General features: G+C 44.6%; 10 protein-coding genes, 7 long non-coding RNA genes and 2 pseudogenes across 142 annotated transcripts, besides 50 other annotated features; 7 read left to right on the plus strand and 12 right to left on the minus strand.

Moving 5' to 3' along the window:
• Positions 1-20,872: 20,872 nt before the first annotated feature.
• ZNF565 (zinc finger protein 565) lies at positions 20,873-84,741 on the minus strand. 8 transcript variants are annotated; one of them, NM_001366189.1, is made up of 6 exons: positions 51,832-52,392; positions 49,422-49,600; positions 40,790-40,863; positions 33,843-33,969; positions 33,046-33,141; positions 21,098-22,546 (listed from the first exon to the last, which is right to left on the minus strand). In NM_001366189.1, exons 3-6 carry the CDS (start codon positions 40,796-40,798, stop codon positions 21,279-21,281), a joined length of 1,500 nt encoding a protein of 499 aa, NP_001353118.1. In that variant the 5' UTR covers positions 40,799-40,863; positions 49,422-49,600; positions 51,832-52,392; the 3' UTR covers positions 21,098-21,278. The 8 variants fall into 8 exon arrangements, with proteins under 8 accessions (NP_001035939.1, XP_011524814.1, XP_011524816.1 ...); NM_001042474.2 differs by lacking the exons at positions 49,422-49,600; positions 51,832-52,392 and adding an exon at positions 53,701-53,897 and having other exon boundaries at positions 20,873-22,546; XM_011526512.3 differs by lacking the exon at positions 49,422-49,600 and having other exon boundaries at positions 20,873-22,546; positions 51,832-53,478.
• Positions 25,935-26,474: an enhancer, noted in NCBI's record as "H3K27ac-H3K4me1 hESC enhancer chr19:36678024-36678563 (GRCh37/hg19 assembly coordinates)". NCBI's record gives its function as "activates a minimal SCP1, AML or CMV promoter by ChIP-STARR-seq in primed H9 embryonic stem cells {active_cell/tissue: H9 hESC(primed)}" and the evidence as "EXISTENCE:reporter gene assay evidence [ECO:0000049][PMID:30033119]".
• Positions 26,475-27,013: an enhancer, noted in NCBI's record as "H3K27ac-H3K4me1 hESC enhancer chr19:36678564-36679102 (GRCh37/hg19 assembly coordinates)". NCBI's record gives its function as "activates a minimal SCP1, AML or CMV promoter by ChIP-STARR-seq in primed H9 embryonic stem cells {active_cell/tissue: H9 hESC(primed)}" and the evidence as "EXISTENCE:reporter gene assay evidence [ECO:0000049][PMID:30033119]".
• Positions 31,481-31,981: an enhancer, noted in NCBI's record as "H3K4me1 hESC enhancer chr19:36683570-36684070 (GRCh37/hg19 assembly coordinates)". NCBI's record gives its function as "activates a minimal SCP1, AML or CMV promoter by ChIP-STARR-seq in naive and primed H9 embryonic stem cells {active_cell/tissue: H9 hESC(naive and primed)}" and the evidence as "EXISTENCE:reporter gene assay evidence [ECO:0000049][PMID:30033119]".
• Positions 31,982-32,482: an enhancer, noted in NCBI's record as "H3K4me1 hESC enhancer chr19:36684071-36684571 (GRCh37/hg19 assembly coordinates)". NCBI's record gives its function as "activates a minimal SCP1, AML or CMV promoter by ChIP-STARR-seq in primed H9 embryonic stem cells {active_cell/tissue: H9 hESC(primed)}" and the evidence as "EXISTENCE:reporter gene assay evidence [ECO:0000049][PMID:30033119]".
• Positions 53,433-53,862: an enhancer, noted in NCBI's record as "active region_14520". NCBI's record gives its function as "activates an Ori minimal core promoter by ATAC-STARR-seq in GM12878 lymphoblastoid cells {active_cell/tissue: GM12878}" and the evidence as "EXISTENCE:reporter gene assay evidence [ECO:0000049][PMID:35858748]".
• ZNF146 (zinc finger protein 146) lies at positions 53,536-77,581 on the plus strand. Of its 10 annotated transcripts, none has more exons than XM_047439367.1 (5): positions 53,919-54,009; positions 56,935-57,008; positions 64,767-64,886; positions 67,561-67,632; positions 74,472-77,581. In XM_047439367.1, the coding sequence occupies exon 5, from the start codon at positions 75,254-75,256 to the stop codon at positions 76,130-76,132; it is 879 nt and encodes a 292-aa protein (XP_047295323.1). In that variant the 5' UTR covers positions 53,919-54,009; positions 56,935-57,008; positions 64,767-64,886; positions 67,561-67,632; positions 74,472-75,253; the 3' UTR covers positions 76,133-77,581. The 10 variants fall into 10 exon arrangements, with proteins under 10 accessions (XP_047295322.1, XP_016882736.1, XP_047295323.1 ...); XM_047439368.1 differs by having other exon boundaries at positions 53,919-53,968; XM_047439366.1 differs by lacking the exons at positions 53,919-54,009; positions 64,767-64,886 and adding an exon at positions 53,536-53,833.
• Positions 53,973-54,162: an enhancer, noted in NCBI's record as "active region_14521". NCBI's record gives its function as "activates an Ori minimal core promoter by ATAC-STARR-seq in GM12878 lymphoblastoid cells {active_cell/tissue: GM12878}" and the evidence as "EXISTENCE:reporter gene assay evidence [ECO:0000049][PMID:35858748]".
• On the minus strand, positions 67,039-74,565 carry LOC107985304 (uncharacterized). Its single transcript, XR_001753933.3, has 2 exons — positions 74,397-74,565; positions 67,039-68,381 (listed from the first exon to the last, which is right to left on the minus strand). It is a non-coding gene; the product is annotated as an uncharacterized LOC107985304 (long non-coding RNA).
• Positions 72,385-72,887: an enhancer, noted in NCBI's record as "NANOG-H3K27ac-H3K4me1 hESC enhancer chr19:36724474-36724976 (GRCh37/hg19 assembly coordinates)". NCBI's record gives its function as "activates a minimal SCP1, AML or CMV promoter by ChIP-STARR-seq in naive H9 embryonic stem cells {active_cell/tissue: H9 hESC(naive)}" and the evidence as "EXISTENCE:reporter gene assay evidence [ECO:0000049][PMID:30033119]".
• Positions 72,888-73,389: an enhancer, noted in NCBI's record as "NANOG-H3K27ac-H3K4me1 hESC enhancer chr19:36724977-36725478 (GRCh37/hg19 assembly coordinates)". NCBI's record gives its function as "activates a minimal SCP1, AML or CMV promoter by ChIP-STARR-seq in naive H9 embryonic stem cells {active_cell/tissue: H9 hESC(naive)}" and the evidence as "EXISTENCE:reporter gene assay evidence [ECO:0000049][PMID:30033119]".
• Positions 75,187-75,387: a silencer, noted in NCBI's record as "peak3458 fragment used in MPRA reporter construct". NCBI's record gives its function as "represses an SCP1 promoter by STARR-seq MPRAs in K562 erythroleukemia cells {active_cell/tissue: K562}" and the evidence as "EXISTENCE:reporter gene assay evidence [ECO:0000049][PMID:32103011]".
• Positions 79,697-79,897: a silencer, noted in NCBI's record as "peak3459 fragment used in MPRA reporter construct". NCBI's record gives its function as "represses an SCP1 promoter by STARR-seq MPRAs in K562 erythroleukemia cells {active_cell/tissue: K562}" and the evidence as "EXISTENCE:reporter gene assay evidence [ECO:0000049][PMID:32103011]".
• Positions 83,568-84,556: an enhancer, noted in NCBI's record as "H3K27ac-H3K4me1 hESC enhancer chr19:36735657-36736645 (GRCh37/hg19 assembly coordinates)". NCBI's record gives its function as "activates a minimal SCP1, AML or CMV promoter by ChIP-STARR-seq in naive H9 embryonic stem cells {active_cell/tissue: H9 hESC(naive)}" and the evidence as "EXISTENCE:reporter gene assay evidence [ECO:0000049][PMID:30033119]".
• Positions 84,588-84,811: a silencer, noted in NCBI's record as "fragment chr19:36736677-36736900 (GRCh37/hg19 assembly coordinates)". NCBI's record gives its function as "represses an EF-1alpha promoter that drives an FKBP-Casp9 reporter gene in an ReSE screen in K562 erythroleukemia cells {active_cell/tissue: K562}" and the evidence as "EXISTENCE:reporter gene assay evidence [ECO:0000049][PMID:32094911]".
• Positions 85,545-86,533: an enhancer, noted in NCBI's record as "OCT4-NANOG-H3K27ac hESC enhancer chr19:36737634-36738622 (GRCh37/hg19 assembly coordinates)". NCBI's record gives its function as "activates a minimal SCP1, AML or CMV promoter by ChIP-STARR-seq in primed H9 embryonic stem cells {active_cell/tissue: H9 hESC(primed)}" and the evidence as "EXISTENCE:reporter gene assay evidence [ECO:0000049][PMID:30033119]".
• Positions 96,608-97,226: an enhancer, noted in NCBI's record as "H3K27ac-H3K4me1 hESC enhancer chr19:36748697-36749315 (GRCh37/hg19 assembly coordinates)". NCBI's record gives its function as "activates a minimal SCP1, AML or CMV promoter by ChIP-STARR-seq in naive H9 embryonic stem cells {active_cell/tissue: H9 hESC(naive)}" and the evidence as "EXISTENCE:reporter gene assay evidence [ECO:0000049][PMID:30033119]".
• LOC124904707 (uncharacterized) lies at positions 98,353-105,608 on the minus strand. The gene is made up of 2 exons (XR_007067246.1): positions 103,458-105,608; positions 98,353-101,673 (listed from the first exon to the last, which is right to left on the minus strand). It is a non-coding gene; the product is annotated as an uncharacterized LOC124904707 (long non-coding RNA).
• Positions 107,486-108,063: an enhancer, noted in NCBI's record as "H3K27ac-H3K4me1 hESC enhancer chr19:36759575-36760152 (GRCh37/hg19 assembly coordinates)". NCBI's record gives its function as "activates a minimal SCP1, AML or CMV promoter by ChIP-STARR-seq in naive H9 embryonic stem cells {active_cell/tissue: H9 hESC(naive)}" and the evidence as "EXISTENCE:reporter gene assay evidence [ECO:0000049][PMID:30033119]".
• On the plus strand, positions 107,897-160,104 carry CYKILR (cyclin dependent kinase inhibitor 2A regulated lncRNA; the record flags this gene model as incomplete). Of its 6 annotated transcripts, none has more annotated exons than NR_199170.1 (4): positions 107,897-108,179; positions 150,436-150,605; positions 151,335-151,448; positions 159,833-160,104. It is a non-coding gene; the product is annotated as a cyclin dependent kinase inhibitor 2A regulated lncRNA (long non-coding RNA).
• Positions 110,542-111,133: an enhancer, noted in NCBI's record as "H3K27ac-H3K4me1 hESC enhancer chr19:36762631-36763222 (GRCh37/hg19 assembly coordinates)". NCBI's record gives its function as "activates a minimal SCP1, AML or CMV promoter by ChIP-STARR-seq in naive H9 embryonic stem cells {active_cell/tissue: H9 hESC(naive)}" and the evidence as "EXISTENCE:reporter gene assay evidence [ECO:0000049][PMID:30033119]".
• Positions 118,117-118,721: an enhancer, noted in NCBI's record as "H3K27ac-H3K4me1 hESC enhancer chr19:36770206-36770810 (GRCh37/hg19 assembly coordinates)". NCBI's record gives its function as "activates a minimal SCP1, AML or CMV promoter by ChIP-STARR-seq in naive H9 embryonic stem cells {active_cell/tissue: H9 hESC(naive)}" and the evidence as "EXISTENCE:reporter gene assay evidence [ECO:0000049][PMID:30033119]".
• Positions 123,202-123,824: an enhancer, noted in NCBI's record as "H3K27ac-H3K4me1 hESC enhancer chr19:36775291-36775913 (GRCh37/hg19 assembly coordinates)". NCBI's record gives its function as "activates a minimal SCP1, AML or CMV promoter by ChIP-STARR-seq in naive H9 embryonic stem cells {active_cell/tissue: H9 hESC(naive)}" and the evidence as "EXISTENCE:reporter gene assay evidence [ECO:0000049][PMID:30033119]".
• Positions 134,639-135,254: an enhancer, noted in NCBI's record as "H3K27ac-H3K4me1 hESC enhancer chr19:36786728-36787343 (GRCh37/hg19 assembly coordinates)". NCBI's record gives its function as "activates a minimal SCP1, AML or CMV promoter by ChIP-STARR-seq in primed H9 embryonic stem cells {active_cell/tissue: H9 hESC(primed)}" and the evidence as "EXISTENCE:reporter gene assay evidence [ECO:0000049][PMID:30033119]".
• Positions 135,255-135,869: an enhancer, noted in NCBI's record as "H3K27ac-H3K4me1 hESC enhancer chr19:36787344-36787958 (GRCh37/hg19 assembly coordinates)". NCBI's record gives its function as "activates a minimal SCP1, AML or CMV promoter by ChIP-STARR-seq in primed H9 embryonic stem cells {active_cell/tissue: H9 hESC(primed)}" and the evidence as "EXISTENCE:reporter gene assay evidence [ECO:0000049][PMID:30033119]".
• Positions 138,394-138,995: an enhancer, noted in NCBI's record as "H3K27ac-H3K4me1 hESC enhancer chr19:36790483-36791084 (GRCh37/hg19 assembly coordinates)". NCBI's record gives its function as "activates a minimal SCP1, AML or CMV promoter by ChIP-STARR-seq in primed H9 embryonic stem cells {active_cell/tissue: H9 hESC(primed)}" and the evidence as "EXISTENCE:reporter gene assay evidence [ECO:0000049][PMID:30033119]".
• Positions 138,996-139,596: an enhancer, noted in NCBI's record as "H3K27ac-H3K4me1 hESC enhancer chr19:36791085-36791685 (GRCh37/hg19 assembly coordinates)". NCBI's record gives its function as "activates a minimal SCP1, AML or CMV promoter by ChIP-STARR-seq in naive H9 embryonic stem cells {active_cell/tissue: H9 hESC(naive)}" and the evidence as "EXISTENCE:reporter gene assay evidence [ECO:0000049][PMID:30033119]".
• Positions 141,546-142,155: an enhancer, noted in NCBI's record as "H3K27ac-H3K4me1 hESC enhancer chr19:36793635-36794244 (GRCh37/hg19 assembly coordinates)". NCBI's record gives its function as "activates a minimal SCP1, AML or CMV promoter by ChIP-STARR-seq in naive H9 embryonic stem cells {active_cell/tissue: H9 hESC(naive)}" and the evidence as "EXISTENCE:reporter gene assay evidence [ECO:0000049][PMID:30033119]".
• Positions 144,722-145,335: an enhancer, noted in NCBI's record as "H3K27ac-H3K4me1 hESC enhancer chr19:36796811-36797424 (GRCh37/hg19 assembly coordinates)". NCBI's record gives its function as "activates a minimal SCP1, AML or CMV promoter by ChIP-STARR-seq in naive H9 embryonic stem cells {active_cell/tissue: H9 hESC(naive)}" and the evidence as "EXISTENCE:reporter gene assay evidence [ECO:0000049][PMID:30033119]".
• On the minus strand, positions 151,874-170,566 carry LINC00665 (long intergenic non-protein coding RNA 665). 3 transcript variants are annotated; one of them, NR_038279.1, is made up of 6 exons: positions 170,260-170,531; positions 169,066-169,305; positions 160,806-160,843; positions 160,113-160,170; positions 154,770-154,883; positions 151,874-152,135 (listed from the first exon to the last, which is right to left on the minus strand). It is a non-coding gene; the product is annotated as a long intergenic non-protein coding RNA 665 (long non-coding RNA). The 3 variants fall into 3 exon arrangements; NR_038278.1 differs by lacking the exons at positions 151,874-152,135; positions 154,770-154,883 and adding exons at positions 158,529-159,573; positions 160,943-161,038; NR_199171.1 differs by lacking the exons at positions 151,874-152,135; positions 154,770-154,883; positions 160,113-160,170; positions 160,806-160,843 and adding an exon at positions 163,720-166,038 and having other exon boundaries at positions 170,260-170,566.
• Positions 166,574-167,075: an enhancer, noted in NCBI's record as "H3K4me1 hESC enhancer chr19:36818663-36819164 (GRCh37/hg19 assembly coordinates)". NCBI's record gives its function as "activates a minimal SCP1, AML or CMV promoter by ChIP-STARR-seq in primed H9 embryonic stem cells {active_cell/tissue: H9 hESC(primed)}" and the evidence as "EXISTENCE:reporter gene assay evidence [ECO:0000049][PMID:30033119]".
• Positions 170,567-173,265: 2,699 nt separating the features above from the next.
• ZFP14 (ZFP14 zinc finger protein) lies at positions 173,266-218,014 on the minus strand. 2 transcript variants are annotated; one of them, NM_020917.3, is made up of 5 exons: positions 217,976-218,014; positions 206,697-206,784; positions 200,925-201,051; positions 199,248-199,346; positions 173,266-180,403 (listed from the first exon to the last, which is right to left on the minus strand). In NM_020917.3, the coding sequence occupies exons 2-5, from the start codon at positions 206,703-206,705 to the stop codon at positions 179,037-179,039; spliced, it is 1,602 nt and encodes a 533-aa protein (NP_065968.1). In that variant the 5' UTR covers positions 206,706-206,784; positions 217,976-218,014; the 3' UTR covers positions 173,266-179,036. The 2 variants fall into 2 exon arrangements, with proteins under 2 accessions (NP_065968.1, NP_001284548.1); NM_001297619.2 differs by having other exon boundaries at positions 199,248-199,349.
• Positions 185,807-186,007: a silencer, noted in NCBI's record as "peak3460 fragment used in MPRA reporter construct". NCBI's record gives its function as "represses an SCP1 promoter by STARR-seq MPRAs in K562 erythroleukemia cells {active_cell/tissue: K562}" and the evidence as "EXISTENCE:reporter gene assay evidence [ECO:0000049][PMID:32103011]".
• Positions 218,121-218,210: a silencer, noted in NCBI's record as "silent region_10548". NCBI's record gives its function as "represses an Ori minimal core promoter by ATAC-STARR-seq in GM12878 lymphoblastoid cells {active_cell/tissue: GM12878}" and the evidence as "EXISTENCE:reporter gene assay evidence [ECO:0000049][PMID:35858748]".
• ZFP82 (ZFP82 zinc finger protein) lies at positions 221,933-257,457 on the minus strand. Of its 4 annotated transcripts, none has more exons than NM_001321919.2 (5): positions 257,305-257,457; positions 248,594-248,680; positions 246,700-246,826; positions 244,393-244,485; positions 221,933-223,248 (listed from the first exon to the last, which is right to left on the minus strand). In NM_001321919.2, the coding sequence occupies exons 2-5, from the start codon at positions 248,600-248,602 to the stop codon at positions 223,145-223,147; spliced, it is 333 nt and encodes a 110-aa protein (NP_001308848.1). In that variant the 5' UTR covers positions 248,603-248,680; positions 257,305-257,457; the 3' UTR covers positions 221,933-223,144. The 4 variants fall into 4 exon arrangements, with proteins under 4 accessions (NP_001308848.1, NP_001308847.1, NP_597723.1 ...); NM_001321918.2 differs by having other exon boundaries at positions 221,933-223,268; NM_133466.4 differs by lacking the exon at positions 221,933-223,248 and adding an exon at positions 227,443-232,923.
• Positions 256,826-256,985: an enhancer, noted in NCBI's record as "active region_14522". NCBI's record gives its function as "activates an Ori minimal core promoter by ATAC-STARR-seq in GM12878 lymphoblastoid cells {active_cell/tissue: GM12878}" and the evidence as "EXISTENCE:reporter gene assay evidence [ECO:0000049][PMID:35858748]".
• Positions 257,458-259,986: 2,529 nt separating the features above from the next.
• ACOT4P1 (ACOT4 pseudogene 1) lies at positions 259,987-261,710 on the plus strand (annotated as a pseudogene). Its single transcript, NR_033748.2, has one exon. The product of NR_033748.2 is annotated as an ACOT4 pseudogene 1 (transcript).
• Positions 260,516-261,198: an enhancer, noted in NCBI's record as "H3K27ac-H3K4me1 hESC enhancer chr19:36912605-36913287 (GRCh37/hg19 assembly coordinates)". NCBI's record gives its function as "activates a minimal SCP1, AML or CMV promoter by ChIP-STARR-seq in naive H9 embryonic stem cells {active_cell/tissue: H9 hESC(naive)}" and the evidence as "EXISTENCE:reporter gene assay evidence [ECO:0000049][PMID:30033119]".
• Positions 267,188-267,689: an enhancer, noted in NCBI's record as "H3K4me1 hESC enhancer chr19:36919277-36919778 (GRCh37/hg19 assembly coordinates)". NCBI's record gives its function as "activates a minimal SCP1, AML or CMV promoter by ChIP-STARR-seq in primed H9 embryonic stem cells {active_cell/tissue: H9 hESC(primed)}" and the evidence as "EXISTENCE:reporter gene assay evidence [ECO:0000049][PMID:30033119]".
• Positions 267,690-268,189: an enhancer, noted in NCBI's record as "H3K4me1 hESC enhancer chr19:36919779-36920278 (GRCh37/hg19 assembly coordinates)". NCBI's record gives its function as "activates a minimal SCP1, AML or CMV promoter by ChIP-STARR-seq in primed H9 embryonic stem cells {active_cell/tissue: H9 hESC(primed)}" and the evidence as "EXISTENCE:reporter gene assay evidence [ECO:0000049][PMID:30033119]".
• On the minus strand, positions 283,932-328,374 carry ZNF566 (zinc finger protein 566). Of its 11 annotated transcripts, none has more exons than NM_001145344.1 (5): positions 328,299-328,374; positions 315,362-315,429; positions 312,145-312,271; positions 311,724-311,819; positions 283,932-288,814 (listed from the first exon to the last, which is right to left on the minus strand). In NM_001145344.1, exons 2-5 carry the CDS (start codon positions 315,368-315,370, stop codon positions 287,790-287,792), a joined length of 1,257 nt encoding a protein of 418 aa, NP_001138816.1. In that variant the 5' UTR covers positions 315,371-315,429; positions 328,299-328,374; the 3' UTR covers positions 283,932-287,789. The 11 variants fall into 11 exon arrangements, with proteins under 11 accessions (NP_001138816.1, NP_001138815.1, NP_001138817.1 ...); NM_001145343.1 differs by having other exon boundaries at positions 311,724-311,822; NM_001145345.1 differs by having other exon boundaries at positions 328,287-328,374.
• Positions 287,864-289,063: an enhancer, noted in NCBI's record as "P300/CBP strongly-dependent group 1 enhancer chr19:36939953-36941152 (GRCh37/hg19 assembly coordinates)". NCBI's record gives its function as "activates an origin of replication core promoter dependent on BRD2, BRD4, P300/CBP, MED14 and CDK7 cofactors, with strong dependence on P300/CBP, by STARR-seq in HCT116 cells {active_cell/tissue: HCT116}" and the evidence as "EXISTENCE:reporter gene assay evidence [ECO:0000049][PMID:35650434]".
• Positions 327,470-328,357: an enhancer, noted in NCBI's record as "NANOG-H3K27ac-H3K4me1 hESC enhancer chr19:36979559-36980446 (GRCh37/hg19 assembly coordinates)". NCBI's record gives its function as "activates a minimal SCP1, AML or CMV promoter by ChIP-STARR-seq in primed H9 embryonic stem cells {active_cell/tissue: H9 hESC(primed)}" and the evidence as "EXISTENCE:reporter gene assay evidence [ECO:0000049][PMID:30033119]".
• Positions 327,664-327,743: an enhancer, noted in NCBI's record as "active region_14523". NCBI's record gives its function as "activates an Ori minimal core promoter by ATAC-STARR-seq in GM12878 lymphoblastoid cells {active_cell/tissue: GM12878}" and the evidence as "EXISTENCE:reporter gene assay evidence [ECO:0000049][PMID:35858748]".
• Positions 328,304-328,863: an enhancer, noted in NCBI's record as "active region_14524". NCBI's record gives its function as "activates an Ori minimal core promoter by ATAC-STARR-seq in GM12878 lymphoblastoid cells {active_cell/tissue: GM12878}" and the evidence as "EXISTENCE:reporter gene assay evidence [ECO:0000049][PMID:35858748]".
• Positions 328,304-329,243: a biological region, named in NCBI's record as "NANOG-H3K27ac-H3K4me1 hESC enhancer GRCh37_chr19:36980447-36981332".
• Positions 328,358-329,243: an enhancer, noted in NCBI's record as "NANOG-H3K27ac-H3K4me1 hESC enhancer chr19:36980447-36981332 (GRCh37/hg19 assembly coordinates)". NCBI's record gives its function as "activates a minimal SCP1, AML or CMV promoter by ChIP-STARR-seq in naive and primed H9 embryonic stem cells {active_cell/tissue: H9 hESC(naive and primed)}" and the evidence as "EXISTENCE:reporter gene assay evidence [ECO:0000049][PMID:30033119]".
• Positions 328,440-329,853, plus strand: ZNF566-AS1 (ZNF566 antisense RNA 1). Its single transcript, NR_036504.1, has one exon. It is a non-coding gene; the product is annotated as a ZNF566 antisense RNA 1 (long non-coding RNA).
• A 5,675-nt stretch (positions 329,854-335,528) lies between these two features.
• CTBP2P7 (CTBP2 pseudogene 7) lies at positions 335,529-337,076 on the minus strand (annotated as a pseudogene).
• ZNF260 (zinc finger protein 260) lies at positions 349,500-367,084 on the minus strand. Of its 8 annotated transcripts, none has more exons than NM_001375598.1 (4): positions 367,032-367,084; positions 363,968-364,186; positions 354,463-354,512; positions 349,500-354,078 (listed from the first exon to the last, which is right to left on the minus strand). In NM_001375598.1, the coding sequence occupies exon 4, from the start codon at positions 354,049-354,051 to the stop codon at positions 352,813-352,815; it is 1,239 nt and encodes a 412-aa protein (NP_001362527.1). In that variant the 5' UTR covers positions 354,052-354,078; positions 354,463-354,512; positions 363,968-364,186; positions 367,032-367,084; the 3' UTR covers positions 349,500-352,812. The 8 variants fall into 8 exon arrangements, with proteins under 8 accessions (NP_001362527.1, NP_001159508.1, NP_001012774.1 ...); NM_001166036.2 differs by adding an exon at positions 356,099-356,206 and having other exon boundaries at positions 349,500-354,512; NM_001012756.3 differs by adding an exon at positions 356,843-356,956 and having other exon boundaries at positions 349,500-354,512.
• Positions 366,381-367,091: an enhancer, noted in NCBI's record as "H3K27ac hESC enhancer chr19:37018470-37019180 (GRCh37/hg19 assembly coordinates)". NCBI's record gives its function as "activates a minimal SCP1, AML or CMV promoter by ChIP-STARR-seq in naive H9 embryonic stem cells {active_cell/tissue: H9 hESC(naive)}" and the evidence as "EXISTENCE:reporter gene assay evidence [ECO:0000049][PMID:30033119]".
• Positions 366,381-367,811: a biological region, named in NCBI's record as "H3K27ac hESC enhancers GRCh37_chr19:37018470-37019180 and GRCh37_chr19:37019181-37019889".
• Positions 366,832-367,461: an enhancer, noted in NCBI's record as "active region_14525". NCBI's record gives its function as "activates an Ori minimal core promoter by ATAC-STARR-seq in GM12878 lymphoblastoid cells {active_cell/tissue: GM12878}" and the evidence as "EXISTENCE:reporter gene assay evidence [ECO:0000049][PMID:35858748]".
• Positions 367,092-367,800: an enhancer, noted in NCBI's record as "H3K27ac hESC enhancer chr19:37019181-37019889 (GRCh37/hg19 assembly coordinates)". NCBI's record gives its function as "activates a minimal SCP1, AML or CMV promoter by ChIP-STARR-seq in naive H9 embryonic stem cells {active_cell/tissue: H9 hESC(naive)}" and the evidence as "EXISTENCE:reporter gene assay evidence [ECO:0000049][PMID:30033119]".
• Positions 367,612-367,811: an enhancer, noted in NCBI's record as "active region_14526". NCBI's record gives its function as "activates an Ori minimal core promoter by ATAC-STARR-seq in GM12878 lymphoblastoid cells {active_cell/tissue: GM12878}" and the evidence as "EXISTENCE:reporter gene assay evidence [ECO:0000049][PMID:35858748]".
• On the minus strand, positions 382,426-444,356 carry ZNF529 (zinc finger protein 529). 12 transcript variants are annotated; one of them, NM_001352272.2, is made up of 7 exons: positions 411,953-412,105; positions 411,146-411,205; positions 394,917-395,010; positions 393,483-393,609; positions 390,690-390,790; positions 388,048-388,170; positions 382,426-387,135 (listed from the first exon to the last, which is right to left on the minus strand). In NM_001352272.2, exon 7 carries the CDS (start codon positions 387,053-387,055, stop codon positions 385,679-385,681), a length of 1,377 nt encoding a protein of 458 aa, NP_001339201.1. In that variant the 5' UTR covers positions 387,056-387,135; positions 388,048-388,170; positions 390,690-390,790; positions 393,483-393,609; positions 394,917-395,010; positions 411,146-411,205; positions 411,953-412,105; the 3' UTR covers positions 382,426-385,678. The 12 variants fall into 12 exon arrangements, 11 of the variants coding, with proteins under 11 accessions (NP_001339201.1, XP_011525466.1, NP_001139121.1 ...); XM_011527164.4 differs by lacking the exons at positions 388,048-388,170; positions 390,690-390,790; positions 411,953-412,105 and adding exons at positions 428,428-428,514; positions 444,139-444,356; NM_001145649.2 differs by lacking the exons at positions 388,048-388,170; positions 390,690-390,790; positions 411,953-412,105 and adding exons at positions 428,428-428,514; positions 443,939-444,070.
• Positions 411,883-433,521, plus strand: ZNF529-AS1 (ZNF529 antisense RNA 1). Of its 12 annotated transcripts, NR_173347.1 has the most exons (6): positions 412,162-412,338; positions 413,634-413,713; positions 415,954-416,050; positions 432,659-432,744; positions 432,969-433,112; positions 433,209-433,521. It is a non-coding gene; the product is annotated as a ZNF529 antisense RNA 1 (long non-coding RNA). The 12 variants fall into 12 exon arrangements; NR_173348.1 differs by lacking the exon at positions 432,969-433,112 and having other exon boundaries at positions 412,162-412,368; positions 433,255-433,521; NR_110705.2 differs by lacking the exon at positions 415,954-416,050 and having other exon boundaries at positions 433,255-433,521.
• Positions 412,162-412,251: an enhancer, noted in NCBI's record as "active region_14527". NCBI's record gives its function as "activates an Ori minimal core promoter by ATAC-STARR-seq in GM12878 lymphoblastoid cells {active_cell/tissue: GM12878}" and the evidence as "EXISTENCE:reporter gene assay evidence [ECO:0000049][PMID:35858748]".
• Positions 443,398-443,537: an enhancer, noted in NCBI's record as "active region_14528". NCBI's record gives its function as "activates an Ori minimal core promoter by ATAC-STARR-seq in GM12878 lymphoblastoid cells {active_cell/tissue: GM12878}" and the evidence as "EXISTENCE:reporter gene assay evidence [ECO:0000049][PMID:35858748]".
• Positions 444,098-444,157: a silencer, noted in NCBI's record as "silent region_10549". NCBI's record gives its function as "represses an Ori minimal core promoter by ATAC-STARR-seq in GM12878 lymphoblastoid cells {active_cell/tissue: GM12878}" and the evidence as "EXISTENCE:reporter gene assay evidence [ECO:0000049][PMID:35858748]".
• Positions 444,126-472,927, plus strand: ZNF382 (zinc finger protein 382). Of its 5 annotated transcripts, NM_001398491.1 has the most exons (6): positions 444,126-444,543; positions 446,365-446,435; positions 448,281-448,314; positions 448,715-448,866; positions 449,463-449,555; positions 464,943-472,927. In NM_001398491.1, exons 4-6 carry the CDS (start codon positions 448,728-448,730, stop codon positions 466,361-466,363), a joined length of 1,653 nt encoding a protein of 550 aa, NP_001385420.1. In that variant the 5' UTR covers positions 444,126-444,543; positions 446,365-446,435; positions 448,281-448,314; positions 448,715-448,727; the 3' UTR covers positions 466,364-472,927. The 5 variants fall into 5 exon arrangements, with proteins under 5 accessions (NP_001385420.1, NP_001385419.1, NP_001385421.1 ...); NM_001398490.1 differs by lacking the exon at positions 448,281-448,314; NM_001398492.1 differs by lacking the exon at positions 448,281-448,314 and having other exon boundaries at positions 448,740-448,866.
• Positions 444,518-444,577: an enhancer, noted in NCBI's record as "active region_14529". NCBI's record gives its function as "activates an Ori minimal core promoter by ATAC-STARR-seq in GM12878 lymphoblastoid cells {active_cell/tissue: GM12878}" and the evidence as "EXISTENCE:reporter gene assay evidence [ECO:0000049][PMID:35858748]".
• Positions 472,928-475,430: 2,503 nt separating the features above from the next.
• Positions 475,431-505,650, minus strand: ZNF461 (zinc finger protein 461). 10 transcript variants are annotated; one of them, NM_001322823.2, is made up of 6 exons: positions 505,503-505,650; positions 503,511-503,599; positions 497,149-497,238; positions 495,261-495,356; positions 482,607-482,675; positions 475,431-478,856 (listed from the first exon to the last, which is right to left on the minus strand). In NM_001322823.2, the coding sequence occupies exons 3-6, from the start codon at positions 497,189-497,191 to the stop codon at positions 477,466-477,468; spliced, it is 1,599 nt and encodes a 532-aa protein (NP_001309752.1). In that variant the 5' UTR covers positions 497,192-497,238; positions 503,511-503,599; positions 505,503-505,650; the 3' UTR covers positions 475,431-477,465. The 10 variants fall into 10 exon arrangements, with proteins under 10 accessions (NP_001309752.1, NP_694989.2, NP_001309757.1 ...); NM_153257.5 differs by having other exon boundaries at positions 497,112-497,238; NM_001322828.2 differs by lacking the exon at positions 482,607-482,675 and adding an exon at positions 496,466-496,563 and having other exon boundaries at positions 497,112-497,238.
• ZNF567 (zinc finger protein 567) lies at positions 505,747-566,319 on the plus strand. Of its 45 annotated transcripts, none has more exons than NM_001387762.1 (8): positions 505,747-505,944; positions 516,858-517,008; positions 525,550-526,447; positions 528,210-528,310; positions 533,615-533,689; positions 551,199-551,325; positions 551,594-551,680; positions 557,761-560,149. In NM_001387762.1, the coding sequence occupies exons 5-8, from the start codon at positions 533,681-533,683 to the stop codon at positions 559,479-559,481; spliced, it is 1,944 nt and encodes a 647-aa protein (NP_001374691.1). In that variant the 5' UTR covers positions 505,747-505,944; positions 516,858-517,008; positions 525,550-526,447; positions 528,210-528,310; positions 533,615-533,680; the 3' UTR covers positions 559,482-560,149. The 45 variants fall into 45 exon arrangements, with proteins under 45 accessions (NP_001374691.1, NP_001374690.1, NP_001374689.1 ...); XM_047438334.1 differs by lacking the exons at positions 505,747-505,944; positions 516,858-517,008 and adding exons at positions 531,205-531,328; positions 562,002-562,168 and having other exon boundaries at positions 557,761-559,374; NM_001387761.1 differs by lacking the exon at positions 516,858-517,008.
• Positions 505,827-505,956: an enhancer, noted in NCBI's record as "active region_14530". NCBI's record gives its function as "activates an Ori minimal core promoter by ATAC-STARR-seq in GM12878 lymphoblastoid cells {active_cell/tissue: GM12878}" and the evidence as "EXISTENCE:reporter gene assay evidence [ECO:0000049][PMID:35858748]".
• Positions 524,252-526,262, minus strand: ZNF567-DT (ZNF567 divergent transcript). 2 transcript variants are annotated; one of them, NR_110708.1, is made up of 4 exons: positions 526,081-526,262; positions 525,499-525,619; positions 524,650-524,828; positions 524,252-524,324 (listed from the first exon to the last, which is right to left on the minus strand). It is a non-coding gene; the product is annotated as a ZNF567 divergent transcript (long non-coding RNA). The 2 variants fall into 2 exon arrangements; NR_110707.1 differs by having other exon boundaries at positions 524,252-524,828.
• Positions 526,232-526,281: an enhancer, noted in NCBI's record as "active region_14531". NCBI's record gives its function as "activates an Ori minimal core promoter by ATAC-STARR-seq in GM12878 lymphoblastoid cells {active_cell/tissue: GM12878}" and the evidence as "EXISTENCE:reporter gene assay evidence [ECO:0000049][PMID:35858748]".
• Positions 526,482-526,541: a silencer, noted in NCBI's record as "silent region_10550". NCBI's record gives its function as "represses an Ori minimal core promoter by ATAC-STARR-seq in GM12878 lymphoblastoid cells {active_cell/tissue: GM12878}" and the evidence as "EXISTENCE:reporter gene assay evidence [ECO:0000049][PMID:35858748]".
• Positions 526,842-527,481: an enhancer, noted in NCBI's record as "H3K27ac-H3K4me1 hESC enhancer chr19:37178931-37179570 (GRCh37/hg19 assembly coordinates)". NCBI's record gives its function as "activates a minimal SCP1, AML or CMV promoter by ChIP-STARR-seq in naive H9 embryonic stem cells {active_cell/tissue: H9 hESC(naive)}" and the evidence as "EXISTENCE:reporter gene assay evidence [ECO:0000049][PMID:30033119]".
• Positions 566,320-566,925: the final 606 nt, after the last annotated feature.

The raw sequence follows: 566,925 nt of genomic DNA on the forward strand, positions 1-566,925 counted from the left end.
AAGCAATTATTCAAGTTACTGTGTGTAACAGAGAGAGGAACCATTTCTACTCACTTTCCCCCTGACTCCCAGTCCCATAAATTCTCACTATGGGGAAACATGGTAGAGTGGTCTCTCATTCAAAGCACAGGCCATGTCCTGTAAGACAATCCCATTTTTTCAGGGTATTGTTTCCCAGTTGGTACTTTAATGGAGTCATTGCTGACTCATTCTACCTTTCAGTTAGGCCAGTTGCTTCTGGGTGATGGGGAAGATAGTAAGATTCTATAAGATTCCATGGGCAGGAGCCCATTGCTGCACTTCCTTCGCTTTCAAATGAAATTTTTTTTTTTTTTTTTTTTAGAGATAAAGTACTTGGTCTGTCACTCAGGCTGGGGTGCAGTGGCACCATCATAGCTCACTGAAGCCTTGATCTCCTGGGCCAAAGTGATCCTCTTACCTCAGCTTCTTAAGCAACTGGAACTACAGGTGGGTCCCAGTATGCTTGGCTAATTTTTTTGGTGTTCTTAGTAGAGACAGGGTCTCACTGTGTTGCCCAAGCTGGTCTCAAACTCATGGTCTCAAGTCATGCTCCCACCTCAGCCTCCCAAAGTGCTGGGATTACAGGCGTGAGCCACCGCAGCCAGCCTCAGATGGATTTCTTGTTCTGACGCGATGCTGTGTGGAATGCCATGATGGTGGGTGAGCATGCTTTGAGTCTGCAGATGGTAGTGACAGCAAACGCATTAAAGGCAGGGAAGCACGTTCGTGTCTGGGATATCTGTCTATTCCAGTGAGGACAAATCTTTGCCCTCTTCATGACGGAAGAGGTCCAAGGTAATCAACTTGCCACCGGGTAGCAGGCTGATCCCCAGGGAATGGTGCCATATTGGGGCTCAGTGTTGGTCTCTGCTATTGGCAGATTAGGCGCTCAGCAGTAACAGTAGCCAGGTCAGCCATGGCAAGGGGAAGCTGACGTTGCTGAACCCATGCATAGCCTCCATCTCTGCCACCATGGCCACTTTTTTCATGGACCCATTGAGCAAGCATTAGGGTGGCTGGGAAAAGAGCCTGACTCTCATGCACACAAGTGTCATCTTGTCTGCCTGATCATTAAGAATTTTTGGGCCAGGACCGGACGCGGTGGCTCACGCCTGTAATCCCAGCACTTTGGGGGGCCGAGGCGGGCAGATCATGAGGTCAGGAGATCGAGACCATCCTGGTTAACACGGTGAAACCCTGTCTCTATTAAAAATACAAAAAATTAGCCGGGCGTGGTGGTGGGCGCCTGTAGTCCCAGCTACTCGGGAGGCTGAGGCAGGAGAATGGCGTGAACCCAGGAGGCAGAGCTTGCAGTGAGCCGAGATTGCGCCACTGCACTCCATCCGGCCTGGGTGACAGAGCAAGACTCCGTCTTAAAAAAAAAAAAAAAAAAAAAAAAGAATTTTTCGGCTGGGCATGGTGGCTCACACCTGTAATCCCAGCACTTTGGGAGGCCGAGGCAGGTAGATCATGAGGTCAGGAGATGGAGACTATCCTGGCTAACACAGTGAAACCCCACCTCTACTGAAAATACAAAAAATTAGCTGGGCGTGGTGGCGGGCGCCTGTAGTCCCACCTACTCAGGAGGCTGAGGCAGGAGAATGGCGTGAACCCTGGGAGGTGGAGCTTGCAGTGAGCCGAGATGGCGCCACTGCACTCCAGCCTGGGCAACAGAGCTAGACTCCTTCTCAAAAAAAAAAAAAAAGAAAAAAAGAAAAATCTGGGCCGGGCGCGGTGGCTCAAGCCTGTAATCCCAGCACTTTGGGAGGCTGAGGCGGGTGGATCACGAGGTCAGGAGATCGAGACCATCCTGGCTAACACAGTGAAACCCCGTCTCTACTAAAAATACAAAAATTTAGCCGGGCATAGTGGCGGGTGCCTGTAGTCCCAGCTACTCGGGAGGCTGAGGCAGGAGAATGGCGTGAACCCGGGAGGCGGAGCTTGCAGTGAGCCGAGATTGCACCACTGCACTCCAGCCTGGGTGACAGAGCCAGACTCTGTCTCAAAAAAAAAAAAAAAAAAAAAAAAAAAGAAAAATCTGTGGCTGGGTGCAGTGGCTCACACCTATAATCCCAGCACTTTGGGAGGCTGAGGCAGGTGGATTGCCTGAAGTCAGGAGTTCAAGACCAGCCTGGCCAACATGGTGAAACCCCGTCTCTACTAAAAATACAAAAATTAGTCGGGTGTGGTGGCGGGTGCCTGTAATCCCAGCTACTTGGGAGGTTGAGGCGGGAGAATCACTTCAACCCGGGAGGCAGAGGTTGCAGTGAGCCGAGATCGTGCCATTGTACTCCAACCTGGGAAACAGAGCGAGATTCCATCTCAAAAAAAAAAAAAAAAAAAGGAATTTTCACTTCAGTGGCTGCCCTTGGGTGGGCACTCCTATGGGACACAAATATCTTCACAGTCTGTGCAGAGACTGAGAGGCCCATCCATATGCCTCTCCAAGCTTCCTTGTCATTAATCTTTCAATCTTCTTCCTTCCACGTACTTGACCATCCACCCAAACCATTAGCAACTGCCCATAAATTAGTATAGATCTATACTTCTGGCCACTTCTCCCTCCAGGCATACTGGACAACTAAATGTGCAGCATGAAATTCTCTTTTTTCTTTTTGAAACAGAGTCTCGCTCTGTCGCTTAGGCAGGTTGCGGTGGCACAATCTCAGCTCGCTGCAACCTCCACCTCCCAGGTTGAAGCAATTCTCCCGCCTCAGCCTCCGCAGTAGCTGGGACTACAGGTGTGTACCACCACACCCGACCTACATGAAGTTCTGACCACTGCCCTGTAGGTTCATCCCTAAGGGAGGTTGTAATGCTGCCATTGTCCACTTTCGAGCGGTACCAGCATGATGTACAGACTAGCTGTAAGCCAGGCTCAAGTTTATAATTATTTTTTTTGAAACGGAGTCTCGCTTTGTTGCCAGGCTGGAGTGCAGTGGTGCGATCTCAGCTCACTGCACCCTCCACCTTCTGGGTTCAAGAGATTCTCCTGCCTCAGCCTCCCGAGTAGCTGGTACTATAGGTGCCTGCCACCATGCCCAGCTAATTTTTGTATTTTTAGTAGAGACGGGGTTTCACCATGTTGGCCAGGATGGTCTCAAACTCCTGACCTCGTGATCCACCTGCCTCAGCCTCCCAAAGTGTTGAGATTACAGGCGTGAGCCACCACGCCCAGCCAAGTTTCTTCCTCATTTCACTGGGCATAAGGAACATGCCAGAGGAAAAGTTTGGCTTGAAGTCTAGGAACCAATGCAACAGAGGTTAGTGTTGAAGGACTCTGACCTTGTTAATGGTAAAGCAGCTTCAAAAGCCGGCACGGTGGCTCAACGCCTGTAATCCCAGCACTTTGGGAGGCCGAGATGGGCAGATCACGAGGTCAGGAAATCGAGCCCATCCTGGCTAACACGGTGAAACCCCGTCTCTACTAAAAATACAAAAAATTAGCCGGGCGTGGTGGTGGGCACCTGTAGTCCCAGCTACTCGGGAGGCTGAGGCAGGAGAATGGTGTGAACCCGGGAGGCGCAGCTTGCAGTGAGCCGAGATCGCGCCACTGCACTCCAGCCTAGGGGACAGAGTGAGACTCCGACTCAAAAAAAAAAAAATTTTTGGCTGGGTGTGGTGGCTCACTCCTGTAATCCCAGCACTTTGGGAGGCTGAGGCGGGCAGATCACCTGAGGTCAGCAGTTCAAGACCAGCCTGACCAACATGGTGAAACCCCGTCTCTACTAAAAATAAAAAATTAGCTGGGTGTGGTGGCGCATGCCTGTAGTCCCAGCTACTTGGGAAGCTGAGGCAGGAGAATCTCTTGAAACCGGGAAGCGGAGGTTGCAGTGAGCTGATATCACACCACTGCACTCCAGCCTGGGAGGTTGCAGTGAGCTGAGATCGTGCCCCTGCACTCCAGCCTGGGCGACAGAGTGAGACTTCGTCTCAAAAAAAAAAATTTTAAAAAAGAGCAGCTTCTACTGCAGCCTCCTCTTACCCTATTGCCTTCTCTTGCTCTGGTCTCCACTCAAAGCATGCAGCCTTCTGGGTGATTTTGCAGATGGGTCAAAACAGCATACTCAATGTTGCCTCCCAAATAAAAAAACCTACCGACCATTGTACTTCTTTCTTTGTGGTAGGTACTGCAACTTGCAGCAACTTGTCTTTCACCTTAGAAAAGATATCTTTCTTGGCCGGGCGCAGTGGCTCACGCCTGTAATCCCAGCACTTTGGGAGGCCGAGGCGGCGGATCACCTGAGGTCGGGAGTTCGAGACCAGCCTGACCAACATGGAGAAACCCCAGTCTCTACTAAAAATACAAAATTAGCAAGGCGTGGTGGCGCATGCCTGGAATCCCAGCTACTCAGCCGGCTGAGGCAGGAGAATCGCTTGAACCTGGGAGGTGGAGGTTGCGGTGAGCCGAGATGGTGCCATTGCATTCCAGCCTGGGCAACAAGAGTGAAATTCCGTCTCAAAAAAAAAAGAAGAAGAAAAGAAAAAATATCTTTCTTTCTTGCTGGGTGTGGTGGCTCATGCCCGAAATCCCAGCACTTTGGGATGCCCAGGCAGGCGGATTGCCTGAGCTCAGGAGTTCGAGACCAGCCTGGGCAACAAAGTGAAACCCCTTCTCTACTAAAATACAAAAAATTAGCTGGGTGTGCTGCTGTGCGCCTGTAGTCCCAGCTACTTGGGAGGCTGAGGCAGAATTGCTTGAACCCCAGAGATGGAGGTTGCAGTAAGCCGAGATCATGCCACTGCACTCTAGCCTGGGTGACAGAGCGACACTCCATCTCCAAAAAAAAAAAAAAAAAAAAAGTAGAAAAGATATCTTTATTTCCCTCCCTCCCTCCTTTCCCTCTTTCCTTCCTTTTTGAGACAGGGTCTCACTTTGTCACCCAGACTGAAGCGCAGTGATAAAATCACAGCTCAGCAGCTTCAACATCCTGGGCTCAAGTGATCCTCCAATCTCAACCTCCTGAATAGCTGGGACAACAGTTGTGGACCACCATGCCCGGCTAATTTTATAGAGATGAGGTCCTACTCTATTGTCCAGGCTGGTCTCTAACTCCTGGGCTCAAACAATCCTCCCGCCTGAGCCTCTGAAGGGCTGAGATTATAGGCATGAGCCACTGTGCCTGGCCTGAAGATAATTTTAGATCCTTATCAGACTGGAGATGGTACCAGAGGAATCTACATTAACGAGTTTTCTTTTTTTTTTGTTGAGACAGAGTCTCACTCCGTTGCCCAGGCTGGAGTGCAGTGGTGTAATCTCGGCTCACTGCAACCTTCGCCTCCCGGGTTCAAGCGATTCTCCTCCTTCAGCCTCGTGAGTAGCTGGGATTACAGGCGCCACCACCGTGCTCAGCTTTTTTTGTTTTGCTTTGTTTTTTTTGTATTTTTAGTAGGGACGGGTTTCACCATGTTGGCCAGGCTGGTCTTGAACTCCTGACCACAGATGATTTGCCTGCCTCGGCCTCCCAAAGTGCTGGGATTACAGGCGTGAGCCGCCATGCCGGGCCAACAAGTTTTCAAACTAGGCTTCCTCTGCTTTTATTTGGCTTCTCACAAGTTACTACCCCTTTTCCTTTGTTCTATAATTTCTCTAAAAATTTTATGCTTTTTGTTGAAGACGCTGTATAAGCTGGAATTCGAAGCCACCTCTTTGAGAACTACTCATTCCCTGGGTGTCTCCCATGTGTATAAGAAATATACATGTTAATAAGCTTCTGTTTGTTTTTCTCTTATTATCTTTTGTTACAGGGGTACATTCCAACTAGGAACTTATGAGGATTAAAGAAAAAATATTTTTCAGGCCAGGCACCATGGCTCATGCCTGTAATCCCAGCACTTTGGGAGGCCGAGGCAGGTGGATTACCTGGGGTCAGGAGTTCAAGACCAGCCTGGATAACATGGCGAAATCCCGTCTCTACTAAAAATACAAAAATTAGCTGGGTGTGGTGGCATACACCTGTAGTCCCACTACTTGGGAGGCTGAGGCAGGAGAATCACTTGAACCCAGGAGACGGAGGTTGCAGTGAGCCGAGATCGCGCCACTTCACTCCAGCCTGGGCAACAGAGTGAGACTCTATCTCAAAAAAAAAAAAAAAAAAAAAGCCAGGCATGGTGGCTTACACCTGTAATCCCAGCACTTTGGGAGGCCGAGGCGGGCATATTACAAGCTCAGGATTTCGAGACCCGCCTAGCCAGCATGGTGAAACCCCATCTCTACTAAAACTACAAAAAATTAGATGGGCATGGTGGCACGCGCCTGTAATCTGAGCTACTCGGGAGACTGAGGCAGGAGACTTGCTTGAACCCGGGAGGCAGAGGTTGCAGTGAGCCGAGATTGTGCCACTGTACTCCAGCCTGGGCGACAGAGTGAGACTCTGTCTCAAAAATATATATATTTTTCTTCCCCTGTAACCCCCCAAAACTTCACTGAGGTGGGAGGGGGTCGCTGAATTTTGATGGTGACTTTCTCCAATTTTCTCATTCGTACATACCTTACTAAAGCATTTAAAGTACTTGCTATTTGTTGCTCGTCAGGACCAATCAGCATAATGTCATTCTTGTAGCAGACCGATGTGATGGCTTGTGAAATGTCAAAATGATCAAGATTTAGTGGACAATATTGGGGCAAAGAGCAGGAGAACTGCTGTAGCCTGGAAATACCACTCTCAAGGTATACTGTTGGGTCTGCCAATTAAAAGCAAACTGCTTCTGGTGGTCCTTGAAAATTGATATGGAGAAAAAGGCATTAGGCAGGTTAATAGCTGCATACCAATACCAGATTCTGTTGATTTGTTCCAGCAAGCATATTACATCTGGTACAGCAGCTACAATTAGAATAACTATCTGATTATGTTTACAATAGCCCACAGTCATTCCTCAAGTTATTCTTTTTTGACACGCTTATTTATTTATTTATTCATTTTTTCAAGACACGGTCTTGCCCTGCCGTCCAGGCTGGAGTGCAGTGGTGCAATCTTGGCTCACTGCAACCTCCACCTCCTGGGTTCAAATGACCCTTCCACCTCAGCCTCCCGAGTAGCTGGGATCACAGGCATGGGCCACCACACCTGGCTAACTTTTGTATTTTTAAAGAGATGGGATTTCGCCATGTTGCCCAGGCTGATCTCGAACTCTTGAGCTAAAGTGATCTGCCTACCTCAGCCTCCCAAAGTGCTGGGATTACAGGAGAGAGCCACCTTGCCTGGCCGTGATGCTTATTATTTTAAACCACTGTTTTGGGTGGCGGTGTTTTTGAGACAGAGTTTCGCTCTTGTTGCCCAGGCTGGAGCGCAGTGGTGCGATCTCAGCTCACTGCAACATCCACCTCCTGGATTCAAGTGATTCTCCTGCCTCAGGCCTCTCCAGTAGCTGGGATTACAGGTGCCTGCCACCACGCCCGGCTAATTTTTTGTATTTCTAATAGAGACAGGGTTTCCTCATGTTGGCCAGATTGGTCTCGAACTCCAGACCTCGGGTGATCCACCTGCCTCGGCCTCCCACAGTGCGGGGATTACAGGCGTGAGCCACCGTGCCAGGCCTGTTTTTGTTTGTTTTTTGAAACAGTTTCATTCTGTCTCCCAGGCTTGAGTGCAGTGGTGCGGTCTTGGCTCACTGCAACCTCCACCTCCCAGGTTCAAGCAATTCTCCTGCCTCAGCCTCCCGAGCAGCTGGGATTACAGGCATGTGCCACCATGCCCAGCTAATTTTTGTATTTTTAATAGAGATGGGGTTTCACTATGTTGGCCATGCTAGTCTCAAATTCCTGGCCTCCAGTGATCCACCGGCCTTGGCCTCCCAAAGTGCTGGGAATTACAGGGGTGAGGCACCGCACCTGGCCTTGGGTGTTTTTTAATATAACAAAAGCTAATTGACATAGGGACATGCATTTCTGCTTCACCAAAGTCCCCACCAACCCCTATTGTCTTCCATCTATTTCACTTACTCCTATTTCTGGCATGGTCCTTGTAGGCATTTGAGTTTGCCACTCATGGATAGGGCCTGGCATGGCAAACTGCCTGGACCTTCCGCACTGCTCCCTACCATCACCCTCCAATCCCAGTTCCTGGGAGGGAATCCCGGGTCTCATTCCACCCATTTCTCCTCCCCAGCACCTTCCCCAGTTCCTGCCCACCATCATCTTCTCGCTTCTGGCTCACTGCACCCATCTCTTCTCTGTTCTCCGTGTATACAGCTGTAATCATTATCTAGTTAATTGCTCCGACTCTGAGAGAGTAATAAAATTTCTCTTATCTCAACACAAAGTCTTTGGTTACAGCCTGGACAAGTTTCCTGGATTAAGCTCCAAGGTGCCAGGAAGTCTGGAACAATATCTCCATATCAAAAACAATGAAGCAGCTGGCACAGGGGCTCACGCCTGTAATCCCAGCCTGGGCGACAGAGCGAGTCCTTGTCTCTAAACAAAACAAAACAAAAACTGCTGCTGCCATAGCACAGGTCTCATTTAGGAATGGTTTTGTCAACTTGCGGGACAAATGAGCTCAAACTCAGTATAAATGGCCAGCTGGGGGATGCCATCTCTGCTGCTCTGTATCGGTTTACATGAGGACTTAGCTGCTAGAACAAAAAAGCACCAACATATGTGGTTTAAAGAACACAGAATTGCCAGGCATGGTGGCTCACGCCTGTAATCCCAGCACTTTGGGAAGCTAAGGCGGATGGATCACTTGAGGTCAGGAGTTCAAAATCAGCCTGGCCAACATGGTGAAATCTCGTCTCTACTAAAAATACAAAAATATTAGCCGGGCATGGTGGCGGGTGCCTATAACCCTAGCTACTCAGGAGGCTGAGGCAGGAGAATTGCTTGAACCTGGGAGGTGGTGGTTGCAGTGAGGTGAGATCGAGCCACTGCACTCCAGCCTGGGCAAGACTCCGTCTCAAAATAAATAAATAAATAAATAAATAAAAACAGAATTTACATACCAACGGATCTCAATATAGGGGTCTTATTTGGATCTTGATATAAACAAATATTTTAAAATTTATGACTTTTTTTTTTTTTTTTTTTTTTAGACAAGGTCTCACTCCAGCCTGGGTGAGGTGACAGAGTGAAACTATGTCTCAAAAAAAAAAAAAAAAAAGAGTCCTTATATCTTAGAAACACATAAACACATACTCATTTTTTTTTTTTGGTGGCATGGTGTGATGTATAGTGTATTAGCTATCTATTGCTAAGTAACAAATTTTACCCCCAAATGTAGCAGTTCAGTTGACTTTCTCTTGAGAGGGAGTCTCATTCTGTCGCCCAGGCTGGAGTGCAGTGGCACGATCTTGGCTCACTGCAACCTCCGCCTCCCGGATTCAAGCGATTCTCCTGCTTCAGACTCCCGACTAGCTGGGATTACAGGCGCCCGCCACCACGCCCTGCTAATTTTTGTATTTTTAGTAGAGATGGGATTTCGCCATGTTGGCCAGGCTGGTCTCGAACTCCTAAATTCAGGTGATCCGCCAGCCTCACCTTCTCAAAGTGCTGTGATTACAGGCATGAGCCACGGTGCCCGGCCACGCAGTTCAGAACAATACTTATTTATTATCTCAGTTTCTGCGAGTGTAGAATGTGTGGATGGTTCAGCCCTGCCACAATCACACAGCGGGTGGGAAGACCACAGGAGTTGCGGGTTGTAGGTGGGAAGGGGACCTGCCCTCGGGCGGACTTTGGTGCCGCTCTGCTGCCATCTTGTGGCGGGCACAGAAACAACTGCCCTTTCCACCTGGTCCTTCCCATACTCTAACCATTCTTGGTATTTTAGAACTTGCTATTCAAAATTTTTAGTTTTTATTCTCCCAGTTGCTGAACAGATGATAAAGTCACATGGTTTAAAATTCATGAGGATAAACAGGGTCTTCCTCTCCCTGGGGACTCTAGGTTTCTTTCCAGGGGAACTATTCTATGTTATTTCTTTTTTTCTTTTCTTTTTTTCTTTTTCTTTTTCTTTTTTGAGATGGAGTCTCGCTCTGTTGCCCAGGCTGGAGTGCAGTGGTGCGAACTCGGCTCACTGCAACCTCCGCCTCCTGGGTTGAAGCGATTCTTCTGCCTCAGCCTCCTGAGCAGCTGGGATTACAGGCGTGCACCACCACACCCGGCTTTTTTTTTTTTTTTTTTTTTGTATTTTTAGTAGAGAAGGAAGTTTTACCATGTTAGTCAGGCTGGTCTCAAACTCCTGACCGCAGGTTATCCGCCCGCCTCGGCCTTCCAAAGTGCTGGGATTACAGGCATGAGCCACCGCGCCCAGCCACTTACTTGTTTCTTGTGTATCTTTCTGGGAAAAGTTCATGTATATACAAAAGCAAACAACACACACATACACGACCAACAACAACAAGAGCACCCCCCAAAACATGCCCAGCCTTTCCCAGTAATAAAAGGATAATTTGTTCCTGGCCAGGTGTGGTGGCTCACACCTGAAATCCCAACATTTTGGGAGGCTGAGACAAGAGGACCACTGAAGCCCAGGAATTGGAGACCAGCCTAGGAAACACAGTGAGATCCCTTCTCAACAAAAATAAAAATAAAAAAATTAGCTGGGCGTGGTGGCCCATGCCTGTGGTCCCAGCTACTGGGAAAGGCTGAGGTGAGGGAATCACTTGGGCCTGAGAGGCAGAGGTTGCAGTGAGCCAGGATTGCACCACTGCACTCCACCCTGGGTGACAGAATGTGACCCTGTCTCAAAAATAAAAAATAAGGCCGGGTGCGGTGGCTCACGCCTGTACTCCCAGCACTTTGGGAGGCCGAGGCAGGCGGATCACGAGGTCAAGAGATCGAGACCATCCTGGCTAATGCGGTGAAACCCTGTCTCTACTAAAAATACAAAAAATTAGCCAGGCATGGTGGCGGGTGCCTGTAGTCCCAGCTACTTGGGGGGCTGAGGCAGGAGAATGGCGTGAACCCGGGAGGCGGAGCTTGCAGTGAGCCGAGATTGCGCCACTGCACTTGGGCCTGGGTGAAAGAGCCAGACTCCATCTCAAAATAAATAAATAAATAATAAAAAATAAAAAAAGGTTAGTTATTATGATCCTGCCAGCATCTCAGCTACATGAATGCGTGGAGTTTTTCAGTATTGTTCCCTGCTGATCTCCAGTGTCTGGAACAGTGCCTGACACACAGTAGGTGCTCAGGAAATATATTTCAGTTCGTAATGATGGGAAATGTCAAACACACAAAAACACAGCAAGTAGAATAATGAACCCCCTGTACCTATCACCGAGCCTCAGCAAACTTGCCTCATCTATACCCCACCCACCTTTTCCCCTCAATGGATTTTTAAATCAAAGCCAAGGCATCATCATATCCTTTCATCCATGAATACTTCAAATTCTATCTCTAAGAGACAACTCCATATCACACCTAAACAATTAACATGAATTCCTTAATACAACTAAATATCCAGTCAGGGTTCAATACCCATTTTTTTCCATTGGGTCATATAATATTTTTTGTTTGTTCAAAACATAAATATATTATTTGATTACTTGTTCAAATCAGTATCAATAAATACTGTTCCAGGCATAGTGGCACATCACGATAGTCCCAGCCACTCAGGAGGCTGAGGCAGGAGGACTTCTTTTTTTTTTGAGACAGGGTTTTGCTCTGTTCCCCAGGCTGGAGTTCAGTGGTGTGATCATAGCTCACTGTAGCCTTGATGTCCAGGCTCAAGTGATCTTCCCACCTCGGCCTCCCTAGTAACTTGGACCACAGGTGCACATCACCATACCTAGCTAATTTTTTTATTTTTATTTTTGTAGAGATGGGGGTCTCACTATGTTGCCCAAGCTGGTCTTAAACTCCCAGGCTCCAGTGATCCTCCTGTCTCGGCCTCCCGAAGTGCTGAGATTACAGGCGTGAGCCACTGTGCCTGGTCAAATGTGACTACTACTTTTTTTTTTTTTTTTTTTTTTAGACAGTCTCACTCCATTACCCAGGCTGGAGCACAGTGTTTCGATCTTGGCTCACTGCAATCTCTGCCTCCTGGGTCAAGCAATTCTTGTGCTTTAGCATCCTGAGTAGCTGGAATTACAGGTGTGTGTCACCACACTCGGCTAATTTTTGGATTTTTAGTAGAGACAGGGTTTCGCCATGTTGGCTGGCTGGTCTCGAACTCCTGACCTCAGGTGATCTGCCTGGCTCAGCCTCCCAAAGTGCTGGGATTAGTGGTGTGAGCCACCGCATCTGGCCCAAATGCGATTTCTTGAAGCTCTCCCTTACCTCAAAGAACAGAGTCTGGCTCTTCCATTCTGACAGTAAGCACAGGTCTATCATTGCCTTCAGTTGCCTTCAGGACCACTGGGGTCTGTTGCAGTCACTTTAGGGGATTGAGTCTTTGGCCACCTCTCAGAGTCCTTGAACAGTCTCAGCCAGCTGCTTAGGTTGAATGATCAAAGCAGCAAGTCCTGGCTTCACTGAACCAAAAATGTCCCTTCCAGAATTGGAAGCTGTTCTGGTGTTTTCTGCACAAAAGTGTAAACATAGATTCAAGTTCCAGTGCTTTCTGCATCCAACAGAATTCCATAGAAGGCCCTGGCTCTGACCTCGATGGAATGCATGGAAGACAGGAAGATACTCTTAAACCCAGCCTGCTGCAAACACAGGTTACTTCCAGCACGAAAAAGTTACACCCGAGGAGGTGGCCATTCTCTTCTCAAGAGGTGGTGAGTCTAGGCCCTTCTTGCAGAAGCAGAGCTGCACATACACATCTTTTTTTTTTTTTTTTTTTTTAAGACACGGTCTTGGTCTGTTGCCCAGGCTGGAGTGCAGTGGTGCAATCTCAGCCTTCTGGTTTCAAGCAGTCCTCCCGCCTCAGCCTCCTGAGTAGCTGGGACTACGGGTGCATGCCAGCACGTCTGGCTAATTTTTGTATTTTTTGTAGAGATGAGGTTTTGCCGTGTTGCGTATGCTGGTCTTGAACTCCTGGGCTCAAGCTATCTGCCTGCCTCAGCCTCCCAAAGTGCTGGGATTACAGACGTAAGCCATCATGCCCGGCCAAATTCCTTATCCTTATCTCTTTCTCTCTCTTTTTCTTTTTCTTTTTTTCTTTTTTGTTTGTTAAGACAGGGTTTCACTCTGTTGCCCAGGTTGGAGTACAAGAGGCAGGATCACAGCTCACAGCAGCTTCGAACTCCTGGGCTCAAGTGATCCTCCCTCCTCAGCATCCTGAGTAGCTGGGACTATAGGTGTGCCACTACACCTGGCCAATTTTTAAATTTTTTGGAGATAGTGTCTTGCTGTGTTGCCCAGGTTGGTTTTAACTCCTGGCCTCAAGCGATCCTTTCACTGGCCCCTCCCAAAGTGTTGGGATTATAGGAATGAGACACTGCACCTGACCTCCTTATTATTCTCTTTTTTTTTAGACGGAGTCTCGCTCTGTCACCCAGGCTGGAGTGCAGTGCTGCGATCTCGGCTCACTGTAACCTCTGCCTCCCAGGTTCAAGCGATTCTCTTGTCTCAGCCTCCCGAGAAGCTAGGATTACAGGTGCACGCCACCACGCCTGGCTAATTTTGAATTTTTAGTAGAGACAGGGTTTTACCATGTTGGCCAGGCTGATCTTGAACTCCTGACCTCAGGTGATCTGCCCACCTTGGCCTCCCAAAGTGCTGGGATTACAGGTGTGAGTCACCGCACCCGGCCCCTTCTCTTTTAAAGTAGAAAAAAAAAAGCCACCCACCAGAGACATAAATGGCAATGCATGCATCAGGCATGGTGCTAGGAACTTTATACACATGTAATCCTTTCAAAAATAGCTCTTTTAAGTAAGAAAAATATGACCCCTCCCCATATTAAATGAACAAGGGATATGAACATACAAGTAATTTATTCAATTAACAAATATTTATTGAGCACCTACTATATTTTAGGCACTGTGCTAAAATCAATTCCAATGGTCAACAAATATGTGAACAAATGGTAATCATTATTGAAGGAATGCAAATGTACAAAAAGTGACTTTTCCATTTTTCACCTATTCAATGGTCTATATTCAAAATAAATGATTCTCCAGGATTGGATGAGCGTGGCTTTGGGATCTCTTCTACTGTAGGTAGATGTACAGCTGCATAATCTTCCTGAAGGCACTTGAGCAATGTCTATAGAATGGCTTAAAATGCATACATATCTTAAAAATGGCCAACCAGGAGCAGGAAGCACTCCTAACAACCTGATTGTGGTTTCCAAATGCCATTTGGGAAAGTACCAAAATACCTAAAGGAAAGAAGAGGGCTCCTTGGAAAATGGCGACTTAAAGGTGAGAGACAGGAAATGAACAAGATGAACTTGGAACATCTTGTGGTGGCAGACGGGGCAAATAATCAAAGAGGACTGGGTCATAGCAAAAGGACACAGGAGCCAACTGGAAGAGGCTCTTCCACACCCAACATGGAGGCATTTGAGCATCACTGAGGGTGCAATTTAAATGGATTGAAACACATTAAACATCACACACACACACACACACACACACACACACACACACACACACACCTGCATCTAAATGCATCAGCTACCATGGCAGAATGCTGGGGGAGCCAATTCATTATTATTATTTCTGAGACAGTTTCGCTCTTGTCACCCAGGCTGGAGCGCAGTGGCGCGATCTCGGCTCACTGCAACCTCCGCCTCCTGGGTTCAGGCAATTCTCCTGCCTCAGCCTCCCAAGTAGCTAGGATTACAGGCACGCGCCACCACGCCTGGCTAATTTTTGTATTTTTACTAGAGATAGTATTTCACCATTTTGGCCAGGCTGGTCTCGAACTCCTGACCTCAAGTAATCTGCCTGCCTCGGCCTCTCAAAGTGCTGAGATTACAGGCATGAGCCACCCTGCCTGACCTCAACTCATTATTATGAAAACCAGTAAAGAGAAAGAAGCATTTATCCTGCAATTCTTTTCTTTTCCTTTTTCCTTTTTTTTTTTTTTTTTTTTTTTGAGACGGAGTCTCACTCTGTCGCCCAGGCTGGAGTGCAGTGGTGCGATTTCGGCTCACTGCAACCTCCGCCTCCCAGGTTCAAGTAATTCTCCTGACTCAGCCTCCTGAGTAGCTGGGACTACAGGCACACACCGCCAAGCCTGGCTAAGTTTTTGTATTTTAGTTGAGATGGCCGTGTTGCCCAGGCTGGTCTTAAACTCCTGAGCTCACGCAATCCACCCGCCTTGGCCTCCCTAAGTGCTAGGATTACAGGGGTGAGCCAAAACACCCAGCCTCCTGTGTTTCTTTACTATATCATTGGGTACTAAATAGTAGCTGAAGGAAAGTTTTTTCTTTTTTTCTTTTTTTTTTTTTTTTGAGATGGAGTTTCACTCTTGTTGCCCAGGCTAGAGTGCAATGGCACGATCTTGGCTCACTGCAACCTCTGCCTCCCAGGTTCAAGCGATTCTCCTGCCTCAGCCTCCCAAGTAGCTGGGATTACAGGCATGTGCCACCATGCCCAGCTAATTTTGTATTTTTAGTAGAGATGGGGTTTCACCATGTTGATCAGGCTGGTCTCGAACTCCTGACCTAAAGTGATCCACCTGCCTCAGCCTCCCAAAGTGCTGGGATCACAGGTGTGAGCCACCACACCAGGCCAGAAAGTTTTTCTTCATAAGAATATTCTAGCTAATAAGGAATGAATAATAAGATATCGCCATTTTGCAACCTCTAATGAACAGATTTATGAATGAAACATCAATGGTTGCCAACATCACAAAAAGAGCAACACCTAAATATTATGGCTTCCAATATTAACCACTGATAAATAATCTTAACAAAAAAAGAACCTCAATTTGACCAGTCCTCTCAATCTCAACTAATTTACAGGAAATACTAGGGATAGAGGAGCATGTTAAACTACACCATGCAGATGCAGCCGGCAAAAACTAGACTTGGAGAAGGCAAGTCTACAAGGCAAATTATCTAGTTTCTTCAAAAAACAAGAAGTTGCAAAAAAAAAGCCAGTAAAGGAGAATAGATTGAGAATAATAGAGAAATACAAGACATATCAACTGCAATTTGAGGACATCATTTGGATCCTGGGAATTTTTTATAAAACTGACATTTATGAAACAAAAATTTGAACACTATCATACATGTAATGGCATTAAGGTGGTAACATCTTTTTTTTCTTTTGAGACGCAGTTTCACTCTTGTCGCCCAGGCTGGAGTGCAATGGCGCAATCTCAGCTCACAGCAACCTCTGCCTTCTGTGTTCAAGGGATTCTCCTGCCTCGGCCTCCCAGGTAGCTGGGATTACAGGTGCCCACCACCATGGCTGGCTAATTTTTGTATTTTTAGTAGAGTTGGGGTTTCACGTTGGCCAGGCTGGTCTCGAGCTCCTGCCCTCAGATGATCCATCCACCTCGGCCTCCCAAAGTGCTGGGATTACAGGCATGAGCTACTGCACCAGGCCTGTTTTTTTTTTTTTTTAAGGAGTGAAAATATTTTCTAATGTTGTCATGTGCTTTAAAGATATGTATGAAATGTCTGTGGATGAAATAATATATCTGGTATTTACTTCAAAAATAACAGAGATGAGAGAAGTGGGTACACAGACAAAGCAAGATTGGCCATGAGCTGATAATTCTTGAAGCTGGTGATGAGGCCGCTGGAGTTCAATATAAGATTCTGTGTATTTTTGTATATGTTCAAATTTTTTCATGATAGAAAGTTTTAAAAAGTTACTTTTTTTTTGAGACGGAATCGCGCTCTGTTGCTAATTTTTTGTATTTTTAGTAGAGATGAGGTTTCACCATGTTGGCCAGGATGGTCTTTATCTCTTGACCTCGTGATCCCCCTGCCTCAGCCTCCCAAAGTGCTGGGATTAGGGATTACAGGTGTGAGCCGCTGCGCCCAGCCAAAAATTTACATTTTTATCTAGCATTTCCACTTCTAGGAATTTACCTTAAAGATATATTACACATGTACAAAATAATTTACGTGCAAGGGAAATATTATGGGATTGTTTGAAAGAACAAAAAATAATGGAAAGTCCAGGCACGGTGGCTCATGCCTGTAATCCCAGCACTTTTGAGAGGCCAAGGTGGGTGGGTCACTTGAGGTCAGGAGTTTGAGACCAGCCTGGCCAACATGGTGAAACCCTGTAGCTACTAAAAATACAAAAATTAGCCGGGCGTGGTAGCAGGTGCCTGTAATTCCAGCTACTCAGGAGGCTGAGGCAGCAGAATTTCTTGAATCCAGGAGGCAGAAGTTGCAGTGAGCCAAGGTCATGCCACTGCACTCCAGCATGGGCAACAGAGCGAGACTCTGTCTCAAAAACAAAACAAAAAAATGGCCGTGTGAGGTGGCTCACGCCTGTAATCTCAGCACTTTGGGAGGCCGAGGTGGGCGGATTACCTGAGGTCAGGAGTTTGAGACCAGCCTGGCCAACATGGTGAAACCCTGTCTCTACTAAAAAGACAAAAATTAGCTGGGCGTCGTGGCACACACCTGTAGTCCCAGCTACTTGGGAGGCTGAGGCAGGACAATCGCTTGAACCTGGGAGGTGGAGGTTGCAGTAAGCTGAGATCACAACACTGCACTCCAACCTGGGTGACAGAGCGAGACTCCGTCTCAAAAAAAAATTGATAATGTTAAATAAATTATGAAACACACAGATGATGGAATCCTCAGGAGTTGTTAAAAAAAAATAAGGCAGCTATATATGTACCAATATGGTCTAATCTTCAAGATGTATGCATAAGCAAAAATACCAATGTGTTGAAATTTGCTATCACTTGTGTAAAATATTTTTATAAAGAGTACATTATGCTTATGCAAATATTAATAATTATTATTCAGATGGAGTCTCCACTCTGTCACCCAGACTGGAGTGCAGTGGCAGGATATCGGCTCACTGCAGCCTCTGCCTCCTGGGTTCAAGTGATTCTTGTGCCTCAGCCTCCAAGTAGCTAGGACTACAGACATGAGCCACCACACCCGGCTAATTTTTGTATTTTTTAGTTGAGACAAGGTTTCACCATGTTGGCCAGGCTGGTCTCCCTGACCTCACGTGATCTGTTTTCCCTGGCCTCCCAAAGTGCTGGGATTACATGCTTATGCAAATTAAAAATCACCAACTATATACAAGAACTTGGTGTTAGTGATTGTTCCATAAAAGGTAATGTATGCAAATTAAAAATCACCAACTATATACAAGAACTTGGTGTTAGTGATTGTTCCATAAAAGGTAATGGGGTGGGAAAGGCATAGAGCTATTTTATGAAGATTCACTTATGTCTGCATACCATGTTGTAACTTTAGGCCAGGAAGTGGCTCACACCTTAATCCCAGCACTTTGGGAGGCTGAGGTGGGCAGATCACTTGAGGTCAAGGAGTTTGAGACCAGTGTGGGCAACATGGTGAAACCCCGGCTCTACTAAAAATACAAAAATTAGCTGGGCGTGATGGTGGGCGTCTGTAATCCCAGCTACTCGGGAGGCTGAGGCAGGAGAATCACTTGAATCCGGGAGGCGGAGGTTGCAGTGAGCTGAGATCAAACCACTGTACTCCAGCCTGGGTGAGACTCGGTCTCAAAAAACAAACAAAACAAAAAAACCCAACAACAACAAATTGTAACTTTAACAATTTTATCCTATGACTGTGCTTTAACTATTCAGAGTGACAAATTTTTTTTTTTTGAGACAGGGTCTCACTCTGTCGCCCAGACTGTTGTGCAGTGGCACGATCCCGGCTCACTGTGGCCTCCGCCTCCCAGGTTCCAGTGATTCTCCTGTCTGAGCCTCCCAGGTAGCTGGGATTACAGACACGCACTACCATGGCTAGCTAATTTTTGTATTTTTAGTAGAGACGGGGTTTCACCATGTTGGCCAGGCTGGTCTCGAACTTCTAACCTCAGGTGATCTGCCCACCTCGGCCTCCCAAAGTGCTAGGATTACAGGAATCCTACGAATCAATTTTGATATTTTTATAAAAATCCATTCTCTCCAGATTTTAAAACAGAAAAAAGTCATGCATAGTAAGCTATTTTTAAAAAATCTTTACCCCCTTTCTCATTCATAATATTTTTTCCTTAGATCACACTTGTAAATAGTCTTATTGTATTGTTAAACAAACAACCTTCAGATGAAATCTGTTTTTCCATTCTGTTTTCATTTTTAATAATTAATCTTACTGCTGACTTTGGTTTATATTGTAATTTTTTCCTAACTTTGAGAGTTGACTACTCATTCATTCAACATGTTTAGTATGTGACTGGCAGTGATGAGGTGCTGGGGATCTACACATGGAGCACAAAGCCACTAGCTTCAATTCTCAGGTTCTGATGGGAGTACAGCTTTGGCTATGCTAAACTAGTTCTTTTTTTTTTTTTTTTTCTTTTTTGAGACAGGGTCTGCACCCAGGCTGGAGTGCAGTGGCACAATCTCAGCTCACTGCAACCTCCGCCTCCCATGCTCAAGCAATTCTCCTGCCTCAGCCTCCTGAGTAGCTGGGATTACAGGCATGCACCACTCCACCTGGCTAATTTTTGTATTTTAGTAGAGACGGGGTTTCACCATGTTGGCCAGGCTGGTCTCAAACTCCTGACCTGAAGTGATCCGCCTGCCTCGGCCTCCCAAAGTGCTGGGATTACAGGTGTGAGCCACCTTACCCGGCCACTCTTCTGTTAATTTCTAATCTTCTGAATTTCTAACCTTTTGATTGAAGGCCTCATAATAATTATGCTTTCCCACTATTTTTCAGAATAAATGATCATAACAACTGGTTATGAAGACTTTTGGATATGTGATGTATTCATAAGGCTCTCCTCTCACATGAACTCCTTATCAGTGATACTAATAATAAAATTAATGACAATAGCTAGTATTTACTGAGCACTTGTGTGTGATAGGTATTACTTCTAAGGCTTTACATAAAATACCTCATTTAGTCCTCATAAAAGTTCTATTAGTTAGACATAATAATCACCACTTAAAAATAAGTAAACTGGGTTGGGCATGGTGGCTCACGCCGGTAATCCCAGCACTCTGGGAGGCCGATGTGGGCAGATCACGAGGTCAGATCAAGACCATCCTGGCCAACATGGTGAAACCCCGTCTCTACTAAAAATACAAAAATTAGCTAGGCATGGCGGCATGTGCCTGTAATCCCAGCTACTCAGGAGGCTGAGGCAGAAGAATCCCTTGAACCTGGAAGGCGGAGGTTGCAGTGAGCTGAGATCGCACCACTGCACTCCAGCCTGGTGACGGAGCTAGACTTTGTCTCAAAAAAAAAAAGTAAACTGAGGGACAGAGAGTTTGCATAACTTGCCCAATGCTATGTAGTCTATAATCGGGGGAAGTGAGCACTGCTAAGTAAAGTATACGCCATGATGAAAGGCACAGTCATAGAATCTTTTTTTTTTTTTTTTCTGAGATGGAGTCTTGCTCTGTCGCCGAGGCTGGAGTGCAGTGGTGCGATCTTGGCTCACTGCAAGCTCCGCCTCCTGGGTTCACGCCATTCTCCTGCCTCAGCCTCCCGAGTAGCTGAGACTACAGGTGCCCGCCACTAGGCCCAGCTAATTTTTTCATAGTTTTTAGTTGAGACAGGTTTCACTGTGTTAGCCAGGATGGTCTCGATCTCCTGACCTTGTGATCCGCCCGCCTCGGCCTCCCAGAGTGCTGGGATTACAGGCGTGAGCCACTATGCCCAGCCAGAACCTTTTTTTTTTTTTTTTTTTTTGAGACAGAGTTTTGTCCTTGTCAACGAGGCTGGAATGCAATGGTGGGATCTCGGCTTGCTGCAACCTCTGCCTCCTGGGGTCAAACGGTTTTCCTGCCTCAGCCTCCTGAGTAGCTGGGATTACAGGCACCCGCCACCATGCCTGGCTAATTTTTGTATTTTTAGTAGTGATGGGGTTTCGCCACATTGGCCAGGCTGGTCTCAAACTCCTGACCTCAAATGATCTGCCGGCCTTGGCCTCCCAAAGTGCTGGGATTACAGGCATGAGCCACCACGCCTGGCCACAGAATCTTTTAATCGGGTCATTTTTGTATTAGGAATTGTCAGAAATTTAACATATTTTGAATGGCAAGAAGCAGCTTTTCTATATTCATTTTTTTTTAGCATAGATTATCTGATGCTTAGGAAACAGTGAGTGAGGCAAAAAGAATTCCCACATTTATTTAATTTTCTTTGGGTGTGAGTTTTCTGATGTTCTATGATGGAAGTGACAGGTGTTTTCTGACATTAATTACACTACATTAAAAATTACCTAGTACTGAGCCAGATGTGAACTCCACATAAAGGCTTATCTTTATCCCTTACACTCAAGGCTTTCTAACCAGTATGAATTCTGTAGTGTTCAATGAGTTGTGAGCCAAGAATAAATGCCTGCCCACACTCTCTACATTCGTAAGGTTTGATACCAGGATGAATTCTCTGATGTTCGGTAAGTTGTGAACTACGAATAAAGGCCATTCCACACTCCCTGCATTCATAGGGTTTCTCACAAGTGTGAATTCGCTGATGATGAGTCAGTTGTGAAACACGAATAAAGGCCTTCCCACATTCCTTACATTCGTAGGGTTTGTCACCTGTATGAATTCTTTGATGTTGAATGAGGTATGAGCTACGACTAAATGCCTTCCCGCAGTCCTTACATTCATAGGGTCTGTCGCCAGTATGGACTCTCTGATGTCGTGTGAGCTGTGCGTGCTGTCTGAAGGCCTTCCCACATTCCTTACACTCATAGGGTTTCTCCCCAGAATGAATTCTTTGATGTCGAGTAACTTCTGAGCTGTGAATAAAGCCCTTTCCGCATTCCTTACACTCGTAGGGTTTCTCACCAGTGTGGATTCGCTGGTGTACAGTCAGCTGTGAGTGCTGTCTAAAGGCTTTCCCGCATTCTTTACACTCATAGGGTCTGGCCCCTGTGTGGATTCTCCGATGCACAGTGAGTTGGGAGCCACGAATGAAAGCCTTGCCACAGTCTTTACATACGTAGGGTTTCTCGCCTGTGTGAGTTCTTTGATGCAGAATCAGCTGTGAATGCTGCCTAAAGGTCTTCCCACATTCTTTACATTCATAAGGTTTGACACCAGTATGAAGTCTCTGATGTAGAATAAGTTCTGATGTACGACCAAAGGCCTTCCCACAGTCCTTACAGTCATAAGGTTTCTCACCCGTGTGAATTCTCTGATGCTGAACAAGGTGTGAGGCACGGCTGAAGGCCTTCCCACATTCCTTACATCCAAAGGGTTTTTCACCAGTGTGAATTTTCTGATGTTGAATAAGGTGTGAGCCACGGCTAAATGCTTTCCCACATTCATGACATTCCATCAGTTTCTCACCAGTCTCCCTGCTCTGACGTACAGTGTGAGACGTGTGATGCTGGAACACGGGCATATGTCCATAGGTGACGTTCACTTGCTTAAAATAGCACTCTTCATTGACTTGTCTCTCAAACTGGCCTTCGCATTCCCAGTCAGCTCTAAAATCGGAGCCCTCCAGGTCACTGCATTTAAGGCTTTCCATTATCTCCCAGTTGAATGCCCCGATTTCAAAAATGTCTTTTTGTAGAAATTTCTCACACCTGGACTCCAAGTCTGAAAAATAAGAAAAAGATAAATACAAGCTGTGATCCTTCTCTATGAGAAATAAAAAATTCTATAGTAGAGGCCAGGCACGGTGGCTCACATCTGTAATCCCAGCACTTTGGGAGGCTGAGGCGGGTGGATCACAAGGTCGGGAGTTCACCTGGCCAAGATGGTGAAACCCTGTCTCTATTAAAAATACAAAAATTAGCCACACTTGGTGGCAGGCACCTGTAATCCCAGCTACTAGGGAGGTTGAGGCAGGAGAATCGCTTGAACCTGGGAGGCAGAGGTCGCAGTGAGCCGAGATTGCGCCACTGCACTCCAGCCTGGGCGACAGAGCAAGACTCTGTCTCATAAAAAAAAAAAAAAAAAAAAAAAACTATAGTAGAACAGGGAGACAAAAATAAATAACCATAAAAAGTGAATGCCTTATATACATCTCAAATATTATGCAATTTCAAAAAAGCAGATGAAAGCACACCATGTGAAGAGCTCACATGGTGCCAGAAGGGAGCAAGAAGACAAATTAAGCCAGGGGTTCTAAATTTGTTTTTTGCTTTGAGACGGAGTCTTGCTCTGTCGCCCAGGCTGGAATGCAGTGGTACAATCTTGGCTCACGCAACCTCCGCCTCTTGGGTTCAAGTGATTCTCCTGCCTCAGCCTCCCGAGTAGCTGGGATTACAGGCACTGCTACCACACCCAGCTAATTTTTGTATTTTTAGTAAAGATGGGGTTTCACCATATTGGCCAGGCTGGTCTTGAACTCCTGACCTCAAACAATCCACCCGCCCTGGCCTCCCAAAGTGCTGGGATTACAGGCGTGAGCCACCTCGCCTGGCTGAGAACATTTTTATCACTCCAAATAGAAACCCCCCCACCCATTAAGCAGTCACTCCCCATTCCCTATTCCCTCCAGCCCCTGGCAACCATTACTGGCACAGAGCTACTAATTCTGTCTCTATAAATTTGCCTATTCTGGACATTTCATGTAAATAAGGCATCTATATTTTCAACACTTCCCACCACATAAAGTTGATGTCCATCAAAATGAAAATCTCTGCTTAAACATTTCACTGCCTTCCCATTTCGGTGCATTAAGAATTAATTCCAAAGGCCAGGCGAGGTGGCTTATGCCTTAATCCCAGCACTTTGGGAGTCCAAGGCAAATGGATCGCTTGAGGTCAGGAGTTCAAGACCAGCCTGGCCAACATGGAGAAACCCTGTCTCTACTAAAAAATACAAAAATTAGCAGGCATGGTGGCAGGCGCCTATAATCCCAGCTGCTTGGGAGACCGAGACACAAGAATCACTTGAACCTAGGAGGCAGAGGTTGCAGTGAGCCAAGATGGCACTACTGCACTCCAGCCTGGAAGACAGAGTGAGAGTCCATCTCAGAAAAAAAAAAAAGGGCTGGGTGCAGTGGCTCATGTCTGTAATCACAGCACTTTGGGAGACTGAGGTGGGTGGATCACCTGAGGTCGGGTGTTCGAGATCAGCCTGACCAACATGAAGAAACCCTGTCTCTACTAAAAATACAAAATTAGCCGGCCGTGGTGGCACATGCCTGTAATCCTAACTACCTGGGAGGCTGAGGCAGGAGAATCACTTGAATCCGGGAGGCAGAGGTTGTGGTGAGCTGAGATCGCACCACTGCACTCCAGCCTGGGTGACAGAGCGAAACTCTGTCTCAAAAAAAAAAAAAAAAAAGAATTACAAACTCACTGCCATGGCTCACAGGGCTCTTGGCAAAGCAGATCCCTGCTTGTTTTTGTCACCACTGTGTCTCAGCAAGAGCAGGGCCTCTTCACATTGAACATTCTCCCCTTTCCTCCCAGTGTACAAAACCACCAGCCATCTATGAGCATGTAAAATAAATCTAGGCCTTTTCCATCTCAGATCTCTCATCAGGTTCTTCCATCTATCAAGAATCCTGTCCTGGGCTTTTTGCTGCTTTTCTCATCCTTAAGGTCTCAGATGAAAACTCACTCTCTATTTTTTTTTTTTTTTTTTGAGACAGAGTCTTACTCTGTCCCCCAGGCGCTCACTGCAACCTCTGCCTCCCAGGTTCAAGTGATTCTCCTGCCTCAGCCTCCCGAGTAGCTGGGATTATAGGTGCCTGCCACCATGCCTGGGTAATTTTTGCTTTTTTAGTAGAGATGGAGTTTCACCATGTTGGCCAGGCTGGTCTCAAACTCCTGACCTCAGGTAATCCGCCCACCTCGGCCTCTCAAAGTGCTGGGATTACGGGCGTTTGCCACTGTGCCTGGCTTGTCTTTTTTTTTTAATATTTGACATGGGGTCTTGCTCTGTCTCCCAGGCTGGAGTACAGTGGTGCGATCTCAGCTCACCACAACCTCTGCCTCTGGGGTTCAAGCGATTCTCCTGCCTCAGCCTCCCGAGTAGCTGAGATTACAGGCATGTGCTGCCACGCCCGGCCAATTTTTGTATTTTTATTAGAGACAAGGTTTCACCATGTTAGCTAGGCTGGTCTCCTGAACTCCTGACGTCACGTGATCCAGCCGCCTTGGCTTCTAAAAGTATTGGGATTACAGGCGTCAGCCACCATGCCCGGCAAAAACTCACACTTTCAAGAAAGCTCTCAGCCTGACAGCCCTAAACACACGCCTTTATCCTTTCTCCCATTTCTTGTACTCTGTAACACTTTTGTTGTAATTAGATTTTCATTTACATATTCATCTGCTGTTCTGTTTGTTTTCTTGTTCCTGAATCTTCCCCAAAGATGGAAATACTGCCTTTTTCACTAACCATTGAAACCAACCCAGCTGGGCGTGGTGGCTCATGCCTGTAATCCCAGCACTTTAGGAGGCTGAGGCAGGTGGGTCACTTGAGCTCAGGAGTTCGAAACCAGACTGGGCAACATGGTGCAACCCCATCTCTACCAAAAACACAAAAAATTAGCTGGGCATGGTGGCAGGCACCTGTGTTTCCAGGTATTCAGAAGGCTGAGGTGGGAGGATGGCTTGAGCCCAGGGACAGAGGTTCAGTGAGCCGAGAATAGTGCCACTGCACTCCAGCCTGGGCAACAGAGCAAGAACTTGTTTAAAAAAAAAAGACAAGACGGCATTTGTCAGATTGGATAAAATACCAAAATCTAGGTGCACAGTAGTAACAAGTAACACACTTTAAGACATGAAGACCTAAGGTGTTTGAAAATAAAAGGTGTGGCCGGGTGCGGTGACTCATGCCTGCAACCCCAGCACTTTGGGAGGCTGAGATGGGTGGATCACCTGAGGTTGGGAGTTTGAGATCAGCCTGACCAACATGGAGAAACCCTGTCTCTATTAAAAATACAAAATTATCTGGGCATGGTGGCACATGCCTGTAATTCCAGCTACTCGGGAGGCTGAGGCAAGAGAATTGCTTGAACCCAGGGGGCGGAGGTTGCGGTGAGCCAATATCGTGCTATTACACTCCGGCCTGGGAAACAGGAGCGAAACTCCATCTCAAAAAAAAAAAAATAGACTTTAAAAACAGAAATCATCATTTTGGGTTAAGCAGGGTAGCTCTATAATCAAGAAAGTAATTCCATTCAGCAGGAAGATTTATGTTTCTAAAGTTATATACACCTAATAGCCTCCTAATATATATATTTATTTTTATTTATTTTTTGAGACAGAGTCTCTTTTTTTTTTCTGAGACGGAGTCTCGCTCTGTCGCCCAGGCTGGAGTGCAGTGGCGCGATCTCGGCTCATTGCAAGCTCTGCCTCCCGGATTCACGCCATTCTCCTGCCTCAGCTTCCCGAGTAGCTGGGACCACAGGCGCCCGTCACCACGCCTGGCTAATTTTTTGTATTTTTGGTAGAGATGGGGTTTCACTGACCAGGATGGTCTCGATCTCCTGACCTTGTGCTCCGCCCACCTCGGCCTCCCAAAGTGCTGGGATTACAGGCATGAGCCATGGTGCCCGGCCGAGACAGAGTCTTGCTCTGTCGCCTAGGCTGGAGTGCAGTGGCATAATCTTGGCTCACTGCAACCTCTGGCTCCCAGGTTCAAGTGATTCTCCTGCCTCAGCCTCCCGAGTAGCTGGGGCTACAGCCGTGTGCCACCACGCCTGGCTGATTTTTTGTATCTTTTAGTAGAGAAGGGGTTTCACTGTGTTAGCCAGGATTTTCTTGATCTCCTGACCTCATGATCTGCCCACCTCGGCCTCCCAAAGTGCTGGGATTACAGGCGTGAGCCACCGCGCCTGGCCCAGCCTCCAAACATATAATGCAAAATTCAAAAGACACACAAGAAGAAATTAACAAAATCGTCATCTTGGAGATTTCAATTCACCTTTCTCAGAAATAGGCCAAGATGATAAAAATTTATAAAGAATATAAATTTAGGGGCCAGGCGTAGTGGCTCACGCCTGTAATCCCAGCACTTTGGGAAGCCAAGACAGATGGATCATGAGGTCAGGAGTTCGAGCCCAGCCTGGCTAACACGGTGAAACCCGTCTCTACTAAAAATACAAAAAATTAGCCTGGCATGGTGTTGTGCACCTGTAGTCCCAGCTACTCAGGAGGCTGAGACAGGAGAATCACTTGAACCTGGGAGGCGGAGGTTGCAGTGAGCCAAGATCCCGCCACTGCACTCCAGCCTGGGCGACAAAGTGAGACTCAAGGGCTTCAAGGAAAAATAAAAGAGAGAGAGAAAAAAAAATTAAAAACAAAAAACAAACAACTCCAAGAACAGATGAGGGGGCCGCATGTGGTAGGTCATGCCTGTAACCCCAGCACTTTGGGAGGCTGAGGCGTGCAGGTCAGTTGAGGTCAGGAGTTCGAGACCAGCCTGGCCAATGTGGCGAAACCCCGTCTCTACTAAAAATGCTAAAATCAGCCAGGCATGGTGGCGGGTGCCTGTAGTCCCAGCTACTCAAGAGGCTGAGGCAGGAGAATCTCTTGCATCTGGGAGGTGGAGGTTGCAGTGAGCTGAGATCATGCCACTACATTCCAGCCTGGGCAACAGAGTGAGACTCCGTCTCAAAAAAAAAAAAAAACAAAACAACAACAACAACAAAAAACAGATGAGTGAATAAACAAAGTGTGTATATAATATGTACACATGTATATTAGTATTTATACATGTATACATCTACATACACACATACAATGGAATATTATTCAGCCATAAAAAGAATAAAATTCAGAGACATTCTACAACTTGGATAAAACATTATCCTTAGTGAAATAAGCCAGATACAAAAGGCCACATACTGGATGATTTACATGAGATACCTAGAATAGGCAAATTCATACAGACAAAAAGTAGAACAGAGGTGACCAGGGACTGGAGGAAGGAAAATAGAGTTATTGTTTAATGGGTACAGAGTTTCTGTTTGGGATGATGCATAAGCTCTGGAAGCAGAGTGTATAATGCTGTGAATGAACTAAATGCCACTGAATTATCTACTTAGCCAGGCATGGTGGCATGTGCCTGTAGCACCAGCCACTTGGGAACCTGAGGTGGGAGGATGGCTTGAAACTGGGAGGCAGAGGTTGCAGTGAGCCGAGATCGTGCTACTACACTCCAGCCTGGGCAACAGAGCCAGAACCTGTCTCACAAAAATAAATAAATAAATATTATGTAATTTTTTTTTTTTTTGAGACAGAGTCTCGCTCTGTCGCCCAGGCTGGGAGCGCAGTGGTGTGATCTTGGCTCACTGCAACCTCCGCCTCCCGGGTTCAAACAATTTTCCTGCCTCAGCCTCCCAAGTAGCTGGGATTACAGGCATGTGCCACCATGCCCGGCTAATTTTTTTTTTTTGTACTTTTCATAGAGATGGGGTTTCACCATGTTGGCCAGGCTGGCCTGGAACTCCTGATCTCAGGTGATCTGCCCACCTCAGCCTCCCAAAGTGCTGGGATTACAGGCATGAGCCACTGTACCCGGCCCCTTATGTAATGTATATTTTATCACAATTTTTAAAAATCTAATAAATAAAAGATTATTATTTTTCAGAACTGCAAGAAATTAGAAAACACACCAACCAAATATTCTGTGAAAGACAAGAACACTTTTATGGAATCAACAGCAATAGGCTTAATATTTTAATACGGAATTACAGTAGAGTCGTACCCATAAAGTTGTTTTTGTTTTATTTTGTTTTGTTTTGTTTTTGAGATGGAGTCTTGTTCTGTTGCCAAGGCTGGAATAAAGATGCGCGATCGATCTTGGTTCCTTGCAACCTCCGCCTCCCGGGTTCAAGCGATTCTCTTGTCTCAGCCTCCCGAGTAGCTGGGATTACAGGCACCTGCCACCACACATGGCTAATTTTTGTATTTTTAGTAGAGATGGGGTTTCACCATGTTGGCCAGACTGGTTTCGAACTCCTGACCTCAAGTGATCCACCTACTGGTCTCCCAAAGTGCTGGGATTACAGGTGTGTGCCACCGCGCCCGTCCATACATTGTTAATTTATGCATATTCAATTAACTTTGCTAAAAAAAATACATACAGAATGTGGTAGGTGGGATAACGGCACTCAAAGATGTCTGTGTCTTTATTCCTGGAACCTATGAATGTTGTCACACAGCAAGGGGAGTTGGAATTCAGATTGCTAATCAGGGCAGGGCACAGTGGCTCACGCCTGTAATCCCAGCACTTTGTGAGGCCGAGGAGGGTGGATCACCTGAGGTCGGGAGTTTGAGACCAGTCTGACCAACATGGAGAAACCCCGCCTCTACTAAAAATACAAAATTAGCCGGGCGTGGTGGTGGGCGCCTGTAATCCCAGCTACTCGGGAGGCTGAGGCAGGAGAATCACTTGAACCAGGGAGGCGGAAGTTGCGATGAGCGGAGATCTCGCCATTGCACTCCAGTCTGGACAACAAGGGCGAAACTCCATCTCAAAAAAAAAAAATTAAAAAAAAAAAAAGGCTAATCAGTTGACCACCACAAGATGGCGAGATTATCCCAGTTTATCTGGGTGGACACAATGTATTCACAAGGGTCCTTGGAAGTGAAAGTGGGAAGGCCAGGTGCGGTGGCTCATGCCTGTAATCCCAGCACTTTGGGAGTTTTGGGAGGCCTAGGTGGGTGGATCACTTGAGGTCAGGAGTTTGAGACCAGCCTGGCCAACATGGCGAAATCCTGTCTCTACTAAAAATACAAAAATTAGCTGGGCGTGGTGGCGCACTCCTGTATTCCCAACTACTTGGGAAGCTGAGGCAGGAGAATTGCTTGAACCTGGGAGGCTGAGGTTGCAATGAGCTGAGATCGTGCCACTGCACTCCAGCCTGGGTGACAGAGTGAGACTCTGTCTCAAAAAAAAAAAAAAAAAAACACATAAAAACAAACTTTTTCTGTGAAGGGCCCAATGGTAAATGTTTTAGGGTTTGTTGAACACATAAAGTCTCTACAGCATATTCTTTTTTTTTTTTTAACACTTTCAAAATATCAAAACTGTTCTTGGCTCTAGGGCTGTATGAAAAACTGGTTATGGACTGCATTTGACCCACAGATTGCAGTTTGCCGACCCCTGGTCTAGGGCACAGGGAAGTAAAAGATGGTATGGTAAAGATGTTAAGGTCTTGCTTTGCTCAGAAAAAGTTCAAAGATATGATCGATTTCCTACCATTTTTCTTTCTTTTTTTTTTTTTTTTTTCCCGAGATGGAGTCTCACTCCTGTTGCCCAGGCTGGAGTGCAGTGGGGCAATCTCGGCTCTCAGCTACCTCTGCCTCCTGAACCATTTTTCAATAAAAGGAACCAGCATTCTTTTGAGAACTGGCTGATTTCAGGGCTGAGGCAGGAAAAATCTGAAATAACCATGGAACATGCTGTGGTACCAGAAAATGTGGAAGTATATAAAAGAGAATGTGGGTGTGTTGAGAGAACCCAGGAGCCAAGCTTAACGAGTTTTCAAGGGCCAAAGCCTGAACGATTCGAGCAATGAAATAAACAATGAAAGTAGTGACTACAGCCCATAGAATAAAATAAATACCCACGAACTCATCGTGATATAAAGAAATCATTGAATGAACAAGTGAATGGAAGAGGGCTAGGGACAGTTCTTCCTTATTGAAGAATTCCAATTAATAAATGGTGAAGGAATAAGGGACACAGAAAATCAACATTAGACAAGTGACAGAGTAATAACTGGTGCAGACAAGGTCCAGTGATGGATGCCAAAATCGGAGTGGGAGGAGGAAAAGCAGCACATTTGCCTAGTGTGAAAGTATTTCGCCATAAGATATTTATCAATTACGGATGGAAACTTCACAGGGGAGAAACAAGACAGGCCCTATCTTACCAAGTGATCAAACTGAACAGCACCTATCTTTTTTTTTTTTTTTTCTGTTGCCCAGGCTGGAGTGCAGTGGCGTGATCTTGGCTCCCTGCAACCTCCGCCTCCCGGGTTCAAGCGATTCTCCTGTCTCAGCCTCCTGAGTAGCTGGGACTACAGGCACCCGCCACCACGCCCAGCTAATTTTTATATTTTCAGTAGAGACGGGGTTTCACCATATTGGCCAGGCTGGTCTCGAACTGCTGACCTTGTGATTCGCCCGCCTTGGCCTCCCAAAGTGTGAACAGCACCTATCTTACCAAGTGATCAAACTGAACAGCACCAGTAATAAGCCATGTTGATGTCTGATATGTGATATACAGAGAAGAACATAACATCACTTCTGTGATATTCTTGCTAAAATGCAGAATCTCACTGTGAGAAAACATTAGACAAACGTAAAGTGAGAGACAATCTACAAAAAAATACTCATTAAGAGGATCAGCTGGCTGGGTGCAGTGGCTCATGCCTGTAATCCCAGCACTTTGGAAGGTTGAGGTGGGCAGGTCACTTGAGCTCAGGAGTTTGAGACCAGCCTGGCCAACATAGTGAAACCCTGTATCTACTGAAAATACAAAAATTATCCAGGTGTGGTAGCGTGCACCTGTAATCCTAGCTACTCAGGAGGCTGAGACAGGAGAATTACTTGAATCTGGGAGGCGGAGGTTTTAGTAGAGATGGGGTTTTACCATGTTGGCCAGGCTGGTCTTGAACTCCTGGCTTCAAGTGATCTTCCCACCTTGGCCTCCCAAAGTGCTGAGATTACAGGCATGGGCCACTGTGCCCAGCCAATAAAATGGTTTTTTTTTTGGTTTGTTTTTTGAGATAGACGTTCACTTTTGTCGCTCAGGCTGGAGTGCAATGGCATGATCTCGGTTTACTGCAATCTCCACCTCATGGGTTCAAGAGATTCTCCTGCCTCAGCCTCCCGAGTGGCTGGAATTACAGGCACCCACAACCATGCTCAGCTAAGTTTTTTGTTTGTTTGTTTGTTTGTTTTTTGAGATGGAGTCTCGCTCTGTCGCCCAGGCTGGAGTGCAGTGGTGTGATCTTGGCTCACTGCAAGCTCTGCCTCCTGGGTTCACGCCATTCTCCTGCCTCAGCCTCCTGAGTAGCTGGGACTATAGGCGTCTGCCACCGCACCCAGCTAATTTTTTGTATTTTTAGTAGAGACAGGGTTTCACCATGGTCTCGATCTCCTGACCTCGTGATCCGCCCGCCTCAGCCTCCCAAAGTGCAGGGATTACAGGTGTGAGCCACCACGTCTGGCCAATTTTTGTATTTTTAGTAGAGACGGGGCTTCACCGTGTTGGCCAGGGTGGTCTTGAACTCCTGACCTCAGGTGATCCACCCACCTCAGCCTGCCAAAGTGCTGGGATTACAGGCATGAGCCACCATACCTGGCCAAGAAAATAAGTTTTTCTTTTTTCTTTTTTTTTTTTTTTTTGAGACAGAGTCTCGCTCTGTTGCCCAGGCTGGAGTGCAGTGGCGCGATCTCGGCTCACTGCAAGCTCCGCCTCCCGGGTTCACGCCATACTCCTGCCTCAGCCTCCCGAGTAGCTGGAACTACAGGCGCCTACCACCACACCCGGCTAATTTTTTTGTATTTTTAGTAGAGATGTGGTTTCACCATGTTAGCCAGGATGGTCTCGATCTCCTCACCTCGTGATCCGCCCGCCTTGGCCTTCCAAAGTCCTGGGATTACAGGCGTAGAGCCACTGCGCCCGGCCAAAAATAAGTTTTTCTAAGGGATGAAGACACTTGTAGAAAAAAGGATCTGGCTAGGTACCATGGTTCACACCTGTAATCTCACTTTGGCCTCCCAAAGTGGGAGGATCGCTTAAGCCCAAGAGATGGAGGCTGCAGTGAGCTATGATCACGCCACTGCACTCCAGCATGGGTGACAGAGTGAGATCCTGTCTCTTAAAGAAAAAGGATACAAAGTACAGGTAAAAAGTTGGCCACTGGGGAAGAAATAGGTACATCTCTTTTTAAAAAGAAAGGAAAATGTGAGAGAACAGAGACCAGAGAGGAATTAATGGGAGTAGGCCAAGGTTCTCTTGGAAGCTGACGCTAATAAAGTCTTTACTCGCCACATCTTCACGTTTCAGGCCTTTCTTCCACAGTAGGGCTTTGAGGGAACTTCCCACAGTAACTCAAGTTACTCCTGTCAGTCGACTCATCCAGGGACCTTCCCCTGTCGAAATCGGCCCTCGCTTACCTGGGCACCATGGTCCTGTCACATCATTTGCAATCATCCAGGGCTCTTTCCCTTGCTCCAATAAGGAGACGACATCAGGCTTAGAAATGGAGAGTCCTGTTTACAGGAAAAGAAATGGGGTGTGATCAGACCGCTCCAAAATCCAAACCCAGTTCCCTGGTCACCATGGAAAAGACGCAATTACAAGGTAGGTGGAAGGTTGTCCAAAGGATAGGAAGACCGAGCTGCCCAGCAGAATGACTTGTTTCTAGTTCCACAAAGCACAAAACAATTTTTCAGTCACCAGAAATTCAGTCAGAAACTTGTAAGTTGCCCTAGAAATTCATAATGAAGAAACCAGAAATTCCAGAAGGGTAGTCCTGAATTATGTGGAGTAAATGTGTGGTGATCACTCTCCATGAACCCCTCCTTCCCCTCCAATCTATTCCTTGATGCTCCTGGCCTTGTTCTGTGCCCAGCTCTGGGATCCCGACAGCTCACCGTAAGGACTGCATTACCCATGCCCTATGGCTTCTCATTGGCTTTGGCAGACAGAAAGCATCAGCTGGAGATCAGTGGACAGGAGGAGAGAGAGCACCAGGCATTTCTTACCCTCCTCTCTCCCTCCTTTGACCCAGGAGCTCTGGAAGTAGCTACAGCTATTGCTGGCCGGGCCTCTCTCTATGGCTGTAGTTTGTAGCGTCTCCTGTGACAGTTTCCTCTCCTCACCCATTTAGGCAGAGATGGAAACTGCACCCCATGGTTGTAGTCCCTGTTGCCTTGCTTTCCGTCTGGCCCGTGTGATACAATCTCCTTACCTAGTGAGGCCAAGTGACCAAAGTTCTCCAGAGTCACCTCCCTGTACAAGTCCCTCTGAGCAGGTTCCAGGCACTTCCATTCTTCCAGAGAGAACTCTATGGCCACGTCCCTGAATGTCACCAGTCCCTGAAACAATAAACCCACGCATTAGTGTACATTAAGAAACTTTTTTCATTTATTATGAAAATTTTCAAGATGCACAAAAGTACAGAGAATAGTTGACAGTAATGGCCCCCCGATATGCACCAGTCTGCTTCAACAGTTAACAAGGTGTACCCTGTTTTATCTCTTCCCTTCTATCTTTTATTCCCCATGTACTGTGAGGCAAATCCCACATGCCAAACATCATAATACTTCACCCACAGATACTTTAGTATCCAACAGATTATCAACAACTTCTCTTAGAAAAACACATAATAATCAGAATATCATTATCATACTTAATAAAAGTATCAATAATTTCCCAGTCAACAGATTAAATTCTAATTGCCCCAGTGTTCTCAATTTTTTTTCTTTTCTCTTTTTTTTTTTGAGACAGAGTTTTGCTCTTGTTGCCCAGGCTAGAGTGCAATGGCACGATCTCAGCTCACCACAACCTCCGCCTCCTGGGTTCAAGTGATTCTCCTGCCTCAGCCTCCCGAATAGCTGGGACCATAGGCGCGTGCCACTGTGCCCGGCTAATTTTTTGTATTTTTAGTAGAGAAGGGGTTTCATCATGTTGGTCAGGCTGGTCTCGATCTCCTGACCTCATGATCTGCACGCCTCAGCCTCCCAAAGTGCTGGGATTACATGCGTGAGCCCCGTGCCCAGCCCACCTGACCCATTTTAAATGAGGTTAAAATTGATGAGTAGGGTCAGGTTTTGACAAGCTAATTTATCCAGGAAATATCTTAATGAGAAGATGAAGAATTTTTTTTTTTTTTTGAGACAGAGTCTCGCTCTGTCACCCAGGTTGGAGTGCAGTGGCACGATCTTGGCTCACTGCAACCTCTTCCTCCTGGGTTCAAGCAATTCTTCTGCTTCAGCCTCCTGAGTAGCTGGGATTACAGGTGTGCGCCGCCACACTTGGCTAATTTTTATATTTTTAGTAGAGATGGGGTTTCACCATGTTAGTCAATCTTGAACTCCTGACCTCATGATACGCCCGCCTTGGCCTCCCAAAGTGTTGGGATGACAGGCGTGAGTCACTGCACCCAGCCTAATTTTGATTTTTAATATTTTGTTTGGTAGAGACAGAATCTCACTATGTTACCCAGGCTGGCCTCAAACTCCTGGTCTTAAGTGATCCTCCTGCCTCAGCCTCCCAAAGCACTGGGATTACAGGCCTGAGCCACTGCACTCGGCCAAGGACATTGGAGGAGATGAAGAAGGGTACTGGAGGAAGGAGGTAATGAAGCATGACAGAATCTACAGCTGCAGGCCTGTGGCATGAAGGAAGTATAATAAGCACAGTTATATGACTAGAGGTCTATATATTCTTGAGCATTCCTGTGGCTACACATAAACTATCTGCAGACAGCAGGACACTTCTATCTTCCATGGTCTGGGAATGATCAGGAAAGAGCTAAGTGGGGTCCCATAAATAAGCGAAATAGTGAAATACACAAAACACACAGCAAACCTGGGCCTGGCAAATCTAATGTCTTTCAAAAATGAGTCCAGGCTGGGCGTGGTGGCTTATGCCTGTAATCCCAGCACTTTGGGAGGCTGAGACGGGTTGATCACTTGAGGCCAGGAGTTCAAGACCAGCCTGCCAGCTGGGCACGGTGGTAATTCCAGCACTTTGGGAGGCTGAGGTGGGTGAATCACCTGAGGTCAGGAGTTCGAGAACAGCCTGGCCAACATGGCGAAATCCTGTCTCTACTAAATACAAAAAATTAGCTGCGCGTGGTGGCAGGTGCCTGTAATCCAGGTACTTGAGGGGCTGAGGCAGGAGAATTGCTTGAACCTGGGAGGCAGAGGTTGCAGTGTGCTGATTTGTGCCACCACACTCTAGCCTGGGCAACAAGAGTGAAACTCTGTTTAAAAAAAAAAAAAGAAGTCCAGCCTGGTCAACATGGCAAAACCCTGTCTCTACTAAAACTACAAAAAATTAGCCAGGCGTGGTAGTGCACACCTGTAATCCCAGCTACTTGGGAGGCTGAGGCAAGATAATAACTTGATCCCCGGAGGCAGAGGTTGCAGTGAGCTGAGATTGTGCTACTGCACTCCAGCCTGGGTGACAGAGCGAGACTCTGTCTCAAAAAAAACAAACAAACAACAACAACAACAACAAAACCCCCAAAAAAGAAATTAGCTGGGCATGATGGTGCGTGCCTGTAGTCCCAGCTACTAGGGAGGCTGAGGCAGGAGAATCGCTTGAACCCGCGAGGTGGAGGTTGCAGTGAGCTGAGATTGCGCCACTGCACTCCAGCCTGGGCGACAGAGCAAGACCCCATCTCAAAAACAATATAAATAAATAAATAAGAATGAAAGAAGGAAGAGAGAAGGAAGTTAGAAAGGAGGGCAGGCAGGCAGGCAGAAAGACAGAGACTGTTATTGGTTGCATAATATCGTATGTTATGTCTTGTAAGATACGTCGATTCCATTATTTTCGTGCACTTAGCTTAATTAAGATGTGTATGTTAAAGTGGCTTATATCTAAAAGAGAGGCAATAACAAATGCTAGTGAAGACGTGAACAGAAGGGAACCCTTGTACACTTTGTTGGGAATGTAAATCAGTAAAATCACTATGCAGAACAACTTGGAGGTTCCTCAAAAAACTAAAAATGGAGCTACCTTGTGGACCAGCGATACCACTGCTGGGTATCTACCCAAAAGAAAGGAAATCAGTAGGCCAGGCGTGGTGGCTCACGCCTGTAATCTCAGCACTTTGGGAGGCCAAGGCAGGCAGATCACCTGAGGTCAAGAGTTCGAGACCAGCCTGGCCAACATGGTGAAACCCCACTTCTACTAAAAATACAAAAAATTAGCTGGGCATGGTAGCGTGCGCCTGTAATCCCAGCTACTTGGGAGGCTGAGGCAGGAGAATCGCTTGAACCCAGGAGGCAGAGGTTGCACCACTGCCGGCATGGGCAACAAGAATGAAATTCCGTTTAAAAAAAAAAAAGAAAGAAAGAAAGGAAATCAGTATATCGAAGAGATATCTGCACTCCATGTTTGCTGCAGCACTGTCCACAATAGCCAAGATTTGGAATCAACCCAAGTGTCTGTCAACAGATGAATGGATAAAGAAAATGTGGTACATATACACAATAGAGTACTATTTAGCCACAAAAAGAATGAGATCTGGTCATCTGCAACATGAATGGAACTGGAGGTTATTATGCTGCATGAAGTAAGCCAGGCACAGAGAGACAAACTGCATGTTCTCACTTATTTGTGGATCTAAAAATCAAAACAATTCAACTCATGGTCATAGAGAGTAGAAGGATGATTACTGAAGGCTGGGAAGGGTAGAGGGAGGCTGAGTGGGAGGTGGGGATGGTTAATGGGTACAAAAAATAGAAAGAATAAGACCTACTATTTGATAGCACAACAGGGTGACTATAGTCAATAAGAACTTAATTGTACATTTTTTTTTTTTGAGATGGAGTTTTGCTTTGTCATCCAGGCTGGAGTGCAGTGGCATGATCTCGGCTCACTGCAACCTCTGCTCTGGGATTCAAGTCATTCTCCTGCCTCAGTCTCCAGAGTAGCTGGGATTATAGGTGCCCACCACCACGCCCAGCTAATTTTTGTATTTTTTAGTAGAGATGGGGTTTCCTCATGTTGGCCAGGCTGGTCTTGAACTCCTGATCTCAAGTGATCCACCTGCCTTGGCCTCCCAAAGTGCTGGGATTACAGGCGTGAGCCACCATGCCCAGCCTAAATGTACATTTTAAAATAAAGAGTGTAACTGGATTGTTTATAACTCAAAGGATAAATGCTTGAGGGGTTGGATACCCCATTCTTCATGATGTGCTTATTTCACACTGCATGCCTGTATCACAACATCTCATGTACTCCATAAATATATATACCATGTACTGACAAAAATTAAAAATTAAAAAAATTTAAAAACACAAGATGTGTAAAATCTTCAGGGTTTATTATACGCTTGCTAATATTCACATTCCTTCACTGTCCACTTTTCCTTGCTCCTGAAACCAGAAAGCTGATGGAGGGTATACCTGAGTTACATAAATGTGGCCCACAACCAACACATATGTTCAACCTCAAAATGGACCATTTTATGGTTATTCATCTCATACATATCCTTGCAAGACTGAAGAGTGTTCCGTCACTGAAGTTCCCAATCACAGCCCCCTTCCTAAAGGTCTCACAAAACAGATGTTACCACATACAGAGACCAACACCAATCACTACAACTCCTACCATGTCTATGTGGAGAGAGAAGGCTGTGGGCTTCTATTGCAAACACCCTGATAATGGGTAAAACATAACACCCTTTTAAATGAATTTCTTTCTTTCTCTTTTTTTTTTTTTTTTTTTGAGACAGGGTCTAAGTCTGTCGCCCAGGCTGCAGTGCAGTGGCATGATCTCGGCTCACTGCACTTCTGCCTCCCAGGCTCAAGAGATTCTCCTGTCTGAGCCTCCTGAGTAGCTGGGACTACAGGTGGCATGCCACTGCACCTGGCTAACTTTCGTATATACATATCTTTTGTAGAGAGAGGGTTTTCCCATGTTGTGCAGGCTGGTCTTGTACTCCTGAGCTCAGGTAATTCACCTGCCTTGGCCTCCCAAAGTGCTGGGATTACAGGTGTGAGCCACCATGCCTAACTTTGTGTTTTAAAATTTAAATTTAAATTTTTGTTTGTAGAGACGGGGTCTCACCCCAGCTGGTCTTGAACTCCTGGTCTCAAGCGATCCTCCTACCTCAGCCTCCCAAAGTGCTGAAATTACAGGGTGAGCCACTGGGCCTGGCCAGAACTTTTCTTAATGATGGTTATATCTATCAACATTTTCCCACCTTAGAAATTAAAAGAAAGAAATATAATTTTTTTTTTTTTGAGACAGAGTCTCATTCTATCAGCCAGTCTGGAGTACAGTGATGCAATCTTGGCTCACTGCAACCTCTGCCTCCCAGGTTCAAGCGATTCTCGTGCCTCAGTCTCCTGAGCAGCTGGAATTATAGACATGCGCCATCATGCCCGGCTAATTTTTGTATTTTCAGTACAGACAGAGTTTCATCATGTTGGTCAGGCTGGTCTCGAACTCCTGACCTCAGGTGATCTGTCTGCCTCAGCCTCCCAAAGTGCTGGGATTACAGGTATCAGACAATGCATCCAGCCGAGAAATTTTAAAAATATTTTAACAACAAATAAACCTGTTACCTGTTAATATCAGTAACATACATTTTATGAAACATAACTCTATTGTCAAAATCAAAAAATTTAGTGGCATTGTTTTACATTTTTGTAAATATCTTTAATGACTGGCCAACTAAAAGAAAGTTGGATTTTTTTTTTTTTTGAGATGGAGTCTCACTCTGTCACCCAGGCTGGAGTGCAGTGGCGTAATCTCGGCTCACTGCAACCTCTGCCTCCTAGGTTCAAGCGATTCTCCTGCCTCAGCCTCCCGAGTAGCTGGGACTATAGACACCTGCCACTGCACCCAGCTAATTTCTGTATTTTTAGTAGAGACGGGGTTTCACCATGTTGGCCAGGATGGTTTTGATCTCTTGACCTCGTGATCCACCCGCCTCAGCCTCCCAAAGTGCTGGGATTACAGGCAGGAGCCACCACACCCAGCATATATATATATTTTCTGAGACAGAGTCTCGCTGTGTCGCCCAAGCCGGAGTGCAGTGGCGTGATCTCTGCTTATGACAACCTCGGCCTCCTAGGTTAAAGTGATTCTCCTACCTCAGCCTCTCAAGTAGCTGCGATTATAGGCACCCACCACCACTGCACCCAGCCATATAAATATATATATATTTGACGGTATTAAGTGTCTTGTGACTTTTTAAAGAGGGGGTGACATTTAAAAATAGAATAAAGAATAAAGCAGTGGCTCATGCCTGTAATCCCAGTACTAGGAGGCTAACCAATTGAGCCCCGGAGTTTGAGACCAGTCTGGGCAACACAGTGAGACCTGGTCTCTACAAAAACTTAAAAAATTAGCTGGTAGTGGTGGCATGTGGCTCTGGTCCTAGCTACTTGGGAGGCTGAGGTGGGAGGATTGCTTAAGCCCAGGAGGTTGAGGCTGCAGTGAGCCATGACTGCACCACTGTGCTCCAGTCTGGGTGACAGAGCGAGACCCTGTCTCAAAAAACGAAACAAAACAAAAACACAGAAGAAAGAAACCACCCAAGACAATGGAAAAGATGAAACTACTTTATTTCATGTTTGGCCCCATTCAACCACAGTTATGATAAGGGAGACTCTCATATTTCTCTCAAGAGAAGGTATTTCTACTGTACTGGTGCTCTGCTAAGAGCATTTATTTATTTATTTATTTAGACAGAGTCTCGCTCTGTCTCCCAGGGTGGAGTGCAGTGGGGAAATCTTGGCTTCCTACAACCTCCATCTCCTGGGTTCAAACGATTCTCCTGCCTCAGCCTCCTGAGTAGCTGGGACTACAGGTGTGTGGTACCATGCCCGGCTAATTTTTGTATTTTTAGTAGAGACGGGGTTTCACCATGTTGTCCAGGCTGGTCTCGAACTCCTGGCCTCAAGCAATCGGCCCACCTCAGCCTCCTAAAGTGCTGAGATTACAGGCATGTGCCACTACGCCTAGCCTATGCTCTGCTAAGAGGACTACAGACACGTGGACAGTGCTGGAGAGGAGAGGGCCACCGAGGGACTTGGGCACCATTACTCATCTCCTGGAATGGACCAACTGTGAGAAGGATACAGGGAAGTTCCAGGATAAAGAACACAGTGTCCATATAATCTGGCGGGAAGACAGATCATTCTAAGGATAGAAGGAATTTCAACATACCTGGGCCATGGCTTTTAGAACTATTTGACCTGCTCTGATTTCTCTGGATTCTTCTCTTGGACAAGTGCAGAGTCCTGAAAAAGCAAAATGGGGGGAGATGGGGTAACCTCTGATAAACTGAGCTTGCCTCAGCACTCCCAAATAGATGAGCTTAAAAGAATTGTACTTCCAATGTCTCGGATCTGCTTCTCCCACCTCTCCATGTCCTACCACACAAGAACTAACATTAAGAACTACAGAGTTGGCCAGGCATGGTGGCTCACGCCTGTAAACCCAGCACCTTGGGAGGCTGAGGCACAAGAATTGCTTAAACCTGAAAGGTAGAGGTTGCAGTGAGCCGAGACTGCACCACTGCCCTCCAGCCTGGGCGACAGAGCGAGACTCGATCTCAAAACACACAAACAAAAAACAAAACAACAACAACAACAACAAAAAAAAACTGCAGAGTTAAGAAAACCCAGTCCCTTCCTAAAAAGTAAGGAACCCAAAAGCAGAAAGATGGTTTCAAGGCAGATGTGCTCCAGCACTGACACAGAACCCAGGCACCACCAAGGGAGGGATTACAGCTGACACAGTCCCCCATCTTAGTGATGCTAAACTTGGCCCTAGATGGGGCCTAGAAGGCTCCCACCTGCTCCAAATTACAGCAAGGATCTTACGACTCAGACTCACTCACTTGACCCCTAAGGATGAGGACAGCACCATCAGGCTAGGAACACAGACCATCTATGCAGGCCAAATCTTGAGTAAAAGACATCCCTAAACGAAGTCTTCTAGCTTCTCTGGGCTCAACAGGCAAAACCTCCTGGGCATCTCACTGGCTCCACTTCCTCCTTCCAAGTCCAAAATGGGACTACACCATGCATACCATAGGCTCTGTCAATGTCTCCAGCCCCAGCTATACTCACCAGACAGGAGCAAGAAAGCCTCAGTAATACAGGCATCTTGCTTGCATACCCGCACATCCAGAGTACTGCCCTCCATGGGAACTCAATTTCTAGAAGTCTCTTGGCCCAGCACTCTTTATTTCTCATCTGAGCCCTCCCTACTGCTTTCATTCTTTTTTAAAACTAGACAGCTGGGCACGGTGGCTCACACCTGTAATCCCAGCACTTTGGGAGGCCAAGGCAGGTGGATCACCTGAGGTCGGGAGTTCGAGACCAGCCTAATCAACATGGAGAAACCCCGTCTCAACTAAAAGTACAAAAAATTAGCGGGGCGTGGTGGCGCATTCCTGTAATCCCAGCTACTCGGGAGGCTGAGGCAGGAGAATCGCTTGAACCCGGGAGGCAGAGGTTGTGGTGAGCCGAGATCGCACCATTGCACTCCAGCCTGGGCAATAAAAACAAAACTCTGTCTCAAAAAAAAAAAAAAAAAAAGACAAGTACAGTAGTGAGAAGAGGGGGAAGAATAGAACAAGGAGTTCAATTCATAACTGACTGTGAACAATCAATGGAGATAACTCACTACCTTCCGACCATCTACTGCTTTTCTGCAGAACATCACTTCCCCATTGACTGTGAGGCTGGCAGTTGCTGAGTCCGAAGTCCTGTGAATGGCATACATCTCAAGGGAATGAGAAATCAGAGTTTTAAGGAGGGTTCTTTTTTTCCTTTTGAGACAGGGTCTCACTCTGTTGCCCAGGCTGGAGTGCAGAGGTGTGATCTCAGCTCACCGCAACCTCTGTCTCCCAGGTTCAAGTGATTCTCCCGCCTCAACCTCACAAGTAGCTAGGAGTACAGGCGCACACCACTACGCCTGGCTGATTTTTTGTATTTTTAGTAGAGACGCGGTTTCACCATGTTGGCCAGGCTGGTCTTGAGCTCCTCACCTCAGGTGATCCGCCCACCTTGGCCTCCCAAAGTGTTGGGGTTAGCAGGGTATGAGCTACTGTGCCTGGCCTAACAAGGGTATTAAATCTGATCTAATTAGAGGTCCAAGAAGCTTCCTGTAGGGGGTGTGTCAAAAGAAATACTTTTTTTTTTTTTTTTGAAATGGGGTTTCACTCTGTCACCAAGGCTGGAGTGCAGTGGCACAATCTCGGATCACTGCAACCTCTGCCTCCCATACTCAAGCGATCCTTCCACCTCGGCCTCCCAAGTAGCTAGGACCATAGGCATGCACCACCACGCCTGGCTAATTTTTGCATTTTTGGTACAGATTGGGTTTTGCCATGTTGGCCAGGCTGGTCTTGAACTCCTGAGCTCAACTGATCTGCCCACCTCGGCCTCCGAAAGTGCTGGGATTACAGGTGTGAGCCACCGAGCCCAGCTAAGGAAGACTAACTTAATGAATGGGAATGGTGTCAAGAAAACTTTTCTGTAAAATGTAGAATAGGAATTGGGTTCTGAAACCTCAGGGAAGTTTAATAGGCAGAAAAGGGACAGAGAATATTGTGAGCAGAGTGAAATGCAGTGGCAAAAACACTGGACTGAAAGCAAATGGTGTATTTGGGAGACTAAGAATGATTTGGAATGAGTTGTGTAGTTTGAAGAAAGGTCTAGACCAGTGCTGTCCAAATAATGTTCTGTGATGATGGAAATCTTCAAATCTGTGCTATAAATATTGTAGTCATAGATGGCTATTGAGCATATGAAATGTGGCTAGTATGTCTGAGAAACTAAAGTTTTTATTTTATTTTAATTAATTTAATTTAAATTTAATTAGCTCTAGAATCTAGAGGCAGATAATGCTGGAGATGACATCAGGGGTTAGAAAATGAAGGTGTATAGGCCAGGTGTGGTGGCTCACGCCTGTCATCCCACCACTTTGGGAGGCCGAGGTGGGCTGATCACCTGAGGTCAGGAGTTTGAGACCAGCCTGGCCAACATGGTGAAACCCTGTCTCTACTAAAAATACAAAAATTAGCCAGGCACGGTGGTGCGTGCCGGTATCCAGCTACTTGGGAGGCTGAGATGGGAGAACTGCTTGAACCTGGGAGGCGGAGGTTGCAGTGAGCCAAGATCACACCACTCCACTCCAGCCTGGGCCACAGAGTGAGATTCTGTCTCAAAAAAACAGAAAAGAAAATGAAGATGTATGAATGAAAAAACCATGAGGGCAAGGACCAGTGGGTCTGATCATCACTCTAACCATCACTCTTGCCACAGTGTCTGGAGGACATAGGTGACCAATAAATACAGGCTGATGCATAAAAGTTAGGTTCTTTGGGAAGCTGAGGTGTGTCGTTCGCTTAAGCTCAGGAATTTGAAACCACCCTGGGTAACATAGTGAGCCCTCATCTCTATTTTTTAAAAAAGGTAGGTTTTCAGCCGGGCACGGTGCCCACGCCTGTAATCCCAGCACTTTGGGAGGCCGAGGCAGGCGGATTACCTGAAATCAGGAGTTTGAGACCAGCCTGGCCAACATGGTGAAACTGCATCTCTACTAAAAATACAAAAATTAGCTGGCATGGTGGGGGGCGCTTATAATCCCAGCTACTCAGGAGGTTGAGGCAGGGAGAATTGCTTGAACTCAGGAGGCAGAGGTTGCGGTGAGCCGAGATGGCACCATTGCACTCCAGCCTGGGGAACAGAGTGAGACTCTCTCTCCAAAACAAAAAAGAAAGAAAAAGTAGGTTTTCACTTATTAATGAAATGGAAGGAAACCTAAGAATTTAAAGACAGAAGTGACAGGACCAATATGGCCAGGTTATTTTGGAGAGGTGTAACCTTGGAGTCAGAAAGATTGACTGAGAGGTACTTGTACTTTTCAGATGTAGGGGTGGGTTGCCCCTACACTTTTTCAGGCACGAAGAGGGCCTGACCCAGGACATTGGCAGCAGAAAAGAGGAGGAGAGAGATGAATTCAAAATGTAGATGAGATTAAATCAACAGGCTCTGGCATCTGACACATATGGAGGCAGAGAAAAGGAAGTCAGAATTCTTTCATATTTACTGGGCTCCTGTGTCAACTGGCACTGTTCTAGGAACGAGGAAAGAAAATAATTCAAGTCCCTGTCCCAGTTGATCTCACATTCTGTTTTTTTTTTTTTCTTTTTTTTGAGACAAAATCTTGCTCTGTCACCGAGGCTGGAGTGCACTGACGAGCTCTCGGCTCACTGCAACTTCCACCTCCTGGGTTCAAGCAATTATTTTGCCTCAGCCTCCCAAGTAGCTGGAATTACAAGCGTGCACCATCATGCTCTGCTAATGTTTGTAACTTTTGTAGAGACGGGGACTCGTCATGTTGGCCAGGCTGGTCTTCAACTCCTGCCTCAAGTGATATCCCCACTTCAGCCTCCCAAAGTGCTGGGATTACAGGTGTGGGCCATTGTGTCTGGCTGGACCTCACATCCTATGGGAAGAGACAACCAACAAACACTGACATACGGAGATAGATGGGATTGAGGGCTGGGCACAGTAGCTCACTCCTGTCATCTCAGCACTTTGAGGGACCAAGGCAGGAGGATAACTTGAGGTCAGCAGCTCAAGACCAGCCTGGGCAGCAAAGTAAGACCCCCATCTCTACAAAAAATTTGAAGAAAAAAAAAAGAAAAAAGATGAGATGTGAGTATTTAGGGTGGTATGGCCATAGACATGATATTGATATTCCTAATTATATGTCAGGTGGGGCCAGGCACAGTGGCTCATGCCTGTGATCCCAGCACTTTGGGAGGGCGAGGCACGCGGATCACTTGAGGTCAGAAGTTCTAGACCAGCCTGGCCAACATGGTGAAATGCCGTCTCTACTAAAAATACAAAAAATTAGCTGGGTGTGGTGGCGCATGCCTGTAATCCCAGCTACTCAGGAGGCTGAGGTGAGAGAATCACTTGAACCCAGGAGGAAGAGGTTGTAGTGAGTTGATATTGTGCCACTGCACTCCAGCCTGGGCAACAAAGACTCTGTCACAAACAACAACAATAACAACATATGTATATATAGATGTCAGGTGGCAAATGTCCTACAGATAAAAACAAAGAAGATTAAGGGGAGAGGGAGTTTTGGAGGAAGAGAGGGTGGTCTGAGAAGGTGACAGGTAAGCACAGCCTGAATGGATGAGTGAGAAATGCAGGTATCTGGGGAAGTGCACGCCTTGCACCAGGAGCGGCAATTGCAAGGGTCTGAAGGCAGGAGCAGGCTTTCCTCGATCAACAAGAGGAAGGAGACAAGGGCAGCTGGGATGGAACATGCGAGACGAAGAGGGTCAGAGAGAGAGCTAGAAGCCAGATCACAAGGAGCTTGTAAGCCACTGTAAGAACTTTGGATTTTATTCTTAAGGAAAACAGGAAGGTACGAAACTTTTAAAGCCAAGGAATGGCATAATCTGATTTATATTTAAAAGGGGCGGGGCACAGTGGCTCACGCCTGTAATCCTGGCACTTTGGAAGATCAAGGTGGGCGGATCACCTGAGGCCAGGAGTTAGAGACCAGCCTGGTCAACAGAAGCCCTGTTTCTACTAAAAATACAAAAGTTAGCTGCGTATGGTGGTGAGCACCTGTAATCCTATTTACTCGGGAGGCTGAGGCATGAGAATTGTTTGAAGCCAGGAGGCGGAGGTTGCGGTGAGCCAAGATTGTGCCACTGACACCAGCCTGGGTGACAGAGTGAGACTCCATCTCAAACAAAAAAAAAAATACATAACAAACAAACAACAAAACAAACAAACAACAACAAAAAGAAAAGAAAAGAAAAGAAATGGGTCTTAGCCAGTGTGGAAGACATTACTATGTTTCACCATTATCCAGTTTGGGGCACACAGAAAATGACATTTTCCAGCCCCTTGCACTTAGGTAGGGCCATGCACTGCTCTAGCCAATGAAATCTCAGCTGAGGTGATGACTGTCACTTCAGTTAGAGACAGACACCAGAAAGACTGCACAATTCTCCAATTTTTCTCTTCATGCATGTGGTGACCATCTGTTTTTCAAATGATGCAGCTAAAGGTGGCGGGCCTTCTTTGGTGTGGAACCCTGTCTCTGCTGATCCACACTGGACATGTACATGAGCAGAAATAAAATGTGACTCTGTAAGCCACTGAGATTCAGGGGTTGTTTGCCACCACAGCATAACTTAGCCTGTCCTAACCAGTACACAAATTAGGCCATACTTTGACTAGATAAAAATTCAGACTCAGACGCTTGGTCAATATGAGAAAGAGCAATTTTTAAAAAGAGGAAGCTTCAGAAATAAGAGCAGAGCTGTCCGATTCCAGCTCTATATGTCTCAAAGGGATTTTTCACAAACCCATAATGTGAAACAAAATGTGAATTATGAGTTACAGGACAATTTTTTTTTTTTTTTTTGGCAGGGCAGGGACAGGATCTCACTCTCACCCAGGCTGGAGGGCAGTGGCGCAATCACAGCTTCAGCCTCCTGGGCTAAGGTGATTCTCCCACTTCAGCCTCCCAAGTAGCTGAGACCACAGGCATGCCACTACACCTGGCTAATTTTAAAATTTTTTGTAAAGACAGGGTCTCAATATGTTGCCCAGTCTGGTCTTGAACTCCTGGCCTTAAATGATCCTCCCACTTCAGCCTCCTAAAATGCTGGGATTGCAGGTGTGAGCCACTGTGCCCAGCCAACAAGTTGATTCTGACCCAGCAAAACCATGCTGTTTTAGAGCTCCAACATCAAAACTTTGTACAAATCCTTCTGGAAAGTTGAGCTATCTCTACACCACCTAGTAAAACTTGAAGCTACGTGCCTAAATGTTCCCCATCTCTGCAATTCACAGACATTCTTTAGGGCCTGGGATCCCACATCACAAGGGCCTAGGCTCAGGGGCTGAGATAAGTTGGCCAAGTTATGGGAGCTAGACAGGTACAGGAATCTCCATCTTAACCTTAGTAATCTCTTCCTGAAAAAGCAATCACTCTGAGTAAAAACTCTAACAAAAGCCTTTTTCCCAATGTTTTTATTATTTATTTTTTTGAGGTAGGGTCTAATTCTGTCACTCAGGCTGCAGTGCAGTGGCATGATCACAGCTCATTGCAACCTTGACCTCCCAGACTCAAGAGATTCTCCTACCTCAGCCTCCCAAATAGCTGGGACTACAGGTGTGCATCACCACGTCTGGCTAGTTTTTAATTTTTTGTAGAGATGGGGTTTCGTCATATTGCCCAGGCTGGTCTCAAACTCCTGGGCTCAAACAATTTTCCCACCTCGACCTCCCAAAGTGCTGGGATTACAGGCGTAATCATTTACGCCTGTAATTTACCCTAAAATGGTAAATTCTTTGTTATGTTTATTTAACCATAAAACCAAGAAAGTAACATTATTGGTTACTGAAATAGGTAAGTGGGAACTGGGTAGAAAGAACAAAGAACCGGGGCTGGGCGCAGTGGCTCACACCTACAATCCCAGCACTTTGGGAGGCCGAGGCGGTTGGCAACTTAGTGAAAGCCCATTTCTACAAAAACACAAAAATTAGCTGGGCATGATGGTGGATGCCTGTAATCCCAGCTACTCAGGAGGCTGACGTGGGAAAATTGCTTGAACCCGAGAGGTGGAGGTTGCTGTGAGCCGAGATTGCGCCATTGCACGCTAGCCTGGGTGACAGAGCGGGACTCCGTCTCAAAACAAAAACAAAAACAAAAAACAAAAAACAAACCAACAAAAAACAATGGGCAATGGGATTGGGAGAGAAGAAATGATGACTCAGTAAATCCTTTTGTCTGATTCTGACTTTTAGAACAATGTGATTGTTTCACATACTCAGAAAAATCATTAAATTCAACCAGGATGTGAGGGGAACCCAAAATAAAATACAAACAGTAATAAATGAACAATCTATATTACACATAAATATTATGAATACAAAGGGTTTAGGGAAGAAAGTAGTTTTAGAAAACTGTATTTTCACTATATACTGTAAGACTAAAGACAAAAAGAACTGTATGGTACATGGAAGTCAGCAATTCTTAAATTACTTTTTACACAGGACTGAGCAAATATATTTATATATATTAATACATATAATGGTTAATAAATAAATTATATTATGGTTAATGTGAGCCACATTTTTCAATGTCAAAGAAAGGAGTTACAAAAAGGGAAATGGAGGCAAGACATGGTGGTTCACATCTATAATCCCAGAACTTTGGGATGCCGAGGAAGGAGAATCACCTGAGGCCAAGAGCTCAAGACCAGCCTGGGCAAATAGTGAGGCCCTTGTCTCTACAAAAAATCTTAAAATTATATTTAAAAAAAAGGAAATGGAGGCCAGGTGTGGTGGCTTATGCCCGTAATCACAGCACTTTGGGAGGCAGAGGCAGGAGGATCACCTGAGGTCAGGAGTTTGAGACCAGCCTGACTATCATGACGAAAACCCGTCTTTACTAAAAATACAAAAAAAATTAGCTGGGCGAGGTGGTGGGCGCCTGTAATCCCAGCTACTCGGGAGGCTGAGGCAGGAGAATTGCTTGAACCTGGGAGGTGGAGGTTGCAGTGAGCCGAGATGGCACCATTGCACTCCAGCCTGGGCAAGTAAAATTCTGTCTCAAAAAAAAAAAAAAAAAAAAAAAAATCTGGAAATGGAGAGAAGGCTAGAATGAACCCTGTAGTGTTGCACTGAAATTGGAGATACTATATGAACTCATGAATTATTTGTATATACATACATATAAACACATTTCATAGCTGAGAGGACCTAGAAGCAATGACATCTCAGAAGCAATGAAGATATCTAACCTTGGTTTCAAAAAATCATTTTTTTTTTTTTCCTGAGACAGGCTCTTGTTTCATCACCCAGGCTGGAATGCAGTGGTGTAATCTTGGCTCGCTGCAACCTCCGCCTCCCGGGCTCAAGCAATCCTCCCGCCTCAACCTCCCGAGTAGCTGGGACTACAGGTACTCGCCACCACACCTGGCTGAAAAAAAATCATTTTCTAATAAAAGGAACCAATGGTCCCCGGGAAATTTGTAGATTCCAGGACTGGGGCAGGGAAAGTACCACATCAACGTGGAACACCTTGTGGTGCCAGAAAATAAATAATAAAAATAGTAAATAAAGAGGCCACATTGAAAGGACACAGGAATCGACTTGAAGGGGCTCCCAGTGGCCAAATGTGTGATAATTTGAGCAAAAAAAAAAAATGATAGCAATGAATATATAACCTATAGAATAAAAGAGATTATAACCTATAGAAGAAATTCCAGTCTATACTTATAGAAATAATTTAGTAAATAAAAAAATGGGAAAGAAGAAAAATATCTTTCTAACAGTAAGATTCTAATTAATAAGGCCAGGCGAGGTGGCTCACGCCTATAATCCCAGCATTTTGGGAGGCCAAGGTGGGCAGATCACCTGAGATCAGGAGTTCGAGACCAGCCTGTCCAACATGGTGAAATCCCATCTCTACTAAAAATACAATTATTAGCCGGGCGTGGTGGTGTGTGCCTGTAATCCCAGAAACTTGGGAGGCTGAGGCAGGAGAATCGCTTGAATCCAGGAGGCAGAGGCTGCAGTGAGCTGAGATCATGTCACTGCATTCCCAGCCTGGGCAACAAGAGCCAAACTCCAACTCTCTCTCACACACACACACACACACACACACACACACACACACAATTCTAATTAATAAACATAGAAGTGGCCGGGCGCGGTGGCTCACGCCTGTAATCCCAGTACTTTGGGAGGCCAAGGTGGGTGGATCACGAGGTTAGGAGATCGAGACCATCCTGGCTAACACGGTGAAACCCCATCTCTACTAAAAATACAAAAAATTAGCCAGGCGCGGTGGCAGGCACCTGTAGTCCCAACTACTCGGGAGGCTGAGGCAGGAGAATCGCATGAACCAGGGAGGCGGAGCTTGCAGTGAGCCGAGCTCGCGCCACTGCACTCCAGCCTGGGTGACAGAGCAAGACTCTGTCTCAAAAAAAACAAAAAAAAAAAGAAGAAAAAATAAACATAGAAGTGATGATGGAAACAAACCCCAAAACCCCACCATTTGACAAATAGCTGGTAACAACTTTTTCAGGCAAGCGTCATCAACGGATAAGACTAATAGATGAAAGGAGGATAAGAAACGGGATATTCACATAGGCTTAAAGTATTTCTTCACAAGACATGTATCAATTATAATGGGAAAAACAGTGACTTTGCAGCAGAGAAATCTGGCAATCACCGTCTTAACCAAGCGGTTAAAATTAATACCACTCATAGTGTAACGAATTGACCTCGTGGGTCCCTGGCATGATGCGCCGAGAAGGGTACATCGCTTTCGGAGTATTCTTGCCCCAAAGGCAGAATCTGAATTTAATCAACAGGAAATATCAGACAATTCCAAAGAGAGGAACATTCTACACTGCAGACTCTACAAAACAAATGGCCAACATGGTGAAACCCTGTCTCTACTAAAAATACAAAAAATTGGCTAGGCGTGTCAAAGGAGTTACAAAAAGGAAAATGGAGACCAGACATGGTGGTTCACATCTCTAACCCAGCACTTTGGGATGCTGAGGGAGGAGGATCACTTGAGGCCAGGAGTTCGAGACCAGTCTGGCCAACATGGTGAAACCCCCCTCCCCCCGTCTCTACTAAAATTACAAAAAATCAGCTGGGCACGATGGCATTTGTCTGTAATCTCAGCTTCTCAGGAGGCTGACGCAGGAGAATCGCTTGAGCCTGCGAGGTGGAGGTTGCAGTGAGCTGAGATCACAGCACTGCACTCCAGCATGGGTGACAGAGCAGGACTCCGTCTCAAAAAAAAAAAAAGAGCAAATGGGAATTCTATTGTTGCTACATTTTAAAGTCTTAAATTCAAAATGAAAAGTAAAGAAAAAAATTTAAAAGAACATTAGGTATGCAGGGAGCAGGGAGGATATAGGCCTTTCAGTCCATCTCCAAGGCACGCAGTAAATTACTCCTATGGCAAATACTGGAGACCAGGTTACTTTGGTAGGGGTGAGGGTGGTGGTGGGGTGGTTCTGAAGTTTCAGAAGAAGGAAAGAAAAGCATGTCCTGAAAAACAAGAAGGATTTCAGAGAAATAAGAATAAAACCTGATGTACTTGAACTTGGCACCTTTCTTGGAGAAGGGTTAAGAGCAAGGAATCATGAACAACCAGGTCATTTTTGAACCACCATCCTCCTTACCTACCATATAGGGAAGTGTGGTCACAGAACACCAGGCATCTGCCTAAATCCAGTGTCACTCAGAAGGCTGAGGTCACTCCTGTCCAGGGCCAGAATCTGTCCTAACTTCAAAGGTTCTGCATGGGTCAAGCACTAGAGTCACTGGCACACTTGGTGCTGCACATACAGTCAGTGTCACACAAACATAACCACACATCCACTCTTTTATTTTTTTGAGACAGGGTCTCGCTCTGTCACCTAGACTGGAATGCAGTGGTTCAAACACGGCTCACTGCAGCCTTGACCTCTCAAGCTCGAGATCCTCCCACCTCAGCTTCCCGGGTAGCTGGGACCACAGGTGTGGGCCACCACACTCAGATAATTTTTAATTTTTTGTTTGTTTGTTTTTGAGACGAAGTCTCGCTCTTGTCCCCCAGGCTGGAGTGCGATGGCGCGATCTCGGCTCACTGCAACCTCTGCCTCCTGGGTTCAAGCGATTCTCCTGCCTCAGCCCCCTGAGCAGCTGGGATTACAGGCACCTGCCACCACGCCCAGCTAATTTTTGTATTTTTAGTAGAGACAGGGTTTTATCGTGTTGGCCAGGCTGGTCTAGAACTCCTGACCTCAGGTGATCCACCCGCCTCGGCCTCCCAAAGTGCTGGGATTACAGGTGTGAGCCACCGTGCCAGCCATTAATTTTTTTTTTTTTTTTTTGTACAGGCCAGGCTGGTCTCGAACTCCTGGGCTCAAGTGATCCTCCCACCTCGGCCTCCCAAAGGGCTGATGTGAGCCACCACACCCGGCCCTACATCCACTCCTGAGACACAGGACACAATCACAGACACCTCTATACCTTTCCAGTCACAATATCTTTCCAGTCACAATCACACACCCGCTAAGACACACCCAGTCACACAATCTACTCTCCACTGTGATACAGTTACTCCCGTATAGTCACAAGCCCCACACACCAACACCCACAAATGCCTCATATAGTCACAGTCACACACCCACTCAGGGGACACACGCCATCACTGGTACTTTACGGCACCCAGTCACAACTGAACTTTCACTGTGGACATACACACAGTCACACTCACACAAGCAACCCACACAAGCAGTGGCACCCCACTCCCGCATACACAGCACCACACACATACACACAAACACACACACCAAGGGATACAGGAATACACAAGCGGCGTCACCACACAGTCACAGGCACAGGCAATTGCACACGGCCACAGTGTCACACAACCAAAACCACGCACACACCTTGGAGACATGAATCACAACCGCACACCCGCAGTGGTCACACAGTCACAACTGTACTCACACCCCAGGAACAGGGCGAACAGGCCACATATACAACGGGGACACACGCAGTATCACCCCCGGTCACAAGGACCCTGCACCCCGATACTCTCTATCACACATGGTTACACAAAAACCACCAGACACCCTGGAGACAGGCGGTTACACGTGCACAGTTGCAGACACCCACACCCAGCCACACAGCCACAAAGACACATTCAGAACGGCGCATCCGCAGCCAGCTCCCGCCTGCGCGCACAGATTCGAGGCTCCGGACACGCCCCGGCCCCGCCCAGGACTCCCAGACCCCTCACCTTCTGCCTCCCCTGGTCGCGTCCGGGTCCTTGCGGAGCTAACTAGCTCGCCACGACGTCAAGAACGACGTAACGTCAGGCCGCTGTGGGCTCTGGGAATTGTAGTCCAGAGCTAGATCGGCCACGGACAGAATGGCGTTCTCTTATCTCTGAGTCGGGGCCTGGCTCGTTTTGACATTTTTGCGCCCACGAGTCTTCGGAGAGGGCGTCGCCACTCCAGACCTTCCAGCAAGCTTGAAGTCATCTGACGCTAAAGGACTACTTACCTCAAGAGCTCCATCGTCACAGAAGGAGGCGGCCAAGTTCGCGGGGGGAGGGGAGGAGACAGAGAGTCGACCAGTAAAGCCTCAAGGGAAATGTAGTCCAAGGCCTGAGAAGCGACGTTGCTGGTAATAGAAGGTAATTCAGTACCAGCCTGGGCCTGGCCGCGGTGACCGAGGCGGGCCGCGTCGCGGAGACTTCTGGGAGTGCTTCCTCGCTCTCCGAGTGCGCAAGCGCAGCGCACCGAGTGGACATTTTGGTCTTTGTCCGCGGGTCAGTACGGCCCCTGGGTCCACGTGGCGCGAAAGTAGGAGGTGGGATCTGGGCGTCTCGGGTCGGTCGGACCGGGGAGGTTAAAGGGGAGGATTCCTGATCTTTAGGGGCGCGGCGCGAGGGCAGGGAGTGGGTGTAAGAGCTTCTGGCCTACGTGCGGGGCGGAGATGGGGGCCTCTGAGGCGGGTTTGAGCGAGTGTGACCGAGTTTGTCCTCAAAGTTTGACCTGATGTTTGGGATTGTTGAGTGAATGTGAAACTGGGTGCGGGATTGTGTGTGATTGTGCCTAAGAGGGAGATGTAGGAGACCAGCATTGAGGTATAACGTTTGAGCTGCACTTCCCTTGTCGAAAGTGCTGATAATTATAACGGTGCCATCTTCCTGGAGCGTCTTTTTTACTTGAAAATTGAAGGGGTGGAAAAGCTAAGTGGTGAATAATTTTAAAACGAGTTTTTATATAAAAGCATTTCTTTTTAATTGGAGTGGCATGCAAATCACCGTGACTTTTTTTTTTAATTAAACGAGAGTGTTTCGAAGGAACTTTAGTTTCGGGGTGCCTACTTCAGACTATTCAAATCCCCATCTTTGGGGTACTTAAATAGGGCTGTTAAGCAAAGCCCTAGACTAAACAGCATTGTACGCTTTGAGAAGCAATCCCATATAACGGCGCCCAGGATGAGGGAGTCAACGGTTTTAGGTTAGGCACAGTTATCCTCATTTTTTGAAGAAAGCTTAATTGTTGCAGTGTTTATCTATGAGTCTGGACTAAATCCTAGGTGTCTTAATTCCTTAATGAGTCGAGGCGTTCTCAGGTTGTATGGATTTTGTGAAGTAATGGAGAATGCTACTGACGTCTCCAAAGATGCGTTTTCTAAGGAAATCACCCCGCCCCCGCTGTCGTCATTGACATAGTTTTAAATTACAAAAAGTTAAATAAAGTAATTGGGTACCAAGTTAATATCTATAAATAAATAGCCTTCTAATTTACAAATATCAGTTAGAATACATAGTTGAAGAAAACTAATATTTACAATAGCAGTAAAAAGATAAAGTATTGTGGAAGAAACTTAAAGGTTCAGAACTATTAGGAAAGAACTTTAAAATACTACTAAGGGGCATAACAAATGTGAACAAATAAATATACCATGTGACATTAAGAAGTGTGCGCAAACTTAAGTGAATGTATTAATTTACTGTGATCTTGGTCGGGTGCGGTGGCTCATGCCTGTAATCCTAGCACTTTGGGAGGCCGAGATGGGTGGATTACCTGAGATCAGGAGTTCGAGAGGAGCCTGGCCAACATGGTGAAACCCTGTCTCTACTAAAAAAAAATAAAATAAAAAAATACAAAAATTAGCCGGGCGTGGTGGCGGGCGCCTGTAATCTGAGCTACCGCGGAGGCTGAGGCAGGAAAATCGCTTGAACCTGGGAGGCGGAGGTTGCAGTGAGCCCAGATCTCGCCACTGCACTCCAGCCTGGACAAGAGCGAGATTCCGTCTCAATAATAGTAATAATGTGATCCTAATAAAAGTATGGACAGGCTTTTCTCTTTTGGAACTAGGGGAACTGATCCTAGACTTACTATGGAAAGAGACAAGCTGCAAGAGCCAGTACAGACTGAGAAAGAAAAGGCGTTGAGGTGTGGGGAGATGGGGACCCAACACATTTTAAATATAAAGCCTCAGGCCGGGCTTGGTGGCTCACACCTGTGAGCCAAGGCAGGAGGATGGCTAGAGTCCAGGAGTTAGAGACCAGCTTGGGCGACATAGTGAGATCTCCCGTAGTCCTAGCTGCTTGGGAGGCTGAGGTGGGAGGATCACTTGAGCCTAGGAGGTCAAGGCTGCAGTGAGCAGAGATCCTGGCGACAGCATTCCAGCTTGGTGGACAGCCAGTCCCTGTCTTTTTTTTTTTTTTTTTTTTTTTTTGAGATGGAGTCTCTCTCTCTTGCCCAGTCTAGAGTGCAGTGGCCCAATCTCTGCTCCCTGCAACCTCTGCCCCCCAGGTTCAAGCGATTCTCTTGGCTCAGCCTCCCGAGTAGCTGGGATTAGTTGCCTGCCACCACACCCGGCTACTTTTTTTGTATTTTTAGTAGAGACAGGGTTTTACCATGTTGGCCAGGCTGGTCTTGAACTCTTGACCTCAAGTGATCGGCCCGCCTCGGCTTCCCAAAGTGCTAGGATTACAGGCATGAACCACGGTGCCTGGCCGACCCTGTCTTAAGAAAGAAAGAAAGGAGAGAGAGAGAAGAAAGAAAAGAAAAACAGTTCATGCCCATCAGTGGGAGATTGGTGTACATCGATACAACAAAATAATACATAGCTGTACAAAAGAATGAGGAGGAAGCTCTTTATATACTGAGACAGAAATAACTTCAAAATGTATTGTTAACTGAGAGAAAGCAAGGTGCAGAATGTAGAGTATGATACACGATGCATTTGGAATAAGAAAAGGGGTAATAAGAATATGTATTTATAATCCCAGCACTTTGGGAGGCCAACGCAGGCGGATCACCTGAGGTCAGGAGTTTGAGACCAGCGTGACCAACATGGAGAAACCCCGTCTCTACTAAAAATACAAAATTAGCCAGGCGTGGCGGCACATGCCTGTTAATCCCAGCTACTTGGGAGGCTGAGGCAAGATAATTGCTTGAACCCGGGAGGCGGAGGTTGCAGTGAACAGAGATTGCGCCATTGCACTCCAACCTGGGCAACGAGAGTGAAACTCCATCTCAAAAAAAAAAAAAAAAATTCAAAAGATACATACGAAATAATAAAACTGGCTGTTGGGGTGGGGGTACTGGAATAGACAGGGCAAAGGCTTTGTATTTTTAGTAGAGACGGGGTTTCACCATGGTGACCAGGCTGGTCTCGAACTCCTGACCTCATGTGATCTGCCTGCCTCAGCCTCCCAAAGTACTGGGATTACAGGCATGAGCTAATTTTTTTTTTTTTTTTTTTAAATTAAAGGAAGACATAGGCCAAGGAGCCAGACTTCCTGTGTTAACTCCTTCCTCTGCCACTTTTTACCTTGGGGACCTCAGGTAGGTACTTAAACCTTGGGCCTCAGTTGCTCATTTCATAGTATAGAAATAATAGCAATATTTGATTCAAAGGGTGGTTGTGTAGCTCCAGAAGTTAATACATGTAAAGTTCTAAGAATAGTCCCCAGTGTGTAGTAAGTACTTGATTAATGTTAAATACTAGTACTTTTTATTACTAGCTGCAAAAAAAATGCTTCCTCAGAAAATATTATAGTCCTGTGTCTGGTAGGAATTTCTGAAAGAATAAGATATGTAGATGCACTTTTGTTATTAATATTTCTTTTTTTTTTTTGATGGAGTCTCACTGTCGCCCAGGCTGCAGTGCAGTGGCCTGATCTCGGCTCACTGCAGGCTCTGCCTCCCTGGTTCATGCCATTCTCCCGCCTCAGCCTCCTGAGTAGCTGGGACTACAGGTGCCAGCCACCACGCCTGGCTAATTTTGTTTTTGTATTTTTAGTAGAGATGGGGTTTCACCGCGTTAGCCAGGATGGTCTGGATCTCCTGACCTTGTGATCCACCTGCCTCAGCCTCCCAAAGTCCTGGCATTACAGGCGTGAGCCACTGCGCCCGGCCTAATATTTCTATATTTTAATTTTTTTACTTAAAATTTTCTTTTTTTTTGGTGGAGGGGGGGACAGAGTCTCGGTTTGTCGCCCAGGCTGGAGTGCAGTGGTGCTATCTTGGCTCACTGCAAGCTTCACCTCCCAGGTTCACGCCATTCTCCAGCCTTAGCCTCCCAAGTAGCTGGGACTACGGGCGCCCACCACCACGTCCGGCTAATTTTTTGTATTTTTAGTAGAGACGGGATTTCACCGTGTTAGCCAGGATGGTCTCCATCTCCTGACCTCGTGATCCGCCCACCTCGGCCTCCCAAAGTGCTGGGATTACAGGCGTGAGCCACTGCGCCTGGCCACTTAAAATTTTCTGTGGATATTTCCTTTTTTAACTGGAATCAGGAAGTTAGGTTTGTTTTTTGATTTTTGAGATGGGGTCTCACTCTGGCTCAGGCTGGGTGCACTGGTGCGATCACATCTCATTGCAGCCTCCACCTCCTGGGCTGAAGAGATCCTCCCACCTCAGCCCCACCCCCGCAGTGGTTGGGACTACAGGTGTGTGCCACCACGACCTGCTAATTTTTAAACCTTTTTTTGTAGAGATGGAGTCTTACTATGTTGCCCAGGCTGGAAGTTAGATTTCTGTGTTTGAGTTATGTTTATCTTTAGAAAGTCATCATTATCCGCTCCTTTGGAAGATTTGTTCTTTGATTTCTATGATTACTTTTGCATGGTTCTAATTCAGAATCTCTGATGATTTTTTTTTTAATTCTAATTGTGATTGATTTTTGGCCAGAATACATCAGAGGTGATCTTACATACTTCAAATTGCATACCATTAGGAGAGATATACCAGATGGCTGGTGATTGTTACTTCCCTTTGACCAAAATGTTATGTTTACTTTGGTTCATTCTCCATCAGTCATTTAGTGGATGGTTTTAAAACCAATACATAATTCTTGGCTGGATGAGTAAATTTCTACAGGTATTGTAAAGTGATGATTTTCTGTTTTTTTTGTTGTTGTTGTTTGTTTGTTTTGTGTAAAAATGTAGTAGTCTATACGTTAAGAGAAACTTCTGGGAACAAACTAGAAATGATCCCTGGAAGTATAGTCTTAATTTCTCTTGTCTTTTCATTCCTTTTACATTTGTTTCATTGTTACATCAAATTGTATCTTTTTTTCCCCCTGGCTTTTTCTTTCTTAAACATCATCCTAAAGTTGTGTATATTTAGCGTGTTCTAGAATCAGCTGCACTTTTTGATGCCAGTGGATACCCCTTCAGGTCATTCTTGTCTCATTTTGGCTGACATCATTGATCTTGGAAAGTTTTCCTGCACTGCAGGCTTGTATCTTCCTCCCAGACTTGGAATTGACCATTTCTCCAAGGAGCTCTGGTTCCTTTTATTGGAGAATGGTATTAGAGACAAGATCAAGGGTGTGCTCATTGCCCAGGGGTAACATTGTTTTAAGGCCATTTTAAATTGCAGAGCATTTAAAAAATACATTTTTAATGTATTTTTAAAAATCATGAGTCCATATTCGTATTTCTAATTCACTTTAAATGGTATAGTATTTTTACCTAATTTCTTAGCTCCTAGTTCTTTTTTTTAATTTAATTTTATTTTATTTTTGAGACGGAGTCTTGCTCTGTCGCCCAGGCTGGAGTGCAGTGGCACGATCTCAGCTCACTGCAATCTCCGCCTCCTGGGTTCAAGTGATTCTCCTGCTTCAGCCTCCCGAGTAGCTGGGACTACAGGTGCATGCCACCACGCCCAGCTAAGTTTTTGTATTTTTAGTAGAGATGGGGTTTCACCGTGTTAGCCAGGATGGTCTCGATCTCCTAACCTCAGGTGATCTGCCCACCTTGGCCTCCCAAAGCGCTGGGATTACAGGCGTGAGCCACGGCGCCCGGCCTCCTAGTTGTATTTTATAGTAAAAAATATGAAACAAGTTATAAGTACTTATTTTGTTTGCTTTATCCTGCAATATAAAGAAAATGGTTTCAGTAACAATGCTGATACTAGTAGTAACCATAAACATACTGTATCATGTTAAAAAATTCTTTCTTTAATATATGTAACTATTTTTGTTCTTAAAATGCATCTTTTTTTTTTTTTTGAGATGTTGTCTTACTCTTTTGCCCAGGGCAGAGTGCAGTGGTGTGATCTTGGCTCACTTGCAACATCTGCCTCCCCAGTTCCAGCGATTCTCCTGCCTCAGCCTCCTGAGTAGCTGGGATTACAGGTGCCCACCATGACGCCTAGCTAATTTTTGTATTTCTAGTAGAGACAGCGTTTCACCATGTTGGCCAGGCTGGTCTCGAACTCCTGACTTCCTACTCGTCTTGGCCTCCCAAAGTGCTGGGATTTCAGGCATGAGCCACTGAGCCCAGCTTTTAAAATGCATCTCACTAAAGATGTATGTAGTCAAAGAACTCTGTTCTAAAGTCATTTGAAATCGTTTTTCTGAGGAATTATGTTACTAAATTAACATACAGTTGGGTTCATTTGTTGTTTTCAGGTTAAGGGACTGCTTTTTTTTTTTTTTTTTTTTTTGAGACGGAGTCTCACTCTGTCCCCTAGGCTGGAGTGCAGTGGCGCAATCTCGGCTCACTGCAAGCTCCGCCTCCCGGGTTCACGCCATTCTTCTGCCTCAGCCTCCCGAGTAGCTGGGACTATAGGTGTCAGCCACCACGCCCGGCTAATTTTTTGTATTTTTAGTAGAGACGAGGTTTCACCATGTTAGCCAGGATGATCTTGATCTCCTGACCTCGTGATCCACCCGCATCAGCCTCCCAAAGTACTGGGATTACAGGCTTGAGCCACCGTGCCTGGCCAAGGCACTACTTTTTAAAAAATGAATTTGATTACTATTGAAGTAAGTAATGCATTTCTGTGATTCAACAAAGATCTATCTCACAGAGATATCTCATTCTGCTCCCTTCCCCCAGTCACATTCTTCTTTGTCTTATGTAAACATGTCTTGTTTTTTTTTGTTTGCTTCTTGTTTATCCTTCAAGTGGGTTTTTTGTTTTTTGTTCTGTCACTATTATATATTTCTCTTCACTCCTGTTTCCCTCCACCTTACATAAAAGATAGCATACCACATGCACCTCCCTATATCTCACTTTCTTTAATAACAGTATGTCCTAGAGATAGCCCTTCCTTTTTTCTTTCTTTTTTTTTTTTTTTTTTTTTTGAAATAGTCTCGCTCTGTCACCCAAGCTGGTGTGCAATGGTGTTAACATGGCATACTGCAGCCTCCAACTGCTGGGCTGAAGTGATCTTCCTGCCTCAGCCGCCTGTGTAGCTGGGACCACAGGCACACTCCACCACACCTGGCTTTTTTACTTTTTGTAGAGATGAGGTCTCACTGTTTCCCAGATTGGTCTCGAACTCCTGAGCTCAAGCAGTCCTCCTCTCTTGGCTTCCCAAAGTGTTGGGATTACAAGTGTGAGCCACTGCACCCAGCCAAGGTGTTCCTTCTTAATCATAATCTTTAAAAGAAATTTTTTTTTCAGCTGCTGTATAAATAAGATGTCATTATTTGGATGCACCATGGTTGATTCAGTTAATCCCGTTGTTGAGCATTTGGATTGTTTCCAGTCTTCTGCTGTTGCTAACAATGCAGTAATGAATAATTTTTTTATGTGCGCCATTTTATACTGACACAGGAGTAGCTCTAAACTAGACTGCTATTAATACAAATGGCGCTGCCCAGTGGGTAAGTACTTACACTCCCACAAGCCATGTGCGAGAGCGTCTTCCCCTTAAACTCACCATGAGTGTAGTGTCGAATATTTGGTATTTCGCTAGGGACATAAGAGACAATCTGAACTTCAGTGTAGGTTTCATTTACATCCCTTCTTATGAATGAGAATTTTTTTTTATATGTTTAAAGGCCTGTATGTATTAATCTAGGAACTGTCTATTCATATCCTTTTCACCATTTTTCTATGGGGTGTCTTCTCCTTAGAGGAGCTGTTTATAAATTAGAAAGGTTAGCCCTGTATGAAATGAGTGGTGGCTTTTTTTTTTTTTTTTTTTGAAGTTTTCATTTGCATTTGGACATTGTTCACAGTGGTTTCTTTTTTTTTTAATCTTGCAGAAATAAGAGGTTTTGTTTTAATTTAGTAATAATAGTTTCTTTTTTTACATAGCCGTGCTTAGAATGAGCCCCCTGTGGTTGGTGAGCACAGAGACATCCCCGCACCACACCAAAGACCTTTTTATTCATGTATTTTTTAGAGGCACAGTCTCACTGTGTTGCACAGGCTGGCCTTGAACCCCTGGGCCCAAGCAAGTCTCAGACTCCCAAGTAGCGGGGACTACAGGCAGTGCACCACCATGCTGCTATGGTTTTCTTTTTATTTTCAAAACTTTTGGCTGGGCGCGATGGCTCACGCCTGTAATCCCAGCACTTTGGGAGGCTGAGGCGGGTAGATCACTTGAGGTCAGGAGTTTGAGACTAGCCCGGTCAACATGGTGAAACCCCGTCTCTACTAAAAATACAAAAAATTTAGCCAGTCATTGTGGTGCACGAGATCACACCACTGCACTTTAGCCTGGGCAACAGAGTGAGACTCCGTCTCAAAAAAAAAAAAAAATCTAGTTACATTTTTTTCTTTTTGAGATGGAGTATCTCTCCGTCCCCCAGGCTGGAATGCAGTGGTGCGATTTCGGCTCACTGCAAGCTCCGCCTCCCGGGTTCACGCCATTCTCCTGCCTCAGCCTCCCAAGTAGCTGGGACTACAGGCGCATGCCACCACGCCTGGTTAATTTTTTCGTATTTTTAGTAGAGACGGGGTTTCACCATGTTAGCCAGGATGGTCTCGATCTCCTGACCTCGTGATCCGCCCGCCTCGGCCCTCCAAAGTGCTGGGATTACAGGCGTGAGCCACCGCGCGTGGCTGATTCATCAGTCTTTTATGGTTATCAGACTTTTCCACTCTTAAGTTTCACCGATATTTTCAAATTCTTATAAAGTTACAGTTTTTTGTTGTTTGATTGTTTTAGAGTTGGATCTTGATCTGTCACCCAGGCTGGGGTGCAGTGGCGTGATCACAGCTGACTGCAGCCTTCATATCCTCGCTAATTTAAAAAAAAAAAAATTGTAGAGATAAGATCTCCCTGTGTTGCCCAGGCTGGTCTCAAACTCCTGGGCCCAAGTGATCCTGCTACCTTGGCTTCCCAAGTCAGAGCAATAGTTTTTTTAAGATTTTGTTTTTATTTTAATTTATAATCCATTTAGATTTTATCCTGGTGTATGCTATCAGATATGCATCCAGCTTTACCTTTTTCCAATTGGCTACCACGTTCTTTGACATCATTTATTAAAAGGTCTTACCTGGCTGGGCACGGTGGCTCACGCCTGCAATCCCAGCACTTTGCAAGGCCAAGGTGGGTGGATCACTTGAGGTCAGGAGTTCGAGACCAGCCTGGCCAATATGGAGAAACCCTGTCTCTACTAAAAATACAAAACATTAGCTGGGTGTGGTGGCACATGCCTGAATCCCAGCTATTCGGAGGCTGAGACAGGAGAATCGCTTGAACATAGGAGGGCGGAGGTTGCAGTGAGCTGAGATTGTGCCACTGCACTGCAGCCTGGGCAACAAGAGCCAAACTCCATCTCACACACATTAAAAAAAGGTCTTATGTTTACTATTTTTAGGATGCCACTTTGATTATATACTAAATTCTCACATTTATTTGGTCTGTTTCTGGGTGTGAGCAGAAAGACTGAGGACACTGCTATAGCCCAGGTGTAACAACCAGGGAAAATATTTATCTTTTTACTATTGAGGCTTTATCATTGTGTTTTACTTTGTGGTATAGCTAGTCTCTTAATTGCTCGTCCTTTTCAGTGTTTCCTGGCTATTCTTGCCTGTTTATTTTTCTTTGTAAATTTTAGGATTAGCTTGTCTCGTTCCAGAGGGGGAAAAGGTAGAACTAGTTTGTTACTTTTATTGGGATTGCATTAAATTTATAAAATAACTTGGGAATAGGGACATTTTTATGACATTAAATATTCCTCTTTATGTACGTGATACGTATTCTCGTTTCTTTTTGGGTCCTCTAGGGTGTTTTAAAATTTTTTTCATACAGGTTTGGACACTTCTTACTAAGTTTATTTCTGGATGTTTTGTTTTATGTTGCTATGAATGGAGTCATTGTTGGCATATATGAAGCTGTTGATTTCTACATACTAATATTATTCCCTGCTTTCCTTAGTTATTTGTAATTAGATTATATAATTGAGGCAGTAGGCATCCTTGTCTGTTTAGAATCTAATAGAAATGCCTTCAGTGTTTTTCTATTACTTTTATTATCATGATTTGCTTTTCAGTGTTTTTACATTAGATAAGATACTGGCTTTTGTGGTCAGATACAGATTATGATTATATAAATATAGATTACCCATGCTGCCTGGGTCAGTGGGAGTGTGAGCAGAAAGACTGAGGACACTGCTAATAGCCAAGGTGCAACAACCAGGGAAAATCTGTTGATTGAGGAAACAACAATCCCTCAAAATTTCGTTATTGCATCCTTAAACAAAAAATCAAATGGGACAAAAATAAGATGTCTATTCCTATTCTTCTGTTTTCTGTCGATTCCCTTCTTTTGGGTGACTGTTTCTTTACTCATTTCCTCTGTTTATCTTTTGTGGTCTATTTATAGCTTTGCTTCCTTCTTAAAAGTTTTGTGTCTTAAGTTCATTTTGTTATGTTTCAGTTTTCATCTGCTTTGTGATTCTTACTTTTTTTTTTCTGGCTCACTGCAACCTCAACCTCCTAGGCTCAAGCAGTCCTTTTGTCTCAGCCTGTCAAGTAGCTGGGACTACAGGTGCATACCACCATACCTGGCTAGTTTTTTTGTATTTTTTTTTAGTGCTAAGCACGCTGGTCTTGAACTCCTGGGCTCAAGCAGTCTACCCACCTCAGTGTCTCAAAGTGCTGGGATTACAGGCATGAGCCACCAAGCCCTGCCCCTGCTTTGTGATTCTTTTTTTTTTTTTTTTTTTTTTTTTTGAGACAGGGTCTTGCTTTGTCACCCAGGCTGGAGCACAGTGGCATGATCACGGCTCACTGCAACGTCCACCTCCCAGGCTTAAGCAGTCCTCCTGCTTCAGGCTCCCAAGTAGCTGGGACTACAGGCATGTACCACCCCACACCCTGCTAATTTTTGGATTTGAATTTTTTGCAGAGATGGGGTCTTGCCATGTTGCCTAGGCTGGTCTTGAACTTCTGAGCTCAAGTGATCCTGCCCACCTCAGCTTCCCAAAGTGCTGGGATTAGTGGCATGAGCCACTGCGTCCAGCCCACGGTAACATTTCTCCCTGTGTCTTCAGCAGCAGTAATAGTCTGACAACTGGCAAGTTCCCATTTCTGTTCTAGCCCTATTCTGAGCTCCTGATCTGTATATCCAACTGCCTAATCGATCTCTCTGCCTGCATGTGTTCAGAAACCTACACTCTGAATGTATAGAGTCTCAAACTTGATCTCCCTCCTGCAAGTTGCTTCCAGCCAACTCACCTTCTCGTGTTTCTGTCATGTATGTTTCGGTTTAAATCATGCTCTAAGCCTTATATCTCTGACACACCCCATTAGGAATTGGGTGATCAAGCTTTTTCAACATACATAGTGGATGGGGGGTATATATGTGAAACTTAAATTTTTTATGATTATGCTTTTTTATATGATTACAACTTTATAGAAGAGTTGGAATAGTACAGAGAAGTCCCATGTATCCTTTACCCAATTTCACCAATCATTTACATTTTGGTTGTTTTATTTTTCCTTCTCTCTTTCTCCAAATGTGTATGATTTTTTTTTCCTGAACGATTTGAAACCAGTTGTGGACATGCTTCCTTTATCTATAAATACTTCAGCATGCATTTTGCAAGAACAAAAACATTCTTTTTCATAACTACAGTACAGTGATCAAAATCGGGAAGTTTAACATTGATACATTAGTATTATTTAATCCAAAGTCCATATTCAAATTTGGTCAGTCATCCCAATAATGTCTGCTATTGATTAAAAAAATTCTTTTGGGCCACGTGCAGTGGCTCACAACTGTAATCCCAGCCCTTTGGGAGGCCAAGGCAGGTGGATCACCTGTGGTCGGGAGTTTGGGAGTTCAGCCTAACACAGAGAAACTCCGTCTCTACTGAAAATAAAAAATTAGTGGGGCATGGTGGCGCATGCCTATAGTCCCAGCTGCTCCGGAGGCTGAGACAGGAGAATCACTTGGACCTGGGAGGTGGAGGTTGCAGTGAGCCGAGATCGCACCACTGCGCTCCAGCCTGGGCAACAAGAGTAAAACTCCATCTCAAAAAAAAAAAAATTTTTTTTTTGGCTGGGCGCAGTGGCTCACACCTGTAATCCCAGCACTTTGGGAGGCAGAGGTGGGCGGATCACCTGAGGTCAGGGGTTCAAGACCAGCCTGGCCAATGTGGTGAAACCCTGTCTCTACTAAAATTACAAAAATTAGCTGGGTGTAGTGGCGCATGCCTGTAATCCCAGCTACTCGGGAGGCTGAGGCAGGAGAATGGCTTGAACCCGGGAGGCAGAGGTTGCAGTGAGCAGAGATCACGTCACTGCACTCCCAGCCTGGGCAACAGAACGAGTCTCTGTCACAAAAAAAAAAAAAAAGATTTTTTTTTTTCTTTTGGAGTGCAGTGGCTATTCATAGGCATGATCATGTATTTGCAGCCTGGAAGTCCTGGGCTCGAGTGATCTTCCTGTCTCAGCCTCCTGAGAAGCTGGTACTGCATGTGCACACCACCACACCTGGCTTAAAAATGTTTTTTGAACTAATGGATGAACCTGTATTCCAGGTTGTTGCTTTTCTTTTTTATGACAAGGTCTCACTCTGTCAGGCCATCTTGAACTCCTGGGCTCAAGTCATCCTCCCACCTCAGCCTCTTAAGTAGCTGAGACTACAGGCGCACACCATTGCGCCCAGCTAATTTTGTATTTTTATAAGGACGGTGTGTCACTGTGTTGCCCAGCCTGGTCTTGAACTCCTGCACTCAAAACGATTCACCCACTTCCGGCCTCCCGAAGTGTTGGGATTATAGGTGTGAGCCACTGCACCTGGGCCAGGACATCTCTAATATGAAATAGGACACGGCACGGTGGCTTACATCTGTAATCCCAGCACTTTGGGAGGCTGAGGTGGGTGGATCACCTAAGGTCAGGAGTTCGAGACCAGCCTGGCCAACATGGTGAAACTCTGTCTCTACTAAAAATACAAAATTAGCCAGGTGTGGTGGTACACACCCATAATCCCAGCTACTCAGGAGGCTGAGGCAGGAGAATTGCTTGAACCCAGGAGGCGGTGGTTGCAGTGGGCTGAGATTGCACAATTGCACTCTAGCCTGGGCAACAGGAGTGAAACTGTCTCAAAAAAAAAAAAAAAAAAAGAAAGAATTTCACTCTCAGTATAATGCAAAGAGGGTAAATAGGACTTCAGGAAAATGTTTGAGTTTTTATTCTTGAGTACTGTCAGAACAACTTCTTCACATTGTGCCCATGTGCTTTAGTTCTGATGGGAACGTGTTAAAGTCAGACATGGGTGTTGAATTCATCCACGAATAAGGGCTGTAGTTAAAATCCTCTCAGGACCCTGAGTGGGAGTGTGGTGCTAGAGAAAAACAGCAATCACTCACACAAGGTGTGAACAGCTCTCCTGTGTAAGTAAAATTCTGAAAGGTAATTCTCCCTTTCTCCCATTTCTGGATGTGTGTAGACTTTAAATGGTTTAATGAGCATGGCTTTGAAGTTTAGGATTCTAATGGCCCTAGTCCCTTTGCCCACATGATTGTGTGTGCTTTAGTCACTAAGGCAGAAGGTCATTACTTTGTTCTGTGCATCTTTGGAAGTTGCACCCTCATTCTTCAGAAGGCCAGGAGACCCCAGGGCTCAGCCTGAGTTCTAGGATGGTACTTTGGACCCAGCATTAACATTGTAATACTGTGTCATTTTCCCAATAGTTAATATGATCCTCTGTTGAAGCAAGAAGACAAACTGTATGGTGGAGAAAGAAGTGGGAAGGATCTGCGCGGGTGAGTAAATGACAGGCAGGCCACAGTTTTTCAGTCAGCATTGAGTCCTCTGAAGTGCTTCAAAGGATGTTTTCTTCCAGGCTGTAGACATATAGAGTATTGCTTGGTATGAGATTTTTAGATTCCTGAATGACGCTTCCAGTCATCATTTTTGTGTGTTTCATTATTCTTCTTCTTTCACCAGATTCTAGAGGGGCCAGGCGCCCCTCCTGTTGCTGTTCTGATGTCAGCCTTCCTGCTTCGTCTGTGCCGCCACTGTGGTGGCTGTTCTCCTTCATCCACATACCTTTTCCTGTCCTCACACATTGTCCTTTATACTTTGTAAAACCTTACATATTGTCTGATATTCAGGTTCCTTTTTGTTACTACCTTCTCTCATCCTTTCTAGTGGCTGAATGCCTCAGAATTATATTTTACACCTGTTCTCACACTTCCCGTTGTCTTCTCACTCATCTCTGCCATCGTAGATCCATGGACTCCTCTGCCTACCTTTCTTCTGCTCCCATGTACCTCTGTCATAAGTTGTTGACCTAGAAATCAGTTTTTCCCTCTGCTACTTTTATGTGTGGGGGTCTATATGTATGGCACAATTACAGCTCACTGTGGCCTCAGCTTCCTGGCCTGAAGTGGTCCTCCTGCCTCAGACTCCCGAAAAAATCTCCTCTTAACTCTTGACTCTTAGTCCTGCAGTTTTTTTGCAAAGTTGTGGTCACGTTTACGCGTGTCACGTATATCCTTCTTGAGGTAACCTAGGAATAAGCCAGTATATTATATCTATGCTGCAAATATATATACATATAAGCCCTAATTTTTCCTTTTCATATAAATGGTGGTATATTATATATTCTATTATGTACATAAGTTTTTTTCTTAGAATTCTCTGTCAACACATAATTTGTTATTTATTTTCATTTTTTTGAGACAGAGTTTTGCTTTGTCACCCAGGTGGCAGTGCAGTGGCACAGTCTTGGCTCACTGCAACCTCCGCCTCCTGGGGTCAAGTGATTCTTGTGCCTCAGGCTCCCGAGTAGCTGGGATTACAGGCATGTGCCATCACACCTGGCTAATTTTTGTATTTTTCATAGAGATGGGGTTTTGCCATGTTGGCCAGGCTGGTCTCCAACTCCTATCCTCAAGTGATCTGCCTGCCTCGGCCTCTCAAAGTGCTGGGATTACAGGTTTGAGCCACCGCGCCTGGCTAACGCATAATTTAACCTGTCTCCTACTAATGGGCATTTAGGTTGTTTTCAGGCTTCTGCTATTGAAGACACAAGTGTGTATACTTGTTTATATTGCTTTGCAGAAATATGCAGAAACAACTACATAGCATTTACTTTTTAAGTGGAATACAGGGTCAAAGTTATGTTTATAAATTTAATTGAGATAAGCACATTGCTCTCAAAAGAAGTAAACCCATTTACGTTTCTACCAAGCTGATATATTCACATCCTACAAGTATTTATTGCATGATATGTATTAGGTACTATTTCAGATGCTAGGGAAATGTCAGCTATCAAAACAGTCAAAAATTTCTTCCTCCTAGGGACGGTGTTATAATGGGGAGACAGACAATGAGTAAATACTTAAAAAATGTATACTATCAGATAGTGATAAGTGCTATGGAAAAGAATAAAGTAAGGGAAAACCGGTATAGAGAGGGCTAGTTGGGGTTGTAATTTTAAATCAGCTTGGTGGGGAAAGGTCTCACTGAATGCCATTTGAAAAAAGATCTGAAGAGTGCGAGAGTGGGCGTGCAGCATTGGGTGGAAGATCATTAGCCAGAAGGAACAAAAGTGTTAAAAGCCCTAAGTCAGGAGAAGCTTGCTGTCCTGTTCAGAGAATAGTGATCAGGGCCGTGGGCTGGAAGAGAGAGGGCAAAAGGGAATAAGAGTAGCAGTGGTTAGGTAACAGGTCAAATCACAGGTTTCAACATTGATTCTGAGTGATTTGGGAGACCCAACAGAGGGCCAGCCTTCCTTCCTTTTCCTTTTCCTTTTTTTGAGACTGAGTCTTGCTCTGTCACCCAGGCTGGAGTACAGTGGTGCGATCTCGGCTCACTGCAACCTCCACTTTCCAGGTTCAAGCGATTCTCCTGCCTTAGCCTCCCAAGTAGCTGGGATTACAGGCACCTGCCACCACGCCGGCTAATTTTTGTATTTTTAGTAGAGTCGAGGTTTCACCATGTTGGCTAGGGCTTATATGTATATATATTTGCAGCATAGATATAATATACTGGCTTATTCCTAGGTTACCTCAAGAAGGATATACGTGACACGCGTAAACGTGACCACAACTGACTTTGGGAGGCCAAGGCAGGTGTATCACTTGAGGCCAGGAGTTCGAGACCAGCCTGACCAACATGGAGAAACCCTGTCTCTACTAAAAATACAAAAGTTCTTCTTTTTTTTGAGACATAGTTTCACTCTGTTGTCCAGGTTGGAGTGCGGTGGTGCCATCGTGGCTCACCGCAGCCTCTGCCTCCCGGGTTCAAGTGATTCTCCTGCCTCAGCCTCCTGAGTAGCTGGGACTACAGGTGCCCACCACCACACCCGGCTAATTTTTGTATTTTTTTGGTAACCAGTTTTCACCATGTTGGCCAGGCTGGTCTTAAACTCCTGACCTCAAGTGATCTGCCCGCCTCAGCCTCTCAAAGTGCTAGGATTACAGGCGGGAGCCACTACACCTGGACTCATTCTTAAGTTATAATTAACTATAATATCAATTCTTATTTTGGCATCTCCAGAGTTTCTGTCTTGCCTTACACAACTTTACCTGTTTATGGGACAGACAGCTGTCTAATTTCATTCTCATTGTGTCAGAATGCTACCCAAATTAAAATTTTCATCCTATTATTTTCAGATCCAGAGATTACCTCAGACCAGTTTCATGTTATTTCTGGATTATTTCTTTTCCCATGGTCTTTGTAATAGGATCAGTCAAGCCTTAAAAAGACACACTAAGCTCTCTTTAATAGAGAACAAAGGGCCAGGCACGGTGGCTCACATCTGTAGGCGAGGCGGCAGATCTCTTGAGCCTAGGAGTTCTAGACCAGCCTGGGCAGCGTGTTGAGACCCCGTATCTTTTTTATTTAAAAAAAAAAAGGCCAGACTCGGTGGTTCACCCCTGTAATCCCAACACTTTGGGAGGCCGAGGCAGGCAGATCACCTGAGGTCAAGAGTTTGAGACTGGCCTGGCCAACATGGTAAAACCCCGTTTCTATTAAAAATACAAAAACTAGCTGGGCGTGGTGATGCACACCTATCGTCCCAGCTACTCGGGAGGCTGAGGCAGGAGAATCGGTTGAACCTGGGAGGCGGAGGTTGCAGTGAGCTGAGACTGCACTCCGGCCTGGGCAACAGAGCGAGACTCCATCTCAAAAAAAAAAAAAAAAAACATACAAATTATGTGACTACAAATATGAACATATTTCTTTCTCTTTATAAAATTTTTGAATCTTGGCCTTTGATTATGAAATATTCTACTTATGTAGGTACTACTTATATAAACTTGAATTCAGTTTTCATTAAAATGTTTGTTACTTCTGCCTTTTTTCCTCTTCCCTCTGCTTGTCCATTACTTCATATTTTCCAGAGGAACTTACAAGTTCTCAGCAAATGATACCTTAAACATGGTTTTAGATTTTGCCGTCTATAGTCTGCATTATAATCCGGTTAAAAGGAAGGTCCATGTTTTATTTTTCTGATCAGTAGTTTGAGAACGCATGAGTTGCTGTTAAATAATCTATGAATTTTTTGTGTGGAAATACTGATCAGTTCTTTTTTCTTTTTTCTTTTTTTTTTTTTTCCCGAGACATAGTCTCCCTCTGTCACCCAGGCTGGAGTGCAGTGGTGCGATCTGGGCTCACTACAACCTCCACCTCCCGGTTTCAAGTGATTCTCCTGTCTCAGCCTCTTGAGTAGCTGGGATTATAGGAGCATGCCACCACATCCAGCTAATTTTTTGTATTTTTAGTAGAGACGAGGTTTCACCATGTTGGCCAGGCTTGTCTTAAACTCTTGGCCCCACAGTGCTGGGATTACAGGTGTGAGTCACCATGCCCAGCCATTCAATTATTTTTTCATATGAACATTTTTTAAATATAACAAATGCTGAAGGAATAGTTAAAGAATCTCTTATGTACCCCCCATGTGGATTGAATAATTAATATTTTGCCACGCTTTTGTATGTCCGTATCCATGTGTTTATTTTGTGTGCTGAGGCATCATGATGTTTTACTTCTAAAAAATTAAATATGTATTTTCTACCAAGAAAAGCAGCTCCTGGCCAGGCGTGGTGGCTCACGCCTGTAGTGCCAGCACTTGGGAGGCAGATACGGGCAGATCACCAGATGTCAGGAGTTCCAGACCAGCCTGGCCAACATAGTGAAATCCTGTCTCTACTAAAAATACAAAAATTAGGCGTGGTGATGCATGCCTGTAATCCCAGCTACTTGGGAGGTTGAGGCTTCAAGAATCACTTGAAGCCAGGAGGCCGAGGTTGCAGTGAGTCGAGATCGCACCACTGCACACCAGCCTGAAGGGGTGGGTTTCCCCTCCACAGCTGTGGGCGTTTCTCGTCAGGTGGAAGGACTGACTTGGAAAAGAAAGAGACACAGAAACAAAGTATAGAGAAAGAAAAATGGGCCCAGGGGACCGGCGTTAGGGAGGACCTGCATACGGAGGACCTCTCAAGAGGACCGGCCTCTTGAGTTCCCTTAGTATTTATTGATCATTATCGGGCGTTTCTCGGAGAGGGGGATGTGGCAGGACAATAGGGTAATAGTGGAGAGAAGGTCAGCAGGAAAACGTGAACAAATGTCTCTGCATCATAAACAAGGTAAAGAAAAAAGTGCTGTGCTTTTGATGTGCATATACATAAACATCTCAATGCCTTAAAGAGCAGTGTTGCTGCCAGCATGTCCCACCTCCAGCCCTAAGGCGGTTTTCCCCTATCTCAGTAGATGGAATATACAATCCAGCTTTACACGGAGACATTCCATTGCCCAGGGAAGAGCAGGAGACAGATGCCTTCCTCTTATCTCAACTGCAAAGAGGTCTTCCTTTTTTACTAATCCTCCTCAGCACAGACCCTTTACGGGTGTCGGACTGGGGGACGGTCAGGTCTTTCCCTTCCCGCGGGGCCATATTTCAGACTATCACATGGGGAGAAACCTTGGACAATACCTGGCTTTCCTAGGCAGAGGTCCCTGCGGCCTTCTGTAGTGTGTTGTGTCTCTGGGTACTTGAGATTAGGGAGTGGTGATGACTCTTAAGGAGCATGCTGCCTTCAAGCATTTGTTTAACAAAGCACATCCTGCACAGCCCTTAATCCATTTAACGCTGAGTTGACACAGCACATGTTTCAGTGAGCACAGGGTTGGGGGTAGGGTTACAGATTAACAGCATCTCAAGGCAGAATAATTTTTCTTAGTACAGAACAAAATGGAGTCTCTTATGTCTACTTCTTTCTACACAGACACAGTAACAGTCTGATCTCTCTTTCTTTTCCCCACACAGCCTGGGCGACAGAGCAAGACTGTCTCAAAAAAAAAGGGAGCTCTCCCATATAACAAAATACCGTTTCACACCTTAGAAGATTAACCATGTTGTCCTAATATTAGACTACCCAGTCTATGTTCACATTTTTCCAATTGTCCCCAGAATGCCTTCCATAGTTTTTTAAAATTACAGAATGTAATCAGGGTTCAAGCTTTGCATCTGGTTGCTCGCCACCACGCCCGGCTAATTTTTTGTATTTTTAGTAGAGATGGGGTTTCACTGTGTTAGCCAGGATGGTCTTGATCTCCTGACCTCGTGATCCGCCCACCTCGGCCTCCCAACGTGCTGGGATTACAGGCGTGAGCCACTGCGCCCGGCCAGCCAGCATCTTTTGTCTTCAGCTGCAGAATGGTGCTGCAGGTCTTACCATATATGTGGGTTTAATCTCTGATTTCCGTATAGCAGCTCATTCCTGTCATCTCATTTGCTGAATGCCCCTGAGCTCTGATTAAAATTCTGCAGGGGATAAACTTCCATTTCATATGAAGGTGTGTCCAGTCCTTTGTTCTCGTGACTGGACAGTGCATGTTCAACTGTTCCTTACACTTTTTTTTCAGCCACCATCCTTTATTCCTTTTGAATAAGGGAATTTGTACCATTTTCTCCTTATAATTTTAATGGGGTTTTGGGAGGAAGCACTTGTTGGTTGATCTATTCCTTTTCTTAGAAAGATGAGCATTATTTAGCCAGGTATGGTGGTGCACACCTGTAATCCCAGTTACTCAGGAGGCTGAGGCTAGAGAATTGCTTGAACCCAGGAGGCGGAGGCTGCAGTGAGCCGAGATCGCACCACTGCACTCCAGCCTGGATAACGAGCGAAATTCCGTCTCAAAAAAAAAAAAAGAAGAAAGAAAGATGAACATTATTTTTCTTCCTTAGCATCCCAGGTAGACTTTCTAATTTTCATCTTTTTCTTCTATTTGGCAATTCTTCATTATTTGTTATACAACTTGCTAAATTCTGAAATGGAAAGGTTATTTTTCAAGAGTACTTTCAGCTTTGTGGACCCATGAATGTTAATTTTCTACCTAGATCACCTCAAGTAGGGTTCCCTTCTCATAATTTAGTTGGAAGCATTAATAATATAGATTATTTTCATATTGGGAGATGGGCTACCAGAGTTAATCTCAAAAAATTTTATTGCTAGTAATGGGAAAATTAACAAATAAAAGTGATAGTAATATAAAGGTAAAATGAAGGGCTTACCATATGGCAGCCATGGTTCTGGGCACTTTATGAATTTAACTCCTTTGTGCTATGGTTCTTTGTACTCCATTTTAGAAGAAGCCTGAGAAGATGATGCACAGATAGAGAGGCACCAGGACTTGAGAGGCACCAGGACTTGGGAGGCATGTTGATCCATCTCCAGGAAAGACTGAGAAAAAGAGCGTTGAATATAAGAAAAAATACTTCCTCTGTTCTCAGATCGTATTTGTTTTAAGGCCACACCTTTTTGAAGTTTTCAGTTTGAAACACAACCTGGACTGAAATCATGAGGGAGGTTGTGTAGGAAAGAATCATCAAGGGACTTAGTTGGGAGCTTCTCTACCACAGCTTACTCCTTATGGTATTAACCCCCTTTAAGTGTAAATGTCTTTGGTTTAAAACGTTTGTACCTCATCTGTTACCAGAGTGTTCATACTGGAGAGAAACCCTATGAATTTACTGAATGTGGGGGAACTGTTACTCATATGTTGCATTTCGTCGAACGTGCAAGTCATGCTGAAGAGAAACCCTGTGCTTCTAAGGAGTATTGACAAGCCCTTAGCTAGATGACAATCTCATTGAGAAGCAGAAAATTCATGCTGGAGAGAAACTAGTGAAGGTAGCAATACTTCATTGAATATTAGAAAATTTTTCTAGAGAGAAAGCATTGAATATACTGAGTATGATAACATTTCCTCTCAAACCTTATCCCTTACTCTGCATTTGGGAGATCATACACAGAGAAGCCTTATAAATGTAAGAGATGTGGAAATATCTTCAGCCAAAAGTAAATCCTCACTCATCAAGAAATTTTTACTGGAGAGAAACCTTGTGAATGTGGGAAAGCTTCCATTCAGATGTCACACCTCAGCCAGCAGAGAATTTACAGTGGGGAAAACCCCTTTGCCTGTAAGGTATGTGGAAAAGTCTTCAGCCACAAATCAAACCTCACTGAGCATGAGCATTTTCACACGAGAGAGAAACCTTTTGAATGTAACGAGTGTGGAAAAGCCTTTAGCCAAAAGCAGTATGTCATTAAACATCAGAACACCCATACTGGCGAGAAGCTTTTCGAATGTAATGAATGTGGAAAATCATTTAGCCAGAAGGAAAACCTCCTTACGCACCAGAAAATTCACACTGGAGAAAAACCTTTTGAGTGTAAAGATTGCGGGAAAGCTTTCATTCAGAAGTCAAACCTCATCAGACACCAGAGAACTCACACAGGAGAGAAGCCCTTTGTATGTAAGGAGTGTGGAAAAACCTTCAGTGGCAAATCCAACCTTACTGAGCATGAGAAAATCCATATTGGAGAGAAGCCTTTTAAATGTAGTGAATGTGGAACAGCCTTTGGCCAGAAGAAGTACCTCATAAAACATCAGAACATTCACACTGGAGAGAAACCCTATGAATGTAACGAATGTGGAAAAGCCTTCTCTCAGCGAACATCACTTATTGTACATGTGAGGATTCATTCAGGTGATAAACCTTACGAATGCAATGTTTGTGGAAAAGCCTTCTCTCAGAGCTCATCTCTCACTGTGCATGTGAGAAGCCATACAGGGGAGAAGCCCTATGGTTGTAATGAATGTGGGAAAGCTTTCTCTCAGTTCTCAACCCTTGCTCTGCATTTGAGAATACACACAGGTAAGAAGCCTTATCAGTGCAGTGAATGTGGGAAAGCTTTCAGCCAGAAGTCACACCACATTAGACACCAGAAAATTCATACTCACTAAAAACCCCATGAAAGCCTTGAAAGTGGGAAAGCTTTCATTAGAAATTTGCACCTCATCATGCCCCAGAAATAATCCTTCTGAAGCAAAGCACCACGAATGAGGTTAACTTTAACAAGTACTAAAAACTTAAGGGACACCAGAAAATTTGTACTGAAGAGAAAGACATGCATATGATTAAAACCCTGTGTCCAACAGAGAAACCTGCAGCAGAGATAATGGTGAAAGTTTAGGCACATTTTCACTAAAAGTGGGAACAGAAAATGGAGGCCTGTTTTTTATTGCTACCACCATAGATCTGGAGATCTTCGCCAGTAACAAGAAAAATTAAGTTGTAAATATTGGAAAGGAACAGACAAAAATAGATGACATGGTCATCTACAACTAATATTAAGACTCCTGTGGTATTGATTGAGCAGAGCAGAAGAGATTTCAAAAAAAGACCTATGCATTTATTAGAATTTGGAATATGATACAAGTGGCATCAGGAAATGAGGAAATAATGGAACTATTTTTTTTAAGTGGAGGTAGTTTGTTCTCCAAGGGGGAAAAATAGACCATGAACTATACACAAAAGTGAATCCAGAGATTAAAAACAGAAATATGGAAAAGCTATGTACTAAAATGCATATGACCTTGGGAATAGGGAAACATTCCTTGGAACAATTTGAGAAATACTTAGCGGTTCTACTTATGAGTATGAATGCTCAGGAAATACGCACTAGGATATTTACTGTGGCTTGATTTGTAGTAGCCAAAAATTAGAAACAACTGAGAAAGCCCATCACGAACAATATGGGAAATTCTTATGTAATACTATATATCTGTAAAATGCAACAAATGAAATCCACATGTATTAACAGAAAGATCCCAGAATTGTTGAGGGGGGATCAAGTTGCAGAATGATACAGATAGTACAATGACTTTTTTGTAAATTTGAATTAAAAGTTTCCTCATAAAACTCAGTACTATCTATTGGTAATGGATGCATATATGTATGTACATGTTTTTGAAACGGATTGGAAGGATACAGACCAAACTCTTGATAGTGGTCACCTGTGAAGAGTGGAGAAGGGAAAATAATGAGTGTGGGAGGTGGGATGGGTATTGGTTAAAGGGGACTTCAGCTTTTTATATAAACATCCACTTCTCTTTCAAAAGACTTCAAGTAAATATAAGAAGATACTGATTGATTCTGGATTGTGGTATAGGGATATCTTGTCTTATTTTTTGTACTTTTCTGTATTTTTAAAATTTCTCAAAATAGGAATGGGAGTGAGGATGGGAATGCTGTATCTGTGGAAGTCATGTTATACTGGATTCATTTCCAATTAAATACTAAACATTTTATAGAAAATATTTCTAAAATTTTATCACGGATGAATGGATGGACTTGCTCTCTATGTAATATGAAATTAATCTATTTTATTAAAATTTAAAAGGACAGCACAATCCAAATCTGTTTTAATTATTTTAACATGGCATACACACTATATCGGGGTCCCCAGCTCCCCCCAGCTGCATGGCAGGAGGTGAGTGGCGGGTGAGCGAGCATTGCCACCTGAGCTCCACCTCCTGCCAGATCAGCGGTGGCATTAGTTCTCATAGGAGCGCGAACCCTATTGGGAACTGTGCATGTGAGGAATCCAGGTTGTGCGCTTCTTATGAGAATGTAACGCCTGATGATCTGAGGTGGAACAGTTTCATCCTGAAAACATCCCATCCCCATTCTTCTACCCCCACAAACCGTCCGTGGAAAAATTGTCTTCCATGAAACAGGTCCCTGGTACCAAAAAGGTTGGGGACCGCTGCACTATATGATCTCTGTCTTCGTATTTCTAACATTTTGCAGAATGAGCTTAGAAAACTTTAACTTTTTCTTTGTTCATACATGCACAGGCTTCATATAATTGGTCTTTTTCAGTTAGGCTGATTTTGGAATGTCAGTTTTCCTCTCCTGCATATTTCCATGGGAAACGTGTGCATTAAATATTAAATTTTTGATAATATCTTTTTTTTTTTTTTTCCCATCTTGCTCTGTTGCCCAGGCCAGAATACCATGGCAGGATCTTGGCTCACTGCAATCTCCTCTGCTTACTGGGCTCAAGCAGTCCTCCGACCTCAGCCTCCCAAGTAGCTGGGACTACAGGCACGCACCACTATGCTGTGCCAATTAAAAAAAAAAAATTGTAGCGATGGGGTCTCCGTATATTGCCCAGATTAGTCCCAAACTCCTGGGGTGAAGTGATTCTCCATGGCCTGTTCAAGTGCTGCCATTACATTACAGGTATGAGTCACCATGCCCAGCTAATTTTATTTTTAAAAAGAGAAAACAACTTCCCATAACTTCCACAGTTCAGTGCATTAGATACCAACACCTGCGTGTCTGTCTTAACCTGCGAGCTCTGTCACTCCTCCCACTGCTGTTACAGAGAGAGAATGGGACGGGTATGAGAAAAATGGCTCAGACCCTAGACAGAGTTCTATTTTGTAAACCAGCCCTTCATGAAAATTTTTTTATTCTTTGATCACATTATAATATAAAGAATATTATTAAAGGTTTTCTTGAATAATGGTGAATGTCAATAATATACAGCATTTGAGCTTGATTTTGAAACCTTAAAAAACTCATTAAATGGCACTGCATCACTGTATCTTTTAGCCTTTTTGGAGGAATTAGATACTTAAATGTCTAAATGAATCTGCCCTTTATATTATGATGTACCCCATCTTTTTCTCTGTTTTCCCTGTTTGCACATATATTTCACATTTAAAGGTGTTGTCTTTATGATACAGTTGGCCCTCTGTATCCATGGGCTCTGCATCCATTTATCAACGAACCCTGGATGGAAAGTGTTTAAAATATACAACAATTTTAAAAATACAAATGTTAATATACAACTATTTGGATAGCATTTACATTGTATTAGGTATTATGACTAATCTAGAGATGATTCTAGCTAGGCATGTGCCACACATCTGTAGTCCCAGCCACTTGGGAGGGTGAGCTGGGAGGATTGCTTGAGCCCAGGAGTTTGAGGCTGCAGTCAGCCGTGATTGCACCACTATATTGCAGCCTGGGTGACAGAGACCCTGTCGAAAACAAACAAAACCAGGAGGAAAAACACAGGGATGGAGACAGATCAGTGGGAAGAGAATTGAGAGTCCACAAATGCTATGGGTTGAATGTCCCACCCAAAACTCAATGTTGAAATTTAATTGCCATGGTAATGGCATGAAAGGTTGAGACCCTTAAAATGGCCATGAAGGGGCTGGTCGTGGTGGCTCACACCTGTAATCTCAGCACTCTGGGAGGCCGAGGCGGGTGGATCACCTGAGGTCACGAGTTCAATACCAGCCTGGCCAACATGGCAAAACCCCGTCTCTACTAAAATTACAAAAATTAGCCGGGTGTAGTGGCACACACCTGTAATCCCAGCTACTTGGGAGGCTGAGGCAGGAGAATTGCTCCAACCCAGGAGGCAGAGGTTTGCAGTGAGCCAGGATCGTGCTACTGCACTCCAGCCTGGGAGACAGAATGAGACTCTATCTCAAAAAAAAAAAAAAAGATGTCCATGAAGTCTCCACTTTCATGAGTAGGATTGGTGTCATGATAAAAGGGCAAGTTTTGTCCCCACTTGCTGTCTCTTGTCTTTCCTCCATGGGATGACATAACAAGAAGGCCCTTGCCAGATGTCAGTCTCTCAGTTGTGGACTTCCCAGCCTCCAGAACTGTGTACCAATATGTTCTTGTTCCTTATACGTTAACCAGACTCAGGTATTCTGTTATACCAACACAAATCAATTGATACACTGTGGGCAACTGATTTTCAACTAGAATGCCAAACTTATTTAATGGAGGAAAGAATAATTCCCTTAAAAAATGATGTCGGGGGCAGTGGCTCACGCCTGTAATCCCAGCACTTTGGGAGGCCAAGGCGGGCGGATCACAAGGTCAGGAGTTCGAGACCAGCCTGGCCAGCATGGCAAAACCCCGCCTCTACTAAAAATACAAAAATTAGCCAGATGTGGTAGCGGGGGCCAGTAATCCCAGCTACTTGGGAGGTTAAGGCAGGAGAATCGCTTGAACCCAGGAGGCAGAGGTTGCAGTGAGCCGAGATCGTGCCGTTGAACTCCGGCCTGGGTGACAAGAGCAAGACTCTGTATTAAAAAAAAAAAAAAAAAAAGTGTTGGGGCCGTGCGCAGTGGCTCACGCCTGTAATCCCAGCACTTTGTGAAGCGGAGGCGGGTGGATCACCTGAGGTCAGGAGTTCAAGATCAGCCTGGCCAACATGGTGAAACCCTGTCTACTAAAAATACAAAAAATTAGCTGGGCGTGGTAGTGGACACCTATCATCCCAGTACTTTGGGAGGCTGAGCTAGGAGAATCGCTTGAACCCAGGAGGTGGAGGTTGCAGTGAGCTGAGATTGTGCCACTGCACTCCAGCCTGGCAAGAAGAGTGTCAAAAAAAAAAAAAAAAAAAAAAGCTGGGACAATTGAGGTACAAAGATGAATTTGGACTCTTGCTTCACACCGTATACAAAACTTAACTCAAAAGTGTCCAAAGACCTAAACATAAGAGATAAACTCTTGGAGGAAAACATAGGAACATAGGAGTAAATCTTCATGACCTTAGATTTGGCAACGATTTTGTAAATATAATACCAAATATAATACCAAAGTATAAGCAGGAACAACAAAAGTAGATAAATTGGATTTTGTAAACATTTAAAACTTTGTGTATCAGACACTATCAAGAAACTGAAGTTCAACATGCAGAATGGGAGAAAATATTTAGAAATCATCTATCTGGGCCAGGCACGGTGGCTCACGCCTGTAATCCCAGCACTTTGGGAGGCCGAGGCGGGCGGATCACCTGAGATCAGGAGTTCAAGACCATCCTGGCCAACATGGTGAAACCTTGTCTCTACTAAACATAAAAATTAGCCAGATGTGATGGTGCATGCCTGTAGTCTCAGCTACTTGGGAGGCTGAGACAAGAGAATGACTGAACACGGGAGGTGGAGGTTGCAGTGAGGCGAGATCAAGCTATTGAACTCCAGCCTGGGTGGCAGAGCGAGACTCCATTTCAAAAAAAATAAAGAACAACCTATTAAAAATGGGCAAATTTCTGGGCACGGTGGCTCACACCTGTAATCCCATCACTTTAGAGGGCTGAGGTGGGTGGATCACGAGATCAAGAGCTCGAGACCAGCCTGGCCAACATGGTGAAACCCGTCTCTACTAAGAATACAAAAATTACCAGGCATGGTGGCACGTGCCTCTCATCCCAGCTACTTGGGAGGCTGAGGCAGGAGAATCACTTGAACCTGGGAGGCGGAGGTTGCAGTGAGCCAAGATCATGCCACTGCACCCCAGCCTGGGTGATAGAGCAAGACTCTGTCTCGAAAAAATAAATAAAATGAAAATTAAAATGGACAAATAAATAGAATCATTTTTTCCAAAAAAGATATACAGGTGTCCAGCAAGCACATGAAAAGATGTTCATAAATCATTGTGTAAGTCCAGTATCTGTTTCTTCTTGACATGGTCATCTGCTGATTTTCTTTTCCCCTGATAATTCATCACATTTTCCCAGTTCTTTGTATTTCAAATAATTTTAGATTGCACCCAGTGCATTTTAAGTATTATTTTCTAAGACTGTGTTCTGTTCAGATTATCTGAGAGTAAATGTTGGGTTTTTGGTTTTGGTCTTTTTGTTTGTTTGTTTTTGAGGCAGAATTTCGCTCTTGTCCCCCAGGCTGGAGGATAATGGGGTGATCTCAGCTCACTGCAACCTGTGCCTCCCGGGTTGAAGTGACTCTCCTGCCTCAGCCTCTTGAGTAGCTGGGATGACAGGCGCCCTCCACCACGCCCGGCTAATTTTTGTATTTTTAGTAGAGATGGAGTTTTGTCCTGTTGGCCAGGCTGGTCTCAAATTCCTGACTTCAGGTGATCCACCCACCTCGGCCTTCCAAAGTGTGGGGATTACAAGCGTGAGCCACTGTGCCAGGCCCAAACTGGATAATTTCAAATCCTCAGGGAAGGCAGACTTCCATTACTGGCCAAGATGGGATAAGCACATTTCAGCATCTCTCTCACTGATTTCTATTTAACACCCCAGAGTGAATACAAAAAGAAACCACCTGAAGATTCAGAAATACAAGTAATAGCAGGCAGATGTGAAGGGAGTTAAAAACGAGAAGAATGGACACGATGACCATATGTTTGCTGGGGGATTTTCCTCCTTTATCTTTTGGCTTTGGAAGGAGGGAAGTCTCAGAGCTGTGTGATGGGTTCAGGGAGCATAAATTATGAGAGAAATGCCTTCCTTCCAGCCAGAGGAGTCCAAAAGAGGACCTGGTGTGACAGAGTGAGAGAGGGGTTCTTTTTTTTAATTGAGACAGGGTCTTGCTATGTCACCCAGGCTGGGGGTGGGGGTGGCACGATCTTGGCTCAGTGCAGCCTTGACCCCTTGGGCTCAAGTGATTCTCCCACCTCAGCCTCCTGAGTAGCTGGGACTAGAGGCATGAGCCACCACACCCAGCTACTTTTTAAAATTTTGTAGAGACAGGGGTCTCACTCTGTTGCCCAGGCTGATTTCAAACTCCTGAACTCCAGGAATCCACCCTCCTTGGCCTCCCAAAGTGCTGGGATTACAGGTGTGAACCACCACACCCAGCCTTCCCTTTTTTCTGTTTTTCTTCTTTTCTCTACTGGCCTTGCACCAAGAACAGCCCCAGTCATTAGGCTGCTCTGCCACTGCCGTAGCTGTCAACCAAACCAAGAAAAAAGACCCATGGGATCCCATGTCTGTGTGTCTGAGTGGCTGGGGGCAGGGGGTGTCCTCTCTTTCTCTCTCTCTATTCTTGCCACCTCACCACAAAGTGGAGCTAGGTCTGGTCTTGTGAAAACGTGCCTGTTGGGGGCGCTGGGAGGGCAGCTGAAACTCTGACAGAAGGCCGGATGCGGTGGCTCACGCCTGTAATCCCGGGAGGCCGAGGCGAGCGAATCAGTTGTCAGAAGTTCAAGACCAGTGTGGTCAAAATGGTGAAACCCTTCTCTACTAAAAATACAAAAATTATCTGGGCGTGGTGGTGGGTACCTGTCATCCCAGCTACTCAGGAGACTGAAGTAGGAGAATTGCTTGAACCTGGAAGGTGGAGGTTGCAGTGAGCAAGATCGTGCACTCCGACCTGGGCAACAGAGCAAGACCCTAAAGAAAAAGTTTATTAATTTTTTTTTAAAAAGGAGGCTGGGCACGCTGGCTCACGCCTGTAATTTCAGCACTTTGGGAGGCCGAGGCCGGTGGATCACGAGGCCAAGAGATCGAGACCATCCTGGCAAACATGGTGAAACCCCGTCTCTACTAAAAATACAAAAATTAGCCGGGTGTGGTGGCATGCGCCTGTAATCCCAGCTACTCGAGAGGCTGAGGCAGGAGAATCGCTTGAACCCGGGAGGTGGAGGTTGCAGTGAGCCGAGATCGTGCCACTGCCCTCCAGCCTGGCGACAGAGCAAGACTACGTCTTAAAAAAAAAAAAAAAAAAGGAATTGTCGAATTCTACGCCTTAGATTAGAACGTGTCTTTTTCATCCACTGTGGTTGGTACTCGATAGGCTTGTATCTTGTTGACGGTCAGTTTTGGGACCTTTTCTCGTATTATGTGGTAATTTTCATTGTTGTGTTTTGTTTTCTTGAATCCCTACTGTTCAGTGGCTAGGCTAGAAACTGTTGGAAACTCTTAATTTATCATGTGACGTTTTATTTCTTTTGAGTTTAGGGATCCACAGCCTGAGACCCGGCGAGCCTCGCTGCCCTTGCGAGAGCCATGGATTCGCATTTGCGCAGAGTCGGGGTCTGTTGCTACGGGTCCCCTGGGCTCCTTTGAATCGCTTTGGCAGCTCCCTCGGTTTAGAGCTACAGGGTTTTCTCCCTCCCCTGAGACTCTAACGCGTGCACCAACTCGCGCCTAGAGGGCGTGTATGACCCCAGCTCAGTTCTAAGCCGAGGGGCTGCTGCCGGACATTCTAGGGTCTGATCTGGCGGGCTCGAAGGGAGGACAGTCACTGCGACCCGGAAAGCTCCGCGCTTACGACGCCCACCCAGAAAATCCGGATCACATTTCCCGTGGTCCACCGCGCATCTAGGAGGTTACCTGCGTCCAGGCGGTGACTTGCGAGGGACCACCTTTCCCAGGGTCCACGGCGCATTTAGGTGGTGGCTTGCTCTGGACTACATTTCCCAGGGTCCACCGCGGATCTAGGAGGAGGCTTGAGATGCAGCCTCCCAGCTTCGAGGCTACCACCTGCCCGAATTGGTGCTTTGGCAGAGTCTCTGGTGCCCGGGTGAATGGGTTCAGGGTCTCTTAAGGACCCTCCGTTGACGATGCCTCGAGCTATGACCCACCCTGGCTCCGTCCACGGTTGTCGGGGTCCCGGGCTGCTTTTCTTGGAGGGCTCGGTGCCGGAGGCTACTCTTGAGTCCCGGTTCCTTCGCCCAGCTGCGGGCCTCGGGCTACTGGATCCGCTGTCTCGGTTTGGGTGCGGGGCCTTGGCTCAGGCGGAACCCGACCGGGATCGCCCCGCGAGATGCAGTCGTTGAGGGAGTCAGGAGCCCGGGTCTGGGCGGGGACCCCAAGGCTGCTGGAGCCGGAGCTGGCGCGGGGGAGACGTGTGTGTGCGCGCGTGTGTCTCTCTGTGCGCGCGTCAGTGTGTGCACGCGTGTGTCTGTGTTTGCATCTCTGTGTGTGCACACGTGTGCCTGTGTGTGCGTCTCTGCACGTGTCTGTTTGCCTGTGGTGCACACGCGTGTCTGTGTGCGTCTCTGCGCGTGCCTGTTTGCCTGTGTGCACACGTGTGTCTGTGTGCGTCTCTGTGCGCACGTGTCTGCGTGCGCGTGTCTCTGCACAAGTGGGTGTGCGCGCACGTCTCCGTGTGTGCGTGTGTGTGTGTGTGGCGCTAGCCCTAGCCAGCTGTTTGACGTGCATGATTGTGACAGCAGCATGCATGATTGTGACAGCAGCATTAGGTGTGTGGCCACTTGTAACCACGTGAATGGCTTTTCTTGACTGTGTGTAACTCTTGCTTATGTTATTGACTGTATGTGAATAGTTACAGAGGGAGTGTCTGTATTGCCGAAGTAGTGAGAGCATGATGGTGTGTCATGAGCAGTTTTAGTGAAAGGTAGGAAGCAACCAGGGTGTTTTTCTTTCTACATTTACACACACCACTCACCAATGTGTGGAGTTTTTTTCTCCCACACTAAACAGTTCTTCAGCGGACACCAACTGGGTGTGCTACAGTTCAGTGCAATTCCAACTGTACCTGGAGATAGCAGCAGAACCCATCGGTTAAGGGCTTAGTCCCAAAATACTGCCCCCGCTTCAGATGCCAATTGCAGGTCCCAGGATGTGACCTGTGCTTCTGACCTACTGGCTATAAATCAAGGTTGCCATGACCCCTCAAGTTTGAGTATTTTGCTAGAGTGGTTCACAGAACTCTGAGAAACACTTTATTTATGTTTACCCATTTATTATAAAGGATATTGACAAGGATACAGATTAACAGCCAGAAGGAAGAGATGCATAGGGCAAGATATGGGGGAGGGGTGCAGAGCTTCCATGCCGTCTCTGGCTGCACCACCCTCCAGGAACCTTTACGTGTTCAATAATCCAGGAGCCCTCCAAACCCCTTAGTTTAGCAGTTTAGTTTAGTTTAGTAGTTTAGTTTTAGTTTAGTTTAGTTTAGTTTAGTTTAGTAGTTTAGTTTTAGTTTAGTTTAGTTTAGTTTAGTTTATCCCAGTGTAGGGGTGGGTTGCCCCTACACACCTGTGGGTGTTTCTCAAAGAGGGGGATGTGTCAGGGTCACAAGACAATTGTGGGGAGAGGGTCAGCAGACAAACACGTGAACAAAGGTCTTTGCATCATAGACAATGTAAAGGATTAAGTGCTGTGCTTTTAGATATGCATACACATAAACATCTCAATGCTTTACAAAGCAGTATTGCTGCCCGCAGGTCCCACCTCCAGCCCTAAGGCGGTTTTTCCCTATCTCAGTAGATGGAGCATACAATCGGGTTTTATACCGAGACATTCCATTGCCCAGGGACGGGCAGGAGACAGATGCCTTCCTCTTGTCTCAACTGCAAGAGGCATTCCTTCCTCTTTTACTAATCCTCCTCAGCACAGACCCTTTACGGGTGTCGGGCTGGGGGACGGTCAGGTCTTTCCCTTCCCACGAGGCCATATTTCAGACTATCACATGGGGAGAAACCTTGGACAATACCTGGCTTTCCTAGGCAGAGGTCCCTGCGGCCTTCCACAGTTTTTGTGTCCCTGGGTACTTGAGATTAGGGAGTGGTGATGACTCTTAAGGAGCATGCTGCCTTCAAGCATCTGTTTAACAAAGCACATCTTGCACCGCCCTTAATCCATTTAACTCTGAGTTGACACAGCACATGTTTCAGAGAGCACAGGGTTGGGGGTAAGGTCACAGAATCTCAAGGCAGAAGAATTTTTCTTAGTACATAACAAAATGGAGTCTCCTATGTCTACTTCTTTCTACACAGACACAGTAACAATCTGATCTCTCTTGCTTTTCCCCACACCCAGCTACTTGGGAGGCTGAGGCAGGAGAATCTCTTGAACCTAGGAGGCAGAGGTTGCAGTGAGCCGAGATCTTCCCACTGCACTTTAGCCTGGGTAACAGGGCGATGCTCAGTCTGAAAAAAAAAGATAAAGCAAAGAAAAAAGAAATTTACAGTTTATGAGCGAAAACAACATGGCTATAATTTCCGCAATGTAGACATTTCCAGGGTGTAATAAGATAGTTGGTTGAAAGCTGGGGATAAGGATATAGAAGATGTTTTGTGTCTACCTTGAGGAGGAAGAGGTGGGACATGACTGATTAGGGATAAAGGAGAGTAGAGTGCAGAGTCTTGGGAGACAGGACCTGGCTGTCCAGGCAAGTGTGGTGTGGGCGATGTTAATGACTTTCATGGGATGGACAGATGCCAAATTAAAGCAGCATATGCTAAAGGGTTGTTTTTTTTTTTTGAATAATGAGGGCAAACAGTGACATTTTGCAAAGATAAAATTCTCCCTTTTCCTAGACGAGGTCTCTCCTACTCTCACACCACTCAACACTCAATAAAGAACATTTCTGACACCAGATGTGTGGGTTTTTTCTCCACACACCAAGCAGTTCCCCATTAGACACCAACTGTAGGACTACAGTTCAGTTCAGTTCTGACACCACCTACCTGGAGATAGCGTCAGATCCCACAGGCTAAGGGACCAGTCCCACAAGATCCTTCCACTTCAGATGTCCATCTCAAGAGCCAGGTGGTGACCTGTACTTCTGACCAGCTATAAATTTGGGGTTTCCACATCCTCTCCTCAGGTGTGATTAATCTTCTAGGATGGCTCACAGATCTCAGGGAAACCATTTACTTAACATTAGTCCATTTAGTATAAAGGATATTACAGCTGGGCATGGTGTTGCCCGTCTGTAATCCCAGCACTTTCGGAGGCTGAGGTGGGCAGATCACTTGAGCCCAGGAGTTTGAGACCAGCCTCGGCAACATAGCAAAACCCTGTCTTTATTAAAATACAAAACTTAGCTTGGTGTGGTGGTGCACGCCTGTAGTCCTAGTACTAGGGAGACCAAGGTGGGAGGATTGAGCCTAGGAGGTTGAGGTTGTGGTCAGCCCAGATCTCACCATTGCACTCCAGCCTGGGCAACAGAGCGAGACCCTGTCTCAAAAAAAATTTTATTTATTTATTTATTTTAATAAAAAGGGCCGGACGCAGTGACTCACGCCTGTAATCCCAGCACTTTGGGAGGCTGAGGTGGGTGGATCACCTGAGGTGAGGAGTTTGAGACCAGCCTGCTCTCTACTAAAAATGCAAAAGTTAGCCGGGCATGGTGGTGGGCGCCTGTATTCCCAGGTACTCAGGAGGCTGAGGCAGGAGAATCGCTTGAACCCGGGAGGCAGAGGTTGCAGTGAGCCGAGATCGTGCCACTGCACTCCAACCCAGACAACAGAGAGAGAGTGTGTCTCAAAAAATAAAAAAATGAAAATAAATAAAAAGGATATTACAAAGGTTTTCGATGAAGAGGTACCTAGGGCAACATATGTGGGAAGTGGCATTGGGCTTCAATGCCCTCACCCCAGCACATCATCCTCCAGGAATCCCCACGTGTTCAGCAATCTGGAAGCTCTCTGAACCCAATCCTTTTGGGTTTTCATGGAGGCTTCATTACATAGGCATGATTGATAACATCATTGGCCATTGTCAGTCAACTCAACCTTCAGCTGCTGTCCCCTCCCCAGAGGTCAAGGGGTGGGGCTGAAAGTTCCAACCCTCATATCACATTCTGAGGCCATCCAGGAGCCCACCAAGAAGTCACCTCATTAGAACATACTATGCTCCTATCAGCCAGGAAATCCCAAGGGATTTGAGAACTCTGTGTCAGGAACTAGGGTCAAAGACCAGATATTAGAACAAATGATCCTCCTAGTACCCAAGGGTTTTAAGGAGCTCTAGACCAGGAGCTAGGGACAGAGACCAATATATGTGTATTTCTTTTTATTTTATATTCCCAGCTCCCCAAGGTTATCCATTTTAAAAGTCTAGTAAGTTTCCTTTACCTCTCTCCTTGCTCAAACATGCACATACATATATTGAGTGACTTTTATTCCCTTTTGCCTTTACTAGAATTATATGTAATTTTTTTTTTTAGCTTGTGTTTCTAGGGAAGACCTTATGGATGTCCTTCCAAATTAGTGCTTACTGATTTGCTGATTTGAGTAGTACTTGGAAGGACGTAATTTTTTTTTAATTCAAGCTTTTTATTATGGATACTTTCAACATTATATATGCAGAGAGCCTAGTACAGTGAATCCACCTTTGACAATTAACACATGGCGAGTTTTGCTTCATCTCTATTTCCACTTGATTATTTTAAAGAAAATTCCAGGCATTTCATCTATAAATATTTCAGTATGAAATATAGTTCTTTTAAGAACTTTTCTTAAAAGACAATTTTCGTATCATCATCTTAAGAAAATGAACAATTCCTGGCCAGGTGCCATGGCTCATGCCTGTAATTCCAGCACTTTGGGAGGCCAAAGCAGGAGGATCACTTGAGTCCAAGAGTTAGAGACCAGCATGAGCAACATGGCAAAACCTCGTCTCTACAAAAAAATACAAAAAATTAGCCTGGCATGGTGGTGCGCACCTGTAGTCCCAGCTACTTGGGAGGCTGAGGTGAGAGCATCACCTGAACCTGGGAATTTGAGGCTGCAGTGAGCCATGATTTCACCACTACATTTCAGCCTGGGTGACAGAGCAAGATCCCTGTCTCAAAAAAAAAAAAAAAAAAAAAGAAAAAGAAAAAAGAAAAAAAAGAAAAAAGACCAATTTCTTAAAATTACATAATCAGTTGCAGTTGATTTGTTCAAATTAGAATTAGTTTAGAGTTTAAACAAGATCTACACGTTGAGCTTAGAGGATAAAGCTCTTATATATCTTTTTTTTTTTTTTTTTTTTTTTTTTTTTTTGAGACAGAGTCTCTCTCTGTTGCCCAGGCTGGAGTGCAATGACACGATCTGGGCTCATTGCAACCTTCACCTCCCGGATTCAAGCAATTCTTCCCCCTCAGCCTCCCGAGTAGCTGGGATTACAGGTGTATGCCACCAGGCCTGACTAATTTTTGTATTTTTGTATTTTTTTTGTTTTTGTTTTTGAGACAGAGTCTTGTTCTGTCACCCAGGCTGGAGTGCAGTGGCGCGATATCGGCTCACTGCAACCTCTTTCTCCTGGGTTTAAGCGATTCTCTTGTCTCGGCCTTTCAAGTAGCTGGGACTACAGGCATGCACTATCATGCCCAGCTATTTTTTGTATATTCAGTAGAGGCAGGGTTTCACCTTGTTAGCCAGGCTGGTCTCAACTCCTGACCTCAAGTGATTTGCCAATCTTGGCCTCTCAAAGTTTTGTATTTTTGAAGAGACGGGGTTTCATCATGTTGGCCAGGCTGGTCTTGAACTTCTGACCACAGATGATCTGTCTGCCTCAGCCTCCAAAGTGTTGGGATTACGGGCATGAGCCACCACACCCAGCTGTCTCTTATATATCTTTTAATCTATTGACTTCCCTTTTTTCTTGCTATTTATGTTTTGGAGAAATCAAACACTAGATCATATAGAGTTTCCACATACTGCCTTTGAGTACACCCCCATGGTACTGATTAACAAATTAGATGCTCTGTATTTTCTCTAAAATATCTGGTAATTAACTAGAGCAGTGGTTCTCAACCAGTTGTGTTTTTTGTTTCTTTGTTTGCTTGTTTGTTTTCTCTAGAAGACATTTGGCAATGTTTGGAGATATTTTTGGTTGTCACAACTGGAAGGAAGGATGGTATTGCTGGCACCTATTGGCTAGAGGCCAGGGTGCTGCTAAACATCCTATACTGTACAGGACAGCCTCCTCCCATCCCAAAGAATTATCTGGTCCAAAGTGAAAATAGTGTCAGAGTTGAGAAACTGTGCTCTAGAGACTTGATCAAATTCAAGTTCAGTTATTTTGGCAAGATCTGCTTGTCACTATTTTGTGATCAGATTTGTTAGTGGGCTTAAGTGTCATCAATGTGATTTATCCATTGTAAAGTGATTGCCTTTTGCATAATGTCATGCATTCACTGATGATCAATGCCTAGATTCATTATGTTGTTAGGAGTTGCAAACTGATCACTTTCTTATTGTGTCTCTCTTTCAGCCATTACTGGAATCCTTTTATTTCCATTACTGGAATTTCCATTACTAGAATCCTTTTATAAAAATAAAATCTGCCCACATCAACAATCTGATTACTCAGAGGGATAGCATGTGTAGGAAAGGGAGGATAAATGCTTGATTCTTTCCATTCATATTCATTAGTTTTCAGAATTACGAATTTCAGAATACTGCATTGGTTTCCTAGTTTCCAAAGGTGATTGCAGCAGATTGTATTTTCCAAAGATGGTTGCAATAATAGGCTTGTTCCATATGTTATTCTAGAATCTTGCCATTCCCACTTTAAGAGGTGGAGTCTAACTCCTCTGCCTTTGAATCTGGATTGGTTTATTGTTTATAACCAATGCTGTGTGACTCCCAGGGCTCAGTTTAAGAGGCACTGTGGCCTTCACCTCATTAGCTGAAACTCCAGTGTTTGAAATCTTGAGCCATTATCTAAGAAGGTCCAAGTGCTCTGAGCCGCCATGCTATGAGGAAGCCAAGTCACATGGGGAGGCTACTAGTCCAAGTCTTTGAGTCCTCCCACCCCAGGTACCAGACATGTGTGCAAAGCAGGCTTCATAGGTTTGCAGCCCTCAGGTATCAGGTTATTCCCAGCCTTTGAATCCTCCTGGTTGAGGCCACAGACATCAGGAGCAGGGGCAAACTATCTGCTCTGTGAGCTGTCTGAATTCCTAACCCACAGAATCAGTGAGCACAGTAAAATCATTGTATTATACTACTGAGTTTGGAGTGGTGTATTATACAGCATCAGTAACTGGTGAACAATGACTGATATACCCACACTTGTTTATGTCATATTACACACACACACACACACACACACACACACTTTTTTTTCTTTAGAGGTGGGGTCTTGCTGTGTTGTGCAGGCTGGTCTTGAACTCCTGAACTCAAGTGATCCTCCTATCTCAGCCTCCCAAAGTGCTGGGATTACAGATGTGAGCCACTGCACCTGGCCTATACTGACATATTTTATTTTACTTAAAAAATTTTTGGCTGGGCGCGGTGGCTCACGCCTGTAATCCCAGCACTTTGGAAGGCTGAGGTGGGTGGATCATGAGGTCAAGAGATCATCCTGGCCAACATGGTGAAACCTCATCTCTACTAAAAATACAAAAATTAGCTGGGTGTGGTGGTACACGCCTGTATTCCCAGCTACTTGGGAGGCTGAGTCAGGAGAATCGCTTGAACGCAAGAGTCGGAGGTTGCAGTGAGCTGATATGGCAGCATTGCACTCCAGCCTGGCAACAGAATGAGACTCTGTCTCAAAATAATAATAATAATAATATGAGCAAGAACAACTGCACCTAACAAATAAAAACTGATGGTAATACATAAGGTTACACAAATATTCAAAGACATATCATGATTCGAAAACCACATTAACTGTTCTCTTGGCTATCCCATACCAAGTGGAGCCAAAGGCTCTGCACAGGTTTCCAAACCCGAATCATAGCCATGATAGCAACTGTGGTCCTCTCCCTCCTGGTTACCTGCTCACCTGAAGCAGGTAAGAGCCTGCTTGGCTTCCTAGAGAGGCACTTCTGAGGCAGGAGAATAGGAAATTAGTATAACCAAGCCAGGCGCAGTGGCTCACGCCTGTAATCCCAACACTTTCAGAGTCCGAGGCAGGCAGATCATGAGGTCAGGAGTTCCAGACTATCCTGGCTAACAGGGTAAAACCCCGTCTCAACTAAAAATACAAAAAATAAGCCAGGCATGGTGGCAGGCGCCTGTAGTCCCAGCTACTCAGGAGGCTGAGGCAGGAGAATGGCGTGAACCCAGGAGGTGGAGCTTGCAGTGAGCTGAGATTCCGCCACTGCACTCCAGCCTGGGCGACAGAGCGAGACTCCGTCTCAAAACAAAAAGGAAAAGAAAATTAGCATAACCAAGGGTTAAGGTGGAAGCAAAAGAACAGCAGGTGCAGCAAGTTCTAGGCCAGGTTAAGCAGCACACAGGCCACATCCTCACTCCTGTGATGACAACACAGAAGTCTCCAGTTCAGCCTCTGGCCACGGGCCAATCCTTCATAGGGTGTAACCAATTGAAGACCTCGAAAAGGCACTTATGGGTGTTATCAAATTCTTTAGCTTAATAACTCTAAAGAACATTGTAATCTGGGCTCCTGAGCCGCTTGCTCTAGCCCACTCTGGCTCTGTAGAGTGGACTTTTGCTTCAATAAATCTGCAGTTTCGTTGCTTCTTTCTTCTTTCGTGGCTTTGATCTTTTGTTGCTTCGTGTAGTTTGTTTAATTCTTTCTTCAGTGAGCCAGAAACATGGACAACTTGCAGTCAAGACCTTCCATCCAGTAAAACTTCTACATTCTAGAAGTCTCAGTATTGCCAAGAGATGTCAAGGCATCAAGGGGTCAAGGTTAAGGCCTAAGATTAAGGCTCAATGTTATACGTGCCCTGACACTGGGGGAAAACAAGGAGGGCTGAATGGATTAACTGCAAATTCCCTGCCCCAATGTACTCCTTTGAATAAGGTGCCCTAGCCCAAGCACTTCCTTCAGAGGCCAGGCACAGTACCTGCTTACTGCGTAGTAGTGGGCGTCAGGTTCCAGCCAGCCTGCAGAATTATTCAAACAGGCCATTCACACCCTCCTTCAAGAACCAGGGGTTACCTCCCATACTCTTGGTACTACAAAGCCTCCTGGAATAGCCTCCACCTGATTACTGTGTTCCTGAGTGCAACACACTGTACCCCACATGGTGTGCTGGGCTCTCCTTCCCTGGGGCGAAAGTATGGGTAATTAGCAAACCAATGTTCATCTCATCTATCCAGTGTTAGCTACCATGTGCTTAGCAATAATCTGCACTTCCTTTCTAATTCTTGAGAGACATCCGGGTCCTCTGCTCCTGGGTGGAGGATTTTAGAAAAAAGGTCACTCAGAATGGGCAGGTGACTTGAACGCCTGCGGGTCCGACACAGCACCAAACCTCGCCAAGGCCTTCAGAAACCAAAAGTGCAACTGCCAGGAAAATGACTGCCCGTTCCAGTCACAGGACCGGCTACACGACCCAGGCAGAGACCGAGAAAGAGGCTCACCAAAAAGGCCAACATGCAAGAAACTGCCCTCCAGAGAACAGGGGACGTTTGTCCAAAGACATACATGCACACTCCCATTCACACACACAGCCCCAGCAATTTTTTTCAGGGGCTGCAGCCTGATCCAGAGCAGAGCGCAGTCAGCCTTGGCAAGGCGCATACACAAATCGCGAGCGGATGCTCACGTCACAGAGACCGCCACCGTTGCCTGGAGATGAGTTCTTCACTCTCTGCGAAGGAGGAGCCTTCTGTAGCAGCGCATCGGCTCGGGGCTAAGTCTAGTCCTCACTGGGGCGTCGACGGGATGGTATCCGGAGGCCAGGATTCGCGGAGGTTCGACCAGGAGGAAGAAACCTCAGGCGGAGCGTCTGGGAAGCAGCGCAGTATCCCAGGCTCAGGCCTGCGTGGACGGTGTGCCGGTGAGTCTCCCCAAAAGTCGTGCCCTTGCGATCTCCAGGACAGGTCTGCTTGTATGCCCAAGGGCTGCTCTCTCACCCCAGGGTCGTTGTCGCTCAGAGCAGAACCCAGAGGCTTCAGGGGCTGCCTGGAGATGAATGTTACTGTGCCACTGCAGTATGTCTGGGTTGTGTCTCTTTCTCTTATTTCTGTTTTCATTCTCCGTCTATCACTCTCTACCAGTTTCCGTCCGTGTGTGCGCGGGTGCGTGCGTGTGTTGGGATGCATGGGCAATGAAGGGCGGTTTCTTGTACCTTGGCCTTTCTTCTGGTGAGTCTCTCCTCGCATCTCTGTCTGGGTCATGTGGCCGGGTGTCATTCGTTTTCCAGGCGGTTACAGTTTGGGTTCGTGACCGGTGGGCAACGTGGGGAGCTACATGAGACACGGCGGGGATTAAATCAGCTCCCAATCATGAGCGGCCTCATTGCTAGAATCAAGACAACTACACCCCAGCAAAGGAAAAAATTCTCACAAAAGCTCATCATAAACCTGCTTATGCAGGTCGAGGTGCCCATCGACCTCACTCCTCTCAATCCTCTCGCGTGTGCCCTCACTGAGAAATCTAGCCACAGCTCGATACAGGGACGGAAAAGGAAGCCGGCAACGGGATGGGGCAAACATCTCTGTGGCTCCAACGCTGGCCTTCGTGGCCAAGTCACCCGTTTGGCACTCCTCCCCGGATGGCCGTGGTGGTGGCATTGCCGCCAATCCTGCCTGGGCTCTGGCCTCTGCTCTGTCCTCCCTCTTGCTCTGTCTGCCCTGTTTCTGAGAGGCCTAGGGGCTTGTTAGTCTGGCTCAATGTCTTCAACCCAGAAGACTTCCCAGTCCATCCGGGAGAAAGTTCCTGGGGGTCGGTGTCATGATTGTTTCCTTCTCCAAACCTCTTTCAGCATGATTGGGCAGGTGTGGTGATCCTGGAGCTCTGGGCTTTCATAGCTGTCTGGGACAGGGAAGCTTTCTGGGTCTCTGTGGCCCCGTGGTCGGTCCAGGAAGAGCGGGAGGCAACCCGACCGTTCCTGACATTTGCCTTCTAGGAAAGGCGGTGTGGCATGCCACCTGCACTTCCTCTCTGATTCTTGAGGGCCATCGGGTTCCTCTGCTCCTGGGGAAAGAGACTTCTAGCACTGAATCTTCTGGCTGCCACGGATGTCAGGGAGCCAAAGGGACTGGGTTTTGCTGGGTGCAGGGGAGGTCGCGTCGGGGGTACCTACCCGGTCGCGGGGTGGGGGTGGGGTGTAGTTTGTGGAAAGCTCTCGGCCCCTCTGGCAGGCATCTCTGAATGTGGCTTGGATTCGGGCGCAGGCCCTGTCTCGCAGGTTTTCAGGTGCGCTTGGCTTTTCCTCAGCTTTGTTGCGGAGGTCTCCCGTGGCCCCCGGGCGCACGGCTGGACACCACTGTCCGTCTCGCCATCGCCCCCTACGGCCTCAAAGACACCTGCTCACTCCATCTGCTTTTGGGGACGTCGGTGCCACGTGTGGTCACACTGGCTCCATCTCGGACTCGCCTATGTCTGTCTTTGCACGTGTCGCGGGAAGCAGTGTCGGTATGCCGGAGCCCCCGGGCCTTGGAGATGAAGGCAGGCCACTGCTCCACCCAGGAAGGAGGGAGGCAGTGGGCTCGTGTGTCAGTTCATTTTCCGCCGACAGCACGCCTTGGGGCTCTGGGGATCTTTCTGTGCCCCAGCGAGACCCTTCCCGCCTCACTGCATTGCAACCCCATTCTCGATCACCCGGTGGGATCCATCCTCGGAGCCGAAGAGGAGTCTGCACAGCCCAGCCGGCACCCTGAAGCTCCTCCTCCACTGGGAACGAAGCAGAAGACCGATCAAGGAGGTCCTGACGGCAGGACCCCTACGGGTCCGACCCTGGGTCTCCCGCAGGCCCCTCTGGCAATCCTCTTCCCACCCGCCGCCTCGGGCTGCGCTGCCTTCGCCGCCGCAAGCGCCGCCACCGCCGCCCCGGTCCCCGCAACCTGCCGCGTCGCCGCCATTTTTTAAAGGGTCCGCAGCCTGACTCTCTGGGGCGAGGGGCGAGTCGGCCTCTCCAGTGCGCATGCGCGAGGCCGGAGCCGCCGCTTTGGTCACAGGGATCACCACCGTTGCCCCGGGGTGAGTCCCTGAGACTGGGCCAAGTAGGAACCCTCTGTGACCGAGCGTCAGAGTCGGGGCTGAGATCAGTCCTGGCCAGGGCATTAACAGGATGGTCTCGGAGGCCGGGATTCGCGGAGGGTCGACCAGCAGGGAGAAGCCTCAGGAGGAAGAAACCTCAGACGGATCGCCGGGGAGGCAGCGCGGGATCCCAGCCTCAGGTGTGTGCGGACGGTGTGCCCGTGAGTCTCCCCAAAAGTGGTGCCCTTGTGATGTCGAGGACAGGTCTGCCCGTGTGCCCGTGGGCTGCTCTCTCACCGGTGGGTCGTAGTCGCGGAGAGCAGAACCCAGCAGCTTCAGGGGCTGCCTGGGGCTGGGTGTTACCTGCTGTATGTGTGTCTGCGTTTGGGGTGTGTGTGTGTGTGTCTGTGTGTGTCTGTGTGCCCACTTATGTCTCTCTCTGATATCTCTCTCTCTCCCTTCTCGCTCTTTCCATCGCTCTCTTTTACTATCTCTGTCCATCTGTGCCTGCGTGTTTGCTGGGACACAGGTGCCCTTTGCACCAGAGGGTGGTTTCTCCCACGTCAGCCTTTCCTGTGGTCAGCCTCTCCCCGGGTCTCTACCTGGGTTGTGTGGCCCGTTGGCAGACGTTTTCCCGGCGGTTCCAGTTTGGGTTTGTGAAGGCCTGGGCAACATGGGCACCTGCGTCGGACCCGCAGGGATTTTCATCCCCTCCCTATCCTGAGCAGCCTCTTTGCTGGGATCAAGACGACCACACCCCAGCCAAGGACAAAGTCCTCAGAGGGGCTCATTGTCCACCCGCAGGAGGGTGCCCACAGATCTTGAAGAAGACGCTTCTCACTCCTCTTGCCCTTTGCCCTCCTTGAGAAATGTAGCCACAGCTCGACACAGGGACGGAGAAGGAAGCCGGCAACGGGATGGGGCAAGCATCTCTGTGGCTCAAACGCTGGCCATCTTGGCCAAGTCACCCGTTTGGCACTCCTCCCCAGATGGCCGTGGTGGTGGCATTGCCGCCAATCCTGCTGGTCTCTGGCCTCTGCTCTGTCCTCCCTCTTGCTCTGCCTGCCCTGTTTCTGAGAAGCCTAGGGGCTTCTTAGTCTGGCTCAATGTCTTCAACCCAGAACTCTTCCCAGTCCATCCGGGAGAAAGTTCCTGGGGGTCGGTGTCATGACTGTTTCCTTCCCCAAACCTCTTTCAGCATAATTGGGCAGGTGTGGTGATCCTGGAGCTCTGGGCTTCCATAGCTGTCTGGGACAGGGAAGCTTTCTGGGTCTCTGTTGCCCCGTGGTCGGTCCAGGAAGAGCGGGAGGCAACCCGACCGTTCCTGACATTTGCCTTCTAGGAAAGGCGGTGTGGCATGCCACCTGCACTTCCTCTCTGATTCTTGAGGGCCATCGGGTTCCTCTGCTCCTGGGGAAAGAGGCTTCTAGCACTGAATCTTCTGGCTGCCACGGATGTCAGGAAGCCAAAGGGACTGGGTTTTGCTGGGTGCAAGGGTGGTGGGGTCGGGGGTACCTACCCGGTGGCGGGGTTGGGGTGGGGTGTAGTTCGTGGAAACCTCTCAGCCCCTCTGGCAGGCATCCCTGAATGTGGCTTGGATTCCTGCACAGGCCCTGTCTCGCAGGTTTTCAGGTGTGCTTGGCTTTTCCTCAGCTTTGTGGTGGAGGTCTCCAGTGGCCCCCCGGGCGCACGGCTGGACATCACTGTCCGTCTCACCCTCACCCCCTACGGCCTCAAAGACACCCGCTCACTCCATCTGCTCTTGGGGGACGTCGGTGCGCGTCCGTGTGAAGAGACCACCAAACAGGCTTTGTGTGAGCAACATGGCTGTTTATTTCACCTCGGTGCACGCCGGCTGAGTCCGAAAAGAGAGTCAATGAAGGGAGATGGATTATCATTAGTTCTTGTAGGTTTTGGGTTAGGCGGTGAAGTTAAGAGCCATGTTTTGCGGGCAGGGGTGGATCTCACAAAGTATATTCTCAAGGGTGGGAAGAATTTCAAAGAGCCTTCTTAAGGGTGGGGGATATTACGGAGTACATTGATCAGTTAGGGTGGGGCAGGAACAAATCACAATGATGGAATGTAATCACTTAAAGCTATTTTGACTTCTTTTGTGGATCTTCAGTTACTTCAGGCCATCTGGGTGTATACGTGCAAGTCACAGGAGATGCGATGGCTTGGCTTGGGCTCAGAGGCTGGACATTCCTGCCTTCTTATATTAATAAGAAAAATAAAATAGTGTTGAAGTATTGGGGCGGTGAAAATTTTTGGGGGGTGGTATGAAGAGAGAATGGGCGATGTTTCTCAGGGCTGCTTCAAGCGGGATTGGGGTGGCGTGGGAAGCTAGAGTGGGAGAGATTAAGCTGAAGGGAGATCTTGTGGAAAGGGGTGATATTGTGGGGATGTTAGAAGAAACATTTGTCATATAGAATTATTGGTGATGACCTGCATACGGTTTTGGATGGATTGAGAAACTAAATGGAAAAAGAGAAGGAGAAAAACAGGTATAAAAGGTCTAAGAATTGGGAGGACCTAGGACATCTGATTAGAGAGTGCCTAAGGAGATTCAGCATAGTCCTGCCAGCAAAGATTATTTATTTACTTCAAGAGTTTAGAGTGGCAGTTTGGGGATGGCACCAGGAGATATCAGCTGTGATGGCTTGGAGAAACAGTGTAAACTGGCAGTGTAAACAAGAACAGGGCATGTATGAGTAGTTGAGAACGGTGAATAGGAGTATGACTAGAGAGAAGATAGTAGGGATGGCAAGTTTTTTTGGGGCACAGTCTAAGTTGGTCTGGTGTCAAATGAGACTGGGGCCTAATAAAAAGGAGCGTCTATACAGGAGCTTAAATGCGCTGCACCTTGCAGCATTCTGACGACAGGTCTGACTTCTGAGAAGGGAAAGTGGTAAAAGTACTTTCCAGTCCTTTTTAAGTTGGTGGCTGAGCTTGGTGAGGTGTGTTTTTAAAAGACCTTTAGTCAGTTCTACTTTTCTTGAAGACAGAGGACCATAAGGGATATAAAAGTTTTACTGAATACTAAGAGCCTGAAAAACTGCTTGGCTGATTTGACTACTAAAGGCTGGTCTGTTACCAGACTGTATTGAGGTGGGAAGGCTAAACTGAGGAATTATGTCTGACAGAAGGGAAGAAATGACTGTGGTGGCCTTCTCAGACCCTGTAGGAAAGGCCTCTACTTATCTAGTGAAAGTGTCTACTTAGACTAAGAGGTATTTTAGTTATCTGACTTGGGGCATGTTGAGTAAAGCTAATTTGCCAGTCCTGGGTGGGGGCAAATCTTCAAGCTTGATGTGTAGGGAAAGGAGGGGGCCTGAATAATTCCTGAGGAGTAGTAGAATAGCAGATGGAACACTGAGAAGTTATTTCCTTGGGGATAGATTTCCACAATGGAAAGGAAACGAGAGGTTCTAAGAGGAGGGATAGTGGCTTGTACTATAGCATAGCCTGCCTTTGCTGGTGTGTGGCGATTAGGCCTGGTGGAACTGCCATCAATAAATCAAGTGTGATCAGGGTCAGGAACAGGAAAGAAGGAAATATGGGGAAATGGGATGAATGTCAGGTGGATGAGAGAGATAGTCATGGGGGTCAGGTGTGGTATCAGGAATAATGTGGGAGGCTGGATTGAAGTCTGTGCCAGGAACAATGGTAATTGTGGGACTTAACAAAGAGTGAGTACAGCTGAAGGAGTCAGGGAGCAGAAAGTATATGCATCAGGTATGAGGAAGAAAATAGATTTTGGAAGTTATGAGAAATGTAGAGAGTGAGTTGAGCATAGTTTGTGATTTTGAGGGCCTCTAAAAGTATTAAAGCAGTGGCAGCCGCTGCACACAGACATGAGGGCTAGGCTAAAACAGTAAGGTCAAGTTGTTTGGACAGAAAGGCTACAGGGTGCAGTCCTGGCTCTTGTGTAAGAATTCTGACACACAAACCATGCCTAGGAAGGAAAGGAGTTGTTGTTTTGTAAGGGATTGAGGTTTGGGGAGATTAACTGGACACGATCAGCAGAGAGAGCACGTGTGTTTTTCCGAGAATTATGCTGAGATAGGTAACAGATGAGGATGAAATTTGGGCTTGACTGAAGTAATGGGGTCTGTCTGTGAAGCCTTGCGGCAGTACAGCCCAGGTAATTTGCTGAGCCTGATGGGTGTCAGGGTAAGTCCAAGTGAAAGGGAAGAGAGGCTGGGATGACGGGTGCAAAGGAATAGGAAAGAAAGCATGTTTGAGATCCAGAACAGAATAATGGGTAGCAGAGGGAGGTACTGAGGACAGGAGAGTACATGGGTTTGGCACCATGGGGTGGATAGGCAAAACAATTTGGTTGATAAGGCGCAGATTCTGGACTAACTTGTAAGCCTTGTCTGGTTTTAGGACAGGTAAAATGGGGGAATTGTAAGGAGAGTTTATAGGCTTTAAAAGGCCATGCTGTAGCAGGTGAGTGATAACAGGCTTTAATCCTTTCAAAGCATGCTGTGGGATGGGATCTTGACATTGAGTGGGGTAAAAGGGTGATTAGGTTTTAATGAGATGGTAAGGGGTGCATGATCGGTCACCAAGGAGGGAGTAGGGGTATCTTATACTTGTGGGTTAAGGTGGGGGGATACAAGAGGAGGATGCAAAGGAGGCTTTGGATTGGGAAGAAGGGCGGCAATGAGATGCAGCTGTAGTCCAGGAATAGTCAGGGAAGCAGATAATTTTGTTAAAATATCTCGGCCTAATAAGGGAACTGGGCAGAGGGGGATAACTAAAAAAGAGTGCATAAAAGAATATTGTCTAAGTTGGCACCAGAGCTGGGGAGTTTTAAGAGGTTTAGAAGCCTGGCTGTCAATACCTACAACAGTTATGGAGGCAAGGGAAACAGGCCTTTGAAAAGAAAGTAATGTGGAGTGGGTAGCCTCCGTATTGATTAAGAAGGGGACGGACTTACCCTCCACTGTGAGAGTTACCAAAATCTCGGCGTCTGTGATGGTCTACGGGGCTTCCGAGGAGATCAGGCAGCATCAATCTTCAGCCGCTAAGCCAAGGAGTCAGTCAGAGAGCTTTGGGCCAGAGTTCCAGGGGCTCTGGGAGTGGCTGCCAGGTGAGTTGAACAGTCCGATTTCCAGTGGGTTCCTGCACAGATGGGACATGGCTTAGGAGGAATCCTGGACTGCAGGCATTCCTTGGCCTGGTGGTCAGATTTCTGGCACTTATAGCAAGCTCCTGGGGGAGGAGGTTCTGGAGGAACGCCTGGCGGCTGCGGTTCAAGCGTTTGGAAGTTCTTGTGTGCTGGAGATGTAGCTGGGGTTTGTCTCACAGTGGAGGCAAGGAATTGCAACTTTTTTTTTATTATTGTACACCTTGAAGGTGAGGTTAATTAAGTCCTGTTGTGGGGTTTGAGGGCCAGATTCCAATTTTTGGAGTTTTATTTAATGTCGGGAGCAGTTTGGGTAATAAAATGTATATTGAGAATAAGATGGCCTTTTGACCTTTTAGGGTTTAGGGCTGTAAAGCGTCTCAGGGTTGCTGCCGAACGAGCCATGAACTGGGCTGTGTTTTTATATTTGATGAAAAAGAGCCTAAACGCTTCTGATTTGGGATAAAGAGAAAGGAGTATTAACCTTGACTATGCCTTTGGCTCCAGCCACCTTTTAAACAGTAAATTGCTGGGCAGGTGGAGAGGGCTAGTAACAGAACGAAAGTGTAAGCTGGACCAGGTGTGAGGAGGGAAGGCGATAAAAAGATTACAGGATGGAGGAGCAGAGGCTGAGGAAGAATTAGGACCTAGCTCGGCCTGGCGAGGAGGGGAGAGGTCAGATGGGTCTGTAGAAAAGGAAGATTACAAAGACTCAGCGACACTTGGGGTTGGGACTGAGGGGACAGGTGGGAGGGAAAGAAAGAAGATTTGGGAGCAGTTGCACTGGGCACAGAGACTAGGAAGGGACTGATGTGTGAAAGAATGCCTGGACATCAGGCCTCCTCAGACCATTTGCCCATTCTATGACAAGAATTATTTAGATCTTGTAGGGTGGAAAGATTGAAAGTGCCATTTTTGGGCTATTTGGAACTACTGTGGAGTTTGTATTGGGGTCAGGCAGCATTGCAGAAGAAAATAAGACGCTTAGATTTTAGGTCAGGTGAGAGTTGCAGAGGTTTATAAGTTCTTAAGAATACAGGCTAAGGGAGAAAAAGGAGGAATGGAGGGTGGAAGGTTGCCCATAGTGAGGGAGGCAAGCCCAGAGCAAAGAGAGCATAGAGAGAGGGAGGGAAGGGGTTCAGGGGTTCTCACCCTCCAGAAAAGTGGGAAAGGGGTTGTAGCGTGGAAATAAGGGATTGGGGATTCTTGCCACCTAGAAAAGTGGGACTTGCTGCTAAGGGTGAAGGAGAAGGGGTTGAGGGGTACTTGCCCCTACCCCAGAAAAGCAGAGAAGGGGTAGAGACACAGAAGGGGTTGGGGTACTTGCCCGTCCCCTAGAAAAGTGGGACTTGCCACTAAGGGTGAAGGAGAAGGGGTTGAGGGGTTCTTGCTCCTGCCCCAGAAGAGCAGAGAAGGGGTAGAGACACGGAGAGAAGGGGTTGGGGTACTTGCCCCTCCCCCAGAAAAGCGGGACTTGCCGCTAAGGGTGAAGGACCAAGGCAGGCGTCCCTGCATGGTCTGACACCTTTGAAACATGGGTGAATAATCAGAGAGGTGGGCCTGCAATGATTAAACACCAAGGGAAGCCTGCCTTCCCAGTCCGTGACCGGCGCCGGAGTTTTGGGTCCACGGATAAAACGTGTCTCCTTTGTATCTAATAGAAAATGAAAGGAATTGAAATTAAGAGATGGGAGAGATTGAAGTGTGGTGCCAAGATTGAAAGGAGAAAGAGGTTGGAGGGATAGTGAGAGAAGTTGGAGAGTAAAAAGAGGCCGCTTACCGGAAGTGAAATTGGTGAGATGTTTCTTGGGCTGGTGAGTCTGAGGACCTGAGCTCATAGGTGGATCTCTCTCACGGAGCAAAGAGCAGGAGGATGGGGGATTGATCTCCTAAGGGAGGTCCCCCGATCCGAGTCACGGCACCAAATTTCATGCCCGTCCATGTGAAGAGACCACCAAACAGGCTTTGTGTGAGCAACATGGCTGTTTATTTCAACTGGGTGCAGGTGGGCTGAGTCTGAAAAGAGAGTCAGCAAAGGGAGATGGATTACCATTAGTTCTTATAGGTTTTGGGATAGGTGGTGAAGTTGATAGCAATGTTTTGCGGACAGGGGTCGATCTCACAAAGTACATTCTCAAGGGTGGGGAGAATTACAAAGAAACATCTTAAGGGTGGGGGAGATTACAAAGTACATTGATCAGATAGGGTGGGGAAGGAACAAATCACAATGGTAGAATGTCATCAGTTAAGGCTATTTTGATGTCTTTTGTGGATCTTCAGTTACTTCAGACCATCTGGTGTATATGTTCAAGTCACAGGGGATGCGATGGATTGGCTTGGGCTCAGAGGCCTGACACTGGCCTTCCAGGCAAAGTCACCCATTTGGCACTCCTCCCTGGATGGCCCTGGTTGTGGGATTGCCGCCAGTCATGCCTGGGCTCTGGCCTCTGCTCTGTCCTCCCTCTTGCTCTGCCTGCCCTGTTTCTGAGAAGCCTAGGGGCTTCTTGGTCTGCCTCAATGTCTTCAACCCAAAAGACTTCCCAGTCCATCCGGGAGAAAGTTCCTGGGGGTCGGTGTCATGATTGTTTCCCTCTCCAAACCTCTTTAAGCATGATTGGGCAGGTGTGGTGATCCTGGAGCTCTGGGCTTCTATAGCTGTCTGGGACAGGGAAGCTTTCTGGGTCTCTGTGGCCCAAGTGATGGCTGCGTGGTCCGTCCAGGAAGAGCGGGAGGCAACCCGACCATTCCTGACATTTGCCTTCTAGGAAAGGCAGTGTGGCATGCCACCTGCACTTCCTCTCTGATTCTTGAGGGCCATCGGGTTCCTCTGCTCCTGGGAAAAGAGGCTTCTAGCGCTGAATCTTCTGGCTGCCACGGATGTCAGGGAGCCAAAGGGACTGGGTTTTGCTGGGTGCAGGGGAGGTGGCATCACGGGTACGTACCCGGTGGCAGGGTGGGGGTGGGAGTGGGGTGAAATTTGTGGAAACCTCTCGGCCCCTCTGGCAGGCATCCCTGAATGTGGCTTGGATTCGGTCGCAGGCCCTGTCTCGCAAGTTTTCAGCTGCGCTTGGCTTTTCTTCAGCTTTGTGGCCGAGGTCTCCCGTGGCCCACGGGCGCACGGCTGGACATCATTGTCCGTCTCGCCACGCCCCCTACGGCCTCAAAGACACCCGCTCACTCCATCCGCTCTTGGGCGACGTCAGTGCCACGGGTGGTCACACTGGCTCCATCTCAGACTCGCCTCTGTCTGTCTTTGCATGTGTCGTGGAAAGCAGTGTCGGGATGCCCGAGCCCCCGGGCCTTGGAGATGAAGGCAGGCCACTGCTCCACCCAGGAAGGAGGGAGGCAGTGGGCTCGTGGGTCAGTTCATTTTCCGCCGACAGCACGCCTTGCGGCCCTGGGGATCTTTCTGTGCCCCAGCGAGACCCTTCCCGCCTCACTGCATTGCAACCCCATTCCCGATCACCCGGTGGGATCCATAGTCGGATCTGAAGAGGAGTCCGCACAGCCAAGCCGGCACCCTGAAGCTCCTCCTCCACCGGGAACCGAAGCAGAAGACCGATCAAGGAGGTCCTGAGGACAGGACTCCTACTGGTCCGACCCTGGGTCTCCCGCAGGCCCCTCTGGCAGTCCTCTTCCCACCCGCCGCCGCAAGCGCGCCACCGCCGCCACCGCCGCCCCGGTCCCAGCAACCTGCCGTGTCGCCGCCATTTTTTAAAGGGTCCGCAGCCTGCCTCTCCCGAGCGAGGGGAGAGTCGGCCTCTCCAGTGCGCATGCGCGAGGCCCGAGCCGCCACTTGCGTCAGTGATCACCACCGTTGCACCGGGGTGGATTCCTGAGACTGGGCCAAGTAGGAGACCTGTGTGACCGTGCGTCAGAGTCGTGCCTGAGACCAGTCCTGGCCAGGGCGTTAACAGGATGGTCTCCGGAGGCCGGGATTCGCGGAGGGTCGACCAGCAGGGAGAAGCCTCAGGAGGAAGAAACCTCAGACGGATCGCCGGGGAGGCAGCGCGGGATCCCAGCCTCAGGTGTGCGCGGACGGTGTGCCCGTGAGTCTCCCCAAAAGTGGTGCCCTTGTGATGTCGAGGACAGGTCTGCCCGTGTGCCCGTGGGCTGCTCTTTCACCTCTGGGTTGTAGTCGCGGAGAGCAGAACCCGGCAGCTTCAGGGGCTGCCTGGGGCTGGGTGTTACCTGCTGTATGTGTTTGTGCTTAGGGGTGTGTGTGTGTGTGTGTGTCTGTGTGTCTGTGTGCCCACTTATGTCTCTCTCTGATATCTCTCTCTCTCGCTTCTCACTCTTTCCGTCGCTCTCTGTTACTATCTCTGTCCGTCTGTGCGTGCGTGTTTGCTGGGACACAGGTGCCCTTTGCGCCGGAGGGTGGTTTCTTGCACATCAGCCTTTCTTGTGGTCAGCCTCTCCCCGGGTCTCTTCCTGCGTCGTGTGGCCCGTTGGCAGTCGTTTTCCCGGCGGTTCCAGTTTGGGTTTGTGAAGGCCTGGGCAACGTGGGCACCTGCGTCGGACCCGCAGGGGTTTTCATCCCCTCCCTATCCTGAGCAGCCTCTTTGCTGGGATCCAGACGAACACACCCCAACCAAGGACGAAGGACTCAGAGGGGCTCATTGTCCACCAGCAGGAGGGTGCCCACAGATCTTGAAGAAGACGCTTCTCACTCCTCTTGCCCTTTGCCCTCCTTGAGAAATCTAGCCACGGCTCGACACAGAGACGGAGGAGGAAGCCGGCAACGGGATGGGGCAAACATCTCTGTGGGTCAGACGCTGGCCTTCGTGGCCAAGTCACCGGTTTGGCACTCCTCCGCGGATGGCCGTGGTGGTGGCATTGCGGCCAATCCTGCCTGGGCTCTGGCCTCTGCTCTGTCCTCCCTCTTGCTCCGCCTGCCCTATTTCTGAGAAGCCTAGGGGCTTCTTAGTCTGGCTCAATGTCTTCAACCCAGAACTCTTCCCAGTACATCCGGGAGAAAGTTCCTGGGGGTCGGTGTCATGATTGTTTCCCTCTCCAAACCTCTTTCAGCATGATTGGGCAGGTGTGGTGATCCTGGAGCTATGGGCTTCCATAGCTGTCTGGGACGGGGAAGCTTTCTGAGTCTCCGTGACCCAAGTGATGGCTGCGTGGCCGGTCCAGGAAGAGCGGGAGGTAACCCGACCGTTCCTGACATTTGCCTTCTAGGAAAGGTGGTGTGGCATGCCACCTGCACTTCCTCTCTGATTCTTGAGGGCCATCGGGTTCCTCTGCTCCTGGGGAAGGAGGCTTCTAGCGCTGAATCTTCTGGCTGCCATGGATGTCAGGGAGCCAAAGGGACTGGGTTTTGCTGGGTGCAGGGGAGGTGGCGTCATGGGTACCTACCCCGTGGCGGGGTGGGGGTGGGAGTGGGGTGAAATTTGTGGAAACCTCTCGGCCCCTCTGGCAGGCATCCCTGAATGTGGCTTGGATTCGGACGCGGGCCCTGTCTCGCAGGTTTTCAGCTGCCCTTGGCTTTTCTTCAGCTTTGTGGCTGACGTCTCCCGTGGCCCACGGGCGCACGCCTGGACATCACTGTCCGTCTCGTCGTCGCCCCCTACGGCCTCAAAGACACACGCTGCCTGCATGTGCTCTTGGGGGACGACAGTGCCACATGTGGACACACTGGCTCCAGCTCGGACTCGCCTCTGTCTCTCTTTGCCCGTGTCGCCGGAAGCCGCGTCGGGATGCCGGAGCCCTCGGGCCTTGGAGATGAAGGCAGGCCCCTGCTCCTGCCAGGAAGGAGGGAGGCAGCGGGCTCATGGGTCGGTGCCTTTGCAGCCAACAGCACGCCTTGCGGCCCTGGGGATCTTCCTGTGCCCCGGCGAGACCCTTTCCGCCTCACTGCATTGGAACCCCATTCCCGATCACCCGCTGGGATCCATCATCGGACCCCAAGAGGAGTCCGCGCAGCCCAGCCGGCACCCCGAAGCTCCTCCTTCAGCGGGAACCGAAGCAGAAGAGCGATCAAGGAGGTCCTCACCACAGGACTCCTATGGGTCCGACCCTGGGTCTCCCGCAGGCCCCTCTGGCAGTCCTCTTCCCACCCGCCGCCTCGGGCTGCGCCTTCGCCGCCGCCGCCGCAACCTCCAGCACCGCCGCCCCAGGCCCCGCAGCCGCCGCGTCGCCGCCATTTTTTAAAGGGTCCGCAGCCTGACTCTGCGAAGTAAGGGCGGGTGGAGCGGGGGAGTCGGCCTCGCCAGCGCGCATGCGCAAGGCCCGAGCCGCCGCTTGGGTCACAGTGAAAGCCACCGTTGCCCGGGGATGGGTCCCTGACACTTGGGGAAGTAGGAGCCCTGTGTGATCGTGCGTCTGAGTCTGGGCTGAGACCAGTCCTGGCCAGGGCAGTTACCAGGACGGTCTCCGGAGGCCGGGATTCGCGGAGGGTCCAGCAGCAGGAAGAAACCCCAGGAGGAAGAAACCTCAGACAGATCGCCGGCGAGGCAGCGCGGGATCCCAGCCTCAGGCGTGCGCGGACGGTGTGCGGGTGAGTCTCCCCAAAAGTGGAGCCCTTGTGATGACGAGCACAGGTCCGCCTGCGTGCCCGTGGGCTGCTCTCTCACCGGTGGCTCTCAGTCGCGGAGAGCAGAACCCGGCAGCTTCAGGGGCTGCCTGCGGGTGGGTGTTCCCTGCTGTACGTGTGTGTTCGTCATGGGTGTGTGTGTGTGTGTGTTGGGGGGGGTGCGTCTGTGTGTGTGCGCGCGCAGTGCCTGTCTGTGTGTCGACTTCTGTCTCTCTCTCACGTCTCTCTCTCTCTCTCTCTCTCTCTCTCTCCCTCTCCCTCTCTCCCTTCTCGCTCTTTCCGTGGCCCTCTCTTTCTGTCTCTGTCCGTCTGTGTGTGCGTGCGCCTCGGGACACATGTGCCCTGTGCGCCGGAGGGTGGGTTTCTTGCACGTCGGCCTTTCTTCTGGTCAGCCTCTCCCCGCGTCTCTGCCTGGGTCGTGTGGCCGGTTGGCAGTCGTCGTCCCGGCGGTTCCAGTTTGGGGGTCTGTGAAGGCCTGGGCAACGTGGGCATCGGCGTCGGACCCGCAGGGGTTTTCATCCCCTCCCCATCCGGAGCAGCCTCTTTGCTAGGCTGGATCCAGACGAGCGCTCCCCAACCAAGGACAACGGCCTCCCAGGCGCTCATCGTCCACCCGCAGGAGGGTGCCCGCAGAGCTTCAAGAAGGTGGTTGTCACGCCTGTCGCCCTCTGCCCTCATCGAGAAATGTAGCCACAGCTCGACGCAGGGACGGAGAAGGAAGCCGGCAAGGGGATGGGGCAAGCATGTCTGTCTCTCAAAGGCTGGCCTTCCTGGCTGAGTCACCCGTTTGACACTCCTCCCCGGATGCCGGTGGTGGTGGCATGGCCCCCCCGTATCCTGCCTGGGCTCTGGCCTCTGCTCTGACCTCCCTCTTGCTGTGTCTGCCCCGTCTCTGAGAAGCCTGGCGGCTTCTTAGTGTGGCTCAGTGTCTTCCACAAAGAAGACTTCCCCGTCCATCAGGGAGAAACCTCGTGGCGGTCCGCGTCATGCTTGTTTCCCTCTCCACACCTCTTTCTGGATGATTGGGCAGCTGTGGTGATCCTGGAGCTCTGGGCTTCCATACCTGTGTGGGACAGGGAAGCTCTCTCGGTCTCCATGGCCCAAGTGATGGCTGCACGCTCGGTCCAGGAAGAGGCGGAGGCAAGCCCACCGCTCCTGACATTGGCCTTCTAGGAAAGGCGGTGTTGCATCCCACCTGCACTTCCTCTCTGATTCTTGAGAGCCAACCGCTTCCTCCGCTCCTGGGGAAAGTGCCTTCTAGCACCGAATGTTTTGGCTGCCACGGATGTCAGGGAGCCAACGGGACTGGGTTTTGGCTGGGTGCAGGGGAGGTTGCGTCAGGGGTACCTAGCCGGCGGCGGGCTGGGGGTGGGGTGTACTTTGTCCAAACCTCTCGGCTCCTCTGGCGGGCCTCCCTGAACGTGGCGTGGACTCGCGCACAGGCCCTGTCTCGCAGGTTTTCAGGTGCGCTTGGCTTTTCCTCCGCTTTGTGGGGCAGGTCTCCAGTGGCCCCCCGGGCGCACGCCTGGACATCACTGTCCGTCTCGTCGTCGCCCCCTACGGCCTCAAAGACACACGCTGCCTGCATGTGCTCTTGGGGGACGACAGTGCCACATGTGGACACACTGGCTCCAGCTCGGACTCGCCTCTGTCTCTCTTTGCCCGTGTCGCCGGAAGCCGCCTCGGGTTGCCGGAGCCCTCGGGCCTTGGAGATGAAGGCAGGCCCCTGCTCCTGCCAGGAAGGAGGGAGGCAGTGGGCTCATGGGTCGGTGCCTTTGCAGCCGACAGCACGCCTTGCGGCCCTGGGGATCTTCCTGTGCCCCGGCGAGACCCTTTCCGCCTCACTGCATTGGAACCCCATTCCCGATCACCCGCTGGGATCCATCATCGGACCCCAAGAGGAGTCCGCGCAGCCCAGCCGGCACCCCGAAGCTCCTCCTTCAGCGGGAACCGAAGCAGAAGAGCGTTCAAGGAGGTCCTCACCACAGGACTCCTATGGGTCCGACCCTGGGTCTCCCGCAGGCCCCTCTGGCAGTCCTCTTCCCACCCGCCGCCTCGGGCTGCGCCTTCGCCGCCGCCGCCGCAACCTCCAGCACCGCCGCCCCAGGCCCCGCAGCCGCCGCGTCGCCGCCATTTTTTAAAGGGTCCGCAGCCTGACTCTGCGGAGTAAGGGGGGGTGGAGCGGGGGAGTCGGCCTCGCCAGCGCGCATGCGCGAGGCCCGAGCCGCCGCTTGGGTCACAGTGAAAGCCACCGTTGCCCGGGGATGGGTCCCTGACACTTGGGGAAGTAGGAGCCCTGTGTGATCGTGCGTCTGAGTCTGGGCTGAGACCAGTCCTGGCCAGGGCAGTTACCAGGACGGTCTCCGGAGGCCGGGATTCGCGGAGGGTCCAGCAGCAGGAAGAAACCCCAGGAGGAAGAAACCTCAGACAGATCGCCGGCGAGGCAGCGCGGGATCCCAGCCTCAGGCGTGCGCGGACGGTGTGCGGGTGAGTCTCCCCAAAAGTGGAGCCCTTGTGATGACGAGCACAGGTCCGCCTGCGTGCCCGTGGGCGGCTCTCTCACCGCTGGCTCTCAGTCGCGGAGAGCAGAACCCGGCAGCTTCAGGGGCTGCCTGCGGGAGGGTGTTCCCTGCTGTACGTGTGTGTTCGTCATGGGTGTGTGTGTTTGTGTGTTGGGGGGGGTGCGTCTGTGTGTGTGCGCGCGCAGTGCCTGTCTGTGTGCGGACTTCTGTCTCTCTCTCAGGTCTCTCTCTCTCTCTCTCTCTCCCTTCTCGCTCTTTCCGTGGCCCTCTCTTTCTGTCTCTGTCCGTCTGTGTGTGCGTGCGCCTCGGGACACATGTGCCCTGTGCGCCGGAGGGTGGGTTTCTTGCACGTCGGCCTTTCTTCTGGTCAGCCTCTCCCCGCGTCTCTGCCTGGGTCGTGTGGCCGGTTGGCAGTCGTCGTCCCGGCGGTTCCAGTTTGGGGGTCTGTGAAGGCCTGGGCAACGTGGGCATCGGCGTCGGACCCGCAGGGGTTTTCATCCCCTCCCCATCCGGAGCAGCCTCTTTGCTAGGCTGGATCCAGACGAGCGCTCCCCAACCAAGGACAACGGCCTCCCAGGCGCTCATCGTCCACCCGCAGGAGGGTGCCCGCAGAGCTTCAAGAAGGTGGTTGTCACGCCTGTCGCCCTCTGCCCTCATCGAGAAATGTAGCCACAGCTCGACGCAGGGACGGAGAAGGAAGCCGGCAAGGGGATGGGGCAAGCATGTCTGTCTCTCAAAGGCTGGCCTTCCTGGCCGAGTCACCCGTTTGACACTCCTCCCCGGATGCCGGTGGTGGTGGCATGGCCCCCCCGTATCCTGCCTGGGCTCTGGCCTCTGCTCTGACCTCCCTCTTGCTGTGTCTGCCCCGTCTCTGAGAAGCCTGGCGGCTTCTTAGTGTGGCTCAGTGTCTTCCACAAAGAAGACTTCCCCGTCCATCAGGGAGAAACCTCGTGGCGGTCCGCGTCATGCTTGTTTCCCTCTCCACACCTCTTTCTGGATGATTGGGCAGCTGTGGTGATCCTGGAGCTCTGGGCTTCCATACCTGTGTGGGACAGGGAAGCTCTCTCGGTCTCCATGGCCCAAGTGATGGCTGCACGCTCGGTCCAGGAAGAGGCGGAGGCAAGCCCACCGCTCCTGACATTGGCCTTCTAGGAAAGGCGGTGTTGCATCCCACCTGCACTTCCTCTCTGATTCTTGAGGGCCAACCGCTTCCTCCGCTCCTGGGGAAAGTGCCTTCTAGCACCGAATCTTTTGGCTGCCACGGATGTCAGGGAGCCAACGGGACTGGGTTTTGGCTGGGTGCAGGGGAGGTTGCGTCAGGGGAACCTAGCCGGCGGCGGGCTGGGGGTGGGGTGTACTTTGTCCAAACCTCTCGGCTCCTCTGGCGGGCCTCCCTGAACGTGGCGTGGACTCGCGCACAGGCCCTGTCTCGCAGGTTTTCAGGTGCGCTTGGCTTTTCCTCCGCTTTGTGGGGCAGGTCTCCAGTGGCCCCCCGGGCGCACGCCTGGACATCACTGTCCGTCTCGTCGTCGCCCCCTACGGCCTCAAAGACACACGCTGCCTGCATGTGCTCTTGGGGGACGACAGTGCCACATGTGGACACACTGGCTCCAGCTCGGACTCGCCTCTGTCTCTCTTTGCCCGTGTCGCCGGAAGCCGCCTCGGGTTGCCGGAGCCCTCGGGCCTTGGAGATGAAGGCAGGCCCCTGCTCCTGCCAGGAAGGAGGGAGGCAGTGGGCTCATGGGTCGGTGCCTTTGCAGCCGACAGCACGCCTTGCGGCCCTGGGGATCTTCCTGTGCCCCGGCGAGACCCTTTCCGCCTCACTGCATTGGAACCCCATTCCCGATCACACGCTGGGATCCATCATCGGACCCCAAGAGGAGTCCGCGCAGCCCAGCCGGCACCCCGAAGCTCCTCCTTCAGTGGGAACCGAAGCAGAAGAGCGATCAAGGAGGTCCTCACCACAGGACTCATGGGTCCGACCATGGGTCTCCCGCAGGCCCCTCTGGCAGTCCTCTTCCCACCCGCCGCCTCGGGCTGCGCCTTCGCCGCCGCCGCCGCAACCTCCAGCACCGCCGCCCCAGGCCCCGCAGCCGCCGCGTCGCCGCCATTTTTTAAAGGGTCCGCAGCCTGACTCTGCGGAGTAAGGGGGGGTGGAGCGGGGGAGTCGGCCTCGCCAGCGCGCATGCGCGAGGCCCGAGCCGCCGCTTGGGTCACAGTGAAAGCCACCGTTGCCCGGGGATGGGTCCCTGACACTTGGGGAAGTAGGAGCCCTGTGTGATCGTGCGTCTGAGTCTGGGCTGAGACCAGTCCTGGCCAGGGCAGTTACCAGGACGGTCTCCGGAGGCCGGGATTCGCGGAGGGTCCAGCAGCAGGAAGAAACCCCAGGAGGAAGAAACCTCAGACAGATCGCCGGCGAGGCAGCGCGGGATCCCAGCCTCAGGCGTGCGCGGACGGTGTGCGGGTGAGTCTCCCCAAAAGTGGAGCCCTTGTGATGACGAGCACAGGTCCGCCTGCGTGCCCGTGGGCTGCTCTCTCACCGGTGGCTCTCAGTCGCGGAGAGCAGAACCCGGCAGCTTCAGGGGCTGCCTGCGGGAGGGTGTTCCCTGCTGTACGTGTGTGTTCGTCATGGGTGTGTGTGTGTGTGTGTTGGGGGGGGTGCGTCTGTGTGTGTGTCTGTGTGTGTGCGCGCGCAGTGCCTGTCTGTGTGCCGACTTCTGTCTCTCTCTCACGTCTCTCTCTCTCTCTCTCTCTCTCTCTGTCTCTCTCTCTCTCTCTCTCTCTCCCTTCTCGCTCTTTCCGTGGCCCTCTCTTTCTGTCTCTGTCCGTCTGTGTGTGCGTGCGCCTCGGGACACATGTGCCCTGTGCGCCGGAGGGTGGGTTTCTTGCACGTCGGCCTTTCTTCTGGTCAGCCTCTCCCCGCGTCTCTGCCTGGGTCGTGTGGCCGGTTGGCAGTCGTCGTCCCGGCGGTTCCAGTTTGGGGGTCTGTGAAGGCCTGGGCAACGTGGGCATCGGCGTCGGACCCGCAGGGGTTTTCATCCCCTCCCCATCCGGAGCAGCCTCTTTGCTAGGCTGGATCCAGACGAGCGCTCCCCAACCAAGGACAACGGCCTCCCAGGCGCTCATCGTCCACCCGCAGGAGGGTGCCCGCAGAGCTTCAAGAAGGTGGTTGTCACGCCTGTCGCCCTCTGCCCTCATCGAGAAATGTAGCCACAGCTCGACGCAGGGACGGAGAAGGAAGCCGGCAAGGGGATGGGGCAAGCATGTCTGTCTCTCAAAGGCTGGCCTTCCTGGCCGAGTCACCCGTTTGACACTCCTCCCCGGATGCCGGTGGTGGTGGCATGGCCCCCCCGTATCCTGCCTGGGCTCTGGCCTCTGCTCTCACCTCCCTCTTGCTGTGTCTGCCCCGTCTCTGAGAAGCCTGGCGGCTTCTTAGTGTGGCTCAGTGTCTTCCACAAAGAAGACTTCCCCGTCCATCAGGGAGAAACCTCGTGGCGGTCCGCGTCATGATTGTTTCCCTCTCCACACCTCTTTCTGGATGATTGGGCAGCTGTGGTGATCCTGGAGCTCTGGGCTTCCATACCTGTGTGGGACAGGGAAGCTCTCTCGGTCTCCATGGCCCAAGTGATGGCTGCACGCTCGGTCCAGGAAGAGGCGGAGGCAAGCCCACCGCTCCTGACATTGGCCTTCTAGGAAAGGCGGTGTTGCATCCCACCTGCACTTCCTCTCTGATTCTTGAGGGCCAACCGCTTCCTCCGCTCCTGGGGAAAGTGCCTTCTAGCACCGAATGTTTTGGCTGCCACGGATGTCAGGGAGCCAACGGGACTGGGTTTTGGCTGGGTGCAGGGGAGGTTGCGTCAGGGGTACCTAGCCGGCGGCGGGCTGGGGGTGGGGTGTACTTTGTCCAAACCTCTCGGCTCCTCTGGCGGGCCTCCCTGAACGTGGCGTGGACTCGCGCACAGGCCCTGTCTCGCAGGTTTTCAGGTGCGCTTGGCTTTTCCTCCGCTTTGTGGGGCAGGTCTCCAGTGGCCCCCCGGGCGCACGCCTGGACATCACTGTCCGTCTCGTCGTCGCCCCCTACGGCCTCAAAGACACACGCTGCCTGCATGTGCTCTTGGGGGACGACAGTGCCACATGTGGACACACTGGCTCCAGCTCGGACTCGCCTCTGTCTCTCTTTGCCCGTGTCGCCGGAAGCCGCCTCGGGTTGCCGGAGCCCTCGGGCCTTGGAGATGAAGGCAGGCCCCTGCTCCTGCCAGGAAGGAGGGAGGCAGTGGGCTCATGGGTCGGTGCCTTTGCAGCCGACAGCACGCCTTGCGGCCCTGGGGATCTTCCTGTGCCCCGGCGAGACCCTTTCCGCCTCACTGCATTGGAACCCCATTCCCGATCACCCGCTGGGATCCATCATCGGACCCCAAGAGGAGTCCGCGCAGCCCAGCCGGCACCCCGAAGCTCCTCCTTCAGTGGGAACCGAAGCAGAAGAGCGATCAAGGAGGTCCTCACCACAGGACTCCTATGGGTCCGACCCTGGGTCTCCCGCAGGCCCCTCTGGCAGTCCTCTTCCCACCCGCCGCCTCGGGCTGCGCCTTCGCCGCCGCCGCCGCAACCTCCAGCACCGCCGCCCCAGGCCCCGCAGCCGCCGCGTCGCCGCCATTTTTTAAAGGGTCCGCAGCCTGACTCTGCGGAGTAAGGGGGGGTGGAGCGGGGGAGTCGGCCTCGCCAGCGCGCATGCGCGAGGCCCGAGCCGCCGCTTGGGTCACAGTGAAAGCCACCGTTGCCCGGGGATGGGTCCCTGACACTTGGGGAAGTAGGAGCCCTGTGTGATCGTGCGTCTGAGTCTGGGCTGAGACCAGTCCTGGCCAGGGCAGTTACCAGGACGGTCTCCGGAGGCCGGGATTCGCGGAGGGTCCAGCAGCAGGAAGAAACCCCAGGAGGAAGAAACCTCAGACAGATCGCCGGCGAGGCAGCGCGGGATCCCAGCCTCAGGCGTGCGCGGACGGTGTGCGGGTGAGTCTCCCCAAAAGTGGAGCCCTTGTGATGACGAGCACAGGTCCGCCTGCGTGCCCGTGGGCTGCTCTCTCACCGGTGGCTCTCAGTCGCGGAGAGCAGAACCCGGCAGCTTCAGGGGCTGCCTGCGGGAGGGTGTTCCCTGCTGTACGTGTGTGTTCGTCATGGGTGTGTGTGTGTGTGTGTTGGGGGGGGTGCGTCTGTGTGTGTGTCTGTGTGTGTGCGCGCGCAGTGCCTGTCTGTGTGCCGACTTCTGTCTCTCTCTCACGTCTCTCTCTCTCTCTCTCTCTCTCTCTCTCTCTCTCTCTCTCTCCCTCTCCCTCTCCCTCTCTCCCTTCTCGCTCTTTCCGTGGCCCTCTCTTTCTGTCTCTGTCCGTCTGTGTGTGCGTGCGCCTCGGGACACATGTGCCCTGTGCGCCGGAGGGTGGGTTTCTTGCACGTCGGCCTTTCTTCTGGTCAGCCTCTCCCCGCGTCTCTGTCTGGGTCGTGTGGCCGGTTGGCAGTCGTCGTCCCGGCGGTTCCAGTTTGGGGGTCTGTGAAGGCCTGGGCAACGTGGGCATCGGCGTCGGACCCGCAGGGGTTTTCATCCCCTCCCCATCCGGAGCAGCCTCTTTGCTAGGCTGGATCCAGACGAGCGCTCCCCAACCAAGGACAACGGCCTCCCAGGCGCTCATCGTCCACCCGCAGGAGGGTGCCCGCAGAGCTTCAAGAAGGTGGTTGTCACGCCTGTCGCCCTCTGCCCTCATCGAGAAATGTAGCCACAGCTCGACGCAGGGACGGAGAAGGAAGCCGGCAAGGGGATGGGGCAAGCATGTCTGTCTCTCAAAGGCTGGCCTTCCTGGCCGAGTCACCCGTTTGACACTCCTCCCCGGATGCCGGTGGTGGTGGCATGGCCCCCCCGTATCCTGCCTGGGCTCTGGCCTCTGCTCTGACCTCCCTCTTGCTGTGTCTGCCCCGTCTCTGAGAAGCCTGGCGGCTTCTTAGTGTGGCTCAGTGTCTTCCACAAAGAAGACTTCCCCGTCCATCAGGGAGAAACCTCGTGGCGGTCCGCGTCATGCTTGTTTCCCTCTCCACACCTCTTTCTGGATGATTGGGCAGCTGTGGTGATCCTGGAGCTCTGGGCTTCCATACCTGTGTGGGACAGGGAAGCTCTCTCGGTCTCCATGGCCCAAGTGATGGCTGCACGCTCGGTCCAGGAAGAGGCGGAGGCAAGCCCACCGCTCCTGACATTGGCCTTCTAGGAAAGGCGGTGTTGCATCCCACCTGCACTTCCTCTCTGATTCTTGAGGGCCAACCGCTTCCTCCGCTCCTGGGGAAAGTGCCTTCTAGCACCGAATCTTTTGGCTGCCACGGATGTCAGGGAGCCAACGGGACTGGGTTTTGGCTGGGTGCAGGGGAGGTTGCGTCAGGGGTACCTAGCCGGCGGCGGGCTGGGGGTGGGGTGTACTTTGTCCAAACCTCTCGGCTCCTCTGGCGGGCCTCCCTGAACGTGGCGTGGACTCGCGCACAGGCCCTGTCTCGCAGGTTTTCAGGTGCGCTTGGCTTTTCCTCCGCTTTGTGGGGCAGGTCTCCAGTGGCCCCCCGGGCGCACGCCTGGACATCACTGTCCGTCTCGTCGTCGCCCCCTACGGCCTCAAAGACACACGCTGCCTGCATGTGCTCTTGGGGGACGACAGTGCCACATGTGGACACGCTGGCTCCAGCTCGGACTCGCCTCTGTCTCTCTTTGCCCGTGTCGCCGGAAGCCGCCTCGGGTTGCCGGAGCCCTCGGGCCTTGGAGATGAAGGCAGGCCCCTGCTCCTGCCAGGAAGGAGGGAGGCAGTGGGCTCATGGGTCGGTGCCTTTGCAGCCGACAGCACGCCTTGCGGCCCTGGGGATCTTCCTGTGCCCCGGCGAGACCCTTTCCGCCTCACTGCATTGGAACCCCATTCCCGATCACCCGCTGGGATCCATCATCGGACCCCAAGAGGAGTCCGCGCAGCCCAGCCGGCACCCCGAAGCTCCTCCTTCAGTGGGAACCGAAGCAGAAGAGCGATCAAGGAGGTCCTCACCACAGGACTCATGGGTCCGACCATGGGTCTCCCGCAGGCCCCTCTGGCAGTCCTCTCCCCACCCGCCGCCTCGGGCTGCGCCTTCGCCGCCGCCGCCGCAACCTCCAGCACCGCCGCCCCAGGCCCCGCAGCCGCCGCGTCGCCGCCATTTTTTAAAGGGTCCGCAGCCTGACTCTGCGGAGTAAGGGGGGGTGGAGCGGGGGAGTCGGCCTCGCCAGCGCGCATGCGCGAGGCCCGAGCCGCCGCTTGGGTCACAGTGAAAGCCACCGTTGCCCGGGGATGGGTCCCTGACACTTGGGGAAGTAGGAGCCCTGTGTGATCGTACGTCTGAGTCTGGGCTGAGACCAGTCCTGGCCAGGGCAGTTACCAGGACGGTCTCCGGAGGCCGGGATTCGCGGAGGGTCCAGCAGCAGGAAGAAACCCCAGGAGGAAGAAACCTCAGACAGATCGCCGGCGAGGCAGCGCGGGATCCCAGCCTCAGGCGTGCGCGGACGGTGTGCGGGTGAGTCTCCCCAAAAGTGGAGCCCTTGTGATGACGAGCACAGGTCCGCCTGCGTGCCCGTGGGCTGCTCTCTCACCGGTGGCTCTCAGTCGCGGAGAGCAGAACCCGGCAGCTTCAGGGGCTGCCTGCGGGAGGGTGTTCCCTGCTGTACGTGTGTGTTCGTCATGGGTGTGTGTGTGTGTGTGTTGGGGGGGTGCGTCTGTGTGTGTGTCTGTGTGTGTGCGCGCGCAGTGCCTGTCTGTGTGCCGACTTCTGTCTCTCTCTCACGTCTCTCTCTCTCTCTCTCTCTCTCTCTCTCTCTCTCTCTCTGTCTCCCTTCTCGCTCTTTCCGTGGCCCTCTCTTTCTGTCTCTGTCCGTCTGTGTGTGCGTGCGCCTCGGGACACATGTGCCCTGTGCGCCGGAGGGTGGGTTTCTTGCACGTCGGCCTTTCTTCTGGTCAGCCTCTCCCCGCGTCTCTGCCTGGGTCGTGTGGCCGGTTGGCAGTCGTCGTCCCGGCGGTTCCAGTTTGGGGGTCTGTGAAGGCCTGGGCAACGTGGGCATCGGCGTCGGACCCGCAGGGGTTTTCATCCCCTCCCCATCCGGAGCAGCCTCTTTGCTAGGCTGGATCCAGACGAGCGCTCCCCAACCAAGGACAACGGCCTCCCAGGCGCTCATCGTCCACCCGCAGGAGGGTGCCCGCAGAGCTTCAAGAAGGTGGTTGTCACGCCTGTCGCCCTCTGCCCTCATCGAGAAATGTAGCCACAGCTCGACGCAGGGACGGAGAAGGAAGCCGGCAAGGGGATGGGGCAAGCATGTCTGTCTCTCAAAGGCTGGCCTTCCTGGCCGAGTCACCCGTTTGACACTCCTCCCCGGATGCCGGTGGTGGTGGCATGGCCCCCCCGTATCCTGCCTGGGCTCTGGCCTCTGCTCTGACCTCCCTCTTGCTGTGTCTGCCCCGCCTCTGAGAAGCCTGGCGGCTTCTTAGTGTGGCTCAGTGTCTTCCACAAAGAAGACTTCCCCGTCCATCAGGGAGAAACCTCGTGGCGGTCCGCGTCATGCTTGTTTCCCTCTCCACACCTCTTTCTGGATGATTGGGCAGCTGTGGTGATCCTGGAGCTCTGGGCTTCCATACCTGTGTGGGACAGGGAAGCTCTCTCGGTCTCCATGGCCCAAGTGATGGCTGCACGCTCGGTCCAGGAAGAGGCGGAGGCAAGCCCACCGCTCCTGACATTGGCCTTCTAGGAAAGGCGGTGTTGCATCCCACCTGCACTTCCTCTCTGATTCTTGAGGGCCAACCGCTTCCTCCGCTCCTGGGGAAAGTGCCTTCTAGCACCGAATCTTTTGGCTGCCACGGATGTCAGGGAGCCAACGGGACTGGGTTTTGGCTGGGTGCAGGGGAGGTTGCGTCAGGGGTACCTAGCCGGCGGCGGGCTGGGGGTGGGGTGTACTTTGTCCAAACCTCTCGGCTCCTCTGGCGGGCCTCCCTGAACGTGGCGTGGACTCGCGCACAGGCCCTGTCTCGCAGGTTTTCAGGTGCGCTTGGCTTTTCCTCCGCTTTGTGGGGCAGGTCTCCAGTGGCCCCCCGGGCGCACGCCTGGACATCACTGTCCGTCTCGTCGTCGCCCCCTACGGCCTCAAAGACACACGCTGCCTGCATGTGCTCTTGGGGGACGACAGTGCCACATGTGGACACACTGGCTCCAGCTCGGACTCGCCTCTGTCTCTCTTTGCCCGTGTCGCCGGAAGCCGCCTCGGGTTGCCGGAGCCCTCGGGCCTTGGAGATGAAGGCAGGCCCCTGCTCCTGCCAGGAAGGAGGGAGGCAGTGGGCTCATGGGTCGGTGCCTTTGCAGCCGACAGCACGCCTTGCGGCCCTGGGGATCTTCCTGTGCCCCGGCGAGACCCTTTCCGCCTCACTGCATTGGAACCCCATTCCCGATCACCCGCTGGGATCCATCATCGGACCCCAAGAGGAGTCCGCGCAGCCCAGCCGGCACCCCGAAGCTCCTCCTTCAGTGGGAACCGAAGCAGAAGAGCGATCAAGGAGGTCCTCACCACAGGACTCATGGGTCCGACCATGGGTCTCCCGCAGGCCCCTCTGGCAGTCCTCTTCCCACCCGCCGCCTCGGGCTGCGCCTTCGCCGCCGCCGCCGCAACCTCCAGCACCGCCGCCCCAGGCCCCGCAGCCGCCGCGTCGCCGCCATTTTTTAAAGGGTCCGCAGCCTGACTCTGCGGAGTAAGGGGGGGTGGAGCGGGGGAGTCGGCCTCGCCAGCGCGCATGCGCGAGGCCCGAGCCGCCGCTTGGGTCACAGTGAAAGCCACCGTTGCCCGGGGATGGGTCCCTGACACTTGGGGAAGTAGGAGCCCTGTGTGATCGTGCGTCTGAGTCTGGGCTGAGACCAGTCCTGGCCAGGGCAGTTACCAGGACGGTCTCCGGAGGCCGGGATTCGCGGAGGGTCCAGCAGCAGGAAGAAACCCCAGGAGGAAGAAACCTCAGACAGATCGCCGGCGAGGCAGCGCGGGATCCCAGCCTCAGGCGTGCGCGGACGGTGTGCGGGTGAGTCTCCCCAAAAGTGGAGCCCTTGTGATGACGAGCACAGGTCCGCCTGCGTGCCCGTGGGCTGCTCTCTCACCGGTGGCTCTCAGTCGCGGAGAGCAGAACCCGGCAGCTTCAGGGGCTGCCTGCGGGAGGGTGTTCCCTGCTGTACGTGTGTGTTCGTCATGGGTGTGTGTGTGTGTGTGTTGGGGGGGGTGCGTCTGTGTGTGTGTCTGTGTGTGTGCGCGCGCAGTGCCTGTCTGTGTGCCGACTTCTGTCTCTCTCTCACGTCTCTCTCTCTCTCTCTCTCTCTCTCTCTCTCTCCCTCTCCCTCTCTCCCTTCTCGCTCTTTCCGTGGCCCTCTCTTTCTGTCTCTGTCCGTCTGTGTGTGCGTGCGCCTCGGGACACATGTGCCCTGTGCGCCGGAGGGTGGGTTTCTTGCACGTCGGCCTTTCTTCTGGTCAGCCTCTCCCCGCGTCTCTGTCTGGGTCGTGTGGCCGGTTGGCAGTCGTCGTCCCGGCGGTTCCAGTTTGGGGGTCTGTGAAGGCCTGGGCAACGTGGGCATCGGCGTCGGACCCGCAGGGGTTTTCATCCCCTCCCCATCCGGAGCAGCCTCTTTGCTAGGCTGGATCCAGACGAGCGCTCCCCAACCAAGGACAACGGCCTCCCAGGCGCTCATCGTCCACCCGCAGGAGGGTGCCCGCAGAGCTTCAAGAAGGTGGTTGTCACGCCTGTCGCCCTCTGCCCTCATCGAGAAATGTAGCCACAGCTCGACGCAGGGACGGAGAAGGAAGCCGGCAAGGGGATGGGGCAAGCATGTCTGTCTCTCAAAGGCTGGCCTTCCTGGCCGAGTCACCCGTTTGACACTCCTCCCCGGATGCCGGTGGTGGTGGCATGGCCCCCCCGTATCCTGCCTGGGCTCTGGCCTCTGCTCTGACCTCCCTCTTGCTGTGTCTGCCCCGTCTCTGAGAAGCCTGGCGGCTTCTTAGTGTGGCTCAGTGTCTTCCACAAAGAAGACTTCCCCGTCCATCAGGGAGAAACCTCGTGGCGGTCCGCGTCATGATTGTTTCCCTCTCCACACCTCTTTCTGGATGATTGGGCAGCTGTGGTGATCCTGGAGCTCTGGGCTTCCATACCTGTGTGGGACAGGGAAGCTCTCTCGGTCTCCATGGCCCAAGTGATGGCTGCACGCTCGGTCCAGGAAGAGGCGGAGGCAAGCCCACCGCTCCTGACATTGGCCTTCTAGGAAAGGCGGTGTTGCATCCCACCTGCACTTCCTCTCTGATTCTTGAGGGCCAACCGCTTCCTCCGCTCCTGGGGAAAGTGCCTTCTAGCACCGAATCTTTTGGCTGCCACGGATGTCAGGGAGCCAACGGGACTGGGTTTTGGCTGGGTGCAGGGGAGGTTGCGTCAGGGGTACCTAGCCGGCGGCGGGCTGGGGGTGGGGTGTACTTTGTCCAAACCTCTCGGCTCCTCTGGCGGGCCTCCCTGAACGTGGCGTGGACTCGCGCACAGGCCCTGTCTCGCAGGTTTTCAGGTGCGCTTGGCTTTTCCTCCGCTTTGTGGGGCAGGTCTCCAGTGGCCCCCCGGGCGCACGCCTGGACATCACTGTCCGTCTCGTCGTCGCCCCCTACGGCCTCAAAGACACACGCTGCCTGCATGTGCTCTTGGGGGACGACAGTGCCACATGTGGACACGCTGGCTCCAGCTCGGACTCGCCTCTGTCTCTCTTTGCCCGTGTCGCCGGAAGCCGCCTCGGGTTGCCGGAGCCCTCGGGCCTTGGAGATGAAGGCAGGCCCCTGCTCCTGCCAGGAAGGAGGGAGGCAGTGGGCTCATGGGTCGGTGCCTTTGCAGCCGACAGCACGCCTTGCGGCCCTGGGGATCTTCCTGTGCCCCGGCGAGACCCTTTCCGCCTCACTGCATTGGAACCCCATTCCCGATCACCCGCTGGGATCCATCATCGGACCCCAAGAGGAGTCCGCGCAGCCCAGCCGGCACCCCGAAGCTCCTCCTTCAGTGGGAACCGAAGCAGAAGAGCGATCAAGGAGGTCCTCACCACAGGACTCCTATGGGTCCGACCCTGGGTCTCCCGCAGGCCCCTCTGGCAGTCCTCTTCCCACCCGCCGCCTCGGGCTGCGCCTTCGCCGCCGCCGCCGCAACCTCCAGCACCGCCGCCCCAGGCCCCGCAGCCGCCGCGTCGCCGCCATTTTTTAAAGGGTCCGCAGCCTGACTCTGCGGAGTAAGGGGGGGTGGAGCGGGGGAGTCGGCCTCGCCAGCGCGCATGCGCGAGGCCCGAGCCGCCGCTTGGGTCACAGTGAAAGCCACCGTTGCCCGGGGATGGGTCCCTGACACTTGGGGAAGTAGGAGCCCTGTGTGATCGTGCGTCTGAGTCTGGGCTGAGACCAGTCCTGGCCAGGGCAGTTACCAGGACGGTCTCCGGAGGCCGGGATTCGCGGAGGGTCCAGCAGCAGGAAGAAACCCCAGGAGGAAGAAACCTCAGACAGATCGCCGGCGAGGCAGCGCGGGATCCCAGCCTCAGGCGTGCGCGGACGGTGTGCGGGTGAGTCTCCCCAAAAGTGGAGCCCTTGTGATGACGAGCACAGGTCCGCCTGCGTGCCCGTGGGCTGCTCTCTCACCGGTGGCTCTCAGTCGCGGAGAGCAGAACCCGGCAGCTTCAGGGGCTGCCTGCGGGAGGGTGTTCCCTGCTGTACGTGTGTGTTCGTCATGGGTGTGTGTGTGTGTGTGTTGGGGGGGGTGCGTCTGTGTGTGTGTCTGTGTGTGTGCGCGCGCAGTGCCTGTCTGTGTGCCGACTTCTGTCTCTCTCTCACGTCTCTCTCTCTCTCTCTCTCTCTCTCTCTCTCTCTCTGTCTCCCTTCTCGCTCTTTCCGTGGCCCTCTCTTTCTGTCTCTGTCCGTCTGTGTGTGCGTGCGCCTCGGGACACATGTGCCCTGTGCGCCGGAGGGTGGGTTTCTTGCACGTCGGCCTTTCTTCTGGTCAGCCTCTCCCCGCGTCTCTGCCTGGGTCGTGTGGCCGGTTGGCAGTCGTCGTCCCGGCGGTTCCAGTTTGGGGGTCTGTGAAGGCCTGGGCAACGTGGGCATCGGCGTCGGACCCGCAGGGGTTTTCATCCCCTCCCCATCCGGAGCAGCCTCTTTGCTAGGCTGGATCCAGACGAGCGCTCCCCAACCAAGGACAACGGCCTCCCAGGCGCTCATCGTCCACCCGCAGGAGGGTGCCCGCAGAGCTTCAAGAAGGTGGTTGTCACGCCTGTCGCCCTCTGCCCTCATCGAGAAATGTAGCCACAGCTCGACGCAGGGACGGAGAAGGAAGCCGGCAAGGGGATGGGGCAAGCATGTCTGTCTCTCAAAGGCTGGCCTTCCTGGCCGAGTCACCCGTTTGACACTCCTCCCCGGATGCCGGTGGTGGTGGCATGGCCCCCCCGTATCCTGCCTGGGCTCTGGCCTCTGCTCTGACCTCCCTCTTGCTGTGTCTGCCCCGCCTCTGAGAAGCCTGGCGGCTTCTTAGTGTGGCTCAGTGTCTTCCACAAAGAAGACTTCCCCGTCCATCAGGGAGAAACCTCGTGGCGGTCCGCGTCATGATTGTTTCCCTCTCCACACCTCTTTCTGGATGATTGGGCAGCTGTGGTGATCCTGGAGCTCTGGGCTTCCATACCTGTGTGGGACAGGGAAGCTCTCTCGGTCTCCATGGCCCAAGTGATGGCTGCACGCTCGGTCCAGGAAGAGGCGGAGGCAAGCCCACCGCTCCTGACATTGGCCTTCTAGGAAAGGCGGTGTTGCATCCCACCTGCACTTCCTCTCTGATTCTTGAGGGCCAACCGCTTCCTCCGCTCCTGGGGAAAGTGCCTTCTAGCACCGAATCTTTTGGCTGCCACGGATGTCAGGGAGCCAACGGGACTGGGTTTTGGCTGGGTGCAGGGGAGGTTGCGTCAGGGGTACCTAGCCGGCGGCGGGCTGGGGGTGGGGTGTACTTTGTCCAAACCTCTCGGCTCCTCTGGCGGGCCTCCCTGAACGTGGCGTGGACTCGCGCACAGGCCCTGTCTCGCAGGTTTTCAGGTGCGCTTGGCTTTTCCTCCGCTTTGTGGGGCAGGTCTCCAGTGGCCCCCCGGGCGCACGCCTGGACATCACTGTCCGTCTCGTCGTCGCCCCCTACGGCCTCAAAGACACACGCTGCCTGCATGTGCTCTTGGGGGACGACAGTGCCACATGTGGACACACTGGCTCCAGCTCGGACTCGCCTCTGTCTCTCTTTGCCCGTGTCGCCGGAAGCCGCCTCGGGTTGCCGGAGCCCTCGGGCCTTGGAGATGAAGGCAGGCCCCTGCTCCTGCCAGGAAGGAGGGAGGCAGTGGGCTCATGGGTCGGTGCCTTTGCAGCCGACAGCACGCCTTGCGGCCCTGGGGATCTTCCTGTGCCCCGGCGAGACCCTTTCCGCCTCACTGCATTGGAACCCCATTCCCGATCACCCGCTGGGATCCATCATCGGACCCCAAGAGGAGTCCGCGCAGCCCAGCCGGCACCCCGAAGCTCCTCCTTCAGTGGGAACCGAAGCAGAAGAGCGATCAAGGAGGTCCTCACCACAGGACTCATGGGTCCGACCCTGGGTCTCCCGCAGGCCCCTCTGGCAGTCCTCTCCCCACCCGCCGCCTCGGGCTGCGCCTTCGCCGCCGCCGCCGCAACCTCCAGCACCGCCGCCCCAGGCCCCGCAGCCGCCGCGTCGCCGCCATTTTTTAAAGGGTCCGCAGCCTGACTCTGCGGAGTAAGGGGGGGTGGAGCGGGGGAGTCGGCCTCGCCAGCGCGCATGCGCGAGGCCCGAGCCGCCGCTTGGGTCACAGTGAAAGCCACCGTTGCCCGGGGATGGGTCCCTGACACTTGGGGAAGTAGGAGCCCTGTGTGATCGTACGTCTGAGTCTGGGCTGAGACCAGTCCTGGCCAGGGCAGTTACCAGGACGGTCTCCGGAGGCCGGGATTCGCGGAGGGTCCAGCAGCAGGAAGAAACCCCAGGAGGAAGAAACCTCAGACAGATCGCCGGCGAGGCAGCGCGGGATCCCAGCCTCAGGCGTGCGCGGACGGTGTGCGGGTGAGTCTCCCCAAAAGTGGAGCCCTTGTGATGACGAGCACAGGTCCGCCTGCGTGCCCGTGGGCTGCTCTCTCACCGGTGGCTCTCAGTCGCGGAGAGCAGAACCCGGCAGCTTCAGGGGCTGCCTGCGGGAGGGTGTTCCCTGCTGTACGTGTGTGTTCGTCATGGGTGTGTGTGTGTGTGTGTTGGGGGGGTGCGTCTGTGTGTGTGTCTGTGTGTGTGCGCGCGCAGTGCCTGTCTGTGTGCCGACTTCTGTCTCTCTCTCACGTCTCTCTCTCTCTCTCTCTCTCTCTCTCTCTCTCTCTCTCTCTGTCTCCCTTCTCGCTCTTTCCGTGGCCCTCTCTTTCTGTCTCTGTCCGTCTGTGTGTGCGTGCGCCTCGGGACACATGTGCCCTGTGCGCCGGAGGGTGGGTTTCTTGCACGTCGGCCTTTCTTCTGGTCAGCCTCTCCCCGCGTCTCTGCCTGGGTCGTGTGGCCGGTTGGCAGTCGTCGTCCCGGCGGTTCCAGTTTGGGGGTCTGTGAAGGCCTGGGCAACGTGGGCATCGGCGTCGGACCCGCAGGGGTTTTCATCCCCTCCCCATCCGGAGCAGCCTCTTTGCTAGGCTGGATCCAGACGAGCGCTCCCCAACCAAGGACAACGGCCTCCCAGGCGCTCATCGTCCACCCGCAGGAGGGTGCCCGCAGAGCTTCAAGAAGGTGGTTGTCACGCCTGTCGCCCTCTGCCCTCATCGAGAAATGTAGCCACAGCTCGACGCAGGGACGGAGAAGGAAGCCGGCAAGGGGATGGGGCAAGCATGTCTGTCTCTCAAAGGCTGGCCTTCCTGGCCGAGTCACCCGTTTGACACTCCTCCCCGGATGCCGGTGGTGGTGGCATGGCCCCCCCGTATCCTGCCTGGGCTCTGGCCTCTGCTCTGACCTCCCTCTTGCTGTGTCTGCCCCGTCTCTGAGAAGCCTGGCGGCTTCTTAGTGTGGCTCAGTGTCTTCCACAAAGAAGACTTCCCCGTCCATCAGGGAGAAACCTCGTGGCGGTCCGCGTCATGATTGTTTCCCTCTCCACACCTCTTTCTGGATGATTGGGCAGCTGTGGTGATCCTGGAGCTCTGGGCTTCCATACCTGTGTGGGACAGGGAAGCTCTCTCGGTCTCCATGGCCCAAGTGATGGCTGCACGCTCGGTCCAGGAAGAGGCGGAGGCAAGCCCACCGCTCCTGACATTGGCCTTCTAGGAAAGGCGGTGTTGCATCCCACCTGCACTTCCTCTCTGATTCTTGAGGGCCAACCGCTTCCTCCGCTCCTGGGGAAAGTGCCTTCTAGCACCGAATCTTTTGGCTGCCACGGATGTCAGGGAGCCAACGGGACTGGGTTTTGGCTGGGTGCAGGGGAGGTTGCGTCAGGGGTACCTAGCCGGCGGCGGGCTGGGGGTGGGGTGTACTTTGTCCAAACCTCTCGGCTCCTCTGGCGGGCCTCCCTGAACGTGGCGTGGACTCGCGCACAGGCCCTGTCTCGCAGGTTTTCAGGTGCGCTTGGCTTTTCCTCCGCTTTGTGGGGCAGGTCTCCAGTGGCCCCCCGGGCGCACGCCTGGACATCACTGTCCGTCTCGTCGTCGCCCCCTACGGCCTCAAAGACACACGCTGCCTGCATGTGCTCTTGGGGGACGACAGTGCCACATGTGGACACACTGGCTCCAGCTCGGACTCGCCTCTGTCTCTCTTTGCCCGTGTCGCCGGAAGCCGCCTCGGGTTGCCGGAGCCCTCGGGCCTTGGAGATGAAGGCAGGCCCCTGCTCCTGCCAGGAAGGAGGGAGGCAGTGGGCTCATGGGTCGGTGCCTTTGCAGCCGACAGCACGCCTTGCGGCCCTGGGGATCTTCCTGTGCCCCGGCGAGACCCTTTCCGCCTCACTGCATTGGAACCCCATTCCCGATCACCCGCTGGGATCCATCATCGGACCCCAAGAGGAGTCCGCGCAGCCCAGCCGGCACCCCGAAGCTCCTCCTTCAGTGGGAACCGAAGCAGAAGAGCGATCAAGGAGGTCCTCACCACAGGACTCCTATGGGTCCGACCCTGGGTCTCCCGCAGGCCCCTCTGGCAGTCCTCTTCCCACCCGCCGCCTCGGGCTGCGCCTTCGCCGCCGCCGCCGCAACCTCCAGCACCGCCGCCCCAGGCCCCGCAGCCGCCGCGTCGCCGCCATTTTTTAAAGGGTCCGCAGCCTGACTCTGCGGAGTAAGGGGGGGTGGAGCGGGGGAGTCGGCCTCGCCAGCGCGCATGCGCGAGGCCCGAGCCGCCGCTTGGGTCACAGTGAAAGCCACCGTTGCCCGGGGATGGGTCCCTGACACTTGGGGAAGTAGGAGCCCTGTGTGATCGTGCGTCTGAGTCTGGGCTGAGACCAGTCCTGGCCAGGGCAGTTACCAGGACGGTCTCCGGAGGCCGGGATTCGCGGAGGGTCCAGCAGCAGGAAGAAACCCCAGGAGGAAGAAACCTCAGACAGATCGCCGGCGAGGCAGCGCGGGATCCCAGCCTCAGGCGTGCGCGGACGGTGTGCGGGTGAGTCTCCCCAAAAGTGGAGCCCTTGTGATGACGAGCACAGGTCCGCCTGCGTGCCCGTGGGCTGCTCTCTCACCGGTGGCTCTCAGTCGCGGAGAGCAGAACCCGGCAGCTTCAGGGGCTGCCTGCGGGAGGGTGTTCCCTGCTGTACGTGTGTGTTCGTCATGGGTGTGTGTGTGTGTGTGTTGGGGGGGGTGCGTCTGTGTGTGTGTCTGTGTGTGTGCGCGCGCAGTGCCTGTCTGTGTGCCGACTTCTGTCTCTCTCTCACGTCTCTCTCTCTCTCTCTCTCTCTCTCTCTCTCTCTCTCTCTGTCTCCCTTCTCGCTCTTTCCGTGGCCCTCTCTTTCTGTCTCTGTCCGTCTGTGTGTGCGTGCGCCTCGGGACACATGTGCCCTGTGCGCCGGAGGGTGGGTTTCTTGCACGTCGGCCTTTCTTCTGGTCAGCCTCTCCCCGCGTCTCTGCCTGGGTCGTGTGGCCGGTTGGCAGTCGTCGTCCCGGCGGTTCCAGTTTGGGGGTCTGTGAAGGCCTGGGCAACGTGGGCATCGGCGTCGGACCCGCAGGGGTTTTCATCCCCTCCCCATCCGGAGCAGCCTCTTTGCTAGGCTGGATCCAGACGAGCGCTCCCCAACCAAGGACAACGGCCTCCCAGGCGCTCATCGTCCACCCGCAGGAGGGTGCCCGCAGAGCTTCAAGAAGGTGGTTGTCACGCCTGTCGCCCTCTGCCCTCATCGAGAAATGTAGCCACAGCTCGACGCAGGGACGGAGAAGGAAGCCGGCAAGGGGATGGGGCAAGCATGTCTGTCTCTCAAAGGCTGGCCTTCCTGGCCGAGTCACCCGTTTGACACTCCTCCCCGGATGCCGGTGGTGGTGGCATGGCCCCCCCGTATCCTGCCTGGGCTCTGGCCTCTGCTCTGACCTCCCTCTTGCTGTGTCTGCCCCGCCTCTGAGAAGCCTGGCGGCTTCTTAGTGTGGCTCAGTGTCTTCCACAAAGAAGACTTCCCCGTCCATCAGGGAGAAACCTCGTGGCGGTCCGCGTCATGATTGTTTCCCTCTCCACACCTCTTTCTGGATGATTGGGCAGCTGTGGTGATCCTGGAGCTCTGGGCTTCCATACCTGTGTGGGACAGGGAAGCTCTCTCGGTCTCCATGGCCCAAGTGATGGCTGCACGCTCGGTCCAGGAAGAGGCGGAGGCAAGCCCACCGCTCCTGACATTGGCCTTCTAGGAAAGGCGGTGTTGCATCCCACATGCACTTCCTCTCTGATTCTTGAGGGCCAACCGCTTCCTCCGCTCCTGGGGAAAGTGCCTTCTAGCACCGAATCTTTTGGCTGCCACGGATGTCAGGGAGCCAACGGGACTGGGTTTTGGCTGGGTGCAGGGGAGGTTGCGTCAGGGGTACCTAGCCGGCGGCGGGCTGGGGGTGGGGTGTACTTTGTCCAAACCTCTTGGCTCCTCTGGCGGGCCTCCCTGAACGTGGCGTGGACTCGCGCACAGGCCCTGTCTCGCAGGTTTTCAGGTGCGCTTGGCTTTTCCTCCGCTTTGTGGGGCAGGTCTCCAGTGGCCCCCCGGGCGCACGCCTGGACATCACTGTCCGTCTCGTCGTCGCCCCCTACGGCCTCAAAGACACACGCTGCCTGCATGTGCTCTTGGGGGACGACAGTGCCACATGTGGACACACTGGCTCCAGCTCGGACTCGCCTCTGTCTCTCTTTGCCCGTGTCGCCGGAAGCCGCCTCGGGTTGCCGGAGCCCTCGGGCCTTGGAGATGAAGGCAGGCCCCTGCTCCTGCCAGGAAGGAGGGAGGCAGTGGGCTCATGGGTCGGTGCCTTTGCAGCCGACAGCACGCCTTGCGGCCCTGGGGATCTTCCTGTGCCCCGGCGAGACCCTTTCCGCCTCACTGCATTGGAACCCCATTCCCGATCACCCGCTGGGATCCATCATCGGACCCCAAGAGGAGTCCGCGCAGCCCAGCCGGCACCCCGAAGCTCCTCCTTCAGTGGGAACCGAAGCAGAAGAGCGATCAAGGAGGTCCTCACCACAGGACTCATGGGTCCGACCCTGGGTCTCCCGCAGGCCCCTCTGGCAGTCCTCTCCCCACCCGCCGCCTCGGGCTGCGCCTTCGCCGCCGCCGCCGCAACCTCCAGCACCGCCGCCCCAGGCCCCGCAGCCGCCGCGTCGCCGCCATTTTTTAAAGGGTCCGCAGCCTGACTCTGCGGAGTAAGGGGGGGTGGAGCGGGGGAGTCGGCCTCGCCAGCGCGCATGCGCGAGGCCCGAGCCGCCGCTTGGGTCACAGTGAAAGCCACCGTTGCCCGGGGATGGGTCCCTGACACTTGGGGAAGTAGGAGCCCTGTGTGATCGTACGTCTGAGTCTGGGCTGAGACCAGTCCTGGCCAGGGCAGTTACCAGGACGGTCTCCGGAGGCCGGGATTCGCGGAGGGTCCAGCAGCAGGAAGAAACCCCAGGAGGAAGAAACCTCAGACAGATCGCCGGCGAGGCAGCGCGGGATCCCAGCCTCAGGCGTGCGCGGACGGTGTGCGGGTGAGTCTCCCCAAAAGTGGAGCCCTTGTGATGACGAGCACAGGTCCGCCTGCGTGCCCGTGGGCTGCTCTCTCACCGGTGGCTCTCAGTCGCGGAGAGCAGAACCCGGCAGCTTCAGGGGCTGCCTGCGGGAGGGTGTTCCCTGCTGTACGTGTGTGTTCGTCATGGGTGTGTGTGTGTGTGTGTTGGGGGGGTGCGTCTGTGTGTGTGTCTGTGTGTGTGCGCGCGCAGTGCCTGTCTGTGTGCCGACTTCTGTCTCTCTCTCACGTCTCTCTCTCTCTCTCTCTCTCTCTCTCTCTCTCTGTCTCCCTTCTCGCTCTTTCCGTGGCCCTCTCTTTCTGTCTCTGTCCGTCTGTGTGCGTGCGCCTCGGGACACATGTGCCCTGTGCGCCGGAGGGTGGGTTTCTTGCACGTCGGCCTTTCTTCTGGTCAGCCTCTCCCCGCGTCTCTGCCTGGGTCGTGTGGCCGGTTGGCAGTCGTCGTCCCGGCGGTTCCAGTTTGGGGGTCTGTGAAGGCCTGGGCAACGTGGGCATCGGCGTCGGACCCGCAGGGGTTTTCATCCCCTCCCCATCCGGAGCAGCCTCTTTGCTAGGCTGGATCCAGACGAGCGCTCCCCAACCAAGGACAACGGCCTCCCAGGCGCTCATCGTCCACCCGCAGGAGGGTGCCCGCAGAGCTTCAAGAAGGTGGTTGTCACGCCTGTCGCCCTCTGCCCTCATCGAGAAATGTAGCCACAGCTCGACGCAGGGACGGAGAAGGAAGCCGGCAAGGGGATGGGGCAAGCATGTCTGTCTCTCAAAGGCTGGCCTTCCTGGCCGAGTCACCCGTTTGACACTCCTCCCCGGATGCCGGTGGTGGTGGCATGGCCCCCCCGTATCCTGCCTGGGCTCTGGCCTCTGCTCTGACCTCCCTCTTGCTGTGTCTGCCCCGCCTCTGAGAAGCCTGGCGGCTTCTTAGTGTGGCTCAGTGTCTTCCACAAAGAAGACTTCCCCGTCCATCAGGGAGAAACCTCGTGGCGGTCCGCGTCATGATTGTTTCCCTCTCCACACCTCTTTCTGGATGATTGGGCAGCTGTGGTGATCCTGGAGCTCTGGGCTTCCATACCTGTGTGGGACAGGGAAGCTCTCTGGGTCTCCATGGCCCAAGTGATGGCTGCACGCTCGGTCCAGGAAGAGGCGGAGGCAAGCCCACCGCTCCTGACATTGGCCTTCTAGGAAAGGCGGTGTTGCATCCCACCTGCACTTCCTCTCTGATTCTTGAGGGCCAACCGCTTCCTCCGCTCCTGGGGAAAGTGCCTTCTAGCACCGAATCTTTTGGCTGCCACGGATGTCAGGGAGCCAACGGGACTGGGTTTTGGCTGGGTGCAGGGGAGGTTGCGTCAGGGGTACCTAGCCGGCGGCGGGCTGGGGGTGGGGTGTACTTTGTCCAAACCTCTCGGCTCCTCTGGCGGGCCTCCCTGAACGTGGCGTGGACTCGCGCACAGGCCCTGTCTCGCAGGTTTTCAGGTGCGCTTGGCTTTTCCTCCGCTTTGTGGGGCAGGTCTCCAGTGGCCCCCCGGGCGCACGCCTGGACATCACTGTCCGTCTCGTCGTCGCCCCCTACGGCCTCAAAGACACACGCTGCCTGCATGTGCTCTTGGGGGACGACAGTGCCACATGTGGACACACTGGCTCCAGCTCGGACTCGCCTCTGTCTCTCTTTGCCCGTGTCGCCGGAAGCCGCCTCGGGTTGCCGGAGCCCTCGGGCCTTGGAGATGAAGGCAGGCCCCTGCTCCTGCCAGGAAGGAGGGAGGCAGTGGGCTCATGGGTCGGTGCCTTTGCAGCCGACAGCACGCCTTGCGGCCCTGGGGATCTTCCTGTGCCCCGGCGAGACCCTTTCCGCCTCACTGCATTGGAACCCCATTCCCGATCACCCGCTGGGATCCATCATCGGACCCCAAGAGGAGTCCGCGCAGCCCAGCCGGCACCCCGAAGCTCCTCCTTCAGTGGGAACCGAAGCAGAAGAGCGATCAAGGAGGTCCTCACCACAGGACTCCTATGGGTCCGACCCTGGGTCTCCCGCAGGCCCCTCTGGCAGTCCTCTTCCCACCCGCCGCCTCGGGCTGCGCCTTCGCCGCCGCCGCCGCAACCTCCAGCACCGCCGCCCCAGGCCCCGCAGCCGCCGCGTCGCCGCCATTTTTTAAAGGGTCCGCAGCCTGACTCTGCGGAGTAAGGGGGGGTGGAGCGGGGGAGTCGGCCTCGCCAGCGCGCATGCGCGAGGCCCGAGCCGCCGCTTGGGTCACAGTGAAAGCCACCGTTGCCCGGGGATGGGTCCCTGACACTTGGGGAAGTAGGAGCCCTGTGTGATCGTGCGTCTGAGTCTGGGCTGAGACCAGTCCTGGCCAGGGCAGTTACCAGGACGGTCTCCGGAGGCCGGGATTCGCGGAGGGTCCAGCAGCAGGAAGAAACCCCAGGAGGAAGAAACCTCAGACAGATCGCCGGCGAGGCAGCGCGGGATCCCAGCCTCAGGCGTGCGCGGACGGTGTGCGGGTGAGTCTCCCCAAAAGTGGAGCCCTTGTGATGACGAGCACAGGTCCGCCTGCGTGCCCGTGGGCTGCTCTCTCACCGGTGGCTCTCAGTCGCGGAGAGCAGAACCCGGCAGCTTCAGGGGCTGCCTGCGGGAGGGTGTTCCCTGCTGTACGTGTGTGTTCGTCATGGGTGTGTGTGTGTGTGTGTTGGGGGGGGTGCGTCTGTGTGTGTGTCTGTGTGTGTGCGCGCGCAGTGCCTGTCTGTGTGCCGACTTCTGTCTCTCTCTCACGTCTCTCTCTCTCTCTCTCTCTCTCTCTGTCTCCCTTCTCGCTCTTTCCGTGGCCCTCTCTTTCTGTCTCTGTCCGTCTGTGTGTGCGTGCGCCTCGGGACACATGTGCCCTGTGCGCCGGAGGGTGGGTTTCTTGCACGTCGGCCTTTCTTCTGGTCAGCCTCTCCCCGCGTCTCTGCCTGGGTCGTGTGGCCGGTTGGCAGTCGTCGTCCCGGCGGTTCCAGTTTGGGGGTCTGTGAAGGCCTGGGCAACGTGGGCATCGGCGTCGGACCCGCAGGGGTTTTCATCCCCTCCCCATCCGGAGCAGCCTCTTTGCTAGGCTGGATCCAGACGAGCGCTCCCCAACCAAGGACAACGGCCTCCCAGGCGCTCATCGTCCACCCGCAGGAGGGTGCCCGCAGAGCTTCAAGAAGGTGGTTGTCACGCCTGTCGCCCTCTGCCCTCATCGAGAAATGTAGCCACAGCTCGACGCAGGGACGGAGAAGGAAGCCGGCAAGGGGATGGGGCAAGCATGTCTGTCTCTCAAAGGCTGGCCTTCCTGGCCGAGTCACCCGTTTGACACTCCTCCCCGGATGCCGGTGGTGGTGGCATGGCCCCCCCGTATCCTGCCTGGGCTCTGGCCTCTGCTCTGACCTCCCTCTTGCTGTGTCTGCCCCGCCTCTGAGAAGCCTGGCGGCTTCTTAGTGTGGCTCAGTGTCTTCCACAAAGAAGACTTCCCCGTCCATCAGGGAGAAACCTCGTGGCGGTCCGCGTCATGATTGTTTCCCTCTCCACACCTCTTTCTGGATGATTGGGCAGCTGTGGTGATCCTGGAGCTCTGGGCTTCCATACCTGTGTGGGACAGGGAAGCTCTCTGGGTCTCCATGGCCCAAGTGATGGCTGCACGCTCGGTCCAGGAAGAGGCGGAGGCAAGCCCACCGCTCCTGACATTGGCCTTCTAGGAAAGGCGGTGTTGCATCCCACCTGCACTTCCTCTCTGATTCTTGAGGGCCAACCGCTTCCTCCGCTCCTGGGGAAAGTGCCTTCTAGCACCGAATCTTTTGGCTGCCACGGATGTCAGGGAGCCAACGGGACTGGGTTTTGGCTGGGTGCAGGGGAGGTTGCGTCAGGGGTACCTAGCCGGCGGCGGGCTGGGGGTGGGGTGTACTTTGTCCAAACCTCTCGGCTCCTCTGGCGGGCCTCCCTGAACGTGGCGTGGACTCGCGCACAGGCCCTGTCTCGCAGGTTTTCAGGTGCGCTTGGCTTTTCCTCCGCTTTGTGGGGCAGGTCTCCAGTGGCCCCCCGGGCGCACGCCTGGACATCACTGTCCGTCTCGTCGTCGCCCCCTACGGCCTCAAAGACACACGCTGCCTGCATGTGCTCTTGGGGGACGACAGTGCCACATGTGGACACGCTGGCTCCAGCTCGGACTCGCCTCTGTCTCTCTTTGCCCGTGTCGCCGGAAGCCGCCTCGGGTTGCCGGAGCCCTCGGGCCTTGGAGATGAAGGCAGGCCCCTGCTCCTGCCAGGAAGGAGGGAGGCAGTGGGCTCATGGGTCGGTGCCTTTGCAGCCGACAGCACGCCTTGCGGCCCTGGGGATCTTCCTGTGCCCCGGCGAGACCCTTTCCGCCTCACTGCATTGGAACCCCATTCCCGATCACCCGCTGGGATCCATCATCGGACCCCAAGAGGAGTCCGCGCAGCCCAGCCGGCACCCCGAAGCTCCTCCTTCAGTGGGAACCGAAGCAGAAGAGCGATCAAGGAGGTCCTCACCACAGGACTCCTATGGGTCCGACCCTGGGTCTCCCGCAGGCCCCTCTGGCAGTCCTCTTCCCACCCGCCGCCTCGGGCTGCGCCTTCGCCGCCGCCGCCGCAACCTCCAGCACCGCCGCCCCAGGCCCCGCAGCCGCCGCGTCGCCGCCATTTTTTAAAGGGTCCGCAGCCTGACTCTGCGGAGTAACGGGGGGTGGAGCGGGGGAGTCGGCCTCGCCAGCGCGCATGCGCGAGGCCCGAGCCGCCGCTTGGGTCACAGTGAAAGCCACCGTTGCCCGGGGATGGGTCCCTGACACTTGGGGAAGTAGGAGCCCTGTGTGATCGTGCGTCTGAGTCTGGGCTGAGACCAGTCCTGGCCAGGGCAGTTACCAGGACGGTCTCCGGAGGCCGGGATTCGCGGAGGGTCCAGCAGCAGGAAGAAACCCCAGGAGGAAGAAACCTCAGACAGATCGCCGGCGAGGCAGCGCGGGATCCCAGCCTCAGGCGTGCGCGGACGGTGTGCGGGTGAGTCTCCCCAAAAGTGGAGCCCTTGTGATGACGAGCACAGGTCCGCCTGCGTGCCCGTGGGCTGCTCTCTCACCGGTGGCTCTCAGTCGCGGAGAGCAGAACCCGGCAGCTTCAGGGGCTGCCTGCGGGAGGGTGTTCCCTGCTGTACGTGTGTGTTCGTCATGGGTGTGTGTGTGTGTGTGTTGGGGGGGGTGCGTCTGTGTGTGTGTCTGTGTGTGTGCGCGCGCAGTGCCTGTCTGTGTGCCGACTTCTGTCTCTCTCTCACGTCTCTCTCTCTCTCTCTCTCTCTCTCTCTCTCTCTCTCTGTCTCCCTTCTCGCTCTTTCCGTGGCCCTCTCTTTCTGTCTCTGTCCGTCTGTGTGTGCGTGCGCCTCGGGACACATGTGCCCTGTGCGCCGGAGGGTGGGTTTCTTGCACGTCGGCCTTTCTTCTGGTCAGCCTCTCCCCGCGTCTCTGCCTGGGTCGTGTGGCCGGTTGGCAGTCGTCGTCCCGGCGGTTCCAGTTTGGGGGTCTGTGAAGGCCTGGGCAACGTGGGCATCGGCGTCGGACCCGCAGGGGTTTTCATCCCCTCCCCATCCGGAGCAGCCTCTTTGCTAGGCTGGATCCAGACGAGCGCTCCCCAACCAAGGACAACGGCCTCCCAGGCGCTCATCGTCCACCCGCAGGAGGGTGCCCGCAGAGCTTCAAGAAGGTGGTTGTCACGCCTGTCGCCCTCTGCCCTCATCGAGAAATGTAGCCACAGCTCGACGCAGGGACGGAGAAGGAAGCCGGCAAGGGGATGGGGCAAGCATGTCTGTCTCTCAAAGGCTGGCCTTCCTGGCCGAGTCACCCGTTTGACACTCCTCCCCGGATGCCGGTGGTGGTGGCATGGCCCCCCCGTATCCTGCCTGGGCTCTGGCCTCTGCTCTGACCTCCCTCTTGCTGTGTCTGCCCCGCCTCTGAGAAGCCTGGCGGCTTCTTAGTGTGGCTCAGTGTCTTCCACAAAGAAGACTTCCCCGTCCATCAGGGAGAAACCTCGTGGCGGTCCGCGTCATGATTGTTTCCCTCTCCACACCTCTTTCTGGATGATTGGGCAGCTGTGGTGATCCTGGAGCTCTGGGCTTCCATACCTGTGTGGGACAGGGAAGCTCTCTGGGTCTCCATGGCCCAAGTGATGGCTGCACGCTCGGTCCAGGAAGAGGCGGAGGCAAGCCCACCGCTCCTGACATTGGCCTTCTAGGAAAGGCGGTGTTGCATCCCACCTGCACTTCCTCTCTGATTCTTGAGGGCCAACCGCTTCCTCCGCTCCTGGGGAAAGTGCCTTCTAGCACCGAATCTTTTGGCTGCCACGGATGTCAGGGAGCCAACGGGACTGGGTTTTGGCTGGGTGCAGGGGAGGTTGCGTCAGGGGTACCTAGCCGGCGGCGGGCTGGGGGTGGGGTGTACTTTGTCCAAACCTCTCGGCTCCTCTGGCGGGCCTCCCTGAACGTGGCGTGGACTCGCGCACAGGCCCTGTCTCGCAGGTTTTCAGGTGCGCTTGGCTTTTCCTCCGCTTTGTGGGGCAGGTCTCCAGTGGCCCCCCGGGCGCACGCCTGGACATCACTGTCCGTCTCGTCGTCGCCCCCTACGGCCTCAAAGACACACGCTGCCTGCATGTGCTCTTGGGGGACGACAGTGCCACATGTGGACACGCTGGCTCCAGCTCGGACTCGCCTCTGTCTCTCTTTGCCCGTGTCGCCGGAAGCCGCCTCGGGTTGCCGGAGCCCTCGGGCCTTGGAGATGAAGGCAGGCCCCTGCTCCTGCCAGGAAGGAGGGAGGCAGTGGGCTCATGGGTCGGTGCCTTTGCAGCCGACAGCACGCCTTGCGGCCCTGGGGATCTTCCTGTGCCCCGGCGAGACCCTTTCCGCCTCACTGCATTGGAACCCCATTCCCGATCACCCGCTGGGATCCATCATCGGACCCCAAGAGGAGTCCGCGCAGCCCAGCCGGCACCCCGAAGCTCCTCCTTCAGTGGGAACCGAAGCAGAAGAGCGATCAAGGAGGTCCTCACCACAGGACTCCTATGGGTCCGACCCTGGGTCTCCCGCAGGCCCCTCTGGCAGTCCTCTTCCCACCCGCCGCCTCGGGCTGCGCCTTCGCCGCCGCCGCCGCAACCTCCAGCACCGCCGCCCCAGGCCCCGCAGCCGCCGCGTCGCCGCCATTTTTTAAAGGGTCCGCAGCCTGACTCTGCGGAGTAAGGGGGGGTGGAGCGGGGGAGTCGGCCTCGCCAGCGCGCATGCGCGAGGCCCGAGCCGCCGCTTGGGTCACAGTGAAAGCCACCGTTGCCCGGGGATGGGTCCCTGACACTTGGGGAAGTAGGAGCCCTGTGTGATCGTGCGTCTGAGTCTGGGCTGAGACCAGTCCTGGCCAGGGCAGTTACCAGGACGGTCTCCGGAGGCCGGGATTCGCGGAGGGTCCAGCAGCAGGAAGAAACCCCAGGAGGAAGAAACCTCAGACAGATCGCCGGCGAGGCAGCGCGGGATCCCAGCCTCAGGCGTGCGCGGACGGTGTGCGGGTGAGTCTCCCCAAAAGTGGAGCCCTTGTGATGACGAGCACAGGTCCGCCTGCGTGCCCGTGGGCTGCTCTCTCACCGGTGGCTCTCAGTCGCGGAGAGCAGAACCCGGCAGCTTCAGGGGCTGCCTGCGGGAGGGTGTTCCCTGCTGTACGTGTGTGTTCGTCATGGGTGTGTGTGTGTGTGTGTTGGGGGGGGTGCGTCTGTGTGTGTGTCTGTGTGTGTGCGCGCGCAGTGCCTGTCTGTGTGCCGACTTCTGTCTCTCTCTCACGTCTCTCTCTCTCTCTCTCTCTCTCTCTCTCTCTCTCTCTGTCTCCCTTCTCGCTCTTTCCGTGGCCCTCTCTTTCTGTCTCTGTCCGTCTGTGTGTGCGTGCGCCTCGGGACACATGTGCCCTGTGCGCCGGAGGGTGGGTTTCTTGCACGTCGGCCTTTCTTCTGGTCAGCCTCTCCCCGCGTCTCTGCCTGGGTCGTGTGGCCGGTTGGCAGTCGTCGTCCCGGCGGTTCCAGTTTGGGGGTCTGTGAAGGCCTGGGCAACGTGGGCATCGGCGTCGGACCCGCAGGGGTTTTCATCCCCTCCCCATCCGGAGCAGCCTCTTTGCTAGGCTGGATCCAGACGAGCGCTCCCCAACCAAGGACAACGGCCTCCCAGGCGCTCATCGTCCACCCGCAGGAGGGTGCCCGCAGAGCTTCAAGAAGGTGGTTGTCACGCCTGTCGCCCTCTGCCCTCATCGAGAAATGTAGCCACAGCTCGACGCAGGGACGGAGAAGGAAGCCGGCAAGGGGATGGGGCAAGCATGTCTGTCTCTCAAAGGCTGGCCTTCCTGGCCGAGTCACCCGTTTGACACTCCTCCCCGGATGCCGGTGGTGGTGGCATGGCCCCCCCGTATCCTGCCTGGGCTCTGGCCTCTGCTCTGACCTCCCTCTTGCTGTGTCTGCCCCGTCTCTGAGAAGCCTGGCGGCTTCTTAGTGTGGCTCAGTGTCTTCCACAAAGAAGACTTCCCCGTCCATCAGGGAGAAACCTCGTGGCGGTCCGCGTCATGATTGTTTCCCTCTCCACACCTCTTTCTGGATGATTGGGCAGCTGTGGTGATCCTGGAGCTCTGGGCTTCCATACCTGTGTGGGACAGGGAAGCTCTCTCGGTCTCCATGGCCCAAGTGATGGCTGCACGCTCGGTCCAGGAAGAGGCGGAGGCAAGCCCACCGCTCCTGACATTGGCCTTCTAGGAAAGGCGGTGTTGCATCCCACCTGCACTTCCTCTCTGATTCTTGAGGGCCAACCGCTTCCTCCGCTCCTGGGGAAAGTGCCTTCTAGCACCGAATCTTTTGGCTGCCACGGATGTCAGGGAGCCAACGGGACTGGGTTTTGGCTGGGTGCAGGGGAGGTTGCGTCAGGGGTACCTAGCCGGCGGCGGGCTGGGGGTGGGGTGTACTTTGTCCAAACCTCTCGGCTCCTCTGGCGGGCCTCCCTGAACGTGGCGTGGACTCGCGCACAGGCCCTGTCTCGCAGGTTTTCAGGTGCGCTTGGCTTTTCCTCCGCTTTGTGGGGCAGGTCTCCAGTGGCCCCCCGGGCGCACGCCTGGACATCACTGTCCGTCTCGTCGTCGCCCCCTACGGCCTCAAAGACACACGCTGCCTGCATGTGCTCTTGGGGGACGACAGTGCCACATGTGGACACACTGGCTCCAGCTCGGACTCGCCTCTGTCTCTCTTTGCCCGTGTCGCCGGAAGCCGCCTCGGGTTGCCGGAGCCCTCGGGCCTTGGAGATGAAGGCAGGCCCCTGCTCCTGCCAGGAAGGAGGGAGGCAGTGGGCTCATGGGTCGGTGCCTTTGCAGCCGACAGCACGCCTTGCGGCCCTGGGGATCTTCCTGTGCCCCGGCGAGACCCTTTCCGCCTCACTGCATTGGAACCCCATTCCCGATCACCCGCTGGGATCCATCATCGGACCCCAAGAGGAGTCCGCGCAGCCCAGCCGGCACCCCGAAGCTCCTCCTTCAGTGGGAACCGAAGCAGAAGAGCGATCAAGGAGGTCCTCACCACAGGACTCCTATGGGTCCGACCCTGGGTCTCCCGCAGGCCCCTCTGGCAGTCCTCTTCCCACCCGCCGCCTCGGGCTGCGCCTTCGCCGCCGCCGCCGCAACCTCCAGCACCGCCGCCCCAGGCCCCGCAGCCGCCGCGTCGCCGCCATTTTTTAAAGGGTCCGCAGCCTGACTCTGCGGAGTAAGGGGGGGTGGAGCGGGGGAGTCGGCCTCGCCAGCGCGCATGCGCGAGGCCCGAGCCGCCGCTTGGGTCACAGTGAAAGCCACCGTTGCCCGGGGATGGGTCCCTGACACTTGGGGAAGTAGGAGCCCTGTGTGATCGTGCGTCTGAGTCTGGGCTGAGACCAGTCCTGGCCAGGGCAGTTACCAGGACGGTCTCCGGAGGCCGGGATTCGCGGAGGGTCCAGCAGCAGGAAGAAACCCCAGGAGGAAGAAACCTCAGACAGATCGCCGGCGAGGCAGCGCGGGATCCCAGCCTCAGGCGTGCGCGGACGGTGTGCGGGTGAGTCTCCCCAAAAGTGGAGCCCTTGTGATGACGAGCACAGGTCCGCCTGCGTGCCCGTGGGCTGCTCTCTCACCGGTGGCTCTCAGTCGCGGAGAGCAGAACCCGGCAGCTTCAGGGGCTGCCTGCGGGAGGGTGTTCCCTGCTGTACGTGTGTGTTCGTCATGGGTGTGTGTGTGTGTGTGTTGGGGGGGTGCGTCTGTGTGTGTGTCTGTGTGTGTGCGCGCGCAGTGCCTGTCTGTGTGCCGACTTCTGTCTCTCTCTCACGTCTCTCTCTCTCTCTCTCTCTCTCTCTCTCTCTCTCTGTCTCCCTTCTCGCTCTTTCCGTGGCCCTCTCTTTCTGTCTCTGTCCGTCTGTGTGTGCGTGCGCCTCGGGACACATGTGCCCTGTGCGCCGGAGGGTGGGTTTCTTGCACGTCGGCCTTTCTTCTGGTCAGCCTCTCCCCGCGTCTCTGCCTGGGTCGTGTGGCCGGTTGGCAGTCGTCGTCCCGGCGGTTCCAGTTTGGGGGTCTGTGAAGGCCTGGGCAACGTGGGCATCGGCGTCGGACCCGCAGGGGTTTTCATCCCCTCCCCATCCGGAGCAGCCTCTTTGCTAGGCTGGATCCAGACGAGCGCTCCCCAACCAAGGACAACGGCCTCCCAGGCGCTCATCGTCCACCCGCAGGAGGGTGCCCGCAGAGCTTCAAGAAGGTGGTTGTCACGCCTGTCGCCCTCTGCCCTCATCGAGAAATGTAGCCACAGCTCGACGCAGGGACGGAGAAGGAAGCCGGCAAGGGGATGGGGCAAGCATGTCTGTCTCTCAAAGGCTGGCCTTCCTGGCCGAGTCACCCGTTTGACACTCCTCCCCGGATGCCGGTGGTGGTGGCATGGCCCCCCCGTATCCTGCCTGGGCTCTGGCCTCTGCTCTGACCTCCCTCTTGCTGTGTCTGCCCCGTCTCTGAGAAGCCTGGCGGCTTCTTAGTGTGGCTCAGTGTCTTCCACAAAGAAGACTTCCCTGTCCATCAGGGAGAAACCTCGTGGCGGTCCGCGTCATGATTGTTTCCCTCTCCACACCTCTTTCTGGATGATTGGGCAGCTGTGGTGATCCTGGAGCTCTGGGCTTCCATACCTGTGTGGGACAGGGAAGCTCTCTCGGTCTCCATGGCCCAAGTGATGGCTGCACGCTCGGTCCAGGAAGAGGCGGAGGCAAGCCCACCGCTCCTGACATTGGCCTTCTAGGAAAGGCGGTGTTGCATCCCACCTGCACTTCCTCTCTGATTCTTGAGGGCCAACCGCTTCCTCCGCTCCTGGGGAAAGTGCCTTCTAGCACCGAATCTTTTGGCTGCCACGGATGTCAGGGAGCCAACGGGACTGGGTTTTGGCTGGGTGCAGGGGAGGTTGCGTCAGGGGTACCTAGCCGGCGGCGGGCTGGGGGTGGGGTGTACTTTGTCCAAACCTCTCGGCTCCTCTGGCGGGCCTCCCTGAACGTGGCGTGGACTCGCGCACAGGCCCTGTCTCGCAGGTTTTCAGGTGCGCTTGGCTTTTCCTCCGCTTTGTGGGGCAGGTCTCCAGTGGCCCCCCGGGCGCACGCCTGGACATCACTGTCCGTCTCGTCGTCGCCCCCTACGGCCTCAAAGACACACGCTGCCTGCATGTGCTCTTGGGGGACGACAGTGCCACATGTGGACACACTGGCTCCAGCTCGGACTCGCCTCTGTCTCTCTTTGCCCGTGTCGCCGGAAGCCGCCTCGGGTTGCCGGAGCCCTCGGGCCTTGGAGATGAAGGCAGGCCCCTGCTCCTGCCAGGAAGGAGGGAGGCAGTGGGCTCATGGGTCGGTGCCTTTGCAGCCGACAGCACGCCTTGCGGCCCTGGGGATCTTCCTGTGCCCCGGCGAGACCCTTTCCGCCTCACTGCATTGGAACCCCATTCCCGATCACCCGCTGGGATCCATCATCGGACCCCAAGAGGAGTCCGCGCAGCCCAGCCGGCACCCCGAAGCTCCTCCTTCAGTGGGAACCGAAGCAGAAGAGCGATCAAGGAGGTCCTCACCACAGGACTCATGGGTCCGACCATGGGTCTCCCGCAGGCCCCTCTGGCAGTCCTCTCCCCACCCGCCGCCTCGGGCTGCGCCTTCGCCGCCGCCGCCGCAACCTCCAGCACCGCCGCCCCAGGCCCCGCAGCCGCCGCGTCGCCGCCATTTTTTAAAGGGTCCGCAGCCTGACTCTGCGGAGTAAGGGGGGGTGGAGCGGGGGAGTCGGCCTCGCCAGCGCGCATGCGCGAGGCCCGAGCCGCCGCTTGGGTCACAGTGAAAGCCACCGTTGCCCGGGGATGGGTCCCTGACACTTGGGGAAGTAGGAGCCCTGTGTGATCGTGCGTCTGAGTCTGGGCTGAGACCAGTCCTGGCCAGGGCAGTTACCAGGACGGTCTCCGGAGGCCGGGATTCGCGGAGGGTCCAGCAGCAGGAAGAAACCCCAGGAGGAAGAAACCTCAGACAGATCGCCGGCGAGGCAGCGCGGGATCCCAGCCTCAGGCGTGCGCGGACGGTGTGCGGGTGAGTCTCCCCAAAAGTGGAGCCCTTGTGATGACGAGCACAGGTCCGCCTGCGTGCCCGTGGGCTGCTCTCTCACCGGTGGCTCTCAGTCGCGGAGAGCAGAACCCGGCAGCTTCAGGGGCTGCCTGCGGGAGGGTGTTCCCTGCTGTACGTGTGTGTTCGTCATGGGTGTGTGTGTGTGTGTGTTGGGGGGGGTGCGTCTGTGTGTGTGCGCGCGCAGTGCCTGTCTGTGTGCCGACTTCTGTCTCTCTCTCACGTCTCTCTCTCTCTCTCTCTCTCTCTCTCTCTCTGTCTCCCTTCTCGCTCTTTCCGTGGCCCTCTCTTTCTGTCTCTGTCCGTCTGTGTGTGCGTGCGCCTCGGGACACATGTGCCCTGTGCGCCGGAGGGTGGGTTTCTTGCACGTCGGCCTTTCTTCTGGTCAGCCTCTCCCCGCGTCTCTGCCTGGGTCGTGTGGCCGGTTGGCAGTCGTCGTCCCGGCGGTTCCAGTTTGGGGGTCTGTGAAGGCCTGGGCAACGTGGGCATCGGCGTCGGACCCGCAGGGGTTTTCATCCCCTCCCCATCCGGAGCAGCCTCTTTGCTAGGCTGGATCCAGACGAGCGCTCCCCAACCAAGGACAACGGCCTCCCAGGCGCTCATCGTCCACCCGCAGGAGGGTGCCCGCAGAGCTTCAAGAAGGTGGTTGTCACGCCTGTCGCCCTCTGCCCTCATCGAGAAATGTAGCCACAGCTCGACGCAGGGACGGAGAAGGAAGCCGGCAAGGGGATGGGGCAAGCATGTCTGTCTCTCAAAGGCTGGCCTTCCTGGCCGAGTCACCCGTTTGACACTCCTCCCCGGATGCCGGTGGTGGTGGCATGGCCCCCCCGTATCCTGCCTGGGCTCTGGCCTCTGCTCTGACCTCCCTCTTGCTGTGTCTGCCCCGTCTCTGAGAAGCCTGGCGGCTTCTTAGTGTGGCTCAGTGTCTTCCACAAAGAAGACTTCCCCGTCCATCAGGGAGAAACCTCGTGGCGGTCCGCGTCATGATTGTTTCCCTCTCCACACCTCTTTCTGGATGATTGGGCAGCTGTGGTGATCCTGGAGCTCTGGGCTTCCATACCTGTGTGGGACAGGGAAGCTCTCTCGGTCTCCATGGCCCAAGTGATGGCTGCACGCTCGGTCCAGGAAGAGGCGGAGGCAAGCCCACCGCTCCTGACATTGGCCTTCTAGGAAAGGCGGTGTTGCATCCCACCTGCACTTCCTCTCTGATTCTTGAGGGCCAACCGCTTCCTCCGCTCCTGGGGAAAGTGCCTTCTAGCACCGAATCTTTTGGCTGCCACGGATGTCAGGGAGCCAACGGGACTGGGTTTTGGCTGGGTGCAGGGGAGGTTGCGTCAGGGGTACCTAGCCGGCGGCGGGCTGGGGGTGGGGTGTACTTTGTCCAAACCTCTCGGCTCCTCTGGCGGGCCTCCCTGAACGTGGCGTGGACTCGCGCACAGGCCCTGTCTCGCAGGTTTTCAGGTGCGCTTGGCTTTTCCTCCGCTTTGTGGGGCAGGTCTCCAGTGGCCCCCCGGGCGCACGCCTGGACATCACTGTCCGTCTCGTCGTCGCCCCCTACGGCCTCAAAGACACACGCTGCCTGCATGTGCTCTTGGGGGACGACAGTGCCACATGTGGACACACTGGCTCCAGCTCGGACTCGCCTCTGTCTCTCTTTGCCCGTGTCGCCGGAAGCCGCCTCGGGTTGCCGGAGCCCTCGGGCCTTGGAGATGAAGGCAGGCCCCTGCTCCTGCCAGGAAGGAGGGAGGCAGTGGGCTCATGGGTCGGTGCCTTTGCAGCCGACAGCACGCCTTGCGGCCCTGGGGATCTTCCTGTGCCCCGGCGAGACCCTTTCCGCCTCACTGCATTGGAACCCCATTCCCGATCACCCGCTGGGATCCATCATCGGACCCCAAGAGGAGTCCGCGCAGCCCAGCCGGCACCCCGAAGCTCCTCCTTCAGTGGGAACCGAAGCAGAAGAGCGATCAAGGAGGTCCTCACCACAGGACTCATGGGTCCGACCATGGGTCTCCCGCAGGCCCCTCTGGCAGTCCTCTTCCCACCCGCCGCCTCGGGCTGCGCCTTCGCCGCCGCCGCCGCAACCTCCAGCACCGCCGCCCCAGGCCCCGCAGCCGCCGCGTCGCCGCCATTTTTTAAAGGGTCCGCAGCCTGACTCTGCGGAGTAAGGGGGGGTGGAGCGGGGGAGTCGGCCTCGCCAGCGCGCATGCGCGAGGCCCGAGCCGCCGCTTGGGTCACAGTGAAAGCCACCGTTGCCCGGGGATGGGTCCCTGACACTTGGGGAAGTAGGAGCCCTGTGTGATCGTACGTCTGAGTCTGGGCTGAGACCAGTCCTGGCCAGGGCAGTTACCAGGACGGTCTCCGGAGGCCGGGATTCGCGGAGGGTCCAGCAGCAGGAAGAAACCCCAGGAGGAAGAAACCTCAGACAGATCGCCGGCGAGGCAGCGCGGGATCCCAGCCTCAGGCGTGCGCGGACGGTGTGCGGGTGAGTCTCCCCAAAAGTGGAGCCCTTGTGATGACGAGCACAGGTCCGCCTGCGTGCCCGTGGGCTGCTCTCTCACCGGTGGCTCTCAGTCGCGGAGAGCAGAACCCGGCAGCTTCAGGGGCTGCCTGCGGGAGGGTGTTCCCTGCTGTACGTGTGTGTTCGTCATGGGTGTGTGTGTGTGTGTGTTGGGGGGGTGCGTCTGTGTGTGTGTCTGTGTGTGTGCGCGCGCAGTGCCTGTCTGTGTGCCGACTTCTGTCTCTCTCTCACGTCTCTCTCTCTCTCTCTCTCTCTCTCTCTCTCTCTGTCTCCCTTCTCGCTCTTTCCGTGGCCCTCTCTTTCTGTCTCTGTCCGTCTGTGTGTGCGTGCGCCTCGGGACACATGTGCCCTGTGCGCCGGAGGGTGGGTTTCTTGCACGTCGGCCTTTCTTCTGGTCAGCCTCTCCCCGCGTCTCTGCCTGGGTCGTGTGGCCGGTTGGCAGTCGTCGTCCCGGCGGTTCCAGTTTGGGGGTCTGTGAAGGCCTGGGCAACGTGGGCATCGGCGTCGGACCCGCAGGGGTTTTCATCCCCTCCCCATCCGGAGCAGCCTCTTTGCTAGGCTGGATCCAGACGAGCGCTCCCCAACCAAGGACAACGGCCTCCCAGGCGCTCATCGTCCACCCGCAGGAGGGTGCCCGCAGAGCTTCAAGAAGGTGGTTGTCACGCCTGTCGCCCTCTGCCCTCATCGAGAAATGTAGCCACAGCTCGACGCAGGGACGGAGAAGGAAGCCGGCAAGGGGATGGGGCAAGCATGTCTGTCTCTCAAAGGCTGGCCTTCCTGGCCGAGTCACCCGTTTGACACTCCTCCCCGGATGCCGGTGGTGGTGGCATGGCCCCCCCGTATCCTGCCTGGGCTCTGGCCTCTGCTCTGACCTCCCTCTTGCTGTGTCTGCCCCGCCTCTGAGAAGCCTGGCGGCTTCTTAGTGTGGCTCAGTGTCTTCCACAAAGAAGACTTCCCCGTCCATCAGGGAGAAACCTCGTGGCGGTCCGCGTCATGATTGTTTCCCTCTCCACACCTCTTTCTGGATGATTGGGCAGCTGTGGTGATCCTGGAGCTCTGGGCTTCCATACCTGTGTGGGACAGGGAAGCTCTCTCGGTCTCCATGGCCCAAGTGATGGCTGCACGCTCGGTCCAGGAAGAGGCGGAGGCAAGCCCACCGCTCCTGACATTGGCCTTCTAGGAAAGGCGGTGTTGCATCCCACCTGCACTTCCTCTCTGATTCTTGAGGGCCAACCGCTTCCTCCGCTCCTGGGGAAAGTGCCTTCTAGCACCGAATCTTTTGGCTGCCACGGATGTCAGGGAGCCAACGGGACTGGGTTTTGGCCGGGTGCAGGGGAGGTTGCGTCAGGGGTACCTAGCCGGCGGCGGGCTGGGGGTGGGGTGTACTTTGTCCAAACCTCTCGGCTCCTCTGGCGGGCCTCCCTGAACGTGGCGTGGACTCGCGCACAGGCCCTGTCTCGCAGGTTTTCAGGTGCGCTTGGCTTTTCCTCCGCTTTGTGGGGCAGGTCTCCAGTGGCCCCCCGGGCGCACGCCTGGACATCACTGTCCGTCTCGTCGTCGCCCCCTACGGCCTCAAAGACACACGCTGCCTGCATGTGCTCTTGGGGGACGACAGTGCCACATGTGGACACGCTGGCTCCAGCTCGGACTCGCCTCTGTCTCTCTTTGCCCGTGTCGCCGGAAGCCGCGTCGGGATGCCGGAGCCCTCGGGCCTTGGAGATGAAGGCAGGCCCCTGCTCCTGCCAGGAAGGAGGGAGGCAGTGGGCTCATGGGTCGGTGCCTTTGCAGCCGACAGCACGCCTTGCGGCCCTGGGGATCTTCCTGTGCCCCGGCGAGACCCTTTCCGCCTCACTGCATTGGAACCCCATTCCCGATCACCCGCTGGGATCCATCGTCGGACCCCAAGAGGAGTCCGCGCAGCCCAGCCGGCACCCCGAAGCTCCTCCTTCAGCGGGAACGGAAGCAGAAGAGCGATCAAGGAGGTCCTCACCACAGGACTCCTATGGGTCCGACCCTGGGTCTCCCGCAGGCCCCTCTGGCAGTCCTCTTCCCACCCGTCGCCTCGGGCTGCGCCGCCGCCGCCGCCGCCGCAACCTCCAGCACCGCCGCCCCAGGCCCCGCAGCCGCCGCGTCGCCGCCATTTTTTAAAGGGTCCGCAGCCTGACTCTGCGGAGTAAGGGGGGGTGGAGCGGGGGGAGTCGGCCTCGCCAGCGCGCAGGCGCGAGGCCCGAGCCGCCGCTTGGGTCACAGTGAAAGCCACCGTTGCCCGGGGATGGGTCCCTGACACTTGGGGAAGTAGGAGCCCTGTGTGATCGTGCGTCTGAGTCTGGGCTGAGACCAGTCCTGGCCAGGGCAGTTACCAGGACGGTCTCCGGAGGCCGGGATTCGCGGAGGGTCCAGCAGCAGGAAGAAACCCCAGGAGGAAGAAACCTCAGACAGATCGCCGGCGAGGCAGCGCGGGATCCCAGCCTCTGGCGTGCGCGGACGGTGTGCGGGTGAGTCTCCCCAAAAGTGGAGCCCTTGTGATGACGAGCACAGGTCCGCCTGTGTGCCCGTGGGCTGCTCTCTCACCGGTGGCTCGTAGTCGCGTAAAGCAGAAGTAGCAGTTTCAGCGGCTGACACTAAGAACAATGCATACTGGCAAAGTGAGGTGTCTCACATCTTTAATCCCAGCAGTTTGGGAGGCTGAGGCGGATGGATCACTTGAGGTCAGGGGATCACACCAGCCTAACCAACATGATGAAACTCCGCGTCTACTAAAAAAAAGTACCAGACAGTTAGCGCGGTGTGGTGGCATATGCCTGTAAATCCCAGCTATTTGGGAGGCTGAGGCAGGAGAATCGGTTGAACCAGTGTGGCCGAGGTTGCAGTGAGTGTAGATTGCACCACTGCACTCTAGCCTGGGTAACAAGCACAAAACTCTGTCTCAAAAAAAAAAAAAAAATTATCAGTGCAGAGTTAGGCCAGATTCATTTTCAGAGTAGGAGGGAATTTCAAATTATGGGTGAAATGTCCCAACTGCCGGAAGGTGAAAGTGTTCTGTGATGTAAAATTTAGGTCACACTCTATAAAGCTTCTCCTTATTCTATGTGTGAACAGCTAGTCTGTATCTTCACCTATGCATATTTAAAAATCAACCTTACGAAGGCTCTTGGCCACCATAATCCTTCCTACCCTGTAGCAAGAGCCCAGCCTCAGACTATGTTTCCTTCTGCCTCCGAGTGCAATGCCTTCCCCCGAGTCTCCAAGGTACCAAACCGGTCAGGGGCAGCTGAGACAGCTCTACTTGTACGAGTCCTCCCCAAGCCCTTGAAATCACAGGCATCTCTGCTGTCCCTGCCCTTTATCCACATCACTGAACAATTAAGCACACACATCTGTGTAGTTTTATTTAAACTGTTCCATGTGTGTTTGTTTACAATTAACAACATGAATGACTGCAGTATGGATGCAGCAGAAAGGAATGCTGAGGGAGGACTCCAGTTGGAATGAGCCACTTTTCCAGGACTAGGAATGAACTTTCCCCAGTACCAACAAGGCAGCCTCCAGGGCAAGAAATGGTAACAGAATCCATCCTGTTGACAGTCAAGATGGAATTACAGAGAATTCTCACCTCTTTTTTGACTCTCAGGTGGAAACCCCCTTCCCATGGGGTGAAGCGCAGTCTGCTCCAGAGACCCACTGTTAGGGTCGGGGATGTCACAGAAATTAACAGGGCAGCCAATTCCCATCCAGAGGGGCCCAGGATGACCCCGAACCCTCTAGCTCAGCCCCAAGCTCGGGCCAGGGAGTGAAGCCTTTGTCCCCAAGCAACAGAGTGAGGGTCTGTCTCTAACCCGGTGGGCTCCAGTGAAAGGAAAATGGCCTGGAGGTGCCCACAGGAGGGCGCCCTAGTTCTGAGACAGGTCTACGGCTCCCAGACTGCGTCCCCATGAGTAACAGAGGGACACGCAGAGGGGCATACTGAGTGCCTATAGGGGACTCACAGACTGCAGATGCACGCTGCGGATCCAGAAGCCGGTCAGGTAATGAGGTGCAGAGGTGTGGGGAAGACCTGGGTGCTTCCCTGGGTGCCAACCAGCCTAACCCGCCGGGGCCACCAAACAGAAGTGCTTCTGACATTAACGCGACACACAGAAGGTGTGTAGGGTGGGTAGTGGAAGTGACCGCAGAGGCCTCTGGGGATTGTAGTTTTGGAGCTAGAGAGGCGGGCAAGCAGTTGGCTTCGCCCACACGGTGTGCCTCTCACATCTGCACAGCGCACACAACCAAGCTTAGGAGCCGACTGTTAAGATGCCCCAGTGACACGGACAAGTTTCTCCTCTGCAACCCAATGAGAGCTGCTGACCACGAGAGCATCGCGGGACCGCCAAAGGATTCTGGAAAATGTGGTCCCGGGTGGCCAGTGTGCGCTGACCTTCACCTGAAGGTGAGCTGAGCTCACCATGCAAGTCTCCACCCTGGGGTGCCCTTCCCCAAGCAGATGCCAGGTTGGGGCAGAAGCAGTTCAGGGAGAAGCGATGCGCTCCTGGGACTGCCGGTTTGGGGGGCAACATCGGCCCTGTGTCCCCTAGAGTAGGAGGGTGTACCAGGATGGGGAACCCCAAGGCCGTTTTCAGGGAGAACAAGATTGGCTTGAGGCAAACTCCCGGAATGGAGATGGGGAGAGTCTGGTCGCATTTCCCCAGGAGTTTAGGGGATGAAGGCTGGACTTGGGTGAACAGCAAAAGATCCCCTGGTGATAGTGGTGGTGAGGATCAGAGGCTTGAGCCAGAAATTCCCGAGGTGTTTGTTTGTTTTGTTTTTTTTGAGACAGAGTCTTGATCTGTCTCCCAGGATGTAGTGCAATGGCATGCTCTTGGCTCATTGCAACCTCCGCCTCCCAGGTTCAAGCGATTCTCCTGCCTCAGCCTCCCAAGTAGCTGAGATTATAGGCACCTGCCACTGTGCCCACCTAAATTTTTTTTGTTTTTTTGTATTTTTAGTAGAGACGATGTTTCACCACATTGCCCAGCCTGGTCTCGAACTCCTGACCTCAAGTGATCCACCTGCCTCGGCCTCCCAAAGTGCTGGGATTACAGGCATGAGCCCCCACACCCAGCTCATTTTTATCTTTTAACTTAAAGGTTTTTATTTTTCTCTATTTTTACTCTTACAGGTACGGCTTGAAGGAAACTTCTGGAGGGTGGGGTGGTGTTGAAGAGAAGGCACAATTGTCACCATTTTGTTCAACATGGGCGTTTTCTTTGTGCATTGATTTGCATTTTTAAAGGTATTCCATTAAAAATATGTTTATCTATTTTAATGTTTTTTTTGGTGCCCCTTTAAATTCTCTATCCACAGTCCTGAGCCTTAATACGAAGTGAGGGCCTGGCCTCTGGGCATCAAGCAGCCAGAAAGTCCCTTAGGAGCTTTCTCTGAATTGTTGAATTGTGACTGATCTTTTCCTTTCCTGACTTCCTTAATATCCACAATTTCCTCGTAACCATCCCCCCAAAGCCACACCCACAAGGCACCTCCAAGACCTATCATGAAGCAGATATTCAAAGATTATTTGTAAATCTTCACACCCCACCCCTTCCAGAATGTCTTCCAACATCCCTTCGCCTGGAGAAATAAAACACAAGGTTTGCATGTTGAGTATCAGCCTCTCCCATTGGGTGGGTGTTTAGGAAAAAGAATCAGCCAAGAGCCCTATTCCAGCCCAGGTAAATGACTTTGCCAAAGATTTAATATCCACAAATGTACAATGCTCACTGGGAACCAAAGTCAGGCATGGGGCTGGGCTTTAAGGAGCACAAACAAAAAGGAGGGACTAGAAAACTTCAGAAAGGTATTGGTGGGGGATGTTGCGGGGGGACAGGGGACAGCGAGGATGTGGGATCCCGAGATCATCCAAATCCCTATGTGTAGACATATGTGTATAAAGGCCTTTAAGAGACTCAGGCTGATGGGGTATCTGTAATAAATCAAACATAATATAACAGCACGTCAAGTGATAAGGGGACTCTGGAAAAACAAGCAGCAAAAGGAGCAGTATCAAACTCCACAGAAATTCACAAACATCAAGACACCAAGAAAGCTGCATTCATTTAAATCAAGGTGACAGGCTGGGCTCTGTAGCTCCAGCCTGTAATCCTAGCACTTTGGGAGGCCAAGGTGGGCAGATCATTTGAGGTTCAAGACCAGCCTGGCCATTATGGTGAAAGCTCCTCTCTACTAAAAATACAAAAATTAGCTGGGCATGTTGGTGGGTGCCTGTAATCCCAGCTAAAGAGGCTGAGGCAGGAGAATCACTCTGAACCTGGGAGGCAGAGGTTGTAGTGAGCAGAGATCACGCCATTGCACTCCGGCCTCGGGGACAGAACCAAACTCCATCTCAAGTAAATCAATAAATCAAAGGTGACAGTTACTGAGTGATGCGGGCCAGGTACAATGATATACCTTCATCTGGATTACCCTCGTGAATCTGAATCACTTGTGTGATATCTGTGCTTTAACGAGTCCTATTTCCCATACTCTTAGCTGGCTTGAGATGTGAAAATCCACCTAAATTATAAACAGAGTGAAAAAAAAAAAAAAAAAACTAGTGATGTCCTTCCAGGGAACATGTCTAGTTAAAATTAACATAGATAAAAATCGGCAAAAAGATATTTTAAAAAATCTTTTGAAATTAAAAGCCATATAAACCACTGTGTCAATGATGAATTAAAAGAAGAAACTGACCTGCAAACCAGGAAATACATGGAAAGAAGCAATAGTGAAAATGCTTCAGATCTAAACCTGTGGAATGAGGCTACCTCAGTGTCCAAAAATATCATCACTTAAATATAGTGCCAAGGGGTGGGGTGTGGTGACTCACCCCTGTAATCCCAGTATTTTGGGAGGCCAAGGTGGGCGGATCACTTGAGGTCAAGAGTTCGAGACCAACCTGGCTGACATGGTGAAATGCCGTCTCTACTAAAAATACAAAAATTAGCTGGGTGTGGTGGCAGGCACCCATAATCCCAGCTACTCAGGAGGCTGAGGAAAGAGAACTGCTTGAGCCCGGGAACCGGAGGTTGCAGTGAGCTGAGATGGCACCACTGTACTACAGCCTGGGTGACAGAGCGAGACTCTGTCTCAAAAACAAAAAATTTCCAATGAATAAACTACCTAGCAAGACTTATAGAATGAGACTAAAACCATGGCTGGAGGAAAACTTTTAGCCTGAAAGTAGCCTATGACTTAGAAATTAAGGCAAAAAACTAAGGAGTAAGAAGTTACCCTTCAGGTTAGAAAACCAACAGCATAACAGGAAATGAGACAGGGAAGAAATAATCAGATGGGGCTGAGATGGGGGCTTATGGGGATGAAGGAGGCAGGAAGAGCATGTGAAGTTTGTGCATAAAGTCACTCCCTAAGGACAGTCCCTGGGAGGAAGGTGGGTGCACAATGATCGAGCTAGATGTAGAAGGTCTAGAAGGCAATCCTGGAGGGTACATTCAGGGGTTGACAGCAGATAAGAAAACAGGAGGGAAAGTCAAGCGTGGAGCCTTTCCTGTCCCCAGCATGGAAGACAGCAGGAGCTGGTGAGTGAAAGTGATAAACAGCCTTCTCATCACAAAAAAAGTCAAGTACTTGAGGTAACGGATAGGTTAATTTGATTCTCATTCCACACTGTATTGAAAAATCACAACATCATTTTATACCCCATAAATATATACAATTTAGAAGATACATAAAAATCAGCAAAAAAAAATAAACTATTCTTTGAAATATTTTTCAAACATGCAATTTATGGGGTACAACCTAATTCGTCTATATATATATATATATATATGTTTTTTAAACAGGGAGTCAATAAACACAGCAAACAGCCCCTTGGGAGGGAGATAAGGAAAATGGCCATAATGTGCCCTTAGAAAGACACAGCATTTAAATCCATGCATGTGAGAACTCCAGGGTTCAAGGTAAGACCAGGTCAGTGAAGAACAGCCGGCTTATCACCTATAGCCACAGGATGGCACCAACACCCACTGCTCCAGCCTGAGCTGGCCAGAGAGAGAAAACATTCAAGAAAAGCTGGGACTTCCCAGAAGGCCTGAGACCTGCAGGTCCCACACTGAAGTCCAGTGAGGGAGGAAGGTATGATATGAGGTGAAAAAAATACCATAGAGGTGTAGCTGAAATGAAACATTTAATAGTTATTAAATAGTCATTGTACTTCAGGTAAAAGTAGGTAAAATGACAGAAAACGAGACGAATGAGCCAGACACCACAGATATGTAATGATGGACAATGACCTGATGTGGAGTGTTCACCCACACATGCAGACTTTATATGTTCACATAAACATTTATCTGCATGCATCACCCCATAGAGATGTTTACACAAACTGCACTGACACTGTGAAGTCAACGAGGAGATAAAGTAAAAATCAAATAGTTATGGAGAGGGTTGATCTGTTTAGTGGGAAACCCTTCAGAACACGCACACAGCATCTCCCCTCCCTTCTGAATACCATCCATAGCCTGCAGTAGATGGCAAATCACAGCCTGGGCCACCCTTCCCAGAATGTCCCAAACATGGACATGCAGACCACAGAACTCACCAGATACTCAAGATGGGTGGTGCCGGGCTCTGAAAGACATGCTTCAAGTAAGAGGGACTAGAAAACTCTGCCAGGGAGCAAGAGGGATCGGGGATTCCAGGAGGATCCAGGGGCCTGTGCAAAGAGCAAGCAGTGAGCAGACGTGTGTGTCAGTGATTCGGTGGCATGAACTCAACACCATCTAATACAGCAGCTCACATTTCTGTGTGCATCAGACTCACCTGGGGACTTGTTAAATACAGATTGTTGGGTCTCACTCCTAGAGTTTCTTCTTCAGTATTCTAGGGAGCAGCCTGTGAATCTGTATTTCCAGCATGATTTTCAGGTGCTATTGATACTGTTGGTCCAAGGACCACACTATGATCTAATTTAGCACCAGGTTAGGGGAGGAACTAAGGAGCAAAGAAGCAACAGAAGAAGGGACCTGAAGCCTGTAGGTGCTTCTCTGTAAACTCCTCAAACATAAAAGCCTTCAAGACATTCAAAGAGCATTTACAGCATCATGTCTACAAATACAAGGCACCACGCAGGGAGTGCTCCATCAAGTAGAAGAGCCCACTGAGTGTCCCTCTCTTAGTCCGTTTGTGTTGCTATAACAGAATACCACAGACTGGGTGATTTATAAGCAAGAGTTCACTTGGTTTACGGTTCTGAACACTGGGAAAGTGAGGGGCCTGCATCTGGTGAAGGTCTCACTGTGCCGTCCTATGGTGGAAGGTGGAAGGGCAAGAGAGTGACCACATGTGAGAGGGGGGAGGGGGAAAGAGAAAGGGAAGGAAGCCAACCTCATCCTTTTATCAGGAACCCCCTCCCAAGATAACTAACCCACTCTAGCTTCATCCATTCATGAGGGCAGAGCCTTCATGACCTAATCACCTCTTAAAGGTTCCACTGGTCAACACTGTTGCATTAGGGGTTGAGTTTCCAACACATGAACTTTGGGGAACACATTCAAACCACAGCAGTCCTCATGTAAACCTTCCAGAAAACCTGTGTGCCTGGCACTCTGGAATCCCTCTTTTCCACCCCTTCCCACTGCAACTCTAACATCGTGTCCCCTCATCATTTTCCATTCGAGCATAGGAAAGAACACAATCACTACACCCATTTTTGATGAACCTTTCCTACATTAAAATAATTCTATCACTTAGAAATTTGCAAAAATAAATTTTCATTTTTGATATGAGCGAATATGAATTTTTTTTTTTTTTTTTTTTTTTTGAGAAGGAGTCTTGCTCTGTGGCCCAGGCTGGAATGAAGTGGCAAGATCTCAGCTCACTGCAATCTCTGCCCCCGGGGTCATGCGATTCTCCTGCCTCAGCCTTCCAAGTAGCTGGGATTACAGGCGTGCAACACCACACCCGGCTAATTTTGTATTTTTAATAGAGATGGGGTTTTCCCTTGTTGGCCAGGATGGTCTCGAACCCCTGACCTCAGGTGATGCGCCCGCCTTGGACTCTCAAAGTGCTGGGATTACAGGCATGAGCCACTATGCCTGGCCCTGAATATGAAATTCTGTATTAGTTTAATGAAATATCTAAAATATATAGAAAATAATTACCAAAAATGTTCAATGATGCAAAGCAACACATACAGTGAGATATTACATCCTAAAATATATAGACATAAATATGTTATTTAAAAAATCAAGCAGAAACATAAGGGGCTCTATACACACCTTTTAAAATAAGCTTTCTGGCCGGGTGCAGTGGCTGATGCCTGTAATCTCACACTTTGGGAGGCCGAGGCGGGCGTATCACCTGAGGTCAGGGGTTCGAGACCAGCCTGGCCAACATGGTGAAACCCCATCTCTACTAAAAATACAAAAATTAGCTGGGCATGGTGGTGGGCACCTGTAATCCCAGCTACTGGAGAGGCTGAGGTAGAGAGAACTGCTTGAACCCAGGAGGCAGAGGTTGCAGGGGTCCAAGATGTGCCACTGTACTCCAGCCTGGGAGACAGAGTAAGACTCCATCTCAAAAAAATTAATTATAGGCCAGGCGCGGTGGCTCACGCCTGTAATCCCAGCACTTTGGGAGGCCACGGCGGGTGGATCACGAGGTCAGGAAATTGAGACCATCCTGGCTAACATGGTGAAACCCTGTCTCCATGAAAAATACAAAAAATTAGCCAGGTGTGGTGGCGGGCGCCTGTAGTCACAGCTACTCAGGAGGCTGAGGGAGGAGAATGGCGTGAACCTGGGAGGTGGAGCTTGCAGTGAGCAGAGATTGCGCCACTGCACTCCAGCCTGGGCAACAGAGCGAGACTCCATCTCAAAAAAATAAAATTAATTATAATAATAAAATAAAATAAGCTTTCTAGGTTGGGCACAGTGGCTCACCCCTGTAATCCCAGCACTTTGGGAAGCTGAGGCAGGCAGATCACTTGAGGTCAGGAGTTCAAGACCAGCCTAGCCAAAATGGCAAAAAACTGTCTCTACTAAAAAGACAAAAATTAGCCAGGCATGGTGGTGCACATCTGTAATCCCGGGTACTCGGGAGGCTGAGGCAGGAGAATCACTTGAATCTGGAAGGCAGAGGTTGTAGTGAGCTGAGATTGCACCACTGCACTCCAGACTGGTTGCCATAGGAAGACTGTGTCTCAAAAAAAAAAAAAAAGATTTCTAGTTTAACGCTAGAATTAATTTGAAATTCTGTCAAGAAAGAGGTACTCAAAAAACATGAAAACTATGTAAGTCACTAATGTATCAAAGAAAACAATCATTCTTGTATTGCAAATAAATACCCAACCAAGACAAAAAGGCACGTCACGTGTTATGGGAAAAGACTGAAATGAGGGTGAGAGGAAAACTGTGACCCTTGAATGTAAGACAGAAAAAAATCAGCGCAGGATGTTAAGGAATTGGAAATAATTCTCCATATTAAAGAATTACAAGAGACAGAAAGAGAGGAGAGAGGGACACGATAGTCACAGACTGCAGGGGTGTGGGGTAGATGGGAATAAAGGAGGCAGAGAGAGCAGTGGGGATGTACATAAAATCACCCTCCAGAGCTGTGCTGTCCAATAAGGCAGCCACTTGCCACATGTGGCTGCTGAGCACTTGAAAGATGGCTAGTCCAACCTGAGAAATGCTGTAAGTGGAAAACACATTTTAAAAAAATTCTGAATACTCAGTATAAAAGAAAGAATGGGCCAGTGTGGTGGCTCACATCTGTAATCCCAGCACTTTGGAAGGCCAAGGCGGGAGGACTGCTTGAGCCAGAAGTTTGAGACTGGACTGGGCAACATAGCAAGACCTCATCTCTTCAGAAAAAAAAAAAATTAGGCCGAGTGCAGTGGCTCATGCCTGTAATCCCAACACTTTGGGAAGCCAAGGTGGGTGGATCACTTCAGCTCTGGAGTTCAAGACCAGCCTGGACAACATGCCGAAACCCTGTCTTAACAAAAAAATACAAAAATTATTCAGGCGTGGTGGCACATGTTTTTGGTCCCAGCTACTTGGGAGGCTGAGGTGGGAGGATCATTTCAGCCCCGGAGATCGAGGCTGCAGTGAGCCGAGATTGTGCCACTGCACTCCAGCCCGGCTGACAGAGTGAGACCCTGTCTTTAAAAAAAAAAAAAAACTAGCGTGGCATGGTGGTGTGTGCCTGTAGTCCGAATACTAGGAAGACTGAGGCAGGAGGATCTCAAGCCCAGGAGTCTGAAACTGCAATGAGCTATGCTGGTGCCACTGCATTCCAGCCTGGACCACAAAGCAAGACCCTGTCTCAAAGAAAAGAAAGACTGTAAGCTATCTCATTAATAATTTTTATTTTGATAAGATGTTGAAGTGATATTTTGGATAATGCTAACATTTTAGGTGAAATAAAACTAATTTCACCTGTTTCTTTGTAACCTTTTTTTTTTTTTTGAGATGGAGTCTCCCTCTGTCGCCCAGGCTGGAGTGCAGTGGCGCTATCTCGGCTCACTGCAAGCTCTGCCTACCGGGTTCACGCCATTCTCCTGCCTCAGCCTCTCGAGTAGCTGGGACTACAGGCGCCTGCCACCACGCCCAGCTAATTTTTTGTATTTTTAGTAGAGAGGGGGTTTCACCATGTTGGCCAGGATGGTCTCGATCTCCTGACCTCGTGATCCACCCACCTCAGCCTTCCAAAGTGCTGGGATTACAGGTGTGAGCCACTGCAGCTGGCCTCTTTTTCACTTTTCTAAAGTGACTACTAGAAAATCTAAAATGACGTATGTGTCTGGCATTGTATTTCTATTGGAAACTACTGCTGTAGAGAGAAATGGTCTCTAGGGAGGCAGAAACATGAGAACCACAAGAAAGGTGGATGGAGGGCAGTGACAGACACATCTGGTGGGTACCTTCAGGTGCGGACAGCGGGAACCCAGGAGATTTGGGTGTGGACAGGCCCCCATCTATGCACAGCAGGAGAGTAGCATGACTGACACTAGGGGTGCTGAGCTGACATACAGAACTATTCAGCTTTATAAACATGTGAAAAACACCGCTAAGTCACTGACATTCCACAGAACAAATCATAATAGAAATGAAAAAACAGCCAGGTGCGGTGGCTCATGCCTGTAATCCCAGCACTTTGAGAGGCCAAGGCGGATGGATCATGAGGTCAGGAGATCGAGACCATCCTACCTAACACAGTGAAACCCCGTCTCTACTAAAAATACAAAAACAAAATTAGCCAGGCGTGGTGGCGGGAGCCTGTACTTCCAGCTACTCCAGGGGCTGAGGTGGGAAAATGGCGTGAATCTGGGAGGCAGATTCTTGCAGGGAGCCGAGATCGCCACACTACACTCCAGCCTGGACAACAGAGCAAGACTCCGTCTAAAAAAAAAAAAAAAAAAAAAAAAGAGAGAGAGAATTAATCTTGATGGAAAATATAAAACACTTCTTCAAGAACATTAAAGAAAATTCTAACCACCAAAACATTTGGAATTAGGGTAACTGAAATGGCAGTTTAATCCTCCTGAAGGAATTTTAATTTCTCACTAACAGTACTTTAAAGCTAGGGGTAGAAAATTTTTTTTATAGCGTTTCACAAGCATTAAAGTTAAAAATCCAAAATCATGTTTTTCTCTGACAGGAACTCCTCCTCAAAACAGAAGAAGCCTATAGGATTTTAACCTGGAAACTACTCAGGGAATCTGGAATATTCCTTCCAGGGATATCTGCAGCTGAAACCTGGCAGTAATTTAAACAAAACCAGACAACTCTTGGGGTATGGTTGGAGCCTGAGGTCTACAGATGGGTCATTTTATATGCTGAGGTCTGAACAAGATGATTTTAACCCCTTAAAATGATGGAAACAAAATAAAACAGAATAAATTAGAAGACAACACAGGTGAGTAGTTTAAAGGGCCTACTTGCTGTGTTTTCTCTGGTCTTCAGGTCTCCTCACTGTGGCGGGATCCAGGCGCAGCTCTAGACCAAGAAATGGGAGGATTTTAGAGTGACTGATGATTTCTCTATCATCTGCAGTTAGTAAACATTCTCCACAGTTTATGCAAAAAGTAACAAAACCACTGCAGATGACAAACACTAGGTAACACACATACTATCTCCCAAATACCTACCCACAAGCTCAACAATTTTAAACTGTTAGGATCACTGGCTCTAATCACCATGACATGAGGTCACCACCAAACCATCAAGCGCTAAACAGACAGAATGTTTCCACTCCTGATCCACTGTGTGGAGAAGCACAGAGCTTACCCACTGGGGCCCTGCATCAGAAGAGATGCACATGCACCGGGGTGTGCATTTGAACGGAGCGATCAAACCACCATCCCCACAGCTCCTCTGTTCATGGGCACTGCAGTCTGTGGCCTCATGTCCTTTGGGGGACACAGTGGGAAGGTAACCCACATTTCAGTGACACCATCAAGAAAAACACACTGTGGCAATTTGCCCTGATTTCTCATGGGCCTTTTCTCTTTTCCCTTTGGGTTGTATAGACTTCCCTACTGTCCACCTGACCACTCTCATGCTGCCCAAAACCATAGCTTAAGTCATCAGCTAGGCGTTTCTTGGTGTAACTATCGAAAGGTGAGCCTTACCTGTTCAATCTCTAGCGAGATTTGTTCAAAATCTGGACCTAGAAGAATAAATAAACAAGATTTGCCTGAGTAGGTTTGGCTTTTTCCTTCTTGGGGAAAGCCCTTAAGAAATATCAGCCCCTTGGCCAGGCACCCACCTGTAATCCCAGCACTTTGGGAGGCCAAGGCGGGTGCATCACCTGACGTCACAAGTTCAAGACCGGCCTGGCCAACATGGTGAAACCCCGTGTCTACTAAAAATATAAAAAAATTAGCCGGGTGTGGTGGTGGGCACCTGTAATCCCAGCTACTCTGGAGGCTGAGGCAAGAGAATTGCTTGAACCCAGGAGACGGAGGTTGCAGTGAGCCAACACGGTGCCACAGAACTCCAGCCTGGGAAACAGAGTGAGACTCTGTTTCAAAAAAAAAAAAAAGGAAATATCAGACCATTTGCCCAACAACTCCTTGTGCCCTTCCTTTAGGAACACAGTGAAAATCCCCCCGGCTCCACACACTATAGCGCAGGACAGACCCACAGAGAACAAGACCCAAGAGAACCCACCATAATACAAACTCAGGGCAGGGTTTCCACCATCAAATGTTCAAGCCTGCAATGGGTTGGGGAGAGTGGTGGTTCCTGAGCTCCAGATTTTCGTGGAGGTGGGAGGTGGGCACTAGGCTTTGAGGAGATGTTACATCTGTGCAAACTCACACACAATGAAGATTACACCAGGTCGGGTGAGATGGTTCAGAAAAGACAGAAAGCAGAGGAAGAGGCTGAAAATATGGGTTTCTCTGTAAACTGTGAGGACAGAAAATACCAGCAACACCCCAGGAAGTGTTTACAGCCGCATTTCTTCAATTAACAGGGCAAAGTTAGAGCAGCAACAACCAGACAAGGGCCAGGCACTTCCCCTGGGGCAACTGATGTAAACCTGGAAATCAGCCACCCTCAGTGTCACCATTTCATGATGAATCAAATATACAGAGAAGTTCATTGATGGGTTTGGCATCACAAAGCTAAAAAATAAAGCCAGAGTCCCAGGCATATACTGAATGCTCATTGACTGAAAATCAACCTCACTGGATAAGCGCAAAAGAACTCATTTTCCACATCCCTTACGGTATCCTCTCTGGTGGCTATTTGCTCTGTAAATTACCTATGACAGAAGAAAAAGAAGGAAATGAAAACTCAGGAAAGTAAACACTCTTCTAAACTCATGAATAGTAAAATATGGAAATATCCCTGAGAATCTAGGAGAATATCCAAAGAAAATGCATTATAGGAGGGTAAAAAGGCCATTTGGCAAAGCCTACAAAATGAGTCCAAAATATGGTTCACAAGGAAACTTACCTTCCAATGCATCCAAAACAGAAGAACAGCAAAAGAAGCTCCTGATTCCTACTGAGGTGAGAATATCGGCACAAACAGAAGGAAATCAGGCCAAAAAAAAGTTACAGGCCAATTTCTAAACTGCTGTTAGATCTAAAACAAATGAGAAAGTCCTGCCCTAACCAATAAACCAGAGCAAACACTATGCATTTCAAACACTGGGGGACGTGGGCGGGGGTGAGCCTGTTCTGTGCAGGACCCTTCTAACATATGGGAGAGTCTTTGACCCCTCCTCAGAATAATGCCATAAACTATAAAAAAACACAATTCATAGAATTTCAAAGGAGACCAATTACTTAGAAATGCAGCTATCAGGATGCTTTAATTTTTTCTGACATATTAATATTGCTGTGATAGTTTTAAAAAATAGCTGAACATTTCTTGCCACTCCTCCCTTTGGGAGGCAGAATCGATGTCCTGTCTCCCCTATCCTGGGTGGATTTGCTGTGCTACCTCATAAAAGACCCCTCAGCATCTGCCCTGGAGCCCTGTGCCTCCTAAGAATTCTGACTACCCTGAGGCTGCCAGGCTGTAAGGAAGTCAAGGCCATATGGAAACACTACATATAGGCACTCAGTCTCAGCTCACCCCCTCTTCCAACATCCCAAGCCAGGTATCAGATGTGAGGGAACAAGCCTCCAAATGGTCCCAGACCCCAGCTGTTGAGTCTCCTGTGCTGAGGCCAGACATCATAGACAGAGACAAGTGGGCTACCCTTGTGCCCTGTCTGAAATCCTGACCTGACCATGAGAATCCACAAACATAATAAAATGATTGTTTGAGCCACTAAATTTTGGTGTAATTCCTGACATACTAATAGTGTCTGTAACAGCCACCTTAACACATTAAGTAACAATAGCAAGTAGCAAGTCATCACTGGGAAGTGTTATTTGGAATTGTCTTGGGAAGCAGTGACAACCATGAAGGCTATTTGGAGATGCTGTCAGATGACATAAAAACTGCTGTGGTCTCACTGTTAACAATGTCCCATACCCACGGGGTCTACAGCCTATATTCAAGATGGAAGGAAACACTACATTTTGGTTAGAGGAATGTGATTTATATACATATAAATCGGCTGGGTGTGGTGGATCACACCTGTAATCCCAGCACTTTCGGAGGCCGAGGCGGGCAGATCACCCGAGGCGGGGAGTTCCAGACCAGCTTGACCAACATGAAGAAACCCCATCTTTACTAAAAATACAAAATTAGCTGGGTGTGGTGGCGCATGCCTATAATCCCAACTACTCTCGAGGCTGAGGCAGGAGAATCGCTTGAACCTGGGAGGCGGAAGTTGCAGTGAGCCAAGATCGCACCATTGCACTCCAGCCTGGGCAACAAGAGTGAAACTCCTTCTCAAAAAAAAAAAATAAATAAATAAATAAATAATCAAAACCAGTATTACAGTTGATAAAGGAAATCCCAAAACCTCCTTAACTGGTTTCTTTCATAAAAGTTACTCTACATACGTGCCCTAAAAATAAGACGTTGGGGAAAATACTACCACGGTCGTACCTGAGCGAGTTAGAGAAAACGCCACACTTTGAGACACATGAAGAATCCGTTTATTTAGCTGGTGGCCAAGAGACGGCTAACGCTCGAAATTCTCTCGGCCTGAAGAAGGGGCTAGATTTGCTTTTATACTTTGGTTTAGAAAGGAGAGGGGGGGTCTAGTTAAAACAATTTTACAGAAATAAAGTAGGCAAAAAAGTTAAAAGGATAAATGGTTACAGGAACGTTAATAGTTCCAGGTGCAGGGGCTTTAAGATTATTACAAGGTGATAGACGCGGGGCTTTTGGGTGTAATCAATTGGACGAATTCCTGGGAACTGCGGATATAGCTTGCCACAGTATCTTATCAGTTAATTGCATTCTTGGATGTGCTGGGAGTCAGCTTGCACAAGTTAAGTCCTTGAGGAAGCGGCTGCCAGTGAAAGAGCCAAGATGGAGTCCATCTGGCGCTCTTAGCTAAGGGAGAGTCAATTCAGGTGGAAACAAGGCTGAGTGATTAAAGGAAAGGGAGAGTCTAAAAACAGGGTTAGTAAAAACCAGGTTGGACACTACATTCCCCACTTGTGTTTTTGGGGAATCAAATCATTGATTCCTCAGTTATAACAAGGGGGTTATATTGAGTCTTAAGATACATAAGTTTGACAGAAGCTATGCATTGTTTTACAAAATTAAGAAAAAGAATTAATCTAATGGCTTCACCCAACTTAGGTGCAGTTTTAAGGGGCCTGACCCAGCCCTGGGGACCCATGTTTCTAGTTGGGCTCCGTTGGCCTTTTTGATGCGGGAGTGATGAATCCACGCAGGAATGCCATCCACCTTCAGAGCCGTTGGCATCGTGATGACGGTGTGAGGTCTCTTCCAAGCAGGAGGGAGTCCTTCTCTCTGGAACTTTTTAACAAACAACAGGTCACCTGGCGGGAATGAATGGCAGGGCCCTGTCTGTTCAGGAATTGGATTGGGATGGGTTCCTCGAACAAGTGGCAGGATGATATCTTGTACCTGTTGGGGAGACTGTAGGTACTGTAATAAATTAGTTTGTGATATTTTTGCCAATTGGGCATCTCTTAGCTTAGGCAAGATAGGCAGCGCCCTCCCATACATGATTTCAAAAGGTAAGAACCCAGCCCAGTAAGGGGTGCACCTTACTCTAAGTAGGGCTAAAGGAAGGAGACTTACACAATTTACACCGGTTTCTAAGATTAATTTTGTAAGAGTGTTTTTTAGGGTGCAGTTCATGCGTTCTACTTGCCCAGAGCTCTGGGGTCGATAGGCACAATGGAGCTTCCATTGAATGTTTAACGCCTTACTGACTGACTAAACTATAGACAAGGCGAAGGCCGGTCCATTATCAGACCCTATGGCAACAGGCAGCCCATGTCGAGGGATGATTTCATTGAGTAAAAACTTAACTACCATATTGACAGTTTCGTTTTTGGTAGCAAATGCTTCAGTCCATCCAGAGAAGGTGTCTACCAGTACTAGAAGGTATTTGTACCCAGCCCGGTGTGGTTTTACTTCTGTAAAGTCAATTTCCCACTTTTCTCCTGGTGAGTTTTCTTGGAGACGGTGGCCTGGGCTGGGTTTAGGACCTTTTTTGGCATTTACCTGGGCGCAGGTTGTGCACCGGAGAGCTGCTTGATCTGTTAGGCTTTGAAGATGGGGGATCTTAAAACGGCTCCGGAGGAGCTGAGGTAGCTTTGCTCCTCCTAAATGGGTGGTAGACTGTAGGTGACTGATTAAAGTTTTCCCAAGAGTTCGGGGTATGAAGATTCTAGAGTCAGGAAGAATCCACCAACCTTCCTGATTTTTATTGGCTCTGAGTTCTGAGGCCAGTTTTCTTCTTCTGTTGAGTATGCGGGATTGTCAGGCAGATCTGGCTGTGGAAAGGAGACTGTGGGCAGCAAGTTTAGAGGCGTGACTGAAAGTCACACTGCATCTTGAGCTGCTGAATCAGCTTTCTGGTTACCACGGGCAACAGCCGTGTTTTCCTTTTGATGTCCTTTACAGTGGATTACAGCCACCTGCTGAGGTGAGTAGCCCACGCTCCTGGTAGATGGCTCCACGTACATGCACAGTAGCAAAGGCGTACCTGCTGTCAGTGTTAACGTTAATATCCTTACCCCATCGGAGAGCCTGAGTGAGGGCGATCAATTCAGCCTTTTGTGCTGAGGTGTTTGCTGGTAAAGCCTGAGCCCACAACACATCTGTCTCCATGGTAACAGCTGCACCGGCCTTTCGTAGTCCCTTCTCGAGGAAGCTGCTACTGTCTGTGAACACGGTGGCATCCACCTTTCCTAGGGGCACATTTTGAAGATCAGGTCGGCCAGTTTCAGTAGTTTCCAACAGTTCCTGACAGTCATGAACAGGAATAGTGGAGTTTGAGTCAGGAAGTAGTGTAGCTGGATTTAAACACCATGTGGGAGGGGAAGTCAAATGAGGCTGATCTAACAGTAAACTCTGATACTCCAGGATGCTTTATCAGTGGCTTTTTTCAGCTGCCTGAGCTGCTTGTTTTTGTTTTTCAACCTCTTGACTGTCAAAAACCTTTTAGGCTATCTCTAAAAGCTGACTGGTATTCATTCCAGCAAAATCCCTCTAGTTTTTGGAGTTTCCTTTTACTATCTGGGGCTGCCTGAGCCACAAATGCCAAATTAAGAGCATGGCTATTTTCGGGGGCTGCCAGGTCAAAAGGGGTGTAAATCCGATAAGCCTCCTGGAGGTGCTCTAAAAACACTCCTGGTGACTCATCATGCCCCTGGACGACTTCAGTCGCCTTAGACAAGTTTATAGGTTTCTGAGCAGCTCCCTGAATACCCACGAGGAGATACCGGTGGAAATCGTCAAAAGTTCTCCCTCCACTTGAGAAATTTGGGTCCCAATTAGGTCCCAATTGGGTCTCTAATCACTATTCCTCTAGCTTCCTCCTCCGGCCTATTGGTTGATGTGAGGTTGTACTTTTTGGCCTCTCTTTGGATACTTTCCCTCTCTTCAGAGGTGAAAAGGGTCAAAAGGAGCTGTTGACAGTCATCCCAGGTGGGCCAATGTGTCCAGAGTACAGACTCCATCAGTGAGGTCAAAGCCTGGGGCTTTTCAGAGAAGGGAGGATTATGGGTTTTCCAATTATACAAGTCAGAAGTAGAAAGAAGGGACATAAACCAGGAAGGGGGTGGAGCACTCATCACCCAGAGGGACTTGTGCCTCTCTCAGTGGTAGTAGAGGGGCTACTTCCTCCCACCACGGTTGCAACCAAGAGGCAATGGGTGATGAGCCTACAGGGGACATAGCCGAGGAGACATGGGATGACCCTAAGGGAGTAGGCTGGTTTTAAGGCGGTGGGACTGGGTGAGGGAGACTCTCCTCTTCTTCAGAGAGAGGCAGTACAGGGCGAGCTAAACCGGCTGAGGGTCGAGGCGAAAACACGGTCTGGCTCAGGAGGACCTTGGAGGTAAAATTATGAATGGTGCATGAGTGGAGCCATGGAAGGGGTGCTCCTGACCAAACTCAGCCATTGATCAATGTAGGGAAACTGATCAGGGAGGCCGGGAGTTTCAGTAACAACCCGCCACACAGCTTGAACAATTGTGAGGTTCAGTGACCCTTCAAGGGGCCACTCAACTCCAAACTTTGGCCATTCTACTTTGCAGAGTGTCCAGAGCTTGCCTTTTTTAAGGCGGACTCCATAATCCTCTGAGAAACCGAGAGAAAAATTCTGCAGCATATACTGGAGAGGGCTCCAACCCTTACAAGGCTGGGAGGAAGTGTTTCCCCTTTTTTTTTTTTTTTGAAGGCAATTTAATAAGATTTGAACATAGATATCAAACCCAGCACAGACAGAGAAACTCACTCCCTGGGGGGCTGGAGTATCGAAAGAACAGAATCAACATGACCAGAAAGAGCAGAAAAACCACAACAGCTAAATACCACTTGCCACATCACTGTAGCTTTAAGATTGAGGGAGGAGGACTAGAGGCCAGCCCGAGATCTCCTGGGTCAGTTGGATCTAGGTGTTCTCTCTCTTCTTCTAGATCTGTACCCTAAATACCTTTTGTGTCTCCATGACTCAAAGGCAAATAGCTCAAACCCAGCTTTTTCTTTTAAGGGTTCAAGGAGTGAGAGCAGAGCCAAGTCCTGGAGACGCTGAACTTGCTGTCGCACTGGAAAACGAGATGTGTGGGGTAGGGGGCAGGGAGGAGGAAAAGGACCACTTGGATCGTTTTTAAGATGGGAGAGTAGCCACAGAGGAACAGAGTAAGAATCTAAACGAAGTAAAGCAGTACGAGGGTAGGTTTCCCTACACAGTGTGCTATTTAAGGGCACAGGAAAAGTTACAGAATGACCAAAGAGGTGAGCAAGGAAATCTGCAGGGTGGCTGTTTTGAACCCACCACCAGTTTAGTTTAGAGGAGGTCCAATCAACCTGGATGTGGGGTATGACAATCTAAATACAACCATCATGGTGCCAGAAATCCCAATCAGGCGAATGTTTTTTTACACTCATTCCCGTAACAACACCTGACTTGCTTCTGGCAGAAAAGACAGGACTGTGGTGGCCAGCCTAAATGATTGATGAGAAATTTAACCTCCTGTGACAAAAAATCAGCACTAAGGACCTTGCAGAAGTTCTTACCCAGACGTCTTGGGCAATATCGACGTCCTGACATGCAAAACCTTGACAACCACTAAACAAGACAATAGACACCGAACAGAACAATAAACATAAAACAAACAGTTGACCCTAGGGCATGTAAACAGTTATGACAGTTTCTTCTTTTTTTTTTTTTAGACAAACAAGGGGAGGGGGTCCCGTGATGGGATCAGTCAGATGCCCGCCTGGCCGCTCCCCCTTAGGGGACTTGGGCTCCTCTTAGCATTGACAGGCCGGTATAAACCCCCGGCTCGGATCGAGCTATGCCGGATGCTGCCTTAAGCCTTATGAGGTCGCCACGGAACCGCAGGTGAGGGCCCACTTGAACTCCGTAGCTTTCGCCGTGGAGCTACAAACTGGAGGACAAGCGCAAGCCCTTGTCCTCCCCCATTCATTCACCATTCACACAGAGTTTATAACAGTTTTTCTTTTTTCTTTCCCAGAGATTCTCCAAGAAACCTGAACAAGGAAAGATTAGAGATAGAAAAAGAGAGAGAGAGAGACCAGTCTGCCAGAAACCAGGACTCAGTCCCCCAGCATCCTGGGATGTGGACTGACTCAAGGGATGGCCCCTGTCAGGGCCACTTCCCTCCCAGACAGAGACACAGAGGCGTCTAACAGAAAACCAGGGCTCTACCCTCTAGCATCCTAGAGAAATGGGCAGAGTCAAAAGAGGGACACCCTCATCAGGGTCGCTTCCCTCTGCCAGAACCAAAGTCAAATCTGACCTACCTGACCCCGGGGTCAGCAGTTGAGGACTCAGAGGTGGAATTTTTGTGGGCACCCACATGGTAGTCGATCCGCTGTCCTCCGGAAGACGGTCACCCTTTGGGGACCTGGAAATTTTTTTTTCAGGTGGCACTCCCCCCTACAAGCTGGCTGTCCTTCCGGGGGAGCACACAGCGGGCCCGGCTCTCGCCCGGTGACGTTTCTCCCGGTGACGTTTCTCGCTGGGGCCTCCAAATGTCGTACCTGAGCGAGTTAGAGAAAACGCCACACTTTGAGACAAATTAAAAGTCCATTTATTTAGCTGGCCGCCAAGAGATGGCTAATGCTCAAAATTCTCTCCGCTCTGAAGAAGGGGCTAGATCTTCTTTTATACTTTGGTTTAGAAAGGGGAGGGGAGGTCTAGTTAAAACAATTTTACAGAAATAAAGTAAGCAAAAAAGTTAAAAGGATAAATGGTTACAGGAAAGTTAATAGTTCCAGGTGCAGGGGCTTTAAGATTATTACAAGGTGATAGACGCGGGGCTTTTGGGCATAATCAATCGGATGAATTCCTCGGAACTGCGGATATAGCTTGCCACAGTATCTTAACAGTTAATTGCATTCTTGGATGTGCTGGGAGTCAGCTTGCACAAGTTAAGTCCTTGAGGAAGGGGCTGCCAGTGAAAGAGCCAAGATGGAGTCCATCTGGCGCTCTTAGCTAAGGGAGAGTCAATTCAGGTGGAAACAAGGCTAGGTGATTTAAGGAAAGGGAGAGTCTAAAAACAGGGTTAGTAAAAACCAGGTTGGGCATTACACTACTAAGATATCAAAACCAGGAACTTACTTCCTTTAAAACAATTCCAAACTAACTCGCTGTGCCTTACACAGAAATTTCCCCCAAGAAATATGGTTTTATAAAGCCTGAGAAGTTGTTGCTATTAGGACAAACACCAAAACTAAAAATTGGTTTAATTAGCAACAACAAAATTCCATTTTAACTGGCTGTCCTTATCAGAGACAGTCCACTAAATAATACAACTGGCAAAAAGTGAGATTTTGTAAAGGTTGGGGTGCTTTATTATAAACATAACATAAACCAGGAATGTATTTTAATAAACCTCAACCTGCGGGTCACTCCCTCCCAGGCGTGCAACAAAACACCTGCCTAGAAATCAAAAGGCGTTTTACCCGAGTGGGCTGAAAAAGCCCCGTTTTTACCTTTAATCTGGAGACAATACGGGTCAGAGGTCAGGAAACTACATCAGCGCCAGTGCGAGCGCCCACGAGTCCGGTGGACGGATGAGAAACGGCCGGGGGGCAGCCTGAGTCCCAGTTCCCGCCGTGGCAATGGCCAATTTCCCACCCGTGGACGCAAAAGGCCAGGACTCCACGCTGCTGACCCTCCAGCGTCCCATGTCCGGCAGGCACGTGGCCGAATAGCCCAAGACTGAGGACTCACACTTCCCACTTTGCACCTGGAGGCCACCTGCAGACCAACCTTGCGCCAGGCTTCCGGAAATGGGAGGGCGGGCTTCCGGAAACGGCGGCCAATGGGAAACGTGATCAGATGTTACTAGGCAGACAGTCCGTTTCCAGGCAACACAGAAGAAAGGAACGCGCTCAGTCAGCCTCAAATAGACGGAGATTTCAGCCAATGGATGTGCAGGTTCCCTCCACATTAGCCAATAAGAAGTGCTTGGGGCCTACCTGCCTACAAGCACAGCAAAAGCTTTCCTGCGCATTTTTGCGCTGGAATGGCTACCTGCCGCGCCAAATCAAAATTTACAATCACCCTTGGTGCTGTTTCCTGCACTTTCTTGGAGATTTGCACCAGGCGCTGGAGACCCTCCCACCTGGCCCATGCCTGCCACCCGGTGAACACCAAGACCCAACCTTCTGCACCACCAGTCTTGTTGTCAGCGAACAGGCTAGTAAATTATTGAAGGGGTGGCCTGCCCCTCCACACCTGTGGGTATTTCTCGTCAGGTGGAACGAGAGACTGAGAAAAGAAAGAGACACAGAGACAAAGTATAGAGAAAGAAAAGTGAGCCCAAGGGACCGGCGCTCAGCACACGGAGGACCTACAGGGACACTGGTCTCTGAGTTCCCTCAGTATTTATTGATCATTATCTCTACCATCTCGGAGAGGGGGATGTGGCAGGCCAATAGGGTAATAGTGGGGAGAGGGTCAGCAGGAAAACGTGAACAAAGGTCTCTGTGTCATAAATAAGTTTAAGGAAAGGTGCTGTGCCTTGATGTGCACTTATACAAACATCTCGGTGCATTAAAGAGCAGTATTGCCGCCAGCGTGTCTCACCTCCAGCCCTAAGGATGTTTTCTCCTATCTCAGTAAGTAGAACATACAATCGGGTTTTACACCAAGACATTCTATTGCCCAGGGACGAGCAGGAGACAGATGCCTTCCTCTTACCTCAACTGCAAAGAGGCCTTCCTCTTTTACTAATCCTCCTCAGCACAGACCCTTTTCGGGTGTCGGGCTGGGGGATGTCGGGCTGGGGGACAGTCAGGTCTTACCCTTCCCATGAGGCCATATCTCAGGCTATCACATGGGGAGAAATCTTGGACAATACCTGGCTTTCCTAGACAGAGGTCCCTGCGGCCTTCCGCAGTGTATTGTGTCCCTGGGTACTTGAGATTAGAGAATGGTGATGACTTTTAACAAGCATATTATCTTCAAGCACTTTTTTAACAAAGCATAGCCCTAAATCCATTGAACCTTGAGTCAACACAGCACATGTCTCTGTGAGCACAGGGTTGGGGCTAGGGTTACAGATTAACAGCATCTCAAGGCAGAAGAATTTTTCTTAGTACAGAACAAAATGGAATCTCTTATGTCTACTTCTTTCTACATAGACACAGTAACAGTCTGATCTCTCTTTTCCCCACAGAAGGGAAGGGAGGGAGGGAGGGAAAGAAAAAGAAACCTTAAGCATTTTTTACAGATGAGGGTTCTGCTCTCCCTTAGTTCAGCCATGCTGTGGGGGAAGGGGAAGGAGTGTGGTAAGATGGCAGAGGAGGAAATAAAATATGGATGGCTTCTGCCTTTTCAGTTCTTTTCCTCATTTCCTGGCTTACTGTCCCTGGTTTCTGACTGCTTTGTGGTGAAGCTTCAGAATTGGAGAGAAAAAGAGGCCAGAATTGGTGGCTTATGCCTATAATCCCAGCACTTTGGGAGGTCGAGGCAGGCAGATAACTTGAGGTCAGGTTATAAATGTTTAATACCTAAAATGATCAATACCTAAAAAAAAAATTTTTTTTTTGAGAGGGAGTCTCATTCTGTCACCCAGGCTGGAGTGCAGTGGCGCGATCTCGGCTCACTGCAACCTCTGCCTCCTGGGTTCAAGAGATTCTCCTGCCTCAGCCTCCCGAGTAGCTGGGATTACAGGTGAGCACCACCACGCCCAGCTAATTTTTGTATTTTTAGTAGAGATGGGGTTTCACCATGTTGGCCAGGCTGGTCTTGAACTCCTGACCTCAGGTGATCCACCTGCCTTGGCCTCTCAAAGTGCTGGGATTACAGGCGTGAGCCACCGCACCCGACCGATACTAAACTATTTTAAGAATCCTGAAAAATCAATAAATGAGAATGCAAAAAAAAATACAGCAAAGGCATCATTAAAAAGCACAGTAAACACGATTGGCCAATAAACGCATATGAACAGATGCTTGACTCACTTGTAATCAAGGTAATAATTTTTTTTTTTTTTGAAACCGGGTCTCACTCCAACACTCAGGCTGGAGTGCAGTGGCATGATCACAGCTTACTGCAGCCTTGACTTCCCAGACTCAAGTGATCCGTCCACCTCCGCCTCCCAAGTAGCTGAGACCACAGGCACATGCCACCGCACCCAACCAATTTTTGTATTTTCTGTAGAAATGGAGTTTTGCCATGTTGCCCAGCCTGGTCTCGTACTTCTGGGCTCAAGCAATCCTCCTGCCTTGGCCTTCCAAAGTGCTGGGATTATAGGTGTGAGCCACCGTGCCTGGCCCAGTGTAATAAATATTGAAACTTATAGCAGAGGTAGGGAAATATGAACACTGATATTCAATGATCAAAGGGATTCAAAACTGGAACAATGGTGGAGCCACAATTTGGCAATAAGCAGTGAAGCTGAAAGTGTATACAGCCTATAACGAACAATTTCATTTCTAGGTAATACCTTAGATTCTTGACTCTTTAAGGAAATTAAAAAATACACAAAATGATATTCAATATAGCATCTTTATTACCACAGAAACTCATTTATGTCCTTAATCATTGTTTAATATAATATATAAGCATGTTTAACACAAACATATCAAGGATCGGGCTGGAATCTTTTCCATTCTATAGAAAAGCACTAACCATCCATTAAAGCAGGTAGCTACTTTCAGAGCATGATATGAGCTGCAAAAAATTGCCCTGACTTATGCCGCCCCCAACACAACCACTCACCATATCTAAAATTACACCCTTGAAGACATTCATTGTGGTTATGGTAGCATCTAACAAAGCTGTTCCTATTCCAGATATTCGGACTGAGAATTCCACAATAAATTTGAGATACACTCAGTTAAATAAAAATGTCTTTACTAAATCTTTGGCAAACTGATCATGTATACTTTGAATTCCTCAAAAGTAGATTTTTATTTTATTTTATTTGAGACTGAGTTTCACTCTTGTTGCCCAGGTTGGAGTGCAATGGCAAAATCTCAGCTCACTGCAATCTCCATTTCCTGGGTTCAAGCAATTCTCCTGCCTCAGCCTCCCAAGTAGCTGGGATTACAGGTGCAAGCCACCACGCCCAGCTAATTTTGTATTTTTAGTAGAGACAGGGTTTCACCATGTTGGCCAGGCTGGTCTCAAACTCCTGACCTCAAGTGATCTGCTCGCCTTGGCCTCCCAAAATGTTGGGATTACAGGCGTGAGCCACCGTGCCTGGCCAAAAGTAGATGTTTTATGTTTTGCTTCATTTGCCTATTTTCCCAAGAAATCTTTTTTTCAAATACCATCGAGAATTAATATTCCTTGAAGCAAACTTCTGGAGAATGTTGAATTTAGGGGTCAAACACAGGCTTTCTGGAGGTATTTGGTGCTTGGGAAAAGAAACACTGACCTATTAGCAAAGATAGATTTTGTAATAAATTCTAAATAAACTTTATTTAGAATTGTGAAAAATAGAATCTTCATAATGAAGGTGGTCTAGAATTTGCTTTCAGAAACTATCTTCATCTAATTTTTATTAGGATTATTTTACCTTGCAGAATTAATTGGTAAAATCTTTAGGATTATCTATTCCTTAAAGTTTTTATAAGTATCAGATTTTTTAAACAGGGAGTTCACACACACACACACACACACACATTTTTTGTTAATCTATTTGGGTTATACGGTGAGTTAATTGTAAAACATATTCCTTTTGGGGGAAAAATGCAATCCTACATTTTTACTTGTACTGGAATGAATATACACGTTTGTGCATGTGTGCATGTATAGTTTTACCATATTATGTTTATTATTTTTGAGACAGGTTCTCACTCTGTCACCCAGGCTGGAGTGCAGTGGCGTGATCTTGGTTCACCGCAACCTCTGCCTCCTGGGTTCAAGCAATTCTCCTGCCTCAGGCTCCCCAGTAGCTTAGATTACAGGTGCCCGCCACCATGACAGGCTAATTTTTGTATTTTTAGTAGAGATGGGGTTTTGCTATGTTGGTCAGGCTGGTCTCGAACTCCTGACTTCAAGTGATCCACCCACCTCGGCCTCCCAAAGTGCTGGGGTTACAGGTGTGAGCCACTGTGCCCGGCCTAGTTTTGCCTTATAATTTTAAAAATCTGCTTGATATAATCTAGAGTTGTGTCTCTTTTATCATCATTAATACTCTAAATGTATTATCTTTCATTTTCTCTTCCTTGATTATAACTGCCAAAATCTAATCACTATTAACATTGAATCAAGTCTAATATTCTCCATTCTCTTAATTTCTACTTTCTACTGTTACTTGGCTGTTCCTTTTTTTTTTTTTTTTTTTTTGACAGACTCTTGCTCTGTTACCCAGGCTGGAGTGCAGTGGCGCGATCTCAACTCACCACAAACTCCGCCTCCTGGATTCAAGTGATTCTCCTGCCTTAGCCTCCCAAGTAGCTGGGATTACAGGCATGCACCACCATGCCTGGCTAATTTTGTATCTTTAATAGAGATGGGGTTTCTCAGTGTTGGTCAGGCTGGTCTCAAAATCCCGACCTCAGGTGATCCACCTGCCATGGCCTCCCAAAGTGCTGGGATTACAGGCATGAGCCACCGCACCTGGCCACTTGGCTGTTCTTTACTTGGGTTGGTTTTATTTTGTTGTTTCCTTTTTCTTGACGGAAATACTTATTCATTCCCTCAACACATTCATCTGTGTGACAGGCCTGGTGTTGCTGCTGTGGGTAAGTGAAGAAGATGAAGACTGTATCCACAAATAAGATTTCCTTACCACATTACAGGGCATTAATTTGTCACTGAACAGAACTTTGATTATATCTGACAAGGTTAGATGTGCAGGCATCTCACTGTCATTCATTTCTACATAGTCTATAATTTTGGTTTTGATTTTAAACATTTTATTATTGAAATTTCAAACACATACAAAAGTAGAAATATTAGAACAATAAGTCTCCATGAACAAAACACTCCACTTAAATTATCAACATGTTGCCAATTTAGTTTCCAGCTCTCTTTGCCAATTATTTCTTTTGCTAGAATATTTTAATCCAAATGTGTCTATCTTCATTTCATAGTATGTATCTCATATCATACGATCTTTTATTTTTTATAATCACACTGACATAATCCCTAACCAAATTAATATATGTAAATATCATTTAATATTTAGTCCATGTCCACACTTCCCTCACTGTCTCCAAAATGGCTTTTTATGTTTTGTTCAAACCAGGTCCAAGTAATGCCAACATACTGAATTTAGTTGATATGTCTCTTTAAGTCTCTTTTAATCTGTTAATGGTTGCCCTTCCCCTTGTATTTTCATGCTACCTGTTAGTTGAAGAAATCAGGTAATTTGCTCTGTAGAATTTCACACATTCTGGATCTGTTTGGCTTCTTCCTTGTGGTGCCCTTTATAGCCAGCCCTCCATATGTGCAGATTCAACCAATCTCAAATAGAAAATACTCAAAAAAAAACAATAAAAATAAAATACAATAAAAATAATGCAAATTGAAAAATACAGTATAACAACTATTTACATAGTATTTACATTGTGATAGGTATAAGTGATCTAAAGATAATTTAAAGTATACAGGAAGATGTGAGTAGGTAATATGCAAATACATACTATGCCATTTTATACAAGGGACTTGAGCATCCTCAGATTTTACCATCAGTGGAGGATCCTGGAACCAATTCCCCATGGATACCAAGGGATGACCATATACTGTTCATCTAGTCCCTGTCTGCTTTCAGTTCATTATTCCAGCAATAAGGCTTTGTAGATGGTGGTGTGGACTTCCTATTGCATTACGTCAGGAAGTGTGTTGTCTGATAGACCCATTTTTATTAAGGTTAAAACAGATCAAAGGGTTCAGAGGTGGCCAGTTTGATAGATCCACCATAAAAATCTCGCTATAAAATATTTCACCTATTAGTTGTAGTACCCATTGAAGATCATGTTTTCTGGACCCATTATTCCATTAAGGTCTAGAAAATGGTGATTTTTCTAATCCTCTAATTCCTTCTAGATTTATTAGACTTCTTCAAAAAAGAAAAACCCATTCAAAAAACAAATTTTTTTTTTGAGACAGGGTCTCACTCTGTCACCCAGGCTGGAGTGCAGTGGCACGATCTCAGCTCACTGCAAACTCTGCCTCTTGGGTTCAAGTGATCCTCCCACCTCAGCCTGGGACTACAGGTGTGTGCCACCATGCCTGGCTAAATTTTGTATTTTTAGTACAGACAGGGTTTCACCATGTTAACCAGGTTGGTCTCAAACTCCTGGCCTCAAGTGATCCACCCACCTTGTCCTCCCAAAGTGCTGGGATTACAGGTGTGACCCCTGTGCCAGGCCAAATTCATTTGAATTTGATGAACTTCTGGTGACCCTGAAATTTGGTTCACATGGGAAAAGGAAACTAAATGACAATTTTTCCTCTGATTTATTGATTTCAAGAATAATGAGTTGGGCTGGGTGTGGTGGCTCATACCTGTAACCCCAGCACCTTTGGAGGCCAAGGAGGGAGGATCACTTGAGCCCAGAAGTTCAAGACCAGCCTGGGCAACATAGTGAGACCCTTTCTCTAAAAAAAAAAAAAAAATTTAGGTGGAAGAATCACTTGAGCCCAGGAGGAACAGGGTACAGTGAACTGTGCTTGTACCACTGCACTCCAGCCTGGGGGACAAAGTGACACCCTGTCTCAAAAAAATTATACATTGGTGCTCTAGCATCTTTCATAGGTTACCAAATTATGCAGCCACAATCAAGTAAACTATCAAATTATTGGTGGGATCACATCAAAAACTCAACTTGAAACAACTCCTACTGGTTGAAGATATGGCATTTTGAGCATCCAAAAGTATACTGACTTATAGAATGATGTTTTGTTTCTTTCCCACAGGAGTTTTATACACACACATAAATATACACAACAATATTAAATTCCTAGGTGGTTAATTTCTTTTAAGCCACATTTTTGATAGTTTCTAATTAATTTTAAACTGTGGTCAGACAACAGGGATTGTAAGCCTTTTGCTTTCTGGAATTATGGGAAAATCATTTCCTATTTCCCTCTAATTCTTCAACAGCTGTATTACTAGTGACCTCACATTCATGAAATTCATTTTTGGCATGAAATTTCTAATGCAGCTCAAGTGCTGAAGAACTTCCTACATTCACTACAATCTAAATTTTACCTAGAATAAATTATGTTTAATAATTTCTGAGAGGTGACAGGAGGCATTTCTACATTTATTATGTCTACAGATCTTCCTTTTACGTGAATTCACTAATACTAATGACAATAATAACAATTACAGATAATATTTACAGAATACATGCTATATGACTGTGATTCCTCCAAGTATTAACTACTTACTCCTTGCAACAATCCTATTCCACAGTGTGGCAGGCTGACTCTAAACAGGCCCCCCAGTGGTCCTGTCTCCAGGACTTATTCACACTCTTGTATCATCCCGTTCTCTTGAGTGTGGACTATCCTAGTAACTTACTTCTACCAGTAGAAGGTGAGGGAATGTTACTTCCATGATTAGATTACACAAGATGGTAACTTCCATCTTGCTAGCAGACTGTCCTCCCTTTTGGCTTGCATGCCTTGATGAAGCAAGCAGCCATGTTGATGAGGCTATTGTGGCCAGGAGCTGCAGTCAGCGTTCAGCCAACAGCCAGCTAGAAACTGAGAATCTCAATGCAACAGGCCTCACGGAAATACATTGGGTAACAACTATGTTAGTCTGGATGTGGATCCTTCCCCAGTTGAGCCTTCAGATGAGACCTCAGCCCTGGCTGAAATCTGTAGCCTTGCAAGAGACCCTGAAGCAGAGGACCCAACTAAGTCATGCCTATACTCCTGATCCAAATTATAAGATATAATTATATGTTATTTTATGCTACTAAGTCTGTGGTAATTTATTACGCAGCAATAAATAACTAATACATATAAGTACTATTATTACCATTTTACAAGTCAGCAAAATGAGGCACAGAAGCTTAGTATCTTGTCCAATAAATCAAACTGGTAATCAAGTGGAGAAAGGGAGATAATGACAGATAAGGCTAAAGATTTTCCTACATTCATTACATTATTCTCTCATAGGAATTTGCTGAAGATAAACCATGTTTAAATGGTGTTGGAAGGCTTTTAAATCAACATATTCTTTCTCTAATATAAAATTTATTATGCTTGGAATTGAGCATGAAACACATTTTCTCAAAAATGAATTTTCTGATGTTCTGTAACATCATATACATTTGAAGGCTTTCTTCTATTAAATTCCATTATGAATCTTCTGATGCTGAGTAAGGTGTGAATGCTGTCTAAAGGCCTTCTTACACTCCTTACACTTGTAGGGCTTCTCACCAGTATGAATTCTCTGGTGTTGAGTAAGAAATGAATAAAGTCTAAAAGCCTTACCACATTCCTTACATTCATAAGGTTTCTCACCAGTGTGAATACTCTGATGTTGGGTAAGTTGTGAGAGCAGTCTAAAAGGTTTTCTACATTCCTTACATTCATAAGGTTTCTCACCAGTGTGAATACTTTGATGCTGAGTAAGTTGTGAGAGCAGTCTAAAGGCCTTTCCACACTCTTCACATTCATAGGGTCTCTCACCAATATGAATGCTCTGGTGTGAAATAAGCTGTGAGTAACTACTAAAGGTCTTCCAACATTCCATACATTCATAGGGTTTCTCACGAGTATGTATTCTCTGATGGCGAACTAGTTGTTGTCTTAATCTAAAAGTCTTCCCACATTCCTTACATTCGTAGGGTTTCTCACCAGTATGAATACTCTGATGAACAGTAAGTTGTTGGCATATTCTAAAAGCCTTTCCACACTCCTTACATTCATAGGGTTTCTCACCAAAATGAATTTTCTGATGTACTCTAAGGTCTGGACCACATACGAAGGCTTTCCCACATTCCTTACATTCATAGAGCTTTTCAGCAGTATGAAGTCTCTGATGGCGTGTAAGGTGTGTACACTGTCTAAAGGTCTTTCCACAGTCCTTACATTCATAGGGTTTCTCACCAGTGTGAATTCTCTGATGTCGAGCCAGTTGCTGATGTACTCTAAAGGCCTTTCCACATTCCTTACATTCATAGGGTTTTTCACCCGTATGAAGTCTCTGATGTTGAGTAAGTTCTTGGAGCACTGTAAAGGCCTTCCCACACTCCTTACATTCATAGGGTTTCTCACCGGTGTGAAGTTTGTGATGTCGAATAAGATGTGCACGCTGTCTAAAGGCCTGCCCACATTCCTTACACTTATAAGGTTTCTCACCAGTATGAATTCTCAGGTGTTGACTAAGTGTTGAGCGACGAATAAAGGTCTTCCTACACTCCTTACACTCATACACCTTTTCTCCATTATGAACGATCTGATACTCAGTAAGAAAATTGTGCCTTTTGTAAGTGGTCATTTTTTCAGAGGTAATTTTCACTTGCCCAAAATATCCCTCTTGTTGTTCCTTTTCCCCCTCAATCTTGCTTTTGCATTCCCAATCATTCCTAAAAATGGAACCCTGAAGGCTATAGCTTTTAATTCTTTCCATTATATCCCACTGAAATGAATATATTTCATAAATGTCCTTTTCTGGAGATAAAGTATTGGTCCTGTATCTGGACTCCAAATCTGAAAGAAAACAAGAAAGCAAATACATACTGTTTTCCTGTTCCAGAAAGAAAAAACAAACAAACAAAAAAACCACTTCTATAGAGAAAAGGCACCTAAAATAATGCCTGTTACAAATTGAATGGATTAGACAGATCTCAAACATAGACATTTCTGCCACAATCTTATATATGTGTACCTAAAAAACCTTATCTTCTACAAAAGTACACACTAAAAATTACTGTGTTCAGAAGAAAAATAGGCCCGGAGCAGGACCACTTAATTTTTTTTTTTTCTTTGGAGATGGAGTCTCGCTCTGTTGCCCAGGCTGGAGTGCAGTAGTGCGATCCCGGCTCACTGAAAGCTCCGCCTCCCGGGTTCACGCCATTCTCCTGCCTCAGCCTCCCAAGTAGCTGGGACTACCGGCACCTGCCACCACGCCCGGCTAATTTTTTTTTGTATTTTTTAGTAGGGACGGGGTTTCACCGTGTTAGCCAGGATGGTATCGATCTCCTGACCTCGTGATCCACCCACCTCGGCCTCCCAAAGTGCTGGGATTACAGGAGTGAGCCACTGCGCCCGGCGAGGACCACTTCATTCTATGCCTTTTTTTTTTTTTTTTTTTTTTTGAGACACAGTCTTGCTCTGTCACCCAGGCTGGAGTGCAGTGGCACAATCTCGGCTCACTGCAACCTCTGCCTCCTGGGTTCAAGCAATTCTCCTGCCTCAGCCCTCCTAGTAGCTGGGATTACAGGCACACACCCCCAAGCCCGGCTAATATTTTTGTGTGTATTTTTAGTAGAGACAGGGTTTCACCATGTTGGCCAGACTGGTCTCGAACTCCTGACCTCAGGTGATCCGCCCGCCTCAGCCTTCCAAAGTGCTGGGATTACAGGTGTGAGCCACCATGCCCAGCCAATTCTATGCATCTTTAATCAGTAGAACACTAACAAATAAAATAGTTGACATCTAAAGGGATAAACCAAAAGACACCTCAGCACTTCATGTGTATTAAAATGCACAAAAATAAAGAGACAATGCTAGACTTCAGGTCCTGAGACACTGTACATGAAAATAAAGCCCAGAGCCAGTGAGGACATCATTAAGGTGGGAGTAAGGTAAAGTGCAGCCTGTCTTTAGATAAGAGGCCATGCAAGGTTGATGGTATATTCCTCTGGGGAGGGAGACCTGGGTGCAGACATTTATTATTAATTTTCTTAAAACGGGTGAAAGGGCTCCTGATAATAAAGCATCATGTAGAAGGCCTTTGTCTTTCCTACTGAACATTATAAATATACCTCCACTAAGCTAGCTCCACTGGACTAGAAAAATTACTCATAAGCCAATCATCTACATTATACACAATTCTTTTGCCACTATTCTGCTAATGTGTACCATGGGACAGATTGCACTCTCATCATTTTGAAAAAGGGAAACACAGCAAATAAAGAGTCCAGGAGTGCAGGCAGGGCTGGTGATTAGGAAAGCAAGTCAAATCAGTGAAGCCCTGTTTTAAGTGTGGATAAGAATCACCTAGAGATTTGTTTAAACTATGCAGAGGTGTTTTTAACTGACTGAAACCATCTATAGGACAAAGTCCTGGGCAAGTAATTGTTTTGTTCTTGTTTATATTCTTCAAGAAATTATTGGGATGCTGATCAATATTTGAGTCTCTCTGTTTAAATGTTTTCAATGCTATCTCTTTACCATTATAATAAAATATAAATACCTGAGCATAAATAATAAAGCTGCTGCTTGTCAACAAATATCTTCTCCCATTTGTTCTCTCTGTTCATAGCATACTGGCCTCTTTCAACGCACAAAATGCCCCACAACTGTTCCAAATAAATAGGACTCTTCACAGGCTGCTCCTTCTTTGAGGAATCCTCTGACACTGCATGGTTGGCTGGTTTTCATTCTCAGCCTCAAATCAAAATCACTTCTTCACAAAGGCTAGTCCTGCTGGCCCTATTTAAGTCTATGCACTTTACGCTTGTCTTACTCCATTTTCTGTTGCTTATAATGAAGTATCTGAAAATGGATAATTTATAAAGAAAAGGAATGTATTATTATTATTTCTACTCTACTCTGACGGATTAAGGAGTTTATTTCTTAACAATTATGGGGGCTGAGAACTCCAAAGTTGAGGGACTGCATCTGGTGAGAGCCTTCTTGCTGGTGACAACCCTGCAGAGTCCCAAGGCAGCGCACAGACCATCAATGGGTAATGGGGGCTGAGTGTGCTAGCTCAGGTGTCTCTTTTGCTTCTTACGAAGCCATGTGTCCCACTCCCATAATAACTCATTAATCCATTAAGCCATGAAAGCCCTTGTGACCCATTCACCCCTCATAGATCCCACCCATTGGGGATTAAGTTTCAACATGAGTTTTGGAGGAGACAAACATTCAAACCACACTCTCTTAGCACACTCTTTCTCTTTTCTTTGTTTTTTTGAGATGGAGTTTCTTGTTGCCCAGGCTGGAGTGCAGTGGCACAATCTCAGCTCACTGCAACCTCTGCCTCCTGGGTTCAAGTAATTCTCCTGCCTCAACCTCCCCAGTAGCTGGGATTACAGGCACCCACCACCAGGCTCGGCTAATTTTTCTGTATTTTTAGTAGAGACGGGGTTTCACCATGTTGGCCAGGCTGGTCTCGAACTCCTGACCTCAGATGATCTGCCCGCCTCGGCCTCCCAAAGTGCTGAGATTACAGTGTGAGACACTGCACCTGGCCATGCACATTCTTTTTCATATTTATAACACTTTCTCCAATTTTTGAATCATATGTTTATTAATTTTCTCATATTATTCTGTTAGTTTAGTTAGTCTGTTAGTTAAGTGTTATCCTTGAACTACCCCCAGGGCAGAAACAATCTCTATTATCACCATTAATTAGCAAATCCCAAATACATAATAGATATTACCAGTTTAATTCTCATAATTATATAATCATTAATTAATAGGTATATCTGCCTCTAATCTTTATACCAGAGGTCCCCAACCCCCAGGCCACAGACCAGTCCATGGTCTGTTGGGAACCGGGCTGCACAGCAGAAGGTGAGCAGCAGGTGAGCGAGCATGACCGCCTGAGCTCGGCCTCCTGTCAGATCAGCGGTGACTAGATTCTCATAGGAGCGTGAACCTTATTGTGAACTGTGTATGCGAGGGATCTAGGTTGCACACTCCTTATGAGAATCTACTGCCTGATTATCTGAGGTGGAACAGTTTCATCCCAAAACCACGTACCATTTTCTCCCGCCCCAGTCCATGGAAACATTGTCTTCCACAAAACTGGTCCCTGGTGTCAAAAAGGTAGGGACTGCTACTTTATACCATATTATAATGATTTACTTATCTCTGCTAGAATTTATACTATGACTTATCAATGCTACACTTACTCAAACTTTTGTTGGCCGGGCACTGTGGTTCACACCTATAATCCCAGCACTTTGGGAGGCCGAGGGGGCAGATCACCTGAGGTCGGGAGTTCGAGAACAGCCTGACCCACTTGGAGAGAAACCCCATCTCTACTAAAAATACAAAATTAGCTGAGCGTTTTGGCAAATGCCTGTAATCTTAGCTACTCGGGAGGCTGAGGCAGGAAAATTGCTTGAATCTGGGAGGCGGAGGTTGGGGTGAGCCAAGATTGTGCCATTGCACTCCAGCGTGAGCAACAAGAGTGAAACTCCATCTCAAACAAAACAAAACTTTTGTTCCTTCATATCCTCCCCATGTGTGGTCCTATCCATTCCCATGTAGCCAACGCAACTAAAGTATTTTTTTTCAATCATGCTAACATTGAAAGGCTTATGAAATCCTGAGCAAAAGGTCATGGTAAATGTCAAGTACAGCAGAATGACTATCAAAAATGGAAGGGCATCTGGGGTCACCTGAATGCAACAGAGTAAAAATAAAGGCTATGTTGGATGTGGGCTTGAAGATCATGATCCAGATGGCGTACTTTCATGAAGAAAATCGAAAATGCTGAATGAAGTAAGCAAAGACATGGGTTGAGATGGTATAGGAAAGGAGGAGAATTTTTTTCTGTGACTACAGTATAAATGTGTAAAACTGGTGAAATGACCCAAAGAATAGTTTGTGATCACTGCAAGACAAAATAGGAAAAAACAAAATCATGAAACCAAAAGACATCTTCACTTCAGATTTTAAAACTCTTTCCTAAATATAGAACAGTAATATTGAAAAATACATTATAGAGAACCTATGAAATATAGCTACAGATCTCAGAAGAAATTTTATAGATACATTTAAATTCTTAGAGCAATAGAAATGAAGGAAAATATATGAGTATCCCACACAAAAGTTAGAAAAAGAACAACAAAGTATACTGAGGAACAAAGAATGAAGAAATAGATTAAAATGAAAGCAGAATTTCATTAATTAGATAACAGAAATGAAAGACATATAAAAAATCCAGGTTGGCCAGGCACGATGACTCATGCCTGTAAACCCAGCACTTTGGGAGGCTGAGGCTGGAGGATTGCTTGAGCCCAGGAGTTCAAGACCAGTCTGGGCAACATGGCAAAACCCTATCTCTACAAAAAATTAGCCAGGCATGGTGGTGCTTGCTTATAGTCCCAGCTACTCGAAAGACTGAGGGAAAGAGGATCGTCTGAGCCCGGGAGGCGGGCATTGCAATGAGCCATGATTATGCCACTGCCTGGGTGACAGAGCGACAACCTGTCTCAAAACAAACAAAAAACCCAGGTTGTTTGGAAAACAAAAACAAAAACAAAACAAAAAAACAAAAAACAAAAACAAAATCAGTGGAACATAACCATTAGCTAAGATAATAAGAGAAAAAGGAAAGCATTCAAACAAAATAAAAAATGGCCACTAGCTATTCAGTGACAACTCCCCATAGAGCTCTCACTTTTTTTTTTTGAGACAGAGTCTTGCTCTGTCGCCAGGCTGGAGTGTAGTGTGGCGCAGTCTCAGCTCACTGCAACCTCTGCCTCCCGGGTTCAAGTGATCCTCCTGCCTCAGCCTCCTGAGTAGGTGGGACTACAGGTGTTTCTACCATGCCCAGCTAATTTTTTGTATTTTTAGTGGAAACGGGGTTTCACCATGTTGGCCAGGATGGTCTTGATCTATTGACCTCGTGATCCACCTGCCTCAGCCTCCCAAAGTGCTGGGATTACAGGCGTAAGCCACTGCGCCCAGCCGCTCTCACATTTTTTGTACATCTTGTTGGCAGAAGCACTACCTACCTTTGTTCTGGGATATCTTTTCAAGAATGTTTCTATACTATAACAAACAGCCTTGCAAGGTAGAGATAACGTCTCTGTCTGGATCAATAGGCAGGTTCGCTTGCTTGTTCAGGATAATAAAGGTAATGTCTCCTTCCAAGCTAAGGCTACGTACACTTATTGCCCACGATGAATGATTTGGGTTCTTCAAGCTCAGTGTTCCTTTTCTATAAGGCAGCTCACTGCATGCTCAGGAACTATCTAGACCCATCCTTATCAGCCTCATGTGACTTGCAGGCAAGGAGGAACTGCTGGCTGTGCTGAGAGCAATCAAATCCTTTGTCTTTGACTGAGAGCATGTGTTTCCTGCCAGCATCCATGACACTACGGCAAGCTAACTTGTCAGCTTGCAAGTAGGGTGAAGTTGTAGAAATAATATAGTTCTTGACACATGTAAATAACTAACAAAACAGAATATTTTGAAAATTATAAGGGACTACTATGACAACCAAGGCTAATTACTAACAAAGTATAGAAAAAGTATTCAAGGCTGGGCGCAATGGCTCACGTCTGTAATCCCAGCACTTTGGGAGGCCGAGGAGGGTGGATTGCTTGAGGTCAGGAGTTCGAGACCAGCCTGGCCAATATGGTGAAACCTCATCTCTACAAAAACTACAAAAATTAGCCAGGTGTGCTGGAAGGCGCCTATAGTCCCAGTTACTCGGGAGGCTGGGGCAGGAAATGACTTGAACCCAGGAGGCAGAGGTTGCAATGAGCCGAGATCACGCCACTGCACTATAGCCTGGGTGACAGAGTGAGGCTCCATCTCAAAAAAAACAAAGAAAAGAAAGAAAAAGAAAAAGTAATCAAAGACCCACTCCAAAAATTATTTTGAAGATTATCAAAACTTGAGAAAGCACTCAATTATATTTAAAGTGGCCCAGAACATTTTATAAAGCCTAATACTCCAAGTTATCTTTGAGTATAAAAATGAAATCAGGCTGTGCGCAGTGGCTCACGCCTGTCAATCCAGCTCTTTGGGAGGCCAAGGCAGGCAGATCACCTGAGGTCGGGAGTTTGAGACCAGCCTGGCCAACATGGTGAAACTGTCATACTAAAAACACAAAAATTAGCTGGGTGTGGTGGCACGTGCCTGTAACCCTAGCTACTCGGGAGGCTGAGGCAGGAGAACCTCTTGAACCCGGGAGGTGGAGGTTGAGGTGAGCCAATATCATGCCACTGCACTCCAGCCTGGGCAACAGAGTGAGAAAAAAAAAAGTCTTCTTTCTCTTTGCCCACACATATTCCCTTAGAAAAGTCAATTTCTAATGGCTTTCTTTGGTCACCAGATAGTCACATAGAATAGGCAAAGCCTACAGAACAGAAAAATAAGTAATTGGGTGCCATGTAATAATACTACAGGGATTTGAATTAAGGATTGACATTTCATTTTAAATGAAATTGTGTAACTGGCTTTTAAGTACATTTTAAAAGGATTGGGTAGGTACTTGGGTCGATACTTCTGTTTGAGGTGTTCAAGCCACAAATATACAAATATATAGCTATCACTGATAAACCTGGGAAGCTGACCCCTTTAGGCTAAGTTGGCCTTCATGAGATCAGAATGCCCAGCACCTGTGTATCAGGGTAACACCAGCTGACTCCTTGATATAGAGGTTCTGGAGGATGTCTTACCAGGACAGTCAGGGAAGTCAGGATTTTGTTTGTTTGTTTGGAGATGAAGTCTCACTCTGTCACCCAGGCTGGAGTGCAGTGGCACAATCTTGGCTCACTGCAACCTCCGCCTCCTGGATTCAAGCGATTCTCCTGCCTCAGCCTCCCAAGTAGCTGGGATTACAGGTATGCACCACCATGCCCTGCTAATTTTTGTATTTTTGGTAGAGACGGTTTCATCATGTTTAGCCAGGCTGGTCTTGAACTCCAGAGTCAGGATTTGACCCCGCCTGTGCTGCAACCTTCTGGGACCTCCTGTAGGAAGTGCTATACCTGCTTTGGAAGAAGCAGCTCTCAGAGGAAATAACACCAATGGGTTCCTCCCCAAGAGATCCCAGAAACCAGAGGTGGAACTTAAGCTGGCTTGTATTTTTTTTATCAATGCTCTGACTCTGTATCTCAGTGGAAAATTCTATTCAACAAGAAGAGGAGGGCTGGGCACAGTGGCTCACACCTGTAATCCCAGCACTTTGGGAGGCCGAGGTGGGCAGATCGCCTGAGGTCAGGAGTTCGAGACCAGCCTGGCCAACGTGGTGAAACCCCATCTCTACTAAAAATACAAAAAATTAGCCGGGTGTAGTGCCACATGCCTGTAATTCCAGCTACTTGGGAAGCTGAGGCAGGAGAATCACTTGAACCCAGGAGAGGCGGAGGTTTCAGTGAGCCGAGATTATGCCATTGCATTCCAGCCTGGGCTATAAGAGGGGAACTCTGTCTCAAAAAAAAAAACAAAAAAAAAAAAACAAAAAAAAAAAAACAGGAAGAACATAATTTCTCCTCTAGAACTAAAAAATATTTGTATTTTATCAGAATAATATACCAGTTTAATTAATAATTCCCTTAACGCCCTTTGAAAATGTGAATTTACAGGCTGGGCACAGTGGCTCACGCCTGTAATCCCAGCACTCTGGGAGGCTGAGGTGGGTAGATCACCTGAGCTCAGGAGTTTGAGCCCAGCCTGGGCAACATGGCAAAACCCCATCTCTACTAAACATACAAAAAATTAGCCAGGCGTGGTGGTGTGCACCTATAATCCCAGCTACTTAGGAGGCTGAGGCAGGAGTATCACTTGAACCTCAGGAGGCAGAGGCCACAGTGAGCCAAGATGGCACCACTGCACTCCAGCCTGGGTCGCAGAGCAAGACTCTGTCTCAAAACAAAAAAAAAATATATATATATATAATATATATATAATATATACTATGTATATTATCTATAAATATTAAAATGAAAATGAAAAATCTAATGGACAGCTTTAACAACAGCTTAGACTTAGCACAAGAGAAGACTAGTGAATAGAGACATGGATTTGAAGAAGATTTCAAGGTTGAAAGGAATAAAAAAGAACAATAGATAGGCTGGGCGTGGTGGCTCACACCTGTAATCCCAACACTTTAGGAGGCCAAGGCGGGCAGACTGCTTTGAACTCAAACTCCACAAGTTTGAGACCAGCATGGCCAGCATGGTGAAACCCTGTCTCTACTAAAAATACACACACAAAAAAGTAGCTGGGTGTGGTGGTGCTTGAGCCCGGGAAGTGGAGTCTGCAGTGAGCTGAGATTGTGCCACTGCACCCCAGCCTGGAAAACAGAGCCACACTCTGTCTCAAAAAAACAAAACAAACAAAAAAAAAAAACAGAAAAGAACATAAAAGATACATGGGACAATGTTAAAGTGTCTAACATATGTGTAACTCACACAGAGAAAAGAACAAAAATGAGAAACAAACACTATCTGAAGATATAGTAACCAGAATTTTCCCAAACTGACAAAAGACATCAAACCCAAGATTTAAAAAAATTCCTAGCTGAGCCTAGTGACTCAGGCCTGTAATCTCAACAATTTGGGAAGCCAAGGAGGGAAAACTACTTGAGGCTAGGAGTTCAAGACCATCCTGGGCAACATAGGGAGACCCCCATCTCTAAAAAAATACAAAAGTTCACTGGGTGTGGTGGTGTGCACCTGTGGTCCAAGCTACTTGGGAGGCTGAGGTGGGAGGATCACTTGAGCCCAGGAGGGTGAGGCTGCCGTGAGCTGAAATCATGCCACTGCACTCCAACCTGGGCATCCAAGCAAGATCCTGTCTTTAAAAAACCAAAAAAAAACAAAAAACAGCTTCCTAAATACTTCAAGCAGATGACAACACAATATCCACCACACTACAAAACTACACCACAATATAATTGGGATTTTTACATTTCACTGCAATATAAAATTAGGCACACCACAGTAATCTGTTAAAAAAAAATCCAAAAGCAGCTAACGGGAAAAAATACCTCTAAAACAATATCTCTGAAGGAGTTACAATATAAGTGACAAACTACTACTCAATGGAAATAATGAAAGCCAGAAGACAAGGAGGGGATATTTGCTAAGAGAAAATAACTGCCAACTCAGAATTCTATTCTCCACAAAAATAAAGACAAAATTTTGTACCCTTTAAAAATTAAGACGTAATAAAGATATTTTCTAATAAAACCTAAGATAATTTATTGCCAGTGGACACAATAAAATAAATACTAAGTAAGTTCTTTGGGTACACAGAAAATGGTTCCAGATAAAAGCAATGCAATGCAGAAAATAATAAGGAGCACTGTAAAAGGTAAATGTGTGGGCAAATGTAAAAAAAATTCACTACTTATTACAATAAGAAATTAATGCCCTGTGGGGATTAAAATGTGGAATTAAGATACATGACAACAGAGCTGGGTACAGTGGCTCAGGCCTGTAATCCCAGCACTTTGGGAGGCTGAGGTGGGCGGATCACCTGGGATCAGGAGTTCAAGACCAGCCTGGCCAACATGGCGAAACCCCGTCTCTACTAAAAACTACAAAAATTAGCCGGCATGGTGGTGCATGCCTGTAGTCCCAGCTACTCTAGAGGCCGAGGTGGGAGAATTGCTTGAACCCAGGAGGCAGAGGTTGCAGTGAGCCAGGATCCCACCACTGCACTCCAGCCTAGGCAACAGAGCAAGACTGCATATCACAAAAAGAAAAAAAAAGGCATATGACAACAAATGCACAAAAAACTGAGGACACATAAAAGGAATTAAAATACTATTAAGGGTTGCGTACAGTGGCTTACGCCTGTAATCACAGTACTTTGGGAGGCTGAGACAGGAGGATCATCTGAGACCAAGAGTTTGAGACCAGCCTGGCCAACACAGTGAGACCCCCATCTCTAAAATAAAACAAATTAGCCGGGCATGGTGGTGTGTACCCGTAGTCCTACCTACCCAAGAGGCTGAAGTAGGAGAATTGCTTGAGCCCAGGAGTTTGAGGTTGCAGTGAGCTATGATCACACCACTGCACTCCAGCCTGGGTGATGCAGTGAGACCTTGTCTCTAAAAATAAATGAATACATTTTTTAAAGATTCTATTAAGATCCGGCCGGGTGTGGTGGCTCACGCCTGTAATCCCAGCACTTTGGGAGGCCGAGGCGGGTGGATCACAAGGTCAGGATATCGAGACCATCCTGGCTAACATGGTGAAACCCCGTCTCTACTAAAAATACAAAAAAATTAGCGGGGCGTGGTGGTGAGCGCCTGTAGTCCCAGCTACTCGGGAGGCTGAGGCAGGAGAACGGCGTGAACTCGGGAGGCAGAGCTTGCAGCGAGCCGAGATCGTGCCACTGCACTCCATTCTGGGCAACGGAGCCAGACTCTGTCTCAAAAAAAAAAAAATTCTATTAAGATCCCTACAATTTTGAACAAGATATAAAGAAGCTAATTTCAGATTCAATGCAATAAGTAAATAATGTACTTGTTATTGTCTAAGGCAACCACAAGAAGAAAAATAAATGTATGTATAATGATCATGTTATAAAAGGAAAAACTAGAATAAAAATGCTTGATTAATCCAAAAAAGGCAGGAGAATGAAAAAAGTAAGAACATATTAAGCAAACAGAAAAACACTGGGAAGACAGCAGATTTAAACCCAAATATGTAAGAAAATTAATGAAATGTAGATGCATAAAATACATCAATTAATAGACAAAAATGACTGGGCACAGTGGCTCACACCTGTAATACCAGCACTTCGGGAGGCCAAGGTGGGAGAATCCCTTGAGGCCAGGAGTTTTAGAGCAACCTGGCAACACAGTGAGACACTGTCTCTACAAAAAATGCTTAAAAATTAGCCATGTGGGCTGGGCGCGGTGGCTCACACCTGTAATCCCAACACTTTGGGAGGCCGAGGCGGGCGGATCACAAGGCCAGGAGATCGAGACCATCATGGCTAACACGGTGAAACCCCGTCTCTACTAAAAATATAAAAAATTAGCCGGGCGTGGTGGCAGGCGCCTGTAGTCCCAGCTACTTGGGAGGCTGAGGCAGAAGAATGGCGTGAACCCGGGAGGCGGAGCTTGCAGTGAGCCGAGATCGCGCCACTGCACTCCAGCCCGGGCGACAGAGCGAGACTCTGTCTCAAAAAAAAAAAAAAAATTAGCCATGTGTGGTGGTGCGCACCTGTAGTCCCAACTACTCAGGAGGCTGAGGTGGGAGGATCACTTGAGCCCAGGAAGTTGAGCCATGTTCATGTCACTGCCCTCCAGCCTGAGGCAACAGAGCAAGACCCTATCTCGAAGAAAAAAAAAAGATCTTCCTTACCCACACTGGGGATGGGATGCTGTTTCCATTACTGGAGGCAGCCTAGTGCAGGCTGTTGCAGTACAAGCACAGTAAGGGAAGTATTCAGAGAAGAGCAGCCCAGCATGTACCAGGCAAACCTATCAGGAATCTAACATTTTCTCTCAGCCTTCCACTAGTACCATTCTCAGCAAAACCACTATCATCTTCAATGTGGACAAATGAAATAGCCTCCTAGTGGGTCTTCAAACTATCCATCATGCCCTTATTCAATCTATTCTCTGTAGAGTGGTAATTATTTAAAAATCAGCTCATGTAGGCCGGGTGTGGTGGCTCACGCCTGTAATTCCAGCACTTTGGGAGGCCGAGGCAGGCAGATCACAAGGTCAGGCGTTCGAGACCAGCCTGACCAACACACTGAAACCCCATGTCTACTAAAAATACAAAAATTAGCTGAGCGTGGTAGCGTGTGCCTGTAATCCCAGCTACTCGGGAGGCTGAGGCAGGACAATCGCTTGAACCAGGAGGCGGAGGTTGCAGTGAGCCGAGATTGCGCCACTACACTCCAGTCTGGGTGACAGAGTGAGACTCCATCTCAAAAAAAAAAAAAAAAAATCAGCTCATGTTACTCCCCTGCTCAAAAATCTCCAGCAGCTTTCTACTACACTTAAAATAAAAAAAAGTCAGATGCAGCTGAGTGCAGTGGCTCACACCTGTAATCCCAGCACTTTGGGAGACTGAGGTGGGAGGATCGCTTGAGCCTAGGAGTTCAAGACCAGCCTGGGCAACATAGCAAAACTCCCGTCTCTACAAAAAATACAAAAATTTTCCAGCGGTGGTGGCATGCGCCTGTAGTCCCAGCTACTTGGGAGGCTGAGGTGGGACGATCACTTGAACCCAGGAGTTCAAGGCTGCAGTGAGTCATGATCACACCACTGCACTCCAGCCTGGGCAACAGAACAAGACCCTGTCTCAAAAAAAAAAAAAAAAAGCCGGGCACAGTGGCTCATATCTGTAATCCCAACACTTTGGGAGGCCGAGGCAGGTAGATTACAAGGTCAGGAGTTCAAGACCAGCCTGGCCAACATGGTGAAACCTTGTCTCTACTAAAAATACAAAAATTAGCCAAGCACGGTGGTGGGCACCTGTAATCCCAGCTACTTAGGAGGCTGAGACAGGAGTATCGCCTGAACCTGGGAGGTGGAGATTGCAGTGAGCTGAGATGGTGCAACTGCACTCCAGGCTGGGCGACAGAGAGAGATTCCATCTCAAAAAAAAAAAAAAAAAGTCAAATGCCTTCTCCTATGATATACAAACCATTACATGATCTCGCTCTTGCCTAACATTATCTTGTTTCTACACCTTTCACTTACCTTTTGAATAAGCATCTTAATCATCTTGGGCTTCTTGCAGTTCCTCAAAAATACAAAGCTCCCCTCAGCCCACCCAAAGCCTTTGTATTTGCTGTTCTCTGCCAGGAATGCCGTTGCTTTAGATATTCATATGGCCTGGGCTCTTTTTTCATGTCACTATTCAAGTATCACCTCCTCAAAATGTCCTGACCACCCTATTTAAAACATCCCTATCTCTACTTGCCAACTTCCATTCTCACCCAGGCTGGAATGCAGCAGCGCGATCTCGGCTCACTGCAACCTCCACCTCCCAGGTTCAAGCGATACTTCTGCCTTAGCCTCCTGAGTAGCTGGGACTACAGGCATGTGCCACCACGCCCAGCTAATTTTCGTATTTTCAGTAGAGACAGGTTTCACCATGTTGGCCAGGCTGGTCTCGAACTCCTGGCCTCAAGTGATCCTCCCACCTCAGCCTCTCAAAGTGCTGGGATTACAGGCACGAAGCCACTGCGCCTGGCCCTTCTTACTTTTCTTAATACTTGTCCCTACCTAATATTATGTATTGATGTACTTGTTTACTTCATGTCCTTACTCCTATTAAGATGTAAGCAACATGATTGCTGGGACCCATGATTCTCATTCACATCTGCTCCACTGGTGTCCAGCACAACACCTAGTTCCAACTAGGCACTCAAGTATTTGCCAAATAAATAAAGGAATATATTTCTAGCCAATGAAAGACATATCAACCTAATCATAATAGAAGCTAGAAAGAAACTGGGTCCTAAATATGGACTGAACTCTGTTCCCCTAAAATTTGAATGTTGAGCCCTAACTAACTGTATGTGGAGATGGGGCTTTTAGGAGGTAATTAAGGTTAAAGGAGGCCTAGAGGAGGGGTCCTAATCCACTAGAATTACTGGCCTTGTAAGAAGAAGAAGAGGGCCAGGTGCAGTGGCTCGCGCCTGTAATCCCAGCACCTTGGGAGGCAGAGGTATGAGGATCACTTGAGCCCAGGAGTTCAAGAACAGCCTAGGGAATACAGGGAGATCTCTGTCTCTATAAATTTTTTTTTTTTTAAATAGCTAAGTGTGGAGGCATGTGCCAGTAAACCCAGCTACTCAGGAGGCTGAGACGGGAGGATTGCTTGGGCCCAGGAGTTCAAGACTGCAGTGAGCTGTGATGGCACCATTGCACTCCAGCCTGGGCAACACAGTGAAGCCCTGTCTCAAAAAAAAAAAGAAGAAAAAAAAAGGAAGAGAGTGACCTCTTTCTCTCTCTGTGTCATATGAGGACACAACAAGAAGGCAGCTGCCTGCAAGCCAGGAAGAGAGACTTCACCAGAACCTGGCACCCTGATTTTGGACTTCCAGCATCTAGAATTGTGAGAAAATACATATCTGGTGTTTAAGCCACCCAGACTATGGTATTCTGTTACAGCAGCTTAAGATGATACAGATTTAAATAGAGATGAAACTGTAGTCACCGATCAAAAAAAAGAGTAGCCCCTCTCTTTGTCAAATCTTTTCCCCATTCCCCTCAACAGCATCCTTAAAATTTTTTTTATTTTAAAATAATTATAGATCCATGGGAAGTTGCACAAAATGTACAGAAAAGTCCTGTGTAGACTTCACCCAGCCCCTCCCAGTGTTAACATCTTAGGTAAGTATAGCACAATATTCAAAACAAGAAATTAATGGGGCTGGGCGCAGTAGCTCATGCCTCTAATCCTAGCACTTTGGGAGGCTGAGGTGGATGGATCACCTGAGGTCAGGAGTTCGAAACCAGACTGGCCAACATGGTAAAACTCCCTCTCTACTAAAAATACAAAATTAGGTGGTGGCGCATGCCTATAATCTCAGCTACTTGAGAGGCTGAGGTAGGAGAATCGCATAAACCTGGGAGGCAGAGGTTGCAGTGAGCCGAGATCCCGCCACTGCACTCCAGCGTGGGTGACAGAGCGAGACTGTCTCAAAAAAAAAAAAAAGAAAGAAATTAATGTTGGTATATTCCATAGAGCTTACTTAGACTTCACCAGTTCTATGTGCACTCATGTGTGTTTATTTGCATAGCTCTATGCAATTTTATCACAGGTAGCCTCGCAAAACCACCACCAAAATCAAGATACTCACCTGTACCATGACTGCAAGATTTCCTCATGTTACCCCTTTCTAACCCGAACCATCCTCTACGCCCTACATCCCTACCCTTGGAAACCACTAATTTGTTTTTCCATCTCTATGTGATTTTGCAAATATTACATAAATAAAGTCATGTAGTGCATAACCATTTGTGATTGATTTTGTCACTCAGCATAATTTCCTTGAAATTCACCCAAGTTGTTGCATGTATCAAGAGTTTATTGCTTACTGTTGCTCAGTTTATTCATGGTATTGGTGTGCCTTTCAATCAGTTTTAATTGGGCTACTTATCATTTAGCACTGAGCTGTGTATATACTAGATACTGGTCCCTTGTCAGATATGTTTTACCACTATTACTCTCCCAGTCTGTGACTCACCCATTCATCTGCTTATTGGTATATTCTGATGAGACAAAGTTTTCAATTTGGATAAAGTCTAATGTCTTAATTTTTTATTTATTTATTTTGAGACAGAGTCCCACTCTGTCACCCAGGCTGGAGTGCAGCGGTGTGATCTTGGCTCACTGGAACCTCCACCTCCTGGGTTCAAGCAATTGTCCTGCCTCAGCCTCCTGAGTAGCTGGGATTACAGGCGCATGCCAAGACGCCCAGCTAATTTTTGTATTTTCAGTAGAGATCAGGTTTCGCCATGTTGGCCAGGCTGGTCTCAAACTCCCAATATCAGGCGATCTGCCCGCCTTGGCCTCCCAAAGTGCTAGGATTACAGATGTAAGCCACTGCGCCCGGTCTGATTTTTTTATTTTTATGGTTATTGTTTTCACTCAAGAAACCTTTGCCTACTCCCAAGTCATAAGTTGGGACACTCATCACTGTCCTGTTTCCCTCTAAAAACTTTATGATTGTAGCTTTTATATGTAGGTCTAAAAACCATCTCAAATTAATTTTGGTATGAGGTAAAAGCTGAGAGGTTTGTTTATTTGTTTCCCCAGTTATTCCAGTACTATTTGTTGAAAAGCCTTTCTTCTCCCCATTGGAATGCTTTGGCATCTTTGTCAAACAATAAATGACCCTTTAGTGCGTGTGTGGCAGGGTATGTTTCTAGGACCTCTGTTGTGTTTTGTTCGGTAATCTTTGCCAATAACATACTGTCTTGATCACTGTAGTTTTAATAAATCCTGAAGTTTTTGTTTTTTGTTTTTTTTTTTGAGATAAGAGTCTCACTCTGTCACCCAGGGTGGAGTGCAGTGGTGTGATCTCGGCTCACTGCAACCTCCGCTTCCCAGGTTCAAGAGATTCTCATGCCTCACCCTCCCCAGTAGCTGGGATTACAGGCTTGCACCACCATGCCTGGCTAATTTTTGTATTTTTAGTAGAGATAGGGTTTTACCATGTTGGCCAGGCTGGTCTTGAACTCCTGACCTCAGGTGATCCACCTGCCTCGGCCTTCCAAAGTACAGGGATTCCAGGCATGAGCCACCATGCCCGGCTCTGATCTATCTATCTATCTATCTATCTATCTATCTATCTATCTATCTATCATCTATCTATCTATCTATCTATCTATTTTATTTTTTGAGATGGAGTCTTGCTCTATCGTCTGAGCTGGAGTGCAGTGGTGTGATCTCGGCTCACTGCAAACTCCGCCTCCCGGGTTCAACCAATTCTCCCACCTCAGCCTCCTGACTAGCTGGGATTACAGGCGTGCGCCACTACATCCAGCTAATGTTTGTATTTTTAGTAGAGACGGGGTTTCACCATGTTGGCCAGGCTGGTCTCGAACTCCTGACCTCAACTGATCTGCCTGCCTTGGCCTCCCAAAGTGCTAGGATTATATGTGTGAGCCACTGCACCCGGCCTGATTTTTTAATATTAACCTTATATCCCATGACCTTATTGTGATTTTTCAATTATTACTTCGAATAGTTGTTGTCTTGATTCCTTAGGACTTTCTATGTACACAATCATGTCATCTCCAAATACAGACTTATGTCTTCCTTTTTGATCTTTATGTCTCATTTCTTTTTCTTTTGATAATGGATTTTTATAGTTTATAATGTATTTTTTAAATAGGTGCCCCTTACCAGATTGAGGAAGTTCCCTTCAATTTCTAGTTTGCTGAGAGCTTTTTATCATGAATGGATGTTGGATTTTGTCATATGCTATTTTTACATCTATGAAGATGATTGCTATGGTTTGAATGTTTGTTGCCTCCAAAACTCATGTTGAAAATTAATTCCTAATGGCAATATTGAGAGGTGGGGTTTTTAAGAGGTGACTGGGTCATGAGGGCTCTGCTCTCATGAATGGATGAACCTATTCATGGATTGGTGAGTTAATCGATTAATGGGTTATCACAGGATTGGGACTGATGACTTTATAAGAAGAAGAGAGGCCTCAACTAGCACATTTGCATGTTCAGCCCACTTGCCATTTGATGCCCTGCAAAGCCTCGGAATTCAGCAGAGTCCCCACCAGCAAGAAGGCCCTCAATAGACACAGCCCTTTGAGGCTGGACTTCTCAACCTCCAAAACGGTAAGAAATAAATTCCTTTTCCTTGTAAATTACTGAATTTCAAGGTATTCTGTTATAAACAACAGAAAGTGAACTAAGACAATGATCATACGGTCTTTCATTTTTTCTGTTAATATGGTGAATTAACAGGTAGAAAGAAATCCTAATCATCATTTTTGTATATCATTATATTTGATTTGTTAATATTTTATTAAAATTTTTGTATCTATGTATGGAAAAGATGGGTTTATGCTTTTTTTGTAATGTCTTTCTTGGGTTATGGTATGAGTTATGTTGGCCTCATAAAATGCATTCCTTTTCTGAAGGAGTTTGTATAATACTGCTGCTATTTCTTCCTTAGATGTTTAATAGAATTCACCAGTGAAACCATCTGGGGCTGGCATTTTCTTTGTGGAAGGTTTCTGATAATGAATTCAATTACTTTAGCAGCATAAGGGTATTCAATTTCTTTTTTATCTTGTGTCAGTTCCGGTAAGTTGTACTTTTCCAGAAATTTTAAAATTTCATTTAAGTTATCAAATTTATTGGCATAAAGTAATTCATGGCATTCTCTTATTATTCTTATTATTCTTCTTTTTTGGAGTCGGGGTAGAGTCTCACTCTGTCACTCAGGCTGGAGTGCAGTGGCGTGATCTTGGCTCACTGCAACCTCCGCCTCCCGGGTTCAAGTGACTCTTGTGTCTCAGCCTCCTGAGTAGCTGGGACTACAGGTGCCCGCCACTATGCCCAGCTAATTTTCGTATTTTTAGTAGAGACAGTGTTTTGCTGCGTTGGCCAGACTGGTTTGGAACCCCTGACCTCAAGTGACCAGCCTGCCTCGGCCTCCCAAAACGCTGGGATTACCAGAGTGAGCCACCACGCCCAGCCTCTTATTATTCTTTTAACGGCTATAGGATCTAAAGTGAAAATCCCTCTTTCATTCCTGATGTTAGTAATTTATGTTCTTTAAAAAGAGAGAATGTAAATTACTAGGTGTTTACCATCTTTGCTGATCTTTTCAAGAAATCAATTTTTGGCTTTATTAATTTTCTTTATTTCTTTTCTATTTTGCTGATTTCTGCTCTTATATTTATTTATTTTTTCTTCTACCAGGAATAGTTCTTCTCTTTAAAGTAGGATAGAAATATGAAAGATGAGAAACAGTGTTGCATTCAAGATCAATAGAAAGTTCCTTTGCTAGTCCAGGCTTAAAAGATCTTAATTTGCTTCAAGTCCCAAGCCCTGCCTCCATAGGCCAGGGGCTTTTTGAAGAGAGACCCCAACATCTCAAGGGTGTGCCTCCACCCTAATCAGTTTAGCTATTACCTGCAGTAGTGATTTCTCAATGCCTGCTCAGCCCTCACTCACCAGGGCAGTATCTTCTTGTCCCTTCCCTCACAACCATCCCAGGTTCCTTCCTTTCTTCATCCAATAAGGTAATCACATCTGGTTTAGAAATGGAAGGTCCTGCTTAAAAGAAAAATGTGACATGGAATTATACACCAGAAAATCTTTAGATTTAGATTTGGTTAAATTTATAATTAACTACAGATCAATATGGCACTTTATAAAGCCTAGGAGCGAAGAATTGCAAGGGAGTTGAAGAATGCTCATATTAAGGTAACTTGAGGGTCACAAGGAATAGCCTGTATGAGGTTAAATTAAGTATACTAAGGCCATTATATTAACCATCTGGTCAAGAACAGGCCTTAATATAATTTAACCTCACACAAGCTCTGTTGAAAGGCAGTATTGTGTAGAGGGAAGAACACAGACTGGATCCAGACTGCCTGGCTTCACATCCTGCCTTTGTTTCTGTGTTACCTAGCAAATTATTAACCTTTTGTGTCTACGTTTTCTCAAATAAAATGAAGATAATAATATCTTCTCATAGCGTTGTTGTGAGGGTTAATTAATAATGAACAATGCTTAGAATAATGTTTAAGCCCAAATATATGGTGATGTTTATTAACATATACACATAATATATGTATTAGCTATTAGCTATTTACTGTTATCATTTTGATGAGTGCATACTAAAAGGTTTTTTGAGACATTCCCAGATCTTTTCTAGGATATTCATTCAATGTTAAATGCCAGGCTTTTAGATTTTAATTTTCAATTACAAAGTAGGTAGAACTGCATATGTCTGTTACAGGAAACAGAATGTGTTTCAGGGTTTTTTCTGTTTGAGACAGAGTCTCACTCTGTCACCCAGGCTGGAGTGCAATGGCGCGATCTCAACTCACTGCAACCTCAGTCTCCCAGCTTCCAGGAATTCTCCTGCCTCAGCCTCCCAAGTAGCTGGGATTATAGGCATGCGCCACCATGCCTGGCTAATTTTTGTATTTTTAGTAGAGATGGAGTTTCACCATGATGGCCAGGCTGGTCTGGAGCTCCTGACCTCAAGTGATCCACCCGACTCGGCCTCCTAAAGTGCTAGGATTACAGGCATGAGCCACCATGCCTGACCTTGAGGTTTTTTTGAGATGGAGTCTCACTCTGTCGCCCAGGCTGGAATGCAGTGGCGTGATCTCAGCTCACTGCAACCTCCGCCTCCTGGGTTTAAGTGATTCTCCTGCCTCAGTCTCCCGAGTAGCTGGGATTACAGGCACGTGCCACCATGCCCGGCTATGAGTTTTAAATAACCTTTCTGGATCCATCTCACACTATGTTCTACAGATTCCTTTGATTTTTAGAGAAACTCAGAACCCCTATGTCTAGGTATTCTACTTGCAGATGGTGTGAAGCATTTATGTCAATTCTGAGCTCCAATATAAGGTGAAGTCTGGTTTCTTGAACAATGCTTTTGCCATATTCAAATCCATCCCCTTGGATACTAAGGAAATCAGGAATTACAGAGTCTGAAGGAAGTCTGAAGGGCATAGCAGACTGGACATGATGAAATGGAGAGGCCTAGTTCCAACCTGACAAAGCTTAAATCATTCCTTTGAGAATAGAAAGTAGTTTTAGAGAGTTTTTCTAAATATAGTCCTGAAATTGACAGCAGAGAAAGCTAATATCATTTGGGATAAATAACCTTACCTAGTGAAATGAAGTTGCTGTAGTTCTCCCACATTACATCCCTATATAAGTCCCTCTGAGCAGGATCCAGGAATTCCCATTCTTCCTGTGAGAAGTCTATGGCCACATCCCTGAATGTCACTGAACCCTGAAAAAACAAACTCAGGTATTACTTGTGAAAATAAATTAAATACTTTTAAAATGGAAAGAGGGGAGATTGAGGATTGCATTGCAGAGAGGGGTCAGATAGCATGCAAACAGCATTGGGCTGAAAACTTGTGACATGAGTAGGGGCCAGTAAGAAAATTAGTATTTCTCAAGCACTGAGCCTACATGTTCTTGAATAGTCCTGTGGCTATAGATATGATTACATTTTCATCCAAACATTTCTAGAAATGAGTACATAACCCAAAAAAATCCTAATTAAATGAAATAGTGCACGCAAGCCTTTTGAATACTATGTGCCTCCACCATAAATTCTTTAAAAATATGAGGTCTTGAGGCCAGGTGCAGTGGCTCATGGCTATAATACCAGCACTTTGGGAGGCCCAGATGAGAGGATCATTTGAGCCCGTAAGTTCAAGACCAGCTTGATCAACATTAGCAAGACCCTGTCTCTACATAAAAAGAAATTTAAAAATTTAAAAATTTAAAAAAAAAGAAATATGAGGTCTTGGGCTCTCTTTTCCCTTTAATGATCATTTAAAAACATTGATAAAAATTTATCCCACATGTGCTACAAAATCCAAGAAGACAGATTCAAATTCATCACAAACTCGGGTTTTATTATAAACACTTTCTCTTTTATAACCAATTCTTTAGTAAACTTTCAAAAATTCGTTCGATGGCAGTCTACATTTTTAATATATTAGATTCTTTTTTCTTTAGATATTTTAATTCAATAAAATCTCGAAAGTCTTCCCCAATTCTCAACGTCTACAATATCTAATCTTTATGGATGTGAATAATCTTCTTGCTTGTCACTATCTATCATCTCTTGAACATTGTTTTTTTGTTCCTGAGTTACAGGACACTGAATCATGAAGATATCATAAAGATATCACCTGGACACCATTATCAATCATATTCTTTTCTTTTCTTTTTTTTTTTTTTTTTTTTTTGAGACGGAGTCTCGCTCTGTCGCCCAGGCTGGAGTGCGGTGGCGTGATCTCGGCTCATTGCAAGCTCCGCCTCCCAGGTTCACGCCATTCTCCTGCCTCAGCCTCCCAAGTAGCTGGGACTACACGCATCCGCCACCACGCCCGGCTAATTTTTTTTGTATTTTTAGTAGAGACGGGGTTTCTCCGCGTTAATTAGGATGGCCTCGATTTCCTGACCTCGTGATCCGCCCGCCTCGGCTTCCCAAAGTGCTGGGATTACAGGCGTGAGCCACCGCGCCCGGCCCCCTGTATCAATCATTTTCAATGAGGAGTCATTTTGCTCCCCAAAAGACATCCGGCCATATCTGGAGACAATTTTGGTTGTCACAATCGGAGGAAAGGGTGTGAGTGTTACAGGCATCTAATGGGTAGAGGCCAGGGACACTGTTAGACATCCTACAATGCACGGGACGGCCCCCTACAATAAAAGACTCCCCATCAAAATGTCAATAGTTCAGGCCAGGTGCAGTGGCTCAAGCCTGTAATCCCAGCACTTTGGGAGGCCAAGGCAGGCAGATCACTTGAGGTCAGGAGTTTGAGACCAACCTTGTCAACATGGTGAAACCCTGTCTCTACTAAAAACACAAAAATCAGCTGGGTGTGGTGGTGGGAGCCTGTAATCTCAGCTACTCAGGAGGCTGACGCAGTAGAATCACTTGAACCCAGGAGACGGAGGTTGCAGTGAGCTGAGATCACACTACTGCACTCCAGCCTAGGCGACAGAGTAAGACTCGGTCTCAAAAAAAAAAAAAAGTCAATAGTTCCAAGGTTGAGAAATCCTGCTCTAGACCAGCACATCCTGTAAAAATACACAATGGACCTCGTTCCTGGCATTCTTCTCCGCAGGAGGAAATCTCCATTGATTGAGGTATCTATTTGCAGTCCTATTCTGATCACATCCTATTCACCCTGTTGGTGAAGAAGGGATCCCTGCCCTAAAAAGTACAAGACAATCAAATAGCCCACACTGGACAGATGAGATTGACAGCAATTTGTTCGATGCATATATTCAGAGCCTGAGAGAGGACATCATACATCACGCAGGGGCACAAGGGGATTGCATTTAAGAACAGCATGAACAAGCAGGGGTATGGGAGGCAGGCTTTACAGTAATAACAAGGTGAGGTGTTCCCTGGTTCCTGCAGTGGTATGTGATTGGCTTGTTTGAATAATTCCATAGGCTAGCAGGGAGGTGAAACCCATTAGGTTGAGGACGACGAGGGGTGTAACTGGTCTAGCTCATAGGAGAACTAGCTGGGTAGGAAGCCTTTCCCGCTGGGTGTGGGCATATCGGGTAAGAGCAGGGGAACTCATGGTTAGGCCTTTAGGGTCTTGACAAAGTTGTCAAGGCACACATGAAAGTTTAGGCCTTATCTTATAAGGCCCAATTACATCCCTACCCAATCCACCTAAAAGCCTTACATAGTATAGGGTCTCAACATACATAAAAACTAAGGTCAGTCAACACTAAATCCTATCCTATATACTTGAAAAACTCAGATCTGTGGAGAAGTTTAGAGTTTTCCCTATAAGCAGTCAGATAAGACCAAATTCTCTCTTTCATCAAATCACAGATCTTAAGGAAAGCTCAAAATAGGGACCTCCCACTTAACATCAGTAATCCATTCCTGAAAATCAGACATTCTAACGATTAACCAGGTACCTATTTTCCCATCATTTTATTTACTTTCTTTCCTTCCTTCCTCCTTCTTTCTTTCTTTGCTTTCTTTCCTTTTTCTTTTTCTTTTTTTTTTTTTTTTTTTTTTTTTTTTTGACAGGGTCTCACTCTGTTGCCCAGGCTGTTGCCTAGGCTGGAGTGCAGTGATGTGATCACAGCTCACTGCAACATTGAATTCCTGGCCTCAAGCAATGGCCTCCCAAAGGAGGGATTACAGGCGTGAGCCACTACACACGGCCTCCCATTATGTGAAATCAGAGCATTATAATGAGTTATATGTCAATTCCATCCCTCCAACTAGCTTTGCACATTTTCCTCCAATATAGAACTATGGGACACAGTGGGTCAGTACACACACAACATCTTTGCTTTTAGTATTTTAATCATCTCTTTTACTAAATTCATTTTTCTCATTTGCTTGGTTTCTTTCTCCACAATTTTCTTCAATACTTTTCCAATCTTTTAGGAACTCATTTTACACTAGACAAAAATGAGGGCTATATGTGAAGCACAGTATGGAAAAGTGTTTCCAACAAGAACGTGATAGCGGGAACGGCTGACACTCAGGATGGTGCTCTGTTACCTCCTCAGTCACTAGCAGCACCAGGTACACACATGCCCTTGAATGATAGTTATACACATTTCAAAACATCTGCAGATGGTTCCATTGGTCTAACAACTGTATTTGGGATATAACAAGATTTTTCCTGGATGTTATTTTTGTTTTTTAAAAAAAAGCATTGTATTGGATCAGGTGCGGTGGATCACACCTATAATGCCAATACTTTGGGAGGCTAAAGTGGGAGAATCACTTGAGCCCAGGAGTTTGAGTTCAGCTTAGGCAACATAGTGGGACCCCATCTCTACAAAAAATTTTAAAAATTAGCCAAGAGTGGTGGCACGTGCCTGTAGTCCCCAGTACTCAGGAGGCTGAGGTGGGAGGATCACCTGAGCCTGGGAGGTCGGGGCTGCAGTTAGTTGGGATCATACCACCGCATTCCGGCCTGGGTGACTGAGTGAGACCTTCTGTCAAAAAAAAAAAAAGGCTGGGTGTCATGGTGGATGGTGGCTCATGCCTGTAATCTCAGCACTTTGGGAGGTCGAGGCAGGTGGATCACTTGAGGTCAGGAGTTTGAGACCAGCCTGGCCGACATGGTGAAACCCCGTCTCTACAAAAAAAAACACAAAAAATAGCTGGGAGTGGTGGTGGGCGCCTGTAACTCCAGGTACTCAGAAGGCTGAGGCAGGAGAATCGCTTGAACCCAGAAAGCGGAGGTTGCAGTGAGCCGAGATCCTGCCACTGCACTCCAGCCTGGGCGACAGAGCGAGACTCTGTCTCAAAAAAAAAAAATTGTATTGAACTATATGATTCCACTTGAACAAAGTTCTTGTTTTGTTTTGTCTTTTTGAGATAGGGTCTGGCTCTGTCATCCAGGCTGGAGTGCAATGGTGCGATCTCGGTTCACTGTAACCTCCACCTCCCGAGCTCTAGTCATTCGCCCACCTCAGCCTCCTGAGTAGCTGCGTCTATAGGTGTGCCACCATGCCCAGCTAGGTTTTGTATTTTTTGTAGAGACACGGTTTTGCCTTGTTGCCCGGGATGGTCTGGAACTCCTGAGCTTAAGCGATCTGCCCACCTCAGCCTCCCCAAGTACTGGGATTACAGGCATGAGCCACCACACCTGCCCCACTTGAACAAGGTTCCAAAAATAAGCAAAATTACATTATAGTGTTCGACATCAAGACAGTGGTTACCCTGGGCAGTAGGTGGGTGGGGAGTGACTGAAAGCATCTGAGGTGATTTCCTTTCTTGACCTGATAGCATAGATGTACTCAATTTATGAAAATTCATCCAGCCATACACTTATGGTTTGTATATTTTTTTGTATATATGTCATTCCTCCACAAAAAATTTCAAAAACGTTTTAAAAATGTCATATTGTGGCCAGGTGCAGTGGCTCATACCTGTAATCTTAGCACTCTGGGAGGCCGAGGCAGGCAGATCACCTGAGATGAGGAGTTCAAGACAATCCTGTCCAACATGGTGAAATCCCATCTCTACTAAAAATGCAAAAATTAGCCAGGTATGGTGGCGGGCACCTGTAATCCCAGCTACTTGGGAGGCTGAGGCAGGAGAATTGCTTGAACCCAGAAGGTGGAGGTTGCAGTGAGCCGAGATCATGCCACTGCACTCCAGCCTGGGTGATAAGAGTGAAACTCTGTCTCAAAAAAAAAAAAAATGTCATATTATGTATTGGGGACACCTATTTTTTCTATGTAAAACTAAGACAAAAAGCACTGTACTGAGAAAAATATACTTTTTCTGGAGTTTAAGTTTTAAAATGAAAAGCGGTTCCACTGGAAGATGTTAACAGGAGGACATTCTGCAGAGAATGCCTTCAATTTTCTCAAGGCATCTCATTTCCGCTTTCTCACAGCTATTGACAGAAGATTTTGTAGGTAGGAGATGCTCAACATTAGTGGGAGAAGAGATAGCCACATAGGATACTGGGCTATCTGTCCCAATCCTCACAGGAGGGAAAAGAACTGGAGTAGGTTCTTTTTTTTTTGAGATGGTGTCTTGCTCTGTCGCCCCAGCTGGAGTGCAGTAACGCAATCTCGGCTCACTGCAGCCTCTACCTCCCGGGTTCCAGCAATTCTCCTGCCTCAGCCTCCTGGGCGCCTGCCACCACACTGGCTAATTTTTGTATTTTTAGTAGAGACAGGGTTTCACCATGTTGGCCAGGCTGGTCTCGAACTCCTGACCTCAAGTGATCCGCCTGCCTCGGCCTCCCAAAGTGCTGGGATTACAGGCGTGAGCCATTGCGTCCAGCCATGGAGCAGGTTCTTGGATGAAGCTCTGGTAAGCAGGAAGTTTCAGAATAAAGAATGAATCTATATACATGATACAGAAATTGACAGTATTTCGAAAAGGACAGAGAAACATTAACTTACATGGGCCATGGTTTTAGAACTGCAAAAACTGGTCAGTCCTTTTCAAGATTTCTCTGTTGGAGAACTATGGAGTCCTGATAAGCCAGAGCTGAAAGAAGAAAAAGAAACCATGAAATAAGCTGCGCCACAGAGCTCCCAAAATGATGTACATCATAAATATGAAAACTTTTTTCTCTTCCATTCCTTCTCCCAAACTACTTCCATTGGCTTTTCCAAAGTACCACCCACCACTATGCCCATCCCTATCCTATACCCACATATAACTGGGGAAAAGTATAGGGAGTCTAAAGAGAAACAAGCTCTGGCCGGGCACGGTGGCTCTCGCCTGTAATCTCAGCACTTTGGGAGGCCAAGGCAGTTGGAGCACCTGAGGTCGGGAGTTCGAGACCAGCCTGACCAACATGCAGAAACCCTGCCTCTACTAAAAATACAGAATTAGCTGGGCGTGGTGGCACATGCTTGTAATCCCAGCTACTCGGGAGGCTGAGGCAGGAGAATCGCTTGAACCCAGGAGGCGGAGGTTGCGGTGAGCTGAGATTGCGCCATTACACTCCAGCCTGGGCAACAAGAGCAAAAAAGAAAGAAATACAAGCTCTGAAGAAATAGGTGACAAATGATGAACTTGGTGTAGAAGCCTAGCTACTTCTGCAAGAGGATTTCTGACCAGGTCGCCCTCTAGCAATGTGGATCTGGTCCAGACACTGGATTACTCAGATTTGTTCTGAGCAGCTCCTCCTCACTCTAGGACAACTTTTCAGGACTGAGAAGGGCCCTGAATCCTGCCCCTAGAATCCTGCCTGAACTACCTAAACACAGCAACTAAAAGACCACACAGATTGAACCTGGCAGCTTCTGCCAATGTGAGGCTACCCTTGCCTTCCCCAGCCAGGAAAGCTCGCCACTCCAGTTTTCCAATCAGGGCCTCCCATACCATGACATCCTTCACCACTCCTTCTCTTTTATTGATTAATTTTTTTTTAGATGGAATTTCACTCTGTCACCCAGGCTGGAGTGCAATGGCACGATCTCAGCTCACTGCAACCTCCATCTCCCGGGTTCAAGTGATTATCCTGCCTCAGCCTCCTGAGTACAGGTACATGCCACCACGCCCAGCTAATTTTTATATTTTTATATTTTTAGTAGAGACGGGGTTTCGCCATGTTGACCAGGCTTGTCTTGAACTCCTGACCTCAGGTGATCCGCCCGCCTCGGCCTCCCAAAGGGCTGGGATTACAGGCGTGAGCCACCGTGCCCGGCCCCACTTTCCTTTTAGTATCCAAGCTGGGGACAGAAGGGATTCATGATTCCTGCAGTTGGTCAACAATATTCATTGAGAACCTCTATGTGTTGGGTACTTCATACACATTGTCAGTTGTCCTCGGTACTGTTCTGCAATGTAGTGCTCTCCTTTTAATAGCTCAGGAAACTAATGCCCAGGGGTCAAATCAGTTAAGTTGCCAACATTTGTTTTGAATCTACATTTCTCTAACTAAAAAGCCCGTTTCTTTTTTCTTTTTTTGGTTTTGTTTTTTTTGTTTGTTTTTGCAGACAGAGCCTTGTTCTGTCACCCAGGCTGAACTGCAGTGGCATGACCATGGCTCACTGTAACCTCTGCCTCCAGGGTTCAAGCGTTTCTCCTGCCTCAGTCTTCCAAGTAGCTGGGATTACAGGCGCCTGCCACTACGCCCGGCTAATTTTTATATTTATAGTAGAGACAGGGTTTCACCATGTTGCCCAGGCTGGTCTCGAACTCCTGACCTCAATTGATCCACCCGCCTCAGCCTCCTAAAATGTTGGGATTACAGGCGTGAGCCACCACACCCAGCCTAAAAGCCAGTTTCTCTTTCAACTCAGGTATTTGTCTCTGAAGCAAGGATTTCTACTTCACCAGGAGAAATCTGATCATCAGCAATTCACTAAAAAAAAGAGGAATAACTAACAGTAGGTTTTGTTTTGTTTTGTTTTTTCAAAAACACGGTCTCACTCTGTTACCCAGGCTGGACTACAGTGGCATGATCTTGGCTCACAGCAGCCTCGACCTCCCGGGCTCAAGCAATCCTCCCACCTCAGATTCCCAAGCAGTTGGGACTATAGTTGGGCACCACCATGCCCAGCTAATAATCTTTCAAAAAATGCTAAATCTCAGAAGATAGCAAAATAGTTCTTTCCATCTATGGTCCACCTGCAGAAACATCAGTTTGAGCAATTATCCATCAACAAAAATGCCTTCACAATAGCTAAGGCAACCAGGTGAGAGATCGCAGTACTGGGTTGTAGCACAATAATAAGAAAAGAAGCATTGAAGAGTGCAGGAAGGACGGCTCGACATTACCCATGTCACCCCTCCCCAGCTCAAGGCAGCACAGTGTAGACAGAGGTATTGCCCACTTGGGGAAAAGTCAGGGAAGTGAGCACAGAACTTTGCCTGTTCCCTAACACCAGGCCCGCCATAGTAAAACCCAGCAACAGGGAGACTCCCAACCCCAGACTCCAGGCCAGTAGCCACAGACTGACCCTCTAGACCTGCTCTGGCATCAGGAAAGATCATGCAGCCCAGGCTTCAGGCTTGCATGATGAACTCCATCTCCAGGCTGCCACCACCATCAGGCTGACATCAGAGGCCCTGGGCTCCAACAGCCCTTAGCAACAGGCAAGCCTCAGTGGCCTCTGCAATCAGGCACATAACAGTATGGCACCAGTCACAGTGGTCTCAGGCTTTGAGCGTGCCCCAGCACTGCACCAGCCAGAGTGGCCCTGGGCTTGGGGCATGCTATGTGCAACACCAGAGAATGTGGTTCCAGCCTTTTGGAGCATCCCAGCACTATACCCACCGTAGCAGCCCCAGCCTTAAGGACCAAACCAGACAGGCTGCCCAGAACCACTGCATGGGCTATTGATGGGCTTTCCCAGATGAACCTCATTCTGCAAAGACTGGAATAAATACACAGTCCTTTCAAGTGTGCAGACATCAGTGCACGGTCACAAAGATCAACAACAATCAGGGAAACATGACATCGTCAATAGGACAACATAAAGTGCCAGTGATTGACTCTAAAGAAATGGAGATGTCTGAACTGCCTGATAAAGAATTAAAACAGGCTGGGCACAGTGGCTCACACTTGTAATCCCAGCACTTTGGGAGGCCGAGGCAGGCGGATCACGAGGTCAGGAGATCGAGTCCATCCTGGCTAACACGGTGAAACCCCATCTCTACTAAAAAATACAAAAAAATTAGGCGGGCATGCTGGTGGGTGCCTGTAGTCCAGCTACTCGGGAGGCTGAGGCAAGAGAATGCCATGAACCCAGGAGGCGGAGCTTGAAGTGAGTCAAGGTCGCGCCACTGCACTCCAGCCTGGGCGACAGAGCGAGACTCTGTCTCAAAAAAAAGGAAAGAATTCAAATAACTGTTTTAAGGAAGTTCAGTGAACTTCAAGAAATACAGAGAACTTTAAAAAGTGAGAAAAACAATATGTGATCAGAATGAGAAATTAAATAGATTGAAATAATTTTTAAAATCAAACATAAATTCTGGAGCTGAAAAATACAATGAAGGAAATTTTGAAAATGCAAGACAGAACATCAACAGCAGAATTGACCAAGCAGAGGAATGAATCTGTAAACCTGAAGACAAGTTATCTAAAAATATACAGTTGGATGGAAAAAAGGATGAAAAGAAATGCAGAAAGTTTATAGGATTCATGGGACAGCATCAAAATAGCAAATATTTGAGCAGTAGGAGTTAAAAAGGGAGAAGAGAAAGATAAACAAGTAGAAAGCTTATTTAAAGAAATAACAGCAGGCACAGAGGCTCATGCCTATAATCCCAGCACTTTGGGAGGCCAAGGTGGGATTACTTGAGTCCAGGAGTTTGAAACCAGCCTGGGCAACATAGCGAGACTCATCTCTACAAATAATTTTTTAAAAATAAGCCAGGTATTGTTGCATGTGCCTGTAGTTCCAGCTACATGGGCGGCTGAAGCAGAAGGATCACTTGGACCCAGAAGTTCAAGGTTGCAGTGAGCTATGATCATGCCACTACACTCCAGCCTGGGCAACAGAGTGAGATGAAAGGAAAGGAAGGGAGATAAGAAGGAAGGAGGGATGGAGGGAGGGAGGGAGGGAAGGAGGGAAGGAAGGAAGGAAGGAGAAAGAAAGAAAAAAGAGAGGAAAGAAAGAAAAAGAAGAAAGGAAGGGAGGGAGGTAGGGAGGAAAGGAGGAAGGAAGGAAGGAAGAAAGGAAGGAAGGAAGGAAGGAAAAAAGAAAGAGGAAAGAGAAAAAAAGAGTAGCAAAAAACTTTCCAAACCTGGGGAAAGGTAAGTATCCAGGTATGGCCCAAAGTTAGAAGGAAGAAAATAATAAAGATTAGGGCAGAAATAAATGACACAGACCAGAAAGCCAATAGAAAGAATCAATAAAATTAAGAGTTTTTTTTTTGAAAAAAGAAAAAACCCACAAAATTGACAAACCTAACTAAGCTATACTAACCAAGAGAAAACAGAAAATATTGAAAATATTCAAATAAAACTAGAAATGAAAAAGGAGACATTACAACTGATACAACAGAAATAGAAGAGACTATTATGAACAAACATACACCAGAAAATTGGATAACCTAAAATAAATGATTAATTCCCTGACACATACAACCTACCAAGATTGAATTATGAAGAAATAAAAAATCTGAACAGGCTGGGCATGGTGGCTCATGCCTGTAACCCCAACATTTTGGGAAGCCAGTCATTATGACAAACAGTATGGAGAGGCCTCAAAAAACTAAAAATAGAACTACCATATGATCTAGCAATCACACTACTGTATATATCCAAAGGAAATGAAATCAGAATGTCAAAGAGATCTCTGCACTTTCATGTTTATTATAGCATTATTCACGATGGCCAACACATGGTGTCCATCAATGGATGAATGGACAAAGAAAATCTGCTATGTAAATAAAATGTAATACCATTCAGCTATGATAAAGAAACAAAACCTGTCATTTGTGACAACACAGATGAATCTGGAAGGACGTTATGTTAAGTGAAATAAGCCAGAAACAGAAAGATAAACACCACGTGATCTCATTCATAAGTGGAATCTTAAAAAGTTGATCTCGACCAGGCGTGGTGGCTCACGCCTGTAATCCCAGCACTTTGGGAGGCCGAGGCGGGAGGATCACCTGAGGTCGGGAGTTCAAGACCAGCCTTACCAACATGGAGAAACCCTGTCTCTACTAAAAATACAAAATTAGCCGGGCATGGTAGCACACGCCTGTAATCCCAGTTACTCAGGAGGCTGAGGCAAGATAATCACTTGAACCCGGGAGGCGGAGGTTGTGGTGAGCCGAGATGGCGTCATTGCACTCCAGCCTGGGCAACAAGAGCAAAACTCCGTCTCAAAAAAAAAAAACAAAAAAACAACCAAACAAACAAACAAACAAAAACAACTTAATCTCATAGAAGTAGAGAGTAGAATGGTAGTTACCAGAATCTGGGGTAGTTGGGGGTGGGGGGAAATGGCAAGGTTGAGGAGATGTTGGTCAAACGATACAAAATTTCAGTTACATAGGAGGAATAAGTTCAAGAGATCTATTATACAACATGGTGATATAGTTAACAATATATTGTATTACTGAAAAAAGCTAAGACCTGTAAAGTGTTCTCACCACAAAAATGGTAACTATGTAAAAGGTAATTCATATGTTAATTAGCTAGATTTAGACATTCCACAATGTATATATACTTTAAAACACCATGATGTACATGATAAATACATGTAATTTTATCTGTCAAAAAATAATTTTAATACTAAAGCTCGGTATTAAGAAAATGACCAGCCTGGGCAACATAGTGAGACCTTGTCTCTACAAAAAAATTTTAAAAATTAGCCGGGCATGGTAGCGTGCACCTGTAGTCTCAGCTACCAGGAGGTTGAAGCAGGAGGATGGCTTGAGCCTGGGAAGCAGAGGTTGCAGTGAGCTGAGATGATGCCACTGCACTCAAGCCTGGGCAACAGAGTAAGACCCCATCTCAAAAAAAAAAAAAAAGAAAAAAATGAAAGAAAAAAGAACAGAAAAAAATGAAAGAAAAAAGAAAAGAAAAAAATGAAAGTTAAAGCAAACAAAATGTACCTTTTTACAATGACTGCATTGCAAGACCTAAAAGACTGATGATGCCCTATAGTAGCAAGGTTGTGGGGACACCGACACTAGGTCGGTCCACATTTAGAGCTATGTGAAGCAGCATTTCAATCCTGTAAACTCTGAATCAGAAGCTCCACTTCTGACACTAAAGGGACTGTATCTGTACATAAAGATTATGCAGAGCTATGGCCGGGGCAGTGGCTCACACCTGTAATCCCAGCACTTTGGGAGGCCAAGACAGGCGGATCACCTGAGGTCAGGAGTTCAAGACCAGCCTGGCCAACATGGTGAAACCCTCTCTCTACAAAAATACAAAAATTAGCCGGGCATGATGGCAGGTGCCTGTAATCCCAGCTACTCGGGAGGCTGGGGCAGAAGAATCGCTTGAACCCAGGAGACGGAGGTTGCAATGAGCCGATGTCGTGCCGTTGCACTCCAGCCTGGGTGACAGAGGGAGACTCTGTCTCAAAAAAAAAAAAAAAAAAGAAAAGAAAAAAGATTATGCAGAGCTATGCTGACAGCATGGTTTATAATGAATTAATGGATTAAAGTTGAAAAGAACCTAATTTCGGAATGATTCAATAACCTGTTGTTTATCCATACCATTGAAAATGATGCAACCATTAAAAATGATGTTGCCTTAATTTTGAATGGGTGAAGCCAGTGTGTTAAAAAAAGAAAATACCAGCATGTGTAGTGTGAAACTATTTTGACAGAAAAAAAAATCATGTTTCCCTAGCAGGACCAGTTAAAATGTTTACAGTCACAGCCAGCAACACGCACCACCACATTAAACAGAGTGTGAGCCTGAAATACCCAAATACTTCAAATAAGACTTTCCCGGCTCAAGTTCTTTCAGTCTTCCTTTTAACTGAGAAAAAAAGCTAAGGATACTGTAAAAACAGATGCTGTTTTTTCTGAGTGGCTTTTTTTTTTACTTCGGCTTCTCATTCATGAACCAACTCTATGATTTAATTTGCCCATGTGTGTTGGAGTACGGCCTAGAAAAGAATGGCAAAAAGTCTCTGACTGATGTCTTCTAAGCACTGAAGGCAGCCCCATGCTGCTTCCTTTCACATCTTCCTGATAAACAGGTTTATTTTGCTTCTGAACCAGTTCTTTTGGCTAAGATGCCTATGAAGCCCTCCAGCAGATGTTGGGTCTCCTTGACCAACTGGTCTCACTTTGCATATAACATCATTAAAATAAAAACTGTAAGGCATACATCTGTATGAAACCCAGTTACCTCCATAAAGACCCTGTAGCTTCAGTATAATCTGGACAAAACTTGACAGTGTGTGCCATCATGAGATTGATATCTCTTCCCTTCATCGTGAGATTGCTGAATAAAGCAGGAAGGAATTTTTTTTTTTTTTTTTTTTTGAGACAAGGTCTTGCTTTGCCACCCAGGCTGGAGTGCAGTAGCACGATCTCGGCTCACCACAACTTCCACCTCCTGGGTTCAAGCGATTCTCCTGCCTCAGCCTCCCGAGTAGCTGGGATTACAGGCGCATGCCACCACACCCAGCTAATTTTTGTATTTTCTTTTTTTTTTTTTTTTGAGACGGAGTCGTGCCCAGGCTGGAGTGCAGTGGTGCGACCTCGGCTCACTGCAAGCTCCGCCTCCCGGGTTCACGCCATTCTCCTGCCTCAGCCTCCCGAGTAGCTGGGACTACAGGTGCCCGCCACCATGCCCGGGTAATTTTTTGTATTTTTAGTAGAGATGGGGTTTCACCGTGTTAGCCAGGATGGTCTCGATCTCCTGACCTCGTGATCTGCCCGCCTCGGCCTCCCAAAGTGCTGGGATTACAGGCGTGAGCCACCGCGCCCCGCCTAATTTTTGTATTTTCAGTAGAGATGGGGTTTCGCCATTTTGGCCAGGTTGGTCTTAAACTCCTGACCTCGGGTAATGCACCTGCCTTGGCCTCCCAAAGTGCTGAGATTACAGACATGAGCCACCGCGCCCGGCCAGATTTTTTTTTTTAAGTATGCATAATGATGATATTTGGTATACTGTTGTAATTACCAATATATGCTTTTATTTTTCTGCATGATATTAGACAGGTTACTTTCCAGTTCCCCATATGAAATGGTGAGAACTACAGTTTCTACCTGAAAGGATTGTTATGAGAAATAAATAAGATACTACATATAAGGCACTTAGAGTAGTAAATAAGCATTTCATAAAAGTCAGCTATATTAATAAAGATGAAGAATACTACATATGCTTCTTCCCACAATTATTTTTAAAATTCTACTCAGGCCTGTAATCCCAGCACTTTGGGAGGCCAACACAGGCGGATCACTTAGATCAGGAGTTCAAGACCAGCCTGGCCAACATAGTGAAACCCCATCTCTACTAAAAATATAAAAATTAGCCAGGCATGGTGATGCATGCCTGTAACCCCAGCTACTTGGGAGGCTGAGGTAGGAGAATGGTTTGAACCTGGGGCGGGTGGCTGCAGTGAGCCAAGATCGTGCCACCGCACTCCAGCCTGGGTGACAGAGCAAAACTCTGTCTCAAAAAAAAAGAAAAAAAAAAAATTCTTCGCAGCCCTGCTCTTGATAGGCAATCCTTCTTGATTATCAACAATTTACAAAAGGAGGGTACAAAGATAAAACAAATGTGGTAGGATACCAATTTTTGGATCTGGGTGATGAGGAAAAATATTAAATTACAACCTAACGGTAACAAATCTACTGTGCACTTATTATGTGCCAAGCATTAGCTAAGGGTTTTGCATATATTAATTCCTCTACTCAGAGCCATCCTATATAGCAGGGTCTATCATTATCCTCATTTTGCAGATGATGAAACTGTGGCACAAAGAGATTAAATAAATTGCCCCAAGCTCAGGCAGCTTTAAGTGGCAGGTTGAGGACTAGAACCCCCCTACTTTAGCTCCATAACCCATACGACTGTCACTGTACTAAACTGCATCTCATGAGACCTGATAAATACGTGGCCTGAAACACTCATGCTGTCAAAAACTTCAAGCCACTTTCCAAATTTCTACTGTCTTCCCTTCCCTTCTAATAACCCCTTCCCTTGTTAACACAGACCTCTCCACTAAAAACCCCATCGTATTGTCACTCCTTAAAAGCCTCAAAAGCAGAAAAGATCCTGTCGCCAATCAAACCACCTCCTTTCCCTGCTTTTGAACTCAGGGCGGTGGGGATCAAAGAGACCTAGTGGGTAATTCCATCTAAACTGTAAACTCCTCAACTAATCACCATCGAATGAAAGTTCTACGTGGTGGCTCACGCCTGTAATCTCAACACTTTGGGAGGCTGAGGTGGAAGAATTCCTTGACTCCAGGAGTTCAAGATCAGCCTGTGCAACATAAGGAGACCTCATTTCTACAAAAAAATTTAAAAATTGCGCGTGGGACCACGTGCCTGTGGTCTCAGCTACTCAAGAGGCTGAGGTGGAAGGATCGCTTGAGCCAGGGAGGTCCAGGCTGCAGGGAGCGAGATCACTTCACTGCACTCCAGCCTGAGGGACAGAGTGAGACCCTGTCTCTAAAAAAAAAAAAAAAACTTAAGTAACAAAATAAAGCTCTGCAGTTAGCTTCTCTTCAGGAGGTTTACTTCCAGACCATCCAAATGATTAGAAAGAGGCAGCTCATAAGAGAAACTAAATTACTGCCAAATGCTCATGTCAATACCTACTGGAGGCCGGGTGCGGTGGCTCATCCCTGTAGTTCTAGCTACTTGGCAGGCTGAAGCAGGAGAATCCTGCTTGAACCCGGGAGGCGGAGGTTTCAGTGAGCACATCGTGCCACTGCACTCCAGCCTGGGTAACAGACCCAGACTCCATCTCAAAAAATACAAAAAAAAACAAAACAAAACAAACCTACTGGAAAGGGGTAGGAATTGGAATCTACCTTCATCACCCCATCATTCACTGGGAAGGAAGGCCAAAGCACCAGGTCAGTGGACAGGACATTTCAGGGGTTAAAGTCTAACTAGCTGAAGATTAACTGGAACAAGCCCGCATAGTCTGACAAAATCATATCTATTGACTGGCAGAAAGGGAGAAAATTCCACAGGAAGGGTTGGAATAGAATGGACGAGAGAGACGAGAAAAGCTCTTTCGTAAACGGTTGAGTTCCAGCTGAAAGATTCTAAGGAGGATCTAATGACAGCTGCAATCTGGAATGGCTGCTGTTTCCGAGGTGAGATTAGGAGAGGCAGGGATTAATGAGATATTGAATGCAATCATGAGTGTAATCAAGAGGGTATCCCCAGTAATAAAATGAAAACAGCAAAGCAAGTCTAGAACATCACTGGTAAGAAAACTGTAATCTCTCAAAGAGGGAGTCATTATGCCATTTTACAACTACTGCACCACCTGGGGAGAAATCATGTTTTCTATTAATTTTGCAACTGGCTTTATCTGTCTCTTCCTTCCTAGCCTGATTAATGACAGAGCTGCTTCATTGTTCAGTCCGAGCTGATTTTCATTCCACAGAAGAGGAAAGCAAATGCCCCCACGCCCAGAAAAAATAAAAATTACACTTCATGGAACAAAACGGAAACACAAACTCATCTGGATGTTGACTTGTCTATATGCAACAGCAATCATTTCCTCCTCTCCCCGCTGCCTTCCTAAAGAACAGCAGGATTGGGAAAGGAGACGGGAATCTTGAGACCGCGGGCCTTTCCTGGAGCCGGCCTTGGCTGAGCAGGACACACCCCCGCTAGCGCACTTGCTCCCTCCGTCTACTGCGCGCAAAACCCGATGGAAATAACAGGGAGCCTGGAATAAAGCTGACCCTTTCCCGTATCAGAGCGAAAGGCCAGGTACACGAAGACGGGGCTGGGATCTGTCTCCGAGTTCCCCGCAGTTTCCATGGGAGGGAGCTCGGGTAAAGCTGTGCAATCTGCAGTTCTTCAGACTGCGTCTTTTTGTTTGGGGGCCTTCATTCACTCCGGGGTTCCTGTATCTAACTCGGAGCCATTCCGGGCCGCTGGACCTGGGCGGCTCTGAAGCGAGAAGGCAGAGGACGCAACAGGGCACCCGGCGCCCAGTCAGCGCCACAAACTCCACAGCTACTGCCTCCTGGCTCACACTGAGGTCTGCGCCGCCCCCGCGCCACCCCCGCGCCCATTGCCTCGGTGCAAGCGACCAACTCACCTCTCGGAGCCGACACCAGCAGCGAAGCCGGAAAGAACTGCGAGCGGAGGCCTGTGGGAAATGTAGTCCGCCGATGGGAGGGACTGGTTCCAGCCCCAACGGGCTGCGCGGAGTGCGCATGCGCGGGGGCCGGAGCCCCGGGTGCGCTCGGGGCGGGAAGGCCCTCCGCGCTGCGTGGGGCTGAGGCGAGCTCGGGCTTGCGTTTGCTTTTGTCGCTGAGGAAGACTTTTATTTGTTTATTTTCTTGAGACAGGGTCTTACTCTGTCGCCCAGGCTGGAGTGCAGTGGCGTGATTAGAGCTCACTGCAGCCGCGACCTCCCGGGCTCAAGCGACCCTCCCACCCGAGCCTCCAGAGTAGCTGGGACTGCAGGCGCGCGCCACCACGCCCAACTCATTTTTTAAGTTTTTATAGAGACCAGATCTCCCTATGTTACCCAAGCCGGTGTCGAACTCCTGGGCTTAAAAGATCCTCCCGCCTGAGCCTCCCAAAGTGCTGGGACTACAGGCGTGAGCCACCAGGCTCAGCCGCGGAGGATTTAGAAAGAAGTTTTGGCACCAGCAGATGCCTAATATGTGTACTAAACACCTACCAGTTACTCACTGCATACACCCAAGCAAGGTGTGGGCACACATCAGGCATGCAATGAAAATACTCTCAAAGCCCACCAGAACCTGGAGCAGGACGTAAACCTAGAAAGGTCGCTCGTGCTCACTGCCCTCTCCCTTTCTCCCACTCTGTCTCTGTCTCTGTGTGTGTGTGTGTGTGTGTGTGTGTGTGTGTGTGTGTGTGTGTCTCGTATCTCCTGCAGTTGTGAATGTATTGTTCTACTAAAAATACAAAAAATTAGCCGGGCGTGGTCGCGCGCGCCTGTAATCCCAGCTACTCAGGAGGCTGAGGCAGGAAAATCGCTTGAACCCGGGAAGCGGAGGTTGCATTGAGCTGAGATCCGCCATTGCACCCCAGCTTGGGCAACAAGAGCGAAACTCCGTTTCAAAAGAAAAAGACTAACTGGAGAGGTCTGTCTCCAATGAGACTGAATTTGTCCTGTCCTGCGTTCCTTCAGGAAAGAAATGGGATAAGCCCACCAGGGACCACCCTGAGGCATCTTCTGTATCCCAAATTCTTTGATATATTAGTTAATACATGAAAGAATTTGTTCTTTCCTTAAGAATATAAAACTTTAGAAGATATTTGAAAATGCCTCGGCAATCTGGTTTCATTTTGCAAACAATAGGATATGCATGAAATAGGAGATAAATGAAAAATCTGAGCTACTTTATAACTACTAAGAAGGTGGCCAGACGCGGTGGCTGACGCCTATAATCCCATCACTTTCGGGGGGCCGAGGCGGGTGGATCACCTGAGGTCAGGGGTTTGAGACCAGCCTGGCCAACATGGTGAAACCCCGTCTCTACTAAAAATACAAAAAAATTTAGCTGGGCATGGTGACGCACACCTGTAGTCCCAGCTACTCGGGAGGCTGAGGCAGAAGAATCGCTTGAACCAGGGAGACGGAGGTTGCAGTGAGCCAAGATCGTGCAGCTGCACTCCAGCCTGGGCGACAGAGCAAGACGCCGTATCAAAACAAAAACGAAAACAAAACAAAACAAAAAAAACTACTAAGAAGGCCGAAGGCCCAAAGTATTTTTTTAATTCAAAATCACGGTCCTATGTACATGTTTACAATTAAATTTATGTAAGGAAATCAACACTCCATTAAAAAAACAATAAAAAGAATTATTAAAATAGCTCCTCCATATTCTCTGTTTTGACTAAGTTTTTTTTTTTTTGAAACAAAGTCTTGTTCTGTCACCCTACCTGGAGTGTGGTGGCACAATACTGTCTCACTGCAACCTCAGCCTCCCAGGTTCAAGGGATTCTCCTGCCTCAGCCTCCTGAGTAGCTGAAATGACAGGTGCCCACCACCACGCCCAGCTAATTTTTTGTATTTTTAGTGGAGACGGGGTTTCACCACGTTGGCCAGGCTGGTCTCAAACTCCTGGCCTCAAGTGATCCGCCTGCCTCAGCCTCCCAAAGTGCTGGGATTACAGGCTTGAGCCACTACACCTGGCCTCGTTTTGACTAAGTTTTGAGGCCTTCTGACACTAGGGGCTAAATTCTTCACACCCTCTCTGGTGAGGAGACTGCTGGTGAAGATAACTAACTGTAGGTCATTTTCCTTGTCCAACAGCCCCAGAGAATTAACGCCTGACTTCACTGAGGTACGATGGAGGGATTTTTGGAAAGGGCCCTGCTCTGCTCTGTGTCAAATGATGGGGCACTTGGTCCAATATCATGCTCACTGACCTTCTGAAATAGGATTTTCTTCAGATTGTTTCTCATGTCGTTTAGTTTGAAAAAAGCGATTTGGACCTTCAATTCATCATAATCATGCAGAATAAGAGCATTTCTTTCAGAGAGTTTCATTTCTTTTCTTAGTATCTAAATCTGTACTATTAATATTTTCAGTTGCCTCTCAGACATCCGCAGTTTCTCTTAGTAGGAAAAAAAAAAAAAAACCCACGTGTCAAATGCTCCATCATTTGACACAGAGCAGTGTCCTTTGTAAAAAACCCTTCCATTGTACCTCTAAAACCTGTCATTCTAACCTTTTTGTTGTTCTTATTAACAGTTCATGGACAGGCACGGTGGCTCAAGCCTGTAATCCCAGCACTTTGGGAGGCTGAGGCAGGCAAATGGCTTGAGCCCAGAAGTTTTAAGACCAGCCTGGGTAACATGGGGAAATCCCGACTCTACAAAAAAATACAAAAATTAGCCAGGCATGGTGATGCACATCTGTAATTCCAACTACTCAATTTTTTTCATATATATATATATATATATATACACACACACACATATATATCATATGTATATGATTTTAGTAACTTTGAAATCATAAAAACTAAAGATGCCTCAGCAGGAATTAAATCCATGTTATTTCTCAATATATTTCTGGAGTCTTCATTTATTCCAAAACTATATCTTGTGGATGTACTTCACATTAAGTTTGCAGATTGAGAAAGTGGCCCAACATATACCAAACCTTGTGTTTTAATCATTTGTGGTAATATCGTATAATTTATGACCTCAACTTTTGTTAAATACCTTCATGGCAAAGGCACTATCAGAAGCTGCTGCAAAACCTCACACCATCAGCACTGGTGAAGGAGAAAGCCGTTGCTTTCTGCTTTCTTCTGTCTTCCTAATCTTGCATGAGTTTATCTCACTGGAAGAACATAGATCACATCTGGAATTCTAGAGGCAAGAGGGTCTAAAAATTGTAGTGCTGAGGCTTCCAGCCTCTGTAGCACAAAAAAGAGCATGGGGCACAGAAGAATACTTATAACAAAACAACAACAACAAATGATATCCAGCACACTTGGTTTTTTAAACAATTTTTTATTTTTATTTTTTAGAGATGAAGTTTCATCTCGTCACCCAGGCTGGAGTGCAATGGCGCAATCTCAACTCACTGCAACCTCTGCCTCCCAGGTTCAAGCGATTCTTCTGCCTCAGCCTCCCAAGTAGCTGGGACTACAGGTGCGTGCCACCATGCCTGGCTAATTTTTTTTTTTTTTTTTTTTGTATTTTTAGTAGAGACGGGGTTTCACTATGTTGGCCAGGCTGGTCTCGAACTCCTGACTTCAGGTGATCCACCCACCTCGGCCTCCCAAAGTTCTGGGATTACAGATGTGAGCCACTGTGCCCAGCCGGTTTTTTAAACAATTTAATATCATCATTTAAAATTTGGCTTTTTTCTCAAAATTTCTCAAAAAAAAAAAGAAAAAAAATTTGTTTTGCTACCCCAATGCTAGAAAGATACTCTACATTTTCTCCTGAAGCCCTTCTTGCTTTACCTTTTACGATTAGATCACTCATGCATCTGGAATTGATTTATGTATAGTGTGAGGTAAGGGTCAAGACGAATTTTTTATCAAAACAGATACACAACTGATCCAGTGCTTTTTATTGAAAAGACCACCATTTCCCAACCACATGGCCGAGGAAACTTTATCACAAATTAGACAACCACATATATATAGAGAGAGAGATCTACTTCAGGGCTCTTTATTTTGTTCCATTGGTCTATTTGTTCATTCTTGCTCATCGAACATTCTGGTTCATTCTAACATACCTGCCTTAATGACTACAGTACAACTTGTCACATTAACAAACTCAAGGAGAAAAACATCATATCAATGAGCCAAAAAGGCATCTGACTATATTTAGCAGATATTTCTAATAAAAAAAAAAGTTAAACAAGAACTGAGACAACTGAGCTACAAAATCTATTTATCTCAGACCTAGAGTAAACATTACACCAAGTAATTTTCATTAAATTGGAGAAAATGACCAGATGCCTGGTATCACCATGAATACTAAACCTTGTTTTGGAGACTCTATTACAATAACAATAATTTAAAAAATAATCACTATATTTAGAAAAAAACAAAATTATATCTATTTGCAGTTGACACACCTGATTGCCTAGAAAACCAAGAGTCTAGTAAAAAATAAAATTTAAAAGATTATTAGGTAATAATGAAAGCTATGATTGTATCCACATTTAACGTATTCATATGACAATATCAACATAAATACAATATGGGAGAAGGTAAGTCCATTTATAACAAAGGACTACTATCTAGAATTTTATTTTTTAAGAATCTTATAATTCTTATATTTTAAAAGCTTTTTTAAAGGAACACAGGCAAAGACATAAATTGGCAAGTTACAGCGTTTAGCCAATATTCAGATGTGAAAATATGCCCAATTCACTATTAACCAGGAAAATATTACTATGCATACCAGAAGTAAGGATATAAGGAAATAAGGAAAACATATTTCACTGGTTGAAGGGATTGTGCACTGGGAGCATACTGATGCTCTCTACTTCTATGACAGTATCTAGTGAGGTTGAAAGTAAATATTAACTATGACTGAGCAATCCTACTTTTGATAAATACCTTAGAGAAACTCTTGCTTATGTACAGTAATAAACACAGACCTATTCAATAAGGTATTTTTCACAGTGAGAAAATGCTTATCACCTAAATATTGATCAATAAGAAAGTTTAAATACATATAATGTATATATAAAAGATAGGACTAGTGGGCTTTCTATTCTATTGAAAAGTATCATTCAAAAAAAGCAAGCAGCTGGTTACAAAGCATGATGGGAGTTGCTTTCCTCACCATACCAGTAATCATACATCTGCCATAATGCTGACATTTTCATCTTCGAAGTCCTTTTGGTTATCGCAGCATCTGCCAAAGTAGAATCACATCTGCAATAGGTATTGGGAATGGGAGTTCTATGGTGAAGTCTGAATTACACTGAGTTAAATAAAATAAAACTCCATTTTCTTTCATATTGATAGGCACATAATGTGACTTTTTCCCCCAAGAAATATAGTACACAGAGCTCTCATACATGTTTCACAAAATCATTTCCTTCAAGTAGGATTAAGTACTAGTGTTCTGTGGAACATAGTTTCAGAAATTTTGAGTAAAGGTACTGTCTCCAGAAGACCTCTGTTAATGTGAAAATGTTACCTAAGAGGAGAAACACATTGTCCTATTAGCAAAACCTAATTTTATTATAGCACTTAAAATAGTCTTCTTCATGTTACATTTTACTGTTTACAAATTAAAAACCATGTGAAATCTTGGGTGGACAAGATGTATTATTCTAGATGATTAATGACTAATTAATGACATCTGCCCAATCTGAGCAAACTGGACTTGGAGGTACAAATCTTAATCTATGAATAGAGTGACATTACAGAGATTTGGTTAAAAATAAAGAGTTGTGGCAATACTTACTTTTATTTTGTGGAAGGTGCTGTGGTTTGAATGTGTCCCCCAAAGTTCATTTCCAAGTTTTTGGGAGAAACTTGATCCCCAATGCAACAATATTAAGAGGTGGGACTGTTAAGAGGTGATTAGGCCATGAGGAGTCTGCCCTTAGGAATGGATTAATGTTGTTACCACAGGAATGGGTTTGTTATCACGTGAGTGGGTTTCTTATAAAAGGGTGAGTTTGGCCCCTTTTGCTGGCTTGCTCTCTCTCTCACCCCCTTTGCCCTTCCGCCATGAGATGACACAGCAAGAGGCCACTCATAAGATGTCAGCCTGTCAATCTTGGGCTTCTCAGTCTCCAGAACCATGAGTCAATAAATTTCTGTTTGCTGTGGATTACTGAGTCTGTAGTATTCTGTTATAGCAACACAAAACAGACTAAGACAGAAAATTGGTACTGGAAAAGTACGCAGTTGCTATAATGAATAACTGAAAGTGTGGAAGTGGCTTTGGAACTAGGTAATGGGTAAGAGCTGAAAAAGTTTTGAACTGGATGTCAGAAAAAGACTATTGCTGTGGGTGGAATGTTAAAGGGTGATTCTGGTGAGGGCTCAGAAGAGCTGTATGGAAAGTCTGAAACTTTTTAGAGATTACTTCAGTGGTTGTGATCAGAATGTTGATAAATATAGGGATGGCAAAGGCAATTCTGGTGAGGTCTCAGCTGGAAATGAGAAACAAGGTATTGGAAACTGGAATAAAGGCCATCCTTATTAGAAATTAACAAAGAATCTGGCTGAATTTGTGTCCATGCCTTGGGCTTTATTGGAAGGCAGAATTTAAGAGCAATGAACTAATATGTGGTGGAAGAAATTTCTAAGGAAAATACTGAAAGAGCTACATGGCTTCTTTTAACTGCATATAGTAAGATGTGAGAGGTAGAAATGATTTAAAGATAAAACATAATTAAAAGGAAGGCAGAACAAAAAGATATGGAAAATTTGCAGCCTGGCCATTTATGAAGTGAAAAGGTGTGTTTAGGAGTGCAAACCAAGGTTGTATACCCAGAGACTGCTGAAAAGATTAGTATGAATAGAAGGAAGACAGGAGCTATCAAGACAGTGGGAGAATGACCCTGAAGGCATTCTGGCGCTCTTTGAGGCTGCCCCTTCCATCACAGACAGCATTCACTGGCTCATGCTGCCTCATGACTCTGCTTCCCACATGCCAGTAGAGTGCCCTTGGCTGCCCCAGCCATTGGTTCCTGCTGGCTCAGGTGTGGCTCAGCCTGCCACTGGGCATAAGCTGTAAGCTTGTGGTGGCAGCATCAATGTGGTGCTAATTTGGCAGGAGTGCAGAATGCAAGAGTCACGGGGGCATGGCTTCCTTCACTTAGATTTCAAAGGATGCCTTGGGTAGCCTGGGGGCCCAGTCAGATTTGTCCATGAGCAGAACCACTGCAGAGAGTCCCCACTAGGACAGTGCCTAATGGAGAGAGGCCATCCCCAAGACCCCAGAACTGAAGACCTACCAGTGTAAAACTCCAACCTGTGACAGATGCTCTATGGCATAAGCCCAGCAAAGCCATGGGGGCAAGGCTGTCTGAGAACCAGCCCCCACCCCAGTGTGTCCAAGTAGGTCATAGAGTTAAGGAAGGGTCTTCTGGAGCCTTAAGAGTTAATGTTGTTTGGCTGGGTGCGCTGGCTCACGCCTGTAATCCCAGCACTTTGGAGGCCGAGGCAGGTGGATCACCTGAGGTCAGGAGTTCAAGACCAGCCTGGCCAACATGGTGAAACCCCATCTCTACTAAAAATACAAAAATTAGCTGGGCATGGTGGCAGATGCTGTAATCCCAGCTACTCGGGAGGCTGAGGCAGGAGAATCGCTTGAATCTGGAGACAGAGGTTGCAGTGGGCCGAGATCACGCCATTGCACTCCAGCCTGGGTGACAGAGCGAGACTCCGTCTCAAAAAAAAGAGTTAATGTTGTTTGCACTGTTGGGTTTTGGACCTACTTGGGACCAGTTATCCCCTTTTTCTTCCCTATTTCTTTCAGAATAGGAATGTCTAGGCTATGCCTGTCCCACTGTTGTGTTTTGGGAGTAAATATCTTGCTTGATTTCATAGACTAACAGCTGGAGGAAAATTTGCCTCAGGATAAATCATGCCTTGTCTCACAATAGCTGATCTAGATGAGATTGAACTTCTGAGTTTGTGCTTGAAAGAGTTAAGACTTTGGGGCAATCAGAATGGAGTGTATGTATTTTGCATGTGAGAAGAACATGAATTTGGGAGGCCAGAGAAGCCACGCTATAGTTTGAATGTGTCCCCCAATGCTCACCCCCAAGTTTTAGGGAAAAACTTGATCCCCAATGCAATAGTATTAAGAGGTGGGACCTTTAAGAAGTGATTGGTCCATGAGGACTCTGCTTTCATGAATGGATTAATGCCATTATCACAGGAGTGGGTTCTTTATCAAAAGATGAGTTGGGCTCCCTCTTGCCCTCTCTCTCTCTTATCCTCTCTGCCCTTCTGCCATAAGATGACGCAGCAAGAAGGTCCTTATCAGATGCCAGCCTCTTAATGTTGGAATTCCTACCCTTCAGAACTGCGAGCCAATTTCTGTTCATTGTAAATTACCCAGTCTGTGGTATTCTTTCCTTTTTCTTGAGATGGAGTTTTGCTCCTGTTGCCCAGGCTGGAGTGCAATGGTGCAATCTCAGCTCACTGCAACCTCCACCTCCCAGGTTCAAGCAATTCTTTCTCAGCCTCCCAAGTAGCTGGGATTACAGGCATGCGCCACCATGCCTGGCTAATTTTGTATTTTTAGTAGAGATGGGGTTTCGCCATGTTGGCCAGGCTGGTCTCAAACTCCTAACCTCAAGTGATCCACCCGCCTCAGCCTCCCAAAGTGCTGGGATTCCAGGCGTGAGCCATCACACCCAGCCAGTATTCTTTTATAGGAACACAAAACAGACTAAGAAAAAAGGTAATAATTTTTGTGTTGAATTCCTATTTTTATATGTATTGTTCATTCCTTTTGTAAAGTCAATGAAACTAAGATAAATGAGAATAGAAACCATCTAAAAGATACTGTGACTGAATCATGTCATTTTTTGTAACATTGTTGCATTGTTCAAGTCAGGAAACCTAAAATCTGGATACATATTTAAATGAGAACAGGCCAGGCCCCAGGGTATTCCTAGTAAATCATTTTATGTTTTATAATTGTTTTAATTGACTATTGAGTTCAATTTACTGATACTTTTTTGCGAATGTTTGCATATATCTTAAGTAAAATTGGCCCACATTTTGCTTTTTAGGAGGTATTTATCCTCATCTAATTTTATATTGGGATATTTGCCTTATATAACGATCTAGTAAAATTTTGTTATGGGTTATATATTCTTTAAAGCTTTTTACTGCCTGTAAATCTATAGATTCTAGTTTTTAAAAAACAAGATCATAACTGTACATATTTTCCCCTTTATGGATTAGTTCAGGGTTTTTTTTTGGTATCTGGGGTCAACTTTGATCATTTAGGTTTCTCTAGATTGAAACATATTGAAATATATGTATATAGTAATACTGAAACATTGAAATATATGTATATAGTAATATGTAACTTAAATTTTTAAAAAAACCTCATTATGTAGCTATTTCACTTTTTCCATACATAAAGCTGTGAGTCATGTTTTTCCCTCAATAACTGCCAATTCTATATTAATGTTCTTTTCAAAGAGAATATCCTTAGTCTGTTATTTTATTAACTATTCCATTAATTTATTTGATCATATAAACTACTTGCTGTTATTCACCTTAGTTTTTAAAAATTTCTAGCTTAAGTTAATCCTTATTTTTTCCCATAAATTGCCTGTTATGTGACAGGCACTGTAGGTGTGTGAACAGAATGGTGAACAACACAAATACTTATTTCTCAATCCAGATGTTCTAAATGCATTGCTTTAAATTTTCTACCAAGTAGAGCTTTGGTTGGTGATTTCCCCCAAGTTATCTGTAGGCAACATGTGATCATTCATCACTAAATAGTCTACAATTTCAGACTTGATTTTCTTTCTTTTTTTTTTTTTTTGAGATGGAGTCTCACTCTATTGCCAGGCTGGAGTGCAGTGGTGTGATCTCAGCTCACTGCAACCTCCGCCTCCTGGGTTCAAGCGATTTTCCTGCCTCAGCCTCCCGAGTAGCTGGGACTACAGGCGTGCCACCATGTCCAGCTAATTTTTGTATTTTTAGTAGAGACAGAGTTTCACCATGTTGGCCAGGATGGTCTTGATCTCCTGGCCTCAAATGATCCACCCACCTTGGCCTCCCAAAGTACTGCGATTACAGGCATGAGCCACCACGCCTGGCCCAAACTTGATTTTCTACTTTAAAAAACTTTATTATGGAAAATTTAAAATATATGTAAAGATAGTAAGAACGGCACAATGAACCCTGTGTACCTAATGATCCAGATTAAACATTTACCAACATTTTGCTAATCTTGTTTCATCTATCCCTCCCACCTTTTGTTTTTAAGTATTTAAAAGTAAATCACAGGCATAACATTTCAGCCTTAAATACCTCAGTATGAATCTCTAACACTTAAGGACTCATACACATATACCCATAATGCCATAGTCATGCCTAACATATGAACAATAAATTATTTCGTATCATTTAGTAACCAATCCATGTTTACATTTGTACAATATGTAGAGACATTTTATTCCTTCAAATCTTGTATTGACTATGTTTTCTTTATTTTCTGTATTCCTGATGCTCTGGCCACTTGGGGCCTTGATCCTGGATAGGCTGCCCCTCCCAGGGCAAGCTAATGCATAGATGATAAACTCCACTGCAAGCATGCCTTTCATATACAAACCAACCAATCCAGAGCCCATACTCCCAACTATCTCCTTTACCAAACTCTCATACACCAATTCAATATTCCCCTGCCCTAACTAGACAATTACGAATCCCCCCTAGATCCCAGAGACCAACAAAATTACTCAAACTATTCAATCCTAAGCTTACCAGTGTGCCTACCCCTGCCTTGTCCATTCCTTCCCATGAAAACCCCCAATAAAAGCTCTGGGCCATGCTGTGCTCTCACCCTCTGCCTCCTGATACACCCAGGTGCTTCTTTACGTGACCCTGCATGCCATGCCATGCCTCCCGTTTGTGGGATCTGCGTATAAACTTCTTCCTTCATGACAATAATTTCCATGTCTGCCTGTCTCACCATGATTGATTAAAACAAATCCCAAGCGCATTTTAACACAAGGATCCTAAAATGCTCCATACACTGTATTTGAAGGATACGTTTCTTAGTCTCCTTTAAAGTGTAGGATTCCATTTTTGTCTTTTTTTTTTTTTTTTTTGACATGTATTGGTTAAAAAACTAGGCCATTACTTCTGCAGAATTTCCCAAATTGTGCATTTGGTTGTTTGCTTCTTTGTGTTGTTAATTTGTTCTTTTATTCCCCATGTTTCCTGTAAACTGGTAATTAGGTTTGGAGACTAACTTGTACTTCTCAGTTTTGGGGGAGCCAAGAAAACTTCACAGGTGTCCACTGTGTGTATCCATTTCATCACATCAAGTTCATCTGGCTGATCTCATTTAGAGATGTTAATATAGATTAGTGTCCTGTCATTCTGCTCCATGCATTATAAGCTTCCTATCCATTTTTCACCTAATGGTCTTCGCATCCATTGCTATCACCACGAAAATCCATGATTTTGTAAAATTAAAGAGCGTAGTTTTCAAATTCTATCATTCATTTGATCTTTGTTTTGTTTTGTTTTTTGTTTTTTGTTTGAGACAGAGTCTCGGTCTGTCACCCAGGCTGGAGTGCAGTGGCGCGATCTCGGCTCACTGCAAGCTCCGCCTCCCGGGTTCAAGCCATTCTCCTGCCTCAGCCTCCTGAGTAGCTGGGACTACAGGCGCCTGCCACCACGCCCGGCGAATTTTTTGTATTTTTAGTAGAGATGGGGTTTCACCGTGTTAGCCAGGATGGTCTTGATCTCCTGACCTCACGATCCACCTGCCTCGGCCTCCCAAAGTGCTGGGATTACAGGCTTGAGCCACCGCGCCTGGCCTCCTTTGACCTTTTAACCAGTTGGAATTCTCTAATCAACAACTTTCCTTCACCAACTTTTGGTTGTCTTGAAATATAGTTTGTAAAGGATAGGCAAGGTAAATATTCCATTCTTTTCCTTTATTTGTTAATAATGCTCTAGTATGCTCCATAACTAATCAATGCATTTGGTTCAGGAAAAAAAAAAGCTCAAAGGTTGGAGTGGTCATGATAAAAGGACACAGGAGCCAATTTGAGGGGATTGCCTCAAAATGCTAAATTGACAATTTAGCATTTTTAAAAAACAATGAAGTAGTTTAAAAAATTAATGGGGCTTCATAATACAGGTGACTTTTAATTTCCAAAGTTTCATGTTATCCTTTGTCAATTTTTAATATTGACTGGGGCCAGAGAATACTGATTGTAGTTTTTTTTTTTTTTTGAGACAGGGTCTTGCAGTCACTCAAGCTGGAGTGCAGTGGTACAATCACAGCTCACTGAAGCCTCAACTCTTGGGTTCAAATGATCCTCCCACCTCAGCCTCGAGTAGCTAGGACTACAGGCATGCACCATTATGCCCAGCTAATTTTTAAAGTTTTTTGGTAGAGACAGGGTCTCACCATGTTGCCCAGGCTGGTCTCGAACTTCTGGCCTCAAGCAATCGTCCTTACTTGGCCTCCCAAAGTGCTGGATTTACAGGCATGGGCCACCTCACCTGGTCTAGGGTATCTGTTTTTTAATGAACAAACTGGAAAGGAATTCCTTACTTTCAATATTTTAACGAGAATAAGATATCTCAAGTTCAATGAAGATTAAATGTTGGTGGAAGGCATTTCTATACTCATTATGCCCACAGCCTTTAGTATGAATTATGTAAAAATAAATATTTAGTATGATAATAAAAGAAAGTTTAGTGGCTTAAAACAACAACCATTTTATTATATCTCATGTTTTTGTGGGTCAGAAATTTGGGCCAGGGGCTCAGCTGGTCAATTCTTCCATTCTACATGGCATCAGTTCAGGTTACCAAGTCGCTCACTGGCATTTAGCTGGTGGCTGGTCTGGTGGATCCAAAATTTCACTCAAATGTCTGGTATCTTGGTGGATGTCAAGAAGACAGGGTTCAGCAGGTGCCTCTCCCTCTCTACGTAGTTTCAGGGCCTCTTCATGTGGTCTCTTCAGCAAAGTAGCCAGACTTTGTAACAAGACAGTTCTGTCATTTCATGAGATGAAGTAACCCTACCAGTAAAGTCTGAGTCAAGAAACCAGCACAGCAGTACGTCTACCATATTCTACTGGGCGAAGCAGTCACAGAGGGATGTAGATTCCTGTATACAACAGAGGGATGTAGATTCCACCTCTTGATTGAAAGTGTGTCAAACTGCTGCACTCTTATATGACCATGTCATAAATTAAAAAATTATAGCACAGAGCAGTTAAGCGTCTTGTCCAGTATGACACAAAGTGATGGGATAGGGATGACGGTAAATGTCTTTTTCATTCTTATAACAGGATTAGTTTTTAGAACAAATATGCTGAAGTTTCAGGTTTGAGTGATGATGGACTACAATACATTGTCACACTCTTTTAATGGTATAAAACCTCTAATGCCAACGCAGTTGCATGTATGGAGCAAAATAGATTAATTACTACATTCATAGAATGTTCTATAACACAGAAGTTGAAAAGACTTTCTTAGATTTTTACATTATGAATTTTCAGATGATGAGTAAGGTGTGAATGTTGCCTAAAGGCCTTCTTACATTCCTTACATTCATAGGGTTTCTCACCAGAATGAATTCTCAGATGTTGAATAAGGGATGAATTAAGTCTAAAGGCCTTCCTACATTCCTTACACTCAAAGGGTTTTTCGCCAGTATGAATGCTCTGATGTAGAGTAAGTTTTTGGCGCAATCTAAAGGCCTTGCCACATTCCTTACATTTATAAGGTTTCTCACCAATATGAATACTCTGATGCTGTGTGAGTTGTGAAAGTAGTCTGAAGGCCTTCCCGCATTCCTTACAGTCATAGGGCTTAACACCAATATGAATACTCTGATGTGAAATAAGTTGTGAGTAGCGACTAAAGGCTTTCCAGCATTCCTTACATTCGTAAGGTTTTTCACCAGTATGAATTCTGTGATGGAGAATAAGATGATAACCACGGCTAAAGGTCTTTCCACATTCCTTACATTCATAGGGTTTCTCACCAGTATGAATTCTCTGATGGAGTGTTAGTTGTTGTCGCACTCTAAAGGCCTTCCCGCATTCCTTACATTCATAGGGTTTCTCACCAGTATGAAGTTTGTGATGTACTCTAAGACCAGAGCCACACAAAAAGGCCTTCCCACATTCTTTGCATTCATAGAGCCTGTCAGCACTATTAAGCTTCTGATGCCGAGTCAGGTGTGCGTACTGTCTAAAGGCTTTTCCACACTCTTTACACACATAGGGTTTCTCACCAGTATGAATCCTCTGATGCAGAGTAAGTTGTCCTCGTACCCTAAAAGCCTTCCCACATTCTTTACATTCATAGGGCTTCTCACCAATATGCATTTTCTGATGTACTCTAAGATCTGCACCACATATGAAAGCTTCCCCACATTCCTTACATTCATAGAGTTTTTCACCAGAATGAAGTCTCTGATGTCGAGTAAGGTGTGCAGTCTGTCTGAAGGCCATCCCACATTCCTTACATTCATACGGTTTTTCACCAGTATGAATTCTGTGATGAAAAGTAAGCTGTTGGCGCACTCTGAACGCCTTCCCACATTCCTTACATTCATAGGGTTTATCAACAAAATGAAGTCTCTGATGTGGAGTAACAGATGTGCGTTTCTGGTAAGAGGACACCTTTTCAGATGGCATTTTCACACTACTGAAGTATCCTTCTTGAGGTCTCTCCTGTCCTTCAATTTTTCCTGTGGATTCCCAATCATTTTTTAAAATGAGACCCTTAAGGCCATGGTTTTCAATTCTTTCCATTATCTTCCACTGGGATAAATTTATTTCATAAATGTCATTTTCTAAAGATAACTTCTTGGTCTCATACTTGGTCTCCAAATCTAAAATAAAACAAGAAAGCAAACACATGCTGTTTTCTTTTACTAAAAGAAGCAACATTTCTAATGTAGAAATAAAAGACAACAAAAGTAATCCTTAACCAAAACTCTAAAATATTGTTATACAATTTGGAAAGAAAAAAAAAGCCAAAGGGAACATCAGGAAAAATGAGAGTTCATACAAAATAGCAAGATTGGTGATGAAGTAAACATTTTAAGTCAGTGGTTCTCATATTGAGGTGTGGATCAGAATCACCACATAGCTTGTTACTAACACTGAGGTTTAGACACCACCCAAACCACCTGGATCAGACTCTGCAGTCCTGGAAGGATATTTAATATTCTCTACATGATAATTCTGATGAAGATGAGAGGTCGAGAATCTATACTTAAATTTTTTTCATCTTTCTTCATTCTCAGAATCCAGTCAAGCTCACTGTGGTTAAGAAGGCCTCTGCTTACCTACATCATATGATCTCAAACCAGTGTCCCCTTTACTGCTCCCTGGAGAGGCCTCCTTGCAGACCTCACATGTCCTAACTTACTTCCATCTCTTAGGACTCTTCACAGTCTGTTCTATCTCCCACAAATCTCCTGATTGGGCTCTTTGCATGGCTGGCTCCTTTCATCTTGAGATCTTAGATTAAAAGTCATTTCCTTTAAGGTTGACCCTATTGATAGTACCTAAATCCATGTTGCTATTCTCTATTCCTTGCCTTTATAATAGCTCTCAATTTAAAAATTATATATTTATTAACTTCTCCAATTGTTATACTGCCTATTCTTACCTATAAACCTCCTCAAGGACAGAAACAATCCCTAGTTAACGCTACATTAAGTAATAAATGCTAAGCATATAATAGGTTTTACTCATTTAATTCCCATAGCTACATACTTGTTCTAAATGTATCTCTCTGCCTCTAGTCTCTCATGCCTTACTACAGTGATTAAATATTCTCTTTATTCATCCAGGGCAGCCCAGCTAAATACAAGAATGGAAATAGGTGGCTGTATATTCCTATGCATCTGCCACTGCTTATGCCTTTACCTATGCAGTGCACTGCCCATTTGCCCCTTCACATAGCTATGGGTAACTTTTTCTTTGTCTCTACACCATAGCAAAGGTATTGAGGAGTTCTACCTACTCAATCTTCCCTTCAACTTATTCTATTACTCATTCATTTGACAAATGTTCAACTGGTTTTGTTCTTTCCTCCCATTGCTCAGGTTTTCTCCTTTCCATTCCCTCATAGTCAAGGCCATTCCTGTTTTTTTAGGAAATGTGTATCAGTGATTTTTCGGACAGGAAAACACGTCTATATCTTACTGAAGTTCTTATGAAATTCATGGCACAAAAAGACAGGATATGCCTGTAACTCAGAAATGTGGAAAAAAGTAATGTGCATGTTCAACTGTTGCAGTCATCTGAATGTGAAGGACTTGCTAACAGAAGTCACGTTACATGTAGGCCAGAGGATGGCAAGCCAGCAACAGGAACAGCCAGAGGAAAATCTACAAGCTGAATGAGTTGTGTATGAGAGAGAAACAGGATGAGGTTTTCAATTATGATAAGGTGGTCTCTATTAAAAAGCTGAAATCTAGACACAAAACTAGGAGTTAGCAAAAAAAAAAGGTTGAAATTATATAGACATTTTCTACTAAAACTGGAAATTAATAATAAAATTAAAAGAAACACAAGTAAAATCTACCTGAAAATTCAAAAGTCTATATTAAATAACTCTTAGGTCAATAGGAAAATAAGATCTGAAACAATGTTTTTGATTTTTGCTTGTTTGTTTGTTTTTTGAGACAGAGTCTCACTCTGTCACCCAGGCTGGAGTGCAGTGGTGTGACCTCAGCTCACTGCAGCCTCTGCCTCCTGGGTTCAAGCGATTCTCCTGCCTCAGCCACCTGAGTAGCTGGGATTATAGGCATGTGCCACCACGCCTGGCTATTTTTTTTTTTTTTTTGTATTTTTAGTAGAGACAGGGTTTCACCATGTTGGCCAGGCTAGTCTCAAACTCCTGACCTCAAGTGATCCTCCCACCTCTGCCTTTCAAAGTGCTAGGATTACAGGCATGAGCCAGGCCACCTGGCTGTATTTTTGTTTTTTTGAAAATAATGGGAGGCCAGGTGTGGTGGCTCACACCTGTAATCCCAGCACTTGAGGAGGCCAAGGCAGGAAGATCTCTTCAGCCCAGGAGTTCAAGACCAGTCAGGGCAACATGGCAAGACCTCATCTCTAAAAATAATAAATTGGCTGGGCGCAGTGGCTCACGCACATAATCCCAGCACTTTGGGAGGCCGAGATGGGTGGATCACGAGGTCAGGAGATCGAGACCATCCTGACTAACACGGTGAAACCCCGTCTCTACTAAAAATAGACACACACACAAAAATGAGCTGGGCGGGGTGTCAGGCACCTGTAGTCCCAGCTACTCGGGAGGCTGAGGCAGGAGAATGGCGTGAACCTGGGAGGCGGAGCTTGCAGTGAGCCGAGATCGCGCCACTGCACTCCAGCCTGGGTGAAAGAGCGAGACTCCATCTCAAAAAAAAATACATACATAAATAAAGTAATTAAAAAATTAGCTGGGCATGGTAGTGTGTGCTATAGTCCCAGCTACTTGGGAGACTAAGGTAGGAGAAGTGCTTGAGCCCAGGAGGTCAAGGCTGCAGTGAGCTCTGTCTATGCCACTGCACTCTGGGTTGGGTGACAGAGCAAGACTCTGTTTCTTTAAAAAAAAAAAAAAAATTAAGCCTACATTTTGAAAACCTGCATATAAGTATCTATAAAACATAACCATAGTGCTTATAAGAAAATTTACAAACTAAAATACAGCAATAAAAGTGAAAAACATCGTTAAAAGTCTCATTCAAAAAAAGAAAATAAAATTAAGCTGAAGTAAAGCAGAAGAAAAATATTAACCGATATAAAAGCAGAATTAGTTAGAATACAGAAATAGAAGTAATAAAGCATAAACCAATTTTTTTTTTTTTTTTTTGAGATGGAATTTTGCTCTTGTTGCCCAGGCTGGAGTGCAGTGGCGCAATCTTGGATCGCTGCAACCTCTGCCTCCCGGGTTCAAGCAATCCTCCTGCCTCAGCCTCCTGAGTAGCTGGGATTACAGGCACACACCACCACGCCCAGCTAATTTTTTGTATTTTTACTAGAGACGGGTTTCATCATGTTGGCCAGGCTGGTCTCAAACTGCTGACCTCAGGTGACCCACCCGCCTCGGCCTCCCAAAGTGCAGGGATTACAGGCGTGAGCCACCGCGCCTGGCCTCATAAACCAATTTTTTAATCAACAAAATGTAAGCCATGGTTAAGATAATGAAAACAGCAAGAAAGCACAGACATAGAAATAAGAAAGAACAAATGAAAATGATCATGAATACAGAGGACAGATGACTATGCTAATAAATTTGAAAACACAGCTAAAATGGATAATTTGTTGTTTTTTTGTTTTTTGAGACAGAGTCTCACTCTGTCACCCAGGCTAGAGTGCAGTAGTATAATCTCGGCTCACTGCAACCTGCACCTCCACCCGCTGGCCCCCCGCCACGCCCCACCACCTTCAAGCGATTCTCCTGCCTCGGCCTCCCAAGTAGCTGGGATTACAAGCACACGCCACCACACCCGGCTAAATTTTGTACTTTTAGTAGAGACGGGATTTCACCATCTTGGCCAGGCTGGTCTTGAACTCCTGACCTTGTGATCCACCCGCCTCAGCCTCCCAAAGTGCTGGGATTACAGGCATGAGCAACCATACCCAGCCTAAAATGGATAATTTTTTAGAAAAATATAATTTATCAAAACTGATCATGGAAGAGATAGATGTTAATAAAATGTTTATATAGATCAATTCCCATAGAGCAAATAGAGAATGTGATCAGACTTACCATCCCTTTTCCCAAGAATAAAGCTTTACAAAACTTATTTAAGCTTTAAAGACAGGCTATCAAAATTCTTTTTCAACTAAGAAGATCAGGACTTCCAAACTGTTTTCATAAAGTGATACTGATATAAAGATCGCTCACAAAAAGAAAACTACACACCAATATTCTGAACACTGAGGAAAAAATTCTAAATATCTAATAAAACAGCACATTGAAAGACCCAAGGGGTGTTTATTACAAGAATGTTTTAGGCTGGGCGCAGTGGCTCACACCTGTAATCCCAACACTTTGGGAGGCCAAGGTAGGTGGATCACGAGGTCAGGAGTTCAAGACCTGCCTGGCCAATATTGTGAAACCCTGTCTCTATTAAAAATACAAAAGTTAGCGGGGTGTGGTGGCACATGCTTGTAGTCCCAGCTACTTGGGAGGCTGAGGTAGAAGAATCGCTTGAACCCAGGAGGCAGAGGTTGCAATGAGCCAAGATCACGCCACTGCACTCCAGCCTGGGCAACAAGAGCAAAACTCCATCTCAAAAAAAAAAAAAAATGTTTCAATGGTTCAATATGGGGAAATCTATTAAGACAATTCAATATACCAACAGAGTGAAGGAGAAAAAAAAAATCACACAATCAATTCCATAGATGCTGAAAAGGTAACTAAAAAAAGACCAAAACTGTTCCTGAATTTGTTTTCCCAAGAAACAGCGTCACCCTCTGTCACCACAGCTGGAGTGCAGTGGTGCAATCACAGCTCACTGCCGCCTCTAACTCGTGGGCTCAAGCAATCCTCCTGCTTCATGTTCCTGATTTTTTTTAAAAAAGCTCAGTGAAACTGTAATGATACTTCCCTAAATGATAAAGTATATATTATCTTACCAAAAAGGCAGCTTGCCTAACATTACCACTACTATTAATGATGTAGTATTAGAGTTATTAGTCAACATAATTAAAAAATCAGAAAAAAAAATCAGAGGTAGAAGAATTAGAGGTAAAACTCTATTTCCAAAGGATATGCCTGTCTAATTGGAAAACTCAAAGGTTTAAATATTATAAATGGCAACAAAATTTAGAAAGGTAGCAGGATATAAAATAAAAATACAAACAACAATATCCTTTGAATATACATTTAACAATAAAATATGAGGGGAAAGATCTCACTCATAATACTTACAAAAATTTAAAATATATGGATAACCTTTATGAGGAAAACTTCGAAACACTCATGAAGTATTTAGCATTGGGTATACTGAAGAAATCATATACCAAATCACAAGGAAGAGATTCCTGCACAGAAGCTAAGGGTGCCCCACCAAGGGTGGTCATACTAAGAAGCTGCTGAGCAAGAAGCAGGTGTGGAGACAGTGGCAATACACAGGGTAACTGCTGTGTTCAAAGTGGTCAGATAAACTTAACCCTCAGGTTACCTCTCCAAGGCCAGACAGCAACTACTACTGTTTACCTCCAGAGGAGGCAACAGACAAGAGGTTAGGGTATCAGAGATGGGTCAGTGGCTGGTCATGTCCTGGGGATACAGCCACAGTCGCAGGCCCAGGTGACAAAGCACCCCACCTCACAAGAGGCAACTATGTTTGTTCCAAACAAATTTAGGTGTGTTTCACTTTTTTCCTGAAAGTATCTAATTTAATTTAATAAATGTTAAATAAATTCATGAGTGTAAACTCATGAATAACAAGGAGAAAACAACTGATTCTATGAAAACAAAATTGAACATTTTGGAAAACTGGTGATAAATACAGATTGCTAAAAATCTCAGCTGTCGAAAATTAAGTGTAGGAAATACAATAGTAAAAAATGAAAGAAAACATAACAATCAAGACGTATTCTGCACTCATACTGCAAGTTTGGTTCCTATTCTACTTTAAAAATAAATAAAACTGGAAATAATAGACTTCATATTATGTGTGTGATTTAGAGGAAAAATGAAATACAATGAGACAATGGAAAGGAAGACTTGGACACTATCAAAAATACTGGCAAACAGACATACATTTGAATGTTCTAAGTTAAAATAATACTTTTATGGTATGTACATAAAATATACGACCCATTTTTTTATGACTAACAGACCTATTACCAGTCCTAAATCTGTTGGATCAAAGGATTTCTAGTCCATTAAACACTTCTGATGAGAATGTAGAAAAGTCCTTTTTTTGATCAGGTAAAAATATATAAATACAAAAAATCATAAATGTGATTCCTCTTTGCAGAGAACCACCTTTAATTAAACAGAAAATGTCATATAAATCACTTAGACTTACTCTATTTGGGCACTGTATCAACCATCTTACTTTGTTGATACAAGAAGTTCTGGGATATAGAAGATTTGGTTCCAGGGAAGTCCTATTTGCATTTCAACACAGGGATAATGTACAAAGATCTGAAAATAGTAAAACCCGACATCTAAGGAACTGTACTTCGGAGAATCAATTTTAATCATATCCTGAATAAGCCCATACTGAATGCTAATAATATTCCATTGATGCTCTCACATTCTATTGATCTTCTTTTTCACTGAGAAAACAGCAACAGAAGAATATGCTATCTTCTCTCCACCATCCTGAGCAACCTACCTGCACACATAACTACACTGTTTTTCCCTTTTATTCCCCCTTACTCACTGGATCCTTTCTTACTCCAGTCTCAAGGACAATTATGCCTTTCTCTACTGCACTGATTTCCTCCACCGATAGAATCATTCCTATGAGCACACAAACATGCCCTAATGTCATAAAATACACTGCTTTTTAACCCATATCCCCAGTGTAACTGACAACCCTATTTCCCAGCTTCCCTTCATACATAATTCCTCCAGAGTTGTCTTATACTCATTCTTGTTACTGCCTCACAAACCCTTCTCTCATCAAGTCACTCCACTTGGGCTTTCATCCTGACTCCATTGAAAATCTTTCTTGACAAGCTTACCAGGATTCTCCATCTTGCTGGAACCTGGGGTCAATTCTCAGTCCTCATTCTCTACTCCGTCCATGGTGAAACATTTCCTTTATTTTTATTTTATCTCAATGGCTGCCCCTTCTTTTTTTTTTTTTTTAATTTTTTTAGTGGCTGCTCCTTCTTTATCTCTTTTGTTGTCCCTCTTTCCCTCTTTCAAAGGTCTACAGGGTGGAGTGACCCATGAGTCAGTTCTCGGGCCTGCCTGCCTTCCCTAGTTGGTCACATCCAGATCCATGAATGTAAATTCCAATCATACAGACAGCCAAACATAAACCAGGCTGTAATCGCTCCAAGTTCCAGGTGTACGTATTCAACTGCCTACGCAACATCTCAAACTGGACAGATAATAATCATCACAAACTTAAAATATCTTAAACTGAAACTCTTAGTGCCAACTTTCCAACTTGCTCTTCCTATTTTCCTCACTTCAGTAAATTCTGCTTCTATTCACCCAGTTGTTTAAGCCAACACTCATTTCTTCTCCTTTTATATCACTCCTTCCCACTTAGTTCACTTATAATCCTATCAGCATGTTCTTTTGACAGCGCCTTCATACACATCATGAGCCTAACAGCTTCTTACTACTTCCTAACAATGCCATTCTTATCCAAACCACCACCCTGTCTAACTCAACAACTGAAACTGCCTCAGTATCGGTGCTTCCTGCTTTTGCACTCAACCGGAGAAATAATTTTAGAATACAAGCAGCCCGTGGCTTTCAATTTCTCTTAGTGGTTACATTACCGGGTCCTTGCCTAACTCTGATCTCAGCTTCTTACTTTCCCTTTCCCTGGTCTGACCATAATGGCCGTCTTTGTTATTCCTCAGACTAGCAAGGCTAATGCCGCACTCAGACCTTTTCTATCAGCTCATAATGCTCTTTTCCCAGAAAATGACATGTCTTGAGCCCTTACTTCATGTCTCTTCTCAAATATCACCTCAAGAAAGTCATCTGTCCACTTTTCTGAAGGCATGTTATTTATACTTTAATCAAACTTTCTTAAAGGAAGAATAGAAAAGAAAGAAAAAAAATACATGGTCTTGTTTAAGATGTCTAACTCTGAGCCAACAGTTACTATTTTGGCTAAATGCTTCCTGACTAAATGGATATTATCTTATTCACTTGGAACCTCTGCAATACATTTTGAGTGTTAATAATTGCAAATGTCATTTAATTACCTGAATGTGAATTTTAAAATAGATTAGGAGGCCGGGCACAGTGGCTCACGCCTGTAATCCCAGCACTTTGGGAAGCCAAGGTGGGCGGATCACAAGGTCAGGAGATCAAGACCATCCTGGCTAACACGGTAAAACCCCATCTCTACTAAAAATACAAAAAAATTAGCCAGGCATGGTGGCGGGCGCCTGTAGTCCCAGCTACTTGGGAGCCTGAGGCAAGAGAACGGCGTGAACCCAGGAAGCGGAGCTTGAAGTGAGCTGAGATCACGCCACTGCACTCCAGCCTGGACAGAAGAGCGAGACTCCATCTCAAAAAAAAAAAAAAAAAAAGATTAGGGATAAGAGGGAAAAAGCATGTTTTTCTTTCTTTTGGTAGAAGGTTAAGTCAGAAGATAGAACATTACAAACAGTGTAGGCACTGAAATGGTCCTATGGTTATAAAATAAGAACTAGTACCCTAAAATAAGTGTCCTTAGCCAGACCTGAATATACAGAGAACAAAATACAAAATTACAACATATGTCTCTGAATAAAAACATTTTTAAAGACCTTTTGTGGCCGGGTGCGGTGGCTCACGCCTGTAATTCCAGTACTCTGGGAGGCCGAGATGGGCGGATCATGAGGTCAGGAGTTCAAGACCAGCCTCAGCAGCATGGTTAAACCCCATCTCTACTAAAAATATAAAAATTAGCCAGGCATGGCCAGGCGCGGTGGCTCACGCCTGTAATCCCAGCACTTTGGGAGGCTGAGGCGGGCAGATCACGAGATCAGGAGATTGAGACCATCCTGGCTAACACGGTGAAACCCCAACTCTACCAAAAAAAAATACAAAAAAATTAGCCGGGCGTGGTGGCGGGCGCCTGTAGTTCCAGCTTCTCGGGAGGCTGAGGCAGGAGAATGGCATGAACCTGGGAGGCGGAGCTTGCAGTGAGCAAGATCACGCCACTGCACTCCAGGCTAGGTGACAGAGCAAGACTCCGTCTCAAAACAAAAAACAATAACAACAACAAAAAAAATTATCCAGGCATGGTGGCAGGCACCTGTAATCCCAGCTGCTCAGGAGACCGAGTCAGGAGAATCACTTGAACCTGGGAGGCAGAGGTTGCAGTGAGCTGAAATCACACCACTGCACTCCAGCCTGGGGAACAGAGTAAGACTCCATCTCAAAAAAAAAAAAAAAAAAAGGCCAGGCGCGGTGGCTCACACCTGTAATCCCAGCACCTTGGGATCCAGCGGGTGGATCACAAGGTCAGGAGTTCAAGACCAGCCTGGCCAAGATGGTGAAACCCCATCTCTACAAAAAATACAAAAAATTAGCCAGGCATAGTGGCACACGCCCGTAATCCCAGCTACTCCAGAGGCTGAGGCAGAGAACTGCTTAAACCTGGAGGGGCAGAGGTTGCAGTGAGCCAAGATCACGCCACTGCACTCCAGCCTGGGCGACAGAGCGAGACTCCGTCGCAAGAAAAAAAAAAAAAAAAACCTTTTGAAACAAGAGCTGCAAAGAGAGATGAAAACAGCACAGACAAGGTAAACAAAAGACCATGAGATCATTCTCTCTAGAGTCTATTATATCCATGTTTCTTCTTAATGTGAAGATAGATGAATACATAGATAGAAAAATCAAATAAGAATGATATTCTGTGAACTAGGAGCTATCTTCTAGAATAATTCATATGAAACTTTAGTTGCTGATAAAACATATATGATTATACTATCAAGCATATCATTTTTGTAGTCTTTTATTTCCCTTTAATAATTTATGAGAAAAGTTGGGGGAAAAAAGGCTTCTCTGACAACTAAAAGAGTCTTCCCAGCACACATCTCCATCCCCTTACTCTGCTTACTTTTCTTCATAGCACTCTCATTACCTGACATTGTATTTCCTATTTATTTATAGTTATTATGTTTCTCTTATTACAAGGTAAATTTCGTGGGGATGGAAACTTGATTGGTTGTTTACCACTATATTGATAGTGTCTGTGACAGTGCCCAGCTCCAAGGCCACCTGTCTATTTATTAAAGACCGAAGTAAAAGTCCTAAACCCCGACAGACTGAAGGACCCTCTTTTGGCTAAAGACCCCATGTTCCTAGTCATGGCACATGGCAGGACAGAAGGCTGGTCATGACCCATTTGCTTCCAATCCCTTTCACCTTTCTGATCATTAGATTTTCTCAAAAGTCAGCTAGAGAAAATAAAAGGCTGAAAGACCCTTTTGCTTACTTCATCAGAACACTCCCCCACCACTCCACACTCCTGTTTTTATGGTTCCAACATGACAGCTATTCCAGTCCACAGCTTCTTCTTGATAAACGACTTCCAGCCTTGGACTGGTTTTGACTGGTCTCCCAAGGATACACAGATCATGGACTTGTGTCCTACATTTACCCTTTTAATGCATAGGTCCTAGTTATAATGCATTTAAATGTTAAATCTCTACCCTAAAGTGGCCATAGGACTTATGTTAACCTAATATGCATGTGCACAGTCTCTTTCCTGAGTATTCATAGCTCCTCCTGTAGCCTGTTGAATATGTATACTTGGCTAACATTCAGCATACATTTCTGTCTTACCCTCTCCCTCCCTCGAAATGCCCGTCTCTGGGCAGAAGCCTAGGCTACACTTCCCAGTCTGTCAGAATAACCGCCTTGCAGGCTGCAATCCTTTATGAAAAATAAAGCTCTCCTTTCCAAATGTATGAACTTTGTCATTCTTCAGCTGACACTATAAATGCAAAAGAGGGGCTGGGCACAGTGGCTCACATCTGTAATCTCAGCACTTTGGGAGGCTGAGGCGGGCAGATCACCTGAGGTCAGGAATTCAAGACCAGCCTGGCCAACATGGTGAAACCCCGTCTCTACTAAAAATACAAAAATTAGCCGGGTGTGGTGGCACACGCCCGTAAACCCAGCTACTCAGAAGGCTGAGGCAGGAGAATTGCCTGAACTCAGGAGGCAGAGGTTGCAGTGAGCCGAGATTGTGCCATTGCATTCCAGCCTGGGCAACAAGAGCGAAACTGCATCTCAGAAAAAAAAAAAAAAAAAAAAATGCAAAGGAGGAAAGCAACTGAATCAAAATATACAATGGTTGTCAACAGTGAGCCAAAGAGAGCACCACCTTACCCCTCAGCTCCATTAAGGAGGAGGAAAACTAGAGAGAACAATAATAAAAAAGAAGAGTGGTAAATGGGACAAATAAGTGCTTCTTTTAGTATCCCCCAGCTAAGACCTTAATTTGCTCCCCATGTCACAGACCTTTCCTCCTTGGGCCACAGACCTTTCCTCCTTGGGCCACAGACCTTTCCTCCTTGGGCCACAGACCTTTCAAGAGGGCTTTCTAAACAACATAAGGATGTGTCTCTTCCCCAGTGATCTGGGGTTCCCTGTGTTGATGGCTTCTTCCTGCCCAACTAGCCCTCACCTGGATATTGTCTTCTTCCTTTCCTCACAACTTTCCAAGGCTCTTTTCCTTGCTCCAATGAGGAAATCACATCTGGTTTAGAAATGAAGCATCCTGCTTAGAAGAAAAGGAATATAAGGTACATGAAAATAAAAAATAAATCAAAATTACTTTGATTCAGTCTTGGTTAAAGTATATGTCAAAACAGTAATTAATAAGGCAAAACAAATAAGTGAAAGATGTTTTAAAAACATTTACGTTAAGGTTACACAATAAATAGAGACTAGAGAGGGAATGAAAAAATCTTTTTAAAATCTATATTCATATAAGTGTTTCTTTTTCAGAGGCAATAGTGGTTGAGATGACAGACTGCTGGGTGCAAATCCTGCCTGAACCACATCCTAGTTGTATGACCTTGGGCAAGTTACTTCCATGCTACCTTTTCCTTCCCTATAAAATAGGGATAATCATAGTACTTATCTTATATGATTATTGTTAAGATTATATTTATATATGTCTGTATCTAAACATTGCCTAGAGTATATACCAAACACTATTTATATTTCATTAGCTATTGGTTATTGTTATTTTGCTGAGAGGAAAAATAAGCTTTCTGGGACATGTATTATTTCTTGGATATTCAAACAATGTTAAATTAAATGTAAAGTTCTTGGATTTTAACAGCTTTGCTGCAATATAATTTATATAACATAAAACCTACCTAAGTGTACAATTCAATGATTTTTAGTAAATTTACAGAGTTGTGCAAACGTCACCATAACCCAAACTTAGAATATTTCCGTCATCCCCCAAATATCCCTATTGGTCACTGGCAGTCAATCCTCATTCCTACTCCCAGCCCCAGACAACCATTGATCTTCTTTTTGTCTCTATAGATTTGCCTTTTCTGGGCATTTCATATAAATAGAATCATATAATATGTAATCTTTTGCATCTGGCTTCTTCCACTTAGCATAGTGTTTTTTATATTCTTGCATGCTATAACATGTATCAGTAGTTTGTTCCTTCAATGAATATTCTATTGTATGACTATGCCACATTTTATTTATCCATTTATTTAGATAATGTGAATAATGCTGCTGTGAATACTTATACATCTTTGTATAGACACATTTTTATTTCTCTTGAGTAAACATTTAGGAGAAGAATTACAGGGTCGTATCTATAGTATCGTACATTCCCACTGCAATGTATGAGGGTTCTAGTTTTTCCAAATACTCACTAATAATTATTTTGTCTTTTGACTAATAATTGTATATATTTATAGGCTACAATGTGATGTTTTGATACATGTCATTGTGGAATTAGCAAATCAGGGTAATTAGCATATCCATCACCTCAAATATTTATCATTTCTTTTCTTTGTAGTGAGAACATTAAAAATACTCTCTTGTAGCTATTTTGGAATATACAATATACAATACATTATTATTAACTATACTCATCTTGCTGTGCAATAAAACACATGAATACAAATCTTAGATTTTTAATTTTCTTTTTTTTTTTTTTTTTTTTGAGACGGAGTCTCGCTCTGTCGCCCAGGCTGGAGTGCAGTGGCGGGATCTCAGCTCACTGCAAGCTCCGCCTCCCGGGTTCACGCCATTCTCCTGCCTCAGCCTCCCAAGTAGCTGGGACTACAGGCGCCCGCCACTACGCCCGGCTAATTTTTTGTATTTTTAGTAGAGACGGGGTTTCACCGTTTTAGCCGGGATGGTCTCGATCTCCTGACCTCGTGATCCGCCCGCCTCGGCCTCCCAAAGTGCTGGGATTACAGGCGTGAGCCACCGCGCCCGGCCAGATTTTTAATTTTCAATCATAAAGGTAGGTAAAACTGAATATGATTGTTTATTAATGAAGGGAATGAGTTCTCTTGAATTGTAAATACATGCTGTTGATCCATTTTACCACTACATAAATCATATGTATTATTTTGATAGAGCTAATTCAATAAACAGGATCTAGCTATTTCCCTTACAAAATATACCAACAAGCAACAAAACATCTAAAGCAGTTCTGAATTCAAACACAAAGTGAAACTTGTTTTCTTTGACGCTGGTGAGGCTACAAATCACAAAGATCTCAAACCCAGCCCCTTCATTATTAAGGCCCAAGGGCTACTTAAGGATGGGGAAGGTCAATGTGCTTAATGAAGGTGCTCACTTCCAATGAAATAAAGCTCAAAGTGTTCCCTTTAGAAAGTGGAGCAAAAATTTAGATAGCTTCCTAAAAGATACTCTTGAAATTTCCACAGGAAAAAGCTGATTTACAGAGAACACAGTCTAAATTCCTAGAAGCAGATAACCTTACCCAGTGAGACCAAGTTGCTGTAGTTCTCCAACATGACATCTCTGTACAAGTCCTTTTGTTCCAAGTCCAGGTATTCCCACTCTTCTGGAGAGAAGTCTATGGATACATCACTGAACATCACTGATCGCTGAAATGACAAACCACACATTATAAATGAAATGGAAGAAAATGTATTTTAAGGTAGAAGGAGAAAAGAAGGAAGAGATATTGCAGGAAGTGGATCATATGGCAAGAAAACAGGCTTGGGCTGGAAGCCTGCAACACAGCGAGTCAGGAAATGAGTGTGCCTGAAGCAAAGTGCCTGGGTTCCCGAAGGATTCTGTTGCTACAGACACAGACTCTTATACTCTGGCAAATCTTAATAATCTAGATACTCCTGGGAAAGAAAAAAAAATCAGTTTTCCAATTAAATGAAATACTGTATATAAGCCTTTGCCTACTATGTCTCCCTCATCAATTCCCAAGGAAGGTGAGTTCTTCCGCCCCTTTCTTCTTAAAGAACAGATTTTTTTTTAAAGTCTCCCTCCCTACAATATCTTTATCTTAGAAAAGGATCTAAATGCAATTAGAGAATATCTTCTAAGTTTATCCTAGAAGCAGATCATATCATAAGCATTTTTCTAATTATGACTGTTAAAAATTGGTTGTATAGGCCAGGCGCAGTGGCTCACACCTGTAATCCCATCACTTTGAGAGGCCGAGGTGGGAGGATCACCTGAGGTCGGGAGTTCGAGACCAGCCTGACCAACAGGAGAACCCTTGTTTCTACTAAAAATACAAAATTAGTTGGGCCTGGTGGCACATGCCTGTAATCCTAGCTACTCAGGAGGCTAAGGCAGGAGAATCGCTTGAATCCAGGAGCAGAGGTTGTGGTGAGCCAAGATCACACCATTGCACTCCAGCCTAGCCAACAAGAACAAAACTCCGTCTCAAAAAAAAACAAACAAAAATTGGTTATATAATAGTCTATACAATGCATATATGAGATTTAATCATTCTTTTATACTTAGATATTTTGGTTGGACAAAACCTTAAGATCCTCCTCAATTCTGGGAGTCAACGTGACTACTTATGTACCTGGATTACCTTCTCACATGCTATCACTTTCCATCCCTCACTGTATGCCTTCCTGGTTCCTGAGTTAAAGGATATTAATATAGCATAATCCAGAATCACAAAGATGTCATTCTAGACCAGCACATCCTGTTCAACCAAAAATGGAATCTTGTTCCTGAGTGTAACTCAGGAATTCCAAAAGATCTCAGATCTCTCTATAAGACCTAGCCACACCCCTACTCAGTCCTAAAAGCCTCACAAAACATGAGATCTTATGATATACTGAGGCTGAGGCCAACTAACAGCAACTCTTACCTTTTTGTTTTATAACTTTTTTTTTTTAAGAGACAGGGTCTCCCTGTCACCCAGGCTGGAGTACAGTGGCACATCCATAGCTTCATTGGAGCCTCAAACTCCTGGGCTCAAACAATCCTCCATGTCAACCTCCTGAACAGGAGGGATTACAGGTGCAAGCCACCATGCCCAGCCACGACCCTTATCTTACGTACTTGGAAAACTCAAAGTTCAGTTTTCCTATGAGTGGCTAAATGGGCCCATGGTCAAATATTTAAGAGATTTCATTTTTCCTCCATTGCAGCTTTTAGCAGAAGACTGAGCACATATAGGAGATGCTGAATAATTTGTTCAACAAAGATAAGAACAATGACTAGAATAAAGAGTGTTCATAGGACAAGCATTGTGGTTCACCCGCCACTGGATTTGGAAGAACTGGAAGAAGGTTCTTGGATGGAGCTCTGATAGTAAGGAAGTTTCAGAATAAAAAAATGGTCACAGAACCTTAACATGATAGTATTCCTAGGAGGAGAAAAAAACTTACAAGGGCCATGGTATAGAAATTCAAGAACTGGTCAGTCCTCCTTGGGGTTTACTTGCCAGGAGAAGCACCGAGTCCACAGAGGCTGATCTAGGGAGAGGAAAACAAGGCCATGAGATCAGATGGACCTCAGAAATCCCCAAATGATTTGAGTTACTGTGACCTTTCCCCTCTCTTCTGATCTCTCCACCACAGCTCCTCCAACACACACGCGCGCACACACACATAGGCAGAGAGAGAGAGAGAAATTTGAGGGAGTCTGGACGAGTCTAATCCCTTGCTAATTCCAGGGCTGATAAGGGGCTGTATCATCTAAACCACAATCTTCCTTCTTCAAAGTTTCATAGGCCTGTTTAGATTCACCAGACACAAAGAGAGAAATTCATAAAGACCAAGCCTGGCAGCCATTACCACCACAAAACTGCACACTGGCAGCCCTGCTTGCAGCCAGAACAACTTTCAAAATCCTCTGGGCTCATCACTCTCTCTTTCCAGTCAGAATCAGAATCATCCACATTGTTTTCTGGAATGAATTCATTTGCCATTCTCTTTCTTACAACCTAGGCTGAACAGGCATGGATTCATGCTCTTGGTCATTTGACAATAACAAATGTCTATTTATCAAGAATTCCAGTATGTTGGGTGTTATATATGTATGTGTGTGTGTGTGTGTATATGTGTGTGTATATATATATATTTTGTTGTTGTTGTTGCTGTTGTTTGTTCTTGTTTTTGTTTTTTTGAGATGGAGTCTTGCTCTTATTGCCCAGGTTGGAGTGCGGTGGCACGATCTCAGCTCACTGCAACCCCCGCCACCCGGGTTCAAGCAATTCTTCTGCCTCAGCCTCCCAAGTAGCTGGGACTACAGGCACGCACCACCACGCCTGGCTAATTTTTGTATTTTTAGTAGAGACCAGGTTTCACCATATTCACCAGGCTGGTCTCGAACTCCTGACTTCATGATCCGCCCGCCTCGGCATCCCAAAGTGCTGAGATTACAGATGTGAGCCACCGCACCCACCCGGCCTGTTTTATATATATTAACTATATCCTCAGGATTGCTCTTTAGCACAATAATTATTCTATCCATGCAATGGATCAGAAATTCACATGAAGAGAAATAAAACCACTTGGGCTGGGCGAGATGGCTCACGCCTATAATCCCAGCACTATGGGAGGCCAAGGCAGGTGGATCACCTGAGGTCAGGAGTTCGAGACCAGCCTGACCAACATGGTAAAACCCTGTCTCTACTAAAAATACAAAAATTAGCTGGGTGTGGTGGCAGACGCCTATAATCCCAGTTACTGGGGAGGCTGAGGGAGGAGAATCGCTTGGACCTAGGGGGGCGGAGGTTGCAGTGAGCCGAGATTGCGCCATTGCACCCCAGCCTGGGAGACAGAGCAAGACTCCATCTAAAAAAAAAAAGGAAATAAAATCATTTGTAGAAATGCAGTTTATGAGTAGCAAAGCTGCATTTGGAATCATTTATCTAACCATAGAGTCGGCTTTCCTTCAACTCTAGCTCTTGTTTCTGAAACCCAGAATTTCTATTCCAGTGAGCGAAAACTGGCATGCATGATTCACTAAAAAAAAATAAAATAAAAATAACACATCAGCTCACCAACAGGTATCTGAGTACTGATACCCATATTTGCAAGCATGAGAGGAAATGAACATTCTAACCAGTATACTGCAGACTGCATAGATTTCAAAGTATGTACAAGCAGCATTTAAACCACGCATACTCTTTGATTCAGAAATTCTACTTTGGGGATTAAAAAAAATTGTACATATGATCAAAGGTATGTGTAACAGTATGTTGACCTTGTTCATAATGGAAAAAAGCTGGGAAGAACCTAAATGTCCTTCAATAGAAAACAGATTAAATAATCCTGGCTAACATGGTGAAACCCCGTCTCTACTAAAAATACAAAAAATTAGCCGGGCATGGTGGCAGGCACCTGTAAGCCCAGCTACCCGGGAGGCTGAGGCAGGAGAATGGCGTGAAACCAGGAGGCGGAGCTTGCAGTGAGGCGGGATCATGCCACTGCACTCCAGCCTGGGCAACAGAGCAAGACCCCGTCTCAAAAAAAAAAAAAAAAGAAAACAGATTAAATAAATCATAAAGCATCCATAGAGTAAAACAAACTGTTGCCATTTAAAAAATGATAATGCAGCTCTTTAACTGGAAATATGGAAATATGTTCAGTACAGTTTGTTGAGTGAGGAGTGCAGTAACAAACAGTTGTGAGTAGTATGATCCTGTTAAGGTACAGCAAAAACAGACGTGAGAGAAACAGAGAGAGAGAGAGAGAGAGTGTGCGTGTGTATTAATCTCTAAGTGCTAAGTTTTAGAAAATACACAAGGACATATAAAATATTCAAGATATATAATCTCTTAGAAAAATAAAATGAACATTATTAGGACATCTGTAAAGTATACATGCAAATCAGCACAAAGAAACACTGACAGGCATCAATAGATATTGATCTTGATTTCCTTTTCGCTTACATTTATTTCATAATTCTACATGACCATATATACTTGAAACATATATTTTAACTTTGCATAGTGGAAAGCGTTCTTTAAATAGGTTAAAGAGATAGTTTTTAAAGTAGTCATCCCTTGAACTTGGAGAAAAAAACTCAATATCCTACAAGCAGCTTCTATGTTTTTACTGGTTTTGTTGATTTCAGCTCCCAAAATCTGAACTGACTCTATGATTTCTAAGTGTGTTCATGTATGTCAGAGTTCTGCCTATATAAACATGGCTAAACATCTTCAATTAATGCCTTGTTTCACTGCTGCTACTTCTCATGACTTCTTGACCAAGCTTTTGTTTTGTTTCTGAAAGAGTTGTTTTAGCCATGAGGCCCACCTAGGAGCTGCTGAATCTTCTTGTGCTGTTCATTTGCATCAACATCATGAAAATAAAAACTATAAGGCACATGCTTATTACATAAAATCCATTACCCCACAGGAACCCCATGAGTTTGGTATTATTTGGTCGTGACCTGACAATGCTTGCTACAATCAGCTGTCTGCTTCCCATGACCTCTCAAGCCATGCCACCTGAATTCTTCAATGACTTTACCTCACCTATCTCAGTGTTATTCTTGCATAGGCTTATCTACCTTGAAAGACAACAAACAATGTAAGGATATCAACCATGTCATTTTGGTCACTGTATTTCCCCCAAGGACTGGCACAGGATCTGGCATATTGTGAGTACTTTATAAATGTCTCATAATTCAACCCAGAAATTCCACTTTTAGGAATTTATCGTTAGGAAATATTTGTAAAAGTATACAAAGATGTATTGCAAGAGAGTTCATCAAAGAATAATTTATTGGCCAGGCATAGTGGCTCATGCCTGTAACCAACACTTTGGGAGGCCGAGGTGGGCAGATCACTTGAGGTCAGCAGTTTGAGACTAGCCTCGCCAACATGACGAAACTCCATCTCTACCAATAATACAAAAATAAGCTGGGCGTGGTGGCAGACACCTGTAATCCCAGCTACTTGGGAGGCTGAGGCAGGAGAATCACTTGAATCTGGGAGGCGGAGGTTGCAGTGAGCTGAGATTGCACCACTGCACTTCAGCGTGGGCAACAGAGTGAGATTCTGTCTCAAAAAAAAAAGAATAATTTACGACAACCTGAAATCAAATACCTAACAGTAGGCAACAAGTTGAATAAATGATGTTCTACTATATTATAGCACATTATGCAATTATTAATGATGGCATTGGCCCACATTAATTAAAGAAGGAAGATATTCATGATAAATTACTAGCTATGGGAGTCAGACTAAAAGAATATGTACAATGTTGGGAGGTGGCAGACTCTCAGTTATTAAAAATACAGGCTTTGTTATCAAGATTCAGGATATGAACAGAGCTCTGAGAATTATTAACTGTGAGAATTTGGACGCATTAATTTTCAGTGTCTCAGTTTCCTCAGATATAAACTAAGGAATAAACAGTACCTACCTTATAGGGTTGTTGTGAAGGTTAAGAACATAATACATAAAGCACTTAAAATGGCTTACTGTAAGCACTAAATTCAGTGAAAAACATCACATACCCCTCATTCCACTATTTTAAAAATTATCTTCAATAATTTTTTTTTTTTTTTTTTGAGATGCAGTCTCGCTCTGTTACCCAGGCTGGAGTGCAGTGGCAAGATCTCGGCTCACTGCAAGTTCCACCTCCCGGGTTCAGGCCAATCGTCTGCCTCAGCCTCCCGAGTAGCTGGGACTACAGGTGCCCGCCACCACGCCCGGCTAATTTTTTGTATTTTTAGTAGAGACGGGGTTTCACCATGTTAGCCAACATAGTCTCGATCTCCTGACCTCGTGATCCGCCCGCCTTGGCCTCCCAAAGTGCTGGGATTACAGGCGTTAGCCACCACACTGGCTTCAATAATTTTCAATTTAAAAATTTGGTATTTGCTGATAAATTATCTTTAACAATTTCAATAGCAGTCCCTTTCTCTAAAGGGATTTTTGAGATTTTTGAGATTTTTCAGCATTGCTCTTAAAACATTGATAAATGTTAGAACTAGGCTTGAAAATGTAATTCTACTTTTTTTTTTTTTTTTTTGAGACACAATCTTGCTCTGTCGCCAGGCTGGAATGCAGTGGCATGATCTCAGCTCACTGCAATCTCTGCCTCCCGGGTTCAAGTGATTCCCCTGCCTCAGCCTCCCAAGTAACTGGGACTGCAGGAGCATGCCACCACACCCGGCTGATTTTTTGTATTTTAGTACAGACAGGGTTTCACCATGTTGGCCAGGATGGTCTCGATCTCCTGACCTCGTGATCTGCCTGCCTCGGCCTCCCAAAGTCTTGGGATTATAGAGATGAGCCACCGCACCTGGCCTATGTAATTCTTCTTAATAATGTTATCAAAAAAGGATTCACAGAAATCAAAAAGTAGAGCAAGGCCCCTGTTACTTTCCATCCCTAGTAGCTCCAAAGGGACACCATTCCATATCATAAAACCAGCTCAAGAATTTTGCTTTGATAAGGTATCATATTAAATACTTTTTTTTTTTTTTTGAGACAGTTTCGCTCCTGTTGCCCGGGCTGGAATGCAATGGCAAGATCTCGGCTCACTGCAACCTCCACCTTCCGGGTTCAAGTGGTCCTCATGCCTCAGCCTCCCAAGCAGCTGGGATTACAGGCATGCACCACCACGCCTGGCTAATTTTGTATTTTTAGTAGAGACAGGGTTTCACCATGTTAGTCAGGCTGGTCTGGAACTCCTGACCTCAGGTGATCCGCCCACCTTGGCCTCCCAAAGTGCTGGAATTACAGGCGTGAGCCACCAGGCCCAACCTCTTTTTCCTTTTTCAAACAAAGTGTTGCAGAGTCTTTGTCTCCTTAAATGATCAATTGTTGTGATTCTATTTTGGAAAACAAACACATGTGCACAAGTGCACAGAAAAAAATGGAAAAGCAAACATTAGAATAGTAATATTTATTGTGGATGGTGAGACTACGGGCAACTTAAATTTTATTCTTATAGAGTGAAGATGACTGGGTGGTAGGGGATGGAGAAAATCTGTTCTGAATAGTACTAAATATAGTTGGCAGCTTAAACCAGGACTTTCTTTTTTTTTTGGAGACTGAGTCTCACTCTGTCACCCAGGCTGGAGTGTAATGGCAGGATCTCGGCTCACTGCAACCTCTGCCTCATGGGTTCAAGCAATTCTTCTGCCTCAGCCTCCCAAATAGCTGGGATTACAGGCAGGCGCCACTGTGCCCAGCTAATTTTTCTATTTTTAGTAGAGACAGGTTTTACCATATTGGCCAGGTTGGTCTCAAACTTCTGACCTCAGGTGATCTGCCCACCTCAGCCTCCCAAGTGTTGAGATTACAGGCGTGAGCCACTGCGCCCAGCCAATTAAACTATTTTCATACACATAGAATTAAAAACAGAGTTGTGAAGAAGGAATATCTTTTAGTTGTTAAGAAAATTGTGATTCTATAAGCCTGTGACATGAGTGGGTTTTGGGAAAATAAACAACAGTGTGGCACAAATAAGTAACACCCATCAGTTCTTTAACTGTTCTTCATCAAAACGATGGGCTATTTTCACTCTCAAGATTCTTCTATGAATGAACACAATCAAGCGACATTCCTAAATTCAGTAAAAGTATACCAAAGCAGACAGAACAGTGTGGTAAACAACAGTTTATCTTTTTTTCTCCACTAAGAAACTAGTTTTATATTATGTATAATCCTTGCAAAATGTTTTATAAATCTCTAGCTTATTAAGAGCGATTCATACATGATTAAAGGTTTTGTGAGTCATCTTGTTCAAAACTATTGCTTAGACAACATCGATCACAAGCTTTTTTTCCTTCTCATAATTAACAGTATTTATTAATGGCAAAAAGCTGCATCACATGGAGTGTGGCTTATTTAATCATTTCCTACTATTAGACACTAATTTTGTGTCTAACATTGAAAAACATTCTCAAAGGTTACAGACTTTGATTCTAGGCCAGTAGATCTGAATCTTAATGGATCATGTTTGATAATCTCATTAAATTACATATTTTCTCCCCATAAAAGTGGCATATTAACAGATATCTATAACAATTTTACGTACAATTTCAAAGAGTATCTGGTCCCCTGAAAGCCTCAAATGAATTCAAATTACTTCTGGTTAAGAATTCCTGTTCTATGGCCGGGCACGGTGGCTCATGCCTGTAATCCCAGCACTTTGGGAGGCCAAGGCGGGCAGATCACCTGAGGTCGGGAGTTCAAGACCAGCCTGACCAACATGGAGAAACCCCGTCTCTACTAAAAATACAAGATTAGGCAGGCGTGGTGGTATATGCCTGTAATCCCAGCTACTAGGGTGGCTGAGGCAGGAGAATCGCTTGAACCTGGGAGGCGGAGGTTGCGGTGAGCTGGGATCACACCATTGCACTCCAGCCTGGGAAATAAGAGCGAAACTCCGTCTCAAAAAAAAAAAAAAAAAAAAGAATTCCTGTTCTAGGCTGGGGGCGGTGGCTCATGCCTGTCATTCCAGCACTTTGGGAGGCCGAGGCAGGCAGATCACTTGAGGCCAGGAGTTTGAGACCAGCCTGGCCAACATGGTAAAACCCGGTCTGTACTAAAAATACAAAAATTAGCTGGGTGTGGTGGTGCAGGCCTGTAATCCCAGCTACTTGGGAGGCTGAGGTATAAGAATCGCTTGAACCACGGAAAGGGAGGTTGCAGTGAGCTGAGATTGTGCCACTGCACTCCAACCTGGGTGACAGAGCAAGACCCTGTCTCAAAAAAAAAAAAAAAAAAAAAAAAAAAGAATTCCTGTTTTAGACTATTTAAGCATCTGATCTGGCTCATTTATTTTTTACTAGGAAATACTCACCACAATTGGCTTAGTATTTTCATTTTCCCCCCATCTATAGAAGGCTGATGTAGAATTGCTCCAAATCACTACTTAAGAATACATAACTAAGGTTTATTAAGTACTAACGAGGTCTCAGGAACTGTTCTAAGAACTTTACACATAGTAATTAAAAGAAGGCCCACAGAAGTAATGAAAAACATCTACCAAATGGGTATGTGCATACAGGCTCTCGGGAGGGGACCTAGGTATCAGCTCAATGGACAGGACATTTATGGAGAATGAAACAAATATTCTCATGTCCTAAGAAATAAGAATGCATTTCACAGAAGAAAGCAGAAACACCCACTCGCCTCGACCTTGACTTAAACAGGCAACAGCAATTCATTCCTCCTCCCGCTCGGACCCCTTTTCTTAAAGAATTGGGCAGGACTGGCTAATAAGGGAACCAGGCTTTTCTTGCAGCCCAGCCTCGCATAGGGCACAATGCCCCCACCGCCCACCCACACATAACCAGAGTAACATAAGAGAGATGGTGTTGTTAACTCTTCCCAGTATCAAAGAAAGGCCAGGGTCATGGATGCCCGGGGCTAGAACTGGAGTTCACAATAGCTTCCTGGAAGCAATGCTGTGGTTCTGAAACCTGCAGCTGGACTCTTCAGAGTTGTGAGTGCACGTGCGTGGGTCCGGGTCCGCGAGGAGGTGGTGTGGGAGTCCCTTCCAGGAGCAAGCCTGGGCGGGAGCGGGGGCTCGTTCAGTTCTAATATTCCTATCCCAAGGTCGGGTCTGAGCCTTGTTTCGCTGTTGCCCAGGCTGGAGAGTAGTGGTGCTATCATAGCTCGCTGCAGCCTCAATCTCCTCCTAGGCTCAAGCCATCCTCCCGCCTCAGCCTCTCGAGTGGCTGGGACCACAGGAGCACGCCATCACACCCGGCTCATTTTTTAAATTTCTGGTACAGATGGGAGTTTCGCTTTGCTGCCCAGGCTGGTCTCGAACTCCTGGCTTCCAGCGATCCTCCCGCCTCGCTCTCCCAGAGCTCTGGGATTACAGATGTGAGCCACCTGGTCCGGCCTAGTCTGCGCGTTTCTGCTGGGAGTCTTTGGCGTGCAGAAACTGACCGAGGGCCATTTCTCTGCAGCTGGGCCCGGTGTGGGCAGAGGATGCTGGGGTCAGTCACGCACTCCACGGCCACAACAACCTTCGCTCATACAATAGTCTCTGCACCCAAGTCAGCCGCACAGACTCCGTCACGTCCCAGCCCCGGCCCCGTCACGCCCACGACACACACACCCGGGCCTGAGGCGCGGGCTCCCGCCCCTCTGCGATACTGCAGTGGCCCCGCTTACCTCTCTTTACCCCCTGGGCCGCAGCGCTTTTCCTACAGATTACCAGGACCGACGCTCCGGGCCAGGACTGCTCACTCGGGGCGCGAACCCGAGGCACAGCGATGCCCGAACGGAGGAAGCCGCTGCCGGGTCACGCCACAATCCCCGGGGCCTAACGGGCTGCGCGCGGAGGCTGCTGGGAGGGCCGGGCGCGCTCACGGAGTGCGCAGGCGCGGCCAGTCTCAAGGGTCCGCTCGCTGGTGCAGCCCCTGCTCTGCGTGAACCCGGAGCCGGAGCTAGGTCCGTCCCAGCGAGGCTGCGCTTCGAGTCCCTTAGCGCCTGGGGACGGCGCGGCAGGGCCTGGAGGGGAGCGGGGACAGATGGCTGGCGCGTTAAAGAGGGGCGCCCGCGACCGCCTCTCTATAGTGCCAACTAGGGAGCCCTGTGAGCGAGGACGGCGCTGCGAGTCTGTCCCTGGCGCGCTCCTGGGTGGGATTCTTTCACTGGGTGTGGCTGTTGGGATTTGAGACCGTGTGACTCCGGAGATTCGGGGAAGCCAGTTCCTATATTTTCCATTTCTGTATTTTTAAATGGTAAAAACAATGAAAAGGAGAACAATATTTTGTGAAATATGAAAATCATACATGTCAAATTTCAGTGTCCATAAATAAAAGTTTTATTGGAACATAGCCGTGTTTGATTGTGTACTGTCTATTGCTATATTTGAGCTACAAGGACAGACTCGAGTAGTTACACAGACCAGATGGCCCACGCAGCCTAAAATACAGTCAGTTCTCACTATTCACAGTAGTTATGGTCTATAAACTTGCTACAAACACGGAATTAGTGAATACCATTCCACTGCTTCTAGGGGAAATACAGGGTTAGTTTCCTGTAAGCATCTGGTCACATTTTAGTCAACCGATGAATGCATAAGCTTATTTTATTGTGTTTATTTTCTTTTTTTCTTTTTTTTTTTTTTTTTTGAGATAGGGTCTTGCTCTGTCACCCAGGCTGGAGTGCAGTGGTGGGATCTTGGCTCACTGCAACCTCCTCCGCCTCCCGGGTTCCAGCAATTCTCCTGCCTCAGCCCCCAGAGTAGCTGGGAATACAGATGCATGTCACCATGCCCAGCTGATTTTTGTATTTTGTAGAAACGGAGTTTCACCATGTTGACCAGGCTGGTCTCAAACTCCTGACCTCAGGTGATCCACCCGCCTTGGCCTCCCAAAAGTGCTGGGATTATAGGCATGAGCCACCGCGCCTGGCCTTATTGTGTTTCTATTTAAACACTTTAATATATATTATTGATTCATTAACATTGAACTCATGGCCAACAGCTCCATAACTCATGCCTGAATGAAGCTTATCTAACACATGTATTTTTTCTGTAAGACACATGACCGCTTTCTCATTCATAGGAACATCAACAGCACTTTAGTACTACTACATTTGGGGTCCCTTTGAAACAGCAAAATCACCAGCAAAAAACAAAAATATGAGAAGCCAAGGTACTAAATGGACTGCAAAAAGGGTACCTGTTTACAGTATGAGAGCTGAAATAAGAAGATAGAGGGTCACTTTGTTTGACTTTGGCTGAGAACATGCCTGTTAAGGGACTCAAAAAGGTTCACCGCTCTTCGGATGTCCACAAATGACCACAAAGGTGCTGCAAATATTGACTCTGGGTTTATAAAAAAGTTTTAGCAAGTAGATGAATTCACAAATTCAGAATCTGTGAATGAAGATTGACTGTATTTACTATCAGGCCCTTTAAAGAAAAAGTTTGCCAATCCCTGTTTTTATATGTCCCTCTTAGTTATACAGCTAGTGTTTAAAAACTACTTGAAATAATTATTTTCCCTGTGCCACCAATTATGTCTATAATTGATTGTACCCCATTAAATAAGCACAAAGAAAAAAGAAAGCTTTCTTTATAGAAGAAGGCCAGCTAATAACTATCAAGGGTTTGATTTTACGTGGCTTAGACACGCTGCTTCAAATGCATTTAAGATGTTTGGTTTTAACAAGGATTTTGCAACAGTATAGTGTTTTCCTTAAGTTCAATGTCATTTCTATGTCATGGCAGCTGTCACCTGCAGTTAGGTAAGACAGTGACATCATTAACATGGATGCATTTTCATGGCATGAAGGCTAGCCATTGATGGGGTAATATAACACAATTTATCAGTAAACGCTGAGTTTTCTTTGAAGTCAGTCTCTGATTTCTTACAGTGCTTGATGTCTGCCTTGCCTGCTAGTGACCAATTCCCCTGCGTCTTTACAGAGCCTTGTTACTCACTCAGTGTAAAGACAGTGGGGGAAACAAGGTTTCCCAAAGTATCCTTATGTGCAAAAGTGTTTCTTACTACTTTGGAAATACTAAGCTGAGTTTAATGTTTATTCTTTTTCTACCAACAGACACAAAAAGGACAAGCACATGCCTTAGAATATTCAATACAATTTTCTACAGCGATATGGTTAAATACTCTTCTGTCTTCACTACTTTTTTGTTTTTACTTTACTTGGAAATTTTAATTCTCTAGGAATAACGGGGCAGGAGTCTAAAATAATACTTTGTGGGAGTGAAGTATATATTTTTTTCCAAGTAAAAAAAAAAAATCAGGCCAGGCGTGATGGCTTAGGCCAGGCGTGATGACTCATGCCTGTAGTCCCACATACTCGGAAGGCCAAGGCAGGAGGATAGCTTGAGCCTGTGAGATCGAGATTACAGTGAGCTATGGATCGGCCACTGCACTCCGGGCTGGGCGACAGAGCGAGACCCTGTCTCAAAATTAAAAAAAGGAAAAAAAAAAAAAAAAAAGTCTGCGCTCCCCGGGGCCCAAGGAGAGGACCCAGGAGAGGAGTCTGGCTCCTTTTGCCTCAGACGAGTCCAGGGCGCCGGGTTAACTGGTCTAAAGTCCCAGGCGCTTTCTGGGACTGCTCAGCCACCGGCCGCTCCCGGCACCAGGGGACGCCGGACGCCCTCTGGACAATCGGCGCACTTGCCACGATCTTGGACGGGCCTCGGGCCTCGACCTTAAGATTCCCCGCTCCAGCTCCGAGATGTCAGCAACGCTGATCCTGGAGCCCGCGGGCCGCGGCTGCCGAGACAAGCCGGTGCGCATCACCATGCGCGGCCTGGCTTCGGAGCCGCTGGACACGCTGCGCGCGCGTCCCTGCGCGACGAGAAGGCTGGGCTCTTCCGCTACTGCGCCGACGCCCGCGGCGAGCTGGACCTGGAGCGCGCGCCCGTGCTGGGCGGCAGCTTTAGGGGGCTAGAGTCCATGGGGCTGCTCTGGGCCCTGGAATCCAAGAAACCTTTTTGGCGCTTTCTGAAGCGGGACGTACAGATTCCCTTTATCGTGGAGTTGGAGGTGCTGGACGGCCACGACCCCGAGCCTGGACGGCTGTTGTGACAGGCGCGGCACGAGCGCGACTTCCTCCCACAAGGGGTGCGGAGCGATTCGGTGCGCGCGGGCCGGGTGCGCGCCACGCTCTTCCTGCCGCCAGGACCTGGACCCTTCCTAGGGATCATTGGCATCTTTGGTAATGGAGGGAGCCTGTTGGAATATCGAGCCAGCCTCCTTGCTGGCCATGGCTTTGCCACGTTCGCTCTAGCTTGTTATAACTTTGAAGATCTCCCCAAGAACGTGGACAACATACCCCTGGAGTACTTCGAAGAAGCCCTATGCTACATGCTTCAACATCCCCAGGTAAAAGGCCCAGGCACTGGGCTTTGGGGCATTTCTCTAGGAGCTGATATTTGTCTCTCAATGGCCTCATTCTTGAAGAATGACTCAGACACAGTTTCCATCAATGGATCCGGGATCAGTGGGAACAGAGGCATAAACTGTAAGCAGAATAGCATTCCACCATTGGGCTATGACCTGAGGAGAATCAAGGTAGCTTTCTCAGGCCTCGTGGACGTCGTGGATATAAAGAATGATCTTGTAGGAGGGTATAAGAACCCCAGCATGATTTCAATGGAGAAGGCCCAGGGCCCCATCATTTTCATTGTTGGTCAGGATGACCATAACTGGAGGAGTGAGTTGTATGCCCAGTCTCTGAACGGTTACGGGCCCATGGAAAGGAAAAACCCCAGATCATCTGTTACCCTGGGACTGGGCTTTACACTGAGCCTCCTTACTTCCCCCTGTGCCCAGCTTCCCTTCACAAATTACTGAACAAACACGTGATATGGGTTGGGGAGCCAGGGCTCATTCTAAGGCCCAGGTAGATGCCTGGAAGCAAATTCTAGCCGCCTTCTGCAAACACCTGGGAGGTACCCAGAAAACAGCTTTCCCTAAATTGTAATGCGTTTGTCTGTTGTTGACATGAGAGAGTCAAGATCAGATTCTAGTGTTCAATAACCCTATGTGAATCAGCTGTCTCCTGGATAACATTAAAGCCATGTCTTTGTCATTAAAAAAAAAAAAAATCGGCCGGGCGCAGTAGCTCACGCCTGTAATCCCAGCACTTTGGGAGGCTGAGGCATGCAGATCATGAGGTCAGGAGTTCGAGACCAGCCTGGCCAACATGGCGAAACCCCATCTCTACAAAAAATACAAAAATCAGCCAGGAGTGGTGGCGGGCACCTGTGATCCCAGCTACTTGGGAGGCTGAGGCAGGAGAATCGCTTGAACCCGGGAAGCGGAGGTTGCAGTGAGCCAAGATCATGTCATTGCACTCCATCCTGGAAGATAAGAGCAAGATTCTGTCTCAAGAAAAAAAAAATTAGTAAACTAGAAATCTCTGAACAAAGTATCATACATGTAATTTAATTTTCCCATAGATATAGGTAAAGAGAAGTTGTTGAGTTACAGCCTCTATCTAGCACAGCAATCTCCTCAAAACACAAGGTAGCCGCCCGGAGAGGCCACAGAGGAGATATCTAAGAGATATAACACTGGGGATGTTTGCAATTGGAAATTAAATGACATTTTAGAAATGTAGTTATCAATGTCAAGCCTTGATAGACATCAGTCTGAAACCTAATACATGTTTTATATATAATAAATTTAAACAGCTTAAATTCTCATCCATTCAAAATGGGAGAAAAACTAAGTAAATGTGATAAATGTATTGAGGTGTTTGGCTTTCAATCAATGCTTCCTGATACTCGAAAAGTCTTCACAGGGAAGGAACCAAATAAATGCAGAGTATGGAAAAAATGAAGCCATACACATATTATTGTGTGGTAAATATTTCCATTGAAAGTCAAATCTTTACACTCACCGAAGCATTTCCATAAGAGAAAAGATGTATATTAGAAATGTAAATGTTTTTATAGCAATTGAAATCTTTACAGAGGTAGAGAAATCTGGTAACTGTTATTAGTGTAGTAGGGATTTAAGCTAAGTTCTTGTCTCATGGTAGTCATCCAGGTTCTTGATGTTTTGAACAAAGAATTGGACAAAATGCACAAAGCAACAAAACAATGAAGCAACGGAAGCACAGATGTATTGAAATGAAAGTACACTCTACAGAGTGGGAGCAGGACCAAGCCTCAAAGAGTGCTGGTTACAGAATTTCCTGGGGTTTAAATACCCTCTAGAGGCTTCCCATTGGTTACTTGGTTACACCCTATGTAAATGAAGGAGTGGCCCACAACCAGTCTGATTGGTTGCAGAAGACAGGACCAATCAGAGACTAAATAGTAGTTACCAAGTTACGCCCTATGCAAATATCTGATTGATTGCGGGAGGGGACCAATCAGAGGTACTTTCCATTTTTCATCTGCCACACAGTGCAAAGGTAGTAACCTCTGATCCTTTTGTTATTTGGGTGTGGAGAGACGGGGTTTTCCTTTTGATTCAGTTCTAAGAAGTCAGCGGGAATGGCCTTAGGTTCCCTGCCTCCAGACCTATTCTCCTGTCTCACCTCCATTTATCACTAAAGAGTTCACAATACATGACCCTCCAGAAAAGAGACATGTGACATTAATATGTCAGACTCAACCAGTGTCTTCACACTGGAATGACTTTATTAGTGTGAAGCTGGAGTAACATTTTATCATTAGCACAGAACGAGAAGCATTGCAGATGATAGAGCCTTTTTTGGTCACCAAGTGACGCAGCCAGTACACTGTTGACTAGCAGTGATGGTAGCAGGCCTTCTTGCCTTGGTCCTGATCTTAAAGGGAAAGATTTCGGTATTTCATCACTAAGTAAAAAATGTGTTGTTGGTTTTTTGAAACAGGGTCTCCCTCTGTCGCCTAGGTTGGAGTGCAATGGTGCCATCAGGGCTCACTGCAGCCTCTACCTCCTAGGCTCAAGTAGTTCTCCTGACTCAGCCTCCTGAGTAGCTGGGACAAGTACCACCACACCCAGCTAATTTTTAAAATTTTTTGTAGAGATGAGGTCTCACTATATTGCCCAGGCTGGTCTCAAACTCCTGGGCTCAAGTAATCCTCCTGCCTCAGCCTCCCGAAGTGCTGGGATTACAGGTGTGAGGCACCATGCCCATCAAAAAATGCGCTTAAATTTCTCCCTGGATATCCTTTCTTAGAAGTTTCCTTGTATCTCTATTTTTCCAAGAGGCTTGATGATAATTGGATTTGAAATTCTATCATCTTTTCTGTATCTTTTGAGATGATCCTGGGGTTCTTTCTAAATTAATACGTTAATGTGGGGAATCATATTAACTGATTTTTAAATAATAAGTCAAACTTGCATTTCTGGAATAAATATCTCAAGTTGGTCATAATCTAGTTGGCTAAAAATTAATAAAGTTGTTTCCTTAATGATTTAGATAAGAACTTTGCATCTACCTTCATGAATACAACTACCCCATAATTTTCTTTTCTCATACTGTCTTTGAGAGATTTTGAAATCAAGGTGATATTTTCTTTCTTTGATTTTTTTTTTTGAGAAAAAGTCTCTCTCTGTTGCTCAAGCTGGAGTGCAGTGGCATGATCTCAGCCTACTGCAACCTCCAACTCCTGGGTTCAAGAGATTCTCCTGCCTCAGCCTCCCGAGTAGCTGGGACTACAGGCACATGCCACCATGCCCAGCTAATTTTTGTGTTTTTAGTACAGACGGGGTTTCACTATGTTGGCCAGGCTGGTCTTGAACTCCTGACCTCGTGATCCACCCATCTCCACCTCCTAAAGTGCTGGGATTACAGGTGATCATATTTTCATTAAAGAAGTCACTGTTTCTGCCTTTTTATTCTCTGGGAAAGTTTACTATGTAAGGTTGGAATTCTTCTTAACTTGAATGGGTTGGTAGAACTTTTCAATTAAATCATTTGGAACTGAAATTCTCTTTCTGGGTTGCTGTTTGCTGATAGTCATTCCAAAAACTTCTATGCCAAAAAAGCCACACACTAGGTATCTTGGTTCATAGTTTACTCAGTGTAACACATAATAAATATCTCCCTGAAGCCAAGGAAGAGGCCACCTTCCACCCTTCAGGGAACAGCAGTGAGTTCAGGGAACAGTAATCTCTTTCTCAATTCCAGCTGGTCTTACCTATAGTTCTTGTGTGCCAGATTCCCTTTTGTATGTTTTGTACCTTTGTGGATTTGATTACAAGTGGGGTCGCAATTGTGGATAGCCTGAAGATATGAGAAATGTCTATTGTGGGAAGGTAATGAAGGAGAGTTGGTGACCAGCAGGACGAGAGCTTTAGCCATGGGGCTAATAAGACAGAGCCAAGTCAGCAGGGACATAAGATGTAAGAGGGCTCTGGTGCTCAGGTAGAACTGGATAAAGGATGGGTGAGCTGGAGTTAAACGTTCCATGTCATAACACCAGGAAAGCAATAAAAATGTTTTTATTGTGGCAAAATATACATAATATAAAAAGTCACCATTTTAACCATTTTTAAAGCATAACATTTAGAGGCACTTAGTGAATTCACAGTGTTTTTTTGTTTTTGTTTTTGTTTTTGTTTTTTGAGACAGAGTCTCGCATTGTCGCCCGGGCTGGGGTCTGGAGTGCAGTGGCACGATCTTGGCTCGCTGCAACCTCCACCTCCACCTCCTGGATTCAAGCCATTCTCATGCCTCAGCCTCCTGAGTAGCTGGGATTGCAGGTGCCCACCACCACACCCAGCTAATTTTTGTATTTTAGTAGAGATGGGGTTTCACCATGTTGGCCAGGCTGGTCTCGAACTCCCGACCTCGTGATTCGCCTGCCTCAGCCTCCCAAAGTGCTGGGATTACAGGCGTGAGCCACCGCGCCCGGCTGAATTCACAGTGTTCTTTCATCACCACTATCTAGTTCCAGAATATTTAATCACCACTCCCCTAAAAAAAGAAATAAAAATAAAAGCCACTGATAAGGTTTGGCTCTGTGTCCCTACCTAAATCGCATCTCAAATTGTAATCCCCATAATCCCCATGTGTTGAAGGAGGGACTTGATGGGAGGTGATTGGATCATAGGGGCAGTTTCCCCCATGCTGTTTTTGTGATAGTGAGTGAGTTCTCACCAGATCTGATGGTTTTATAAGTGTTTGACAGTTCCTCCTTCACACTCTCTCTCTCGCCTGCTGTCATGTAAGATGTGCTTGCTTCCCCTTCCGTCATGATTGTAAGTTTCCTGAGGCCTCCCTAGCCATGCGGAACTGAGTCAATTAAACATCCTTCCTTTATAAATTACACAGTCTCGGGCAGTTCTTTATAGCAGTGTGAAAACGAACTAATATACCTACATATCTTCTAAGTTGCTTTCCATTCCTTACTTCCTCCAGCCATGGCAGCTACTAATCTGCTTTCTGTCTCTATGGATTTACCTGTTCTAGATACTTTCATACGAGATGAGCCCTTTTATGTCTGACTCCTTTCACTTAGCATAATGTTTTGAATATTCATCCATGCTGTAGCATACATCAATACTTTATTTCTTTTTCTAGCTGAATACTATTCCATTGTATGAATGTACCACATTTTGTTGATCCATCAGTAGATAGAAGTGCGTTGTTTCTACCTTTTCGCTATTGTGAATATTGCTGCCATAAACTTTGTGGACAAGTTTTTGTTTAAACACTCATTTTCAATTCTTTTAGGTATATACTCAATATATACAAGTGGGCCAGGCATGGTGGCTCACACCTGTAATCTCAGCCCTTTGGAAGGCCAATGTGGGCAGATCACTTGAGGCCAGGATTTCGAGACCAGCCTGGCCAACATGGTGAAACTCTGCTCTACTAAAAGTACAAAAATTAGCTGGGTGTGGTGGCGTGCACCTGTAATCCCAGCTACTTGGGAGGCTGAGGCATGAAAATCACTTAAATTCAAGAAGGGGAGGTTGCAGTAAGCCAAGATTGCACTCCAGCCTGGGCAACAGTGCAAGATTCTGTCTTAAAGAAAAAAAAGTCTTTAAAAAATAATATATAGCATATTTATATATATATACACACATACACACAAAGCATACATATATATATATATATATATATATATGGAATTCCTGAGTCATACAGTAATTTTATGTTTAATTTATTGAGTAACCACCAAACTTTTTTCCACAGCAGCTACACCATTTACATTTCCATAAACAATGTATGATAGTTCCAATTTCGCTACATTCTCACTAGCACTTATTTTCCTTTAAAAAAAAAATTATTGGCCAGACACAGTGGCTCACGCCTGTAATCCCAACACTTTGGGAGGCTGAGGTGGGCAGATCATGAGGTCAGGAGTTTGAGACCAGTGTGACCAACATGGTGAAACCCCGTCTCTACTAAAAATACAAAAATCAGGTGGACGTGGTGCTGCACGCCTGTAATCCCAGCTGCTCAGCAGGCTGGGGCAGGAGAAATGCTTGAACCCAGGAGGCGGAGGTTGCAGTGAGCCAACATCTGGCCATTGCACTCCAGCCTGGGCGACAGAGCAAGGCTCTGTCTCAAAAAAAAAAAAAAAGATTTGTCCTTGAATGTTCATAGTAGTTTTATTCACACTGCCAAAAACTGGACACTACCCATTCTCTATCAACTGGTAAACAGATAAACAAATTGGAAGATGTCCAAAAAATGCAATATTACTCAGAAAACAAAGAATAATTTACTGATATATGCAACAACATGAATGAATCTCAAAAGCACTGTTAAATACAAGAAGCTTTACATAAAAGACTACATACTGTATGATTCTATTTATATGAAATTCTAGAAAAAGTACAACTATTGTGGACAGGAAGCAGAACAGTGGCCCTCAGGGGCTGGGGCAGGGGATGGGGAGGGGCCGGACTGCAAAAGTGCAAGAGTGGCCGGGCGCCCTGGCTCATGCCTGTAATCCCAGCACTTTGGGAGGCTGAGGCGGGCGGATCACCTGAGGTGAGGAGTTGGAGACCAGCCTGGCCAACATGGAGAAACCCCATCTCTACTAAAAATACAAAATTAGCTGGGCATGGTTGTGCACACCTGTAATCCCAGCTACTTGGCAGGCTGAGGCAGGAGAATCGCTTGAACCCGGGAGGTGGAGGTTGCATTGAGCCGAGATTGTGCCACTGCACTCCAGCCTGGGCAACATGAGGGGGTGGGTGCAGTGGCTCATGCTTGTAATCCCAGCACTTTGGGAACCCGAGGTGGGCAGATCACTTATGGTCAGGCGTTCAAGAGGAGCCTGGCCAACATGGTGAAACCCTGTCTCTACTAAAAATACAAAAATTAGCCAGGTGCAGTGGCACTGTAGTCTCAGCTACTCTGGAGGTGGGGAGAGAAGGTGCAGTGAGATGAGATCATGCCATTGCACTCCAGCCTGAGCAACACAGCGAGACTCTTGTCTCAAAAAAAAAAAAAAAAAAAAGGCATGAGGGAGCTTTCTGAGTTGATGGAAGTTCTGTATATCATGATTGTGTTGTGGTTGTGAAAGGAACACATCTTGGGCCCCCAAAATCACTAAAGTAAAGAGAAAAGTCAAGCTGGGAACTGCTTGGGACAAACCTGCCTCCCATTCTATTCAAAGTCATTCCTCTGCTCACTGAGATAAATGCGTATCTGATTGCCTGTTTGGAGAGGTTCATCAGAAACTCAAAAGAATGCAACCATGGCCAGGCACGGCGGCTCATGCCTATAATCCCAGCACTTTGGGAGGCCAAGCCGGGCAGATCACCTGAGGTCAGGAGTTCGAGACATGGCCAAACCGTGTCTCTACTAAAAATACAAAAAAATTAGCTGGGCGTGGTGGTGGGCACCTATAATCCCAGCTCAGGAGGCTGAGGCGAGAGAATCGCTTGAACCTGGGAGGCAGACGTTGCAGTGAGCCAAGATCATGCCACTGCACTCCAGCCTGGGAGACAAGAGTGAAACTGCGTCTCAAAAAAAAAAAAAAAAAGCCATAAATAAAAACAATGCAACCGTTTGTCTCTCACCTACCTATGACCTGTCCTACCTTTGTGGACCGAACCAATGTTTATTTTACATATATTGATTGATGTCTCATATCTTCCCAAAATGTTTAAAACCAAGCTGTGCTCTGACCACCTTGGGCATGTGTCATCAGGACCTCCTAAGGCTGTGTCACGGACGCATGTCCTCAACCTTGGCAAAATAAACTTTCTTTTTTTTTTGAGATGGAGTCTCACTCTGTCGCCCAGGCTGGAGTGCAGTGGCAAGATCTCGGCTCACTGCAACCTCTGTCTCTCAGGTTCAAGTGATTCTCCTGCCTCAGCCTTCCGAGTAGCTGGGACTACAGGCACCCACCACCATGACTGGCTAATTTATTTATTTTTATTTTTTATTTTTAGTAGAGCCGGGGTTTCACCATGTTGGCCAGGCTGGTCTCAAACTCCTGACCTCGTGATCCGCCCACCTCGGCTTCCCAAAGTGCTGGGATTGCAGGCGTGAGCCACCGCACCCGGCGGCAAAATAAACTTTCTAAATTAACTAAGACCTCTCTCAAATTTTTGAGGTTCACTGGTAATAATTACATGATTACATGTATGTCAAAACTCATCAAATTGTACACTTAAAATTGATAAATTTTGTTGCATGCAAATTTTCCCTCAATAAAGCTGATTAAACAAAACAAAAACAGAAGCACCAAGATTCTAGAAAAATTGTGCCTCCAGCAGTAGTTTTTGAATCTTCCAAAATCCCCAAATAAAAATAGAGCAATCAGACAGCAAAACCAAAATCTTGTTGACAGCATTCAAACAAAACTACGTGAGATAATGTGATGGGCTGAATTGCATGCTTCCAAAATTCGTATGTTTAAGCTGTAACCCCCAGTACCTCACAATGTGAGTGTATTTGGAGGTGCAGCCTTCAAAGAGATGATTAAGTTAAAATGAGGTAGTTAGGGTGGGTCCTAATCCTATATGACTGTTGTCCTTATTTTATCTTTTTTTTTTTTTTGAGACAAGAGTCTCACTCTGTCACACAGGCTGGAGTGCAGTGGCTTGATCTTGGCTACTGTAACCTCCACCTCCTGGGTTCAACGATTCTCGTGCCTCAGCCTCCCAAGTAGTGGGGACTGCAGGCACGTGCTATCATGCCTGGCTAATTTTTGTATTTTTAGTAGAGACGGGGTTTCGCCATGTTGCCCAGGCTGGTCTCCAACTCCTGACTTCAGGTGATCCACCCACCTCAGCCTCCCAAACTGCTGGGATTACAGGTGTGAGCCACCATGCCCAGCCTGGTGTCCTTATTTTAACAAAGGAAATTTGGATATGCTGAGGCACCCTAAGGATGTGCACACGCAGCGTGAATGCCGTGTGAAAATCCAGCAAGAAGGCAGTTGTCTGCAAGCCAAGGAGAGAGTCCTTAGGATAAACCAGACCTGCCAACGCCTTGATCTGTGACGAAAAGCCTCTAGAGCTGTGAGAAAATAAAGTTATGTTTAAACTACCCAGCTGTGGTAATCTGTTACAGCAGTACCAGCAAACTAATACAGGAAATGTCCCCATGAGCCCCCAAATATAAGCAGATGAGAACAATCATAAACATCACAATACCTGCATGGTGGACCTGAGCATCTGTGAAGGAGGCAGCCAGGGGAAGTGATGGGGCATCTGAAATCATCTGAAAACAGAAGAGCCTCAAAACGAGTATTAACACACAGAGGGGGTTGGGTGCGGTAGCTCATGCCTGTAATCCCAGCACTTTGGGAGGCCAAGGCAGGCGGATCACGAGGTCAGGAGTTCAAGACCAGCCTGGCCAACGTGGCGAAACCCCGTTGCTACTAAAAATACAAAATTAGCTGGGCATGGTGGCAGGCACCTGTAATCCCAGCTACTCAGGAGGCTGAGGCAGGAGAATCGCTTGAACCCGAGAGGCGGAGGTTGCAGTGAGCCAAGATTGTGCCTCTGCACTCCAACCTGGGTGACAGAGCAAGATTCCATCTCGAAAAACAAAACAAAACAAACAAAAAAACACAGAGGGCCATGCTGACAGCAGCAGCAGAGAGGGGTTGAGGCTTTTCCTACACCAACAGGAGGGGAGTGCAAGTGGTCCACAAGGGAAGACCTGAAGGGGCCAGTGAACTCTTCGCTGTGACAGCTCTTAAAACTGACAGCCAAAATTCCTTTCCATCTCTAAATAAATAGATAAATAATAAGCAACACCAGCCAGGCATGGTGGCTCATGCCCGTAATCCCAACATTTTGGGAGGCTGAGGCGGGTGGATCACTTGAGGTCAGGAGTTCAAGACCAGCCTGGCCAACATGGTGACACCCTGTTTCTACTACAAACACACAAAAAATTAGATGGGCATGTTGGCGCACTAAATCCCAGCTACATGGAAGGCTGAGGCAGGAGGATCATTTGAGCCTTGGAGGTGGAGGTTGCAATGAGCTGAGATCCCACCACTGCACTCTAGCCTGGGTGACAGAGTGAGACTCTGTCTTAAAAAATAAAATTAAATGTAATTCCAGCACTTTAGGAGACAGAGGTGGGCCGATCACGAGGTCTGGAGTTTGAGACCACCCTGGCCAACATGGTGAAACCCCGTCTCTACTAAAAATACAAAAAGGCATGGTGGTATATGCCTTTAGTCCCAGCTACTTGGGAAGCTCAGGCAGAAGAATGGCTTGAACCTGGGAGGCGGAGGTTGCAGTGAGCCGAGATCGTGCCATTGAACTCCAGCCTGGGCGACAAAGCAAGACTCCATCTCAATAAATAAATAAATAAATAAATAAATAAATAAATAAAATTTTTAAAAAAACAACAGAAAAGTATCAAGCATGAAGTCCCTAAGAGTTGCAATTTAAAAGAGAGAGAGAATAAGGAACACAATAACATTCCTCCCGACAATAAAAGCGTATCAGAAAGCCATGCCCACAGGAGATCAGAATTGGAACTTGCTATTTCAGACTGAGCTAAAATTTCATTAACAAAATGATACAAGATATGAAAGAACAAAATCAGTTAGAATCAGAAAATGCGGGAAATGAGGTAATAATTCAGAAAATAATTCAAATAAAAATCATTTCAGAAATGAAAACTAAACTAAAAGGACCACCACAAAGAATAAACACAACAAATGTTTATGAGAAACTGAAGGTAAAAATGAGGAAAATTTCTTTTGTTTGGAGCAAACTCGTTAACTGAAAAATGAGGATAATTTCTTTTTTTTTTTTTTGAGATGGAGTTTTGCTCTTTCGCCCAGGCTGGAGTGCAGTGGCAGATCTCGGCTCACTGCAACCTCTGCTTTCTGGTTTCAAGCGATTCTTCTGCTTCAGCCTCCTGAGTACTGGGATTACAGGCGCCCACCACCACGCCCAGCTTATTTTTGTATTTTTAGTAGAGACGGGGTTTCACCATGTTGGCCAGGCTGGTCTTGAACTCCTGACCTCGTGATCCACCTGCCTCGGCCTCCCAAAGTGCTGGGATTACAGGTGTGAGCCACTGCGCCCGGCCAAAATGAGGATAATTTCTAAAATTGGATGGAAATGAAGAAAGTGACAAAACAAAAAAAAAAGACCTGAGAGAAAGAGACAAACATAGAAGACAGTTCAAGAAGATCAAATACATAAATAGAAGGTTCTAAAGAACCAAGCCAAAGCAAAAGAAAAGAACAAATACTAAAATGTTATAATTATAATAAAACATTTTCTGAAATAAAAAAGATGTGTATCACTAGTGAGAGGTATAAGTGACTTAAAAAGCAACAAAAATCAGGTTGTCATTTACCTTCTGACAGTTGTAAATAGTAAGTAGAAAATAGAGTAACAGGCCGGGTGCGGTGGCTCACTTTGGAGGCTGAGGTGGGCGGATCACTTGAGGTCAGGAGTTCAAGACCAGCCTGGCCAACATGGTGAAACCCCATCTCTAAAAAAAAAAATTCAAAAAAATTAGCCTGGCTTGATGGCGAGCACCTGTAATCCCAGCTACTTGGGAGGCTGAGGCAGGAGAATCGCTTGAACCCAGGAGACAGAGGTTACAGTGAGCCGAGATCATGCCACAGCACTCTAGCCTGGGAAACAGAGCAAGACTCTGTCTTTAAAGAAAAAAGAAAGAAAGAAAAAGAAAGAAAAGAAAATGGAGTAACATATTTTACATACTCAGTGCAAGAAAAGATATGGCAAATATTTTATATCCAGCATAGCAAAATCAAATACTTTTATCAACATATGAGTGTCAGGGACTCTTGCTGGTTAAAAGACTTAAAAGATATGTCAAGTAATAAAAAAGGGAAGGCAAAAGCATTTAGGGATGTGCAAATGGATAATAATATTATAAAGGAACACAAGGAAGTGATCACTATAAAAGTTAGGAGAGGGATGGGCTCAGTGGCTCACGCCTATAATCCCAGCACTTTGGGAGGCCACGGCAAGTGGATCACCTGAGGTTGGGAGTTCGAGACCAGCCTGGCCAACATGGCAAAATCCCGTCTCTAATAGAAATATAAAAATTAGCCAGGTGTGGTGGCAAACGCCTGTAATCCCAGCTACTCAGGAGGTTGAGGCAGGAGAATTGCTTGAACCCGGGAGGCAGAAGTTGCAGTGAGCCATGATTGTGCCACTGCACTCCAGCGTGGGCGACAGAGTGAGACTCTGTCTCAAAAAAATAAAAAATAAAAAAAAGTTAGGAGAGTGGAACTGGTTACTTTTAAGGACAGGGAACACAGAGGAACTTCTAGATTATCTAGCAAAGTTCTATTTCTTGACCTGAGTTCTGGTTACACAGGTGTTTGTCTTGTAACAATTCATTTGGCTATATTTTTATGTTATAGTTTTGTTTTTCTATATCTATGTTTTATTCTTACAATTTAAAAAGTTTAAAAACCCAAGTCTTAGGAATTGTCACCTTTCCCCTCCCTCAAAACATGGAAACATGGAAAGGAAGAGGCATAAAGGTCAGTGCTGAAATTATCTCCTTAAAATACGTATGGGGAGGCCGGGTGTGGTGGCTCACGCCTGTAATCCCAGTACTTTGGGAGGCCGAGGCAGATGGATCACATGAGGTCAGGAGTTTGAGACCAGCCTGACCAATATGGTGAAACCCTGTCTCTACTAAAACTACCAAAATTAGCCAGGTGTGGTGGCGGGTGCCTGTAGTCCCAGCTACTCGGGAGGCTGAGGCAGGAGAATCACTTGTACCAGGGAGGCGGAGCTTGCAGTGAGCCGAGATCGCGCCACTGCACTCCAGCCTGGGTGACAGAGTGAGACTCCATCTCAAAAAAAAAAAAAAGAAGAAGAAGAAAATATGTATAGGGACCTGCAAAAATGACATAGATTTTCAAAAGAATCGAATAAAACTTTCATATGTGAAAAGTACAATAATGAAAATTAAATATTGGCCAAATGCAGTGGCTCACAACTGTAATCCCAGTACTTTGGGTGGGAGGATTGCTTGATCCCTGGAGTTTGAGACCAGCCTAGGCAACATGGCAAGACCCTATCTCTAAATAAAATATAATAAATGAAACTAAAATACAATAAAATAAAATTAGCTGGGCATGGTGGTGCATGCCTGCTACTCAGGAGGCTGGGGCGGAAGGTAGAGGCTGCAGTGAGCTATGATCACACCACTACACTCTGGCCTGGGTGACAGAGTGAGACCTCTTCTCAAAAAAAAAAAAAAAAAAAGATATGTAGGACAGAGTGAGAAGGTCAAACATATTTTTAGTTGGAGTTCCAATTAAACATCAATATTAGAAGAAACAATAGCTGGCTGGGTGTGGTGACTCACTCCTGTAATCCCAGCACTTTGGGAGGCCGAGGCAGGTGGATCACAAGGTCAAGAGTTCAAGACCAGCCTGGCCAACATGGTGAAACCCTGGCTCTACTAAAAATACAAAAATTAATTGGGCACAGTGGTGCGTGCCTGTAATCCCAGCTAGTCGGGAGGCTGTGGCAGGAGAATTGCTTGAACCTCAGAGGCAGAGGATGCAGTGAGCCGAGATTGTGCCACTGCACTCCAGCCTGGGCGACAGAGCGAGACTCCAGCTCAAAAACAAAAAGAAGAAGAAACAATAGCCGAACAATTTCCAAAGATCATGAAAGTCCCTAAACCATTGACTCAAATCCCTTAACCTAGACCCATCATGGACAAACTGCAGAAAAACCAAAGATAATGAGAAAATCTTAGAGCAGCAAAAGTAAAAAGGATAAATTACCTTCAAAGTAGTCATTAGACTGACAGCTGACTTCTCATAGCAGTAATGAAAGTCAAGAATGAAACGATAGCTTCAATGTACTGGAAAAAAAAAAGCCCAATGTAGAATTTCATCAATGGACATAGGGAAAATGATGTCAAATGGAAATATTGTTATGCAAGGAGGAATGGAAAGCAATATAGGAATTATGGGGGCAAATGTGAATGAATATTGATTATAAAAAGCAATATATGTTGACTGGGCACGGTGGCTCACACCTGTAGTAGCACTTTCAGAGGCTGAAGCAGGAGGATTGCTTGAGCCCAGGAGTTCAAGACCAGCCTGGACAACATGGCGAAACCCCATCTCTACAAAATGTACAAAAATTAGCTGGTCATAGTGGCGCATGCCTGAGAAAGAGATAATAAAAATACAAGAGAACAATAATCCACATTGAAAGTAGGTGAATACATGTAGCTAGAGTAGCCTAAGTACTTTCTATTGTCGTGGGAATGAATAAAGGTGTGAACTGCGAAAGCTGTAACATTCAAAATAGGGTCACTTGTGTCAAACCCTGGCAAATTAAGCCAGGGGAAGGCCATAAAGAGAGAGCTCTCACACACAATCTGACTGATAACAGGCAAATATTTCACAAGAAATTTTTCCAGACTGCAGCTTACTTCATGAGTCACACAAGCCCAGCTACCTGCTTATACAAAAACACTTGCCTATTTCAAAATTGGCTCACAGACCCAATCCAAAACTGCAAGGACCTAACCATTACTCTGAGATTACAAATCCTACCTGGCAACTAATGACACACACCAATCAGAACTCTCCAGCTCTTGTAAAACGCTGCCAGCACCAATACATTTTATTTATTTGTTTGTTTGTTTATTTATTTAGAGACAGAGTCTGGCTCTGTCACCCAGGCTGCAGTACAGTGGCGAGACCTCTGCCTCCCAGGCTCAAGCAATCCTCCCACCTCAGCCTCCCAAGTAGCTAAGACTACAGGCGTGCACCACCATGCCCAGCTATTTTTTTGTTTTTTGGGTTTTTATTATTATTATTATTATTTTTTGAGATGGAGTCTTGCTCTGTCACCCAGGCTGGAGTGCAACACACTGCAACCTCCGCCTTCCGGGTTCAAGCGATTCTCCTGCCTCAGCCTCTCAAGTAGCTGGGACTACAGGCACTCGCCACCATGCCTGGCTAATGTTTGTATTTTTAGTAGAGAGGGGCTTTCACCATATTGACCAGGCTGGTCTCAAACTCCTGACCTTGCGATCCACCTGCCTCAGCCTCCTAAAGTGCTGGGATTACAGGCGTGAGTCGCCAAGCCCGGCCCAATTTTTGTATTTTTAGAAGAGACAGGATTCCACCAAGTTGCCCAGGCTGGTCTCAAACTCCTGGGCTCAAAGCATCCACCCGCCTCAACCTTCCAAAGTGCTAGGAGATTATAGGCATGAGGCACTGTGCCCAGCCAAGTAAATTTGATTTAAAAACAACTCACATAACCTCCTCTTTACCCAATAAACTCTAAACTTTTCATTTGTTCTCTAGACATACCAGACACCACGCGTCTATGTATGTCCTGAATTGCAGTTCTACTTCTTGTATATTATTCCCAAATAAAACCTTTTACTTAGCGATTCGTCTCTATGTCTTTTTACGTTGACACAACTTTTTTATTTTAAGTTTTAATTTTTATGGGTACCTAGTAGGTGTACACATTTATGGGGTGCATGAGATATTCTGATACAGGTATGCAACGCATAATAATCACCAGGGTAAATGGAGTATCTGTCACATCAAGCATTTGCTGTTTATGTTATAAACATCCCAATTATACCCTTTTATTTTTAAATGCACAATAAATTATTGTCGACTGTAATCACTGTGTTGTGCTTTTGACATAACTGTTTTAGACTTTGATGGATTTTGTTATGCATGGTATTTTCTAAGGTAATTCTTAAAGCATAGAAATAATATATAGAATTTCCAAGCTAGTAACCATAAACAACGACATGATTATTAAAGCTCCTGAAGAAAACAAGGAGGAAAAATATATATATATATGTATATATAATTGACAAGATAAACAAAAGAACAAAGATAGATTTAAAACCAAATATATTAGTAATCACATCGAATAAAAGTGAATATAATACTTTACTTAAAAGACAAAGGTGGGGCCGGGCGCGGTGGCTCACGCCTGTAATGCAAGCACTTTGGGAGGCCAAGGCGGGTGGATCACAAGGTCAGGAATTCAAGACCAGCCTCGCCAACATGGCGAAACCCCATCTCTACTAAAAATACAAAAATTAGCTGGGCATGGCGGCGCGTGCCTGTAATCCCAGCTACTTGGGAGGCTGAGGCAGGAGAATCGCTTGAACCCAGGAAGCAGATGTTGCAGTGAGCCGAGACTGCGCCACTGCACTCCAACCTGGCAACAGAGCGAGACTCCGTCTCAAAAAAAAAAAAAAAAAAAAGACAAAGGTTGTCAGACTGGAATTTTAAAAGTTCAAGTATAGTCCGGGCGCGGTGGCTCACGCCTGTTATCCCAGCACTTTGGGAGGCCGAGGCAGGCGGATCATGAGGTTAGGAGATCGAGACCATCCTGGCTAACACGGTGAAACCCCATCTCTACTAAAAATACAAAAAAATTAGCCGGGCATGGTGGCGGGCGCCTGTAATCCCAGCTACTCGGGAGGCTGAGGCAGGAGAATGGCATGAACCGAACCCGGGAGGCAGAGTTTGCAGTGAGCCGAGATCGCGCCACTGCACTCCAGCCTGGGCCACAGAGCAAGACTCCGTCTCAAAAAAAAAAAAAAAAAAAAAAAAATTCAGGCATATTGTATTCTCAAAAGCCATCTTTACCTTAAGAATGCAGAAACATTGAAATTAAAGATGGAGGCCAGGCACAGCGGCTCATGCCTGTAATCCCAGCACTTTGGGAGGCCGAGGCAGGCGGATCACTTGAGGTCAGGAGTTTGAGACCAGCCTGGCCAACATGGTGAAACCCCGTCTCTACTAAAAAAAAAAAAAAAAAATACAAACATTAGACGGGCATGGTGGTGTGCGCCTGTAACCTCAGCTACTCAGGAGGCTGAGGCACGAGAATTGCCTGAACGTGGGAGGCGGAGGCTGCAGTGAGCTGAGATTGCACCACTGCGCTCTAGCCTGGGTGACAAAGTGAGACATTGTCTCAAAAAAAGAAAGAAAAAGAAAAAGAAATTAAAGATGGAAAAACTAACAATAAACAAGCAAGTTCATGTAACTATACTACTTAAAATAACAGAAACTTTTTTTTGTTGTTTGAGACGGAGTTTAACTCTTGTCGCCCAGGCTGGAGTGCAATGGCGCAATCTCGGCTCACCACAACCTCCGCCTCCCGGGTTCAAGCGATTCTCCTGCCTCAGCCTCCCAAGTAGCTGGGATTACAGGCATGCACCACCACGACCGGGTAATTTTGTATTTTTAGTAGAGACGGGGTTTCTTCATGTTGGTCAGGCTGATCTGCCCGCCTTGGCCTCCTAAAGTGCTGGGATTATAGGTGTGAGCCACCGCGCCCGGCCCAATAACAGAAACTTTAAGACAAAATGCATTGTGAGACATATCTTGCTTCAAAATCCTATAATGATCTTGTCTGAGGTAGTTACCTTGCAAGGGTGTTACTGTTTTTCTTGCTCCCCTTGTAATATCCAGACCATAAAATGTAATAAAAACCTCAGCATTCTCTCAATGACCAATTATAAAATCAAACCCACATATCAAAAATATTGCCAGATTTTGAAACTTTATCTAAAAATAATATGGAGAATAGATGAAAGAGCACCTTCACCAGAGACACAACAGTGGTTACAAAAAAATGGAAAGTGAGAACATAATGCAGCTATTTGGTGCTCCTTGTGACCATGGGCAACAGATGAAAGGTTGGGGTGGGAGAGGTAAGGGAGAGTAGGTTGGTGTTTGCTGGGCTGATTGATCCTGGCTCTCAAGGGGGAAATAGGTTTGAACCTTCTAAATGTAACATGGATAGAATGCAAAGATTCCCCTGGGTCAACTCCTACCTCTGTCTTTTACAATAGAAAAAGTTAATAGAAAACTATAGTAACTAATAATAATTCGGATCCTATGAAAGAAGATTCGAGTCACTTTAAAAACTTCCAATCACAGCTGGGTGTGGTGGCTGGCTCATGCCTGTGGTCCCAGCTTTTGGGAGGCCAAGGCAAGAAGATCACAAGCCCAGGAGTTCAAGACGAGCCTGGGAAACATAGTGACACACTGGTGCTAAAAAAAATTAACTGGACATTGCAGCACATGCCTGTAGTCCCAGTCACTTGGCAGAGACTGAGGTAGGAAGATGGCTTGAGCCCAGGACATCAAGACTGCAGTGACCCATGATCGTGCCCCTGCACTCCAGCCTGGGCAACAGAGCTACAACCCTGTCTGAAAAACGAAAGAAAGAGAGAGAGAAGAAAGAAAGAAAGAAAGAGAGAGAGAGAGAGAGAGAAAGAATGAAAGAAAGAAAGAAAGAAAGAAAGAGAGAGAGAGAGAAAGAAAGAAAGAAAGAAAGAAAGAAAGAAAGAAAGAAAGAAAGAAAGAAAGAGAGAGAAAGAAAGAAAGAAAAGGGGGGGAGGGACAGAGGGAGGGAAGAAAAGAAAGGCGGGCCAGGCAAGGTGGCTCATGCCTGTAATCCCAGCGCTTTGAAAGGCTGAGGCAGGCAGATCAAGAGGTCAGCAGTTTGAGACCAGCCTGGCCTACATGGTGAAACCCCATCTCTACTAAAAATACAATTAGCCAGGCGTGGTGGCGGGTCCCTGTAATCCCAGCTACTAGGGAGGCTGAGGCAGGAGAATTGCTTGAACCCGGGAGGCAGAGGTTGCATCGAGCCGAGATTGAGCCATCACATTCCAGCCTGGGCAACAGAGCAAGACTCCGTCTCAAAACAACAACAACAAACCCTCCCAATTTGCTAAGTAAAAGGGAATGAGTCACAACTATGATTTATAGAAAAAAAGACTGGAGCATCTATCTGATTAACATACAGTTATATATTATTACTGATTACTTCTTTTTTACTCCCCTTTTTCCTTTATGTAGCTTTTCACATGCTTATATGTATGGGGTACATGAGATGTTTTGATAAAGGCATACAATGTGGAATAATCACGTCAGGGGAAATGGGATATCCATCACCTCAAGTATTTATCACTTATTTGTGTTACAAACATTTCAGTTCTACTCTGTTATTTTTAAATATACAATAAATTATTGTTGACTGTAGTTACCCTGGTGTGCTGTCAAATACTATATCTTATTCATACTATCTAACTATATTTTTGTCCCCACTAACTATCCCTACTATCCCCTTCCCCTGCCCACTATCTTTCCCAGCCTCTGGTGACCATCATTCTACTCTCTATCTCCATGAGTTCAATTTTTAATTTTTAGCTCCCACAAATGAGTGAGAACACGTGAAGTTTGTCATTCTGTGCCTGGCTTATTTCACTTAACATAATGCCCTCTAGTTCCATGCATGTTGTTGCAAATAGCAGTATCTCATTCTTTTTATGGCTGAATAGTACTCCATTGTGTATGTATACCACATTGTCTTTATCCATTCATTGATTGATGGACATTTAGGTTGCTTCCAAATCTTGGCTATTATCAACAGTGCTGCAATAAACATGGGAGTGCAGATATCTCTTCAATATATGAATTTCCTTTCTTTTGGGTATATATCTAGTGGCAGGATTGCTGGATCATATGGTAGCTCTATTTTTTTTTTTTTTTTTTTTTTTTTTGAGACGGAGTCTTGCTCAGTCATCCAGGCTGGAGTGCAGTTGTGCGATCTCCCCTCACTCAAGCTCCGCCTCCCGGGTTCACGCCATTCTCCTGCCTAGCCTCCTGAGTAGCTGGGTCTATAGGCACCTGTCACCATGCCCGGCTAATTTTTTTTTTGTATTTTTAGTAGAGACAGGGTTTCACCATGTTAGCCAGGATGGTCTCGATCTCCTGACCTCGTGATCCACCCGCCTCAGCCTCCCAAAGTGGTAGCTCTGTTTTTATTTTCTTGAGGAAACTCCATACTTTTCTCCATAGTAGCTGTACTACTTTACATTCCCACCAACAGCATATGAGGGTTCTCTTTTCTCCACATCCTCACCAGCACTTGTTATTGCATGTCCTTTGGATAAAAGCCATTTTATTTTTATTTTATTATTATTATTATTTTTGGGACAGAGTTTCACTCTTGTTGCCTGGGCTGGAGTGCAATGGTGCGATTTCGGCTCACTGCAACCTCCACCTCCTGGGTTCAAGCAATTCTACTGCCTCAGCCTCCCGAGTAGCTGGGATTACAGGCACCCGCCACCACACCCGGCTAATTTTGTATTTTTAGTAGAGATTGGGGTTTCTCCATGTTGGTCAGGCTGGTCTCGAACTCCTGACCTCAGGTGATCCACCTGCCTCGGCCTCCCAAAGTGCTGGGATTACAGGCATAAGCCACTGGGCCCAGCTTCCTAAAACCCCTTTTTAACTGGGGTGAGATGATATCTCATTGTAGTTTTGATTTGCATTTCTCTGAGGATCAGTGATGTTGAGCACCTTTTCACATATCTGTTGGCCATTTGTATGTCTTCTTTTGAGAAATGTCTATTCAGATCTTTTGCCCATTTAAAAAATCAGATTAGATTTTCTTCCTGTTGTTTGAGCTCCTTGTATATTATTAATCCCTTGTCAGATGGATAGTTTGCAAATTTTTTTCCCATGCTGTGGGTTGTCCCTTCACTTTGTTGATTGTTTCCTTTGCTGTGCTCCAGAAGCTTTTTAACTTGATGTGATCCCATTTATCCATTTCTGCTTTCATTACCTGGGATGTTGGGGTATTTATTACTCAAGAAATCTTTGTCCAGACCAATATCCTGGTCTTTAATCTTTTTTTTTTTTCTTCCCTGGCTGGAATGCAATGGCGCGATCTTGGCTCACTGCAACTTCCGCCTCCCAGGTTCAAGTGATTCTCCTGCCTCAGCCTCCAAGTTGCTGGGATTACAGGCTCGCACCGCCATGCCTGGCTAATGTTTTTCATATTTTATTTTTTGAGACGGAGTCTTGCTCTGTCGCCAGGCTGGAGTGCAGTGGTGTGATCTCGGCTTACTGCAACCTCCACCTCCTGGGTTCAAGTGATTCTCCTGCCTTAGCCTCCAAAGTAGCTGGGACTACAGGCGCGTGCCACCATGCCCAGCTAATTTTTGTATTTTTAGTAGAGATGGGGTTTCACCATGTTGGCCAGGATGGTCTCGATCTCTTGAACTCGTGATCCACCCGCCTCGACCTCCCAAAGTGCTGGGATTACAGGCGTGAGCCACCGTGCCCCGCCGTTTTGTTTTGTTTTTTTTTTGAGACAGTCTTGCTCTGTTGCCCAAGCTGGAGTGCAGTGGCATGATCTTGGCTCACTGCAGCCTCTGTCTTCCAAGTTCAAGCGATCCTCCCGCCTCAGCTTCCAGAGTTTCTGGGATTACAGGCACATGCCACCACACCCAGCTAATTTTTGTATTTTAGTAGAGACGGGGTTTCTCCATGTTGGCCAGGCTGGTCTCAAACTCCAGACTTCAGCTGATCCACCTGCCTCTGCCTCCCAAAGTGCTGGGATTATAGGCATGAGCCACAATGCCTGGCCTCATTTTGATTTGATTTTTGTATATGGTGAGATGTAGGGGTTTAGTTTCAGTCTGCATGTGGATATTGTTCTCCCAGCACCATCTACTGAAGAGACTATCGTTTCCCCAATGTATGTTCTTGGCACCTTTGTTGAAAATGAGTTCACTGTAGATGTACGGATGTATTTCCAGGTTCTCTATTCTGTTCCATCGGTTGATGTGTCTGTTTTTATGCCAGTACCATGCAGTTTTGGTTACTATAGCTCAGCAGTATAATTTGAAGTCAGGTAATGTGATTTCTCCAGTTTTGTTCTTTTTGCTTAGGATGGCTTTGGATATTCTGGGTCTTTTGTGGCTATTTTAGGGCTATTTTTTCTATTTCTGTGAATAATGTCATTGGTATTTTTATAGGGATTGCATTGAACCTGTGGTTTATTTCTGTAGTTTACACTTAAAAGTAAGATGACAGAATGTCTACACAGAATCCTCACAGATATAAAGTATAGATATTGCCCATCACATTTTCAGTTGAATGAAAATGGGATGGAAATAGGAATAGAAAATCTATTTTCTATAAAGTAGGAATAGAAAATCATAGCCTGTACTAGAGACCATGGAGAAATTAAGGGTCCAATGAAGGGAGGTAATATACACAGTTTTAACACATTTCACCAAGGCAATAAGTCATTTCTCTTATAACACACAAACAAGAGTAGGGCTAAAAATAGGAAGAAGAAAACAAAATCTCAAAAACTGGCTGTTCTGTAAAAAATGAGTAAAATATGGTTAAAAAAAAAAAGTGCTGCCCAATACCCACTCTCACCAGGTCTGTGGTCTGCATATGCAATAAGAAAATAAGATGGCCCAGGCGCAGTGGCTCATGCCTATAATCCCAGCACTTTGGGAGGCCAAGGCGGGCGGATCACAAGTTCAAGAGATCGAGACCATCCTGGCCAACATGGTGAAACCCTGTCTCTACTAAAAATACAAAAATTAGCTGGGCGTGGTGGTGTGCACCTGTAGTCCCAGCTACTCAGGAGGCTGAGGCAGGAGAATCACTTGAACCCAGGAGGCAGAGGTTGCAGTGAGCCAAGATCGCGCCACGGCACTCCGGCCTGGCGACAGAGGGAGACTCCGTCTCAAATAAAATAAAATAAAATAGATATAAAAAATATTGTGAGATAGGTATGTCACCTTTATCTGCAGATTATATAACTATAGAGCCCAAAAGAATCTATCACCTTATAAGCAGAACTCTAATAAATTTTCAGGTATTACTAGCATATTTTAAGTATTGTGAGACATCACAGTAGATGGTGTTATTATTAGATATTAGAGAGTCAAGAGGATGAAGAGTTATAAAAGAAACCTCAAGATGTGTTAATGAATTCCATTCAGTGTCAATTGTTTATTCATGTAGGATACTCTGCATTTAAACTGAATGAAATTCAAAATATAATCCTAATGGGGTTTTCATTGGAAAATAAATGAGTCAAAAATTCTCATGAAGAAACATCTTTATTTCCAAATAATAAACTATATATTAATAATATATACATACATCTTTATTTCCAAGTAATAAAAGCTATTGAAAAGTGTCAAGGATTGCTAGAATATGGAGAACAGAAATAGATGTGAGCATTTAATATACAACTGATAGTATTTTAATTCAGTAGGAGAAAGGTGAATAATAGTTACTTCTGGCATAACTGGTTTTATTCCTGGATAGAAACAAGTCTGACATCCTGCATTAGATCGTATAATCAATTCCTGATGTATTAAAATATTAAATCTCTGTGTATACACACTCACAGAATCACATATATGAAAAACTGCACTCCACTCCTTTATTCTCTTGCCCTCTGAAATCTTCCAGAAGCAAAACCTTCCTAGGAAACATAGAAAACACTGGAAATGACGCCGGGTGCGGTGGCTCATGCCTATAATGCCAGCACTTTGGGAGGCCGAGGAGGGTGGATCACCTGAGGTCAGGAGTTCGAGACCAGCCTGACCAACATGGAAAAATGCCGTCTCTACTAAAAATACAAAATTTTCCAGGCGTAGTGGCATATACCTGTAACCCCAGCTACTTGGGAGGCTGAGGCAGGAGAATCTCTTGAACCCGGGAGGCGGAGATTGCAGTAAGCCAAGATTGCGCCATTGCACTCCAGCCTGGGAAACAAGAGTGAAACTCTGTCTCAAAACAAAACAAAGCAAAAACACTGGAAATGACTTGGGAAGCTTATTTTATAGAAATAAAACAGACAAGAATACAAAGTGTTTGTTGCAGCATTACTTTTAGATGGCAAAAAAGCGCAAACAATCCATAATATCACAATTGGGAAAGTGGTTGAAAAGGCATTGGTAAATAACACTGTGGAACATACTGTAACCATCAGAAAGACTGTTAGATCATCATCTATTGAAGGAAAATCCAAAATGTACAGTTGAATGTAAAAAAGCAAATTTCAGGGAAATGTATAGTTATCCATTTTTCTGTAAAAACATAATAAAATAATTGTGTGTTAATGTTTTAGCATGAAGAAATATATGGGTAATATACACAACCTTTAAATATTATTCAGAAGAAAATTGACAGAGGGGAGGGAATGAGGAACGGAGAAGGGCAAAGATAATCATTTTTTCTTTCTTTTTTTTTTTTTTTTTTGAGACAGATTTTTTGAGACTCTGTCATGCAGGCTGGAGTGCAGTCAGGATCTCAGCTCACTGCAACCTCCGCCTCCCGGGTTCAAGCGATTCTCCTGCCTCAGCCTTCCGAGCAGCTGGGACTACAGGCACATGCCACCACGCCCAGCTAATTTTTGTATTTTTAGTAGAGATGGGGTTTCACTATATTGGCCAGGCTGCCCCCTGCCTTGGCCTCCCAAAGCACTGGGATTACAGGCGTAAGCCACTGTGCCCAGCCCCTTTTCTTTCTCTTTAATGGTATTGTTTCATTAATTTGGGTGCAAATGCACTATCTCTATAATTTTAGATGAAGAACTTTATAAAAGACATAAGCACACAAGAAAAGAAAGTAAACAAAATCTCATTTGGCAGTTTTCATTTTGATAACGCAAAACATTACAACAGTCCATTTTTAGTAATTCTCTCATTTGCAGGTATTTTTGCTCACTCTACTTTTCTCAAATTTATTATGAAATATTTTACTTCCTTATGCCAGTAAAGTAAAGTAACACAATGTTCAGAGAGACCCGTCTACACAGGATCTAAGAAAAAAGGAAGTGGGGCATAAAATAACAGTTCTACAGACATAAACTTCATCCTTCCACATATGCGATCTGTCCAGCGTGGGGAGCTGCTTGCTGAGCATGTTTTGAGCACAGGGAAGGCCCATTTCAAAACACTAACTTAACCCCAAACAAAGCTACACTGTGGACTTTTTTTTTTTTTTTTTAATAGTCTCATTCTGTCGCTCAGGCTGAAGTGCCATGGCGTGATCTTGGCTCACTGCAACCTCCACCTCCTGCATTCAAGTGATTCTCCTGCCTCAGCCTCCCCAGTAGCTGGGATTACAGGCATGTGCCACCATGCCTGGCTAAGTTTTGTATTTTTGAGTAAAAATGGGGTTTCAACATGTTGGCCAGGCTGGTCTCAAGCTCCTGGCCTCAAATGATCCTTCCATCTCAGCCTCCCAAAGTGCTGGGATTACAGGCGTGAGCCAAGATGTGTACTTCTATATAACTGAAATAGTTCCTTGAACATTTGATAAAGTTTTCCTTAGAAAGAAACTGGATTTGGTGCTTCATTAGTAATAGTTAACTGATCACATGCTAATTTTTCCCTGTTCTCTGTGTTTATGAGAGTCTTTGAAGAGTCCTAATTTTCTTGGAGTCAATATTGATGTATATTTTCCTTAAAAACCATTTTGTTTAAATTTTCAAACATATTAGAAAAAAGCATAATATTCAACAGAACCTTTTAAATCTGTAACTATGTTTCTATCTCTGTCCATTTTTTAAATATGATGCTGTTTCTCTTTTCATACTTTTTTTCCTCATTAGTGCACCAATATTTTGCTTATGTTCTCTTTTCTTTTTTACTGGGTATATAATGCGACAAAAAGAGTATTAGTCGGAATAAAGTCCTTCACACACATTATTCACAGTACTTTCCCCCCCAACACCTAGGATTATTTCATGTTCAATAGTAAGTACATGATGATGGGAAATTTTCTTAACTTGTTACCTTCAAAGGGTCTTTCTTCAGTCAAACACCCTGCCTAATGGTGACTAAGTTCTGCAGAAGTTAAAAAGCCTTTCTACAAATAATAATACTGATGATGATGAATATAATAACGATGACTAACATTCAGTGAGTATGTATTTATCATGTCAGGCACAATTCTAAGCACTTTATCGATCTTAATTCATTTAATCCTCACAAAGCATTATGAGGTAGGTATTATAATTATCCCCCATTTTATAATTTTTACTGAGACACGCATGTATATATGAACAGAAAAATGATCAGCAATAAATAATGAACTGATAAAGACTATCCTTTGGGATATGGTCAAAGGGTACATTTGCCTTTTTGTAATGTTTGCATCTTTTATAAGGAAAATATATTCACACATTACTTCTGCAATTAAAAGATATGATACAAAGATGTGCTTAGGGAGAATGTCCAGCAGGGACTTGTATTTTGGCATGTATTATGGCAAAATATCTAGAGGAGACTACGATATCCACCAATAGGATTTCATAAGTGATATTACAGTAACACAACAAAACACCATGAAGATAATGAAGAATCTCTATTGAGTAAAATGTCGTTCATGAACATTTTTACAATAAGAAAGCCTTAATGTTATAAAGAACAAAAAGAATAAGCCATCTTCAAAAATAAAGAGGTCACTTCTCCCAGGTACTAAAGGTATTTTTAAAATAGTATACAAATCAGGATGTAAACAGATGAAATTTATAGCCATATAAATTTAATATGGATTAAAATACTAAGAATGTAACAATTAGAGAAATTAGGGGAAAAAATGACAATCACAGGACTACATTTCTACAAAAATTCTCTGACGTTAAGAAGGTTAGAAAGGTGTTAAAAGTGCTGTCATTTTCAGTATGACAGACTGAATTATCTATCATATTGCTAGACTGAATTATCTGATGTCAAGAGAAGTAAGCGTTTAGTTAAGGGCTTCCAAAGTATATTCTATTCATAGAGTATTTCTCCAACATTATTTTTCCCAGGCTGAATAAGCTGTAGTCCACAAATAAAATGTTTCTACATTATTCTATCTAGAGGAATTATTAACAAGATAAATTCTGTTTTGAGCCATAATTAAAAGCCTCCCTACACATTTCATATATTCTGTTTCATCACCAGTACAAATTTTGATGCTGAATAAGTTGTGGGTCATAATTAAAGTTCTTTCCACATTCCCTATATTCATAGGGTTTCTCACTAGTATGAATTCTATGATGACTAATAAGCTGTGAACTCTGAGAATAAGCCTTCCCACATATCTTACATTCATAGGGTTTCTCCCCAGTATGAATTCTCTGATGTCTAGTAAGGTCTGAGCCAGAACGAAAAGCCTTTTCACATTCCTTACATTCGTAAGGTTTCTCACCTGTATGGATTCTTTGATGTTTAATAAGTTGTGAGCTCTGACTAAAGGCATTGCCACATTCCTTACATTCATAGGGTTTTTCCCCAGTATGAATTCTCTGATGTTGAGTAAAGTTTGAGCCACTACTAAAGGCCTTCCCGCATTCTTTGCATTCATAAGGCTTCTCACCTGTGTGAATTCTCTGATGTCGAGTGAAGTTTGAACCACTACTAAAGGCTTTCCCACATTCCTTACATTCATAGGGTTTCTCACCAGTGTGAATTCTGTGATGTCGAGTAAGGTCTGAGCCACAAATAAAGGTTTTTCCACATTCCTTACATTCAAAGGGTTTCTTGCCAGTATGAATTTTCTGATGATGAGTGAGTCTTGAGGGATGTCTAAAGGACTTTCCACATTCCTTACATTCATAAGGCTTCTCAATGGTATGAATTATCTCATGTGTAGCAAACTGTGAGCCATGTCTAAAGGTTTTCCTATATTCTTTAGATGCACAGAATTTCTTTTTACTGTTAATGATTTGCTGTAATGTGAAGGATGGATGGTGACTCAAAGTGGGCAGATCTTCATGAGTGAATACCAATTGATTGAAATGTCCCCCCTGAGAGCCGAGTTCTTTCTTAAACTGCCGATTACATTCCCAATCATCTCTGAAACTGGAGCACTGAAAATCACGTCTTGTGAGTTTTTCCATTATTTCCCACTGGGTTGATTCTATTTCATAAATTTCTTTCTTCAGAAATAATTTCTTGGTCTCACATCTTGATTCCAGGACTGAAAGAAAATATGAAAGTAATCACTCACATTTTTCTTGTTTGGGAGAAACAAAACTTCAATCAATATGGGAGAATTTAACCGAATTTTTTTTACAAATGGATGAGGAAAAAAGAGAGTTAGAAGACAGGTTACATAATAAGATGAGGGTAGTGATTAGGAAAACAAAGTAAGTCACTGGTTCCCAAACATTGCTATAGATCAGAATTACTTTGGGAAGCCTGCTAAATATACACATGCTTTAGTCCTATCTCCCTTGTTAAAGGATGACTCTAATCATACACACACAAAATATCTCATTGCATATATACACACAGACATATAATAGCATCTCATAGTATGAATTATAAAATAAGGGAAATGGCCAGGCATGGTGGCTCACATCTGTAATCCCAGCACCTTGGGCGGGTGAGGCAGGCAGATCACTTGGTCAGGAGTTTGAGATCAGCCTGGCTAACATGGTGAAACCTGTCTCTACTAAAAATATAAAAATCTAGTGGGGCATGGTGGTGTGTGCCTGTAATCCCAGCTACTGGGGAGGCCGAGGCACGAGAATTGCTTGAACCCGGGAGGCAGAGGTTGCAGTGAGCCGAGATTGCCACTGCACTCCAGCCTGGGCAACAGAGTGAGTCACTGTCTCAATAGATAGATAAATAAATAAATAAATAAATAAAGGAATGATCACACTGTTAACAGGGCTATTGTCGGATGAAATGAATATGCCTAATGGAAAATTCCCAGAGATCAGTAAACTATGGCCTATGGCCCTGCACCCATTTTTATAAATGAAGTTTTATTAGCCATACTTGTTACGTATTGTCTATGGATGCTTTTGCGCTAAAAGGGCAGAAGTGAGTAGTTATGATAGAGAATGTGTGAACTGCAAACCTAAAATACTTACTATTTGCCTTTCAAGAAAAAGTTTGCCAGCCCCTGGTTAGATATGCATCGTCTAATACAGTAGCCGCTAGCTACATGTGGCTTTTAAAATTTCAAATAATTTAAGTAAAATGTGCATTTCATTTTGAAATAAACAGCTGAATTTGAAAATTCAGTTTCTCAGTCACATTATTCACATTTCCAATGTTCAACAGCCAAATGTGGCTGGTAGCTTTTGTACTGGAAGTCTGTACGAAATATCACAAATATAAAACATTTCCATCACCACTGAATGTTCTCTTGGATAGCCCTGGTCTGGATTCTGTAACAGGAGGGCCAGAGCACTTTAAAAAATGATAAGGAACTAGAGGGTGACAATCCAGAAAAAAGCCTAGCTTAAGAAAAGTCAAGTGTGGAATGAACATAGTATGAGTGGTAGATAGGACTCATTTGTGGACAGATATGGTATATGTTTGGGGTTTGATGAAAATAGTGTTTGTCGTGTAATTCTGAGATGCTGACCTTTGTTAAAGAGAAGAGGGGACTTAACAAGTACATGATCACTATAGTAGTAATGACTGACTGGCAGAAAAGACATTTGTAGGTTCAAGAGAAGGGGAGAGAGTAAAATGGAAGGCAGTGTATGGTACTGACAGATCAGAGATACTAGATTCAGTTACATGCGTTTTATACTCAAACTTGAATAATTATAAGCTTTGTTTTCTTGGGCAAATTAGTTCAACCTTCCAAACCTGCAGTTCTCTGTCTAATACAATAGGAATGATAGCCCTTACAACTGTTGTGAGGATTGGGATTAATGTTTGTAAATACTATGGAAGAATTTCTGCCAGGCACAGTGGCTCACGCCTGTAATCCCAGCACTCTGCGGGGCCGAGGCGGGCCGATCACGAGGTCAGGAGTTTGAGACCAGCCTGACCAACATGGTGAAACCCTATCTCTACTAAAAATACAAAAATTAGCCGGGTGTGGTAGCACATGCACTGTAATCCCAGCTACTCAGGAGGCTGAGGCAGAAGAATTGCTTGAACCCAGGAGGTGGAGATTGCAGTGAGCCAAGATCACACCACTGCACTCCAGCCTAGGGAACAGAGCGAGACTCCATCTCAAAAAAAACAAACAAACAACAAAAAAAAGAATTTCCATACAAAAATGGGGACATTAGGCCCGACCCCTTGACTCGTTAAAAAAAAAAAAGGGAGAATAGTTAGAAGACTTGAAAGTCACTGACTCTTAGACAAGGAAATGGAGGGGTAAGGAAGGTACAGCTTTGTAAACTATTATAATATACATGTAATACAAATAAATTTTTACAAGAAATAATTTGGTCTGGTTACAGAGGGACAGGATCTCATCTAGTATTCTTATCAGTTACCCATAGAGAAAGAAATGACTACGGAATGAGATATGATGAAAAGAAAAAATGAGTATAGCAAGGTGGTTGAGAAAACTGAAGGCTTTAGGGTTGTAAAAGAGGTCTGAATTCCAGACTTTTTAACTAGCTGAGAGGCATAACCAAATTATGAAACCTCAATGAATATTGTTTTTATCATCTGTAAATCTGTCAAGTGTATGACACTAGTAGGTACTCAATATTTTAGTGGAATAGTGTTATGAATTAAGTAGGGAAGATAGTTTGAAATCATACTAGATCATATGGTAAAAACGTACATCATGCAATCTTTCTCTGATAGCTATAAGGCATTTAATCTGATCACTGAATCCTAAACAAACAAAAGACGTGAGAGGAAATCAACACTAGATTTAACTTGTAAGAAACATCAAAAAGAGTTCTTCAAGTAGAAAGAAAAGGACACTAACAATATAAAAATATAAAACTCACTGTAAAGGCAGGAATATAGTTATATTGAGAACACTCTGATAATGTAATAATAGTGTATAAATCACTTTTAACTCTAGTATAAAAGTTAGAAGACAAGGCTGGGCACGGTGGCTCACACCTGTAATCCTAGCACTTTGGGAGGCCAAAGCGGGCAGATCACTAGGTCAGGAGTTCGAGACCAGCCTGCCCAATATGGTGAAACCCTGTCTCTACTAAAAATATAAAAATTAGCTGGGTATGGTGGCGTGTGCCTGTAATCCCAGCTACTCAGCAGGGTGAGGCAGGAGAACTGCTTGAACCCGGGAGGTGGAGGTTGCAGTGAGCTGAAATCTTGCCACTGTACTCCAGCCTGGGCAACAGAGCAAGACTCTGTCTCAAAAAAAAAACAAAAAAACAAAAAAACAAACAAAAAAAAAGTTAAAAGACAAAGGTACTAAAAATAAATAAACTGGCGGGGCGCTGGTGGCTCACATGTGTAATCTCAGGACTTTGGGAGGCCGAGGTGTGCAGATCACGAGGTCAAGAGATTGAGACCATCCTGGCCAACATTGTGAAACCCTGTCTCTACTAAAAATACAAAAGTTAGCTGGCTGTGGTGGTGTACGCCTGTACTCCCGGCTACTCAGGAGGCTGAGGCAGGAGAATCACTTGAACCCAGGAGGCAGAGGTTGCAGTGAGCCGAGATCGCGCCACTGCACTCCAGCCTGGGTGACAGTGTGAGACTCTATCTCAAATAAATAAATAAATAAATAAATAAATAAATAAATTAATTAATTAAAATAAAATAAAAATAAAAATAAATAAACCTACAATCATTTGCTAATAGATACACAATATATAAAAGATGTACATTGTAACATCAATAATGTAATGTGGGTGGAGAAGTTAAAGTGTAGACTTTTTGTATGTGGTCAAAGTTAAGCTATTATTATTATTATTACTATTATTATTATATTTTTGAGAAACAGGGTCTTGCTCTGTAGCCCAGGCCACAGTCCTCACTGTAGCCTCAACCTCCTGGGCTCAAGGGATCCTCCTACCTCAACCTCCTGAGTAGCTGAAACTAGACATGTGCCACCACACCTGGTTAATCTTTTTTTGAGACAGATTCTTGCTCTGTCTCCCAGGCTGGAGTGCGGTGGCACAATCTCGGTTTGCTGCAACCTCTGCCTCCCAGGTTCAAGTGATTCTCCTGCCTCAGCCTCCCAAGTAGCTGGGATTACAGGCACCTGCCACCACACCTGGCTAATTTTTTGTATTTTTAGTAGAGACAAAGTTTCATCATGTTGGCCAGACTGGTTTCCAACTCCTGACCTCAAGTGATCCTTAAACATTTCGGTAGAGACAGGGTCTCACTATGTTGCTCAGGCTGGTCTCAAACTCCTGGGCTCAAGCTATCCTCCCACCTCAGCCTCCCAAAGTGCTGGGAATACAGGTGTGAGCCACCATACCCAGCCTAAAGTTAAGTTATTATTAACTTACAATAGACTGTTATAACTATGAGATGTTTTAAATATGTAAGCCTTATGGTAACCACAGAGAAAAACTCTCTAGTAGATACACTGAAGACAAAGAGAAAGACATCAAATCATACCACCATAAAAAAATCAAATCAAAAAGAAAGAGTGAGATAGGAACAAAGACACTATAAAACAGTCAGGATTAGCTCGGCAGAGGGGTGCATGACTATAGCCCCAGTAACTTGAGAGGCTGAGGCAGGAAGATTGCCTGAGCCCAGGAGTTCAAAACTGCAGTGAGTTATGGTCATGCCACTATACTCTAGCCTGGGCAATAGAGGGAGACCTCATCTTTAAAACAACAACAACAACACAAAAGAAGAATCATAAGAGACTACTATGAATAATTATATGCCAACAAATTGGATAAACTAGGAAAAAAATGGATAAATTCCTAGAAACAAAACTACCAAACCTGAATCATGAAGAAAGAGAAAATCTGAACAGACCAATTATGAGTAGGATAGTTCCATCAGTAATCAAAAACCTCCCAACAAATAAAAGACAAAGACTTGATGGCTTCACTAGTAAATTCTATCAAACACTTAAAGAAGAATTAACTCCAGTTCTCCTCAAACTCTTCCAAAATGTTGAAGACGGAACACTTCCAAACTCATTTTATGAGGATAGTATTACCCTGATACCAAAACCAGACAAAAAATCTACAAGAAAATTACAGGCCAATATCCCTGATGAACACAGATACAAAAATCCTCAACAAAATACTAGCAAATGGAATTCAACAGCACATTAAAAGGATCATGCAACATGATCAAGTGAGATTTATTCCTAGGATGCAGGGATGTTTCAATATAAGCAAAGCAATCAATGTGATACACCACATCCTAAAACCATATGATCATTTCAGTAGATATAGGAAAGTCATCTTACAAAATTCAACATACTTTCATAATCAAAACTCTCTCAACAAATTAGGTGTACAAGGAATTTACTTCAAAATAATAAAGGCCATATATGACAAACCTATAGCTAACATTATCCTCAACATTGGAAAGATAAAGGTTTTTCCCCTAAGATCAGAAACAAGACAAGGATGTCCACTCTTGACACTCTGCTCAACATAGTACCAAAAGTCCTTTTCATTCCTTTTAGGCAATAAAAAGGAATAAAAGGCATCCAAATTCAAAAAAACCCTAGGGGATCTACCATAAAACTGTTAGAAGTAATAAATGTTATTTATTTGCAACTCAGTGTGCTCCCACCTGTAATTCCCGCACTTTGGGAGGCCGAGGCGGGCAGATTACTTGAGGTCAGGAGTTTGAGACCAGCCGGGCCAACATGGCAACATCCCGTCTCTACTAAAAATACAAAAATTAGCCGGGCAATGGTGGGCACCTGTAATCCCAGTTACTCAGGAGGCTGAGGCACGAGAATCGCTTGAACCCAGGAGATGGAGGTTGCAGCGAGCCAAGATCATGCCACTGCACTCCAGCCTGGGTGACAGAGCGAGACTCTGTCTCAAAAAAAAAGAAGTAATAAGGCCTCATGCAGTGGCTTATGCCTGTAATCCCAGCACTTTGGGAGGCCAAGGTGGGCGGATCATGATGTCAGGAGATCGAGACCATCCTGGCTAACACGGTGAAACCTCTCTCTACTAAAAATACAAAAAATTAGCCAGGCATGGTGGTGGGCGCCTATAGTCCCAACTACTAGGGAGACTGAGGCAGGAGAATGGCGTGAACCCGGGAGGCCGAGCTTGCAGTGAGCCGAGATTGCACCACTGCACTCCAGACTGGGTGACAGAGCGAGACTCCATCTCAAAAAAGAAAAAAAAAAGTAATAAATGTATGTGTATTCAGTAAGATACAAAAATCGGTTGTTTCTATACACTAGCAACAGATTATCAGAAAAAGAAATCAAGAAGACAATCCCATGTATAATAACATCAAAAAGAATAAAATACTTAGGAAAAAATTTAACAAAGGAAATCTGTATATGGAAAACTATAAAACACTGATGAAAAAAATGAAGACACGCCAGGCATGGTGGCTCACGCCTGTAATCATAGCACTTTGGAAGGCCGAGGCAGGTGGATTGCCTGAGCTCAGGAGTTCAAGACCAGCCTGGGTAACACAGTGAAGCCCCATCTCTACTAAAATACAAAAAAAAAAAAAAAAAAAAAAATTAGCCGGGCGTGGCAGCATGCACCTGTAGTCCCAGATACTCGGGAGGCTGAGGCAGAAGAATTGCTTGAACCCGGGAGGCGTAGATTGCAGTGAGCTGAGATCACACCACTGCACTCCAGCATGAGCAACAGAGTGAGACTCCATCTAAAAAAAAAAAATTGCATTAAATAAAAAAGGGGGGTGGGGAGCTAGGGGAGGGATAGGATTAGAAGAAATACCTAATGTAGATGATGGGGTGATGGGTGCAGCAAACCACCATGGCATGTGTATACCTATGTAACAAGCCTGCACAATCTGCACATGTATCCCAGAACTTAAAGTATAATAAAAAATAAATGAAGACAAAAATAAATGAAAAGATATTCTGCATTCATAAATGGGAAGAATTAATATTGTTAAAATGTCCATACTACCCAAAGCAATCTACACATTCAGTGGAATCCCTAACAAAATTCCAAAGGTATTTTCACACAAATAGCAAAAACAATCCTAAAATTCATATGGAACCATAAAAGACCCTGAAGAGTCAAGGTAATCTTGAACAAGAAGAACAAAGCTGGAGGCATCACTACATCCGATAGATTTCAAAATAGATTACAAAGCTGCAGTAATCAAAACAGCACGGCACTGGCATAAAAATAGACACATCAACCAATGGAACAGAATACAGAACCAAGAACCCATACAGAACCCATGCATTTATGGTCATTGGATTTTCAATAAAGATGCCAAGAACACACAATGGGGAAAAGACAGTTCAATAAATGGTGATGAGAAACTGGATAGCCACATGCAAAAGAATGAAATTGAATTCCTATTGCATACATATACGAAAGTCAACTCAAAATGGATTAAAGACTTAAACATGAGACACAAAACTAAAAACACAGAAAAGAAAAGCAAAAAATAGAAAAATATGATTACATCAAACTCAAAAGCTTCTGCACAGCAAAGGAAACAACAGAGTGAAGAGACTATCCACAGAGTGGGATAAAATATTTTCAAACCTTGTATCTGGTAAGATGCTAATATCCAAAATGTATAAGGAACTCAACTCAGTAACAAGAAAACAAATAACCCAATTAAAAAATGGGCATTTCTCAAAAGAAGACATAGAAACAGCCAATAGGTATATGAAAAAACACTCAACATTACTAATCATCAGGAAAATGGAAATTGAAACCACAATGAAATATCACCTCATTGCTGGTTACTGTGGCTCAGGCCTGTAATCCCAGCACTTTGGGAGGCCGAGGTGGGTGGATCACTTGAGGTCAGGAGTTCGACACCAGCCTGACCAACATGATGAAATCCCATCTCTACTAAAATACAAAAATTATGTGGGCTTAGTGGAGGGCACTTGTAATCTCAGCTACTTGGGAGGCTGAAGTGGGAGAATCGCTTGAACCCCGGAGGCGGAGGTTGCAGTGAGCTGAGATTGCACCACTGCACTCCAGCCTGGGCAACAAGAGTGAGACTCCGTCTCAAAAAAATAAACAAACAAACAAAAATCCCCTCACACCTGTCAGAACTGCTATTATCAAAAGGACAAAAAATAACAAGTGTTGGAAAGGATGTGGCAAAAAGGGAATCCTTGGACACTGTTGGTGGCATAAATTGAAACAGCCATTATGGAAAACAGCATGGAGGTTTCTCAAAACTACCCTATAACTCAGCAAGCTTACTTCTGGGTATATATCCAAATGAAATCAAATCAGTATGGGGGAAAAAAAATCTGCATTCTTATGTTCATTGCAGCATCATTCATGATAGCCAAGATATGGAATCAATGGATAAATTGATAAAGAAAATGTGATGTGTGGGCATATATATGTATACACACACACATACACATATACACACACATAATGGAATGTGTGTGTATATATACAAATACACAAACACTGGAATATTAAGACTTAAAAATGAAGAAAATCCTGTTATTTTCAACAACATAGATGAAGCTGGAGGACATATGTGAAATAAGCCAGGCACAGAAAGACAGATACTGCAGTGATCTCACTTATATATGAACTCTAAAACGTTGAACTCATAGAAGAAGAGAGTAGAATGGAGGTCACCAGGGGTTGGGGGACGGAGGAAAGAAGATATTGGTCAAAGGGTACAAAGTTCTAGTTACTCAGAATAAAAAATTTCTGGAGATCTAATATACAGCATTATATATTAATAGTATGTACTGCCATGTAAGTACATACCATTAATGGTAATACCAGTACAGAACGTATACCATAGTAACTATAGTTTATAATACTGTATTGTATACTTGGAATTTATTATGGGAGTAGATCTTAATGTTCTTACCACATACACACATATACAAATTGGTAACTATGTGATGTGATAGATACATTAATTGGCTTGATTATGGTAATCATTTCACAATGTATACACATATATCAAAATACCTAACTGTATACTGTAAATACATATAATTTTTCTTTTTGAGACAAAGTTTTCACTCTTGTCGCCCAGGCTGGAGTGCAATGGCGCGATCTTGGCTCACTGCAACCTCTGCCTCTTAGGTTTAAGTGCTTCTCTTGCCTCAGCCTCCCAGGTAGCTGGGATTACAGGCATGCACCACCACGCCTGGCCAATATATATAATTTTTATTTGCCAAATATACCTCAATAAAGCTAGGGAAAAAGCTGGAATGAATTGTTTAAAAAACTTTCAGAGAAGGATGAAAGTGATGACAGAAAATAATAAGTCATAGGGAAGAAAAATTGATGTAAGAAATAAAATGAATGTCAAATATGAATTCTGGAAGGAAAATATGGCAATGATATAGAACCCTAATAAAACAAATTTCCAGGGTTGATGAAAACTCTTAGTATTCAGATGGTTCCCTTTTTGCTGAGCAATATATATGAGGAAAGAGGTTTTTGTTTTGTTTTGTGTTTGCCTCAGCCTCCCAAGTAACTGGGATTACAGGCATGAGACACCATGCCTGGCTAATTTTTGTATTTTTAGTAGAGATGGGGTTTCATCACCTTGGCCAGGCTGGTCTTGAACTCCTGACCGTGTGATCCACCCACCTGGGCCTCCCAAAGTGCTGGGATTACAGGCGTGAGCCACCGCTCCCAGCCTATTACTTTTTTTTTTTGAGACAGTTTTGCTCTTGTTGCCCAGACTGGAGTGCAATGGCTTGATCTCGGCTCACCACAACCTCTGCCTTCCAGGTTCAAGCGATTCTCCTGCCTCAGCCTCCTGAGTAGCTGGGATTACAGGCATGCGCCACCACGCCCGGCTAATTTTTTGTATTTTTAGTAAAGACGGGGTTTCACCATGTTGGCCAGGCTGGTCTCGAACCCCAACCTCAGGTGATCCACCCGCCTCGGCCTCCCAAAGTGCTGGGATTACAGTCGTGAGCCACCGCGCCTGGCCACCTATTACTTTTTTTTTTTTTTTTTGAGACAGAACCTTGCTCTGTTGCCCAGGTGAGAGTACAGTGGCGTGATCTCAGCTCACTGCAACTTCCACCTCCTGGGTTCAAGAGATCCTCCTGCCTCTCAGCCTCCCAAGTAGCTGAGATCATACGCAGCTATTTTTTTTGTATTTTTAGTAAAGACGAGGTTTCAACACGTTGGCCAGGCTGATCTCGAACTCCTGACCTCAAGTGATCTGCCCACCTTGACCTCCCAAAGTGCTGGGATTACAGGCATAAGCCACTGTGCCTGGCTTTCATAGGATTTAAAGAAAGACCTAGGGTCTCATAGAATAATATTCAGAATGCCTTAGGATACCATCCAAAATCACTCAACATATGAAGAATGAAGAAAATTTTAACTTACATGGCAAAAGACAACAGACACCAAAATAAAGGTGACTCATGTTGGAATTATCAGATAATGACTTTAAAGCAGCTATTTTAAAAATGCTTGAATAAGGAATCATGCACACTCTGCAAACCAATATAAAAATAGAAAGTTTCAGCAAAAGAATAGAATATATAAAGAAGAATAAACAAGTTTTAGAACTGAAAAGTGCAGTAGCCGAAATAAAAACCACTGGCTAGGCTCAACAGCAGAATGGAGGTAATAAAGTCAATAAACTTGAAGATAGTTCAAAAGAAATTAGCTAATATGAATAGCAGCGAAAAAAAGATGGAAAATGCAAAAAGAACATAGCCTCTGGGAATGTAGAACAAGAAAAGATTTAACATTTGTGTCATCAGGGTTTCAGAAGGAGAAGAGATAGTATAGGACTCAAAAAAGATTTGAAGAAATAATGGCTGAAAACTTACAAATTTTGTGAAAGATAAAACAAGCAAAGCCATTTTGAGAAGCTCAGCCACCCCAAATAGGATAAACCCAAAGAAATCCATACTCAGACACATCATAATCAAACTGCTGAAAATCAAAGACAAAATAAATAGTGAAAGAACTGTAAAAAAATATATATTACTTCTGGGTGAACAATGATTTGAATGACTGGATTGCTCTTCATAAACTCTGGAGGCCAGAAAAAAATTGGAACAATAATTTATTGTGCTGAAAAAAAGAGTTGTGAATCCAGAATTTTGTATCTACCAAAAATATCCTTCAGTAATGAAGGTGAGATTAAGAAAAGTAATACTGCAAATGTACATTGCAGCTCAGGCTGTGCCCTCAGAGTCTGTGTGAGAGTAGGCAATAGTGGGGACAGTGGTTAGTAAAAGAGCTTGTACCCCTTCTCAAAGGGGTTAAGTGCTTGTTAAATCCAGGAGACAGCTGTCATGTGAGAATGAAGGTCCAGTGCTGCTTTCCAGCTCTCCAAGGAAAACTAGAAATCCAGATTTCTATATTAAATCCCCTGATAGCTTGAGGCTGGTAACTAATTCAGAACATTAGAGAACTGTAGGGGCAGCACCAAACACAAACATGTGTAGGATACACCCTGAGTTACTAGGTTGTTACTTCAATGGAGTTTTCTGTTTCTTTGAACTTCAGAAATTATACCAAGATACATCTAATTAAAACTCTTGGCTGGACGCAGTGGCTTACGCCTGTGATCCCAGCACTTTGGGAGTCCGAGGCAGGTGGATCACCTGAGGTCAAGAGTTTGAGACCTGGCCAACACGGTAAAACCTCATCTCTACTAAAAATACAAAAAAAATTAGTTAGGCTTAGTGGCGTGCACCTGTAGTCCCAGCTACTCAGGGAGGCTGAGGCAGGAGAATCCCCTGAACCCAGGAGGCAGAGGTTGCAGTGAGCCAAGATCACGCCACTGCACTCCAGCCTGGGCGACAGAGCGAGACTCTGTCTCAGAAAAAATAAAATAAAATAAAATAAAAAAATAAAATAAATCCTATGGAGATGGTTCATATTTTGTTTTAACAGGTATTGACCATGTTGGGTACAGGCTGCAAGTTCCAACAAGGCTTGTGTGGACTGTGATTCCAGTGTCAGTTTTCAAGGCCTTTGCAGTGTTATTTGGATTTGTCCTGTGTGTACACCACCCAATCCAATCTGAACTTACACTTTAGTTCTTAAAGTCTTTGATATGTTATTTAGGGACAGATCCACATATATTCGGGCAAAAATGAGCCTAAGAGTTCATAAAAACTGAGTTTTTTGAACTTTGGGTTTTTTTTTTTTTTTGGAGATGGAGTTTACTCTTGTTGCCCAGGTTGGAGTGCAATGGCATGATCTCGGCTCACCCCAACCTCTGCCTCCCGGGTTCAAGCAATTCTCCTGCCTCAGCCTCCCGAGTAGCTGGGATTAGAGGCATGCACCACCACGCTTGGCTAATTTTGTATTTTTAGTAGAGATGGGGTTTCTCCATGTTGGTCAGGCTGGTCTTGAACTCCCGACTTCAGGTGATCCACCCACCTCGGCCTCCCAAAGTGCTGGGATTACAGACATGAGCCACCATGCCGGGGCCAACTTTGGGTTTTTTGAACTTGAACATAGGTTGCTTTTTTGAACTTGTTCCTTTCTGGGATCTTCTTAATACTTTCTAGTTCCCTGGAGCTCCCCTATTCAGTTCTCTAGTCCTAACGCTGGGGCTTTAGTTACCTCCCTCTGCTATGTATTTTCTGCAACTATGCCTGGGTATGGCAGGAGGAAACAGAGAAAAAAAGTAATAGGGGTTCACTCCACGGCAACTCTAACAGGAAAAGAAGGTTCCTATTCCTTGTAGTTTTAGATACCTGCAGGCCCCCACTGCTTCCACTATTGCTGCTGCTGCTGTGAGATTGTCTGGAGGCTGGGACATGCAAAAACAGGGGGGAAAATATAGACATATATTTGTGTATATATACATATATGTATATATGTACATATGTATGTGCATATACACACAAGCAAGAGATTGCCCCAATCTCTCTTGGTGTTAAGAATCCCATTTCCTCCCATCCTGGCTAACGCGGTGAAACCCCGCCTCTACTAAAAATACAAAAAATTAGCCAGGCGTGGTGGGGGGTGCCTGTAATCCAAGCTACTCGAGAGGCTGAGGTAGGAGCATCGCTTGAACCCAGGAGGCGGAGGTTGCAGTGAGCCGAGACTGTGCCACTGCACTCCAGCCTGGGTGACACAGCGAGACTCTGTCTCAAAAAAAAAAAAAAAAAAAAAAAAAAAAAAAAAATCCCATTTCCTGTGCCTTCTGCCAAAACTGGAAGGCTTATCTTGGGCCAGACGCAGTAATCCCAGCACTTTGGGAGGCCAAGATGGGAGGACTGCTTGAGCCCAGGAGTTCAAAATCAGCCTAGATAACACAGGGAGACCTGGTTTCTACCAAAATTTTAAAAATTAGCTGGGCACGGTGGCACATGTCTGCGGTTTCAGCTACTCGGGGGCTGAGGTAGGAGGATTGCTTGAGCCCAGGAGGTCCAGACTGCAGTGAGCTGTGGGTTCACCACTACACTCCAGCTGGAATTATCTCTGTCTACATCCTACGCAATAAACAACTCAACTGCATTTGTAGACCCCCAAAAATATATAGAAAATACCTAGAAATAAAATATCAAATGAACTATAAGCCCTTTTTTGAGATAAGTTTATAAAAATACACTGAAATACCATCAAGAAGGCCTAAATAAATGGAGAAAAGTACTGTGGTCATGGCAAACATGATTTAACGTAATAAAGATATCAGTTACTACTAAAGTGATCTACAAATTCAATGTAATTTCTTTTTTTTTTTTTTTTTTTTTTTGAGGCAGAGTCTCGCTCTGTTGCCCAGGCTATAGTACAGTAGTACCATCTTGGCTCACTGCAACCTCTGCCTCCTGGGTTCAAGTGATGCTCATGCCTCGGACTCCCAAGTAGCTGGGACAACAGGTGTGCGCCACCACACCTGGCTAATTTTTGTGTTTGCTTTTTTTGGGTTTTTTTTTTTGAGACAGAGTCTCACTCCATCACCCAGGCTGGAGTGCAGTGGCACGATCTCGGTTCACTGCAACCTCCACCTCCCGGGTTCAAGCAATTCTTGTGCCTCAGCCTCCCGAGTAGCTGGGATTACAGTTGTGTGCTATCACACCTGGCTAGTTTTTGTATTTTTAGTAGAGCCTGGGTTTCACCACGTTGTCCAGGCTGGTCTCGAACTCCTGGCCTCAAGTGATCTGCCCACCTCGGCCTCCCAAAGTGTTGGGATTACAGGTATGAGCCACCACACCCGGCCAAATTCGATGTAATTATACATATTAAAAACTCAACATTTTAAATAAAACATAAAGTAATTTTTAATACTATATGAAAGATCAAAGAGATAAGTATAACCAAAATATGCCTAAAGAAAAGGTGGAGAGATGTGTCCTATCAGAAATCAAGACTTGTTATATAAACAAGAGTAATTAAGGCAGGGATAAAAAGGCTCAATGTAACAAGAAAGACCCAATGCATATATGAAATCTGAATATATGACAGAGGAGCATTGTTGATCAATGAAGAATAGACGGAGTTTTCATTTGAGAGGGAAACATAATTTTTTTTTTAAGAGACGGTGTTTCCCTCTGTTGCCCAGGCTGGTTTTGAATTCCTGGGCTCAAGCAACCCTCCTGCCTTAACTTCCCAAAGTGCTGGGATTATAGGCATGAGCTACCACACCCAGCCAATTCGTTTTCTATATAGGAAAAATAACTGATCTCCATCTCATACTATTCATAAAAATCAATTAAAGTTGCATTAATAGGTCTTTAATAAGAAAGCGGAAACATAAAAATTCTTGGGAGTTCGAGATCAGCATGGGCAACATGGCAAAACCCTGTCTCTACAAAAAATATGAAAAGTTAGCCGGGAGTGATGGCATGCGCCTGCAGTCCTGGGAGGCTGAGGTGGGAGGATCACCTGAGCCTAGGAGGTAGAAGCTGCAGTGAGCCGTGATTGTTCCAGTGCACTCTAGCCTGGGTGACTTTTTCTGTCTTAAAAAAAAAATTTTGGGAATCAAAGTAGAAAATTGGGCTAGGAAGGGGTTTCTGAAGATCCAAAAAGTATAAAGCATACAGGAAAAAGATAAAAATGTTTATAAGCAATATATAATTTAACCACTAAACATACAATTTGACAATATTAACACAAAGAATTACTGTTCTTCAAAAGATATCATAACGAAAGTGAATAAAAAAGACACAAACTGGAAAACATATCTATAAAACATGCGATTGATCAAAAATGAGTATCTAGAATTTATACAAGGAATTCCTACAAATCTTAGGAAAAAGACAAATTAGCCTAATACAAAATGGATCAAAATGACATTATACAGAAGAGACACTAATGACCAATAAACATATGGAAAGGTAATCATCTTCAAAAATGACCAGGGAAATTTAATTTAAAATTATAAAATAAGAGTTCATACTCACCAATCAGATTATTAAAAGATGAAAAAATAATATCATAAGGAAAGATGGTGGAACAAAAGTACTTCCAACGTAAACTAATACAACACTTGGAAAACAGTTTGGCATCACCTTGCAAAGCTGAGTAAGTACGTACACCAAGATCCTGCAATGGTATTCCTAAGTGTATTTCCTAACAAATCTCTTGCACATGTCTAAGTCTGCAGATGTAAATATTATTGTCATAATTACATGTTTACATATATACATTCTATATATTCTACTATGTTTATAAATACTTTTTTTTTTGAGACGGAGTCTTGCTCTGTAGCCCAGGAGTGCGGTGGCACGATCTCAACTCACTGTAAGCTCCGCCTCCCAGGTTCATGTCATTCTCCTGCCTCAGCCTCCCGAGTACCTGGGACTACAGGTGCCCGCCACCATGCCCGGCCAATTTTTTTTGTATTTTTAGTAGAGACGGGGTTTCATCATGTTAGCCAGGATGGTCTCGATCTCCTGACCGCGTGATCCACCCACCTCGGCCTCCCAAAGTGCTGGGATTACAGGTGTTAGCCACCATGCCCAGCTTATAAATACTATTTTAAGGGAAAAATTTAATGGATAGGTTGAAAAGCATAAAGGTCATTGTTACAGAATATATTAGCAAATCAATATAAATCAAGGCCAAAGAAATATATATATTAAATATATATAAAGGCAGTATAAATATATATAAAGGCAGTATAAATGGAAAAACAGATAAAGAGTAAGAAACACACAGACGTTTTATGTCAGTTTAATAGAAGGAAAAAAGGAAAAGGTAACAAGGCAATATTTGAAGAGATGACTACTAAGAATTTCCTATCACTGAAAAAAAAAAGATGTAAGTCCTCAGATTGAAAAATACTACCAGGAGCAAGGCATAAGGGGAATAAAGGTAACCATATCTGAATTTATCACAGTAAAAATTTAGCCTATTAGAGGAAAACATTTTTCTCTAATGGAAAGGAACAAGAATCATCTATCAAAAAGAAAACAGTTAAGAATATCTTCATGGCCTTGTGGCAGGCAAAGATATATTAAAAAAGACAACAATGTACAGCTGTCCCTCTGTACCAGGTGGGAGGGGTGAGGACAGTTGAGGTTTGGTTTCAGGACCATGGCAGACACAATCTGCGGATGCTCAAGTCCCTTATATAAAATGGCACAGTAAGTTGGTTTCAACCAACTGTGAGTCTCAACCTACTAATACAGAGGGCCAACTATACGTATTTTACATCCATGATTGGTTGAGTCTGTGGATGCAGAATCCACAAATACGAAGGGCTGACTATACATATGTGATGATTCCATTCATGTAAGATTCAAATATAGGCTAAGGAAGAATTTCTTAACTGAGTCCCTACGAGTGTGAAGCATAAAAGAAAAGATGGATACATTTGACTACAGTAATCATTAAGAACTTCTGCTCACAGAAAAGAAAACCGTAAACAGAGCTAAATTCAATTCAGAGTAGAAAAAGATACTTGTAGTTTGTAGAACATGCAAAGTCCCATAAGCAGAACATATAAAGAACTCTTACACATTAAGAAAAATACAGACAATTCGGCCAGGCGCAGTGGCTCATGCCTATAATCCCAGCACTTTGCCGAGGCAGGTGGATCACAAGGTCAGGAGATCGAGACCATCCTGGCTAACACGGTGAAACCCCATCTCTACTAAAAATACAAAAAAATTAGCCGGGCGAGGTGGCAGGTGCCTGTAGTCCCAGCTATTTGGGAGGCTGAGGTAGGAGAATGGTGTGAACCCGGGAGGTGGAGCTTGCAGTGAGCCGAGATGGCGCCGCTGCACTCCACCCTGGGTGACAGAGCGAGACTCCGTCAAAAAAAAAAAAAAAGAAAGAAAAATACAGACAATTCAACAGAAAAACAGGCAAAAGATTTGAGCAGGCAATTCACTAAAGAATTTCAGCTGGGCATGGTGGCTCACGCCTGTAATCCCAGCACTTTGGGAGGCCGAGACAGGCGGATCACGAGGTCAGGAATTTGAGACCATCCTGGCTAACACAGTGAAACCCCATCTCTACTAAAAATATAAAAAATTAGATGGGCATAGTGGTGGGTGCCCATAATCCCAGCTACACAGGAGGCTGAGGCAGAAGAACCACTTGAACCTGAGAGGCAGAGGTTGAAGTGAGCGAAGATCGCACCGCTGCACTCCAGCCTGGGCAACAATGTGAGGCTCTGTCTCAAAAAAAAAAAAAAAAAAAGAATTTCAAAAAACCAATGACTTGAAAATGTGTGCTAAAACTCATCAGGAAAGAAAAATGTGGCCGGGCACGGTGGCTCAAGACTATAATCCCAGCACTTTGGGAGGCGGGTGGGTCATTTGAGGTCAGCAGTTGAAGACCAGCCTGGCCAACATGGTGAAACCCCATCTCTACAAAAAATATAAAAATTAGCTGGGCTTGGTGGCACGTGCTTGTAATTCCAGGTACTTGGGAGGCTGAGGTGGGAGAATTGCTTGAACCTGGAAGGCAGAGGTTGCAGTGAGCTGAGATCATGCCACTGCACTCCAGCCTGGGTGACAGAGCGAGACTCCATCTCAAAAAAAAAAAAAAAAAAAAAAAAAAAAAAAAAAGAAAAAAAGAAGGAAATGCAAATTAAAACCACACTGAATTATTATTATACACTCACTAATTGATAAAAATCAAAGTTTGGGCTGGGCATGGTGGCTCACGCCTGTAATCCCAGCACTTTGGGAGGCCGAGGCAGGCCGATCACCTGAGGTCAGGAGTTCGAGAGCAGCCTGACCAACAGGGAGAAACCCCATCTCTACTAAAAATACAAAATTAGCCGGGCGTGGTGGCGCATGCCTGTAATCCCAGCTACTTCGGAGGCTGAGGCAGAAGAATCACTTGAACCCGGGAGGCAGAGGTTGCGGTGAGCCGAGATCGTGTCATTGCACTCCAGCCTGGGCAACAAGAGTGAAACTCTGCCTCAAAAAAAAAAAAAAAAAAAATTAAAGTTTGACAATACCGTACATTAGGAAGCATGTGCAACAATGGGAACATTCATATACTGCTGGTGAAATTGTAAACAAATACAAGTGTTGAAGAAAAGTTAAAATTAGGTAGCTCGGCTGGGTGAAGTGGCTTGCTCCTGTAATCCCAACACTTTGGGAGGTTGAGGTGGGAGGATCACTTGAGGCCAGGAGTTAGAGATCAGCCTGGTCAACATGGCAAAACCCTGTCTCTACTAAAAATACAAAAATTAGCTGGGTGTGGTGCTGCATGCCTGTAATTCTCACAATTCGGGAGGCTAAGGCATGAGAATCACTTGAATCTTGGAGGCAGAAGTTGCAGTGAACCCAGATCACGCCATTTCACTCCAGCCTGGGCGACAGGACTAGACTCTGTCTCAAAAAAACTAAAAAATTAGGCAGCTAGTTTGGGAGCAGTAGCTCATGCCTGTAATCTCAGCCCTTCTGGAGCCTGAGTGGTGGGATCACTTGAGCCCAGGAGTTCCAGACCAGCCTGGGCAACGTGGCAAAACCCCGTCTCTACAAAAAATACAAAAAATTAACCAGGTGTGGTGGCATGCATCTGTAGTCCCATCTACTCAGGAGGCTGAGGTGGGGGGATCACGTGAGCCCAGGAAGTGGTCAAGACTGCAGTGAGCCGTGATAGTGCCACTGCCCTCCAGCCTGGGCAAGAGTGGGACCCTGTTTCAAAAAAAAAAGTAAAAGCACCCTCTGGGAACCAATAGACAGGTAAATGTTATTATTTTGCAAAGTCCATAAAAACTGAAAAAATCAACACAGTAATAGATTAAAAGTATGAAATATAGAAATGAACAAGGTAATTATCATGCTATGGTGAAAATGTACACTCTTACAAGTATTCAATATAATGACAATAAAGCAGTCCAGTATACAAAGAAATCACTGTAAAATTTATATAACTTTGCATTAAGGTTATATAAGGGAGAAAGTATCAGTATTTTTTAGAATTACATGAGATTATGCAAGGGTGAAATGACATGAAGTCCTGGATTTACTTGAAATTATTTGTGGTGGGACGCGGTGGCTTACGCCTGCAATCCCAGAATTTGGGAGGCCAAGGCAAGTGGATCACCTGAGGTCAGGAGTTCGAGACCAGCCTGGCCAACCTGGTGAAACCCCATCTCTATGAAAAATACAAAAAAATTTGCCAGGCATGGTGGCGGGTGCCTGTAATCCCACCTACTCGGGAGGCTGAGGCAGGAGAATTGCTTGAACCCGGGAGGTGGAGGTTGCAGTGAGCCGAGATCACGCCTTTACACTCCAGCCTGGGTAACAAGAGCGAAACTCCATCTCGAAAACAAAGAAAAAAAAGAAAATATTTGTGCGACAATAGGGGTAGATTAGTGGCATGTATTTTTGAAAATTTTCACAATGAAAAGCAACATTCTACGACTTGTAAAATAAATGAGCGAAAACATTTATTTAAAATAAAAATTAACCATTCTTAAAGAGTACAATGAAATGAATACTACCAAACACTGTGAGTGTCTGAAAGCTTCAGAAATATCTTGTCTCTGAGAATCTATCCTAAGCAAATACAGAAAAATCTATATGCGTAAAGTGTGCTTTTACATAAAGAATGCATATATGCATAAAGAATGGTACTTTTACAAACAAGCATTGATTAGAAAGCAGCTTAACTATGTAAGTATAAGTACTCGAACTGCACTAAAAGAAAAAAAAAACAGAATTATATGAGAAAATGCATGTAGAAACTATTACATACCTATCTAATCTTCATGGCCAGATCTTTTTGGTACTTTTCTTCCTGAGTTCCTGAGTTCACCTTCTATCCTGCTGTTGTTCAACCTACATTTCCTTGCCATACCTTCTCCTGCTGTAAACCTCTAGGTATCAGGGTGCTTCAGGTTTCTGTCCTTGCTATATTTATTCCCTAGGGGATTTCATCCAGTCACAAGACTCTATATCTCTACATTGAAGGCTCTCCAAATTTTCCTCCAATGCTGATCTGACCTCCCAGTTCCAGACTTCTATACTGAGCTGCCTGCATGGCATCTATGCTGCGTCCAGTAAGCCCTGAAGCTTAACATAAGCAAACCCACCCTTGATTTTGCAAGCCCCAAATCTACTTTCCCCATTTCAGTAATTACAAAGCCCATTCTTCCACAGGCTCTCCCTAAAAAGCATGAATCCTTTTTTTTCCGCTTACACTCCAAGACTGAATCCTGCTAACTCTTCCTTGAAAAGATTTCAAACCCACCGCTTCCTTCCACTGCCACTGATAACATTTCAATGGTCTCTGAGCCATCACTGTATCTCAACCAGACTACTACAAAAACCTGCTAAACAGCCACTCTGCTTCCAATCTTGCCACCTACAAAGCAGCCAGGGAAATCTTTTTAAAATATATGTTGCATCAAGGACAGGCGCAGTGGCTCACACCTGTTATCCCAGCACGTTGGGAGGCCGAGGTGGGAGGATCACCTGAGGTCAGGATTTCGAGACCAGCCTGGCCAACATGGTGAAACACTGTCTCTACTAAAATACAAAAATTAGCTGGGCATGGTGGCGGGTGCCTGTAATCCCAGCTACTCGGGAGGATGAGGCACGAGAATCGCTTGAACCCAGGAGGTGGAGCTTGCAGTGAGCCAAGATCATGCCACTGCACTCCAGCCTGGGTGACAGAGCAAGACTCCATCTCAAACAAAAACAAAAACATGGCCGGTGTGGTGGCTCACGCCTGTAATCCCAGCACTTTGGGAGGCCAAGGCAGGTGGATCACAAGGTCAGGAGATTGAGATCATCCTGGCTAACATGGTGAAACCCTGTCTCTACTGAAAAAAAAATACAAAAAAATTAGCCGGGCATGGTGGCACGCACCTGTAATCCCAACTACTCGGGAGGCTGAGGCAGGAGAATCGCTTGAACCTGGGAAGCGGAGGTTGCAGTGAGCCGAGATCATGCCACTGCACTCCAGCTTGGGCGACAGAGCGAGACTCTGTCTCAAAAAAAAAAAAAAAAAAATAATGAGTTGCATCAAGCCATTTCTAGGTGCACAGCCTTCTGATGACTTCTTGTCTTAGAATGAAAAGATTTCCCATGGCCTGTATGGCAGACAGTACATAAACTGACCCACTCTTTCCCACTCCTGCCTCTTTGATCTCATCTCCCACCCACGTACCCCTCTGCTCTCACTCCTCCAGTCACTGGCCTCTGGGGCTGCTCCTCAAACACAGCCAACGCACAGCTGCCTCAGGCCCTTGAAGGTCTGCATTCCTCCATCTGGAGTGGTCCTCCGCCCAGTACAGTAACTTACTATGGTGCTTCTTCAGGTCTCTGCCCAAACGTTACCATATCATTTAGTAAGATATGGTAAATTTCTCTTGCCCCTTCACATAAAATATCATCCTTTATCCCCTTCCTCTACTTCTTATTTCTTTTAGTATTTACTATTACCTGGTATGTTATATATTCATCTATTTTCATGTCTCTCCCTACACTGTGGGGTAGGTTCTGGGAACAGAGATTATGCATGTTCTTTTTTTTCTTTTTTTGAGAGAGTCTCTCTCTGTCACTCAGGCTGGAGTGCAGTGGCGTAATCTTGGCTCACTGCAACCTCCACCTCCTGGGTACAAGTGATTCTCCTGCCTCAGCCTCCTGAGTAGCTGGGATTACAGGCGCATGCTACCACACCCAGCTGATTTTTGTATTTTTTAGTAGAGATGGGGTTTCATCATGTTGGCCAGGCTGGTCTTGAACTCCTGATCTCAGGCAATCCTCCTGCTTCAGCCTCCCAAAGTGCTGGGATTACAGGGGTGAGCCACTGCACCCAATCACGCATGTTCTATTCATTACTGTAACCTCAGTGTTGAGAATAGTGCTGGGCATACCATAGTCACTACAGAGACATAAACTAAATGAATGAATGTGCTGTTCTGTTCCTCCTCCTTCATACCAAATCTCTCTTTGCCAGCTCTTACCTTCTCCATGGAGACACAGGCCCTTTATTTCCAACCCTCTATATAAAGTCAATGATGCTTACACCAAAAATCTCCCCCTATGACTTCTATGTGGATCAACCCCTCTTCTACCTCGTTAGCCCTCACTTTCTGCTAAGCTCCCTATTTTAACTTCGCTTATGGTGGTGTTATTTGTAGACATGTTCTAGTACTTCTACTAGGCAGTAAGTTCTGAAATTGCTTATTCCTTTTTTAAACTCTGCAGCACCTAGCTGAGTGCCTTATACATGTTAGAAAATCAGTAAATGTTGGTAAAAAATATGAATGAATCAATGAGGGCATAAACCCCTATCCCAAAAAACTTAGTAAAAGCAAATAAGTCTTTGGCAGTGTAGGAAAAAATCTATTTCTGGAGACAGTGATGCTTTTATTAGACTAAATACAAAGGAGGATGAGAAGCTAGGAAGGAAATGGATCCAAAATATGGATAGAAAAGAATATCACTAGAAAGGGTGGAGGAGGGCACCAGCTGGTTAGAACTGAGAGAGAAGGATAAGAGGAGAAAAGCAGGCAAAGTGTGTTAGGTAAAGGGGAAAGGTAGGATCATTTGAAAGCTCATGTAGAAAAGGTCTTACATTTGCACAACAGGCCAAAAGCCTGTGAGGAGAGTTTCCCAGATAGCATCTAAAAGATGCAGTCTCTCTACCAGCCAAATCACGCATTACCTGCTGTGCCTCACTTACCTGGCCACTGGCCTCTTGTTAGCTCTCTGTCAGCCAACCAGGGCTCCTTCCCTTGCTCCAAGTAGGAGATCACATTTGGTTTAGAAATAGAATGCCCTGCTTACAAAAGAAGTAACAAAACAAATTTATCATGAGCATATCCTAGAATTCAAATCCAGTCCCTTCATTATAAAGAAAGACATGGCATTATGAGAAGAGTCAAAGAGAGGTACAACGGACTTATGAAACATAACGGAAGATGTAAAACATCCCCAAAAACTCAATGCAGCTTCCTTTTTCTAACTCTACCATATTCAGAACATTCCTGTGGAACAGGATATCAAAATTCGACTGGTTTTTGAAAGCCAGGTGAGCATTTCACATTGGAGGAAGTAGGCCTTCCAAGGGCAGAATCTAAATTACTATGGACAGATGTCCTTACCCATTGAAACCAGGTTGCTGTAATTCTCCAACATCACATCTCTGTATAAATCTCTCTGATCATCATTCAGGCATTCCCACTCCTCCTGAGAGAAGTCTACGGACACATCACTGAACATCACTGACTCCTGGAACAATAACCACGTATATGACTTCATTAATTTTTTAAAAAGTACTTTTGTGAAGGAAAGAGAGAAGAAAAAGATTAAGGTAGAGGAAGTAAAATATAGTGAGCATATGAATGTCTGGGAAGCAGTGGAGGACTGTAAACAAATAAGCACAACTGAATCACTGGGTTTCCAGGTCATTCTGTTTCCTCCAAATGAAACTGCCTGAGTATGCTAGGATACCTCCATTATCCAAACAAGGTTGGGAAGGTACAAAAATTCAGCTAAGAGGGCTTTTCCAATTAAATGAAATTGTATATGCAATGCCTCACACTATACCTGTCATATAATAAATCAACGATACATGTGATCTTTCTCCCTCTCTTTTCCCAAATAGCTGAGAGTCAAATTTCAGAATAAGGGATAAAGACATTAAAAGCCACCAGAGAGAAGAGCAGGTCATATAAAAGGCATCAAAAATTAGAGGGGCAATGGAATTCTCAAGAACACCTCTAAAAGCAAGAAACAATAAGAACGATTCTTCAATATTCTGATGGAGAAAATAAACTCTGACCTAGACTTTCATAAACAAACTATCATTCTGTTTTGAGTGTTGAGAAAAGACATTTGTAGACATCCAAGGACTCAAGAAGAGTTTCTTCAGAAACTTCTAGAGGATGTGGTCCACAAAAACGAGGGAGTAAACAAAAAAAGAAGACAACATAGGATTCAGGAAGTAGGTAAAGTTTCAGGAAAGCTGTGACTGAGAGAGTAAACCAGACCAGATGGGAACAAGGAAACAGGAAATGGGGAATCAAGTCTCTATATCAAAAGGAACTGATGTGTCTGACCAGAGGGAAAACGTATTGATTGGCCTGTGGCAATGATGCTGGAGATTCTGGATATAAACACACAAATGACTAGGCAAATGAGGGGGGAAGCAATTAACCCCAGGAAAATGAAGGGTTGTATAGAACAAAGCCATGAGCTCGCTTGGCAGAGAATAATATTTGCAGCCGTAATAAGGTGTATACTATTGATTTAACCAAAAATGGTGATATGGTAACAGTCAGGAAAAACGAAAGTGCAGTATGGGAATACAATGTTCCCTTTAACTTTGCAATCAGTCAAGAGATAATGACTAAAGTGGGTTTATCGAAAAATGGTAGTAAACCAATTTTCAAGAGTTGAGGGCAGTGGCCTCTTGGAGTGGGTCTGGTAACGGGACAAAACCAGAATTGAACTATTTCCCTTGTAGACATGTGTAAAATTACTTTTAAAAACTTTGTATCTTAGAAAATTAAATTTGCATATAATTTAAGACTCTGATCCATTCCTATGCCAGACTATTATATAATAAGAAATATTCCTTGTTACAACAAATGCTATTCATATGTTTCTCACTGAATACTATTCTATTATAAGGCTATAAATGACATCTATCCTTTTGCCTTTAGAAATTCAGGCTAGAGGTGATCTCTAAAGACCTCGCCAACATTGGCCCAATCTTATTTATAACCACCTACTGCCCAGCTGTAAATTCCCCTTATAACTAAGCTACAGAAAACTGGTGAAGGATGATCCAGTTTCACCGTTGGTATTACTGACATCATTGCTTTTGTTTTTTAAACAGGATCTTCCTCTATCACCCAGGCCAAAGTGCAGTGGCATGATCACATCTCACTGCAGCCATGACTTCCTGGGCTCAAGTGATCCTCCCACCTCAGCCTCCCGAGTAGCTGGGACTACAGGCGTGCACCAACATGCCTGGCTAATTTTTGTATTTTTTGTAGAGATGGGGTTTGCCATGTTGCCCAGGCTAGTCACCTGGGTTCAAGCAAACCACCAGCCTCAACCTCCCAAAATGCTGGAATTACAGGTGTGAGTCACCACGTTTGGCCACTGACATCAATTTTTCATGGATGCTTAGTGAGGTGTGAGAGCTTTGTAACAACCACTAGTCACACTCTCAAACATAAAAGGCTCGTTAACCAGGAGACCTTGCCATGTACTAGGACTGAAATCAAACAAAACCACAGCATGTATTTTCTTATTGGAAAACCCAGGTCTACAGAGCTAATGAGGGCTTTTCCCTATAAGGTGCCCCTAATTACTTATTTTCATCCCATCAAATCACTGTCCAAGCAAATTAAATTCATATTAATTCAATGTGGGGAACACATTTCTGCCCTATCAGGATTTTTGGTAGAAATCTGAGATAGGAGATGCTGAAGGACTTGTAAACCAGCATGTAAACATTGTTTAAAAGCGGGGGGCGGCGGGGAACTGAAGAGGAGACTGGGGTTGTTTAGGAGGAAATGCATGTCCTTTTCCTGACAGGGGACCCTGGAAACCAGTGTAAAAAAAATTATTCCAAACCTGATCTGGGTCAGGTTTTTACATTACATAATTTTTACATTACATAATTCTTAAATCTCTTTATGGAAAGAAAGAAATAAGTATTCTTGATGAAACTGATAGGGGATTTTCTGATGGACATTAATCTAAATTAAAACTTCTTCAGAGAAATTTGTTATTCAACCACTTGGCTGACTAACAGTTAACAGTGAATTAATATAAATTTTTTTCTGGGCACAGTGGCTCATGCTTATAATCCCAGCTCTTTGGGAGGCTGAGGCGGGTGGATAACTTGAGGTCAGGAATTCGAGGCCAGCCTGGACAACATGGCAAAAACTCATCTCTACTAAAAATACAAAAATTAGCTGGGTGTGGTTGTGGGCGCCTGTAATCCCAGCTACTCAGGAGGCTGAAGTAGGAGAATCACTTGAACCCTGGAGGCAGAGGTTGCAGTAAGCCAAGATTGTGCCACTGTACTCCAGCCTAGAAGACAGAGCGAGACTCCATCTCGAAAAAAAAAAAAAAAGGGTAAATTTTCTAACAATGATTATGTAATCAATTCTTTTTTTTTCTATGAATTGGCCTGTTAGAGATCCTTTCCTTTACAGCAAAATTCTGACATTGCTCATAACCAAACTTTTTGAAAGGTGTTGTTTTTCTAACATCAAAAAGCATCATCATGAGGAAAGCAAATGTTTACAGTTACTAGAAGTAAAAATCACTCTATCTGAGCAAAAGGAAACAGTATCTCACCTGAGCCATGGCTCTGATATTTGTAGAAAAGGACCTTCTCTTGGCTCTTCTTTTGGAGAAGGGTAGAGCTGGGAGAGGCAAAAGAAGATAGATAAGACCCCACTTTCCTCACAGCTCCTGGCCCAGAATGATCATTTTCCTTCTGTTCATGCTTCAGAAATGCTTGTGGGGTATCAGTGAGGAGAATGGGCAAATGTCTCTATCATCCCTAGCTTCAAAGATACCAGGCTGTAACTGGAGCAGGATGGATTAGGGCAACTCAATATGGCTTGGAGAATATATGTTTATATACACACACATACATACATATAGATTTTTTTAACTCATATTATACACACTACTTATACACGTTGCTATTTTTACTTTACATATCTTGGAATGAAGTCCCAATTAGCACATATTGTGTTACATAACTGGTTTAATAGCTACATTGCAGTCCATTAAATGGATATAACTTAATTTTTTTTTTCTTTTCTTTTTGAGACAGAGTCTCACTCTGTCCCCCAGGCTGGAGTGCAGTGGTGCAATCTTGGCTCACTGCAACCTCCGCGTCCTGGGTTCAAGCGATTCTTCTGCCTCAGCCTCCCAAGTAGCTGGGACTACAGGCATGTGCCACCACGCCCGGCTAATTTTTTGTATTTTTAGTAGTGATGGGGTTTCACTCTGTTAGCCAGGATGGTCTCGATCTCCTGACCTCATGATCCGCCCGACTCCACCTCCCAATGTGCTAAGATTACAGGTATGAGCCACCGCGCCTGGCCATAACTTTATTTATTTAACCAATCTGTGGCCAATCATCATTTAGGCTTTTTCTAGTTTTTCACTGTAACAAACAATGCTGTAATAAATATCCTTGTGCATATGTCATTTTACCTGTATATGAGTTCTTCACAATTAATTCCTAAAAGTATAATTGCTCAGAGATTATACACATTTTAAGTTTGGATATACCTGGGTCAAACCAGTTTTCTGTTTCTGTTTTTTTTTTGTTTGTTTGTTTGTTTTTTTGAGACGGAGTCTTGCTCTGTCGCCCAGGCTGGAGTGCAATGGCGCGATCTTGGCTCACTGCAAGCTCCGCCTCCCAGGTTCACGCCATTCTCCTGCCTCAGCCTCCTAAGTAGCTGGGACTACAGGCTCCCGCCACCACGCCCGCCTAATTTTTGTATTTTTAGTAGAGACGGGTTTCACCATGTTGGCCAGGCTGGTCTCAAAATCCTGACCTTCCAAAGTGCTGGGATTATAAGCGTGAGACACCACACCCAGCCTTGTGTGTATTCTTTATAAACATCTTCACTTTAAGATGTTTAAAGTGCCCAAAAGAATAAGTTATACTAAAATACTAAAGGAAGACTACATTGTTTAAGGGGAAGAACTGAATTAGTGATCAATGTTTAAATGTTTAAGAAAATTTTGGTGTTTTGCTTATTAGCTACAAGAACTTAATAAACTTAAAATTATACAAACTATAAAGAGCACTATTATTCTCTATGCACCAAGCTTCTTGATCATTAAACAATTCATCAATTATTTCATATAAAACTGACCACCCAGAAAGTAGCACCATGTTATCAATTATCTAATGGCTTCCTCTACCCATAGGCACTCACTCACTGCATTTCCCCAGATGAATACCAAAGGAATACAAGTGTCTCTTCTTTAAAACCTAAATGCACGCTGATATTATTATTATTACTACTACATATTAAGCTCTTAGTATTCTTTTATCAACCAAATAGCCTATGATATATAATAGCCAGGCATTGTGCTAGATACTAAAGAGTCAAAAATAATCCAGAAAGATCTGGAAACAGAGTTCCTTCTTCTATATTCCTCATTTTAAGCCCTCCTTTCTGGTCTCTCCTCCTGGCCTTCCTCTGGTTAAAGGGATGTCTTCAAATGCTGTACCTTCCAAGCAGGATGGCATGAAACATTCCCACTTCAACAGCTCCATACCATGCTTGTTGCATTCTCAACACTCCTCATCTTTGCCCCAGAGGGCAGCCTCCCATGCTGAATTCTTACATCAGGGGATCTGCTCCTCTCTTTTAAATTCAGCCCTCATTAATGTAAAAAAAAAAAAAAAAAAGTCTCACGAAATAAGAAAGAAAACTTTCTCAACTTGATGAGTAGCATCTAAGAAATACCTACTGTTGGGAGAGACAGTTACCATGGGTCTCCACATTCTTAGGCGTCTTGCTGGGTATGCCTAGAATGCAAGATTCTAACTACTCATTTCCCAGGGTTATTTATGCAGCTGATAACCTTGAGAGTTGAGATAAGAGCACGAACAGTAGGGTTGCTTACTGCTGACTATAAAAGCAATGGATTATCCAGGCTCAGTGTTCCTCAGTGGCTATGCCCATGCACTGCATGAATAGCATCCATGTAGACCCACATGCTGTCCCCATGGGAGCTGAGAGAAATAGGAACTGATGAACACTGATGCCTACGCTGCTTGCTGTGCCATGAGTAATAAAGTCTTTGTCTCTGATCCAGGGGTCTCATGTTTTCTGCCAGCATTCATGAAACTAACAGGCTAATGTATGAGCTTGTATGTAGGAAAATATCAAATCCTAGAGCTAATGTTATAACTAATGTTGAAACACTGAAAAATGTCCCCCTGAATCCAGGAAAAAAAGAATAATGTGCATTATCATCATTTCTTTTTAACAATGTAATAAAGGGCTTGGCCAGTATAATAGGGCACGATGAAGAAATAAAAGGTATAAAGATTGGTAGGAAAGAAAGAAAACTATCATTATTCACAGATGATAAGTTGCAGACATAGAAAATCCTAAATAATAAATTCTTAAAATTAGCAAGTGAATTAAACAACATGGTCTCATATAGAGACAATATATAAAAATCAATTGCATTTCTAGTAACAAGTAATTGGAAAATTGTTTAAAATGTAAATACTATTCACAGTTTCCATAATAAACATCAAATACTCAGGTATAAAGCTATCAAAAATGTTACTAAAAATGACAAATTGGTAAGAGAAATTAAGGATCTTAACAAATGTCGACATATACCATATGTACTATAGATTGAATATTGATGTCAATTCTCCCAAAATGAACACAGTTTTTGTTTTTGTTTTTGAATCAGGGTCTTGCTTTGTTACCCAGGTCGGAGTGCCGTGGCACGATCAAAGCTCGCTGTAGCCTCAACCTGTGGGGCTCAAGGGATTCTCCCACCCCAGCCTCCTGAGAAGCGAGGAGTAGAAGCACGCCATCAAGTCCAGCTAAATGTTTGGGGTTTTGTTTCTTTGTTTGTTTGCGTGTTTGCTTGGTTTTAGTTGTTTTTTTGTTTTTGTTTTTGTTTTGGTAGAGACAGGGTCTCACTGTGTTGCCCAGGCTTGTCTTAAACTCTTGGGCTCAAGCAATCCTCCAGCCTTGGACTCCCAAAGTGCTGGGATTACAGGTGTGAGCCACTGCATCAGGCCCCAAAATGAACACATATATTTGTAAAGAAAACCCCAGCAAGGCTTTGGGGGGAATAAGGTAAAAATTAGCAAGTTGATTCTAACATTTATTTGGAAATTAGAAGAGCTTATAATAGCCGAGATAGCTTGGAAAAGAAAAAAAGTAGGAGGACTAAAACTACAGATTTCAAGACAGCAGTACAGACAAAACAATAAAACCAAATAGAATATAGAGTCCAGAAAGAGAGCCACATAACCACATGTATATACTGTCACCTGATTTATGACAAAGACTCCATGCAATTTTTTTTTCTTTTTTTTTTTTTTGAGACAGAGTCTCACTCTGTCACGCAGGCTGGAGTGCAGTGGCAAGATCTTGGTTTACTGTAACCTCTGCCTCCCAGGTTCAAGCAATTCTCCTGCCTCAGCCTCTGGAGTAGCTGGGATTACAGGTGGCTGCCACCACACCCGGCTAATTTTTGTATTTTTAGTGGAGACAGGGTTTCACCATGTTGGCCAGGCTGGTCTCAAATTCCTGACCTCAGGTGATCTGCCTGCCTCGGCCTCCCAAAGTGCTGGGATTACAGGCGTGAGCCACCTTGCCCAGCCTCCATGCAGTTTAGATGGGCAAGGACAATCTTTTCAATAAACAGTGCTGAAACAACTAGGCACCCAACTGGAAAAAAAAAAATTAACCTTTACCCCATACATAAGAATTAATTTAAGAGGGATCACAGACTTAAGTGTGAATGTGAATGTTTAAAAGCTTCGGGGCCAGGCGTGGTGGCTTATGCCTGTAATCCCAGCACTTTGGGAGGCCAAGGCCCACCAAGGCAGGCGGAACACCTGAGGTCAGGAGTTCGAGACCAGCCTGGCCAACATGTTGAAATGCTGTCTCTACTAAAAATACAAAAAAAATTAGCCGGGCATGGTGGCAGACGCCTGTAATCCCAGCTACTCAGGAGGCTGAGGCAGGAAAATCGCTTGAACCCAGGAGACAGAGGTTGCAGTAAGCTGAGATCACACCACTGAACTCCGGCCTGGGCAACAAGAGTGAGACTTCGTTTCAAAAAAAAGCACTAGTCATAAAAGACAAAGTACTAAATAAATATCTGCTACAAAAATGGGGAAAGACATAAACAGGCAATCTTTTAAAAGACTCTGAAATGTTCAAACACACTCATAATGAGAGAAATAAGAAAACAACAATGAGGGCTGGGCACAGGGGCTCATACCTGTAATCTCAGCACTTTGGGAGGCCGAGTCTGGTGGATCACCTGAGGTCAGGAATTTGGGACCAGCCTGGCCAACATGGTGGAACCCCATCTCTACCAAAAATACAAAAATTAGCTGGGCGTGGCGGCACGCGCCTGTAGTCCCAGCTACTCAGGAGGCTGAGGCAGGAGAATCACTTGAACCCAGGAGGCGGAGGTTGCAGTGAGCCGAGATCGCGCCACTGCACTCCAGCCCCGGCAACAGAGCAAGACACTGTCTCGGGAAAAAAAAAAAAAAAAAAAAAAGAAAAGAACACTGAGGTACTATTTCTCATCTATTAGACTGGTGAAAACTAAAAAACATGACAACATATTCTGTTAGGTGGGCTGTGAAGGGAAACAGACATGCTCATACACAGCAAGTAGGAATAAAAACTGGTACAACAGTTCTAGAGAGGAATTTTGCAATACTTAACAAAACTACAAAGCACTTACCTTTTGACCCAGCAATACCGCTTCTAGGAATCTACCCTAAAGATACTCCTCCAGCAATAGAAAAATACATATATACAAGGTTATTGCAGCACTGTTTCTAGTAACAAAATATTGTAAATGACCTAAATATCCATACGTAGGAAAGCGGTTCAATAAACTATGATAAATCCACAGGCTGCAGTATTATGTAACAATTAGAAAAGAATTATGAATATCTCTTTAACTGCCTGAGTGTTATCCAGAATGTATCATTAAGAGAAAGAAACAATGTACAAAAGAGTGCCTAGAGAATGCTATCTTTAATGTAAAAAGAATATAGGTAACTCTTCATTTGTGCAAAAGAAACACAGCAAGGATAAAGCAGAAACGAATGAAGTTGAATATATACAAGGAGTCTGTGGGAACTAAGTTAATTTTTATTTATTTATTTATTTATTTTGAGACGGAGTCTCGCTCTGTCGCCCAGGCTGGAGTGCAGTGGCGCGATCTCGGCTCACTGCAAGCTCCGCCTCCCAGGTTCACGCCATTCTCCTGCCTCAGCCTCTCCAGTAGCTGGGACTACAGGCGCCCGCCACCACGCCCGGCTAATTTTTTGTATTTTTAGTAGAGACGGGGTTTCACCGTGTTAGCCAGGATGGTCTTGATCTCCTGACCTCGTGATTCGCCGGCCTCGGCCTCCCAAAGTGTTGGGATTACAGGAGTGAGCCACTGTCCCCTGCGAATGTTTTCACATTCAAAATAGTGTAGCCTGCTACAATCAACCAGGATGTGGGGGAACCCAAAATGCAACAAATGATCCTTAAATGTAAGAAAAATGTAAGAAAAAAAAAAAACATACTGAAAAGAGTGGCAAAGAAAAGAACTAAATTGAGTAACTTTGGAAGATGTTTGTTTACTATATACTATAAGCTTAAAGAAAAAGAGCTACACAGAGATTCTCTACTGTAGTTACTAAATACTTTTTACACAGGTCCAGGTTGGCAACTCTGAACTAATTTGCATGTATTCTAGGATAGAGCTAATTATTGATTCTGAGAAGCAGGTTTCTCTCTGTTGGAAAATGAAGTAACAAGGAAATGGCCAAATTTGATGGGAGACAATTCTCCATGGGTCTTGCATGTTTCTGCGTATCTTGCAAGAAGAGGTACTAAGTGTTTTTGTTCTGCACTATTTTACCAAGTTGTTTATACAGTGAACAGCCTTGGAAGACAGAGTCGGTCTCCTTCTACAGCAAAGGGTAGGCATTCTAACTATCCATTATAAAAAATTCAGGTTTCCTAAGGTCAAGGGAACACACAGATACCTGTGTATTTTGCATAATCCTGGGTGTATGACTGAATCAGTACCATGAGAATGTAGATATTCTGAAGATTGCCATGAGCAACAAAGCATCCTTTGTCTCAGACTCAGAAGTCTCATGTTTTCTGAACGTATCTGTGAAACTGACAAGCCAACTTACTAGCTTACAACTAGGGTAAAATCTCAGATAGTTCATAGTTCTTGGGAAAAGAAAATACCCTGTGGTACTGGAATAGAATTAAACATATGAGTGTAAACTGGTGTGTTTTTAACATATAAACAAATAAATAGACATAAATGTGCATGTAGACATTTGTGTATTTTCTCACTCTCTCCACTGACCAGAACCAGAGCAAAGACACACCAGTAGCAATAAGCACACCAAGTGCCCAGATCTTGGTTTATAAATTCATTCTCCAATAAAAGAAATTAATGCTGCTTGGAGAAATTGCTGAGCCCAGAGATGGAAGAGGGAAAATACAAGATGAACCTGGAACATCTTATGTCCCAGAAAGCGGGGTTGGGGGGAAGCTTTAAAAAATGATCACACGTTGAAAAGACACAAGAGCCAACTTAAGGAGCTTCTGATGGCCAAATATGGGAAAATTTGAACAGCAAAATAAATAAATAATAATAATAGAGAATAGAATAAAATAAATATCCATGAGTCCATAGGTAAATAATTGAATAAACAAATGGGGACAAAAGAAAAACTTCAGCTGAATTAAATGTAAAGGAGTTTCATTGAACAATGAACGATTCGCAAATCAGGCAGCCCCCAGAATCACGGCAGATTCAGAGACACTCCAGGGATGCCTCGTGGTCAGAACAAATTTATAGACAAAAAAAAGGGAAGTGACATACAAAAATCAGAAGTGAGGTGGAGAAACAGCTCAACTGGTTACAAGTTCTTGTTTGCCTTTTTTTTTTGAGACGGAGTTTTGCTCTTGTTGCCTAAGCTAGAGTGCAATGGCACGATCTCAGCTCACTGCAATTCTCCTGTGTCAGCCTCCTGAGTAGCTGGGATTACAGGTGCACTCCACCACACCTGGCTAATTTTTTGTATTTTTAGTAGAAATGGGGTTTCACCATGTTGGTCAGGCTGGTCTCCAACTCCTGACCTCAGGTGATCCGCCTGCCTCGGCTTCCCAATGTGCTGAGATTACAGGCGCCAGCCTCTGTGCCCAGACAGTGTTTGCCTTACTTAACACAGTTTGAACACTCAGCAGTGTATGAGTGGTTGAAGTATTGCTGCTGGGATTAGCCAAGACTCAGCTTGTTACAGGCACATACACTGTTACAGGCACACAAGTTAGGTTTCCAATTCTGTCTACCTGTTAGGTTACAGTTCGTCCATAAGGACTCAAATATAGAAGTACAAAGTCCTTCTCAGGCCACATTTAGTTCACTTTTAACAGGAGCAAGAAGAGACAGCTCTTCCTTATAGTAGAATTTAAATTATCAAAGTGTAAGAAATGATAGAAGGAGAAAATCACCGCTAGGCAAACATCACAGTAATAATTGTTACAGGTAAAAATTATCAATGAATGTTAAAACTAATGCGTGAGAAAACATGATGAGAAATAGGATTTTGGCATAGTTTCTTTTTTTTTTTTTTTTTTTTGAGATGGAGTCTCGCTCTGTCACCCAGGCTGGGGTGCAGTGGCGCGATCTCAGCTCACTGCAAACTCCACCTCCCGGGTTAACGCCATTCTCCTGCCAGAGCCTCCCGAATAGCTGGGACTACAGGTGCCCACCACCATGCCCAGCTAATTTTTTGTATTTTTAGTAGAGATGGGGTTTCACCGTGTTAGCCAGGATGGTCTTGATCTCCTGACCTTGTGATCCGCCCACCTCGGCCTCCCAAAGTGTTGGGATTACAGGCATGAGCCACCGCGCCCAGCCATTTTTACATAGTTTCAAATTATTTCCCCACAAGATACTTATTCAATAAAATGGGAAAAACAGTGATTTTACAGAGGAGAAATCTGGCAAACAACACTGTTACCAAGTTCTCAAAGTTAACATTGCTAATAATGAGATATACTAATATATATATCTCCTGATATGACACATTGAGAAGAGTTCAACATCATTTCTGTGATCTTCTTGCCAAAACTGCCCAGTCTAAATCTAACCATAAGGAAACATCAGGCAAACGCAAATTGAAAGATATTCTGCAGGCTGGGTGTGGCAATCCCAGCATTTTGGGAGGCCAAAACAGGAGGATGGCTTGAAAGCAGGAGTTCAAGACCAGCCTGGGCAATATAGCAAGATGCTATCTCTACAAAAAAAAAAAAAAAAAGAAAATAGCCAGGAGTGGTGGTGTGCACCTGTAGTCCCAGCTACTCAGGGGCTGAGGTGGAAGAATTGCTTGAGCCCTGGAGGTTGAGGCTGCAATGAGCCATGGTCATGCCACTGCATTTGCACTCCAGCCTGGATGACGGAGCAAGACCTTGTCTATTAAAAAAAAAAAAAAAAAAAAAAAGTGGCCGGTGCTGGGCGCGGTAGCTCATGCCTGTAATCCCACTACTTTGGGAGGTCAAGTCGGCCAGATCACCTGAGGTCAGGAGTTCGAGACCAGCCTGGCCAACATGGTGAAACCCCATCTCTACTAAAAATACAAAAATCAGCCGGGGGTGGTGGCAGGTGCGTGTAATCCCAGCTACTCGGGAGGCTGAGGCAGGAGAATCGCTTGAACCCAGGAGGCAGAGGCTGCAGTAAGCTGAGATCGCACCATTGCACTCCAGCCTGGGGGACAAGAGCAAGACTTCGTCTCAAAAAAAAAGCGGTCAGGCGCGGTGGCTCACGCCTGTAATCCCAGCACTTTGGGAGGCTGAGGCAGGTAGATCACGAGGTCAGGATTTCGAGACCAGCCTGGCCAATATGGTGAAACCCTGTCTCTGCTAAAAATACAAAAATTAGCTGGGCGTGGTGGTGCGCTCCTATAGTCCCAGCTGCTCGGGAGGCTGAGGCAAGAATATCGCTGGAACCCAGGAGGTGGAGGTTGTGGTGAGCCAAGATTGTGCCATTACACTCCAGCCTGGGTGACAGAGACTCCGTCTCAAAGAATAAGACAGAGAGAGAAAGAGAAAAGAAAAGAAAAAGATATTTTACAAAATAACTGGCCAGTACTCTTCAAAAGTGTCAAAGTCCTAAAAGATAAAAAGGATTAAAGAACACTCAAAGATGGAAGGAGACTAATGAAACAATACAATTCAATGCAGGACCTTGGATTGGATCCTGAAACAGTAAGAAAATTTAGCAAAATTTGAAAAAGGGCTCTAACTTAATTAAAAGTCTTCTATCAGCATAAATTTCCTGGTTTTCATCATTGCACTGTGGGCACCTGCAGAGTATCTGCAAATTCCTTATACTATGTTCACAACATGAAAATAAAATTTTAGGCCAGGCATAGTGGCTCACACCTGTAATCCCAGCACTTTGGGAGGACAAGGCAGTTGGATCACCTGAGATCAGGAGTTTGAGACCAGCCTGACCAATATTGTGAAACCCTGTGTCTACTAAAAATACAAAATTAGCTGGCCGTGGTGGCGCAAGCCTGTAATCCTGGCTACATGGGAGGCTGAGGCAGGAGGATTGCTTGAACCTGGGAGGTGGAGGTTGCAGTGAGCTGAGATCATGCCATTGCACTCCAGCCTGGGCAGCAAGAGCGAAACTCTGTCTCAAAAAAAAAAAAAAAAAATGAAAGAAAGAAAGAAAAGAACATTTTTAAAAAATTTACGAAGGGGAAAATGGACACAAAAAAGAAGATATACAAATGGCCAGTAAACATACAAAAAGGTGCTGAACATCATTTCACATCAAGGAAATACAAATTAAAACTATGATGAGGCTGGGTGCAGTGGCTCACACTTATAATCCCAGGATTTTGGGAGGCTGAGGCGGGCGGGAGTTTCACATGGTGAAACTCTGTCTCCACTAAAAATACAAAAATTAGCTGGGTGTGGTGGCACGCACCTGTAATCCCAGCTACTCGGGAGGCTGAGGCAGGAGAATGGCGTGAACCCGGGAGGCGGAGCTTGCAGTGAGCCGAGATTGCGCCACTGCACTCCCGCCTGGGCCACAGAGCGAGACTCCGTCTCAAAAAAAAAAAAAAAAACAAACCAAAACAAGACAAAACAAACCAAAACAAAAACCTATGATGAAACTGCACCACACAACCAATAAAATAGTTAAAAGACTAACCATACCAAATTACGGAGAGGATATGAAGCAACTGGAACTCTCATACATTGCTGGATGGAGTGTAAACTGGAACAACCACATGAGAGCTTCGTAGTATCTATTAAACATTAGCCTACCCTATGATCTAGCAATGCCACTCCTAAGTATTAACCCGGGAGAAAAGCCTTCATGTGTTCACCAAAAACACAGCAGAGTGTTCACAGCTGCAGCATCATTTGTAACAGCCCCAAATTGGAAGCTACCCAAATATCCATCAACAATGTAATCGACTAATATACTACAATATATCCCCAGTATAGTGAGAGCTAAGTACAATTACACTGAACAACATGAATGAATTTCACAAACATAATATATAACAAAAGAAGCCTGGCATAAAACAGTACATGCTGCATAATTGCATATATACATGAAGTTCAAGAATGTGTAAGACAGCCAGATGCACTGGCTCATGCCTGTAATCCCAGCACTTTGGGAGGCCAAGGTGGGCGGATCACCTGAGGTCAGGACTAGCTTTGCCAACATGGGGAAACCCTGTCTCTACTAAAAATACAAAAATTAGCCGGGTGTGATGGGTGCCTGTAATCCCAGCTACTCAGGAGGCTGAGGCAGGAGAATCGTTTGAACCCAGGAGGCGGAGGTTGCAGTGAGCCAAGATTGCATCACTGCACTCCAGCCTGGGTGACAAGAGCAAGACTCTGTCTCAAAAAAAAAAAAAAAAAAAAAAAAAAGAATGGGTAAAACTAGTTAATGATAGAATTCTGAATAGATTGTGTGGGGGAGAAATTACTGAGAAGTGGTATGAGGGAAGCATCTCAGGTCCTGGCAAAGTTCTTTGTATAGATCTAAGAGTGTTACACAGCTGTACACTTAAGATTTGCACACTTTATATAGGCTCTATGTATCTATTGACAGCCTCCTGCTCTGTTGCCCAGGCTGAAGGGCAGTGGTATGATCATGGCTTCCTGCAGCTGCAAAGCACTGGGCTCAAGCGATCCTCTCATCTCAACCTCCTGAGTAGCTAGGACTTATAGGTGCCAGCCACCATGCCCGGCTAATTTTTTATGTATGTATGTATTTATGGTAGAGTTAGGGTCTCACTATGTTGCCCAGGCTGGTCTCCAGCTCCTGGCCTCAAGTGATCCTCTCACCTTGGCCTGGCAAAGTGCTGGGATTACACGCATGAGCCTCCACACTTGGCCTACAAAAATTTTTTTAACTCTTGGAACTATGCTTTGGTAGGGATATGGAGCAATAAGATATTTCAAACATTGCTGTTCAAGTACAAATTTGTGCAGCCACTCGGGTATATATTTTGACACTGTTTAGTAAAGTGGAAGATATATGAACCGGCAATTCTGCTGGTAAATAAACTCAAGCATGTGTACCCCATGTGAAAGAATGTGGCTGTGTTGTTTATAAAATGAAAAGCTATAAATAACTAATAGGGCATCATTACTAGAAAGGATGAATAATTGTGGTATACTTCAGAAGGGAGAATATAGCAAAGAAATTGAATTAACCGCGATTTTATCTAATAGGGATGATTCACAGAATTGTAAAAATAAACCAAAGACAGTATGACAACATTCATATAAAGTTTTAAAACGGGGAAAAACTGGAGTATAATGCCTAGAGAAGTATACGTAAGTGATAAAACCTCACACTGTGTGACTTACCCTGCCACACAAACCTGATCACACTCCCACCATGGGGACATTCAGCTACAGACAATCCACGCCCAAAGCAACAGGGTCGCACACGCAGGGCCTCTATCGGTCACATAAGCACAAGTGCACGCTTACCGAGGAGGCAGTCACAGTCACAACCACATTGTCACAGTCGGCGCACACCTGTACCGGGTCACAGTCACGATCACACATTAACCACAGCCACACACACAGATAGAAACATGCAGTTACTCGCAGGTATCCCCACCTGAACTCTGCCGCACACAGTCACACAGCATATAGTCGCACACCACTACGGGGACAAACGCAGTAACACTCAACCAGGCACAAGCTCCCCACAGCCGCACACACAATGCCGCACGTGGTCCTGCTCCCTCTCACACACACACCAGCAGCCACAGTCTCCGAGGCCGTGCTGCACACGGTGTGAGCGTTGGAAACACACTCATCACAAGGGCAGCCTGTCACAATCGCGCGATCATTCACCACACACCTCCACACAGACGCAAGCGCACGCTTTCAATCTCACCTCCACCGCCGCACAAAGCCGAGGCTTGGCCCCCGGCCCCGCCCTCTCCCGGGTTTCTCACCTCAGGCCTTACCAGCTTTCGAAGCAGCAGAACCCTCCCCGGCACTGGGGTAGTTGCTGGTAAAGCCCTGAGGGTCCCGCCAGCGCGTGAGTTGGAAGCTGAATTACCGCGAGAAGTACAGTCTTGCCGAGGAGACCTCTGGGAAGCGTAGTCAGAGACGTATCAAGGCCGGACAAGATGGTTCCCGATCGTCAGAATTCCTGTCCGCGCCTTGCGTCAGCCCCGCCGAAAGGATCGCCCCCCCTAGTCAAACCGCTCGCGCCCCAGAGGCCTCATGGAGTCCCGCCTCAGGCTCGGGCCTTGGCCCCCAAAGAAAGCCACTCCGACGTGTTTGAGATGGGCTTAGTTCCCGGACCCGTCCTACTGCCCCCAGGCGCTGGACAGCCTCAGAAAGAGGACAAGTCTGCATGGAAAGATAATCGCACAACTGAGCCTTCTGGGAGATGTAGTTCGGAGCTGGGAAGGCGGTTGGACCCTCCGAAAGTCATCTTAATTGCTCTCACAGATAAGCCGGTGCTGGGCTGCCGGCCTGAGTACTGTGCGCCCAGAGTGCGCAGGCGCAAACATCCTGGGTTGCTGTTTTGGCCTCTTTGTTCGGGCGTGAATTTTGTTTATTGCTCCTTAGTGCAGAGGGGTTATGGGACCAGAGGTTGTGAGACTCAGAAGTGGTTGGGGACGCAGAAGGGGTGTAGACCAGGAACCTGCGACCTGATGGGGGGAGGTCGAAGGGAAAGGAATCGCCAAACGTGGGACAGGTTTGGAGAGGCAGAAAGAGAGGAGTCTGAAATTGCAAAGGGCAGGTGTTATTCTGACTTCTGTGTGCTTTGTGATAAATGAGTGGGGCAGGAAGTAAGAGGAGTTTCACTTTCTCCTTCTGCAATTATTTGTGTACTTGGACTAAGTGTATCTCATGGCCAGTATTTGACTGCTTTTGACCTATAAAGGTATTGTATACACAGTCATGCATAGTTTAATAATAAGGATATATGCTCTCCCCACGGTCTCCCTCTCCCTCTCTTTCCACGGTCTCCCTCTGATGCCGAGCCAAAGCTGGACTGTACTGCTGCCCTCTCGGCTCACTGCAACCTCCCTGCCTGATTCTCCTGCCTCAGCCTGCCGAGTGCCTGCGATTGCAGGCGCGCGCCGCCACGCCTGACTGGTTTTCGTATTTTTTTGGTCTCCACCAAACACAGGGTTTCGCTGTGTTGGCCGGGCTGGTCTCCAGCTCCTAACCGCGAGTGGTCCGCCAGCCTCGGCCTCCCGAGGTGCCGGGATTGCAGACGGAGTCTTGTTCACTCAGTGCTCAATGGTGCCCAGGCTGGAGTGCAGTGGCGTGATCTCGGCTCGCTACAACCTCCTCCCAGCCGCCTGCTTTGGCCCCCCAAAGAGCCGAGATTGCAGCCTCTGCCCCGCCGCCACCCCATCTGGGAAGTGAGGAGCTTCTCTGCCTGGCCGCCCATCGTCTGGGATGTGAGGAGCCCCTCTGCCTGGCTGCCCAGTCTGGAAAGTGAGGAGCGTCTCTGCCAGGCCGCCCATCGTCTGGGATGTGGGGAGCGCCTCTGCCCCGCCGCCCCGTCTGGGATGTGAGGAACGCCTCTGCCTGGCCGCGACCCCGTCTGGGAGGTGAGGAGCGTCTCTGCCCGGCCGCCCCGTCTGAGAAGTGAGACCCTCTGCCTGGCAACCGCCCCGTCTGAGAAGTGAGGAGCCCCTCCGCCCGGCAGCCGCCCCGTCTGAGAAGTGAGGAGCCCCTCCGTCCGGCAGCCACCCCGTCTGGGAAGTGAGGAGCGTCTCCGCCCGGCAGCCACCCCATCCGGGAGGGAGGTGGGGGTCACCCCCGCCAGGCCAGCCGCCCCGTCCGGGAGGGAGGTGGGGGGGTCAGCCCCCCGCCCGGCCAGCCGCCCCGTTCGGGAGGGAGGTGGGGGGGTCAGTCCCCCGCCCGGCCAGCCGCCCCGTCCGGGAGGCGAGGGGCGCCTCTGCCTGGCCACCCCTACTGGGAATTGAGGAGCCCCTCTGCCCGGCCAGCCGCCCCGTCCGGGAGGGAGGTGGGGGGGGGTCAGCCCCCCGCCCGGCCAGCCTCTCCGTCCGGGAGGTGAGGGGCGCCTCTGCCCGGCCGCCCCTACTGGGAAGTGAGGAGCCCCTCTGCCTGGCCACGACCCCATCTGGGAGGTGTACCCAACAGCTCATTGAGAACGGGCCATGATGACAATGGCGGTGTTGTGGAATAGAAAGGCGGGAAAGGTGGGGAAAAGATTGAGAAATCGGATGGTTGCCGTGTCTGTGTAGAAAGACGTAGATATGGGAGTCTTTTCATTTTGTTCTGTACTAAGAAAAATTCTTCTGCCTTGGGATCCTGTTGATCTGTGACCTTACCCCCAACCCTGTGCTCTCTGAAACATGTGCTGTGTCCACTCAGGGTTAAATGGATTAAGGGCGGTGCAAGATGTGCTTTGTTAAACAGATGCTTGAAGGCAGCATGCTCGTTAAGAGTCATCACCACTCCCTAATCTTAAGTACCCAGGGACACAAACACTGCCGAAGGCCGCAGGGTCCTCTGCCTAGGAAAACCAGAGACCTTTGTTCACTTGTTTATCTGCTGACATTCCCTCCACTATCGTCCTATGACCCTGCCAAATCCCCCTCTGCAAGAAACACCCAAGAATGATCAATTAAAAAAAAATAAATAAATAAATAATAAGGATATATTCTGGCCGGGTGCGGTGGTTCACGCCTGAAATCCCAGCACTTTGGGAGGCTGAGGGGTTTGAGACCAGCCTGGGCAACATGGTGTAAACCCCGTCTATACTAAAAATGCAAAAATTAGCCGGGCATGGTGGTGCGCGCCTGTAGTCCCAGCTACTCGGGAGGCTGAGGCAGGAGAATCGCTTGAACCCAGGAGGCAGAGGTTGCAGTGAGCCAAGATTGCACCACTGCACTCCAGCCTGGGCGACAGAGTGAGACTCGGTCTCAAAAAAAAAAAGGATACATTCTGAGAAATGCATTGTTGGGCAATTTCATCATTATGGAGTGTACTGACACAAACCTAGATGGTATAGCTGACTGAACACTTAGGCTACATGGTATAACCTGTTGCTCCTAAACTACAAAGCTATACAGTATGTTACTGTACTGAATACAGTTGGAACACTGTAGGGACCAGCCCTACAAGGTCTGTGGGTTTTTCTCCCTGTGTGCAGAGACTAGAGGTGGTAGAAATAAAGACACAAGACAAAGAGATAAAAGACACCTGGGCCCGGGTGAGCCACTACCACCAAGACACAGAGACTGATAGTGGCCCCGAATGCCAGGCTGCACTGTTATTTATTGGATACAAGACAAGGGGGGCAGGGTAAGGAGTGTGAGCCATCTCCAATGATAGGTAAGGTCACGTGGGTCACGTGTCCACTGGACAGGGGGCCCTTCCCTGTTTGGCAGCTGAAGCGGAGAGAGAGAGAAGACAGCTTACGCATTATTTCTGCATATCAGAGACTTTTAGTACTTTCACTAATTTTGTTACTGCTATCTAGAAGGCAGGGCCAGGTGTACAGGATGGAACATGAAAGCGGACCAGTAGTGTGACCACTGAAGCACAGCATCACAGGAAGACGGTTAGACCTCCAGATAACTGCGGGCGGGCCTGACTCATGTCAGGCCCTCCACAAGACATGGTGGAGTAGAGTCTTCTCTAAACTCCCCCGGGGAAAGGGAGACTCCCTTTGCTGGTCTGCTAAGTAGTGGGTGCTTTTCCTTGGCACTGACGCTACTGCTAGACCACAATCCGCTTGGTAACAGGCGTCTTCCCAGACGCTAACGTTCCGCTAGACCAAGGAGCCCTCTGGTGGCCCTGTCCGGGCATAACAGAGGCTCACACACTTGTCTTCTGGTCACTTCTCACCATGTCCCTTCAGCTCATACCTCTGTATGGCCTGGTTTTTCCTAGGTTATGATTGTAGAGTGAAGATTATTATAATATTTGAATAAAGAGTAATTACTACAAACTAATGATTAGTGATACTTGTGTATAATCATATCTGTGATCTGTATCTAGTGTAATTCTTGTTATTTTATATATTTTATTATACTGAAACAGCCCATGCCCTCGGTCTCTTGCCTCGGCACCTGGGTGGCTTGCTGCCCACAGAACACAATGGTAAGTATTTATGTATCTAAACATATCTAAACACACAAAAGGTACAGTAAAAAAAACAGCATGAAAAGTAAAAAATGGTACACTTGTATAGGGTACTTACCAAGAATGGAGGCTGCAGGACTGGAAGTTGCTCTGGAGAGTCGATGAGAGGTGAGTGAATGTGAAGGCTAGGACATTACAGTACAACACTCTAGACTTTATAAACATTGTACACTTAAGCAACACTACATGTATTTAAAGTTTTTCTTCCATAATAAATTAACCCTTGCTTGCTGTAACTTTTCTACTTTATAAATGTTCAAATTTTTAAAAGCTTTTTGACTTTTCTGTAATATCGCTTAGCTTAAAACACAAATACATTGCACAGCCCATGTGGGATCCGTATCTCTTGGTAAGGAAATGTTGCAGGTCAGATGTCATTCTTATGTGGCCACATAGAGGTAGAAAGACTGCATATATGATACTGCCTTTCCCAACCACGGGCTCGTATTCTAACATACCGCAACAATGCCCAATATTTATGGGGTCATAGAAAATAGGATTCACTATGGTTGGAGAATTTCCAGAGCCAATTTAAGTTCAGGAATGCTGGCAATGAGAATGATCAGTAGGAATCAGTGTAATGATTTACATAGTTGAAACTATCAACTGGGCCAGGCTGGTGGCTCACGCCTATAATCCCAGCACTTTGTGAGGCTGAGGTGGGCTGATCACCTGAGGTCAGGAGTTTGAGACTAGCCTGGGCAACATGGTGAAACCCCGTCTCTACTAAAAATACAAAAATTAGCTAGGCATGGTGGCACACACCTGTGATACCAGCTACTCGGGAGGCCAAGGCAGGAGAACTGCTTGAACTTGGGAGGCAGAGGTTGCAGCCAGCCAAGATCATGCCACTGCATTCAAGCTTGGGTGACAGAGCAAAGACTCCATCTCAAAAAAAAAGTTAAAATAGAATAAAACATATAGCCATTATTTTTCTGTTTGGGGCAATTTTAAAGTTTTTCTTTTGTCACAAAAACAGGAATGTACTATGCAAAGGCTTGAAATAGGCCATCTTTTTTTTTTTTTTTTTTGAGTTGGAGTTTCGCTCTTGTTGCCCAGGCAGGCTGGAGTGCAATGGCATGATCTCGGCTCACCACAACCTCCATCTCCTGGGTTCAAGCAATTCTCCTGCCTCAGCCTCCCAAGTAGCTGGGATTACAGGCATGCACTACCACGCGTGGCTAATTTTGGGTTTCTAGTAGAGACGGGATTTCTCCATGTTGGTCAGGCTGGTCTCGAACTCCCGATCTCAGGTGATCTGCCTGCCTCGGTCTGTCAAAGTGCTGGGATTACAGGCATGAGCCACTGTGCCTGGAAAATAGGCCATCTTTTTAAACAAAAAGGCAATGATTCACAAAAGTCTATGAATAGAACATGTAACTAGTTGATACAAATCTAATAGGATTTGTTTAAAATCAGTCAAATCTAATACATCTGAAGTGTTCTTGTATAAAGTATCACATGAAGAAAAGAAGAATTTATTAATGTCTTAAAAAAATGGGTTTCTTCATAGACAATATGACAACTTACCATTAAAAGTGTTTCGGGACGGCCGGGTGCAGTGGCTTACGCCTGTAATCCCAGCACTTTGGGAGGCCGAGGCGGGTGGATCACGAGGTCAGGAGATCGAGACCATCCTGGCTAACACAGTGAAACCCCATCTCTACTAAAAATACAAAAAATTAGCCGGGCATGGTGGCGGGTGCCTGTAGTCCCAGCTACTCGGGAGGCTGAGGCAGGAGAATGGCGTGAACCTGGGAGGCAGGGCCTGCAGTGAGCCGAGATCGTGCCACTGCACTCCAGCCCGGGCGACAGAGCAAGACTCCATCTCAAAAAAAAAAAAAAAAAAAAAGTGTTTCAGGAGACATAAGGAAATGCAACATTATTCTTCCTGAACACTTTTAGTTCAAGACTTTCCACTCAATAAAATAGGAAAGGATCTGAAACTGAGAAAATGTATTTGAGTACAAACAGCTTGTGAAACATAATACTTTTTTTTGCATCATCAGAGGGTTTTACTGAACTTATAACCAACTTGCCCACTCAGTATGCAATTCAGATGTGAGTGAGGGGCCGGGCGCAGTGGCTCACTCCTGTAATCACAGCACTTTGGAAGGCAGAGGCGGGCGAGTCACCTGAGGTCAGGAGTTCGAGACCAGTCTGACCAACATGGTGGAACCTAGTCTCTACCAAAAATACAAAAATTAGCTGGGCGTGGTGGTGTACACTTGTAATCCTAGGTACTCCGGAGGCTGAGGCAGGAGAATCGCTTGAACCTGGGAGGCAGAGATTGCAGTGAGTCCAGATCTCGCCATTGCACTCCAGCCTGGGTGACAGAGCAAGACTCCATCTCAAAACAAAACAAAACAAAAAAAACAGATGTGAGAGGACAGAGGTGTCTCACAGGAGCCTGTACTGTCTTCAATCCTATGTGTGCAGGTATCTACCACAGGCAAACAGTTTCTCCACATTTTGTAGTTATATGATCTTGCTACTAGCAAAAAGAGGTAAACAGCCCCTGTAGAATGAAGGGACTACAGTCACGGGACTAGAGTCACAGAATGAAGCTTTCCTCTTAATATTTTTTAATTTGATGTTTGAACTCTTTTTCTTTTTTCCTTGAGACAGTCTTGCTCTTTCGCCCAGGCTAGAGTGCAGTGGCACGATCTTGGCTTACTGCCACCTCCTGTGTTCAAACAATTCTCCTGCCTCAGCCTCCGGAGTAGCTGGGATTACAGGCGCTCGCCACCACACCCAGCTAATTTTTGTATTTTTAGTAGAGACGGGGTTTCACCATGTTGGCCAGGCTGGTCTCAAACTCCTTACCTCAGGTGATCCACCCGCCTCGGGCTCCCAAGTGCTGGGATTACAGGCATGAGCCACTGCGCATGGCCCGATGTTTGAACTCTCAATGCAGCATCCTAGAGAAGGGTGTTCGGGACCTCCTGTGCCCAAGGGACCGATAAAGAAAAAAGCTCCATTTATTATTTGGGATTTGATGCACAGATGAAAAACTTAACACACAATAACGGAAGTCGGTTGTTAGTAAATCACATCCTAGTCTTTCAGCACTTCCATAAGAGACGACATCTTCAGTTGTCTAGTTCTTGTAGTTTTAGCACGGCAACATCAATGATGCCTATGTCCAGAATCAGTTAAAAAGACCATAATTTGTTTCTCTTAGTTCATCTATTTTTCACTGGCTCATGGTCCCAAGTGTATCTGAATGATTACCTTTGGGCATTCTCTGCTATTGCTTATTAGGGTGCTGTCGATTGTCCCCATGTTTTGTGGGCTGGTTGGGAAGGGGAGCTTGGGAAGGATGTGTCACTCTCAGGAGGTTGTAAGTCATTGGGACGCCTCCAGGGATGATTCCTTCCATGGCTGCAGGAAGTCCTCCTGGAGCCACGCCCACGATGCCTGGCGGATATCTGTATGTTGCACCGTTGAGCTCGGGATGAATTGCTTGCTGGTCTATTGCTGACCAAGGCGCTGATGTGACAAATAACTCCTTGTTCACACAGTTTCTTAAGCTTTCTGGGACGCGACCTGTGATGACTCGGCGGATCTCGGTGGCAGCTGCCTCCTTCATCTCCAGTGACGCCTGCATGCTGTCCTAGGCAGTGTGAGGAGTGAAGATGAGATTTGGCGCATCTTTCAACGGAGTCTGAGCAAAGCTAAAGGGCTCCGATTCGTGCAAGCCAAGGGCTGCCCCTCCTATCCTGTCCTCCTTGAGGACCTGTGCTAAGGCTTTCTCATCCACCAGGCCACCATGGGCTGCGTTCACAAGGAATGCTCCCTGTCTCATCTGCTTTATAGTAAAGTCATTGACGAGGTGGTGGTTATGTTCATTGAGATTGCAGTGCAACGAGACACAGTCACTCTGATACAGCAAACCCTGCAGGGTGTATCAGGGTCCCCTCTGCATGCCCTGGGACCTCTCTATCTTGTCCTACAAGTAGGGGTCATAAAATACGACGCTGAATCCAAAGGCCTTGGCTCAAACTGCAACCGCCTGCCTCATGCAACCGAAGCCCATGAGGCCTAGCGTCTTCCACGAATGAGGGCCACTCCCATGGCCACCTCGAGAATCTGCTCCACGCTCTGAACCCGCGCGCCTTCCCACAGTGTCTGGTACAGCCACATATTCCTCCGGCAGAGATTGAGGATGTGGCAGATAGTGGAGTTGGCTGCCTCTTCCACGGCTGTGGAGGGGATGTTGCACATAGTAATCCGGAGCTCACTGGCAGCCTTGATGTCCACGTTGTCGTAGCCACTTGCCTATCCACACGATCACTCTCAGGGCCTTGAACTTCTCCAGGTCCTCCCTTGTTTAGAATCTTCTCGTGGATCTCCTGCGTGGACTGTGCGTCACAGAAGGCCACAGTGGCCAGGTCCTTCAGGATGGGCATCTCCACGGTGCAGGTCACAGCCATCCAGCGGCGCCAGCAGCGGGAGGGGGTGCAGGGGGCTGTTCGTGATCTGAGGGTGGATAGCTTCACAAGTTCTGTCCAATCGCTGTCTCGTGATTTTGTGCTTATCCACCAGGGCCATTCTTTATGGAACTTTGCAACTCTCAGATCAAAAGGCAAAGCAGGCCTGGCATGGTGCCTCATGCCTGTAATCCCAGCACTTGGGAGGCTGAGGCAGGCAGATCACTTGAGGTCAGGAGTTTGAGACCAGCCTGGCCAACATGGGGAAACACCATCTTTACTAAAAATATAAAAATTAGCTGGGCATGGTGGCGCGCTCCTGTAATCCCAGCTACTCGGGAGGCTGAGGCAGGAGAATCACTTGAACCCGGGAGTCAGAGGTTGCTGTGAGCTGAGATCATGCCACTGCACTCCAGCCTGAGTGGCAGAGTGAGACTCTGTCTCCAAAAACCAAACCAAAACAAACAACAACAACAAAACAAAAGGCAAAGCAGTCCTCTAAAAACTTACGGAAACTCGCAGGAGTGTGTGTGCATGACGCCACTATGAACCCAATACATATCTGTCCACAAACTCTATAGTTCACAGGATGGGCTGTCCATCTTTTCTTTCTTTCTTTCTTTCTTTTTGTCGCCAGGCTGGAGTGCAGTGGCGCGATCTCAGCTCACTGCAATCTCCACCTCCCGGGTTCAAACGATTGTCCTGCCTCAGCCTCCTGAGTAGCTGGGATTACAGGTGCACACCACCACACCTGGCTATTTTTTGTATTTTAGTAGAGACGGGGTTTCACCATGTTGGACAGGATGGTCTCGATCTTCTGAACTCGTGATCCACCTGCCTTGGCCTCCCAAAGCGCTGGGATTACAGGTGTGAGCCACTAGCTGTCCATCTTTTTAAGGGAATGCAGCTTCGTCAGTTCAAAAACATTTAAGGTGATGAAACCCTCGTCCTGGGCAGTCAGCATCCACAGCGGAAAGGCTCCCGCCCCTCCCACCCCACCTGGAGGCTGTGCTGCCTCAGTTCAGTGCAGCATGGCTCCTGGTTCAGTCCTTCGCTCCTCGGGCCGCTCCCAAGCCACCTTAAAATGACACACTGAATTTGGATTATTATTATTATCTTTTTTTTTTTCAGACAGAGTCTTGCAGTTGTCGCCCAGGCTGGAGTGCAGTGGCGCAATTTCGGCTCACTGCAACCTCCGCCTCCTGGGTTCAAGCAATTGTCCTGCCTCAGCCTCCCAAGTAGCTGGGATTACAGGCACCTGCCACCACGCCCAGCTAATTTTTGTATTTTTGGTAGAGACGGGGTTTCACCATGTTGGCCAGGCTGGTCTTGAACTCCTGACCTCAGGTGATCCACCCTCCTTGGCCTCCCAAAGTGCTAAGATTACAGGTATGAGCCACCAACCCTGGTCTAAACATTTATTTTTTTAATTTCTTTTTTCTTTTTTTTTTTCTTTTTTGAGACAGAGTCTCACTCTGTTGCCCAGGCTGGAGTGCACTGGCACGATCTCAGCTTACTGCATCCTCTGCCTCCCGGGTTCCAGTAATTCTCCTGCCTCAGCCTCCAGAGTAGCTGGGACTACAGGTGCCCGCCACCATGCCCAGCTAATTTTTGTACTTTTAGTAGAGACAGGCTTTCACCATATTGGCCAGGCTGATCTCGAACTCCTGACCTTGTGATCTGCCTGCCTCGGCCTCCTAAAGTGCTGGGATTACAGGCGTGAGCCACTGTGCCCGGCTATTTTTTATTTTTTTGAGACGGACTCTCGGCTCACTGCAAACCTCTGCCTCCTGGGTTCAAGCGATTCTCCTGCCTCAGCCTCCTGACTAACTGGATTACAGGCATGTGCCACCATGCCTGGTTAATTTTTGTATTTTTAGTAGAGACGGGGTTTCACCATGTTGGTCACGCTAGTCTCGAACTCCTGACCTGGTTATCTGCCCGCCTCAGCTTCCCAAAGTGCTGGGATTACAGGCGTGAGCCACCGCGCCCGGCCCCAAACATTTATTATTAATTATTCTTCATATTACATTTCCAGGATCTACTATATATTTTTTATATTTTCATTTTATTTTTAATTAAGAAGTAATAATTGCATGTATTTATGGGGTACAATTTGATGTGTACATTGTATACATCGTGATGTGTACACAATGACACGTGTACATTGTGGAATGATTGAATCAGCTTTTCCAAGTGTGTTTCCTTCTCAGCACCTCCAAACCTCTCCTCAAGTTAACCCCAGGCCTTGAGAGAAACAAAGTGCTCTCCCTTAAACTGGGTCGCTTTGGTTCTCAGTGGAAAGTTGAGTCACAGAGGGAGGCTCTCTTTCATGTGCTTGGGTTTCACTCACTTTTATCAGCTGGACACTGCCGCAGGGGCTGATTGCTCCCACTCCCTTCCCCAGGTTCTGGGTTATCGTTCATGATTCCAGTGGATTTCCATTTTTCTTCTTGAAATAAAGTACATGGAGTTTATCTTTATGCACTATCATGCTATCCCCAAGTGACTGAGGCATTCTCTAATCTGCCATCTTGGAGGAAGAAAAGTTTTAACTTTGATATCACAGTTTACATATAATTTGTATCAATTAACAAATTATTGTAGCTATGGGTGTTTTGTAGTAGTTTTGTCTTTTTTTTTTTTTTAAGTCAGAGTCTTGCTCTGTTGCCCAGGCTGTTGTGCAGTGGCGTGATCTTGGCTCACTGCACCCTACACCTTCCAGGTTCAAGCAATTCTCCTGCCTCAGCCTCCCAAGTAGCTGGGACTACAGGTGCGTGCCATCATGCCCGGCTAATTTTTTGTAGTTTTAGTAGAGATGGGGTTTCACCATGCTGGGCAGGCTGGTCTTGAACTCCTGACCTCGTGATCCCCCTGCCTGGGCCTCCCAAGTGCTGGGATTATAGGCGTGAGCCACCGCGCCTGGCCACCAGTTTTGTCTTTTAATCTTCAAACTAGAGAGAGAATTGATTTACACCTCACCATTACGGTATTAGAATGTTGTGAATTTCACAATGTACTTATTTTTTACCTATAAGTTCGTTTTCGTTTTTTTTTTTTTTTTTTTTTTTTTTTTTTTTGAGATGGAGTCTCATTCTGTCACCCAGGCTGGAGTGCAGTGGTGCGATCTCTGCTCACTGCAACCTCTGCCTTGCAGGTTCAAGTGAATCTCTGCCTCAGCTTCCCGAGTAGCTGGATTATAGGCATGTGCCACCATGCCCAGCTAATTTTTGTATTTTTAGTAGAGATAGGGTTTCACCATGTTGGCCAGGCTGGTCTTGGATTTCTGACCTCAAGTGATCTGCCTGCCTTGGCCTTCCAAAGTGTTGGGATTACAGGCGTGAGCCAGCTCGCCTGGCCAGTTTTATATACTTTCATGTTTTCATGTTACTAATAAATGACTTTTTCCTTCAGCTTGAAGAATTCTCTTTAGCATTTCTTGTAGGGCAGATATAGGAGTGTTAAACACCTTCAACTTTTGTTTGTCTGAGAAAGTCTTAATTTCTCCTTCATTTTTGAAATACAGGTTATCTGAGTATAGTATTCTCACATGGCAGTTGTTTTCTTTCTAACAATGTATCATCCCACTCCCTTCTGGCCTGCAAGATTTCTGCTGAAAAATCCACTGATGATCTTATTGAGGTGACTTTGTACATATGTGAACATAAGAAGTCACTTTTTCCTTGCTCCTTTAAAGATTCTCTCTTTGTGTTTAACTTTTGAAAATTTGATTATAATGCACATCTGTGTGGGTTTCTTTTGATTTCTCCTATTTGGTGTCTTTTTGGCTGCTTCGATCTGGATTTATATTTCCTTTCACAGGCTTGGGAAGTTTTCTGCCGTTATTTCTTTATCTAAGCTCTCTGTCTCCTTCTCTTTTATCCTTCTGACCCTTTGGCAATGTGTGTATTGGTCTGCTTGATGGTGTTCCAAAAGTCCCTTATGCTGTCTTCACTATTTTATATTCTTTTGCTCCTCAGATTGGATGATTTCCAATGACCTGTTTCTGAGTTTGTTGATCCTTTCTTCTGCTTGAACTAGTCTGATACTGAACCCTTTATTGCATTTTTCAGTTCAGTTGTTGTACTCTTCAGCGCTAATATTTCTTTTCTTTTTTTTTTTTTTAAACAGAGTCTTCTCTGTCCCCTAGGCTGGAGTGCAGTGGCACGATCTTGGCTCAGTGCAACCTCTGCCTCCGGGTTCAAGCAATTCTCCTGCTCAGCCTCCCAAGTAGCTGGGATTACAGTTGCACGTCACCACGCCCAGCTAATTTTTTGTATTTTTAGTAGAGATGGCGTTTCACCATGTTGGCCAGGCTGGTCTCAAACTCCTTACCTCAGGTGATCCACCTGCCTGGGCCTCCCAAAGTGCTGGGATTACAGGCATAAACCTCCCTACTTGGCCATCCCTAAGATTTCTGTTTGGTACTTTTTTTATATTTTCTGTTTATTGAAATTCTCAAGATTGTTCATGCATTGCTCTCCTCACCTTGGTGAGCATCTTTGTGATGATTCTTTTGAATTGCCTGTTGGGTAAATCACATTATCTCCATTTCAGTAGGGTTGGTTTCTGGAAATTAATTTTGTTCTATTATTTGGAACATATTTCCCTGTTTCTTCATTTTCCTTGTATCTCTGTGTTGGTTTCTGTGTATTAATAAGAAAACAGTCTCAGTTTTTTCACACTGGCCTCACATAGAACAGCCTAATCAATAAGTCTAAGGTTCCTCTCACATTTTTGTGTTTGTCCAAACTGCAGTCTCTGTTTTTAGTGACCCCTAGGAGATTAGGATGTGCCAAGACCTAGCAGTACTCTGAGTCAGGTAAGATAGAAACCAGTCCCTCTAGATGCAGCTGGAAAGATTGGGGCATTAGCTATGTCTTCCACTTCATTTTATCCTCAGGGTGAAGCTGAGAGGAGTTTATCTCCAAGTCTCTCTGCATTAAGTCAGGGAGTGTATCTGTAGCAAATGCCTGCACTCTTCTTCAGATTGCGTGTTCTGATCCTCTGCTGGACGTGGGATCATTGAATGTCCACATCTTTATTTTCTGTGGTCTAGGGAGGCTCGGGAATGCTGAGCTCAATCAACTTACAGAGCTAGGTGGTTATAGAGGCAACCCCATGGAAGGGAGCTGTAGAAGTTATGGCACTCAATGCATGGACAAACTCCTTCAGGGAGCATCTACATACCTGGCTTTATTGCTCGAGCAAACTGAGGGGGAAAAGCGCAGGAAATGCCTAAGCTCCTGTTCAGGTTCCCATATGTCTATTGCTTTTCTACCCCACTGGTTTCCAGGTGCAGGATAGATTCTCAAACCGGAGTTGAAAAAGTGTGCAGATGGACACTTCCAGAGAGAAACTGAGAGGTGTGCACTTTAGACCATTCTCTGCACTGATCCTGAGATGTAAACAATGGCAGTGTTCGTGTATCAGTATAAAACCACCTCTTGGCCAGTCGCGGTGGCTCACGCCTGTAATCCCAGCACTTTGGGAGGCTGAGGCGGGCAGATCACCTGAGGTCGGGAGTTCGAGACCAGCCTGACCAACATGGAGAAACCTTGTCTCTACTAAATATACAAAATTAGCAGGCTGTGGTGGCGCATGCCTGTAATCCCAGCTACTCGGGAGCCTGAGGCAGGAGAATTGCTGAACCTGGGAGGCGGAGGTTGCCGTGAGCCCAGATCGCACCACTGCACTCCAGCCTGGGCAACAAGAGCGAAACTCCGTCTCAAAAAACAAAAACAAAAACAAACAAACAAAAAAGCCACCTCTTTATTCTGTGATCTAGAGAAACTAGTGAATGCCAAGTCCTTTCGTTCCCAATTTTAGATGGTTTAGGATGGAGCCTCCTAGTTGGGAGCTGTGAAAACTGGGGCACTCTATGTGTGGAAATCGCTTTTTTTTTTTTTTTGGAAGAATCTGTAGACATGGAGTAAGCCACGGGGAGACTTGGAAAGTGCCAAACTTCCATTTAGGCTCCCAAGGGTCTATACCCTGTTAGATGTAGGCTGGTTAGAAGCCTGTCACGCAGCAACTGGAGGAGTGTTCTGGGAAACCCCTTCTGTGGCAAAAGACAAATAAAATAAATTTGCCATCTTAAGACTTTTTTTTTTTTTTTGAGATGGAGTCTTGCTCTGTTGCCCAGGTTGGAGTGCAATGGCACTATCTCGGCTCACTGCAAGCTCCGCCTCCTGGGTTCACGACATTCTCGTGCCTCAGCCTCCCAAGTAGCTGAGACTACAAGCGTCTGCCACCACGCCCGGCTGATTTTTTGTATTTTTAGTAGAGACGGGGTTTCACCATGTTGGCCAGGATGGTCTCGATCTCCTGACCTTGTGATGTGCCCGCCTCGGCCTCCCAAAGTGCTGGGATTACAGGCGTGAGCCACCGCGCCTGGCCCTTTTTTTCTTTTTTGAGACGGAGTCTCCCACTGTCGCCCAGGCTGGAGTGCAGTGGTGCAATTTTGGCTCATTGCAACCTCCGACTCCTGGGTTCAAGCGATTCTTCTGCCTCAGCCTCCCAAGTAGCTGGGATTACAGGTGCCCACCAATGCACCCGGCTAATTTTTTTTTTTTTTTTGTATTTGTAGTAGAGACAGGGTTTCAATATGTTGGCCAGGCTGGTCTCGCACTCCTGACCTCGTGATCAGCTCACCTCAGCCTCCCAAACTGTTGGGAATACAGGCGTGAGCCACCGCACCCGGCCCCCATCTTAGACATTTTAAAGTGTACTGTTCAGTGGTATTAAATACATTCATAATGTTGTGCAACCATCACCACCACCCATCTTTATAATTCTTTTCATCCTGTCATAATGAAAATCTATACCCATTAAACAATTAACTCCCCATTCTTCTTCTCTGCTAAAAACCATAATTCTACTGTCCCTATGATTTTGACTACTTTAAGTACCTTGGATAAGTGGAATCATATAGTATGGTCTTTTTGTGACTGGAATATTTCACTTAGCATTATGTGCTCAAAGTTCATCCACATTGTAGCCTATTACAGAATGTCCTTCATTTTCGAGGCCTAATACTATTCCACTGTATGTATATACCACATTTTGCTTACCCATTCATCTATCTATAGGCACTGGGGTTGCCTCCATGTTTTCGGTATTATGAATAACGCTGCTATAAACATGAGTGTTTGAGTACTTTCTTTCAATTCTTTTAAGTATATACTCAGAAATGGAATTGTTTAATCATATGGTAGTTGTAGGTTTAATGTTTTTCTCTTTTCTTTTGGAGACAGAGTCTCTCTCTGTTGCCCAGACAGGAGTGCAGTGGTGAGACCACAGCTCACTGCAGCCTCAATCTCTAGGGTTCAAGCAATCCTCCCACCTCAACCTCCTGAGCAGCCTTCTGAGGTGGCAAGGGCTGAAGTTGCTGTGGACTGATGTGAATACACTGCTGGAAACTTGGGATAACTTGGATCTGTGCCACTGCTAACATTATCATGACATTATCAAGAATTCAGGGAGCGGTGGCTGACGCCTGTAATCCCAGCACTTTGGAAGGCTGAGGCGGGTGGATCACTTGAGGTCAGGAGTTCAAGACCAGCCTGGCCAACATGGTGAAACCCTGTCTCTACCAAAAATACAAAAATTAGCTGGGTGTGGTGGCAGGTGCCTGTAATCCCAGCTACTTAGGAGGCTGAGGCAGGAGAATCACTTGAACCCGGGAGGTGGAGGTTGCAGTGAGCTGAGATCTCACCACTGCACTCTAGCCTGGGCAACAGTGCAAGACTCAAAAAGTCTGGCCAGGCGCGGTGCCTCATGCCTGTAATCCCAGTACTTTGGGAGGCCGAGGCAGGTGGATCACCTGAAGTTGAGAGTTCGAGACCAGCCTGACCAACATGGAGAAGCACTGTCTCTACTAAAAATACAAAACTATCCGAGTGTGGTGGTGTATGCCTGTAATCCCAGCTACTCGGGAGGATGAGGCAGTAGAATCATGCCACTGCACTCCAGCCTGGGCAACAAGAGCAAAACTCTGTCTCAAAAAAAAAAAAAGTTTGACTTAGGGGCATAAAGTACAGGTGCACACCACCACAGCCAGCGAATTTTTATATTTTTTGTAGAGGTTGCCCAGGCTGGTCTGGAACTCCTGGGCTCAAGAGATCCCCTTGTAAGTGGCTGGGCGCGGCGGCTCTCGCCTGTAATCCCAGCACTTTGGGAGGCCGAGGTGGGCAGATCACGAGGTCAGGAGATTGAGACCATCCTGGCTAACACGGTGAAACCCTGTCTCCACTAAAAATACAAAAAAATTAGCTGGGCGTGGTGGCGGGCGCCTGTAGTCCCAGCTACTCAGGAGGCTGAGGCAGGAGAATGGCGTGAACCCGGGAGGCGGAGCTTGCAGTGAGCCGAGATCGCGCCACTGCCCTCCAGCCTGGGCAACACAGTAAGACTCCATCTCAAAAAAATAAAATAAAAAAGAGATCCCCTCCTCTCAGCGTCCCAAAGTGCTATATGTTTAATTTTTGGAGGAACTACTCTATTTTTTTCCACAGTGGCTGCACCATTTTACACCCTCATCAACAGGGCATAAGAGTTCCCATTTCTTTTTTTTTTTTTTTTTTTTTTTTTGGAGGTGGAGTCTTGCTCTGTCATCCAGACTGGACTGCAGTGGCTAATTTTTTTGTATTTTGTAGAGACCATGTTGTCCAGGCAGGTCTCGAACTCCTGAGCTCAGGCAGTCTGCCTGTCTTGGCCTTCCAAAGTGTTAGGATTACAGGCATGAGCCACGGCGCCAGGCCAGGTTCCCATTTCTTTTGATCCTTGTAAACACTTGTTATTTTGTGTATTTTGTTTAATAGCTATCCTAATGGGTGAGTTGGTAATCACATTTTAGTTTTGATTTGCAAAGCACTGGCGCATGAAAAAATCTTGGGCCGGGTGCAGTGGCTCACGCCTGTAATCCCAACACTTTGGGAGGCCGAGGCAGGCGGATCACCTGAGGTCAGGAGTTCAAGACTGGCCTGGCCAACATGGGGAATCCTCATCTCTACTAAAAATACAAAAATTAGCCGGGCACGATGGTGTGCACCTGTAATCCCAGCTACTCGGGAGGCTGAGGCAGAGAACTGCTTGAACCCGGGAAGCGGAGGTTGCAGTGAGCCTAGATTGTGCTGCTGCACTCCAACCTGGGCGACAGAGCCAGACTGTGTCTCAAAACAAAAAACAAACAAACAAAAAACTTCTTCGGATAAATGGCTATTTAAGTCATTTACCCTTTTGATCTGGTTGTTTGCTTTCATTTTGAGTATTAGGAATTTTCTATATATTCTGGATATTGATCACACATCAGATACATGAATAACTTCAAATAGTGACTTTGTCTAATATCTCAGTTTTCAGAATTTCAGTATAATTGTTAAAAATAAATCAATTAGGGCCAGGCGTCGTGGCTCACGCCTGTAATCCCAGCACTTTGGGAGGCCGAGGTGGGCGGATCACGAGGTCAGGAGATTGAGACCATCCTGGCTAACACGGTGAAACCCCGTCTCCACTAAAAATACAAAAAAGTTAGCCGGGCATGGTGGCGGGCACCTGTAGTCCCAGCTACTCGGGAGGCTGAGGCAGGAGAATGGCATGAACCCGGGAGGCAGAACTTGCAGTGAGCCAAGATTGCGCCACTGTACTCCAGCCTGGGCAACAGAGCGAGACTCCGTCTCAAAAAAAAAAAAAAAATCAATTAGGTAAATGTAAATGGGATAGACATAAAAAGACTTTTCATGTCATTTGACATCGTACCATTGTGTTACTTAATTACTGGATACTTACTAAATGTCTTGGTTGGTACCAAATAAGATTAAAAAACCAAAATATGAATTGTTGAACACAAATGTTTGTTCTTGGCATTTTAAATCTTATAAAAACTCTAAATAGGCCAGGTGTGGTGGCTCACGCTTGTAATCCCAGCACTTTGGGAGGCCAAGGTGGGTGGATCACGAGGTCAGGAGTTCAAGACCAGCCTTGCTAACATGGTGAAACCCTGTCTCTACTAAAAATACAAAAATTAGCTGGGTGTGGTGGCGGGCACCTGTAATCCCAGCTACTCGGGAGGCTGAGGCAGAGAATTGCTTGAACCTGGGAGGTGGAGGTTGAAGTGAGCTGAGATGGCGCCACTGCATTCCAGCCTGGTGGACAGGACAGAGTGAGACTCTGTCTCAAAAAAAAAAAAAAAAAAAAAGGAAAAGAACCAATAGGACAGAGAGATGTAAACAAAGTTATTAATATGAAGATACATTTTTGGTAAGGCAAGTTAAAAGCAAAAGAGAATAACTTTGTATGAGAAAGAATTTTATGTGATAAATATTGGTCCTAAAGTGATTTTTTTTTTTAAAAGAAAGCATAGGACAAAGCGGAAAGTCAAAGTATGTTGTCAAAGGTCTGAATAAGTTGTGATAAAGTTAGTGGTGACAGAGATCTGAATTACCCCGTTAACAGTGGTGTATTCATACAAGACCACAGCAACTTCAGCCTGTGCCTTCTCAGAAGAAAGAATTCAACTGAGGGGAAGCAGAAAAAGAGACCAAGGCAAGTTTCAGAGCACGAGTGGAAGTTTATTTTAAAAAGCTTTAGAACAGTAAAGAAAGGAAAATTCACTTGTTAGAGAGCCAAGCAGATGCCTGAAGGTCCAAGAAAGAAAAGACCAAAAAAAAAAAAAAAAGTCTTTGGCCGGGTGCAGTGGCTCACACCTGTAATCCCAGCACTTTGGGAGGCCGAGGAGGATGGGTCACAAGGTCAGGAGATCGAGACCATCCTGGCCAACATGGTAAAACCCCGTCTCTACTAAAAATACAAAAATTAGCTGGACGTGGTGGCACACACCTGTAATCCCAGCTACTCAGGAGGCTGAGGCAGAAGAATCGCTTGAACCTGGGAGGTGGAGGTTGCAGTGAGCCGAGATCACGCCACTGCACTCCAGCCTGGGTGACAGAGCAAGACTTCATCTCAAAAAAAAAAAAAAAAGACTTTAACCTTGATCCTAGGACTTTATACATTCACCTCTTTCCCATGATTCTTCCCTTAGGGTGGGCTCCCCAAATGCACAGTGCTTTCCTTACCCTTGGGAATTGAGCACACACAGCATGTTTAGGGAGTTATATACATGCCCATCTGAGGCTTTTTTCCTTTATCTGGTGGCATGTGGCCCTGGAACATCATGTCGCCATTTTGTCTATTAACACACATGGCCAAGAATCTGCTTCTCCCTGGGTCTGCACTCAAATTAACACTTTTAATGTTAACAGGTGTGGACCATCAGGAGATTGTCCCTCCTTGGAATTTTCTTTTTTTTTTTTTTTTTTTTGAGATGGGAGTCTCACTCCGTCACCCAGGCTGGAGTGCCATGGTGCAATCTCAGCTCGCTGCCTCTCGGGTTCAAGCGATTCTCCTGTCTCAGTCTCCCGAGTAGCTGGGACTATAGGCATACGCCACCATGCCTGGCTAATTTTTGTATTTTTAGTAATGACAAAGTTTCATCATGTTGGTCAGGATGGTCTTGAACTCCTGATCTCAAATGATCCACCTGCCTTGGCCTCCCAAAGTGTTGAGATTACAGGCGTGAGCCACCGAGCCCAGCAGAATTATCATTTTTAAAGAGGCAATGTCAAAACTGCCATACTATTACCTGACATTTCTAGTGGGTGGGCAGAGAGCCCTCACCTGCCTTGCTCAGGCCTAACTACATGTAACTATAAAATTCATGAAGGATTAATTTACGCAAGAAATTTTGTGTGTGACCAAATTGGCTATAATTAGAAGACAATTATTTGTCTAAATATTTAGCTTTGATATTAAAATACACTAAAATGGCCAGGCGCAATGGCTCGCGCCTGTAATCCCAAGCACTTTGGGAGGCTAAGGTGGGCGGATCATGAAGTCAAGAGATCGAGACAATCCTGCCAACATTGTGAAACCCAGTCTCTACTAAAAATACAAAAATTAGCTGGGTGTGGTGGTGCACGCCTGCAGTCCCAGCTACTCGGGAGGCTGAGGCAGAAGAATCGCTTGAACCCAGGAGGTGGAGGTTGCAGTGAGCCGAGATCGCGCCACTGTACTCCAGCCTGGGCAACAGTGCGACACTGTCTCAACAACAACAACAACAACAAAAAAAAAAAAAAAGAAAGAAAGAAAGAAAAGAAAACAATAGCCAGGCATGGTGGCGCATGCCTATAGTCCCAGCTACTTGGGAAGCTGAGGTGGGAGGATGGCTTGAGCCTGGGAGGTGGCAGTTGCAGTGAGCCAAGATTGTGCCACAATACTCCAGCCTGGGCAATAGAGCCAGACCTTAACTCAAGAAAAGAAAAAGGGAGGCAAAAAGACAAATAATCCTATAGAAAAATGAGCTAACAATATGAAAACTCTCAAAGAGGCAAATCTGGGAGCAAGTGAGGTTTATACTCATCAAAGAAGCATACAATTAAGTAGCATCATAGGATCTATTGTAGAGCCAGAGGATATGTTGTTCTTTTGGACCTGACTCTGACAACATCTATTAAAAATTTTAAAATAACATCAATCCTTTGATCTACCAATCCCTTCCCTGTAATCTGACCCACAGAAATAAAAACAACTGAAATCTAAGGGGTGATTACATGAATTTTTATTGTACCATTTCTTATGGTGGCAAATAAGCAAACTGTGAGTAAACGAGGGCAGCTGAATAAATTTACAGTATACAATATTAGAGAATATTATGTTGCAATTGCTCATCTTACTCTGACCATCATAATCATTCTTTTTGCTGGGTCCAGGACCATGGCTAACTCATGGCACAAAAAGCTAGTCCTGGTTTGGTCTGAATTTGAGTCCTAGTTATTCTGGTGACTTCAAGGCTACCCAAGCACATGGGCAAAACACTTAAAAAATATGAAAGATTATTTAAGTAAAGCAAAATGAGGAACAGAAGAAGACAGTTTAGATTCATGTACACATACATATATTTTATTTGGGTATATTACCTCAGAAAATCAACAACTGTCATTTTCAATCTTATCTCAAGACCAACCTTCAGAAATGCTAGTAAGTGCTACAGTAATATTAACATTATATTGAGTTTAAAAGAAATTAATATATTTAAAATCAGTCTAAGGTTTTAATGCTGTATACCCATTTTCATAATCATTCAAAAACATCAGGCCGGGCACGGTGGCTCACGCCTGTAATCCCAGCACTTCGGGAGGCCAAGGTGGGCGGATCACCTGAGGTCGGGAGTTCAAGACCAGCCTTTGGAGAAACCCCATCTCTACTAAAAATACAAAATTAGCCAGGCGTGGTGGCTCACACCTGTAATCCTAGCACTTTGGGAGGCCGAAGCAGGTGGATCACCTGAGGTCAGGAATTCAAGACCAGCCTGGCCAACATGGTGCAACTCCGTCTCTACTAAAAATACAAAATTAGCCGGGCATGGTGGCGCATGCCTGTAATCCCAGCTACTCAAGAGGCTGAGGCAGGAGAACCACTTGAACCTGTGAGGCAGAGGTTGCAGTGAGCCAAGATTGTGCCATTGCACTGCAGCCTGGGCAACAAGAACAAAACTCCGTCTCAAAAAAAAAAAAAAATCATTAGTAGCGTTCTCTGTCAGTTTATTGTGGAAAGAAATCAAGTAAACAAATTCTCAAAAAGATTTGCTTCAAATAAGAGAACACTGTTTAGGTGGAAGATCTCCTTTTTCAGCACGGTCTTCCCAAGGTAACAAGGGGGTTGGGATTGACTTGGGTGTGTCTGACATAATTGAGAAAGAAATTTAGTCTGCAGGTTAAAAGTGAAGCTGAAATCCAGGAGTTAATGTTTTCCTCAATGGCTTATAAAAAAATTGAAGAGTGACACAGTTTTCTCATTTTAAAAGTGGCTAATTTCTAATGCTAATACTGGTTATGCAGAGTATTAAAATTTCTGATAAATGTTTTAGTAAAAACTAATTCTCTCCATGTCTGTGCATATATTATTTAATAATATGATCCTTAAATGTATGTGATCCAACCAATCTGTGGCAAATCATAACCTCCAAGACTATATACAGATTAGAACTACGTACAGATTATGTAAAATTTACTCTTGTGACACATGAGTTATTTTAATTGAATTTAAGTTGCCACCCCAATTAAAAATTATTTCATATTTTAAAGATAAGATTTTAGAAATATCTTCTACAGAATATTAGTATCTGACTAGGAATGTAAGTCCATTATGTTTCATGTACAGCTTCCTCACTCCTATCTGGACTTTTTAACTTTCAGAAGTTTAAGGAAATAAATAGCACGAATGATAGAATGAACACAAATATTACCACCACCCAGAATTAATATTTCGTTATGTTTACTTAGAATGTTTCTTTTTAATAAGAAATAGATACAAAATTGAAGTATCCTTTAACTACCATGCTTGGTAACATTTCCCTTCCACCTCCTTTCTTCCTAGAGGTAACCACTCCACTTTTGGGAACTGAGTATATACATATCCTTTCAATCCATTCTTTAGTTTTACATAATTTATCCATAACCAATTCTTAGTACTAGGGCTGGTTAGTGTTGATTTTATTCAAATTCACAGAAGCATCATTACAATATGTTCATCATTTTTCTTCACTCTAATTTTTTAAAAATATTTCTGTTAATATATAGACTTAATTTGTCACTTAACTGCTAGAGAGTACTCTACTATGTTACTATCACATTTTATTCATCTATTTCACAAGAGACAGCATTTGTTTCCCAACTTCTGGCTACTATAACTCATGGTGCAATGAACTATACAGCTATAGACCAGTACATGACTCCCTGTGTTCATGTTTCTTGGGTAGATGCATATATATAGTAGTTCCCCCTTATCCACAGCTTTGCTTTCCATGGTTTCAGTTACCTGTAGTCACCACAGTTCATAAATAGTTGAGAACAGTACAATAAGGTATTCTGAGAGAAAGATCATATTCACATAACTTTTATGATTACAGTATATTGTTATAATTGTTCCATATTATGTTTATTATTGTTTTAAATCTCTTGCTGTGTCTAATCTGTAAACTAAATTTTATCATAGGTATGTATATATAAGAAAAAAACATAGACATAGAGTTTGGTCCTATCTGGGTTTTAGGTATCCACTGGGGGTCTTAGAGTCCATCTCTTGCAGAAAATAGGGGACTACCATACTCAAGAGTGGAACTACCGGGTATTCTGGAATGTTTTAGAAGTTCTTTCCTGCCCTAAGGTTTTAAAAACATCTTCTTATAAAACTGTTATATTATTAAGTATTGCTTTTTGCATTTTAGTCTTTAGTACTTTAAGAATTCATAAGAAAAATATTTTATATTATGATGGGAGATATTATTTTTCCATATGAAGAGTCAATTAATTTTTAAGTAATCCATGATTTCCCCACCAATCTGGGATACCGCCTCTATCAATTACCAATTCCCCATATATTCATGCACACATTTCTGAATTCAATATTCTGTCTCAGTCTCAGTTTTATGACTGCTTCAACAACAAATAATTTTGATGATTCTAGTTTTACAATTCATATATGTAGCAAAACATCACAAAAATGATAATTTTGTCTCTTAATTTCAAATCCTCATACATCTCATATCTATTTCTTAATGCATCTGTAGGCCTTCCAGGAACACATTAAGTAGTGTCCATGACTAGATCCTAACTTTAATGAGTATACTCCTAGAAGTACAGCATTGATAATGCTTGTTGTGGGAGTTTTGGGGGTACGGGTTTTCTTTACACTATAATACTTATTAAACATCATAGTATTTAAGTTTTGAATTGCTGCTGAAGGACTTCCCACATTCATGTCACTTTAATGTAAAATGAATTTTCCAATACACTATTAAGTGTAAAATCTGCTGAACGTTTTGCTAAATCCAAGGCATTCATAGAGAACTTTAATGAGTATGAATTCTCTGGTGTCTAATGTGATGTGACTTTTGGCTGAAAGCTTTCCCACATTCACTACACTGATAAGGTTTTTCACCAGTATGGATTCTCATGTGCAGAGCAAGGGTTGAGAACTGAGAAAAGGCTTTCCCACATTCATTACAACCATAGGGTTTCTCACCTGTATGGCTTCTCATATGCACAGTAAGAGATGAGCTTTGACAGAAGGCTTTCCCACAGACCTTACACTCATAAGGCTTATCACCTGTATGAATTCTCACATGTACAATAAGTGATGTGATTCGAGAGAAGGCTTTTCCACATTTATTACATTCATAGGGTTTCTCTCCTGTATGAATATTGTGATGTTTAATGAGGTATTGCTTCTGCCTGAAGATTGTTCCACATTCATTACATTTGTAGGGTTTCTCTCCAATATGAATTTTCTCATGCTCTGTGAGATTTGACTTGCCACTGAAGGCTTTCCCACATTCCTTACACGTATAAGGTTTCTCTCCTGTGTGACTTCTCTGGTGTCTAATGAGGCTTGACTTCTGAATGAAAGCTTTCCCACACCCTTTACATTCATAAGGTTTCTCTCCAGTATGGATTCTCTGATGTATAATGAGGTTTTCCTTCTGGCTAAAAGCTTTTCCACACTCACTACATTTAAAGGGCTTCTTTCCAGTATGGATGTTCTGATGTTTAATGAGGTATTGCTTCTGGCTGAAGGCTCTTCCACACTGATTACATTCAAATGGTTTTTCTCCAGTATGAATTTTCTCATGCTCAGTGAGATATGCTTTGCCGTTAAAGGCTTTGCCACATTCCTTACATGCATAGGGTTTGGTTCCTGTATGATTTTTCTGGTGTCTGATGATGGTTGGCATCTGAATAGAAACTTTTTCACATTCATAAGGTTTCTCTCCAGTGTGATGTTTCTGATGAGAAAGGAAGTTTTCCTTCTGGCTGAAGGCTTTTCCACATTTATTACATTTATATGCCTTCTTTCCTGTGTGACTTCTAAGGTGTAGAGTAAGAGATGAGACTCGAGAGCACACTTTACCACATTCAGTGCATTCATGAGATTTCTCTCCAGTATGCATTTTCTTATGCTCTACAAGGTTTTGCTTCAGGCTAAAAGTTTTTCTACATTCATTACATTCATAAGGTTTCTCTCCAGTATGAATTTGATCATGCTGAAGGAGATCTGATTCATGCTGAAGACTTTCCAACATGCCTATCATGCATGTGAATTTAATCAGGAGATTTCCCTAGTATCAAATAAGATGTAATAAGGATGAAAGCTTTCCCACATTCACTAAATTCATATGGTGTATTTTCAATATTAATTCTCAGGTATCTAATGAAGTTAAATTTATGATGGAAGACTTTTCTCACATTGATTACCCTGAGATGAGATGATTACAAAAAGGGATAAAATGTAACATTCTCTTTATATTCTTAATGGTTCTTATATAGCTTCTCCCATATTTAGGTATAGATTGTATATAAATTAGGTTTCAAATTCTTTTAAACTGAGTTCCATACACAGAAGGGTAGTCTTGAAGAATCAATGACTGTTCAGAGGAAATACTTTGTTTCCTAAATTTTCCCTCAGTCTGTCTTTTCACAGAGAAAGATGAGACTTAACTTACAAGTCTTTCATGTTGCGTCTTTATCTGTTTATAAACTTCCCAGGCTTCTTCTAAAAGGAAGTACAAAAAAATCATAATTGAAAAAGTTAATATAATATATAGTGCCTGGCATGTAATAAGCGTCCAATAAATTAGGTTATCATTATCATCAACATAATATCACTAACACCTTTGAAGTTTCCCATTATTAATATAATTTCAGAAATGTATTACTGTAAAATAGATTCTTTTTTTTTTTTGAGATGGAATTTCGCTCTTGTTGCCCAGGCTGGAGGGCAATGGCGCGATTTTGGCTCACCGCAACCTCTGCCTTCCAGGTTCAAGCAATTCTCCTGCCTCAGCCTCCCGAGTAGCTGGGACTACAGGAGCCCGCCACCATGCCTGGCTAATTTTTGTATTTTTAGTAGAGGCAAGGTTTCTCCATGTGGGCCAGGATGGTCTCAAACTCCCGACTTTGGGTGATCCGCCCACCTCAGCCTCCCAAAGTGCTGGGATTACAGGCATAAGCCACTGCGCACGGCTGTAAAATAGATTCTTTATCCAAGCCTAGTCTCATTATAAAATAAAGTTCAAATACAAATAACATTCCCAGGTATGTGTAATTTTAATTGCTTTTCAATGTAACCCAGCACACTTCATAAATCAGTAAAATGAGAGAAAATAAGGCTAGGTATGGTGGTTCACACCTATAATCCCAGCACTTTGGAAGGGTGAGGCAGGAAAATTGCTTGAGGCCAGGAGTTTGAGAGCAGCCTTGGTAACACAGCGAGACTCTCGTCTCTATAAAAAATTTAAAAACTAGCCAGGCATGGTGCCTGTAGTCCTAGCTACTGAGGAGATTGAGGTGGGCAGATTGCTTAGGCCCAGGATTTCAGGGCTGCAATAAGCTATGATCGTGCCAGTGTCTGGGTGACAGTGCAAGACTCGGTCTTTTATTTTATTTTTTTGGGTCGGAGTCTTGCTCTGTCGCCCAGGCTGGAGCGCAGTGGCATGATCTCGGCTCACTGCAAGCTCCGCCTCCTGGGTTCACGCCATTCTCCTGCCTCAGCTTACTGAGCAGCTGGGACTACAGGCGCCCACCACCATGCCCTGCCAATTTTTTGTATTTTTAGTAGAAACGGGGTTTCACCACGTTGGCCAGGGTGGTCTCGATCTCCTGACCTCGTGATCTGCCCGCCTTGGCCTCCCAAAGTGCTGGGATTACAGGCGTGAGCCACTGCGCCCGGCCGACTTGGTCTTTAAAACATAAGGAATCGGTGAGAAACAGGATGAAAGGACAAATACTTAAAAGACTGGGAGTGCATAGGAAGACAGGGCAAAAATAAAATGAACAGAAAAGTTTAAATAAGGTGCTTATTTCTATGTCTTCCCGAAACACCATTAAAATGACAGTAAAAGGGTGAAGAAGGACACATAAGAACTAAACGGTTAAGAAGATATCAGTGGACAAAAAGTATTAGGAGGACTAGGGATAGTGGCTCCTTCCTGTAATCTCAGCACTTTGGGAGGCCAAGGCAGGAGGACTGCTTGAGGCCAGGAGTTTGAGATCAGCCTAAGCAGCACAGCAAGGCTTTATCTCTACAAAAATTTTAAAAATTAGGTAGGTGCAGTAGCATACACCTGTAGTCTTAGTTACTTGGGAGGTTGAAGTAGGAGGATCGCTTGAGCCCAGGAGTTCGAGGCTGCAGTATGCTATGATCATGCCATTGCAATCCAGCCTAGGTGACAGAGTATGACCTTGTCTCTAAAAAAAAAAAAGTATTAGGAAATTTTGGAAAGAAAGCAAATAGAGAACTGTAAATTAACAGCAGAACTGAGTGGTTTAAAGAAAAGCCAGCAGATGTGGGGGCCACCTTCACAGGTCTGTAACACAGATATTGACAGATATGCTCTGTCAGTGGAGAAACTGGGCAAGAGTGGAAGGCAGGGCTTACAAAATGACTGTGAAAGGACCAGCTAATGCCCTGAACTCTCCTAGCTGGACAGAAATGTGAAGTTTATCATCCAGACAAAACCAAGAGGCTCCAAATTTAGTGATGACCAGCAAAGTAATGAGAGCATCCTAGTAAGAGAAGAATGAGTAAAAGTTTATACACATAACAGAGGCTCTTCTACTGTTAGAGTCCGAGAATGCTGGTGGTTACTAGCTGTCAGATGATGGAAGAATTATTTTCTTTTTTCTTTCTTTCTTTTTTTTTTTTTGGGACGGAGTCTCGCTCTGTTGCCCAGGCTGGAGTGCAGTGCGATCTCGGCTCACTGCAACCTCTGCCTCCCGGGTGAAGGGATTCTCCGGCATCAGCCTCCCGAGTAGCTGGGATTACAGGTGCCCGCCACCACGCTCGGCTAATTTTTGTATTTTTAGTTAGAGACGGGGCTTCACCATGTTGGCCAGGCTGGTCTTGAACTCCTGACCTCATGATCCACCCGCCTTGGCCTCCCAAAGTGCTGGGAATACAGCCATGAGCCACCGCACCCGGCCCGGAAGAATTATTTTCTGAAAAAATGAGAAGACCATGAGAACACCTACAGATGCTAACATTTGGAATCATCTAACGAAACACATCTATATTACTGATTGATGCACAGTGAAAACCACCATTTCATAAGCCCCGCTTACATACACAAATTAATATAGAGCTAAAGATCAGAAAACATTTGATGAAAGTCCTAACATCAAAGGCAGATCAAACAAAATACAAGGCAAAGAGCAGAAAAACTCACCCATATAATACTACAATTAATATCATGGAAAGTTAGGAGATTACTATTATCACTGCAATGAAATATTAACAGTGTTCTATAAAGAGGTGTTTTTAGAAATAAACAATATGAAATTGATCTTAAAAATTCAGTATGTTGGGGAAAGAAAGTCTAGAAAATCTCCTAGAATAAAAAAAGGAAGAATGGAGGAAGGCAGAAAGAAAGAGTGTAATGGTTGGAACATTTAGTGGGTTAGTGGAAGAATCTGGAAGGATCAGCATCTACTAAAGAAGTTCCAAAGAAAGTATGAAGAAAAATGAATACAGGACATTTTCAAAGAGCTAATAAAGAACACTTCCCAGAATTACAAATCATGAGTCCACATACTTAGCAGGCCCATTGAGTACAAAGAACATTCCATTTAAAAAGATAGCGGCGAAAGCACATCAATACAAAATTTCACCTAGGGATAAAAAGAGGATCCTAGTTTGAGACCGGCCTGTGCAACACAGTGTGATCTTGTCTCTACTAAAAATAAAAAAGATTATCTGGGTGTGGTGGCATATACATGTACTCCCTTCTACTTGGGGAGGCTGAGATGGTACGATGGCTTGAGCCCAGGAGAGTGAGCTATGATTACCCTACTGAACTCCGGCTTGGGCAAGAGTGAGACCTTGTCTTAACAAAAAAAAAAAATCCTAAATGTTCCAAAACATTTATCCTATAAAAGGAAATAAAAGAAAAAGACATACCACATCAAAAAGGCATCAGATTGCAAGACAATGGATAATCCTAACCATAAGTTACTTCCAACTTAGACTTCTAGGTTTTACAGTTCTGTCTGAAAGCTTGGGAAGAATCAAAACACAAAAATGGAAAACTAAGCAAACAAAACAAAGAAGCAAATATTAATTAAAAGAAAAGCAAAAGGTTATACAAGAAATCAAACAGAGTCATAGAAAATCATTTGGTTTACCAGTCAACAATGCTTACAGTGTTATAGTTACGTAAATGCTTACAAATGCTTTAATAAAAAAGCAGTGATCTTACTAGTATCAGAAGTCAGAAGGGGAAGTATGGGTATAACATACTGGGGGTAACATTTCAGAACCCCGTTAGTAACTGAGAAAACAACCACTCTCAACCTCTGAATTCAAATCCATAAAATACAATATAAATAAAAAGAAAAATGTATACACATTTATAACATATTTTATTAATCAGTTTATCCTATATCTTGAAAATAGATTATAAACCACCTTTTTAAATGCCCAAAGAACATTCTGAAAATCAGCCCATACAGTAGCCTGTTCCACAAAGTAGTAAAGGATGGACAAAATACTCTGACCAAAAAAACAAAAAACCCAACACATAGAAATGACAGAACAAAAACAAAACCTTTCACTTGTAAATTTCAAAATCTATTGGTTTGAACAAACCCTTTGGCCAGGGAAAATTAATGCTTGGAGAATGAAGTTTTAGCATAAAAGCTTACATCATTTTAAAAAAAGTAATAAAATAAGCACTCAAAGTAATTAACATAAGAAAAAGTAAATATAAGAAAAACAGACCGGGTGTGGTGACTCACGCCTGTAATCCCAGCACTTTGGGAGGCCGAGGTGGGCAGATCACTTGAGGTTAGGAGTTCGAGACCAGCCTGGCCAACATGGAGAAACCCCATCTCTACTAAAAATACAAAATTAGCCGGGTGTGGTGGTGTGCGCCTGTAATCCCAGCTACTCGGGAGGCTGAGGCAGGAGAAATGCTTGAACCCAGGAGGAGGAAGTTGCAGTGAACCAATATTGTGCCACTGCACTCCAGCCTGGGCAACAGAGTGAGACTCTGTCTCAAAAAAAAAAAAAAAAGAAAGAAAGAAAAAGGAAAGAAAAACAGAAAATTAGTAAAAATAGGAAAAAGAAATTAATGTATTACAAACAGAAAAAGAGAAATAATAAATTCATGAGTGGATTCTTAAGGAAAAACTTAAAAGAAGTAAGAGTAAAAAAGAAAAAGATATTTGGAAATAACTATAGATAGAAAATATGGATAGTACAGACTATTTTGTTAAACCCCATGCAAATAGAAAACTTAGCAAGTATAACCGATGCGAACTGAAACCAGAAAAGACAGAAAACCTAAACAGAAACATAAACATAGTACAAAATAGGGCTGGGTGTGGTGGCTCACGCCTGTAATCCCAGAACTTTAGAAGGCTAAGGCAGGTGGATCATTTGAGCCCAGCAGTTCAAGACCAGCACTTTGGGAGGCCAAGGCAGGCAGATCACAAGGTCAGGAGATCGAGACCACTCTGGCTAACATGGTGAAACCCCGTCTGTACTAAAAAGACAAAAACAAAAAAAATTAGCTAGGCGTGGTGGCGGGCGCCTGTAGTCCCAGCTACTCTGGAGGCTGAGGCAGAAGAATTACTTGAACCTGGGAGGCAGAGGTTGCAGTGAGCTGAGATCGCCCCACTGCACCCCAGCCTGGGTGACAGAGCGAGATTCCGTCTCAAAAAAAAAAAAAAAAAAAAAGGACCAGCCTGGCCAACACCGTGAGACCCTGTCTCTACAAACAATTTAAAAATTAGGTGGGCGTAGTGGCAGGTGCCTGTAGTCCCAGCTGCTCAGAAGGTTGAGGTAGGAGGATTACTTGAGTCAGGAGTTCAAGGCTGCAGTGAGCTGTGATCATGCCACTGCACTCCAGCCTGGGAGACAGAGTAAGACCTTGTCTCAAAAAAAAAAAAAAGAAAGAAAGAAGGAAAAAATAGAGCTCTTGCCCCTTAAAGCCCAAGGCATGGATGGCTTAGCATGTGAATTTTACTAAACTTTGATTAGATAATGGTATTATTTATTTTGTTTTCCACTTACTTTTAAAAAATTCATGAAAATTGGTATGATGCATAACAGATCAGGACTTATGCTACTATATTCCAAACAATCCAAAAGAAAATTAAAAATTACATCTCCTTTGTAATTAAAACCCTACATCCTTCACACACTTATCAGAATTGAATTTTTAACACTGTAAATGACAATGCTGAACTGAACTAGAAAACATAATCAGAACAACAAGTAAAATGGTTCTTTCAACATTTATCCCATGGTTTAAAAAATATTCTCAGGACCAGGTGCAGTGGCACACGCCTGTAATCCCAGCACTTGGGGAGGATGAGGCAGGCAGATCACCTGAGGTCAGGAGTTCGAGACCAGTCTGGCCAACATGGTGAAACTCTGTCTCTACTAAAAATACAAAAATTAGCCAGGCATGGTGGTGGGCATCTGTAAATTCCAGCTACTCAGGAGGCTGAGGCAAAAGAATCGCTTGAACCCGGGAGGCAGACATTGTAGTGAGCCAAGATTGTGCCACTGCACTCCAGCCTGAGTGACACAGCAAGACTCTGTCTAAAAAAATAAAATAAGGCCGGGTGCGGTGGCTCACGCCTGTAATCCCAGCACTTTGGGAGGTGGAGGCAGGCAGATCACAAGGTCGGGAGTTTGAGACCAGTCTGGCCAACATGGTGAAACCCCGTCTCTACTAAAAATACAAAAAATTAGCTATGCTTGGTGGTGGGCGCCTGTTATCCCAGCTACTTGGGAGGATGAGGCAGCAGAATCGCTTGAACCTGGGAGGCAGAGCTTGCAGTGAGCCGAGATCGCGCCACTGCACTCCAGCCCAGGTGACAGTGTGAGACTTCATCTCAAACAAATAAAAAAAATAAAATAAAATGAAAAATGCTTTCAAAATATAAGTCAAAATGCTCTAATGGCAAGCAAACTCTTAATTGTATTATGTGTAAATAGTGACCTGTTAAAACAAGGGTTGACGCCAGGCTCGGTGGCTCACGCCTGTAATCCCAGCACTTTGGGAGGCCGAGGTGAGTGGATCACCTGAGGTCAGGAGTTCGAGACGAGACTGGCCAACATAGTGAAACCCTGTCTCTACTAGAAATACAAAAAATTAGCTGGGCGTGGTGACATGTTCCTGTAATGCCAGCTACACAGGAGGTGGAGGCAGGAGAATCGCTTGAACCTGGGAGATGGAGGTTGTAGTGAGCCGAGATCACACCATTGCACTCTGGCCTAGGCAACAAGAGTGAAACTCCATCTCAAAAAATAAATAAATAAATAAAATAAAAAAAAACACCACAAGGTTGGCAAACTAAAAGAGTTTTTCTGGAACATGGCCATGTTTATTTATTTTCTTGTCCATGACTACTTTCACAGTATAATGCTTGAGATAAGTAGCTGCAATGGAGACCCTGTAGCCTACAAAGACTTAAATATTAACCATCTGGCCCTTTACAGAAAAAGCTTGCTGAACTCCTGTCCTAGAGTAGCAATTCCTCCATCTTCTATCTGGCTGAAACCAGGTTGCATTGTTGATCCAGCTCCAACCACAACCAGATAATAAAGAGAGAACCTCGGAGGAATCCATATGTTTCAGGGACCATAAGCACCAAAGTTAGCATGCAAATCTGGACTATTCACCACATGAGTGTTATGTGACCAAGAAATCAATTCCTACATTCCTTAAACTGGCACTTTGAAGTTTATTATAGTCACTTAGCTTTACTGTGATTAGTACACTTCTTATTGCTTTACATATCATGAATCTGAGATGCCTAACAAATACTAATCACCAGCCTGGACCTCTCTCCTCAACAATCAATTCAAATATCCAGCTGACTACTCAACATTTCCACTTGGATGTCTAATAGTGATCTAACTTACCCTGCCCCTATTCAAACTCTTGCTCCAGCTCCCAAACCAACTCCTCTCAAATTCTTCTCATCTCTTTAAATAGCAATCTCATTCTCCTTGCTGCTCAAACAATACTTCTCTTTCAGTCAGATTGCACACTCTTTACAACCTCGTAGCTTACTGGCTATTTTGGACAATCCTCACTGTGACCACCAAGGTCTAAGCCACATGTCTTGCCAGGATTATTTAACAGCCTCCTTACCAGTCTTGCTACTTTAGCTTTCAACTCTTTACAGTTCTCAACACAGCAGCCACAGTAATCTTGTCACAGTCCAATCACATCACTGCTCTACTTGAAAGCCTTTTTGTATCCTCATAAAAACATTTAGAAGCATACAGCAGACACTGTTAACAGTGGCTGCTTCTGGGAAACAGGGGATTGAGGGCCAGGAATGAAGAGACATACCTGATTGTTTTAATTTTCTATCAAGTATACATATTAAATTTTGATAATAATAGTATTATTTCTTTTTTTTTTTTTTTTTGAGATGGGAGTCTCACTCTGTCGCCCAGACTGGAGTGCAGTGGCATGATCTCGGCTCACTGCAACCTCCGCCTCCCAGGTTCAAGTGATTCTTCTGCCTCAGGCTCCTGAGTAGCTGGGATTACAGGCGTGTGCCACCTCGCCAGGCTAATTTTTGTATTTTTAGTAGAGACTGGGTTTCACCATGTTGGTCAGGCTGGTCTCAAACTCCTGACCTCATGATCCACCTGCCGCAGCCTCCCAAAGTGCTGGGATTACAGGCGTGCACCACCATACCCAGCCATTATTATTTCTTTTTAAAATTAACAGGGTAATGAACTAATAGGAAGTCAGCACTAATCCCTAAGCCTGTAATATTGTTAAAAAGCAGGAGGTGACATAGTGTTGAACTATGATGGCTGGAGGTAGGAAGACAATAGAAAACAAGAGTAAGGAAGCAAAATTCAATTCTGAGGAATATAACAATGGAAGGAGAAAGAATGATAGAAAGTTAAAATGTAAAGAAAAGAATCTACTTGCTAGTCTTTGAAAGTTTTTTTATTGATACATAATAGTTATACATAGAATGATTAATTTATTTTATTTATTATTATTATTTTTTAGACAGAGTCTCACTCTGTTGCCCAGGCTGGAGTGCACTGGCACAATCTCAGCTCACTGCAAGTTCCACCTCCCAGGTTCACGCCATTCTCCCACCTCAGCCTCCTGAGTAGCTGGAACTACAGGCGCCCGCCACCACACCTGGCTAATTTTGTTTTTGTATTTTTAGTAAAGACGGGGTTTCACCGTGTTAGCCAGGATGGTCGTGATCTCCTGACCTCGTGATCCGCCAGCCTCGGCCTCCCAAAGTGCTGGGATTACAGGCGTGAGCCACCACGCCTGGCCAGAATGATTACATTTTAAAGAAAATAACTTACATGCTAGTTTTTTTTTTTTTTTTTATTGATCATTCTTGGGTGTTTCTCGCAGAGGGGGATTTGGCAGGGTCATAGGACAATAGTGGAGGGAAGGTCAGTAGATAAACAAGTGAACAAAGGTCTCTGGTTTTCCTAGGCAGAGGACCCTGCGGCCTTCCGCAGTGTTTGTGTCCCTGGGTACTTAAGATTAGGGAGTGGTGATGACTCTTAACGACATGCTAGTTTTTGAAAACTAACAGATCTATGAAGGACTGAATGCTTAAGGAAACGCATCTAGGCATACAGGGAAAAGTGAAAAATGGAGAATGTTAGTGAAAGGAAGAAAAGTGAAATTGAGGCTGTAAAAAAATCATAAAATTGAGGCTGCAAATGATGTAGAATGACTGGCATCCAGAATAGATTTTAGAAGAGCAATCAGTCCTCTAGAATCTGATAAAAGGGATGCATAGATTCAGGAAGACAGTCTGGAAATGTCATTTAGGTATCTAAAGAATTCCCAGCAACAGTCACTCTAAAAGACAAAGGCTAGTACGAAAATCTCAAAAAAACAAACAAACAAACAAACAAAAAAACCCCACAACAACTCAGAGGCTGCAAATTCTCACTGAATAACTGCAATAAGTCTTTATCTCATTCATACCTACCAGGTTCTTGCTTACTCACACAAAGAGAACCTTCTTTACATTTCTTTCTCAATCATCTGTTGCTGTTCTTTTAAGTGCTGACTTTAAACTTGTGAGCAGAAAAATGACACTGGACTTGGATGTTATGGTTGGGGAACAAAGCAGCATCCCAAAATTCAGGGAGCGCCCTTAGAACTCTAAGAGGTTTTGCAGCTCCTGTGGATATACAAGGAAGCAGGCCTGTGAAAAAGAACAAAGTAATGATGATTCTTTGGCTTTGACCTACATGTGAGCAAATGGAAAAACAGTATTTGTACATAGCACCTCAGGCCAGACCCATTATGCCATTCAAAAGCTCTACACATTTCAATGGCCGGGCATGGAAGCTCACGTCTGTAATCTCAGCACCTTGGGAGGCCGAGGCAGGCAGATCACTTGAGATTAGGAGTTCGAGACCCGCCTGGCCAACATGGTGAAACCCTGTCTCTACTAAAAATACAAAAATTAGCCAGGCGTGGTGGCATATGCCTGTAGTCCCAGCTACTCAGGAGGCTGAGGCAAGAGAATCACTTGAAGCCAGGAGGCAGAGGTTGCACTGAACCAAGGTCACGCCACTATACACCAGCCTAAGCGACAGTGGAGACTCCATCTCAAGGAAGGAAAAAAAAAAAAAAGCTCTAAACATTTCAAAAATGAGAAACAGAAGGGACCTTATTTTCAGAATTTAGGTTACACAGAGAAACTATGAGAGACTAAGATGCCAGAGTTATCCACAATCACAACCTGTATAGGTTCCTTCGAGCAGGTGTCACTTGTGACCTTGCTCCTGAGTGAAGTCACATCTTTGCATATAATTTTTCCCCATAACACTTTTCTCATAAGTCTGAAGTAACCAACCTTGAGTGATATGGAAAAAAATACAGGAAATTATTCTGATGGTATTTATAGGTCAGAGCTCTAAAAAATTTAGAGGACTAATATTTTACTTAGATTAACTAGGAGAAGTTAAATATAGTAAGTGTCCTATAATAATAATCTTCCCTTGATATCACAGGAGATTGGTTCCAGGATCACTGTGGATACCAAAATCTGCAGATGCTCAAGTCCCTTATACTTCAAATATAAAGCCAGGCATGGTGGCTCACGCCTGTAATCCCAGCACTTTGGGAGGCTGAGGCAGGCTGACCACCTGAGGTCAGGAGTTCGAGACCAGGCTGGCCAAGATGGTGAAACCCTGTCTCTACTAAAAATAAAAAAATTAGCTGGGCATGGTGGCACACACCTGTACCTCAGCTACTTGGGAGGCTGAGGCAGGAGAATCGCTTGAACCCAGGAGGCAGAGGTGGCAGTGAGCCGAGATTGCACCACTGCACTCCAGTCTGGGTGACAGAGTGAGACTCCATCTCAAAAAAATAAAAATAAAGTGAATGGAAGTATATTTACATATAACCTATGCACATCCTCCCATATACTTTAAAATTATCTCCAGATTACTTATCATACGTAATACAACGTAAATGTCTGGTAAATAGTTGTTATACTGTATTGTTTAGGGAATCATGACAAGAAAAAAAAATCTGTACACGTACAGATACAACCATCGCAAGCTTAACAACAGTTATGATTCATGTTTGTTGAATCCGTGGAAGCAGAGCCTACAGACACAGAGGGCTGACTGTTCATTCACTGATTCAGCAAACATATACATTTATGATTATGTGTGCTGAGAAACCTTGGTTTACAATTTGTAATGGGATATAACAAATCAAAGGATCAAACTTACTTAGAAGCCTTCTCTAAGATGTAAGTGCCTTAGAACCTGGCTAGACAGTGCTATAAATTGCTGAAACAGGTACAGAGGGGAAATAGATGGAGGCAGACTGCAGGAAGAAGGAGCCCTTTAGACATAAAGAGCTTGAAGTTCCCTGTAACTTCCAGGTGGACTGCACATTGGGCAATTAGATAATATGGATTAGGAGCTCAGGACAAGCCTCCAGCAGAAACAGACATTTATTAGTCATCTGTATTAGATGAAGCCATGGATGGCAGTGTAATGTTGTTGCTGATAGGAGTACTTAGATGATCAAGGCCAGAAACTTAGAAACACCAATAGTTAGGGGAAAAGCAGAAACTAAGTCCTGTCTTCTTTGTATCTTTTACTTTTTCTGTATATTTCAAAACTATTAACCCTGTTACTTTTTTATTTTATTGAAAAATATGTTAAGAATAAGTGTGACAAGATACTTGAATATGTTGATATGTTAAGAATAAGTGTGACAAGATACTTGAAGATAGGATACTTCTATCTTTGTATACACAAGAAAAGAATTTCCCCTATATTTACAAAAGGCTGGGGAAACCCTGATTAAATTAGGAGTGAGATTGCTGCCCTCACTGACGAACTAGGGAGTTTCTTGACCTCTGCGCTAAAGGCAGGACAAGTAGCTTCCAAATTCTGTGCCGTCTGCGCTATTGGAAACTACCTCTTAAAGATATTCCTTAGTTCAGGGTTTCTCCAAGCAACTGCACCAAAGTTTCTCCAAAGTATTAAGAAAAGTCAATGCCTACTGGGTGTACAGGCACCCAGTAACAAGTTTTTCCGAAATCTTGCCTCTTTAAAAAAATAATGGAAAGGTAATGCTGATTTTGTTTTCTACTCCACAATAGGTCTGCTTTTATATAAAAAATCACCTTTAAAATTACTTATCCGCTCAATTCCTTAGCCTTTTCCGTTTCCTATTTTCCAGAAAACGCATCTTTATTATTTTAGAAATGAGAAAAGTGAGGCTTAGAGGTTACTACCTCACAAAGCCATCCGTCCATCCTCACAAACTTGGAACCAGTTTCTCACTAACTCTGCACCCTCAACACCCCCTCACACTCTCGGTCACCCACCCGCGAACCCACCCGAACTGTACCCCTGCCCCCAGCCACACAAGCTCGGATCACCGCACATCATAGAAGGCGATTCCTCCCCTCCATACTCCCAGCCCCGTCGCAGGCACTGCAAATCCTCCCCTCCAGCGTCCCTGGCCCGTTTCAGTGTCCAGAAACCCAAGTCCCACAGGGCCGAAACCCAACTCACCGGCAGACAAAGACGACCATGGCAAGTCGGAGATTCCGCGCCTGCGCACTCCTTCCGCGGGCAGCGCTCCCAGAGGTCTCCTGGGCTGGGCCAGGCCCCGACTCAGAACCGGACGGAATCGAGAGATCTTGGCCCGTCCTCCGTGCCACTCTTTTGAGGGTAGACTACATTTCCCAGAAGGTTCAGCGGTTTGAGTCAGCTTTTCGCGCGAACTTTTCCTCCGCCAGAGCTTGTGGGACTGTCTCCCTGGCCGGGGCAGGGGTGTAAGGCCTTAGTCTTAGTTTACTCTATCCCTGGGATTGGGTAGTGGTGTAACATCAGCTTAAACACGCTGTGCTGACTTTATGTAACAGCCACGGTGCGATACTAAGCCAGGAACCCCAGGAGACTCTCAGACACGGTTCGGGAATGAGGGTAATCCCTTTGGCTGGGCTCAAGCCGGGCGCCATCTTGCTCATCGCGGGCGTGGCGCTGAACTACATTTCCCAGAAGGCGCCGCGCCCTCGGCCCCTCCCCTCGCGACTCCCGCGGCTCGGGGGAGAGCTGCACGCGACCCAGGTGCTGGCCTCTGAGCGGGTCGGCTCGGAGACTACAGGATCAGGAGGAGGTTGGAGGTGAAGCGTCTGGAATCCGGTGCGGAGGTTGAGACTGAGTATTAAGTCTGTTCAGGCGGAACGCGCCGAGAAGGGCGGTTGTGAAATTGTGTTTTTGTGAATGTATGTCCTAGCACAGTGTGTGTGTGATTGTGATTGTGTGTGACACCTTGTGTACGGATGTGGGGAGGACTCTGCGGGTGTCCCGTGAGTCCCTGTGTTAGGACTGTTATTGTGTGACTGTGTAACGCTGTGTGAGGGTGTGGGTTAGCTGTGACTGTGTGCCCGCGGTGGGTGTGTGATTGTAACTCTGTGACCATATGTTCGTTTGTGTGCAGATATAGGGAGCTTTGTACTTATGTAGTTGTGACTCTGTGTCCTTGTGTGGGAGTATGGAGGGTGGGTGCTTGTGACTTTGTGTACAGTGGTGGGTGTGTGACTGTGAAGCATTGGGTGTGCGTGGAGTTGAGACTGTGTTTGTGTGTCTTTGACCAAATGTCACACATAGTCATATGTGAGAGCAGAAGACAGCTCGGCCCCGTGATAGTAAAGGGGATTTTTCTATGACACTGAGTTTTGAGTTGGAAGCCCCAGTTTCCTCTGATAGCCCTCCCATGGCGGGGGAGGGGAACGCAGAGTAAGCTCTGGCCTTGTCATTTGGGCCCTAGGGGAGGTGTATTGTCTCCCTTCTCATTTCTGTCCTCCAAGAGAGGTTCCCCAGAGGAGAGGAAATAACGGTTGTGATATCTAAAAGCCATGTTTAAGGTGCCTTGAAGTTTTCTCTTTGTTCCTGAAATGCTTTATTTTTCCAGGACCTGATTTTTTTTTTTTTTGAGATGGAGTCTCGCACTGTCGCCCGGGCTGGTGTGCAGTGGCGCGATCTCGGCTCACTGCAACCTCCGCCTCCCAGGTTCAAGCGATTCTCCTTCCTCAGCCTACCGAGTAGCTAGGATTACAGGTGCCGGCCACCACGCCCGGGTAATTTTTTTGTTGTTGTATTTTTAGTAGAGACGGGGCTTCACTATGTTGGCCTGGCTTGTCTTGAACTCCTAACCTTGTGAACCGTCCACCTCGGCCTCCCAAAGTGCTGGGATTACAGGCATGAGCCACTGCGCCCGGCTGATTTTTTTTTTCTTAGCAAATGCCTAAAAGGACTTATCAAGTAACCTGGAATCTTCTGTTACTCTTTGGAAAAATCTTCCTAATTTTGTCTTATTAATATAGCAAATGGTTCAGTTTATCATGTATGCTTAGTTTGGTTTTACCTATATACATATGTAGATATATATGCATATACATAAATATACATACACATATTTGTATATGCACATATTGAAATGTATCTCATGTTTTAAGTGATATTTTAACTTCCTACATAATTGAAAGCTATTTGAGAATATATTAAATTGTAGATACTGTTAATTGTTTTGCCACATATGTGGCTAACCCAATATCCATTCCCTTCTTTATTGCTATAAAAGTCCTGATCTTGTTTGCTCTGCTTAAAGAAAAACAAACAGAAAACAAACAAAAAACCCAAACTCTACGTGTTCTAGCTTCTCCTGTTGATGTAAGTTAAAGTTCTTAGATTGGGCTTCTCAGACAGTTTTTTTTTTTTTGAAATGGAGTCTTCACTCAGTCACCCAAGTTGGAGTGCAGTAGCGTGATCTCAGCTCACTGCAACCTTCACCTCCCGGGTTCAAGCGGTTCTCCTGCCTCAGGCTCCTGAGTAGCTGGGATTACAGGCGACTGCCACCATGCCCGGCTAATTTTTGTGTTTTTAGTAGAGATGAGGTTTCCACCATGTTGGCCAGGCTGGTCTCGAACTCCTGACCTCAGGTGATCTGCCTGCCTAGGCCTCCCAAAGTGCTGGGATTACAGGCATGAGCTACTGCACCTGGCCACTCAGGCAGTTCTTTAAAGGTATGGGGATGGGGTGGGGCAGGCTCAGTGTGCATACATTCTTTTTCCCCTTTCTGTCTGGAATGTGGATATTGTGCTACATGCAGAGCAGCTATCTCATAACCATGCATTTTTTTTTTTTTTTTTTTGAGACAGAAACTTGCTCTGTTGCCCAGTCTGGAGTGCGGTGGCGCAATCTCAGCTCACTGCAACCTCTGCCTATTGAGTTCAAGTGATGCTCCTGCCTCAGCCTCCTGAGTAGCTGGGACTACAGGCGTGCACCACCATGCCTGGCTAATTTTTGTATTTTTAGAAGAGATGGGGTTTCACCATGTTGGCCAGGCTGGTCTCAAACTCCTGACCTCAGGTGATCCGTCTGCCTCGGCCTCCCAAAGTGCTGGGATTACAGGTGTGAGCCACCATGCCCGGCCATAACCATGCATTTATAATGGAAGGAAGGAGATGAGAGTTTACAATGTCATATTAAATGAAAATAGAGGATTTTAAGTTATATATGTTGTGTGAAAGCAATTTGATTAGAAGATATGTATATTCTACCTATCTATGCATGAAATGTGTAGTTGCACTTTAATTTTCTTCATTGTAACTAGACTCAAGCTTGTGAAAGAAGGGACTTGTCTTTTTGTTTAGTTGTTCCATCTTCACCATTTACAATGGCTAGCACATAGTTGGCTCTCAGTAAATATTTGATTAATGAAAGAATAGTAAGTAGTTAATAAATGATAGCAGTGCTACTTAGTTTCTTTTTGGTTGCACAGAGGAAACATGCCCAGATTGCCTTAGGTTTCTGTTACTCTCTGAGATTACTCTGTGTTAACTCTACCTCTGGGGTAGTGAAGAGGTATGCCAAGGGGTGTTATAAGCCAACATTCTTCAGACTGGGTATAAGTTCTTCATCATCCATAGGACTTTTGATGTTGGGCGAAAGATATTCACTGCTTTGATTATTTATTGTTTTCTTTGATTATTTATTAAGTTTCTGTAAAGCATAAAATATAACCAATTTTTCTCACATTTAAACTTGATTATTAATTTTGATTAATATATATTTCTTTTTTTTTTTTTTTTTTTTTTGAGACAGAGTCTTGCTCTGTTGCCCATGCTGGAGTGTAGTGGCACACTCTCGGCTCACTGCAACTTCCACCTCCTGGGTGCAAGCGAGTCTCCTGCCTTAGCCTCCTGAGTAGCTGGGATTACAGGTGCACACCACCACGCCTGGCTAATTTTTTGTATTTTTAGTAGAGACGGAGTTTCACCATGTTGGCCAGGCTGGTCTCGAACTCCTGACCTCAAGCAATCCGCCCACCTTGGCCTCCCAAAGGGCTGGGATTACAGGAATGAGCCACCGCACCCAGCCAATTCTTTTTTTTTTTTTTTTTTTTTGAGACGGAGTCTCACTCTGTCGTCCAGGCTGGCGTGCAGTGGCACTGTCTCGGCTCACTGCAACCTCTGTGTCCCAGGTTCAAGCGATTCTCCTGCCTCAGCCTCCCGAGTAGCTGAGATTACAGGTGCCCACCACCACTCCCGGCTAAATTTGTATTTTTAGTAGAGATGGGGTTTCGCCATATTGGCCAGGCTGGTCTCGAACTCCTGACCTCAAGTGATCTGCCTGCCTTGGCCTCCCAAAGTGCTGGGATTACAGGCATGAGTCACCGCACCTGGCCAGATTTGGATTCTTAAATGCCAATTGAGTTCTTAACAGGGAAATACTAGAAGCATTTCCGTTACATAAGGAAAGAGACAAGAATATATGTATCACCATTACTATTTAACTTTTTTTTTTTTTCTTGAGATTGAGTTTTGCTCTTGTTGCCCAGGCTGGAGTGCAAAGATGCGATCTCGGCTCACCACAACCTCTGCCTCCCAGGTTCAAGGGATTCTCCTGCCTCAGCCTCCCGAGTAGCTAGGATTACAGGCTTGCGCCACCATGCCTGGCTAATTTTGTATGTGTATCAGAGACAGGGTTTCTCCATGTTGATCAGGCTGGTCTCCAACTCCTGACCTCAGGTGGTCCACCTGCCTTGGCCTCCCAAAGTGCTGGGGTTACAGGCTTGAGCCACCGCACCCGGCCCTTAACTTTTTTTTTTTTTTTTAAGAGATGCTTGGTAGAGTAATTAAACAAGTAAAAAGATTCAGAGGCAAAAAAATTCTGAAAAGAGGAAATAACAATGACATTAAATGCATAATTCCATAGGAAGTATGTCTGGAAGATAAATGTTTATGTATATATTTTTAATCACCCTCTGAACCTGAACTTGAGTTAATCAGACTCATTTATCACTAATCTTTAAAAGGGCTCTATTGATCTGTTTCCAACACCATACTCTACTTCCATTCTCCTTCTGCTGTAGACACATTCAAAATGATTAATTTGTTGGACGCGGTGGCTCACGCCTGTAATCCTAGCACTTTGGGAGGATGAGGCAGGCGGATCACCTGAGTTCAGGAGTTTGAGACCAGCCCATCCAACATGGCAAAACCCCCATCTCTACCAAAAATACAAAATTAGCCAGGCGTGGTCGTGCACACCTGTAATCCCAGCTACTCGGGAGGCTGAGGCAGGAGAACTGCTTGAACCTGGGAGATGGAGGTTCCCGTGATCGAGGTCATGGCATTGCAATCCAGCCTGGATGACTGAGTGAGACTCCAACTCAAAAAAAAAAAAAAAAAAAGATTAATTTTATCTTTATGCTTGAAAATGTTCTTACAAAGCATATATTTTACATACGTGTATTAAATATATATATATATAAATGTCTCCTGTTCTTTTTCAGTAATCATAGTGTTTTTACAATTATCTGTTACTATGTAAACATTTATTTCAAGGCATTGGTCACGTTACCTACCTACTCTTCCAGGGAATGGACATGCAGATTGCCTTCATACCCTCCCACCACAGGAAATGCTGAAATTAATAATCTCATACATATCCCTTTATGGGCCAGTTTGAGAATTTCTTAGGTCACAGAATTTCTGGGTCATAGGATATGAGTTTACTTGACTAAGTGGTGCCAGATTCTCTCCGGATTGGTTGTAGGAGTCCAGACTCCCACCAGTATGGAATGAGAGTTTCCATATCCCACATCTGTATGAACACAGCACTGTGTAGCTGTCTCATAGTTATCAGTCTAAAAGGTATAAAGTAGTATTTCTTTGTAGTATTAATGTGCATTTCTCATTGCCAGTGATTTTGAATAGCTTTTATGCTTGTTAGCTTTTTCAGCTTGTTTGTAAATTGCCTTTTGTACCTTTTGTTAAAATGTAATTGGGATTAGTCTTTTTCTTGTTAATTTGCAAATGTTTATGTTTTCTAGATATTAACTCTCTGATAGTTTTAGACTCTGCTGATACCCTCTTATGTATTATTATACTTTTTATTAAACAGAAATACTTATTTTAATATTATTGTTATGTGTTTGTGTATATGTATGTGGCTTATGGTATTATTATTTAAGAAACATTTTTCTGGCTGGGCATGGTGGCTCACGCCTGTAATCCCAGCACTTTGGGAGGCCAAGGTGAGCGGATTGCTTGAGGTCAGGAGTTCGAGACCAGCCCGGCCAACATGGTGAAACCCCATCTCTACTAAAAATACAAAAATTAATCGGGCGTGGTGGCGGGTGCCTATAATCCCAGCTACTCAGGAGGTTGAGTCAGGAGAATTTCTTGAACCTAGGAGACGGAGGTTGCAGTGAGCCAAGATCGTGCCACTGCACTCCAGCCTGGGCAACAAGAGCAAAACTCTGTCTCAAAAAAGAGAGAAAAAAAAAAGAAACATTTTTCTTCTCTAAGGTCACAAAGAAATTCTTCTACATTTTTGTCTCTTGACTTTGTAGTTCTACCTTACACAGTTAGGTCTTTAACCTATTCCAGAGTAAAATTTTGTATTTTCAAAAAAAAAACTATTCTCCCATAATTGTCTCTTTCAGCCCTTCTCTGTGAGATGGTATTTTTTCCTGCCTCTGGATGAAATGTCTGTCAAGTGTCATTATAGTCATTCTTAAGTAATAAAAAATCCAGTAGACAAGATCAGCCTTAATTTGCTAAATGAAATACCTGGTATATTACAATAATTAGTACTCTGAACTGTTTAAAATTAAGACTTCTTCCTACAACTGAATCTTAGGTAAAGATGGACACCTGCATGAGGGAAGGAATATGTGAGCAGCTTCCATTTCCCTTCCATGGTCTTCTCAGCTTCCTCCAACAGTAGATTGTTCAGCCTCCCTAAAGCAGGAGAAGAGGAAGGGGAAGAAAGGTAAGAGACAGTAAAGGTCTTACTTAACTGGTATTGTTATAATCAGTGTTTGGTTCTCTCCTGCCTTCATGGATAGTCAAAGCTGACCCTTTTTCTTATTGTTAGGTGTTTTTCCGGGTTTCTAAGCAAATACCTTGCTGCAGATCTTCAACTGCAGGGGAGGGCATGTTGCCAGAACATCCTGTTTACAGAGGCCACTTAAAATCCTTACGTTAACCCTAGGCATACTGTGGTCATCCTTTTCTGGTGGGTCACATTGGCCCTCCAGAAGTTCTCTAGAACAGGATCCAAGATCTCCTGAGGTCAGCTCACTCCGTATGGTCCATATCCTGTCACCACGTGGGAATTAAGTTCCTATCTCTGTTTCTCCTAAATGGCAGGAAAAAAGGTAAAGTTCTCCTAAGAACTCTCTTAACACACTCCCCTTTGGATCTTAGAGGGACTGGGATGGATCGGGTCAACTTGCTTGGTTTGATTAGAGGAGGAAACACCCACCTCCTTTCCTCAGGGTGCTGAGAACACACCCACAGCTCTTCCCAAAAATAGTCTCACCTCACAAAAAGTCCTCTTCCTCAGCCTCCCCAGCCTCTCACATGTCCTTGAGGTATGTTGAACTGTAGCAAAAATTGTTTATAGCCAGTTTCTTTTTTTTAATTTTAATTTTTTAAAATATGGTCAGCTGGGCGCAGTGGCTGCCTGTAACCCCAGCAATTTGGGAGGGTGAGGCGTGCGAATCACCTGAGGTCAGGAGTTCGAGACCAGCCTGACCAACATGGAGAAACCCCATCTCTACTAAAAATACAAAATTAACCAGGCATGGTGGCACATGCCTGTAATCCCAGCTACTCAGGAGGCTGAGGCAGGAGAATTGCTTGAACCCCGGAGGCAGCGGTTGCAGTGAGCTGAGATCGTGCCATTGCACTCCAGCCTGGATGACAAGTCTCAAAAAAAAAAAAGAAAAGAAAAGAAAAAAAAAGATAGGGTCTTGCTCTGTACTCCAGGCAACCTTGGCTCACTGCAGCCTCAACCTCCTGGACTCAAGTAGTCCTCCCACCTCAGCCTCCTGAGTAGCTGGGACTACAAGCACATGTCACCACATCTGGCTAATTTTTATAGTTTTTTCCTAGACGGCACCCGGCCTAGAAAGCAATTTTAAACAATGAGAAATTTCAAGAAGGTGACTGGATATAAAATATGCCAAAATAGTACACATAATGTATATGATATACATATATATATGAAAACAACAAATAGAAGATTCAATTGAGAAAGTTTTAAAAGACCCCAGCAATGATAGACATAAAAATATGTTACTAAGGAATAAAATTAGCAAGAATTGGTATACCTTATGAAGAGAACTTGAATATGGAGGGACTAATCAGAAAACAAGTGAAAAAGCATAGTATAGGATGCCTCAAACTCCTAAGGGTTTAAAACTTAATTTGTAATAATTTAATGTGATCCCAATCTGATAATTATTTTATTAATAAATTAATAATTGTTTTATTAAAGACAAGTTAATTCTGAAGTTCATGTGGAAAAGTCAATATGGCAGAATAGCCAGGAAAATTCTGAAAAAGAGTAATTCAGAACATTTACTCTACCATATGTTTAAACATAAAATAATAGCCTTGGCTGGGTGTGGTGGTTTATACCTGTAATCACTAAAAGCACTTCGAGAGGCTGAGGTAGATGGATCATTTGAGCCCAGGAGTTTGAGACCAGCCTGGGCAACATAATGAAACACCATCTCTACAAAAAATACAGAAATTAGCTGGGTATGTTGACACATGCATATAGTCTCAGCCATCCTCCCAAATGCTTTGGGAGGCTAAGGCGGGAGGATGGCTTGAGCCTGGGAGGTCAAGACTGCAGTGAGCTGTGATTGTACTACTGAATTTCACCCTGGGTGACAGAGTGAGACCGTCTCAAAATAAAATAAAATAAAATAAAATAAAATAAAATAAAATAAAAGTCTTAAAATAGCATGGTTCTGACAGATGAGCAGACGGATCAGTGGAGTGGAAGAGAAACTCCAGACCCAGTAGGTAGTGCAGTATTCTTCATATGGTAAAGACAGCATTTCTAATTAGGGGCACACATATGGATTTAGTACTTCGTTTATAATATACAACTGTATATTGTAACCATTGTAGAGGGGAAGAAAATAGGTCGTTAACATTTCATATCTATTATTCCAAGTGGATCAGAGATTCAAATGTGAAATATGAAATCATAAAAATTCTCGAAATAATGTGGAAAAAATGTTAGCCTCAGGACATGGAAATCATTCTAAGTCTAACACAAATCCTAGAACCCATAATTGAAAATAATAATAAATTTTTTTTTTTTTGAGACAGAGTGTCGCTCTGTTGCCCAGGCTGGAGTGCAGTGGTGCGATCTCGGCTCACTGCAAGCTCCGCCTCCCGGGTGCACGCCATTCTCCCACCTCAGCCTCCGGAGTAGCTGGCACTACAGGCGCCCGTCACCACGCCGGCTAATTTTTTGTATTTTTAGTAGAGATGGGGTTTCACCATGTTAGCCAGGATGGTCTCGATCTCCTGACCTCGTGATCCACCCACCTCGGCCTCCCAAAGTGCTGGGATTACAGGTGTGAGCCACCACGCCCGGCCTAAATTAATTTTTTTACTTGGCAAAAACTATTAATGCTAAAATTCCAAAAGATAATTGATAGCCTGGGAAAACTTACCTGCAACATATATCCCAGAAAAAGTTAATTTTAATGAAATGAAAGTACTGCATATCTAATAAGGAGGAAAAATAATCAAAAAGAAAATAAGCAAGGGATACAGAGATGGTTCATAGAAAAGGAACAAAAAATCGCCTTTTGGTATGCATGTTTTCATCTGTTTGGACTATCATAACAAAATATCACAAACTGAGTAGCTTAAAAAACATAAATTTATTTTCTTATAGTTTTGAAGGCTGGAAGTTCAAGATAGGGGTGCCAGTACAGTTGATTTCTGGTGAAGGGCTGTCTTCCTGACTTGTAGATGGCCACTTGCTTTTTGTGTCTTGACATGGCTGTTATTCCGCATGTGGGAGGAGAGAAAGAAATCTCTGGTGTCTCTTCCTCTTCTTGTAAGAACACTATCAGATTAGGTTCCCACACTTACAACTTTCATTTAAGCTTAATATCTCCTTAAAGGTCCTATCTCCAAATCCAGTTCCATCAGTCATTAGGGCTTTAACATGAAATACGGGTAGACACATTTCAGGGTACAATAATGTGAAAAGATAATTATCCTCGCTGATAGGAATAAAATATAAATTAAACCTACAATTTTTACCTAGTAAAAGTTTAATGTGAACTAGATTTTTTCAGATGTAAGGCCAGGTGTGGTGACTCATGCCTGTAATCCCAGCACTTTGGGAGGCCAAGTGGGCAGATCATTTGAGGTCAGGAGTTCGAGACCAACCTGGCCAACATGATGAACCTCTGTCTATAGTAAAAATACAAAAATTAGCCGGGAGTGGTGGCATGTACTTGTAGTCTCAGCTACTCAGGAGGCTGAGGCAGGAGAATCACATGAACCCAGGAAGAGAGGTTGCAGTGAGCTGAGATCATGCCACTGCATTCCAGCCACCTTTTTTCCCCAATAGTGATATGGTTCAGGTCTGTGTACCCACCCACATCTCATGTCAAATTGTAATCCCCAGTGTTGGAGGTGGGGCCTGGTGGGAGGTGATTGGATCATGGGGTCAGATTTCCTCCTTGGTGCTGCTTTCATGATACTGAGTGAATGCTTGTGAGATTTGGTTGTTTAAAAGTGTGGCACGTCCCCACTCTGTCTTCTTCCTGGTTTGGCCACGAAAGACGTGCGTGCTTTCCCTTCACCTTCTGCCATGATTTAAGTTTCCTGAGGCCTCCCGAGCCATGCTTCCTGTCGAGCCATGAGCCAATTAAATCTCTTTTCTTTATAAATTACCCAGTCTCAGGTATTTATTTATAGCAGCGTGAAGAATGAAGTAATACAAATGGCTTTTGAGGTACATGTGGTTTTTGGTTATGTGGATGAATTGTATAGTGGTAAAGTTTAAGATTTTAACTTTCGCGGTGGCTAACGCCTGTAATCCCAGTACTTTGGGAGGCCGAGGCAGGTGGATCACGAGATCAGGAGATTGAGACCATCCTGGCTAACATGGTGAAACCCTGTCTCTACTAAAAATACAAAAAATTAGCCAGGCATGGTGGCGGGCACCTGTAGTCCCAGCTACTTGGGAGGCTGAGGCAGGAGAATGGTGTGAGGCGGAGGCGGAGCTTGCAGTGAGTCTAGATAGCACCACTGCACTCCAGGCACTTGTAACAGAGCAAGACTCCGTCTCAAAAAAAAAAAAAAAAAAAAGATTTTAACTTTTTAAGAAACTGCCAAGTTAGAAAATTAAAGAAACTAGAAAAGAGCAACTAAATCCAAAGCAAGCAAAAGAAAAACAATAAAGATCACAATGGAAATCAAAGAAACAGAAGACATTAAGACACATACTAGAAAATGTCTGAAACCAAAAGGTAGTTATTTGAAAAGATAACTTGACAAGCAAACTTGACAAGCAAAAAAGAACACAAATTACCAAAATCAGAAATGAAAGAAGGGAAATCACTATCAAAAACCTACAAAATTTAAACTTTATGCTAACAAATTAGGCAAACTAGATAAAAGGGAAACATTTCTGGTAAGTCATAAACTATGAGAACCAACTGGAAGAAATTTCAAAACTTGAATAGACCTATAACTAAAAAAGGACTTTATTAAAATTTTCCATGAAGAATAGCCCATAAATAGAAATCTATGAAATATTTAAAGAAAAAATAATACCAATACTTCACAAATTCTTTCAGGAAACAGACAAGGGAAAGGAAACAATTCTGAGGTCATACTATGAGGCCAGTATTAAGCCTATACCAAAGGCAGATTTTAAATATCAAAAGAAAGGCCAGGTACAGTGGCTCATGCCTGTAATCCCAGCACGTTGGGAGACCGAGGCGGGTGGATCACGATATCAGAAGTTTGTGACCAGCCTGGCCAACATGGGAAAACCCTGTCTCTACTAAAAATACAAAAATTAGCCGGGCGTGGTGGCTTGCAACTGTAGTCTCAGCTACTCAGGAGGCTGAGGCAGAAGAATCGCTTGAACCCAGGAGGCGGAGGTTGCAGTGAGCTGAGACGGTGCCACTGCACTCCAGCCTGGGCGACAGAGACTCCATCTCAAAATAAATAAATAAAATAAAATAATACAAAAATTAGCTGGGTGTGGTGGCGGGTGCCTGTAATTCCAGCTACATGGGAGGCTAAGGCAGGAGAATTCCTTGAACCCAGGAGGTGGAGGTTGCAGTGAGCCAAAATCACACCACTGCACTCCAGCCTGGGCAACAAGAGCAAGACTCCGTCTTAAAAAAAAAAAAAAAGTAAAAATAAAATAAAATAAATAAATATCAATAGAAAAACTGCAGACCATGAACTACAGACTCTCATGAACACAGACACAAAAATCCTGAACAAGGCCGGGCGCAGTGGCTCACACTTGTAATCCCAGCACTTTGCGAGGCCAAGGCAGGCAAATTGCTTGAGCCCACAAGTTTGAGACCAGCCTGGGACCCATGGTGAAACCCTGTCTCTACAAAAAGTAAAAAACTAGCCAGGCATGGTGGCGTCACTGTAGTACCAGCTACTCAAGAGGCTGAGGTGAGAGCATCATCTGAACCCACGGAGGTCGAGGCTGCAGTGAGCCACGATCGCGCCATTGTACTCTGGTCTTGGCAACAGTGTGAGACCCTGTCTCAAAAAAGAAAAAAGTCCTTAACAACAACAAAAAACACTGAAAAAAAGCATCTGACAGAATCCCAAACCCATTGATAAGCTCTCAACATACAAATAAGTTGAAAATATATGATTTCAATAGACACAAAAAATTATTTGATACAGTCCCACATACATGCCTGATTTAAAACATTTGAAATGCTAGGAATAGAACTAGGAAAATAAAGGAGTTTCCTCATCCTGATGAAAGGTATTGTATCAGTCAGGCTTGAATAAGACAAGCAGAGTCAATAAGAGATATATACATACTGTATCTATATATTAAGAGATTTATTAGAGGGGATTGGCTTGTGCAATTATGGGGGTTGGTTAAGCAGTCTCTATAAGGGTGTATCTCTCTGATGCTACAGCTTAAAGTCCAGGCATGGTACCTGGAGTCCTAGCTACTCAGGAGACTAAGTCAAGAGGGATTGCTTGAGCCCAGGAGGCTGAAGATGCAGTGAGCTGTGGTTGTGCCACTGCATTCCAGCCTGGGCAACAGGGTGAGACCCTGTCTCTAAAAATAATAATGAAGTAAAAATAAATAATGTAAATGTTTCATGCAGAAATGAAAAGATACTAGAAAGTAACACAAAGCTACAGGAAGAAATAAAGAACACTGGTAAAGATAACTACATAACTATGTATTTACATAGGTAAATACAAAAGCCAGCAATATTGTATTTTTGGCATGTATTCCCGTCTTCTTCCTATATGATTTAAAAGAAAAATGTAGCTGGGAATGGTGGCTCATCCTGTAATCTCAGCACTTTGGTAGGCCAAGGTGGATGGATCACTTGAGCTCAGGAGTTCCAAGACCAACCTGGAGAAACTGAAACCCTGTCTCTACAAAAAATACAAAAATTAGCTGGGTGTGGTAGCAGGCACCTGTCGTCCCAGCTCCTCGGGAGGCTGAGGCAGGAGAGTCGCTTGAACCCAGGAGGCAGAGGTTGCAATGAGCCGAGATCGCACCACTGCACTCCAGCCCGGATGAGACTCCCATCTAAAAAAAAAAAAAGGTAACTGCATAAAACAGTAATTATAAGTCTCTGTAAATGGGCACACAATGTTTAAAGATGTAATTCCTGTCAATAATAATATAAATGGGGAAGGACAGAGATGTATAGGACCAGAATTTTTGTAAATATTGAAGCTAAGATAGTATTAATTCAAAGTAGAATATGTGTTAACTCCAAGGCAAACACTGAGAAAATGAATACAAAATTTACAGAAAATAAAATAAAGGAACCAAAATGATACAGTAAAATAAATTCGGGCCAGGCATGGTGGCTTCCGCCTGTAAGCCCCTTGGGAGGCTGAGGCGGGCGGATCACTTGAGGTCAGGAGTTTGAGACCAGCCTGACCAACACAGAAAAACCCTGTCTCTACTAAAAATACAACATTAGCCGGCCGTGGTGGCACATGCCTGTAATCCCAGCTACTCAGGAGGCTGAGGCAGGAGAATTGCTTGAACCTGGGAGGTGGAGGTTGCTGCGAGCTGAGGTTGTGCCATTGCACTCCAGCCTGGGCAACAAGAGCGAACACCATCTCAAAAAAAAAAAAGAAAAAAGAAAAAATTCCATTAAACACAAAAGGTGGCAATATTGGGAGAATTAAGAAACAAAAAGAGACATACACAAAACAAATTAAAATATGGCAGAAGTCAGTCCTTTACAAGCAATTAATTTAAATGTATATTGATTAAACTCTCCAATTAAAAGGCAGAGATTGCCAGATGGATTAAAAAAAATGATCCAACTATATGCTGTCCATAAGAGACTCAGTATAAATCCCAAACTGTAAATAGTTTGAAAGTGAGAGGAGTGGACAAAGATTCCATGCAAATAGTTAAGCAAAAGAGAGGTAGGGTGGCTATGCTAGTATCAAACAAAATAGACTTTAAGTCAAAAATTTTTACAAGGGACAAAAAAGACACATTATATATTGATAAAACGGTCAATGCATCAAAAGATATAATAGTTATAAACACAAACACACCAAACAGCCCCAAAAGAAGTGAAGCAAACACTACAAAAAGTTGCAGGCAAAAAAAAAAAGTTCTACAACAGTTGGAGTCTTCAAAACTTCACATTCAATAATGGATGGAACATCTACACAGAAGATCAAGAAGGAAATAGAAAACTGGAAGATTATCAACTAACAACACCTAACATGTACACAACACTCTACCCCAAAACAGCAAAATACACATTTCCTCATTTTTCTCAGTATGGTTAAGAATTTCCCAAATCTTCACATTTTAGTTTCTTATTGCTTAAGAATTCCTCCTTCAATTCATCTCTCTCCTTTCCTGTTTTATATGCGCAATAAAGGGAACCCAAGCCACAAGTTCAATAATTAGAAATCTCCGCTACTATTCAGTTTTCATTGGTTGGAAGCGCTACCTTCCACAAAACACTAGAACATGATTCAGCCAAGTTCCTTGCTACAATAACCTGTTTCTCATTTCTGAGACTAAAACATTATGGCCTTAAATGTCCATATTTCTACCAACATTTTGTTCATGATTGTTTCTTTAACATGAATACCGTTCATGACAGGATTCTTTAAAATGGAAGCTTTCTCTCCAGTGGTTCTATTTTTTTTTTTTGTCCTCCCCAGAATCATTTTTACATCCATATTTCTAGCATCTACCCTCAGCATTCTTCTAGCCTATTTGCCCACCACCCAGTTCCAAAGCTTGGACTTGCACATTTTTAGTTTTTTGTTATAGCAGCACCCCACTTCTCAGTACCAACAACTGTCTTAGTTTGCTTAGGGTGTTGTAAGAAAATGCCATAGACTGTGAGGCTTAAATACAGATATTTATTTTCTCACTGTTCTAATTAAAATAGGGATTAGCAGGTTTAATTCCTGGTAAGGGCTCTCTTGGCTTCTCCTTGTGTCCTCATGTGGACTTTCCTTTGTGTGTGAGCATAGGAAGAGACGTCTCTCCTTCCTCTTCTCATAAGATCACCATTTGTATCAAATTAGAATCACATTCTTATGTCCTCATTGCCCTATGTCCAAATACAATCACATTGCAGGTTAAGGGGTGAATTCTGGCAAGTTGGAGTTGGGGTGGGGGGTGGCGCAGGGGTTATATAACTCCAGAAATCTCAGTCACAGACTCTTTACCTGTCCCTAACATACATATATTAGTTGCCATTAAATTGAATTCCTTCAAGGACATATAAAATTTAATGGTGCAGGACAGCAGAAAACAGGATGAGACTGCAATATCCTATCCTATTGAATATGAGAATAAAGCTCCTATGCAGGCTTAGAGAAAAGTCAGAAAGAATAAAGGGGCAAATGAAAATGGAAAGAATGGTGAAGTTTTATGTTTTTGAGTAAAAATAGTAAAAACCAAACAGTAATACCACCAATAATAATTATATTATGGTTTCGAGTAAGTGTGAAATGCCATAAGTTCATTACGAAGTTAAGTGAAAAATGTTAATATGATAAAAATATAGCTGTAACTACAAACAAGGAAAACATAATAAGGACACATTTTATTCATTAATTTATTATTTGTTAATGACTTCAAAAAGTAAAAGCCAAGACACAAGGATATTTTGTTTCTCTCACTAATTTTAATGTCTGTATACAAGGTTTAGATATTTAGTTTTAATTTGTTTAAGCTGGAAGGAAAAAAACACACACAAAGAAATATAGGACAAGTTCTCCTGGAGAACTATACCCAAAAGAGGAACATTAGCACTGATGGTAACTCAGGATAAAAAGGGAGAATGAGATCCAAGAGTAAATTAGCTGTGTTGTTACATAAATAGAATTTAGTTAGAAATAGAGCTACTACTCTATTTCAAAGATATGAAATAGCAAATATCCTGACAAAAAGGTTAACATACTCTTGTTCTTACTGTGTAGGACATGAAACAACAACCAATTACATATCTTTTAAAACTACTTGAATAAGCAATACTTACATAAAACATAGCTCAATATATCAGATGAGAAAATGGCTTAATACTGGTAATCATTCACACCGTTATAGAGTACATAAATTCTGGGAAAGACATCAGTTTCAAAAATTAAAATGTAATGAATGACAGTGACATAAATTTATCTGAAAATAATAGTAAAATTTTCTTATAAAAATCAAATAACCGGACAGGCGTGGTGGCTCATGCCTGTAATCCCAGCACTTTGGGAGGCCGAGGCAGGGGGATCACAAGGTCAGGAAATCGAGACTGTCTTGGCCAACGTGGTGAAACTCCATATCTACTAAAATACAATTAGCTGGGCATGGTGGCGCATGCCTGTAATCCCAGCTACTTGGCAGGCTGAGGCAGGGGAATCGCTTGAACCTGGGAGGTGGAGGTTGCAGTGATCTGAGATGACACCACTGCACTCCGGCCTGGTGACAGAGCAAGGCTCTATCTCAAAATAAATAAATAAATCCAATAACCAGGCTGGGTGCGGTGGCTCATGCCTGTAATCCCAGCACTTTGGGAGGCTGAGGCGGGTGGATCACCTGAGGTCGGGAGTTTGAGACCAGACTGACCAACACGGAGATATCCCGTCTCTACTAAAAATATAAAATTAGCCGGTCATGGTGGCGCATGCCTGTAATCCCAGCTAATCAGGAGGCTGAGCAGGAGAATAGCCTGAACCTGGGAGGCAGAGGTTGAGGTGAGCCAAGACTGCGCCACTGCACTCCAGCCTAGGCAACAAGAGCAAAACTCTGTCTAAAAAAAAAGAAAAAAAATCCAATAACCAGTGGCTCGTGATCTCATTGACTGCATAACCAAGTCAGCAGTCCTAAGAGAGAGATGATTTTGGAGTTAAATGAGATTAGTTAAACCAAAGAAGGTCTGCTGATTGTTGAAATGCCCAAACCTAGTAAGTCAACTCTGAGAGGGAATAAAAAGAAAAATAATGATAATAGATTAAAAAAACAATTGAAGCCATGTTAATATATAGTTGTAAATTCTCTTAATGTAAGTTCAGTGGTCATTTTTTCTCCCCTTTTAAAGGTGTTTGACAAATTTTAGAGTGATACTTTAAGAGAATGATAAATTTTAAGAGACTTACTGGGTGAGTAGTTTTATCAAATATTTAAAAGAGTTCTCTTCATTTGGATCCTGGTTGGTATAGCCTGCAGGTAAAAAGACTGCTTAAAGGAACTGGTTATATTCCAATATAACACACATACACACTATATATATATAGTGCCCAGTATATAGTGTATATACTATATATACATATATTGTGTGTGTGTGTGTGTATATATATATATATATATAGTGTGTTATGTAGTGCATGTGTGGGCATATATAGTATACATCACACACATATACATCACACACTATATACACACATATAGTATATGTGATATGTATAGTATACATCACACATACACTATATACACTATATGTGTATATACACTATATGTATATAGTGTGTGTGTGTGTGTGTGTGTGTTATGGTGGAATATAACCAGTTCCTATGTATGTGTTTTTTTGGGGGGAATATGTTGTATCAAAATAAAGTAGAAATTTAAAGAGAAGTCAACAATTGGATGAAAATGGAAAGGAGATCACACTTCTATCATTTAAAACAAAACAAAACAACATTACACAAAATGATGAGCTGTAAGACTGTAAAAATACATTGTATCTGACTAGGAGTGCTAACTCTGTGGAGGAAAATAAGTAAGTATAGATATCACAAGCAAAGAATTACAATGCAGAAAAGATATTGAAGTAATATTACAATTAAAAAACTGAATAGTCAAAAGAGCAATAATACAAACATCAAAAGCTATTGTAAACAAAACATGCCAGGATGAGAAACTCATGAAAAAAACTTTTTAACATAAAAAGGAGAAATATTTGGCAACATCTAACAAAGCTATAAGTATATATCAGCTATGACTAAGCAATTCTACGTCTACATACAGAATGACCATGAAGTCTAAAAACAGACTTTAAGAGAGGGAGATACTGAATTGCCTTGATTACCTATTAAATCCATCCACAGTATTTTCCTGTGAAAATCAGAAATAAAAAACCACTTTATACATTTATTTCAGTCAAATGATTTCTCACCAGTGTAAATTTTCGGTTGGCAAGTAAGATGCCCAACAACACTAAAGGAATTCCCACACTCCTTACATTCATAGGGTTTATCATCAGTATGAATGCGCTGATGTTTGGTAAAGGATGAACTATGTCTAAAGGCCTTCCCACATGCCTTGCATTCATAGGGTTTTTCTCCAGTATGAATTCTCTGATGTTCTGTAAGGGCTGAACTATGTCTAAAGGCCTTCCCACATACCTTACATTCATAAGGTTTCTCACCACTATGAATTCTTTGATGTTGAATAAGGGCTGACGTAAGTCTAAAGAACTTTCCACACTCCTTACATTCATAAGGTTTTTGACCACTGTGAATTCTTTCATGTCGAGTAAGTTCACTACCTACTCCAAATGCTTTCTCACATTCTTTACATTTATAGGGTTTTTCACCAGTATGAATCCTCTGATGTCTAGTCAGGGATGAACTATTTCTAAAGACCTTTCCACATGCTTTGCATTCATAGGGTTTCTTACCAGTATGAATTCTCTGATGACGAGCAAGTTCTCTACATACTCCAAAAGCCTTCCCACATTCCTTACATGCATAAGGTTTCTCACCAGTGTGAATTCTCTGATGTTCAATGAGCTGTGAACTAATTCTAAAAACCTTCTCACAGTGCATACATTTGTAGGGTTTCTCACCAGTATGAATTCTCTGATGTTCGGTAAGCTGTGAATGAAATCTGAAGTCCTTGCCACATTCCATACATTTGTAAGTTTTCTCATCAGTATGGATTTTCTGATGTCGAGTAAGTTGTGCATGCACTCTAAAGGATTTCCCACAGAATGAGCATTCAAAGTGTTTCTCACCATCATGAACTCTTTGAAGTGGAGTAACTTTTCCAACTCTTTCAAAGGTCCTTCTGTATTCCTTACATTTATAGAACTTCTCATTATGAATTTTCTGGTATACATTAAAGTCTTTATAAAAACTACATGTATTCCCATATTCCATATATTTACAAGGTTTCACACCAGTATGAATATTCAGTTGTAACATACTGGAGTTATCTATCCCAAAGGTTTTCCAACATTGATTACATTCATAGTTTTTTCCACCAGTATGTATTTTCTGATATTCATCAAACTCTAAGTCACAACTGAAGACCTTCTCATATTCCTTGTATTCATAGGGCTTCTCACTGTCATGAGTTCTCCGAGGTAAAGTAAGAGATTCATGAGTTTTGTAACTGGGCACATTTTCAGAGATGATTTTCATTTGACTGAAATATCCCACTTCAGGTCCTTGTAAGTCAATCTTGCTTTTGCTTTGCCAGTCATTTCTGAAAATGGAACCTTCAAGGCCACATAACTTGCTACTTTCCATTACCTCCCACTGAGAACCAGTGTTTTGAATAATATCTTTTCCTACAGATAAATGCTTAGTCTCATTCCTGGACTCCAAATCTGAAAGAAAGGAAAAAATAATTTTCATGTACTACAAAAATAAAACAGTTATAGAAAGAAGAGACAATTTAAGAATAATTCACCATATACATGAATTGGTTAAAATACTGTCATGAAAGATAAAGAGAGCTCACAGAGTAACAGCAGAACATAAAGATTATGAGGATTGTGATAAAGGTAACAGATTAAGTCAGTGGATCTGAAATTTGTGTGTTGGTCATCACCTGGTAAGCTCATTGGTTAAACAGAATCAAAATCTGTAGATGTAGAACTAGTCATTAGCATCTTGTAGAGGTAATGCTAACGCAGATCAAAATTTGATAATCCATATATACTAACACTTTTGTGGTTTTCCTCCCCAAAAATAAATTTTACCGAGGATAATAACAAGGTGCAGTTTGTTAAGACCTCATTTTGCCTGGGCGTGTTGGCTCATGCCTGTAATCCTAGCACTCTGGGAGGGCAAGGTGGGTGGGTTACCTGAGCTCAGAACTTTGTGACCAGTGAAACCCTGCCTCTACTAAAATACAAACAGCTGGGCGTGATGGCATGCGCCTGTAGTCCCAGCTACTTGGGAGGCTGAGGCACAAGAATTGCTTGAACCCAGGAGGTGGAGGCTGCAGGGAGCTGAGATTGCACCACTGCACTCTAGCCTGGGCAGCAGAGCGAGAGTCCGTCTCAAAAAAAACCACCTCATTTTAACGCATTCTCCTAATCATTTTTCATCTCCTAGATCAAAACAAATTTCCTATCATTTAGAGCTATCCACAGGACATTTCATTTCACATCAATGGTCTCTTTGTATGCCAGCTTCTTTTCTTTGTTAAAGTCTCAAGATACCCTCAGAAAGGGCATATTAGTTGACCCTAAATAACTTCATTTCTGTTTCTAATCCCATATCTAGTGCCTTACCCTCATATATATTTTTTTCAGTTGTGTATTCAATACTTTTCTCTTACACCATTTACTTCCTTATTCCTTAAATTCCACAAGGACAAATGTAATAAATTTTCATGTGCCAATGTATAACAAGACCTAAGGACATAGTATATGATAATTAATTAGAGGAAAAGTAAATCACTGTATGAATGAATCTAAATAAAAATAAAAGTATATATACAAAGATAAGTCACTAGAAAACAATAATTATCAAAATAATTATGTAACTATAAGAATAATGCCAGTTACCAATGCCTCCCAACCCTCACATTGTATTAGTGATTACATATGTATATTTATAATACAGTAAGATACATAAATATGGCGAACATTCATATGTATTTATTTTCCAACTGCTTCTCCACCTACACATATTGTCCACCACTATTGCTTATTCCCTCTTATGCAGAGCCATGATTGACATGTGGAATGAAGAAATACAATCGGGATGTGTTATTTACTTCTCTTCAACAGCATATTTACATTTACTCCGCCGTCCTCCTAAAACCTTCCTCTATTTTTTCTTTTATCTTCTTTTACAGATATTCCTTTCCATTTTCTTATAGCAAAAGTCAACTAATGCTGTACTTTCCAAAAATATATTTCAGATATTAAAATAATATCTGAATATAATTATAACTACTGTTAGACTTACACAGTTCTGAGCAAGGGCTTATGTGTGAAAAGGAGAATATGCTAACAGAATCATATGAAGAAGGTGGTCTAGGTAGACAAGATTGGAAGGCACTTTGTAGCAAAGGATTTTATGGAGATCATCTGGAGGCCAACAGTGAGAGAAGGGAATGCCTGAGGAAAACTCAGAGCAACACATAAACACTGCATGATAAAGGGCAAGAATAATTTTCTGTGACTTAATTATGTATAAGATGAAATAATGCAGGCATCAATATCTGACGACAACATTAAAACCAGATTTGAGTGCCAGTATCAGTAAATCAAAAGAAGTTTCAGTTAGAAATAAAGAAGCTCTCTACTAGGCTGGGTGCAGTGGCTGTAACATCTGTAATCCCAGCATTTTGAGAGGCCAAGGTGTGCGGATCACTTGAGGTCAGTAGTTTGAGAACAGCCTGGCCAACATGGCGAAACCCCGTCTGTACTAAAAATACAAAAAAACTTAGCTAGGCACGGTGGCACATGCCTGTAATCCCAGCTACTTGGGAGGCTGAGGCAGGAGAATCGCTCAAACCTGGGAGACGGAGGTTGCAGTGAGCTGAGACTGCGCCACCACACTCCAGGCTGGGCAACAGAGTGAGACTACGTCTTAAAAAAAAAAGAAGCTCACTATTAAATAACTGTTGAGTCAATGTGGAAATGTAACTGAAATCACAAAGTTTGTAGAGAACCATGATGTTGAAAACATTTCTAACTGACATCTATGGAACGCAAATACATTTGTCTCATAAAAAGTAAAAACTTAAATGCTTTTTTTTAAAAAAGTAAAAATAACCAATGTATAAAGAACAGTGACCTAAAGAAAAGGTGAGGAATTAGCAAACAATCACTAGGTGATGAAAACATACACAAAATGTTATTAAGACTCCTATGCTAATAAAGCTGAAAATGTAGACTAATGAATGAATTTCTTGGTAAAGGAATATTTAAAACCAACCCAAAAAGCAACAATAGTTGGAAAAAAACAAATTCCTGGAATGAGATAAAATGTTCACTCACTCCATGAAACAGAAAAATCATAACCATGACTTATTGTCCTTGTTATTGAAATAAACCAGATAATAAGCCAGGAATCCTAGAACAAAGACCTGAATCATGATCTGGACCAGGGGAGGTATGAGATGTAACCTGTAATGTTTTGCCAGAAAGAAAAAAGTTTTACAACAGTGGGTCACATCAAAGGGACACAAAAATAGTTTGCGGGAGCTAAAGTGCCACCATTTTGACAATACAAGAGTCAAATGAGGGGAAAAAAGTTTATGTACTGAAACATGCTAAACTAAACAAAACCAGAAAAATGCACTCATATCCAATTCAATGCTGGGTCTGGGATAGGGAGGGTATGGAATGAGCCTTGGATAAGCTTTGGACAAAAAGTGAGAATAAATTCAAAGGTTAAAGGATAAAGCCAAAGCACACAGAAATCACCATAAGAAACATGGTATCAGTATATCAAAATTTCATCCAATATTCATACAGCTGGACATCAAAAATCAGACTCTGGTGGGCTAATGTATACTGAACCAATAAAATCAATAAACATAATGAGACTTAATAGAAGGTATGAAAATTTCTAGTGCACCATTTGAGGTGGCTACTTACTTACAGTAATATAAAAGACATATAATAAAAAAAGCCTCTTTGCCTTTCCTACTAGAATTACAAAAGTTTACCAAAGAACATGACAGCAACTAATATATAAAAGGAATGACAAATTGAAACACACTGATTCCAATGAGGACTTCCAATTGCAAAAACATTAGGTGAACCACTGAAAAGGAACTGTGTATCTATAAAATGCCAAATTAAGACCACAGAGATTGGTTTCTGACCACACTGTCTGAATTAGCTCTTTCTCCATCACACACCATCCCTTTATTCTTATACATATCACTATATATGTTCTCTACTTATCTGTTTACTTGTTTATTATACATCTCAAGAACTAGTATGTCAATTCCATGAGAGCAGGGTCTGTATTGGTCTTGGTCACCATTGTACCGATATCTGTCTCAATGTAGACCTGAATAAATATTGAGAATATGAATGAGCATTTTTTTTGGTCAATATATACATACATAAGTCTAAATACAAGATGAACTGGAAAACAGTTGGTGGCACTGAAGATCTTAATTTCCTCCAAGTGCCAGGCTTTTGTTTCTTTTTTTAAAACAAACAAACAAAACACAGTCTGGGCTGGGTGCAGTGGCTTACACCTGTAATCCCACCACTTTGGGAGGCCAAGGCGGGCAGATCACGAGGTCAGGAGATTGAGACTATCCTGGCTAACACGGTGATACCCCATCTCTACTAAAAATACAAAAAATTAGCCGGGCGTGGTGGCATGCGCCTGTAGTCCCAGCTACTCGGGAGGCTGAGACAGAATGGCATGAACCCAGGAGACAGAGGTTGCAGCAAGCTGAAATTGTGCCACTGCACTCCAGCCTGGGTGACAGAGCGAGACTGTCTCAAAAAAATCAATAAATAAAATCAACAACAACAACAACAACAACATCAAAGTAAAAACCCACAGGCTTTTGAAGGGATTTTCCCAACAGAATCACAGGGGCTAATCTCCCTCCTGGACCAGATAGGCTTTGTGCTTTGGCAATGACTTTCTATCACTGATTGGCCATCACTCACCTGGCCCTGTCTTCTTTCACATCCCATAAACTCTATAGAGCAACTTCCCTTCCTCCAGTAAGGTGATCCCAATTGGATTAGAAATGGAAGACTGCTTACAACAAAGAAATGTAACAATGTTTTTTTTATTATAGCCAATTTTTAAAATACAGCTTTGAGAATTGGCTAAAGTTTTACTAAATAAAATCAAAATTATATTGATAAAGATGTCAGAAAAGAGAAATGTGAGGGAACTGGAAAAACATTCACCTTAGAGTAACCACAGAATTATCAAGTATAAAGAGACTAGACAGGTAAAGAAAGCTCTTATGTTATTTAAACCCATACTAATTCTTTGTCTGGAGAAGCAGTATAATAGTTAAAAAATACTGTCTTTGGTGCCAGATTGCCTGGGTGGAAAGCCTACCTCTGCAATTAAGTGGCTGTGTAGCCTTGCAGAAGTACCTAAATACTCTCTGTTGTAAGCAACCTCTTCTGTACAACAATAATAGAAATAGCACTTATATCACAGAGTTATTGTAAGAATTAAACAAGTCCTTTTTTTATGAGATGGAGTCTTGCCCTGTTGCCCAGGCTGGAGTGCAGTGGCGCAATCTTGGCTCACTGCAACCTCTACCTCCCGAGTTCAAGCGGGTTCCAGCAATTCTCCTGCCTCAGCCTCCTGAGTAGCTGGGACTACAGGCACATGCCACCATGCCCAGCTGATTTTTTTATATTTTAGTAGAGATGGGGTTTCACCGTGTTGCCCAGGTTGGTCGCGAACTCCTGAGCTCAGGCAATCCACCCACCACCTCGGCCTCCCAAAGTGCTGGGATTACAGGCATGAGCCACCACGCCCAGCCAAGAGTCAATTATGTAAAGTGCTTAGGATGGGGCCAAGTAGAAGGCAAGAACTATGGAAGCTGAGAGGAAAGTTAGTAACTTTCTGAGCTATTAAAAGGTCCTTGGTGGAATACTAATTTAATGTTAAATGTAAAGTTCTTTAGCCATAAAGCAGGTGGGAGGAAATGAATATGAACTCTTTATCAATCCATCAATATATAAATTGTAGAGATTCTTTTAACGATTATAACAAATCAGGACACACAGTATGTTAAAAGTTCTCCCAGAAGGCAGGTAAGAATATAAAGTATTTATAGCAATTCTGACCTCAAACACAATGTACAGGTTGTACATGCCGAATCTACAATCTGAAATTCAGCTACAAAATCCTAAACTTTTTGAGCACTGACATGATGCTACAAGTGAAATACACATAACTACTTAACACAAACTTTGTTTCATGCACAAAACTATTAAAAACATTGTATAAAATTACTTTCAGTCTATGTGTATAAAGTGTACATGAAACATAAATGAATTTTGTGTTTCAATTTGGGTTCCATCCCTAAGATGTCTCATTATGTATAAGCAGATATTCCAAAATCTGAAAAAAAATCCCAAATCCAAAACACTCTCATCCCAAGTATTTTGGATAAGGGATACTCAACCTGTAATGTCTCAATGATATGCTATATGTGTCCCATAAGTCAAATCCAGCTCCTTGGTATCAAAGAAGGTAGAAATTATATGAAGGGCCTAAGAAGGTAAGAATATCATGAAGAATGTTAAAGACTAATGGAGATGTCATTTGCAACACAACAATACTGAAAGCATGCCTTTGAAATCAGTTCACCTAGTTTCTTAAAACATAGCCTTGAGGACGGCGCAGTGGCTCACACCTGTAATCCCAGCACTTTGGGAGGCCAAGGTGGGCGAATCACAAGGTCAGGAGTTCAAGACCAGCCTGGCCAACATGGTGAAACCCTGTCTCTACTAAAAATACAAAAAATTAGATGGGCATAGTGGCGGGCTCCTGTAATTCCAGCTACTCTGGAGGCTGAGGCAGAAGAATCACTTGAACCCGGGAGGCAGAGGTTGCAGTGAGCCAAGATCATGTCACTGCACTCCAACCTGGGTGACAGAGTGAGACTCCATCTCATAAACAAAACAAAACATAGCCTTGAGTTCACTGAATATCAGTTGATAGTCTAGAGAGTATATTCTAAGTTATTTAAGGCAGATAAATTTACCCAGTGAGAGTAAGTTGCTGTAGTTCTCCATCATCACATCCCAGTACAAGTTCCTCTGAGCAGAATCCAGATATTCCCATTCCTCCTGAGAGAAGTTGATGACCACATCCCTGAGTGTCACCAGTTCCTGAAACAACAAACCCGTACATTACAGGTAAAATTTAAGGAAATATTTTTGAGAAAAAGACAAGAGGAATTGCCTTATAGCAAGGGGATTGGACAGTAAACAAGGAGGCCAAAAGAAGACTGTGACATGGGAAGTAAGGAAATTAGTGCTTCCAAACCAGACTATCATCTTTCAAGACTCCCTTTGATCCACTGAAATCTTTCTGCATACTTATGGGATCTCTTATTTAGCCAACCATGTCTGGAAATTAATAACCAGTTTACAAATTAAAAGAAGTACTATATACAAGCACATTTCATGCTATGTGCCTGCCTCATGAATCATCAATAAAGGTAAGTTTCTATACCGTCATTCCCCTGTACAGGAGAAAAATATCTAACTTTGAAAATGGGGTATGAATAAAATTAAAGATTTCTTGTAGCTCCAAGTTCATTACTATGTGACATATTATTTCACATTATATAATAACAATTATTACTTCCAGCGATAAAGTTTTTTTTTTTTTTTTGAGACGGAGTCTCGCTCTGTCGCCCAGGCCGGACTGCGGACTGCAGTGGCGCAATCTCGGCTCACTGCAAGCTCCGCTTCCCGGGTTCACGCCATTCTCCTGCCTCAGCCTCCCCAGTAGCTGGGACTACAGGCGCCCGCCACCGCGCCCGGCTAATTTTTTGTATTTTTTTTAGTAGAGACGGGGTTTCACCTTGTTAGCCAGGATGGTCTCGATCTCCTGACCTCATGATCCACCCGCCTCGGCCTCCCAAAGTGCTGGGATTACAGGCGTGAGCCACCGCGCCCGGCCGCGATAAAGTTTTTAGTAAGTGTTTTTTAGTGGCTACAGAGTAGTTTTCTTGTTAAAAATATAATAGCCTTAATTATATTCCAACGTTTAGGTTAGAGAAGGTCTTCTCCAATGCTGCGTCTACAATCATCATCATTTTGTATGACTTGAGGCCATTCAACATCAAATCAATCTACCTGGAAACTCAAGTCTGTGGAGAAGGTCAGAGTATGCCCAATTATCAAACAGATCCATCTGCTTTTTCCCTATCCAAGAATATGACAAGGAAAAGTCTAGGGATTCAACTTTTGCTTTATATCTGCTCTTGACAAAGGACTGAACACATAGGAGTGTTGAACATTCTTTGGGGAATAGAGGCACACAGGAGGGACACTGTGCTGTTAGACTCCAGCCCTTACTAGAAAGCGAAGAAGTATGGGGTTGTGGTACAGGTTCTTTGACAGAGGTGTTTGGTAGGAAGAATCAGAAAAAGGAAATATCACAAAGAAAAGAGAAGTAGTTAACTTACATGGTCCATGGTTAGAACTGTAAAGAATTGGTCAGGGAATTCCACTTCTGGCATGACAGCATGAGGAGCTCCATGGACATGATCCCCAATGAAACTGTAAAAATTATTTTTTAAGAAAGAACCACCATTAAAAGTCTCTGGAAATGGTGCTAGGAATGTACAGCAAATGAAGAAACATTAGTTTAAGAGAATCTCAAAAAACATGTTAAGAACTCTTAGAGTCTAGACTCCGTGAACCAAACCTGAGCCCTCCATTGTCCATTCTATCTTGGTGAGAAAGACTCCACTCCAGACAGGATAGCCAAGGGCATGGGGCTTCTTCACCACTTCTCAACCCTTGCCCCAGTCAGATAGCTATCTTCCTAGGTGGGGTAAGACATCATCACTTTTCACTCTGCCCCAGTTACCTGTTGCGCAGCTGAAGAATGAGGACTCCCTTCCTCTGCCTAGCCCCAAAACATGAAATGTAGGCTTTAACTTGGATGTGGTACTGCTGAGCATACTGAGGTTTCCAACTGTTGTGTCCTGGCTCCCGGGGCAAGTGTTCCATGCCCAAACAGGCAAGCCAGGCAGACCTGGCTGCTGCCCCATCTGCCATCTACCAAGCACTCAGCTCCTAAAGCAGGGGAATCACTCAGAGAGATGCACGCCATTGTCCCTACCTCCAGCACTAGAATGGTGGCTCTGAGATTTTGTCCAGGGGGAGAAGCAGGCCATAGAACAGAGAGTTCTGTATTGCTCCTCAAAGGAACTGAATTGACTTGCAACAGAATGTGGAGAAGTTTAAACCTAAGGGCAATGTCAAAAACTGAAAATTTTGGTGAAGGGCAATTGAGAGGAGGTTGATTAGAGATGTATATTATACTGTAGGGTGGCTTGTTTGCCAGACAGAAACTGAGAGACACCTGGGAAGACATTCTATTGTCAGAACAAATCTCGAACACTGACCTCAAAAAAGCCCCAGTTTGATTACATTAGCCTGTGAAGCAATGTATACTCCAGGGCACTTATGAAAGCAATACTGCCATAAGTTGCAATTAGTGGTGCTTAACAGCTGGGGGTGGTCAGGGAGATGCTCAAAGACAGCCCTGTCAAAACCACTATCATCTAACGCTGTCTGTAAAAGTAGGCAAGGCTGTACTCCCAATGAGCAACATCAGAGATTTTACAACATGGTGGGAATAGACTTCACTAAAATAATCCAGAGAGTCCATTCTCATGCTGCTATAAGGATATACCCAAGACTAGGTAATTTACAAAGGAAAGAGGCTTAATTGACTCACAGTTCTGCATGGCTGGGGAGGCCTCAGGAAACTTACAATCATGGCAGACGGCACCTCTTCACAGGGTGGTAGGAGACAGAATGAGAGCCGAGCTAAGGGGGAAGCCCCTTATAAAACCATCAGCTCCTGTGAGAACTCACCCACTATTACAAGAACAGTATGGGGGAAACCACCCCCATGATTCAATTATCTCCACCTGGTCCTGCCCTTGACATGTGGGGATTATTACAATTCAAGGTGAGTTTTGGGTGGAGATACAAGAGCCAAACCATATTACAGTCACTAAGCAGGTAAATAAGCAAGTACCAATAACAAGCCCTGAGGCAGAGGGTGTGGACAAAAGTACTGGAGTTCCAACAATTGTCTATAATGTCCACTTTCCACAAACAAGAGACAGGCAAAGAAACAGGAAAGTATGATTCACACACTGGAAAAGAAGCCCACAACAGAAACTGCTTGTGAGAGCAACCAGATTTAACAGGCAAAGACTTCAAATTATACATTATAATACATATTCAGGTAGACAAAGGAAACCATAAAGAAGTAAATGTAGGTATGATCATAATGTTGCATCAAAAAGAGAATATCAACAGAGATAAAAATTATTAAAAATAAACATATGGAAATTCTTAAGTTACAAAGTATAATAACTGAAATGAAATTTTCACTAGAAGGACTCAATAGTAGACATGAACTGGCAGAAGTATTAACAAAGTTGAAGACAGATTAATAGCAATGGTATAATCTGATGAACAGAGAGAAAACAAGACAAATTAACATCTCAGAGAAATGTGGGACCCCATTAACCACACTGATATAAACAGGAGTACCAGAAGAGAGGTGAGAGAGAAAAAAAAGGATTTAAAATTTACAAAGAAATAATGGATTTGAAATTCCCAAATTTATTGAAAAACATTAAACTGCACATCCAGGAAGCTCAACAAACACCAAGCAGGATAAATGCATAGAGATCCAAACATAGATGCATCATTATAAAAGCACTGAAATCCAAAGAAAGAAATGGAGAAAATCTTGAAAGCAGTAAAAGGAAACTGCAGGCTAGAAGTGAAACTAATACAAAAGTATTAACTGCTGATTTCTCATCAGAAAAAAATGAAGGCCAGAAGGCAGTGGGATGATATATACAAAGTACTCACACACACAAAATCCTTCAACCCAGAATCCTAAATCCATCAACACATAAAAAAATGAAGTGACCCCCTACCTCACACCACTTACAAAAATTAACTCAAAATGGATTAAAGTCTTAAATATAAGGCCTGAAACTATAAAAATCCTAGAAGAAAACATAGTAAAGCTCTTGACATTGGTCTTGCAATGATTTTTTAAAATATAACACCAAAAGCACCGGAAACAAAAGCAAAAACAAAGAAATGGGACCAAATAAAATTAAAAAGCTTCTACGAAAGAAAGGAAACAATTTAAAAAGTGAAATGACATTCTACAGCATGGGAGAAAATATGTGCAAATTATATATCTGACAAGGGGTTAATATCTAAATATATAAGAAATTCATTCAACTCAATAGCAAAAAAAAAAATCCAATTAAAAAAATAAGCAAAGAACCTGATAGACATTTTTGCAAAGAAGATATACAAATGGTCAACAGGTATATAAAAAGGTGCTCAATATCACTAAACATCAGGGAAATGCAAATCAAAACCACAATGAAATATCACCTCACACCTGATAGGACTGCTGTTATCAAAAAGACAAGAAAGAAAAAAAATGTTGACAAGGATATGGAAAAAAGGGAAGCCTTGTACACTGTCAGGGATGTAAATTGGTACAGTCCTTCTGAAAAAGAATATAGAGGCTCCTCAAAAACTTAAAAATAGGACAACCATACAATCCAGCAATTCTGCTTCTGGCTATACAGCCAAAAGAAATGAAGTCAATAACTCTTTTCCCCCTGCACCAAGATGGAGTCTTGCTCTTTCACCCACGGTGGAGTGCAGTGCCACAATCTCGGTTCACTGCAACCTCCACCTCCCGGGTTCAAGCAATTCTCCTGTCTCAGCCTCCTGAGTAGCTGGGATTACAGGCATGTGGCACCATGCCCAGCTAAGTTCTGTATTTTTAATAGAGACGGGGTTTCACCATGTTGGCCAGGCTGGTCTCAAACTCCTGAGCTCGTGATCCACCCACCTTGGCCTCCCGAAGTGCCGGAATTACAGGCGTGAGCCACCACACATGGCCAAGTCAGTAACTTGAAGAGATATTTGCAGTCCTTTTCATGGCTGCATTATTCATAATAACCAAGGTATGGAAACCTAAGTGTCCATCAATGGATGGACAGATAAAAGTGTGTTTGTATGTGTGTGTATACATATATGTATGTGTCAATTATATATCAGTAAAACAGAGGGGGGTGGTTATCCTTATGCAGCAAACCTATATTTCAAAACTTAAGAACATTTCAAAACTTAAGATGAAAAGACATTTCCAGATAAAAACTGAATTTATTGCTAGCTGACTGACCTTAAAAAGTACTCAAGGAAGCTCTTTAGGCTGAAAACAGGTGATCCCAGGCAGTAATACAAATCCATAAGAAAAAACAAAGAGAAGTGGCCTGGTGCGTTGGTTCACACCTGTAATTCCAGCACTTTGAGAGGCTGAGGCGGGAGGATCCCCTGAGGTTGGGAGTTCGAGACCAGCCTGATCAACGTGGAAAAACCTGGTCTCTACTGAAATAAAAAATTAGCCGGGTGTGGTGATGCATGCCTGTAATCCCAGTTACTCGGGAGGCTGAGGCAGAACAATCACATGAACCCAGGAGGCAGAGGTTGCGGTGAGCCGAGATCACGCCATTGTACTCCAGCCTGGGCAACAAGAGCGAAACTCCGTCTCAAAAAAAAAAAAAAAAAAAAAAAAGAGAAGCAAGCCAGTTTTATGTAATTATAAAAGACAGTATACATATATATCTCTTCTCCTCTTAACTGATATACAAATTTTATGAAACGTGTACTTATGTATTTATTGGGCCCATAACATACAGAAATGTAATATATTTGCTAATAATAACACAAGGCAGGGGAAAGCAAAGTTGTACTGGGCTAAGGAAATGAATCCAGATGGTAACTCGAATCCATCTGGACCAAATGAGGAGAACCCAAAGTGAGAAATCAGATTGATAAAATAAAAGTTATAAATGTATAAAGGTTCTCCTTTCTTCTCATTTTTTTTTAAAAACATAGACTTATATAAGGTAAAAATTACAACAACGATTGGTTGAGTTTGAAACATCTGTAGATATAATGTGAAGACCAATATTACTATAAGAGAAGATGAAAGGAAATAAGAGTTATATAGGAGTAAATTTCTCTATCTCACTTGAATTAAGCCAATATAAATCAGAAGCTGTTTCTGAAGTAAGATATTTGGCAGAATAAATCTCTAAGCAGCAAAGTGTTCAGGGTGCTGCTCGGCTTCTCTTAACTACTCAGAGTAAAATGTGAGAAGAAACAATACAAAGATGGGATTTATAACACGGAAGCAAAATATAGAGATTTGAAAATTCTCAGCCTAAGCATGTAAATAAAAAGGTATTTAGGAAAGTAAACCAAGGGTGTGACCAAGTGACTTTCTGATCAGAGTGTGGCTAGAAAGAAGCCAGGTGTTTTCATCATGACAATAGGAGAATGAACCCAATGGCACTTCAGAGAGCTTCAAGGCTGCTCCTCCCATCACAGGCCCACAGTGCGAGGGCCTTGAAGGCAGGATGGTTTCCAGGGAAGGGCGTAGAACACTCATGGAACTTTGGGGCTTGCTGCCCGGGGCTGCCTCAAGTCTCTGCTCCCCACATCCCGGCACAGTGCTCCTTGGCTGCCGTAGTTGTGGCTCCAGTGGGCCCAGGTGCAGTTTAGTCCCTGCTCTGGAGGGCAAAGTGGTGAACCTCAGCATCCACATGGTACTGATTTTGCAAGTGTGCAGAGTGCACAAGATGTGGAAGCATGGCATCCTTCAAAGAGATTTCTTTTTTTTTTTTTTTTTGAGACAGACTCTCACTGTATTGCCCAAGCTGGAGTGCAGTGGTGCGATCTTGGCTCACTGCAACCTCCGCCTCCCCGGCTCAAGCAATTCTTTTGTCTCAGCCTCCCAAATAGCTGGGATTACAGGCACGTGATGCCTTGGAGAGCCTCAGGGCCTAGACAGAGACCTACTACAGAGGCAGAGCCACTGCAGACAGTCCCCCCTAGGGCATTGTCCAGTGGAGTCATACAGGCTGTGCCACTCCCCAAACCCTAGACCTGTAGAGCCAGCAGCATGCAACATGGGCCTGGGAGAGAGCCAGTGGCACCTGACTGCAACCTATGAGAGCTGCAGTATGAACTGTGCACACCAAAGCCATGGTGGCAGGGACCCTTCGGGCCTTTGGGGTCCAACCCCCATCCCAGTGTGTCTGGAACATGCGACAAGGAGTCAAAGATGATTATTCTCCAGGCTAAAGGTTTATTGTTGTTTGCCCTGTTCAGTTTTGGACCTACTTGAGACCAGTGACCCATACTTTCTTATTTATCTGTTTTGGAATAGAAATGTCTGTCCTGGCCGGGTGCAGTGGCTCATGCCTATAATCCCAGCACTCTGGGAGGCCAAGGCAGGTGGATCATCTGAGGTGGGGAGTTCAAGACCAGCCTGACCAACATGGAGAAACCCCATCTCTACTAAAAATACAAAAAAATTAGCCAGGAATGGTGGTGCATGCCTGTAATCCCAGCTACTCGGGAGGCTGAGGTAGGAGAATCGCTTGAACCTGGGAGGCGGAGGTTGCGGTGAGCCGAGATCGCACCATTGCACTGCAGCCCAGGGGAAAAAAAAAAAGAAATGTCTGCCTTATTCCATTATTATTCCATTGTAGCTTGGAAGCACGTAACTAGTTTGGTTTCACAGGTACAGGACTAGAGAGCAATTTGCCTCAGGATGAATCACATGATTTAGATAATACCTAGATGAGACTCTGCCCTTTAAGTTGACTTTAAAGTTTATGCTGAAATGAGTTTTAATACTTTGGGGGCTATTGGAGTGAAATGAATGTATTTTGTACATGAGAAAGACATGAATATAGGGGGGGTCCAGGGGCAGAATGTAACATGTCCTCTCCAAAATTCAGGTGTTGCCAATGTGATAGTATTAGAAGGTGGAGCCTGGCCGGGCGCGGTGGCTCATGCCTGTAATCCTAGCACTTTGGGAGGCCGAGGTGGGCGGATCACGAGGTCAGGAAATCGAGACCATCCTGGCTAACAGGGTGAAACCCCGTCTCTACTAAAAAACTACAAAAAAATAGCCGGGCGTGGTGGCAGGTGCCTGTAGTCCCAGCTACTCAGGAGGCTGAGGCAGGAGAATGGCAGGAACCTGGGAGGCGGAGCTTGCAGTGAGCTGAGATTGTGCCCTCCAGCCTGGGCGACAGAGCAACACTCTGTCTCCAGAAAAAAAAAAAAAAAAAGAAGGTGGAGCCTTTAAGAGGTGATGAGGGGCTCCTCCCTTTGTGAATGGGATTACAGCCTTCATAAAAGAGGCTCAATGCAGACTTCCTTGTCCTCCCTTTTGCACGTGAGGACACACGTCCTTTCTGGAGGATGCAGCATCAAGGCACCCTTGGAAGAGGACATTTGAACCTGATGATGCCTTGATCTTGGACTTCATAAACTACAGAACTGTGATACATTTCTGTTCTTTATAAATCAGGTATTTTGTTATAGCAGCACAAACAGACTAAGAAAGTTGCCTATGGGTGCCAGGCGCGGTGGCTCACGCCTGTAATCCCAGCACTTTGGGAGGGTGAGGCAGGTGGATCATGAGGTCAGGAGTTCGAGACCAGTCTGGCCAACACAGTGAAACCCTGTCTATACTAAAAATACACCAAAAATTAGCCAGGCATGGTGGTGTGCGCCTCTAATCCTAGCTACTCGGGAGGCTGAGGCAGGAAAATCGCGTGAACCCAGGAGGCGGAGGTTGCAGTAAGCCGAGATCACACCACAGCACTCCAGCCTGGGCAACAGAATGAGATTGTGTCTCAAAAAAAAAAAAAAGTTGTCTATGGGTGACTCAGCTGCAAAGCTGCAAGGAGATTGAGAGTAAGACGATGGAAAAAACGGTCAAGCCGAGAACCAAATCAGGAACACAATCCCATTTACAATTGCCACTAAAAGAATAACATACCTAAGAATACAGCTAACCAGGGAGGTGAAAGATCTCTACAATGAGAACCACAAAACACTGCTCAAAGAAATCAGATGACACAAATGGAAAAACATGGTAGGAAGAATCAATATCATTAAAATGGCCATACTGCCCAAGGCAATTTATAGATTCAATGCTATTCCTATCAAACTACCAAGGACATTCTTCACAGAACTAGAAAAAGCTATTTTAAAATTCACATGGAACCAAAAAAGGGTCTGAATAGCCAAGGTAATCCTAAGCAAAAAGAACAATGCTGGTTACATCACACTACCTGACTTCAAGCTATACTACAAGGCTACAGTAACCAAAACGCAATGGTTTGGAAACAGACACACAGACCAATGGAATAGAATAGAGGACCTAGAAAGTCACACACCTACAACCAACTGATCTTTGACAAAGTCAACAAAAATAAGCAATGAGGAAAGGACTCCCTATTCAATAAATGGTGCTGGGATGACTGGCATATGCAGAAGAATGAAACTGCACCCGTACTTTTCAACATATACAAAAATTAACTCAAGTTTGATGAAAGCTTAAATGTAAGAACTAAAACTAAAAATCCTAGAAGAAAACCTAGGAAATACCCTTGTAAACATCAGCCTTGACAAATAATTTGTGACTAATTCCTCAAAAGCAACTGAAACAAAACAAAAATTGACAAGTGAGACCTAACTAAAGAGCTTCCGCTCAGCAAAAGAAATTATCAACAGAGTAAACAACAACCTACAGAATGGGAGAAAATATTCACAAACTATGCATTTAACAAAGGTCTAATATCCAGAATCTACAAGGAATTTAAACAATTCAACAAGCAGAAAACAGTCCCACTAAAAGTGGGTAAAGGATATGAACAGACCCTTCTCAAAAGACATACAAGCAGCCAACAAACATACTTTTTTAAATGCCCCACACCACTAATCATCAGAGAAATGCAAATCAAAACCACAATGAGTTAGCCATCTCATATCAGTCAGAACAATTATTGTTAAATAGTCAAAAGTAACAGATGTTGGTGAGGCTGCGGAGAAAAGGGAATGCTTACACACTGTTGGTGGGAGTGTAAATTAGTTTAGCCACTGTGGGATGCAGTTTGGAGATTTCTCAAATAACTAAAAATAGAACAACCATTTGACTCAGCAATCCCATTATTGGGTACATACCCAAAAGAAAATAAATCATTTTACAAAAAAGACACATGCACTCATGTTCATCACAGCACTATTCACAATAGCAAAGACACAGAATCAACCTAGGTGCCCCTCAACAGTGGCTTGGATAAAGAAAATGTGGTATACATATGTCATGGAATACCATACATAAAAAAGAACAAAATCATGTCCTTTGAAGCAACATGGATGCAGCTGGAGGCCATTATTCTAAAAGCATTAATGCAGAAAAAGAAAATCAAATACTGCATGTTCTCACTGCTAAGTGGGAGCTAAACACTGGGTACAAATAGACATAAATATGGGAACAATACACACTGCGACTACTAGAGGCGGGAGGGAGGGAGAGAAACAAGAGTTGAAAAACTATTGGGTACTAGGTTCACTATCTGGAAGACAAGATCAATTGTACTCCAAATCTCAGCATCATGCAATATACTCATGTTAACCAACCTGCAAATGTACCCCCTGAATCGAAAATAAAAGTTGAAAAAAGAAACCAAAAACACAATGAAGGAGAAACTAAAACATACCCAAGTAAACAAAAACTGAGGGACCTCATTCGAAGACATGCCATAATAGAAAAGCTAAGGGAGCCCTGCAAGTTGGAATAAAAAGACAGTAGAAAGTAACTCAAAGCCATATACAAAAATGAAGAACAGGCCGGGCGCGGTGGCTCACACCTGTAATCCCAGCATTTTGGGAGGCCAAGGCAGGCGGATCATGAGGTCAGGAGTTCGAGACAAGCCTGGCCAACATGGTGAAACCCCATCTCTACTAAAAATACAAAAATTAGCTGGGAATGGTGGCACATGCCTATAATCCCAGCTACTTGGGAGGCTGATGTAGGAGAATTGCTTGACCCCAGAGGCGGAGGTTGCAGTGAGCAGAGATTGTGCCACCGCTCTCATGCCTGGGCGACAGAGTGAGACTCTGTCTCAAAAAAAAGAAAGAAAAGAAAACAACGATAAAGGTACCTAAATAGGCAAATACAAAAGTCTATTGCATCTTGGGCTTGCAGGTCCTCTTTATTTCCCCAATATGATTTAAAAGACTAACGTGTAAAACAGTCATTATAAACCAATGTTAAAGAGCACACAATGTATAAAAATGTAATCTGTGACAAAACAACATGAAGAGGAGCAGAACTGTATAGGAACAGAGTTTTGGATATAGTATTAAAGCTAAGGAGTATGCAGCACAGTTTTGATTCAACAGGTCTGGAATTTTGTTTGTTTGAGACAGGGTCTCACTCTTTTGCCCCGGCTGGAGTGCAGTAGTGTCTGGAATGTTTAAACCCTGCCTATTCCAAAGAAAGTTGTAGCCCTTGACTAACACCTAGAAGATAAATTCTGGCCCCGGAATAGCCAGCTTTCATTAATTTTAATGTGATCCTTTCACTAGTGGGAAAACAACAACAACAACACTTTTCTGAGTTGTGTGAGTCCATCTAGCAGTCAGTGAACCTGAAAGTGGTCTTGGAGTTCCATGACCAAAGTCTATAAATTCAAACCAGTTATTTGTAAATGTAAAATATTCACTGTAATCTTCAGAACACATGCTAAGAAAACAATCAGCTTATATAAAAGAAATGACAAGGGAATTAAAATGGTACAGTACAATAAGTTAATTAAAACCAAAAGAAAGCCAGGTGTAGTGGCTCATACCACTTATCCCAACACTTTTGGGAAGCTGAGGCAGGCAGATCGCTTGAGCCCAGGAGTTCAAGACCAGCTTGGCCAACATGGTGAAACCTTGTCTCTACCAAAAATACAAAAAATTAGCCAGGCATGGTGGTGCTCACCTGTGGTCCTAGCTGTTGGGGAGGTGGGGGGCGGGGGTGTGTGAGGGCTGGGGCTGGGGTAGGAGGATCACTTGAGCCCAGGCAGTTGAGGCTGCAGTGAGTTGCGATTGCACCACTGAACTCCAGCCTGGGTGATGGAATGATACCTTGTCTCAAAAAAATAATAAAAAAAAGGGCCAGGCCTGGTGGCTTATGCCTGTAATCCCAGCACTTTGGGAGGCCAAGACAGGTACATCACCTGAGGTCGGGAGTTTCAGACCAGCCCGGCCAATATGGTAAAATCCCATCTCTACTAAAAATACAAAAATTAGCCTGGTGTGGTGGCAGGCACCTGTAGTCTCAGCTACTTGGGAGGCTAAGGCAGGAGAAGCGCTGGAAGGAGGCAGAGGTTGCAGTGAGCCGAGATCGCGCCACTGCATTCCAGCCTGGGCAACAGAGCGAGACTGTCTCCAAAAAAAAAAAAAAATTCATATGACATTGCAACAGATTCAGCCAAAACAAAGCTGGAAGACTGATATTTCCCAATTCAGAACTGACTATAAAACCACAATAATCAAGACTGTGGGGCACGGAATATGGATAGATATATTCATCAATGGAATAGAACTGAGTGAAAATTTAAACCAGTGTAGCTAGGGTCAAGTGATTTTTGACAAGGGTGCCAATCTAATGAAATAGAGGAAAGAACAGTCTTTTCAACAAATGGTGCCAGAAAAATTGAATATCCACATGCAAAAGAATGAAATTGCATCACTCCTTAATAACACATAAAAAAAGTAACTGAAAACAGATCAATGACCCAAATATAAGAGCTAAAACTATAAAACTCTTAGAAGGAAATGTAGGGGTAAGTCATCATGAACTTATATTTGGCAATGGATTCTTTTTTTTTTGAGATGGAGTCTCACTCTGTCACCCAGAGTGGGGTGCAGTGGCGCCATCTCGGCTCACTGCAACCTCCACCTCCCAGGTTCAAGTGATTCTCCTGCCTCAGCCTCCTCCTGAGTAGCTGGGATTACAGGTGCCTGCCACCATGCCTGGCTAATTTTTGTATTTTTAGTAGGAGACGGGGTTTCACCATGCTGGCCAGGCTGGTTTCAAACTCCTGACCTCAAGTGATCCACCCATATCTGCCTCCCAAAGTGCTGGGATTACAGTCTGAGCCACTGCATCTGGCCTATATTTGGCAATGGATTCTTAAATGATGACACCAAAAGGATAAGCAGCAAAAGAAAATTTTGATGAATTAGGATGTATCAAAACTAAAAGCTTTTGTGCATCAAAAAATCATTATAGAAGAAACTGATAAGACAGCCTGCACGATGTGAAAAAATATCTGCAAATCATATATCTCATGAGCATTTAACATCCAGAATATATAAAAACTCCTACAACTCAGCCCAACAAAAAGACAAACAGCCCAAGTTAAAAGCTGGCAAAAGACTTCAGTAGACATTTCTTCATAAAAGATGAACAAATGGTCAACAAGTACATGGAAAGATGCTGAAAATCATTAGACAATAGGAAAATAATAACAGAACCATGAGAATAACATCAGCAAGATGGCAGCTGAGGAAGCTTCAATTCCCTATTCTCTATTGAAACACTTAAAAAACAACTAGAGACTAGCTAAAATATCTTTGTAAGGGTCTGGAAATCACTCAAAGACTGTAACTATCAAACAAATGCCCAGTCAGGAGAAAGTCACATTCAAAATGGTAGTGAATTTGTTGATTATGTTACTTGTGCTCTTACTCCATCTCTAGTGCAGCATGGAAGAAGCAGCCCAGTTCCCATTTCCCTCCTTCAGGCCAGAAGGAACAAAGCAGAGCTTATTTGGAACATGCTAATCTGTCTGTGGGCTCCTTGAGGTACTGAGGTACTGGTTTCTGTTTTATCTGATTTTCTTTCTTTTTTTTTTTTTTTTACACAGAGTCTCACTTTGTCATCTAGGCTGGAGTGCAGTGGCATGATCTCGGCTCACTGCAACCTCTGCCTCCCAGGTTCAAGCAATTCTCCTGCCTCAGCCTCCTGTGCAGCTGGGATTACAGGTGCACACCACCACGCCTGGCAAATTTTTGTACTTTTAATAGAGACAGGGTTTCACTATGTTGGCCAGGCTGGTCTCGAAGTCCTAACCTCAAGTGATCTGCCTGCCTTGGCCTCCCAAAGTGCTGGGATTACAGGTGTGAGCCACTCTGACTTTTGAGTTTCAACATGTAAAAGGCTGCACAGCTCAGATCTCAGGCAGGTAAAGGCCACAAAGGACAGTGGTGGGCACTGTGGTGCATCAAAGCTAAAACACTATTAAAACTAGAAATAAGTGCAGCAGCACTGCAGGATATAAGATCAGTATGCAAAACTCAATGATATTTTAATTGCCTGGACACCTGTGGATACTTGGAGCAAACGATTACAGGTGGAAAAATATAACATCTAGGGCCTAAGAAGCAAGGGTGAGACCCTATGAAATTAAGGCATTTGAAAGCAGCTATGCATATTAGGGAAACTGGTAAAAGCATATACACAGGTATAGGCACAGGCATGCTACAGACCCAGGAAAAACGTAAGACCTTAGACTTTCACCCTGAGATGATCCCAAGGCCCTAATTAGTGAAGATCTCCAACGGTCTGCAAAAATTAGGAGAAGTAGCTGTTTCTTCAAATGCCCAGTTTTCAACAAAAGACTGCAAGGCATACAAAGACACAGGAAAACAGGGTCCAATCAAAGGAGCAAAATAAATTACACTTGAAGAAACAAAAGCATTGGAGTAACTAGAAAAAGGCTTTGTAAAAACTGTCTTAAATATGCTCATAGAGCTAAAGGAAAACAGAGAAAGAACTAAAAAGGAAATCACGAAAATGACATATAAATAAGTGAGATATCAACAAAGAGAAATAATTACTTTTTAAAAAACTGGCTGGGTGTGGTGGCTCATGCCTGTAATCCCAGCACTTAGAGAGGCTGAGGCGGGCAAACAACACGAGGCCAGGATTTCCAGACTAGTCTAGCCAACATGGTAAAACCCTGTCTCTACTAAAAAAAAAAAAAATTTAGCTGAGTGCAGTGGTGCACACCTGTAGTCCCAGCTACTCAGGAGGCTGAGGCATGAGAATTGCTTGAGCCTGGGAGGCACAGAGGTTGCAGTGAGTCAAGATCACACAACTGCACTCCAGCCTGGGTGACAGGGCAAGACTCTTGTTGCAAAACAAAAAGAAAAAGAAAAAAATGAAGAATTGGCTCAGAGTGCTCAAACCCTGCACATTCCAAAGAAGAAATTGTCCTTGACCAGCTCCTGGGAGATAATCTCTGAGCAGTTAGAGTATCCTGCCTGATTAACAGAGTCTATGTATATCTGAGGTCTTAGCCATGCCAGATGGCTTTTGTTAACAATGTGGTTTATGGTAAATACCTGTATCCATCTGACTTCTGGGTAGGCTTGACTAAGTAGGTAAGGTCAGTGCACAGAACCTTCATGCCCACATGACTGATCGTCAATAAAAACCCCGGACATGGGCCAGGGCAGTAGCTCACACCTGTAATTCCAACACTTTGGGAGGCAGAGGCAGGTGGATCACTTAAGCCCAGGAGTTCAAGATCAGCTTGGGCAACATGGCAAAACCCCATCTATACAAATAATACAAAAATTAGCCGGGTGTTGTGGTGTGTGCCTGTAGTCCTAGCTACTTGGGAGACTGAGGTGGGAGGATCCCTTGAGGCTGGGAAGTAGAGGCTGCATTGAGCTGTGACCCCACCACTGCATTTCAGCCTGGGTGAGAGAGCAAGACCCTATCTCAAAAAAAAAAAAAAAAAAAAAGAAAAGAAAAAAGAAAAAAGAAAACAAAGCAAAACAAAAAACCCTGGAAACCATGGCTTAGGAGAGCTTCCCTGGTTGGCCACGCTTCATGTTTGTATTCGCACATTGTTGCTGGGAGAATTAGGTGCTGCCTGTGCAACTGCACTGGAAGCTTGCACCTGGTTTCTCCCGGTATTTGCCCTATGCAACTTTTCCCTTTGCTGATTTTAATGTGTACCTTTTCATTGTAATGAAGAATAACTATGAGCATAACAGCTTTTCTGAGTTCTGTGAGTCCTTCTCGCAAATCATTGAACCTAAGACAGTCAAATTGCCTTAATAGAACATTTGCAAATCTGGCTTTTAAAAAATTCATTTCAAGTGCCCATCAAAATTAACTTTATATTTTCATTGCTCTTGATTTACAGAAAATGTATGGGGAATACTAAGAATCTTCACAAACCAGCTTTTTTTCTTCCCTTGCAGATAAGGACTTAAAGTGCCAGGCCTTTATTAAATTCTCTAGGTTTATGTCCATATTAATGTATCCAGGCCTCATAAAGACCCTAAAGCACTGATATAATTATTGTTTACATTCTACAACAAGAAACTGTAAAGCGGAAAAATGAGTAACTATTAACCCCTTTGAAATGCAGTGTGAACATATAACTGAATTTTAAATTTTTTTCACTTTTCCTAAGCTAATTAACACAGGATTACCTTTAATTTTAATTAACTTACATTTAAATACAAAAGCAATATAAATGTTTTTCTATTAAACACAACTTTATTGTTTTGGTAGGACTATAATTCACCCTAAACACTGAAAATTTAGCATCCAAATTGAGACATGCAATAACAATAAAACATATACCAGATTTTGAAAACTTGGTATAAAGATATGAGTGTAAAGTATTTCAGTGTATTCATATCATTACATGTTGAAATAATATTTTGGATATATTGGTTTAAATAAAATACATTACCAAAATTAACTTCAGCTGTTTCTTTTTCTTTTTAAAATGTGTTTAAAGCCGGGCGCAGTGGCTCACGCCTGTAATCCCAGCACTTTGGGAGGATGAGGTGGGTGGATCACCTGAGGTCAGGAGTTCGATACCAGCCCAGCCAACATGATGAAACCCCTTCTCTACTAAAAATTCAAAAATTAGCCGGGCATGGTGGCGGGCGCCTGTAATCCCAGCTACTTGGGAGGCTGAGGCAGGAGACTCACTTGAACCTGGGAGGCAGAGGTTGCAGTGAACTGAGATCGCACCATTGCGCTCCAGCCTGGGCAATAACAGTGAAACTCTGTCTCAAAAAAAAAAAAAAAAGTGTCTAATGGAAATTTTTAAATTACCTAAGTGGCTTTATATTATATTTGCATTAGACTGTGCTGCTTTAGACTCAGACACCACTGTATCAGGCTGCCTCTCACAATCTACACCAATGTCACACTGCCAAATCTCAAAGAAGATTTGGTTGTCACCACTTAAATCCCCTCATGAATGTTCTGGAAAAACTCCCTGCCCTTGTTGACATAGCCTCTCTGCATAAAACTCCTATCATATTCCCACTCCTAAATGTCTCCAAAGCCAACTTTGTCACTTACTGATTAATACCTACCATCTCCTATCTTGCTTTGTTTGCAAATCAAGTCTGTAAATAAGATCAAAGGTATCTAGTGTGCCATTCTACTTAATCACTCGTCTCCTCCTTAACAAATTACATTCTAAAAAAAAGTTTTAACTTCTCCTCCAGGAGTTGTATTTCTATACCATAAAAATCCTTTGGAAAAAAAGAAGCACATGGGAGAATTGAATGATTTACCTAATGCATATGTGAATATTCAATGAAAGGGAAATGGGCATTTGGAAAGGCAATGGAGGACAAGGGGACCCATCTCTACGGTCCTGTTGTTAATTGGGAAGAGAAAACCAAGGGACCAGGTAAATGAACAAAAAAAAAAACTAACCTTGAGTTGGCCATTAGTACCAATGCTGTCTTCCACTTCAGGGGGCCTTCACTTGCAGAACTACATAACCAAGAGGGAGAAAGGACTCATGACATCCTGGACTGGTTAAATAAGAACACAGTGTTCACCACCAGAAAAGCCCATCACACACAACAAACACACCCAGATCGAAGAGGGAAACTAGAATACTGTCGACTCCTCCCCACATCCGAGAAAAAGGTACGACCAATGCCTAGCAGTTTCTAGGGAACACAGCTCAGGAAATACTGTAGTTCTTTAATGTATAAATGGCCTCCAAACTCATGCAAGGGGAGTTATCCCAGGAATGAATACTACACCTATGCCCTCCCCTTCACGTCTTCCCAGGAAACTTCATTTATCTATCTTATCTATCTATCTATCTATCTATCTATTATCTATCATTTATCTATCTTCTATATATCATCTATGTAATCTATCTATATGCGTGTGTGTGTGTGTATAAGACCTCACGAAGAGATTCCATCACAGACATCACAGAGTCGGAAAAATGACGCTTTACCCAAAACAAACTCCTACAGGCTCACGGAAAAAAACGAACAAACAAACAAACAAAAAAAAACAAAAAAACACTTCTACCCCGTTCACACTTATAGTTGGTCACAACAGTGCTGTCACACGATCACGTCACCGTAGACCAGGGTCACACGATAGACCCCGCCCCTACTCACCGTCCTGAGTCCGATCAAACAGCACCCACGGCACACACTAGGGTCTCCGTCTCTCACACACACACACCACAATGACGTCGTAAACAATAGCACTAACCACCATCGTCCGCAGCTCCCGCGTACAGAGGCCTCAGGCTCCCGGCTCCACGTGGACCGACCTCGCCCGGCAGCGCGGGGCCACCTCACCGCGAGCTCCTCCCGCAGCCCGGCCCGGGTCACCTCGACTCGCCAGGCTTAACTCAATAACCACAACACCGGAAAAGGAAGCAAAGGTCGAAGTTCATCCGCGGCCCTGAGGCCTGTGGGAAACGTAGTCCAACAACGAAAGAGCCCTGAAGCTCAAGCGGAGCCCGCTGGCCGCAGGGGCCGCACCACGCCCCAGACCCTGGAGTTTCCGGGTGCGCAGACCCTTGCCATCAGCAGAGGCTGCCGCTGCGCGTCCCCTAGGCGCGGAAGAGGCGGCTGGTGGTCCCTGACGGCAAGGTGAAGTCGAGGCAGTAATCGGGAACCCAGGTTGGGAGGACAGAATGGGGAACAGGAAGCTGGGGCGAGGGTGGTCTTGGGGGAGGTGGGGGGCCGCGGAATTCTAGGTGGCCCCTGCCTCACCTCTGGAAAGAACCGGAAGCCCGGGCCGGGGAGGGTGAAGGGAGTCGCGGACCCGGCTGCTCAGCCGAGGAGGAAACCCGGACCCCAGGCTGAGGGAGGCCGAAGAAGGAACTGGAGGGCCGGGCTGGGAAGGCCTGAAGCGGGTACAGCCTTTAGGCTGGGGAGGGTCGAGGGGAGAACTCGGAGCCTGAGTCGGGCGAGGTTTTGCTCCACTCTGGCTTCTAAGTGTGGGGGCCTCAGGATGTGACCCGTGGTCGTAAACCTGAGGGTGACTTGGAGTTTTTGTCCGTTTTGCACCATGAGAAAGGCCCCAGATGGAATCTGGCAGGTAGCGGCGGTTCAGTGTGTGTGTGTCTGCCTTAGGGCGTGTTTTACACTGTTGACGAAAAGACTCAGACTCTAAAGTATTTGAAGAGACTTATTCTGAGCTAAATATGAGTGACCAATGGCCGGTGGCCCAGCCCTCAGGAGATCTTGAGAACCTGTGCCCAGGGTGGACGGGATATATGTGGTTTTATACCTTTTAGGGAAACATGAGACACCAATCAAATACATGTAAAATGTACATTGATTCCCTCCGGAAAGGCGGGACAGCTGGAAGGTGGCTGGCCTTCCAGGTCATAGGTAGATTCAAAGATTATTTGATTGGCAATGGGTTGAAAGAGTTATTGACGTAAGACTTAGGAATGTCTCCAGGTAGCACGCTTCACAGAGAATAGATTGTAAATGTTTCTTTTCAGACTTGGGGTCTTTTCTATCAGTAATTCCAAAATGGAGGAGGGTATAATGAAGCATGTCCGACCCGCCCACCCCCGCCTTTCCATCATGGCTTTACTAGTTTTTCAGGTTAGGAATGCCCTGGCCAAGAGGAGGGGTCCATTCAAGATGGTCTGGGTGTGCTTAGGATTTTATTTTTGGTTTACAACACCAGCACCACCGGAGTTTGCTGGTGTCCTTTCCAGTCAGTTTCAAAGCAGAGACAGCCATAGTTCTGATTTGTGTCACTGTAACTGTCAGTTCCGGAATTCCATATTTCTCCTTTAGTTTACCCTAATGTGTGTGAGATTTCATGTGTAGTTCATTTTTCTTTTTCTGAACAGCACTCCATTGTGCAAATATACCACAATTTGTGTAGTCATTTTTCTGTTGTTGAACATTTGGCATATTTACAGGTTTTATACATTACGAATAAAGCTGGCACGTTTCCATTTCTCCTGGGCAAATATTTAGAAGAAAAGTTGCTGGGTAATTGGTAAGTTTACATTTAACTTTCCAAGAAGCTGATAAGCCTTTTAGAATGATTAGTTGTGATTTGTGTGTGTGAGATTGTGTAACTGGAGTAAGTAGTTTCTGAGTTTGCTTTGCTATGTTTGTATGGAATTATAAGATGGGCTCAACAGGGTTGTGAATGTCATGTAGGATCCATAGGATTGTGGCTTTGTGGAGTAGGTAAGATCACAGGAAACTGAATGTGTCTGTGCTAATTGTTATTTATCATGGTTTTGTGTGTACATTCCATGATAACTGAAAATGGATCACTATGTAAGTGATGTTAATGACTGAAGAACTCTGTGTGTCTGGTGTATTTCATTTTGCTTGCAGAATTATGACAGTTTCTAATAACTAAAATATCACAAGCATTGGAAACTAGGAGGTAAAATTATAATTTCTAGATGACAGGGTTGCATTACCTGGAAACATCATACAAACTAAATCCAATATGTTGAAATGAGGACTCCATATGTAGCACAGAAGTAAAATACTTTCATCCCTACCACTTTGAATAGTTATATAGATTTGAGGTCCCCTCCCACCCATCCCCCCGCCTCCTGCTTGCCCCTGGATGAAGTTGAGGGTGATTTAATGCCCTCCTAAATCACTTTAAGCCAAGTAAAAGTACTTGAAATACTAAAAATCACAAAGTCAGCTTTGTAGTAATTAAAATAGTCATTTTCTAATTAAAATATTTACTGTAAAAATCAAATTTCAAACTTCATTTAAAAGAAAAATTTCTTTCAACTGTCTAGAGCCTACAGTGTAATTACTTTCTTCTCTACTTCCCCAACCGGTATTACTAAATAGGTACTATCTCGCATAATGATTAGGATTTAATAGTAAATGCTTATTAGTTAACCAGGCAGGTTTAACCACGTTATTATAGAAACTCTAAGAGGTTTCACATGTGTTTTTTTTTTGTTTTGTTTTGTTTGTTTGTTTTGAGATGGAGTCTCGCTCTGTCACCCAGGTGGGAGTGCAATGGCGTCGTCTTGGCTCCCTGCGACCTCTGCCTCCCGGGTTCAAGCAGTTATCCTGCCTCAACCTCCCAAGTAGCTGGGATTACAGGCACCCGCCACCACACCCGGCTAATTTTTGTATTTTTAGTAGAGATGGGGTTTCACCATGTTGGCCAGGCTGGTCTCCAACTGCTGACCTCTTGATCCACCCACCTCCGCCTCCCAAAGTGCTGGGATTACAGGCGTGAGCCACTGCACCCGGCCTCACGTGACTTCTTTTGCCTCCCTTCTCTCTGTTGTTCACCTTTTGAAAAAAAGAATCCAAAAGAGCAAGGGTCCTTTCCTGCAAATTATAAAAGCTATGGCTGAGAATGAATGTTTCTTCTCTCCTTTCTGAAATATCTTTCCCCCAGGATAACTGAGCATTTGCCTACCATGAAACTTCCATGAGACAGGATTCTCCATTTTCTTTTATTCTAGTCAGATAACGATGTTGCCTTCTCCAAGTTTCCCTTCTAATTGTAACTACTGTTCACTTAATAATTGGATATTTTGGCCGGGCGCGGTGGCTCACGCCTGTAATCCCAACACTTTGGGAGGCTGAGGCAGGTGGATCACGAGGTCAGGAGTTCAAGACCAGCCTGGCCAACATAGTGAAACCCTGTCTCTACTAAAAATACAAAAATTATCCAGGCGTAGTGGCCCGCACCTGTAGTCCCAGCTACTCGGGAGGCTGAGGCAGGAGAATTGCTTGAACCCAGGAAGCGGCGTTTGCAGTGAGCCAAGATCGTGCCATTGTACTCCATCCTGGGCTACAAAGCAAGACTCCGTCTCAAAATAATAATAATAATAATAATAATAATTGGCTATATCACTCAGCACTCCTTTTCACTCCTATAAACAGAAACATATTCCCTTGAATTAAATAAGCATATGTTCCTTTCATAAACCTTTTTTATACAGATAGTGATTTGATGTCTATGTAGTGAGTACTCAGGAGAGCCCATACAAGGGAAAGCCTCATCATGTCCACATATCTCAGTTTACTAGTGAGTGATTCTACTTTTTCTTTTTTCTTTTTTTTTTTTTTTTGAGACAGGGTCTTTGTCACCCAGGCTGGGGGGCAGTGGCACAATCTTGGCTCACTGCAGCCTCGACCTCTTAGGCTCAAGTGACTCTCCCATTTCAGTCTCCTGAGTAGCTGGGACCACAGGCACCCACTACTATACCTGGCTAATTTTTGTATTTTGTATTTTAGGTGGAGACAAGGTTTCGCCACATTGACTGGGCTGGTCTGGAACTCCTGAGCTCAAGCAACCGGCCCTCCTTGACCTCCCAAAGTGCTAGGATTACAGGTGTGAACCACCGTGCCCGGCCCTACTTTCTATCGAAGTAGAATAGGTAGATCACATTATTATTAACAGTATATGGGAAGAGGGAGGTCCTCCCATGTTACATTGTTCTCCCTTCACCTTCTGGGTCATGTTGCACCACTGTTTCCCTTCTAGTCATATCCCAGGGGGCCTTGTCCCATTTATACAGCTCTATTCTAGTGGTCACCAGAGGAATGGGAGTAATCTGATTGAAAGATAAGACAGAAGATTGTACTCTCTTTTTTTTTTTTTTGAGACAGAGTCACCCAGGCTGGAATGCAGTGGCATTGTCATGGCTCACCGCAGTCTCAAACTCCTGGGCCCAAGTGATCCTCCCACTCAGCCTCCTGAGTAGCTGGGACTAGAGGCACATGCAACCACATGCAGCTATTTTTTTTTAAATTTTCTGTAGAGACAGGGTCTCACTGTGTTGCTCAGTTTGTCTCAAACTCCTGGGCTCAAGTGATCCTCCTGCCTTGGCCTCACAAAGTACTAGGATTACAGGCATGAGTCACCACACTCAGCTGAACTCTACTCTTTATGTTCAGGAAAGCACTGGAGAAGAGAGAGGACAAGAGAAACAGGTCCGTAGTGACAGGAGCCTAGGAATAGAGCAGGCCTTCAGTCTTGGTGAAAAAATAAATGGTATTCTAAGCCTTCCTTTGGACATTAATTCAGTACTACCCACTCTTTTTCTCTTGTCCATTCCTCCCTTATATTTTTTTTATAAAATGAAGAACTCAATCCCTTATTTTTTTTTTCTATCCTTCAAGTGAAGGGCAAGAACAAAGAGTGTGGGGGAGATTTTTTTTTTTTTTTTTTTTTTGAGACGGAGTCTTAACTCTGTCACCCAGGCTGGAGTGCAGTGGTGCTATCTCGGCTCACTGCAACCTCCGCCTCCCAGGTTCAAGCGATCCTCCTGCCTCAGCCTCCCAAGTAGCTGGGACTACAGGCCTGCGCCACCGCACGCAGCTAATTTTTTGTATTTTTAGTAGAGACGAGGTTTCAACATGTTGGACAGGATGGTCTTGATCTCTTTTTTTTTTTTTTTTTTTTTTTTTTTTTTTTGAGACGGAGTCTCACTCTGTTGCCCAGGCTGGAGTGCAGTGGCGTGATCTCAGCTCACTGCAAGCTCCGCCTCCCGGGTTCACGCTATTCTCCTGCCTCAGCCTCCCGAGTAGCTGGGACTATAGGTGCCCGCCACGATGCCCGGCTAATTTTTTGTATTTTTAGTAGAGATGGGGTTTCACCGTGTTAGCCAGGATGGTCTCGATCTCCTGACCTTGTGATCCCCCCGCCTCAGCCTCCAAAAGTGCTAGGATTATAGGCATGAGCCACTGCACTCCACTGGGGGAGAATTTTTTTTTTTTTGAGATGAAGTGTTGCTCTGTTGCCCACGCTGGAGTACAGTGGTGCGATCTTGGCTTACTGCAACTTCTGTCTCCCGGGTTCAAGCATTTCTGCTGCCTCAGCCTCCCTGGTAGCTGGGATTATGCCACCACACTTGGCTGATTTTTGTGTTTTTAGTACAGATGGTTTCGCCATTTGACCAGGCTGGTCTCGAACTCCTGACTTCAAGTGATCTGCCAGCCTTGGCCTCCCAAAGTGCTGGGATTACAGGCGTGAGCCACCGCACCCGGCCACATGTAGTATTAAATTGTGTATTTGCGCCTGGAGGCAGTGGCTCATGCCTATAATCCCAGCACTTGGGGAGGCCGAGGCGGGTGGATCACCTGCTGAGGTCAGGAGTTCGAGACCAGCCTGGCCAACATGGTGAAAACCTGTCTCTACTAAAAATTAGCCAGGCATGGTCGTGGGTGCCTGTAATCCCAGCTACTCGGGAGGCTGAGGCAGAGAATTGCTTGAACCCGGTAGGTGGAGGTTGTAGTGAGCCAAGATTGCGCCGTTGCACTCCAGCCTGGGAGACAGAGTGAGACTCCGTCTAAAAAAAAAAAAAATACTACACGTGTGAATTAGAAATTCTAAGCTGAGAAAGCTACTTAAAATTGGTCAAGAAAAAGATACACATTAAGTATAAGAAAGTTGGCATGGCTATAGTAGTATCAGATAATAGGCCTCAAAACAGTGTATATGGCAGGAGATAGGTAACAGTCATAAAAGAGCAGGTCATTAGGAATTTGCATATACATTTGTCACTACAGGGATACATTCTGAGAAATGTGTTATTAGGTGATTGCATCATGCAAGCATCATAGAGCACACTAACACAAACAGCAATGGGGTAGCCTACTACATACCTAAGTTATATGGTATAGCCTATTGCTCCTAGGCTACAAACCTGTATAGCATATTATATAGCATATAGCATACCTGTATTGAATGCTGTAGGCATTTATAACACAGTGGTGTTTGTGTATCTAAACATAGCAAAGGTACAGTAAAAATACTGTATAAAATATTAAAAAATGGCACACCGGTATAAGATACTTGCCATGAATGGAGCTTGTGGGACTGAATTTCTGGGTGCATCAGTGAGTGAGTTGTGAGAGAATGCTAAGGACTAGGACATTACTGTATACTGCTGTAGACTTTACAAGCAGTACACTTAGGCTTCACTAAATTTATTTTTTTAAGTTTTCTTCAATAATAAATTAACCTTAGCTTCCTGTAATATTTTTACATTATAAACTTACTATTTTTTATCTTTCTGAATTGTAGTGACTCTTCACTTAAAACGCAAACACATTATATAGCAACACAAAAATATTTCTGTCCTTATTCTATAGGCTTTTTTCTATTTAAAAATTTTTTTGTTTTAAAAATGTTTGTTACTTTTTAAACTTTCTTGTTAAAAACAAACACACTTTAGCCTGGGCCTACACAGGGTCTAGAGTATCAATATGTCTGTCTTTTACCGCCATATCTTGTCCAACTGGAATGTCGTCTTCAGGATTAAAAATATGCATGGAGCTGTCATCGCCTATGAAAACAATGCCTTCTTCTGGATACCTCCTGAAGGACTTGCCTGAGGCTGTTTTACAGTTACTTTTTTTTTTTAATAAGTAGAAGGAGTACAGTCTAAAATAATAATACAAATAGTACAATAAATTACATAAACTAGTAATGTAATCACTTATTATTATCACCTATTACGTACTATACATAATTGCATGTGCTATACTTTTATACAACTGGAAGCACAGTAGGTTTATTTACAGCAGCGTCACCACAAACACCTGAGTGATATGTTGCATGACAACGTCCACAAGTGATAGGAATTTTTCAGCTCCATTGTAATCTTATGGGACCACCATTGTATATGTGTCCATCATTGAGTAAAATGTTATTACATGACACATGACTGTGTTCATCAGGAATATGTATGCTAGTATGAACCTATAATGAGAGTGTTAAATTTTATGAAGCAAAAACTAACAGAACAAAAGAAATAGATCCACAAGCATAATTGGAAATCCACAATTATATCTCAGTAATTGATAGCACTTGTAGGCAAGAAATTCAGTAGTATATGTAATCAGCTCTTCATATATGCAGATTCAACCAATAGCAATGCACAAATATTCAGAAAAAACACAATGACAGTAAAAAAATACAAATTTTAAAATACAGTATAAAATTATTTACATAGCATTTACATTGTATTAAGTATTATAAAAAATCTAGAGATGGTTTAAAATATACAGAAGGTTGTGCATAGGTTATATGCAACTACTACACCATTTTATATAACAAACTTGGGCATCTGTAGGTTTTGGTATCCACAAGGTGTCCTGGAACCAGTCCCCTGTGGATAGCAAGGGACAACTGTATAGAAGATATGAACCACACCAGTCAACATGACCTAATTGTTGTTTACAGAACACCATACCCACAATTGAAAAATTACATTCTTTTCATGTACCTGAACAGTCCCCATGATAGACTATTGGCTGGACCATAAGTCACAATAAACTTCAAAAGATTGCCACATTACAGGGAATGTGCATTAGAAACCAATAATAAGAAACCTATACAGTCCTTCAATACATGGAAATTAAATAACACACTTCTAGATCTACAGATCATTGAATAAATAAGGGGAAAATGTTTTGAAATATGAAAAAGTGACAACAGCATATCAAAATTGGAAGGATACAGCTAAAGCAGAGTTGAGAGGAATGTTAAGTACTTAAATAAAAAAAGGAGAAATTCATAGCAGCATTATTCACAATAACCAAGAAATACGTACAACCCAGATGTTCATCAGTGGATGAATGGATAAACAAAATGTGGTAATATGATTTGGATATTTGTTCCCTCAAAATCTCACACGGACATGTGACCCCCAGTGTTGGAGGTGGCGCCTAGTGGGAGGTGTTGGATTATGGGGTGGATCTCATGAATGGCTTGGTGTCCTCCACATGGATATGAGTTCATCCTATAGCTAGTTGTTTAAAAGAGCCTGGCACCTCCTCCCTCTCCCTTTTGTTCCCTCTTGCCATGTGATATGCTAGCTCTCCCTTTGCCTTCTGCCATAATTGTAAGCTTCCTGAGGCCTCACCAGAAGCAGATGCTGGCACTATGCTTCTTGTACAGCCTATAGAACCATAAGCTAAATAAACCATTTTTCTTTATAAATTACCCAGCCTCAGGTATTCCTTTATAGCAACACAAAACAGACTAATACATGTGGCATATACATACAATGTAATATTATTCAGCCTTGGAAGGAAATTTTGACATATGCTACAATGTGGCTGAACCTTGAGGATATTCTAATAAGCCAATCACAAAAAGATAACTACTTATGATTCCACTCATATGAAGTATCTAGAGTAGTCCACCTCATAAAATCAGAAAGTATTACTGGTCTCCCACTTTTAGGCTATTAACGCTTGTAGTGAGAGTTTGTAGGTTTCTTGTCGTGGTTGCCAGGGGCTGGGGGCAGGGGGAAAAGGGTAGTTATTATTTCATGGATATAGTTTCACATTTACAGGATGAAAAAGTTGTGGATGTTGGTTGTACAAAAATGGGAATATACTTAATGCTGCTGAGCTGTATACTCAAATAGTTAAGATGGTAAATTTTATGTTACATGTATACTTTGCCACCATTTTTAAAAATGAGGAAAGGCTTAAACAAGAATAATAAACATGCTATATGCTAAACCAAAAGTCAAAAAAAAGAAGTAAAGATGGGCATAAATCGGCTGGGCGCGGTGGCTCACGCCTGTAATCCCAGCACTGTGGGAGGCTGAGACGGGCAGATCACGAGGTCAGGAGATCGAGACCATCCTGACTAACATGGTGAAACCCCATCTCTACTAAAAATGCAAAAAATTAGCCAGGAGTTGTGGCAGGCGCCGCCTGTAGTCCCAGCTACTCGGGAGGCTGAGGCAGGAGAATGGCCTAAATCCGGGAGGAGGAGCTTGCAGTGAGCCGAGATCGCGCCACTGCACTCCAGGCTGGGTGACAGAGCGAGACTCCATCTTAAAAAAAAAAAAAAAAAAAAGATGAGCATAAATCAATTAAGTAGAAATAGAAAGCAGACCATTAAGAAAATGAACAAAACAACAAGTTTATGTGAAGGTATTTTAAAAATGGATAAATCCCTAGTAAGCATAATTAATAAAATAGAAAACACAAATTGCCCATGTCAGGAATAAAAATGAAGATGCCACTACGGATCCTATAGACAGTAAAATGATAAGGCAATATTATGAACAATTTTATGCCAATAAATTTGACATTTTAGATGAAATTCATCCATTCCTTTAAAAGCACAGCTTCTCAAAACTCTTGACTCAAAATGAAATAGAAAAACAGAAAGTCTGTATCTAATTGTTTGTTTGTTTGTTTGTTTGGAGACAGGGTCTTGCTTTGTCAGACTGGAGGCTAGTGGCATGATCATGACTCACTACAGCCTCAACCTACCAGTATCAAGTGATTCTTCTGTCTCAGCCTCCCAAGTAGCTGGGAGTACAGGTGGGCACCACTATGGCCAGCTAATTAAAAAAAAAATTTAGAGACAGGGTCTCACTTTGTTGTGCAGGCTGGTCTTGAACTCCTGGGCTCAAGAAATCCTCCCACCTTGGCCTCCCAAAGTGCTGAGATTTCAGGCATGTGCCATGACACCTGGCCTAAAATTTTAAGTTTTAATAAATAAAAATCCATACATACAGAACCAGGTTCAGCTCCACTGAAACCCCTGCAACTCAGCCAAAAGTAAATGTAACATGGTTTTGAATGCTGTCTTAATCCAGGGCACATGAAAAACCCTTAAAAACAAAAACAAAAACAAAGCATACCTCTGCCCCACCGAGATGAGCTCAAAAACAAACATTACAAACAACGAGGAAATAACCATCACAGGAGGGTCAGCAGAGTAAATAAATAATAAAGTTGGCACCTACAAGAACTGCATATAATATGACAATATGAAAGAATATGAAATGTTTTAAATGGAAAAAAACTCATAATGAAAGCATAATACTTAAAAAGAATCAGTAGATTTAAAAAATAACCAGAGAAAATTTCTAGAAATAAAAAAGATCTTAAGTATAGAGAACATAACAAGCACAGCTCAAAATTAATGAACTTAAAGATATATCTGAAGAGATTACCTATAATGCAGCACAGAGATAAAAAGTGAAATACAGATGAGAAACTGAGACATGGAAGAAAATAAAAGGGCCCAAGACACATCTAATAAATGTCATAAAAGGAGAAAAAGGAGGAGAAGCATCAGAAGAAAAAGTGGTTTACAACTTTTCAAAATTAAACTCAATTTTAAGATGAGGAATCAAAATGAGTGTCAAGTAGGATAATGAAAGTGGATCTAACACCTAGACACATCACAGTGATAATGCAAAACAGAAATCTTGAAAAGAAGGAAGGGAGGGAAGGAAAGAAAAGAAAAACAGAAAAGACATGCTACCTAAAAGGAAAGATGATTGGGCACAAGATGTCAGAAGACAGGAGAATAATACCTTCAAACTGATAGAGGAAAAGTAGCAATTAAGAGTGGGGCAAAATAAAGACATTTTCAGACAAAGATAAGGTTTTTTTCATAGACTCACTGGAAGAATTTCTAAAGGATGTGAATCAGCAAAAAGAAAAACCCAGAAAGACAGAATGAGATAAAATTTTAAATGATGAGCAAGGAAATTGGTAAATATGTTGGGGATTCTGTTTACTAAGTAATGATGATTACTTTTTACGGAATTTCAAAACAAATTAGATCAAAAGCACCAGACAAAAATAGAAAGAGGCCGGATGCGGTAGTTCACACCTGTAATCCCAGCACTTTGGGAGGCCAAGATGGGCAGATCACTTGAGGTCAGGAGTTGGAGACCAGCCTGGCCAACATGCTGAAACCCCATTTTCACTAAAAATACAAAAATCAGCTGGGTGTGGTGGCGCTCACCTGTGATCCCAACTACTCAGGAGGCTAAGGCAAGATAATCGCTTGAACCCAGGAGGTGGTGGTTGCAGTGAACCGAGATTGCCCCACTGCACTCCACCCTGGGTAACAGAGGGAGACTCTGTCTCAAAAAAAAAAAAAAAGAAAGAATGTACCTACAGCATTCTAAGGTCTTTTTTATTGCTCAAGAAGGAGATACCAATTAGTCATTAAGTCAAAGATGCAAGGTTAAGAGTAACTTCCGATAGTAAAGCAATACAATATCTTATTTTTAATCCAGTGCAGGGGAAAGTAGAATAAGGAGCACTTAATTGATCTCATAGAAGTCAATAAAACATAAAAGAAGCAGCAAGTATAAGCCTGATTAAACAGAAAGTGGGGAAAGAGATGGGTCATTGAGCTAAGGGGAGGCCTGGTGACAGCTCTTGGAAGATGAAGTCTGACCAGAATAGCACATAAGTCAATCAGGTTGCTGTGGCCAAAGTGCATCGTCCTTGCCTCTCTGAGTTTGTAGTGGGGAGAAACAACAAACCCAACACTAAACATGGAGGAAAGAATTAAAGACTCAGGCCTATCAGTTTCCACTCCCTGCCCTCCCGTTACTACCAGTTTAAAGGCTTACAGGGGCTCATGGATGAGTGGGAAGTTTTTGTGACGTTTGATAGAGAAATGAGCTGCCTCTTGACCAGCAGAGAGCCCCAGGTTCATCCTCATGTGGAGTAACAGGGCTGCAGAGCAGTCAGTGTTCCAGAGCCCTGTGCTCACAGATCTAGCTACAATCCCCACCTGCACTGTTTTTAGTTGTGTATATCCCTTAATGTTACTGAACCTCATTCTCTTCTGATGTAAAATGAAGACAGGCATTTCTGCTCAACCCATTTCATCTGTAAATGGAGGGAATAAGTCTTTATGAAATGAGACAAAGTATATTCAGTGTCTGCAGTGCAGTTAATAAATTAGTGTCTTTCTACCTGTTTCTCACAAAACTGAAATAAAAGCTGGAAAATTGCTTTGTAAACCATAAGGCACTCTGCATACAAAAGAGATTACTATGAATTTTTCCTAAGTGATTAACTCATGACTCCTTTCCATACTCCTCAGCAGTGGCAACATTGGGAGGCTGGATTTTGGTGGGATGGAAGATAATGAGGGGACTCTGGTTTCTGGCCAGCTCCAGGACTGGATGTGATGGTTAACGATACTTAACATCACCACACAGCTCATTCCCTAGCTGGCTCAGTAACTATGGATCTCTAAGCAATGTCTTAACATTTACGCTTACATCTGCTAAGCTAAGTATGTACTGTTCCTTGATTTACATGCCACATTGATTTTTTAAGGGGTTTCAACTGTGGATCATGAGGCAGAAGAGGTGACAATGAAAGGTCAGGCAAAGACAGGAGTGTCCAGTGTGGAACACGAAATCCCATCCTGACTATAAAACATTATATGCTGTTTATTACATTTTAACTTCAGAAATTATCGACTCCATTTTCCATTTCCTTGCAATATGTATTGAGCTTTTCAGTCCTGTTTTGTCATCATGCAAACAAGTAAAATTCTTCAGGATGCAGACCCACCTAATAGTACTAAAAAGGAATCTTTAAAAAATATGGAGATGTCTTCTCCCTATGGAGCTACAGGGGAAAAGACACCACTCTGTGTCATAAAATCTATTTAAATGGTTGCCGGGCGCGGTGGCTCACCCTTGTAATCCCAGCACTTTGGGAGGCCGAGGCAGGTGGATCATGAGGTCAGGAGTTCAAGACCAGCCTGACCAATATGATGAAACCCCGTCTCTACTAAAAACACAAAAATTAGCCGGGCGTGGTGGTGTGCATCTCTAATCCCAGCTACTCGGGAGGCTGAGGCGGGAGAATTGCTTGGAGCCAGGAGATGGAGGCTGCAGTAAGCTGAGATCATGCCATTGCACTCCAGCCTGGGCAACAGAGCGAAAGCGAGACTCCGTCTCAAAAAAAGAAAAAAAAAAAGCTATTTAAAAGAACCTGATATGATAAAGTATTGAATTGAGAACACTCAGTGAATATCAGCATTACTCTCCTGTTCAGTAGAGAGATAACTCTGATCATCCTCAGCTATTTTCCTGTCTATAATTTGCTTATTTGTATTATTTGTGCAAAGAAGTCTTTAACACCTCATATTTCAATAGTAATCCTAAATCCTGTTGTTTATGTCATAATTCGCTGCCCTGATAATGCTTAAACTCATCTCTGTTTTTCTAAAAGACATAAATATGTATAAGGTTTCTATATTAAGAAAAAAGACGAGTATGCTGTTTCTGTTTACTTCTATCAGCATAAAGGTATAATAAAATCCCATGAGTGGCTGGGCGTGGTGGCTCACGCCGGTAATCCCAACACTTTGGGAGGCTGAGGCAGGTGGATCACTTAAGGTCAGGAGTTGGAGACCAGCCTGGCCAACATGGTGAAACCCCATCTCTACTAAAAATACAAAAATTAGCCAGGCGTGGTGGCGAGCACCTGTAATCCCAGCTACTCAGTAGGCTGAGGCAGGAGAATCGCTTGAACCCATGAGGCGGAGGTTGTAGTGAGCCAAGATCATGCCACTGTACTCGAGCCTGGGTGTCAGAGCAAGACTCCGTCTCAGGAAAAAAAAAAAAAAAATCCCATTAGGGAAATGCACAACAAAACAATAATGAGATACTATGAATACACCTACTACGATGGCTATAATTTATTTTAAAGTGTTGGGAAGGATGTTGAGAAATAAAAACTCTTTTACCCTGCTAGTGGGAATGTAAAATGGTCCAGTTGCTGTGAAAATCAATCTGGCAGTTCCTGAAATGGTTAAACATAATGTTAGCGTATAATCTCCAGTTCTGCTCCTCAGATCTACCTGACAGAAATGAAAACATTTCCACACTAAAACAGGCACATAAATCTTCACAGAAGCATTATTCACAGTAGCCAAAAAATGGAAACAACCTAAACATCCGTCAGCTGATGAATGGGTAAGCAAGATGTCATATCCTTACCACACTTTAGAATATTATTCAGTCATAAAAAGAAAGTAATAATGATACACGTTACAGGGACGAACCTTCAAAACATTATGGTAAGTTAAGCTAGTCATGAAGGATTTACATACTGCATGACTCCATTTATATGAAATGTCCAGAACAGGAAAATCTCTCAAGAAAAAGCACATTAACGGTTGCCTAGGGCTGGAGGGCATGGGGGTTTGAAAGTGACAGCTAAGGGGAGCTGGATTTCTTTCGGAGATACATACGATCTAAAATTGTGGTGATGCTTGAGCCCAGGAGTTTGAGACCAGACTCGCCAACATGGTGAAACCCTTTCTTTACTAAAAATACAAAAATTAGCTGTGTGTGGTGGCATGTGCCTGTAATCCCAGCTATTTGGGAGGCTGAGGCAGGAGACTCGCTTGAACCCGGGAGGAGGAAGTTGCAGTGAGCCGAGATCATGCCACTGCAGTCCAGCCTGGGTGAAAGAGCAAGACTCTCTCAAAATAAAATAAAATTGTGGTGAAGAATGTATAACTCTGTGAATATACAAAAATCCATTGAATTGTACACTTTAAATGGGTGAATTGTATATGAATTATGGCTCAATAAAGTGGTTTTAATGTGTCTCATGCCTTAAGGGATTACTAGTTTAGTATATGGTCTCCAGTAGTGGTTTAATGAAATTCCGTGGGAGATCTCTTGAGCTTTATTCAGAGCGTTGTTTTACCCTCCTAGTGTCCACTCCCTGCTGTCTTTGCATAGGAGAACCACAGTCCTGTATTCAGAGGTAAAAGTGGATAAGTATCTCATGATTTGAGGATAGATAGGTGTGATGGAAAGAGAGTTGTCATTCACTTGGTCTGCCCTGTTCCCTAAGTGTATGTTTGCACCCCACACCTCTGTCATCCTTGTTCTGAAATGAGTGCTATTCTACCTCAGGAACATACTGATGACCCCCAGCACTGTGAAAATCAGAACAGTGAATGGCAAGATTCAAAGGGGCCATGACAAATATTAGGGAAATGGAAAAGTAGAATGAGATCCATCCATTGTGGATCAAACCTAACAGACAATGGCAGCAAGAAGTGGGGAGAGAAGAGAAACTTTCTCTGAAGTCTTGCCTATTCTGTGCCTCCAACAATATGCCCCTTCCCCATAACTTGCCCAACGAATCTCTTCAACTGTATCCTTTGTAATATCCTTTATAATAAACCAGCAAACATAAGTGTTTCCCTGAGTTCTGTGAGCACTTCAGCAAATTAATTGAACCCAAAGAGGGGGTTGTGAGAACCCCATCTTTTTTTTTTTTTTTTTTAAGACAGGATCACGCTCTGTCACCCAGGCTGGAGTGCAATGGCACAGATCACTGCTCACTGTAACCTTGAATTCATGGGCTCAAGTGAGCCTTTCACCTCAGCCTCCCAAGTAGCTAGGACTACACAGGCTTGTACCTCCAGGCACAGCTAATTTTACTTTTTATTTTCTTGAGACAGGTCTCACTCTGTTGCCCAGGCTGGTCTTGAACTCTTGGCCTCAAGTGATCCTCCAGCCATGAGCCACTGTAAATGTCTGGGAATGCCAACTTGAAGCCCAGCTGGTCAGAAGTTCTAGAGGCCCAGACTTGCAACTGGTGTCTGAAGGGATGGCAGTCTTGGGGACTGAGCCCTCAACCTGAGGGATCTGATGCTATTTCCAGGCAGATAGTGTCAGAATTAAATTGGAGGATACGCAGTTAGTGTCTGCTGCAGAACTGATTGCTTGCTTGCTGGTAGGGGGAAATCCCCACATATCTGGGGGTCATTGAAGTCTTTGGTGTTGACTCTTACTGTGTTTGTTGTTTTCATGTGAGAGCAGAGGAAAAGCAAGGAAATGTTTTCCTCTGGTCAGTTTTCCAGACCAGTCTTTACAGAAACACACACAGAGCTTCAAACAACACTACACTTACACAGCCCTAAAAGTTAGTAAGTACCTCTTTCAGTTCTGCACTCCAAGCACTTCAATGATTTCAGCCTTACTGTAGTCCTGGTGTTGATTTTTAACATCCATCTCTCAGCAACTGGCAAAAAAAAAAAGACAAAAAATATCAGTGAAGATATATGGATTATCAACCAACTTGATAAAATTAATATTTTGCACAATAATGCACCTAACAACTGTAAAATACATGTCCTTTTCAAGTGCACATGTTATATTCAAGACAGACCACATACTAGGCCATAAAAAAAGCATCCGTGAATTTCAAAGGATCAAAATCGTACACAATGTATTCTTTGGTCAAATGAAATTAGGAATCATTGACAATGAAGTACCTAGAAAACCCACAAATGTTTGGAAATTAAACACACTTCTATATAATCCATAGGTTAAAGAAGAAATCAAAGGGAAAACGAAAATAGTTTGAACTAACTGATAATGAAAATGCACCATATAAAAATTTGTGGGGCCAGGCATGGGGGCTCATATGTATAATCCCAGCACTTTCGGAGGCCAAGGCGGGTGGATCGCTTGAGCTCAGGAGTTTCAGACCAGCCTAGGCAACAGGGTGAAACCTCATATCTACAAAATACAAAAATTAACAGGATGTGGTGGTGTGCAATTGCATGGCTGTGGTCCCAGCTATGTGGGAGGCTGAGGCAGAAGGATCGCTTGAGCCCGGGAAGTCGAGGTTGCAGTGAGCCATGATCACACCACTACACTCCAGCCCAGGTGGCAGAGTGAGACTTTACCTCAAAAATAAATAAGTAAATACATAAATAAATAAAAAGAAAATTTGTGGAATGGAGTTAAAGTAGGGATTCTGTATTTAAATGCTTATATTAGAAGAGAAGGCCTAGAATCAATAACTACAGGTTCTACTTTAAAAGGCTAGAAAAGGAAAAGCAGAGTAAACCCTCGGTACCCAGAAGAAAGGAAATAAGATGAGAGAAAAAAATAAATGAAATATATAATTAGCCAAACTAAAAGTGAATTCTCTGAAAAATCAACAAAATTGATAAAACCTTGGGTGGGCATGACGGCTCATGCCTGTAATCCCAGTACTTTGGGAGGCCGAGGCGGGCAGATCACCTAAAGTCAGGAGTTTGGAACCAGCCTGGCCAACATGGTGAAACCCCATCTCTACTAAAAATACAAAAATTAGCCAGGCATGGTGGCATGCGCCTGTAGTCCCAGCTACTCTGGAGGCTGAGGGAGGAGAATCACCTGAACCTGGGAGGTGGAGGTTGCAGTGAGCTGAGATAGTGCCACTGCACTCTAGACTTGGCAACAGAGCAAGACTCCGTCTCAAAAAAAAAAAAAAAAGAGTTGATAAAAACCTTAGCTAGAATTATCAATTTAAAAACTGCAAAGACAAATTACATGAAAGAACTTATCACTAAGGAGCATTTTAGATATTAGAAGTCTAACAGAATTATTGCGAGGCCAAGGTGGGCAGGTCATGAGGTCAAGAGATCGAGACCATCCTCCCAACATGGTGAAACCCCATCTCTACTAAAAATACAAAAATTAGTTGGGCATGGTGGTGTGCGCCTGTAGTCCCAGCTACTCGGGAGGCTGAGGCAGGAGAATCGCTGGAACCCAGGAGGCAGAGGTTGCAGTGAGCCAAGATTGCACCACTGTACTCCAGCCTGGTGACAGAGTGAGACTCCGTCTCAAAAAAAAAAAAAAAAGAAAATAATTATTATAGACAAGTCAACAAATTTGAGAATTCAGATGAAATGGACAAAATTTCTAAAAAAAAATATATAACTTACTGAAACACACAAGATGAAACAGATACATTAAGGAAATTGAGGCCAGACGCAGTGGCTCACACCTGTAATCCCAGCACTTTGGGAGGCCGAGGCGGGCGGATCACAAGGTCAGGAGATCGAGACCATCCTGGCTAACATGGTGAAACCCCGTCTCTACTAAGAAATACAAAAAAATCAGCCGGGCGTGGTGGTGGGCGCCTGCCTGTAGTCCCAGCTACTCAGGAGGCTGAGGCTGGATAATGGTGTGAACCCGGGAGGCGGAGCTTGCAGTGACCCAAGATTGTGCCACTGCACTCCAGCCTGGGCGACAGAGCGAAACTCCATCTCAAAAAAAAAAAAGGAAATTTAATTTATTACATCAAAAAAAGAAATCTCCAGGCCTAGATGGTTTTGCCAGATAATTCAACCAGAAATTTAAGGAACAAATAATACCAATCTTACACACACTTTTCCAGAAAATAGGGAAGGAGAGGACAGTTCATTTTTTGAGGCCAGTACTACCCTAATACCAAAACCTGATAAAGATATTACAAGGAAAGAAATGACAGACCAAAAACCTCATGCAAAAATTCTTAAGAAAATGGTAGCAAATTTGGCTGGGCATAGCAGCTCGTGCCTATAATCCCAGCACTTTGGGAGGCCATAGCGGGTGGATCACTTGAGGTCGGGAGTTGGGAGACCAGACTGGCCAACATGGTGAAACCCTGTCTCTACTAAAAATACAGAAAAAAAAAAAAATTAGCCAGGCATGGCAGTGCATGCTTGTACTCCCAGTTACTTGGGAGGCTGAGGTGGGAGGATCACTTGAACCCGGGAGGCGGAGGTTGCAGTAAGCCGAGATCATGCCACTGCACTGCAGCCTGGGCAACAGAGCAAGACTTTGTCTCAAAAAAAAAAAAAAAAAAAAAAAGAAAGGCCTGGTACAGTGGCTCACACCTGTAATCCTAGCACTTTGAGAGGCCAAGGCGGGCGGACTGCCTGAGCTCCGGAGTTCAAGACCACCCTGGGCAACATGGTCAAACTCCGTCTCCACTAAAATACAAAAAACTAGCTGGGCATGGTGACACGTGCCTGTAGTCACAGATACTCGGGAAGCTGAAGCAAGAGAATCGCTTGAACCTGGGAGATGGAAGTTGCAGTGAGCCGAGATCACGCCGCTGCAATCCAGCCTGGGCAACAAAGCAAGACTCTGTCTCCAAAAAAAAAAAAAGAAAGAAAGAAAAAAGAAAATGGTAGCAAATTTAATCTAGAAATATGTAAAAAGGTTACAAAATGAACCACTAATACAAGATTTAACAAAAAAGAAAAAGAGAAATAGAAAATGCTGAGCTAGAAGCAGTTGGGTTGGCTGGGAGGCAGGATTCCATGTAGGCCAATGACATTTTGAAATGGCATTGTTTTCTGCTTAACAGTTTTAAAAATCAATTTTATTCATATTAGTTGAATAAAGGAGAAAAAAATATGATCACTTTAGTATATAAAAAATTATCGGACAAAATACAATATCCCTTCATGATGAAAACTCTCAGCAAGCTAGAAGTAGATGAGAACTTGTTCAATTTGATAGTCTATGAAAACTTCCAGCTATAATATAGTGATGAAATATTAAATACAATCCTCCTATGATAAAAAAGGCAACAATGCCTATCTATGACTACTAATGCAAGTCCTAGCGATTACAATAAGGCAACAAAATAAATGAAACCTATAAATACTGGCAAAGAAGAAAACTTCCTCTGTAGATGACTCAAGTATTTACTTAAAAATCCTAAAGAGTAGATTCTTTTTTCTTTTTATAGATAGGGTCTCAGTCTGTCACCCAGGCTGGAGTTCAGTGGCGTGATCACCGCTCACTGCACCCTCGACCTCCCCAGCTCAGGTGATTCTCCCACCTCAGCCTCCAGAGTATCGGGGACTACAGGCATGCGCCACCTCACCTGGCTAATTTTTTATAGAGATGGAGTTTCCACCATGTTGCCCAGGCTACTCTTGAACTCCAGGGCTCAAGCGATCTGCCTGCCTTGGCCTCCCAAAGTGCTGGGATTACAGGCATGAGCCACTGTGCCTGGATAGGTCCCAATCTATAATCGAATGAAATCAGCTTCTTTTAATCATCCGTCCACCATCTTTTGGATGGTCCAATACCTCTTCAAGAGCTTTCATTTTACTGTTCCGAAAAAAAAGGGCTGAACCGATAGTGGATGCTAAATATTAATGGGAAAATAGAGGGATCCATTAGGAGAATCTTGGGCTGTTTGGCATCATCACTCACTGGAACTGGGGACAACTTCTTAGATCTCTGTTACATAGGACATTTCAAGATAAGATAATGTTTACATGATCTAAAATATGACTGTGTTTAAGAAGTAGAGACAAACAGTTCACCAAAACCATGGCTAAAAATGGTTAAGAACTTGTCAGTCTTCCTCAGGGGTCCTCTCTTTGCAGAAGCACTGAGACCACAGAGGCAAGAGCTGGGGAAGGAAAACTGCCCATGAGATGAGATGTGCCTCTCAGCTTCCAAAATCGGGGAGGTAAGAGGGATTCTGGACAAAATGAAACCCTGCACCCACAAGGAGTCCAGCAGACAGATGTAGACACCAAGCAGACATCCTCATAATCTAAAAGTAGGGTCCAGACAGCAAGTTTCTGGCCCATCCCACACTCTGCTAATGCTGACCTGGACCTAAAATTAAGCCACTCAACCCTATCTTGAGATAACAGAGGGAGAAAATGCTCCCTCCATTTTACTTTCTAGGGTTGCAAAGGGATGACACCATCCACACCAGAACTGCATGAATGGCATCAGGAATGATCAGAGACCATAAATTCCAGTGAGACCAATAACACCATTTCTGGTCCTGCATGCTCTTCCAAACTTTGCCACTAACCCCTTCAAGAGGTACAGTCTATTTCCCTTTCTCTTGAAATTGGGTAGGCCTTTGGGACTCCCTTGATAAACAGAATACAACAGAAATGACACTGTGTATCTAACAAGGCTAGGTTAGAAAAGGCAACAGAACTTCATCCTAATCTCTCTCAAGATGCCCCCCATGGAATCCAGCCATCATGCTGTGAGGAATCCAAGCAGCTACATAGAAAGGCCACAACTAGATATTCCAGCTGTAGTCAGCTGAAGCTCCAGCCAACAGCCAACATCAACCACCACACGTGAAAACGAGCAAGCCTTCAGATGATTCCGACTCCCAACCTCCAAGCCACCTCAGCTGAAGCCAAGTAGAGCAGAGACTAGCTGTCCCCCAATGCTCTAATATGCAGATTCATAATTAAAAAGAATGTTATTGTTCTAAGCCATGAAGTTTTGGGGTGGTTTGTCATGCAGCAACTGGAACTGCCTGATCACACCACACACACAAAAGCAGAAAACAATGCCATTTCAAAATGGCATTGGGCCACATGGAATCCTGCCTCCCAGCCAACCCAACTGCTTCTAGCTCAGCACTTCCTATTTCTTTTTTCTTTTTTCTTTTTTTTTTTTGAGATGGAGTCTTGCTCTGTCACCCGGGCTGGAGTGCAGTGGCACAATATCGGCTCACTGCAACCTCCGCCTCCTGGGTTCAAGTGATTCTCCCGCCTCAGCCTCCTGAGTAGCTGGGATTACAGGCATGCACCACCATGCCTGGCTGATTTTTGTATTTTTAATAGAGACGGGGTTTCACCCTGTTGGTCAGGATGGTCTCGAACTCCTGATTTTGTGATCCACGCGCCTTGGCCTGCCAAAGTGCTGGGATTACAGGCGTGAGCCACCATGCCCGGCCTCCTATTTCTCAATCACAATCACTACACAACTTCCTTCAGTAGCATTGGTCACTACCTCTTTTCTCAGTATCCAAGTTGAAGAAGAGTGAATTTATGACCTCTGCAGCTTGACAATATTTACAAAGAACTCTCTTGAGAAGTGCTTTATAAACCTTGTCATTTAATCCTCATGCAGCTCTATAATTTAATATATTATTTCCATTCAACAGAGCAAGACACAAAAGGTAAAGAAAGCAAGTAAGCCAGGTGCAGTGACTCATGCCTGTAACCCCAGCACTTTGGGAGGCCAAGGTGGGAGGACTGAGGCCAAGAGTTCGCGATCAGCCTAGACAACATAGCAAGATCCTGTCCCTACAACAAAACATTAAAAAATTAGCCAGGTGTGGTAGTGTGCATCTGTAGTCCTAGCTTCTTGGAGGTTGAGCTACTTGAACACCTGAGCCCAGGAGTTTGAGACTGCAGTGAGCCTCATGATTGTGCCACTGCACTCCAGCCTGGACGACAGAGCAAGACTCTGTCTCAAAAAACAAAAAACAAAGAGGGCAAGTAATTTGCCTAAATTTCAGTAAGTGTCAGACTTATATTCTCTAGTTGGATGTAGCATATACCTACAATATACATATAATATTGTCTAGTTGGAGATAGCATATATCTACATTATACATATCTATATAGAAGTATAAATAAATATATATGGTACTATATCTAGTTGGATACAGTATTCTATATATGTCAATTAGGTCGTTTGCTCACCTCCATCATTAATAATTTCTAGTCTCCTTATTCTAAGTTACTGAAAGGTGTGCTAAAATCTCCAATGATGACTGAATTTGTCTATTCATCCTTTCTCTTTTATTGACCTTTTTATATCCTGAAGCTCTTTTTTTTTTTTTTTTTTTTTTTTTTGAGACAGAGTCTTACTCTGTCACCCAGGCTGGAGTGGAATGGCATGGTCTTGGCTCACTGCAACCTCTGCCTCCTGGGTTCAAGAACCTCCCAGGTTCTCCCGCCTCAGCCTCCTGAGTAGCTGGGACTACAGGCGTGTGCCACCACACCTGGCTAATTTTTATATTTTTAGTAGAGACAGGGTTTCACTATGTTGGCCAGGGTGGTCTCGAACTCCTGACCTCGTGATCCACCTGCCTCAGCCTCCTAAGGTGCTGGGATTACAGACGTGAGCCACCGCACCCAGCCTTGGGTATAAACTTTTATCATTATGAGCTGCCTCCATGTTATCTCTCATAATATTTTTGGCCTTAAACTCTATTTTTTTGACATAAATAAACATCAGCTTTTGTTGGTGTTTGCATTACCACCTTCATACTTTTGCTTTCAACTTTTTTTTTCTTCTTTTTTTTGAGATGGAGTCTCACTCTGTCACCCAGGCTGGAGTACAGTGACTTGGTCTCAGCTCACCGCAGCCTCTGCCTCCCAGTTCAAGCAATTATCATCCTTCAGCCTCCAGAGTAGCTGGGATTATAGGTGTGTGTCACCACACCCAGGTAATTTTTTTAAATTTTTAGTAAAGATGGGGTTTTCACCATGTTGGCCATGCTGGTCTCGAACTCCTGACCTCAAGTGATCTGCCCGCCTTGGCCTCCCAAAGTGCTGGGATTACAGATGTGAGACCCCACGCCCAGCCTTGCTTTCAACTTTTCTATGTCATTATACTTAAAAGTGTGTCAGCTACTAAAAGCATATGGTTGATTTTGTTCTTTTCGTCCCTCGCTCTGTCACCCAAGCTGGAGTGCAGTGGCTCAATCACAGCTCACTGCAGTCTTGACTTCACAGGCTCAAGTGATCCTTCCGCCTCAGCCTCCTGAGTAGCTGGGATTATAGGCATGCATCACCACACTCAGCTAATTTTAATTTTTTGTAGAGATGGGGTCTCACTATGTTGCCCAGGCTGGTCTCAAACTCCTGGGCTCAGGCAATGCTCCCATCTCACCCCTCAAATGCTGGGATTATAGGCATGAGCAACTGTGCCCAGCCAATAGTTAATCTTTTTATTGTTTAGTCCAGTTTCATTAAATTTCTTTAATGTAATGTAAATTACTAATTTAATTACTATGTTGGAGGTAAGTTCATCAACATTTACTTCTATGTGTCCCCCTCTTTTTTTGTTGTTCTTTTATTCCCCCATTCTTACCTTTTATTTTATTGGTCAAATAATTTTATTATTCTAGTTTGCCATATTAGTTCATACTGTCATGCACTATTATTTTAGTTACCATAAAGATTATAATACTGTGCTTAACTTGTTACAACTAAAATTCTCATGCAGTGCTTCTGACAGCATAAGTACAACCACAGTGGAAATGTTTAGCAGTATCTACGAAAACTGAACATACATACATCATACAATCCAGCAATTCTACCCCTGTTTATCTCCATAATGTCTGTGTGCAGGGGTGGGGGAGAGGATTAATACTTATGTGCATGTCTTTGTCCATATTTTGACAATAATGGTCATACTAGCAGTATTTCTATAGAAAAATTTGAAACAACTCAAATTTCCAACAATAGAACAGATAAATAATCTGTGCCACATCCTACAATGGAATACTACACAGCAAAAGGAAGGAACAGGTACCTGCTATATGGAACAACATGGATGAATTTTACACAGATATTGAGTAGAAGATTATTTTACTTATGAGAAGTTAAAATAGGTAGATATTAAAAGGAGAGGTACATGAAGGAAATATTTTTATTCAGTGGGACCCCAGGAGACTGGATAAATTATCCAGATCCTACATTATTGCCTGAACAGGTAGATTTGAGCAGGCTGCAATCTGTTCACCCACCAAAAGCCCATGCCACATTCCTGTAGATATCTATACTTAAAATGACAAAGACACACGTTCCTAGAGGGTCTTGGAAGCGGGTATAAAGTTGGTCAGGTCACGAGAGCTGCACAGCCAGTACAAGGAATTGCCTGGGTAGGATTCAGCTTTGACTCTAGTAATAGCTGACTGGTTATGCATCCTTATATTAGCATTGCTTCTCTGTATTCTCTATGGTTTTCTTTTCATTTAAGACTACTTCTTGGCTGGGTGCAGTGGCTCATGCCTGTAATCCCAGCGCTTTGGGAGGCTGAGGCTGGAGGATCACTTGAGACCAGGAGTTCAAGACCAGCCTAGGCAACATAGTGAGACTCTGTGTCTACAATAGTAAAAAATATTAGCCGGGCCGAGTGACATGCACACCTGTAGTCCCAGCTACTCAGGAGGCTGAGGTAGGAGGGTAGCTTGAGCCCAGGAGTTTGAGGCTACAGTGTGCCTTGATTGCACCACTGCAACCCAGCCTGGGTGACAGAGCAAGACCCTGTCTCTTAAAAAAAAAAAAATGGTTGGGAGGTTATGTACAGTTGCAAATAAGAACAAAAGATGTGATTAAAACTTTCAATATGTTAATCTTAGCTCTGAAAGTTACTAATTCTGTGCTTTGACAAGTATTTTATTGGCATTACCTAGATTTCCTCATCAATAAAATTAGAAAAACAACAGCACCTTGTACCTCACAGAGTTGTCAGAATTAAGTGGAAAAAAAACTAACAACAAATCACTCCCATGGCACATAATAAGTACCTAAAAATCACCTAATAAATATCATCTATTTGTATTGATGATGAAAAGACTATGTCATGTCATATAATCTATTAGTATTAAAGAAAAGTGTCTTCTGTCCTTAACATGCTTTCTGAGGCCTGCTCTTTCTTATAAAGCTAATATCTTACAAAGCACAGCCTGCAAATGTAATTAGTCTTCACTAACAACATTACCCACAGATTTTTTCAAAAAGAAAAGGACAGCAGCTAGAGAGAAGTCATTCGGCTTATAAACATAGCTCAGAGAATCTGACCCAAATAGTTAACAAATTGAAAATATTAACAAAAGATCAGTCTTGTTCCTTGGCCAATCCAGTCTTTTATGCCTATTTGTAACTATTAACATCAATTCTGTTATCAGAAATCATAAACCCATCCTCAGCAGTGTGATTTATATAACAAAGTCTCCTAAGACTTCTGGTCTTGAAAGATTAATGCTGTCTTGTGAAAGTTACCTAAGTCTGTACAAATACATACATACATATATAATTCTGACTAGCTACCTTACTTAGCTGCCTACCTGTTCTCCTGGTAATTATGCATAAATTAATATGTATATAATTCTAAAAGGTGTAAATACTCAGAATGTTTGTCAAATCAGTTGGGCATCAATGACACTTCCTTTTTATCCCTACACACATGGAAGTCTAACAAAAGCATGACTGATTTGAATTTCTTTTTCAAGCTAAGAGTAGAGAGGTCTTCTCTCATTCAAATGACTAATTCATGTGAATCTTTCTGAAAAAAACAAGAACATATTAACATATCTACAAGGAAAAATTGAGAAGAATGTACACCAAAATATTAATAGTGAACATTTTCTAGATAATAAAACTATGAGTACTTACAACTTTCTATTTTATAAGTCAACTTAGGTTACTGAATTTTTTTCAATTAGACTGCATTAATTCCATCATCAGGAATGATAAAACCTAAAGCATTTTTCTAAAGAGCTGGGAGGGAAAGCTATCTTTTACTTATTAAGAAAACTGTGAGCAAACAGGCTGGCAAAATGACACAGAGCAGCACTAAAACCAAACTGACCAAAATAAACAAGCCTACCAAGTCTTGCACATTCTTTTTTTTTTTTTCTTTTTTTGAGAAGGAGTCTCACTCTGTTGCCCAGGCTGGAATGTAGTGGCACGATCTTGGCTCACTGCAAACTCCGCCTCCCTAGTTCAAGTGATTCTCCTGCCTCAGCCTCCCGAGTAGCTGGGATTACAGGCATGTGCCACCGTGCCCAGCTAATTATTCCATTTTTAGTAGAGACGGGGTTTCACCATGTTGGTCAGGCTAGTCTCGAACTCCTAACCTCAGGTGATCCACCCACCTTGGCCTCACAAAGTGCTGGGATTACAGGCATGAGCCACCGTGCCTGACCAAGTCTTGTACATTCTCTTCCCATATTTCATCAATGTACTGAGACATTTCCAATATTAAGATTTTTGTTCAGATGTGCAAAATTGAGGTAAGTGGCCCTTTCACACTGAATAAATACTGTTTGGGCCACAGTGGAGGCTTAACAAATGTGGTTTTATCATTGCCTTTCTTTACTGAATGACCAGTTAATATAATCCTTGAAAAGCTGCTAATAAACGCCTATCATAGTTCAACTGATTTATAATTTAGCAATTCATTGTGTACTTTTGCTCACAAATATGAATGTTATATGATATTCCATCTTATATTTTTTATATTAGTATCTCCAATTTCTTATTATCTATGTAGTATTACATCACTTGGATGTAAACTGACTGACTTAATATTTACATAATACAGGAAATTGTTTTTGGACAAACTCTTCCTAAAGTTCATTTCCAGGTGTTATAGATCAGTGGTTCAAAACATTTTTGGGTTGTATATACCCTTAATACTCTCATAAAATTAGAGACTTTTGCCGAGGAAAAAATACGCATGAATAAAATAAACATACAATAATTAGGTATATAATTCCAAGGCAAATTATTCCAGGTGAAGTATCCCTGTTCTAGACAGAGCATATTTGTGAGCCACTGCACTTGAACTCCACAAATTTTTGAATTGCATATAATTTTCACATGTCATGAAATATTATTCTCCTTTTGATTTGTTGTCAACTATTGAAAAAGTTAAAATCAATCAGTTCACAAGCCATACAAAAATAGGCTACAAGCAGGGTTTGGCCTACAGAGCCATAGTTTGCAAACCCCTGCTATAGACCCAGAGACCATTATACCATACACAGGCTACACAATTATGTAACTTGGAAAAAAAAAAAGACACCTCATGCTGCCAAACCTCATGCAAGAACTAGCTGGGTACCACATCTCCATCTCTTAACATCTCCATATCAAACACAGGCTGTGCTTTTTCTGTTGGAACCTTCATCCTATTTCCTTAATTACAAGTGTAATTTTTTTTTTTTTTTTTGAGACGGAGTCTCGCTCTGCCTCAGCCTCCCTGAGTAGCTGGGACTATAGACGCCCACCACCACACCTGGCTAATTTTTTTTTATTTTTAGTAGAAATGGAGTTTCACCATGTTAGCCAGGATGGTCTCGATCTCCTGACCTCGTGATCCGCCTGCCTCGGCCTCCCAAAGTGCTGGGATTACAGGTGTGAGTCACTGCGCCCGGCCACAAGTGTAATTCTTAATTACAACTGTATTCCTAGCTACTTGGAAGGCTGAGGTGGGAGGACTGCTTGAGCCCAGGAGTTCCAGGCTGTAGTGAGCTATGATCGCACCACTGCCCATCACAATTAACCTCATATTTTCATTGCACCTTATATGTGAATGTGGAATGACTTAGAATATCCACATAATAAGGTTTTAAATTTAAGCTTAATAATTTATTATTATCAGCCACCGTTTTGTTACTCTGTTAATAGTAACTTTGCTAATCCTCATAAAAATCCTTTGAAATTGGTACTATTATTATATAAATAATAAACTATAGAACAGAAAGATATTGAGTATATTGCCCAAATTCACACACAGTATTAATAATTAGCAAAACCTTAGATTTTAATTCAGATACTATAGAATAGGGGTTGGCAAACTTTTCTGTAAAGGACTAGATAGTAAATATTTTAGGCTTTGTGAGCTAAAAGGCAAAATTAAGGATATTATATAGGAGTTTATATAAAAGAGAGATGAAAAATTTCCCCTTTGTTTTTCCTTTTTTTAGAGATAAGGTCTGGAACTCCTGGCTTCAAGCAGTCCTCCCTCCTCAGTCTCCCAAAGTGCTGGGATTACAGGCGTGAGCCACTGCACCTGAACGCTACAATTTTTTTTTTTTTTTAAGATGGATTCTCACTGTCTCCCAGGCTAGAGTGCAGTGGCGCGATCTCGGCTCACTGCAACCTCCGCCTCCCAGGTTCAAGCAATTCTCCTGCCTCAGGCTCCCGAGTAGCTGGGATTACAGGCATATGCCACCATGCCCAGCTAATTTTTGTATTTTTAGTAGAGATGGTGTTTTGCCATGTTGGTCAGGCTGGTGTCGAACTCCCGACCTTGTGATCCACCCACCTTGACCTCCCAAAGTGCTGGGATTACAGGTGTGAGCCACCGCGCCTGGCCACCTCCACAAATTTTTAATTGCCAAAATCCAAAACTTTATTTATGGACACAAATTTAAATTGCATATAATTTTCACATGTCATGAAATATTACTCTCCTTTTTTTTTTTTTCGTGGTCAACTATTAACAAAAAGTTAAAACCAATCAGTTCACAAGCCATACAAAAATACAGGCTACAGGCTGGATTTGGCCCACAGGGCCATAGTTTGCAAACCCCTGTTCTAGACCCAGAGACCATTATACCATACTCACACAGTCTACACAGTTATGTGACTTGGGGGAAAAAAAGAAAAAAACACCTGGCCGGGCACGGTGGCTCACGCCTGTAATCCCAGCACTTTGTGAGACTGAGGCAGGTGGATCACCTGAGGTGGGGGGAGTTCAGGACCAGCCTGATCAACATGGAGAAACCCCGTCTCTACTAAAAATACAAAACTAGCCAGGCATGGTGGCGCATGCCTGTAATCCCAGCTACTCGGGAGGCTGAGGGAGGAGAATCGCTTGAACCCAGAAGGCGGAGGTTTCAGTGAGCCAAGATCGCACCATTGCACTCCAGCCTGGGCAACAAAAGTGAAACTCCGTCTCAAAAGAAAAAAAAAAAAAAACACGTGATGCGGCCAAACCTCATGCAAGAACTAGCTGGTACCATATAAATCTCCTAAGGTATCCCCTCGGAAAAACTTCCTGCCCTTCTTAACAGCTCTCTCTGCACATACTCTGCAATAATATTCTAACTCCTAAGGTCCTCTAAAACAAAAAAAGTTACTATAACCATTCAAACGATCTCCTATCTTGCTGTTTTTCCACTCATGTCTCTGAAGAAAATCTAAACTATCTAATGTGTAATTCTACCTAAGCAATTGGTCTCCTCCGTAACAAATCACCGTGTGAAGGCAGACTATTTCTATGTCATGAGAATGCTTAAACAAAAAGAGCACACAGGAGAAGTGAACATACTGTCAAGGTGTTATATGAAAATTAACTCTAGGAAGGGCATCTGATGAGGTACTGGAAAGAAGGAGATCTGTCTTCATAATGTCATCAGTAACTGGGAAGAGAAGGACTAGAGACCAGGTAAATAGATAAGTCACTATTTGGTGAGCATTTCAAATGAAGTTATTCCACATCCTGAAAAACAAAAATGCATTTCATAAAACAAAGAAAAAAATCAAAATGACCTCCAGCTTTGCTTTAAAATGTGCAACTACAATGCTTTTCTTCTCTCAGAGCTCTTCTCTTGGAATACAGCAAAATGTGGAAAGAAAGGGAATCACAATATACTCAGCCTTTCTTGGAGCCCAGACAGGCTAAATAAGAACACATTCTTCACCACCGGCAAGCTTCCATAACCCATGCTGAATATGACCAGATGGAAGTATGAGAAAGACTGGAATATTGTTGACTCTTCCCTTCATAAAGAAAAGTCAGGTTCACCAAAGCCTGGGACTGAAATGTTTCTGTATTCACAATAATTTCCTTTAGACAGCTATGAAAATGCTGTGGATCTGCAATATTCAACTTGCCCCCACAGAGCTTCCAAAAGGGATCTTTTGGCTAGGCACGGTGGCTCACGCCTGTAATCCCAGCACTTTGGGAAGCCGAGGCGGGTGGATCACCTGAGGTCAGGAGTTCGAGACCAGTCTGACCAACATGGTGAAACCCCGTCTCTACTAAAAATACAAAAATGAGCCGGGCATGGTGGTGCATGCCTGTAATCCCAGCTACTCGGGAGGCTGAGGCAGGAGAATTGCTTGAACCCGGAAGGCGGAGGTTGCAATGAGCCGAGATTGCGCCACTGCACTCCAGCCTGGGCAACAAGAGCAAAACTCCATCTCACACACACACACAAAATCTTTGGAGAAACGAATCCTACTCCTGGGGCCTCAATATCATATCTTCCCAGAACCTTGCCTTGGGAGCAATTCCAGCTCTAACATCTCCATATCAAACACGAGGCTGTGCATATCAGAACACAGCCTTGTCCATGTGAAACACAAGGCTGTGCTTTTTCAGTTGGAAACTTCATTCTGGATCTCAAATATCCAACTTTCTTTTCGATAGCCATTTGACTGCACACTGTGCAACGTGGTTATAAGGTGAAATGACTGAGGCAGTGAAAGAAATCCCAGTATAACAAACTCCAAGAAACCACGTAACTTAAAATTGGCCCCAGAGGTTGGCGAGGCTGCATGCCACTGTGTATTATGCATTATGAAAGCGACAGGGGCCATGCTTTAGAACAGAAGGTCTCAGAGTCTTCACAGACACAGATCGAGCCATACGGGGACCTTGTCCACGTATTCCTGAGCCCCAGAACTGCAGAAATCAAACTCTACAAAAGCTGCACCAGGCCAGTTTTGATCACAGTCTCCAGTGGGTCACAACAGCGCTGTCACAGGATCACTGATAACAGCATGACACATTCATAGTCACCGCTCAGCGCCGTCACACAAACGGCCCCGCCCCCACTCAGTCCCGCGGGCCCAATCGGGGACAGTCAGGGCTGTCCCGGGCTGTGCACCTGCTGTGCACACACACCCCCTGCTGTGCACACCCCCCGCCCCCCCGGGACCATCACAGGCGCGCCCACTCACACCACCACACACGGACGCAGCCACAGAACGGCACACACAAACACAATCACACAGTCTCCCTCCCCAGCAGGTGACTTGCACACAGGCCTGGGGCTTCTGCCTCCACAAACCCTCTCCGCGTCCCATGAACCCAGGTCCCCTGCCGTGAGCTCTTCTCGCATCCAGACCCGGGTCACCTCAACTCACCACATGGAAAACGAACACCAGGTCAACGGAAAAGGGAGCCGGGGTCCTGGCAGAAGCGTAGTGCCAGCCGCAATAGGGCGGCCGTGGGTGCAAACGGAGGGGAGCGCCGGCAGCTAGCACCGCGCGGCGACTAACGGGCCGCCCCGGAGACTCCTGGGAGCTCAGGCCCACGCGCGAGTGCGCAGGCGCAGACGACTCACCCTGGGCCGGGGGTGAGGCTTGGTGGGTGCCAGGGGTGCTGAGGAGGCCAAGGAGGGCACTGGGAGCTCCGTTCCGGGAGAGCTGTCTAAGGACGCGGAACCGGGTGGGGAGGCCAGGGAGGTAACCAAGAGTCCGAGCCGGGCCTGGAAATTCTGAGGAGGAAACCGGGACCGCGGTATCCAGACGCTCCGATCTGTACGAGCCGGGCCTCGGGCGTGGTCCATGGGCGTGACCTTGAGGGTGACCCGGAGCGAGCTCCGCGAAGGGGGATTTTGCCCGTTCTGATCCCGCGGAAGCGCCATCGCTGGCGGCGGGTCCCCGCGCGGAGCGGGCGCTGTGTGTTCGCGCGCGCGGGCGCGCGCTGAATAGGGGTGGCCTCCTGCGCCCAACCTGCTGCATTTTAGGTGCTTGCCTCTCTTTGGGATGTTGTGGCCGATTGTGTGTGAAAAGTGAACGGAGTAGTGTTGCTGCGCGAGGTTTCCTCTGCGTGTGTCTATTTTTAGATTAGGTGTGAGTCGCATTTGAGACTGCCTTTGAGTGTGGAGAATTGCAAGTGATTTGTAGGTGTGGTTGTGACTGCCTGGAGTCGTGTTAGCTGCTGTCTGAGGTTGTGAATGACAAGTGGGGCCTGTAGGTTGGTGGTTCTCTGAAGGATGTTTGATTGACTGTGACTCTGCATGTGTTTGTAACCTACTGTTACTTCTGGTGGTTTTGTGGCCTTAGTGACCTAAATATTTGAATGATTGAGGAACTCTGTTATGACCATGGCTAGTTGGTTATGTAAGACTTGATTATCTGAATAGTAGCCATTAAGCCTGCCTCCAAAACTGTAACTAAGTAGCAATTTAGCAAATAAAATAGAGATAACAGTATCAGAGGGGAAGAGATGATTTTCATAATTCCCAGATTCATTTCCTGGAAACACCATATTAACTAAAACCAGTATGTTGAAATGAATAGCATTCCATTGGGGACATGCAGGAAATTTTTTTTTTTTTTTTTTTTTTACCATAACTACCACTTTTGTTGTTGTTTTTTGTTTGTTTTAAGACAAGGTCTTGCTCTTTTGCCCAGGCTGGAGTGTAGTGGCATGATCTCTGCTCACTGCCACCTCTACCTCTGAAGTTCAAGTGATTCTCCTGCCCCAGCTTCCTGAGTAGCTGGGACTACAGGCTTGTGCCACCACGCTCGGCTAGTTTTTGTATTTTTAGTAGAGATGGGGTTTCACCATGTTGCCCAGGCTGGTCTTGAACTCCTGACCTCAAGTGATCCCCTCCCCCCGCCCCCTCGGCCTGCCAAAGTACTGGGATTACAGGTGTGAGCCACTGTGCCTGGCATAACTACCACTTTCAACACTTGTATATGAGTGAGGTTTCCTACTCCCTTAGGCTTGCTAAGATAATAAAAAGTATTTGATAGATTTTTAATAAGTCCAGTCTCACTGTAGTAATTAAAATAGTTATTTTGCGGGCCTGGTGCAGTGACTGATGCCTGTAATCCCAGCATTTTGGGAGGCCAAGGTGGGCAGATCACCTGAGATCGAGAATTCGAGACCAGCCTGACCAACATGGAGAAACCCCATCTCTACTAAAAATACAAAATTAGCCGGGCATGGTGGTGCATGCCTGTAATCCCAGCTACTCAGGAGGCTGAGGCAGGAGAATCGCTTGAACCCGGGAGGTGGAGGTTGCGGTCAGTCAAGATTGTACCATTGCACTCCAGCCTGGGCAACAAGAGTGAAACTCTGTCTCAAAAAAAAAAAAAAAAAAGATTATTCTCAACTACAACATAGACCAGATAGGCAAAGATTTAAAAGTTGTCAACTGTCTTCATCAGGGCTTGGGAAGGTATTCTCATCCACTACTATCAGTGTAAATTGGCAAAAAGTCCAAGAAGAACCGTTTGGAAATACACAGTAAACCTGTGGTTAGAGGTAGATGGAAGGCAGAGCTGCAGAGGGAAAAACACAGTGTTCCCTCTCTTCAAGCTAAAACAGGTTCCCCAGAATCCTGTATACTTTACCAAGAGACTGGGTTTCTGGTGTTTGTGAGGGAGCCTGATTTGTCTGTTTTCCCACTAACTACCATCCTGGACATCTGAAGGGTACACAGGGTGGACAAGTGCTGAAATAGTGAACATTCATGCAGATTTAACTGAGTTAATTCTGGGAGTTCTGAGTCAAGTATGGTCTCACATACGTATATCCTCCATCTTTGCTTTCTCAGGACTGTTTCTTTTTCCAAAAGAGGAGCTCAAAAGAGAAAGTTCATCTAGAAATCTCAAAGCCATGTCTCAGGTGAGATGATGTTTCCTCTCTTTCTGAAATAACTTTTTTTCATGGTGTATGAACATGAGCTTCACTGTCCTTTAACCTTCCCTGATATTGGGATTTGCTTCCATGAAATTAGTCTTCAGTCAGGGCCAGATTAGGCTGAGGCAGGCAAGTGGCATGAGGTGAAATATTTAAGGGGTACCCTCAGGGCTGTGCCCTCCTAAATTTTGCATTCTAGGTGCCTCACCTGCCTCACCCTGTATCCAGCCCTGTTCACAATTTCTCCATTCCAACCAAATCAACTTAAGCCTTCCCCAAGTGTACCTTCTGGTTGTACATATTCATTGGGTATATCATTCATCATCTCCTTTCTCAGTCTTCTCACAAACAAACTGCTGGAATAGAAAGGTATTGTCTTGATTTAAATGGGAATATATGGCTTGAATGAATTTAACTTGTCCTGATGCTGATTTGAGACCTAAGCTGTGAGTAGTCATGGAGCAGACGTGGAAAAACCTTGATGATCTCCGCTAGCCTAGGTTTTGCAATGGTACGTTGGGAAATAGAAGTGGTAGATCCCAGCATTAGTTTCTGGAAAGATGTCCTGCTTTGTGAGGTGTTTAGGATAGCAATTTGATTGCAGGCTTGTAAAGGAAACACGTTTTATGTTCCTCCTCTCTGATCTTTTTTCATTCATGTCTGCTAGCCATTCCTACAAATTGTGGGCTGCCAGTGAAAACCTTTCCAGTATTCCAATGCTGTTAGAGATTTGTTATTTTCTTTTTAGTTTCTTCTAATTTTTTATTTGCGGGTGCAGGAGAAGGAAATCCATATGCCAGGCCACTTTTGAAATATTCTATTGTTGATCAAACAGTACTTTGTCCTCTTTTCATATCTTTCAGAAAATTCCTCTTTAGCTCATCCACCAACCTTTAAAATACTGGTTTTCCTCAGATGCTAATTGGTTCTCTTCTTCTTCACAGTCCGTTTTTCTCTACGCACAATCAGATTCACTCTGAAGGCTACACTTAGTGTGATTCTAGTGACTCTCAAATACCCCTCTCCACTCTAGACCTCTGTCCAGAGTGTCAGAACCGAATATTCAACCTCCAGTAGCTATCACCACCTGTATGTTCCACAGACAAAGTACATTTCCAAAGCTTACCTCATTACTTCCTTTGGTCCAGCTTACATTTTCTTCCGTTTCCCATTTTCACTTTCTAGTCCCAGCAGCCATGCATTTGCCTATGCAGATAAAATGCCTGTATCTTTTCCACTCTACAGCCAATTTACGACCATCTCTGTTGTAATGGTGGTCATGTAGGAGCAGTTGTCCTCTGTCAGCCCGCTGACACTTCCTTAATCTAGGAGACATTTCTAACCATGGTTACTTAATTGTCATTTCCACCTAACATGTGATAAGCCTTTTCCAGTCTTCAGGAGTATTACCTCAAAACTTTTATCACATAACGTGTGTCAACTTATGTTTATTGATGTTCTTTACATTCCTTAAAGCAACAGACCCAAAGTAGGGCATGCCTCACAGTAGAATGTATAAGACGGTCTATTGGAAGGAAATAAAATACTAACAATTTACATTCGAGAGCAGTATTCATTAACAATGTAGATTTTCATAAATGCCTATTGATGGTTTATAAATAGCTACAATGTTGGGAATGTGTTCAGTATATCTTTAAGACCACTGTTCTGTAGGAAAAAAAAATCTAGTATCATGTCATAATATCCCCATTGCCTATCTCCATATACCTTTTCCTTCTTAGAGCTCAAAGACTGTTTCCTAACATACTGTGCCTTTTGCTATTTCCTGATTTACTAACTGGTTTTTTTCTCCCCATGAATTTTTAAAAGCTGATGCCCTGTATTCCTACAAAACAAATTCGTTGTGAGTACAAAACTTTTATGTCCTCAATGAAGCCTCGGAGTACAAAATGAAATTTTTCCTTGTTTTGTGACACTTTACCTTGTACGTATTTCTGTCATTGCATCTGTAAAACCTACTAAGTGCATGTATTTACATGTATGCCCCTCTCTTAGCCTATAACTTCTCATGAGCAGGGTCAGGGTTTTATTCATTTTGGTCTACCAGGCAACCAGTCACATTCAGGACAAATAGTGTGATCTCAGTATGTTTAGCATGAGATTATAAGTAAATACAAATGGATGTATTTTCAGAGAGAATTTTATGCAATATAAAACATAAATAAGGAAACTAGTCTGACCAGTAAACATTGTCAGTACTAGGTCTCCAATATCTAGTTCTCACACATTTCCGATCACTTCAGGATGAACTAGAGTATGCCCTTACAGGGATCAGTGTCATTCAAGGATGTGACTGTGGACTTCACCCAGGAGGAGTGGCAGCAACTAGACCCTGCTCAGAAGGCGCTTTACAGGGATGTGATGTTGGAAAACTATTGCCACTTCGTATCTGTGGGTAAGAAACACTCCTGAATCTTTCACTGTCATGCATCTCCTTCTAAGAATTCCTGAAACATATAGGACTTTGAATTTCAGGGATTAGAGGTGATTATTTTTTTGGCAGAAAATATTATATTGCCAGGCACAGTGGCTCACGCCTGTAATCCCAGCACTTTGGGAGGCCGAGGCAGGTGGATCACTTGAGGCCAGGAGTTCAAGACCAGCCTGGCCAACATGGTGAAACCCAGTCTCTACTAAAAAGTACAAAAATTAGCTGGGTGTGGTGGCACATGCCTGTAATCCCAGCTACTCTGGAGGCTGAAGCACGAGAACCACTTGAACCTGGGAGACGAGGTTGCAGTGAGTTGAGATTGCACCACTGCACTCCAGCCTGAGTGAAAGAGTGAGACTGTCTCAAAAAAAAAAAAGAAAAGAAAAGGAAAGAAAGAAAAGAAAATATGATTATATCATCACTTGTGTAGTGTAAGGTATTAACTTTGGTAAGACATTAATGTATACCTCATTTACTACCTTGAAGTTGTATCTTTATCTTACTTCAATAGTTTTAAAGTCGAAACAGCTTAGACCAAAAGTCTCATTTTCCATCATCAGGGTTTCACATGGCTAAGCCTGATATGATCCGCAAGTTGGAACAAGGAGAAGAGCTATGGACACAGAGAATTTTTCCAAGTTACAGCTACCTAGGTGAGTCTATAAATGAAGTCTAGTGAACATTAAATGTCAAGTAGTTGAAGCCTTTGAATGTTTTTAGGGATCTATTTTTGTTATTGTGGTAAAATACACATAACATTAAATATGCTATCTTAAACTTTTTAAGCATATAGTTCAGTAGCATCAAGTACATTCGCACTGTTGTGCAACCATCACCACCATCCATCTCCAGAACTATTCATCTTGCAAAACTGAAGCTCTGTACCCATGAAACAATAACTTCCCCTGGCCAGGTGAGGTGGCTCACGCCTGTAATCCCAGCACTTTGGGATTACAGCCAAGGCCAAGGTGGGTGGATCATGAGGTCAGGAGATGGAGACCATTTCTGGCTAACACAGTGAAACCCTGTCTCTACTAAAAATACAAAAAAATTAGCCAGGCATGGTGGTGGACACCTGGAATCCCAGCTACTCAGGAGGCTGAAGCAGGAGAATTGCTTGAACCTGGGAGGCGGAGGTTGCAGTGAGCCAAGATCACACCACTGCACTCCAGCCTAGGCGACAGAGCGAGACTCCATCTCAAAAAAAAAATAAATAAAAATAACTTCCCTTTATCCCTACTCCCTAGCCATGCCAACCACCATTCTACTTGCTGTCTCTGTAAATTTGACTACTCTAGGTACCTCTTGTAAGTGCAATCACATAGTATTTATCCTTTTTCTGACTGGCTTATTTTACTTAATGTAATGTCCTCCAGGTTCATCTATTTCCTTCATTTTTAATGCTGATTAATATTCTGTTGTATGTATATACTATATTTTGCTTATTCATTCATCCGTCAGTGGTCCGTTGGGTTCCTTCCATCTTTTGGCTATTGTGAATATTGCTGCTATGAACATGGGTGTACAAATATCAGTTTTAGTCCCTGCTTTCAGTTCTTTTGGGTATAATCTCAGAAGTGGAATTGCTGAATAATGTGGTAATTCTGTGTTTATATTTAAGGAGTCACCATACTGTTTTCTATAGCAGCTGCATCATTTTACATTCCCACCAACAGTGTACAAGGGTTCCAATTTCTTCACCAGCACTTGTTATTTTCTGTATTTTCGTAGTATCCATCCTATTAGTGATCTATTTTTAAAGACCTGAGATCTGTAAAGTGCCTATACATGGCTGACTTTCATGCCTCTAAAATGTAAATTTTAGGTATGAATATCACTCCCCATGTAAATCTTTTCGTTGTTTGCCTGGGTTTGTGGAAATATTGCTGCTATTACCTTACCAAGAATCTATTCCATGTTTTATAGGTATAATGTACATAGAGATGTAAAGTGTAAAGTTCTTTGAATTCTGACAGAAGGATAAACCCACGTATCTCACACTCCAATCAAGATAAAAGACAGTTTCATTAACCCATTAAGTTCCACCAGGCCTCTTCCAACTCAGTCCCTCCCATTAAGATAATCACAGTTGTGATGTCTACCAACATAGATTCATTTTGTCTATTGCAAACCTTTTTCATGTCTGCTTTCTTTCACTCAGCTTCATGTCTGAGAGATTTATACATGTTTCTGCATGCATAAGTAGTTTGTTAACTGTGGAACAGTTTTCCATTGTACGAGTATACCAGTTTATGCATCTCTTGTTGAAAGACATTTGGGATGTTTCTAGTTTAGACCTATTATGAACAAAGCTGCTATAATCATTCTTGTAAAAATATTTTTGTGGACATACATGTTTATTTTTCTTCAGTAAACACGTAGCAGCGATATCGCTGATTCATAAGGCAGATGCGTATTTCATTTCTTTAGAAACTACCATTTTGGTTTGGTAGTTTAGTAGCTAAAACTACTATACCATTTTAGACTTTCATCAGCACTGTATGAGAATGTTGATTGCCCCACGTTCTTTTCTACATTTTATGTTCATTTTGTCCATTCTGGTCATTTTGACCATTCTGGTTGTATAACTTCGCAGTTTTAATTTAGATTTATCTTACAACTAATAATGTTGAAAACTTTTTCAAGTGCATTTTATATCAGAGGCATCTGTTCAAGTGTTTTGTTTGTTTCTTTGTTCGTTTGTTTGTTTGATAATTTTTGAGACAGAGTCTCACTCTGTCGCCCAGGCTGGAGTGCAGTAGCACAATCTTGGCTCACTGCAACCTATGCCTCCCGGGTTCAAGCAATTCTCCTGCCTCAGCCTCCCGAGTAGCTGGGATTACAGGCGTGCGCCACCACACCCAGCTAATTTTTTGTATTTTTAGTAGAGACGGGGTTTCATCATTTTGGCCAGGCTGGTCTCAAACTCCTGACCTTGTCATCCGCCCACCTTGGCCTCCCAAAGTGCTGGGATTACAGGCGTGAGCCACTGCACCTGGCCCTGTTCAAATGTTTTATCCATCTTTTATTTAGGTAGTATGTATTTTTCCTTGAGTAGTAGGAATTCTTTACATACTGTGGATAGAAATCTTTTGTTCAATGTATGTATTACAAATATTTTCCCTAGTCTATGACTTGCATATTCATTTTAATGGTGTCTTTTGATGAACAGAAGTTTTTAACTTTGGTGAATTTCACTTAATCATTGTTTCTTTTATCATTAATTATGTGACCTCTCAAACAAATATTTGTCTTTTTCTAGGTATAGTGAGGATAATTCTCTTTTCTAGGTATGGTGAGGATAGTGCTCTGTAATTTCTTTGTATATTTTGCTTTTTTTTTTTTTTTTTTGAGACAGAGTTCCGCTCTTGTTGCCCAGGCTGGAGCGCAATGGTGTGATCTCAACTCACCGCAACCTCCGCTTCCCTGCAACCTCCACCTCCCAGGTTCAAGCGATTCTCCTGCCTCAGCCTCCCGAGTAGCTGGGATTATAGGCGTGCACCACCACGCCCCGCTAATTCTGTATTTTTAGTAGAGATGGGGTTTATCCTTGTTGGTCAGGCTGGTCTTGAACTCCTGACCTCAGGTGATCCACCTGCCTCAGCCTCCCAAAGTGCTGGGATTACAGGCATGAGCCACTGTGCCCGGCTGTATATTTTGCTTTTTAAGATTAGTTCTGTGGTCCACCTCATGTTTTGTTTATGATGTGAAGTAGGGTTCGAGAGTCTATTCTTCTATATGGTTATCAATTTGTTCCATCAGTATTTATTGACTGAATTACTATGGTGATCATAGAGAAAATTGATCACATTTGTATCAGTCTATTTTTGGACAATCTGTTGTTTCCTTGGACATAATTTAAGTCACATTGACAATACCACCTGGTCTTTGATTATTGTAACTTTATAATAAGTCTGGAAGTCAGTTAGCGTAAGTCCTCTAACTTTATGCTTTTTAAAAACTTTTAGGGCCAGGCATGGTGGCTCATGCCTGTAACCCCAGCACTTTGGGAGGCCGAGGCGGGCGGATCACCTGAGGTCAGGAGTTCAAGACCAGCCTGGCCAACATGGTGAAACTCCGTCTCTACTAAAAATACAAAAATTAGCCGGATATGGTGGCACATGCCTGTAGTCCCAGCTACTCGGGAGGCTGAGGCAGGAGAATTGCTTGAACCCGGAAGGCACAGGTTGCAGTGAGCCAAGACCGCGCCATTGCACTCCAGCCTGGGCAACAGAGTGAGACTCCATCTCAAAAAAAGCAAACAAACAAATGAAAACAACTTTTAGCTATTCTATGTCATTTTCTTCTCAAATTCATTTTGGAATCAACTTCTTGATTTCTTTAGATAAACGTGCTAGGTTTTTTATTAGTGAGAGCTAATGTCTTAGCAATATTGAGTCCTGTGGTTCATGACAATGCTATAACTTTCCATTTTAGTTAGCTTCTCTAATTCCTGAAAGCAATTCCTATTTTTGGTATAGAAATCTTACATATTGCTCATTAAGTTTCTCTCTAAGCTTTTAATATTTCTGATTCTATTGTACATAGTAAGAGTGGCTGGGCATGGTGGCTCACACCTGTAATCTCAGCACTTTGGGAGGCTGAGGTGGGTGGATCACCTGAGGTCAGAATTCAAGACCAGCCTGGCCAACGTGGCAAAAACCTGTCTCTACTAAAAGAATACAGGTGGCACACACCTGTAATCCCAGCTACTCAGGAGCTGAGGCAGGAGAACTGCTTGAACCCGGGAGTCGGAGGTTGCAATGAACCATTTCTTTCTTTCTTTCTTTCTTCCTTTCCTTTCCTTTCCTTTCCTTTCCTTTCCTTCCCTTTCCCTTTCCCTTTCCCTTTCCCTTTCCCTTTCCCTTCCTTTCCTTTCCTTTCCTTTCCTTCTTTCTTTTTTTTTTTTTTTTGACAGTGTCTCTCTCTGTCGCCCAGGCTGGAGTGCAGTGGCATGATCTCGGCTCACTGCAACCTCCGACTCCCGGGTTCAAATGATTCTTGTGCTTCAGACTCCTGAGGAGTAGCTGGGATGACAGGTGGGCACCACCATGCCCAGCTAATTTTTGTATTTTTTTAGTAGAGACTGAGTTTCACCATATTGGCCAGGCTGGTCTCGAACTCCTGACCTCAGGTGATCCGCCACAGCCTCCCAAAGTGCTGGGACTACAGGCATGAGCCACTGCCCCCCGACTATTTTTAGTAGTTTTAATTACATATAGTAATTATAATTTTAACCATTAGTAACCTTTTAACAGAGTAAACTAAGAAGTAGATAGTTGTGAATTATCTGCTACATACTAGCATTCTATAACAGATTGGCAAATGTTATGAATACATCATCTTACAACTTTATAGATACATATTTCCTCATAGTACAATTTTTTAGTGTTTAACAGATCCAAAGAGCTTATCCAAAACTCTTATTCCACTTATATTGACCTACACAGATAGTATTTATTATGTTTGGATTGTTCATGAAAATTTTATAATACATTAAACAAAACTAGCCAGCCTCTCAAGTCATTTCCTTGTTAACTGTTTTTATAGCACATACAAGTAAAAGGCAATTAAAGGCAAATCAAGAAAACCTGAAAAGTTAAATACATAGGTTTGTTTGTTTTGTTTTCCTGCTGTGTTTGATGTATATGAAATAATAGATATCAGACAATTCATTTCTACTATATGTTTATTTGTGCATTTTTTTCTTAAGTTGAATTTATAGTTTTTATAGTTTTAAACATAGTAAATATAATAGTAACTTATTTGACTAGTAAAGCCAAGTAGAATAAAAATATGTGCTCATAGATGCACCTCTTTTTATTAAACCAACAATATTAAACTCATCTTAGTTATCAAAATTTTACCCCAAGTCACATGAACTTGAAAGGCCTTTGGGTTAGTTCCTACATTTCTGGGGGTGTTAGGAACATTTCACTTATATAAACACTCATTTTTCTCTTAAAACAATTTGAATAAACTCTTTAAGGGAGTTTATAAATTAATTTGGCCAAGTGTTGTGGCTCACACCTGTAATTCCAGCTACTCAGGAGGCTGAGGCAGGAGGATCGCTTGAGGCCAGGAGTGTGAGGCCAGCCTGGGCAACATAGCAAGACCCAGTCTCTGAAAAAATGTATCCCAGTGCAGTGGTGTGCACCTGTAGATCCAGCTATTCAGAAGGCTGAAGCAGGAGAATCACTTAAGCCCAGAAGTTCAAGGCTGCAGTGAGCTATGCACTACTGCACTCCAGCCTGGGCAAGAGTGAGACCTCGTCTCTAAATAACTAAAATGTTTAAATAATTAATTAATACCATCTAGAGGTAAGAAAATATCACATATACATAACATACATACATAGACATACATAGGCGGACAGACCCAAACAGAGATCTTATAACTTTCATTCTAAAATGTTAGCCAGGAGTCAGTAAAATAGTATTACACTCTCATCTTTGCTCCACTTTATATTTTTATCTGAATAGTGTTTCTGACACATGGAACAAGGTTAGCTGTTCAATATGTGGGCTAATGCTTTTTAGCCAATATTTGTAGAGATTTTCAGATTTTCATTTGCCCTGTTATGTAATCTTATGGAAGCTGTGGACTAAATTTTAGGTGAGCAACTGAGCTATCTGGATGTCTCCAAAGCTTGGCTGAGTGAATAAAATATCCACTTTGTTTCCAGTTAGCCCTTTTGTCCTTCTCAGCTGCAGGTAGTTTCTTTTGGGGGCCCCTTGAGTGCCCCCAATGTGGGGCAGGGCACCTAAAGTTCAAGTGACTGTAGGGGCTACAGTGGGAAGGGAAAGGTCAGCAGGGTGGACAGAGGGATGGAGGAGTTCTGAAGGGCCACCTGTCAAAGGATTCAGGGGAACTGAAGGGACAATCAGAGGTGGTGAGAGGAGGAAGGAGGAGTGGAGCAGTGGGAAAAGAGAGGTCTTACAGGAGCCAGTGTAGAGAATCCTTAGTAAAGTAATGCCAAGAAGAAAGGAAGTAGAGGGAGTTGGCAGAGCATATACCAACAGGGGAACATACACCATCAATCAACTGAGAAGTTCCCATGGGAGAAACAGGATCAAACAGGCCTCACAGAGTCAGGAATTTTCTAGCCCTGAGAGTCAGGAAGTAAATTCCCACCCAAAAGAAAAACCCAGGAAGAAAGACTTCTAGCCCAGCAGGTACCTTTTAAACAAAGAAGCCGGTGCCTGTAACCCAACTTCATATAAACAAGAGGAGCCTAGGATTCTAACCCAGCCTCTAGAGTATGCTCAGAATCTAAGGAATCAAAATGTTGTACCAGCTTCAATGGGAGTTTGTCCAGAGTAGTGGACCAGGAGTCTGACTCACCAGTGGGTCCCCAGTCAGTCAGGAGTGAAGACCAAGGCTCAAAAGGTGTGCACTTGGGGTCCTGGGTGAGATGCCAAGGGGTCCAATAATCAATCTGTTCCTATCCAAGCTGTGTTACTATAAATACTAAAGAAAAACATTATCCTGACACTTGTAAGGCAGATCTCAGGGACTGCTACAATGGGGTTTTGAAGTACTGGGGAGAGAATGGGCCAACTCTGAATACGATAAGGAAGAGAGGAAATTTATAGTTGTGGGAGGGGGCAGTGATGGGAAATTACTGAGTGGATAGGGTAATCTTGCTTAGCTGACCTACCAGGATTCCTACTGAAAGCAGGTCATGGTGATCAGATATCACCTGGAGGGGTTGGTGAGGAGAGATATCAGATATTGAGAGTGGGGGATTCCAGCTAAACCGACTTGACAGAATTCTCGCTAAAACTGGGCCCTTCGGTGGACATGCCCAAGGACTGGGCCTAATTGGTTAAAGTTTTATGGTATTGTCCTGAGTCCTGGGATGCAGTCTTTACTCCTAAAACGTGGCCCTTCTGGAGTCTCGATGGAAAGACCAAGATTGTTGTGCTTTGTTGCTTTGTTTTGTTTTCACCTAGCCCAGGACAAAAATGAATGGACCAGGATTTTTTGTTCTTTTGTTTTGTTTTGTTTGCCTGTTTTTCCACTCTGCTTTAAAATTTTCAGTGCATTTAAAAATACCAGAAAGGGACTGCCCCATATTGGTCTTCATGAATCCATGCTGAACTACTCTCTTTTATTATAACATTTCCAGTTTGCTTATATTGGGACCAAGGTTTTAACAAGGTTCTTGTTGTCACAGGGCTAGAATTGCAAACTCTTTTTCAGAGCTAAACAGCCACTGAACTCTTTGCTCAGTTCCTTCAGGGCTCTAGCTTTCTTTCCTCTTTGGGCTCCTTGCAATCTTGCCCTGCAGCAATGTAGTTAACCAAGGCTTTGAGGATGGCTTATGCCAACTTTGGGGCTCTGCTTTTTTGACTTCTCCATTCCCAGATTTTGTCTTCAAGTTAGGGTAGCTCTGAACTCTAACCTCTGATTCCCCTATACAGATGACTTGTGCTTTCTCCTGGAGATCTATCTCTTCTGTGCTGCCTGAACTACTGAGAACATATACCTGGCTAAATGTAGCTCTTATGCAGTGTGGTTTCTTTCTTTCAAAGATTGCATCCACTTCAGCTTCTGGCTACTTTTGGTCATTCTTTAGTGCCTTCAAATAAGTGGGTTTTTTTTTTATCAGCTGGAGGATTGTTTTGATACAAACTTCTTTGTCTTACCAAAATCTAGATGTCAGCCGGGCACAGTGGTTCATGTCTGTAATCCCAGCACTTTGGGAGGCTGCGACGGGAGGATCACTTGAGGCCAGGAGTTCCAGACCACCCTGCCCAACATGGCAAAACCCCATCTCTACTAAAAATACAAAAATTAGCTGGGCATGGTGGCGCCCACCTGTAATTCCAGCTACTCAGGAGGCTGAGGCACACAAGTTGCTAGGACCCAGGAGGTGGAGGTAGATCGCGCCACTGCACTCCAGCATAGGTAACAGAGCAAGATTCTGTCTCCAAAAATAAATAAATAAATACATAAATAAATCTAGATGTCCAGACCAGCAGTTCTCAAACTTTCTAGTCTTAGACATATTTAAAATCTTAAAGTTATTAAGAACTTAGAAGAACTTTGTGCGCATATGTCTGTGTGTATGGCATTGTAACTGGCCTAAGTCCAGCTGCTCACTGCTTAGAGACCAAAAACATGAGAAGTGAGGAATGGTGAAAGGAAAGCAACTTGATTGATTAAATGCCAGCAGATGGGAGTTGGCAAGGCTTCTGCCTCAAAGAAGCCATCTCTACCTTTTGGGCTGAGTGAAGGGGGTTGTGAAGGAAAGGATGTGGAAAGGGTGGTGCAGGAGGGCACAGGCCTGTGTGTCTTGTTCCGATGCTTATCTTGAGTAATTGCTCTTCCGGAGGTCCAGTTTGCATCATTCTGACTTTGGCCTGGTAGTGGTGGGCTAACTATTTGTAACCCCCACTAAGTGGGGAGGATTCTGCAGCTGGGTGTCTCTGCCTGGTTTGTTTCAAAATTGGCCCCTGGAATTCCTAAGCAAGCACATAATTAGATAAGTAAACACTGTTCACATGGAAGTGCCAGGTGAGAAGGTGACAAAGCGTTTTAAAGTGTCTCAACGTTGAAAGCAAGAAAGGAAAAAATGTTTTAAAGTATGTTTGAGGCTGGGTTACTTGGTTACACTATTCAGAAATTAAAAGAGTTTTTTTTTTTTTCTTTTTGAGATGGAGTATTGCTCTGTTGCCCAGGCTGGAGTGCAGTGGCACGATCTCGGCTCACTGCAAGCTCCGCCTCCCGAGTTCACACCATTCTCCTGCCTTAGCCTCCTGAGTAGCTGGGACTGCAGGCACCCACCACCATGCCCAGCTAATTTTTTTGTATTTTTAGTAGAGACAGGGTTTCACCGTGTTAGCCAGGATGGTCTCTATCTCCTGACCTCGAGATCTGCCCGCCCCGGCCTCCCAAAGTGCTGGGATTACAGGAGTGAGCCACTGCGCCTGGCCTGAGAGAGCCTTCTTAAACCTATCAGAAAAATAAAAATCATTGTTTAATATCTATCTCCCTCATAGTTTTCACTTTCTTCTCTTTCCCTGGGCAAAGAAAGATTATTTCTTTGTTTCCTGCCTGAGTCTCACATCCCATTCTCACCATGAGACCTACCACCAGGTTCCAAAATCCATATGCCTGGGACCAAAATGGTAATTTGAAGATCACAATTTCTTTCCAGTAAACTTTTATGTTTCATATCATAATGCTGAGCATCATTCTTGATATCTGCCAGGGATAGTTGTGGGATTTGGGTGAAAAATACTAACTCATTCTCATCCTATTTCCCTGAGTACCTTTTCACATCTTGTTTGCTTTTATCCCCTTTATGTACCTTGTCTAGGACAATAAATATTTGTTGACTAAATGAATCTTGTTTCATTAGGCCTCTCATTGGTCCTTTCTGATGTGTCCTTAAAGCATTTTATTCACTCTCAGTTCTTGACTTTATGAAAGTCCTGCAAGCTACAATCATCTGATGAATTCTCAAATTGATTTCCTTGTTTTATGTGAATTGCTTTCAAATAGACATTTCAGCCCATTTCTCCCTTGTCAACTGTAGTGGTATATTTTAATCTGCCAACAGAAATATGACTATCAATTGTCCTATCCTTTTTGGTTTACAATATATCAGAAATAATAATTGCTATCTTTACTCTTATTTGTTTATTCTTTTGTTCCCATAATCTTTTTTTTTTTAATTGAGATGGAGTCTCACTCTATTGCTCAGGCTGGAGTGCAATGGCATGATCTGGGCACACTGCAACCTCCACCTCCCGAGTTCAAGTGATCCTCTCTCCTCAGCCTTCCGAATAGCTGGGATTACAGGCACGTGCCACCACGCCTGGCTAATTTTTGTATTTTCAGTAGAGGTGGGGTTTCACCATGTTGGCCAGGTTGGTCTCGAACTCCTGGTCTCAAGTGATGTGCCCACCTTCGCCTCCGACAGTGCTGGGATTACAGGCATGAACCACCACGCCCGGCCTGTTCCCATAATCTTATTTATTATTGTTTGTTTCTGTATTCTCTTGTTCCCATAATCAGCCCAAGTAGTATAAAATTGAGTCCATCATCTCTGTTATACTTTCTTAATGATCTCTCCACAATGTGTTATATTATCTCACTCTGTAAAATATCTTTACATCTTCTTATATTCTGATTTGCCATTGACAGCTTCCAAAATGAGAGCCATATCATTTCAGGTGTGGGCTACTGTAATTAATCTTTGGATTTGCCATGATTTTTCCCTAGTTTTTTTTTTTTTTTTTTTTTTCCAGTTTTTTCTGTCATTATGCTAAAAAGATAACACTTTTTAATATGAACTTTAAATCCCTCTGTTTTCAAGGGTGACAGGATCATACCCGATTTGGTCATTCCAAATGTATTTCTGTCTGTGACTCAGAACTTTCGATAATCTCTATTTGTTCAAGACTACTAAATATACTTCATATACAGTCAGCCCCCCGAATTCATGGCTTCCACATCAGCAGATTCAACCAACTGTAAATAGAAAAAAATACACACACACACACACACACACACACAAAATACAAATAAAAATCAGTATAGTATAACAACTGTTGGCATAGCATTTGCACTGTATTAGGTATAAGTCATGTAGAGATGATTCAAAGTATACAGGAGGATATGTGTAGGTCATATGCAAATACTACACTATTTTATATGAGGGACTTGAGCATCTTTGGATTTTAGTATCCTTGGGGATTTCGGAACCTGTCCCCTTAGATTGGATAATGAGGGAAAACTGTAATTGGTTTTATTCATCACAGCTGGACCTTTCCTTATATGATGGATACTATATGTTCCATATATACTTGCAAAATTAGCCAACTAGGAAGTTAGAGGGTACAGTAATCCATCCAAGACTGCCTTTACTTCTGATAGCAGCTGTTAATTCAGGGATCCTCAAGACTGCCCTTAGGTTCGATAATTTTTTTTTTTTTTTGAGAGATAGTCTCACTCTGTCACTCAGGCTAGGGTGCAGTGGCGTGATCTTGGCTCACTGCAACGTCCGCCTCCCAGGTTCAAGCGATTCTCATGCCTCAGCCTCCCAAGTAGCTGGGATTATAGGCATGTGCCACTACACCCTGCTGATTTTTGTATTTGAGTGGAGACGGGGTTTCACTATGTTGGCCAGGCTGGTCTCAAACTCCTGACCTCAAGTGATCCACCCACCTCGGCCTCCCAAAGTGCTGGAATTACAGGCATGAGCCACCGGTGGCACCCGGCCAGGTTTGATAATTTGCTGAAAAGACCCATGGAACTCAGTGAAAGCTGTTATACTCACAGTTACAGTTTGCTACAGGAAAAGATTGAAATCAATCAAGGGAAGAAGGAAATGGGCAGAGTCTGGGAAAGTGCCAAACATGCAGCTTCTAGTCGCCCTATCGCCGTGGAGTCATGGATATCAATCCTGGCAACACTATGTGACGATACATACAGAGTACCACCAACCAGCGAAGCTCAGCACAGCCTCAGTGTCCAAAGTTTTTATTGGGGCTCCATCAAATAGGCCTGATTGCCCATGTGGCTGAGCTCAGTTTCCAGCGCCTTAGGAAGCTGAGCTGATGCTTGCTGCATGACTCAAAGCCCCTACCCTAAATCATATTGTTACTGTCTGGCCAGCCAAAGACTCCCCAGCAAACAAATAAACTCCTATTAGCCATGACATTCAAAGGCCTTAAAAATTACCACCCTGAAACTGAAGTTAAAGGTTCGGCCTCTCATTTGGCAGGGTTAAATTCTTTACCACACAATACTATATAATATATCATTTAGCTAAAAAATCAAGTTTCATTTCCTCCATGAAATACCTTGACTACTGTATAGACTATGTCTATTTCTGTTTTTTATGCATTCCATTGTACTTGACATCTGTAACATGTGAGCAGACACGTCCTCTGATATGATCTAGTAATTTGGTACCTAATTCAACATTGTTTTATATGACATTTCTTTCTCTATTTGGTTATAATCATTCCCCAAAATAAGGTCCTCTCATTTGCCTTTCCTTACTGCAGCTTGTAACAGAGGCCATGTATCCAGTAGTTATCTTATTGATTGTCGTGCCATGCAAGCGAAAATGTCTTTCTCATCCATTTAGAAATCATTTACTACTAAGTTCTTTTTAGGGGTACCTGCCAGCATTTTATCCCCTAACTTCAGATAACAGTGTGTAAACGTATACTGAGAAGATTTTAGAGAAAATCGTCAATAAAATGTTGACCTCCAAAAACATGAGTTTTAGTTGGGAAAGCAATACTGTATTATCAAATTGAGGACTTTACATAGAATGATCGTGTTAAAATCTTAGGCCGTTGGAAAATATCTGGAAGTGAATGTTCCAGACCATAATTATATTACAATTTCAGACAGACGGGATACTGAAAGGTAGAAAAACTATGTGAAAGCTTAGCCGGGAGCAGTCGCTCACTCCTGTAATCTCAGCATTTTGGGAGGCCAGGGCAGGTGGATCACTTGAGGCCAGGGGTTCAAGACCCACCAGGCCAACACAGTGAAACCCCATCTCCGCTAAAAAATACAAAAAACATCAGTCAGATTTGGTGGCACACACCTGTAGTCCCAGCTACTCAGGAGGTCGAGGCATGAGAATCACTTGAACCTGGGATACTAAGGTTGCAGTGAGCCGGGATTGTGCCACTGCAATCCAGCCTGGGTGACAGAGTGAGACTCTGTCTCAAAAAAAAAAAAAGGGGCCGGGCGCAGTGGCTCACACCTGTAATCTCAGCACTTTGGGAGGCCGAGGTGGGTGGATTACAAGGTCGGGAGTTCGAGACCAGCCTGGCCAACATAGTGAAACCCTGTCTCTACTAAAAATACAAAAATTAGCCAAGTGTGGTGGCGGGCACCTGTAATCCCAGCTTCTCATGAGGCTGAGGCAGGAGAATCACTTGAACCTGGGAGGCGGAGGTTGCAGTGAGCTGAGACCACGCTGTTGCACTCCAGCCTGAGTGACAGAGTGAGACTTTGTCTCAAAAAAAAAAAGGAAAGACTATGTGAAAACTTTATGAAAAATCGGATAGTAGCATATACTTGGAGGTGTTTGAAGTTCTTAGGGAGGCAATGTAACTCCAATTACCAATACAGATTAGTTTTACGTGTTCAAACTGCACATAAGTGGAATTGTATAATATGTATTCTTTTTCATAAAGCTTACACTCTGCAAAATATTTGAGATTCATTCTTGTTGTCATTGTGTATCAGCATTGTTTCTTCTTGTTGCTGAGGTAGTATTCTATTGTGTAATACATGACACAGTTTTACCTGTTCATCTTTTGATGGATATTTGGGCTGTTCCCAGTATGGGGCTATTATAAATAACAATGTTAATCATAGGTAAGATGAATCCATCTTTAAATTGCCCTCCCAAATATGGATGGTAGTAAGGCAACAATAGTAAGATATACAATAATTTTTTTTAAATAGTTAAGATTAATCAGTGCTCTGCACATACATTGAAGAATCCAGTCCTTTACAGCTCCAGTAGGGAATAGCAGAGTTAAGGTAGGTGATGTATTGGGAGGAAAACTCAAACCTATCTTTCCCTAAAGCTGAAAAGAAGTAATTTGGCAAATTTAAGGAATGAAGTTAGAATTGTTGGTCAGGAGAATTTCATTATTGACCATCTCTGGCAGAATAAATTGAATAAATTGATGGTAACAGCAATCAGAATACTACAGTTTCCGGGCACTGTGGCTCATGCCTATAATCCCAGAACTTTTGGAAGATCATTTGAGGCCAGGAGTTCGCGACCAGCCTGGGCAACATAGGAAGATCCCGTCTGTGAAAAAAAAAAATCAAAAATTAGCTGGATATGGTGGCACACATCTGTAGCCCCAGATACTTGGGAGGCTGAGGTGGGAGGATTGCTTGAATCCAGGAGATCAAGGCTGCAGTGAGCCAGGATCAAACCACTGTATTCCAGCTTGGGGGACAGAGCGAGACCCTTTCTCAAAAAAATAAAAATGAATTTAAATATATATATATATATATATATATATATATATATATATAATGTATACACAACAGTGATTATATTCATGTTGGAAATATATTTTGTCTTTTGCTGTATTTTATAATTCCTCATGGGAATATGTTTTCCAGATTCTCTGCTTTCAAGAGAAAATAAATTACGGTTATATGGACATCTAGGGCCTAGACTGTAGACTAATGTTTCTGTAAACACTAGGAAATGAGCTGAGAAAGTTCATTTACCATTCATGGGCTAAATGCAAGTGAAGAAGAAAGAATTGGAAGCACTTATAACACATTTAGTCGTGAGGGGATAAATGTATAGCTTTTCATCTCTTCCTAAATAATTTTTTGTCACATTGCCTACTGTTCAGCACCCTTGGTAGGCTCACTTCAGCAGCTTTGAATCTTCCATTCCAAGTAGAATCCCTCTTTCTTCATTCTTTCTCTTCTGCTCACTTATCTTTTTTTTTTTTTTGGGTGGGGCGGGGGGACAGAGTTTCGCTCTTGTTGCCCAGGCTGGAGTGCAATGGCACAATCTCGGCTCACTACAACCTCTGCCTCCCAGGTTCAAGCAATTCTCCTGCCTCAGCCTCCTGAGTAGCTGGGATTACAGGCATGTACCACCATGCCCAGCTAATTTTGAATTTTTAGTAGAGACAGGGTTTCACCATGTTGGCCAGGCTGGTCTCAAACTCCTGACCTCAGGTGATCCGCCCGCCTTGGCCTCCCAGAGTGTTGGGATTACAGCCATGAGCCACTGCGCCCGGCCATCCTTGTGTTTCCTATACCTTCTCAGTGCAGCTTATATTTATAACATGCCAAAGATATGAGTGTTTTTTGCTTATGCCAGTTTTTCTTCATTTTAACAGAGTAGCAAGATTTGTATTTATGTTTATACATTTTCCCTACCAAGAGGTAATTTATTCTGGCCTTTTTGTAGATCACGGTAGTGAGATAGTCCCACCATAGTTTGTCTGTATGTATACCCAATCCATAGCATTTATGTGAAGACTCACAGTGTTAATGGTATTCTTTTCTAGAAGAAGATGGGAAAACTGAAGATGTCTTAGTGAAGTTCAAAGAATACCAAGACAGGCATTCTAGACCCCTCATATTCATCAACCACAAAAAACTAATTAAGGAGAGAAGTAATATTTATGGTAAAACATTTACTCTAGGCAAGAACCGTATTTCAAAAACAATACTATGTGAATATAAACCTGATGGAAAAGTTTTGAAAAATATTTCAGAACTAGTCATTAGAAATATAAGCCCCATAAAAGAGAAGTTTGGTGACAGTACTGGATGGGAGAAATCACTCCTCAATACCAAGCATGAGAAAATTCATCCTGCAGTGAATCTCCATAAACAAACAGAAAGAGTTCTCAGTGGTAAACAGGAGCTTATTCAGCATCAGAAGGTTCAAGCTCCAGAGCAACCATTTGACCATAATGAATGTGAAAAATCCTTCCTGATGAAAGGAATGCTATTTACACATACTAGAGCTCACAGAGGAGAAAGAACCTTTGAATACAATAAAGATGGAATTGCCTTCATAGAAAAGTCAAGCCTCAGTGTCCATCCAAGTAATCTTATGGAAAAGAAGCCCTCTGCCTACAACAAATATGGGAAATTCCTCTGCAGAAAGCCTGTTTTTATTATGCCTCAGAGACCTCAAACAGAAGAGAAACCCTTTCACTGTCCTTACTGTGGGAATAACTTTAGAAGGAAGTCATACCTCATTGAACATCAGCGAATTCACACAGGTGAAAAACCTTATGTTTGCAATCAATGTGGAAAGGCCTTCCGTCAGAAGACAGCCCTCACCCTTCATGAGAAAACACATATAGAGGGGAAACCCTTTATTTGTATCGATTGTGGGAAGTCCTTCCGCCAGAAGGCCACCCTCACTAGACATCACAAAACACATACGGGGGAGAAAGCCTATGAATGTCCTCAGTGTGGAAGTGCCTTTAGGAAGAAGTCATACCTCATTGATCACCAGAGAACTCACACAGGAGAGAAACCGTATCAGTGTAATGAGTGTGGGAAGGCATTTATCCAGAAGACAACCCTCACTGTTCATCAGAGAACTCACACAGGAGAGAAACCCTATATTTGCAATGAATGTGGGAAGTCCTTCTGCCAAAAGACAACCCTCACTCTCCACCAGAGAATTCACACGGGGGAAAAACCCTATATTTGTAATGAATGTGGGAAGTCCTTCCGCCAGAAGGCAATCCTCACTGTTCATCACAGAATACATACAGGAGAAAAATCCAATGGGTGTCCTCAGTGTGGGAAAGCCTTCAGTAGGAAATCAAACCTCATTCGCCATCAGAAAACTCACACAGGCGAGAAACCATATGAATGTAAACAGTGTGGGAAGTTCTTCAGTTGTAAGTCAAACCTCATTGTCCATCAGAAAACTCACAAGGTAGAAACCACGGGAATTCAGTAAGTAATGTGGCTTTTTTTGTAAAAAAATGTTAAGTCATAGTAAACCCTGTAGATGATGTTGCTTGCAAGCGTAATATCCAACAGTTTAAGGTACTATACCACATGGTAACCTACTGTTTGCCAGCCTGTAAAACACACACACACACACACACACACACACAAATATTATTAGACAAATTAGATGACAAAAATCATTAAGAAGTCCAAACTTTTTTTTTATTACTAGCTTCAGCAGACAAAAACTTCCTCTGTCAAGGTGTTATAAACATTTAAAATCACATTTTCCATTTCCATACATATCTTTTTGTTCATCAGTAATAACTAGTTGGCCAACTGACTGTGGTCCATGGACTACACAGTGAGTAGAGGTTCTTTAAAAGAAGGAGGTATGAACTGTATTTCTCATTGCAAATACAAAATAAAAATTAGTTGTTACCTCCTCACAGTTGACCATGATTCTGACTTCTAACATTACAAATTAGTTTTTACTATTATAAACCTTTCTATAAATTGGATTATATATCATGTATTCTTTCATATACAGCTTATTACCTTCATCATGTCCGTGAGTCTAATCATTAGTACGTGTGGCAGAAGTTTATTTATTTTTATCCAGTATAGAATTCAATTATATGATTATATCACAATTTATCCATTCTGCTGTTGATGGACTTTTACATTGTTTACAGCTTAGGGTCATAATAAATCATGCTTCTGAGAACATACTTGTCTTGGTGTACATACATGTATTTCTCTTGTGTATATACTTAGGAGTGGAATCGCTGGGTCTTAGAGCATGTGTGTATTCAGTCAGATACTGGCAGACAATTCAGAACTTTCACCACATGAGATAATTGACACTGAAGGGAAACAGCTATAAATTTTATCAATATGGTGCTGGTTCAAACCAGAGAATTCATGCTGCAGGGAAACTCAATCAATGTTATTGTGAAAACTGGGAATGTGAATGTAATATATGTAGAAAAACATTTAGCCACAGCCCAAATCTTCCAGGCAAATGTAATAAACGTGACATTGCCGTTAGCCACAGTAAATGCCTTATTTGAACTCAAAAAGTCTACTAGAGGAGAGGCATCCAGCATTTCCCTTGTTCAACATCAGAGAATTCCAACTAGAGAAAAGTCCTGTGACTGTGTTGAAGTTAGGGCGTGGGGAGGAATATAGTCTTTACCTATGGTCTGTATCTACTGGTCAGGTACAAATGATGAATATGGAAAAGCTTATAGCCATCATTCATATATTATACTACACCAGGGAATTCACATAGGATGAGAACTCTTCAAATGAAATGATTGTAAGAATGACTTTAACTGTTGCTCATTTCTTTTACACCATCAAAGAATTAATACCAAAGAAAGGAAGATTACAAGGAAACAAATGGGTCTTGGGACTTTTTTTTTTTTTTTTTTGAGACAGAATCTTGCTCTGTCACCCAGGCGGGAGTGCAGTGGCATGATCTTGGCTCACTGCAGCCTCTGCCTCCCAGGTTCCAGTGATTCTCCTGCCTCAGCCTCCCGGGTAGCTGAGATTACAGGCACACGCCACACGCACAGCTAATTTTCGTATTTTTAGTAGAGACAGGGTTTCATCATGTTGGCCAGGCTGGTCTCGAACTCCTGACCTCAGGTGATCTGCCTGCCTCGGCCTCCCAAAGTGCTAGGATTACAGGGACTTTTAACTCTGGGGAAAGCTCTCTTTCATGAAAGAAGTCTAGCCATACCGAGACCATAATGCTAGGAAGTCTATGTGTAGGCCCCCTGGTCAACAGCTACAGCTGAGCTCCCAGCCATCAGCTAGCATCAGCTGCCAACCATGTAAGTGAGGCCTCTTGGACATCCAGTCAAGCCTTCAGATGACTGTGGACCCTGCTAACACCCAACTGGTACCACAAATGAGACCTCAAGCAAGAACTGCCCAGCTGAGGCCTTCCCAAATTCCTGGCCAACAAAATCATCAGGCTTTTTAACTACAAACAGTTTTATTTTTTATTTAATAAAAAAGTTTTTATTTAACTTGATTGTTTTATTAAAAGGGAAAAGTAATTTTTTAGTATCTGTTAATATATAATAAAAATAAAGGTATAAGCCTGGGCTTGGTGGCTCATTTCTGTAATCCCAGCACTTTGGGAGGTGTTGGGAGGATCACTTGAGCCCAGGAGTTCGAGACCAGCCTGGGAAACATGCCAAAACCCCATCTCTACAAAAAATTAGCCAGGAATGGTGGCACATGCCTGTAGTCCCAGCTACTCGGGAGGCTGAGTGGGAGGATCACTTGGGCCCGGGAGGCGGAGGTTGCAGTGAGCCAGGATAGCACCACTGCACTCCAGCCTGGGTAACAGAGCGAGACCCTGTCTCATAAATAAATAAATACATAAAGGTGTAAATATATGGATTCTAGAGTCAATGAGCAAAGGTATTGTTGTTACTAATAGGTGATTTTGGCATGAAGAAAAACTGGCCATAAAATACAGTTGAAGATTTGGCTGCATTTTTGCCTTACGATTACATACCTTAATAATTACAACTCAATTGAGGGGTCCATATATATTCTTTCTCATTTTCTGGCAGTAAATCATATTCATCATATACTTCCCAATTTTGCACACACAAAAAATGAAAATAGCCCCCAAAAGAAAGGCAGGATAATGCGATCTATCCTCAAAAGACCCCGTGCTGTCATTTCTCAACAAAGGCGCAGAGAGAAATCAAGGTATGGAATCTAATGAATGTCCGTGAAGGAGGTACTTTTGAATGCTTTAAAGAAAGTCTAAATAAAGTTGCGTTTTCTTTTCTTTTTTTTTTTTTTTGAGACAGAGTTTCACTTTTGTTTCCCAGGCTGGAGTGCAATGGCGCAATTTCGGCTCATTGCAACCTCTACCTCAAGCAATTCTCCTGCCTCAGCCTCCCAAGTAGCTGGGATTACAGGCGCCCACCTGTATTTTTAGTAGAGACGGGGTTTCATCATGTTGGCCAGGCTGGTCTCCAAAGCCTGACCTCAGGCGATCCACCCGCCTCAGCCTCCCAAAGTGCTGAGATTACAGGTGTGAGCCACCGCACCCAGCCGAAATTGTGTTTTCTAAAGCTATTTACATATAAGCTGCCGCTCCTTAGGAAAATTTGGTCCTGTGGTTTATATTTTGGCATGAAACAGCATTGGGCTGTATTCCAGAATCCTGCTTGAAGATTTCTTTTGAAGAAATCAGAAATTTTCTTTGCATTTTTTTTATTTTTTTGAGACAGGTTCTCAGTCTGTCACCTAGGCTGGAGTAGAGTGGTGCCATTATAGCTCACTGCAGACTTGAATTCCTGGACTCAAGCAATTCTCCTGCCTCAGCCTCCCAAGTAGCTAGGACTACAGGCAGGCGCCATTCCTCTCAGCTAATGTTTTTATTTTTTATACATATGGGGTCTCGTTGTGTTGCCCAGGCTGGTATTGAACTCCTGGCCTCAAGCAATCTTCCCTCTTCGGCCTCCTAAAATGCTGGGGTTACAGGTGTGAGCCACTTCACTCACTTTAGAGATTTTCACTTTATGAATTGATAAATACAGCATTGCATCACTTAATAGGGATACATTCTGAGAAATGCATCATGAGGCAGTGTCATGATCGTGCAAGCATCACAGAGTGCTGATACAAACCGAGATGGTACAGCCTACTAAACACCTAGGCTATATGGTAGAGCCTGTTGCTCCTAGGCTACAAATCTGTACTGCATGTTACTGTGCTGGATACTATAGGCAATTGTAACACAATGGTAATTATTTGTATATGTAAACCTATCTAAACACAGAAAAGGTACAGTAAAAATGTGGTACTATAATCTTTTTTTTTTTTTGAGACAGAGTCTCACTCTGTCGCCCAGGCTGGTGTGCAGTGGTGTGATCTCGGCTCATTGCAACCTCCGCCTCCTGGGTTCAAGTGATTCTCCTGCCTCAGCCTCATGAGTAGCTGGGACTACAGGTGCACACCACCAAACCCGGCTAATTTTTGTATTTTTAGTAGAGACGGGGTTTCACCATGTTGGCCAGGATGGTCTCAATCTCCTGACCTCGTGATCCACCCGCCTCGGCCTCTCAAAGTGCTGGGATTACAGGTGTGAGCCACCATGCCTGGCTGGTACTATAATCTTATGAGACCACCATTATATATGCAGTCCATCATGGACCAAAATGTCATGTGGTGCATGAGTATTTTTCATCTAACTTATATATTGCTCAATGAAGTTTGGGCAACTCTAAGGAGCAAACATGTTTATAGAATCTAAGTCAACTTGACCTAAACATATACGACAAAATAGGAGTGATTTTACAAATTCATATTTTGTAGACCTAACTGCAAGGTCATAAGGCATATGCAAAATGAGTTCATCAGTTCAGAGGACTAACAGGACTCCACAGAGCATACCCAGGAAATGTTTTTACTTAGAAGCAAAGGATGTGGCTCAGCAAAAGAAAGGGAAGGTAAGCATTAGGGCTCAGAATCATCTAGCTGCACATTCCTCAGTGGTTTTATTCACACACAGACCGCACACTGTCTCTGAACTGAAGCACTAAGACCTGTATCAAACTTGATTTGGGGAGAGCTGACAGCAGAACTTCTCTACATGGGTTTTTTTGTTGTCATTGTTTTGTTTTTTGAGACAGAGTCTTGCTCTGTCACCCAGGCTGGAGTGCAATGGTGCAATCTCAGCCCACTGCAACCTCCGCCTCCCAGGTTCAAGCAAGTCTCCTGCCACAGCCTCCCTAAGTATCTGGGATTACAGGCATGTGCCACCACAACCAGCTAGTTTTTGTGTTTTTAGTAGAGACAGGGTTTCTCCATGTTGGCCAGGCTGGTCTCGAAGTCCTGACCTCAGGCAATCCTCCGCCCACCTCGGTTTCCCAAAGTGCTGGGATTATAGGCATGAGCCACCGTGCCCAGCCACTGCATGGGTATTTATGCTTCTCTGTTCACTGGTTACATAGTCAAGCCAGGCTATCTAACTGGTTATGTAAGTTTAAAAAAGTTAAAAAGCCATCATAAACAAATTGGCTCTGGGAGTCTCCCAGGGAATATCAGACTTTAACTAGTACCTTGTATAGCTCACTGGCCTTATCCCAACCAAGAGTCAGAGCCAGACATCTGGGCATCGTGGAGATAATTTTAGAGCTTTGCAGTCTGACTGTAAATCAGCTCCATCTTATAAACATGGTTCCTATAACTGCTGTGTATTTCCTGATAATGTATGTGAACAAGCATATCTCCTCACCCTCTGTGTCCCCAGTATCAGATAGTGCACAGTACATCTCAAATGTGATCATTTCTTGTCAGCTAATGCTTGAATTTCTCCACTCAGTTTCTGGTCTAGCAATAGAGCCAGGCTTGCCATGTCCTGCTTCACAAGTAATGTGCAACAGCAAAAGCACAGGCTCCAACACTAGTCTACAACATGCACCTGGGATGTTCTAGATATTTATCAGTTTATAATCAGGCTTTTTTTTTTTTTTTGAGACAGTGTCTCGCTCTGTCGCCCAGGCTGGAGGCAGTGGCTCGATCTTGGCTCACTGTAAGCTCCGCCTCCTGGGTTCACACCATTGTCCTGCCTCAGCCTCCTGAGTAGCTGGGACTACAGGCACCTGCCACCATGCCCAGCTAATTTTTTGTATTTTTAGTAGAGACGGGGTTTTACTGTGTTAGCCAGGGTGGTGTCGATCTCCTGACCTCATGATCCGCCCACCTCGACCTCCCAAAGTGCTGGGATTACAGGCGTGAGCCACCGCACCCGGCCTATAATCGGACTTTTCAAAACCCTAGATATGTGACAATACCAAGTGCTGACAAGAATGTGGAACAACTGGAACTCTTTCTTTTTTAACTTTTGTTTTAGATTCAGGAGTACAGGTGTGGATTTGTTACTGGAACTTTCATACATTGCTAATAGGAAAGGCAAAATGGTAAAGCCGGTCTGGAAAACAATATGCCAGTCTCAAAAAGTTACACATCCAATATGACCCAGCAATCCCACTTATAAGTACTTATCCTAGAGAAATGAAAAATTATGTGCACACAGAAACCTGTACATGAGTGTTTGTAAGTATTATTTATAATTAAAAAAAAAACTAGAGACAAGCAAATGTTCTTCAGTGTGTAAATGGATACACTGTGGTACATTCCCAAGATGGAATTCTACTCAACGATAACAATAATGAGCTACTGAAACATGCAGCTACATAGATGAACCTCAAATGCATTACGCTAAAGGAAAGAACCCAGTCCCAAAAAGTTACATACTGTATGATTCCATTTATATGACATGCTGGAAAAGGTGAAAATATAACAACAGAAAACAGATCAAATGTTGCTGAGTGTCTGGGGTGGGGTGGGGTCTGAATACAGAGGGGTTGCACGAGGCAATTCTTTGAGGTGTTGGAATTGTTTTGTATCCTGCTTGTGGTCATAGATAAAAAATCTATGCATGTGTAAAAAATAGAAGTATACATACAAAAAAGTGAATTGTACTGTCTGTAATTTTTTTAAATAAATAAAAATCCCTAGCTCTGCTTCATCAGCAGCAGTACCTCCTGATTTGTGTCTTCAAAGATATCTTTAGACTGGCTTCTGAATTACATATCCAGTAGTAGTCAGCCTACACACACACAGGCCTTGCCACATGGTCTCATCATTGTTCCGCAGGTCAACTCACAACACAAGTAACACATTACAGTTAGCCCGTATTTGTAAACTCCATCCAGATGATCAGCCCCCCATTGGAGTGGCAGGCTTCATGTCTGGGGGTGGCACACCTATGGAAGATGGAACTCAGTGTGTGTGCTCTGTTGGGCGTCTCCATCACATCTAACAGTGGCTGACAAACCAGCCAATACATAGTCATCAGGGCATATGCAATCATTGGGAATAATACTAAGTGGGGCCAATTCTGCTATCCCTTGGTTCTCAGTGGTATTCTTAATTCCAACACAGTGCCATTTAAAGGTCCCTGATTGTATATGTGCAGTGGCACAATCTCGGCTCACTGCAGCCTCCGCCTCCCAGGTTCAACCAATTCGTCAGCCTCAGCCTCCCAAGTAGCTGGGATTACAGGCATGTACCACCATACCCGGCTAATTTTTGTATTTTTAGTAGAAATGGGGTTTCACCATGTTGGCCAGGCTGGTCTTGAACTCCTGACCTCAAGTGATCCCACGCCTCAGCCTGCCAAAGTGCTGGGATTACAGTGTATGTTTTTATTGCTGCATAATGATTGTACATATTTATGGGATATGTGTGATATTTTGATACATGCATACAATATGTAATAAATCAGGGTAATTAGGATATCCACCTCAAACATTTATCATTTCCTTGTGTTAGAAACATTTCAAATATTCTACCTATTTTGAAATATACAATAAATTATTAACTATAGTCATCCTACTATCCTATCAAACACTAGAACTTATTCCTTCTATCTAACCATATATATATTTTTTTGAGACAGTCTCGCTCTGTTGTCAGACTGGAGTGCAGTGGTGCGATCTTGGCTCACGGCAACATTTGCTTCCTGGGTTTAAGCAATTCTCCTGCTTCAGCCTCCTGAGTAGCTGGGACTACAGGCGTGAGCCACCACGCCCAGCTTATTTTTGTATTTTTGGTAGAGATGGGATTTCACCATGTTGGCCAGGATGGTCTCGACTCTTGACCTCGTCGTGATCCACCCACCTCGGCCTCCCAAAGTGCTGGGATTACAGGCATAAGCCACCGCACTCGGCCCTATCTAAGCATATTTTTATATCCATTAACCAACCTCTCTTCACCACTAGCCACTCACTTCCGAACCTCTGGTAACCATCATTCTACTCTGACCTCCATGAGATCAACTCTTTTAGCTCCCACTTATGCATGAGAACATGCCAAGTTTGTCTTTCTGTTCCTCGCTTATTTCCCTTAACATAATTAACCTCCACTTCCACCCATGTTGCTGCAAATGGTAGGATTTCATTCTGTTTATGGCTGAATAGTATTCCATTGTGTATAAATCCATTATGCATTGATGGAGACTTAGGTTGATTCCATATTTTGGCTGTTGTTAATAGTGCTGCAGTAAACTTGGGTGTGCAGATACCTCTTAGATATACTGATTTCCTTCCTTTTGGATATGTACCCAGTAGTGAGATTTCTGGATTATTTGGTTGATCTATGTTTAGTTTCTTGAGGAAACTCTATAATTTTTTCTATAGTGGTTATACTAATTTACATTCCCACCAGCAGTGTACTAAAGTGTTCCCCTCTCTCTGCCCTCACCAAGATCTCTTATTGTTTGTCTTTTTGATAGTGGTCATTTTTTTATTTTTATTCATTTTTTTGAGACAAAGTCTCGCTCTGTTGCCCAGGCTGGAGTGCAATGGCGTGATCTCGGCTCACTGCAACCTCTGCCTCCTGGGTTCAAGCGATTCTCCTGCCTCAGCCTCCTGAGTAGCTGGGATTACAGGTGCGTGCCACGACGCCAGGCCAATTTTTGTATTTTTAGTAGAGAGGGGTTTCACTATGTTGGCCAGGCTGGTCTCCAACTCCTGACCTCAGGTGATCCACCTGCCCCGGCCTCCCAAAGTGCTGGGATTACAGGCATGGGCCACCACACCCGGCCTTACTTTTTGAGACAGAGTTTCGCCCTTTCACCCAGGCTGGAGTGAAATGGCGCGATCTCGGCTCACTGCAACCTCCGCCCTCTGGGTTCAAGTGATTTTCCTGCGTCAGCCTCCTGAGTAGCTGGGATTATAGGGGCCTGCCACCACACCTGGATAATTTTTGTATTTTTAGTAGAGACGGAGTTTCACCATGTTGGTGAAATTTGCATGAGATTTAGAAGGTGGAAGTGAAGCACTGCCACTATTCTTGGAAGGTTTTCATGGATGAGCAAATGGCTACATGTGGCATGTCCTTCTCATGGCCAGTGGCAAAAGCCAAGTCATAATATGAAAGCACATGTAAAGTTCTGTTGGGGACCAGCCTCAACACCACCTGTAGGGTACCTGAAGTCCGGTGGCGACAAAGGAATGAGAAGAGACAGGTTAAGAGTTCATAAAGGTGGGAGCCAAGGGGCCAGAGCAAATCAAAAGCTGCAAAGGCGCCAAGCTCTGGTCTCCACACTATTTATTGAGTACAATCACTTAGATCTAAGAAGCAGATGTTCAGGGGTGAAACAGTGAAAGGGGGGCAATGGCAGTTTAGGTACATTTTCTTTGTGCTGAAGCAGCATAAACTTAACTACTGATTTATTCTTTTACTTATCAGAGAGCAGCTGTGGGGAGTGGGCCTAACTAGAAGCCAGCATATCTGGCCACATTCCAATGCTTCAAAGGAGTGTCTTTCTCCTTGAGCACAGTGTTTATAGATAAGAGAGCAGGTCACACTCTGGTCATAGGAACGTGATGGCAATTAGGAGGCTTTCCTCCTCAGAGGCCTCTTGTGGCTTTCCACAACTTATTGTCCCATATTTTTATGGCCAGTTTATGCAGGCACTCCACAAGCCCTTTTCCCAACAGTTCTACCAAAAGTAACTTCCACTCACATTCTATTCGCTAAATCCAATAAATTGCATGTTAGAATGCATGTTAACATTATCTATTGGTTGTGTTTTGACAATTTTCTTTTTTTTTTTTCTTTTTGAGACAGAGTCTCACTGTGTTGCCCACGCTGGAGTGCAGTGGCGCGATCTCAGCTTACTGCAAGATCCATCTCCCAGGTTCACGCCATTCTTCTGCCTCAGCCTCCCGAGTAGCTGGGACTACAGGCACCCACCACCACGCCCAGCTAATTTTTGTATTTTTTTTTTAGTAGAGACGGGGTTTCACCATGTTAGCCAGGATGGTCTCGATCTCCTGACCTCGTGATCCGCCCGCCTCGGCCTCCCAAAGTGCTGGGATTACAGGCATGAGCCACCAAGCCTGGCCAATTTTGATAATTTTCATCCACATCAAATAAGAATAAATATAGCTTATTGGCCGGGCATAGTGGCTGCGCATGCCTGTAGTCCCAGCTACTCAGGAGGCTGAGGCAGGAGAATTTTTAACCTGGGTGGCGGAGGTTGCAGTGAGCCAAGATTGCACCACTGGACTCCAGCCTGGGTGTGTCTCAAAAAAAAAAAAAATGAAGTAGGCCAAATGTGGACTAATAATGAGAATGTGTAATAAATCACATATTATGAATAACCTACTTTTGTCCAAAGAATTTATGAAATTTACATGAAATATTCCCGTTAGAATAAAAGGAAACTGATAGCAGTTGTTGCATCTGTGGAAAGTGAGTGGCTACAGAACTGGATGTTAGGGGAGAATTAATTTTCACATTTTTGGTAATTTTTGAATTTTTATAATGTGTGCTTTTATTAAACAAAAAATTTAGAAGATTTTAAAAAATAAATGTAATGTCAAAATATATACGCCAGATACTCTTTAATCCCACTGTTGGGAATCTGCACAATAGAAACAAAAGAAGGTAAAATTAGAGTTCTAGGTGAACATTAGAAACAACTTCAATGTCTGTAGTAGGTAATGGCCCAAAATACGGACATACATTCCATTCTAGAAATATTCTGAACCTTACAAAGAATGGGTTACATCTTTACGTACTGACCTGGAAAAGTATTCATGATTATTATGAAAAGGACAAGACGCTGTCAAATGTCTGTATGGGGGTAAAAGCTCCTCCAAACACATGCAAAAAATGCTTTCTGTGTACAGGTTGTTTGAGCATAAAGGAAGAAGAAATACACATACTGGTTATCTCAGAGATTTGAGGGAAGGGAGGAAATTGTTTTCATTTTATTTCACTGTTTCAGTGAAATATTTCACTGGTTTCAGTGAAACATGTAATTTTAGAAAATTTATTCTCAATAAAAAAATTTATTCTCAATAATGGTTAATACAATAACTCAGAAACAGCATTAAAATGAGACCAAAATTTACACTTTAGTTATCCACTTTCTCACTTAAAAACATTTGATTTTCAAGGATTATTTAAATAAATAAATACTAATGAAACTGGTGGCTTACCAACTTTTTCCTTAAATAAAACAAAGACAATGTATATTTCCATCAACAAATTTCATGATGCTAGACTAGGATGGGGAGGGAGGAGAGGAAACCTGACTGGCTTCTCGCCAGTATGAAGAGTCTGATGTAAGTTAAGTTGTAATCTATGATTAAACGCCTTCCCGCATTGATAAGGTTTCTTTCCAGAATGAATTCTCTGATGGTGTGAGAAGCTTGAATGATAGCTAAAGGCCTTCCCACATTCCTTACATTCATAGGGTTTCTCACCAGTATGAATTCTTTGATGTTGAATAAGGTGTGAATGAAGTCTAAAGGCCTTACCACATATCATGCATTCATGAGGTTTCTCACCAGTATGAATTCTCTGATGTCTTTTGAGGTGTGAACACTGTCTAAAAGTCTTCCCACATTCCTTACACTCATAGGGTTTCTCACCAGTATGAATCCTCTGATGTAGGGTTAGTTGTAAGCCATCACAAAAAGCCTTCCCACATTCATGACATTCATAAGGTTTCTTGCCAGAATGAATTTTCTGATGGTGTGAGAAGCTTGAGTGATAGCTAAAGGCCTTCCCACATTCCCGACATTCATAGGGTTTCTCACCAGTATGAATTCTCTGATGTATAGTAAGATGTGAGCGATGCCTAAAAGTCTTTCCACATTCTTTACATTCATAAGGTTTCTCTCCAGTATGGAGTCGCAGGTGTTCAGTAAGTTGAAAGCCACGAATAAAAGCCTTCCCACATTGCTTACATTCATAGGGTTTTTCACCAGTATGAAGTCTCTGATGTTGAGTAAGCTGTGATCGCTGTCTAAAGGCCTTCCCACATTCTTTACATTCATAAGGTTTCTCACCAGTGTGAATTCTTTGATGTAGAGTAAGTTCTGAGCCATAATTAAAGGCCTTCCCACATTCGTTACATTCATAGCGTTTTTCACCATTATGAATTCTTAGATGTTTAAGTTGTGAGCAATGAACAAAGGCCTTCCAACATTCTTTACACTCATTGCATTTGTCACCATTTTGAATTGTCTGTTGTTTAAAAAGGCATGGTGTATTAACAATTTCTGTGCATTCTTTACATTCAGAAAGTTCTTTAGAATGAGTTCTTTTGTGGTGACTAAAAAATAAATGGTAACTGAAGATTTTTCTACACTTTTTACATTCAGAGATTTTCTCTCTATCATAAAATTCTTGAGTGAGTAAAGTATGTTGGCTAAAAATGGGCATGTTTTCATGGTTAATCATAAGTTGTCTAAAATAACCCTCCTCTTGTCCCTGATGTTGCTCAAAATGACAGTTGCCTTCCCAGATAGCGCTGAAAATTGATCTCTCAGGACTATGGCTTTTAAATTCTTCCATGTTAACCCACTGGGATAATTCTGTTTCATAAATATCCCTTTTTGGAGATAACTTCTGGGGCTCATCTCTGGATGCCAAGTCTGAAAGATAAGAAATATATTTTAACTCCTGGTTTTGTACTATAAGAGAAATAAAATATCTATGGTAGCAATGAGAGATAACTGCAAATAATTCATATAAGAAATAAAAGGCTTGGAGAACTCTTAAATGGGTAAAGGAGCACAGGGAAATGAGAGCACTCAAATGAAGTAGTTAATTAGGGAAATAATTCAATGGTGCTGAAATTTTGATCCACCTCTGAATTACCTTGAGAGTTTGTTGCAATTATGGATGTTCAGGAAACATTCTAAATCAACTCAATCAGAATCTAAGAGAGTTGGTCTTAGAATGAGGTCAACTGAGTCAGAGTTCATATGTTTAACACTATCAGGCCAAAGGTTTATGCAGCAGATTGTCAGCTGTTGCCAAATATCTATTTTTTTCCCTTTTTAAAAAATATCAATTGAACCCATGGCTTTTTATTTGAGAATAAAGCTGCCAATATAAACTCTGCATTTCCCAAGCTCTTTCACAGCTGAGAATGCCATGCAACTGGGTTCTGCCTAAAGAAATACAGAAATATTATGTAATACCATCTGAGTTCTTTCGTTAAGAGCCAGGTGGCCCACGCCCTATATTGCCTGTTTTCCCTCTTCCTCAACAAAGCTGATGGCAATATTGATTTGCTGTCATGTCTATCAAATAATGGTTTTGCAGAGTAGATACCTTTCTAGCTTGGATTTTAATGCGAGAGAAAATTAAATTTATATGCCTGGGTTATAGACATTGTATCAAAAAAAGAAAATTAATTTAAACATCTATATGGTTTCAATCGCTATTGTTCTGGGTCTCTGTCACAAGCAGCTTAACCTACAAATACAGCTTCCCACAGAAATTTTAAAACTTCAGCTCCTAGGCATGAGAATATAGGGCTTCTGCTAACCAATATAATCTCATTTTGAGTCCAATTCCTTTTTATTCATTAAGCTATAACCAAATTAATCTGTCAACAATTAGGACATGCCAAAGCCTTTTCCTATGTTAGAGCTTCATAGCTTCTTCCATGTGCTAAGAATCTTTTTGCCTAGATTTTTTGTATAGCGGGCTTCATTTCATCTAAGTCTCAGAGTAAAAGTCACTTCCTCAGAATTGTATTCCTGATAATATTATCTAATGAAGTCCTTCCTGAAGTACTACTGGAATTACATATTCATTTATTAATCTTTTTAATATTTGGCCAGGCATGGTGGCTTATACCTGTAATCCCAGAACTTTGGGAGACCTAGGCGGGTAGATCACTTGAGGTCAGGCATTGGAGACCAGCCTGGCCAACATGGTGAAACCTGTCTCTACTAAAAATACAAAAATTAGCTGGACGTGGTGGCGGATGCCTGTAATCCCAGCTACTCGGGAGGCTGAGACAGGAGAATTGCTTGAACCGGGAGGTGGAGGCTGAAGTGAGCCAAGATCATGCCACTGCACTCCAACCTGGGCAACAGAGTAAGACTGTCTCAGAAACAAACAAACAAACAACAAAATATATATATATATAATATATATATATGTTTTTTTACCCATAAAGCTACTCAAGGATAGAGAAATCACTATAAAAACAACCTTTACAATATAATAAGTATTCAATAATCAGTTGCTGAATGAATGAATTATTAAGGAAAAGGAATTAAGATGAAGAGAAACAATACAAAGATAACAATTGACAATCATAATCATTTAATGCCCTTAAATTTGTAATAACTACTGAACATCTCTCCATGCTTCTATTCACTCCTACATCGACTGCACTGATTTTATATATAAACACATACATAAATAAACCATGTACTTGCTTATCTATAACAAGCCACTCCAACTGAGTGGCTTAAAACAGTAAGTCATTTATTATTATTATTACTATTGCTGTTGTAATTATTAGTGAAGACCAAGTCATGCTCTGTCACCCAGGCGAGAGTGAGCGCAGTGGTGCAATCACAGCTCACTGCAGGCCCGACCTCCTGAGCTCAAGAAATCCTCCTACCTCACTCAGCTTTTGGAGAAGCTGAGACTATAGGGGTGTGCCACTATGCCCTGCTAATTTTTAAATCATTTTTTGTAGAGAAAAGGCTCTCACTTTGTTGCCCAGGCCGGTCTTGAACTCCTGGTTTCAAGTGATTCTCCTGCCTCAGCCCCTCGAAGTGCTGAGATTATAGGCACGAGCCACCACACCAGACCCATTTATCATTATTGTCTTTCAGTCCTGAGGATTAACTGAGCTCAGCCAGGCATTCCTTACTTGGCATTTCTCTAGTGACAGTCACACACTGGTCAGGCTGGATCATTCCAATGGCTTCCTCCACCCACATGTCGGGTACCAGGCCTGAGGAAATATGTAAAGCTTGGGACTGTAACAGCTGTGATGCCTGGGGCTTTCTATCCTTATGTGGTCTCTCTACATGGTGTGTCCAGCATAGCTGTTTCAAGGTAAGAGATGCCCTCTTACCTGGCAACTCCAGACTCCAAAAGCATATGGGGAAGTGCAGGCAGGGAGGGCGGGCATATGAGCATATGCCAGGCACAAGCTGTCTACTTTTATGACCTAGCCTCAGAAATCACAAAGTATTTCTATTTATTGGAAACAATTCACTTAGGGCTGTCCCATTTTCAAAGCAGGAAGTTAGACTTCTTTTTTTTTTTTTTTTGGTTTGAGGACTGTCACAGAAGCACAGAAGTGGCAGACATGGTGTGTGTGTGTGTTTTTGGTGGGGGGGGGTGGGGCACAGAGTCTTGCTCTGTAGCCCAGGCTGGAGTGCAATGGTGCGATCTCGGCTCACTGCAACCTCCGCCTCCTGGGTTCAAGTGATTCTCCTGCCTCGGCTTCCCAAGTAGTTGGGATTACAGGTGCTCACCACCTGTAATTTTTGTATTTTTAGTTGAGATTTTTGTAGTTTTAGTTGAGATGGGGTTTCACCATGCTGGCCAGGCTGGTCTCGAACTCCCGACCTCAGGCCATCCACCCGCCTTGGCTTCCCAAAGTGCTGGGATTACAGGTGTGAGCCACCGCACTCGGCCAGCGGACATGTTTACAACAACCACTACACTCATACACATACTTATTTATGTACAGATATAAACACAAACACACACTTTTCTACATCACTTCCTTACAGACGATGTTTTTACTAAGTGAACATACCTGTGAAACCACCACTTAACCAAGAAACAGAACATTACCAGAAACCCCAAGCCTTCAAGGCCCTTCCCAGGTTTACCTTACCCACCAAAGGTAGGCGATATCCTGCCTTCTTACACTATGCAGTGGTTTTTGTCTATTTCTGAATTTCCAATAAATGGAATGATATAGGAGGTACTTTTTTCTCCAGCATCTTCTGTCCAGTACCACATGTGAGGTTCATTTGTAATATTACAAATAGTAGTAGTTTCTTAATTTTCATTACTATATAGCAGCAGTACTCAATGGGTGGTCCAAGGACCACAGAGGGTACCTGAGACCCTATCAGGAAGTCTATAAGGTCAAAGCTATTTTCATACTAATTCCGAGACATTTGCCTTTTTTACTTATTCTCTTACCACTGGACAGGAGAGATTCTGAGAGACTACTAGAAGTGTGATAACGTCACATTCTGAAATCTAACAGAATGCGTGATTATGTATTTCTGTGTGTTCTAGAAGTTTCTAGAGTAGTAGGTTTGGGGAATAAACATGTACTTTCAGAAATTAGCTGACTTTGTTACCAGTACTTCTACTGTACTCTTAAAAACTGTATTTATTTATACCTGCATTTATGTCTGTAGCCTCATTATTGTCCAAGAAATTATTGTGAAATCCCCAAGTTTTCCATGTACCTACATGGAAACAAAAGAATAAATACTTCATTTTAGAATAATATTTTATTATACAATAAAAAGAGAATATCTATTTCTTTTTCTTTTTAGACAGAGTTTCGCTCTTGTTGCCCAAGCTGGAGTGCAATCACACAATCTCAGCTCACTGCAACCCCCGCCTACTGGGTTCAAGCGATTCTCCTGCTTCAGCCTCCCAAGTAGCTGGGATTACAGGCACGTGCCACCATGCCTGGTTAATTTTTTGTATTTTTAGTAGAAACGGGGTTTCACCACTTAGCCAGGCTGGTCTTGAACTCCTGACCTCAGGTGATCCGCCCACCTCGGCCTCCCAAAGTGCTGGGATTACAGGTGTGAGCCACCACACCCAGCAGAGAATATGTATTTCTTATACTTGAAAATGGATATTGGTTTTTTGTTTTGTTTTGAGATGGAGTCTCGCTCTGTCCCCCGGGCTGGAGTGCAATGGTGCGATCTTGGCTCACTGCAACCTCCACTTCCCAGGTTCAAGCGATTCTCCTGCCTCAGCCTCCTGAATAGCTGGGATTACAGGCGTGAACCACCGCATCTGGCTAATTTTTGTATTTTTAGTAGAGATGGGGTTTCACCATGTTGGCCAGGCTGGTCTTGAACTCCTGACCTCAGGTGATCCTCCCGCCTTGGCCTCCCAAAGTGCTGGGATTACAGGCGTAAGCCACCACGCCCAGCCAGTTTTTTGTGTTTTTTTTTGTTTTGTTTTGTTTTTGTTTTTTTTGAGATGGAGTCTTGCTCTGTCACCCAGGCTGGAGTACGGTGGCGCAATCTCGGCTCACTGCGGCCTCTGACTCCCGGGTTCAAGCAATTCTCTGCCTCAGCCTCCCAAGTAGCTGGGATTACAGGCACATGCCACCACATCGGCTAATTTTTTTTGTATTTTTAGTAGAGACGGGGTTTCACCACGTTGGTCAGGCTGGTCTTGAACTCCTGGCCTCAAGTGATTTGCCCACCTCGTCCTCCCAAAGTGCTGGGATTAGAGGTGTGAGCCACCGTGCCTGGCCAGGTTTATTTTTTGAGACTACTTTTATTATTAAAAAATCTGGCCTGGAGTGGTGGCTCACATCTGTAATCCCAGCACTTTGGGAGGCTGAGATGGGAGGATTACTTGAGTCCTGGAGTTTGAGACCAGCCTGGACAACATAGTGAGACCTTGTCTCTACTAAAAAAAAATAAAAATAGAAATGTAGCTGGGTGTAGTGGTGTGTACCTGTGGTCCCAGCTACTTGGGAGGCTGAGGTGGGAAGATTGCTTGAGCCTGAGAGGTCCAGGCTGCAGTGAGCTGTGATCACTCCACTGCACTCCAGCATGGGTAACAGAGTGAGACCCTGTCTCAACAACAACAAAAAAGATCTGTTGTATAACCCTGTGCCCACACTGGACAATACTGCATTGTACACCTAAAATTCCATTAAGAGGGTAGATCTCATGTAAAGTATTTACAACACAAGAAAATTTTTTAAAGTGTTTACATATTTAATAAATACTTTTTTCTATTTCTTAGCATACAGCACCAATGTAAATAAATATTAATTATAGCATCCACAGTTAAATTTCTCAATATTTGTTTTTGAGAAACACTGAGTATTTTTTGAGAAACACTTTATTTCCCACTTTATTGAGGGAAAATTGACAATTAAAATTTATATATTTAAAGGATACAACCTGATGATTTGATATACATTTACATTGTGAAATAATCACCACAGTCAGCTAACTAACCTATTCATCACCTTACATAGTTAACTGTTTTCTTTTTTTTGTGGTAACAAAAAAACATGTACCTTCAGCACGTTTCAAATATACAATACAGTACTGCAAACTAGAGTCATAATATTCTGGAGTCTGAATGTGGATATTCAGAATCCACTCATCTTGCATAACTGAAGCTTTATTTTATTTATTTTTTTGAGATGGAGTCTAGCTCTGTTTCCCAAGCTGGAATGCAGTGGAGCGAACTCAGCTAACTGCAACCTCCACCACCCGGGTTCAAGCGATTTTCCTGACTCAGCCTCTTGAGTAGCTGGGACTACAGGCGTGAGCCACCATGCCCGGCTAATTTTTGTATTTTTAGTAGAGGCAGGGTTTCACTATGTTGGCCAGGCTGGTCTGGAACTTCTGACCTCATGATCCACCCGCCTCAGCCTCCCAAAGTGCTGGGATTACAGGCGTGAGCCACCGTGCCTGGCCAGATTTTGACTATTTTGTTGTTGTTGTTGTTGTTGTTATTGTTGTTGTTGTTATTGTTGTTGATTGAGATGGAGTTTCACTCTTGTTGCCCAGGCTGGAGTGCAATGGTGTGATCTCAGCTCACTGCAACTTCCGACTCCCAGGTTCAAGCTATTCTCCTGCCTCAGCCTCCCCAGTAGCTGGGATTACAGGCGTGTGCCACCACGCCCGGCTAATTTTTTGTATTTTTAGTAGAAACGGAGTTTCACCATGTTACCCAGGCAGGTCTCGAACTCCTGACCTCAGGTGATCCACCCTCCTCTGCCTCCCAAAGTGCTAGGATTAGAGGTATGAGCTGCCACACCTGGTCAAAATTAGACTTTAGGAAAGTTTGTGTCAGCCCCTGTGAGCTTGACAGCTTCCAAATACTTAAAGACTTACCTGATTAGATTCGTGGTGTTATTAACAAGTATGATTTTTTGGCTATTTTATAAGAAAATGTGTCAAAGTCTGGAAGATCTGCATAACTAATTGGAGCAATATTTTCCAAATAACTAATGCATCATGTTACAAAACAGGTACCACAGATAAGAGATCCATTCAAAAAACAAGACAGACTAGTGAGTTTTAATTTAATAGATTAAATTCAGAGGCAGATGTGAGATCCACGTGTCTTCTTTTAATCCAAGCATTAAAGAAACGTGCAAAAAATGAAAAACATTGCCACTTTTCACAATAACTATTTTCGTTTTGTTTTGGAAAATATAACTTATTTATGTTAACATATAGTTTATTATTTTTAAATGAATTAAATGAATATTTCATTTTTCCTAGATTTAATTTCTAAGACAGTTAATATTGAAGGATATAATCTACATATGCAAGAGCTCTTGGGGTTCTCAATAGTTTTTAAGAATATAAAGGCATCCTGAGAATAAAAAGTTTGAGACTGATAACTATATATAGCATTGCATTCTAACACAATTTATTTTCCCATATACCTAATGATGGACATTCTGGTTGCTTCCAATAGTTGACTATTATGATTAGTGCTGCTATGAACATTCCTGTACATTTCTTTTGGTGGAAATAATTACTCTTTTCTGTTAGGTATGCACATCAGAGTGAAATTGCTGCATCATAGGATATAAATTTCTTCAGCTGTAGTTGACATTATGCAACAATTTTCTAATTTAGGCCAGGTGTGGTGGTTCACGCTTGTAATCTCAGCACTTTGGGAGGCTGAGATAGGCATATCACTTGAGGTCAGTAGTTTGAGACCTGCCTGGCCAACATGGTTAAACCCTGTCTCTACTAAAAATACAAAAATTAGCTGGGTGTGGTGGTGGGTGCCTGTAATCCCAGCTACTTGGGAGGCTGAGGCAGAAGAATCGCTTGAACCCAGGAGGTGGAGGTTGCAGTGAGCTGAGATGCGCCAGTGCACTCCAGCCTGGGTGACAGAGCAAGACTCTGTCTCAAAAAAGCAAAAAATAAATAAATAAATAACATTCTAATTTAAAATTCCACTTTCAATTTACTTTCAATTCTTTTGCGTATATACCTAGAAGTAGAATTGCTTGATTATATGGCAATTCTATTTTTAATGTTTTGAGAAATTACCATACTGTTTTCCATAGTGGCTGTATGATATAGCTCGGATATGTGTCCCCTCTAAATCTCATGTGGAATTGTAATCCCCAGTGTTGGAGGTGGGGCCTAGTGGGAAGTAACTGGATTATGGGAGCGGTTTTCTCATAAATGGTTTAGCACCATTCCCTTGGTGCTATCCTCATGATGGTGAGTGAGTTCTCATGATATCTGGTCCTTGAAAGTGTGTGGGCTGGGTGTGGTGGCTCATGCCTGTAATCCCAGCACTCTGGGAGGCCGAGGTGGACAGATTATCTGAGATCAGGAGTTCAAGACCAGGTTGACCATCATGGTGAAACTGTGTCTCTACTAAAAATACAAAATTAGCTGGGTGTGGTGGCAGGCACCTGTAATCCCACCTACTCGGGAGGCTGAGGCAGGAGAATCGCTTGAAACCGAGGTGGAGGTTGCAGTGAGCTGAGATTGCACCATTGCTTTCCAGCCTGGACAACAAGAATGAAACTCCGTTTCAAAAAAAAAAAGAAAATGTGTGGCACCTCCCCACGCCCCCCACTCTCTCTCTTGCTCCTGCTTTCACCATGTAAAGTGCCTGCTCCTGCTTTGCCTTCCACCATGAATAAAAGCTCCCTGAGGCCTTCCTGGAAGCTGAGCAGGGCCATGCTTCCTATAAAGCCTGCAGAACCATGAGCCAATTAAACCTCTTTTCAAATTACCCAGTCTCAGGTATTTACAGCAATGCAAGAATGATCTAATACCTTGTACCATTTTACATTCTCACCAATAGTGCACAAAGGTTCAAATTTCTCCACATTCCTGGCAACACTTGTTATGTTTTTTTTTTAAATTAACCATCCTATTGAGTGTGAGGTGATATCTCATTGTGTGCTTTTTTGTTTGTTTGTTTTTGTTTTCGTTTTTGGTTTTGTTTTTCAGACTGAGTCTCGTTGTCACTCAGGCTGGAGTACAGTGGTGCAATCTCAGCTCACTGCAACCTTCGCCTCCCAGGTTCAAGTGATTCTTGTGCCTCAGCCTCCCAAGTACCTGGGACTACAGGTGCATGCCACCATGCCTGGCTAATTTTTGTATTTTTTGGTAGAGACGGGGTTTCGCCATGTTGGCCAGGCTGATCGCGAACTCCTAACCTCAAGTGATCCACCTGCTTCGGCCTCCCAAAGTGCTGGGATTACAGTCATGAGCCACCGTGCCCAGCCTCATTGTGGTTGTGACTAGCATTTCCTTAATGGCTAGTGATTTTGAACATCTCTTCATGTGCCTGTTGGCCCCAGCAGCACAAGAAGTATGGAGCAGATCAGAATAGCAGTGTAATGGTTCTGAAAACTAAACTGTCATTGGAACTAAAGCCTACAAAAGTAGATCAGATCTTTACTAAATCTAACAGGATAACTACTTGCTCAAATTGATTAAATAGAATCAAGACTCTCTGAAACATAATAACGAAAATATCCAAGGTACAACTGAAAATCACTTCTCATACCAAAAACCAAGAAAACCAAAATCTGAAGGAGAAAAGGCAATCAACTAATGCAAATACAAGGATGAAGCACATGTTGGAATTATCTGACAAAGACTTTAAAACATGCTTCACAAAAAGGCTTTGCCAATCAATTTTAAATTCTCTTGAAACAGTATATTTTATTATTTATTTATGTTTTTTTTTGAGACAGAGTCTCACTCTTGGCGCCCAGGCTGGAGTGCAATGGCATAATCTTGGCTCACTGCAACCTCTGCCTCCCAGGTTCAAGCAATTCTCCTGCCTCAGCTTCCTGAGTAGCTGGGATTATAGGCTGGGCCATTGTGCCCAGCTAATTTTTTGTATTTGTAGTAGAGATGGGGTTTCACCATGTTGGCCAGGCTGGTCTTGAAATCCTGACCTCAGGTAATCCACCCTCCTCAGCCTCCCAAAGTGCTGGGATTACAGGTGTGAGCCACTGCGCCCGGCCTGAGCCACCACGCCTGGCTGAAACAGTGTACTGTAAACTTAAAAACTTCTAGGAGAGTAGATGTTAAATGTTCTCCCACACACAAAAAAATAAGTTTATAAGATAACTATTGTGGAAGAACAAAAAAAGAAGCATGTCAGGTAACAGATATGTTAATTAGCTAGATTTAATCGTTTCACAACATATACATATATCAAAACATATTGTAGACCATAAATACATACAATTTGTATTTTTCAATTAAAAGTATTTAAAAAATAATCTGGCTGGGCGTGGTGGCTCACACCTGTAATCCCAGCACTTTGGGAGGCCAAGGTGGGTGGATCATGAGGTCAGGAGTTTGAGACCAGCCTGACCAACATGGTGAAACCCCGTCCCTACTAAAAATACAAAAATTAGCCAGGCATGGTGGTGGGTACCTGTAATCCCAGCTACTCAGGAGGCTGAGGCAGGAGAATCACTTGAACCCAGAAGACGGAGGGTCCAGTGAGCTGAGATTGCTACTGCACTTCAGCCTGGGTGAAAGAGTGAGACTCCGTCTTAAAACAAAAAAATTAAATAATAATAATAAGAATCCATGAGTCAAAGAGGGAGTCTCAAAGGAAAAAATTTTCAAAACAACTATAAGTACATATATACATCCTTTATATATATGAATATACAGAATAATAACACCACATACAACTTCATACTTATAACTTCAACAAATTAGAAGATATGGACGAAATCTTTGAAAATCACAAACTACCAATACTCTACTAAGATAAAATAGGCAATCTGAATAGTCCTACAACTATTAAATAAATTGAATTTATAATTAAAAAGCTCCCAAAAAGAAATCTCTAGGTTCAGACAGTTGCTCTGGAGAAGTTTACTAAACATTCATGTGATGTTTTACACAACGTCTTCCAGAAAACAGAAGAAAAGACAACACTTCTCAACTCACTTTATAAGGCCAGTATTACTCTGATACCAAAACAAGACTAGGGTGACACAACAAAGAAAATACAAATCAATTATCTTTCATGAACTTAAATGAGAAAATTGTTAACTAAATTTTAGCAAATCAAATCCAACCCAACAATGAATAAAAAGCATAATATACCATGACTAAGTGGGATTTATTCTAGGTATAAGAAGCTAATTTAATATTTAAAAACAGTTCAATGTAATATATTATATAAATATGATAAATAAGAAAAATAACATGATCACATCAATACTCATTCATATTAAAAAAAAAAAAAACCTCCCAGAGCATTAGAGAGGGGAACTCCCTCAACCTTATAATATAAAGTATCTACAAAATTCCTAGAGCTGGCCGGGCGTGGTGTCTCACGCCTGTAATCCCAGTACTTTGGGAGGCTGAGGCGGGTGGATCACGAGGTCAGGAGATCAAGACCATCCTGGCTAACACAGTGAAACCCCGTCTCAACTAAAAATACAAAAAATTAGCCATGCATGGTGGCAGACGCCTGTAGTGCCAGCTACTAGGGAGGCTGAGGCAGGAGAATGGTGTGAGCCTGGGAGGCGGAGCTTGCAGTGAGCTGAGATTGCGTCACTGGACTCCAGCCTGGGGCACAAAGCGAGACTCCGTCTCAGGAAAAAAAAAAAAAAAAAAAAAAAATTCCTAGAGCTAACATCATACATAATGTTAAAAGACTGAATGCTTTCCCTTCAAAATGGGGAAAACACAGGATGTCCACTTTTACCACCCTTATTCAACATAGTATTAGAAGTTCTTGCCACTCCAATAAGGCAAGAAAAAGAAATAAAAGGCATAGATTATGAAATAAAAAGAAAATTATCTATTTGTCGATAATTTGTTTATAAGTAGGAATCTCTAAGAAAAAAAAACTAGTACTAATATGCAAGTTGAGTAAGATCACAAAATATAGGATTAATATATAAAATTAACTACACTCCAATATAAAAATGCAATGCCATTTACAAATGCTCCAAAGAAAATGAAATACTTAGGTATAAAACTAACAAAACTTGTACAGATTCTGTATGATGAAAATTGTAAGATGCTAATAAAAGAAATCAAGGAAAACAAAAATATTTGGAGAGGCACGCTGTGTTCATGCTTTGGAAGACTGAATAGAATAAAGGTGTTCTCTCTTACTTCATCTATAGGCTTAACACAATTCCCATGAAAATCTAAGCAAATTTTTTGTAGATACAGACAAGCTTTTCTAAAACTTATATGGAAAGAAAAAGGTCCTAAGGATAGCCAAAATAATTATGAAAAACAACACAGTGGGAAGAATCACTCCTTCCAATGTTAAGGTTTACTGTATAACTGCAGCCATCATGAAAGGTGGCACTAAAAGAGAGATGGTCACAAAGATCAATGCAACAGAACAGAGAATGCAGAAAGAGAGCCACACAAATTTGCACAACTAAGTTTTGACAAAGGTGAAAAAGCTATTCACTTGAGAAGGGATAACTTTTAAATAAATGCTATGGGCATCCATAGAAAAAAAAGAACCTTGATCTAAATTTCACAACTTTACAAAAATTAACACAAAATGAACCACGAACTTAAATGAAAAATGTAAAACTATAAAATTTCTGGCCAGGCACGGTGGCACATGCCTGTAATCCCAGCACTTTGGGAGGTGGAGGCAGGCAGATCGCCTGAGGTCAGGAGTTCGAGACCAGCCTGGCCAACATGGTGAAACCCCGCCTCTACTAAAAAAAAAAAAAATACAAAAATTAGCTGGGTGTGGTGGCACGTGCCTGTAATTCTAGCTGCTTGCAAGGCTGAGGCAGGAGAATCACTTGAACCTGGGAGGTGGACGTTGCAGTGAGCTGAGATTGCCCCATTGCACTCCAGCCTGGGTGACAGAGCAAGACTCCGTCTCAAAAAAAAAAAAAACAAAAACTATAAAATTTCTAAAAAAGAACATTGGAGAAAATCTTAAGGACCTTTGAGTAGGCAAACAGTTCTTAGACGTGACACTAAATACACATACACACACCAAAAACACAATTCATAAGAGAAAAGAAGATAAACTAGACCTCATCAAAATTAAAAACTTTTGCTCTGCAAAGACCCTGTTAAAAGGATAAAAAGACAAATTACAGGGCAACCCGCTGGGGTCCCCTTCCATGCTGTGGAAGCTTTGTTCTTTCGCTCTTCACGATAAACCTTGCTACCGCTCAAAAAAAGACAAATTACAGACTGGGAGAAAATATTTGCAGGTCATAAATCCAACAAAGGCATTCTGTCTAAGATACAAAAAGAACTTTGAAAACTCAACAATATAAAACTAACCAAATTAGAAAATGGGCAAAAGGCATGGAGAGACATTTCACTAAATAGGATAGACAGATGGCACACACAGATGTTCAACATTACTTGCCATTAAGGAAATTCAAAATTAAAACCACAATAAGATATAATTACCCACCTATTAGAATGGCTACAATGAAAAACAATTAGAACACCAAGTGCTGACTATGATTAGAGAAACTGGATCACACATACATTGCCAGTTAAGAATGTAAGACGGTACAAACATTGTTGACAATAATTTGGCAGCTCCTTGAAAAACTAAAAATGGACTTATTACACCACCCAGCAACTACACTCTTGAGCATTTATCATAAACAAATGAAGACTTGTTTTCATGTACAAGTTTGTACATGAATGTAAAAAACAAAAACCCATATATATGTGTATGTGTATATGAAATAAAAGGAAAAAAGCCATTTTCCAAAGGACAAGTATTGCAGGATTCTATTTATGTAACATTTATGAAATTACATAATTATACAGAGAACAGAACAGTGGTTGCCAAGGTGTATTAGTCTGCTCTCATGCTGCTGATAAAGACATACCCAGGACTGGGTAATTTATAAAGAAAATGGTTTAATGGACTCACAGTTCCATGTGGCTGGGGAGGCCTCACAATCATGGCAGAAGGCAAAGGAAGAGCAAAGGCACATCTTACATGACAGCAGACAGGAGAGAATGAGAGCCAAGCGAAAGGGGAAACCCCTTATAAAACCATCAGATCTTGTGACACTTATTCACTACCACGAGAACAGTATGGGGGAAAGTGCCCCCATGATTCAATTATTTCCCACCTGGTCCCTCCCACAACACGTGGGAATTATGGCAGCCTACAATTCAAGATGAGATTTGGGAAGGGACACAGCCAAACAATATCACAAGGGTTAGGAAAAAGAGAAATGGGATAAGTATAGCTAACACAAGGGAGTCTTGTGAGGTATTGTTGAGTATTTTGGCTATTGTGGTGGTGACACAAGGCTACATGTGATAAAACTGCATAGAGCTATAAATATACACACAGAAATGAGTGCATGTATAACTGGTGAAATCTGAGTAAGTTCTATGAATTGCAGCAATGTCAATTTTTTGGTATGGTATTGTACTATAGTTGGGTAAGGTATTAACCCTGGGGGAAGCTGCAAAGGGGGTACACAGGACTCCCCTGTACATTTCTTTGCAACCTCTTGTGAATCCATAATTATTTCAAAATAAAAAGTCTTTTTTTAAAGAAAATTCATGCCAAGGAAAAGGCCTACCCAGGTATAAAAAAACTGGTAAAGGAATGTTATCTTTACATTAAAATATGTATGAGAATATGTACCATTTTTCCATGATTCCTCTCTATTAGTTTCCTAGGGCTGCCATTAACAAAGTCCCACAAACTGGGTGGCTTAAAACAACACAAATGTATTCTCTCACAGTTCTGTAGCACTTGATTGATTGATTGATTGAGACAGGGTCTTGCTCTGTTACCCAGACTAGAGTGCAATGGCAGAATCATGGCTCTCTGCAGCCTTGACCTCCCAGGCTCAAGCAATACTCCCAACTCAGCCCCTTGAGTAGATGGGACTACAGGTAGCATGCCACCATGCTAGGCTAATTTTTTTTTTTCTTTTTGGTACAGACAGGGTCTCACTATATTGCCCAGACTGGTCTCAAACTCCTAGGCTCAAGCAATCCTTCCACCTTGGCCACCCAAAGTGCTGGGATTACAGGCATGAGCCACCATGTTCAGCCTATAGCACTTCAATGAATCACAGACATCATCAAAGAACTCTAGCCTGTAGAATGGATCTGCCCTTGGTCTATAGCACCCCAAACTTTCCTGGTTGATCTCCTTCCTTCTCAATCATCCCTCTGCCATCTCTACCTCCTCAATATAGTCATATATTACTTTCTCTAACTTTCCTAATTTCTGATCAACACTATTTTTTTGCCTAGTGATTCTATTAGAACATCCATCCATGTATTGTTGATCCCCTGTTAGATTGAAAACGTCTCTATAACACTTTAAAAATGTATTCCCATCACCTAGCAAAGCAACTTGTATGGATCTTTTATCTATTTATTTAGAGACAGCATCTTGCAGTGTCACCTAGACTGGAGTAAAGTGGTACAATCTTGGCTCACTGTAGCCTCAAACTCCTGGGCTCAAGTGATCTCCCACCTCAGTCTGCTGAACATCTGGGACTACAGGCATGTACCACCATGCCTGGTGAATATTTTAATTTTTAATTTTTTGTAAAGACAGGGCTTTTGCTATGTTGCCCAGACTGGTCACAAACTCCTAAGCTCAAGTAATCCTCCCACCTGAGCCTCCCAAAGTGCTGAGATTACAGGTGTGAGCCACTGAGCCCAGCCTGAATCTTTTAAAAAACTAATAAGCAGGCTGGGCACAGTGGTGTATGCCTGTAATCCTAGCACTTTCAGAGGCTGAGGTGGGAGGATTGCTTAAGGAGGTCGAGACCAGCCTGGGCAATACAGTGAGACCTCATCTCTGCAAAAAATTAAAAAATTAGCCATGCATGGTGGCATGGGCCTGTAGTTCCAGCTACTCAGGAAACTTAGGTGAGAGGATTGCTTGAGCCAGGGAGGCAGAGGTTGCAGTGAGCTGAGTTTGCACCACTGTACTCCATCCAGCCTGAGTGACAGAGTGAAACCCTGTCTCAAAACAAACAAACAAAAATTAATAAACACTATAGATTGTGTCCTTTGATGTACAGAAGTTTTTAGGTTTGATGTAGTCCCATTTGTCTGTTTTTGCTTTTGTTGCCAGTGCTTTTGGTATTATACACAATAAATCATTGCCAAATCCAATGTCATGAAGCTTTTCTCCAATATTTTCTACTTAGAGTTTTATTGCTTTAGCTCTCACATTTAGGTCTTTGATCCATTCTGAGTTAATTTTTCTATATGGTGTAAGACAAGGGTACAACTGTATTCCTTTGCCTGTGGATAATCCAATTTTCTCCATGGAAGTGTTGGCACCCTTGTCTAAAATAATTTGACTATTTATGCAAGGGTTTATTTCTGGGCTTTCTATTCTATTCCTTTAGAATATCTTTTTTTTTTTTTTTTTTTGAGACGGAGTCTCGTTCTGTCGCCCAGGCGGGAGTGCTGTGGCGCGATCTCCGCTCACTGCAAGCTCCGCCTTCCGGGTTCACACCATTCTCCTGCCTCAGCCTCCCGAGTAGCTGGGACTACAGGCGCCCACCACTGCGCCCGGCTAATTTTTTGTATTTTTAGTAGAGACGGGGTTTCACCGTGGTCTCGATCTCCTGACCTCGTGATCTGCCCGCCTCGGCCTCCCAAAGTGCTGGGATTACAGGCGTGAGCCACCGCGCCCGGCCTAGAATATCTTTATGCCAGTACCACACTGTTTGATTACTATATCTTTGTAATATGTTTTGAAATCAGGTTTTCCCAAAGTTTGGTTTAAAATAAACTTGCCAGCCCAACATTCTGACCAGCTGGCCTGCTCTCTGCAAGAGCTTCCTGTGCTTGCTCACTCACCTGGGCACCATCTTCCTGTCTCTTCCCTCACAACCATCCAGGGCTCCTTCCCTTGCTCCAATGAGGAGATTACGGCTGGCTTAGAAACAGAAAGTCCTAGTTATAAGAAAAGAAATTGAGATGAGATGGAAATGAATGTATCCAAATACAGTGATTTAGAACTGATTAAAATAAAAATAAATCACAGATAAAAATGGTACTTGATAAGGGATACAGAGGAAATAAAGGAGAAGAGATGAAACACTCATATTCAGATGAACACAGGATCATAACAAACAAAGCAAACAAACAGGCGATAAAATAGTACTTAAATTTATGTAAGGTTTCTCTTTTTTGCTGTGAGGAAAAAAAAGAAGCTTCTTGAGATATTTATTCTTTTTTTTTTTTTTGAGATGGAGTTTTGCTCTTGTTGTCCAGGCTGGAGTGCAATGGCACAATCTTGGCTGACTGCAACCTCCACTTCACGGGTTCAAGTGACTCTCCTGCCTCAGCCTCCTAAGTAGCTGGGATTATAGGCGCACACCACTCTGCCTGGCTAATTTTTGTATTTTAGTAGAAACGGGGTTTGGCCCATATTGGCCAGGCTGGTCTCAAACTCCTGGCCTCAGGTGATCCACTTGCCTCAGCGTCCCAAAGTGCTGGGATTACAGGCATGAGCCACAGCACCCAGCCTCCTTTTTTTTTTTAATGTTAACTGTACAAAGTTCTTTAAAAATAACTTCCAAAGGCAAATCACTTAAAAGAGAGTACAGGTCAGGCGCGGTGGCTCACACCTGTAATCCCAGCATTTTGGGAGGCCAAGACGGGTGGATCACTTGAGATCAGGAATTCGAGACCAGCCTGGCCAACATGGTGAAACCCTGTCTCTACTAAAAATACAAAAATTAGCTGGGCGTGGTGGCGGGCACCTGTAATCCCAGCTACTCAGGAGGCTGAGGCAGGAGAATTGCTTGAACCTGGGAGGCAGAGGTTGCAGTGAGCCAAGATATGCCATTGCACTCTAGCCTGGGCAACAAAAGTGAAACTCTGTCTCAAAAAAAAATTAAAAAGGCCAGGTGCGGTGGCTCATGCCTGTAATCCCAGCACTTTGGGAGGCCGAAGCAGGTGGATCACCTGAGGTCGGGAGTTTGAGACCAGCCTGACCAACATGGAAAAAACACATCTCTACTAAAAATACAAAACTAGCCAGGCGTGTTGGCACATGCCTGTAATCACAGCTACTCGGGAGGCTGAGGCAGGAGAATTGCTTGAAGCTGGGAGGCAGAGGTTGTGGTGAGCCGAGATCACGCCATTGCACTCTAGCCTGGGCAATAAGAACGAAACTCCGTCTCAAAAATAAATAAATAAATAAAATAAAAAGTGAAAGATTACATTTATTATAGGAAATGGAGTGGTGCTCATTTGAGAATAGTAAATGAACCTTTATTACTCCAGCCTATCACTCTATTACCCAGGAAAGAAAAAAGCTTCACTCCTGGAACCCATGTGTCTAGTTTTAATCTTATGCTAGTACACTAGCAGATTTAGCACAGTGGAAGTGAAACAAAAGACAGAGTCTGCTTTCTTTGACAGTGTTATGCTTTAACATTGCAGATTTCCAATTCTGCCCCTTAAACATCAAGGAGGAGTTATTATAAGAAAGGACCAAAAGAACGTGTAAGGATGGGGAAAATGAAAATGTACCTCCATTTAGCTGTGCTGGTTTCTACAATACATAAAGAGAAAATTCATCCAGTTATTTGAAAGCTAGCCCTAAATTAATAGGGGGGAAAGCAGAAATTCCAAGAAGTAGATTGTGAATTGTTAGCGGAATTCTGAATTGTCAGGTTCTTAATTTTTAGATAACTTTACCAAGTGACACCAAGTTGCTATAATTCTCCAACATCACCTCCTTGTACAAATTCCTCTGCGCTGGGTTCAGGCATTCCCATTCCTCCTGAGAGACATCTATAGCCACATCTCTGAACATCACCAACTCCTAAAATGACAAATAATAGTACTATTTTTGAAATTATAAGAAATGTTTTTAAAAAGAAAAGAGAAGTGCTAAAAGAAGGTACTGCAAGGAAGGAGACAGTCTACTGAATATATAGGCTAAGCCTGGGACATGGGTCAAAGAGGAATTTAGTGTGACTGAAGCGGAGTGCCCATATGTTCTTAAACAATTCATTTTCTGCAGACACATCTTCTTGTGTAGGTGGGAAACTCCTGTTAATCAGTCATCTCAAAACTAAGAAAATAAGTAGAGGCTCCCAATTAAATTAAATAGTCAAAAACTTTTAAATCTTTCCAAAATGTCTTATTAAAATCTCTATCTTGAGAAAAAGAACTTGAAGATTTTTATTCATGATTATGACTATCATGCCATAGGCATTTTTAGTTTTCCTGCAAATTCTTTAGTACACATCTGGTGCAGACTATATTTTCCATAGATGGACACTGCTGTATCTTGCATCCCAAATATTCTTCTTCAGTGTAACCTTGACATCCCCCTTCCAATTGGCGTAAAGGTCTGTGCCCCCTTCTCTTGAACCTGAAAGGACATCTGTGACTTATTCAACCTATAGAATACGGCAGAAGTGATTATGTGACTTCTGTGGTTAGATCACAAAAACGTCTCATACTTCTGCCTTACTTTCTGGGGATGTTCCTTCTGGAAACCCAGCCACCATGTTCCTAGGAAGCCTAACAAGCTCTCCATGGGAGAGCTCATGAGGAAAGGAACCAAGCCTCCCCAAACAACAGTCAGCAACAGCTTGCAAACCATGTGAGGGAACTATCTTGAAAGTGGGTCATGTAGTTCCCAATCAGACCATTTCAGCTGATACCACATGGAACAGAGCTGAGCGATCCCTACTGAGCTCTGCTCAGATTGTGGATTTGCAAGCCCAACCATGATTGTTGTTTTAATCTACTAAATTTTGGGTTGGTTTATTATCTGGAAATAGTTATTGTAACTGTAATATGATTTTTATTGGTAGCATAACATTGGTAGCATAACATTTTTAAGAGACAGGGTCTCACTATATTTCCTTGGCTGGTCTTGAGCTCCTGGGCTCAAGCAATCCTCCCACCTTGGCCTCCCAAAGTGCTGGGATTACAGGTATGAGACACTGCACCTAGCCTCATTTAATCTTACAACAAGAGATTTAATAATTCTCTTAAACTTGAATCTCTGGAGTGAACAAAATCTCTACGGTATTTTCTAAGGTACATATTCCATTGTTTTGCAATCACACCTGAGAGGTCTTAACTGTTATCATCCACCACCTCTCCCTGTATATTTACTGTGTTCCCAAAGAATATTAATGTAGAATGATCCAGACTCTCATAGATGTGGCCCAAGTCTAACATATGCTGTTCAATCTAAAACCGGAGTTTGTAATTGGTGATCATATATTTTCTGGCAAGATCTCCAATTTTTCCATGCAAGCACTAATCCTATCTCCATCTAATTCTAAAGCCTCACACAGCAAAGTCTCTCTGCTCAGTGAGATCATCCAACACCAATTCCTATCACATCTCACTGGAAAATCCCAAATTGTGAATTTCAAAGATTTCCCACGTGTGATTTAATTAACCATTCATTCCCTGAGGACACCTCAAGTGGTGGCTTTTTTTTTCTCCCACAGCCTTCGTACCACTGTCATCCTTGTTTCTCATTGTTGGTGTCAGACAACTGTCTTTCCTTCTCTAAAATCTTTTTTTTTTTTTTTTTTTTTTAAGCAGAATATCACTGTTGCCCAAGCTGGAGTGCAGTGGCATGATCTCAGCTCACTGCAACCTCTGCCTCCTGGGTTCAAGTGATTCTCATGCCTCAGCCTCCCGAGTAGCTGGGATTACAGGTGCACACCACCGCACCCGGCTAGTTTTTGTATTTTTTGTAGGGATGGGGTTTCACCATCTTGTCCCGGCTAGTCTCAAACTCCTGACCTCAAATGATCCACCTGCCTCAGCCTCCCAAAGTGCTGGGATTACAGGCATGAGCCACTGCACCTGGGCCCCTTCTCTAAAATTTAATGTCACATTTCATCAGTCTATACCATGTATTATCCCTCTCTGTTGCAGTGATGTGTTCACATGCAGGTTTTTGCCCCTCAGGAATTTTAGCTCCTGGCTCAGTATCACTAACTCTAATACTACTAATCTTTATTTTCAGTGATTTCAAATGCTGAAAACAAAACATCTTCAAAACCTATGATTCTATACCTAGCTAAAATCCTTTAAAATGAAGGTGAAATAGTTGATTTTTTTAAAAAAAAAAAGACAAACAAAAGCTGAAAGAATTTGTCACCAGAACACCTATGCTACAAAAATGTAAAAGGAAATTCTTCAGGTGGAAAAAAATTGATACTAGATAAAATCTTCAGTCTATATAGAAGAATAAAGAGTGTTAGAAATAGTAAACATAGGGGTAAATACATAAGCTACTCTTTTCATTTAATACTTTCTTTAAAAGATAATCAACTAAAGAAAGAAATATATGCTTTAAGCAAATTTAGAAATAAAATATATGACAATAAAAAAGATGGGAAGGGGAAATAGAAGTATCCAGTTGTGTCTGGCGCAGTGGCTCACCCCAGTAAGCCACTGCAGGGAGGCAGGATTGCTTAAGGCCAGGAGTTTGAGACCAGCCTGGGTAACAAAGCGAGATCGCATCTCTACAAAAAAATTTAAAACATTAGCCAGGGGTGGTGGCACACAACTGTAGTCCTAGTTACTTGGAAGGCTGAGGCAGGAGGATCACTTGAGCCTAGGAGTTCGAGGCTGCAATAAGCTATGATGACACCACTGGAATCCAGCCTGGGAAACAGAGCATGACCCAGTCTCTTTAAAAAAAAAAAAGAGTACCCAATTGTAATATGTTTACATTATACCTGAAGTGTTCTAAAATGACTTGAATAGTGTAAAGCACATTGCAAACCTTAACCCCTAAAACAGCAAAACAAAGAGATATAGCAAATAATCCTATAGTGACGATAAAATTAAATACTAAAAAAATAAGATTAATCCAAGACGAGGTAGGAAAACAGGAAAAAAAATTTAAAAAGAACAGATGACAAGATGGTAGAGTAAAACCTAACTATATTGCTAATTACATTAAATTTAAGTGGTCAAACTACAGTATATTCCCTGATTTATTTTATAGAGCCAGCATTGCCTTGACACTAAAACTTAAAAATTAATTAAAAATTAAGATGAAATAAAGTCACTTTTACATAATAAAATCTGAGAGAATGTGTCACCAAAGACCCAAACTACAGGAAACACTAAGGGAAGATCTTCAGGCTAAAGAGAAATGATACAGGATGGAAACTCAGATCACAGGAAGGAAGGAAAAGCAACTAGACATTTTTTCCTGTTTTCCAACACATATAATTTCTTATCTTTGTAAATTCTTTCCACATTTCCAAGTATTTCTTTTTTATTTATTTATTTTTTTGAGGCGGAGTTTCGCTCTTTTGAGGCTGTAGTGCAATGGCACAATCTCGGCTCACTGCAACCTCTGCCTCCCGGGTTCAAGTGATTCTTCTGCTTCAGCCTCCTGAGTAGTTGGGATTACAAGCATGTGCCACCACGTCTGGCTAATTTTGTATTTTTAGTAGAGACGGGGTTTCTCTGTGTTGGTCAGGCTGGTATCGAACTCCCGACCTCAGGTGATCCGCCCGCTTCAGCCTCCCAAAATGCAGGGATTACAGGCATGAGCCACCGAGCCTAGCTATTTCCATGTATTTCTAATTCATATATTTTAACTCTTTTTGGTAGGAGCATTCAAAGCTATGATTTTTCCTTAGGGTCCTGCTTTTTAATTTAATTTAATTTTTTTGAGATGGAGTCCTGCTTTGTCGCCAGGCTGGAGTGCAGTGGCAGGATCTCGGCTCACTGCAATATCCTCCCCGCCGGGTTCAAGTGATTCTCCTGCCTCAGCCTCCCGAGTAGCTGGGATTACAGATGCGCACCACGACACCCAGCTAATTTTTGTATTTTTAGTAGAGATGGGGATTCACCATGTTGACCAGGATGGTCTCCATCTCCTGACCTCGTGATCCGCCCGCCTCAGCCTCCCAAAGTGCTGGGATTACAGGCATGAGCCACTGTGCCTGGCCAGGGTCCTGCTTTAACTAAATCTCATTTGTTTCTTGTTTCAATATGCAATGCTATCATTGATTACTAAAAATTCTTTACTTTTAGATTATATTTCCTCTTTGTTCCCATACTTATTAAGACATAATTTATAAACTTTTGATAAAATTAGCTTTATTTCTCTGATTTTATTATTAAATTCTAGTTGTATTTCACTATATTCAGGCAACATTATCATTTCTAATTACTGGATATTACTGTGGCCTCAGATTTTGTCATTTTTTAGTGAATGTTCCACAGCCACTTGAAAGAATGAATATTAACAATTATCAGGATACCAAATTTAATATATATATCAATAATATAGATCTGATACAGTATGTGATTTAGTACTTCTATTTCCTTATTAAATTTTGTCTACTTGGCCTGGTTTGGACTGAGAAGAGTGAATTAATGTCTCTTACTGCTGGTAAGTGTCTATTTCTTCTATCTGCTCTAAATTTTACTTTAGGAGGTAATGCTATGATATTCAATATATATTCAGAACTGTTATATCTTCATTTTGAAATTTATACTTTAAAAGTATATAATGTCTTTCTGCCATGTTTAATTCTGTGATGTGGCCTGAATCTTACTTAGTCTGTTTTCTTTATTCTGTCTTTTTTTGTAGAGACAGGGTCTTGCTATGTTGGCAAGGCTGGTCTAACTCCTGTCCTAAAGCAATTCTCCCGCCTTGGCCTCCCAAAGTGCTGGGATTATGGGCATAAGCTGCCATGCCCAGTCCTGTTTTCTTTTCATTCTATTTGCCTGGTATAGTTGTTCGCCCATCCTTTTCTTAACCTTTCTAAATCAGTGAATCACTCAGGTGTCTGGGTTTTTCTTTGTAATTCAATCTGAAAGGTCTTTTAATAGATGAGTTAAACCCCATTTGCATATGTTAATAAGGTATATATGTTTGCTCTCTGGTCTTAACTTTATTATGTAATTTTTTTTTTTTTTTTTTTTTTAGACAGAGTCTTGCCTTGTCACCCAGGCTGGAGTGCAGTGGTGTGATCATAGCTCACTGCAGCCGCAAACTCCTGGGATAAAGTGATCCTCCCACTTCAGCCTCAGCCTCTCGAGTAGCTAGGACTACAGGTGCACACAACCACAAGCAGCTGATTAACACAAATTTTTTTTGTAGAGGTGGAGTTTTATTATGTTGCCTAGACTGGTCTGGAACTCCCAGACTCCAGCGATTCTCCCACCTCAGCCTCTCAAAGTGCTAGAATTACTGGCGTGAGTCACCGTGCCTGGCTTTTATCATGTGATTATTTTGTTAATTCTGTCTTGCTCACTCTCTCTGCATATATCTGGGAAGTCTTACTATACATAAGTTATTTTCTGTCTCTCACTACCAGTTAAGCTTCAGAAGGGAAGATATGTATGTATGTGATATTTTTTTCCCCACTGATTTATTCCGTTACCTAGAAGAATGCCTGTCACATAGTAGGTACTCAATAAATATTCGTTAATCACCTCATCAAATCAAAGTTCTGACAAGAGAAACACTAATATTTTCTTCAAAACAATATTATTTGTGTTCTCTCCTTGTGTCTGTTAAAAGATTTCACGTAAGGGAGATGAAGAATCATTTATTCAACAAGTATATGAACATGAGTTGGAGATGAGAGGAGCAAAAATGAAGGCCCTGAAATTCTGGCACCGTCACTTACTCACTAGTAAGTTATTGTATAATTCCCAGGTAAGAAACTATGTCAGAATAAATAATGCAGGCCAGGCGCAGGGGCTCATGCCTGTAATCCCAGCACTTCGGGAAGCTCAGATGGGCAGATCACTTGAGGCCAGGAGTTTGAGACCAGCCTGGCCAACTTGGCAAAACCCCGTATCTACTTAGAGTACAAAAATTAGCTGGGTGTGGTGGCACGTGCCTGTTGTCCCAGCTACTTGGGAGGCTGAAGTGGGAGAATCGCCTGAACCTGGGAGGTGGAGGCTGCAGTGAGCCAAGTTCGCACCACTGCACTCTAACCTTCCCACCTGGGAGACAGCGAGGCTATGTCTCAAAAAAAAAAAAAGCAAATAGTCACATGCCCTATACAAAAAAAACAAAAACAAACAAACAAAAAATCAAGTATTGTAATTAGGAGCAAGAAAAAACCAACTTACATGGGCCATGTCTTATTTTAGAATTGAATGTATTATTTAATCCTCTTCTTCGTTCCCTCTGGAAGAAACTCAATCCAAAGAAGGTGTTGCTGGGAGAGAGGGGAGTTAAAAAAAAGACAGGAGATTATTGCCTCTAAGCTCCCAAAATGTTAATTCAGAATGACATTTTTCTTCCCCCTTCATATCTCCTATTCCCAGACCTGATACATACATACATAAATTATTAGTGGGAATTTGGACAAATCCTAGCTTTACTCAAAACCATGAGGAAACTCAGCTACAGCAGGATAGACTCAAGAAAAGCAAGGATCATGCCCTTCAGCAGAAGGGATAGTTAGGCCAGCCCATTGTCCCAATACTATGATGAAATCGAAGCCAGGATCAGGGTGCTGAGAACTGCACTGGGTAGATTTTCACTGAATTAAGAGGAAAAAGAAAAGGTAATGAACATTATGAGAAAAGATTAGGGAAACAGAAAACAGACCCAAAAGACCCAGTGTATGTGTAACAGAAATTTCAAAAATAGAGGCTGAAACAACACAGATGGAAGAGAAAAAATAAATAGAACAAAAATTTGCAGACCAAAATAAATTCTTGAGTCTTTAGTTTGAAGTACAGTGCTGTAAGAATTAAAGAAGAATCATACCTGGAAACATCCTGAAAAATATTCTTAAGTTTGTCTTTGAATACAGACAAAAGGACATAAATATCTTTTAGTAAGAAGTTGCAGAGGCCGGGCGCGGTGGCTCACGCCTGTAATCCCAACACTTTGGGAGGCAGATGCGGGCGGATCACGAGGTCAGGGGCTCAAGACCAGCCTGGCCAACATGGTGAAATCCCGTCTCTACTAAAAATACAAAAATTAGCTGGGTGTGGTGGCGGATGCCTGTAATCCCAGCTACTCGTGAGGCTGAGGCAGGAGAACTGCTTAAAACCCGAAGGCGGAGGTTGCAGTGAGCCGAGATCGCGCCACCGCACTCCAGCCACGGTGAAAGAGAGAAACTTCGTCTCAAAAAAAAAAAAAAAAAAAGGAAGTTGCAGAACAATGTGTATTGTGGCCAAATCTCAGAAAAAAAAAATCAAACACATAGGTACATAAGCATACTACATATGTGGTGTTTTTCTGAGGCTGTAATGATAAATGCGGGGTAGCAATGTGATTTTCGCTTGTGTTGTGTGTGTAAATCTACAGCTAACTCCTCAAGTAGTCAGGAAAGGATGAGAGATGGATGAATGACAGATCTCTGGAGTGGGGCGTCCTGAGCCTTAGATGTGTGCACAGGAGCGGGGTGAGGTGAATGTGCGTGTGTCTGTGTGTGAGAGACCAGAGTTGACTGAGAGGAGTGGAAGCTCTCTGCCTGATCGTGTGAGCCTGAGGATAACGTGAATGTTTTTTTGTTTTTTTTTTTTTGAGACAGTTTCGTTTCACTCTTGTTGCCCAGGTTGGAGTGCAATGGCGCGATCTCGGCTCACAGCAACCTCCGCCTCCCGGGTTCAAGCGATTCTCCTGCCTCAGCCTCCCAAGGAGCTGGAATTACAGACATGCACCACCATACCCGGCTAATTTTGTATTTTTAGTAGAGGTGGGGTTTCTCCACGTTGGCCAGGCTGGTATCGAACTCCCGACATCAGGGCATCCACCCGCTTCGGGCTCCCAAAATGCTGGGATTACAGGGGTGAGCCACCGCTCCCGGCCTGTAAATGTGCTTTTTCTTTCACGTAAATAAATGAGATTTACACAAATAGCCATTCACAATCATGGTCACAGTCACCTACAAACCCCATTTACACAAATGATCAGGCACACAATCACACTGTCACTAAAGCACACCCACGCACCAGGTCGCTGTCCCAACAGTAACACACAGCCCAAAGAGAAACCCTACTTCCTCACGCATTCAAAACACACCCACCTAAGGGCTGATCCCGCACTCAGAGGCCTAAAACTATAGACATTCCCTTCCGCGGCACTGGTGAGCCAGGATTTCTTACCTTCAGCATTCTCAGGGAAGGCTCTGGTCCAAGCTCTGATTCGGATTCCAAGCGAAGCCACACGCCCAGCTCTTCCTTCTCCACCGGCCCGGGACATCCTTACCTGCCTCTACCCGGAGACCATTCCTGCGAGGCTCCTACCGGAAGTAGCTGTGGACAGCAGTGTCCTCTGGGAAATGCAGTCCGAGGGGAGAGCGCCTGGGGTGGAGCGGGTGTGTTCCGCCGGGCTCCGGGATGCACTTGCGCAGTTTCACCCGAGGCTGGAGTGACGCCAACCTGTTAATGTTCGTTTTCGGATTCTGGACTTCGGGTTCCGCTGAGGACGGATTTCGGAATAGGCACAGTGGCTGCCCCGAACCCCTCAAGGCGGCCTCCGCGGGCTGTGGCTGAAGATAATTTTCGGCGGGCGCGGACTAACCCGGCTTCCCTTTGTGGAGTTGTGGTGAGAAAGGTGTTTTGTTGTGCGCGTGTCCGAAGGTGACTCCGGAGGAGAAGGTGGATATGAACTGACGGTGAGGGTGTAGCGCGTGAGATTTGTATGTGAAACGATTTAAAAAAAAATTTTTTTTTTGGCCGGGCGCGGTGGCTCACGCCAAGGCGGGCGGATCACCGAGACCAGCCTGACCAACATGGAGAAACCCCGTCTCTACTAAAAATACAAAATTAGCCGGGCGTGATGGCGCATGCCTGTAATCCCAGCTACTCGGGAGGCTGAGGCAGGAGAATCGCTTGAACCCGGGAGGCAGAGGTTGCGGTGAGCCGAGGTCGCGCCATTGCACTCCAGCCTGGGCGACAGAGCAACTCCTTCTCAAACAAACAAACAAAACTGTATGTCATATATTTGACTCCATTTATTTATTTATTTAGAGACAGAGTCTTCTTGCCCTGTTGCCCGGGCAAGAAAAAACAAACAACAACAACAACAAAAAACTGTACGTCATATATTTCACTCAACTTTTTTTTTTTCTTTTTTTTTTTTTGAGACGGAGTCTCGCTGTCGCCCAGGCTGGAGTGCAGTGGCGCAATCTCGGCTCACTGCAAGCTCCGCCTCCCGGGTTCACGCCATTCTCCTGCCTCAGCCTCCCGAGTAGCTGGGACTACAGGCGCCCGCCACCTCGCCCGGCTAATTTTTTGTATTTTTAGTAGAGACGGGGTTTCATCGTGTTAGCCAGGATGGTCTCGATCTCCTGACCTCGTGATTCGCCCGCCTCGGCCTCCCAAAGTGCTGGATTACAGGCGTGAGCCACCGCGCCCGGCCTCTTTTTGAGACAGGGTCTTCATGCCCTGTTGCCCAGGCTGACTGCGGTGGCGCGATCCTAGCTCACTGCAGTCTCCACCTCCTCAGCTCCTCCCGCATCCACCTCCCAAAGTGCTGGGATAGCAGGCGTGAGCCACCGGGTCAGGCCAAAACGATTTATTTTATTTTTATTTTTTTGGTAAAGACAGGGTCTCGCTATGTTGCCCAGGCTGGTGGTCTCGAACTCCTGGGCTCAAGCGATCCTCCCGTCTCAGTGGCCAAAGTATTGGATGACAGGTGTGAGCCACCGCGCTGGGTGGTGAAACGGTTTTGAGGCTTTTTGAGAATGGCTGTTCTATATGCCCGCGTGGGGCTCATGCGGCGAGCGCCGCCACTCCCGCAGTGGCCCCTGTGGGGGTGATACGTGATGTGGCTTAAATGTGAGAGGCCACCTGGACCCGTGTGATTGCCACGTTTGCAGGAGCGCAGCCACGTGCACAGGGATCTTGTGACATTCTGTGTGAGGCTTTTTGCGCTGGGTCCACCCATGATTAGAGGACTAGTGTGACTGTGGCGGCCCCTGAGAAGGGAAGAAGCTGGTTGCGACCAGGAAGGTCTGAGATGGATGAATGACAGATCTCTGGACCAGGGCGTCCTGAACCTTAGATGTATGCATAGGAGCGGTGTGAGGTGACTGTGTATGTTTGTGTGTGAGAGTCCAGAGCCGACTTAGAGGAGTGGAAGCTGGCACATGTTATCTGCCAGAAGGGACAGATCCATGGTAAGGATTTTTAACCTTGCTGAGAGACCAGTAACTCCATCACCAAGTGTAATATGAGGAAATGGTGCTTGTTTGAGAACAAGTGATTCTGCTTGTGTCTGATTCTCATTCATGTATGTGAGATGGTTTGCACTTGAAACTGTCAGTGAGAGAGAAAGTAGAGTGAAATATATGACGTACAGCTGGCCCTCCCTATCCATGGGTCTTGCATTGTGGATTCAACAAACCTTCAGTTGAAAATATCTGGGAAAAGAAGTTGATGTTTGCATCTGTACTGAACTTGTACAGGCTTTTTTTCTTGTCATTATGCCCTAAAAAATAGAATATAACAACTATGTACATAGTATTTACATGGTTATTAGGTGTTATAAGTAATCTAGAGAGGGTTTAAAGAATATGGGAGGATTTCCATAGATTATATGCAAATACCGTGTTCATTTTATATAAGGGACTTGAGCATCTGTGTATGTTGGTGGGGAGGGGTCCTGGAGGGACACTGAGGGATGACTATGTGAAAGTGGTTTGCGAATATGCTCAAGTCTCTGGATGAATTGTATGACAGTGAAGGGGTATGTGATTAGACTGTTGTGGCTTTGAGGTTGATGTGTATGTTTTAAAGGATTATGATTGAGTTGGAGATCATGTGAGATTTGGTGTGTTTAAATGTGACATGAATTAAAATCCGAATGAAAGATTGCGAAGTTATATGAATGTAGTAACTACATAAGAGAATGCAGGTATCTGGGACCCATGGATACGTTACAGTGGGGAAAATAAATAATCAGACCTTTCAGGGATTACTTTTCAGGGTAGTTTGGTGGCAGCACTTTGTATAAGGAAGGCAAATCCATATCCATAGTGTCTATTTCAGTGAGAAAAAAGCAGTCCGATGTAACCAACCTGCCACCAGAGAATGGTGTCATGTTGGGACTCAGTGTTGGTCTCTGCACAGTCACTCTAATAAAAGCCGTAGGTCCCTTTTGGAAGACTGGGAGAAAGATTAACAGTATAAATTTCTGGAAGTATACTGGTGCTCTTCCTTAAGGGGACCTGGCCTCCCCTTTGTTCAAGGGCTTCTGGGTCTCTTCACTGGCTCAAGTCTGGGTATTCATTGAGGGACACTGACTTTCTGTCTTTATGAATCAAGTTATACTTTTGTTCACTTGACCTAGAAGTCTTCCACTTACACAAATCAATTAACTCTTTAGTAGATTTCCTATCTATTTAACTTCCATCAAAGAATATCAGCCATCTTCCCAGACAGTTACCCTGTAACAGATATTTTCTTTGAAATGTTCTTTCATGGCCATTTTGCATTCTTTATCACAATAAATTATTGTTTCATTTTTATTAAATTGTTTTAAATTAGACACTGGCTCTGAACTGACCTCAATTCCAGGAGATCCAAAACATCACTGTGATCTACCAGTCAGAGTAGGGGCTTATGGCAGTTAGGTGATGAATGGAGTTTTAGCTCAGGTCTGTCTCACAATGGGCACAGCAAGTCCCAGAAGCATTCTGTGGTTGTATCCCCAATACCATACACATAATTGGACTAAATCTACTTAGTAACCGGCAGAATCCCCACATTGATTACCTGACCTGTGGACTGAGGGCTGTTATGGTGGGAGAGGCCAGGTGGAAGCGACTAAAACTGTCTCCACCTAGAAAAATAGTAATTTTTTTTACTATTTTTGTAAATAGTAAAAATTTACTATTTACAAAATAATAGTAATGGATTCCCACCCCATCACCATTCAACTTGCCTATTTGGCCCTGCAGAAGACAAATGGGTCTTGAAGAATGACACTGGATTATCATAAGCTTAACCAGGTGGTGACTCCAGTTGTAGCTGCTGTACCAAATGTGGTTTTGTTGCTTAAGGATATTAACACATCCTCTGCTACCTGATGTGTAGCTACTGAATTGGCAAATGCTTTTTTCTCCATCCTTGTTATTTAAAACCACCATAAATAGCTTGCTTTCAATTGGTAAGGCCAGTAATACGCTTTCACTGTGCTGCCTCAGGAGTATATCAGCTCTCCAGACACATATCGTAAGTTAGTTCACAGGGATCTCGATTGCCTTTTCCTTCCACGAGATACTGCACTGGGCCGGGCGTGGTGGCTCACACCTGTAATCCCAGCACTTTGGGAGGCCAAGGCATGTGGATCATCTGAGGTCAGCAGTTCCAGACCAGCCTGGCCAACATGGCAAAACCCCGTCTCTACTAAAAATACAAAAATTAGCTGAACATGGTGGCATGCACCTGTAATCCCAGCTACTCGGGAGGCTGAGGCAGGAGAATTGCTTGAACCCAGGAGGCAGAGGTTGCAGTGAGCTGAGATCGCACCACTGCACTCCAGCCTGGGCGACAGAGCAAGACTCCGTCTCAAAACAAACAAACAAACAAATAAACAAAAGATACTGCACTGATCCATTACATTGATGACATTACACTGATTCAACCTAGTGAACAAGAAGTAGCAAGTACTCTAGATTTATTGTTAAGACATTGCATGTCAGAGGATGGAAATAAACCCAACAAGAAATCAGGGGCCTTCTACCTCACTGAAATTCCCAGAGGTCGGGTGGTGTGGAGCATGGTGAGATATCCCTTCTAAGATGAAGTATAAATTGTTCCATCTGGCTCCTCCTACAGTCAAAAAGGAGGCACAATGCAAAGGGGGTCTCTTCGGATTTTGGAAGCAACGCATTCCTCACTTGGATGTGTTATTCTGCTGGCCATTTACCAAGTGATCCAAAAAACTGTTAGTTTACAGCGGGGCCCAGAACAAAGGAAAACTCCCCAACAGGACCAGGCTGCTGTGCAAGCTGATGTGCCACTTGGGCCACATGATCCAACAAATCTAATGGTGCCTCAAGTGTCAGTAGCAGAGAGGGATGCCGTTTGGAGCCTTTGGCAGGGCCCAGCAGAGGAATCACAGTGCAGGCCCTGAGGATTTTGGAGCAAAGCCCTATCTTCCTTTTTAGAAAACGACTCTTCAGAGGCAGCTTTTGGCCTCCTACTGGACCTTAGTAGAGACTGAACATTTAATCATGGGCCACGAAGTTACCATGCAACCTGCACTACCCATCAGGAAATGGGTGTTACCTGACCCACCAAGTCATTAAATTGAGTGTACACAGCAGTACTCCATCATAAAATTTAAGTGGTATAAATGTGATCAGGCCTAAGCAGGCCCTGAAGGCACACATGTGAAGAAGTGGCCCAAAAGCCCATCGTCCCCCCTCTTGCTACAATACCTTTCTCTCCCAGCCTGCACTCGTGGCCTCATGGGGAGTTCCCTATGATCAGTTGATAGAGGTAGAGAAGACTCAGGCCTGGTTTACAGATGGTTCTGCATGATAGACAGATACCACCTGGACAGCGCTACAGTCCTGTTCTGGGACATCCCCAAAGAACAGTGGTGAAGGGAAATCCTCCCAGTGATTGGAACTCTGAGCACCGCACCTGGTTGTTCATTTTTCCTAGAAGGAGAAATAGCCAGATGTGACATTATATACCAACTCATGCACTGTAGCCAATGGTCTGGCTGGATGGTCAGGAACTTGGAAGGAACATTATTTAAAAACTGGTGACAAGGAATTCTAGGGAAGAGATATGGACCTCGCTGAACAGGTAAAAAATATAAAGATATTTGTGCCCTATGTGAATACTTACCAAAGGGTAACCTTAGCAGAGGATGTTTCATAATCGGGTGTATAGGATGACCCATTCTGTGGATATCAGTCAGCCTCTTTACCAAGCTACCCTTATCATCACCCAATTGGCTCATGAACAAAGTGGTCATGATGGCAGTGATGAAAGTTATGCATGGGCTCAGCAACATGGACTTCTGCTCACCAAAGCCAAACTGGCTACAGCTACTGCTGAGTGCCCAGTCTGCTGGCAGCCAAGACCAACATTGGCTCCCCAATATGGCACCATTCCCTGGTGGCAGGCTGATACATTGGATTGCTTCCATCATGGAAGGGGTAGTATTTTTTTCTTACTGGAATACACACTTTAGATACAAATTTGCCTTCCTGACACAAAATGCTTCTGCCAAAACTACCATCCAGACCCTTAACGAATGAAGGTTTGGGTCACCCCACCAGTTAAAGAACCACAATCAGCTGAGGAGCTCGCTTGCTGAGGGAAAAAGGAATACATAATGGATAATGGAAGAAGGTAGGTATGAATACCAGCTATAACCACGTGAGCAGTTACAGAAACAAAGACTAATTGTCATGAATGTGTCTTCTTTATTTTATAATGAATGTGTATACAACACAGCTTTGTTTTCATCCCTTTCATATCTCTTTATCATGTACAGTATGATATACTGACTTTATATTAGAGTATTTAAATATTGTTAACTTTATATCAGTTTTTAAGTTATGGGATATCAGGGAGAAGCATTAACATCATCCAGACTTTGCATCCTCTTCTGGGGAAGTGTTAGTTATTTTTGGTTTTATGCAGGATAGTTGTATCATGTTAAGCAGAAGTATAACCTTGTTACTGCCTTTATTCAGATATGAAGTATGGTTTTAGGAGATGCTTATGGGTACCAAGTCGACAAGGGTGGACTTATGATGGTTAATTTTATGTGTCAACTTGACTGGGCCATGATGCCCAGATATTTGGTCAAACATTATTCTGGATGTTTCTGTGAAAGGTGTTTTTTTGGATGAGAGTAACACTTAAATCAGTGGACTCTGAATAAAGCAGATTACGCTCCACACAATGGATGAGCCTCATTCAATCAGCTAAAGTTCTTAATAGTACAAAGGCTAATGTCTGAGCAAGAGGGAATTGTGTTAGCAGACTGCCTTTAGACTTCGAATCACAACTGTTTTCTGGGTCTTCAGCCTGCTGGCCTGCCTTGCAGATTTTGGACGTACCAAGGCTCCACAATTGCATGAGCCAGTTCCTTAAAATAAATCTTTCTGTGTGCATGCATACACACAGACACAGACACAGACACACACACACACACACACCCTGTTTGTTCTGTTTCTCTAGAGAACCTTAATATACTATCCTAAGTATTTTACATGTATAGTGTCATTTAACTCCCCTCAGAACCCTGAGGGAGTTATTGATACCTTTCCCGGTAAACTGATGATGCAGGTGAGGCATCAAGAGCTTAAATAACTTGTAAAATGTCACAGAGTTCCTAAGAGAAGGAACTGGAATTTGAATTTCAAAGTCCTCAGTCTTTAACTATTAGATTACCATTTTCTAACTTGACACCTTCTATTCTATATCCCACCCGCTTCACAAAGCCATTCCTGATGAGTGCCAACTAATTTGGAATGAAAATCATTAGGATTATGGGTTCTATTATATGATATTTAACACACTGTTTATTCTCAAACATTTTTATTTACTAATTATTATCAGGAATTCTTCAATGGCATTCTTGTAATACTATTTAGTTCATTTTTATAATTACTTCCTAAGAGACAAATTGTCCTAGAAGTGGGGGGTTTCTGAGTAAGACACTGGCATGCCTGGCAACATGCAAGACCTTGTGCTTCAATACTTGGAAGAAGCACAAATTACTAAGATATAATTGCTGCTTTTGTATTGCTTATAATTCAACAGGGGAAATAAAAGTAAGTCAAAGGTAGAGCATGACAAAGACTTCTAGAGAAGTACAGGTGATAACCCTGGGAGTTCCCAAGAATTCATAGGAGCTCTGGGTGTGAATGAATGTCCTCTCGTCATGTGTATGCCTTACAGATTAGAGTCTGTTGATGTTGGGTCTAAAGGGTACTAATGGAGCAAGGCTGTCCTCTTACTGATAGCAGGGCATTATGGCTAATATTTCGGAAGTGAAATAAATCCTTCTGTCAAGAAGGCATAGAAAACAAAGCAGCAAGTCCAAGGTAAGGTTTAAACCTCCTAGCTCTTCTTCCCTGGGCAGAATACCCACAGTCATAGTTGGGTCCAAATTAATATTTTTTTTAACATAAGAGAAATAATTCATCACATAGTATTTAGAATATGCTTAGCTGTAAATCTAAAGACTTCTTAAAGCTTTTTTTTTTGGAGACAGAGTCTCACTCTGTTGCCCAGGCTGGAGTGCAGTGGCATGATCTCTGCTCACTGCAACTTCTTCCTCCTGGGCTCAAGCGATTCTCGTGCCCCAGCCACCCAAGTAACTGGGATTACAGGCATGCACCAACATGCCTGGCTAATTTTTGTATTTTTAGTAGAGATGGGTTTCACCATGTTGGCCAGGCTAGTCTCAAACTCCTGGCCTCAAGTGATCAGTCCACCTCAGCCTCCCAAAGTGGAGGGATTATAGGCGTGAGCCACTGCAGCCGGCCTAAAAGCTTTTTTAATCTACTTTTTGAAAATCTTCCATTTAATAAAATGCCTTAAACATACATTCTAAAATCAACAGATGTTTCTTGCAAAGAAAATAGCAAGTATATGTAACAAGTATACTTAAGTTTAAATTTATAAAAGTATATTTAAAACAAAAAATCAGTATCACAGCCTATTAAATGTTAAATGTTAAAGGTATACCTTGGCTGGGTGTGGTGGCTCACACATGTAATACCAGTACTTTGGGAGGCTGAAGCAGGAGGATTGCTTGAGCCCAAGGAGTTGGAGACCACTCTGGGAAACAGAATGTGACCCCATCTCTACAAAAAATAAAAAATTGGCCAGGCGCAGTGGCTCACGCTTGTAATCCCAGCACTTTGGGAGGCTGAGGCAGACAGATCACAAGGTCAGGAGTTCAAAACCAGCCTGATCAACATCGTGAAACCCTGTCTCTACTAAAAATACAAAAATTAGCTGGGCGTGGTGGCGTGCACCTGTAATCCCAGCTACTCAGGAGGCTGAGGCAGGAGAATCACTTGAACCCGGGAGGCGGAGGTTGCAGTGAGCCGAGATTGCACCACTTCACTCCAGCCTGGGTGACAGAGCGAGACTCCGTCTCAAAAAAATAATAAAAAATAATAATAAATTAGCCAGGTGTGGTGGCATGTGCCTGTGGTCCCAGCTACACAGGAGGCTGAGGCAGGAGGATCAGTTGAGCCCAGCAGGTCAAGGCTGCAGTGAGCCATGTTCACGCTGCTGCACTCCAGACTGGGTGACAGAGCAAGACTCTGTCTCAAACAAAAACAAAAACACCCAGTATACCTCTATAGATATTTTTATTTCTATTGCTGATGTCTGGCATTCTATTTGTATGTATATGTACATGTATCTGTATGTACATATGTACACTTTGATAAATGGCATAGCTGTACATATAATAACCTACTGTAGCCACTGTCAGCATGTTTTGGATTTGTCTATATTTTTCTATTATTCTACACCTTTTTTTTTTTTTTTTTTTTTTTTTTTTTGAGACAGAGTCTCACTCTGTTGCCCAGGGTGGAGTGCAGTGGCACCATCTTGGCTCACTGCAACCTCTGCCTCCTGGGTCAAGCGATTATCCTGCCTCAGCCTCCCGAGTAGCTGGGATTACAGGCACCTGCCACCATGCCTGGCTAATTTTTGTATTTTTAGTTGAGACGGGGTTTCACCATATTGGCCAGGCTGGTCTCGAACCTCTGACCTCAAGTGATCTGCCCGCCTCAACCTCCCGAAGTGCTGGGATTACAGGTGTGAGCCACTGCACCCAACCAACTTTTTTTTTTTTTTAACTGATCACTTAACAGTTCGTTCTGAGGAAGTTCTGGAATTTTTAAACTAGTATATTCCTGCTAGACTCAAAGCTGAACCATGCCAGAGAAATTCCTTCCATATGCTGCCCAGCTGCTATGTATACCCCACCCTCCCATTTCCCTCAGGGTCCTGTGGGACTTACTTTCAGTGGCAAAAAGCGTAATTACTTTTGCACCAACCTAATAGATTTGGAGTGTTTTTGTCATTTGCAGGACTGTCACTTCGAGGGATAACCATCAAGTTCTCCAGGTGCAGAGTGAGTGGCTGAACCCTGCTTAAAGGGATGTAACTATAAGGATGTGATGTCAGAGCCTAGTCTTGCTAGTTAAGAATAATTTCGGTGGCTCGCGCTTGTAATCCCAGCACTTTGGAAGGCCAAGGTTGGGGGATCGCTTGAGCCCAGGAGCTCGATACCAGCCTGGGCAACATGGTGAAACTTCATCTCTATTTATAAAAGTAAAAGATAGGGCCGGGCGCGGTGGCTCATGCCTGTAATCCCAGCACTTTGGGAGGCCGAGGTGGGCAGATCACCTGAGGTCAGAAGTTCGAGACTAGCCTGACCAACATGGAGAAACCCTGTCTCTACTAAAAATACAAAATTAGCTGGGTATGATGGTGCATGCCTGTAATCCCAGCTACTTGGGAGGCTGAGGCAGGAGAATCGCATGAACCTGGGAGGCAGAGGTTGTGGTGAGCCAAGACCATGCCATTGCACTCTAGCCTGGGCAACAAGAGCGAAACTCCGTCTCAAAAAAAAAAAAAAAAAAAAAAGGCTGGGTGTGGTGGCTCACGCCTGTAATCCCAGCACTTTGGGAGGCTGAGGTGGGTGGATCACGAGGTCAGGAGTTCGAGACTAGCCTGGCCAACATAGTGAAACCCTGTCTCTACTAAAAATACAAAAAATTAGCCCAGTGTTGAGGCGGGCACCTGTAATCCCAGCTACTCGGGAGGCTGAGGCAGGAGAATTGCTTGAACTTGGGAGGCAGAGGTTGCAGTGAGCTGAGATCATGCCACTGCATTCCAGCCTGGGCAACAGTGCGAGACTCTGTCTCAAAAAAAAAAAAAAAAAAAAAAAAAAGGCCAGGCATGGTGGTTCATGCCTTTAATCCCAGCACTTTGGGAGGCCGAGGCGGGTGGATCACCTGAGGTGAGGAGTTCGAGACCAGCATGGCCAACATGTCGAAACCCCATCTCTACTAAAAATACAAAAGTTAGCCAGGCATGGTGGTGCGCGCCTGTAGTCCCAGCTACTTGGGAGGCTGAGGCAGAAGAATCGCTTGAACCCAGGAGGTGGAGTTTGCAGTGAGCTGAGATCATGCCACTGCACTCCAATCTGGGCAACAGAGTGAGACTCCAACTCAAAAAAATAAATAAAATAAAAATTTTTAAAGAATATTTTCCTTTATTATTTATAATCTGCTTGCTGGGAGTATTTTCTTTCATTGTGAGTCTCTTGAGAGCCTTGGAAGAACTGATCTGACATTTTTATAGCTGCAAACACTCAACTGTGTTTTTATTATTGAGGCTTCATTTTCTTGACACCTAAAGTGACTTTATCTTCCTCTGTCTCATATTTTCCTCTCCCTGAATTGACATCACCACAACAGGCCTAAGTCCAATTTCTTTTCCTATATACAGGACCTTTTATCTCTAAGCCAGATGTGATTTCCCCATTGAAGAAAAGGAGATAGCCGTGAATGTGTGGAGAGTAATGTGTTAAGGTGGCTCAAAGAAGAGGGAAGCCATTGCAGATAAATGCTCAGCTGATATGAAGAGTCAAAACTTCAAGGTATTGTTTGAGAAACTTTTCCCTCAGTGGCCAGTGGAGAGAACTGAGGTCCCTTCAGTCTGAGTTCCCAAAGACACCTCACCATCATGCCTCTGTGTCAGTGTGCCCATAGCTCCTTCTATAATTCTTCCAGTTTTAAGGAGGGAAGGATTAGCCTTATAGAGTTTCTAATTATAAAAGAAATACACACTGAGCATTAAAATTAAGAAAACAGAGAATCCTATTCCACATAGCAAAGGAAACAATAGGATGAAGAGACAACCCAAAGATTAGGAGAAAATACTTGCAAATCATATATTGGATAAGGGGCTAATATTCAAAATGTAAAAGGAACTCACACTTCTTAATAACAAGAATACAAATAACTGGCCGGGTGCGGTGGCTCACGCCTGTAATCTCAGCACTCTGGGAGGCCAAGGTGGGTGGATCATGAGGTCAGGAGATTGAGACCATCCTTGGGGTTAGGTGAAACCCCATCTCTACTAAAAAATACAAAAAATTCGCCAGGCGTAGTGGTGGGTGCCTGTAGTCCCAGCTACTCAGGAGGCTGAGGCAGGAGAATGGTGTGAACCTGGGAGGCGGAGCTTGCAGTGAGCCGAGATCGCCCACTGCACTCCAGCACTCCAGCCTAGGTGACAGAGTGAGACTCTGTCTCAAAAAAAAAAAAAGAATACAAATAACCCTATTAAAAATGGGCAAAGGACTTGTATACATTTCTCAAAAGAAGACATACAAATGGCCAGCACATATACGAAAAATGCTAAACATCTCTAATCATCAGATAAATGCAAATTAAAGCCACGATGAGGGGCCGAGCGCGGTGGCTCACGCCTGTAATCCCAGCACTTTGGGAGGCCGAGCTGGGCAGATCATGAGGTCAGGAGATCGAGACCATCCTGGCTAAGATGGTGAAACCCCGTCTCTAATAAAAATACAAAAAATTAACCAGGCATGGTGGTACGCACCTGTCGTCCCAGATACTTGGGAGGCTGAGGCAGGAGAATCGCTTGAACCCAGGAGGTGGAGATTGCAGTGAGCCGAGATTGCATCACTGCACTCCAGCCTGGGCGACAGCGCGAGACTCCATCCCCCCCAAAAAAACCACAGTGAGATATTACCGTGCACCTGTTAGACACCTGCTATTACAAACAAAGATGAAAGGTTAGTGTTGGTGAGGATGTAGAGAAAAGGAACACTGTTGCGAGCACTGTAAATTACTACAGCCATTTTGGGAAACAGTGTAGAGCTTCCTCAAAAAACAAAAAATAGAATTACCATATGAGCCAGCAACCCCACAAGGAATTGACATCAGTATGTCAAAGATGTCTGCACTCCCATGTTAACTGTAGCATTATTCACAATAACTAAGATATGGAAACAAGCTAAGTGTCCATCAATGGATGAATGGATTTTTTAAATGGAGGATATATACACAGTGGAATACTATTCAGCCTTAAACATGAAATTCTGTCATTTGCAACAACATGGGTATACCTAGAGGATATTATGTTAAGTGAAATAAGCCAGACACAGAGAGACAAATACTGTATGATCTCACTTACATGTGGAATCTAAAAAGTTGAACTCTTAGAAGTAGAGAGTAGGAGGGTGGTTACCAAAGGTTGGGGGGTGGGGATGTGGTGGATGGGGAAAGGGGAAATGCTGGTTAACAGGTACAAAGTTTTGTTTAGATAGGAAGAATACATTCTGCTGTTCTTTTGTCCAACACAGTGACTATAGTTACTGTATTGTATATTTCAAAATAGCTAAAAGATAGGATTTTATATGTTCTTACCACAAAGAAATGGTAAATATTTGAGGTAACGGATATGCTAACCAGCCTGATTTGATCATTCCATCATGTATTGATGCATACAAATATCACATTGTACCATATAAATTATACAATTATTGTACAAATATATACATCAATATACAATTGTACATACAATACATACAATTGTTGTACAAATATATACAATTATTACTTGTCAATTAAAAATTTTAAAAAAGAAATCTGAAATAACAGTTGCCCCCTATGAGCATCTCACGATAAATCCCTTTAATCTCCTCTACATATACTGAGTATTAAAAAACAGAATCGTCTAGAACATTGTTGCTGTTCTGAGACCTGTCTTTCTCATTTAACACAAGTGAACATTTTTCTTTGTCAGCAAGTAGCGGTAAACATCATCCATTCTAATGGCTGTATTTTTTAATAGGTGGAGTTGTATCTTCAGGGCAGATTCCTAACAGTGGAATGGCTGGGTCACAAGGGAAATGTGTAGGTAGTTTTTGTACATGTTGTCAAATTTCCCACCATAAGGGTTGTGCCGGTTTGTTTTCCCACCATCAGTGTATGAGACTGCCTGATTCCCTGTACATTCATTCCTGTGGCTGCTCTAACAAGTTACCACAAACTTGGTAGCTTTAAACAATAGTTTACTCTCTCACATTCTGGAGGCCAGAACTCCAAAAATCTAGACATCAGCAGGGCTGGAGCGCTCCTAGAGATTCTAGGGGAGAAGCCTCACTTTGCCTCTTTTTCTGGTGGCTGTAGCCATTCCTTGACCATTCCTTGACATTCCTGGCCCCATCACTGAGATTTCCACCTCCGGGGTCACATTGCTGCCTCTTCTTCCTCTGTCTGCCAGTCTCCTTGTGTCTCTTTTAAGGTTGCTTGTCACTGGATTTAGGACCCAACCCACCCAGACAATCCAGGATGAACTACTCATCTCAAACTTCTTAATTTAATTTCATCTGCAAAGACCCTCTTTCCAAATTAAGTAACATTCACAGTTTCCAGAGATTAGGACATGGACATATCTTTTTGCAGGGTCATCAGTCAGCCGACTATATCCTGTCTCACCAACAGAATACATTGTTATATTTTTTAATTTTTGTCATCTTGATAGGTTAAAAATGGTCTCAGTATTCCCCCTCTCCCCCTGCCAAGAGACAGGGTCTTGCTTGTTGTCCAGGCTAGAGTGCAGTGGTGCAATCATAGCTCACTGTAATCTCAACCTCCTGGCCTCAAGCAATCCTTCCACCTCAGGCTCCCAAAGCACTGGGATTACAGGTGTAAGCCACCTCACCTGGCCTGTCTCCATATTATTTTAATTTGTATTTCTCTTTTTACACATTTAAGGGTCCCTTTTACATATTTTTTGTGAATTGTTAATTTCTCTTACCCATCTTTTCTGTCAGGTTTTTGGGTCTTTCCCTTGACATTAAGAGGAGTTTTGTTTCTTTGAGACAAGGTCTCACGCTGATGCCCAGGCTGGAGTGCAGTGGTGCAATCACGGCTCACTACAGCCTTGACTTCCAGGGCTCAAGTGATTCTCCCACCTCAGCCTCCCAAGTATCTGGGACTACAGGCACACAACCACACCCAGCTAATTTTTTGTATTTTTTTGTAGAAATGGAGTTTCACCATGTTGCCCAGCCTGGTCTTGAACTCCTGGGCTCAAGCGATTGGCCCACCTTGTCCTCCCAAAGTGCTGAGATTACAAGGTGTGAGCCACTGCACCTGGCCAAGTTTTCTTTTTTTTTTTTTTAATTGGGAATTGTTATAGACTGATTTGTTCCCCCCCAGTTCATATGTTTAATATTATTAACTATAGTCATCATGTTACACAACAGAACACCAAAACTTATTCCTCTCATATAACTGAAACTTTGTATATACTGATCAACCTAACTCCTAATTTCTAGTAGTATAAGACTTAAGACATACAACCAGATATATGTAGAGAGAGTGAACAAGAGGGAAGTAACAAAATAATTACATGATAAAGGGTGGGTGCTATGGCTCACACTTGTCATCCCAGCACTTTCAGAGGCTGAGAGACAGGGGGATCACTTGAGGCCAGGAATTCAAGATCAGCCCGGGGAACATAGTGAGACCCCATCTCTATAAATTTTTTAAATTGTCTGGGTGTGGTGGTGGTATGCACCTGTAGTCCTAGCTACTTGGGGAGCTGAGGCTGAGGTGGGAGGATTGTTTGAGTCTAGGAGTTTGAGGTGGCAGTGAGCTATGATAGTGTCACTGTCACTCTAGCCTGGAGTACAGAATGAGACCCTGTCTCAAAAAAAAAAAAAAAAAAAGGTTAAATTACAAGCTACTACTATGTACAGCAACATGGATATAATGTTATCTATATGTATCTATATACTTAGAAATAATGTTGAGCAAAGGAGGTCAGACACAAGAGTACATACTATATGATTCCACCTATATGAAGTTCAAAACCAAACCAAACTATTCTATTATAGAGGTCAAACTAATGGTTAACTTTGAGGTATAATGATTGGGAAGAGATATGAGGGAGCCTTCTGGGATGTTGGAAAGTTTCTATGTCTGTAATGGCGGTTGCATGGGTTTTTTTTTTATTATTTTATTATTATTATTATTATTATTTTTTTTTTTTGAGACGGAGTCTCACTCTGCCGCCCAAGCTGGGGAGCAGCGGCACCATCTTGGCTCACTGCAAGCTCCACCTCCCAGGTTCACGCCATTCTCCTCCCTCAGCCTCCCGAGTAGCTGGGACTACAGGTGCCCTCCACCACGCCCAGCTAATTTTTTGTATTTTTAGTAGAGACAGGGTTTCACCATGTTAGCCAGGATGGTCTCAATCTCCTGACCTCGTGATCCGCCCATGTCAGCCTCCCAAAGTGCTGGGATTACAGGCGTGAGCCACCACACCCAGCTGGGTTTATTTTTTTAAAAAGCCAGCACGCTATAATTTTAAAATTTGTGCTTCCTCTCTCTCTCTTTGTGTGTGTGTGTGTCTGTGTGTGTGTGATTTCATGTGTTCATTTCTTTTACTCACTTTTTCTATCGGGTTTTTGGGTCTTTCCCTCGATTTTAAGAGTTTTTTGTTTTTGTTTTTTTGAGGCATGGTCTCACTCCAACGCTCAGGTTGGAGTGCATTGGCACAATCACGGCTCACTACAGCCTCAATATCCTTGGGCTCAGGTGATCCTCCCATCTCAGCCTCCCAAGTAGCTAGGACTACAGGTGCACCACCACACCCAGCTAATTTTTTGTATTTTTAGTAGATACGGGGTTTCACCATATTGCCCAGGCTGGTCTCAAACTCCTGGGCTCAAGTGTTCCACCCGTCTCAGCCTCCGAAAGTGCTGGGATTACAGGGGTGAGCTATACACCCTCAAAATAAATGGCATATCTGCATTTTTAAATCACATTTTTCTACCTACAAAACCAATTTTCTTTCAGTTCTGGTTTTTGTTTCTGAAGCCCATATTTTATTACACTGAATGAAACCTGTGCATGGGTAATTCATTTAAATAAATATAATTTCTACTGGATTGGTGGATTTAAAAGACTAATGATGGCCAGGTGCAATGGCTCACGCCTGTAATCCCAGCACTTTGGGAGGCCAAGGCAGACGGATCACAAGGTCAGGAGATGGAGACCATCCTGGCCAACATGGTGAAACCCCGTCTCTACTAAAAACCAAAAATTAGCCATGCGTGGTGACATGCGCCTTGTAGTCCCAGCTACTTGGGAGGCTGAGGTGGGGGAATTGCTGGAACCTTGGAGGCGGGGGTTGCAGTAAGCCGAGATCATGCCACTGCACTCTAGCCTGGCAACAAGAGTGAGACTCTGTCTCAAATAATAATAATAATAAAATAAAATAATAATAAAAGACTAATGATACCATATAGTAGCGAATAGACATTCTCATAGTATGTTGAATATTGGTGCAAACTTAATCAGGGCAATTGATATAGATGTGTAAACAGGTTTTAACTATGAAAACCTCATTCTCAGCAAAATATCTAAGACTATCCAAAATATACAATTCACATGTGCACAGAAAAGGCATATGCAGTAAAACATTGCATATAATGGGAAAAAGCTGGAAAGAACTTACATATACAAACAGAACAGTGCAGCCATTAAAAGATTATGACACAGTTCATAATTTAGTGACATGAAAATTTGTTCACTATATTTTGTTAGAAGAAACAAGTAGATTTCAAAACAATTGTTATATAACCCTGTTTTGAATGAAAAAGTCCTATAAGCCTATATCCATGCACTTATTCACAAATGAGGTGAAGTGATTTGGAATAAAGTGTTCAAAGTGCTTTACTTTAAGCTTTTTTTAATATTCTCCAATCTTCTGAATTAAGAATCTACTAATTTTACAATGAGAGAAATCTGCTTTGAGAGCAGAAAAAATAATAATAAAAGGAGATATGTGTATGATACATGGAATGCAATGTTGAAATGGTCTGAATTCTGGCTGAAGAGACCCAAACTTTCTTCATAGACATTCCAGAGCACTAATTCAAATACTGCCTTAAAGGTCCTAAATCTAGAATCCTAAGATTTTATACACAACGAGTTCCTCTTATCAGTTGCCTCTCATTTACCTGGGCACAGAACTGCTGTTAACCAACCTCTTCACGAACTATTGCTCCAAGAAGGAAATCACATCTGGTTTGGACATAAATTAATAGGGTAATTAATAATAAACCCTTCACATAGGCAAAGAAATGGAATTTTGGTCTGATGTGGCTATGGAGAATTGAGACCATTCCTTAATCATCAAGCAGAAAGAAGTCAAGAAAGTATTCTGAAGGATTAGGATGATAACACTTTAGAAATAACACAGGAGAGACGCCCATTTCCAACTCTAGGAATCTTAAACCAGTCCTTCAGAAAGTTACCTAAGAACCCTGAAGTTTCCCTAATCAATCAGGGTGAAGAAAGTAAGATGTTCCCAGAATACAGAATTTGAACTGGAAAGGGGAAAACAGATGTAAAAAGGGAGACCCGGCTGGCCGAGGTGGCTCATGCCTGTAATCCCAACACTTTGGGAGACTGAGGCAGGCAGATCACGTGAGGTCAGGAGTTTGAGACCAGCCTGGCCAACTTGGCGAAACCCCATGTCTACTAAAAATACAAAAATTATCCGGACATGGTGGTGGGCACCTGTAGTCTCAGCTACTCGGAAGGCTGAGGCAGGAGAATCCCTTGAACCTGGGAGGCGGAGGTTGCAGTAAGTCGAGATCACGCCACTGCACTCCAGCCTGGGCGACAGAGCAAGACTCGGTCTCAAAACAAAAAAAGGGGAGACCAAATTGGCTAGTTAAATAAATGTATGTAGGTGTTATATCACACCCCTGAATAATTCCTCCGAATCGGGGTGGGGGTGTCAGTCATCTGTACTCCACCCAGAAGTCAATGCCACATTCCTGAGTCTACATACCCGTGAAATGATAGGAACCCATGTGCCCATAAGGTCCTGGAGGGGAATGCAAAGTTGGTCAAGACATGGGAGCTAGACAGCAAGGAAAAGGAATTGCAAAGGGAAGTTAGTAGTTAAATAAGTTACCACATATCCATGTAATATAATACTAAGATAGACAAATGCAAAGTTGTAGAAAATAGTTAAGGAATATTTTCAAGATACTGTATCAGAGAAATCACTTTACAAAACAGGTTGAACAATACAATTATATCAATATGGTCATTTAAAAAGTCTAGAAAGTTAAACACCTGTTTCAGTTATTTATTGCTATATAACCACCTCAAAAGTTTATGGCTTAAAACAAAAAACAATTAGCTTATTATTTGGGGGGCTTGGCAATTTGGGCTTGGCTTGCCTGAGTGGTTCTTCTGCTGATCATATTCATGTGACAGCTGTCAGCTGTTGGCCTGGTGGAGGCTGGATGGTTCAAGATGGTCTCCCTGAAATTTCTGGCCGTTGTTGCTCACTGGACCTCTCTCTCCAAGTGATCTTTAATGCGCAAGCAAGTTGCTCTTAGCCTTCAGTCATGGTGGTCTCAGGGCAGGAAAAGGGGAAGAGAAAAAGCTGCAAGACTTCCTGAAGCTTTGTCTCAGAAGTCTCACAATATCACTTCCACCACATTCTATTGGTCAAAGCACCTCACAAGGCCCTGCCTAATAGTAACCTAACCACTGACTAGCATTTCAGGAGGAGAAAAAATACTCCCTTGCTGAAAAACAAAATCAAAGAGAACAAAAATAGAAAATACAACAAAACTTCCTTGACCTTGGTTTTCAGATATGCTCAGCAATGGTTCCCTTTCCTCAGGGCTCTTAGAGAACCTCAAGGCAAGGGAGAAGGGGTAAGGAATCATGAGACATCAGACCTTTCTTGGAACCCAGATTGGCTAAATTGGAAAAAATTATTGCCACCACACGAGCTCTCATCATCTACCATAAACATACTCAGATGGAAGTAAAAGGGAGATGGGAGTACTGCTAACCCTTCTTAGTATTCAAGGGAAAGGCCAGGGTCACTGATATCCAGGACTGGGGACTTTCTCAAAATTCACGTTAAGTCTCCTGCGGAGACAGCTCTGGGAATGATGTGGATCACATGGAACCTGACCTCTGAGAGTTCCCAAGGGAGAGCCTCTGAGGAAGGAATCCTACTCCTAGGTTCTCCCCACGACGTCTTCCCAGAACTCTGCTTAAGGGACACTTACAACTCGAAAAGCCTCGTTCCGAAAACAGGTCTGTCCTTTTTCTGTTTGCAGATTTTATTCCACCACTCGATTATCCCTTCCCTTTTTGATGGCCATTTCACTGCAGCTGGGGTCTATACAGCTATAAAGCGGGAGAAAAAAGGAAGCTGGGAACTCAGAGATGCAGAGCCCAAGAAACAATCGAGTCTAAAACTGCCGCTTAGGTGGGCACTCCGCCAGGATCCCCTGTGTCAAACACCAGGCTGAGAACTGGGGACAGGTGTGCCCTGAGAAGACAACGCGGGCCATGCTTCATTGCAAGATGACTCTGCTTAACATAGGCATGGATCATAGTCCTCACAGGCACATTGGGGAGATCTTCGACAGACCCCTCAGTCCCAACATTAAACACAGCACTGCAGAAATGAAGCTTTACCCGTTACACACACAACACCACAGACCTAAAAGGCTCTTCCATCACACGGCCACAGCAGCACTGTCATGATGGAAGGTCTCAAACCCTACAGTGTCACACACCCGACAGCCGACCACGGCCACCCAAAGGTCCCGCATCCGAGCAGGGACAGGAACACAATCACGCACCTGTCGCAGCCTCCTCGCCGCGCACACCGCCGCCTTGTCCTGGCATCAAACACACACGCACAGGTGCATACACAGGCCCGAGCTACGGCCCTGCACACCCTGTCTGCGTCCCGGGAGCTCGGGGCTTCCTCACCGTGAGCGCCGCCCTCATCCCAGCCACGCACTATGAGAATTTGGAAGGGGAACCAGAGATCAAAGTTCGAAAACCGCCCGGGCGCCTGTGGGAAATGTAGTCCAAGGCCGGAAACGCCCGGATGTGGAGAAGGCGCGCGTAGCCGGTGGACAGCAGGAACGCGCCGCGGAGACACCTGGGAGGCATCGTCCGCGTGGGAGTGCGCATGCGCAGACGCCCGGCCGGCAACCGAAGGTGAGGCTGGTGGGTCCCGCGGGCGCGGAGAAGGCGGGTGACGGTGTGACCCGTAAGGAAGGCTGAGGAGGGAGGCGGGAGCCTGGGCTGGGGAAAGCAAGAAGGGAAGAGGAGCAACCTGGGACGAGGAGTTGGCTGGAGGAAAGTGCGAGTCCGGGCCTCAGAGAAGGCTGGGAGGGAAGCAGGAACCAGAGCGCGGGCCCGGGAGCACCTGAAGAAGGGAACCGGTTGCCCGAGGCGGGGGGTGAGCTCCCCAGTGGCAGGAATTTCGTCTGATTTTCGTCCCCTGGCTCCTGGAGCACGGCCTGGCACACAACAGGCGCTCCGTGTGTGTGTGTGTGGCTTTTCGTACCTGTCCTGTGTGTTGTGGTAGGGGAATGTGTTATTCTGTGTGACGTTGTGGAACCGGTTGTTTATGAAAGTGATAGGGTCCCTGCGTGTCTTAAGTTTTAATTTAAATTAGATGCGAGTCGATTTGTGTTTGAGCCTGTGTCCGACTCTGGAGAGGCGACAGTGAGGGCATTGTGAGTGAAAGGTTGTTACTTTTTGTAGAAGTTCTGTGAAATTGTGCACGACGTGGGGGCCTATGGGATTATGACTATGTAGTGGGTGATACAGCTATGAATATGCCTAATTTTAAAAGTATTTGGTGTACACGACCTATGATGACTGTGAATGTGGCACACTGTGTGACTTAGGTGGAGTGCTTGAGAAACCGAGTGTTGACTAAAGTATGCATTGTTTAGATTGATTTATGAGTATTGGGCATTTTATATATGCCTGTAGAATTTGACTCTGGTAATTAGACAAGTAAAATAAGTAGTGATTTTTTTTTTTTAATGGAGAGGAAGAGGCAAAATAATTTTCAGAGGGTAAGATTGGGCCCATGCGGGCCGGGCGCGGTGGCTCACGCCTGTAATCCCAGCACTTTGGAAGGCTGAGGCGGGCCGATCACGACGTCAGGAGATCGAGAACATCCTGGTTAACATGGTGAAACCCCGTCTCTACTAAAAATACAAAAAATTAACCGGGCGTGGTGGCGGGCGCCTGTAGTCCCAGCTACTTGGGAGGCTGAGTCAGGAGAATGGCGTGAACCCGGGAGGCGGAGCTTGCAGTGAGCCGAGATCGTGCCACTGCAATCCAGCCTGGGTGGCAGAGCAAGACTCCGTCTCAAAAAAAAAAAAAAGATTGGGCCCATGCGCGGTGGCTCACGCCTGCAATCCCAGCACTTTGGGAGGCTGGGGCGGACAGATCACCTGAGGTCAGGAGTTTGACCAGCATGGTGAAACCCCGTCTCTACTAAAAAATATAAAAATTAGCTGGGCATGATGGCGCATGCCTGTAGCCCCAGCTACTCGGGAGCTGAGGCAGGGGAATCGCTTGAACTCGGAGGTGGAAGTTGCAGTGAGCCAAGATCGCGCCACTGCACTCCAGCCTGGGCGACAGAACGAGACTCCGTCCCTTCCCTTCCAAAAAAGATCATTTATTGGGAAACCTGGTATTGACTGATGACTGATATGCTTAAATGAATAGAATACCACTGGGACCACACAGAAAAAAACTTTATCTCATAACTGCCACTCTCAAAATTCCTATTTGAGAGTGTGTGTGTGTGTGTGTGTGTGTGTGTGTGTGTGTGTATTTATTTTTTTTTTTGCTGGATGAATTTCTTCTGCTGGAAGCCTGAAATGTGAAAGGATACATGATTAGTTTCTTCTCTAATTCCCCAACCTTTATTTTGTCTCCTCTTTACTCCCTATAGGCAGTCTTTAGCTCTCATGGATTGGGAGCTGGGAAAGGAATGAGAAGACAGAAGTCAGAGACAAGAAGAGGCTAACATGACTGATACCACTATAATTTAGTGTAAGTCATCTCTTACCTTCCAAGAGAACCTGCTGCTTGGAACCTCCAGATACACTTCCCTTCTCATGGGCATAGCCTCTTCTCCAGCTGCTGCCCCAGTGCTTCCTCTGGGCATTCAGTGGCCCACCGACTCTGGTGGGTGGGTTTGTCCAGTCATTCCTCTTTGATAGGACCCAAGACAACCCAGACAGCCTCCACCCATGGGGTCTTCACCTAGTGCTAAGGTGAGAATTAGCCACCTCAGTCACTTTGCCCTCCCAAATCTTAGAAATATGTAAAATTTTTGCCAAGAATTCTCTCACCACTTTGGTTCCTGGTGGCCTCAGGGTCTGAGGGACCCCTTGTGTGTTGTAAAAAAGGGAGAATCACTCACGTTTTTCCCCCTGGAAAAACACTGTTCTAAAAATAACAGTCTCTTAAAAATACATGCTCCTCTCTCAGCCTCTCCACTGTCTTTAAAGGAGGAGTTTAATGATAGCAAAATTTTACACTCAACAGCTCTATAAGATCCTGTTCTTGAATGAAGTTCTCTTAGAATTTTGTTTCATTTGCTATCTTTGGGATATCAGCTGAGGCTGAGGCAGAAATATTTCTAAGTTTTCATCCTATTAAAAATTGAACAGTGATAACAATTAGAAAACTCAGGGTTGTTGGAAAAAACATTAACAAATAAATAGGGGGTGTGTGTGTATGTGGAAAGTATGGGGAAAAAGACTTATTTACAGTGGTCATCAAAAATAAGAGATACAAAGGAAGTGACTTTACTAATTACATGATATGTTATTAAAGAGCACATTTTAAAATAGGACTTTTGGTGGGGCTTGGTGGCTCATACCTGTAATCCCAGCACTTTGGGAGGCTGAGGTGTGTGCACTGCTTGAGTCCAGGAGTTCAAGACCAGCCTGGGCAACTTAGTGAAACCCTGTCTCTACAAAAATACAAAAATTAGCCAGGCGTAGTGGCACGCCCCTGTGGCTAGCTACTCAGGAGACTGAGGTGGGAGGATCACCTGAGCCCAGGGAGGTCGAGGCTGCAGTGAGCCGTGATCACACCACTGCACTCCAGCCTGGGCAACAGAGTGAGACTTTGTTTCAAAACAAAACAAAAGAAACTATAAAACTCTTAGGAAAAAACACATAGGCATACATCTTAATGATCTTAAATTTGGCATGCATTCTTTTGGAGTTTCTTTCATGGTGATTGAAATGTTCTAAAATTAGGTTGTGGATGATTGTTCATTATGATGGTTTGTGAATATACCAACAACCATTGAATCGTATACTTTAGATGGATGAATTTTATGGTGTGTAAATTATATCTCAATGCTGTCATTTAAAAAATCTTGGCTAGGCCACCTCTGCAATGTGTAACACTGAGCAAGCCATGAGTGTCTCCTGTGTTAGTCATGTTAGTCAATTTCAGGTATAATAGGACCTACCTCACTCAGGGTTTTTGTGAGGGTCATTGGATCTACATCACAGGGAATTATTTTGGAAAGTGTAAAGAAATAATTGAATTCCAAATATCCAAGAGAAGGAAACTGGTTGGATTAACCAAGTACAGTGCCACTGAGGAGTATTATGCAGCCATGAAAAGGGATCAGTTGCATGGATTTATGGAGAAGGGCCTCCAGGATACTTTGGATTTTTTTGTTTTCTTGTTTTGTTTGTTTGTTTCTGAGACAAGGTCTCCCTCCGTTGCCCAGGCTGGAGTGCAGTGGCTTGATCATGGCTCACTGCAGCCTCGATCTCCCTGGGCTCAGGTGATCCTCCCACCTCAGCCTCCCAAGTAGCTGGGACTACAGGCATGTACAACCATACCTGGCTAATTTTATTTTATTTTATTTTTGTACAGTTGGGGGTCTTGCTATGTTTCCTAGGCTGTTCTTGAACTCCTAGGCTCAAGTGATCTGCCCACCTTGGCCTCCTCAGGTGCTGGGATTATAGGTGTGAGCTACCTTGCCTGGCCTCCAGGATACTTTGTTAGTGACAAAAGCAACCGAATATTATATTCTATCTTTTATCTAAGCTTTCAGCTTATCCTTTCATTATTTTAATATAAGCAAATGTATATATTTGGATTTTTTTAAACTCATGTCACCACCATCACCCAAATTTAAAAAGAAAACAAAAACAGAACACTTCTAGCCCCCATCCAATCACCCTGGCACAGAAGTAACCTCTGTTGTAATTTCATCTCATATAAAAGGAGTCATGCAGAATGTAGCCTTTTGAGTCTGGCTTCATTCAGTAAGGATGTTGCAATTAGTAAACTGTAGCTGGGACTACAAGTACATGCCATCATGCTGGCTAATTTGTGTATTTTTATTTTGCAGAGACAGAGTCTCACTATGTTGCCCAGGCTGGTCTCGAACTCCTGAGCTCATGCAATCCTCCTGCCTTGTCTTCCCAAAGTGCTGGGATTACAGGCATGAGCTCAGTTCAGTTGCATGTTGCAATTCACTCATATTATTGCATGTATCATTGCTTCATTCTTCTTAGTATAAAGTAGTATTCCATTGTCTGGATGGATCACAGTTGGTTTGTCTGTGTATCCATTGATGCACACTTGGGTTGTTTCCAGTTCTGAGGTGGTTATGAATAAAACTGCTACGAACATTCACATTCGGGTCTTTTTGTAGATACATGTCTTTGTTTGTCATGGATAGATACTCAGGAGTGGTATTGATGGGTCGTTTAAACAATTACTTTAAAATGGTATCTTTACATGGAATAGTTTTGCCTCTTGATTGTGGTGGTGGTGACACAAATCTAAATGTGTGATAAAATGGTAAAAACACGCACATAATGAATGCATGGAAAACTAGTGATATCTGAAAGAAGTTGGTGCATTGTGTAATGACAATTTTCTGATTTTTTGTTTTTATTTTTTAGAGACAGAGTCTTGCTCTGTTGTCCAGGTCGAAGTACAGTGGCACAGTCATAGTTCATTGTAGCCTCAAACTCCTGGGCTTAAGTGACCCTCCTGCCTCAGCCTCCTGAGTAGCTGGGACTACAGGTACACGCCCCCATGCTGGCTAATTTGTGTATTTTTATTTTGTAGAGACAGAGTCTCACTATGTTTCCCAGGCTGGTCTCAAACTCCTAAGCTCATGCGATCTTACTGCCTTGTGCTCCCAAAGTGATGGGATTACAGGCATGAGCTACCTACTGTGCTCAACCAGTTTTCTGATTTTGACCATATGCTATGGTTATGGAAGATGTGACCATTGTGGAGACGCTAGGTGAAAGGTGAATGAGACCTCTCTGCACTATTTTTGCAAGCTTCTGTGGATCTATAATCATTTCAAAATAAAAATAAATAAATTTTAAAAAGAGCCTGCTGCAAGACTGAGAAGTGCCTATGGTGTCTGATTCCCTGTCGTTGGGCATGGATTCTGTTTCCTACTCTGGGCCCTTTTGGACAAAGCCATGCAGAATATCTTATCCCATACCTGCCCCTGTGAGCCACTTACTCTTTCTCAAAGTTTTCAGCAACCCTGGGAGTAGGCGGTATGTGGTGGTTCACACCTATAATCCCAGCACTTTGGGAAGCCAAGGCAGGAAGATCGCTTGAGCCCAGGAATTGGAGACTAGCCTAAGCAACATAGTAAGACCCCATTTCTACCAAAAAAAAAAAAGTTAGCCGGTCTTGATGGCATGCGCCTGTAGTCCCAGCTACCCAGGAGGCTGAGATAGGAGGATCACTTGAGCCCAGTGAGGCCGACGCTGCAATGAGCGGTGATAGGCCACTGCACTCCATCCTGGGCAACAGAGTGAGACCCTGTCTCAAAAACAAAAAAATTAAAATTAAAAAATAATTAGCTGGATGTGGGTGGTACATGCCTATGGTCCCTGCTATGCAAGAGGGAGAATTGCTTGAGCTGAGGAAGTCGAGGCTGCAGTGAGCCATGATCATGCCACTGTATTCTAGCCTAGGCAAAGAGTGAGACCCTGTCTCAAAAATAAAATAAAAATAAGACTTGAATAAAAGGACAGGAAGACACAACATGATAAAATGTCAAAACTTCCTTACATTTCATGGATTTCCATTAAAATTTTAATAAAAATGTTTGAACTTTCTAGCATTGTTAGGAGAAAATAAACACCAAAAATTCTGAGAGAGAAAAACTGTCAAGGAAGTAGCCCTAGTAGATACTAAGCTGTTTTAAAACTGATAACTGTAAGGTGATCCTGGCAATTAAATGAACAGTTCAGTGGAAATAAATATAAAGCCCAGCTCTACTTAGATATATGAAGGACATAAAATATGTGATAAAGATGGCAGTTTTGATGATTGAAGGAAATACAGATTCTGGAGTACTTTGTGATACCAAACTAGATGGCCAAATAATTTTTAAAATTGTATTTTTACATAGAAAAAAAACAGTCAAATGAGAAACTATAAAAAATTATTTGGGGCCGGGCACAATGGCTTACGCCTGTAATCACATATAGGAGGAGCACATGAGGCCAGGAGTTTGAGACCAGCCTGAGCAACATTGCAAGACCCCATCTCAAAAAATAATAATAATTTAAAAAATTAGCCAGGCATGGTGATGTGTGTCTTTTGTCCTAGCTACTTGGGAGGCTGAGACAGAATTGCTTGAGCTCAGGAGTTTGAGGTTGCAGTGAGCTAGAATAGTACCACTGTACTCCAGCCTGGATGGCAGAGTATGACACTGTCTCTAAAAGAGAAAAATTATTTGGAACTCCTACCACAAAAATAAAGGATTAATTTCCTTCCTTTAAAGAAGTCTAACAATTCAGAAAATAAAAATGATAGAAAATGAAATAAATGATGAGACCACAGATAAGAAGCTAAAAGCGTTCTTTAAACTTATGAAAAGAAGCTTCTTGTTCATGGTAAGAAAACTAGAAACTAGAACCACAATTTACATGTGTTAGATAGACAAGCATAAAAAAATTTGTATCAGTAGTATTCCTCAGTGTGGAATGACAGGTATTCTCATATATTGCTGGCAGTACTATGAATGGTACAGCCTTAACGGAGAGCAGCTTGGAAGTAGTTAATAACAGTAGGCTGACTAGGAGAGAAAAGGTAGTGCTTGAGGGGAGAGGAGCTTGCCCAAAATCCATCCTGCTGCCCCAAAAGCCTGTATCTCTGGCCTTGGGGATAAAACAGAATTTGCCTAGCTGGTTGTCCCATCTATATTTATGTGGCATGTTCAGAGTGGACAAGGATCAATACAAGGGAAATGGAGGCAATTTTAATAGAATTATAAGAGCTGTGAGGCACATGTGGTCTCATGTGGCTTTTTTTGTCTCGGCTTTGCCTCCTTAGGAACTGCCTCTTTTCTAAAGAGGACTCCAAAGGAAGGACTGGTCATCTCTTTCATATCTCAAAACCATGGCTCAGGTAAGGCGATGGTTTCTCTCTCCTTTCTGAAAGTCTTTTTTTTTTTTTTTTTTAAGGATATTTGGGCATGTGTCGGTCTTGTCCTACATCCTCCTACCTATCTTTCCCTTCAGAAAACTGGTCCTCACTTCTTCCCATATTGGTCAGATAAGACTCTACCTTCCACAAATGCTCCCAATTTTAACCAATGTTGACACATTAAGTGGATAAATCAGGCCAGGCATGGTGGCTCACACCTTAACAGCACTTCGCTCCCAGCACTTTGAGAGGCTGAGGCAGGAGAATTGCGAGTCCAGGAGTTCAAGACCAGCCAGCCTGGGCAACATAGAGAGATCCTTGTCTCCACCAGAAATTAAAAAAAAAAAAAATAGGCCAGGCGCGGTGGCTCACGCCTGTAATCCCAGCACTTTGGGAGGCCGAGGTGGGCAGATCACCTGAGGTCAGAAGTTTGAGACCAGCCTGGCCAACATGGTGAAATGCTGTCTCTACTAAAAATATAAAAATTAGCTGGGCTTGGTGGCAGGCGCCTGTAATCCCAGCCAGTTGGGAGGCTGAGGCAAGATAATTGCTTGAATCCAGGAGGCAGAGGTTGCAGTGAGTGAAGATTACGCTGCTGCACTCCAGCATGGGTGTCAAAGTGAGACTCTATCTCAAAAAAAGAAAAAAATTAGCCCAGTGCAGGTGCAGTGGCATGCACCTGTGGTCCCAGTTATTTGGGAGGTTTAGGTGGGAGGATGGCTTAAGCCCAGAGGTCAGGTCTACAATGAGCCATGATGTCACTGCACTTCAGCCTGGGTGACAGAACAAGACTCTCTTTATTAAAAAAAAAAAAAATAGTGGATATATCATTCACCATCTCCTCTCTCAGTCTTCTTCCAGAAGCTATGCAGGGACAAAAATGCATTTCCTTGAACTAAATGAAAATGTATTACTGAATGAACCTGTCTTGTGTAGATTAAAAAAATATATAAGGCTTTATTGCATCCACAGACTGGAGTCAAGATGGTAGTGAAATTGACAGAATTTATATAGAATTAGTAAGTAGCAAGAAGTCTTGTGTTGAGGCTTTGAGGATGGAAACGTGATTGGCAACTTGTACAAAAAACTGAGAATCTTGTGTTTCTTCTCTACCTTCAGTTTTGCTCACAGCTGCTAACAATTTCTAAAAATCTGTGGCCTTCCAATAACACCTTCTTAGTATATTAATTGTATTCTAGATTTATTTCTATTTTCACATTTCTTCCAATTTTATGTTTGCATGTAGAAGTAAATATATTTGTATAGACTGCCATACTAAACTAGAAGTGTAACTCCTAAAATATTCTGCTTCTGGTTTCAAAGACACTACTCTTTCTTGTTTCAGTCAGAACATTTATCTTCGTATCTGGACCTCTTAAATACTGGTGTTCTCCAGATTCTGTATTGGTTCTCTTCTATTTACACTCTCCTGTTCACTACCTACCACTATTATTCTAATGCTGCTCAAGTAATTTTGATTCTAAACCTCTGTCTTTTTTGATGTATTGTCGAAACTATATATCCAGCCTCCAGCTAGATATCGCCACCTACATGTTCCGCAGATCCTTCATGCACATGTCTGAGATTCACCTCATTGTCTCCTTCTGCCCATCCTATCCTTTTGTTTTTTTCCAATCTGGTTAGGGCCCCAACCCCTACCCACCTGCCAATACAGCCAACATGAGTTAAAAGTCTCCCATTCACTGCAAAACTATTGAGTGGTAAATTCTGTTCCTCTTACCACAGTTCCCTCCATCCTCCACTGATACCATCCTTATTTGGGTTCCTTTCTCATAGTGGTCACTTGTCTTCCCATTTAACATCTTCACTTATTTTCCACTTCTCCAAGGGCTCACCCCAATGCTTGCTTACATATTTTTGTTTTCTGTGCTTTTGTGTTTAACTTTTTATTATGGTAAAATATACATAACAGAGAGCTTACCGTTTTAACCATTTTTTAGCGTATAATTCAAAGCCATTAAGTACGTTCACAAGTTGTGTAACTGTCACCACTATCTATTTCCGGAACTGTTTTTCTTCATTTCACATAGAAATTCTGTACCAATAACACTAAACAGTTACTCCCAATTTTATTCTTTATAGCATCAGATGGAAAGTGCCTTAGAGGAATGTATATAGACATTTCATTAGGAGACAAGAAAATGTTAAAATGCTTATAACAGTTTAAATACGAGAATAATAATCATTAATGCTAATAGAGTTTTCCAGTTAATGAACATGATGCACATCTCCTTTTATTTAGATCTTCCTTAAATTCTCTCAGTAATGTTCCTTTCAGTGTACCAGTCTTGTAAATGTTTTTTATATCCTTGGATATTTTTTAATGCTGCTGTAAATGGTGTTCATTTTTATTTAAATTTCCCACTGTTTATTGCTAGTATGTGAAAATGCAATTGATTTTTTTATCTTGACCTGCAACCTTTCAAAACTCTCTTATTCTAGTAATTTTTTTTTTGTTAGATTCTTAGGATTTTCTATATGGACAATCCTGTCATATGTGAATAATGACTGTTTTCTTTCTTTCTAATCTATATTCCCTTCATTTCTGTCTTTCCTTACTACATTGTCTAGAACCTTCAGTACAATGTTGAGTAGAAGTTCTAAGAACAGACTTTCTTGTCTTGTGCCCAACTTAGGCAAAAGGCATTGTTTTTCATTATTAAGTTTGATATTAGCTATAGGATTAGGATTTTTTTTTCTTTTTTTTTTTTTCTTGAGACAGAGTCTTGTCCTGTCATCCAGGCTGGAGTGCAGTGGTGGATCTCAGCTTACTGCAACCTCTGCCTCCCAGGTTCAAGCGATTCTGGTGCGTCAGCCTCCCACGTAGCTGGGATTACAGGCATGCACCACCATGCTGGCCTAATTTTTGTATTTTTAGTAGAGACAGCATTTCACCATATTGGCGAGGCTGGTCTTGAACTCTGGCCTCAAGTGTTCTGCCTGCCTTGGCTTCCCCAAGTATTGGCATTACAGGTGTGAGCCACCATGTCCGGCTGGAATTTCTTTTTTTTTTTTTTTTTTATTATACTTTAAGTTTTAGGGTACATGTGCACAATGTGCAGGTTAGTTACATATGTATACATGTGCCATGCTGGTGTGCTGCACCCATTAACTCGTCATTTAGCATTAGGTATATCTCCTAATGCTATCCCTCCCCCCTCTCCCCACCCGACAACAGTCCCCAGAGTGTGATGTTCCCCTTCCTGTGTCCATGTGTTCTCATTGTTCAGTTCCCATCTATAAGTGAGAACATGCGGTGTTTGATTTTTTGTCCTTGTGATAGTTTACGGAGAATGATGATTTCCAATTTCATCCATGTCCCTACAAAGGACATGAACTCATCATTTTTTATGGCTGCATAGTATTTCATGGTGTATATGTGCCACATTTTCTTAATCCAGTCTATCATTGTTGGACATTTGGGTTGGTTCCAAGTCTTTGCTATTGTGAATAGTGCCGCAGTAAACATACGTGTGCATGTGTCTTTATAGCAGCATGATTTATACTCCTTTGGGTATATACCCAGTAATGGGATGGCTGGGTCAAATGGTATTTCTAGTTCTAGATCCCTGAGGAATCGCCACACTGACTTCCACAATGGTTGAACTAGTTTACAGTCCCACCAACAGTGTAAAAGTGTTCCTATTTCTCCACATCCTCTCCAGCACCTGTTGTTTCCTGACTTTTTAATGATTGCCATTCTAACTGGTGTGAGATGGTATCTCATTGTGGTTTTGATTTGCATTTCTCTGATGGCCAGTGATGATGAGCATTTTTTCATGTGTCTTTTGGCTGCATAAATGTCTTCTTTTGAGAAGTGTCTGTTCATATCGTTTGCCCACTTTTTGATGGGGTTGTTTTTTTCTTGTAAATTTGTTTGAGTTCATTATAGATTCTGGATATTAGCCCTTTGTCAGATGAGTAGGTTGCGAAAATTTTCTCCCATTTTGTAGGTTGCCTGTTCTCTCTGATGGTAGTTTCTTTTGCTATGCAGAAGCTCTTTAGTTTAATTAGATCCCATTTGTCAATCTTAGCTTTTGTTGCCATTGCTTTTGGTGTTTTAGTCATGGAGTCCTTGCCCATGCCTATGTCCTGAATGGTATTGCCTAGGTTTTCTTCTAGGGTTTTTATGGTTTTAGGTCTAACGTTTAAGTCTTTAATCCATCTTGAATTAATTTTTGTATAAGGTGTAAGGAAGGGATCCAGTTTCAGCTTTCTACATATGGCTAGCCAGTTTTCCCAGCACCATTTATTAAATAGGGAATCCTTTCCCCATTGCTTGTTTTTCTCAGATTTGTCAAAGCTCAGATAGTTGTAGATAAGTGGCATTATTTCTGAGGGCTCTGTTCTGTTCCATTGATCTATATCTCTGTTTTGGTACCAGTACCATGCTGTTTTAGTTACTGTAACCTTGTAGTATAGTTTGAAGTCAGGTAGCGTGATGCCTCCAGCTTTGTTCTTTCGGCTTAGGATTGACTTGGCGATGTGGGCTCTTTTTTGGTTCCATATGAACTTTAAAGTAGTTTTTTCCAATTCTGTGAAGAAAGTCAGTGGTAGCTTGATGGGGATGGCATTGAATCTATAAATTACCTTGGTCAGTATGGCCATTTTCACGATATTGATTCTTCCTACCCATGAGCATGGAATGTTCTTCCATTTGTTTGTATTCTCTTTTATTTCATTGAGCAGTGGTTTGTAGTTCTCCTTGAAGAGGTCCTTCACATCCCTTGTAAGTTGGATTCCTAAGTATTTTATTCTCTTTGAAGCAGTTGTGAATGGGCGTTCACTCATGATTTGGCTCTCTGTTTGTCTGTTATTGGTGTATAAGAATGCTTGTGATTTTTGTACATTGATTTTGTATCCTGAGACTTTCCTGAAGTTGCTTATCAGCTTAAGGAGATTTTGGGCTGAGACAATGGGGTTTTCTAGATATACAATCATGTCGTCTGCAAACAGGGACAATTTGACTTCCTCTTTTCCTAATTGAATACCCTTTATTTCCTTCTCCTGCCTAATTGCCCTGGCCAGAACTTCCAACACTATGTTGAATAGGAGTGGTGAGAGAGGGCATCCCTGTCTTGTGCCAGTTTTCAAAGGGAATGCTTCCAGTTTTTGCCCATTCAGTATGATATTGGCTGTGGGTTTGTCATAGATAGCTCTTATTATTTTGAGATACGTCCCATCAATACCTAATTTATTGAGAGTTTTTAGCATGAAGGGTTGTTGAATTTTGTCAAAGGCCTTTTCTGCATCTATTGAGATAATCATGTGGTTTTTGTCTTTGGTTCTGTTTATATGCTGGATTACATTTATTGGTTTGTGTATATTGAACCAGCCTTGCATCCCAGGGATGAAGCCCACTTGATCATGGTGGATAAGCTTTTTGATGTGCTGCTGGATTCGGTTTGCCAGTATTTTATTGAGGATTTTTGCATCAATGTTCATCAAGGATATTGGTCTAAAATTCTCTTTTTTGGTTTTGTCTCTGCCCGGCTTTGGTATCAGGATGATGCTGGCCTCATAAAATGAGTTAGGGAGGATTCCCTCTTTTTCTATTGATTGGAATAGTTTCAGAAGGAATGGTACCAGTTCCTCCTTGTACCTCTGGTAGAATTCGGCTGTGAATCCATCTGGTCCTGGACTCTTTTTGGTTGGTAAGCTATTGATTATTGCCACAATTTCAGATCCTGTTATTGGTCTATTCAGAGATTCAACTTCTTCCTGGTTAGTCTTGGGAGAGTGTATGTGTCGAGGAATTTATCCATTTCTTCTAGATTTTCTAGTTTATTTGCGTAGAGGTGTTTGTAGTATCCTCTGATGGTAGTTTGTATTTCTGTGGGATCGGTGGTGATATCCCATTTATCATCTTTTATTGCGTCTATTTGATTCTTTTCTCTTTTTTTCTTTATTAGTCTTGCTAGCGGTCTATCAATTTTGTTGATCCTTTCAAAAAACCAGCTCCTGGATTCATTAATTTTTTGAAGGGTTTTTTTTGTCTCTATTTCCTTCAGTTCTGCTCTGATTTTAGTTATTTCTTGCCTTCTGCTAGCTTTTGAATGTGTTTGCTCTTGCTTCTCTAGTTCTTTTAATTGTGATGTTAGGGTGTCAATTTTGGATCTTTCCTGCTTTCTCTTGTGGGCATTTAGTGCTATAAATTTCCCTCTACACACTGCTTTGAATGTGTCCCAGAGATTCTGGTATGTTGTGCTTTTGTTCTCGTTGGTTTCAAAGAACATCTTGATTTCTGCCTTCATTTCATTATGTACCCAGTAGTCATTCAGGAGCAGGTTGTTCAGTTTCCATTTAGTTGAGCGGTTTTGAGTGAGTTTCTTAATCTTGAGTTCTAGTTTGATTGCACTGTGGTCTGAGAGACAGTTTGTTATAATTTCTGTTCTTTTACATTTGCTGAGGAGAGCTTTACTTCCAAGTATGTGGTCAATTTTGGAATAGGTGTGGTGTGGTGCTGAAAAAAATGTATATTCTGTTGATTTGGGGTGGAGAGTTCTGTAGATGTCTATTAGGTCCGCTTGGTGCAGAGCTGAGTTCAATTCCTGGGTATCCTTGTTAACTTTCTGTCTCGTTGATCTGTCTAATGTTGACAGTGGGGTGTTAAAGTCTCTCCCATTATTATTGTGTGGGAGTCTAAGTCTCTTTCTAGGTCTCTAAGGACTTGCTTTATGCATCTGGGTGCTCCTGTATTGGGTGCATATATATTTAGGATAGTTAGCTCTTCTTGTTGAATTGATCCCTTTACCATTATGTAATGGCCTTCTTTGTCTCTTTTGATCTTCGTTGGTTTAAAGTCTGTTTTATCAGAGACTAGGATTGCAACCCCTGCCTTTTTTTGTTTTCCATTTGCTTGGTAGATCTTCCTCCATCCTTTTATTTTGAGCCTATGTGTGTCTCTGCACGTGAGATGGGTTTCCTGAATACAGCACACTGATGGGTCTTGACTCTATCCAATTTGCCAGTCTGTGTCTTTTAATTGGAGCATTTAGCCTATTTACATTTAAGGTTAATATTGTTATGTGTGAATTTGATCCTGTCATTATGATGATAGCTGGTTATTTTGCTTGTTAGTTGATGCAGTTTCTTCCTAGTCTCGATGGTCTTTACATTTTGGCATGATTTTGCAGCGGCTGGTACTGGTTGTTCCTTTCCACGTTTAGTGCTTCCTTCAGGAGCTCTTTTAGGGCAGGCCTGGTGGTGACAAAAATCTCTCAGCATTTGCTTGTCTGTAAAGTATTGTATTTCTCCTTCACTTATGAAGCTTAGTTTGGCTGGATATGAAATTCTGGGTTGAAAATTCTTTTCTTTAAGAATGTTGAATATTGGCCCCCACTGTCTTCTGGCTTGTAGAGTTTCTGGCGAGAGATCCGCTGTTAGTCTGATGGGCTTCCCTTTGTGGGTAACCCGACCTTTCTCTCTGGCTGCCCTTAACATTTTTTCCTTCATTTCAACTTCGGTGAATCTGACAATTATGTGTCTTGGAGTTGCTCTTCTCGAGGAGTATCTTTGTGGCATTCTCTGTATTTCCTGAATCTGAATGTTGGCCTGCCTTGCTAGATTGGGGAAGTTCTCCTGGATAATATCCTGCAGAGTGTTTTCCAACTTGGTTCCATTCTCCCTGTCACTTTCAGGTACACCAATCAGACGTAGATTTGGTCTTTTCAAATAGTCCCATATTTCTTGGAGGCTTTGTTCGTTTCTTTTTATTCTTTTTTCTCTAAACTTCCCTTCTTGCTTCATTTCATTCATTTGATCTTCCATCATTGATACCCTTTCTTCCAGTTGATCGCATCGGCTCCTGAGGCTTCTGCATTCTTCATGTAGTTCTCGAGCCTTGGCTTTCAGCTCCATCAGCTCCTTTAAGCACTTCTCTGTGTTGGTTATTCTAGTTATACATTCATCTAAATTTTTTTCAAAGTTTTCAACTTCTTTGCCTTTGGTTTGAATTTCTTCCTGTAGCTCAGAGTAGTTTGATCATCTGAAGCCTTCTTCTCTCAACTCGTCAAAGTCATTCTCCGTCCAGCTTTGTTCTGTTGCTGGTGAGGAACTGTGTTCCTTTGGAGGAGGAGAGGTGCTCTGCTTTTTAGAGTTTCCAGTTTTTCTGCTCTGTTTTTTCCCCATCTTTGTGGTTTTATCTACTTTTGGTCTTTGATGATGGTGATGTACAGATGGGTTTTTGGTGTGGATGTCCTTTCTGTTTGTTAGTTTTCCTTCTAACAGACAGGACCCTCAGCTGCAGGTCTGTTGGAGTTTGCTAGAGGTCCACTCCAGACCTTGTTTGCCTGGGTATCAGCAGCAGTGTCTGCAGAACTGCGGATTTTCGTGATCCGCAAATGCTGCTGTCTGATCGGTCCTCTGGAAGTTTTGTCTCAGAGGAGTACCCGGCCGTGTGAGGTGTCAGTCTGCCCCTACTGGGGGGGGTGCCTCCCAGTTAGGCTGCTCGGGGGTCAGGGGTCAGGGACCCACTTGAGGAGGCAGTCTGCCCGTTCTCAGATCTCCAGCTGCATGCTGGGAGAACCACTGCTCTCTTCAAAGCTGTCAGACAGGGACATTTAAGTCTGCAGAGGTTACTGCTGTCTTTTTGTTTGTCTGTGCCCTGCCCCCAGAGGTGGAGCCTACAGAGGCAGGCAGGTCTCCTTGAGCTGTGGTGGGCTCCACCCAGTTCGAGCTTCCCGGCTGCTTTGTTTACCTAAGTGAGCCTGGACAATGGAGGGCACGTCTACCCCAGCCTCACTGCCGCCTTGCAGTTTGATCTCAGACTGCTGTGCTAGCAATCAGCGAGACTCCGTGGGCATAGGACCCTCCGAGCCAGGTGCGGAATATAATCTCCTGGTGCCCCGTTTCCTAAGCCCGTCAGAAAAGCGCAGTATTTGGGTAGGAGTGACCCGATTTTCCAGGTGCCATCTGTCACCCCTTTCCTTGACCAGGAAAGGGAACATCGTGACCCCTTGCGCTTCCCGAGTGAGGCAATGCCTCGCCCTGCTTCGTCTCGCGCATGGTGCGCTGCACCCACTGTCCTGCGCCCACTGTCTGGCACTCCCTAGTGAGATGAACCCGGTACCTCAGATGGAAATGCAGAAATCACCTGTCTTCTGCATCGCTCACGCTGGGAGCTGTAGACCAGAGCTGTTCCTATTTGGCCTGGAATTTCTTTTTTAAATGATTGAAGACATTCCAGTTTGCTGATAGTTTTTATCATGAATGAGTGTTAAATTTTCTCAAAAGTTTTTCTGGGCCAGGTGTGGTGGCTCATGCCTGTAATCTCAGCACTTTGGGAGGCCAGGGCAGGCGAATCACTTGAGCCAGGAGTTCAAGACTGGCCTGGGCAACATACAAAAATACAAAAAAAATTATCTGGATGTGGTGGGCGCCTGTAATCCTAGTTGCTCAGGAGGCTGAGACAGGAGAATCGCTTGAACCCAGGAGGTGGAGGTTGCAGTGAGCCAAGGTGGTGCCACTGCACTCCAGCCTGGGCAACAAAGAGTAAAACTCCATCTCAAAACAAAACAAAAAACAAAAAAAGTGTTTCTTCATCTATTGGTTTTTCACATTATATGGCTTTTTTCTTTTTTTAATATTACTATAATGAATTATGTTGATTGATTTTTGAAAAATTTAGTTGTCCTGGGATAAACTCCACTTGGTCATGATATAATACTTTTGTATATATTGTTTTATATATTAAATATGATGAATTTGCTAATATGTTGTTACTGATTTTTCTTGTCTGTGGTTCATAATGGATCTAATGTATAGTTTTTCTGTTTGATGTCAGGGTAATGCTATCTCATAAATGAATTGGGTTGTATTCTCTCCTCTTATTATTTTCTGAAAGAATTTATATAGAATTGGTATTATTTCTTAAACGTTTGTTAGAATTCACTGTGAAGCCATCTATCTGACTTGGAGATTTCTTTGTGGAAAGTTGTTTAACCAGTAGTTCAATTTTGGTAATAGAATGAAGACTGTTCAGGTTATCAGTTTTTCTTTTAATTCAATGAGCTTTTGTAGTTTGTGACTGTCTAGGAATTTGTTCAGTTCATCTAAGTTGTAAAATGTATTGGCATAAAGTTGTTGCCCTTTTTATCCTTTTGATGTTTGTATAATCTGTAACAATACCCCTTTTTTATTCTTGTTATTGATGATTTGTATGTCTCACTTTTTCCCCTGGTTCTTTGGCTACAGGTATATCAATGTAGTTGATCTTTTCAAAGTACCACAGCAGCTTTTAGTTTCATGGATTTCTTCTAGTATTTTTGTTACCTCATTTCTCCTCTTTTATTTTGTATTTCCTTTCCCTCTCATGACTTTGGGTATAATTAGCTCTTCTTTTCCAATTCTTACATAGATGGAAGTGTACATTGAGTTAAGACATTTCTTTTTTTCTAATAGAAGCTTTAAATGCTATAAATTTCTCTGTAAGCACTATTTAAAGGGCTCCCAAGTTTTGACATGTTGCATTTTCTTATTCAGTTGAAAATATTTTCTAATTTTCTCATGTTTGTTTTTTGCTCATTGGTTATTTAGAAATGTGTTTAATTTCCAAATATTTGGGGATTTTCCAAATAGCTTCCTGTAACTGGTTCTAGTTTAATTCTGTTTCAGTCAGAGCAGAGTCTATATGATGTCTTCCTAAATTTATGGAGACTTCTTTTATAGCACAGAGTACAGTTTAATTTGGTCAGTGTTCTCTGTGCCCTTGTAAAGAATGCATATTCTGATGTTATTGGGTGTACCCTGTAAATATCAGTGAGATTAAATTGGTTGATTGTGTTGAAAGTTTTCTGTATTCTTATTGTTCTTCAGTCTGTTAAAGCAATGACTGAAGGAAGAAAGTTGAAATCTTCTATTATAACTAAGCTTTGTTTTTAGATGCATTTATATTTAGGATTGTTGTATCCTCTCATGAATTCACCCTGTCCTATTATTATGAAATGCTTCAATTAATCCTTGATAATATTCTAAATAATATTGTCCTGAAATCTATTTTGGTTAATATTTTTATAGCCATTCTAACTTTCTTATGATTGTATGGTATCTTTGTTCTTTGTGCTGCTATAACAGAATGCCTGAAACTGGATAATTTATGAAGAACAAAAATAAATTTTCTCACAATTCTGGAGGCTGGGAGGTCCAAGATAAAGATTCAGGCAGGTTTGGGTTTCTGGTGGGGTCTGTTCTCTGCTTCCAAGATGGCACCTTGAGGCTCTGTCCTCACATGGCAAAAGTACAAGCCAGCCACATGCTACGTGAAGCCCCTTTTACAAGGGCCTTAATCCCATTCACAAAGGGAGAAATCTTAATGACTGGCCTAATCACGTATTAAAGGCCCTACTTCGTAATACTATCACATTGGCAACACCTGAACGTTGTTTGGTTTTTGTTTCGAGATAGGGCCTCGCTTTGTAGCCCAGGCTGGATTTCAGTGGCACAATCATGGCTCACTTCAGCCTCAACATCCTGGGCTCATGGGATCCTCTCACGTCAGCCTCCTGAGTAGCTGATACTACAGGCATGTGACACCATGCCCAGCTAATTTTTCTGTTTTTTATAGAGACACAATTTCACCATGTTGCCTAGGCTGGTCTTGAGCTTTTGGGTTCAACCAATCTGCCTGCCTTGGCCTCCCAAAGTGCTAGGATTACAGGTGTGAGCCACTGTGCCTGGCCTACACCTGAATTTTAGAGGGGACACATTCAAACTATAGTATATGATATACCTGATTTCCATCCTTTTTACTGTTGGTTTTTTTTTTTGTTTTTTTTTTGAGACAGGATCTTGTTCTGTCACCCAGACTGGAGGGCAGTGGTGCAATCAACCTCCCAGGATCCAGCAATCCTCCCACCGTAGCCACCTGAGTAGCTAGGACTGCAGGCATGTGCCACCTCATCTGGCTAATTTTTAAATTTTTTATAGAGGTGGGGTCTCACTATGTTGCCTAGGCTGGTCTTGAACTCCTGGGTCCAAGTGATCTTCCTGCCTGGCCTCCCAAAGTGCTGGGATTATAGGTGTGAGCCACTGCACCTTGCCCATCCTTTATACTTTTATTTACCTATGTTTTAACGTTTATAGTTAATCTGGTACAGCTAGTAGATGGTTTGGTTTTTCTTTTTTCCTCCAATCTGATACTCTTATCTTTTAATTGGAGTTTTTAGTCCATTCAATGTAATTATCAATATAGTTGAATTTAAATATGCCATCTTCCTATTTTTTCCAATTATGTTTTCTTTTTTTTTAGATTGAGAAATTTTTTATGATTTCATTTGTTTCTGTATTATTTATTCACTTATTAGAAGTACTTCTTTATTTTCTTGTTTGTTTTGTTTTTTAGTGGTTGCTCTAGGCCAGAGGTTGGCAAACCATTGCATTTGAGCTAAGTCAGGCATGATGCCTGGTTTTGTAGAGTTTTATTGGAACTCAGCCAACGGTGAAAGCATTTTGCTTAGTTTATATTGCTTTCTTTCTCTTCAAGTTCACTGATCTTTTCTTTCTTCAATGTGTAATCTGTTGTTACTACCACCCGTTGTATTTTTCATATCATGTATTTTTCTTCTCTAGAACTTTTCTTTGATCCTTTTTATATCTTCCATTTCTCTCATGTTTATCTTTTTTTCTACATTCTTGAGCTTATGGAGTATGTTTATAATCCTGTTTTGTTGTTGTTGTTGTTGAAACGGAGTTTTACTCTTGTCGCTCAGGCTAGAGTGCAATGGTGTGATCTCAGCTCACTGCAACCTCTGCCTTCCGGGTTTAAGTGATTCTCCTGCCTCAGCCTCCTGAGTAGCTGGGATTACAGGCACCTGCCACCATGCCCGGCTAATTTTTGTATGTTTAGTGGAGATTGGGGTTTCACCATTTTGTCCAGGCTGGTTTCGAACTCCTGACCTCAGGTGATCTGCCTGCCTAGACCTCCCAAAGTGCTGGGATTACAGGCGTGAGCCACTGCGCCCGGCCTATAATAATCCTGTTTTAACATCCTTGTTTTTCGTTTGTTTGTTTGAGACTCTGTTGCCCAGGCTGGAGTGCAGTGGTACAATCAGAGCTCACTGCAGCCTCTAACTCCTGGGCTCAAGCGATCCCCCCACCTCAGTCTCCAGTGTAGCTGGGACCACAGGTGTGTGCCACCACACCTAGCTAATTTTTAAATTTTTTGTAGAGACAGGGTTTTGCTATGTTGCCCAGGCTGGTCTCCTGGGCTCAAGTGATCTTCCTGTCTCAGCTTCCCAGAGTTCTGGAATTACTGGCATGAGCCACTGTGCCCAGCCCATCTTGTTTGTTAAATCCATCACCTCTGTCATTTCTGGGTCTGTTTCTTTTGATCATTTTTTTTCCCTCATGAATATTAGTCCTATTTTGCATGCTTGGAAATTTTTTACTTGAATTTTAAATTGCTGAATGCTGGATTTTGTTATGTTACGTTAAAGAATTAAGTTACTTCAGTCCATTTTGATCCTTTTGAGGCTTGCTTTTAAGTTTTTGTTAGTGTAGGTCAAGAGCAGCATTTTGGTCTACGGCTAATTTAGTCCGATTCCTGGAGCTACATTAACACATTATTTTCACCCAAAATTCATAGTTTACATTAGGGTTCACTATTGATATTGATAATGTGGGTTTTGACAAATATATAATGGCACATATTCACCATTATATTATCTTACAAAATGGTTTCACTGCCCTAAAAATCCTCTTTGCTCTGCCTATTTATCCCTCCCTCCCTGCTACCCCCTGGAAACCACTGATCTTTTTACTCTCTCCAAAATGTTGCCTTTTGCAGAATGCCATTTGGTTAGAATCTGGAAGACTATATACCATGTAGCCTTTTCAGAGTGGCTTCATTCACTTCGTAATATGCATTTGAATTCCTCCTAACCCGTTCTTGCTTATCTGTTCCTACATTCTGTTGTATTTTGTGTCAGTCACATACGTTTTAATGATTCATTTCATTCCTCTGTTAGCTTTTTAGTTATGCGTTTGCATTTTTTGTGTGATTGCCCTAGGATTACAGTATGGATCTTCAACTTACCAGGATTTTCTTAAGGTTAATATTAAATTAGTTATGGTAAAAATATATCAATCTTGCCACATTATAGTTTCATTTATTAATACCTGTCTTTTACTTTTTTGTTTGCCATGTATATGATATTTATGTTTGCAATAAGTGGTATTAGAAGGGTCTGTAGTCCACAGGCCAAAATCCAGCCTGTTTCCTATTTTGTACAGATTGTGAGCTAAGAATTGTCTTTGCATTTGAAACGTTTGAAAACATTTACAAGAAAAAATATTCCTGACACACTAAAACTTCATGAAATTTAAATGTTAGTGTCCATAACTAAGTTTTATTGAAACACATCTTTGCTCATTTATTTACATATTATCTATGGTTGCTTTCATGCTAAAATAGCAGAAGACATTCCCTGACTGCTGCTTGAAACAGTCATATCTCATAAAGAAGAAAGGAAATGAATATTTATACTCTTACAATTTTTCTTATTTTCTTCATACCTTCCTAAAGACCTTAGTGTTATTTTTACCTTAAGCCTGAAGAATTTCCTTTAGGCCCCACCACCCCTTCCCCTTCCCCCACTCCAGAGATAGAGATCTCACTTTGTTGCCCAGGCTGATCTCAAACTCCTGGCTTCAAGCAGTCTTCCTGCCTCAGCCCCACAAAGTGCCCGGATTACAGAAGTAAGCCACCACGCCCAGCCTATTAGCATTTTTGATGGTGCAGTCCTGCTGGTGATGTTGCCCAGGCTGATCTCAAACTCCTAGCTTCAAGCAGTCTTCCTGCCTCAGCCCTCCAAAGTGCCCAGATTACAAAAGTAAGCCACCACACCCAGCCTATTAGTATTTTTGATGGTGCATTCCTGCTGGTGATGAATTCTCTAGGTTTTATCTGAAAATATCTTTATGTTGCCTTCATTTTGAATATATAGTTTTGCTGCGTGTAGAATTCTTGGCTGTGTAGCAGTTTAATTAGGATTTGGCTAAGTGTGGTTTTCTTTGGTGTTTATCCTTTTAGGGTTAATTAAACTCCTTGAATATGTAAATTAAAAGTTCTTGCCAAGTTTGGAGTTAGGCCATTATTTCCATAAAATTTATTTATGCCCTTTCTTTTTCTCTCCCCATTCTGGGACTCTAATTATATCCATGTTGGATTTTTGAATATGACCTATGGATCTTTGTGAGTCTGTTCATTTTTCATGATTCTTTTTTCTTTCTGTTCAGATTACTTACTTTCTCTTGATTGATTTACACAGATACTGATTCTCTATTTCTGTGCTCCTATCGAGCTTCTCTAGTTAATTTTTTATTTCAGTTATTTCTTTGAATACATTTAGAACAGCTACTTTGAAGCCTTTTTTTTTTTTTTTTTTTTTTGGCAAAATCTGACATCAGGGCCCACTAGGAGTTAGTTTCTGTGATTGTCTTTTTGTGACTACAGGTTTTATTCCCCCCACTCCTTTTTGTTTTGTTTTGTTTGCATGTTTAGTAATTTTTGCTAGAAAACTGGACATCATAAATAGTATTGTAATCTGAATTCTGTTATATCTGTTATGTTCTTCTGAGAATTATTATTATTTTTAGTAGGCAATTAGCTTGCTTGTAATCAAACATCAAACTTTGTCTTCCTGCTCAGTGTAAAGCAGCTGATATATCCTCTTAGTTCTTCAAGCTTCTAGCTGCTGCCTTTTACCCTAACCTCCTGAAAGCAGATAGGTTCTCTCTTGTGTTCATCTGCTTTTCTCTCAATCAAGGAATTGGTGAGTGTTTAGATTTGGGGGCTCACGTCCTGCATTTCTCTTTTTCAAGTTTTACCCTCTACACTTCCTGCTGCTTTGTCAGTTCAAGCTCTGACACCTTAATCCCGTAAGCCTTAAATTTTATTCTTCTTGGGCTATGAGCAGGTTGTGGAATACCATCAGTCAAGAAGCAGAAGCCTTAGAATCTTATTAGGTGCACTTTTATTTTTCAAGATTCTTTTCTGTTGTATTTCTGCCTGCTTTTTGCTAAGCCCTCGGTGATCTCTCCAACACATGCATATTTTATCAACCAGGAGTTTGGCAGAGTTTATGCTCAGATTTTCATTTTCATCCGTTCTGTAGTTCCCTCACTTCCAGAATTAACCTAAATTTCCAGCTCTCACTTTTTGTGTGTGTGTGTGTGTGTGACACAGTCTCTCTCTGTCACCCAGACTGGAGTGCAGTGGCACAATCTCGGCTCACTACAACCTCCATCTCCCGGGTTCAAGCGATTGTACTGCCTCAGCCTCCCAAGTAGCAGGATTACAGGCACCCACCACCACACCCAGCTAATTTTTGTATTTTTAGTAGAGACAGGGTCTTGCCATGTTAGCTGGGCTGGTTTTGAACTCCTGACCTCAGATGAGCCACCACGCCCAGCCTCAAGCTCTCGTTTCTGTCCTCCCGTCACCTTTGAGGAAGTAAGTGGTGGTTTTATGCCATGAGAGCTGTGGGGTTTCAGGTACCATGATGCAAAAACAGCCACAAAATTAGCAGTTCTTGTACATTGCAGTTGCTATCCTTCAAGGATAAGCTCTTTTCCAGTTTCCGCCTGCTTTGGTTGCTTTCCAGTGCTATTAGTTGTTTATTGTATGGCATGTGCACATTTTATAATTATTATCTGAGGGAAAGTGTCCCTGACTGTTTTACTCTGTTAATGCTGCATGCTGAAAAATCTCACCATGCACATACAATATTCCTCCTTAGTGAAGCCTGAGAAATTGTTCTACCTTTGTGATACATGCTGTATCTTGTACATACTTCTTTGTTGTACCTGTGACACCTTCTTGCAGGTTTGTGTTTACTTACATTTTCTTGCAAGTATGTGTTACATGCCTCTGGTAACTTCTGAGCAGAAACAGTGTTTGTCTTGGCACTTCCATAAATAAATACAGTTTTTGGCATTAAGTGGCTTCACAGTAAATATTCTTAGAATGTGTTATTTAAAAACTAACTGATGGATATTTTTACCTTGATTTTTGTTTTCCCTACAATATAAATCATAAAACAGGGAAAATTGTAGTCTTTCTATATTAGGATTCGTATGACTGCCACAAGGAAGCAGGGTCAAAAGTAGTTCCCAATATCCAGTCCACCTGTTCTTTTTCTTTTCCTTTTTTTTGACAGAGTCCTGCTCTGTCGCCCAGGCTGGAGTGCAGTGGCATGATCTGGGCTCACTGCATCCTCCGCCTCCTGGTTTCAAGCTATTCTCCTGCCTCAGCCTCCCATGTAACTGGGATTACAGGCGCACACCACTATGCCCAGCTAATTTTTTGTATTTTTAGTAGACATGGGGTTTCACCATCTTGGCCAGGGTGGTTTTTAACTCATGACCTCAAGTGATCCACCTACCTCAGCCTCCCAAAGTGCTGGGATTACAGGCATGAACCACTGTACCTGGCTAAGTCCACCTGTTCTGATTACAGTTCCATCCATTCTAGGGATCAGTGTCTTTCAATGATGTGACTGTGGACTTCACTCAGGAGGAGTGGCAGCACCTGGATCATGCTCAGAAGACTCTATATATGGATGTGATGTTGGAAAACTATTGCCACCTCATCTCTGTGGGTAAGAAAAATCCTCTTTGAAACTTTAGTAGCATGCACTTCCTCTCAAAGTGCCTAATTGTGTATAATCTTGAATTTCAGGAATAAGAGGTGATGAATTCCTTTTCGTTAGCAGAATGAATGATTGTGTCTTCACTTACCCAGTGCAAGGTGCTACCTATATTGTTACACAAATGGGTGTCTTAATTTGCAGTACTGAACATGCCCCTTTCCTCATTTTTCAGTGGTATTATAGCCCAATCAACTTAAGTCTTTTTTTCACTTTTCAGGGTGTCACATGACCAAACCTGATGTGATCCTCAAGTTGGAACGAGGAGAAGAGCCATGGACATCATTTGCAGGTCATACCTGCTTGGGTGAGTTTCTGGCTCTTAGGCAGACACAGTCTAGCAGAATGTAAATTTAAAAGGGTCAAGTGGGGGTGATACCTTTGAAATGTTTCAGGAGTATCTTTTTTTAAAGGCTCTTGACCTCTGAAAACCTTCATGCCTATAAAACTCAAAACCAGACCTTTAGGCTAGGTATGGTGGCTCATGCCTATAATCTGACACTTTGGGAGGCCAAGGTGAGAGGATCACTTGAGGCCACGAGTTCAGAGCCAGCCTGGACAGCATAGCAAGACCCCATCACTACAAAAAGATAAAAATAAAAAATTAGCCAAGGTTGGGTGTGGTGGCTCACACCTTTCATCCCAGCACTTTGGGAGGCCAAGATGGGCAGATCCCTTGAGCCCAGGAGTTTGCAACCAGCCTGAGAATCATGGCAAAACCCCATCTTTACAAAAAAAATACAAAAGTTAGCTGGGCATGGTGGTGTGCACCTTTAGTCCCAGCTACTCAGGAAGCTAAGGTGGGAGGATCACTTGAGCCCAGGAAGTCAAGTCTGTGGTCAGCTGTGATTGCACCACTCCAACCTGGGAGACAGAGCAAGAGCCTGTCTCAAAAAAAAAAAAGCCAGGAATGATGGCATACACCTGTGGTTCCAGCTACTCAGAAGGTTGAGGTAGGAGAATCACTTGAGCCCAAGGATTCAAGGTTACAGTGAGCTAGGATTATACCACTACACACCAGCCTGGGCTACAGAGCCAAGACCCTGTCTCAAAAACAAAAACAGAACCAGACTTTTAAATATCACTCTCTCCGGCTGGGCACGGTGGCTCACACCTGTAATCCTAGCACTTCGGGAGGCTGAGGCGGGCAGATCACCTGAGGTCAGGAGTTTGAAACCAACCTGGCCAACATAATGAAACCCTGTCTCTACTAAAAATACAAAAATTAGCTGGGTGTGGTGGCACATGCCTGTAATCCCAGCGACTCAGGAGGCTGAGGCCGGAGAATCGCTTAAACCCGGTAGGCGGAGGTTCCGGTGAGCCAAGATCGTGCCATTGCACTCCAGCCTGGGCAACAGAGCAAGACTCCATTTCAAAAAAAATAATAATACACTATATATATCACTCTCCCCAAATACATTCTTTCCTAGTTTGCTTCATATTATCAAAAACAACTGCCACTCTGAATGTACCATAAGCCATCTTTCTTTTAGATCTTTTTTATTAGCTCGTGTATCTTTTTCCAGCCTTCTCAGTCCTTATCTTGCCATTGTGATAAGTTTTGTCAGGAAAGGTTTATTTATTTATTTACTTATTGGTTGTTTTTTGTTTTTGTTTTTGAGATGGAGTCTTACTCTGTAGCCCAGGCTGGAATGCAGTGACGTCATCTTGGCTCACTGCAACCTCCGCCTCCCAGGTTCAAATGATTCTCCTGCCTCAGCCTCCTAAGTAGCTGGGATTACAGGTGCGCATCAACAGGCCTGGCTAACTTTTTTGTATTTTTAGTAGAGATGGGGTTTCACCATGTTGGCCAGGCTGGTCTCAAACTCCTGACCTTGTGATCTGCCCACCTCGGCCTCACAAAGTGCTGGGATTACAGGCTTGAGCCACTGCACCTGGCACCATTGTAATAGATTTCTTTCAGGCTTTCTTCATCCTGTCTTTAAAAAGAGAAAATTATTGGTTAGTGGTCCTCTCCTTACTTACTTAACATTTCCTTTCCTTCATACCACCTCGGCTTTGTTTTCTGTGCTAAGCTCCCCTTCTCACTACAAATTTAGCTATTAATTTTAGAACTCACTTAACACAACCCAGGTTGATAAAGTCAAAGTTGCCATTTTCTTCCATAAAACCTTTGTGGTTCATTTTACATGGCTTTTCATCATTCCTGCAATCAATCCTTTGTTTAAGTGAAATAACACTAATTCTTATCCTAATTCCTTGAATGCTTATTTACAACTTGGCCTGTTTTCTTTACCACTGTGGCCATATCACCTGAAAAATGCTTGGCATATAATAGTCATAACAGATTTTATTTTTTTAAATAAATGTTTATTGTTTCACTTAACACTCGGTCTTATTTCTCTCATATGCCCTCACATGATCTACCTTTCAATTATAATGATTCCATGCATTCTCAGACTGATGCTGTTTATTTTATGTAGATGGCACTGACGTCAACATACAAAGCACATTTCTCCTACCTTCACTCCAGTTCATCAGGCGTACTACAGTCTATCATCTCACCTATTTTCTGACAATGTGTCAGAAATGAAAATCACTGACTTTCTCAGCTCTTAAATTTTTCCCCACTATTTATTTATTTATTTATTATTTTTGAGATGGAGTCCTGCTGTGCCACCCAGGCTGGAGTGCAGTGGTTCAGTCTCGGCTCACTGCAAACTCCACCTCCTGGGTTCAAGTGATTCTCCTGCCTCAGCCTCTGGGGTAGCTGGGATTACAGGTGCCCACCACCATGCCCGGCTAATTTTTGTATTTTTAGTAGAGATGGGGTTTCACCATGTTGGCCAGGCTGGTCTCGAACTCCTGACCTCAGGTGATCCACCTGCCTCAGCCTCCCAAAGTGCTCAGATTACAGGCATGAGCCACCGTGCCTGGCCTCCCATTATTTAACTCAAAATAATAATAATAATAATAATAATAATAATAATTATTATTATTATTATTATTATTATTATTATTATTTGAGATGGAGTTTCGTTCTTGTTGCCCAGGCTGGAGTGCAATGGCTCGATCTCGACTCACCGCAACCTCCGGCTCCCAGGTTCAAGCAATTCTTCTGCCTCAGCCTCCTGGTTAGCTGGGATTACAGGCATGAGCCACCACACCCGGCTAATTTTGTATTTTTAGTAGAGATGGGGCTTCTCCATGTTGGTCAGGCTGGTCTTGAACTCCTGACCTCAGGCAATCTGCCCGTGTCAGCCTCCCAAAGTGCTGGGATTACAGGCCTGAGCCACCGTGCCCAATCCCTTCAAATTTATTTTGTTTCTACTACAAAGTCAACTTGATTTTTCTGTCTCTCTTATCATTTCTTATGGATCTCTTCACAATTTGTAATATGTTTATCAGCTTGTGAAATATATTGACATCCTCCCATATTCTGATTTCTCACTGATGTCATACAAAATGACAACTATCTTATTTCATGTATTTATTACTGGAATTACCATTTGTCTTTGTGGTAAATTTTGTCTGGATTCATTCAATGTATATTGTTACTTTCCTCACAAAATATACCATCAGTTTTTCCCTTTTTTTTTATCATTTATTCTATGAAATGGAAATTTCTCTTCTTTCAGGAACTGTCACAATAAGCCCTCATCTGGTCTTTTCAACTTTCTCTTGGAGAAAATTCTTGATAATTTCCACTTGATCTAGTCTCCTAATTGTTGTTCATGAATGTAGGGTTTGTCATCACATAGATACTTTTCATTGTGTTGTGTTCTCCCTTTATACTATATCTTTTAAGTCTCAAGATTTCTCTGTGAAATCTTCCTTGATTACTGCACATCATATCTACCTTCCTTTTTTTCTGAATTCCTGTCCTAACTACTGACTATAACACAAACATGCACAACTCTTGAATAGTCATATAATTTCATTCCTAATTGTTTTTGCTTAAGGATTTTTAAGGATGCTTAAGGATTCTTTCCCTCAAAAATAAGATCCCTTTTGAATCTTCATTTCTTTGAAGGAATCAAGCATTCTTAAGGATTCTTTTCCTCAAAGATAAGATCCCTTTTGAACCTTCATTACTGTGGTATTATTTAACATGTTAGGTATTCAGTAGTTACTGTGTTAATTGCTTATGGAGCTATGTAAGGGAGATATCTTTTCATCCATTCAGAAAGCATATACTAGCAAGTTCCTTTTAGATGTACCTACTCATGCTGTGTCCCTACAGATTGTGCTTGAAGTGGTTGCATTCTGCCAGACACCACCTAACTATGAGTATGCAGTGATCATGTAAAATTTTTTTTTTTAAGATGGAGTCTTGTTCTGTCGTCCAGGCTGGAGTGCAGTGGCACGATCTCAGCTCACTGTAAACTCTGCCTTCCGGGTTCAAGTAATGCTCCTGACTCAGCCTCTGGAGTAGCTGGGAGTACAGGTGCATGCCACCATGCCCGGCCAGCTTTTTTTGTATTTTTAGTAGGGACAGTTTCACCATGTTGGCCAGGCTGGTCTGGAACTCCTGACCTCAGGTGATCTGCCCGCTTCGGCTTGCCAAAGTGCTGGGATTACAGGCATGAGCAACCGTGCCCAGCCCAAAAGAGTTTAAAGATCACCAATAAAGTATTTATTTCTATGAAGAAGGATCACTATCGAGTCTGCATTTTTCATGAAATATTTATGTCAAAGTGTAAGGTTGTTAAAAGATTTGTTAACAGAGTTTTCCTAGGCAATAATTATATTGCAAATTTTAAAGAAGTAGAGCTTAAAATGGTAGGGGAAACATATGAAGGGTTTATGAGATCATGGAATGGTATGATTTCTTTGAAGATTCTCTAAAGATAAATAGAAATAAACCTGGAAGGCAAGCTAATTAATTAAAAGAATGTGTGCACAAGTGTGTTATTAGGAATAAGTAAGGTATATATAGGGCAGTAAGTATCAGGCCTGACTGAGGCAAAAACTACCTGTTATAAACAGGTGAGATCTGTCAGGTATGTGGACAACCCTGAAAACTTGTGAGAATATAAAAAATGAATCTAGACAATATAGTTTTGTTTACAGGAGAAATTCCTTGTATATGTTAGAATTGAAGTTCTTGGACTCAATGAAGAAATAGATTTTTGAGCATAGCTTTAACATTGCTTCATCAGATATAGATGATTGCAAGGTAAGTAAAGTTAGAAATAGCTATACTTTTATAAGAGAAATGAAGGTTAAAGTTACTCTGATTTAGGACCAGATTGTTCAATCTACCATTTGAAATTGGTATTCTGATCTACCATATGAAAAACTGGAATAAAGGAATGTTACTGCATTGGGGAAGGATGTAAGCCAGTCTTAAACCTGGAAAAGTGAGTCAGTAACTGAAAAGAGGACTAGGCATGAGAGCTTTGTTATTGAACAATTCTGAAAGAAGTGATTTAGCAGCAGTCTGAATATAGCAATTGAATATATTCTGATCTTTTTTAAAGTTGCTATCGGAAGTATTTTCCTAATTTTCCATTCATAAGAGAAAATAATACATAATTATGTAGAGGATTAGAGCATAGACTGTAGAAAATGAATTGATAATTTAAAAGCTAAATTAATCAATGTTGACTACATAGAAAGAGGAGGTGGGTTGAACAGCTGGAAGTGTTTTACCACAGTCATCTAGGGATGTGTGTATAAAAGTATTGGTGATCAGCCGGGCACAGTGGCTCATACCTGTAATCCCAGCATTTTGGGAGGCCAAGGTGGGCAGATCATGAGGTCAGGAGTTCGAGACCAACCTGGCCAGCATGGTGAAACCCCGTCTCTACTAAAAATACAAAAAATTAGCTAGGCGTGGTGGCACATGCCTGTAATCCCAGCTATTCAGGAGGCTGAGGCAGGAGAATCGCTTGAACCCAGGAGGCAGAGGTTGCAGTGAGCCGAGATCACGCCACTGCACTCCAGCCTGGGTGACAAAGCGAGACTTTGTCTCAAAAAAAAATAATAATAATTATTATAGGTGATCTGTGTCCTCCAGAAGTAATCTTTCCTCTAGTATTTTCGCTAAACAAAGATTTCTGCTAATTTTTCTTGTCCATCCTACTTACATTTTAATGCTTTTGATAGGTTCACTTCATTTTTTCTGAACACTTATCTAACCATCAACCCCCTTCTACCATTCTTTGACTTCTTGGTTGGTTTCACTTTCTCTAAGAAGTTTTAGTGCAAAATGCAAAAGGTATTAATGTTTATTGTTTACATCTTCATCCTTTTCCACTCTGAAGCAGTTTTTGTTTAGGTTCCCCTCCCCGCACCCCTGCCAGGCCAGTGGTCATTTGTTCTGAGTCTCTTTTTGCGCCATGTGCTAGACCCTAGTAAAATTTCTTTGCATAGGAAATGTGTGAAGATTCACAAATTGTTATCAATTATATTCTTTTCTAGAAGAAAACTGGAAAGCTGAAGACTTTTTAGTGAAATTCAAGGAACACCAAGAGAAGTATTCTAGATCAGTTGTAAGCATCAACCACAAAAAACTGGTGAAGGAGAAGAGTAAAATATATGAAAAGACATTTACTCTAGGCAAAAACCCTGTGAATTCAAAAAATCTACCTCCTGAATATGATACTCATGGAAGGATTTTGAAAAATGTTTCAGAATTAATCATCAGTAATCTAAATCCTGCAAGAAAGAGACTTAGTGAGTATAATGGATATGGGAAATCACTCCTGAGTACTAAACAAGAGACTACTCATCCTGAAGTCAAATCCCATAATCAAAGTGCCAGAGCTTTCAGTCATAATGAAGTTCTTATGCAGTATCAGAAAACGGAAACTCCAGCACAGTCATTTGGATATAATGACTGTGAGAAATCATTCCTTCAAAGGGGAGGCCTGATTACACATAGTAGACCTTACAAAGGAGAAAACCCATCTGTATATAATAAAAAAAGAAGAGCAACCAATATTGAAAAAAAACATACATGCAATGAATGTGGGAAATCTTTCTGCAGGAAATCAGTATTGATTCTGCATCAGGGAATTCACTCAGAAGAAAAACCCTATCAATGTCATCAATGTGGAAATGCATTTAGAAGGAAATCATATCTCATTGATCATCAGAGAACTCACACAGGAGAGAAACCCTTTGTTTGCAATGAATGTGGTAAGTCCTTCCGCCTCAAGACAGCCCTCACTGATCATCAGAGAACACACACAGGGGAGAAATCGTATGAATGTCTGCAATGTAGGAATGCCTTCAGATTGAAGTCACACCTCATTCGTCATCAGAGAACTCACACGGGAGAGAAACCATATGAGTGTAATGACTGTGGGAAGTCCTTCCGCCAGAAGACAACACTCTCTCTACATCAGAGAATCCATACAGGTGAGAAACCCTACATTTGTAAAGAATGTGGGAAGTCCTTTCACCAGAAGGCAAATCTTACTGTACATCAGAGAACTCATACAGGGGAAAAGCCCTATATTTGTAATGAATGTGGGAAATCCTTCTCCCAGAAGACAACCCTTGCTCTTCATGAGAAAACTCATAATGAGGAGAAACCCTATATTTGTAGTGAATGTGGAAAGTCCTTCCGCCAGAAGACAACCCTTGTAGCACATCAGAGAACACATACAGGGGAGAAATCTTATGAATGTCCTCACTGTGGGAAGGCCTTTAGAATGAAGTCATACCTCATTGATCATCACCGAACTCACACAGGAGAGAAACCATATGAATGTAATGAATGTGGTAAATCATTCAGTCAAAAGACAAATCTCAATCTACATCAGAGAATTCATACAGGGGAGAAACCCTATGTTTGTAATGAATGTGGGAAGTCCTTTCGCCAGAAAGCAACCCTCACTGTACATCAGAAAATACATACCGGCCAGAAATCCTATGAATGTCCTCAGTGTGGGAAAGCCTTTAGCAGGAAGTCATATCTCATTCATCATCAAAGAACTCATACGGGAGAGAAACCATATAAATGTAGTGAATGTGGAAAGTGCTTCCGCCAGAAGACAAATCTTATTGTACATCAGAGAACTCACACAGGTGAGAAACCCTATGTTTGTAATGAGTGTGGTAAGTCTTTCAGTTATAAGAGAAACCTCATTGTCCATCAAAGAACTCACAAGGGAGAAAACATTGAAATGCAATAAATGATGTGGTTTCTTATATGAATTCTTTACAAGCTGTTGTAAACATTTAGTTTTAAAAAGAAAAGCATGCTGAAACATGTTAATGTAATTTTAAATCACAAGTCTAATAATTATTAAAGTACCATACGGAATAACTGTCTACTGTTTACTAGCATATAAAATAAGTATGATCATTATTATTGAACTCTATCAGCTATGAAGCTAAATTTTAAAGTCAACTGCTCTTCCTACTGACTCAAATAGTTTATTTTTTAAAAATACTTATATAATACATGCAGAGACAAGATACACAATGATTATAAGTATTAATCTCCATAAGAGAAAATATTTATGAACTATATTTCTCATTGCACTCTGTAATAAAAAGCAGTTAGTTGTTACTTACCTAAGAGTTACCACTTCCGTAGCCTATAACATCAAAACGTAGTTTTTGCATGTTTTCAATTTTATAAATATATATTTTATCAGACATCATGAATTATTTTGTGTCTTGCTTATTTCACTCAATTTTTTAAGATCTGTACATTATTGCATGTGGCAGTAGTGTATTTTCATTTTGCATACTATTCCATTTTAAGAATATATTGCTGTTTATCCTATTGATGGATATTTGTATTTTTTATACTTTTGTGTAATAATAAAAATACTGCTGTAAATATTCTTGTTTATATCATGTGTGTGTTTGCGTGTATGTATTTCTGTTGAATTTATACCTGGGACTGGACTTATTCATTCCAAGAGTATATATGAGGTTTTTTTGGTCATTCAGACTGGAGAATTTCTACTAAAAAGAAACCTTGCGGCTTTATAATTGTGAGAAGGCTATTAATAAATCATGGACATGTGAATGCAGTATATGTAGAAGGCCTTTAGCTGTCTCTCAATGCTTAAATGCAAAACAAGCAAATTCGTATTGGAGGGAAATCTTGTAGTTGTCATGATTTTAGGGGTACTTTAGCCATAGCTTATTACACCTTATTTAATATCAAGGAATTAGAATTCATACAAGAGAAAGGGACATTGAGAAGGGAAATAGGTGAGGAAAATTTGAGAGTACCAGAGTCTTTTTTTTTTTCTTTTTTTTTTTTTTTTTTGAGACAGAGTCTCGCTCTGTTGCCCAGGCTGGAATGCAGTGGAGCGATCTCGGCTCACTGCAACCTCTGCCTCCTGGGTTCAAGTGCTTCTCCTGCCTCAGCCTTCTGAGTAGCTGGGATTACAGGCATGTGCCATCACGCCCAGCTAATTTTTGTATTTTTAGTAGAGACGGGGTTTCACCACGTTGGTCAGACTGGTCTCGAACTCCTGACTTCATGATCCGCCTGCCTCGGCCTCCCAAAGTGCTGGGATTACAGGGTGACCCACCACGCCTGGCTACAACATAAGCCTTTTCTACCATAATCTATAAGAAATGTAAGTCTCTGAAAATCCCAAATAAGTGACTAGAGAGATTTTGATGTTTGAGAATTGGAAATCTGCGAAGACAGTGACTTCCACGGTATCCTTTTGGCGAGGAGAGTAAGCTCAGTGGCAACTTGAACAGCATTATTGCAGGTCCTTCTTGGGAAGGATTACTTATAACCAGTATTTACTATGTATATGAAGTCATTGTAATAAAATTCAGTAGAAATTGAAATTTATTAATTAATTTATTTTTTGAAATGGAGTCTCTATCGTCCAGGCTGGAGTGCAATGACATGGTCTCAACTCACTGTAACCTCTGCCTCCTGGGTTCAAACGATTCTCCTACCTCAGCCTCCCAAGTAGCTGGTACTACAGGCACGTGCCACCACACGCAGCTAATTTTTGTATTTTTAGTAGAGACAGGGTTTCACTGTGTTGGCCAGGCTGGTCTTGAACTCCTGACCTCGTGATCCATCCGCCTCAGCCTCCCAAAGTGCTGGGATTACAGGCGTGAGCCACCGTGCCCAGCCTGAAAATTGTTTTTTAAAAGATTTAGAACTGTAAACCATATCTGCATAAACAGAAAGATGGTTCAGGGTTCAAATATTTGACATTAAATATATTAAACAGACCCTCTGGCCTGTTAGAGAGGGACAGCCATTGCCAATCAGTAGTAAATGGAACCATTCTTGTCAATCCTTATTTTTCTGATAATTTCATAGCAAAAAATGAACAGGGCAATGAGACAAAAGCATAAAAATTTAGACTTGATAGTAGCACACAGAAAACACACGTGTGTGTATGTGTGTATATATGTAAAATGCCTTGTCTATAATGACTAGACATGTCATTAAATTTAGCCTTAATAATTTATATATGCATAAAGATTTTTTAAAGTATACATTTTTAAAGAATATAAAGAATTATTAATAGGTTTAATAAACCTATTAAAGTAACTAAAACAGGTAATTATAGGACTTATAATCAGAACTGTGAGAACCCAAGGATTTTGTCATTGTGAATTTATAGGGGAGTTATATACTAGTATATGCTAACAGTGGTGACTAACAGAAGAATTGTACTCATGACCAAAGATGGAAGCCTACCTTGTTTTTCTAGGTGGAGAGGATGGCCTAACTGGATGTTTATCCTAGCGTCAACCCACCAAAGATTTGGGGAACATGTGAGTCACATTCTCTGGGACATTCTACTCCCCTTTGATTTTGCATTTCCAGACATTTCAGTGGCTACCACAAAAAATAAAAAGTATCTGTGGCATCACTGCATGTGCTGCCCTGTCTCCTGATTTACTGATTATCATGAAATAGCCATGTACTGTTTCAGTAGAACATTGTATCCAATGTCCACTTTATTTTCAAACATACTACATATATTCATGTTTTATAGCTCTTGAATATGAAGAACTAGAAAGTATGAGATATTAACGGGCAGTTTTATAAATGGCCAAACTTTGAAACTTTTGAGGCTGGGCGTGGTGTCTCACACCTGTAATCCCAGCACTTTGGGAGGCCAAGGTGGGCAGATCACCTAAGGCCAGGAGTTTGAGACCAGCCTGGCCAAGAGTGAAACCCCCTCTCTACTAAAAATACAAAAATTAGCCAGGTGTGGTGGCGCATTCCTGTAATCCCAGCTACTCGGGGGCCTAAGGCAGGAGAATCACTTGAACCCAGTAGGTGGAGGTTGCAGTGAGCCAAGATGATGCCATTGCACGCCTGCCTGGCCAAGAGAGTGAGACTGTGTCTCAAAAAGAAAATATAATCATGAATATAATCATTATTATTTGTATAATAATTATTGGGCATCTTTCCATAATCATGCTCATAACTTTCAGTTTTAACATGTTCTTTGTATGAAAAACTGATGAGTTTCTTATGAAACTGTCTATGGCTGTATCATATGGCAATTCTGTATTTCTTTTTTTTTTTTTTTTTTTTTGAGACAGTTTCACTCTTATTGCCCAGGCTGGAGTGCAATGGTGCGATCTCGGCTCACCACAACCTCTGCCTCCTGGGTTCAAGCGATTCTCCCAGCTCAGTCTCCCGAGTAGCTGGGATTACAGGCATGTTCCCCCATGCCTGGCTAATTTTGTATTTTTAGTAGAGATAGGGTTTCTCCATGTTGGTCAGGCTGGTCTCGAACATCCGACTTCAGGTGATCCGCCCACCTCGGCCTCCCAAAGTGCTGGGATTACAGGCGTGAGCCACCGCACCCTGCTTTATTTAATTTTTTTAACAATCATCATTCTGTTTTCCACAGTGGCTTCACTATTTTACATTACCAATGGCAATGCAAAAAGGTTCAGATTTCTCAGGCCAGGTGTGGTGGCTCATGCCTGTAATCCCAGCACTTTCAGAGGCTGAGGCAGTCTGATCAATTGAGGTCAGAAGTTCAAGACCAGTCTGGCCAACATGGCGAAACCCCATCTCTACTAAAAATACAATAATTAGCAGGCATGGTGGCGTGTGCCTGTAATCCCAGCTACTCTGGAGGCTGAAGCAGGAGAATTGTTTGAACCAGGCAGGTGGACATTGTAGTGAGCCGAGATCACGCCACTGCACTCCAGCCTGCGCGAAAAAGCGAGACTTCATCTCAAAAAAAAAAAAAAAAATTAGCTGAGCTTGGTGGTGGGGTTCTATAATCCCAGCTACTTGGGAGGCTGAGGCAGGGGAATAGCTTAAACCTGGGAGGCAGAGGTTGCAGTGAGCTGTGATTGTGCCACTGCACTCCAGCCTGAGTGACAGAGTAAGACTCCGTCTCAAAAAATTAAAAAAAAAAAAAAGTTCACATTCCTCCATATTCTTTCCATCACTTATTTTCCTTCAAAAAATTTTTTGAATTAAAACCTTTTTTGTGGGTGTCAAGTATCTCATTGAGATTTTGATTTGTGTTTCTGTAATGATTAATGTAGGTTTCTTTCATTCTTGAACATAGTTTGCTGAAAATAGGATTTGGGATTGAGAGTTGTTCCTTTCAGCACTTGAAAAATGTCACTTCTTTCTGGTCTTCATGGTTTCTCATAAGAAATCTGCTATTTTAATTTTTTTCCTCTAAAAATATGGTATTTCTGTCTTACTACTTTCAAGATTTTTATTTTTTGTCTTTAATTTTATTTAATTTTATTTTATTTTTGAGATGGAGTTTCACTCTTGTTGCCCAGGCTGGAGTACAGTGGTGTGATCTCGGCTCACTGCAACCTCCACCTCCCAGTTTCAAGCGACTCTCCTGTCTCAGTCTCTCAAGTAGCTGGGATTACAGGTGCATGCCACCACACCCGGCTAATTTTGGTATTTTTAGTAGAAGCGGGGTTTCACCCTATTGGCCAGGCTGGTCTCAAACTCCTGACCTCAGGTGATCCACCTGCCTCGGCCTCCCAAAGTGCTGGGATCACAGGTGTAAGCCACTGCACCCGGCCTTGTCTTTAATTTTCGCAAGTTGGGTACAATGTGTTACGGTGTTACGTTTTGGGGATGGGAAGAAAGTTATCTTGTTTAAATTCACTCAGCTTCTTGAATCTGTCTTTTGCCAAATTTGGTGAGTTCTTAGCAATTACTACTTTAAGTCCTTTGTAGTAGGGGAGAGGGGATGTCTTGCTCTCTCACCCAGTCTGGAGTGCAGTGGCATGATCACAGCTCACTGCAGCCTCGACCTCCTGGATTTAAGCGATCCTCCCACCTCAGCTTCCTGAGTAGCTGGGACTACAGGAATGCACCAAGAGGCCTGGCTAACTTCTATATTTTTTACAGAGATGGTATCACCGTGTTGTCCAGGCTTCCTTAAGTACTTTTTCAGCCCTGTCTTCTTTTTCCTCTCCTTCCAGGATTTCAAGGGCATGAATGTTAATCTTGTGTTACATTCTCACAGTTCTTCATTCTTTTCATGTTATTTTTTTCAGTGTACTATCTCTCTCTTGTTCAGATTGGGTAGTTCCTATTGTTCTGTACTGCAGTTCACTGATTGCTCTGTCTCCTCTGTTTCCACTCTTTGTCCCTCCATTTGAGTTTATTTTAGTTATATTTTCAATTCTATACTATTTGGTTATTTTGTATGTCTTCTAATTTCTTGTCTGGACTAATTCTTTGTTGAGATATTGTATCTCATTTGTTTCAAGTGTGTGATTGTTCAGGCATTTTTATGATGTCTGCTTCATGTATTTATCATATAATTCTGACATCATTGTCATTTTCATGCTCGTCTTTTTTCATTTGAGATTTTCCTGGTTACAATTATTGAATTTCCATTGAAATGTGCAATTTTATCTATTATGAGATTGTAGATCTTATTTAAACCTGTTTTAGCTGGCTTTTTGATACCACCCTGGCATGGGGAGGGCAACTGTGCCATTTTGCTGTGCCACATAGGGGGTGAGAATCCAGATTTCCCACTCACCTTCTACTGACACCTGGGTGGAAGTGCTCCTCCTCACGGTTAGGTGTGACTGAGGAGTTCTGGCTCCCTATTAGTCACCTTTTTATACCTCTCTTATACCCCAGTAAGAGAGACAGCGGTGCCTTGTTAATGATTTCCATTTGCCTTCCATATACACCACAGAGGCAGGGCTGGCCCTGTTAGGCGGGATAGTAGTGAAGATCCTGACTTTACTATGCCTACTCCGACACTGGCCCAGCAGGTAGTTTAACAAGTATCTTTTTACTGCTGCATATGGGAATGGAAATCCAGATTCCCCAAATGACTCCAGGGGCCCTACGTAATTCCATCTGCAGTTATAGTCCTGGCTCCCTTCACAGTCTTCCTGAAACCATCCTGGCAGGGAGGTCAGAGTATCTTGTTACAGTCTACTGAGAGTAGAAGTCTAGGTTCCCTACTCAGCCTTTGCAAGGTGCATGAGTGGAGTGGCATCAGGTGTTTTGAGTTTCTTTCTTTCTTTCTTTCTTTTTCTTTCTTTCTTTCTTTCTTTCTTTCCTTTTTTTTTTTCCTGTGCTTTTTCGTTAGAGTAGATCAATTTTATTTATTTATTTATTTATTTATTTATTTATTTTTTGAGATGGAGTCTCACTTCTTCACCCAGGCTGGAGTACAATGGTGCGATCTCGGCTGACTGCAACCTCTGCCTCCCGGGTTCAAGCAATTCTCCTGCCTCAGCCTCCCAAGTAGCTGGGATTACAGGTACGTGCCACCACACCCGGCTAATTTTGTATTTTTAGTAGAGAAGGGGTTTCCTATGTTGGCCAGGCTGGTCTCACAAACTCCTGATCTCAAGTGATTGGCCTGCCTCAGCCTCCCAAAGTGCTGGGATTACAGGCATGAGCCACTGCGGTTGGCCAAGTAGAGCAATTTTTTTTTTTTTTTGAGACGGAGTCTCGGTCTATCACCCAGGCTGGAATGCAGTGGCGTGATCTCAACTCACTGCAAGCTCCACCTCCTGGGTTCATGCCATTCTCCTGCCTCAGCCTCCCGAGTAGCTGGGACTACAGGCACCCATTACCATGCCCGGCTAAATTTTTGTATTTTTAGTAGAGATGGGGTTTCACTGTGTTAGCCAGGATGGTCTCGATCTCCTGACCTCATGATCCGCCTGCCTCGGCCTCCCAAAGTACTGGGATTACAGGTGTGAACCACCGCGCCCGGCCTTGCAATTCTTATCTAGACGTTTTGTCTTGCTCGGGTGCCCTTTTCTTGGTCTGTTTCTACACAGAGCATCCTTTTATTAGGACTTTTTTTTCTTTTTGAGATGGAGTCTTGCACTATCACCAGGCTGGAGTGCAGTGGCACAATCTCGGCTCACCACAACCTCCACCTCCCAGGTTCAAGCAATTCTTCTGCCTCAGCCTCCCAAGTATGGGATTACAGGCATGCACCACCACACCCGGCTAATTTTGTATTTTTAGTAGAGACGGGGTTTCTCTATGTTGGTCAGGCTGGTCTTGAACTCCCGACTTCGTGACCTGCCCGCCTCGGCCTCCCAAAGTACTGGGTTTACAGGCATGAGCCACCGCTCCTGGCCTGTTTTGTTTGTTTGTTTGTTTGTTTTTTGTTTTTTTCTTTGGGCCAATAATAGATAAAC

This window comes from Homo sapiens, chromosome 19, assembly GCF_000001405.40.
Source record: "Homo sapiens chromosome 19, GRCh38.p14 Primary Assembly".
In the NCBI taxonomy this organism is placed as follows: domain Eukaryota; kingdom Metazoa; phylum Chordata; class Mammalia; order Primates; family Hominidae; genus Homo; species Homo sapiens.

Excerpts from the sequence above, each read along its gene's own strand:
- ZNF260 (NM_001375596.1), bottom strand. The coding sequence starts at position 354,051 with ATGATAGGCATGTTGGAAAGTCTTCAGCATGAATCAGATCTCCTTCAG.
- ZNF566 (NM_001145343.1), bottom strand. Across the intron at positions 311,823-312,144 it reads CAGCAACCTGGTTTCAATGG|CAGGGCATTCTATTTCTAAA; the intron begins GTAAGGACATCT and ends TTCTTTTGTAAG. Across the intron at positions 288,815-311,723 it reads AACAAGAGGCCAGTGGCCAG|TCCTGGAATCAAGATGTGAG; the intron begins GTAAGTGAGGCA and ends ATTTTCTTTCAG.
- ZFP82 (NM_001321917.2), bottom strand. Across the intron at positions 244,489-246,699 it reads CAGCAACTTGGTCTCACTGG|CAGGATGCTTCATTTCTAAA; the intron begins GTAAGGTTATCT and ends TTTTCTTCTAAG. Across the intron at positions 232,924-244,392 it reads AGGAAGAAGACAATATCCAG|ATTTGGAGACCAAGTATGAG; the intron begins GTGAGGGCTAGT and ends GTTTTATTTTAG.
- ZNF382 (NM_001398491.1), top strand. The coding sequence starts at position 448,728 with ATGCCCTTACAGGGATCAGTGTCATTCAAGGATGTGACTGTGGACTTC. Across the intron at positions 448,867-449,462 it reads TTGCCACTTCGTATCTGTGG|GGTTTCACATGGCTAAGCCT; the intron begins GTAAGAAACACT and ends TTCCATCATCAG. Across the intron at positions 449,556-464,942 it reads TCCAAGTTACAGCTACCTAG|AAGAAGATGGGAAAACTGAA; the intron begins GTGAGTCTATAA and ends ATTCTTTTCTAG.
- ZNF529 (XM_011527164.4), bottom strand. Across the intron at positions 393,610-394,916 it reads CAGTTCTAACCATGGACCAT|GAACTGGTGACACTCAGGGA; the intron begins GTAAGTTAACTA and ends TTGTTGTTTCAG. Across the intron at positions 387,136-393,482 it reads CAGCAACTTACTCTCACTGG|ATTTGGAGTCCAGGAATGAG; the intron begins GTAAATTTATCT and ends CCTTTCTTTCAG.
- ZFP14 (NM_001297619.2), bottom strand. Across the intron at positions 199,350-200,924 it reads CAGCAACTTCATTTCACTAG|CAGGACCTTCCATTTCTAAA; the intron begins GTAAGGTTATTT and ends TTTTCTTTTAAG. Across the intron at positions 180,404-199,247 it reads GACAAGAAGATACTGCCCTG|ATTTGGAGTCCAGATACAGG; the intron begins GTGAGTGAGGGC and ends GTTTTCTTTCAG.
- ZNF567 (NM_001387759.1), top strand. Across the intron at positions 551,326-551,405 it reads TTGCCACCTCATCTCTGTGG|GAATAAGAGGTGATGAATTC; the intron begins GTAAGAAAAATC and ends CTTGAATTTCAG. Across the intron at positions 551,681-557,760 it reads TGCAGGTCATACCTGCTTGG|AAGAAAACTGGAAAGCTGAA; the intron begins GTGAGTTTCTGG and ends ATTCTTTTCTAG.
- ZNF146 (XM_047439366.1), top strand. The coding sequence starts at position 75,254 with ATGTCACACCTCAGCCAGCAGAGAATTTACAGTGGGGAAAACCCCTTT.
- ZNF565 (NM_001042474.2), bottom strand. Across the intron at positions 33,142-33,842 it reads TGGTCACTTGGCCTCACTAG|GACTCTCCATTTCTAAGCCT; the intron begins GTAAGGAGATTG and ends TCCTGTAAACAG. Across the intron at positions 22,547-33,045 it reads GACAGGACCATGGTGCCCAG|ACTTGGAGTCCAGGTGTGAG; the intron begins GTAAGCGAGGGC and ends CTTATTTTTCAG.
- ZNF461 (NM_153257.5), bottom strand. Across the intron at positions 495,357-497,111 it reads TAGCAACTTGGTGTCACTTG|GACTTTCTGTTTCTAAGCCA; the intron begins GTAAAGTTATCT and ends TCTTATAACTAG. Across the intron at positions 478,857-482,606 it reads GGCTACAGACATAAATGCAG|ACTTGGCATCCAGAGATGAG; the intron begins GTATAAATAAAT and ends CTTATCTTTCAG.